This window comes from Pleurodeles waltl, chromosome 3_1 (assembly GCF_031143425.1).
Source record: "Pleurodeles waltl isolate 20211129_DDA chromosome 3_1, aPleWal1.hap1.20221129, whole genome shotgun sequence".
Taxonomy (NCBI): Eukaryota; Metazoa; Chordata; class Amphibia; order Caudata; family Salamandridae; genus Pleurodeles; species Pleurodeles waltl.
The window spans coordinates 579,167,929-579,724,653 of NC_090440.1; the positions used below are offsets into that span (position 1 = coordinate 579,167,929).

The 556,725-nt window shown below is 44.7% G+C and overlaps 1 protein-coding gene across 1 annotated transcript; it reads left to right on the forward strand.

Annotated features, from left to right (window-relative positions):
* The first annotated feature begins 1,673 nt into the window (after nt 1-1,673).
* TRPM5 (transient receptor potential cation channel subfamily M member 5) lies at nt 1,674-464,212 on the forward strand. Its single transcript, XM_069221458.1, has 24 exons — nt 1,674-1,821; nt 25,931-26,111; nt 64,011-64,177; nt 66,064-66,244; nt 74,347-74,411; nt 100,163-100,354; nt 105,937-106,039; nt 124,130-124,248; nt 127,223-127,570; nt 152,454-152,576; nt 153,897-154,020; nt 156,730-156,875; nt 161,713-161,825; nt 171,861-171,950; nt 172,615-172,873; nt 174,847-174,965; nt 185,862-185,994; nt 214,849-215,023; nt 241,251-241,419; nt 288,863-289,041; nt 352,345-352,477; nt 379,726-379,798; nt 432,226-432,316; nt 463,243-464,212. Exons 1-24 carry the CDS (start codon nt 1,693-1,695, stop codon nt 463,326-463,328), a joined length of 3,498 nt encoding a protein of 1,165 aa, XP_069077559.1. The 5' UTR covers nt 1,674-1,692; the 3' UTR covers nt 463,329-464,212.
* The last annotated feature ends 92,513 nt before the right edge of the window (nt 464,213-556,725 follow it).

Sequence of the window (556,725 nt, forward strand, 5' to 3'; positions counted from 1 at the left end):
CAGATCTTAATTAAAGCCCAGAATGAAGCATATTTTGCCACAGATAGTACATATGTGCAGTACAACAAACGGGTTTAAAAAGTAGCAAATCACCCCCAGAAGACAAACACAATGTTTTGACTCTTTAGAAATAGCCAGCTACATAGAAACTACATACCTGAAATCTAAAATTATGCTGAATATATGCAGACTAATTACAACATATCGTATTTGTGTGTAACACTTTAGGTAAGAGATGCTGTGATTTTTTTAAATTGATTTATATGACAGTTCTCGCTTGGATTTGTTATTTCATGTTACTTCGAAACTTTTAAGAAACATGTGGATTTTGTCATATTTAAAACTGACATTCTTTTGAATAAAATGTAAAGATTCAATTTTAGGACGACTGAGATCATTTTATAAACCATGATATGTAGCAGTAGTGGTAATTTGTTTATTTCGAGATTAATCCCATAAAACACATCAAAGATGAGACATTAAAAAGCACTCATAATACATAATCACAAAAACATGACGAATATAAATTTGACTTGCATTGCTTGTTGTTAACCAATTCAAAATTGACAGAATAAAATCTACATTTAAAATAAGTCCAAAAATAGTAGGCACCAGACCAGACAAAGCGACACCCATCAGATATTTCAGCCTGGGTTTCTGGAGAAACTTGGGCCCAGATTTATACTCTGTTTGCGCTAAATTATCATCATTTTTTTAACGCGAATTCAGCGCAAACCTAACTCCAGATTTCTATTTTGACAATAGACTAGTCTAAGGTCAAAATATTGGAGTTAAAATCATTTTTTGCTAGCGGGAAAGTACCTTGCGTAAATGAGATGCAAGGTAGGCGTTCCCAGGCAAAAAATGACTGTAAGGCCCTAGCACCTTATTTATCCTCCAGTGCAAAATTGGTGCCCGGGAGGGAGGTGGGCCTAAATAATGGCGCTAAGCTGGCTTAGCGCCATTATTTAACGCCTGGTTCAGGGCAAGTATTAGGGGATCCGTGGGCCTATTTCCATGGTGGAACACCATCGAATAAGCCCACAGGTGCCCTCCACAGGCTCCAGGGACACACTACCTACACCAGAGGGACAGCAGAGGATGGGGACCCCGTCCCAGATAAGTATAGGTAAGTATTTGGTTTAATTTTTAAACATGCCATTGGGGTCCTTGAAATGGGCACCCCCCTGAATGTCACCGGGTGCAATGGTCATGCCAAGGGGACCCTTGTCCCCTGTGCTGGCCATTGGGGTGTTGGGCATGACTCCTGTCTTTTCCCATGTGGTATGGTAGGTTTTGCGTTGAGAAATGATGCTAGGCTGGTTAGAGTCATTTTTTTAATCTAACCAGCCTAACGTCATTTTTCAGTGCAAAACCCCCTTCCCCCACCGGCTAACGTCATTTTCCTTGACGTTAGCCCACCCTTAGCACTGGCTTGTGCTATTCCTTAAATATGGCGCCCGGCTGGTGCTCTGGAATGGCGCTAGCTGTCAGTAAACTTTTTCACGCAAAACTGCGTTAGCGCAGTTTTGCGTGAAAAAGTATAAATATGGGCCTTGGTGCCACATCCTAAAGGAAATTAATTGAGCGTGGTAGCACGGTGTAATTGTGGAAAGGTATTGGTACGTTAAGTATTTTCTTGACAAAATTATGTATTTTTATAGAGGTGAAGATGCCTGTTCCAGTATTCAAATGATTTCAGAAAAAGAGGATGCAGAGATGGCGTATCATACCTTAAGCAAAATCCAAACAGATATCAGAGGCTCCCAGTACATCACTGGAGAAATAGACTTTATGACGTTTGGAAATAAATGTGCCAAGGTACGTAAGCTTTCTATTGTAATATGGGTTTATTATGATATCTTCCAGTGCGCTATATCCTCTCTGCTTTAAAATATTTTTGTTACCCAACTGTTGTGCAATGTAAGATATGAGGATTGGTGCTATTATTAATGATCAAAGTGATACCACCCAATGTAAACATGATTAAACAGTAGGAGCAGTCAGAGGTGACGTGAATACACAAAAACATTTAAGACAAACAAAATATGGCGACAGTAGGAGCAGAGCATGTAAATAAAGGAGGTTCCTGTCAGGATGGCTCCCATCTCAGCTGGTTCTGCTTGTTACAGTGTGAGGCAGCCCTAGTCCAGGCAAAATAATTTATCCTTCCTTCAAACTCTCGAAAGTCAGCTGTGTAGAAAAGGTTGAGGTATGAATTGTGATACCTTATTCAAGCAGATCTGGTGCTATCCAGAAATTAAATTTACAGTGGGTGATAGGTGGCCCTTTCAATGTATGGCTTTCTTCAGCATTTTCATGTCTATGCAAATATGGAATGTCTCTGGCTGTTTTATCTTCCTTGCCACTATGATGGGCGACACTCACGAAGCGGGTGCTTCCAATTTCTATATGATTCCGGCTGTCTCCAATTTATTTAATTCTTCTGTTGTGACGGGACACTGACTGAATTGTGCGATGTATGTGGAGATTCACTAATGTCCCCTTTAAACAGCCAATACCACCGAATACGTCTTTACACTTTCCTAATATAACTGCAATGCTCTATTGTTGCACCCCAAAAGCAAACGTTGTAAGTTCCACCAATTCAGACACACTGCAGCTAAACGGTCCCTTTATATTTAGTTACAAAGGGGTGAGCAGAGTAGTGCACTGCTTTTGTGGTGAATACTTTAGCTAAGTCAATAGGGTGGAGCTGTCTTATGCATAGATTCTCGTAAATGTATTTTGTAAGTTCAGTGGCGGGAACAGTCTACGATAGCTCATCTTTGACCTGGCACAGAAAGAGGCTCCAGTATCTGAAACTAGCTATGGTATGCCCACGATCACCTCTAAGCTGGGATCTCTTTCTCAGCAATGCAAGGTTGTAAGTGGCCAAGGTTTCTGTAATTCTGTCTCATCCAAATACTGGCATGTTGCATGCTACACTCCTTGGTGTCAGGTTGTCTCACTGTAGACACAGGGGAACATTTATAGGGATTTAGAGCAGGGCAGCACAGCAAGTCACCTTGCTGAGCTGCACTGTGTCAAAGTGAAACTGCAGGAATGTGCCGTATCTATTGCATATGATACCATGGTGCAAGGGTGTGTGTGTTGCATGCAGGTTTGTTTTTGTGCAGTAAGGGGCACCTTCCTGCACAAAAACAATCCTGGGAGTCTTTTTCATCTTTCTACGTGTGCTGCAGAATGCAGTACAAATGGAAAGAGGAAAAAACAAAGAGAAATAAAGATATTTCTCCTTGTTGCGCCTCACCTGGGGAGGCTTAAGGTTGCGGCACATCCCCAGGTCGACAAACTCTTTTAAACTTGGGGATGCGTTAACATCCATGGGTGTTGTGTGGGGACACCCACTGCAACGCCCATTGAACACCTCTCTTGTGCAGAGTAAGGCAAGGCAGTGCTTTGCACTGCCTTGCCTTACTCCATAGCTATGAGGCCATTCAAAGCCATGCAAAGTGGCAATGTGTGGCCTCATAGATATGGTTGCAAGGTCTGTGCTGCTGTTGCATCACAAAAAGAGATGCCACAGCAGAACAAGGGGTTCATAAATGTGTCCTTTAGTCTTCCCTGGCAGTATTTCTGTAATTGGTCATGTTGGATTCACTGACCTATAGGCCTTTGCAAAGTGATTTGCTTTGCTGTATGTGGAACACGTTTTGCCATTGGCTGGGCAAAGGAACCCCCAGTGTTTCAGATTGCCCCAGTACTCACCCAGCATGTTTAGATTCCTGACTTGTGGCTTTTTAGAGATGGCATGGGCCTCTCCATTGAGTTTGCTCTATTCTCTTATAATGAAATTAGCAATGAGGTATGACTCCATGTGCGCATCTCAGGCATTTGCAAGTTCACAGGCTTTGGCTAATGCTATGATGGTGATCAGAGGCATCCTCACCATTCTTTGGATTTACTTTTGTACATCAGACGAGCGGCAAGCCTAAATGATTTGGGCTCATTGTTCTTCAGTGAAATTTGTAAACATGCACATGAGCATCAAAGGCATTGATAGATTATTTGGCGCTTGTCTCAGGATGCTCTGTTTTTGTCTGTGTGTTAAATTGAAGGTTCATGGTGGTCACTGCCACAGTGTTATCTCTGTCTTGGCCAAGGGTGAGAAAAATTGTGTGTGCTTCTTCTCCCACCAAGTGGAGTAGGATGGACCTCTTTGTTTTGGGGGACAATCTGTGCTTCTGCAGCCCCTGGAGGTTGGAGGCGCCTGTTCTGCCCCAGAAACTTCATGAACACACCAAGTATATTTTTAAGTCATGCATGGCACCCAGGAACTTAGCTGTAGAGGTTGTGAGGCTAGTGAAACTCATAGCCACCCAGATCAAACCACCAGTCTTTAATCATACACATTCATTTTATGCACTCGCCTTGGGGGAAGAGACAGCAGCAACACCCATGACAAAACCTTGTGGGACTGTAGTGACACTTGTAGCCTCTAGGGTCACCAGGCTTATGTCCCACTGCAGTGGTGGGCTCTGTGGGCAGTGAGAGGCATTGGAAACATAGATGTAGGTGACTCATTTAGGGCAGAAGATAGTCACCATCAAGTATTAAGCAATAAATTGGGCAGAGATCCAGGTCCTCATCGCAATTTGTTATGCTGTAGGTGAAATGGACAACAAAATCCTTCAGCGGAACAAGGCATTAGGTTGTGTCCAGTAAAATCTCCTCAGAATTGGGTAGGCATTAAGTGAGGTCCTGCTTAAGCTGATGGCTTTGTCAGGAAAATCTCAGAGTGGGAAAAGTCAAATTTCACGCTCCTCCCATCAGTCAGATATTTTTGGCTCCTTCATCCGGTCATGATTTCTAAGTTCTGACTTAAAGTTTAGGAAACTCGGATTCTTCCAGGAGGGCAAGGCAACAGGCTGTGTTTGGGAAGGTTGCAATGAAGATGGAAAGACTTCCACAGAACTCGATTTTCAGGCAGAAAAAACTCAAAGCAAGACCCACCTGATTTTCTTACCCAAAAAGGCTGCACCTTGGGTTGATTGACTTGGCTGCTTGTCCTGGTCTTACAGAGGTGTGGAAGTCCTAACATTTTCCAAGTCCAAATGTTTTCAGAAATTTTTAAGGGATTTTATAGACACAGTTCAGTAGTCAGTGTATGGCGGTGATTCCTGGACACTTCCTAATGAATGGGAAAAATATTCCCAGGGGTCAACCTACCCACTTTTACATCACATCCTGTTTGGCTTAATGAAAAGTATATCAGAGTGCACTATTCTAAGGGAAATTAAACATGGCACATGCCTTCTGGCGCTGATTGGATCCTGTGGTACAGCCACTTATGTTTTTTAGGTAAAAGAACATTTCTCTCCTCCTAATCTACAAAAAACTGGTACAAACTCCCCCACCCACTGTCCTGGTGCCCAACTGGCTACAGAGGGCCCAAAGAACAAATGCCTTACCTTCCTCGGGTTTTCCCTTACATTTAACTGTGCATATGCAGGCCTCATCCTTGACCCTATGTAGTAAATTAAAATCCTGAACTCTTCTAGCTGCTTTTCCTGGGCTGACAGGTGTCACATACCTCACCCTAGTCCATCCTGTCATGAGGACATAGCCATTGTCTCTGCTCTAGGAGCAATTTTCACACCTCAATAAGGTTGTGCACTGCCAGGCACAGCTTCTAGCAGGTTAATGCAGTTAGCTTCCAGGAGCTTCAGAAAGGAAAGAGGTAATTTTCTGCGAGTTACTTTAACTAAATATTCACTAACAATCTAACTTAGCAAATATTAAAAATAGTGGTGGAACAGTTTCTTAAGCTTATCCTAAACTCAAGTGTGAGAATTGGTTGAAGGGGAGTGAACCCCTAATCAAGCAACACCCACAATCCCATTCAGATTGAGCCAAAAAAAGTCCTAAATTAACTTGTGCACCTGGACCCAGCCCGAGATCCGGACCTGGGACTGGATTTCGGGCACTCTGAGACTCAGCCGACCCCCATTCCTTCTCCTCTGAGATTGGACATGGGATCCCTCACCCATCCCACTACATTGGGACCTACCTGGGACACTGCAATCCTTTTCCACCTCACCAGGTTGAGAAACACTTAGACCACTCCCTTCAGGAGCACTCCCAAATGCCTTTTCACTCTCTCTGGTACTCACCCAGAGGTCTGCCTCCAGTGCAAGTTCCTTGGGGTCAGAGAACTCACACTCCACCTGGTGTTGGCATAGCTGTGGAAAACAAGGACTGGACACATGCTCGCCAGCAATTACATCACACAGCCCCTCACATGAATTAACCAAACTACCCCTCACCCAACCATCCAGTGACTCAGCCTTGAAAAAGTACCCCACATCACCCTCCTGAGACTAGTGAGAGTGTCCCTGTCACTCAGCTCACACTTTTCTGGGATGTCTCCACATTCCTTAACCAGGACTGCTACCTAGGGGAACCACTCTCCCTGTCACTCTCGTCTAGAGCCAGTAGAGTGTCCCTCCCATCACTAGGAATGACTCCCCATGCCAGTTACCCAATCCACCTCAGAGAACCTGCGCATCACTGGAGTTACCTCATACCCCTGAACCTCCTGGTGTGTGTCAATGCCCTCCTTCAAGTCGGGCACCAAGTCTCTGGGCATGTGCACTTCTTCATCAGTACTGAGCATAAAGTTGTTGCTGCCACCATCTAAGCTGGACTCAGCCCTCATGACTTCCAGCTTCCTCAATCTTAGCTCATAAGCCAAGATTATCCTTTTCTCTTCTAAGGCCACCCTCAGCTTCTCTGACTCCAACTGGTGAGCCCTCTCCTCCTGTCTGTCCTGCAACTCTTCAGGAGTCAGACCTCTTGATGACACACTGCTACCTATTCTAGAGACCCTCCCCCCAGGTGTAACAGGTACATCCTCTACACCATTATGAACTCTCTGCACCTCCTCACCCTCATCCTCCTCCTCTGTGTGCCCCCCAACCTCCTCGGCTGCCACCCAGGCCCGCAATGCCTTTTGCAGCTCCTCCTTCCTGGTGAAGCTCCTGACGGGGCAGGCAAGATCCTTACAAAACTGTTTCAGTTGAGCAACTGTGTAACTCTCCAGCTTCTCCAACTCAAAAATAGCCTTTGTAGACACAGCTGGTGCATCCTCAGATTGAGGCATGTTGGTAAGGTTCACTCACAGATGCAAAGTTCCAAAAAGAACAGAGAGTTCACAATGAGAAGTTCAAAAATCAACAAAGAAGATCACCTAAAATATGGAAGCAGGAAGAAGTCCAGAAAGAGAAAAAGCAAAATCAGAGACAAGTAGTATGTGGTCACGTAATGGTATGCACTGAAAACAGTAGTGTACACTTGATCACTGTATGTCAAGTACAAATACAAGTCCAATCCTCACAGCTGATCCCCAGTGTTAGAAATGGGGTCTTTGATTGGCAGGCAGATTACCCCCTGTCTAAGCAAGGACACACACTAGTCAGGGTAAAGGAGAATCACCCTCAGTTAACCCCCGCTCACCCCCTTTGCTTTGCACAAGCAGGTAGGCTTAACTTCAGAGACCAAGTGTGAAGTATTTGTACCAACACACACAGTAATAAAGTAAAAACACCACAAAATGACTCAACACAGATTTAGAAAAATAGCCAATATTTATCTAAACAAAACAAGACTAAAACGACAAAAATCCAACATACACAAGACAAGTTATTAATTTTTAAAGATTAAACTCAAAAATAGCACTTAGAAACACAGAATGCTTCAATGAGGTGATAACACGGCATCCTGACAGAGTGGTACCCAACAATCCGACGCCGATGGTGCCGGGTACGGAGTCATGCAGACCCCCAGGTACAGTACCTCATTATAATGTGAAAACAAGCTGGTGTGCGAAGAAGGGGATCGTGGCGTCACTGGATCCAAGGTGGCATCAGTTCCGGTACTGCAGGGCGAAGGAGTGGAGGCGTCACAAAGAGGCATCAGCTCCTTGCTGCAGGGTGGTGGAGTTGAGGCGCCATTGGTGCAAAGCGTTGAATCCGCTCACTTCGGGTGGAGTCGATATCCGGTGGTCACGACATGGTGTGGCGACTTCCACAGAATCGCAAACTTCGGAGGAGCTGCAGCAATGTCAGGCCTGCGAGGGTTGTCGCACTCCAGCGAGGACCACAGAGTCGGTTGTAGGCAGCGTCATGGCATTCGGCTGTGGCGTAGGTCCGGAGTTGTCCGAAGTCGGTTTTCTTGGATTTTCACCAGCTTCTCCTTTCAAGGGCCTACAGACTGGATAGGGCACCACTTTTCAGGGCAAGAGGCTCAGCAGAGAGTCCAGGTGCTGGTAGTGGAAGTCTTTGATGGCAAGCTCAGTCCAAGCCCTTGGAGATTCTTCTCAAGAAGGAATATACCACAAAGTCCAGTCTTTGTCCCCTTTCACAGGCAGCAGCAGCAACTGCAGGATAGCCCAACAAAGCACTGTCACATGCAGTGGCAGCACTTCTGCTCAGCTCTGTAGCTCTTCTCTTTGGCAGAGGTTCCTCTTGATTCCAGAAGTGATCTAATTTTCAGGGGTTTTGGGGTCTCTTCTTATACCCCTTTCTGCCTTTGAAGTAGACCTACTTAAAAAAAAAGTCTCTCTTGTTCGTAAGATTCTGCCTTGCCCAGGCCAGGCCCCAGACACACAGCAGGGGGTCGGAGACTGCATTGTGTGAGGGCAGTCAGGTGTAGTGACCATTTCCCCTCTCCCGCCCAGCACAGATGGCTCATCAGGATATGCAGGCTACACCCCAGCGCCCTTTGTGTCACTGGGAGGTGCAAACAGCCCAACTGTCAAACTGACCCAGACAGGGAATCCCAAAACAGGGAGAGTCACAGAATGGTTTAAACAAGAAAATGCCTACTTTCTAAAAGTGGCAGTTTCAAACACACAATCTAAAAACAAACTTTCTAAAAGATGTATTTTTAAATTGTGAGCTCAGAGATCCTAAACTCCACATTCCTATCTGCTACCAAGGAGAATCTATACTTTAATAATATTTAAAGGCAGCCCCATGTTAACCTATGAGAGAGATAGGCCTTGCACAGTGAAAACCGAATTTGGCACTATTTCACGGTCAGGACATATAAAACAAATTAGTATATGTCCTACCTTAAACAAACACTGCACCCTGCCCATGGGGCTACCTAGGGCCTACCTTAGGGGTGTCTTATATGTAAGAAAAGGGAAGGTTTAGGCCTGGCAAGTGGGTACACTTTATAACTGCACTCACAGATACTGCAGTGGCAGGTCTGAGCCATGATTACAGGACTACTAATGTGGGTGGCACAGCAAGTGCTGCAGGCCCACTAGTAGCATTTGATTTACAGGCCCTGGGCGCCTCTAGTGCACTGTACTAGGGACCTACTAGTAAATCAAATATGCCAATCATGGATAAACCAATCAACAATACAATTTACACGGACAGCATATGCACTTTAGCACTGGTTAGCAGTGGTAAAGTGCCCAGAGTCCTAACGCCAACAACAACAGGTCAGAAAAAATAGGAGGAAGAAGGCAAAAAGATTGGAGATGACCCTGCAAAAGGGAAAAAGTCCAACAAAGCCACACATTATCCATATTATATTCTGTTTGATGCTCCTGCATGCTCCCACAGATCAATATGAGAATACTAATTTAATTTTTAGACACCAATTTCAATTCCTTGACGTTTACAGTATGTTTTGAATTTTCAATTGTACATTTACCCATTTTATTTATATACACTTTATTAATCTGTTAATATTATTGAATTTTCTAAGCAGTCGCGGTCCCCCTGAGGAGGCTTTGTGGACCCCCAGGGGTCCCCGACCCATAGGTTAGGAACCACTGTACTACGGCATTGCAGGAAAGTTAAATATACCACTCAGGGATTAGTCAGTGGTTTAGGGGATCAAAGCACATACACTGGTCACTGAATGGCAACGCCCCAGTATGCAGAGTCTAAAAACCAGCAATAAAATTCAGCAAAGCTGGGAAATTTTCTCATAACTGTGTTTTTTATTTTGTTTTGTAAGAGCATGTTATGGTGGTTGTGCTTGTTAAGACATATAGACAAACATTTATGTTTACATCCCTATTGTCTCCTATGGATGTTTTTGTTTTCATCACAAAGTCATATCTGCTGATTACCTTATCCATTTTTTTATCATGTTTTACTCATAGAATTCTTCCTCTTTTAATTAAATTGATTAGCTAATGCTACTAGTTAGTTTCTGGATGTGTTTTGGTGCATCCTTGCATTTCTCAGAAGAAAAGCCTGTTGTCTAATGCAACAGTTACCAGTAGCAAACCCATATTTTTCTCATTGGGGCTGTATTAAAATAAAGCACTGGATTTCTATATTTCTGGGAGTTCATAACCTGCTCTTAATCCAGGATCTCAGATTTTAAAACTTGCTTTTGCATTTTGTCTTGCAATTATACTAAAATGAATACACAAATTGATTGTGATTGGCTAATAGTATAATGAGTTTTTGTCTAAAATTAAAGCATCTTTCGTTTTGCTGAGCGAGAATACACAGTTGATTTTGTAGACTACATGCAATTAAATAAGGTATTTAGGAGCATATTTATCAAAGTTTTGCGTCACACCTGCGCCATGCAGTGTAACACAAGGGTGACGCAAAACCTAAATGATATTTACCAAGCCATGTAATGCCACCTTGCCTGGCCCTTCTTGGCAAATCTGGAGTAATGCAAGGCAGGGAAAGTTGCTGCTTTGCATTACTCCAAGTGGTGGGGTCATTACATGGGTGGAGCGTGGATATTCACACATATCTACCCATGTATTCTGAGGCATTCCCAGATATACCAACACTGATAGACCTGGGAATACATTAGAATTGTATGCCTTCCCAGAGGCGCAACCAGGAGAAATATCTTTATTTTCCCTCGGTGTTTCCTCTCTCTAAGTTTGCTGAATTCTGCAGCACACTTAGGAAGATGAATATGCCTCTAAGGTAACCTCCTTCGCACAAGGGTGACTGTGTAAGGGCTAGGCTGCTAATTGTGCAAGAGTGCAGGCAGAGGACAGGAATGTGCCATATTTTGATAGATATGGAACATTCCTGCCCTCTCCCTTTCACACAGCGCAGCAAGTTGTCTTGATGTGTTGTGCATCGTGAAAGAATACATATATATATATATATAGTGTGTGTATATATATATATACATATATATATATATATGTATATATATATATATAAAATAACATATAAGAAAGTGAACCAATGAAACATGTAAGTGGGTAAGCACTTCTAGTAGAAAAGAAAATCTTTGAGTTAGGGTCTAATTAACGGACGGTGTTCTACCTGTGGTAAGCAAGGCGCCGTTTGTTCCAGTGTTGAGAGAGCATTAGTGGCAGCTATCTACTCACTACTATATCGGTTTTATATTTGGCTCTGTAGATCCAAAGCATAAATATTCGATTACTTGTCAAATAACTGGAAAGATTATTTCTATGCATAATGGCTAGATGGAGACATCCAGGCTGATCAAATCATTCATGCATGAAGCACAATATCTCAGACTTACTAGAGAGAAAAGCATTTAGCCATTATAGGTTATTGTGCCTGTCTAGAATACAAGCTAATTTCCAAAAACAACCCTATTTCCCAAAATTCAAAATAGCTGTCAATTTATGTCATGGATCCACTGAAGCTGATTGGAAAAATGTATCACACAAAGTCCCATGTAAACTGACTTTATGTAGTTAAGAAGCACTTTAACAAGAGTTCATACCCTATACCTTCTTTGATATAAAGTGAAATATGTAAGACTGCTGAACCTTTTAATAGCACATTGTGCTGGAAAGCAAATTAATTTGGGTTGCTAGTATTTGGGGATCAAACATACCACATATTTTTATGACCAAGAGCCGGGGGGAGGGCCAATGCTAAAACGTTATGGACCATTGTCTTCTTTCAATAAAGCATTACAAATGCATGACAGCCCACAAAGACCAAAAACATTCTATAGGAAAGTGATGGGTGGAAGGATGGAAATTACAAATTGGGTATATTGGGATGTGGAAGAGAGAAAACTATTAAACCACTGACATTTACAAATGCTGAAATGTGCTATAGTATACAGATGTGATATAAGTATTCTATGCTCAAAGATATGGTCATATCCCATCAGCAGAGTTAGAAAATGGACTATTGTCAAGCTTTACCTTATGGTGAAAATTTGGTAGAGGTACATATTCTAAATGTTGAAAACGTTTTATCTTTCAAGTGAAGGAAAATAGAAAATGTTCAGTATTAGTTTATGGCATGAATATACGACGAAACAATGACTGCAAAAAAAACGACTGCCTTAACAACGAGATCGGAACACCGACCTCGTTGCTACTACTAATGATTTTACCACGAATGCCTTAACAACGATATTTCGTTGTAAAGGCATTTCTGATAAAATCATTAGCAATAGGCACCATTCACCCTACATCCCTCACCCCACCCCCCCCAACCCCACCCCAAAACCTAAAACCCCTTGACCCCCCACCCACTCCCCAAAATCAAAAACGCCCCACCCCCCCAACCCCACCCCAAAACCTAAACCCCCCTGACCCCCCACCCACTCCCCAAAACCAAAAACGCCCCACCCCCCAACCCCACCCCAAAACCTAAAACCCGCTGACCCCCCACCCACTCCCCAAAACCAAAAACGCCCACCCCCCAACCCCACCCTAAAACCTAAAACCCCCTGACCCCCCACCCACTCCCCAAAACCAAAAACGCCCCACCCCCCCAACCCCACCCCAAACCCTAAAACCCCCTGACCCCCCACCCACTCCCAAAAACGCCCCACCCCCCCAACCCCACCCCAAAACCTAAAACCCCCTGACCCCCCACCCACTCCCCAAAACCAAAAACGCCCCACCCCCCCCAACCCCACCCCAAAACCTAAAACCCCCTGACCCCCCACCCCCTCCCCAAAACCTAAACCCACCACTTACCTTCGCCAAGTCCCTTCTTTGTACCTTAACCACATGTTCGTTGTTCAGAACATACGTAGTTAAGGCACAAAAAAAACGAAGTCGTGGTTAAAAAAAGCGTTGTTGCGCTTTCGTTAACCACGACCTTCGTAAAAAAAAAGTCGTAAAAAAGGATGTTTCCCTTATGGCATATATTACAGTAAACCTAGTCATAAAAATAAGTTCTGTAAAAGGATTGTATTGTTTATTTATTTGCATTTTTTAAAGACGGTAACATGAGCAAAATATGTTACTAAGCAGCAGCTTTCAGACATGTGACCTCCTTTCAGACAGATTTACTGATAAATCTTCAACTCCATTGTCAGAAATTGGATCGTAGTTGGCAGAGGTATGCACCCTGTCCAAGTAGGATCCACAGTCTTTGTCAGTGTAAGTCAGATACTCAACCTAAATGAACATGTGCTTACTCTTTGGTATCTTGGTGCAGAGCAGGCAGGCTTAACCTAGAAGGCAATGTGTAAAGTATGTGTGCAGCACTTAACTTACAGTAATGCAGTGAAAGGCACCACAAAAAGACTTGACACCAGGGTACAAAAATACCGAATATTTATGTGATTAAAACAAGTCCAACATGACAAAAATCCAAACAATAGAAGTCGAGATATGATTTTTGTAAAGAATAAATGTGACAACATTCCTTATAAGTCAATAGCAGTCAAAGGGTTACTTGAGGTCATGAGGGACCTGTGCAAAGTCAAAATATAGGCCGGTTGGGATGTATGGAAGGCCAGCTACAGAACACATGCAGAGTCCTCTGAAATAGTACCTTTGGAGGAGCAATGTGTCGGCGGTGGGGGTACGATACATCAATATTTCTCCCGCACTCAGGGTGATGTGCCGTCATCAGCTACTGTAGAAGTCGATGTGATGCGTCATCAGCAGACCACGCAGATCATCGCCATCAGGTCACGCAGTGGAGAAGCCGCTGTCTTCGGGTAGCTGCTGCGTTGTCAACAGGGATGCGAAGCGTCGGTTTTTCTGCTGCAGTTTGGGCGATGCGTCACTTTTTAAGGTTTGTAGCGATAGATGAGATGTCATTTTCTTGAGACAGTGCATTGATTTTTCTGCATCACTCAGGGCGATGCATTGCTTTTTGCAGTTTGCAGTTGGAGACCCACTTCTGAGGCCCATAAGTGGAGAGAGGCACCTCAGGCAGGGATAGGATTCACAGGACTACAGTCCAGCAGCACCACGAGAGCTGTAAACAGTCTTCAATGTCCCGGAGACTGCAGAAAACAGGGGGCAAGCCAGTAAGCCCTTGGTGATTCTTGGTTGCAAGATGTAGAGAGCAAGTCCAGTCCTTCTCACTCTAGGCCAAAGCAGCAGGCAGCAGGCCAACACAGCACAGAACGCAGGAAAGTGGCTGTCCCCACTACAGCATCAGCAGTAGGTCAGCACAGCAAAGCAGTTGCAGAGTGGCAGCACAGTGGCCCTTCTTCCTGGCAGAGTGTCCTTGGTTCCATTAGAGCTCTTATTTGCAGGTGTTTGGGATCCATTACTTATATCTAAAAAGGCATTTGATGTGGAGGAAACTTCAAAGGAGCTCTCTGAAGTGCACAAGGGTCCCTGTCATCCTAGCCCTCTCTGCCAGTTAGCTGTGGGGGTTAGTCAGCCCTCTGTGTGGAGACAGGACACCATCTATTGAAATATAGGGGTCAGCCCTCCCCTTTCTTTTGACTAGAAACATCCATTAGTATACAGATGAATGCAGATGTAGATGAGTGTCCTGTGTTTGTGGCTGTCTAGAGGGAATTCACAAAGTGTAGCTGACTCCCAGCCCAACCCAGACATGTATTCAAAGACAGGCTAAGGCACAGAGTGATTTAGGGTAAAAAAAATGCCAACTTTCTAAAGTGTAATTTTCAGACTTACAATTAAAAACTAACTTCACCATAAATTGTGATTTTGAATTGTGAGTCAGAGACACTAAACTCCACATCACTATCTCTTCCCAATTGGTAAGTACACTTAAAAGATTTTTTAAGGTAATCCCAATGCTATCCTATGGGAGAGATAGACCTTGAAATAGTGAAAAATGAATTTAAGGGTTTTTCATTATCTGGACACGCTAAACTAAAAAGCTCATGTCCAACTTTTTAAATACACTGCACCCTGCCCTAGGGGCTAAATAGGGCTAACTTAGAGGTGACTTACATGTGATAAAAAGGAAGGTTTGGGTCTGGGAAGTGTGTACACTTGCCAGGTCAAAATGGCAGTTTAAACTGCACACACAGGCTCTGCAGTGGCAGGCCTGAGACATGTTTCAAAGGCTACTGTTATGGGTAGCACAATCAGTACTGCAGGACCATTAGTAGCATTTAATTTACAGGCCCTGGGCACATGTAGTTCACTTTATTAGGGATTTACAGGTAAATTAAATATGCCAATTGTGGAGTCTGCAATGTTACCTGTTATAGAGTACAAAGCACCTGCACTTTTGAGTGACTGATAAATGGCAGAGATTTCTGAGTCAAGGAAACACTAATTTCTATTTTGGATTCAGATGTTTTTCAGCTTTGTTCCATTAAGCCTCAAGATGATACTCTGCTTCTGAATAAACGTAAACTTGTCAACTTCTATCCTTCCTAGATTCCTGTACAGGCTGGATTTAAATTATATAGCAAGACTGAATCATCTCTGTTGGTTTTGCTGAGATGTCACTTCAGACTTCATTAATGAAGAAGTGGTATCTCTTTTGGTGTTGCCTGACCTTGCACAGCACTCTTCTGGCACCTGGCCACCATGATTAGGGATACAGTAAAAATCTAATCGGATCTCTTCTTACAGGCCCTCCAACCAGCTAAAAAGATGTTTTTGTTCAACTCCTATGCTACTGAATATGGTATGCGCTAGAGTTCTCCCCGTCAACGTCACTGTACTGTACCGCAAGTTCGACCTGGCTTTGGAACATCAGATTTCTCTTCAATGTTTTGTAGATCTCTGTCTGGTTTTCTGTCAATGACAAACCTGCCATGGATTTTCAATGGCTGCCTGGGGCTATTCAGAAATAGAGAAAAAAATAACTTTCTTCAGCTATTTTGAATGAACAGCAAATGAAACAAGTTAAAAACAAAATTTAAAAGCATTTAAAAGCATCCTTACTGCTTATTCATCTTCCGAGCTCCAACATGGTTATTCTGGTGGTGCCGCAGCACCCCTACACCCTTACTTCCAGCGCCTGTGCTACCATATTGCCTATCATACCCCTACCTAATAAATGTCTTCATCTTCTGTAACATCAGTACCTGTGCTGTAAAAACGCCTCACAGGTTTTCAGAAACAACTTTGCGGTAAAAAGTGAGTCCTGCTGAATATTACCAGGTATAACCTATCTACACAAGGAAGCCGATAATTTTCCAGAAAAGAACCTAGGTTTTGGAATGTGCTATTCTGAGACATTAAGAGCTCTACCTCGTTTTTAACCTGCGGACAAAAATGTAAACACTTCGTGTTTGGTTAGGCAATTATTGCATCAGCACCATCAGGCCTCCAGTAGTGCAGTGGGCGCTATATAAATAATGTCAATCAATCAGCGCCAGTACAGTGCATCTCATATATACGTGGTCACATTTTAACAACCTTGTGCAACATTATGGATTATGGGATTTTAGAAATCATACTAACACCAAACCTGGGGCCAAATGAACTAAGCAATTTTGCACTCACAAATGACTGCAACCGTCATATGGCTAATTCTAATGCACAAAAATAATTGTATAAATTCCTTTCAGATTGTAATTTGGTATTGTATGTGTCAATGGTCTGAAATGCAATTCCTGTGCCAAACAACCGACCAGTTACCAAATCCTCAAATGTGGTGATAACTGGTTTGCAAAAGGGCAGATATCAGGGCATGGAATTGTGTTGGTAGCCTCGGGTGAGTAGGCAGTCATCCATGGGACCAATACCTGCTTTCCTTGATGTTTTCTCAAATATTAAACTCTTAATTTACTTTTTTTAGGCACTCTCAGTTCCCTAACTCAGGCTTCTTAAAAAAAAAATGTCCTGTTTGGCAATGCAAACACAGGGTTGGGTGTCTCCTGTCCTTTGCATAGCCCGGTCCCTGTGATTGCAGGCAATCATAGAGGGTCGCAAAATGTGACCTACTTATTTAATATTCTTGAGCCGGTTTGTTCTGCGATCTCCTGTGAGTGGTGATTTTACAAATCAATCCAATAATAAATAGGTTGGTTTGCAAAATCAGAGTCCATTCTCAAAACGTCTGTGCAGAATTTGCAGCCACTTTTTACATCAGAACCATTGTGGTGTCATACAGACCTCCCTATTTTGTTGCAGTGATAAGCAGGAGTGTCCCGTGGGGCACGGAAGGGGCGTGGCGGTGCGCGAGGTGGGGAGAGGTAAAAACAGTTTTAAAAAAAAGTAAACTTACCTCCCTCACCGCACCACGCCGCTCCATCCACTTCTTCTCTGCTGATTGCAGGCACAGGCTCCTAGCTTGCCCTGCAGCCGACTGGCTGGCAGTGCCTAGCCACGGCGCTTCCAGGCAATCTGGGAGCCTGTGCAGGCTCTCTCCAGCCCGGCAACTGTGTTGCCTGGCTGGAGAGAGCCTACTGCGCATGTGTGTTTGGCCAGCCCAAGACAGCCGGCCAAACACAAATGCGCTCTGAGGGGAGTGCTCTGTGCACTCCCCTCAAGTGCTCGTCATCCCCGTGGCTTTTCAAGAAAATGATAATAAACACAGTTTATTATCGTTTTCTTGAAAAGGGTTAGCAGCTGCCGCTGCTGGCGGGGAGGCGACGCTCCTCCATCATAATGGAGGAGCCGCCCTTGGTGATAAGTTTGTTATTGCTGTTCCAAGCATGTCTGGTATACTGGCCGTAGGTTACTGATTAATCTTGTTGTAAGCTGAAAGACCCAAAGCATTTTCCTGTGGTATATATTGGAAAACCAAGCACGTTTCAGAATTCAATGATTTTTCAATTAACTCAAGTTGTTCATACTGTATTGGAGCACAGTATTAGCTAGAATTCCCTAAACATTTACTAAAGGCTTTCAAATGTGAACCCATTAAATTCTTATTTGTTTTTCAGTCCTTTTAAATATTGAAGCTTGTGTTTTATTGTTGTATGATCACTCATGTGAACATAGTGTACTGTAATGAACCATATGAAGAACAGTAGTGCGCTTTTATGCACAGGACATCAGTGTTAAGCTACACTGAAAACCCAAAACGAATCTTCAATTGACGTTAAGATATAAAGTGGAGCTACATTTTTCTGGTTGTTAAATTATGATGTGTACCCTTCAGACTAAATCTAATGTGCAGAAGTTCCTCACCACAAGTGCTAGGCAAATGTATTCTTTGGATATATACCTGTCTTTTTTCCCTAAATCAGCCCTTTCTAGAAATGTTGTCACTTGTTGATTGCAACCTATACTTAATTAGTGCCAGTGTTTGCAAGTGGACCCACTAGCACTCTTTTTGGGGGACTGTGACTTATTTCAATCACCAGGATTTGGCTCAGAATTAGAAAAAGAAAGGTAGCAAAAGTGGGGAGAAGGAGGAATAGAAAGATGAAAAAACTGTTAGAAAAGGAAAAGGTAGGGATGAAAAGGAATCTACAAGAAATAGGAGCAGGAAGAGTATAATGATGAACGAGAGAGGTATGAAGTGAAATAAAGGCTGCACAGACCTGTTATCCTACAACCCTGACATTCATCAGCAGTGTCAGAGAACGCCTGAGAAAACTTTGGTCCCTGGCACTAACTATTTTATTTGTTTTATTAGTATTGTTAGACTTTTCATCCTCGGTGTGGTCTCCCTTGACTTTTTGCCTTTGTTTCCCAGGTTGTTGATATGTGCTGCACTCTGTTTTTGCTGTTTTTGTTACTGTGGGAACTTTACCACTGCTAACCAGTGCTAAAATGCAATTGCTCCTATACAAAATGTGTATGTAATTGGTTCATCCATGATTGGCATATTTTATTTACTAGTAAGTCCCTACTACAGTGCCACCCACATGAGTAGCCCTGTAATCATGTCTCAGACCTGCCACTGCAGTGTCTGTGTGTGTAGTTTTAAACTGTGAATTCGACTTGGCAAGTGCACCCACTTGCCAGGCCTAAACCTTCCCTTTTCTTACATGTAAGACACCCCTAAGGTAGGCCCTAGGTAGCCCCACGGGCAGGGTGCAGTGTATGGTTAAGGTAGGACATATAGTAATATGTTTTATATGTCCTGACAGTGAAATGCTGCTAAATTCGTTTTTCACTATTGCAAGAAGTGTCCCTCTCATAGGTTAACATGGGGGCTACCTTTAAATAAGATTAAAGTGTAGATTCCCTTTGGGAGCGGATAGACATGTGGGGTTTGGGGTCTCTGAGCTCACAATTTCAAAATACATCTTTTAGTAAAGTTGATTTTAAGACTGTGTGTTTGAAAATGCCACTTTTGGAAAGTGGGCATTTTCTTGCTTAAACCATTTCTGTGACTCTGCCTGTTTGTGGTTTCCCTGTCTGAGGCAGTGTGACAGTTGGGCTGTTTGCACCCCTTTCTAGACAGTGACACAAAGGGAGCTGGGGTGTAGTCTACATTTCCTGATGAGCCCTCTGTGCTAGGACGGAGGGGAGTGGTTACTTACACCTGAAAGGGCTGTCCCTGCCCTCACACAATGCAGTCTCCAACCCCCTGGTGTGTGTCTGGGGCCTGGCCAGGGCAAGGCAGGATTTCACAAAAAAGAGAGACTTTCCTTTGAAGTAAGCCTACTTCAAAGAGCAAAATGGTTATAAAAAGGGCACCCAAAACCACAGACTTTAGAACACTTCTGGAAACCAAGAGGAACCTCTGCCTGGAGAAGAGCTGAAGAGCTGAGGAAGAAGAGCTACCCTGCCTGTGACTGTGCTTTGTGGAGCTATCTCACAGTTGCTGCTTCTGCCTGTGCTAAAGGACAAAGACTTGAATTTGTGTGCCTTTCTTCTTGTGAAGAACTCTCCAGGGGCTTGAATTAGAGCTTGCCTCCTGTGGTTTAAAGTCTGAGGGACAGCAAAGACTTCTCTCTGCCAGTACCTGGAGCCTTTGCTGAGACTCCCACCCTGCCAAGTGGTGCCCATCCAGTTCCTGGGACCCTGAAAGGAGAAGATGGCAGAATAAGAGTGAGAAATCTACGCACAGACTGTTGTGCGGGGAAAAGATCAACGCAACTCCGAGAAGCAACTGAAAAATCAACGTGCCGCCTGCTTTGCGGCTGAAAATCTGCGCTCTCCTGCAGCATGACTGAAAGATCGATGCACGCGGCTGGAGAAACAACGCGCAGCATCGGTGACAGAGGCTGGTGAGATCGCAACCCGTGCCGAGTGATTTTCAGATCATCGTGCAGCAGGATTTCCGAAGCAAACATCGATGGGCATGTAAAAACGACACAAGGCCTGCCCGGAACCGAGAGTGCGGTTCGAATCGATGCAACGGTCTCCTGCGGAGAGAAGAAACAATGCATGCCAACTCGACTGAAGGAGAAAAGACGCACAGTCTCGCCTGTGAGTGATATCGACGCATCACAAGCCCCTTTTGATGCACACTCGCCTGTGCAGGCTAACAGCGTTAGCTTTGTTTTTAAAATTACATGAAACTCTTTTTGGTTTTGAATTGATAACTTGACTTGTGTATTGTGGATTTTTGTCGTTTTGGTCTTGTTTTGTTTAGATAAATATTTCCTATTTTTCTTAACCTGTGTTGTCATTTTGTAGTGTTTTCATTAAGTTACTGTGTGTTGGTACAAATACTTTACACCTAGCACTCTGAAGTTAAGCCTGCCTGCTTGTGCTAAGCTACCAAGGGGGTGAGTGGTTGTTAGCTGAGGGTGATTCTCCTTTACCCTGACTAAAGTGAGGGTCCTTGCTTGGACAGGGGGTAACCTGACTGCCAACCAAAGACCCAATTTCTAACAAGTATTTTATGCAGTATGCATTTAAAATGCAAACAACATAAAGTCAAACAATGCTGCATATGTCAGATGGAGCAGACAATCTATTTTTTCACGTACATCAACAAGACATCTAATGCACCAGTATGATCCATTGGAATTAACAAAATTCAATCCCCAACCCATAGGAAAGGTCCAGGATGGTCAGCAAGTAGACAGTAAGGCTACCCATATTTCCTTAGTTCGTGAGGGCACCGAGAGTTCCTCAGCATACAGTTCCAATTGCTCTCTGCAGTATACCATACCTGACAGCCACTGCCATTTAGTGGGTGACGCACATTTGCCCCAATGGATTGCAACTCTCCTCCTAACCAGCAATAATACCAAAGCTATCAGCCTACATTACCCTGCTGCAGATCTCTAACCAAGGGCAACACACCACCTGCATTTAAAGAGCCATATGGGTGGCAGGACCACACCAGATGCAAAAAGGTGACATCAGACGCCCTGCACCTCAAACAGTTAGCATCTTCTCTCAAACCAAATTTACATAAATTAGCCAGTGTATAATACATTTAGTGTAAGTATTTGAAATGAATAATATGTAAATTACAGATAGGGGTAAGTATACTAATTTGTGCACAACAGAGCACCCAATCAGTCAGCTCCAACAGTGGATCAAGCATTGCATTCCATTTTTCCAGTGCCAGGTCAGTGGCTGTGGGCCTATGATTTTTTACTGTGATATACAACTTAGTAATGAGTCCCTTGTGTGTGGTGCTAATTAGTAGGGCGTACAGTACATGAAGAGTGGGGGGGTTCCCTGGAAATGAGGGTATAAAGGGTATAAAAGTCAGCAATGGGGTGTGACGCTGAATCCGTGAGATGTCTTCTAGGGCGATAAAGATCTCTCCGGAGGAGATGACTGCCATGGTTTTCAAACCTATCATGCCAAGGATCTCCAGAACTCATGGTTCCTATGTAAATGATATGGCTGGATGGAATAGCAGGGGAGGACTGGGGAAGATAGGTGTTCCTTGCGGGTGCGTGCTCCAAGTAGGTGCCACACTCTTATGGTGCAGTGAACAGTGTTGGATTCGGTCCTAGCAACATGAATGCATTAGTGTAGCAGGACAGCATTCAGCAAGAGTGGGCTGGCATTATCATGTTCATTCGCAAGGTGTGTAATGTAATCATGGGGGGGTTTGTACAAGTAATGTGCGAAATGGGCTTGTATACACAAGCAATAGAGTTCTAAGTCTGGTGCACCAAAGCCTCCGTACATGTATGGTAAAGTGAGCGTGTCCCACTGGATCTTGTGTTTTTATACCACCACCGAAAGCATAGTCAAGTATGTTCTGAGTGTTTTGAAGAAGTGTTGTGATAGGACAAAAGGGATGTTAGTAAACAAATCAAGGAACATGGGTAGTTTGACCATTTTAATGACAGCCACTCTGTCCGCCATGGACAGTGGTAACCTAGACCATCTGTGCACCTGATCCTCAAACTGTGACATAGCCCTGCCATATTTATTTTGAATAATAAGATAATGGTCTTTATGGATCCAGATCCCTAAACATTTCACAGGGTCAGTGCGCCACAGTAAAGGGAATTCCAATAGAGGGGCTTTGGTGTTTGGAGTCAAGGGGAAAATAGTGGATTTGGACCAGTTAATATTCAGGCCCGAATAATGACTAAAGTAAATGTATTCATGTATTATGGGTGCTAAGTGAGTGGCAGAGTCTTTCACGTACAAAATCTTGTTGTCCACATAAAGTGAAATACATAAAGACCACCGCATTGATCGTAATTACGTAGACTGCATGTCTTTGGAACAATGCAGGCCATTGGCTCCAGAACAATTGCAAATAGTAACGGAGATGAAGGGCTTTCCCGCCTGGTGCCCCTATGGATGTGTACCACCTAAAATGTAGTCCTGTTGATTTTGCATCCGAGAAATCGGATTAGTGTATAACAAGGTGAATCCATTGCAGGAAGGTCAGTGGGATCCTCACGCGGTTCTGAATTGTAAACATGTATTCCCGTTCAATGGAATCAGAGGCTTTAACGGCATCCAGAAGAACTGCTGCTGCCCTCAGGGAGGGGTTCAATTGATGCAGTAATGCAAAAATCATGGTAAATTATATGTAGTGGAGATGTTCAGGACAAATCCAAACTGGTCCGGCAACACTAAGCTAGGTGGGAGTAGCTGCAGCCAGGTTGCTGATATGATAGCAAGGATCTTTACATCTGTGTTGATTAGAGAGAGTACTCGATAGGACTTACAGTACTGTGGTACCTTATTGTATTTTAGTAGTGCAATAATGAGTGCCTCTCCGAGGGAGGGTGGTAATAGCCACTCACTGTATGCTTCTTTATACAGTGCATTGAGATGTGGTGCAAGGATAGAGGCAAACTCATCGAGGCCCAGTGCTTTACCATTGGGCAGTGTGCGTATGGCATCTTTTATATCATCTACTGTAATAGGTTGAGCAAAATATTCTCTTTGGCCAGACAATAGCTTCATCAAAGAAACATTATCTAGATAGTCTGCTATGTCACCTGCTGATGCAGTTTTGTGCACTATATAGGCACTTATTGAAATGAGTGAAGTTTGCTAGGATAGCGGGTGTGTCATAGTGCTCTGTACCCTCAGGGAGGTATTCCTAATAATGTGGGCATGGGCCCAGGGTGCCTTCAGTTTAGAGGCCAATCCCTGCACTCTCTCTATATTTCCATGCCACATAGCACCTGGACAAGTAACATAGTCCCTGCACAGCTGTGTCATTGAAGTTTGTATCTTGCTCATGAATTTCAGCAAAAGTGCTGGTCTGGGGATGAGATTCATAGTCCCGCTCGAGGGCATGTAGGGTCTACTTTATGGTCCGCAGATGTGTGCATATGAATTTCAGCACACTGACCTATATACCAATACTGGCCCCGCTGATAGTGACCTTAAAGGCCTCCAGAGTGTGCCCACCCCGTCCACAGAACTGACATATTCAGTGAAATATGCATTGATGGCAATGCGCAACTGCTCCTGGAACATGGGGTCCAAGAGGGCTGTCATCTAAAATCGCCACATGAACTGTGTAAGGGTGTGGGTACGGACCACCAACATGAGGTGCACTGGTGCAGAATCTGAGAAGGTCCTAGGTAAATGCGATACATTGGATGCCGAAACTCAGATATCCCAGGTCATCAACCAGTAGTCCAGGTGGGACCATGACCCGTGGACAGAAGAAATAAATATTTCCTCTCGCCGAGTGGAATGGCGGTGCCTCCAGATGCCAACAATACTGTGGTCGGCCATCCCGATCCAGGGAATTTTGGTGGATTGCTTGCCATGCCAATCTGTTGTAACCTACCTGTCAAGCACTAGGTCCAGGTATATGTTCAGGTCCTCTCTCCATATAAAGGTGGTTGTTGGAGTTTAAGAAGCTGGTTCCAGAGCGCCATATAAAAATTGGGGTCATCCACCTTTGGTCCATACATATTCACCAGAGTGACAGGCGTGCGACAGAGAACTCCCTGTACAATCATGTATCAGACCTGATCATCTGTTATGGTGGGGATAATAAAGAAGAAGACCCTTTTTTTTGCTAGGATCCTGACACCCCTCGAATAGAAGGAGTAGGAGGCAGCTATTTTGGGTGCCACCAAGCATGTGTCTATAGTGCCCTCAGCCTGTTGTGTCAACTGCGTTTTTGTGCAGAAACAGAAGATTATGTTGTGGCAATCTAAATAAGTTAGCACCTGTTGTGTGTTGTGAGGGTTTATTAAGGCCATGCACATTCCATGTTAAGAGCGAAATATCACCCTGGGGTGGAACTATCACGTTATCGTAGTAGAATGGCACAGATTGAAGCACAGCATTCGTGATGTACGGATTATAGGTGTGTTACAACAATCTGCAGCATTATAATGGCAACAGAAACAACAAAAACCCAAAACACCCTCCACCCACATTACCATCCCAATCATGTCAACGACATTCCCACAACCATAAAATAAGAACGGAAAAGATATATGGAATCGTGTGTCCGAGTAATCTCAAATTTTCAAAACATCAAAAACTCTTTGGGTGCTCCTGCGGTGGGACTATTAGAAGCCCGCCTCAGCCTCCAGAGTCCAGAGGAGGCCAGAACAAGACAGTATTGTTCCTGCCATAACGGCTGAGTGAGGAGTCAAAACAGGGATGAGCCTGTTAAACCTGGATTCCAAGTGCCCATCAACAGAACCACACGTCAGAGGACCCAGGCAGTTGGGCGGTCTGTGTTGCAGAGGGAAACACAGGGGTTCAATGTTCGTCGTCCTCCATTGCATATTCAGGTTGGTTTCTTCATCACGATGTAAGCGACATAAGAAGTTCCATTGGTATTGTGACTTCGGAGTCGCATATATCTTCTGATGCCTGGGGGGGGTCAATGCGGGTGTGCACTGAGAAGGTTATTCCTCCTTTTTGCAGTTGCCTTTTGACGGGTTATAAATTATTTCGGTGCCATCTGCACAGCCGCTGTGAAGTCCAGAAAGAGTGAGACGTTGTTGCTCTGATAGGTGAGACACCCCCTCCCACGGGCCAGCCAGAAGACAACGTCATGGTCCCTATAGTTCAAAACGTTTGCTACCATGGGAAGCAGAGGGGCCCCTGGAGGCAAGTACACCATGTGAGACGGTTGGGCCCTCTCCACCGCCAGGAAGTTTGAAAGGTTGTCAGAGCCAAAAAAAGAGGTCAACATAGTCTCTACATATTGCTCCACCCTGTTGGAGTTAGTCCATTAGGGGATGTCAGCAGTTCACAGGTTGTTGAAGACAGATCACGCCTCTGTTTTATGTTATATACCTTCTTATGAAAGCATATATCTAAGTTCTTGCAAAATAGTGTTTCAAGAACACTGTTATAGGCTAGACGAAGTGTGCATTTTGAGAGAATCCAAAAATCAATATGACAGTTGGTTAATATAGTTGTTTCTGCGTATCATCTTGTTATTCTGTATACATTTTGAAATGTTTTCTTTGGTAATGTGCATAAATGCATAACTGACATTCTATTGTCTGCATACAGTTTGTTAAGGTACCATCGACCATCAACCCTGAAGTTTTGTTCGATTTAATGATTAATGAATGGAACCTGCCTGCCCCAAACCTAGTTGTTTCTCTTGTTGGCGGTGATGAAAACTTTCAAATGAAACCATGGCTGCGAGACATCATGAGGAAGGGACTTGTGAAAGCAGCACAAAGCACAGGTTTGTTTGGAAATTGCTCTCTCCATTCTTCTTCGCCTCACATGTGGTTTGTGAATGTGATGTTATGAAGCCACAACAACCACGGGCAATGTTGAACAACTGGTATCTTCCAACTTGCTAACAGGGGTCACCTTATTGGTGGTCCTGGGAACACTCGTAAAAGTCCATATCCGCAAAAGAATTATTTAATTCCAGTAATATCATTGTGGAAATCTCCAATCAATCTAGACATTCAAATGCTACAACGAACCTAACACTTTACAGATGATGTTACATGTGTACAGTAGGGTGCACATGCACAACAGTGAGTGAAATATGTACCTATAGAATGGTATTTCTTTACAATGATTCTCAACGTGTGCTTTGTTACAATTGCACAGTATGCAGGGAGTAGATTGAACACTTTCAAGATTTCCACAATACACTCTTCTTGCTCTAAAATCCTATCTCCAAAGTCAGGTCTGTTTATTTGTAATGCATTCCTGAAAGAAGGAAATTAGCAGATTCCATCTTTTTTACCACATTCACAAGGACCCTATAATACATTGGCATCTAGGGTTCGATTCCCATAACACCATCATTGTTTTGCAAAACTTTGTTCAGTAATTAGCTTTTTTATTCTTGCCTCCTTTTTAATAACTATCAGTGTTTCTTTTTTTACATTGCCACAGCCGACTGGCCCGGGTCTTGCAACTCTTCGTAGTGCTTAATTAACCAGTTTTTTGGTTTTTTTTTCACTCAAGCGCTACACAGGTGCTGCAGCCATTCGCTTGTGAAATGAGCAAATGTGCTCTATTAGGGCCGCGTACCTCCCACGACCACAGCTGCCACCAATATTCAGTCAACCACGCCCCTCAGCCTTGCGCAGTCATTCAGGTGCTGCTCCTTATTCCTCGTCCTGATGTCTTTCCGATCGGGAGGACGCTTCCACCATGCTGCATTGCTCAGCCTTGCCTTATCTAAGGCCTTCAGCCGCCCTGTATTCACAGGCTCTCAGCCGTCCTGCAGTAGTCACGGGTAAATCACAACGCGTGTACGCTGTGTTTCATTTATTTATCATGTATAGCGTGAATGTCATTTACTTCGTTTCTCATTAATTACTATTACTCTTTTTATTTATTTTTTTCTTTTGGGCCACTGCATTGCCACGGTTAATTCCGTGAGTACCTACCTTCATCTTTATTCCTCACACATTGGTGTTTTTGCTTTGCTCAATTCTGGATCAGCGGTTCTTATCCAACTTTGTACTTACATCAGTATTTACGAAAGTTTTTCATTTTTTTGGCACTGAATACCGCCACCTATACTTACAGGTAGTTTTGGCCCATTACTAATGAAGCTGTCCTCTCAGGACTAATCCATTTGTCTTCCTCGACCAACTGGACAGGCAACCAGTACGTATTGCCACTTTTTCTATACTCTTTAGTTCATTTCTATTGAGATGTTTTTACTAATTCATCTCTACATCAGCCCCCCAGGTTATTCCATGTCCTGATGAGACCCAGGCATGGGTCGAAATGCCATAGACGGTTCAAAAGACAGACCCCTGAATTGTTTGTCTCACAAAGGGATTTGCCCTGTGTACACATTTGTATTGTTACCAACTGTAGCTGTCTATGATTTTGTATCAAAACACTAACTATTGTCACAATGATAGAAACTTCCTTTTCTGGTTTTGGTGTGTTTCACTTGGGGTGCACTTCTTCACTATTTTGTCTGGTTCTCAATGAAAGATAATCTTTTTTGCTGTTTGATACGCATGAATACAAATAAAAAGAAAACTTCTGAATATATATAACAAGTTTAGTACTGGTTGCATTGTGGATTATGGACTCATGCCTGACAGACTGCAGACTTTCTCAATAAAGATATTGTTTTAGTTGATTTAATTCTATGCTGGACTTCTAGCTCACTAAATGTACATGATAAAAGAGTTTTGCGTGAATAGTTGTTTCATGTTAAATTATACATGCCCATATTCATGTGAACATTTGAGTTGCTTTTATTCTTAAATACATTTATAAAAGTGGCATTTTCAAAATTGTAACTTAAGATACGACTTCACCATGAGTTGGGATTGTTCAGTACAATTTCAGAGATAGCAAACATGAAGGGGTTACCTGTTCCCATTTGGAATTTACAATTGGAAACAGTAATAAGCTAACTCCAATTTTATTCTATGGAAAAGTATTTCACTACCAGGACTGGTAAAACCTCAACGTACATGTTCTACCAGTTAAGTACACAGCATCCTGCCCTGTGGGCTACCTAAGGGGTGACTTTTATTTAACCAAAAGGGAGTTTAATACTTGGCAAAGGGGTTTACTTGTCAAGTCAACATGGCAGTTTAAGACTGCATTCAGGCTGCAGTGGCAGACCTGGGACATATTTTTAGGTACTACCTAAGTGGGTGGCACAATAAGTGCTTCCGACCCACTGGTAGTATTTAATTTACAGGCCCTGGGTATATGGTATACCACTCTACAAGGGACTTATGAGTAAATTAAATATGCCAATTATGTTTAAACCAATCTACACTATGTATTAGGAGCACAAGCACTTTAGCGTTGTGGCAGACCTGGGACATATTTTTAGGTGCTACCTAAGTGGGTGGCACAATAAGTGCTTCCGACCCACTGGTAGTATTTAATTTACAGGCCCTGGGTATATGGTATACCACTCTACAAGGGACTTATGAGTAAATTAAATATGCCAATTATGTTTAAACCAATCTACACTATGTATTAGGAGCACAAGCACTTTAGCGTTGGTTAACAGTGGTAAAGTGTGCAGAGTCCTAAGGCCAACAATATTGAACTTAGCAAAAAATAGGAGGAGTGAAGTCAAAAAGTTTAGGGATGACCCTGCAGAAAGGGCTAAGTCATAAGAGGAAGCATGAGGCATGCAGGAGGTGCTGATCAATAAGAAGCAAGGAAACAAGAGTGACAACAAATCCAACTAATGGTAAGTAATGCTAAGTAATGGGTAGCCTCTAAGCCCATTTTAAGCTTTATTCAATTTACAAATGATTTCCAGACAGAGTATGCACTGTCTCATTTGAAATCTAAAAAAGGGTCATGATTGAGGGACATCATAACATCAGGCAAGGATCCACCTTACCTATCATATTCTAATTAACCACATATTTGACTGATTCTTGTGATAAGACTGTCAGTATTCTGAAGTGACTAACAGAATGGCATGTACACATTTATAAAACTCCTTAATAAATGAATAAATACATTGTGTGGGTTTTCATCCACTCTTTTTGTCTGTGGAGAGTAATGTTTTACATAATTTCTTCTGGCTAAATCACTTGTCAACAAAAGAAGAGGATAAAGAGATAAAATAAGGCCTCTATGCCTTCAGTTATACCCACATTGCTGAGAGTGTTAAAAACTTGAAAGGCAACATTATATGGTGTTGTGATGATGGATGGTTGTGTCACGTTCATATGTATGACAGATTGGGGTAGTTATATACATATGATCATGATCATTCACCATATTCTCTAAGTGATGAACAGAGTAGATTACACATATATAACGCATGTATATATAATATATATATATTGTTCAATTACCAATGTGGAAAGTTAAAATGATCGATTTGATACAGTATATACAGCATACATGTTCTAACAATCAATATATCAGAATGCAGATTCTGCTAGCCATATCAGTATGCATGTACATGTAGAGGTGGTGTTGCAAGAGGAGCATAAAGATAATTTCAACTTTGTGTGTCTAGGTCTATCTCAGGTTTTACATTTCCCATGTTCTGGTGTCTAAATAGCATCGTTCAAGGTATTTTAAATGGTTAAATAATTTAATCCTGAAAATAATAGTCTCCTCAACACACCGAAATATACACATCATACTGATTATTCAACAAATAATGTCAAAAAAATATGCCTTAAAGCACTCTTTATTAATTAGAAAGAGGGTCCTCCTCTACGTGGGCCCCTGGTAGACATAGGATCTCTGGATACCAGCTTGGGCTTTTCCGCCTCACAGTTGGAGGGATTTGCTTATTCTTAGCAACATGTGTTGAGAGTATTGAAGTGCTTCTGAGATGGTACAGTCCTGAAGAGGCCCATCACATGCCCTTGCTGGTGGTAAAGGGTTAGTTTTGGGTTAATGCTCTCTGTGATGTAAATTCTGAACAGGCAAAAGGGCACTTTCCCTTTTCACACCAGAGTATGGCTGAATAACATATTTGAGATTACTATTGTTGAATGTTTAACATTTATTTAGGCACCAAGGGTCAGTGATTTTAACCCTCTTATTGTAAGTGCACATCCTTCACCACCGCCAAAGAAGGGCGCAGGATGTCAAATTTATATTTACCTACAATCTGCATTATACGGACAATCATGAGATCTACAGTCATTCTGACCAATCCTACACTGAAGCACTTAAAGCACTTTTAATATTAACTTTAGTCATTTAGGAAGTAGGAGTTGGCACAACCAGGAGATGGCACAACACACCTGGCTCAATCTTACCTGAGCCATACTGAAAGCCTGCACGAAAAGCTTAATTCACCCTGTGGTGCTCCAATGCCTCATGCACAACCCATAGACTTCAGTTACTATGGGGGTTATTCTAACTTTGGAGGAGGTGTTAATCCGTCCCAAAAGTGACGGAAAAGTGACGGATTTACCACCAGCCATATTACGAGTCCATTATATCCTATGGAACTCGTAATACGGCTGGTGGTATATCCGTCACTTTACCGTCACTTTTGGGACGGATTAACACTCCTCCAAAGTTAGAATAACCCCCTATATCTTTTAACATTCACTGTCAATCCCTGCTTAGGAAGGGAATGTAAAAAAACAAATTTATGCTTGGAATTGGCATCTGACTCATTTTTCACAAGTGACAAAAGTGAAAAATACATTCACAAATGTATTCGCCCAACACAAATTACACTTCTGTGTTTGAATGAATGGCTATACTCTCCATTTTGTTAAAAAGAATGAGTGTAAGGTGTAACCTTCATTTGACTCTCCACTCTCCCACTGTAAAACATAAACAGGTTCATAATCAATCATACTTCGTAAGGCGTAGTTCACATGTCCAGAAATATACCTCCCAAATTTGGCATGCACGTCTTTCATGTTTAGCCAGTTTTGAAGACAAGGGCATTCATTCTTCATTTGTACATTGAAATATTTCCCATTTGACCTGCTATTCACAACATTTTTAAGAATCATGTTAGTTAAGTAAACTAATATCACTTGACTCCAAACTTAACTCATATTTCATTTTTCTGAAAGTAATTTTTCAATTTTATTGTATTATTTGCTCTTGACACTAAAAGGAATCCACAAATACATAGTCTAACGAATCTATGACAATAAAAGCAACAGAATAAAGGAATTAAAAATAAAGAATTATTAAAGGCTTAAAATATTTTCAAAAATGTAAAAATTCATTAACAGATACATTTGATAGATGTAATCAATCAGTCAGTATTTGTAAAGCGCGGCTACTCACCCGTGAGGGTCTCAAGGTGCTGGGGTGGAAGGTGTGGGGAGGGGGCCTCATCTGAAGAGCCACGTCTTGAGGTTCTTCCTGAAGATGGTGAGCGACGGCCTTTGTCGGAGGTGCAGGGGAAGGTTGTTCCAGCTCTTCGCTGCAGTGTAGGTAAAAGATCATCCTCCGGCAGTGGTTTTGCAGATGCGAGGGATGGTGGCCAGGGCCATCTGGGCGGAGTGGAGGGATCTGGTAGGGGTGTGGAAGGAGATGCGTTGGTTCAGGTAGATTGGTCCTGCGTTGTGTATGGCCTTGTACATGTGGGTGAGAAGCTTGAAGGTGATTCGCTTCTCGACTGGTAGCCAGTGGAGGATCCTCAGGTGTTGGGAGATGTGTTCTCAGTGAGGGAGGTCCAGAATGTGACTGGATGAGTTGAACTTTTTTTATGTTCCTGGTTGAGGTGCCGGCGTAGAGGGTGTTGCCGTAGTCGACCTTGCTTGTGACTATAGAGTGGGTGACTTTGCTGCAACAGTCTGCTGGGATCCATCTGAAGATCTTCTGGAGTTTGCGGAGTGTGTGCCAGCAGGAGGAGGTGACAGAGTTTACCTGGCGGGTCATGGATAGAGAGGAGTCGAGGATGATTCCGAAGTTGCGGGCATGCTCGGTCGGTGCAGGGGGGTGCTGAGGGATGTGGGCCACTAGGAATCGGCCCAAACTGAGGAGGCATTTCTGAAGATGATGAGCTCCATCTTGTCAGAATTGAGCTTGAGGTAGCTTTCTCTCTTACTGGTGCGACGGCTTCCATTCCTGCATGAAAGTTCCTTTTGGCCGTGTCCGGGTATTTAGTGAGGGAAATGATGAGTTGTGTGTCATCGGCATATGACACGATGTTCATACCGTGGCTTCGGACTATGGCAGCAAGAGGGGCCATGTATACTTTGAACAGTGTGGGACTCACTGAGGATCCTTGGGGGACTCCGCAGTTGACTACTGTGGGTCTGGAGGTGTAGGGTGGGAGTTTGAACCTCTGCCTCCTCCTGGAGAGGAAGGAGTGGATCCATTCCAGGGCTCTTCAATGTATTCCTGTGTCATGGAATCTGGTGCGCAGAGTGCTGTGGGAGACCCTGTCAAAAGCTGCTGAGAGGTCGAGGAGTATGATTGCTGCGGTTTGGCTGCGGTCCGGGAGTAATTGGATGTCGTCGGTGGCTGCCAGGAGTGCTGTCTCAATGCTGTGATTGCTTCAGAAGCCGGACTTGGAGCTGTCCAGGGAGTTGTTAGACTCGATGAAATTCCTTAGTTGTGTGTTGATTGCTTTCTCTAGTGCTTTAGCAGGGTAGGGTAGCGGTGAGATGGGCAGGAAATTCTTTAGTTCTGATGGGTCGTCCGAAGGCATCTTGAAGAGAGGGTGTATTTCAGCATGTTTCCAATCCTCAGGGAAGGTGCCCGTGATGATGGAGCAGTTGATTACGAAGCTCAGGGGCAATGGATGTGCTGGCTAATCAACAACATAATTAGCCAGTTCTATGCTATTCTTAGCACACACCTGCTTAAGACAGCACAAACTACTTTGCCTCTAGCCATCACAGAGGAAAAGCACGTCTTATATCTTATATTCTTCTATTAAATAAGGGACAATAACAAGCGTTTACATTTTTTTCTTTCTATTTACCCACGTTAATTTTCTTAAGTAAATTCCCACTGATTAAAAAGAAAAGGAATGTGTGCAATACGGGGTCACTGAGAAACAAGAATGTATATTTGTTTCTATTTGAATACTGCAGAATCAGTTATAACTGAATAATGCTTGAACAATTGACAGTATGCAAATGTAGGTGACAGATATTGAAATTACAACTTGAATAGTAACTGCCTTTTTTAAGTGTTTTCATTTCAGACACCCAAATAAAACCTCCAAGACAGTTAACACTATACTTATAATTTCTCAAGCCCTACCCCCCAATTGCTATTGCTCCCAGACCATGACAAAACTTTGGTTAATATGAAAAAACATTCTTAAAACCTAACAACCCTTTCAATAGTTTGAATTTGTCTAAAAAAATACGTCTTTTTCCTTCATTCATAATTTTGTGACATAGAGTATAATCACTGCAATTTTATGTTTCCTAGACCCAAATTAAAATTTGAAATTTTCTTCTACCCATGGCTTTGTAGAATTTCCTAATACCCACCCCTGTGAGCAATCGTTCAGATACTATTTTGTTGCCTGTGAATGGTAAATTAAGTGTTCAGCATAAATGCCACCCCTAAATGTGTGTACTGCTTCACACAATCCAATAGCACTGTAGTCACTTTCCATTCATACCAGTTTCTGAACTTCCACATTGGTAACTAAGGAATAAGCCTGTGCTAAACCACCTTCTGCATTATTCCCTGTTTGGAGCCCACTTGGGGTAATATGAAGCATAATAATATCATTGTGTACATCAGTGTGTGAAATGGATGGGTTCTGCAACCAAACAAGTAGACGCTCAGTTGCGAGATCAGCAAGCTTTCTTCTGCAAAGATAGATCCTTCACAGACCAGATTGCAACACTGTGTATCATCGCTGAGCAGTCGATGGAATGGAACTCCCACTGCCCATGTCAACTTCATTGACTATGAGGAGGCATTCAACAGTGTGGACGGAGAGACTCTTTGGAAACTCCTCTGTGTCTATAATGTGCCAGTTAAACTTGTAAGAATCATCAGGAACTCTTACTAGAGAATGACCTGCAAGATAATCCATGGAAGACAATTTATAGAAGACAATAATAGCTAATGAAGACCTGAGTCTTCCAGGGTTGTTTTCTCTTGCATTTTCTCTTCCGGCTGGCCATAGACTAGATCATGAAGACATCTATAACAACAAGAAGAAATGGGATACCAACAGCAACAAAGACCTATTGCAGCAGACTTTCAAACTCTCTGCTCAGGAAGAAATTATAAAAAAAAAATGGTGGGACTGGATAGGTCAAGTCCTCTGCAAGCCCACATCACACACCACCAGGCAAGCCCTGACCTGGAATACTCAAGGGGAAGGGAAAGAGGAAGGCCAAGAAACTGATGCCTAAAGGCTGACTGCAAGAAGATGGACCACACCTGCAGTCAGACTGAAAGAAAATCCCAGGACAGAAATGGCTATATTAATCTGGTTGATGACCTATTCTATAGGAGGGGTAATAGGTCTAAGTAAGTAAGCAAAGCCCAATCTGGGTAATATGAAGCATAATAATATTATCGCGTACATCAGTGTGAAAACAGACCAAAATAAATGTTTAGGTATTTCAACCAAACAAAGAGAACACTATCCTTTTCCCCAAACACATACTCTTCAAGCTCATCACACTCACCCACAAGACATTGCACAAACACAGCCCAACATACCTCAAGAGCCTCATCCAGTTCCACACACCAATCAGACACCTAGTATGAAAATTTGATAAGCAGGTGAACATATGTATATAACCATACGGGGGAAGTAAAGGAAATAGGGAAGTATATAGACAAAGAGTAGTAGCACAAGAAAACATGGTAGAGCAATACATCCGTCCTCAGAAAGATTCTGCCAGAGTGGTGCGAGTAGGAGCGATGTTGAGGTTAGGGGAAAAATAACAATGTAAGAGTATCCTGGGATCACACTAGGTAGTTTCAGGTAGCTGATGTCTATTACAGTCCTAGTGGGAGACAGCGCCAAGAAGTTACCAACACGTCTAAAGGGACCTCCATCAGTGTGGGGCTCAGTTTGTGAAAGTTGACTCACCCAGAGGTAATAGGGCTGATGGTAGATTTTGATGCAAAAATGGAAATGGCACAGTAACCAATGCTGACATTTCTGTAGAAGAAAAACTGTGTGTGGGGGAGATCATCTATGACGAACACCGTTATAGAGATGATGAAAAGTGAATAAATGCTTTGTTAATAATTTATGGCCTGATTTCATAGAATAGAAGATTCCTGAGAGGAGATATCGCAGTTTGAAACACATTTCATGATTTTGTATAGATAGTTGTATAGATTACATTTGAATATAGTTAGATACCAAACAGGATAAAAAGGGATCAAGCCCCACTCGTGTGTGAAATAAAGAAGTGTCTTTTAACCAATTGTAGCTAGCGTATGGGACATGCCACATCATTGTTAAAATAAGAAATTAAAACATTTTAATAAATCTAATTCAGGATAAGGTAATCCCATAATTGTTTGAAATGTGCCAATGAGCTCTCGAGGCCACATTAGGTGAGAATTAAATTCAATTAAAAAATCTAACAATTATGAAACAATTGGTGCATTAATATTCAGACTTTCAAGCCCTGGAGAAGGAATCAACAGAAAATGCTGTGATAGGAAAAAACCAAGCTCATCAGTGTTGTAAAAGTGGGTGGAGTGGGTAGTAAATGGAAAAAATAACAAAATAAAGTACTTAGGAAGCAAAATGAACAGTTAGTGCAAGATAATATTTAGAATTTACAAGTTTAGAAACTTGTACAGATAGCCACAGAGAGTAAAAATCCAACAGATGACTGAAGAAAAATAACCAATGAGATTGTGGAAAATGAACACTGGCCAGAAAGCATAATAAGCACTCTAGAGTGGTGTGATCATTTTGCCACACTATGTGCCTCAGGGCCATAATCATTTATTTATAAGAAGGGGTGTGCGATCCCATCCCCACACGCCTCTGTAGGCCTAAGAATCCCATCCCCAGAGACTGTTTTATTTTTTATGGGATGAGAGCACGTGGTACCCTCTCTTTGAGCCTTACTGCCCCATGGACCCCATCCCCCGGGGACTAATGTGCATGCCTGTGGCACTCACAAGACAAACATTGGAGGGCACAAGGGAAGCACCTCAGGGGCCCCTGTATGCCTGCCACCTCTCAGCATGCTCCCATCCTGTGCGCAGAGGGAGCTGGCATTGCTCCTTCTGATGGTATTTTTCTCTGCTCCCACTGATCGGGAGCAGACTAAGTTTTCCTGCCTGCAAGAGCTTGGGCAGGGAAAGAAATGTCTGCGCCCTTCTAGCTGGAGCATTTTTGCAGTTCTTGCAGTCGGTAAACCTATGTCCTGGGGGTGGGCTCCCGGGGACACCACAGTCCCTTTCAGCAGAATGCCAGGCCCCTGGGATGTGGTCCCCGGGGCCTGTACCCGGCTCAGGGAGGCCAGACCCTCCTCCACTTTTATAATGGTGATGTTGGGCCCTGGGAGATGGATCGGGGGCCGTAATCAGCTTGGGGAGGAGGGTCACCTGCATCTCCCCTCTCTAATATATATTTTAATTAATGCCTGGGCCCTGAACCACCTTGGGAGCCATTTACTTCAAAAAAGAAAAACCGCCATTCATTTTTTGCCATGATTCAACAGGAGTACTACAGGATCATGGCAAAATATATATATATATATATGTATATTTTGGCCTCCGGAACCTACAAGGGCTAAGGGGACAGCATATCAGTACCTGCCCCCTTATGTTTATGTTTTTTTTAGAAAATTGAAATAATTTTCAGTACATGGGACTAAGCCCTATAAGTCCTGTAATGGCCACTACAACATTTTTGTTCATTTTGTGACCAACCGATCAGAGTGCTCACTCCCAGGTGACCCTCACTTCTGCAGGAGTGAGATGTCCAAAACAAATAAAGCCCCCTTGGCAAATCAGAATGCTCTATTGTTTAAGCTGTGCTCACAAGACTCTTACAAGAGTCCCTGAAGCCCAACTGTCCTGATTTATACATATCTTTGAAACTTAATTCCATGAAAGCCAAGTAATGGATGTATACCAATTTAGAAAAGCATGCTTTCTGGACCAACATCTAGCTTTGTGCCAAATTTGGTGCAATTCCATTCAGCTGCTTTTGCTGCAGTGCTGTTCAAAAAGCTCTATGGAAACTGCATGGGGGTTTTGCATTTTGACACTCACACTATTCTCGGCCCCCACTCGATGATCACCCCAAAACTTTACATGAAGAAACTAAGCAGAAAAGAGCACTTTTTTTGTAAAGTGTTTTGAAGATTCCTCAAACCTTCCCAAAGTTATTAAACAACCAAAAATGATACGGAGACCTACCTATAACTACCCAGTGGCAACCACCACTGATGCATTATCTATCTATCTATCTATCTATCTATCTATCTATCTATCTATCTATCTATCTATCTGTTCCCACCCTCTCTCTCTGTATATACATACATAGAGAGAGAAAGATAGAGACACTAGAGAAAAATCTAAAGCCAGTTGGCACTAGGCAGTTATAGTTAGGACCTAGTTTCCATAGGGAAATCGTTTTTTGATTTGGCTAGATCTTAGATGACATTTGATGAATCTTCATGACATTTTCCAAAAAAAAGGTGTCCCTTTGGGTCTTGTTGTGCATGGACAGTTTAAGTGTGATCCGTCAAGCAGGGGCAGAGGAAACCGGCGGGGGGGTAAGAAAGTGTGTTTCCCATGTTACATCCCATAAACAGTTTAGCGAAGGCAGCCCAAAATGTGGAAAGGAAATACACCAAATTTGCCAGGAAAATAGCTCTCGGTCCAGCAAGTATGCTTTTTGTTATTTCTCGTAAATCCGTTCAGTGCCAGAAATCATGTTCTCCATGCATCAAACCACCAAGATTGAAAACATACGTGGAGTATCCATTATGGGGAGATGCTGAGAATCAAAAGAAATTGTTCGACTGAAGGAGAGCTTGAGAGTAACATTCAAAGAATGAAAAGGAGGTTCATGTCTCAAGGCTATGCACTCAAGACTCTGGAGAAAGCACAAGAAGGAGCTAAGAGGGTATCATGAACGGAACTTCTGAATAAGATTAAGACAAGAGAATCAGATGTGAATGAGAGTATAAGATTGGTTATTTCCTTCAGCAACAGAAGGTTTTCGATGAGAAGGACCCTTAAAAACACTGGCACTTAAAAGGTCATGATGAAGATTTGAGAGAAAGAATTGAGTCATCTCCAAAACCGACTTCCCAATGAGCACTATTGTTGTTAGAAATATTGATCACTGGCCACTGTACTCAGAAAAAAAGAGCAAGACTTTGGGTTTCATTATAACAATGGCGGCAAGGACCGTCTAACCGTCTAGCGCTTCCGTGACGGCCACCAAAAGACCATTGCCGTGGCTACCAGCCGTCCGCTGGAATATGACCACAGCTGGATTTCCACCAGAAGGATGGCTGAAATCTGGCTGTGGCCATTTCGGCGGTTGGCGGTAAGGTGGCGCTGCTACCAGCAACAGAGCCATGGAAGTAGACCGCCGCTGGCCGTATTATGAGAATAGTATGGCCTGGCAGTGTTCTGCTGGCAGCAGCGCCCTGTCCAGTCTCCTGCCGGAGGACCCCCTGACTACAGGTAAGTCAAGTGCTCCGACAGGGGAGGAGGACTGGGGGTGTTGTGTGTGTGTGGGGGTGTATGTGTCTGTATGTGCGTGTATGCGGGTGTGTGTTGCTTGTATTGTGTGTGCATGTCTGGGGGTGTGAGTGCATGTATGTTGAGCTGTGTGAATGCGTGTCTGCATGTATGTATGTAAGTGTGTGCATGTGTGAAGAGAGGGGCGTGTATGAAGGGAGGGTCTGGAGAAGAAGGGCAGAAACCTGGGGAGGGGGCAGGGAAGGCCCCTATCAGTGACCTGAAAGGGATTCCCTGTCACTGATAGTGCCTACCGCCATGATTTTCATGGCGGTAAGGATGCCACGAAAACCATGGCGGTAGGTGGAGCCATAACCCAGCAGGTGGGCAAGTGAAGGCCACCGAGCTGGAGATTGAAGTCTCCAGCCCGGCGGTCATTACCGCCATGGCGGTCGGTGCGGTACGTTGGTGGTTTGGCTTTAGCCAAACTGCCAATGTCATAATATGGAGGAAAGTACTGCCAGCCTGTTGGCAGTACTTTCCTCCATATTAACGCCGACCGCCGGGGTCATAATGACCCCCTTTGTGTTTAAAGTCAGAAGCAAGTAAACATTTTTGGAAGTGCACCAAATGCAAGGCATGTAAACATGGGACATCATTTAAAAAAATGCACATTTAAAGGCAAATCATACAAAATTTGAAAGAGGATAACTTGTAAAAGTACATTTGTTGTATATATTCCAAAGTGTTCTTGTGAAGAATTCTATATAGAGAATATGACCTGCCAACTACAGAAACAAATGTTGAAACATTTACATGCAATTAAGAACAATGATCCCAATTATCCTTAAGCAAGACACTATAAAGTGCCACACAATGGGGATGGAATATCTTTGAAATATTGGGGGATAGATTTTCAAGAATAGCCTGTAAGGAGGAGCGATATAATTCATCTACTGCGACAACCTGAATCAAAATACTTCATTAACGGACATATTTTGAATGAGGAACTTCATAACTTCATGCTCATTTGTGAAGGATAATACATGAGTATTCATGGTGTGAGCTTCACATATGATGTAATTGAGTGCTTTATCAAAAAGGTTTTCATGAACATTACTGATAGTTTATAACACTTTTCGGTAGTTCTATGTTTTTATCAGTATAATTAATGAAGATTGTGTGAGTGTCTTATGTGATTGTAATATGATTGGACCATATATATATATGAGTTGGAGTTATTTCTGGAGTGGGCAGGACACATCACATAGTGATGCCATGGAGTTGAAAGGTGTATCGTTCCACTAAATGAGGGTCCCAACATTAATGTAGTTTTGCTGATAAAGGATTGGTTTTGTTTAAAGATTTGGTGAGGGTTACCAGGTTTTCTTTAATTTAAGTCAGATGTGTCATCTAGGGTGCTTTTCGCATAGTATGAAAGTAGGATGATATCTGTGCGAAAATGGGTGGATTTGAGATTTGAGAATGACAACCTTGGGTATTAAAGAGGACATTTGTGACAGATTGCAAAGATGACCAGGAATAATAGAGAATGCAGACCTAGATATGACGGGGAGAGTTCACTGGAGGACAGAGTAATGGAGGGATAAATTAAATCTTGCAAAAAATGTATGTGATTTAGGTTTGCACAGATATCAAGTGTATTTGGTAAAATGATCAGGAATACCACAAAAGTATGAACAATTGATATGGAATATTATCCACAAGCTCACATTTTTGTAATGTTATCTATGAATATGGACTACTTGTACCAGAATGCCATGTGGTAAAAAAATAGTGAAAGGGCACTATAAATAGGTTTGCGTAATGGCAGCCACTTTGTTTTGAACAAGACCAGTGGTCGAAACACGTCATTGCTGTTATATTTGCTGGATTTGTTTGAAATAAAGAGAAGCCATGTTCTCTTCAGAGTGCCTCCTTATGCTTGACTCATTAATCACAGGAAGTTGGAGGAGAAGGTACCAGCAGGAGTTGCTGTGCTCAATATTTCTGCATGTCCAAGAAAAAGTAGGAATGTTTCTAGGATTCAAAAAGAGAGGATGCCTATCTTATTAATCACAGATGATTACAGAGATAGGTAATGCTCTGCAGAAATTCTTAAATGCATTTAAATAGTGTGTCACAAAGAAAAGTCTGAAAGTTGTTAGTCAATATAAGGTGAGGGAGATGAGTAAAGTAGGGCCAAACAAATAGAAATATGCTTTGCCTAAGGAAATGTACATTACTGTGATTATCTGAGAATTAGATTTGTGACAAATTTATCCTGGAAGAAACAGAATGATGAGACTTATTACACTGACACAATCCAGTGGGATGGAGCCAAATTATGTTTTGCACCAGATAAGGAATTGCTCTGTTGAATCTGCATTAATAAGACATATTTGTAAAATCAGTTGCAGAATCAAATTTCATGGTTGTGGTTTGAAAGTATTACTTGTAAGGGTCTATCACAACTACACTGAATACATTTACCAAACAAATTTTAGAAATCCAACAAGAGGGTGGTAAATGAAATGTTCTCTTTAGAAACAACCAAACTGAGAGGAGAAGGCCTTGGCCATCCTGCATCCTGAGGGCTTGACCGGAATACTTTGGAGAGTGGAGTCTGGTATGTCACAACATTAAAAATGTCACCAAAATGCTATGTCATGCATACCCACAGCTCAGCTTTTGCCTCTTTCACTGTTACTTCACTGACCAGCCTAGTGTCCACCTGTCCAAAGACCTCTATTTGGCAACTCACAATTCAAGTGTGCTCACTTGGGTAGATGACATTTGTATAGGGAGTGTAGTACAAGGACTAAAATCACTCCAACTCCCAGCAGACACTGTTCTACAACTCCAAACACCAGGCCAGTGGTCACTTGTTCACATATGAACTTCACTTACATGGGAGGATACCATTTGTCAAGTGTGGGAATTAGAGACAGTGACCTGATTGCAGCTCCCAGGGTACACTATCCCTGTAACTTGAAACACTAGCACAGTGGTCATATGCTGAAATACATCTATTAGTGAATTCTTAATTAATGTGTACTCACACTCGGGTAGAACATTGGTCAAGAGTGTGTAGTAAAGCGAGTGACTTCATTGCAACTCACAGGAGGCAAGGTTTCAGCAGCTCCAAACACCAAAAAAGTGTTAACTTTTCCAAAGACCACTGTCTGCCAACTCACAATTTAAGTTTACTCAGCTGGTATGATACCGTTTGTCAAATGTGGGAGTTAGAGGGAGTGACGTGACTACTAAGGCCAGGGAGACCCTGTGTCTGTAAGACCAACCATCAGCCCAGTGCTCTCTTGTCCAAATACCATTGTTTGTTGACTCTCAATTGAAGTGGACTCATCTGGGAGGATAACATTTCTATAGTGTGTTTTGGTTAGTACAGGACATTACATGACTGCAACTTCCAGCAGGCCTTGTGTCTGTAAATTCAAACACCAGCACAGAGTTCACTTGCCCAAATACACCTCTTTGTAATCCCTCCAATGTTCTTCACTCACCTGGAAGTATACCATTTGTCAAGTGTTGGTAACTAGAGGGAGTGTCATGACTGCAACTCCAAGCAGGCCCTGCATCTGTAACTCCAAACACCACCCCAGTGTACTCTTGTCCAGGGACCCCTGTGTCTTAACTCCCAATTGAAGTGTACTCACCTGGGGTATACCATTTGTATAGCATGTATAGTACCGGGAGTTGCATGACTGTAATTCCCAGGAGTCTCTGTTACTGTCACTCCAACCACTAGTCCAGTGTCCTCTCCTCCAAAGACTTCTCTTTGGTAACTCACACATGAAGTGTACTCACCTGGGGATGATATTTGTTAAGCATGTGTAATACAGGGACTGACCTGACTCCAGCTCCTAGCAGGCCCTGTCTTTGTAACTCCAAACAGCAGCAAAATGGTCACTTGCCCACATACCTGTGTGTGTCAGCTCCCAAATGAAGTATACTCACCTTTGGAGACAACATTGGAAATGTGTGTGAACTAGATGGAATAACCTGACTGCAACTCACAGGAGGCACTGTTTCAGCAACTCAAAACACCAGAACAGTGTTCATTTATCGAAAGACCCCTATTTGGCAACTCTCAATGTCAGTTTAGTCAGTAGGAATGATACCATTTGTATAGTGTGTGTTGTAGAGGAAGTAACATGACTGCTTAGGTCAGGAGGGTCCATCACTGTTACTTCACTCACCAACCCAGTGTCCTCAACTCCAAAGACTCCTTTTTGCTAACTCACAAATGAAGTGTATTCCCCTGGGGGGACAGCATTTGTATAGAATATGTACTAGGGAGAGTGACCTCACTCCAACTCCCATCAGGCCCTGTTTCAGTAACTCCAAACACCAGCCCAGTGTTTCCTTGTTAATTCTCAATTTAAGTGACTCACCTAGGAGGATAATATTTGTATAGTGTGTGTAGTACAGGGAGTTACATAACTTTAATTCCCAGGAGGAACTGTTTCGCTAACTCAAAATACCAGTCCAGTATTCACTTACCCAAATACCCTTCTTTGGAAACTCACAAATGAAGTGCACTCACCGGTGGGGGTGACAGTTATCAAGTGTATGAAGTAGAGGGTGAACAATGACTGCTAATGCAGAGAGGCTCTGTCTCTGTAACTCTGAACACAAGCCCAGTGTTCTCATGACCATATACACCTGTGTCTCAACTCTCAAATGAAGTTTACTCATCTGGTAGGATAACGCTTTTATGGTGGTGGGAAGTAGAGGGAGTGACCGGAAGGTGAAGCTCAATAGCCAGTGTGTCTCTAGCGCTAACCACAAAACCAACGTTCACTTGCCCAAATCCATCTATTTCTGAACTCTCAATTGAAATGTACTCAGAGGATAATATTTGTCAAGTGTGTGTTTTGTATGGAGAGTGACATGACTGCAGCTCACAGGTGGTCCAAACACCAGACCAGTGGTCACTTGTCCAAATACCCTTGCCTGCTAAATCTCAATTGAAGTTTACTCATCTGGGATTGACCAAAATACCGACCATGCTCACCTCTGAGATGTGCCCGGCCACCTAGCTCCATCTTGGCTTGTTAATCCAAAATGAAACTATTGAGGGCAGGAAGGTCACCTTATCCAGTGTGCAAAACAATGATTCCAAAGACCCCAAGATGCATAACCAGAATGGTATTGGCAGCAGACACATTCATAATGCACTTACCACATGATGACTCCAGTCACGTGTACAACAAACACCTGGGTCTGCCTGCATCACAACCAACTAGGCCTCAAAATAGCCAAAGACATATCTTGCCTCACCACTGTTTTCCCTGCACTAGTAGCAGGATGGCATTCTGAGGCCGTCCTCCCAAGTGCTAATGATCTACACATTTCAACAGTGAGTCTGACTGTGGCAACATCAACAACTCCCAGCCTGCTTGCCTCAACATCACAGGCAACCCTTCAACCCCCCCCCCCCAATCTGTGTACCAAACACAGTGTCTACCATCTAGTGCCCCCAGTCCTGGATCCCTAGTTGCAGCGCAACACTTCAGACAATGAGGGTCCAGGAAGTAGTGGAAGGGGGCACCCTTTGGCAAGGGCACAGGCCCATGGGGGTAAGGTACGTGAGAGGGATGCTGTGGGCCAGCAGGGTGAGGCCACTGGAGCTGCTCCTGGCCAGGACACCATCAGCAACATATTGGGGGTCTATCAGGAGCCCTAAGGCATGATGGGCCAGGTAGTAACTGAACTCCGGGAAATCAAGCAGCTACAGAGGAACATGGAAGAACAGATGGAGGCCCACAATCCCAACATGGCCTTCCTAACAATAGTGATGAGGTACATTCACATAGTCCTGAGCAGAGTTTATCTAAATCAACACCAGGCACATCTACATAGGTGCCAGCCACTGCAAGGGAGTCCCTGCCAGTAGAAGAACACACCCTAGACACCCCTGCCTCTGTAGCAGACGATCCCCCACCACACAAGTGGGGACATCCAGAGAAGAATCCAGGAGGTGCGGATAGCAAGACACCCACCACTGCCAGCAAGTGACCTCTTCCTAAAGGAACTCCTTTGTGTGCCACACATTCACTCTGTTGACTGATACTGAACCACCTACCAGTTCCAATGGGAGGAATACTCTGGACTTTGGACTCCCAAAGGTGTGGCATCTACTACAATTATTTCATTCACCAAGACTGGCACCTTCCCTTTATTTTTTTTCTTCTTTTCTGTCAAATTTTATTTACTACATCAGCATTGTAATAAATTCACCCATCACAAACCTACTGTCTGCTTGCTTAATTTCAACATTTTGTTATGTAGAGATGTAAGACCATGTAAACCATATGATGAAGACATAACTTATGCAAGGAGGGCTATGTTACAGGTACACAGTGTCCTGCTCAGGGTTACAACCATTACGCAGAAACACATACGCAAAAGAGTCTGGTCACACCGAACATTTCATTCCAGTGTACAGAACATGGGCTGTCCATATGTCTGGACCTTTTTGACACAAGAATGTGCGACTCATACCGAGTCAAAGTACATATTCCAGGGCACAGCCCCCCAGACCACCTGGAAGGGAGGGATTTGTCAGACATTGTCCTGTAGAGTAGGTAAACCTTAAAGTGAATGATGTCACCAGCTTGACCCTTATCACATACCACACTATAGTAATCCAACATCACATAATCCAAGATACAAACATGTGGCAGTACAACGGTCCTTGATCACAGGCACATTAGAATCCAATGACCATGCATCTGGTGGTATGACACAAACATATGTCAGTGTTGTGTCACAGTCACTGTGGCCTGCAATGATGAAACGCACCTACAGCTACATACAGGTTACACAAGAATAGTGTTTAGCCAATGTGAAGGGTGAATGACTTGTTTGCAATCTATGACTATATATTTCATGGCCACATTATAACACACATGATGGAATCAGCCCCACACATCATCCACAACAAGTCCAATGCGCACTTCTGAACTTCCACCAAAACACTGTGCAAGCTGTCTTGGCACATGTGTCATCCATCCCAAATCTGTAATCTATATTACATGGAACAATCCATGTCCACTTTGTATGTCAGAATGGCATTAGATACCTGATAATGTCACAACTCTGAAATGATCACACAAGGATGTCACGGTAAAGGTACCTGTACAAAGGCAAACCAAGGCGTGTAGGCTTGAAAACATACCTATTACCCAAATCACATAGCAAGCAACTGGAAATGTAATTACATTGAAAGGAAACTGACACATACAAAGCAACATCATCAAGGTGGAGATATGTCAAAGAGTAACTCTTCAAGCAGCGTTTGGCTGAATATTGCAGAGTATCAGCTCCCTAGTTGTTGCTAAAACACTCAACTTCTCACAACTGTGGCTTATTGTATAGTCACAGTCTTTACATCACATGATATACTTACACTCATGAAAAGTAGCTGTTGATGAGATCTTCCCGCAAGTTAGCTCTGTACTCTTCACCACTGTCATTCTCACTTGTCATTTCAGAATTCTCATCCGGTGTCACTGCAAGCTCCCCCTCCTCTGGGATGTATGGGATATTGCTCCGCAGGGCGATGTTGTGACGTATGAATCATGTCATAGTGATCTGACACTCTTTTCCAGGTGAGTAGAAGAGGGCTCCACCAGTTCTGTCCAGACACTTAAATGTGGCCTTCAGGAGCCCAAAAGCCTGCTCCACTACCAGCTGTGTTCTTCCATGGGCCTCATTGAAGTGGACTTCCCCTAGCGTAGTTGGATTACTTACTGCTGTCAACAACCAAGGGCGGTTTGGATATGCGGAGTCTGCTGTTAAGGAATGGGACTTATTTGCAACGAGTCACTCACTTCATGATTGCAGAAACTGACATTGCACACACACAAACAGGACAGATGCAACTTACCAACCAGCCAGGCCCTCTCTCTGTACAGTTTTGATATCAGATGGGGTATGGTGCTGTTCTGCATTGTGAAGGAATCATGGGCTGAACCCGGATAACATGCACACACGTGAAATGTAGAGAATGGCCAAACAGATAACTTGCACATTGATGGGATGGAAGTTCTTTCTTTTGCAATAGACTTGTTCAGTGGCCTGCAGTGAGCCCAAACCAACATGTGTGCCATCAATGGCCCCCACCACTTGTGGGATGCGTGCAAAACCATAAAAGTTAGCCTTCGCATGGGCTAAATCCTCCCGTTGGGGAAACCGGATATAGCTGTCAATGTGTTTCAATATTGCTGAGAGGAAATCATTCAACACCAAACTGAACATAGGTTGGGACACACCAGCAGATAGGGTCATGTTGGAAGGACCCTGTGGCTAGGAAGTGCAATATTGACATGACTTGTACAATGGGTGGTATGCTGGTTGGATAACCAATAGCTGGCATCAGATCTGGCTCCAACTGATGACATAAGTCCACTATTGTGTGCCTATCCAGGAGGTAATACATCATTACATGCCTTTGGTCCATGGCCTGAAGGACTGGCAGTGGATGGTAGACAGGCAGTTGTCGCACCCTCCCTCTCCCTGGGTAGCTATGTAGGACAAGACATGATTTCTAACATTAGTCAGTGTGTCAACAGCAACATACTTGATGCATGTCAATCAAATCATGTAAAAAGGCATTTCTGACAGGATAGCCATGGCAACTGTTAGAAATGGGGTCTTTGGTTGGCAGTCAGGCTACCCACGTCCAAGCAAGGACTCTCACTCTAGTCAGGGTAAAGGAGAATCACACTCAGTTAACCCCACTTACCCCCTTGGTAGCTTGGCACGAGCAGGCAGGCTTAACTCAGAAGCAATGTGTAAAGTATCTGTACCAATACATACAGTAATACAGAGAAAACACTACAAAATGGACACCACACCAGTTTAGAAAAAAAAGGTAATATTTATCTAAATCAGACTAGACCAAAATGACACAAGTTCAAATGTGAATTTTAAAAAGAATAGGAGTTTTACTCAATAGAAGCATAAAAAATAAAGCCGCACGGGCGAGCGTGCATCAGAAAAGGCAGCGATGCATCGATTCCTTCCTCACAAGAGAAGCTGTGCGTCATCTTTTCTCTGGTCGGGTCGGCTATGTGTTGTTTTTCTCCCTCAAAAGAGAGCAATGCATCGATTCCTGGACAGAGCACCTCGGATCCATGCAGAGTCAGGTTGACTTTGACGCCCAGGGACGATGCATTGAAAAATCCTGGTGTACGGTGTTATAAAACCGCGCTGCAATGGGTTTGCGTAGTTATCAGCAGCCACAAGCAGGTGTTGTGCATCGTTTCTCCAGCCGTGATGTATCGATCTCCCAGACGAGAAGCATGTGGAGCGTTGATTTTTAGCCTCGAAGCCGGCGGCGTGTCATTAATCAGCCATGTTGCAGATGGTGCATTGAAAATTTCCTCGTGCGGCATTATGTGCATGGATTTTCAACTCTTTCCTGCCAACTTCACTTTTCAAGGGGCCAGGACCCCTTGGCAGGGCAGGAGTTTCTGCAGAGAGTCCAGATGTCAGCACAGGAAGTCTTTGATGGCCTTGAGATTTCAAAGCAGGAGGCAAGCTCATGCCCATCCCATGGAGCCCATGGAGATTCTTCGCAAGCAGGAATATACCACAAAGTCCAGACTTTGTCCCCTTTTACAGGCAGAAGCAGTGACTGCAGGATAGCCAAACAAAGCACAGTCAGGCAGGGGCAGCACTTCTTCTCAGCTCCTTGGCAGAGGTTCCTCTTGAAGCCAAAAGTGATATAATTTTCAGGGGTTTGTGGTCCAATACTTATACCCCTTTCTGCCGTTGAAGTAGGCATACTTGAAAGGAAAGTCTCTATTGTTCACAAGATCCTGCCTTGCCCAGGCCAGGCCCCAGACACACACCAGGGGGTTGGAGACTGCATTGTGAGATGGCAGTCACAGCCCATTCAGGTGTAAGTGACCACTCCTCCCTCCACTCTAGCACAAATGGCTCATCAGGATATGGAAGCTTTACCCCAGCTCCCTTTGTCTCATTGTCTAGAGGGGATTCGCAAACAGCCCAACTGTCAAACTAACCCAGTCAGGGAATCCACAAACAGGCAGAGTCACAGAATGGTTTAAGCAAGAAAATGCCTACTTTCTAAAAGTGGCATTTTCAAACTAACAATCTAAAAATAAACTTCACTAAGAGGTGTATTTTTATATTGTGAGTTAAGAGAGAGTCCAGACTCCATATTTCTATCTGCTCTCAGAGGGAATCTGCACTTTAATAAAATTTAAGGCAGCCCCCATGTTAACCTATGGGAGAGATATGCCTTGCAACAGTGAAGACTGAATTGAGCAGCATTTTACTGTTAGGACATGGAATAACACATAAGTACATGCCCCACCTTTAACATATACTGCACCCTGCTTATGGGGCTACCTAGGCCTACTTTAGGGGTGCCTTACATGTATGAAAAGGGAAGGGTTGGGCCTGGCAAGTAGGTACACTTGCCAAGTCGAATTGGCAGTGTAAGACTGCACACACTTACACTGCAAAGGCAGGTCTGAGACGTGTTTACAAGGCTTCTCATGTGGGTGGAACAACCACTGCTGCAGTCCTACTAGTAGCTTTTGATTTACAGGCCCTGGGCACCTCTAGTGCACTTTGCTAGAGACTTACTAGTAAATCAGATGTGCCAATCATGGATATACCAATCAACAATACAATTTATACAGAGAACATATGCACTTTAGCACTGATTAGCATTGGTAAAGTGCCCAGAGTCCTAAAGCCAACAAAAGCAGTGCAGAAAAACTAGAAGGAAGGAGGCAAAACGTTTAGGGATGACCCTGCAAAAAGGGCCATTTCCAATAGCACCCAGTATACATCCCAGCTGCAAATAACACAAGGGTCACATGTGCCCCCACGGTTTTCCACACATGTGTCCACAACATGGATATGGACCAAACTTAGAAATGAGCAAAACAATTGCCCCTCGAAATGTGACTGTATATCCTGACTGCCAAGATGACGGGTGGTGATGGTGGACTGTGCCCCACTGTTAATTTCCATATGTGCCCTGCAACATACTACAAAGGTGTTTGAGTAGTAGGACCTACATGACAAGACAGGATAAGGATGTGTGTGAGGTCAAAAATCCTTTTTTGCTAGTGTGATGCACTTTCAAAAGCACAATACAGCATGTCAGGCTGCCAAAATGTTGGCTGCCTAACCTGGTCCACTGGACATTAGGAACTGCCTGTGACTGCTGGAGGAAGTCGTCATGGCGGTTGCAAATGTGGCGGATACAGCCACAGGCTAACGTTGTTGCCAGTGGTGGTTGCGAGTCAATGGCCCTGTCCACTGGCAGTGACGACCGCATATGCTCAGTGATTACCATGTATGTGGGGGACCTGACTGCGATGTTCTGCAGATTCACTCACTTGACTAATGACCCTGCTGCCAGCAATACCTCCACGGCCTGAGCTGCTGTGTGCCACCTCTGGGCTCTGGGAACAATCATGCCATATCCAGCAGGTGATAGGGCCCCTGCCTTCTCTCCAGGGGAGCTGGAGAGGCTGGTGACTGAGGTCCTACCCCTGTATGACCAGCTCTATGGCTCACCAGAGGAGCAAGTAAGTACCTCATGTGTACAGTTTTCTCTGTACTTCACCATCCTTTCCCTCCACACAGGATAGAATGTGCCCATGTGTGACAGTTAGACTTCTTCTGTGCCTGTAGTTGCAGTCTATGTAGCATCAATGGTATGGACAATGTGCAGGTACTGGTGGCCACTGTCATATGTTAAGTTCAGTCCCATAGTGTTGTGTGAGGTACTTTGGGTCCTCGATCATCCTTGTGTTAGGAGACATTACTGCAGTCCTCTGACATCTCTTTCCTCCTGATTGTTGTAAATATCAGACAACGTGTATGTGCATGACAGCATGAGCTGTGTATGAATGTTGTATGAGTCTTTTGAGAGTCATGCTAGCAATGTGTGAAGTGCCACAGATCTTTCAAACCACATCTGGTCTTGCTAAACTGTTGTGTGAAGGGATACCATGAGTCACTCTTCCCTTTAGGTTGCCACACACACCACATACCAAATTGTTGGCTACATGATGTAGTATCATGCATGGAAGTGATGGGAATAGAGTGTCATGTAGGTTCTGTCTGCTCAGCCTGCCGAGACCAGGGCCTTTCAAATGTATCTCCCAGTTTGGGACCTAGTCTAAGCTGTGGGAGAGTCACAGTGGCTTTGCAACTATGGCACTGTGTCGACTCCCTGTACCCTGGCAGATCCTGTCATGTGGCCAATATGATGCGCTGGTAGCAAAACCTGCCCTGAATGTCTCATTCCTTTGACTAGATTAGGAATGGGTACAGAGGTAAATCATTAATCTAGTCCATATGTGCATTTAGCATCATTGTCAGTGTGTGTCGTAGATTCATGATACATCTCTTACTCCCTCAGCTCTGCCATCACCTTCACACAAGTCACATTTGTCCAGTACACACGTATTGCATAACTGACAGTCTCACAGTGCGGACAGCTTGTTGATTCCTGGGAGACTATGATATGTGACTCAGTAGATTGGTCACATAGCAGAAACTGTACAATGCATGCCTTTGTTTGTTGGATGCCATCTCTGTAGGATAGACACATATGTCCGAATGAGTGTTCCGTGGTACAGGAACATACCACAGAACCTCACCACCTGAAGTGGAATGAGTCTGCATTTGTTATTCCACATGGTCACAAATGGACAAGGAAGACCCTTTCTGTTCTCACAGTGGCAGCCCCTTAATTTTCACTCATGGGTAATGTTGATGTTTGTACTCTGGCAGTTGCCTGTAAGGACTGTATGCAGTGAGTCATTCTTACAGAGTGTGAATGTGTTGGTCCATTCATGCCTGAGGAGCTTACCCTTCAGAAGCCACATAGATGTACATTGTTTCATTGTGGCTCACTTCACAGCAGAGGTTGCTAGAACATCGGCTACCGGATGTCAGTAAGCTTGCTTAGTTCTTGCAGGCCACGCGCAGTGTAGTGGGTTAGACTGCAGATGCAAATACATATGTTTGTAGTCAGGTCCCGGTACTTACTGGCTTGTATGTTTCACACTTGGGGAGTATTAACAATAGAAAAATCTAGCTTGGTGTTACTGATATGTATGTGACTCAACCATTTGTGATAAAACTTCTGACTGTAATCTCTTGATTTGTCTTTGGCCATCAGAAAAAGGAACTATGGTGAGCCATCGCCAAGAAGGTGCGGACCCTGGGGGTCCACAGATGGTGGAGTGCTCACTGTCAGAAGAGGCGGGAGGACCTAAGACGCTGGGTCCAGAAGATTGCAGAAGTCCAGCTGGGCATGTCCTCCCAACGTGGGCGGGGTGCCTAGTGGACCATGATCCCCCTAATGTCCATCATTCTGGCAGTGGCCTACACAGAACTTGATGGGCATTTGAGGACAGCACAGCAGCCACAAGGGGGTGAGTACAGTGCATATTCCTGCCTGTCACATTGCCAAATGATTGTGTTAGTTTCTGACAGCTCCCCTGATGATTAGGGATGAGCCACGTGTAACACAGTAGATGAGTGATTGTGTAGACATCTCATGTGTTGTATACTGATGTGCCTTGCCTATTTGCCCAGGGACCCAGGTCACAAATGTGTGCAATCCACAAACAACTTGCTCTTCAGGGACAATATATGGCTGTGTACAGTACAATCAAGTACTGTGTTTGCAGTGGCAGTGTACAGTACAATCAAGTACTGTGTTGCAGTGGGTGTAAATGCTATGAAACAGACAACCACTCCTCAGGGTTAGAGGCCAAAGATAAGGAAGTGATGGATCACTTTTCTCAGACATGTGTCTGGTTAAATGAGTATTTTGGCATCTGCCACCCAGAGGCTAGCTGTCTTCAGTGTATAATAGGTGCTGGTGCCTCACTACAGTTTGTAATGTGAAGATGGCCATCCGACATGTGACACAGCTTACATTCTTCTTTGGGTGTAGCTACAGATCAATACTTTACCTTGGTAAGTGGGGAATGTCCATTTACATGATTTATGTTCCATCATTGTTGCCAACAGTCCTTGTGCCTGCATGTCAGCATATGTCCCTTTCATTTTAGCAACACATTTGTAAGCTGCTGTTTCATGCATGGTCTACCTGTGTTGATGGGATGATGTCTGGATTCCCTCACAAATATGTGCATGGCAACCTGTTTGTGGAATACATCTACAATGGGGGTACATTTCATGTTGTGTCACATACAGGAGTGTGTCACAATTGTTTATTGACTGACACATACTCTCATGCACCATAGCATTTCATTTGGCATGTATAACTGCAGTAGTAATGAGTGACATGACAAGTAGGCCTAGAGTTTTCAGCCACATAGTGCCATTGATGTAGAATCATGTAGCAAAGTGCTGAGCACATGTGAAATGGGTAAGGTTTATAACCTGACTGTTGGCATGCATAATGGAGTGTCTTCCAGTTATATTGAAATCAGATGTGTTTGGGTACAGGCATTCATCCACAGACATCTGGGTTTGCATTACCATAATGGAGACAATAATGTAGCTTCCAACTGGGCAAGACGTTGAGGGCCTCCAACAAGTACTTGCAAATTTCTGGGCCTCTCCAACATACAAGGGACTAATGTTTTCTACTGACGCACTCAGAGTAGGTCATTGTAAGGGGTGACAGACATTAGTGGTGATTTCCCTGAGGCTTGCTGAATTATTGTGTTGTGGACTTTAGAGACATCTCTCCCTGACATAATGCACTTGTCTACAGTGTCCATTTCCATGCCAAATGTGTGGCCTATCAGAGCAACATTAGTACTACCTCCATGACTCCATTGGGACAAATATCACTTGATGAAGTGTGCATTGTGGAACTGCTTCCAGGGTGACATACTTATTTCCATGTCACCGTCTCCAGGCTATTATACTTTTGTGCACAACATGGTAGGATGGTGGATCATCAATTCTTAACATTGGATCATTATGTACGTGACAAATAGATGTGTGCATGACCTTGTGTGGGATCTGTGGGAATGGAGTTGGCACTAGCCTACTATTGTATGGCAAAAGGTAACTGAGGTTCGCTCAATGGGTCAAAGCATTGAGGGTGATCAGGTCTCCTACTAGTTCAATGGTTATTGTGATTGCAAAATTTCACCCATGCAATTGTAGTTGTCTGAGATCCTGATTTTCCAGTGGGCAACTGTTGACTGTTCAGATGGCATGCATGCTTTTGGTCTGGCACATGTATGGGCCACTTAGGTGGAGTTTGTTGCTGGGGTCTACTTGACATGTTTGCTAATCAGAACTGTTGTTCAAGCGTGATCATGGACATGTGATGAACCTATTTCTGTTTGCAGTTGCAGCATCAGCTCAGTGGAGTGAAGGAGACAGGGCACAGCTAAGTGGGGACGCATCAGGCCATAGGACCTCAGGTCAAGACACCACCGACACAGAGGGACCCAGTGGCATGGAGGTTGAGGGGAGTGCCATGGAGGAGACCAGAACAACATCATCTTCATCATCAGATTTTTCCTCCAGTTCTACTCCCTAGTGCTGGTGGACCCATCGGGGTGTACCCCTGTACCATCTTTGGCAACCCAACTGCAGCAGTCCAGTGCATTCCTGGAATGCATTAATGGTGCAATGTCTGGCCTACAGAAATATTTTCAGGCTCTGGCCTCCAGACTGATGGCAGCCAGACCAATCCGAATCCCCCATTCCCCTACCTATTCCAAGCACACAGACTGACTCGCATGCACCCACCTCAACACACAAGAGCCGCACACATAGACACAAGCACCAGAAAACACACCTGTATGCAAGCAAACAATAGACACCCACACACAGAACGTCAGTCACCACGTCCCCAGACACCCTCCCCACCCTCACCATAACACACATGACATCAAGCATACCTACAGTCACCACCAAAACAGTCAGTGACACACCCACCATACCCAGCATACTCAGACACCACCCCAACAGACACACAGACATCCACCACAACCACCATACCAGCAGACGTCAACCAAAGTCACACAGACATCCACCACATCCAGCATACCCACAGACACAACCCCAACAGACACACAGATACACACCACTACCAGCATACCTGCAGATACCACCCCTACAGTCACACACACATCAACCACTCCCACATCACCCAGCACCTCCACCTCTAAGCCCTCCAAGAAATGCAAATGCCCACACTCACTCACGCAGCAGATAGCACCCAAACACAAGCATACCTCCCACAAGCACACATCCAAGACATCCACACTGACACAGCAGACAACCACTCCCTTGACCTCCGAATCCCCACCGACTTCTGATGATTGTCCCTGTGTGCCTAAACATTTTTTTTTGTTTGCCATTTACCTTCCCCCTGTTCCCTCCACCCCTGTCCCAAACCCAAGAGGCCAGACATACCTCCCAACCCATCCCTTCCACCTCCAAGTCCTCCCCTGTCACACCTGCCCCATCTGCATGCACCCATACCCCTCCCCAATAAGAAGACCACCCCACCTAAGAAGCAGTCCACCCCTCTGAAACCCACCCACCCCAAATCCACCCCACCCAAAGATGATCCCTCAGGTGCCTGCCTGTCCACATGATGCCCCTTCCTGTGGAGGTTCCCCGGCAGTTAGGAGTCAAGTGACAGCACAGTTATGTGCCTGTACATTTCAAAATGGACTGGCCAATGGCCTTGGACTTTTCAAGTTTGGATATTAATAAAACCAAACAGTTGTTTTGTTGGGTACACATTTGTCCTGCAATTTCTTTTCTACCTTTATGTTGTTCCTGAGTAACTTGTGTGGTCTGCCTACAGTTGTGAGCGTTTCAGCCTGCTTGTCAATCAATTTGCTGTTGTTTGCATTATCTGCCTTTGTGGACAGTGCTGGTGTCTCCTAAGACACGGGTATATGTTGACTGCATGGATATGTGGGTGTAAATGCAATGGCGGTGTCATTGCACTGTGTACTGTTTGGTATGGTAAGTATTTCAACTTGTGTGTGAGCATGTATGGTGTTAGACTTGTCCCCCTGATATGGATTATGGATTCATGTAATGTGCAGCAGCTTGATTTATCATTGTGCAGATATGTAGTGTGTTCAATTGTGCTACCTTTGTTTGCATTTGACTGTGCATGTGCCCATTTAGCTGTGTGTACCTTGCAGCTAGTTCATGTAGATGTATGTCCATGCAGTTGGAGTTGTATGTGCTTTGTTAACTTGCACTTCCACATTGTGCAGATAGGCATGCCATTTGGGTCTAGTATTGTCTGTCCTGCCAGCTCCTGTGGAAATGTTGTTTAATGGGCATGTGCAAAGTTATATGTGTCCCAGTGCAGCCTCCTTCCCGGAGTGCTCCTGATGCCCTTGTCCCTATTGTGCAGGTACTGTTTGCATAGTGATCTTTGCATATTTGTCTCTCCATCTATTGTGCATCCCATTGTCCTTCAATTGTGTTGCAATATGGGTGATGTGTGCCATTGCAGGGCTGTTTAAAGGGAGTGGTGTTTGTGTTCTATGCCACATTCATACATATGTGTGTTGAATGTGATGAAAGTCTATGGCATGTGTGCAATGTGAACAATTGAGTTGTATTTGTAGATATTATGTTGCTGTGTTGTTGGTGTTGTGTGAGACAATGTTGTGTTCAGTTCACTGTCCCTATGCCGGGATGAGTAGACCTATGTTTTTGTCCAGTGTTGCAGTGCAGTGTGAGTGACCTGCCCAAAGGGGGCGTATTGTGACTGTGAACGTGTCCTTATTTGTGTCTGATTCTGACCTGAGACACAATGACAAGGGTACTTGGTGCCCATAGCATGACCTCCATATGATGTGGCTGACAACGCAACGATCTGTTGCTGACTGTAATGACACAGGTAGGTGTGTGTACTTACAGTCGATGGCGTGCACGGCGGCGTGGATTTTGGGCACCTTCCATGATCATCAGCGGCAGGACGCGTTTGATGAGGTCCATGGCAGCCATGGACATGCAAGGTGTCTACAGGTCAGTGTCTCCCTCAATAGTCTCCATTTCCGCCTGCTGAGACGTGGTGGTTAAACGACCCTGGTCACATTGGCGGTGATTAACCTCATAATGGGTCCAGCTCTGCCGACCTGTTTGTGCAGCCTCTTGACTGAGGCGGACTGCGGCGGTCTCTCCTTGGCCTGCATGACTCGTAAAACAGCGGTCCATCTGCCAACCCGACGGCGGTCAGACCGCCAACTCCACCATGGTGGTCCACAGACCGTCAAACTCGTAATGAAGCCCTTAGCCTTTCTAAGTATAAGGAAAGTATCGCCATAAAGTGCCATGTCTCAGGCTATTGCCATAAATTTGGAAATTTTCAACTATGATGTGCGTGGCTGCCTTACTGATTCAGAGCTCTTGCCATATGCATTTATCATTTATCACTCGCTTATCTAACCACAAAAGTTTTCTCAGCACTTCCCTCGATAAATTCTATTGTTAGGTATATTGTGCCATTCAAATATGTGAATCACTCAAGCTCCTTTGAATAGAGTCAGAATCATGCTAAATAAAAACAAATAGTTACCAAGTTAAAATTTGCTCATTCGCCATCATTAGATAATTAGAACGATTCAGTGGGTAAAAAGAGAAAGGTTTTAACATCTATGAGCTCCTGTGGATTGAAAAGAATAGAAGACAATGATAATATGCAAATAATTTGCCCCTGCTATAAGAAATGATGGGACACATTGTCAATATTGCTGTTTAAGAGAGAGGGTTTCTGGATATTCAGTTCAATTCTATCATTTATCATAGGATTTAAAACCTCTAAATTGGGTCAACAAACATACAAGTCAGGGTGGGAAGACTTCCGAGTCTCGGTTAATATCTTGGAATGTGGCAGGGTATGATACCAAGCTTCAAGATGGTCAATGGGTAAAGTTCATGGCAGATTTCTACTCCAGGAAACTTGGTCTGATAGGCATGCAGTGTGGGATGGATACTAAAAGTTTGCAGTACCGGCTGAGCAGCCGCATGGAGGCCGCCCAAAAGGGGGTCTAGTTACTCTGATCTGGTCTTCCAAAATAGCTGGAGCATACCAAATCGACTGTAATCACCAGGGTCTCCTTATCTCATGGGTAGTCTTCCCAAATGAGTTTAATGTCCTTCTGGTTAATTTTTACAACGCTGTATGGGATTCTGGATGCCAAATTGGGGCCCTCTTTTCAGTGTTGCAGACATTGAAGTGTAGATTGCAGGTGTGTGGCATGGAATTCTGTGCTGTTGTATAAGGGGACTTTAATGCAAAGATAGGGGGACATAGTACTGTGGTGAACTCCTTTGAGCAGGGCCATAGGGTATATACATCTAAGGGAACACAGGATGCAAGGGCTAGGCCCCTGATTAAGGGACTACAGAGCCTGGATCTCTTGAATATATGTAATTGGAAGCGGCAGGTGAAGTTCGGGTCCCAACTTGGGAAAAGGGGCTGGTTCTACAATTGATTACAACTTTGTGTCCCCATCTTTGAAAAATCTGACCACATATGGTGAGGTGATTAGCAGCAATTCAGTGACTATAACCCTCTTACGATTTTCAGGGAAGGAGCGTTGGATGACAGGCAGACATCCTGCAAGTAGTGAGAGGGTGGTGGGCCAAAATGTAAATCTGATAATGGGGACCTGCTTGGCCAAATCACTCCTACTGGGGGATGTTATGGATGCCGTGCTCAGTGTTATTGGAGCCATTAAAGATTGTATAACCACAGTTGTAAAGCCCATTTCTAAGCACCGGGGAATGGTTTAGTAAGCGGTGCTATGATGCGAGGAAATCCCTGAAGAAGGCGCTAAAGGCACAGCCGAGAGATAAGGCCCATGTGAGTAGAGCGCAAGATCATTATAAATCTGTTTTGAAGGATAGGAAACAGCAGCTTAAGGAGCAGACCTGGGAGGACTTGGAACGTGCGTCAGGCACCAAGAATCCAGGCCTGTTCTGGAAGGTTGTAAATATGGCCACCTTCGATACAGAAACATTGGAATGGTTGGGCTGTAATATCGCCCCTGAGGAGTGGTTGAGCCATTCCTGTAGGATCTTTTTGGGGCGCACTCTAGGGGAGGTAATGGGTGAACTGCATGGGCACTCCCCAAATCTGGCTATTAGGTTCACACTCGATGAGGTGATGGAGGCTATGCAGGGTAGTGCCAGCCATAAGGCTCCGGGCCATGACGCCATTCCCATGGATTTATATAAATACTGCCCTCAGCTGTGGGCACCTATATTGCTCAATGTTTTAAATGCAGCAGTGAGTGCAGGGATTCCCACCTCTTGGAAATCGGCATGCATTGTCCCTGTTTATAAAAAGGGAAATTGTAGTGACCCAAAATCCTACCATCCAGTCTCACTCCTTGATTCCTCAGAGTAAATTTTGGGATGAATTGTGTTAAGGCGCATTGAGGGTGAGATGAGTGAAAAGGAGGTCCTAAGCAGGGTCCAGTTAGGTTTTAGGGAAGGGCTTGGAACTCAAGAGCAATGTCTAAATCTGCTCATGCTGACTGGTAAATATACGCAAGCAAAGAAGGGTACCCTGTATCTTGTCTTCATGGATCTCAGCTGTGCTTTTGACAAAGTGAATCGAAGTAAGTTATGGGAAAAGCTAACCCTTATGGGTTTGGAACCCCAAAACTGTGGATTTGCTCCGTTATCTCCACTGAGGAACAAATGCAGCTGTGAGGTGTGGGTCGAATGGAGAATGCACGGAATCATTTAGGTGCAGTAGGGGTTTTAGACAGGGGTGTGTCTTGGCCCCCACCCTCTTTCTTTCATATACAAATGGACTGTATGACTTTTTAGTGGGAAGATGTAAGGAAGTTCCCATTATAAATGGTAAGAGTGTCCCGGTTTTGCTCTATGCGGATGACGTGGTTCTTATTTCCCGCACTATGAATGGCCTCTGTGAGGTAGTTAAAGCGTATGTAAAGTTTATGTCTGATTTCGACCTAGAGTTAAATGGTAGTAAATCACACTTAATGGTTTGTGGCAAACCTCTGAGTAGGGTGGGTGGGCTGAAGATCCACGACCAAGTAATAAGCCAGGTAAAGGAATTCCCCTATTTAGTGGTAACCTTTGATGACAAGGGAACCCGGAAATCCTGTATCTCTAGGAGAGGTGTACATTTTAATGCCATGGTAGGAGTCGCTTTTGAGTTTGCCGCAAGAGTGGGAAACAAACCTATTAAGCCCCTGCTTGAAGTATACAGGCATAAATGTCTTCCAGTCTTAATGTATGGGGCACCGCTCTGGGGTTACTCAGCTAGCAGGGCCCCTATGATAGAGGAAAATAGTTTTTGTAAAAGGCTGTTAGGAGTGGGACAAAACACTTCTGGCTTTTGCATGCATGTTGAATGGGGTTTGAATTTTATTGAGGATGCTATTAAGATTGCTACATTTCTGTTATGGATCTCGATTTGGTCAAATTAGTCTGCCTCCCTAAATAGGGAAATCCTGCATGACTGTATGTTATGTGATCATGCAAGGGATATTCCCTGGCTGTTATACATAAGAGAAGTAGCCATATCCGTTGGTCGCCCAGATATGTTTAATGTACCAGAGAGCTTAACACATTCTGGCAAACGCTGGGCAAAGGAGAATCTTCTCAACATTGTAGGTGCCAAGAGGGAGGCAGAGGAAGTAAGGAAGAAATCAGTGAGGGATTTCATAATGTTAAAAAATGGTGGTGGGACCAGAGATGTACCTCTTGGAGATAAAGAATGAATGGGAAAGGACATTCAGTGAGGTTAGGAGTAATCAGAAGCAATTTGTGACTCACGTTGGGATAGTCTGATCCAAACTCTATACAAATGTGTCCATGTGATGGTGTGTCCCTACAGTCCTTGATCCATTTTACTCTGTTTTGTGAATTTTATGCACCATTTAGGTGTCAATTTTTACTCCCCTTGCTGAGGGAAAGGGGCTTTGTGCAGTATCGCCCAGCCTATCTGTGGCTGCGCATTGTCTCTGATGTGTTGGTGTGTCAGGGGGTAGCGTCCTTTTTAAAGAGAGCCATAACTTGGCGGAACAGTGCAAATCCCTTATAGGATTTTATTTATTTATTGAAACTTCACCTGGGAAATTATATTTTGGATGTATTTTAAAGTTCTTACAATTATGTGATTTTTAATCTGTCGTGATTGTCATGTGACATATATTTATTTGTTTTATGTTTGGAATTATCAAACCGAATAAAGTATTTGAAGACATACAGTTATATGTACATCTATTTTACATTATTACATTTTAAAACAGATTTATTAAAATTAGAGAACTAGCCCTTAAATATCAGTTTTAAAAAAACTAAAAGAATTAAAAAGACAACAACAATCCTTGCATTATACAAGCATAGTTGTATAACAATACATCTTCAGTGGTGCAGGCTTTCTTGGAAAGAAATGAGCATAAAGTAAAGACATTTATTTTGCACCATTGTGAGACGTGGAAAACAGATACGTATGTCTGTTTAATTCAGGATCTCTTCTTTGCACAGTGAACATACACATTTTTCTCTATTTAGATCAGACCATCTACATACCGCAATTTTCATAATTAGCACTGGTCCTTAAAAGAAAAAAAACCTTCAAAATATATGCTTGTTTTCTCTTCACACATATTTATGGGGCTTTTTGAAAAGAGTCCACTACAAATTTGCATGGGAGAAGATATTTGCAATGAGCAGAATTCGCTACAAGACTACTATTTGAAATCCTTGACTTCAGTTCACGTTTTATGTGCTCATTGGGTACCATTTCAAAACTTCATTCTATTTAAAAAATAATATATTTTAGGACTCTTAATAAATTATGTTTGAACCTAAAATGATTTGTAGATGACAAATACAATGCAACATTTTTAAGTAATCCTCATGGTATACTGTCCTAAGAAGAATGTATCCAATATCTCCACTGGATTATTGCTCCTAAAGCTTTATAATAAGGACCAGTTAATCCAAAGTCCAGGTCAAGTGCCTTTACTAGAATTATTTATTCATATTACATAAACTCTTTCATGTTTTGCCTCCAATTCTATTGAAGGCCGTTAAGCATTAGATATTCACATGAGCAATACCAGATAACCGGATTGAGGGAATCTTTGCATTATACACTTTTATACTCGTCCTATTTTCCATCTAAAGCATATTGTTTCTTTCACACACAACCCCTACACACAGCCCTCTTAACATAAAATGATATCTTTATTGTAATCCCATTACTTGTGCCATAGCCTTTGTACTTAGGTGCTCAATATTGGGCAAGTGAGAGAGATTTGGGGAGATTAATATAATTCTAATGTGGAACCTTTTGCAACTCTTCATTTCCTGTAATCCAGCTAAAAGCATCTTGTTTCAATCTCTAAATATAGCATCTGCAGGAAATCTGCCTGTCTGTTTTTAGTGGTAAACGCATATTATTTTGCCTTTTTCTAGACCTCCTATTTCTGCTCGCTTTAGAACTCTGTCCACATCACCCCTCCTAACTAGTAGTAAGGTACCTGTGTTCCTGCTTTGAACATGTTAACATTGACAAATTACTAATTAGTATATTTAACTTAACTCCATTGTCCTAGTATATAGTAGAAGAAGAACCTAGGGCCTGGATGTAATTACCACTACTGGACTGCAGCACCCTTTGTGCCATCCACTAAAGTACCAGTGCAAACATAATTGCAGGTTTAGGAGTGTAACCTGACTATAACAATGTAAACATTTTGATTTGACCCATCAAAATAAGCCTTTTTGGCAGATCAACACCTCCGTTTTGATTATTAATAAGTCATCACCATGTAGGCATTGGACCTACAAGCCAGGGAGCATGGTTTATAAAAATAGGGCATGTAGAAGATTACAAATCCTCATACCATATCTTGGGATTGGTACTAGGTAGACCCATAATTAAAATTATATCTTTAATAGGTACTAAAAATCCAATTCAATGGTGAAGTCAAATTATGAATAAATATTTAAAAAATAACTTTTAGAAAGTTACATTCTCACTGCCTAAATTTCTTGGAAGGTAAATTTGCATTTGCTGTCCCACTTCTGCTAGCCAGTAATTAGCATTTGAATAGATGGTTTGTGTTTCCAACCCCCGATCCATCATGGTCAGTGTCAGATTGCACCTAGATACTGCTCAACTGTGACCAATGACTATCATTGGCACTTTATGTGTCTGACTATTTTGCTCTATTGCGACCATTGGCTATCATTGGGACTTTATGTTTTATGCTTCTTGGCTTAAAACTTTAAAACATCATATCTCTGGTTCCTCTTATTGGATTTCTATCATGTTGGTGTTGTTTTGTTTATTACATTTTACTCTATGCTTTCTAATTGGTTTGGGATTTTTATTGTTTTGCTTTATTACTGTTTTGGTACGATGTAAATACTTTACACACTGCCCTAAGTTAAGCCTGTCTACTCTGTTCCATACCTACCAGGGTGTTGAGCTTGGTTTAAGTTAGTGAACTTGAGGGTTCATAGTAACAAAGGTTGTGTTTATTCCATGACGTAGGCTGTCAGCCACCCTAAATAATAGTCCAATTTGTTACACCATCTAACTCACATTGTAATCCTATTGGGGGTTACATAAAAAAATGATCAATGATCAATCCATTAGATATATTTATCTATGAGCAACAAATAATACAGATGTACTCTGTAAATTAGATAATTTGTTTGGAAGTACATTATGGTTAGGAGCATTAAGATTAATTTAATTTAGAGCTTAAATAATAGTTGTAGATATGAGTGACAAAATGGAGAGAGTAGACAACACAAGTAGGACGTTATGTTTTCTGCGACAAAACAGAATCCATTACAAAAAGCATGATGCACAACTTAATACATTTCAGAGGATAATCACGAAAGATGCCTTATCCTGAGACATTGCATTAGAACTCTATCAGTAAATTTTAATTAGGAATAAGTTTTATTGTAAAAATATGTTTGAAGGCTTTTAGAGTTTTCCATCTGGAAACATTTATAAATATATATAGTTGAGTGTTATGGATAATGTACAATCTGTTTTTTATAGGTGCTTGGATCTTTACCAGTGGTCTTCGTGATGGAATTACAAGACATGTTGGAGAAGCGGTGCGAGATCACTCTTTGGCTAGCACATCCTCCAAAATTAGAGTGGTAGCCATAGGCATTGCATCTCTAGGCATGATTCAACAAGGAGACATTTTTGAAAATGTAAAGGTATCTAATTTTCATATGAATGTATACATAGATGTTTCTGGTGAGCTGAATTTTCCTGACTGGGATTAGATGTAGGCAATATTTGTAGCAAATTTGTCTTTCATCTGCATAAAGAATGACAGTGTAAGAAATACATCTGTTAACCTATTCAAGATAGCAGACCCCCAAATTACTGCAGACTTCACACTTATCACATTTTCTCCATGTGATGATTTCAAGCAGAGCCTTTCATCTTTTCTTCTTGCGTAACACTGCTCTTATTCAAACCACAATGGGGCTTAGTCAAAAAGGTAAATTTATGTCAATCTACATGCACCTGTAAATTTACTGTTAGTCTTTTGTAGTACATTTGCTACTTTTGTCTGTTCACCATTTCCCAGGGTAAATCTCCAAAGTGTAGACTTGCATGTCCCCACACCTGAAACCAGGGGGTGGAGTCAGATTTATGAGTGTAAAGTTGTTCATAGTAACTTTTAACATGTAGGTGGAAGACTTTGCCACCTAGGTGGAGATGTCCCTATGGTAAAGTATGGGGACATTTTAAATAGTAGATTAAACTTTAAAAAATATTAGTAAAGATATTTTTATGTTAAATACTATATAAATTCATTTTATATTTAGTTCAAATGTAGCACAAAAGAAATAATACTACACCTCTATGGATATAATTTAAATAACAAAATAAATAATTTAAATATGTTAAATTAACTTGATTTTTAAAGATGTATTTTAGAAACGCTCCTAAATAAAATGTTTATATTTATTATGTAATAAAATACCTCAAAGTTATCTATCAAGTTAATTTAGACTAATTGTATTTTTTAGAAGTTACATTTATGTTTAAATTAAACTCACATATTAAAATAGTTTATAATAAGACAATAGTTATTTGTATTTATATAAATTACCTTAGTATTAAATTGCATTTATTTATCTTTTTAAAAGTCAAAATAAATGAATTGTTTTTAACATTAGCTCTTGTGGATTCCCTCCATTATTTTCTAGGCAAGGATGTTGCAGTTCCACTGGTTGGCCATATTTGAGCTCAAGCATATTTATCACTGTTTTGGGTCTTTTTGGCTATAATAGTTTTAGAAGTGCAGTTTGCGAGTAGCAACTGGCTTCGTCATTTGTGGGTGGGTGTATGTCCCTGTCTAAACTCTTCCTTAGTACTCCATGAACCCCTCATTAATCCTCCCTAAAATCCACCTCTTAAGTAGTAAGTCTTTCCCATTTTCCTGCCATGCCCCTGCTCCCTGACAGCTTAACTACAAAAACATAGCCATACATATACCTCCAGTCAGGGCAGAGATATCTGCACACAAACAATAGGAGGCAGAGACCTCCGCATGATGGCTTGTGAACAACATTGTGTGGTACGATTTCAGTAGTGTTCTAGTCTAGTGCTACTAGTTGTACTACAAAATGCAGTTGGTGAATAGGCCCCAATTTATGTACATATTACTTCTTGAGTCAGTTTTGAGGTTTAAGAATATCTTCCCTGGAAAGATAACATGTTTATATTCTGACCTCATTTTACTGACCTGTGGATGAACTGGGCTACATCCAATTTGAAACAAGACTCTCTCATAAGTGGCTAATGAGGTAATCATTTTAATACAGAAGCCACAAAATAGTTTAGCTCATAATGAAGAATTACAAAATAGAAGATATCATTAGGCAAGCCTTCTTCATCTATACACCCTTTCCCTAATATCCAGCAATATGTAATAACATCTTCTAAATCTACATGAATCCATGACAAAGTTCTTTTCATATTGGGATTTTTTTTAACATGAGCTGTTAAGTAACTTCCAGTTAAGACTGAATGATTGGTAATGTTTAATGTGGCAATATACTTTTAATTGTAATGTCTTTTCTCCTAGAGTGACGATCTTGTCTACTATAGAACTGAAGAGCCTTCACTGTGTTTTCTATCTGCCTTGGACAATAATCATACTCACTTTATTTTGGTGGACCATTCTAATGACGATAAATCAAATGAAACCACCAGACTAAGGTTGACTTTAGAAAAGCACATTTCAGAACAACGTACTGGTTATGGAGGTAGGCACTTAAGAAAGTTGACATGCTTTGCATGCATGAGTAATTATCTGCTGTTCATAACAGTATGTGTTGGTAAATTATTTATTTATATTTGGTGCCTCTTGAGAAAACTTAGGCCCAGAATTATTGGCTTTGTGGTGCAGGGCAGCGCAGCCGGTCACCTTGCTGTGTATCCCCTGCATCACAGGCAGAGGGCAGAAATGTGCTGTATTTATCCAACACAGTGCATCCCTTTTAGCTACCATGGTGTAAGGGTGCCTGCGTTGCATGAAGGATTGTTTTTGTGCAGAAATGAGCAACTTACTAGATACATTCTGAAGAAAAAATAAGGAGAAATACTGTAAAGATAGTTCTCCTCATTACACCTTTCTTGAGGAGGTATATCTTTTTGGAAATTCCCAGGTTTACACGTTTTTGTAAATCTGGGAATGTCTGTAGTATCTTGCAAGTTATAGGAAGGAACCCTTTTGACTCTGAACAGACAGCATGTGATGCAAGTGCTAGAACAGAACGTAATGAAAGTTTGGCTTAGAATGTGGGAGTACACAGGTACATGCATAAGAAGAATAAGGACATGCGATTAACAGCTCAATGTGTGTCTTGGAACACCCCCACTCCATCCTCACCTGTAAAAGATCTAGGAATGTTGTTGGATAGTTCTTTGGCGATGGATGTCCAAGTTAATAAACTCTCCAGGTCCTGTTTATTTCTGCTGAGCTCTTGAAGGAAAATATTGACTCTGCTACCTTTTTCTTGCAGAAGAGAGGTAGTCCAGGCATTTTTCTCCTCTTGTCTGTATTACGGCAAATCTTTATATTTGGGCTCTCCTAAAGCAGTCCATAAAAGGCTACAGGTGTTGCACAATGTATCAAGTCATAGCACGGGGAAGCCTGGTGGTAGCCATGCGCTCTATAAGAGAAGAGAAGAAAAGGTAAGATAAGATCTTAAAAATCTTGCTGGTGATGGTGCGACAGAAGTTATAAAGAAAATGCCAAGAACTGACAAAGAACTCAAATATCATCAGATTAAAGATGCTTTGAATCTCAAATTCAATCCAGTACCAAACATTGATTATGAACAATACATTTTCAGTCAAGAACGCCAAAGAGCTGAAGAAACTATTGATTTTTGTGGAAAGATTAGATGCACTTATTGAACACTGTAGGTTCAATAAATTTAATGATGAAGAAGCTATGCATCTTAGAGTTATTGATGGATGCTTGTCAGATTCATTCAGACAATGAATGCTGAAAGTCTTAGCCTGACATGAGTGTTGATGGCTGCCAGAGGAGCATGCTGAAAGACAAGCTGTTGACATGGACGCCCGAGGTGCCCAGAGTTGAATCAGTCATGATTGTGAAAAGTAAGACAAAGCAAAAGACTTACGGGGACAAAGTGATGTCCATCCGTAAAGAGAAGTTATGTATTAGATGTTTTAGATGTGGATTTTCATTTCCACACGAAGGAACTTGTCCTGCCGTTGGACAGATATGCAAAGTCTGTGGGAAAAGAACCATTTTGTGACAATGTGTAGAGTGAAGGAAATAATAAGTGTCTCATGGCGCAAAGGCAAAATTGCCAATGAAAAGTTCCAGAAGCAAAGTTTGACGTGAGCCCACAAGGCCAAGCGGCAACGTCACTTGAGGCTAATAGATTCTAAATTAAGTCAATTATCATCTAAATCATTGTTAAACAGTTCTTCAGTTTCAATATTAATTGAAAGTAAGAAATTGACTGTGCCATGTCGCTGTTTACATCAAAGAAATGTGCGCATTTTGGACTGGTCGCATGTGAAGAAAAATGTCAAAGACAAGTTGACATGCCACAGCAGCAAAATCTTACAAACACTGTCCAAAGATTACATTGAAAATAAATGGTTGTCTTTCATTATCGACAGTGGTGTGTCAATAAACATCATGCCTGAAGAGAAATACAATAAACTCTCCATTACCATGGCTCACGCCATCAAAGACCAAAATGTATACATGGGCTGCATTGACGCCCATAAAAATTCAAGGTGCATTTGTAGCGACAGTGAAACATAAGAAAACGAATGTACAGGCACTGACGCATGTGCTCCAGGTTACAGCGTCAAGTGCCTGTTTACTCAGTTTCATTACGGCTGCTGATATGGGACTGATTTCTGTGAATTACAAGATGAATGCTCATCACAAAATAGTAAGTCAACTATGAAAGTAAAGCTGCATATTAATGAAGCTGCCCATCCTGTTGATCAGATAAATACTCGAATTCCTTTTCATTTACAAGAAGCGGTTGAAAAAGAACTTCAATCGCTAATTTAAATAAGACATTATTGAGCGTTCCAGTGGTCTAACACCATGAGTAGTAGTGCCCAAAAAGAACATTGAAGGATCTGTACGAATCTGCATTGAAAAGCTCAGGGAAACAAGTCAATTGAACAAGAATGGCATCCAGGTCCACACATTTCTGACGTGATAATGAAATTGAATTGCGCAAAGATCTTTTCTCAATTTGATTTGAATAAAGGTTATCATCAGTTGGAACTTGAACAGAATTGTAGGTACATTACAACCTTTTCTACACATGTTGGGCTGTTTCGATACAAAATACTTAGAGTCTGATTTAGATCTCAGCAGAGGGGTTACTCCGTTGCAACAGTGATGGATATCCCATCCGCTGAAATTTAAAAATCATTGTTTTCTATGGTATTAAGATTTCAGCAGACAGGATGTCCGTCACTGTTGGAATGGAGTAACCCCTCTGCCGCGATTTAAATCAGGCCCTTAGTTTTGGTGTGTTCTTGTCTACAGAACGTTTTCAAGTCGTCATTCGATGTATCATAAAGCCTGTTGTGAATGCAATCAATTATAGCAATGACATATTAGTTTTTGGAGCTACACAGAAGGAGCATGATGGAGCTCTCACATACGTATGTTGTTGGCTCAGTGCTGCAAGATTGACTTTGAATGCAGACAAGTGTGAAAATATTTTGGCCATACTTTTTCTGATGGAGTATGACACCTGATTCTGCAAAACGTCAAGCTCTGTTAAATGCTGATCCTCCACAGATGTTTCAATGGTACGTTCCTCTCTTGGCATGACCAACTACTGTTCAAGATACATGCAAGACTTTGCCACTGTTAGTGCTCCACCACAAGTGTTAACAAAGAAAAAAAAGTCAATGGTCACAAGAATTTGAGAGTAGTTTCAAGAGGATCAAACACACCATTGAAAATGCTGCTGAAATGGTATACTTTAATCCAAAGCTTCCTACAGAGGTTGTTGTTGATGCTAGTCCAGTTGGGTTAGGCGCATTTCCTTGCACAGCATAGTGGACGCCCAAATGCTTGATGGCATATTGTGACTTATGCTAGTAGACGTTTGTCCCAAACAGAATGTGCTTACTCAGAATCTGGGAAAGAAAGTTTGCTTGTGGTATGGGCTAGTGAACATTTCTATCTGTTCCTGTATGGAGAGCCTCTCACACTGGTAACTGATCATCAAACTCTACTGATCACCTTTGGCAATCCAAAAGCCAAGAAGCCTATTCGCATTGAAAGATGGGGACTCCAGTTGCAAGAATAGGATTATACATTTGTCCAACATCCAGGAACGGATCAGAATCCTGCTGACTACTTTTCGAGAGTGCATATACAAGGTCACAGTGCTCCATCCAAATGGCCGAAGGCTATATTAATTTCGTAACCAAGTCAAGTACACCAGCTGCTATTTCGTTAGCCCAGATTATCACTGTCACGAGCCATGACAGTGACATGCTGAAGTTGCAGGACGTAATTGCACATTAGTCGTGGAACCAACACACTCGACCTCTCACCCATGACGGTGAATATAAAAAATAAAAAAATGTCAAGGAAGAATCAACCATAATTAAAGAAGGAGTCATACTATGAGGCTCGAGAATCCTAATTCCGTAGAGTTTGTGAAAGAAAATAATTGAAGTGGCTCGCAAAGGATATTGTGGTATTGTTGCCAGAAAAACAGCTCTCCAAGACCGAGTTTGGTTTCTGAACTTAGAAGAAAAAGTTGGAAAGGAACTCAAGGCCTTTCATATATGCAACTGCCTTTTTACTCAACATACTCTTATCATGTTAGAACTCCTTAAGCATGCATGGGAGAGAATAGCCATCAATTTTTTTCGGCCCACTGAACAATGGACATCACCTGATGGTGACTGTTGATGAAAACTCATGTTTCCCTTTTAGTTGAAGATCTCTCATCTACAACGCATGAACGAGTCATTAAAAAACTTGACAGCATCTTTACGATTCAGAGCATTCCAGCCATTGTGAAGTCTGATAATGGCCATCACTTTAACAGTGAAGAATTCAAAGAATTTCTGAAGCATCTGAGCATAAAGCTTCAAAAGAGTACACCTTTGTGGCCGCAGGCCAATGGACTTGTTGAGCGTTTTATGAGTACGCTAAAGAAAGCAGTACAACGTGCAACTCTTGAGAAGCTCAGTTTCAAAACAGTAACAAATTATGCTCTACAAGCTTATTGTTTAACACCCCACTCAACCACAGGTTAAAGTCCTGCATCTTTGATGTTTGGGAGAGCAACAAATTACCTCAACAGACCAGCAAAAAAGACCAGAGTGAGAACATGATTCATACAAGGAACTTGGTTAAAAAGAAGAAAACGAAAACTTAGGCTGACGAGAGGCGACATGCAAAAGTCATCACATTTAAAAAAAATGATTGGGTGATTGCCCGACGGATGCACAAAAGAAAATATATCTATCTATATGTGTCTAAATTCATTTAACTGAGAGGGAGATGTAGCGTCTTGCAATTTTAGGATAGAACCCTTTTGGATTCAAAGAGACTCCGTAGCAGTGTGAAGAATAGAATAGAATGTAATGAAACTTTGGTTTAGAATGTGGGAGTTCACAGGTACACGCAAAAGAATAAAGACGTATGATTTACAGCTCTGTGTGTGAATATATTCATTGGTGGGTACTGAGTCTGTGGAAGACGCTACAGCATCAAAATCCATGGATGTTGCACCCATGCAGCACCCACGGAAATGCATCACTGATGCAGAGTAATATAAAGCAGCTATTTGCACTGGTTATATTACTAGAGATTTATGAAGCCACGCAGGCCGTGCAAGGTGGCCATAAATCTCACTAAAGGGTTGCGCTCCTTTTGCACCATGTAGCGTGGTGCAAGAGAGATGCAAACCGGGTCATAAATATGGCCCCAAATTCTGTCCCACATGCTTACTCACCTTCGTGTCCCCAGACCATAGCAACACAGAGAAATGACAACCACATTTAACGATATTGCCATAAATTATCATTGTCTTATCTGATTATTAGATAACATTTTAAATTACAGGTCTCACTGGTAAAGGTATGGATAGGGTGTATGTTTCCAGGAAATACTGAATAGAAACATAAACAAATTATCTGTAGAAACAGGGTTGAGATGTTCTTTCTTCTCATCTTTAACTTTACCAGTGAAAGTAGTAACTTAACTCTACTAATAATTCAAATTTCAGAGTCAGCTGCTGTAAGCCCAACAGCAGCATGGGAGTGGGAGAAAACACACATTAATTGGCTTCCATAGCTATAACTTTTGCAAATGTGGTCTAAATTGAGGTATGAAGACCTATTCTCCCCCTCCTTATAGAATAGCAAATAAACTGTTTCAAGTACGATTCAATCTATGGCTTAGCTAATGTTTGTTTACTAGGGAGCAAGCGCAGGCATAAGTATGCAGAAAACGGATGCTACAGAAAAGTTTTTTTTTTTCCCGTAGTATTCGTTTTTCAGATGAATTTCTCAAAACTTGCTGCCTGGTGCTGCCGTGCGACATCTCGTTATAAATATGGCAGTCATCTTTGAACGGTAAAACAATAGACTATGTAGAATACCCTTCAATGTAGGTGGAACCCATAAGTAAGAATGAGGGCGTGTATACTCACCCCTGCCTTACTCAAGGATGAGAGGGGATAACAAGACAAACATGCACTAGACAGCTCACAGATTGCCAGGTTCGGGCAATATTTCATTACTACGTCAATACTGCGCAAGAACGGGGGGAATGTATGCCTTCCGAACAATCTACATCTTTTCTCTAAGGCCCATATTTATACTTTTGCATCAAAAAATGACGCAAATGTGGTGCAAACTTACAAAATACAGTTGTATTTTGTAAGTTTGCGCCATTTTTGCGTCAAAACATTACGCAAATGAGGCGCAAAAAAAGTATAAATATGGGCCTAAGTGTGGGAGGGTTTTGTTTATCCCCGTCTTGCCTATACATTGGGTTGAATATTTGGCTCCCCACTATCCGTGAGGTTGAGGAATTTGACAAAACCTTGCCCAAGCGCTAAGGGGTAAATAATATCAGCCTTTCCTCTTGCCTTGCCCAAGGGCGAGAAGAGATTTCCAAAAAACAACCTGAAAGCATGGTTTCGTCATTTCATTTAACAATGTGGCAACGCAGTAACTGGTAGCTATCCTTGTGAAGGTAATGGAGCACGAGAGGAGCTGGCATCCACGCCACTCCTGGCTAAGAGCCCGTCGCATTTTGCTGGTGGATGTCATTAGTCGCTCCACCGTGGGGGGGGGGCCCTGAAATGGGTTGTGACCGGAAGTGGTCACGGGGTATGTGACGGAGGGGAGGGGGTGAAGTATTATCCCCCCTTAAATGTGGGCGAGCGTCGGATGGCTCCCTCTTTGTCCCCTGATGTGCTGCAACACGGAGGTGGCTCACTTATAAATGTGGGCGAGCGCCGGATGGCCCCCTCTTTGTCCCCTGATGTGCTGCAACACGGAGCTGGCTTACTTAGCCTTACCACCCACCTACCCACCCGAACAGGTCTACATCAGAGCCCATTGTAGCCGAATAACGGCACTGATTCTTGAGGGCACTAAGTTAACCAGTTGGCTGCCTCCTTCGGGAGAAGCCTTGCAGGGGTGAGGCTGGTTGGAAGGGGGGCAGACCTGCTGGTGGCCCTACACTTCTGGCCCTACCTCGGGTACCCAGGAGATTATATTATGTTATGTGGGGTGTGACCAAGAGTCACGTGATGCCCTGGCAGGGACCAATGCGCTATGCGGTCTCTGGAGCTGTCAGAAATGTTTGATGTGTCACTTTATCTCAAAAGGTCTTTCTGCACTATGCTGCCCCCAAATGGGGATGTAAATAGGATATGTGCAATTCCGTGTTCATGTTTGCTGTGTATTGTGCTATATTTTCTATTGTGTAATGTTACTGATGGAGGTGGTTGCTATACCACCTTGTTTCATGTGAAGTAAATTTGCTATGTCCTATGCCAAGAAGTTGAGTCTGTTGCCTTTGTGGGGAGAGAGAGTATTGCACAGTTGGTAAAGGTGGTTGACCCCCACCTCCCATTGCATGAGTGAGCGCACTATTTGTGGCACTCAACACCATGCAGTCCACAGAGGAGCACACTGTTTACAATTTTTAGCAGAGCACAGGAGTAACTGGCCGCTGCCCCACTCCTCTGTGACCAGACTATTTTCAGTCAAACTGCAGTTTCATAGAAAACAGATTTTCACAGCTAAGTTGAAAAGGACTGTTTGCATCTTTTTATCACTTGCCTGATTTCATGAACATTGGAGCACCATTAAAAACATGGAAAATGCACTACTCTCAACAGCAGAGGAAAACAGTTCTTTGGACAATGAAAGAGAAATGTATCCTATGCCTTTAGACAAAGAACCTTCTGCTGTTGGAAAAGATAAGGTTTAGTAAACTATCCTATACTCTTGAATCCTTAAGCAAAACAAAGGGAGAAAAATATGTCACTTTAACTCTTTGGCAAAGTGGACGGCTGCACAACACACCATCCTTGTGCAGAGGGATGTGTGTGCCAGAAAACTACTCACCACCTTAGGACAAGGGTTGGTGGGTGCAAAATACAGCAAATGATCTTCATACCCACCCATGGCCAACATCGGCATTGAAAATGTACCCCCCCATGCCTGGCCAAGGCATAGGGCAAAATATACCCTGACTCTTGGCCAATTTAACTATAATAAATAATAAATGACGCATCATTTCATAATTCGTGATGTAATGAAATAGATAAATGTAATTCATGATTTGTACATCGTTTTTGTACAGGTACAGGCAGTATTGAAATTCCTGTTCTTTGCTTACTGATGAATGGAGGACCAAAAACACTCGAGGTATGAAAAAGTCTAAAGTACATAATGCCAAACATAGGTTTAAGAAAATTATATGCCTATGTGTGTTTGTGTGCTTATTCATATGTATGCCTGTGGGTGTTTGGGTGGGGTCACCACAAAAGAGGGGGTAGGGTGTACACTTCTGTAATGTTCACCAGTCACAAGGCCAGACTCAGGAACACTAAAGCCCTCAGTGGCATGGGAAATGTGCTGGGTTTATCCCACCTCTGGAGTCACTGATACTGGGGTTAGCGGTAAATCTGGGGATAGGGAAAATCTGACCCACTACAAGTTGGACTGTGAGGGTCCCTTAAGAAATGATGAATTACCAGGGGAATCAGGACCTGGCCCTTTAAACAAGGTCACCTGAAACATTTAGCCATCTTTGCCTTCCTTTGCTGAACCCATTTTTGTTGTCTGTTAGGACTCTGCAGTTTTTCCTTGCTAACCAGTGGTAAAGTACTTGTGCTCTCCCTTTTAGACATGGTATAATTGGTATATATGGTACTATATGTAACCATGATCTGTACCTTAAATGCTACTAGTGGGGCTGCAACACTCATTGTGCCATCCACTAAAGATGCCTTGTAAAACATGTCTACAGTCCTGCCACTGCAGCCTTTGTGTGTAGTTTGAAAATACAATGTTGACATGACAAAATAAACATGTTGCCAGCTCTAAACCTTTGTTTTTAATCCTTTAAGTAGCCCCTAAGTTGGGCCCTTTAGGCTCATGGGGCAGGGTGCACATTTTTAAAACGTTGGACATGTGGATTTAGGTTTTACATGTCCTGGCAGTGAAAAACTCCTAAAGTCGTCTTTCAGTGGTGTAAGGTGATCTCTCCCATAGGTTAACATTGGATTAACTTAGTACATTTTAATAAATACTGACTTCAAATTTGGTGCAGGTAGAGATATGCTGTTCACACTCAAATGAATTGCAATTTAAAAACCTCTTTAATAATAAAGTCAGACTTTAAATTACCATTCTGAAAAAGCCACTTTTTGAATGTTGTCATTTTACTGCCTAACCTAATGTGTCTTTCTGCCAGTGCCTTGGGGCACATGGCTGTGATTGGCTCCCTGTGGTGTTTTGTGTGTTCCTCACCTATAGGCTGACAAAGGGGGTTAAGTGTGGGCAGGATAACTGGGGGTAGGACTGTACCCAGACCCATTCACATCTCAAAGGGCTTTGACAGCACTCACAAAGGAACTTGACACCAGGTCTGTCCTGTCTTTTTTCACCCCAGTTTAAAGCCTAGACCAGGGAAAGGGGAAGAACTGATCAGAACCAGTTTGGAGGAGGGACGTCGGTGAGGAAACATCACTTACAACCCGGTCATTACCAAGCAATGCCTTTACCACACATTGCCTTTACCTTTACCACACAGATCTTTACTAAGCATATGCCTTTACCATGCATGTCTTGAAAACAAAATGATATATATATACATATCAGAAAAACACTCTGTACCTTTGGAGAAAACCACACGCACTCCCGGCTGCTGGTGAAAGTAGAGACGTTTTACTGAGGCAACTCACTCAACATGTTTCAACACCAAGGGGGTTATTACAACTTTGGAGGAGGTGTTAATCTGTCCCAAATGTGACGGATATACCACCAGCCGTATTACGAGTTCCATAGGATATAATGGACTCGTAATACGGCTGGTGGTATATCAGTCACTTTACCGTCACTTTTGGAACGGATTAACACCTCCTCCAAAGTTGTAATAACCCCCCAAGTGTTTTGATCCCGAGTGTCAATCAACATAAAAGGCAGACAATAAATATACTACCCCAGTGATGCATACATAAAGAAAGGACTGCAAAGTGTCTTCATCACAAGTGACAATGAGCATAAAAGGCAGACAATAAATACACTACCCCCGTGATACAAATATAAAAAAAGGACTGCAAAGATGTCAGAAAAAAGTAGCACCATCTTCAAATGAATACAATGCCATCACCTTGGAAGGCAAAATAATGATTTTGGTGAGAGATTGAATTATCACACATAAGTAAACTTTTCAATAACATTAGTGTAACTATTTCTAAAACCATAATTATAAATAATTAAACAAAGCAAATAATGTTATGAACATGATAATTAGCACCCTGGGCACCTACAATTTGTGTAGCACAGACTCTGGGTCACTTTCTTGGGTTACATAAAGGGGGAATATATGACCCTTGGTGGTCCCTGATGTCAAATTATGAATTACTGGGAAAATGTCAAATTCCTAACCTCTTGATACCCAAGAGGGCTTTTCATTGAAGCTACAATAATTCAGTCCCACAGTTTCATATGACATGTAATGCCAGTGTATGGTTCACTGGTTTTACAGGGTAAACTGGTACTATATTATTCATTTCTGCAATTAACAAAACCTCTCTCAAAGCAGTTGGCAAGGCAATATATAAAGTAAAACCATTCTTAGCTCAAGCAGTCAGGCAACACCTCCACAGTGATCCATAATACAACCTGTGTAAAAAAATAAAGGATATGTGAAAACCAGGGATAATACAGATTAAACGTTGGCAGAGAAATCAGAAAACAAATATGTACAAATACAATTCAATTCATCCCAAATGTACAGACAGTTTCTTCATCCATATTTGATGATGTATTTTGAGACGCCCAGTGACAACACTCTGTCACCACAATAGATACTGGAAGGGACCTGATCCAAAACAAAGAATTGTAGAAGGCTATAATCGCTGGAGTGGTGTTTCTTAAAGTGCATGGCCACTGGGTACTAGTGTGTTTTTAGGGTTTATGACGGGTAAGGATAATTGGGTGGTAAGGATGTTTTTAGGGTTTAGCGTGGATAAAGGTAACTTTGACCTTCATATGGAGGGATTGTTGGTGGTCTAAACTTAACAATGAAGAGTGGAAATCTACTCTCAACTACTCTAGACCTGAACTGGGAAACCATCCCTCCTCTGTGAATGATAAATTTGTTGAGTGGGTCAAATTGCTAAAATGCTGACGGAGTCTAAGTCTGACATCTCATTATCGAGAGCTTACAATCATCTGCTGTAATGACCTAGCAAAGTTCTGTCTTAAAAAAAAAAACTTACAGACATCTATTCCTTCTTACATTAAAAGTGATGAGCTAGATCCTACTCCAAATAGGATTGTGGTGGAGAATTTTATGATTTATCTAGCAACATTTCCTGGTATTAATACAGTGCTTTTCACAGGGCATTTAAGCAAGGTGACGTCAGGCTCCCCTTCTCAAGTCTGCCCCACACCATATCCTCCTGCAAGAAGCGGAATTCATCTTTCCAGTCCTGCTGGAACTTCCTAAACTTTCACTAGCTAGTAGTCTAGTTCCTCCTGAAACACGCTGTAGTAAAATGTCTGCTAAAAAGCCTAACCTAGGACCACTTTGTCTAGGGAATTGTCTAGGGAATTATAGGCATATCTTGTTGCTTCCTGGAGCTGGCAAGCTACTGTTGAACCATGTAAACCAACATCTGTCTCTGTATTTGGAAGATAATGCCATTTGGCATCCCACCTAGACAGTGTTTGACCTCAGCACAGCACTGAAACAGTACTTGTGGTACCTGAGGAGCTCAAGATGCTGTTGAAGCGGGGAGGTTCCGCCGCAGTCATACTCCTTGATCTCAGTGCTGAGTTCAAAACAGTAGATCATGGAATTCTCATTCAGAGAATGAAAAATGCTGGAATAAAAGACAATGCTTGAAAATGGATTATGTCAATTCTAGAGGACAGGACTTTTCAGGTGTTTGGCAAAACACCTTGCCCCTGAAATGTAGCACACACCAGGGTTCAAGAGATTGTTCAAGAATTTGGAAATGTCGATCATTTCACACATGGATGATACTCAATTAGTGCTTTCTATCTCACCTGAGAATGGGCCACAATCGCAACAACTTGATCCTTGTTTGGAGAAGTTAGCTAGCTGGGTGGCCAACTGCTGCCTTAAGCTTAATGGGGATAAAACTGAAAACTGAAATTATGATGCTAGGCAATAAGCCAAATATCCAGTCTTTACTGGGATGGCCTGAGTCTTTAGGCACTGTACACTTCCACAGAACCACACATGCCTTTACACACATATATATATATATATATATATATATATATATATATATATATATATATATATATATACGCACACACATATGTAAGGGATTTGTTTTGATATATATATATATATATATATATATGTATGATGGAACCATGCATGCCATTACAACACATGCCTTTATCATGCGTCCACTCAGTGCATTTGCCACACATATGCCTTTACACAGACTTATATATAGATAGATAGATAGATAGATAGATAGATAGATAGATAGATAGATAGATAGATATATGTTACCAGCGGCCGCCAGTAGGTAGCTATAGTTAGGATCATGTTTCCGTAGGGAAAGTATTTTTTGACCTGTCAATATCTTTGGCTTTGTTTGATGAGTCTTCATGAAATTTTCCCCAAAAAATTGTACTTGTGATACTTGTTGCTAATGGAAGGTTTCAGGGTGATCTGTCAAGTAGGGACTGAGAAAATCAGGGGTCAAACAAATTGTGTTTCCCATGTTACTTCCCATAGGAGTTTTGAACACAACTACAGCGAAAATCACTGGATGGAATTATACCGAATTTGGCAGACTTCTGGATTATTGCAGAGAATTAGCCAATATGTGCACCAATATGAATGCCCTGATTGGCTAGCCGTAACCTGAGCAGAGGGTTGCAGCTGCTATTTTACTTGATCAGAACAGCCCCCGGGGCCCAAATGAGATGGCACAAAGTCTCATAAGGGGTCATGTTAGATGTAACCTGACTCCATGTCTGTAATATAGGAGTCTTTGAGGGACAAGAGGTTTTCCCCCAAGCGCAATACTCGCAAAGTCGTCCCGACCATCGGTACAGTCCCCTCGTGTAACGCCACAACAAATTTGTGAATAACACTGAAAACATTTTAAAAAGCATTCACAGGCTCATTCAGATACTAATTCTTTCACTCAGAGACTCATGCACCCACTCAGACACCCACTTAAAGACTCATGCACGCACTCACACACCCACTCAGAGACTCATGTCCACTCACACACCCACTGAGACACTATTGCACCCACTCACAGACCAACTCAAAGACTCACACATCCCCTTTCAGACCCACTCAGCCACTCACGCGCCTACTCACAGACCAGACACTCACGAACCCACCCACAGACCCACTCAGACACTCATGCACCCACTAACAGACCCCCGCAGATCCTCACACACTCGCTCACAGACCCACTTAGACACTCATGCACCCACTCATAGACCCACTCAGACTCACACATACCCATTAACACACCCACTCAGGTACTCATGCAACCACTCACAGACCCACTCACTCACGCATCTACTCACAGACCCACTCAGACAGTCATGGATCCACTCACAGACCCACTCAGAGACTCATGCACCCACTCACAGACCCACTCTTAGACTGCTACACCCACTGAGAGACCTACTGAGGTACTCATGCACACACTCACAGACCCACTCAGAGACTTATGCATGCAGCCAACCGCTGCTGCGCACGGCTGAAGTGTGTGGTGTGGTGTTGGGTGGTTATAAGGGGTTGGCCACAGGTGCTGGCCACAGGCCTGGCCATACACCCAGCCCCGGCAGTGCATGGCCAATAGCCGTGCGCGGTGTTCGTTGCATTACCACATAGTAATTAAAATTACTTTGTTAAAAAAAACATAGACATTCACTGAAAAAAACCAACAGTTACAGGGACGTTATAGTTAGGAAATAGAATTTTAAAAAACATAGAAATTCACTTAAAAAACAAAAGGTTACCGAGACGTTATAGTTAGGATCTGAATTTACTTGCACAAAACCATAGAAATTCAGTAGTTCTAGTTATTGTTAACTCAAGTAACTATAACTTGTGCCCTAAGGTAATTATAACTCACGCCCTCACCATCCACTGATAATTACCCCACATATTACATCACTCATGACATCTTTGATAACAGCATTGATAATATCAATGTATCATTTGCAGTAAAATTATTTAGCAGAAAACTGTGCACTCAGGGGCCGGAATTATAGTTACCTTAGGGCATGAGTTATAGTTACTTGAGCTAACTATAACTATAACTTCTGAATTTCTATGGTTTTGTGTGAGTAAATTCAGATCCTAACTATAACATCCCTGTAACCTTTGTGTTTTTTTGTGAATATATACATATTATGTAAAAGCATGCAAGGTAAAGGCATACGTGTTGTAAAGTCTTACATGGTAAAGACATGCATTGTAATGGCATGCGTTGTTCCATCTTACATTCACTCAGGGATCTCCCTCGCCAGGTATAAATATTGGATCTCCAGAACCACTTATCAAAACTCTCCTGGACCTGTGCAAGTTATAGAAGAAGGACTGCCATGCTTCAAGAGGACTTCACTGCTGCTGAAGGACTGCCTTGCTGTTTGAGAAGGAAAATTGGACCCTTCACCGCAGGCTACCCAGATTGACTCCAAGTGTCAGTTGACTGTCCTCCCATGTGAGCTACAGGGACATAACAAGCTTCAGAGGACTCCATGCAACTGCCCAACTGTTCTGCTGCAACTGAACCTGCCTGGTCCTGCAACTGGGCCTGTCCGAGCCCTGCTGCTGGCCTCGGATGGAGGGAGTCCTGATTGTCAAGCGGTGCCCCAGGTCATGGACTGTTGGTTAGCATAAGTTAGAGCGGGTCCACAGAAGAAAAGGTGAAAACACTGAAGTTTGGGCTCCTCATGACCACAGACTGACCCATTTGCACCAAAACTCTGCCACCTGCGACCACCACCAGTGAAGTTCCGGTGAGAAGCTCATGCTATAGCAGCGACAGCTTGCTACGACTGCCTACGAGAAGCTACAGCAACAGCTGTCCACGGCGCAGGACTAACCTGGCCCCTGTATTCGACCCACAGTCCAGCATGATTGGCCTGCACTTGTGACTTTCTTCCATTGTAGCACCACCAGATTTCTGTGAATGGTGCTTTGTGCTTTAAAGTACTATTTTTTACTAAAAAATTAAAAATGTGACATCTCCAGTCCCACTGATTTGACTTTTATCATTCTGGTATCCTTTTATTTATTAGAGTGTACTCTATTTTCTCCCCATTGGTTTGAGATTTTTATTGTGTTGTATTTTCACTTTTTTTTTTACTGTTTGAGTGCTGCATAAATAGTTTACACTTTGCCTCTGGGTTATCCCTGACTGATTTTGTGCCAAGCTACCAGGGGGCTACACATAGTTTAATTTAGTGACTTTTGTGGTTCACACTGACAAGAATTGCGGTTGTTGCCAGAGTCGGGCTTTCACCCTCTCAACCACTAACCCAATTCCTTACAACCAATAATTCGGGTCTGATTCCCTCTTTTTTCCCAGTTTTTTCACTCAGAGATTTTGTCTGTCTTTAGCACCCAAAATTTCTATGTGAAATTTAAGTGATCTACAGTATCCCTGCGGATCTTATAGTTCCTATGGGGTCAGTAACTGTTGTCATTTACCTCATCAGAATTAAGGCCACTTGTAATAAGGGCTTCAGTAGTCTAGGGGATTGGAAGTAGCATGTCTTTCTATTGTTGCATTATTTCATGGTGGCTTCATTTATTATAGTTTCCAGCGTCCTCAAACTGTGGGTGCGTGGTCATTTTTTAAAAACTTTAGGGATTACTTTTTGTGAAACTCTCATGTCACACATTTGCCCCATTTTGAAATTTTGTTGTATTTTCTAAATATTTGTTCCTTCGTAACTCATTAGTTTCTGAAATTTCTGAAGGTTGCAAGCCAATATTTTTAGCTGCGTGGCAAAGTCAGTCGCGTTGCTGTGCTAATAGACAGATACTACCACAATGAGACTGGGCTGATGACATAGGTTGCAATGAAAGGGATCGATAAGATGTGATGCAACCTTGGATGTCTCACAGACAGATGATGTTTTAAATGTGTGATGTTCCTTTATGATTTTAAGAACAAAGAATGTTTAAATTGGTGGGTAGGTTAGGAATACGAATATGCACTTTATACAGACATTGGTAGATTATTAATGATACGATGAACTGTTTAAATGAAAAAATAATTAAATTTTTTTTTTCAGATGATCAGTAGCACAGCATGAAACTGATTAGACGACAGGTCTCCAACCAACAAGCAATAGAGTCCTAACATATAAGCAACTGTTCCCAAGGTCCCCTTTCTCATGCGCCTACAGGGGCAACTGCTAGATTAGTAACTGATTCAGTATTTACCCCACGGGCCACAGGAAATCAGAGACTTGATTTGTGCCTAACTGTGCCCATCCCCGAGCTTTCTTATGAAAGTATTGTGCTGAATTATGTTTATTCTTCTCCTGCCCTTTCAACTATCCAGTGATGTAACCATGACCTATAATCAGCTGCTCTTCAGTTTGGCTAATCTTACAGAGGCAGACTGGACATGCAACAAGTACCAGTCCAGGCCTTCCGACCTTCTAGAGGCATTATTCCAGCAAGGGAATGGCTGCTCACAGGCCCCACAGACGTTAGCCTGGCACGTGAATTACTGCCCTAGTCCCCTCACCAGCTTTCATGAAGCACCGTCTATATACAAAACTGCCGTCTCTCAGGACCCCTAAGTGACACATGTATTATACGACATTACATTGCCTTCCTATTTATTTTCGCCATTTCGAGGTACACTGACTGATACATATATAATCAATTTAGAGGGAGGTGTTGCTCTGACCTCAAACTGACCAAATCCCTGTCCTGTCTGTCTTTGAGAAACATCAGTGCCTCGTATGATTAGCTCTCACAGCATCTGCAGCCCTCCAGAGACAAGACACCCGTAAGTCTAATGCCATCCTTACTGGCCCTTCAGAGGTAAAACTGACATGATTGGCGGCACACCTATAATTCATGATTTATAAATACAGATATGCTGGGTATGTGGTAAACACACAGGTAAGCTTACAACATAGCTAAAGCTGTCCTGGACCAATCCGCCTTTCAGAAAGTAATCCAAAAGGCCACAGCTAATATTCATCTCTCTTTCCTACTCTCTCTCTGGCTTTCTGCCCCACTCTCTCTAGCTCTCTCTTTAAAATTCCTCACCTGCTCCAATGATACTTATGTATAATAGTTTCATATAAAACCTGCATATCAAGAAACTTATATATTGTACATAAAAACCCTGATAATTCTGCAGACATTAATGGTTCCATTTTTGGATCCAATTTATTTGGATTTGACAATCTAATAATTTTCATTGTGCCCTTGAATGTGGGTGGGAGGTGAGCTGGTTTCACGGTGTAGTGTGCTGGCTGGAGAATGACCCTATAAAACACGCCAAAAATGTGGTTACTAATTTAGGAGGGAGGTACCCATACCAACTCAGCGAAGTCACTCTAGTTAGGTCAAAGCAAAGTTCTAAGAGAATCTCTGCTTACCACCTGGTATCTAAGGCACACACAGCAGGCAATTCACAGATTAGTCGGTGCTAAGTTCAAGCAGAGCTAATAATTGTAAAATAAAGAAGAAAACAAAACAAAATTCCCAAACCAATTTAATGAGCAAAGGTATACCATCATCAAAATAGGTTAGGGAGAACAAGAGTTATGAATTTTAAAGTTTTAGGTCGAAGAGTGTACAGAAAATGCAAAGCACTAATCAAACGTCACTGTTCACAAATGAGAGGGACACAGATGCAAGGCAAGGCACGGCTGACCGCTCTGCAGCAGAGGTCAGATACACCAAGTGGGGAGTCCTGGTCAATAATTGGACTTACCTCCAAATATATTTACCTTGATGATTTTTATATAATGGATGTCCATGGATGTGGAGTCAACGATTAGTTTTACTTTGATGGAAAGGTACTCTGTCATAGGAGTGAGGGATATCCAGTTTGCCTTTTTAGGAGTGCATTAGGATTAATGCACTCATATTAAGGTGGATGGTATATCTGTCATGTATGTTTCAGAGCACCCATCGGCCATACTCTAAATCAGGACCACAGGCTTTTTTTTATTGAAGTCAAAATCTTCCAGAAGGGCATGGTTCAAGGCTGTGGCCAGCAAGGTTTTCTCTAAGGGGCATATTTATACTCTGTCTGCGCCGAATGTGCGTCAAATATTTTGACGCACATTCGTTGCAAACCCTGCACCATATTTAAACTTTGACGCCCGAGCCCGCGGACGTCAAAATTCCTCCATGTGCGTCACTTTTTGGATGCTGGAAACTGCCTTGCGTTAATGACATGCGAGGTAGGCGTTCCCACCCAAAAATGACTTTAAGGCCTGTGCGTCTTATTTATACTCCTGCATCATTTTGATGCACAGGAGGGGGCAGGCCTTAAAAAATGGCGCACAGCCTGATGTGCGCTATTTTTTAACGCCTGGGTGAGGACAGGCGTTAAGGGACCTGTAGGCTCAATTCCATGGTCTCTGACCATGGAAGGAGTCCAGAGGTGCCCTTCCCTGCCCCCAGGGACACCCCCTGCCACCCTTGCCCACCCCTGGAGGACACCCATGGACACCCATGGATGGAGGGACCCAGGTAAGCATTTCTTTTCTTTTTTAAAGTGGCATGGGGGGCCTTATTTGGGCCCCCCTACATGCCCCCTTGCCCAATAGCCATGCCCAGGGGACAGAAGTCCCTGGGCATGACTCCTGTCTTTGCTAAGACAGGAGTCATTTCAATGGGGGTTGTGCGTCAAAAAATGGTGCAAGTCCGGTTTGAGGCATGATTTTTTACTCAAACCTGACTTGCACCATTTTTTAAGCCCAGCCCCCATTTCCCCTACGCCGGCGCTGCCTGGTTTGAGTCTTTTTTTTTATATTTTTTTTTACTCTGACCAGTCCGCAGCACCGGCTAACGTCATTCCTTAAATAAGGCGCCCGCATGGCGCATAGAAATGGCGTTAGGTCGAATTTTTTGCGCAAACCAGCGCCAGCGCTGGTTTGCGTCAAAAAGTATAAATATGTGCCTAATTCTGATATGTAATGATTGAACGCCTGCTGAAAGTTCTAATTTTGGTGGGAAAATCTCCAGGTAGGACAAACTTTGTGGTTGCTTCATGGGTCAGAAAGAATTGCTATAACACGTGCCTTCTCCGTGCACTGCTTATACCCTTCTATCTTATATCACTTATACCATCTAAAATAATAGCATTTACAACAGCACATATGGCATCAGAAGTCACATCATTAGTGAGAACACAGTGCATAGTAGAGTGGCAAATACGTAGTGTGGGTACAGAGTTCAATACACTGTGGGCCTGATCCACAAAGGTGAACTTACAAGTAGTACCTTTACAAGTCTCCACATATTTTTTATGTGTGGAGACTCCACACTCATAAAGATAATACTCATATATCCTTTTGTGAATAGCAAACAATTGTAAACTTACACAAAAGTGTAAGTTTACCTTTGTGAATTAGGCCCTCACTATGGAAGTGTGTGAGTTATAATATTTTTAAGGTATTGCATACATTTTAAACTAGAGGTGTAAATATAACTTTAAAGTTTTTAATTTTTGGTGGGAAAATTGTAAATTTAAGGTATAACCATCACTTTAGAATTTGTAATGCCTATGTAGTTTAAGTTTGATTTCTAGAGAAAGAATAAAGTTTTCCTAACTATTAAAAATGTTAACTATGTTTTTTTCACTTAATTTTAATGATTGTTTTTTACTTGATAACAACATGTTAGTGTCATTGAGTGGAGTGTTGTTGAGTGGAGTGTCATACAGTAGAGTGGGGAAGATGGTTGTACAGTGTAGTGTCATAGAGTGTAGTGCTGTAGAGTGGAGTAGGGTGGAGTAGAGTGGAACTTGGTACAGTGGAGTGGCATACAGTGGAGCGGTGTAGAGTGGAGGGGCCTACAGTGAATTGTGGTACAGTGGAGTGGCATACAGAGAAATAGCATTCAGTGGAGTGGTGTAGAGGCGAGGGGCATAGAGTGAAGTCTGGTACAGTGGAGTGGCATATAGTGGATGAGGGTACAGTGGAGTGGCATAGAATGCAATAGCATAGAGTAGAGTGGCCTAAAGTGGAGTGGCTTAGAGTGGAGTGACATAAAGTGAAGTACAGAGTAATGCTACTCACTGGAGTAGCATTGAGTGGAGTAGCGTAGAGTGGAGTGGCACACAAGGGAGTGGTGTAGACTGGAGTGGGGAAGACTGCAGAGGCATATATATAGTGGAATGCATAGAGTGGTGCAAAGTGGAATAGCATACAAAGGAGTGGTGTAGAGTAGAATAGGGTTGAGTGGAGTGGCATGCACTGGAGTTGTGTAAAGTGGAATAGCATATGGGGGAGTAGAATATAGTGTAATGGTGTACAGTGGAATGGCATAGACTGGAGTGGTGTACAATGGAGTGGCACAGAGTAGAATAGCATAGAGTGGAGTGGCATAGAGTGGAGGGGTTTATAGTAAAGTGGCGTGCAGTGGAACATTTTACAGTGAAGTGGCTATAGTGGAGTGTGTATAGTGGGGTGGCATAGACTGCACTGGCATCGAGTGGAATAGTGTGGAGTAGCGTGGCGTGGCGTACAGTAGAGTTGTCTGCATTGGAAAGTGTAGAGTGGAGTGGTGTAGATTGGAGCGGCAAAGACTGGAGTTTTGTAGAGTGGAGTGGCATAGAGCGGAACAGCTTAGAGTGGAGTGGCATAGAGTGGAGTGTCATATAGTCGAATTGTGTACAGTCGAGTAGCGTAGAATGGAGTGGTATACAGTGGGATAGCATAGAGTGGAGTAGCGTAGAGTGCAGTGGAGTCCAGCAGAGTGGAGTGGGGTAGAGTGTAGTGGCGTACAGTGTAGTAGCGTACAGTGCTATATTGTAGATTGGCATAGGGCGGAGTGGTATAGAGAGGAACAGCATAGAGTTTAGGTGGTGTAGAGTGGTATTCTGTGGAGTAGTGTAGACTGGAATAGCGTTGAGTGTAGTGGCACACAGTGGAGTGACATGCAGTGGAATAGAGTGGAGTAGCATAGTGGGGTACAGTGGAATAGCACAGAGAAGAGTAGCGGAGAGTGGAGTGGCATACATTGGAGTGACGTAGGGTGGTGTACAGTGGAATAGCATACAGTGGAGTGGCGTATAGCAGAGTGGCATAGAGTGTAATAGCGTATAATATAGTGTTGTGCAGTGGAGTTGCATACAGTCAAATAACATTAAGTGGAGTTGCATTCAGTGGAGTGGCATACAGTGGAATTGTGCACAATAGAGTAGTGTATAGTGGAATGGCATAGCGTGCAGTATGGTACAGAGGAGTGATGTACAGTGGAACAATGCACGGTGGTGTGGCATAGAGTGAAGTGGTATATAGTGAAGTGGCATAGAGTGGAAAAGAGCACAGCAGAGCCTATTGGTGGACAGTGGGAGGTGTAGGGTAAGGTGAGGTATATTACAGTGGCATACATTGAGAAAGCATAGAGTGAAGTGGCATACAGTTGAGTAGCGAAGAATGGAATAACATACAGTGGAGTGACATAGACAGAGTGGCGTAGAGTGGATTACCATAGAGTGGAGTGGTGTAGAGCAGAGTTACATACAGTGGAATAGTTTAGAGTGGAGTAGCTTAGTTTCTAGTGGCATACAGTGGAGTGGTGTTGACTGGAGTGGCTTAGAATGGAGTGGCATAGAGTGGAGTTGCATACAGTTGAGTGGTGTACAAGAGTGGAGGGGCATAGAGTGGAGTGTTGTAGAGTACAGTGGGGTACAGTGTATTGGAGCACATGTAATAGTGTAGAGTGGCGTGGAGTGGCATAGAGTGGGATAGGGTTGAGTGGCACACAGTGGCGTAGTGTTGAGTGCAGCGGTGTACTATGGAATAGCTTTGAGTGTAGTGGCCTAGAGTGGAGAGGTGTACAGTGGAATGGCATGGAGGGGCAACATTGGAATGGAATAGACTGGAGTTGCCTAGAGTGGAGTAGTGTGCAGTGTAATATGGTACAGTGGAGTGTCATACAGTGGACTGGAGTATAGTGGACTAACCTAAAGTAGATTGGCATAGAGTGGAGTCATGTACATTTGGATAACATACAGTGGAGTTGTGTAGAGTGGAGTGGCATACAGTGGGTTAGTGTACAGTATAGTAGCATAGGGTGGAATAGCATAGATTGGAGGGAAGTACAGAAAAGTGGCGTAGACTGGAGTGTTGTGCAATTGAGTGGAGTAGACTGTAATAGCATTCAATGGTGCAGAGTGGAGTGAAGTACAGTGGATTAGCGAAGAGTGCAGTGGCATGGAGTGGCGTAGACTGGAATAGCAAACAGTGAAGTGGGGTATAGTGGAGTGATATAGAACGGGGCAGTGTAGAGTATAGTGGTATAGGGTGAATAGCATAAAGTGGAGTGGCATACAGTAGAGGGAAGTACAGTAGAGTGGCATAGACTGGAGTGCCGTGGAAGTGAGTGGCAGAGTCTGTAATAGTATGGAGTGGTGCAGAGTGGAGTGGCATACAGGTGATTAATGTAGAGTGCAGTGCTGTCAAGTGGAGTGGCTTAGACTGGAATAGCGTACAGTGAAATAGGGTAGAGTGGAGTGGCACAGAGAGGAGTGGCACAGAGGGGAGTGTTGTACAGTGAAGTGTAGTATTCGAAAGAGCCATTCAATATCACCAACCAAAAATAGTAATGCTGCACTCCCGGGGGCTTTAAGTATCACTTTGGCATGGAGCATTTATGAGTGCTGAATTAGAGTGACTGGGGATTGAAGAAAATACCTTTTTATTTGAATGCACGCAATGCTGATTAGGCGATATGCACAGGCTTTCAAAGTGAGCTCAGGAAGGCAAAATGCGTCGGGTAGTGCTGCAGGAGAATGGAAAGTTAAGCACTATACACTTTGTCATAAGATTTAGTGGCAACACTCCTTTGTATGTAGAAAGTATTTATGCAGCACTCAAACAGCAATAAAATAAAAACCTAATACAAGAAAAATCCCCAAAATAGAGCACATTTTAATAAATAAAATGACCCCAACATGAAAAAAATCCAATTAATAGAAACAGTTGTGAATTTCTGAAAATTGTAGGTAAAAATAGTGCCAAAAAGCACAAAGCTTCAATGGCAGTTAGCTGGTCACGCTGGACTGAGCGAAGTCAAAGGTTGAGGCCAAACACAATGGGCGCACTGGTTTGTTACAAGGACCGGATTGGTTGAGGTGGAAAGTTTACCTTCTAAATCAGTTCAGTTTCTTACTGGGAGCCTCCATTTGATCTTCGTGTTGGAGGGGACTGTAAGGAGATGGTTGTTGGCGAGAAGAGCTGGTCTTTAGTTACAGCGTCATGTTGGTGGAAAATGAAGGGCAGTAGTTGTTTAAGGAAAGAGCACCCTGAGGGTGATGTTGAGAGTCTGGTATTCGGAAGTTTGCATCAGCAGAAGGATGCAGGTCCTGGATTGGACTCTTTGAAGACCGCTTGTGCACGCTCGTTCAGAGACTGGGGATGGTTCTTTTTCAATGCAAGGAGCCTAGAACCTTTGAATTTTCACCTGAAGTCCTGTTCTTGCAGTTTGTAGGTTGGAGGAGCACATTTTGACTCCAGCCAGTCCAAGACCTGGGCACGCACCTCTTTGGGGTCAGGACTCACAGCGTCCATGAAGGTCCAGTTGGTGCTGGGCAGTTGCAGAGAAGGCCTCTAGAAGCTTGTTGCATCCCAATAGCTCAAATAGGAGGTCAGTCGACTGACCCTTGGAGTCACTCTGAGATCCTGGGTTGAAGTCAAGCAGTTATTCAGACTGCAGGCCAGTCCTCCTTCTGAATCTTCTCAGGGCTAGAAGTGTTCTGATGAGAGATTCTGAGGGTGCCATTTTATATTCAGTGGTAGCCTGTGTGGTTCTGGTCTGTTCCTCTTCTTCCCCTGGGTCTGGCTCCAATCTGTCAAGGGCAACAGAGGGCAGGTAGGCCCAGGTGTGGGCTGAATTTGCCATTGACAGGGCAGACCGCTTCAGAGGTCAGGAAGGAGGTGGTCTTGGCCCTCAGGCTACCATTTGAATCACTGGACTGGCTGAGTACCACTCAGGACATTGTGTCAGAAGAGGAACACCCTTCCCCACACCCAAGGCCCTTTTATCCCCTGTCTGGAAGGATTACACATCACACCATAGGAGAGCCACATCAGTGTTGTACATCTGGATCTAGAGTTGTTTACCACTGCGAACAGTCGCAAGACAAATTGTTACCACCTGATACTTTATTTGAATAATGATTTGTATTGGTCCTGTCTTTTTGTGTATACTGCGGCTGACATTTAACAGTACTATTTAGTAGAATCAAGGAATTCACCATTGGAAAATATACATAAAACTACTTTTAAAATCACTCTTATTGAAGTTGATCACCAAACACACTCTATTTTTAACGTCTTGTTTGCCAAATGAGCAATGTTGCTCTATTTCATTGATATTGTGTTTGTTAAACTCTGTGTGAGACTGAATCAGTTGTACCATCCTGAAGAAGATAGTTGCTATTAGTATTTTCACTGGATTCCTGTTGATATTTAAAGTGGCTCAGCAGTGGTATAATAGACGAACTGTGGTGTCTCACTTATTCCTCACTTTTCTGTTCTTTTGTTTTATGATTTTGGTGGTCATTACAACCCTGGCGGTCGGTGTTAAAGCGGCGGTAAGACCGCCAACAGGCCGGGGGGTAAATATTTTGCAATTACGACCGTGGCAGAAAGCACCAACAAAGACAGCCACTTTAACACTCCGACCACCACGGCGGTACAAACAAACAGCGCGGCGGTCACCGCCAACAGACAGGCGAAGGACAATGTACCACCCACAGTATCACAACAGGCCAATCCGCCACCTTTTCCGGGGTGGTTTCACCGCGGATAAGTATACGGCGGAAACAGGTTTTCGAAGGGAAAACGCTCACCTCTACACACCCCACGAGGAACGAGGACACCATGGACCCGGAACTCCAAATTCTCCCTGCGATTGTCTTCCTGCTCCTCTACCAGGAGCACGAATGCCGGCGGCGAAGACCACGGTGAGTACTGCACCTACGACACAGGGGAGGGGGGAGGGAAAAAACAGGGACACACACACATGCAACACCCCCACCCACGACACCACATATACACTAATACAGCATGATACATCACAGTTACAGACCCCAACCCCCCCCCCCCCCTGGAAGAATGCAAAGACAATAGAAAATTAGTGTAACCATTGTAATATATTAAAATCAAGTAGGCAAATATATATATATATATATATATATACACCATGTACAAAATATATACCAAGCATAGTAGTCCAGGTAGTGCTCCAATTAAGTCCGTGGAACACTGGGCCCACACGGTATGGGCGAGGCCCAAACAAGATCCCCGACCATGATGGAGAGAACACTGCAGGGGCATCAGAGAGCAACAAAACAGGCACCCCAGGGGGAGGGAAAGGGGTGGCACCTCAGCCGGTTGAGTGCACAATGCCAAATCCATGAGAGGTCCACATGCCCACTGTTCAATCCTAGGGAGTGCAAAGCCACAGTCTCTCAAGTCTCTACAGTGGGTGGGTTGCCCACTGTTCCATCCTGGGGAGTGCAAAACCAGTCTCTCAAGTTCTCTACAGTGGGTGGGTTGCCCACTGTTACATCCTGGGGAGTGCAAAGCCACAGTCTCTCAAGTGGATAACAGTCTCCACTGATTCTGGAGGGGGCATAGTGCCCAGAGTGGTTTATCCTGCTAAGGACAGAGGTAGTGGATGTATCCCTCCACTGGTTCTGGAGGGGGCTTGGTGCAAAGAGTGCTTCATCCTGCTAAGGACAGAGGTAGTGGATGACAGTCTCCACTGGTTCTGGAGGGGGCTTGGTGCCCAGAATGCTTCATCCTGCTAAGGACAGAGGTAGTGGATGACAGTCTCCACTGGTTCTGGAGGGGGCTTGGTGCCCAGAGTGCTTCATCCTGCTAAGGACAGAGGTAGTGGATGGATCTCTCCACTGGTTCTGGAGGGTGCATGATACCCAGAGTGCTTCATTCTGCCCGTGACAGACTCAGTAGCGTCAGTGCCCTTGGCACTCATGGGCCAGCGGTGCTTGAGACGGCGGTGCCCTGTTCAGCGGTGCTTGAGACGGCGGTGCCCTGTTCAGCAGTGCTTGAGACGGCAGGGCCCTGTTAAGTGGTGCTTGGAGCGGCGGTCTCCTTTGCAGTGACTCAGCTGCTGGCGGTCCTTCATGGCCCAGCGGGGCTTTTGCTAGCAGTCCCTTCTGTCCCGGCAGGGCTTGTGCTGGCGGTCCTCTCTCTCCCAGCGGGTCTTGTGCTGGCGGTCCTCTCTGTCCCAGCGGGACTTGTGCTGGCAGTCCTCTCTGTCCCAGCGGGGCTGGTGCTGGCGGTCCACTCTGTCCCAGCGGGGCTGGTACTGGCGGTGGCCTCCTGGGCAGCTGGGCTGGTGCTGGCCTCCTGGGCAGCTGGGCTGGTGCTAGCAGTGGCCTCCTAGGCAGCTGGGCTGGTGCTGGCGGTGGCCTCCTAGGCAGCGGGGATGATGATGGTCTTCTCCGCCGTGCTGCTCTTCCCAGACTTGCTGACTTTCTTGTGCCCCTTCCCCACCTTGGAAGGTGTCGCAGCTGACTCCACACTCCCACCGGGACCCCTGGGAGCGGCTTTGGTGGCTGAAGTCTTCCCCCTCTCCTGCCGGGCACTGGCCAACTTCTGATGCTTCACACGTGGGGGATTGTCTGTGCTGTGGCTCCGTGCCACACTGGCTGCCCTGGTGGCCAGTGCACTCCAGATTCCGGTGACTACAGGCACCACTGGTCCCGGAGATGTTGTGGCTGAGGTGCTAGTTCTAGCCCTAGAAGACGGACGGGGTGGGGGAGGTGTGGGAAAGAGGTCAAGGTTGGACAGGAAATGTTTTTTGGGAACACTAGGACGGGTAGCTGGAGGGGGTTTGGGAGTGGAGGAAGAGGTTGTGGTTGTAGGAGGTGTTCGTTTGCTGACTTTGGGTGAAGGTGCATGCGCTGGAGGCTGTCGTGAGGTGGATGGATGTTGGGTGGGTGTGTGCCTGCGTTTGTGTATCTTGGGAGGGGGCGTCACAGACACACTGGGAGAGGACACAGGGGACGTGTGAATGGTAGTGGGGGTGGTGACTGCACGTGAGCGGGGTGTGGTGGTGGGTGTGCTGGTGATGGTAGTAGTGGCTGTAGAGGTAGTGCATGCAGGCGTGAGTGTAGAAGAAACTGGGAGGGAGGAGGGAGACGAGGAGGAGGGGGACACAGTGGAGGCAGTGGATGTTGGTGTGTCTGCATGTGTGTGATGCTTGCGTGAGTGCTTGTGGAATGTGTGGTGCTTATGTTTGCCTGAGCTTCCCTTGTGTGTTGACGTGTGTGCATGCTGGTCTGTAGGTGTGCTTGTGATAGGCTGGGGTACAAGGGATTGGGTCTGGGTGGAGGAAGGTGGAGGGTGAGGCTAGACACAGGGACAATGGTTGCCATCAGTGCTGAGGCCAGAGTCTGAAAAGCTCGCTGAAGGGCCGCCTGACCAGAATGAATGCCCTCCAGGAATGGATTTGTTTGTTGCAACTGCCTTTCTACACCCTGGATGGCATTCAAAATGGTAGACTGCCCAACAGTGAGGGACCTGAGGAGCTCAATGGCCTCCTCACTGAGGGCAGCAGGGGTGACTGGGGCAGGGCCTGAGGTGCCTGGGGCGAAGGTGATGCCCACCCTCCCGGGTGAGCGGTCACGGGGCGAAGGCTGAGGGGCTGCTGGGAGGGCAGTGCTGGAAGGGGGGGTGGCGGCTGTACCTATAGATGGGGGGTGCACAGATGTTGCCGCCACCACAAGGAGCTCCCATCAGAGGACGAGTCCGTGTCACTGGTGTCAGCTCCTGTCCCCGCCGTGGAGCTCCCCTCGCCCTCCGTCCCACTGGTGAAGTCCGATTCCGTAGTGTGGCCCTCCATGACCATGTGGGATGCAGCCCCCTCGTGCTCCGGTGCCACTGCTCCTCCGCCTGATGATGCTAATGCACACAAGAACAGGGAGACCACAAAAAGGGGGACGACAGAAGAAAGACATGTTGAGTGCATGCATTACCGCTACCGTTGGTGGACACGACAGAAACAGAAGCCCCCTGCACTATGCCGTGCTCTTGGGCTCCACTGTTCAATTCCTGGGAAATAGCCTACTAGGCTATGGACGACATCTGCACACATGGATGACGCAGGGGCATGACGAGGTGTACTTGGCACTTTACAGAGGTGCGGTGGGGTGCCACATCTCCTGCCTTACAGAGGGACCTTGCCTACGGAACTCTCTCTGGCCTAGGGAAACCAACAGCCCACCTCCCCCACCCAGACACCTCCACTGCGTGCAAAATCAGCAGAATGCGAGTGTACTCACCCCCTTGTGTCTGCTGTGATGCCCTCAAGCGCCCATCCAACTCCGGGTACGCCACCGCCAGGATCCTGAACATCAGGGGGGTCATGGTGCGACGGGCACCCCCTCCCCCCACGTTGGGAGGCCATCCCCAGCTGAACCTCCGCCGTCTTCTTGCTCCAGCTGCGAATGTCCTCCCATCTTTTCCGGCAGTGGTGCTCTGTCTATGGTAGACCCCCAAAGTCTCGACGTCCTTGGCGATGGCACGCCATATATCTTTTTTCTGGTGGGCGCTGACCTACATGGGTTGTACAGTGGGAAGAGAAAGTTATTACCAACTGCACCGTCAAAGTGATTGGCCCCCATCCCTACCCTTGCCATGTGGCACATGCACTCACCATTGTTTCATGCACGCCACACTCTCCCCCCTTCCTTCTCACATCAACCCCTCTCCACACAGGCATAGCCCATACAGCATGCTCCCAGTGTACTTACCTGTTTGTCTGGAGGACTGTAAAGTAGCGTGTACTGGGGAGGACCCCATCCACAAGTTTCTCCAACTCCTCCGATGTGAAGGCAGGGGCCCTTTCCCCAGACACTCGAGCCATTGTCTCTTCCAGACCGAGGTCACAGCAGCACTTGCAGTGTAGGTCCTCTCCTGTCGAAGATCAGGTATCGAGTGATTGAACAGATAGAAAATGGCGGTCACGTCCACGGTGGTGCGTACGGTCACCGCCGGCATACATGGGATTGGTTCCTGGAACCCATAGGGTCCAATGTTAACCAATGCAGCATAGCGCTGCGGTCTTTGACCGCCTACCGCGACGGTGTACAACGCCAGCGCAGTTACCTCACATCCCATTGTCCCACTTTACAGGTCAGGCAGCCGCCATTTCAGGGGCCCACATGGCTTCGTTTTCAACTGCGTCACACATGCCTAGACTCAACACACATACAGGCCACTTTTTAGATTATGAATGGTGTTCTGTGTAAGCTGTGTGTACGTACCTCTGAGTTGTTTGACTCTGTGCTCGCTGTTGTCCTTCATAGGCACCGTCCGCTGGGACATGTGAGGAGATGGCGGCATCCTCCGGTGTACCGACCGTTGGTGGACATGTCGACAATGGAGGAAAGACATGTGATAATCACATACAGGCTTGACCGTGCCACAATCCAGGAACTGTGTACCCAGCAGGAGCCAGACCTGATGTCAGCTATCCGCCATCCCGCAGGAATCCCCCCTCAAGTGCGGGTGCTATCAGTGCTCCATTTCCTTGCAAGTGGGTCATTTCAAACAGTGGCCATAGCATCAGGGATGTCCCAGTCTATGTTTTCCAACCTGTTGTCCATAGTGTTGCCTGCCCTGCTGAAACACATGCGGAGCTACATCGTTTTCACTCAGGTGGAGGATTTTCCTACAGTGAAAGGTGACTTCTATGCCCTGGGACATATCCCCTACATCATAGGTGCCATTGATGGGACACATGTGGCTTTGGTACCCCCCCACAGGAGCGAACAGGTGTACAGAAAGTAGAAGAGTTATCATTCCATGAATGTACAGATGGTATGTTTCGCAGACCAGTACATCTCTCATGTGAATGCCATGTTTCCTGGCTCAGTGCATGACGCCTACATCCTGCAGAATAGCAGCATCCCTTATGTGATAGGTCAACTCCAGAGGCACTGTGTGTGGCTATTAGGTGAGCACCTGTAAGCTAGTCAGTGGGAATGGTTGTCTGGGTCTGGGGATGTCCCTCCAGGTTAGTGTGTGTCTAACAGTTGTCCCTCGCCATTTGCAGGTGACTCTGGTTACCCTAACCTGTCATGGCTACTGACCCCAGTGAGAAATTCCAGGACAAGGGCAGAGGAATGCTACAATGAGGCCCATGGGTGAACTAGGAGGGTGATCGAGCGGACCTTCGGCCTCCTGAAGGCCAGGTTCAGGTGCCTCCATATGACAGGTGGATCCCTATTCTACTCACCAAAGAAGGTGTGCCAGATCATCGTGGCCTGCTGTATGCTTCACAACTTGGCTTTGCGATGACAGGTGCCTTTTCTGCAGGAGGATGGTCCAGATGGCGGTGTTGTTGCAGCTGTGGAGCGTGTGGACAATGAAGATGAGGAAGCAGAGGAAGAAGACATGGACAACAGGGACTCAGTGATCCAGCAATATTTCCAGTGTATGGTCACTGAGTTGTCACTTTCCCTTACGATTTCACCGATCTGGGTCCCACAGTGTGACATCTGCTTTGATTCCTCATGGACTAGAGCTGTGTGACATAGGTATGTTGACATTACAAATGAAATAGCTTTTTGCCACAGTTATTGCTAATACAGTATTCCGAAATCACAGACTGACTCCAGATTGTTTTGTGCTTTAAGGGTGTTTATTTAAGTGCTCAGAATTTGAGGGAGTACCAAAATGGTGAGGGGTGATGGCGGAGGAATGTCCATGGCAGAGTCCAGTATATTAGAATCACAGGTGCATTGCCCAAATGGGCATAGGAAGTGGAGCTGGGGCAGTTTAAGGATGGACAGGGTGACAAAGTGGGACAGTAGGATGACAATCAGGGTGGTCTCATTTCTTGGCGGGGTTCTTGGCATCGTTCTCAGTCTTGTTCCTGGATCTCAGGGACCGTTTGCGAGGTGGTTCTCCTTCTGCAGGGGTTGGGGTGCTGGTGTGGTGGTCCTGTGGCGGTGCCTCCTGTCCACTAGCGCCGGCGGAGGTGGTGGGCAGTTCTTTGTCCAGGCTGGTGTCAGGGGCCCCTTGTAGTGCCACAGTGTCCCTCCTGGTGTTGAGTACTTCCTTCAGCACCCCTACGATGGTGCCCAGGGTGGAATTGATGGTTCTGAGTTCCTCCCTTAAGCCCATATACTGTTCCTCCTGCAGGCACTGGGTCTCCTGAAACTTGGCCAGTACCGTTGCCATCGCCTCCTGGGAGTGGTGGTAGGCTCCCATGATGGAGGAGAGGGCCTCGTGGAGAGTGGGTTCCCTGGGCCTGTCCGCCCCCTGTCGCACAGCAGCCCTCCCAGTTCCCCTGTGTTCCTGGGCCTCCGTCCCCTGGACCGTGTGCCCACAACCACTGCCCCCAGGTCCCTTTTGTTGTTGGGGTGGTGGGTTAGCCTGGGTTCCCTGTAGTGGTGGACACACTGCTGATTGACGTGTCCTGGGGACGGAGGTATGGGCCCGCTGGGTGGGTGCTGTGCTGATGTTTCCAGAGGGGGGATGCTCTGTGGTGGCCTGTGACTGGGTGTGGGGACCGACTGTCCCGAGGTCCCCGATGGGCCGGGCTGGTCATCTAGATCCAGTTGGACAGAGGTCATGTCATCACTGTGAGCCTCTTCTGTTGGTGGTGTGGACATGTGTGGACCCTCCTTTCCGGTGACGTTGGGTAGGGGTCCTGCAGTGGTATAAAAGGATGTTTATTTCATCTGTGTGTGGCATGGTGTGCAATGGGTGGGTGACCGTGTACCCCAGTGCTTGCATTCCTGTGTGGGACCTTGTGTGATGATGGTTTAGGGGGGGTGTATGGGTATGTGCACTGGCCATGCTTTAGTGATGGGTGTCCATGCTTTGTTGTTGCATGCAGGGCTTGGGGTTAGGATGTGTGGTTTGTGATGTTGGGACAGTTGTGAGGAGTTTGAGTGATGGCGGTGAGGGTGAGGGGGGTATGTGCTGGCAGGTAGGGTGGGGGATGTAATAGTAAAGATTTGACTTACCAGAGTCCATTCCTCCACCTACTCCTGCGAGGCCCTCAGGATGCAGAATCGCCAAGACCTGCTCCTCCCATGTTTTTAGTTGTGGGGGAGGAGGTGGGGTCCGCCGCCAGTCCGCTGAACCGCCAGGTGGTGTCTTGAGACCACGGAACGCACCTTCCCCCGTAGGTAATTCCACCTCTTCCTGATGTTCTCCTGATTTCTTGGATGCTGTCCCACTGCGTTGACCCTGTCCACTATTCTTCGCCATAGCTCCATCTTCCTTGCAATTGAGGTGTGCTGCACCTGTGATCCGAATAGCTGTGGCTCTACCCGGACGATTTCCTCCACCATGACCCTGAGCTCCTCATCCGAGAACTTGAGGTGTCGTTGCCATGCCATGGGGTGGTGTAAGTGATGTGTGGGGTGGTGTGTGGGGTGATAAGTGTGCTGATATGTAGTGGTGTGTAGTGTGAGGTGTGTGGATGTTCTGTGGGTGATGGTGTTGTGTGCCTGTGGATGCTTGTATTGTTGATCGTGGTGTCTCTCTCTGGCCTTCGTTCGTGCTTTGTTGTTGTAAGGGTTTTTGGGTGACGGTGTGTGTTTTATATAGTGTGTATGTGTATCAGGTGTGTATATTTCGAATTGTCCAATGTGGCAGTGGTTTGTAAATTTGTGTGTATTTTGAGCGCGGCGGTGTGTACCGCCAATGGAATACCGCGTGGATACGTGCGTTGTGATAGTGTGGACGTATTTCTGTTGGCGTGACGGTGGAGGTTTTGTTTTCGCCAGTTTATCACTGACCTTTAAAGTGGCGGACTTGTGTGGGTGTCTGAATTTTGGCGGATTTCGTGCTGTGGGTCATAATAGCTGTGGCGGTCTTCCGCGGCGGTGTGTTGGCGGTCTTCTGCACGGCGGAAAGTGGCTTTTACCGCCAATGTTGTAATGACCGCCTTTGTCTTTACAGTGCCTTGAACGTTGCTTTATTTATGATGCACGAGCCTTTTTAATAACTTTTAGAGATTTTTGCTAAAAAAGGATACATGTACTTTTTCTGTGTTATTAAATGTTTGTGTATTTTCTACAATTTCATGTGGTATTCGTTTTGGCAAATAAGACGTTAAAAATAGTGTGTATTGAACGAGAGTGGTTTTAAAAGTGGTGTGATATATATTTTTCCTAAGGGGAATTCCCTACTGTTTAATCGGTACCTTGTCCCTTTGATGCGTGGGTTCCCTTTGTTTTTTTTAAAAAACAGTACTATTTAGTACATTTAGAATCTAGGGGTCACGTTTTTTTTTTTCGCTTTTATTCTTTTTAATTGTGTGTTTGCTCATGATTTAATCTTTTTCATCAAAGCATTGATTATACCTGGGTTAATCAACGAATCTGTATGCGTGAACACTAACACATGAACCACTTTCAAACTGGCACAGCTTAGCGTCCAGCCCCATGTGGTTCTTTTCGTTGTGACTCCGATATGCCAATAATTCCTGTTTGGTGTTTTTCAAATACCCCGATCATATGTCCCATTCTTTATTGATTTTTAGCATATTACCCATGACCAAGGACCTGATGGTGCAAAACCATGTTAACTAACAACTTGAACACTTTTAAAAATAGTATTGTTCAACACGTACAAATTACTAGACAATGGGAAATACTTGGTTTACCTTTCGACTATGATTAACATACAGCAGCTTTGCTCCTTTTCTGTATTCTTCACAGCGCATCTATAAGGGCTTGGAAAACTCAGCTCCGTGGCTTATCGTGGAAGGATCGGGTGGCACAGCAGACATTCTAGCTGCCCTCATGAAAGAGCCTCACCTCGCTCTACCAGACGCCGTTGAGACCCAGTTGAAGGAAAAGTTTCCAAAGGAAAGCTTTTTCTGGGACGACATTCTCAGGTGGACTGCAATAGTAAGATATTACTGGGATTGTAATGATTACAAGCTGCCAAATGTTGTTACCAGCCAAATGTTCTGCTGATTTTAAAGTGTTTTTTTCTTTGCTACACGGCTCTGCAAACCCCACATACATAATTAAATATTGTGTTTTATTTAATTTTGGATTCGCCTACAGACAAACATAGCACAACTCAACACTGTGAATTGACACGCACATCTCTCTCCCTTAGTTAAAATCAGAAGTTCAAATCAAAGTTTTATGACATTCAAATATAAATCCATTTTGGGGTGACTTCAAAGATTAATGAACTGTACTAGCAGAGAAATTATGAAACTGAAATTTGGGCCATCCATGATTACCAGTGGTCTGTATAATTCTGATACCACACATTTTTAAATGATGAACTATGAGCATTCTATCGCACCAGTAAATATTAGGTGCAATAAAATCTGCAACCTGAGATACATTTCTGCTTGTCAAAGACGAGAATATCCGATAGGGGAAATCTCCTAGAAAATACATGAACATATGTGATAAGCACCAAAATTCGCCTGTTATAGGCCATTTTGTGGATGAAAACGTAATAAGTGAAAAGTATCGCACCTGAAAAATTCTAAACATCAAAGCAATGACACTAGACGCCGTATTTCCTAATGATATGTGATAATGCGGTCTACAAAGAATTACCTAGGTCTGATCTCAGCAATTCACAAAAGGAAGCAGTGAGAGAGAAAAAAGCTAGGGAAACTGGAGAAGGAAAGACCAATATAAAAAGGTTTACAAGAGAGAAGACCAGTTAGCGCCCCGGTGTGAGAATGGTACTAGAATCATATTCTACACCTCTTAAAGACCTAAGCAAATCTTGTTTTTTTAGAAAAATGACCAAAAGACTTGCAATGTAGGGGTGGTGCAGTTCTGTGAGAGTTAAGAACACCACAACTTAATTTGGTGTGGTGTTCTAAACACCAGGGCCTTCCAGGAGATATTTGCAAGCTGAATAAACTGCTTGGATATGGGAAATGTATGTGTGAGGAACAGACTGTTCCCTCCTCTCTAAAGAGACAGTTATAGTGATTTAGACATGATTTGTGTTAACTGTGCTTATATTTAAATTCACAGAACACCACCATTGTATCTGGTGTTAATTATTAAATGAAGGGAACTTAGACTAGAATGTAACTTAGACTCGGACACTTGCTATTATAATGTTTCCTCGTGACATTGTCATTTTGTCAGACTTCACCAAATATGAATGGATCTGAATCCTCTATCTGTGTGGAGATCAACCAATTGTAGTTTGTCCTTTCCACAAATTAGCTCCCATAGCTATTGACTTCTCTGTAGTCAACACAGCCTTGGAAGTTAATTATATTACAGAACTGACGTAGACCAAATATGAAACATTCTACAGGAGTGCTATCCTTCAGATCCCATTCTTCTGATTTAGAGTGGGTCTTTTTCAGAATAATCTCGAACCAAAGGTTCAGTGGACGGACGTGCTTTGCACTGCTCGCCTATGATATCTACCCAGTTTACATCTGGTGCCTATGAAATAGCAGAGTCCTGGGCAAAATTAGAACAGATCATATGCCCGCTCAAAACAACACATCATTTAACTACTTGATAATCAATTTTGTTTAAAAAGCTGATGCCACACAAAAAACATGAATTTGAATTCAAATTGAATGATCAAATAAGAATGTTTCTTGGTGCTTCTATCTGACCTTAAAATTCCTCAGAATCAAGAAAGAAATAAGCCTTTGTGTCTTTTCAAAATCTAAATGACTTCTCTTAATATTGAGAACAGTGAAGGGGAATTCCATTTTAAGATGGCTACTGCACAAAACCTTCAGCGTCCAAGCTTGACAAATCTGGGTGAATTGCCCCTGGAGGTTAGAAATGCGAAAAGTCTTTAGGTAAATGAATGCTTAGGGCCATATGTACGAACACATTTTCCCATTGGTACAGAATGGGAAAAACCCTTTGCTACATCTGGCTCTTAGTGTACTAATTGGATTTGTTAAACTGTTCATTGGAAAGAACATACATATATTTTAGTTTAAAAAAATCCATGTAGAAAGAATGAGAGGCTCAGATGATAAACACTGTTAATCAGGTCCATTGCAAGCAGGTTTTTTCAGTGAAAGACAAAATGAAAGAGTACAATGACAACAAAAACATGCTAGCATCAAATTTGCATGTACCAGTGGAGGATCTATCAAAAAGCATATCAATTTGAAGAGAAATAAAGGACCAGCTACTTTTGGATGAATCATATGTAACAGATGTGGGTGCAGGGCTAAGAGGGAAAAGAAACAAATCACAGTATTGCCTTATTCTTTAACTGGGTAATAAAAACAGACATCTACCTTGAACTGGTGAAAAGAGATCTGTGAAAAATCAAAAGAATACATGCATGTGGCAATCTATCAGGGGAAGAAAATATTGCTTTGAAATCGCTACAAGATGTCAATACATTAAAAATAAAAACACCTGCCAAAGGAGGTAACAATGTTCTAATGGACAAAGTGAACTAAGTGTCAGAGGCAGAAAGGCAATTACTAGACATGAGACATTATCAAAAATAAATTAACAGTAAATGGAAATTATTAACAGTGATGAAAATGATGGTAAACCATGAACCAAAACGGAAGAAATAGGAACACTTGAAGCTAACAGACAATGAAGAGCACAGATCCCTGAAACTAAATCATCCTATGATGCCCACTGAAAGCTTCCTGCCAAAGAACATAAATAGCTTCATAAACCACCTGGAAGACAAATTGCTTTAGCCAAGAGATCAATATTTGAATGAATGTCTTCTAGTGTTTACCATTTTCTCCATTAGACCTAAGCTCCTGTTTGCAAGACTCTGGGAATCTCCACAAACACCTGCGAATACTACGTGGAATACGAATTACAAATTGATAATGCTAGACGTGGTTCCATGGTATGCCAGCATAGAACATGATATCATAATGAAAGCATGAAAATATTTTTCGGATAAGAAAATCATTCACTTCTATAAACATAACAATAAGCTACTGGAAATGATAGAAATGTATTGGTGTAATAATATCTGCCTATTCACCAGGCACATATTTAGACGAAAACATGGAAGAGCACTCGGGTTTTTATTTTCACCCAACTATGCTAGCCTAATGATGGGTGAGTGGAAAAAAGAAAACGTATAGGCTGAAGAATATGAAACCTATGTCAACAAAGTTGTTATGCTTCATTGATTAACTTGTTATTAAGTTGAAACCTACTATAACAAACTACACTCTAACATGCAAACCTAAGGTGCACATATAAGAAAACAGTGAGTTGAGGATAACCTTCCTCTGCACTGAAATTAATGTTGGACAAGGAATGGTCCAAACCACTCTACAAAGGGAACTGACAGCCACCAGTTCAATAAAACATGGAGACAGTTTCCACCAGGAACAATTATAGTGGATTATACCTTATGGAGAATTACTGAGGATAAACGGAACTACACAAGCTAAGAGGAATCGAAAAGATAGTCAGGATATAATGAAGAGATCCAGAGCAACAAAGTATCTATCTAAGATAATTCAAAATAATCAGTCTGATTGGAAATATTTTCCAAGTCCAACAAATCAGGTGCTGGTAGCCAGGATGGAACGACATTCGGGATTAGGTCAAAAAGAATAAAAAACAGACATTGACCTTTGACAATAAAATTAGTGGATACAGAAGAAGGGTCAATATGGCTTGGAAATTAAGAACTGGAAAAAACAGTTATTCACAAACTTCAATTGAAAATAACATAAAGACACACTAAGTTTGTCTCAACATGCTGCAAAAATAGAATTTGAGAAAACAGGAACACACAACCCATATGCATTTCAATCATATGCACACATTGGAAAATCATGAAGGAACAGAGAAACGAATTAAACATTCTAAAAAAGAAATTAATTCTCAAATGAAACCATTTTTATGCATAAAATGCAACAGTGAATGACAGTCTCATCAAATTTTGCATGATCAGCAGTCCAAGAGAATGGTGAAAAGGAAAGTACACTTCCCATGAAAATCAATGAAAAGAAAACAATGACATTGAACCCAGTGAAAGAGGACAATGGACCTTTTCTAAAAATCAAGGCCGCATGAGGCTGAAATGGATCCGGTTTCACTGTGTGAATAATACACGCACTTTTATCCACAGAAAGCAGGTCAAGTCGTTTGTACAGAGACAGCTTACTGGTGAATGGAAATTAAGGATTCGTTTTCCTGTACCCCACACCACAAGTTCAAATCCCAGAAAAACATGACCAACGGATGGATATGTATCTATAAAAAGATCTGAAGCCAAAAAAGAAAAGGAGGATAATAACATTTGTGCTTCCCCCCACATTATTAAGCTGCTCCAATTCTACCATTCACTTTCTAAAAAGTAGCAGCCTGCCAAAATTCAAGTTCTCACACCCCATTTAAAGCTGGGGAAATCACTGTGGTTTTCAAATGTGGAGCCTCAGCTAGCTCTAATTTCAGGATCCCCAGACCTGGCAGCTCACCTGCCCCTGGGCTACCAGGTAATATTGATAGCCGCTCAACCCCATTTACGGTTGTATGATCGTCACACGATTTCCTAGTTTGAGGCACCTCAGCTGGAAACTCAATTATTAGCCCAACTTCCTGAATGTCAGGGACAATGTTTTTGTATTTATCAATACTAAGCTCCCACTTAGGGAGTTTATTGTTGTAAAACAAATAGATTTCCTAAGTGAGCGTAAGAAATAGGTGTCCGCTTGGTTAAGTTTCCTGTCTTAAGTGCAACTATCTAAAAAGCAGCTGCATTGAAGGCTTCAGAGATCGTAGCTCACGAGGCAGGGGTCTCCAAATTGGGAGGTCAGTCCTCCGCCAGACAAACCTAAGTCATAGTTCCGCTGATCTGGCAGGCTTGTGGGCTGTCCATCATTCTTTAAATGACCCCCTCAATTTGAAAGAATATTCTGACCCTTCTTCTTTACAAAAAAGTTAAGGCTGACATTAGGTCGTACTTTAAGAAACTGAATCCATGCCTTTACTGTTTTTCGACCGATCTGTTCACTAATTTTCAACCTTTTTGGACAGCGTAAATGGTTTGAGAGAGACCTCAGAATTAGCATTCCTTTCCTGCTATGTCATTATATCCATAAGGCCGACAAGGGGAAGTGCCATCATCAAATGTGAAGTACATAACAAAGTACATAACAAAGCTTCATTGTTTTAAAAGTTGATTATAAAGCAGAAGTTCGGGAAAACCAATCTAAAAATAGTGCAGCAGTACAGCATTTAATTAGAATAATACTTAAACGATATTGCAGTTCCAGATTAATGCAACGTAGTTCTATCCACCAAATAGTTTTAGCACTTTTAACATCAAACCCCTGGAAACCTCCTGTAACAAACTCATGCAAAGCAGAGCACAGCAGCACACCTACATATTATATGTTTTGAAATATGTTTTGAAGCACATGGTTATTCCATTTTATAAAGGTGTTATTACTAATTTAGAACTTATTATATTTTGGTACATATTAATAATTGTACATTATAATCAATTATATGTTTGTGTTTTCTAGATTCATAGCATCATTTCCCAACAGCATTTGCTAACATTACATGATTTCGAACAAGAAAGTTCAGAGGAATTAAGCACAGTAATTCTGAAAGCTCTTGTCAAAGGTAGGATTTATTAGCTTACTTTATACAACTGAATATGTTCACTATTTTTTATCAAAATCCTGATTGAGGCTTAAAAAGTGTTACATGTTCTTAAAAAATATTATTATCCCTTACGAAATGTGGTGGGGAGAATTGCATGTTCGTTTATGTTTAAATCCACCTCCAAAGCCCTTGTTACAGGAACATGTTAGGCGAGTAAATGTTGATAATATGAATATTACTTTACGTTCTATTGAATTATGTTGTATTCCGACCTGGGAAGTGGAGAAGAAAGCAAGCAACACAATTCTATACCTGAATGGTAATGTTTAAGAGCAGATGGACGACGATGATGTGTTAGGGTAGAAAGTAGATCAAAACCGAGACTTTACATATTGCATGGGGTGCATGAGGTAAAGAAAACAACTGGTTGAATAGGGATTAGGTCTGTGTGCACTACCTGGCCCCTCCCCACGTCTCCGATCTCCTTTTCCTCTTGTCTTCTACTGAAGGAGCTGAGGCTGCAGCGGGGGAGAACAAGTATCTGACCTGACTTTATTCCACATTACCAGGCCATAAGGTGACTGCCGAGCATGAAGCTCCCCAACGGAGAAATAGGAGACAAAGGTGGATTCATGGGGAGTCAATATTGTTTACCAAGTAAGCCCTTGTCGTGGAAGTATGGAATAAGGGGATCTAGATGTCAATTAGGAAGGTTATTTATTAAAGCAGATATGGGCAGTGCTAGAATTCAGGAATAAAAGGCATTAAAGAGAGTGAGAGTAGAGTGGTGTTGAGAGGAAGTGGCTGAATCTTAGTTACTGCGTTTCATATGGTACTTTCCTGCTGTCTCCCTGATGCTGGCATGCAATTAGGATGCCTAGCGACAAGCACACACCTTTGCCTCATAGTGCAAGGGTGTGTTTGTGCTTCCCTGTCCCTGTTGCTCTCTTTGTCCATGCCTTGCTCCCTCCCGCTAGGCGGGCTGTCTAGTGGAGGGTCAGTGTTGCTACCGTTCCCTTTGTCAGTTTTTCCCAATTCCCCTGGCGTGTGAGGTGACTTTATGATATGCAAGCTTAAGTTAACCTCAGTGATTAAACAAAAGAAAAGCTTAATTATACCCACTCAGCATCAACGGTATCAAGGGTATGCCAACTTCAGCAGTGGCACAAATGTATGTGACTGCCTGTTTATGTGTATCACCAGCTAGAGCTTTATATTTAAAAGTTGATTGATCTCAAGATGATGTACTCTCGTAGTTTCATACAATTCATAGACAGTTTAGGGGCAGAATCTAAAACAGTCAGCTGTCAGGGAGATTTACCACAAATAGGGAAACCAAACATGCATGTTCCTTCTCTTGTTGCTCAGTTTTAGAGACTTTTTTAAAGTTCAACTGGAGCATGACACATACGTTGTTGACATTCTTAGACCCAAACCACACAATTCTGCCTGCATAATGTACTAATGAGCTTATTTATAAATTATCAAGAGCCTCGGTAGCATTTGAGCTCGGTTAATCTTAAAATCAATGTGTATGCAACATAGTCTAAACCCTAATGGCTAATTTAAGGGGCATGTCAGTTAATGCCTGACAAGAAGGTGCCAGCCAACCCCTGTAAGAACTCAACCCTGCATGCCCCCCTCCTCATACCAATATCTGCCCCAGGAACCCCATTCCCTGGGGCCCAGTGTAAATATTTAATCTTTTTGGATGGCTGCATGGCCCCCATTCAGGCTGATCTCCGCCCCAGTGATCCCACCCCTGGGGTCTGGTAATTTTTTGGAAGGGGAGGGGTGCTGTGCGGCGCTCCTCCCTAGGCTGATCTCGGCCCAGTGAACCCATCCCGGAAGGCCTGGCCTAATTTATTTTATTTTTATTTTGGGGAGGGGGCCTTGTGGGCCCCCCTCCCAAGGCTGATCTTAGCTTCAGGGATGTGACCTGGGTACCCCCTGGGGCACCCAGTCTCAATGTTGGGGACCTCGAGTAGAGGCTGAAGTCCACTACGGTCCCAGCAGCCTCCTGCCTCCTGCGAGAGCCAGCACTGCTGTCACAGAGAGGGACAAAAAGCAGTTCCCTCTCTGTGATAACAATCTTTTCTGTGTCTCCCTGCCTGCATCTCTGTGGGTGGGCAGACAGAGGAAACCTCCCCTTATATGAAGGGAGAACTGTTTGACAGCTCTCCCTTCTTCAGAGTGGAGTGTATGCTGTGGTTTGGCGGCAGCTGTAAAAGCTGCCACCAAGCCACAGCAAACAGCTTGTCCCTGGAGTGGGAACCTGGGACACAGCAGGAGTGGGGGCTTGGGTAAAGGAGGTCCCCAGGGCCATCAGTGGCTCTTTGGGGGGGACACATGGCCCCCCTCCCAAGAAAATAGTTCTGGGGAGTTGGTGGTCCAGGAACCCCTTCTATTTTTTTACAGTTGCCTGGTGAGTTGGTGGTCCCCTGGGCTGTGTGGGGGCCCACCACACTGAAATACATTATAGCCCTGGGGAGGTGGTGGCCCCTGGAGAAGCGGGTGGCGTGCGGCCCCTCCACATTAAATTTAACAATAGCCCCAGTGACGTGGTGTTCCCTGTGGCTACGGGAGGCCCGGGTGGCTCTCCTATACAATTCATGAAAGCCCCAGGGAGGTGGTGGTCCACCCCACATTAAAATTAACAATGCCCCTGGGACTTGGCCCACCCGGGGGCTTCAGAATTACAAAGCGCTAGAGACCACACTTTATTTTTTTAAACATTTTTGTGGTGGATTCACAACCCCGTCACAAATTTTCAGTAAAAAAAAAAAAAAGAATGCAGTCACCACTAAGTGGCTATAGTTAGGACTATGTTTCCATAGAAAAATCATTTTTTGACTTGCCTCCATCTTTGGCGTTTTTTGACAGATCTTTATGAAATTTTCCCCAAAAAACGTGTTCTGGTGATTTCTGTTGTGCATGGGAGGTTCAGGGGTGATCTGTCAAGCGGGGCCCGAGAAAAAAGGGGGTAAAACAAAGTGTGTTTCCCATGTTAATTCCCATAGGAGTTTTGAACACAACTCCAGCCCGAACCAACGGAGAGAATTACACCAAATTTGGCAAAAAGTTAGCTGCCAGTACACAGATTGAGCTTTGTGTTATTTGGTGTAAATCCATTCAGTAGATTGTGAGAAACTACAGGAAATCCCAAATTATATATCTGTGATCACGATGACCCCGCAAATAATAACAAGCTTGTGCAGAGCTCTGATTGGCTGCCAACACTTCAACCAGGAATTGTTGGCAGCCATCTTGGGACTCGTCTTCACACGAAAAGTAAAAAAATAAGACAAGGGGGCAAGGTAGACTCACCCAGAGGGACCCCCCAGTGCTAAAAATCACTTAAAAAAATTAATAAATTAGCAGTGATTTCTTTGCAACATCGCAAATTCAGGGAAAGATTTTGAAAAAAAAACAAGCCCGGCTTTGTTTTTAAGAAGGCACCAGGTTGGCCAGGTCCTGGGGGCATTGACATTTTGAATGGGGGGGGCACTCTGCCCACCCGCAGCTCCAGGGACCACCAGCTCCCCGAGCCTTAGATCATTAGGTGTGCAGTGGGCTGCCCGGTCCCCCCTTAGCCCCAAGGACCACCATCTCCCCAGGGTTAAAGATATTCTGTGTGCGATGGGGCCACGCAGCCCCAGGGACCCCCACCTCCATGGGGCTTCAATAAAATATAATACAAGGGGCTGAGTAATATCAAAATAAATGCAGGTGGACTACCCGGCCCCTCCACAGCCCCGGGGACCACCACCTCACTGGGGCACTTATGTAAATGAGTGCAGAGGACCACGCAGGCCCCCTGCAGCCATGGGGACTGCCACCTCCCAAGGGCTTTAAAGAAAATGGATGTAGGGCTGTGGGGCTCCCTGTTTCTGGAAACCACCACCACCTCCCCAGGGATTCAATTAAATACAATGTGTGGGTGGCTGTGCTGCCCCATGGAACCTCGGAGGCCACCACCTCCCTGAGGCTTTAAACAAATGCAATGCGTGGGGCCAATTGCTCTCTCAAAGCCCCAGGGACCACTGCCTCCCGGGGCTTTAAACAAATACAATGCAGGGATCATGTAACCCCCCCAGAGCCCCATAGACTGCCACTTCCCCAGTGCTACAATAAACAAGCATTTGCAATGCAACCTGTCTCTCATTTGCTCGAGTTAGAGCTATTAGCATTGTAAACTCCTAACCAGACTTTTCTTGCCACATAAATTGAAAGGAAAAAAACTAGCGAGATCACGCTATGTAAAACCTAGCGCAATTGTGCTGTGTGGAAAATAAAATGATAAAGTAGTGCAAAAATCAGGCTGAAAACATGGAGCCTCGTATGTTTTCAGTAGTTGGCCGGTGTGCTCAAGGAGGGCTAAACACCAGAAAAGGCATGACGTATGCATGCCTTTCAATAATGAAATCAAGTGGATTTTAAAAGGCAAGCCCATGAACCAATGAAAGTGACCGGTGTGACATGGGCGTGGTTAAAAGCCCAAAGAGATTACAACAGGTTGTACGCTCAAACCTAAAAATTAAGGTGGGCTGTTGCAGACCCCGAGCCCCGGGGACCATCATCTCCCCTGGGCTAGATTATATTGGAGGGGGGGGCAATAATGGCCCTGGGGACTGCCACCCCCCAGGGCCAGCTCCTTCTAAGCCACTGTAATGCCACCCCTGGGACATAGCTGTTTGCTCTGACATGGCAGGAGCTTTGACAGTTCCCGCCAAGTCAAATCAAACACTTCATTTACTGCAAGTGAGAACTGTTAAACAGTTCTCACTTGCAGAAAGTGAAATTTTTATCCATTTCCCTGCACACAAATATGAGTGCCGGGAAACAGATGAAAACATAGCTCCAGCAAGCAGGGAACTGCTATTTAAAGCACCTCCCTGCCTGTGAGAGCAATGCCAGCTCCTGCATTATGCGGGGAGCATGTTAGGACTGTGGGGGCCTTGGGGCTCCCCCCTGCAGTCCTATCACTCTCTCTCCTCATAATGGGATGGAAGAGAGAGAGAGAGAGAGATTGTCATTGCAATGGGCTCTCCATACAATGACTTCAAAGAGTCAGACTAGCAGGATGTTTGATATAAATGTTATAGTTAAGTTTGGATGCAGAGCACAACAGAGACTAACTTCTGGCTGAATGTTCACGGTCTTGTGCTGTCACTCAGTAGGCTGAAAGTTCAAATCCTCATATCGCTTGGCAGTGTGTCTGTTTATTTTCTAGTGTTTTCACTGTTAAACATTCATAGTGATGGAACGTTGAAGTCTTTTAACCCTCAAAATCTGTGGGTTGAATGTCCAGTCTGGACAGTGCACAGTAACGAGTTGCGCTCTCCCTCTCAATCGCTCACTTTCTCTCTAGTTCTCAGGGTTTGGTGGTTGTGGGAGGTTGGCTGCCTGGCCTGCCCAACCGCTGCCAGGCACAGCCTAATGAAAATTATTATACAATCCAAAAACCATAGATATTCACTGAAAAAAACAAAGGTTACTGGGACAGTGTAGTTAGGAAATAGAATTTAAAAAAACATAAAAGTTCACTTAAGAAAGCAAAGGTTAAAGGGACGTCATAGTTTGGCTGACATTTTAAACATACAAAACCATAGAAATTCATATGTTATAGTTAGTTATGTCAAGTAACTATGGGCCAGACATACAAAGTTCTTTTGCATTTCTTAATGGTCAGAAACGGTATTTCGGACCGTTAAGAAATGCATAAAGGGCTTTTCTCATGCACAATCTGTTAAAGGAATCGCAAATTGCGATTTCTACCCTGTAGAAATCGCAATTTGCGATTCCCAGAATAGGAAATCGCATCTAGAGATTTCCTATTTGTGATCCCTGTTCTGATGTCCTAAGCATTTCCTAAATGCAACTTTGGCATTTAGGAGATGCAATTACCATTGACTTGAAGTCAATGGTAACCTGGTGCAATTGAAAAAAAGCACCACATATGTGTGCTTCACAGATGCACCCTTATTTTTGGGGAGCACCAAGGGGGGCATTTTGCCCATTGCCATCCTTGGTTTTGCATTTCCTAAAAAGCGATTTCCTAATAAGAAATCTCTATTTAAAAACGCAAAACTGGCCCATTGACTTAAATGCAATGGTATTTCTTAATAACGATTTCCTCTGTAAGAATCGCTATTATGAAATCGGTATCTTAGTACATTGCATTTTTCATTTCTTAAATAGTGATTTCTATGAAGTCGCTATTTAAAAAATACAAAATTACATTTTCGTACATCTGGCCCTATAACTCGTGGCCTAAGGTAACTATAACTCGCGTCCTCACCATGCACTGCTAATTACCCCACTAATTATGACACTCATGACAATAATATCATTGATAATATCAATGAAACATTTGCAGTAAAAATTTGGACGAAAAAACTGTGTATGTTTACCTTAGGGACGAGTTATAGTTACTTGAGTTAACTCTAACTATTACAGGTGAATTTCTATGGTTTTCTATGTTTAAAATGTGAGCCTAACTATAACATCCCTATATATATATGTAGTAAGCTATACTAAGGAGGCACATCGCCAATTATCCAACAGGGAGCATTATGAGAAATTACGGGCCAATCCTAATACTGAATATCAGGCTATTTATTGGGAGAGGTTGGATACATGGGGTACTAGTTGCCTCATTGACCAAGAAGAGTATTCTTATCTAAAAGTTGAATTTCCAAAAATCCCTTGCATTTATTTCCTACCTAAAATTCATAAAAACAAGAAAAATCCTCCTGGTCGACCCATTGTGAGTATGAACTCTTCCCTCCTAGAAAATACTTCAAGTTATTTGGATCTCTTTTTTTTGCCCCTATGTAACCGAACTACCCTCTTATCTGCGGGACACCAATGATTTTCTATCAAAAATACACAACATTCCTTGGCATTCTAGTTTTTTATTGGCCACCATGGACGTGACCTCATTATATACCTCCATCATGCATGAGTTTGGCATTCAGGCCTGTAGATACTTCTTAGGCACCCATAAGATTGAATTTCCTTAACATACTAACATGCTTTTGACCATGCTAAGATTCTGCCTCACCTATAATGTTTTCCTGTTTGATAATGAATATTATCTTCAGAAACAGGGGACAGCTATGGGAGCATCTTTTGCTCCCACATATGCCAATCTATATATGGGGTGGTGGGAAAAGGAAATAGCTTGGTCAGATTCATATAAGGACTACATGCAACGAGTTGTATTGTGGGTCAGATACATTGATGACCTTTTTCTTATGTGGGATGGTGCTGAACAGTCCCTTATAGAATATGTCAATGCACTTAACAACAGTGAGTTCAATATTCATTTAAATTTAAAATATAGTACACACACTATTGAATTCTTGGATGTTTTGCTAACTGTCCAAAATGAGACTCTGCAGTTGACTATTTTCCACAAACCAACTGCATGTAACTCTATTTTGCATGGGAATAGTGGTCATCCAAAAGCTCTGAAATGGAGCATTCCTTATAGCGAATTCCTGTGGGCCCGCTGAATTTGTTCGGATAATGAAAGCTTCAAAATCGAAATTGCCACTATGATCCAAAGATTCTTGAATAGAGGATATCCTTTAAAGATTTTAAATGATGCTCATCATAGAGTAATGAATATGTCTAGAGAAAAATTGCTCTTTAAATCGGAAGTTACAGAGGAGATTCGTCAAGGACATAGATCCCCACCAAGATTGTTTTTTTAATTCAACCAACAGCACACAGAACTTAACAATATTATTCGTAAAAACTGGCATGTTTTGCAACATGACCCATGTATTAAAGAGATCATTGGTTCACACCCTCAGATTACATATAGCAAAACTCAGTCACTAGGAGACCATCTCACTAGGAGTTTGTTTTGTTCTAAAGTCAATCGATCATGGCTATCCAAGAAAAGTTTAGGCTTCTGGAAATATGGTTGTTGCAAATCTTGCAAATTTGCTCACAACACACATTCTTATGTTACATTTGATGGCAGGCTGCATAACCTGTGAGACTGAGTATTTTGTGTACGTTATAGAATGTGGCTGCCAAAAAAAAATATGTCTGCAGCACCATTCATAAATTGAAAGTGAGATTTTTACAACATCTCAGAGCAATAAAAAAATCAGGATAGATTGTATCCATTAGCCAAACATTTCTGGGAAATCCACAATGGAGATTGCAGCTCTCTGATTTTTTATGGGATCACTGTTGATCCAAGGGGAGGGAACAGAACAGCAGAGTTGAGACAAATGGAATCAACGATGATTTTGTTACTTGGTTCTGAAACCCCGTGGGGACACAACTTAGATGCTGAACTTTATGTCCATCTGTGAGATTCTCATTCAATATATGGATTCGATTCACTTTTAGTAGATTTCCTTTACATTATGGCATAGATATGTTAAATAAGACTCCAGATCTAGGCCTGGAGTAGTATAACCAGGTTTTTTGAAAAACTCTTGTTTTTAATAGTTCATCTTTGTACATTAGGATTAGCACTTTTTAGATTAACACTGATTGCACTTTAATTAGCACTTTATAGTTATTGGCGGTCTGATGGTCTTCTTACATATATACAAAAAATCAGTTTCTTCCCCTATATATGAATGTCTATATGGGTCAATATGATGTTTTTCACATTTATGAAATGATTATTTTAGTAATGGTCACTAGATTCATTTATGAGCTAGACATGTTACAGCTGAGGTGTTTTATGTGTCATCTTCACCTATACCAATTGTGGTTGTTATTGTGACTATAGATGGACCATACTCACTCTGCAGGGATACAACTGCATCTGGAAATAATTGATTTTTAATGATTGTTAATTTGACAAATTGATTTGAGATTAATGGGGAGGTCAATCTTTTGAATATTTTAAATATTCAAAAGATCATATTTCTGTACTATTTATTTAAATATTGATATTTATTTATTTATACATAAATATTTCATATGAAATGTGTTGAAAGTATAAAATATTTAGTTTAACAATATTTATCTTGCAGATAAAAAAATATTTACGTCAAAATTGATATTCTTATATTAGGGAGGTAAACCCAGTCATTGGTAGATATATCTGATTATAATGACATGATTTTGACATTCATATATGTTTGTTTTCTAGCCGCTGTGATTTAAAGTAATAACATATCAAAATGGCAGCCACGTTTTCACAAAATATATATGGTGTTGGTGTAATCAAAGAAGGACTATATGAGTTAAATAGATGTGTGCAAAAATGTCAGCCAATGTCCAGTTGAAGGCGTTTGCCGAAACGCATTGACATTTGGCAGGGACAACGTGATTGAGACTTATGTTTGCTTTGAATTTCAGATATATAATTTTTTTCTACAATAAATAGTCGACGAACTTTATGAAAATTATTTTGGATATCCTTGCTCTGTTTGTTACAGACGATCCTTGGGACATTGTGCAGCCATTCGGTGACTGAAACACATTTCACCGTTTTTTAAAAATGTATGTATGTGTATATATATATGTATATATATATATATATATATATATATATTTTTTTTTTTTTTTAATATATATATTTTACTTGTGAGTCAACCGGCGAAAAGTCCCAACATTTTCACAAATTAGGCACTCACTCAGGTGGTCATGACGCTGCGTTTTTGCCAATGCAGTGGTCTTGCTTACATGTACAATCTGGAAAACATTTCTGCCTGTGACAATTTTTTGAGACCGATACAGATAAAGGGCCGTATTTATACTCCGTTTGCGCCGAATTTGCGTCGTTTTTTTCGACGCAAATTCGACGCTAAACTAACGCCAACTAACGCCATATTTATACTATGGCGTTCGAGGCGAATAGCGCCAAAGTTCCCGGAATGTGCGTCATTTTTTAGCGTGAACCCCTTCCTTGCGTTAATGATATGCAAGGGAGGCGTTCCCGTCTAAAAAATGACTCCCAGGCCTTTACGTGGTATTTATACTCCCGGGCAAAAGAGACGCCCAGGAGTGGGCGTGGCTAAAAACGGCGCATTTGCGCCGCTTTTTAACGCCTGGGTCAGGCATGGCGTTAAGGGACAAGTGGGCTCAAAATGAGCCCAGAGTGCCCTCCCCTACCCCCAGGGACCCCCCCTGCCACCCTTGCCCACCCCAGGAGGACACCCAAGGATGGAGGGACCCACCCCAGGGACATTCAGGTAAGTATTTGTTTATTTTTTTTTAATAATTTTTTTTGGCATAGGGGGGCCTGATTTGTGCCCCCCTACATGCCACTATGCCCAATGACCATGCCCAGGGGACATAAGTCCCCTGGGCATGGCCATTGGGCAAGGGGGCATGACTCCTATCTTTACAATGATAGGAGTCATGTTGATGGGGGATGGGCGTCGAAAATAAATGGCGCAAGTCGGGTTACGACGATTTTTTCGACGTAACCTGACTTGCCCCATTTTAAGACGCCCATGCGCCATTTTCCCCCTACGCCGGCGCTGCCTGGTGTACGTGGTTTTTCTCGCGCACACCAGGCAGCGCCGGTCTGCTTGCGCCGGCTAACGCCATTCAATAAATACGGCGCCCGCATGGCGCTTCAGAATGGCGTTAGCCGGCGCAAAACTTTTTGACGCTAAACTGCGTTAGCGCAGTTTAGCGTCAAAAAGTATAAATATGGGCCAAAGTATTTAGCACACACTGGCATGATCCTTGAGATGATGTGACATTGTCTCAAAAACAATATCTTCATGTGCAGCAGTACTCTGTACCACCAGATCCTCAGTCCTGCGATAGGTATTTGTTTTGCCCCCATACTAGTGAATCTTTACCTGGCCTGGTGGGAGGAACAGTTATTTCATGACAATAGACTGGCTCTAGATCTTGAGAATATCATTGTGCGGCTGAGGTATATTGATGACTTGGCTATATATTTGGTGCTGTTTGACGAATCTTCATGAAATTCCAAAGAAATTGTTGTGCATGAAAAGTTCTGGGGTGATTCATCAAGCGGGGGCTGAGAAAAAGGGGGGGGGGGGCAATAAAATTGTGTTTCTAATGTTAATTCCCAAAAAGATTTTTAACATGACTGCAGCCCAAACCGCTCAACAGAACTACACCAAATTTGGCAGGAATTTAGCTCTTGGTCCAAAAAGCACACATTTTGTTATTTTGTGTAAATAGGTTCAGTATTCTTTGAGGTATTAAAGTAAATCCAAATTTGTATATCAGGGTGGAACCTAAGCACAGATCTCATTGTGAGATCTGATTGGCTGTCAGTACCTCAACCAGAAAGTGATGGTAGCTATCTTGGACCAATATACATGATAGCGCCCCATTGAAGTGCATTGTAGTTAACCAATTTTAGTTATAATATAATATAAATCACTTGTTGCTAAAGTGATTTTACCCTGCCTTCTGCTGGTATTTCATGAATCATGTTTGAGAGAAAACAGTTTTCTCATGATATTCCCAGAGAGGTTATGGAAGATGCTCCAAAAGCTAAATTAAGACTATCTTTCTCAGCCACATGAGAAGGAAGTCTGAGTTTCTCAGTAAAACATGTAAAAACAAGTAAAACATGTACTTCCTACAGGAGAAGCATGTCAGTTGATTCCCCTGTGTTCAACTGCAGACTCCCAGCATGTTCTAAAGAATAGCTAGCTAACACTCTTGTTTATGACAAAAGTGTGGCACACCTAAAGCCATCTTTATTGAATCAAACTGGTAAAATGTAAATCATTTAATTTAGAAAGGAACAAAATTAAGGAGTTCATTTTGTTATAGAAATTATGGTTAATGCTGTATAAAGAAAAATGAAGAAACATTTTAAGTGAGTTCTCAAATATCTCCCACTTGTATTTCAACAGGAGCAGCCTGTCAGTTGATTCCCTTCTGCTCTACTGCAGTCTCCCAGAGTGTTCTAAAGAACAACTAGAATTATGACATTCTTACTTATGGCAAAGGTGTGGCACACCTGAAGCCATCTTAATTGAATCAAACTGGTAAAACGGAAAGCATTTAATTTAGAAAGGAAGATAATCAGCGGTTTTATTTTGTCATAGAAAATATGATTAGTGCTGTATAAAGGAGAATTGGACCAGATTTTAAATGAGTTCTCAAATATTTTTCTCTTCTATTTCATTAAAACATTCATGAAATGTGGACTGAAACATGCACTTTCAACACCAGCGACATACTGCCAGTTAACCTCTTGGTGATCAGCAGTTTACTACAGAGTTCTAATGAGCAACTCGACTGGTAACATTCTCAATTTATGCGAAATGTGTAGCACATCTCACCACCATCTTTGTGGAATGGAAATGGAAAACTGAAAGTATTTTCTACTCAGTACACTGCAGTAACTCAGGAGATTAGTGAACTTCATAACAGTTTAATTTCGAAAAGATGGTAACCTGGGAAGAAAGAGCCCAAATGTATCACAAATATCACCCAAATGTAACCCAATGACAGAAGTTTGCAAAACAGTTAGGGCCTAATTACGAGTGTGGCGGTCATCGGACTTCCACACTCCCGGTGGCTGTTGGATCGTCGCGGTCTAAGATCGCCAGCCTACCGCTATCCCCACCAGGATCTCAGATCGCGATAGGCTGACAGCGGTGCAGGTTGGAATCAGCCAGGGCGGCGCTGAAATCAGCACCGCCCTTCTGATTACAACCTGGTTCTCCGCCAGTTTCACCGCTATGAAAAGGTTGATTGAGAATAGGTGCAGGGGGTCACAAGGGTGCCCGGCACTGCTCAGGCCCATGGCATGGGCAGTGCGGAGTTTCCCCTGCCCAGTACCCTCATAATGGCATTACGAGGGTGCTGGTGCCCCTTTACGAGCCAGCAACAATGCTGCCACCACTTTCCCACTGGGTTCCACTGGTTTGCCCAGCAGGAAAGTTTTAATGGGGTTGGCGAGGAGGTAGCCAGCACGGTGGCAACCACCCTGTCTGGAGTTCGGCGGATGGGTGTTCCCATCTGCCAAACTCACAATCAAGCCTTTAATGTTTTTGTTTTTTTGCAGTTTTATGTAGCGCAGACTTGACCCAAAGTTATTGAAGTGCTTTACATGAGCATCAGTTACATTACACAAGGATAGATTCCTTTTGGGCTTGAGGCATGGGGAGCGTAAGTGATTTGCCCAGAATCAGAGGATGCCGAGCTGGCACCGAAACTCAAACCTGGTTCCCCAGTTGCAAAGCCTGCTGCTCTGGCTGTAATGCCACATTCTGTACCCTAAGTGTAACAGATAATCAAGTGATCAACTTGATACAAAATATCAAGATAGCAAATAATTTAAAAGTGCTTTGTCGCTATTTGAGAACCCAGAAAATATGTCCTAATTTTAGTTTTTTTAGAGCACTAACAATACTTTTTGTGGGAATAAGGCCCTCTCATTTTTATAATGTCTAAAGGAAATGCTTTAGATATTAGTTTTGATTACATCAAGATGACGTCAAGTGTGTCACACGTTTGTAATGCATATAGAATGTTAGTAATCTTGTTGTTCATTAGAATGCTGTGGAGAGCCAGATGTCAGGGGTACGGACTCGGACAATTGAGGGCGGGGAGAAGGGTGCAGAGGCAACAAGTTGACCATGGTGGGCAGGCGGGAGTGGCAGTGGTAGCACAACGGACTATGGAGGGCAGGAGAAAGGGGGAGCAGGGGAATAAACCAACCTTGCAGGACAGGCAAGAGAGGCTGTGGCAATATAACAGACCATCGAGGGCAGAAGAAAGTGGCATTGGCAATACAAACATACATGCCAACCGACCCGATTCAGGCAGAAGACTCCCAATGTTTTTAAGCCCAAAAGAGCTTTATTTTATCTGCCTTCTGCCTGACATCTCCTCTTCTTCAATGTAAGTCACTGGGGAAAATCAAAAATCTCCCTCTTACCAAGTTCAAAATGTTGATAAGTAATGTACATTGAATCACTGAGGGCATGAGGACATTCAGGGCAAGTAGGGGCATGGATTTGGATAAAAGAGGGCAGGAGGGAGATGGGCAGGGGGAACCACACTGACCTTTTAGAGCAGGCGTCAGGGGTTGCAGTAGCACAATACACCACACAGGGCAAGCGGGGCGGCAGTGTAGCACAACGGACCATGGAAAGCAATAGGGAGGTGACAGTGACATGCACATGGACAACAGAGAGCAGATGGGAAAGAGGCAAAGGCAGCAAGCTGACCATACCGGACATACAGGAGGGACTGTTACAGCATAACGGATCATGAAGGACAGGAGGGAGGTGATAGGGGACTGCACATGGAAAACGGAGGGCAGGGGCAAGGGGCAGGGCTGGAGCAGCAAGGTGACTATGGAGGGCAGGCGGGGTGGACAATGGAAGCACAACACACCATGGAGGGCAACAGTGTGACTATAATGGCATATACACAGACAACAGAGGGAAGGTGGGAAGGGGTCAGGGGCTGAAAGATAACCACACAGGGCAGGTGGGAGGGGCTGTGGCAGCACAGAAGGCCATGCATGCCATGCAGGAGGGTTAGTGTAAGCACAAAAGCCATGGTGGGCAAGAGGGAGGGGGCAGGGGCATTCACAAACAACCTAGGATGACAGAGGGATGGGTAGGGACACAGACAAGAGAGGGCAGGGGAAGACGCTTCAAAACAGACCACGGGGGTAGGCAGGGGAAGGATTTGCAGAAAAACAGAGAATGACCATGTTAGGCAGATGGGGGGGGCAGTGACAGCTCAACAGAACACTCAAAGTAAATAGGAGGGGCAGTGGCAGGTCCATGGAACATGGTGAGCAAACAGGAGGGAGCAGGGGCAAGCACACAGACATTGGAGGGCAGGGGGAAGGAGGGTAGAGTCGGCAAGCTGAGCACAGAGGATAAGCAGGGGGGCAATGATTGGGCATAGAATTAGGCAATGGAGGGCAGGGGGAGTGGGCAGGAACATCAAGCTAAATGGAGGGAAGTGGCAGCACATCAGACCATGCAGGGCATGGGGGATGAGTCTGGTGCATGGACTAGGCAACAGAGGCTGGGGAGGAGGTGGATGGGACAGCAAGCTAACTGTTCAGGGCAGGCAGGAAGGGCAGTGGCAGAACAACGGCCACACAGGGCTGTAATGAGGTAGCAGGGGCATGAACTTGGATGGTGGAAGTCAAGCAGGAGGGGCGGGCAGGAGCAACCAGCTTGGTTGGGGGTAGCACAATTCGAGGCCAGGCTCTGCTTCCAGCTCCTCCCAGCCTCTGTGAAAATTCTAGAAATTCACTGAAAAAATGAAAGTTTACAGGGACGTTATAGTTAGGAAATCGAACTTTAAAACACCTTAGAACTTCACTAAAAAGCAAAGGTTACAGGGGTGTTGTAGTTAAGTTCAGATATTACACACACAAAACCATAGAAATCAAGATCTAGGTGTTCTAGTTAGAACCATTTTGAAGTAACTATAACTCATGCCCTAAGGTAACTACAGTATAAGATGTGCACTTGCCATGCACTGCTAATTACCCCAGATATTACATCACTCATGGCATCTTCTATGACAGCATTGATAAGATCACTGTAACATTTGCAGTAAAATTATTGATGAGAAAACAATGCATGGCGAGGGCACAAGTTCTAGTTACATTAAGGCATGAATTATACTTACTTAAATGTAACTATAACAACTGAATTTCTATGGTTTTGTGCGTGTAAAATCTGAACCTAATATAACATCCCTGTAACCTTTGTTTTTAAGTGAATTTCTAAGGTTTGTTTTAATTCCATTTCCTAACTGTAACATCCCTATAACCTTTTGTTTTTTCAGTGAAATATATATATATATATATATATATATATATATATATATATATATATATATATATATATACATATATATATATATATATATATATATACACACACACACATATATATGTATGTATATAAATATTTATTTATAAAAAGATCATTTAGTTCCCGTTAATTAAAATGTTTTCTACATTCATTGTATTCTTAAAATTACATTTCATAGATGATTTCTTATATATTTATTTGTTAATTTTATCTTTTATGTTAATGTTTTAATGTAATTTTTTGAATTTGTTAAACAATATGTTTATTTGTGTTTTTTAAAGGATAGTAATAATTTGTATATTTATTTTAGATATATTATTTTGTATTTGAATATTTTTCATAAATTACATAATATGATATATATATATATATATATATATATATATATATATATATGCATATATATATATATATATTAATTTAAAAAACATAGGTTAAAGTAATGTTATAGTTAGGTGCAATGTTCAGTAACAACTTAACATTTAAAAAAAAAACAAAAAAAAAATCACCAATTAGAGTTTCCTCAAATAATTATAACCCGTGCCCCCACTGCCCAGTTTTCCCATCAATAATTTAATTGCAAATTTTGCAGTGCTATTATCATTGAAGTCATAGACGATGTCATGAGTAATGTAATATGTGGGGTAATTAGCAGTGCATGGCGAGGGCTTCAGTTTCAGTAACCATAGGACACGAGCTATAGTTACTTGAGATACCTCGTTTGAGGAGTGGGTACCTGTCAATGGTTTGTGACTAAAATTGTGGTTGCAAACCATTAATACATAGCATTGTGAATCTGAATTGGCAAAAGACGCTCTAAAAGCACCCTTCCAAATTGCAAATTGAAATGTATTTCTAAACCCATTTTGCGATTTGGTAACCACTTACAGAATCTCAAAATAAGTTAAGTACATTTGTATAAACCACTTAACAGTAGCAAAACCTGTCATTTAGCGTATTGCAGGCTTTACAACCACTATATGGCTCCATGAATCCAGTCCTCAGCCCCCCTTTGTTTTAACATGTAATCTGTGCCACATGAAGGGATAAAATAATAAGAAGAATAAAACAGAAGAATGAAGTGACAGTATAGCCTGTGCAGGGGAAGAAATTCGTTTTTACTCAAAGGCTGCAGGGACGTAATCTAATACTGTAATACACAAAGCAGCCTGTTTCACCTCTATGGTAGGAGACAATTAGTGCCAATTATGATATATCTATAGTAAACAGGAGAACATATCCAAATAACATATATAACACGACATACAAAAACAATTGAAAAAAACATAACTGTGAGTAACACATCAAAGCAGTCATAACCAACTGAAGCACAATAATATAATATTGCAATTATGCCACACAAAATCTCAAGAGCACAATGTAAAAATGTAGCACAAAAACACAGCAGCAGAAAAGAAGAACATAACTCATCACAAGCACAAGACAATGTTCCACAACAAGTATGAACACACATATTATTTTTACTGCCTCTAGAAATCTGTTTCCATAAACTGGGGGCAAAACGTGTTTCAAACCTGCCAACTTCAACAAAAATCCCATTGTGAGGAGGGGGAGGGCCTGGAGTGCTGAAAAGCACCTAAGAGGCACTTTTGCTCCAGCTCCAACCCCCCTCCTCTGAAAGGAACAGCTTGCCAAGGCTGTTGCTGATGTCCTGGGGTGTTTTCAGACCTATAAATGGACATCAGCAGTTAAAAGCCTCCAAAATGACATGGAAACCACCATTTACAGTGGTTCTCGGCTAGTTTTCCCTGCCACTGTGTGATATTGGCTCCTCCCCGGGTGACAGTGTGAAGTTAGCCAATATTGTGTGTCACACTGTGGCACTGTGTGAGTTTGTAGGTCTGCAGTGTTTCCACTGCCATAGCTTACTATCACTGGCATGAAAAGGCGCCAGTCTAAAATGGTTTGTGGTCTGGCCCAGTGTCTGACTAATTGTTGATGGGAGCAGTCTTTGACGCATGTACATTTATAATTGATCGGAGATTTTGTGCACGTAGTGCTTCGATAACAGAGTCATGCCTCATGGCAGGTTTCCTTCTGTATGTAAGAAGGACAGATATTTTTGCTGACAGGGCTCTTAGCTGATCACATGAACTACAGAGTTAGAAACTTCATTACACATACAATCCGCTTATAAATATATATTTGCTCAAACTGAGCGTACCCCTGATTACATTTTGAAAACGTACCTCTCTCTTACCTTTATTTCCTTACCTGTGATTTTTGTTTAATTGTGTACTTTCATTTAATCAGTTCTATATAAGCTTGGGCTGATTAAGTATATTGATTATTTATTTATCAATAGCTTGCAAGAGTCAAAGCCAGGAAGCTCAGGAATACCTAGATGAACTTAAACTTGCTGTGGCTTGGAACAGAGTGGACATTGCAAAAAGTGAAATTTTCAATGGAGACGTAGAATGGAAAGTAAGTCAAGTACTTCTCTTTACGATGACATCAATTTCTTAGAATCCTTGATAAGTGACAAAAAGCAACATTCTTTATAGTAGTATGTTCAATTATTATTAATGTTACTTTTTTGACCTCCTTACATACATCTCGTCACCTGCCCGGTTAAAGGGAAATAAGGGATGCAGTTTTGACCTACCTCTCGTCGCTATTAAAAAAGATATATGTTCACATGCACTATCTAGAGGCAGCTTTAAACGCTGCAGTCGTATCTCTTTGAAGAGGATTTGCAGGCATGTGTGTCCCTGGAAGTATGTGGTGGGAAGGGTTACACTCTACTAATAGACACATCATGAATAAATGCCTGAAAAACATTTGTTTGGATGCAAGTAAATTAACTTACTCTGAAAAGCCCCAGCAATTAATTATCAGGACATATTGTAGTGTTTGGTGGAGCAGGAGAACCAATATAAGTCAGTGGGCCTCCCAATTGCCACACCGGATCTTTCCCCACCACATTCAGAGGTGGGCTCACGGCCAGGTTTCTTACGGCAGACCCATCAGTCTCCTCCGAACATTAAGCCGGTGGTGCACAAGCTAATGAATGTTGGAAAGCCTGCTCTATTTAATCCAGAGCTTCTGAAGTTTATTTTTTGTGCCTGGGTGTAGAAATCACAGCAGAAGTGGCCCTCACACAGGAGTAAACTCTACCCTGCCTCCTGCTTTTGGGGGTGTTTCTGTGAAACAAAAAGAAAAGTTGAGCCGGCCATCTTGACAAACCTGGAATTGCAATTTTTATGAAACTGCTCCTGCTGTGTCAGGAAAGTAACTCATCACAAAAGGCCTATCAAAGTGGTAGGCTGTGCATAATAGGGCAGGTGTGATGCTGTAGGGTGGGCAGAGACACTTCCTTTGTTGCACAGCAGTTTGTCAGCTTGCCCACTACTTTAGAGTATATTCCTTGGACCACAATACACAATACATTGCAATTGGGTCACCCATACGAGATCAGGCCCCACCATTTCATTAGGTTCCTTGGAATCATGTTTGGCAATGAATTAACTGGTGAATATTATACATATGCATTTGTCAAAATAAGACAACTATTTATGCTCACATGTAATCTGACATGATATTTTGACCTCAAGAACTGACAATCTTTGACCAGACCTCTGATGTTCTAAAAAATCAGCGATTACAAATCAAATATGAGACTCCCTACGAAATCGGTTAGCAAGTAAGCATTGGTACAAAACAAGAGAACTAGGTTAAAATTTACCAAATGTTCCACACGCGATGTTTAGGTCTTAAGCGCAGCTGTCTGTAGGACTTAATGGTTCCAGTACTTTAATATATACGTGGAAAACTGGGGATTTACTGTACCACATTATTTCCTTCTAGAGGTAGGGGAAAGAAAGAGGACCCCTCTTTAGATAGCAAGGCTGGCTAGTTCAGGGAAAACTCTTTAACATTGGTGGCAATGAAGAGGCTCAGTAATTAATATGATGAATTTACAGAGAACAAATTATCTTCCTGGTTGATTGGACTGAGCTGAACATTAGGGTGATACCCTTTCAGAGTCCTTGTTATACAGCATGGGAATAGGGAAGGCAGATAGTCGTTTCTGGTAAATTGAATGATTAAAGATCATGGAGAATGGAGAACATCACTGTAAGATTTTGCAGCTGCTGTGTTTTTCTACAATAGTTGACCCTTAAGGCAAAGAGGATAGCACACATAACAGTAGTCCTGTTTACCTATACTTCAGTAATGCTCAATCCTTTTTGTCTATTTTTACGAACTAGATGTTTTATTACTTCAAGATCTCTAGAAAATCATTCTTTCGTACTAAAATAGGTATAGAGGTAATAGAGTGGGAAGTCGTTTTTCCCAGTGTTTACAGGAAGGTCAACAAAGTACTTGCATAAACACATCACAATAACATATAAAAAAACATATTGTAAAAAGAGTGCTGGAAAGTTCAAAAAAGTTATGAACAACTTCTTTAAGGGTAGTTAATCAACCGGATGTGGCGGGGCCCATCTGTTATTATTAGTCCAAACCGCTTCCATTGTGGGTCCCAAGTTAAAGGTCAGTTTTCAGGCATTTCCTGGAGCTCCAGCTCATAGTATGATTCAGGGCATCCCTGAGTCCTAAATTCCCAGGGGCTTCCTCCTAAGTTTGAAACTTCATTGAATGTCTATTGTCTGACTGTAGATTCCTCGTTGGCATACACTGGTACCCTTGTTTCGGCATGTTCTCTGGGCCTTTACTCCAGCAGGTCTATATATGGTACTGAGTAGTTTCAATATAATTCCTAATGGGACAGAGGCCAAAGGAGAGCTTTCAAGGCTGGATTTCCATGGTCATTTTACAATGATTGGGGCATATTCTTAGCACCTTGTTCTGCAGTCTTTGCAGTATGTAAAGTGAACTTGTCAGGAAGCTCAGTGTAAATAAGATCATGAAAAAAGGTGCTTATAATCAGAGCTCCGTTTACATCCAGAAAGTGATCAGTTTGCAGAAGCAGGAGAACTTTCTTGAGAATGAGCAGCAATAGATTGATGCCATTGCTAAATTGTTTTATTTTGGAGTGCAGAATAATGATCCGTATCTTATTAAAACCTCAGGCCTTTTGCTACTAATTTTAGGGCATACCCCAGAATGTGGACCAGCCACATGAGAGCAACTTGAGATCTAGCTCTTCTTATGCAAGGGTTTTGGGCAGATGGAGGAGGATAAACGAATTCCTAAAAATTGTTTAATGTTATTAATTTAACACAAATCTTTCAATCATGAAAAAAATTGATATGCAGCTCATTAAAACTTGTGGTATTGTAGTTTTTCATATGTGCTGTAAGGGATTAGACTTTATATTTGGAATTCTATGTAGGCAGGTAAACATACTAAAGTGGCATGGGGAACCCATAATTTTGTATGTTTGTAATTTGTAAAGGAAATGAATACTAATTTTAATTTTCATTGACTACAGCCATGTGATCTGGAGGAGGTACTGATGGATGCTCTGGTGAATGATAAACCTGAATTTGTCAAGCTATTCATTGATAATGGTGCAAACATGTATGACTTTCTAACATATGGCCGACTGCAAGATCTATACAGCTCCGTGTCTCAGAAGTCACTCCTCTATGAGCTCTTATTAAAGAAACACGAAGAGCATAAACCAACCATAGGTGGTCTCTGTAACCAGCACAAGGACTCTACAGGTGTTCAGCCAGTCTTCACTCTTTATGAAGTATCACGAGTTCTTAAGGATTTTCTCCACGATGCCTGCAAAGGTTTTTATCATGAAATTAAGCCAGGAGGCAAGCAGAGACATGTAAGTCATATAGGTTATTTTGTCTCTTTTCCTGTCACATTTATGACTGTAAATTGCTATGTTAGATGATAATAGTGTTTATATCCCCCTCAATAACGGGTTGAGCAACTGCCATTGTGAAGTTAGAGCGAGTGCCTTTAATGGATATCATATTCTGGATCAATTGTATATTATATTTCCATTAGGAACTGTTTATTCTAATCCAGTTGTTCATTTCTTTATAAACGTGTATGCTGTGACCACAATACGAAGATGATATTCTCCAGTTTACAGTCAAATTGTAAATTAAAATAAAGATCCATGCTTGTACATATAGAAAATTAAAAAGATTGGACACAATAAAAGGAAAGGTTTGAACATATTGACACTGTAATAGGACAGTGTTGTAAAACTTAAAATATGTGTTAAAACATAGAAGTCCTATGTGTCATAAATGAAAACATTAGCTCTATGTTACACCTGCAGATAACAATAAGGGTCCAATTTAGAGTTGGATGTAATGGAAAAATCTCTGTTGTCCTCTGAACTTATTACTATAGCGTGCTAAATTTCTTGTGGGTTGATCAAAGGGTTCAGACGTAATAAGATTGCGGAGAAGGGAGGGGGGCCCACTACAGGCAGCTTTTCCTAAATACCAAGAGAATTGTCACAGGGTACTTTCTGGAGGAAGTACACAAAATGCTCTGAGCCAAAGTACAGCATATATTGAATCCAAAGAGTGCTTGTAGAATATCAGGAATTATGCACAGAATAATAACACATGAATGGAATTCATGTTCTCTGGGGCAAAAAACACATAACAGGACAATGCAACACTCAAAGTAGTATCACACACTGACGTAGGTGTAAGGAGCATGTTATAATACACGAGGACACCTTATGTGCATAGCAATAAACCGATTACTCTTTACTCAGTGCCAAAGGCTTCACCCAAAAACATTTAAGAGAATTCAATGTTGCACTTAATAATCGAATCAGACAAACTCCTACACAGACATCATGATATAATAACATGCGCATGGTGCAAGAGTGCCTGCGTTGTGGGGATGATTTGTCTCCTTTTTCTATATGTGCTGCAGAATGAAGGCCTTTGCCCCTGAATGACCAGACCCGGAGAGATGCATACCAGGGCCAAGTAAGTTGCCCCCCTTGCATCACCTGAGGATCACATATGGGAAAGACTGGGATATGTCACAAGGAAAGCATGCTGCACAGAAGAAAAGAAGGCACCCAAATGAAAGGATGGTGCAGGGAGTCAGTGGGACTGGCTCCATAACCAGGTTGGGGGTCTTTGAGGCCAGAAGACCAGAGGAAAGTGCTGCTGGTGGCAAGGGCTCGCCACCAGGAGTGAAATGACATCAAGATGTTCCAAAACGAACCACGGGGGCTCAAGTTATGGCTGACAGAAGGTCTGCAACCTTTGACCTTTCTGGAGCGATCAGCATGTGGCTCCACTACTGCTCTGTGCCCCTGGGTTGGGTCAGGGCCTGGGGGCTGACCCCAAGAAAAAGAGGAGTGCACCTTGTTGCAGAAGGAGGGACCTCAGTCCTCATCCTGGGGCCAGACACAACCAGCCCACTGGTCAAAATGTGGGGGCACCGTCAGACACCTCCACCTCAATTCTGAAGGTGCTCTTGTGCCCATCCCAGGGTTCTGAGCATCCAAAGCAAACCAGGGAGTGAAGATGTGGGCAGGGCTACATCCCCAAAGCAAAGCCAGGGAGCACTGTTGCGCTCCCTGTGAAGATGGAAGAGGGGCCCCAGACCCATGCTGGGGCCCTGCAAAGAAGATAAGCTGGGGGACCCCGCAAAGGTGGCTGCTGGCAGTGGGGGGGAGTGGTGGTTGAAGTAAAGCTGGGGAGCACCGTCACTCTCCCCGAGAAGGTCCTGAAAAAGGATGGGGCCCAGGACCCATCCCTGGGCCCCTGGAGCAGCGAGAAGGATGGGGGGGGTTGCCACTGCACACCCCTGTGTGGCCCGCCTCCCCCCGCTCCCAGTGCCTGTGTCCCATGGGAGCGGTGCCACTGCACATGTTTGGCCACAGAAGCAGGCAGACTGAACTGAGGCTGGAGGCTGGAGGAGCCAGCGCATGCAGCCAGATGGGGGCTCCCCGAGCTGCTCCCAATGAGGCAGCACCCCGTGGGGTGTTCAGGTGGGACCGGACACCTCAGGAGAAAGCAGAATGTAGCACGAGTCCGCATGAAAAGGACAATAAAAATAAAAGCAAAGTAGCTGTCCCCAGCTCACCAGGAGTGCCGCTAATTAAGTATGCCTACTCCAGAGGGAGCGCCCCATAATGCCTTGCGAGGCACAACATTTTTACCCCTTTCCCAGGTTGTGGTGGACCCAGGATAATGGGGTCGTTGCCAACAGAAAGCCAATGGATTGGGGGAGCTGCAGGAGCAGTGTAGCCTCCCTCCAACAGAAAATTTGGTGTCCCCACCCTAGGTTGGATGGGACTTGAAAATGGTAATCCTCCAAGGGTTCCAACATGCTTTTAACCAATTCCCAGCTGGAACTTTTGTTTCAGGGTGACAGAACCATGCCCTTTAGGGGTGAAGATCATGCCTGCAATCATTGTGGCCTGGATGGTGATAACAATAGGATTGATATAATGGTGAGAACCCTCTAGGGGTGAATGGCTGTAATTATAGATGACTATGGTTCAAATGATAGCACGTTATGCTAAATGTGTTTTATACTGTAAAGATACTCTCTAGTGGAGAAATATAGTATTACACTCGGGTTAACAACCAAGTGATGTTCTTTAGGGACTGTGTCAACTGTGCATCATTTTTATGTTGAATAATCAATGTGGATTATGATGAACCTTGACCCACACCCTTCAGAGGTGTGGGTAGACTGCTAGATCATGCTAAAAGTAATCCTAGCAAGGCCAACCACTCCAGCCTGCTTAGGCACGTTCCTTGTTGTACTTTTTTGCCAGAATCCGGTGCTCCCAAGTTACAGTCAAATATTGCATTGGACTACAAGTGAATGTTCTGCCATGTAGGTTGTTGGTTTAGGAGAGGTAATAATGATTATGCAATGTCATCCATCATGTGTATATATGTAAATTGTTGCATAGTATTGAGGAGTAGTGTGTGTGTAATAAATGTACTTTACTTTATCAGTCATTTATTGAATGTTATTCCTGTATGCTCGTGTATAGTGATTACTAGCCCACACCACCTCCTTTGTGTAAGCCTTGGACTGCTCTGCAACGCTACACTATGAGAGTCAAGCGCTACCATGAGGTGTTTGGTTCCCATTGAAGGTTGAGTGCAGATCCATTACTTGTGCAGGCCACACAACTAATGACCCACCCTCCAACACTTCGGGTTCCATGGGTGTTACGGGGGAACACACCAAGCAACACCCATGGAATGCCCTGTTCAAGCAGTGTTATGCGTGAAAGGGATCCATATATACAAGGCCATGAAAAGCCACTCAAGTTGCCTTTGTGTAGCCTTGTAAATGTGGGCTGGCCCACTATGCTACCGGAGCATACTTTTTTCTAAGACTCCAGTGGCGCAGTGTGCCGCTAGGGCCTCGTCAATGAGGCCCATACTCTTTCGTTCACATTTCGTCTCTACCTTCCCCAAGTGACAGAAGGGGTGTGTGTTGAGTTGAGAGATAGGTTTAAGGTAATATTTGCAATTTTGTTTATGCATTTGATTTGTATAGTGCTAGGTTGATAATTAGAGCTTTCTAAAGGCAGCAGCTTATATTTTCATGACTCTTTTCCCTTCACTGTAATAGCTCTTGCCAAATGTCAACAATGTGAATGTTTCGTCAGTGTGAGTTCATTACCGAGGCGCAGGAGAGAGCACTGTCCTTTGTGGTACTCTGTCCTCTATAATGAGGGGTGGGGGTATTTGTTTCCTGAGTTATCCGCAAGTCAGAAAATGTTTCCCGGAAAAGACCTGCATTGCTTTTTTAAAGTAAATAATGCCCCTTGAACCATTTGTAAGTGAGTCACCCATACATTATAAAGTCTTCAACTCAGTGATGTTTGCACAGTCCCATAGTATGCTTCCCACAGGAGGACCACTGCATACCTCATTCAAAGGCCACGCTCAATCTGAGGTATTTATGCTGCTCTCGCTGGACAGAAGCAATATATTTTTCTATTTTCCTGCCCACATCAGTGCTGACAGGGAAACAGAATACAAGTCTGCTCCCAGTTCGCAGGATCATTTTTGGAGCTCCCACCTGCTAGGAGCAGACTTTGGGGGTTATTCTAACTTTGGAGGAGGTGGTAATCCGTCCCAAAAGTGACGGAAAAGTGACGGATTTACCACCAGCCGTATTACGAGTCCATTATATCCTATGGAACTCGTAATACGGCTGGTGGTATATCCGTCACTTTACCGTCACTTTTGGGACGGATTAACACTCCTCCAAAGTTAGAATAACCCCCTTTGTGTTTGCTCCCGTTTGGCAGGAGATTTAAAAATACTCCCTCCAGGTGGGAGTAAACGCAAGATTCCCTGCCCGCGTGTGTGTAGGAAGGGAAACTGCTGTGTCCAAGGGGTGGGCTCCCCAGGACACAGTAAGTGAGCCAGCCGGGGGGAATGAGGTCCCTGGGACCATATAAGGATTAGGGAGGGGGTCGTGCCATTTAAATGTAAACAGCAGCCCTGGGGTTAGGGTCTCCAGAGCCTTTTAAAAGGCTCTGGGAGGGGCAGCCCTTGTCTTAAAATAAACTTCAGGCCCTGGGGCATGGTGTCCCAGGGGAAAAAAAAACTGTCCTGAAGAGGGGACCTGCGTGCCCCCCTCTACTTAAAATATACTTCGTGTCCCCAAGGGATGGAGTCCTCGGCCAGAAATGGTCTAGGGTAGTGAACCCCCTCCCCTTAAAACATACTCTGGGTCCCTCGGGATGGGTTCTCTGAGGCTGAAAATGCACCCCCCTTAAAAAAGACGTGTTTTCCCCGTTTCACCTGTCCCTAGTCCACCCCAGGTGATTTTTAATAAGAAACGCAGAAGCCAGCACTTCTTTCGGGTTTCTTTTTTTTACTTTTGCCACAGATTCTTGGATCCTCCAGGAATATTCAGCAAAATTAACAACAAACAAAAAAAATGTAACTCTAGGAATATTCAGCAACATTAAAAAAAAGAACATTTTTAGCCTGAGGCAAGGTCCCTTTGGGGCCCACCGCCAGGCCTAGGGGATCAGGGTGCATACCTACCGGCCCCTTGATGTCTTTCTTTTACATTATTTAGGACTAAAGATGGGATCCTGAGTCTTAAGATGGCTGTCACCACTTGGTGGTTGAGGTGGTGGCAGCCAAGTAGATCTCAGTTTGAGATCTGTCTGCTCCACGGATCCTCCTTGGCATGAAATGTACAATTATGTGTAACCTTCAGTTCTCCAAAATTACTGAATAGATTTCCACCAAAGCACAAAAAAGCACTCTTCCTGAACCAAGATGATATTTCTACTTTTGGAGTTCTACTCTTTTCTGGAAGTAGGATTTCCTCAGAGGGGCAAGGCTGCAGGCTGTAGCCAAAGAGGGTTTGATGTTGTCAGATCTTGAATGCTACTGGACCCACTGAAACAGATTTACTGCAGTGGAGAAGGATATAGCGGGAGCTGTGATGAAATCAGGCCCACCGGCGCTGCACTCTCAGTGGATTGACTGGAGGGTTGGCCATGAACCTTGACAGTTCTTGAGGCAAGAACGTTAACAAAACGTTTCTAGCCAACTGATCCTTGGAGTTTACTTCTTTGTCCTGAGAAGATCGGGTGTAGGTCCAGCCCTTAGGGTTCAGTGCTCCTCATGCTCTCAATAGCAGGGGCTGTCCTTTGGTCTTCCACAGGTCCAGTATTGTTCTGAAGAGGGTGTCCAGGGGTGTCACATTTATGCCTGGCACAAGCCTGTGTGGGGGTTGAATTGTGGCCCCTTCCTATCTAATAAGGATAAGGTTACCAGAGGTAACACGTCCTAATTTCGCAGAGGTTTCTGTGTACCCCATTATAAACAATTCCACTGTTCCCCATTCTATCTACAACTTAGATGGCAGAACCTTTCCTCCAATGTGCAGAGCTCCTGTGCCCGTTCAAGAGGTCTGGCCAGAGGAATGAGCAACCGCTTTTCTGTGGTCACTTAAAACTGATTTTCACCGTATTTCTCATCAGGCATCTGCACAGGAAGCCAAATCACTGGATTGCTGACAAAACCGTCTTTAAGAAAAGAAGGCAAGCAAGAAATTGTAATTTCCCCAATTTCCCATCATCCATCTGCACACCACCTAACACCAATGCACTTCTTCCCCCTCCCCGCACCTACTTATTGACAGCAGCAGCGTGCCAACCGTGTGCAAAAAGCAGCCTGTCTATCCCCATTTGTGCCTGTACTGCATCCGGTGGCAGGAACCCTGGTCCCCCCTTAACTACTGGGGCCCTGTCATGCACTTCCATGCTCTCAACCTTGGCCGCAGCTAACTGCTCTGGTGCCACACATCACCATGCAACATGAGGGAGCCAGCTCCCACACCAACACCACCCAGCACCCCATTCACTTACACAAACCAGCCACCTGCTCACACTCACATAGACCAACAACCATCCATGCCACAGTCAAATGCCCGCTTCTCAACACCCACTTGCTCATGAACATGCTAAGAGATGTGGGAACTGCTGCATGACCATGCTCTGTATCTGCTCTATTTCACAGAAATATGGATAAACACAACCTCTGCACCACACATTACTACAAACATCTTGGTGGCCAAAAGATCTCAAGGCAAGTATGCCAGCAAAAGCCCAGAGACATAGTTGCCATCATATTCAAAGACACTTTCAGCTGTGCCACCTACACCCACACCCTCACATGGAATACATCATGTTCAAGATATACATCACAGCCAACTTATCAGTTGGTGGAACCCTCAAATACAGCCTATTAGGACCCTGCTCCAGTTTTGTCAGCAACTTCATGCTACCCCCTTATCAACAAATACAGCACCTTCATCCTCCGTGGAGACCTTAACTTTCATCTAGAAGACCCCACTGACCCAAACGCTATAACTTGGCCTCACCCAGTTTGTTACTGAACCCTTCTAGACCAATTGACACCTATTGGACCTGACTTTCTCCTCAATAAGCAACAGCACAGTTGACAAGCCAGCAACTATAAAAGTGACCTTGCACACTCATGTCAGATTCAGTATTGCTATCCCACACCACCACAGACGTATCCCCACCAGACCCCCCTGCTGCAGCTGGAAAAGCATCACAGAAAAGGGTTGAGCTTCTGTCCTATCTTCTCACCACCCTAAGCACACCAGCAACGTGCTGAGAGTCATCAACAACCTCAACACCTGCATAACTGTATGCACCAACACCCTGGCTCCTCTCAAACACAACCCAACAGGCTGGCCTCAGGCCAGTTGATATTCAGAGGAATTCAGCCTGATGAAATGCCACTGCAAGCAGCTGGGGCACAAATAAACGTCAAGACACCAGAGATCTAGACATCTTTAAATCCACCCTAGCATGCTAACACCAACAGATACTGGATATTGAGCACACAGCTCTTGTAGACTACACCAATGCCGGCACAATAGCAGCAAGGAAACCTTCAACATCATCAAAATCTTCACTGTGCCTCCTGCCATGTTCAGCAAAATCATCCCCTTGCACGACCTTTGAAACAAGCTAACTGAAATCTCCGCCATACACTGCAACGTCGACCCTCAACTGGACCCCTTCACTGTCTTAACTCAACTTCCCATTACAGCCGAAGGATCAGCCCTGATGTCGAAGCCTGCCTTGACCACCATTGACACTGTCGCTATCATGAAGACAGTTCACTCTGAGACCACAGCTGACCCTTGCCTCCACCACGCCTTCACCAAAGGACTCATACCGATAAATAAAGCACTAACACCCATCATCAGTGCCTCCATCAAATCAGCCACATTCCCAGAGAAATGGAAACATGCCATGGTCATGCTCCTGCTCAAGAAACCTTCCACTAACCAACTCTCACTCTTTTAATACAAACCAATCTCCCTCCTACCATACCCAGCCAAGGTCTCATAGAAACTAATCAACCAACTCCTGAATGACAACCTGAGCAACCATCAGTTCCTCAAAGCCATACAGTCTGGATTCAGGCTCAACCACAGTACAGAACCAGCAGTCATCACTGCCACAGACGAAATATGCATGAACCTTGACAGAGGAGGCATAGCAGCCCTCATTGGCCTGAAGCTCTCTGCAGCTTTTGACAAAGTCTCAAACCCCATCCTCATCAGGCACATGCACAAGACTGTCATCCAAGGACCAGTTCTCCGCTGGAACTGCTTGTTAACTGATGGACCACAAGCTGTCAGCCTTGCACCTTATTCCTCAGAAACCTGCAAACTCAGCTGCGGAGGTTCATTGCTCAATCCAACCCTCTTCAAAGCAAACAAGATCTGCCTAGCCAATAACAACTACACACACGTCATCAGCATCCTTAGCAGCATGCAAAATATGCTTTCCCTCTCAAACAAGACTTCCAAAACAGGAAACAAGTTCACTGCCTGCATGACCAAAGTTGCTAACTGAATGAAAGCCATCTGTCTCAAGCTCAGCCCTGATAAGACAGAAGTAGTGATCATCAGCAAGAACACCTTGCCATGGGCTTCCAATTAGTGGCTGGTCAAACTCAGACCAACACACAGAACCCACTCCAGGAACCTAAAAATCATAATTGACAGCAAACTGGACATGACATCACAAGTCAACTCTGACACTGCATCCTGCTTCCGCACCCTGAAGCTGCTAAAGAACATCTTCAAATGGCTCCCAAGCAACACCTGAAAAACCTTCACTCATGACTTAGTCACTTGCAAGTTGCACTACAGGAACAACATCTTTGCCGGGATCACTAGCAACTCAACAGAAGACTACAAATCATCCAGCTCTCAGCAGCCAGATGTATTCCAACCCTCCACACAGAACTCATATCACACCACACTTGAGGGAGCTCCACTGGATCCCAAAACAGAAAGGTGCTTATTTCAAACTCCTCACACACAAATTCCAGGAACTATATAACTTATGCCCCACCTACCAGAATAGTCTCATCTCCTTCCCCTAACTACCAAGACACTTCTCAGTACTCCTTCTTGCACACCTTCCACACATATACAAAACCAAATCAGGAGGACAGGCATTCTCTTACATCACTCCTAAAGTGTGGAATGCCCCCCCCAACAATCAGAGTCTAATCAATTCTTGTATTCCACAAGAAGCTAAACATCTGGCTTTGCAACTAACCAACCAACCCTAGGCAGGGTGAGGCACAAACATTTGCTTAGTGCCAGAATACCATGTAATAGTGCACTTTACAGATAGACATAATGTAACATAGCATAAAATGCCAAAGGGCTTCCAAAGGCTTTTAGGTAGGCAAAACATACATTTTTAAAAGTACTGTTTTGAAAATATTTAGTACAAATCCAAGTTTACCAATAGATTGGATTTCCAAGAACGGTTTTAAAAAGTCCAAGAATTACCTTTTTAATGGTTCTTAGGTGGAGATAATATTATTTGATTTCACTATTAACTCCAATGCATTCCTATGGAGAAGTTAACCTGCTACATTGAAAGTACTTTTCAGGCACCGAATCTGTAAGGGCACATTTTACATTAAACTTTTGTTAGAAATTGGGTTACTGGTTGAGGGGGTGCAACCCTACTCAAGCAGCAACCACAATGCTGCTCAGGGTGAAATCACAAGCAAACCTCAAATTAACCTGTTCTGAATCATCTGGTAGGTTGGCATAGAGCAGTCAGGCTTAACTTAATGGCAAAGTGTGAAGTATTTATGCAGCACTTCAAACAGTAATAAAATGAAACCACAATACAAGGAGAATCCCACACCATACAGTAATTTTAAACCGAACTCAACATTTTTTCCTATATTAACACCAGGCATTAAAGTGGACTTATTTTATGAGATGGTCATAAGTGACTTGGAGCAATTACAATATATGAAACCATCTCAGAAATGTGAAAATTTAACTGTGATAGAACAGAAAGCCCTACAACATCTTGTTGAAAATGACAACATCATTATCAAACCTGCTGACAAGGAAGGCAATATTGTGATATTAAATCATAGAGATTATGTAACAGAAGCAATGAGACAACTAAAGGATGAGGGTAGCTATGAGTAATTACGTAACAATCCTACTAATCAAATACAACAGTTCGTTCCGAATAAATTAGAGAAATGGCATAATGAATCATTGATTAATGAAGAAGAATTCAAATATTTGCGACCTAATCATCCGATATTGCCTACAATATAATTTCTTCCAAAGATTCACAAAACCTTAAAAAGCCTCCTGCAAGGCAAATTATTTCAGGGTGTGGATCATTGTTTGAAAATATAATGAAATATGTTGATTATTATATTGCTCTGTTGGTCTCTTACCTTAGTTCTTATATTAAAGACACAGGAGATTTCCTGAGGACCATAGAGGGTATTGAATGGCACACAAACTATAGCTTAGTGACTGTGGATTCAGTATTGTTATACACATCAATCAAACACGAGGTGAGGGTAAATGCATTAAATTTCTTTTTGAGAGAAAGAAATATTAAAGAGAAAAAACATTCTGAAATGCTTTTGGGAATGTTAGAATTGTGTCTAAATAATAACATCTTTACATTCTACAAGACTGTGTACAAACAAATGCGGGGAACTGCCATGGGAATTTCTCTCTCTCCCAGCTACGCGAATCTTACGTTGGGCTGTTGGGAGAGGGAGATAGCATGGCAAGAGAAACATTCACAGTATTTGGGTAAGATAGTCTTATGGCTACGCTATATAGATGATTTGTTTCTGATTTGGGATGGTACTAAAGAGGATTTCAGTGCTTATTTTCAAATTTGGAATCAACATGTCTGTGGTCTAAGTTTTACTTATAATATTGACAAAAAAACTAATTGATTTTTTAGACATTCGAGTTCATATAGAAGACAATCAGATAAATACGACTATGTTTAGAACAGCATTTTGCATGGGAGTAGTTTTCATCCCAAACTATTGTTGAGGAGCATTCCATTTGTTCCAATGACAAGGAAACGGAAAAACAATTTACCAAGGTGAAAAAACAGTTTATTCACCGTGGTTATTTACAAGCAAACATTGATCTTGGTGAAAAAAGAGCAAAAAAGATATCTCGACAAGAAACCTTGAAATCATTGACAAAAGGGACAACTAATGAAGATGTTTCCCCTTTTTAATCTTTACATATAGCAAGGAAAGTAAAAATATAAAGCAAATATTTAGAAAGCATTGGAAAATATTGAGAAGCGATCAAGACCTTGCGCAAAAGATAGGCCCTGGACCTCTAGTAACATATAGAAAGTCATGCTCATTGAGGAACATATTGGTGAACAGTCATTACGTAGCACCAATAGCGAAAAATTGGTTGAATAATGAAGCTATGGGTTTCTATAAATGCAATAAATGTAAAGTATGTCAAATTCCGAGAAACACAAAAACATTTACAGATTACAAAGGAAAGGTAATACATATCTCTCAAACAATGACTTGTAACAGCCAATTTGTGGTGTATATGCTTGAATGTGAATGTGGCCTGAGATACGTTGGTAGTACAATATGTCCACCGAAGAAAAGGATTTTAGAACATACTAGAGCCATAACAAATCAGGATTTGAGTTATGCTGTGGCTAAACACTTTTCCAAACGACACACAAAGGATTGGAGAGGATTACGATTTGTTGGTATAGCACATATCAATCAGAACGAGAGAGGGGGGTGATAGAATTTTAAAGCTCCGACAACTGTAAAGTAGGTATCTTATTCAGCTTCGCACTAAAATACCATATGGATTAAATATGGATGAAGAATTATATGTTCACTTATGATTTAGAGTGGTTAAAGGGGGGTTAAGGCATATTTCATTCAGAGATAAAGAGATAAATGGAGGTTGCACAATCAATGGGTAGATATGATAGGCACTTAGCCGGCATTTAAATATTGGTATTACTGAGGTCCAACAGTGGAAGAGATCAATCAATTCAGAAGAAAGAATTATCATTATTACTGTCTGAACTGATATTATGTGGCATAATAATTACTACCACTAAAAAATAAGTAAAAAATAAGTAATACATTCTGTAATAAAATGTGAAGCCAATATGAAAAGAGTATAAGATGAGAAATTATTGTGTAACCAAACAATGCCCTTGATTAGCTACAAAGTTCACATAGAGTGGAGCGTATTGTCTAGAAGAAGAATTTTGAATGACAATGAGTGGTTAAGAAATATTGCTAAAAATGATTTGCATACATAGCTAGAAAGAAATGAAGTGTATATGAAGTCTAAAAGATAACGTCTATTTGTTTTTAATTAAAATGCAAAGATTTTTAGATTTGTATAAACTACGATACCCAGAATGCATTGCAAGTGTGGGGAAGATATTGGGAATGAAAAGAGAAAGAAAGGAGGGGCTCATTTACCGTGATCAAGACTCCTTGGAGAGTCGAAACAGTGGCTGTTGCTTGCAATAAGTACATGTGAATTTGTACCTCCTGGAGTGCGGTGAAATCTTTTGTTTGTAAAATATTTCCGAGATTGGTCTTCTCCGTCACTTGTCACTGGCAGTGGAGTGCGCCTCCCAGCAACCTTTTGACCACATTGTTTATATATATATATATATATATATATATAACATTTATATACTTCATACAATTTACTGTTTTGTTGTTTTAGGCTGTTCAGCTTGAGTTCCTACCTTACCTTGCCCAGACCCTATTTACATTATCATTCTGAGTGCTCGCTTTCGGGAAACAGACCATTAAATTTTGTTCTTATCTCATCACATTTGCTGTGCATTCATAAACTGAGGTCAAATGTCAGGTGCTGTTTTCCGAGGGCGCTTGTCTACTTTTCTTTCTCTGACTTCAAAGTGAGAGGATGACATGGGGCCATCTCAGACAGAATGCTCCCAAAATGGAAATACTCACATGTGGCGATTGGAAATGTTCCTACACACTCTGCGCCTGGCCTGATGATCTGGGACCATCTCCTAAAATGTCTAAGGAAGTAAGAAACCTTGGAATTACCACGAACTCCAAGTAACAATGAATGCCAAGTGGACAAATTAGCAAGATCAAGCTTCATCACCATGAAAACTCTGCCCCCCTCCTGGGATTTCCACACAAGGTCAACGCTACTATCTTTCTTGCACTGTTTAAACTGGATTACTCCAATGGCTTCTATCGTGGTTAATCTCTATACTATGAAAAGACTACAATGGATTCAGAAATCTGCTGCCAGACTACTACTACATGTAAAGTCACAAGTCTAAATCTCCCCTGTCTTGAGGGCCCTACATTGGTTACCGGTTGCCAGAAGTTCCAGATTCAAGCTGCTTTGTATCACCCATAAAGCAATACATGGAACAAGGTTGCTTTTCATCAGGAATAAAATTACCAAATCATTCAACAAAGGAACTTCTGTTCAAGATTGGCACCTTGCCACAAAACCTCACCATCAAGAAAAAGACAATGTGATGTACAGCTTACTCTGTTCAAGCAGCCAAGCTTTGGAATACATTACCCCCAAATATAAGCCCCACGGATAACTATCTTATCTTCAGAAGACTACTCAAGAGATGGCTCTTTCCTACATAACCACCATACTCAAACAAAGTCAATGTACTGCATGTCCTTGTGTGTATGTAAACATTTACAATTGATTATATGTATATATGTGTATTTCTTTGTACAAATATGTAAAATAACTGTTTTCCATATATATATATATATATATATATATATATATATATATATACACATATATATATATTTACCTATTGTGATAGATAAATGAAAGTCATAAGCATCTAATCAAGTATATATATAAACTATGCAATGACATATATATATATATATATATATATATATATATATATGTGCAATATCATAGTGGGCACTAGCTCAACATATTATATATAGCACACGAATGGAGTCAAGGATACTGTAACTTCTTTTAGGATTATGTGTACCAACAACCATGTAGTTGAGATAGTAATAGAGGTCACAGACTGATACAGTGTCTCTAAGGTGTACTAGCTTCAAAATATTACATATGACACAAGAGTATAAACAGGATTATTGATATATTGTCTGTGAGGTGCACTAGCTTCAAAGTATTACGTATGCCTGAGGAGTAGAAAAAAGAATGTTGTCCATTTTAGGATTAGATATCGTATAGGCACATTATTTAGACATTAGTATCATCGGTTGGGAGTGATCAAAAGAAAGTTTCCTGACAAAAAATCATCGAACATACCAATTTCCTTTAGGTAACTTTCCCATGACAAGAGCAGATAATAATATCCATCAACAAGTTACAGCTAGAAAAAGCAAATAAACCCAAAAAACTCAAACAGATGTGGTTGATCAAAAAAAAAAAAAAATGTTTAAAAATGCCTATTAAAATCACAGATTCTTGTTCTACATTACAAGAGCTAGTCCCTACCATTGTTTTAGACCTTAAAAGCCATGTCCCATGCAGAAACTTAAAAAACCCAAATGCTATGTGCATTCTTGTGTCTGTTTTACAAATTCCTAATTCATTTATCCGGTGTCCATGGGCCAATATACTGGTCTGGAAAAAGCACAAAAGGTGATCAAGAGGTGATCCTTCGATTCCTCTGCCATACAAGATGAAGGACACAGTTTGGAATTATTGCAAGCAGACGACCAGGAGAATGTGAATTTAGCTAATGGTAAAACACCATATCTAAACTTCAAATATAGAGATCTTAAAAGTGGTGGATTAATGTTTCAAAAAAATCCTCACACTTGAACACAATGTAATAGTGCATAAACGCTTGTAATGCGGTGCCTACATATGTAAATGATTCCTTTTTCTGCATGAATAATTCCCTGGCCTTTGCTATATCTACTATAGTTGGATGAATAGAGTTATACCAGCTGTCTCTCAGCCAATAACAACATCTTAATATAGCTTAGCCAAGGAATCTTCAAGGCTCATGGATGGGTAGTAATATCATACAGTGCGTCTCTATATGGTTTTAACTCATCAATAATCCAAGTACGAAGCCAATACAATATAGGTCTCAGTTTGATGAGCTCTACAACAAGCTTCATTGCAAGATCTAACCTTAAAGCTAATAGAGGAGTATTCTGGACCAGGTTTGTTAGGGACCTTGTAAATGTGTTCTCTTTTATCCCTATATTCGTAGCTTAAAAATATACCCAGAGCCATATAGCATAAAGAGCAGCATTAATTGTTTGAGCTTTGTAAATTTCTATTGTGGGGGAGATTGGGTGCAAAGAAGTGTGCCTAGCAAACCTTATGAAGGCAGAGGTCCTCTGTTTAACACGCAGGGAGTTTTTTGTGAGTTATAACACTAATGAATTAGAATATCTTTGCATAATTCCCATGTTATTATAATCGCTTACACTCATGAGATGATTTACCCCAACCTCATTCTCCCCTAACATTTCTACGTCATTTAAAACACATACATTTGGTCTTCTGGGTATTAACTTGCAATCCATGGGTATCTCAAAAAGGAGAAAACCTTTGAAGGAGGGTTATGTAGTCTCTTTGGGGATTTAGCAAAGAGTAGTGCCAAAACATGCTTCCCGCTAGAATTGGTGCATTGTTTTCGCAATTAATCAAAAAGCTAATAAAGCCATCAATAAAAAGAAGGAATAGCATAGGGGCCAGAGCACAGCCCTAGAGAACACATCTATCACCACTTACGTTTGCCTGTCAGTTCATCCTATGGGCCTCACCTAACCAGAGGGAAAATGTCTATGTGCAGATGTATTATAACATTTAAAAGGTCAGCTGGAACTCCCATTTCGGCATGAATTTCCTACAGCCTTGTTCTAGGGACCAGGCCAAATGAGTTCTACTATCTTCCACTTAGTTACCAAAAATCTAATGCCCGATCCACAGTTCCTGTTTTTTCCCTAAAGCCTGCTTGATAATGACTTAAAGTTTCATTTTCCTTGATCCAGTCACCTAACTTGTCAAGGACTTATTTGGAGAATAATGAGGTGAAAGTTTAATGGCAAGTTTCCACAACTCTTCTTAAAATTGGGTGCAATTTCACCACCCTTCCCTGAAGTGGTGATTGAAGCAACCACAGCTACTGCATTAGAGATGAGACTTATATAGGACACCCAGATTTTGGGTTCTGAACAGAACAAGTCTGCAGGTAAGTAAGTGCCTTCCCAGGAACTTGTAAGGAGAAGATGATGGTTTGTCTAATAACACTTGTTTGGTTGGGGTACAGCACCTCATAAAAAGAATCTGGGAAAGAGGGCAAGCTTGCATCTTCAAAACATGATTCAATGTAGTTTACCCAGTGATTGGACTAGATGTGGGTTTATGGTCTCATGGTGATAATGCAACCACCATCACTCACTATGTGCCAGTGGCTCCACACATCATTAGTTTTGGTTGCTTCTAATAATTCTTCCTACATTCCCAGTTCGCACTCTATTTTATCAAGCAGCTGACCACCTGACCAGGGTATTTGCTTCATTGCAGGTTTTTTGTTTATATTTACTCATCTTCTCAGGGACTTATTTGAGGCTCGGTTGTCTCAAGCTAAACATCTCTGTTTCTAAGTCAAACGCCCTGTTTTTCCTGTTCAGTGCCAGTTATCCCCATCAGCAACCTGGGCCTTGGTCTCATCTCCAGTGTGATTTCACTACTTTCCTACTCAGGGACTCTTGTACATGTTTTAGTAGTATTTCCATTCTGGAAATCATTGGCTTGGTTCCCTATTTTGCACAAGCTATAAAGTCTTTAGAATGGGTTATTTTGGTCTCGCTTTTCCTGTTCGCATTTTATCATAGTCTCCAAGCTCTCTGTTTTTCTCTTTGCAATACAACATCACCACCAAATTTGATTACCTCCGAGCATGGCGACAGCAGCAATGCAGTCCATCATGCCATTGCTTTTTTAAGTTTACTTTACCCTTGGTCATCTGTTCATATTCAGAGAGTTCTGAAATATTTGCATCTCAAAGATGGAGAGATTAGGTGAGAGCTTTGTATTGTCAAGTCTTTGGAAGCAATGGATGAAAAAGCTTTTTTGGCAATCCTGAGGAAGGGGGGTCCACCCAGGTGAATATGTAACATTCACAGTACTTGGAAATATAATAAATAATCCCAGATTAGCTAAATTGACTAGTTCTAAATTAACCATATCTGCTTGATCTTTAATTACCAGAATTTCCAGATGCTTGAAAAGTCCCCCAAAAAAGAACTTATTTGAGGTTCGAAAGTCAATGCCAGGTCCATGTGAGAAACTGGTTTACTAGATGGGGTGGACTGAGGTCAACCACAAGTAATAATGGGACTATACTGTTGGGTAGGTTAGAAAATCCTGGTCTTCGTCCTTGCTAGTTATTCCACCAAGCAGAGAGGCCTAACCTAGAGAATATGTGTAAATAGTAATACCAAAACAGTCAAAAAGTAAAAAACACAAATTAAAAATCCCACTTGAATTTATAAAATAGAAAATAATTTAATGACAAAATGACACAAATCAACAAAAATCCTATAAGAGGAACAGGAGATATGAATTTATAAAAATTGACGGGAAAACAGAGCTAAAACGTGCAAAGCACTAAAGGATATTCCAGTCAGGTTCGACCTAGTCAAGGGTTTTACCTTAGAATGCAGATTTGTTCTGGAAGTCAAAATCCTTCAGCGGAGTAAGGCAGCAGGTTGCATCTGAGTAGGGCTCCATGAAGACAGACAGGCAAAAGCTTAGGTGCTGGTGAGCCAGTTGATTTTTGCAGGTAAAGTTCCAAGCAGTAAAATGTCCTAACATCTCTAAAAAAGTTTTTCAGACATCCAGTTAGACACAGCCAAGGGTCCCAGGACCTCAAGTACATCACTTGTGGGTTCACTCCAACAGAGGCTACCAGTAGAGTCCAGGTCAGTTCTAGCTAGTACTGGTCAACTGGGCACTTCAGGAAAAGGAACTCTTGCCACTTGTGACCATGTAGCCACACAGGAGACTAGCCAACCAACTGTTTGAGTCCACTTCTTTGTCATTGGTACAAGTAGAAGCAGGTGCAACCCTTCGGATCTCCTCAAAGGTCTCAAAAAGCAGTTGCTGTCCTTCTTTTATTCTTCCACATATCCAGAAACTGTTCTGAAGAAAGTGTCCTGAGGTGCCACGTTTATGCCTGGCACTGACTTGTGAGCAAGGATGACTCCTGACCACTCTCTAACCAATAGGGTAAAAGTTCCCAGAGGTAACCCTACCCACTTTTGCAGCAGTGGCGGCTGATGACCTTTAAAAGTGGCGGGCATAGAAAAATTAAATATGCTGACAAGGGACGGTAATTGCTTTATAAGTAGAATGTGCCCAGATCACCTCTGCATTATGAATTCCATTTTGAAGCATAGCATAGTTGCAGAATGCAATTTGTAATGCAGAGGTGATGGGTACATTCTTTTTATTAAGCATTTAGTCCATTGTAAACATGTAGTATTAAAGAGAATCTTACCTTGACACCTTCATTCAGCTTGTAGTACTCCAGAGGTTAAATTCTCCTGTGTCGCACTTCCTGGGTGTAAAATATGCTGGTCTGACAGAATATAAACCCCAAGCTTTTCAGCCAATCTAAGCACTGCTCTCATGCTGCCTGTAATACTAAACAGCATAAGTCCAATGCCAGGATTGGCTGGGTCAGGCAGACACAAACCTCCATCAGAGAATGAGGGGGGGGGGTGTCTCTGCTATTCCAGCTTGTTGGTAGCATTGGGTCAGGAAGCTTGAACTGTGCAAGTTAGGCTGGCCGCAGTGAAACCCCTATCCAGTCTGACATACGCAGTTCAGTAAAATTTGTTTCAGCTGTCCCTGCTAATCCCAGTGGATGAGAGAGTAGTGCAGCCTTGCCACCACTTGAAAGAAATAAATGACGGTAAGTATTTAGGAGGGAATTGTGTTGAGAATGATTCTTTCTGACTGTGGAGGTTCGAAAGTGGTGAGTCAAAGCCCCTAGGCTCCTATACAGGAAGCACTCGTTTTGCAGCAAAAACTGTGCCCTATTGCAAAAAATTCCATTGCGCTCCTCACTGTTCAGAGTTATGAGCAGCCCCTCCTCTTTAGTCACTCCAAAACCAGTTTTGGGGTCTGTTTTCCCCTCACCTGAGTTTTGTACCTGTGTGACCAAGAAGACAAAAGAAGGGGCCTGGTCAGGTGTCATCTGACATCTGCTTGTGACATGGGACCCCCTTTTGAGGTATATTCAGTTTCTAGGCACAGTCCAACTGGCCTTCCTGCCAGAGGTTAAAAACAATTCCCCTCACCCAAGCCGTTGTCTCTGCACAGACAGCGGTTTTCACTCCTCATCAGGGCCATTTACTCGATGGGTGACAGTTAAAGGGTTAGAGTTTAAGGCAGGAAAAATGTAACTGTCTAAGAGTTTAATCATGAGATAGCAGAACTATTACCTAATATTGCTTCCCAGTGTTTCTCTTTGGGCTGATAGCCTTCCCACTTTAAAAATACCTTTTGGGTGCTAGTCAAGTAAGGACATGTTAACTTTACATTTTGACATGTCTTTCTTTTAAATAACATATACCATGCTTCGGGGGTACAAAGACCTACATAGGGATAGCTTAATAACTTTTTAAAGGGCGGCTTTCTCCTGTCACAATGAGACATTTTAAAAGGTTGGTCTGGAGTTTTAAAACTGCATCTGCCAGCCTACAGTGGTAGGCCTGGTGTCATGTTTTTATTGTCACACTAGTGGAAGGCACAGTGACAGGCTGTAGTCCACAGGTGACATTTGACTTACCATGCATTGGTGCACTAAGTGTCAGACTTACAAAAGCGTCACCCAATTTAGCGCATCAGCCAACAATTCTGTGCTGCATTATGTGACAAGGAGGGAGCAAGAGAGCACCTTATCTACAGAGATATGGCACTCTCCTCCACTCTCCCTAGCGCCAGCGCAGAAGTTTGCTGCTGAGTACCACATACACACACCTTTGCAAGGGTTTGTGTGTGTCTAGCATAGGTTTTGTACTGGAAAAGTTTTCTCTCATTACAAAATATTTTGCCTAGATAACCTTTAAGACTTTTCCTACTTTGTATGTGTGCTGCACAGTGCAGCATACATGCCAAGTTGGAAAAGAAAGGAGAAATAAAAACATTTCTCTTTTTAACACTTGCTATCAAGTGGCATTCATTTTTTACACAAAACCTATTATTGTTAGTAGACAGGGTTTTGTGTCAAAAAGCATGGATGGCTGCATGGGAACGCCCATGTACCACCCATGTACCGCTCTCTTTATGCTAAGGACTGCTTTGCATTACTTTTAGGCAACTGTCCAGCACAAACGGTTTTGCACTGGAAAGTAAATAACATAAAAAGCATTTTGTGCTGGTTTGAGTTACTTTTGCGATGCATACACAGCACAAAATGTTTGTAAATCTTGCTCCATATACTATGGCCTTACTGGAAGGTTACATCTGCCAATTAACAGTCTGCCAATTTCGACATGTGTATGGGTCAGAGTCACTAAGGACGTTTCTGAGCTGTCACTGTGCACACAGGCAAAAAACTATTAGCATCCATCCTCAAAAAATGGGGGTGACCAGGCAAAAAGCAGCACTTCCCACAGTTTCCATGCCTCATTACTATTAGAGTTGGGTCTAAGTTTCATTCTTTTTGCTTGGTTGTAGCTTTGGGGTTAACTCTGCATGTTGAGGATTGAGTGTCACTGACATGAATTATCAGAGACACTGCTGTTGAGTGATCATTTTGGTGAGCTTACTTGGGTGTTTCTGTTTTGGAGAGATGTGAGAATTATTTTATGTATACCTGGGCATTTCCCGTGAATGAAATGGCTGTGTGGGTGAGCCACAGCCATCTCAATATTGGCAGTTTGTGTTTTTTTTATGGAATTGGGGTGTCTTATGTCCCAGGATTGGGTGAAAGCACTTGATTTGGGCTGTTTTTATGATGCAAAATGTACTTGATTGCAGTGATGGAGTTCATAGGAGTTGGTAGAAATTGGGTCTCTGGTTGGCAAATGTATGCACCCTGTCCAACCAGGAACCACATTCCTAGTCAGGATAAGTCAGATACACACCATACATTAACCTGTGCTCAGCCTCTGGTAGCTTGGTACAGAGCAGTAAGGCTTAACATAAGAGGCAATGTAAAAAGTATTTGTGCAAACACTTCAAACAGTAAGACACTAAAAACACCATCCAAAAAGAGACCACTCCTGGTTAGAAATATAGAGCTTAATTGTATGAACAAAACAAGGCCAAAAAGACAATAATACAATAAGTGAAAGTTGAGATATGAATTTTAAACGAATATACTGAAATATAGTGCTTAAAAGCAGAAAGTGCCAACCAGGGCCAGATGGTCATGCTAGATTGGGTTAAATCCAAATGTTCAGGCCACCTGTGATGGAGCATAGGTCGGATACAGTTGCAGACAAGTCCCAGTGAGGTTTTCCCTTCTCAAGAGCTGAGTCAAGAGTCCTGTTCATGAGGGAGAAGTTTGCCAGGAGCAAAGAGAGCATCTGCTGGGTGTCGCAGGAGCCTCGCGGTCACAAGCGGCAATGTTTGTTGTGCGAAGAGACAAACTTACGGTGGCTCATGCTGATACTTCAGGCTAGCGGTGCGGTTCCAGTGCGAGCAGGCCTCTTCAAGTTTGTAAAGAGCCCAAAACCTTGATTTCAGGAACCAAAACACACTTCCAAGGGCCCAGGATTGGCCAGGCGCCTCTTGAGGTCAGGAGCTGGTTGACGACGGGTCCAGGAGCTGCAATAGGTGAGTGGGAAGTGTTTTGGGTCCCTCAAACTTCAGAAAACAGGAGGCAAGCCTGCAAGCCCTTTGGTTCTGGGTTGGAGAGATTCAGTCCAGTCCTTCTTACTACCAGTCAAGGAGGGCAGCGGGTCAGAGCAGAGAAAGAGTCCAGCAGAGTCCAACAGATTGACAGTCCTTCCAGCAGCACATCTTCTTCCAGGGGGAGTATTGACAGGTCCAGAAGTGTACTGAGTTGGTGGAGTCTGGGGTCCAGTTCTTTTACCAAGTGGCGCCTTTGAAGTCCCTGCCCTTCCTGCCTTGGCTCCAGACTCACTACATGGGGTTATGCAACCCTTTGTGTGGGATCAGGACACAGCTCGTTCAGGTGTAAGTGTCAGCTCCTCCCTCCCATCCTGCCCAGGATGGCCATCAGTCACACCTAAGCTCCCTATACAAGAGCTATCACCCACCCAGACAGAAGGCACCAGATGCTTAAAGTAAAAAAATACACATTTTCTAAAAGTGCCATTTTCAGAATTACAGTTTAAAATCTAACTTCACCATAAATTATTATAATTTGTGATTCCAGAGACCTCAAACTTGGGGGTCCCATCTCTTCCCAATTAGAAATTACACATATAAAATGTAATAAGGAATCCCAATGTTATCCTTTAAAATAGACATGCTTTAAGAGAGTGGAAAATGAATGTAAGAGGTTTTCACTACTAGGAGATGTAAAACTTAAAAGTACATCTCCTACTTTTTACATACAATGCTTTTCACTAGGAAAGCGTACCATGGTATTCTGTTATGAAACCGCCCCCAAAGTGTCTTGTTTAAAACAATTCCTGTGATAAGAGTGATGGACACAGTGGCAATGGGTGAACAGTAAAGCACTGAGAGCACCAACACAAAGTGCAAGCTCCACACACTGCAACAGTGTTGGCAAAAAGATGCCTCATCTCTTTCAGGATTGCAGGGTGTGGAATGTTTCATGACATATGACACGTAGGGCTGATCACGTTTACTATGACGTGGGCATTTTTTGGTAAATGTTCTTATGATATGTGCAGTCATGAGGTGCATTTAGGACATGTGCATTTTTGGTAACATGTTTACTAGGACATGTGCATTTTTGGTAACGTGTTTACTATGTCATGTGCATTGTTGGTGATAATGATGACAACCTTGACTACTGCTTGTTTTGCAAGATAATCAGTAACCTATGTGTGTTATGTGACTACTGCTGGCATTTGCAGGGTACTAGTAACTCTGTGATGTTCTGACAACTCCTTGTGTAGCAGGGTATTACTGACATGTGTTTGGTCTAATGATGTTTTGTGCAATACAGTTTATTTTATATAACTTGTTGTTGTGTTTACTTTGCAGTGTATTTATTGCATCACATGTGTTGTGTGGGTTGTGCGATCCCTTTACACATTGCCTCTAGGATAGGCTTGACTGCTTGTGCAAAGCTACCAAGGGGATGAGAAGGGGTTATCCTGGGTGTGTAACTCCCACGCCCTGACTAGAGTGGGTGGGTTAAGCCTGGCTTAGGTGCATACCCTAGTCAACCAGAAACCACATTTCTAACATGACACTATGTAGCTAGGTGCTTTTCATAAAATGTACACAATTGCCACTAGGTTCACATTTCACCCATACGCCAATCTATGCCACCATGTACCCAAGTGTATCAAGTATGCTATTCACTGCCTTATCGCCCCCTGGCATTCTCAAGATATTGGTCAATGTCATGTAGTGCCCGAGGTAATCCCCAGATTCTGGTGAATGGCATACTATGCTCCTAATATATCAACAATCCCCTGTATGCCACCAAGTGCAAGGAATCCTAATCGCATACGTCCACATGTACACACACACATAAGCATACATGTTCAATAACATGCGCATCTATGCACACACATCTATAATGCACACCGGCTCACATACCCATGTGCACAATCACTCACTTGCATCCCTTTACTTTAATATTAGTGGGTGTCTGCCCCTCTTCTACTGCGTTTTAGTAATGTGTAAAGACATAATGGCCTGTCACTGGTATTGCCTTTGGGTCAGGAAATGCTGCTCTCCAACTCCTGGACTTGCAGCCAGACCCACCTTCAGCACCAGGACTGTGAGGAGGTAAGGGATAGGCATCAGTTACATGCTTGCTTCTACCTCCATGTCAATGCCTCATCTCTTCAGTTGCTTAGTCTACCAAACTTCAACATTCAAGAGAGAAGGTGCGAATGTGGGAAGGACTGTGCCAGTGCTGAGGGCGTGTTCACTCAGCAATCGCAGCTAATCACGGCTCGAGCTAACTGAAAGGGGCGGTGCAATGCACGCGCAAGCAGGAGGGTGAATTAAATGATATACAGAAAAATTTTAAAAAACACTTACCCTTCACTCCCGCGCACGCCGCTCCTCTGCTTCCTCCTGTCTCGCTGGTGCTGCAGGCACAGGCTCCTAGCCTGCCCTGCCCCAATCCTGATGCTACTTAGAGAAGCGTCAGGATTGGTTGGGGGTGCCCTGGCTGGGTACTCCCAGGCAGACTGGGAGCCTGTGCAGGCTCTCTCCAGTGTTGCTGGGCTGGAGAGAGCCCTGTGCGCATGTGTGTTTTGCCGGCCAAACACACATGCACTCTGAGGGGGAGTGCTGAGCACTCCCCCCAGTGCATGCCACCCCGTGGCCCGCCCCTTTTTCCCAAAAAACGATCATAAACACAGTTTATGATCGTTCTTTGGGAAAAGGTTTGCAGCTGCCGCTGCAGGCGGGGGCGATGCCCCTTTTGCCTCTATGGAGGAGCCCCCCTGCTCTCACTGGTGCAGCACACACACATGCTTACACTCTCTATTTCTCTATCTCGCCCTCCCTCTCCCGTTCTCTATCTCTCCTCCCCCCCCCTCACACACACTGTTATAGATCTTGAGGTACCTGATTTAACATATGCGTTGGTCAGTGTTGATTTCTGATTCCGCACATTCAATATAATTCAAATATATACCGATTCGACTTTTACAGCTATTGTTTCTCATTTCTGGCAGGATAAAATGAATAAAAAGCGATTAAGTGGACAGAAATGGATCTTGGATATGAACCAGAGAAGCGATAATCCTTGGAGAGACCTGTTTTTATGGGCTGTGCTTCAAAATCGACAGAAAATGGCCACTTACTTTTGGACAATGGTGAGCATTATAACTACCATTTTTTTGGTGAGCGGTTTTAGTAAGTGTTACACTGTTCTAGCTGCCTGTCTTTCTGTCAGTCAATGTGCCTGTCTTTCCGCCAGTATGCCTGCCAGTCAGTGTGTTTCTCTGTTTGCATCCTTGCCTGTCCCTTTCACTATATGCATATCAATGTGTTTCATTGCCCTTCTACATTTCTTACTGCTTGTCTAGATTCTCCTTCAAGCTTGTAACAAAATCCCAAAATAGAAGCTTCTGCACCACTTATGACAGCCCCCTTTGTTATATCACTTGAGGAGGACTGATATGGACCTGCCTTAAAAAGGAACTCTTATTTCCACACTGTTTAAGAAGCGGTCTTAGAAATGCTAGATTGCTTAACTCTGCCAAGTTCCACTAAAATGCACTGATAAACGTTTTGCCTGCCAGGATCCAGCTTGTGGGCTCCAAAGCCACAGTTTTGTCCTCCTTCAATCAGATTTAGGGCAGTAGGTGGGGTTGAGTCAGCCCTGTTGGTTATAATTGTATTTTATGGACCTTCCAGTGCTCCAGTAGTGACTTTGGTAGCCAATCTAAAAAAATCGAAACAAGCACATTTCTATCTAACCCAGACTTACTACAGTACACAAAGTGTCCCCCATATCACCACTAACTTGAAATGCCTACATGGTACCTCTGGTTACACACTTGAACAAGTCCCCTATTGGGCTGCATTTTTATGTGAATAAAACAACTACACAAAACAATTTTCAAATATGTGAGATGCTTCGATTAACTCAAGCACTGTCTGAAAAGGACGAGGAGTGTGTGTCAGACAGTGGCCCTTTATTTAATGCTGGTGAAATGGAAGTGATTTTTCAGACCCAAGGAAGAAAATGTTTATTACTAGCTGAAAAGTTTATTCCATCTGAAAAGTGAATAATCTCAAATTTCACATTCAAGAACAAAGGTTGTAGTCCCAGGGCATTTCTTTTCGAAGGTCATGCAGTAATAAGCTGCAATTCCATATTTATACTTTTGACTGCTGTCTGTGCTACAGTATCTTCAGGTATTACAATGCTTCGAATGGCTGTTTATAGATGTATGACATTCCTTGTACAATGCACTTACTGGTACACCTATCTACACACATGAATCGCTTTTTAAATCTATTTGAAACATGGACAGTAAAATGTTACATATTGGTCGAACGTATTGGAGAACAATGCTTGTCCACGGCCTTGTAATTTTCAGAGCACCTTCTTTTGTTGAATACACTTTGTGGAGATAGTGCTACTCCGAATACTGTTGGATGAGCTTTAATTTTCCCTCCGTTTTCAGGGCCAGGAAGGCGTCGCTGCAGCGCTGGCAGCCAGCAAAATTGTGAAGGAGATGGTGCGGCTTGAAACAGAGACGGAAACTGCGCGAAGCATGAAAGAAGCTCAGTATGAACACCTTGCTTTAGGTGAGCAATTGGATCTACCACAACAGGACACTCCAGAATAGGGGTAGACATTATAAAGAGGTCTAGGGGCTGTACTGTGGTTCTTCATATCTGTTATAAAATATTAGTACTTAATTTTACAGTGTTTCTCAAACCTGGCAGAAGCTTTTGGGGTCTCGGATACCTAGCATCATGTTAGGTCCTTGCGGGACCCCTCCCTGGTGCAAAAGGCCTCCCTCAAAAGGAAAACAATGTCCTTGGATGCATTTCAGGGCGGCACCAGCATGCAGTGCCATCTAGTGGAGGCTGGCATTACCTGCAGCACCCTAAATACATAATGAAAGCAGGCCGCTTTTGTATTTAAAAAGTAAGTTTAGCAGTGGCGGTGTGGGGCACCGCGAAGAGTAGACACTGGCTGTCCCTTCTTCATGACGGTCTTGTGTTTGAAGAATACATATTTGTAGAAATAAATAAGTAAAGAGACATTCAGCCACTTAAGAATAAGCCAGAACAAGTACCACAGCACTGGGCACAATGATGCCATTTCATGACACATCCTGCTGAGTCAGGGAACCTGCATAAGTTATATGTATGTAAAGAAATGCACCAGAAAAAAGAGGGACTGAATTGGGCGATATTGGGGTGGGAAGTAAATGCTAGTTGCCAACTGAAGGCTTAAATGTCCTGGAGGTAGAGTATGGATTTGGTCAGGATCCCGTGAAACCACGGCCTGCGCCCCCAATCGGCCATCGCTCACGCTCATTAAAACCCGCCAAATCCCATGTACCCTCAGAAAACAGGATATAAGACCAGGACTGAAGTATCTGATATTGCAGGCTTCACTCCTCAGATAATGGCAGATCGTAAGCAGGTGCAGGGATATGCTGACACTTGATTCCTCTAATCCCCTCCCCTTGTTATTTCTGGTGCTAGACCTAATTTTAAAACACATATTCTGACAAACAGTAAAGTTGAAAACAGATCAGTGTGATATCACCTGTTAAAGGCATACGTTAAGGTTCCTTTTCTCACTTAACTAAAGTGAGAATAGTTTCCTTCCCTGTCGGAAGGCTTACAAAGTTTAGCTGATTGTTTAATGCGATCCAATAGTTATTTTCTGGTGCAGGTCTAATGATTTATTTGATATGTGTTATTTATCATCTATCAGTTTGAATGATGTTGTTTTAAACTACCTATAGATACCTGTGCATTACATGTGAACTTTTACATGGTCCTAAATGGCTTGCTGTGTCATTCAGTGGTAGAATTTCTGTTTATGAGCTGTGTTTAGGATAACAAGAAATTAAATGAAGTTTTTGTGACATACATTGATATCATGGACGACATATTCAGCACACACGCCAAGTACTTGCCTTAAAAAAAATCCTAGGTAACCCTTATGATTAATAAAGGAACAGCGTTTATCCTACAAATACACAAAGAAGGTAAAGCGCCTGTTTAACCTGCTGAAGAACCAGGTAACCCCTTCATAGTTCTTCTCTGCAGAGTGTGTGTCCAGCACTGCCCTGCAGCCTTGTTTTGCTATGTTATTTCCGAGCTCATAGACTCGCAGGTCTCTTATACTAGTGAAGCCTCGATAGGACTGAAGCACCTGCTGTAGAGTTGTCCCTGTGGTCCACTCGCTGGAGGATAAGGGCCTTTGTGGGAGCATGACAGGCTGCTAGTCTTTCCTTGTGCTCCCCACGAGTTATGAGAGGCTTGGCATGTAGTACCCTCAAACATCTGGAGTGATCCATTTTGCAAAGTCTTAGCCCTACCATGGGCGTCATTCAGCTCCAGCCAACTTATCTACCTACATAGCCAACCAGGGAAGCTTAAGGACAATGGAAGATAACTAAAATGGCAATAGTACAGATGCTATACAACTGCTGGTTTCTACCATTGGTAGCCTGGATACTGCCTATACTTGTATAGTGCATGGAAACCAGCTATGGTGCAGGCACTATGTGTTTCGGACTTTGGACCTAGAAACAGGAATCTTTAAAGATAAAACAACCCTTTTGACATCTGCTTGCAGTCTTCACAGTCGGCAAAACATCAAAAAAGAGTAACAACATAAAGGGTTTTTGCTCTGGGGACATTGGTTTAGTTTCAAAAATTGCTTCATTAATCTCGGATTCCGGTAGCAAGAGGGCGACCATTTCCATCCTCTACTACTCAGCAGCAACAGCATTGCTGGCGCCGTGCCAAGGCCGCTCCAGGCAGGTTCAGAGGAAGATGCTAGGGATTCTGGAAGTCCTGCCAAACAAGTAAGTGTGTGACTGCTCCATTCTGAGTAATAATGATATATTTAGGTAAGGATATGTTTTAAGCAGTAATCATTCGAACAATTTATATAATGATCTTCACAAGTTGGACGGTAGGGGGAAGAGAGGCAGCGTGAAAAAGAAAGAGGGGGTCTGAGTGAAAAGGAGACAGTCAGGAAAAAAATAAAAACAAAAGAATGCACCTTCAAAGTTACTTTAGTAACAGGATATAACTATCCCCATTCACCTTCTCACTAAACTGAGTGACTTACTAGAGAAATGAGATGGAGCCAAAGTCACACCATTTTCACTTTCCTGAGCAGAAGGGTAGGGGAGGTGCTGGGTTTGGACATTGCATGATTCAGAAGTTGGTCTAATGATGGATCTCTGGTTGTAAAGGCATTATGGACAGGAAAGCGCGTCTCTGCGTGATGCCTAATTGTGGTACCTGTTTTGTTATCAGATTTGTTCAGTGAGTGTTACAGCAACAGCGAAGACAGAGCTTTTGCTTTGCTCGTTAGAAGGACCAAGTATTGGGGCAAATCCACATGTCTGCAGCTGGCTACCGAAGCAGACGCGAAATCATTCTTTGCACACGATGGTGTTCAGGTAGGTATTATGGCATTTTTTACCGAAATCCACAACTTGATATTCTCTGTGCGAATTTACTTAAAAACATAGCATGTGCAATTTTTCTAACTTTGTTAAAATGTGTTTTACTGCATAAATTATCCAGGATTTAGAACACTTTTTAATGTGCTTTGAAGACTATTGGGAACATTTAAACCACCCGGTTTGATGAAGACCCTGCCCCCACCGTCTCAGCAGAGTACTGCTTGACCAATGTAGAGATCCCCGCCTGCTTTGTAGGGAACATTTAACTGAAGCTGTGTCCACCTTTCCGGCGGAACACGTTCATCAACTTCCTGCCATATCATGGGGACTGGTCAGTGTATTTATTTGTATCAGTAACAAATAAGCAAAGTGGGAGTTGCTTTTGCTTCTGAAATAGACAAAAGAATTAGCCCTGATGCGCAAGGAGTATTTTTCCTTCACTTGGGGCATTTTTTCTGCTGCATCCCGAGCAAGAAAAAAACGTACATTAGAAAGTGCACCCCAAATAAGATGGGCCTTCCAGCGATCTGACCTGGCGGTCCTCTGGCAGATGAGCATAGGTAACTAAAGGTGGACTCAGCTGTGGTGCCACAGTCTGCAATTTAGTAGTTCCTCCACCTCGAAATGAGGTATTCAAACAGCTTCCACTCCGCCCAACCCTTGATAAACACCTACGCCTGTAATTTCCTTTACTTCGTTGTTAGTAAAATAAACGTGAATAATCGAACAATGACAATTTAAATTGCGCAATATAGCAACGCTTTGCAGTGTTATCTTGAGAACCTAGAGAATAGCATTTTGCATTGATCTATTAGTAAAGTATTCTTGCAAATCGTAGATACGCTCACACCTCGTGTGAGTTACTATGGTGGTCATTACGAACGTGGCGGTGTGGCCCGCCATGCCGGCGATGGCGGGTAAAACCACCAGCCGGCATGGTAGGCCACGCCGTCACATAAAGAACCCCATGAGGGCCGCCATCGGCAGCCCTCACTCACTGCCAGACTGCCTCCATCAGGCAGCCTGGTGGTGGTCGGAAACCTTACCCGACAGGGCAGCGGTGCTGCCCCTCGGATAATGTTTCCTCGGCAACCAGCCTTTCCCTGGCCTGGCGGAAGGGGTGCACTGGGGCACCCCGGGGGCCTCTGCACTGCCCATGCACTTGGCTCATCGCGCAGGTCACTGCCCGATTTTTGGGCAGTGATCTGCGTGACGGGTGCAGGTGCACCCACCGCACACAGGCATTGGCAGCAGCTCCATGCGGCCTTCCTGTGGGCCGGCGGCAAGGATCCGGGGATGCTGGCGGTCAGTGTTTTGACCACCAGCATGAACACAGCAGTTTTTACCGCTGTGTTCATAATCAGGGCCTATGTATCTTTTCCTTTAACACAAGATAAAATAAGACACACCAAAAGACTTTTGTGGTATTAGTGGCCTTTTCCTAATCAACAGTACTGCTGGGTGCAAACATCTCACCAATAATTAGACTGCCACCCATCCATTTTTTTACTACAATCATATAGAATGCTCAAGAGTCGACATCCATTTGGGATATGATGCCCAACCTTTGATTCATTGCTTATCCTAAGTGTCCTGCTGAACACGGAAATACAGATAAATACCTGTGCCTAAATAGTTGAGTCCTACACTATCTATCCACAGCTATACAACACTGACATTCTCAAGCACTTAGATGACACATCAGTTGAAGCCATGGTTGATGCTGCCCTACCAAAATCCTTTCACAGAGAACAGAGGAAAAGAGAAAATGAATCAGGGTTCCATGTAGGCTTGATGCTCTATCCAGAGATTCACCAGGATACTAAAATACTGCTTCATATCTTTGCATTGAGGGATCAGCAAAAGTACATCACAAGGACTGTGCTCCTTTTTTGTTTGCTCAATAGCCGTAGGCATATTTTTAGAAGATTACTAAGCTTTGACAGGAGCCATTATTTGTTTTTAGAGATTGCACATATTGCTCAGTCAGACCACATGCGGCAAAATGCAGCATAACTATAAAAATGTGATTTTGTGGTGGGGTGTGGCCATGGAAAATGCCTGGTAAGAGCATATTCTAGAGGCCCTCCAGATCCCCAACTTCCTCAAACTAAATAACATTTATAGAATTTTGAACGCAGGAGAGACCACAAGAAAACTTCAAAATGTCATATGGCCCTTATTGGCAAGAAAGTGCTGAAAATGGTGGATCTGAGACTCTGAAAACCTAGAAGACCCATGCATTACCACAGTGTTGCAGAGTAAGATTGGTTTCAGAGTGTACTCCATAGTTAATTTTGTTTAAACCTGAAACTCAAGCAGATATAGACTGCTTATCTGAAGGAATCTCATAGGTAGGAAGAAGAAGAGAAATACTAAGGTACAGTTAGGTGAGCAGAGTGTATGGTCACAACGAAGCATCTTTACAAGGCGTACAGAGAGGAAGGCAGGACACTGAGCATGAATACCCGTTGTAGGTACAACCAGTAGTTGAAAGTGAGACTTCAGATTTTCTTAAACACTTTCAGCTGAGCAGAGCCTTTCATGCACTGGAAGGTGTAAGTGATTGTTTGGTCCATAAGCATGAACCCTGAGACACTCAAACCCTCAGGGGAATTTAGTCAGTACTTCCCAACTCTCAAAACTGAAGGAGATTATGAAGATGTTTGTGAGCAACATACATTAGAAAATACTGTCAGATCAAGCCCATAATTTGGCAGCCATCTTCATTTTGAATTTGCACACTGAAGGAGCATCTATGCTAAAGGTGTACCACAAACGGAACAGGGAGGCTATCCTTGAAGGCACGAAGGCCGAGAGTGTTGGAACGACAAATAGCAATGTAGATGGGCTAACTGGCAGTTACGAAATAGAAGCCACTACATGGGATTGAAAACGGCAAACAAGGGGGTGACAACGAAAATAATGAATTATTTTATAGCAACAGTTATAGTAATAGATTAACTTGCCAGTCTGTGTGGATAACTTTTCCATACAAAGAAATTACTAATATTCATGTAGCACACTATGAGAGTTGTTAAGCTGTGAAACGAATACACTGATAGCCTCAAAGCAGCCAACACGCAAAAGCAGTGAAACTATTATAATTATCCTAATTGTGTCTTCCCTGTTCATATAAATGAGTTAGACCCCACATCTTAAAATGAGACACAACAATACTGCTTTCACCAAAGGATCAGAAGTCACCCACTATCAATTAACCATGCATTTCTTGGGGATTGCAAAAAACAGACTTTGCTCACCATGATCGAGGCATGAGATCTAACATTAAAGGCAGCAGGGAATTAAATAAATAAGCATGTTTCAGCAACACAAGGAGGTATGCTGCTTCTGTTGTGAGAAATCAAAACAGATTTAAAAAAATGTTAACATTTAAAACGGGCTTTCTCAAAGCATTCACGTTTATTATTAATACAGACTTGGTGGTGAAGGGAAGAAAGGACAAACTTGAAGTATCAGTAGCAGGAACATATATAACTATGGGCAGAAATTATATCCAATACAGAGGTGCTGAAAGCATAACAGAGGTACTCGTCTGAAAATCTGGAGACCAGAGAAAACATGTCTAAGAAGAACAATTTCAGATTTAGAGTAAATACTGTTAAGTACTGGAGCACAATATCTAAAACACAATGTTAAGAAATTTTTGGTAAATTGCTACAGGAATTCAACAACTCAGAAATACTGTTGGATGAGACTTAAAAGATATTGTCTAAATTGCAGTGAAAGGCTTGTTCAGTCAAAGTGAAAGAAGGGAGCATCAACAGAGGAATAAGATGGTCAGATCTAATCTTCCTAGAGGAGAAGATGACTATCCTTCTGCATTTAACACAAAATACGCTCCTGAAAAGAATTGACATATGACCTACAATATAATGCTCATGATAAGAAGAAGATGCATACAAAGGAAGCTTCCTATCAAAGCTCGATTTATATTTTAAATTTTAGCCATGCCATCAATATCGATAAGAAGGCAACTCAAATCTGGGTATGCAGCAAGAAATCAAACTTCGAACCATAGAGATCCACAATGGTCTAAACTAAAACTAAAGTCCTAATTTTAAGTTTGGTGGATAGGGTATTCCATTGCAAATACAACAGAAGACCTGGTTTGCCAAAACCCCAATCCTCCCGCATCATTTGGAGACAAGACGGACCTTAAGGTTTCCACCAAAGGAGCCCCAATGGGACCTGTTGATGAAAAGCTTATACTTAAAGCCCGAGAGAGTATGGGTAATTGGAGGAAGGACAGTACTCTACCCACTTTATATAGGGTGGGCAGAGTAATGTCTTTTTTTTGTCCCTCACTGCAGGGAAAAACCTGACAGTGAGGGACAGAATGAAAAAAAACACAAACCCTGGCATTCGTTTTCCCGCTTTGGTAGTTTGTTTTTGAAACAAATCTTTGAAAAGTTTAGTTGGGCAGCTGTCAAAACCGCCTGCGGCAGTTCATCAAAATGTTTTGCACATTGAAAGGAACTGTCATCTTTACTGATAGATCACTTATTTCTTGGCAGATAAGAAAGAGGAATAAAGTAGAAAATTGATTTGTTCTAACATTTTAAAGTTCATTAATGGGTTTGTTTTTTGTTATTGACTAAACACACTGATACTTGTGGGGGTTGCTCATCTAGAGGGGACCTGGCTTGGCTTTTTGGTATTGACTCTCTCTATTGGAGCAGGACGTTAGTTGATTTGCATTAGCTAAGCTCTGTCTAGAGTGGCATAGTGGGCATGGAACTAAATCTCTTAAGAATGCCACAATATGTGTTTCTTCTGTTGAGGACAATAATTTCAAAATTATTTACAGGCTTTTCTGACAAAGATTTGGTGGGGAGACATGTCAAAAGACACCCGCATACTGAAGCTAATTTGTGGATTCTGGTGTCCACTGTTAATCTACACTAATTTAATAGTATTCAGGTATGAACAACTTTACATTTTTATTTTAAAATTAAACTTTTGATGTGCTAAAGATGGGATTGAAGATGGAAATGTGCATCTGTGTATTTTATCTACCAAACCAAACATGATATAGTATGGAGGGGTTGCATGAGTGGGTGAAAAAAATGAATTTGTTAAAATACATGGGACTGCAAGGCAAAGTTACCTGTCAAAGCTGTTTACTAAGGGGGTGCCTACATCACCCATGAAAATATGTCTTTAGATTTTGATGTATTCATAATTACATTCCATGTTTTGTGTTTTTCTCTCTCTCTTGTTCTGGGTGTCTAATAAGAAAACATAAGTGCAGGTCCCCAAATATGAGTCCAGTTCGCCCCAACAGGTTATCACTGGTTCAATTAAGCATTGTCTAATAGCCCTGTTACTCACAGTAAGGAGGCAATTGGAGAAAAATGGCATTGAGGGGCAGTGCTTGTAAAGAACTTTCTATTCACCCTTCTTCTCTTCTGTCAATATGTGTCTTGGAGGCGTCAGCACTGCCAGCTGTGCAGTTGACAGAAATATGCCCTGGCAACCAGAGTGCAGTGATCTCTAGATTTCGGTAAAAGTATAGTAGTTTTAGTATAACTCTGGGAATAACTGGGCAGTTTCAGTTGTAACCTACTGGCAGTGATGGCCACTTTGTTACACAGAAAGAAGATTCTTCAATGAGCTCTTAAAGTTAGGCTATGTCATTTAAAATGTGTACAAGATAGATAGTTTTGGAGCTGGAATCATATTTGATTTATTTGCTATTTGATATGTGTATATTTTTTACTTGATCCACTATTACAGTGTCACCCATGGTTTAACGAATATCCCCTTATCTTATGGTGCTTTCAGTTTGTACTGACTACGTTTGTGTTAGGTACAGATGAATTACTGTGTATATAGCTGCCACAATTTGTTATAGGCTGGCAGGGTAGAGTCTATATCAATCCATACACAGAATAACTGTAGGGAGAAACCAGATCACTGAGATAATTCCAAGTTGTAGTGCACACTGTTGGTTTCAATAGATTTAATGCTTGTACCAGCTACACACACTTACCATACAGGACTCATGCTGTACAATTTAGGATAGACACGTTTTAGAGTATGTTTGCTATTCATAATCCTGACCATTACAATTTGCTTCCACTGACATCCAACAAATATGTTTCCAAAGTAGTGAGACGAAGGAAACTATAATTGACACATGACACCATTTGCATATACTACTCTATGCAAGGTGGCACCTTGGATACTCGAGAAGTCGTCCTTTACTTAGGCAATTGAGAAGGGAACTAAATAGACCTTCATAACATCCAGTCCTTGACAGGTTCCAAGATTGGGATGGTATAAGAAGACCTCCAATATAAATAGGGGTTTAGGGAAAGGTACCTTCCTAGGATAGAAATACTTCAGGTGTCTGTGAGAAAGTGCCCCTTTTTGTATGGTCACCCCCCACGTTTTTCCCAGGACTGCAGTAAAAATGGCTAGTGAAATAGCAATTTAGGGCGGTGAGCTTCAAAAGCTTCACGGCCCCTGATAGGCATCTGTGCTGTCCCCCAGAGCAGGACACAACCCTCCCCCTGCACCAGGCACATCTGGTCACCAACAGACGGGAAACTAGCTGGGGTAGGGCAAACCACCAGAAGGCTGACCACACCCCTAGGGTGAGCAGCCTGGCCTGTGCACTAAATTTTGATTTCTGCCATGTTAGGAGTAGCAGAATAGAGGGTTCTGGGTAGTAAAGGGGCGACCCACTCTACCGGATGTGGTCACCTCAGGGCGGATTAACTGCAGAAGCTGGCTGCCCATTGGCCACTAGTTTCCAGTCTTCTAACTTCCTCAAGTCCAGGATTTAATGGATTCCCCTGACACCAGAACCACAGATCTTAACAACTGACTCCATAGAAGGACCAATAGGAGCCTTGTGCTGCTGATAAGAGGACTTTGCCCACTGCAACAAAGCAAAAGAGGTCTGTGGTCTGTGACCACAGACTTGGAACTGTGTGATCGACGCTCGTCCTTTGCTCAAACTCAGCACTCCTGACCAGTTGGACACCTGTGGATGCCGGAAGCAACCTCAGTCTCCCCTAGACTAGTGGCACTAGTCCCCTGCAAACTACAGACAAAATCGCTTTCCAGGATTCGAAGATTCACCAGCTAATGGGCTCTCCGTGGAATCACAAAAAAACAGGTGGTCCAGTGTCTTTTGGTAGTTGTAATGTCACTTGCCCTGAAGTTTCAAGCCACTACATCAGTCCCCCAGACCTTGTAAAGTTTCTAAAGCTTTTCTTTGTGTTTATTGCTGCCAAGGCTTGCTGATTGCCAGTCTGGTAACTGACCCCCAAACTCAACACTGTATCTGCAGGCAGACTGTGCAGCCTGCATCCAACCAAGATCAACAACCTAGCCCTTGCTATATTTCTGCAGCAGCGCTGAGCGGTAAATTCAGCACCAGCATGGGTCCCATTCAGCAACCTGGACAGCCAGGATAACTCCACACCCGGACTCCACGAGGCAGGTAAAATTGAACTGACTGTCATAGTCTAGTCCTAGGGCCCGCACTACCTTACCCCTACAAGGATTCCAAGCAACTCAACCTTAGGGTGACTGTTAGACCTGACAGCCTTAGGGTAGTCACCCCTAACTTTTTGCCTGCCTCCCTCCACTTTTTGGACACTGTTTTTGCTGGTTTATAGATTCTGCGCACTTTACCCCTGCTAACCAGGGCTAAAGTGCATATGCTCTCTCCCCTAAAACATGGTAACCTGGAATCATACCTGATTGGACTATTAATTTACTTATAAGTCCCTAGTAAGGTGCACTTTATGTGCATAGGGCTGGTGAATTAAATGCTACTAGTGGGCCCGCAGCACTGGTTGTGCCACCCACTTAAGTAGCCCCTTTTAGAATGACCCCCTTTATATCACTTTTCAGTGATATCTCTACAATTTCCCATTGCAACTTTATTCTTTTTGACCTACAATTATCCTGATAAATATTATATATTTTTCTAAACACTGTGTGGTGTATTTTTGTGGTGCTATATGGTGGAATTGTATGATTTATTGCACAAATACTTTACACATTGCCTTCTAAGTTAAGCCTGACTGCTCGTGCCAAGCTACCAAGGGTGGGCACAGGATAATCTTGGATTGTGTGTGACTTACCCTGACTAGAGTGAGGGCTTTTGCTTGGACAGGGGGTAACCTAACTGCCAACCAAAAACCCAATTTCTAACAGTGACCAATTGTCAATAGTGATTTTTCCCATTGACCCCAGCGTTATGTTTTCAATGTGAATTTTTTTCTGTGATTTAATATTGCTTCTAAAATCTATGACTATGTTTGTACTGATGCAATTCTGTTTGTTTTGGTGTCTAAAAATGAAATAAAAATAATCTCTATTTTTATAAATTGGTGTCAGATTTCCTTTGAGTTGTGTCAATTACTTATTGTCCATATTGGTTTTCTGAAATGCTTAACACATGTTCCTCTAGTAAAGCCTGACACTCTTTTCCCAGACTCCCAGGACTGAGCTAAGAATTTGTGAATGTGAATCCAAGGACAATCTTTGGGGGTTTGTGAGAGTAGTTGAGGACTAACCCCCACACCACATAATACTCCACCTTCCTACAGTGCCTTTTTTAAACTGATGAAAAACAACAAGGTGATGGATGGAATGCTTGAACTAATCTCATTCACTGGCAATCGCTTGGGGCCTCATCCCAATCCATTGTTTTTCACCCATCAGGCCACCTTAGATAGGTCCCAGCCATATGCAAATCAGTCTTGTTAAACTGATGACAAAAAGATCTACAAATGGTTCACCAGCCTTAGTAACTAAGTTGACAGTATTTTGGAAGACCTGCAAGGCATTGAGAGGTGGACGGTCAAAAAAGCTTTAGGCACATTATCTCTGATATTCTCGTCATAGACTTAAAGTTCTTTGTTGGACATCTAAATACCTTATGGGCACCACACTCAAATATCACCAAAATGAAAATAACTATCTAGCCCAATCCAAAGAATTGACACTCTAATGTGGTTCAAGGTAACACTCAATACCTTCTTAATCCACATCCTCTCTACCACAACTTCCTGATGTTGGGAGATAATTTCCCAGAGGTCCATTAGGCCAAGTTCTAGGCAGAACAATCTTTGAAAGCAGCTTCTGGTGGTGATCATGGTATTCAGAGAGTTTAGCCTGGTGCTCCAAGTCATATAGTAGTGTCATAATGGACACTAAATTCAAAATTGGAGCAGGTCCTCCCGCCAGCTCTTCCTGGTTTAGGTCTCCAGGCCGTTCAGCACCTGCATCTCCTCCAGCACTCCTGCTGCCTTTGCTGATGCTGCTCTCCTCTTCCTTATTCCCCCTCGTGTCCCTTAGTCTCTCTCAAGTCTTTTTTCACTCGTTACTCCCCTCTGACTGTCTTCTTGTGCCTGCTTTCCTCTTTTTGCCGCCTTTTGCCTTGTGCCTTCCCATGCTCTCCACTGTCTCTTTACTGCCCATTCACTGTCCTTTTTGTCTGCCATTTTTGCCTTTCTCTGTCTTTTTGCCTTCTTTGGTGTATATTGCCTCACAAGCTCTTTAATTCCTTCTGTCTCCTTTGCCCCTACTAACCCCGCTATCCCATCTGCCTCCAGAGTGCTTCCTGCCTTTTTCCCTCTTCCTACTTAATGGAGTCCGTAGTGCGGCCATGCAGCAGATGCACGCAGTGGGCATGCTTCTGGCTCCATCTGCGCACACCTGCAACTGGACCACGCCCAGCATCAGGAACCCTGGTTCTCCCACCACCCACCTCTGCTCCACCAAGGAGCTCAGAGACATGAAGCCTGGATGCGACAACAGCAACTGCTACACCGCCTCCCCTTGAGCAAACAGAGGACCCTTCACCTTGGGACAATGCTGCTTCTCCTGCAACTTGGAGCCTCCTGACCAGCACCACACCCACCCAGAAAACTACGAACAATCTGGAACCACTCTGATTCATCCTGCCCAACGTCTGGTCCTACTTTAAACATGCCATGGAAATCTGGGACACCATCACCTCGCTCTCCCCGACATGGCCCTCATCACCGAAACCTGGCTAAGCCCCTCCTCGAACCCCGACATTGCCACTGCAACACCAGATGACTACAAGATTTTACACCGAGACTGCAACAACAAGCACGGTGGGGGCATCGCCATCATCTTCAAGAACACCATTCGATGCATGGCCTCTAAAGAAGAAACCACACCCCTCATGGAACACCTCAGTTTTCAGCTACAAACCAACACCAAGACAACCATAAGAGACACCCTCATATTCAGGAGGCCAGGACCCCGACCGGCCTTCTGCGACACCGTCCTCTACATCATCACACCACTAGCCATTGACTCAAACCACTACATCCTACTCAGAATCCTCAACTTCCACAATGACGATCCCAACAATATCAACTCTACTACTCTCCATGAGAATATGAGCAACATAGACCTCACCCAACTGGTCACTGTACACACACAAAAAGTCGGACACACACACACTCTAATTTATCTCCACCTCCAGTGACAGAGTCAGACTGAGCCACGTCACAGAACTCTCCTGGTCTGACCACAGCATCGTCCACTTCACCATCTCCGGCACTCAACACACCACCACCAAAAGTCACAGAGCTGACTACCGTAGCTGCAGCAAAGTAACAGTAAAATACTGGACGCATGCCCTCGCCTCGTCTAAACCTAAAGCCTCATCCAACCTTGACCAGGCCATCCTGTACTTTTCCACCTGGTTCACCGAATGCGCCGACAGAGTTGCTCCACTGAAACCAGCCAGAACCAATAAAAAATCAACACATGCCAGTTGATACACCCCAAAGCTCAGAGCCACTAATCGCAGCTGCTGCAGACTTGAGAAATAATATGGATCCACCAGGAATGCCTCCAATCTAACCACCCACAAAGCAGCCCAACAGCAACTACCACCAAACAAATCGAGGAAGCCAAGAGAACGGCCATCACAAACCACACTGCCTCAGCAACCACACAAAAGGACTTTTCAGAATAGTCAAAGAATACTCCAATTCGACAGGCACAGAAAACACCATCCACCCTTCCCAATAACTCTGCGAAGGAAGACTGTGGTTTTCTTCATACAATGGGTTGACAAGACATGTGCTAGGGCCTTGGTGCAATTTTTGTTCAAATCAATCATTTATAATAAAAGGTCACTAATACTTAAAATATGGGTGATCTGTTTTTGATGAGTTTCCTGTAAGGGGTAGGGTTTCCTACTAAAAAGCTCAGATTGTGCTGCATTTGTATTCTGATGAATGCTATTGAAGGATAAATGCAAGGCACTTCTAGCATTACCTTTTTTGAAGAGAGAAAATAAATCTTATGGTCCCAGAGATGACAAATGTTCACTTGAGATAAACGATCTTAAATGGTCATAGGTAGCTTTAGTTGATCTTATCGGAGTTGTAAGAAAGCAATATTGAACATGGCTTGGAGGCCGTCTTCAGAATTATTATTAAGTTTGTATTATTTAATATGCTTTTTTGTCTACGAATAGCTTTTCTCTTTGTGCAGCGTATACAGCTTTTCTTGTGATTCTTTTCCAACAAATTGCGTTTTGTGTTTAAGTTATTTAATTCTCGAGCACACTACTGTGTTGCTTTTTACTGGAGGACAGCAATTTGGTCTCTAAATGTTCAGTTACATTTAATACCTACTATTAGACTTTTCATCCTTGGCGTGGTCTCCCTTAACTTTCTGCCTCTGTTCCCCAGGTTGTTGATGTGTGCTGGACTCTGATTTTGCTGTTTCTGTTACTCTGGGCACTTTACCACTGCTAACCCATGCTAAAGTGCAAGTGCTCCTTTCCAAAATATGTATGTGATTGGTTTACCCATGATTGGCATATTTGATTTACTAGTAAGCCCCTAGTAAAGTGCCCTAGAGGTGCCAGGGCCTGTAAATCAAATGCTACTAGTGGGCCTGCAGCACTGGTTGTGCCACCCATAAGTAGCTCTGTAATCATGTCTCAGACCTTCCATTGAAGTGTCTGTGTGTGTAGTTTTAACTGTAAATTCGACTTGGGAAGTGTACCCACTTGCCAGGCCTAAACCTTCCCTTTACTTACATGTCAGACACCCCTAAGGTAGGCCCTAGGTATCCCCAAGGGCAGGGTGCAGTGTATGGTTAAGGTAGGACATACAGTAATGTGTTTTATATGTCCTGACAGTGAAATAGTGCTAAATTCGTTTTTCACTGTTGCAAGGCCTGTCCGTCTCATAGGTTAACATGGGGGCTTCCTTTAGATCTGATTAAAGTGTAGATTCCCTTTGGGAGCAGATGGACATGTGGAGTTTGGGGTCCCTGAGCTCACAATTTAAAAATACATATTTTAGTAAAGTTGATTTTGAGATTGTGTGTTTGAAAATGCCACTTTTAGAAAGTGAGCATTTCCTTGCTTATATCATTTCTGTGACTCTGCCTGTTTGTGGATTTTCTGTCTGGGTCAGTTTGACAGTTGGGCTGGTTGCACCTCACACTAGACAGCGACACAAAGGGAGCTGGGGTGTAGTCTGCATTTCCTGATGAGCCATCTGTGCTAGGAGGGTGAGGAGGAGTGGTCACTCACACCTGAAAGGGCTGTGCCTGTCCTCACACGATGCAGTCTCCAACCCCCTGGTGCGTGTCTGGGGCCTGGCCTGGGCAAGGCAGGATTTCACATTCAAAAGAGACTTTACTTTGAAGTAGGCCTACTTCAAAGGAGAAATTGGGTATATGAAGGGCACCCAAAACTGCAGACTTTAGGAACACTTCTGGAAACAAGAGGAAACTCTTCCTGGAGAAGAGCTGAGGAAGAAGAGCTGCCCTGCCTGTGACTGTGCTTTGTGGAGCTATTCTGCAGTTGCTGCTTCTGCCAGAGTAAGAGGGCAAAGACTGGACTTGGTGTGCCTTCCATCTTGAGAAAAAATCTCCAAGGGCCTGATTTAGAGCTTGCCTCCTGTTGTTTCAAGTCTCAGGGACAGCAAAGACTTCTCTCTGCCAGCACCTGGAGTCTCCGGAAAGACTCCTACTCTGCACTGTGATGCCCATCCAGTTCCTGGGGCCCTGAAAGGAGAAGCTGGCAACCTAAGAAGAAGAAATCCACGCACAGAGCGCCGTGCGGGGAAAAGATCGACGCAACTCAGATTTGCGGCTGAAGAAACGACGCACCGCCGGCTCCTTGGCTGAAATCGGCGCTCGCCTGAAACGCGACCGAAGAATCGATGCACGGAGCTGGAGAAATGACACGTAGCATCACTGACGGAGGCTGGGAGATCGCCACCCACACTGCGGGGTTTTCGGATCATCGTGCAGCTGGATTTCTGACGTGAACCACCGTGTGCAAGCAAAAACAACGCAAGGCCTGCCTGGATCCATGTGCGGACTGAATCGACGCATCGCTATCCTGCAGAGAGAACAACCGATGCACGCCGACTCGGCAGAAGAAGGAAACAATGCAAGGTCCTGTTCGGGAGTGGAATCGACCCATCGCAACCCCTTTTTGACGTGTACTCGCCTCTGCAGGGTTATTATTGATGCGCACGAGGTACATTTTCACGCCAGCAGCGCTAGTGTGTGTTTAAAACTACTTAAAGACTCTTTTTGATTTTTAATTGATAACTTGACTTGTGTATTGTGGATTTTTGTCGTTTTCGTCTTGTTTTGTTTAGATGAATATTTCCTATTTTTCTAAACATGTGTTGTGTCATTTTGTATTGTTTTCATTAAGTTACTGTGTGTGTTGATACAAATACTTTACACCTAGCACTCTGAAGTTAAGCCTACTGCTCTGCCAAGCTACCAAGGGGGTAAGCAGGGCTTAGCGGAGGGTGAATCTCTTTTACCCTGACTAGAGTGAGGGTCCTTGCTTGAACAGGGGGCAACACAAGACCCCATTTCTAACATCTACTTTCTGTTACCGTTATTGCAATAGGAAATAGATTGTGACTGAAAGTAATGGCTGTTAGTTAAGCCCTAAACAGCTCTGAAAACGTCTACAGACCCAAAGAAGAAAATTGCTACTGATGCTTTTGTGCGAGGTGGTGATGTGAGTTATGCAATCATACCTAATTATCTGACAATGTTTGATCAGACTATGAATGGAGCATAATTCTAACCTTTTAACCCGTGTTGGATCCAACGTTTGTGTGGCAGTGTGTATCGGATCCACAGACAATTGTATTCCATAGCATGGAGATGAACGTTTGGACATACAGGGATTAATGTCTTTGTCAAAGGGTTAACTCCGTTGATAGAAGTTTGTTTGAGAGGCCTTCAGTTCCCCACTCCAAAGATTGAGTGGATCCTTCCTTTAAAGCTTTTTTTTAAACAAATCGTTTTATTAGCAACAAAGAGACATGCAAAACATAACTAAACATAGTTCCTTCAAAGCTTCTTAAAGAATTTTAAAGATTTAAAGCATCATATTCTACATGCTGATTTCTCATCCCTAAATCCATATTACACTGAGATCTAGTTGTCCTATTCATGAAATCTCGCTCGTGACAGAAGAGTCTCAGAGTGTCAGAGTCTCTCGGTAGTAAGCCATATTCATGTTACTGGTGAATCTCTTTGTTGCTTCTTTCATACTAATAGAGAAATAATAAACTAGTATATTTTCAGCTGGAAAAACAAATGATTCCACGCCCATTTGAGAAACTATTGAATGATGAGTTGACTTACCTATGGAACTAATAAAGACATATAGGAGATTAGCAAAAAAAGGGATTGTAATATGAGAAGTAGCGGTATATGCAATTACAAAGAGTGTAATAGGGTATGCACTTCATACAATGGCTAGCAACAGTGTGTAGCCAAGGTACTTGCATTTTCCTGAAAACAACTTAAAGGCTCTCAATTTTATGTGAGAGAATTATCACCGAAAAGAAAAACAATGTACGGTTTTAGAGGTTATGTGTGTAATGTTAGTGAAAGTAAATTGTTATGCCTGAGCATTATTATTTTTTTCTTTAATCCTTCTTCTAGTGGAGAACATTCTAAAGCAGCTCCCAATACCTGTAAAGAACTTGACAGCCTGGACACAGAAAAAGATTTGCTTTTTAGTAGTACAAGCAGGTGAGTAATCATATATATATATATATATATATATATATATATATATATATATATAGTTAATTTTGTATTTTTTTTATTATTTGTTTTTTATTTATTTTTTATTTTACCATACTACACAAATGTAACTCCTTGCAGCCTGGTTTTGATTAAATATATTGCAGTGTAAGTGGGGCTTGGTATCTTTGCCCGCTCAAAAGTCAGGCCAATATTATGCCCCACCCCTTCCAAATACCCCCCACCACCACTGGGGGGGTGTGGGGGGTACGAGGGGGAGAAGTGGAGAGAGATGGGGGAGGTGTGTGTGGAGCGGCTATGAGGGGGGAGTCCAGAGGTGAGGTATGAGAGCCACCTTACAAGGTCGCGAGCAGGGGACAGCAGAGTAGTATATTGCAGCTGGTACCTGCAAACATGGCCCTTTTGCTGCAGAAGGGAGGGCTATAGCCCCAAAGCATTTTTGCATGTGGTATCCAAGTTTTGCACCGTTACCTGAAGAGAAATGTGATGACTTAATCAGAGTAGTCTGGAAGGATAGTCGCACAATTTGATTAACTACTGCATCATCCACAACCGAATGAAAATTATGCTGTGATTTCCTAAAAGCTGTTAGGAGATGTTGCCCAAATAAAGCATATAATAACCTAAAAAATCTCATTATGTTTTAAAGGGATGATAATAAAACAGGAAAGCAGAAACCATCTGAAAATAACCTATGTGGACAATTTATACTTCCGAGATGGCAGAAATTTTGGACCGCTCCAGTGACCGTGTTTTTAGGAAACGTTATAATGTATTTTGCATTTTTATTCCTGTTTGCCTTTGTCCTTTTGCTGGACTTCAAGCCGCCTCCACCAGAGGGGCCTTCTGTTAAGGAAGTTATCCTTTACTTTTGGGTGTTTACGTTAGTCCTGGAAGAAATACGCCAAGTAAGTACTTTACGTTTTTACATATTAAATGTTAATTGTTTCTTTGAATATCACAAGAGGGATGGATGGCATTAATAGAGCGCACAACAAAAAGTGAATTGTCAACAAGTTTAATACCAAAAATAATTAAGATACAGATAAGTTTCTGTCTAAACTCTGGGTCCGTAGAAATCGGTATCATCAGTGTACTGAGGCACCACTTTAGAAAGTTCTGCTGCTGCCATATACAGCAGCTATGGTTTATAAATTATTTCACTTTAATATTTACCCCTTTACGTTATTTAATGTGCATTTGTAACAAAATCCTAAAAAATGATGAGTTGAAGAGTAGTACACAGGTACAAGGTATTTCAGGTTTAAAAAAAGCTACCACCCAATTCGCCTTTTCTCTGCTTTGTAGCACTGCATAATTTGTGCCATTGGTTGTCGATGATGAGCACGAGCACGAATTTTTGGAACCAGAATTTATTTTGCATCATGAAACATTAACCAATAAAATAAGAAATAAAACCAGAAATGAAAGAAAGGATGAAGCGAAAGGTATAGGACCAGTTACAAGTGATTGTGGATGGGGTGAGTGAGTGTTTTTGGATGGGGTGAGTGAGTGTTTTTGGATGGGGGTGAATGAGTGTTTTTGGATGGGGGTGAGTGAGTGTTTGTGGATGGGGGAGAGGGGAGAGTCCGTGGGTGCATGTGTGTGGGTGTGAGCAATTGAGTGCCTGTGGGCGGGTATGAGCGATTGAGTGTGTGAGTGCGATTGAGTGAATGGAAGGGGTGAGTGCGTGTATGCGTGTGTATGTAAGTGTTCAAGTAGGGGGTTGAGTGTTTGTGTAAGTGAACAGGAAGGGGGTGAGTGTTTGTGTAAGTGGACAGGGAGGGGGGTTAGTGGTTGTGTGAGTGGATGGGGAGGGGGTACGTGTTTGTGTGAGTGAATGGGGAGGGGGTACGTGTTTGTGTGAGTGAATGGGGAGAGCGTGTATGCGGTGCAGAGGGGAGCGGGCTGTGAATGTATGTATGCAGTGTGGGGGTGAATGTATGTATGTATGCGATGCAGGGGGAGGGGGTGAATGTATGTATGTGGTGAGGGGGTGTGAATTTATGTATGCGGTGCAGGGGGGAGTGAATGTATGTATGCAATGCAGGGGTGTGTGAATGTATGTATGTGCTGTGGAGAGATGCGTAAATGTATGTATGTACTCAGGGGAGGGGGGAATGAATGCATGCACGAGTGCAGTGTTTGTGTATGTATGTTACTGTGAATGGGGGTGTATGACGCGCGTTCGGGGGTGTGTGTTTGTTTGTGTGTTTGAGTATGTGAGTGCATGTGTGCGGGTATTTGGACATGTCTGCGAGTGACCTGGCGACAGGAATGCTTATTCCTGTCGCTAAGGTGCAAGACTGCCAGCTTTTTATGGCGGTGCAACCGGCAGAAAATGCTGGCGGTCTGTCACCGCGTGATACCACCAGCGGTATCACGCCATCCGCTGTGCTGGAGGTGCTCATCTCCAGCCCAGCGTAACGTGGTAATGTGGCGGGAGGGGTGGAGGCTTGGCGGTTTGGCTCCAGCCAAACCGCCAAACTCCGAATTTGGAGGTATTCACCACCAGCCCATCAGCGGTGACATTGCCACAGCAGTGCAGGCGGTCTTCGGACCACCAGGGTCGTAATGAGGGCCATAGTCTTGCGTTTTTCACCTATTGGCTTAGCCAATGCTTTTTGGCAATTGTATATGTGTGTGTGCTTCATTTGAGCCTGCTGTTTCCAGCATTCTGCAGCACACATAGAGGAACAGGCCTCAGGATTGTTTTTGTGCAGGAAGGTTCCCCTTCTTGCACAAAAACAATCCTGCATGCAACACCGGCACCCTTGCACCATGGTATAAGATCTATTGTAAATGTTGTTGCTTTCTATATGCATAGTTATTGGAATTATTTTATCTTGTAACCTACACTAATTTGCATTTGCTTGTTTAGAGTTTTTTCACTGATGGAGGAACCAACTTAATAAAAAAATTGAAACTCTACATGGAGGATTCCTGGAATCAGTGTGATTTGGTGGCCATCCTCCTATTTACATTTGGGCTGTCTTGCAGGTCAGTAGTTCTGCTTTCAGTAGAAGTAATTTGTTGTCCAGTTCCTCACACTTCATATTAGTTTGGGGTTTCCAAAAGCCACAACACAGTTCGTGGTCATGTGATGAAAAAATAGAAATCCAAAAAATTCAAAACACAAATGTCTAATTCATAATTTTAATTCTTTGAATGCACTTGAATGCAATGCTTTTCGGAAAAATAGAAACGTGTTTTAATTGTAAAATGCGTAGCAGGGCTGATGGGACTGTGACAATAAGAATTGGAGCAAAGAGCAGTGACGACTTTAAGGAAACCCTGATGAAGCAAAAAGAGAGGCAACAAGGAGAAGTGAAGAGATGAAGGGCAACCCAATCTATTTTTACTGGCAAAATTATAGCCTATCATGCATGGTATAGCGTGGGTTAAAATCTCCAGCTTTAATATGCATCAAAGTTTACTTAATCAGCCAGAACCATTAAAAATGAAAACAAAGCATTGCTGGTTTAAAATATTTCCTGGAAGTTTGCAGTGCTATTTGCCAAGACAACAATACAGCTGATTCCTTGATGAAACACTGCAGTACCGTCGTAAATCTACATATACCCAGGCACCAACTCATTAATTCTAGTGGTTTGTGATGACTAAACGACAAAGCCGTGTGGTGTTCCACCTGCTTTTTACTTCCATTGCTTGACTCATGTGTTTTCCTATGATAGCTAGAGAACCCCCTTTATAGCTATGAAATTATGTTGATTCAAATTAATCTTCTACTTCATGCCGTGACCAACTGCCCAATTGAGTAGGAGTGATGGTGCGGCATGACCTTACTTTTAGTTAAATTAATAAACTGCTGGTGGTGAATGGGGCCCCTTGTTAGATCCCACTCACCGTCTTGATAAGAGGAGGAATTTATGGGAAGGAGTATCCTTCCAACCTCCTGTTCTCAACCAATTACCATCTGGCTTTCAACAAGCCCTAAGAAAAGCCTCTAATCTTTGTGGTTAATAATTTGCCCTTATCTTTATCTCAGTTCTTTATAATGTTTTTCAAATAGATTCTATGTGAAACATGCAGTGGCAAATGGGCTCTACAAAACAGTTACCTAAAGATAAAATGCATTAAGGCATATTCATAGACCTCTAGTGCAAACTTGCGCCACATTAATGTCATTTATTTTGACGTTAATGTGGCCCAACGAGGCCAAAATCCCCACACCGGAATTACAGAGTGGCGCAATGCATGTATTGCGCCACTCTGTAACCCTTTGCGCTACATTATGCCTGCTCCAGGCATAATGTATGCAAAGGGGGCGTACCCGCATTAGGGGAGCCAATAAAATAGTACAAGAAAATCTATGAGATTTCCTTGCTCCATTTATTATGGCACTTTTAACGCCTGCTCGAAAGCAGGCGTTAAAAGGGGGCTTCCATTCTTTAGAATAGACCCCTATGTACTTTGCAGGAGTAGTCTTAATATTTTGGTGCTACTCCTTTAGAGTACATCAATAGCGTCATAAAAAAATAGACACTATTGCACCCTACACTGCGCCATGGTGCACCGTATTGTAAATACTGTAAATCTGCCCCCATTATGTTCTACATATTTCTAAATTGTTTATCAACTCAAAAATGGTGATCTCTATTAATTCTGTGTGCAAAAGTCACTGTTCACTGTCAGAAGTTATAGTAGCCAGCTAGATGAGGAGGTTGATAGTTCTGACTTTGTTTGATATAGGTTGGGAGGAGTGTTTGTGGAGGTTCCACAGGAATGCAAATTCTCTAGCATGATTTAAGATTTGGAATTAATATTACCCCAATTAAAACTGAAATCCCACTGAAAGATGCTATTGATAGCATTTGAAAAGACATTACATTACATATTCTGTAAACTGCATGCCATCACAGGACAGTACTGCAAATTAACAAATAGTTGTAAATTCCCAATTGTGTTGCCCAAACAAGTGATACTAGAACATGGTTCTTATTAAATAAATGTTCACATTGATAAACACAGAAATGTTAGGGATGTTCCCTCTTTATTCCCAACCATGACAGGGATTTAATCCGGATGAGATTTGCAGTGTCTGGGCAGGCATATAGACTGAACAAGGGAGAAAGGGTTTCCTTATCTTTAGGTGTAAAATGCACTGTAAGATTGTTACAGTAGGGCAAACAGGCACTGATGAAAACGATAGAGTTATCCCTGGGAACGTTTTCCCTATTGGTTAGGGAAGAGCCCGCTAGCTAATGCCAACCATAAAAGTAATACCCAAATGTACCCTCCCCAGAACACTTTCTGGACCTGTGGAAGAACATACGAAGGACTGCACGTGTTTGAGTTATGTGAGGAGATCTGAAAGACTTGATATGCTCCCACTTGTACGCAGGACAAAGAAGTAGACTCCAAGGATCAGTTCGCTGACTTCCTGAGTGGCTATAGGAACACAACAAGCTGCAAGATGCATTTTCCCTAAAGTGCTAGCCTCATTAGTTACATCTGTACCTGGACTGGATCCTGCTGGTGGCTTCTGCAGGAGTGAGCAGTGTCCCCCTAAGCACTGTCTTTGTGGTCCTGGGTTCATTGCTGTGCCTAGCTGTGTCTAACTGGACTTCTACAGTCTCTGAAAATGTGGGATTTAGAAAACATTTTGGAATTCCAGCCACCAGGGGACGGGGACCCAAGCTGATCCAGCTAAGGTGCTGGAAAGACGAAACTGATTTCTTCTGCTTGGCACTTCTCTACTGTCGGTTTTACTGGGCCCTCTGCAAGAAGGGATCCAGCATTGTGGATCCCATCAGTGGATACAGCCTTCAGCCTTGCCCCGCTGGAAGATTCTGAGCTGAAAAAAAGAGACTAAGTCCAAAGGCAAAAGTCTTGACAGGATGGAAGCTGGAAAGGTATCTGGCCAAAAAGCAGACCTCTTCGAGTGCAAAACTTTAATGCTTCTGCTCTGAATTTTCAGCCAAAACTCAACAACTATATCTGGACCCTTACCAACAGCTATCTTCTTCGTTGGATGAAGTCTCCAGTTTTGCCTCGCTGAAATATTTTTTACTTCAATTTCACAGGTAAAATATTTTGATGGGACGAACATACTTAGTATATCTGACCCGCTTATCATTGCAATAGGCCTGAAATCACACCTAGGTCCTGGTCATCCGCAAACAGTGATTATTGATTAGCTCTTTGTTTTTCTTGGTGTTTTTTTCTCATAAATCTCACGTCATATCTCCGGTTCCCATTATTGAATTTTTGTCATTTTGGTGTATTTTTACTTCTTCTCTTTTTATATAAATTGGAGTGGGATTTGTATTGTGTTGTGCTTTTGAAGTTGTAACTTTTTTGGTACTTCTAAATGCTTTACACATTATCTCTAAGTTAAGCCTGTCTGCTCTGTGCCATTGCTAGCAGGGGGTAATATCAGCTTTAAATTACTGAAACATTTGCCTGGTCCTAAGAAGTTAGTGACTTCATCATTTTCAGTGGACTCCCACCCACCCCAGTTTGGTATTCACTTGCTTGCAGCATGTAGTTATGAGATGAAAACAAATCATATCTCTTGCTTCAGAGCCCAAGATTTATTAGATGCATGAGCTATTTTATGCCTGCTCCCATTTTGCATAAGCTTGGCATATGTGCCTATATTGTCTTCTCTATTAGATGGTTAAGTGTTATATACACCCACCCTACCTTTAATTACTAGTTCAGTATAAATAATGGACTCTGGGGTCATTGGGTAAATTGCTATTAGAACTGTACACAAAACAAGACAGCAATATACTCCACCGCCAGTCCCTGAAGATCTTACATTAGAAACGAGCCTCTTTTAATTTGTATCCTCCAAGGAGCTTTTACATTCATTGTTCATAGTTTTTATTATACCAGTTGCTACTCCCATACCCCTTATTGATATTTGTTCATAAAACATAGCTGAAGCTTAGTAAGATGTTTGATTCTACTTAGCTTCTAGATAGCAAAGGTGGGTGCCTGTTATATGTCGTTAATGCCCATATCCATTCTGGGATTCACACTTTCTTTTATCTATTTCTCATTTCATTGATACTACAACTCAAGGTTAATTAGATATATATTTTCTTTTAGTTATACTTTTCACTCTTTTCCTCGAACATTAAGCTTTATCTTAACTCATTGCGTATTTTCACTGTTTGGCATGACAGTGTTAGGGCAGGTTGCTTCATAAATCAATACTTGTATTATACCAGCTTTGCAGAACTGGGGATGATCCTGTAAATGGGTGATGTGGAGGGACAGTAAGTTCCACATTTTGGTGTAATGGTCAGGTCCGCACTTTTGGAACACCTTGCATGCTGTTGCAGAGGATTAGTAATTGGGAGTGTCAATTTTTTTAATGCTGTGTTCAATAAAACATAACAGCCTTTCAATTTTTTGTGGTCTCCCCACTGTTTTCCCCCCCCTCCTAATTTCCTCTTCAGGCCCTTTTCCCGTGCCTACTGGGTCACGTTTGAGAACGGCTGTTGACATAATACTCTGGCTTACTGACGTCACAAGACATTTTCTTTAGGACTTTTATAGAGTTACATGGATGTTGTGCTGTACCATACATGAACATTTTATTGTCTACAAAAGTGTCTTGTATGGAGCTTTGCTCAGATGCTGCGCCTATAGTTTTGCATCTTAATCTGTCAATAAGATGCCCCAGTTACCACTGCTAACTCTGATAATTGAATGACTGCACCCCATATGTGACGCTGCTTGTTTGAACATATTTCTAGTAGTGGGTGAGAGCAAAGGTTATTCCTGTCCTAGAAGCCTTGATCATTAGTCATTGTTTTCCGGGGATATTTTCCATGGACAGGCATTAATTAAGGATTGCACATATTGTAATTTGCCATTGAACCTATTCAGAGAGTATTAAGCATTAGGAAAGCTATTATTTCTAATGAAAAGCACCTTGTTTTGTTTCTCAGATTCAGTTTTGTCTGAATCCAAAACCTTAAGTGCAACAATGGCTAATCCAAAATTAAATTAAGGCTATCCAAAACCAAAACCCGCCTCGTTTAGTACAGAAATGGCTCCGAGGTCGTATCCCTCAATATCATATTTTCAAAACTGTAGATAGTAACATTTCGGACTTTTGGCCAGGACAATATTGTTAATGGTTATGTTAGGTCTTCAGCCCAAATCATTGTCCCTTTTTTGTAGAGATCATCTAAACTCGTCCCTTCTCCTGCTTCACCTACACCATCCCCTCCTCACCCTTTTCTTAATTTTTAATTTGGTATTACTAATTATTTACTTGGCAGTCATCGGAATCCATTGCCAGCTAAATATATATGGATAAATGAAAAAAAAACAATAAACAATTAACTAAATGGCAGAAAGCTGGACTCTTTGTTAAAAATATTCACAGACAAGAAGGTTGAAATTCAATTAGCTGATGGTCAGGAAGGACATCTCTTGGAGCATCCGTAGTTAAAAAATACAAACTAGTGATTGTGTAATAACCTGAATATAAAGTGCATACTAATATTTTACACATAGTACTCATGTAAGTAGTACTACAAGGAGAAAGGGCTATAAGTCAGCCCTCGTCAGCCATTGCCTTTCATTTCTTTTTCATGGTTTGCCATTGCTTGGATGGGCTATCCATAAAGTCCATGGCATGTTGTGGAAGTTTACTCTAAGAAATTAGCTTCTTAGTTGAGGGGGTGACTATCCACCTCAAGTTGTAATCACAATCCTTGTCAGGGTAGATCCTCAAAGTAACCTCAGCTCTACCCCCTGGTGGCGATGGCATAGGCCAGTCAGGCTTATATTACGGTGATGAGTAAAGCATTTATGCAGTACGAAAGCAGTAATAAACTCAAAAGACAACTCACAAAATTCTTTAAAATATATATTTTTTATTAGATATCATGATACCAAAATGACAAAAATTTAATAATGGGATCCAGAGATATGAACAAAAAGTGCTAAGTGCCTACTGTGGTCAAGTGGTTGAGGTGCACCGGGACTTAAATGTAATTTGGAACCAAACGCAATGGAGCGCAGATTGGATACAAAACCTAGGTTTGACCTGGATGGCAGTTTTACCTTCAGACTTGATCTAAAAAATGGAAATATAAAATCTTTAGTAGTGCGAGGCAGCAGGCTGTGGCCGAAGAAGGCTCCACAGTGTCGCATCACCAAGGGAAATTGTCTCAGTGAAGCCATTGGTGTTGGTGGGAAAAATCCCAAGCTCAGGAAATTCAAATTTTATGCAAAGAGAAGTCCTCTCACCAGCCAGATTCCTTTGCCACTTCACCTGGTCAAGATTTCCATGTTCACACTGTGTCACTTTTTCAGAGCTCGGAATACTTCAGAGAGGCAAGGTTGCAGGTTCTAGTCAATGAGGGCTTCACAAGGCTGAATCAGTGGCATAGCAAAACCATGCAGAACCTGTGTTGGGGGGAGGGCAAGCTCCAGCACAGTACCATGGCTAAGAACTCGTAGGTGATTTCGGAAGGGGGGTCCACTCAAGTTTCATTACGCCACTGGGCTAGATGCCTTTGTGGCCAGGTCGCGCTGAATCAAATTTGATGCTGCAGAGAATGTCAAAGCAGGAGAAGTCTGATACCTTCTGCACTAGGTCCCACTAAGTTAAATTTGCTGCTGCAGAGAAGGTCAGAGCAGGAGAAGCTTGAATCTTTAGTCCAGCTACAACACACCTTGGATGGATTCCCTTGGTAGGTTGGTTCCGGTCCTCTAGTGGTCTTGAAGTTGAAAATGTTTTTCAGTCCCAGGTATTTAGGGGTTGTAGGAAAAGTCAAACCAGACACAGTCAAGGGATCCAGGACCTCAGGAACAGCAGTTGGGGGTCAGGCCTTACTCCAGCAGAAGCCACCAACAGGGTCTAGGGCAAGACCAGTTGGAACGGGCCAGCTGGGCAGTTGCAGGTAAAGGTCTCTTGTAACTTGTTGTGTCCCTGTAGCTTGAACACAAGGTCAGCCTTATGACCCACTTTTATGTCCTGGGTACAAGAGAGCGGGTCTAATCCTTCAGCACTCCTCTCAAGTCTCAGACAGGTTAGGTCCTTGTCTCATCTTTCTCAGTTTCAGTAGTATGCTGAAGAGGCTGCCAGGAGGTGCTACTTGTACGCATGCCACTAGCTTCTGTGTGCAAAACTCCTGACCTCTGCTTAACCAGTGGGGTAAAAGTTCACAGTGGAAACCCTACCCATTTTTGTGGCAGTTCCTGTGTGTCCTACTGCAAACAATCCCAAAGTGCCCTTCACTCCTAAAATTCAAAATGATTAACTCTTCTTCCCTTGTGCAGAGCCTGTATGCTCTCTCAGAGGTGTGCAAGGGTAATGAGCAGACCCTCCTCTGTGGTCACTCTCTTTTGGGGAAGACCCGCTCCCACTGGAAATTATGCCTGTCTGACTGGGGAACAAAGGAAGGAGGATGATTGAAGAACACAGGAAGTAGCTTGTCCAGGTGTCATCTGACGTCACTGTGACAGGAGAGGCCCGCTGAAAGTACATTAAGTTCGAAATGGCCATCCTGCCAGAGGAACAAAAACACCTTTCAACACCTAGGACTTTATCTCTGCTTTAGGAGCAGTTTTCACACCTCATTTAGGGTAATTTACTAGCTGGGTGACAGTTGGAAGGCTCCCGTAAATTAGCCATTAGGCGTTTTAGGCAGTGAGAAGGTCTTAGTCCTTATAAGAGTGTCTAGATCTATTATTTTGAGTATGATTGTATATTTGCTGTGATTTTAACTACAGTATGTGTTTTTGTTTTTAATGAACATTATTGTTGGTGGACATGCATATTTATTAGCCTGTATGGTTTATTTTTTATAAGCCTCATAAAAGGATTTTGATGATGAATCAAAAGTAATATTTGTAAACGTTACTTTTTCCTAATATTTATCAAAAATCCAACTTTACAATTAAATTGGGCTTTTGATATTAAAAGAAGTTATTGAATCATATTTCCAGCTGGTCCCTAGCCTGAGATAGTATAATTCATATTTAATAGTGCTTCCTAGATTTTCTCTATGGACCAGCCAGCCTTCCTACATGAAAATAGCTTTCAAGTGCTAGTCACTGTAAGGGCATGTTCACATTAATGTTTTACATATCATACTTTTGAATACCATACACCCTGCTTTTCGGACAATTAGGCCTAATTAGAGGTGATATTAATTTTTAAAAGGAAGGTTCAGACCTGTCACAAGAGTTTATTTTGACATGCCAAATTGCAGTATTTGCACTGCTCCAGTCTGACTACAATTGGCGGCCCAAAACCATGGTTGCGCTGCCATTGCAATGGTTGGTATAATAGGTGCTACAGTCCACTTGTGGCATTTAACTTCCAACCCCTGGATACACTAAGACATAGGGCGAAAATCTGGGGGTCTGTCTTGCAAAAGATGGCAATTTAATGCAGTTACATTGTCCTAAGACCTCAAAAAGTAATGTTCCACTCCCTTACTCTCTGTCATCCTCATCTCTGGTGCTCATGGTGCTCACTTGCAATACTGTCATTCAGTTTGTTGAGCTGCCACACTCCATTTTGTTTTCATTTCCTGCTATTCCCCAACATTGCTTGTTTTATATGCTCTTGGTGGCCTCTCTGCCGTGCCACCAGGGAAGTGCATTGCCTTTGTTTCCTCACACCCTGTCATCCCCGTCATGGCTTTACAAGGAAGCCACTTTCACAATGTATCCCGAGAGTACCCAAATTTATTTTAATAAAACATTATACTGAGCCAAGACAAGCCCGTAATAGTTAGACTGTGTCCATTAACATTTAGTCAAAACCTCCACTTTCCAAATGGGTGCTTCATGCTCCTGATATATAGTGCAAGACAGGATGCAACACGGCACCATAAAAACATCATGAGCAAGCAAAGGGAAAAGGATAAGAAGGAGAAAAGAGAAAGCTTCCTTGGGTTTCCAGTTGATACAATCTCCTCATGAAGGTGCTCTTTCATAAGAATATACAGACAGGTGCTGCACATGAGCATACATACATTCACAATCTACTCTCCATATCATATATAATCAGCCTACCATAATTTGAAGACCGCACTTTACTATTTTACTCAATCCCCTTAACATGTACTTCAGAAGAATGCCTTAACCTTGTAAGTCTTTGGAAAACATATACAGATTGCCCTAAGGTTACAAAACATACAATTCCAAAGGGAAATATGTCAATATGTGGCTACAAAATGCATGTTGGAAATTATTTCAAAAGAATCCAAAAATGTACACTTATCAAGATATGTTAGTAAGAGATATGACGTCCCAAAATAGTTGGAAATAGACTGTCGCCTGATTCTGGGTACAAAGGTCCCAATAACCTAAGAGAGAAACATTCACGATCTATAAGATGTCCGAAAATATGAAGCGTGTCTTAATACATTACTAGAAGGCTCTATCCCTGTCCTGAAAAATCCTAAAGGGATCCCCATGTAGTTCCTAAAACTTGATTTATTTTTACAGTATTCACAAAAACTCCTATCCATAACCATTGCAAAAGTACTGCATCTCCTAAGGACCTAAATAGGTAGTGAACATAACTCTACTATAGTTTCATGCCCTGCTACAACCTTGTGTCCTAGGTGTCAGAGGACAAATATTATAGCCATCACCTCATGAACTGCTAAAAGATGTTGTAATTGAGTACCCGTCTCCTGTAACTATTCCCTGCATTTTGCCACTTTTATATTAATTGAAAGGTCAACCAACAAAAGTATGTAGGGTGCCCTCTCAGTAATTCCTACTTGCAGTGCGCTTACCTGTAAAGATAGCACAGTCCAATCAAAAGTGGCTGTGGTTCCAAGACATAGTACCTGTAAAAAGACTGCTGTCACCATATATATGGGATAGTATTAAAAACATGGCAGAAGACTTTGCACATACCAATAGAATTCATAGCTTCAAGTGTCCCATTGTTATGTGTGATACCTTCAGCTAATCCTCATTGTTTACCAAACTGCAACTAGGGTTTTAGAGAGCATAGTTACAATGTGCCTTGCATTGAATGTTCACAGCTGGGGATGTTTGGCAAGTGACCTGCTATCAATACTGACTTGCTAGAAAAGAGACTGATACACCAAAGGATTTTACCCATTTTGTATCTGTGGGTAATGTGATAGTGCATAGTGGTCAGTATTCTTATGAGACAGCCTTTTCACCAATAAGGGAAATTAATAAAGACTGCCAAATAACACATTTGATTTTATTATTCTCTGATTCTCTGTAGTGTCTAAAATAACTAAGTTAAAACATGCTTCTAATCTGCACCTTTAATCAAAGTGCACAAAGCTGGAGCAAACAAAAGCAAGAAGAACAAACATTGTAGTATAATCCTTGAACAGTAAAACTCAAGCAGAATAAATTTCAACAAGTCTTTTTTGCAGCAATTTGTCTAACAAAGTTGCAATGTGTTGTCCACTTCAGAATGTACTAAACATTACACATTCTCTCTTACTTTCATTTCTTTGAATGGCATTCTAGTTGGTGGTTGTACAAGGGTTTATCAGTGTTTAAATCAGTGTTTAAATTATAGGTTCAGATTTAAATTGGGATAGCCTACTAATAAGTCAGTTAACTGTGCATTTTCATGTCACATACAAAAACTGCACTTCTAAGTAATATCAAATAAGCATGTTATGCAGGGTGTATCAAGACATAAGCCACACGTAGGCCAGCTATGTAGTAACTAGTGGGTGAATGCAAAAATGAGTTAATTTGTGGACAGACAGATGCATGGACAGGAGGATGAACAACTATGGATGAAAGCATCCAGGAACTTTTATTGTTAAGCCAGATATATTGTTTAAAAAATTGAGATCTATTGGTTGTTTTTGGAAATACTCGTTCCTCCAACTTTTGAACCAAAGACATGATTGTTTTTCTAATCATTTATTTGCTTTTCAGAATGTTTGACTACACATTTGAAGCAGGCCGTACAATACTCGCTGTTGATTTCATGGTGTTTACCCTTAGACTTATACACATCTTTGCCATTCACAAACAACTTGGACCAAAAATTATCATTGTTGAAAGAATGGTAAGAGTAAGATTTAATCTATTCCACAATCAATGGCCATTTGAACATGTTTTTGCTGTTAAGTCCAATATCACTGTACGTTGACCTAAGTTTAGCTCATACCTTGCAACAAGATTGACCCAATTCACAAATCATTTTACAGCCATAAATCTTACAGCTAGAATGTCTCCATTTATGCTAGACAGTGTTACATAAAAGAATACCTATCTGGTGCAAATGGCTTTAATACTGTGTAATCAAATTCCATGAATGTGTTTTCAAATGTATTTATTTTGTTTGTACGATTAGTGAAAACCTCTCCAAAACATTAGTTAAAAGAAGAAAGATATAAAACAATGCAATAAGAAATTCACACCCCTTTAAAAACATAGTTAAAATACCCAGAAGATGAAAAAGGTACACAGCCAGAGATAAAAAGTATACAGCCAGCCAAGGTCGACAATAAATAAAATTAATAAAGTGTAATTATAGTGGTTAAAATCAGATTGCACTTGCGGCTACTGGGCAAACAAGCAGAATTTAGCTGGCTATTATCAAAACATTGCCGATGGCCAGCAGTAGCTAAAACAGTTAAAGAAGGGAGCCCAAGGAAATAGCGGTCAGTGTTTGTGCGAGCATAGCAATGTAACATGCTGGAAGAATAACAATTGTACCTGTATAAGGTCTGTGTAAGGCCCGTCCAAGTTTGACAACTTCAATGGGGAAAATTAGACATTAGTTTTCAAGGCCCATCACTGCCAGGAAAACCCTTAAATCTTTTTTTAAAAAACAGGAAATAAAAAAGACAATGTTCCCCTTCGTGGGGGGGGGGTCACCTCCCATGGCGAGTGGGAACATTTTGTAGATTTCACTGCCCCTTACTATCAGGGCTTCAGCAAAACAGGAAGTGTGAAGGTAATTAAATTTGGGGGAATATCACACCAAGGATGTCAGGTCTAACAATTATGTTGTGTTCTTTACTGTAAAACTATTGTTACTTCTGGAATTTAGCACTCACCTTTCTGAGTATTACCTGCTACTTGTTGAGCTGAGTTTCTTTCGGAGCTGTAATTAACTACGCATAGTGGCTTTATTACATTGGTAATGGTAACCCCTTGCCAAATTATTAACCCCATTTCTGAAAGTACAGTTTTATTTTCTGAACTGTTATACCGGACTTCCTTGGGGTGATGTTCCCACAAACATTTGCCTTCAACTAACTCTCTTGTTTTGCTGAATTTGGCATTGTTGGCTTTAGGACTCTGTTTACTTTACCACTGCTGATTAGTGATAAAGTACTTGTGCTCTCTCCTTCAAACATGGTAAAATTTGCCTGCACCTAATCAGCTCAGGGTCTCAAAATTAAATGTTACTAGTGGGCCTGCAGCACTCACTGAGCCACCAACTAGATTAATCTTTTAAAAATGTCTAAGGCCGGCCACTGCATACTGTAGTGCAGTTTTTGTTTAGTTACTTAGATGTTTTCAGTAGTATGTAATGTTGCCTCTGCAGTTAGAGATGCCCCCCACCAGAGTGTACTCCTTTATCATGAGTTCTCAGGTGAAAGAGAGTTTCAGCAGGCATTGCCCAAGGCTTTTTTGTCATTTTACAAGCGCACACATGGACCAAGGTCATTAGAGAGCTTTACAAAAGCACAAGATAACATTGCACAAGGTCAGATTCATTTTCTTTTATAGAGATAAGGAGACTGTGATTACCCCAGAATCACAGCATGTTGAGGTGACACCGTGACTGCCATTTTGACCTGGCACAATAAAACTTTTACTAGAAATAAGCTGTTTAGATAAGAAAAACCCTCTTTGTGCAGTTGAGGCAAAAGGATTGAAGAGGAGCTCTGAACACAGAACATCCTTGGAGATGTGCTGAAGATGCACAATAACCCAAATGATCTGAAACTGGGATCTTCCCCCTTTTTGGGATGATACAGACTTAGGGGCATATTTAAGAACCCTTTGGCCACCAGAGCATCACTTTAAGTGACGCTCCAGTGGGTCACTTTAAGTGACTCTTCAGTGGTGCTATGTACTGCACCGTATTTACACTTTTTGTGGCTTAGCGCCACCTTGTAAATTCAGCCCCTTCACACACAGTACTTTGCGTGGAAGGGGCGTGCAATGGGTGTTGCTGTGGGCGTGCCGCAGCAACACCCATTGCATTTTGACTCTGCCCCAGATTTAGAAGTTTTCGTAAACCTGAGGCAGAGCTAAAATCTAATGCCACACCAGGGGTGGCGTTACCATGGCACGAAGAGAAATACTTTTATTTCTCCTTGTTTTTTGCTCTTTCTATGTGTGCTGCATTCTGCGGCACACATAGAAAGAACAAGTCGCCATTTAAGATTATTTTTGTGTAGGAAAGTGTCCCTTCCTGCACAAAATAAATCTCCTCCAAAGTCTAAATCAGGCGCCAAGTCCCAAGGTAAAACCTTCAACTGAGTCGAACCTGATTTCTGTAGCCGAACTGCACTCCATCACTGCCTGCTACTAGTGGTCTGCAGCACTGATTGTGCTTCCCACTCAAGTAGCCCTGTAAACATGTCTCGGCCTGCCTTTGCAGAGTGTATGTATGCAGTTTCACTGCCACTTCGACTTGGCATGTAAAACTGTAGGAAAGTCCTCCTTTTTTCCCTGGTCAAACGTTTTGGACAGATACTGGTGGCTACTGACTCCTGGCTGTGCCCTGGGTACTGCTTACTAGTCCTAGGGCCAATGTTCTGTGTAAAGTGGATAGGCAAATTAGGCTAATTATAATTGGTAGTATTAACCTACCTATGAGTGCCTAGTATATGGTAGGGTATGTAGGTTTAGGGACCCCCAACATAGGTAGTGCACCCATGCACTGCTGAGGTGCCCAGTGTCATTTTAAAAGGCAGGCCGGCCATACTGGCTGCTTTTAAACTAAAGTATATGCAAATTCGACTTTAGAACTAAAAGTACTTCCAAAGTCTTCAACTACTTATTTGTACATATAAGTCCCCCCTAAGGTGTGCCTTAAGTGTCCCTAGGGTTGGGTGCCATGTAAATATAAGCAGGGACATTATAAATATTGTTTTATAAACCCTGGTGAGGTAAAATAGCCAAATTCATTTTTTCCAATCACTGTAGTGATTGTGCTCCATAGGCTAAAATGGGGGTCTTTATTTTAAATATTAGAGCCCCCAGAGGAGCCAGATATTTCGAGTTTGGTATCAAATTAATTGTTATAATAAATGCTACAACTTGCCATGGTTGGATTTAATATAACTAGTTCAGGGAAAAAGTTTTAAAACTCTACCTGAAAGTTGGCAACTTCAGCTCTGTAGTGCGCTTCTCTGATTGGCCAGCATCTGGCAGCCTGGGCTGGCATGAGGTGTGAAGTGACCTGGGCTGAACACACACGAAGTGCCTGGGGGAGGAGATCTGCCTTAGCAGATGGTGAAACTGGAGGGATGGACATTTGGAGCAGCTCATGACCCCCCACCCCTCCGATTTCCTGCAGCCCCAGACAATCAAGTGCTCTCTTGATGAGATTAGGAGAGGGCCGGAGAGGGCTGTGTTGAATAATTTTTGCCACAGTAGTGGATTGGCTCAGTCAGACCTAACCTCCAAAATTCAGTTTCAGCCATGTTGGACTTTTAAAGAATGTTGCTCACTGGGACTGATTTTTGCACACTTCCCAGGAAGTGGTAATCTAAGGGGGAAGTGGCCTGCCTATGATTGGACAGTCGCCCTCCATTGCTTTTCACCCCAGGAGCAAGGATAAATGTGGCAGAGCTGCACCCACTCCTCAGATCCCTACAAGGAACAACATCAGAAGAAGAAGGACTGCCCTGCTGGACCCCTGACAAGCACCAGAACACTGCACTCTGAAGGACTGCACCAGCTGCATCCACTTTGGGCTTCACTACTGAAAGGGCTTTGGCTGGCTTCAACTGGTTCAAGAAGGGACTCCCTGCTTGCTATAGGTGAAAAATAGCTAACTAGAGCCCCCTGCATCTAACCCTGAAGAAATTGACCAGCTGACCACTGTCCAGTGATTATTTTTGAGTTTGAGCTAGGTGCATTCTGGAAGTTGGAGCCCCAGTCCTTAAGGAGCAACTCAGAGCTTATGGAACCTTTTGGTGAGCTGTGAACTCCAAAAGGACCTTCAAAGACCTTCTGAAAGAAGATCCAGATGTTTGGAGAAGACTGGAGAACTTTTGGCAAAAAGCTACATAAAGGGCCCGACCAGCTTGACTTGCAGGTTTGTCCCACTGATAAGCTCCTGAGGCCCAGGAGGGCTCCAGGGATGTCGGATCAACATTCAGCCGTGGCCCGAACAAAGATTTACGTCCTGAAAAATTGTCTAAGCCTGAAGGTAGAATTCTTCACTGAGGTCTCCGGCGACGCAAATCCGAAGAGGGCTCCAGGGAGGTCCGATTGGATTAGTGATTTCGTCCCGTTGAAGATAATCTTCAAGAAAAAGACAAAAGCCCTCATTACAAGGCTGGTGGTCATGAGGCCGCCAGCCTCGCCATGGCAGTCCTACCGCCGCAGAGCTGGCAAAAAGGACCGCCACATTACACGTTGTGAGGCTTGGCAGACGCCAAGCCTTCACAACTCCGCCTGGCCCGCCGGTGCCGTTGCACCACCGCAGCAGGCGGTGAGCACCTCCAATCCAGCGGCAGGCCCCAGCCTGCCATCCAGATTACAAGGCTGCAAACCACCAGGCTTTCCGTGGCGGTCATGCACCCAGCGTAAGGAATTTTCATTCCTGTCGCTGGGACACACATACACACATGTCCCCACAAATGCACACATCCCCCCCACCTGTTCACACACACACACACACCCACGCCCCTTCACGCACGCACGCACACATGCATACACATACACACCCATCCAGCATATGCATACATGAACTCAGACACACTCACTCACATTCACGCCCACATACATGCACGCATTCAGTACCCCCCTCTGCAAACATGCACACATGCACCCAAACACACGGACTCCCACTTATCTTCTCAGTCGAGGGGTATGGCTGGGAGGGGATGGGTCCTGGCGGTCTTCCCTCGCCGTCACCACCACGTCAGCAGGACGTCGCCAAGCCGTACTACGGCTTGTAATACAGCACGTGGAGTCCTGCAGGCATGGCTGGGCCGGCAAGGAACCCACCCCTGCAGCGCCGACCGCCAGCACGACTGCTGGCTGCTTTTCATCTCAATGATGGCTGAAAGCAGCCAGCACTCATAATATGGTGGTCTGCTGACCGCCAGCACTGGCGGTCGTCTGGCAGGTTGGGCTTTGGCGGTCAGGGAAATTGACCACCAAAGTCCAAATGAGGGCCTGAGTCCAAAGGTAAACTTTTGACCATGGCCTCCTGCTTCCTATAGCCAAGCAGGGCTCCATCACGGTTAGCCTGAAACTTTGACTTTGCCGAGGTCGAGGTGTGACCAGATATCCCAAGTGGCACTTTTAGTTTTCAAGCGCTAACAACATTAATTCTTTAAAAATTCAGATCTCCGATTCCCCTTATCCACTTTTATTTGTTTTGATGTCAAATTAAAGAAATAAATATTTCCTATTTTTATAAGTTTTTTTTTTTTTTTTTAAACTGCTTCCTGTGTTTTATTTTATTACTGTTTTGTGATACTTGAATGCTTTACACACTTTGTCTCCGAAATTAAGCCTTGTTGCTCTTTGCCGAGCTACCAAGGGTTGAGCTGGGGTTAATTTATTGAGACCTAACTGAATCTAGTGGCGATTAGTGGCCTTTTGCTAAGTATAGGTACTTACCTGCCCGTGCCAGTAATCCACTTTCCAACAAAAACCTCTTGCCAAGCCTTAAGCTTTCCATTTGTTACATATAAGTCACCCTTAAGGTAGGCCCTAAGTATCCCATAGGGCAGGTTGCCAAGTAGGCAAAAGGCAGGACATGTACTTCTAAGTTTCACATGTCCTGGTAATCAAAAACTCCAAAATCATTTTTCATTACTGTACGGCCTTCTCCTCTCATAGGCCAGCATTGGGAATTCCTTTATATACTTGTAAGCTGTAATTCCTGATCAGAAAGGAGTAGTTGCCTCACATTCCATATCATTGGAATGGTAACAATAAAACCTTTTTACTGGTAAAGTTTCAATTATTATTACTACTATTGAAATGCCACTTTAAGAAAGTGGGTATTTCTCTGCTCTCACTGTTCTGTGTGCCTGACAGCCTGTCTCCAATACACGCCTTTACTGGGCTGGCTGACAGCTACATTTGTTCATTCCCTCCAGACACCCACAACAGGGGGCACTCAACTGCTTCTGCATTCATCTGCATACCGATGGGTCTGTATGGGCAGGGAGAATGGGAGGGGCTCACACTTCCACTTCAAACGGTAGTCGTCTGAGCCCCACTCAAAGGGCTGATTACCACCAACTGATAGTCTGGAGCCTGGGCTGGGATGAAAGTGGGACCTGTGTATGTCAGAGAGATCCTTTGAAGTCACCCCCCACATCAAAGGCACTTTGTGGTATAAGTACTGGGTTTATGCCCCCCAAAAATCAGATCACTATTGGACTGGGGAAGGACTCCAAAGTAAAGTCTGCTGTGCTGTAAGGATTGCCACTCTGTCCAGACTAACTGTTCCTAGGAATTGCTTCTCTGAATTTCTGGGCTGCCCTACTACCTACCGATCTCTGCCCTGTTGAGGACTAGGACTAGACCCATCATGCTGGGCAAGATCTGATCCTTTGCAGTCTCAGGAACATCAAAGACTGGTTTCAACTCTCCTGGTCCTGCTGCACTGTGAGTCCTACCCTTACCTGAGGTGCCCCCTCCAGTCCTGGGCTTCAGAAGTGGGTTATGCAAAAACCACAGCATTGCCCTGTGTGTAGAAGGAATTCTGACGCATCGCTCCCTCAACGCGATACATTTACAGCCTGCGTGGACGATGGCGATGCTCTTCATGGCTTGATAATGCTTCGCTTTCACTTCAATGGAGCCCGACGACAAAACAGTGAACCAACTGCATGGAAAATACTTACTGATCGTGCCCTTGATGTCGACACTTTGCTCCATCAAAGGTACTGTTTCAGCAGACCCTACGTGGGTTCTCTAGCGAACCTACCCTCCATTGTGGTTTGCCTCAATTTTGGGTTTGCACTGGTCCCACGCGAACTTAAGTAACCTTTTGACCGCTAGTGACTTTTAAGCTCTATTTTACATTTAATCTTTAAAAATGCATATCTTGAGTTCTACTGATTGGGTGTGTGTTGTTTTTGTCTTGTTTTACTCAGATAAATATTCTCTATTTTTCTAAACTTGTGTGGAATCCTTTTTCACGTAGCTTCATTGTGTTACTGTGTGTGTGCTGCAAAAATACCTTACCCATTGCCTCTTGGGTTAAGCCTGACTGCTCTGTGTCAAGCCACCAGAGGGTGAGCACAGGTTAATTTAAAGCGTCTACCTGACTTATCCTGACTAGGACTGTGGTCCCTACATGGACAGGATGCATACCTCTGCCAACTAGAAACCCAATTTCTAACATTGTTAATTATTGAAATCCTTTAAATAAGAGGTTTTCACACATTAGGCGAGTCCCACAGGAGTGTTTTGCATATCTCACTGTAGTGGATGGCTGCAGTCCACTAGTAAAATTTAACTTACAGTCCCTGGGTACAATTTGTACCATATATTACACATGTTAAAAGGAGGGGCACCGTCACTTTACTTCTGGATAGCAGGGTAAGGTCTACAGAGTTCTATAGCCAGCAATAAAATAGGATTCAGCAAAAAGGCAAAAGATCCAGGGTGAACATGTAGAAAATAAAAATATCCTACAGTCTGGCTTGGCAAGCTGGCAGAATTAAAGAAAAAACATTGTGAGCATAAGCAACAAAAATAAAAAGAACAAAAAAATGTCCTGCCTAAATGTGTCCATATGCATGCAATTAGTTAATTAAAAAATAAGCACCATGTATATAATTTTCATAGAACAATCCGATTCTTCATAGCAGGCAGTAGAGAAATTATGTTCCTTCCTAACAGGCAGTTGTACTAAGAAATGCATGTCAGAGGGAAATATGGGGCAGACTTAACATTTTGTGCTGGGTTTGAATCACAAAAGTGATGCAATTTCAAGGACTCCAGGTGGAGCTCCCTCTAGCTCAAAGAATATCTGCCTACAGAAAGACATTACCGATGCAGAAGAGCAGTAAAAAGCACACATCAGCAAAGAACACACACAAACAGGATAAAGCACAGGAACAGGGTAGAGAAGGCAGAACAACCTTAATTTGAACAAACAGGGAACAGAACCAATAATTGACAAATACACTAGGCTACGACTGGGGTTGACACAGGTAAGGCACAGAACCTCCCACAGCAAGAGGGAAAGTGAATGACTTTGTGCAGCTTACTCTTACAGATAATCAACCTGTAAACCCAATAGAAAGTAAGTAGCAGAAGTGATTCTGTATCTGGCCTTTATGGCACAAATAAGGATTGTATTTACATAGACAGGATAAGCCTTCATAGGCCCAGCAGGAGACACAGTGGTGATTCATAAGTAAATAGAAATGTCACACTGTTACAGTTAAGGCACAAAAGACTACATGTGACAAGCCAAGGAATGGGGCAGGGATTGTCTTCTAGAAACCAGGAGGCAGCCCCTGCACAAATGAATGCACTTATACACAGGTGTTAATGCTGATTTTAATAATGAATATTCATGTATTTGAGTGTTGGGTTGCATTAAAAATGTTATAACTTAGAGAAAAATAATCCATGCATTTGAAGGTGTGCCCACCTGAGTGGTCGTCAGTGTTCACAAAGTGTACTTATTAATGGCTTATTATAATTAAAGGTTAAGGTTTTGTTTGATTAATGTAGTAATATGTCATATTAAGGGTTATGCATTATGTATTAGCTTTATTAATTGTAGGCCTTAACTTAGTGAGGTCTTTGCCTAGTTGCATAGCCTCATGTCAAGTTGCATTTGGTAGGCGTTTTAATAAAATGTCTGCTTAGAGAATTAAATTGTGATTTTCCACTGTACTGTATATGTGCTCATAGCTAAAAGTCTCTCTTATGAGAACTGCTTGCTAGGAGTTGATGCACTTGCTAGTGCAATAATGTTTAATGTAATGTGTGTAAGCCTGACTTTCCCAGGAGAGGACAATTAACTTACTGACTGGAGCATAAGCTGCAACAATATTGTTACCTGACAAGCCAAATGAGGGGAGCGGGACAAGAGGAACCAATCGTCGACATGTGAACCCTGTACATGTAAAATTGCAGATTTGAGGGTTTAGTTTTATTGGACAAAGTGCGAATATGCGATCCCCTGACCAATTAGGATGTGGGAAATAGTTTTAGGAAATCTAACTTAGCCAGATTGCACTGAGAAGAAGACACCTTTTTGCCCATTTTCTATCTTGCCATAAGGCCATTTTTGCCCATTTTTCTGTCTTGAGAAGAGACATGCTTAACTTTACTGCTTAAAGAGATTTTGCCTTTTCTGATCTTGGATGCTGAATCCTGATGCCTTGCTAACCAGACTGATGTCCTGATGACGAAGACTGTCACAGATTGCTGAACCTTATTGAGGAGAGGTATAATGATTATGATATTGTTTGCTATGTCTATTTGCTTTAGTTTCTAGGTACCAACCGCTATTTTGATAGAGCCATGGATAGATATTTTTCCAACTTTGTGTGACTAAATTGTTTTGCAAGAAGCCCAAACATGCTATTCTAATCTGGTGTTAGTTTGGATCCTCACTGATGAAGTTTGCTACATGTAATAACAGCTGATGTCTTTTCTTTGAATTTGCACTGTAACTTTAGAAGGTGTAGTAGATCAAGCCTTGATTATATTGCCATTCTTTCGCAGCTTTGGACAGCCAGTATTGTTTCTGTATGTTTATCAATTAATTTTGAGATTAAGCTATGTGACATTAGCATTGTTAATATAGAGAAATAAACATTCTAACTTTTACATAAAGGTGTGTTACATAAAGGTGAGGTTATTCATGATTGTAAGGTCATGGTGAGTGACAATTACTGACTCCTATTGATTTGCTAATGTTATTGATTGTTACTGGTTATTGATGTGTGCATGTCGCGAAATATGTTGGGAAAACCTCAAAGTGAGTCCAAAGGTCCATCGGCCTTTTTGCGTCTCCCTTGTAAGTTTACTTAATAAGGTCTGACGTGCTAACAGAGAAGGTAGCAGAAGATGGTTTGTCCCATTAAGAGCCCATAATAGATGCCCGGTACGGGTTTGTCTCCTTAAGAGCCCATCATACAGTCCACAGAAAGAGGTAGCAGAGTATTATAATTCACAGAATTGGTGAAATTGGTGAAATTTTGGATTTTCTAGATTCAGTGCTACAAAGTGGAAAGAAAATGTACCCCTAAGTATCTAAAATGACTTCCCTAGAATATTGGAGCTTGCCAATGATTGTTTAAGGATGTTCTAGGCATTCTAGTGACAGTGCGAATGAAGTAGGTTTTGCGCTTGCACAGCTTATGCAAATCACAGGTGAAGTGGTATGTTTATGAGGGTTTAGGGAGTTTGTGTACTCCAAATGAAGTTGTAGAAGGAGTGTGCGCACTCCAAAGCGTGAGAGTAGGGAAGTCATCGAATTTCACTTGTTTGGCACTTTGTGCTCAAAAATTGTCTACGTGGTTGTTGGTATACGGACCCTGCGTGGTCTAAGACTCCGGAGTATATTGAAAAGTGTATTTTGTTGTAATTTGTCTGGTTTAATAGGTCCATCAGGCGTGGTCGACAAGTCAGAGTGTGAGTCAAAGGGAGTGAAACAATTTTTTGACTGAGATCTGGCGAGTCCTATGTGCACCAGGACAGACCCAGTGATCCAATGAGAGTGAAATTTGTGGGTCGAATTTTGCTTGTGAATCAGGGAAACAGGTAAAGAAGGAGTAGCTGTTAGAGCGAAACACCCTCAGTGAAAATTCCGTAAAGTTTCTGAAGTGATTGTGTTACCCTACCTGTAATAAACTGACAAATTGGGTTTTTGATTTTGTTTAGCACTCGCAATAATTTTGCATTAGTTTCGTGTGAATCTGAGTTTGGGAGTACAAGCCTCAAGACTTTGTCAGCCGCAGTACATGTGAGTGTGACGTCACTGGAGCCGCGCTGGGATAGGTTGGCTAGTGAAAAGGGTCGCCCAAGGATTGGCAGCCGTCTGTGAAGCGCAACTGGTCAAGAAGGTGGGTGAAGAGAATTCTGGGATTAAAAGTCACTTCCTGATTTGATTTGAATAACATAGAGATCGCAAAAATGAAATTTTTCAAAGCTTTAAAGAGTGCTTTAAGTAGTGATACGTACATTTCATCAAGTATAGGGGATATTGCACCGCCAGAAGGTACACCAGCTTACATTGTAATCGAAGAAAAAGGTGGTGTGCCATGTCTTTGGTTGAAGCAATGGTGCAAAGTGACAGAAAAAGATGGGAGTTTAGCATTGCCTGCAAACGGAACATTTAATTTGAGGAGCTTAGAGCATTTGAGGAGGGTGCTGTATGATCTCAAACCCCCTCTGAGACCAGCGCAGTTTGAGGCATTGGCAATCTGGGAGTTAGTAGCCAGACAGCCACAGAAATTTGAGTGGAGGATGAGAAAAGCAGAAAAGACACTAGCAGAGGCTAGGTGGGATCATGACCAAAGGTTTTGGAGTACCGAGACTTTGCAGGGGATTAAGTTGTTTCCTGCGATTACACAAGACAGCGAGAGTGAATAGAGGAAAGCTACCAGAAAAACAAACAGAAGCCCTTTCGAGAGTAGGGAGCAGAGACCAAAGCAGTCTAAAGGACCAGTGACATACGAGGAAGAGTCAGACGATGATGAGTTTATTTTACAGTCATTGAGAAATTTTCCTCCGCCACATGCAGCACTAGAGAGTGATCCGCACACCAGTATAAAGCCCACAGCTCCGACACAGGTTAGCGCAACAATGAGTCCAGTTCAGGTTAACACAGAACCCAATGCAGAGCAGTTTAAATGTACCTATTACTCCCGTAGCACAGAATCAGGTGCCATAGCCGAGTGTCCCGAGAATTTACCCTGATGTACCTGTAGTGGAAACTGCCACAAACTTAATAGTGTCCACAGGATGGGTCTTTCCGAAACCGACACTGGTTCAGAAAGAGCCAACTACACTTTTACTGCGTCAAATGCAGCCTCAAGTAATGCCAAGATACACTCCGATAATAGGGATGCAGACAGATATGTCTGTACTGATGAGCCAGAACATGGGAACTACGCAACCACAGAACTTGAGTGTTAGACCAAGTCCAAATGTGTATCTGTACCTGTCACAATTGGTCCGATGGTACCTTGGTTCGCACAAGAGAAAAACTGTGCAGATGGACAGGGAGTCTTGAGTCAGAATTCAATGAGGGGAGGACTTAACAAGAATATCTGAGTAATCTCTTCTGTGGGACAGACATTTGACGGATCAAGATCATTGCTAGACCTTAGCCAACTTGGAGCTTCTCCAGATACAATGATAGGGTCGAACTTTAGTCAGGGCCTGAAATTACTGACACCGCAGTCCCCGAATACAGGTGCTCAACAAGTGCCACATGCACAGGCTAGTAATATTTTGCTGCAAGGTTTGACTGCCCAACAGTTAACTGAATGGTTGAACAAGCTGAATAACCTGCAGAGTGTTCCTAAGGGAGAGAGTACTTTAACTATACAAGACTAGGAATGGAAGCGGGTGAGCTCATTGAAGGGACTATGAGCGTGAACAGATTAGAGTCCTGCACAGATGCAGAGTTGAGATATCTGTGCCTGAAGATTACGAGGGAAGTGAGTAATATGCATCAAAGGTTAGCAGACCTGGCAGAAAAGTGCAGTATAGAAATAGAGAAAACAAAGCATTTGAAAAGGAGTTACAGGTTACATTTTGACACAAAATACTTTGAGCACATGAGATCTGCAGGGAAGAAGGCATACCTTAAGAAGTTACTCCAAAGCGTCCAGACATGGAGAGCTTTACACAAATGGGTAGGCAGATGGCCAAAGAAAAGAGATGAAAGAAAAATAGATTCTGCAAAACTGACTGCAAATGTGCAGCAGGGCAAGGATCCAGTGAAAATGTTACCAATGAGAGAGATTCCAGGAGGAAATTTTGTTCATGTCCCTTGGAGCAGGAGTGACATTCTGTCATTTACAAATGATTGTCCTAGGTTGAGAGAGAAGCCAGTAGAATGGTACCAGCAGACAGACAGGTTTGTGAAACTTGCAAAGTGCCTGTGAATGACTTGAACACTCTATTAGAGATAGTAGTCCCAGCTGATTTGTGGATGGAGTGCAAGAGGAGCATAGATTGGCCAACAAAGGAACCAAAGAAAATCAGATTACAGTTGCGCCATCTCCTGAGGTAATGACATATTATTACAATGTGATTGAATTCCTGAAGATGAGAATTTTGCCCAAAAACATTGACTGGCAGAGAACAGACCGGACAGCTCAGGAAGCAAAAGAGTCAATACATGCATATTATGAGAGATTGTTGCAGGCATTTAAGCATTACAGAGGTACGGAGACAATTGAGCCGAAAGGCATGATTCATTTTGTGTTCAGATTTGTGGAAGGATTGAGACCTGAAATTAGTCAGATGATTAAGAGTCATTTGATTTGCTGGCAAGCAAAGCCGATTGATGAGGTGTTGCAGTATGCAAAGTACTGTAGTGATGAGATCGAATTGAAGCAGAGAAAGTTGAAGAAAAAGGCGATGGTGATGCAGATCAAAGCGGCACAAACAGGGATGCAAAGAAATTTTACACAGCAGCAGCAGGGAAATGTGATATTTCAAAATCAGATGAGAGGTAGAGGTCGCAGAGGTAATGGAAACCGCAGTCCTGATTTGAATACTGTAGTGGTCCAGAATGATGTGCAGGGAATGAAGAGAGTGTTGCCTTGTCACACTTGTGGAGCGATCGGATATTGGAAGCGGGAATGTCCAATGAGGGTGCAGGAATGTGTCGTTCAGTAAACAAGTGACATCAATTCGTTCCAAAGCACGAGAGGACCGAGAATGAGAGGTCATAATCCGAATTTTCATAATAAAATTGAATCAAATGCTGAATTTTCAACCCATGCAGCAGGTGCAAATGCCAAGTGTACAAATGACACAGTTGCAGCCAATGCAACAGCAGGTTCCCATGGTACCTAGACAGCAAATTCAAATCCATCAAGCCCCAATGGAACAGCAGCAAGTAATGCTTCCTCAACAGGCCACAGGTCAGAGGTCCAACCAAAGTAATAACACAGTTCACCAATTCTCATTACACAGTGAGAGTGGAATAAACGATGATTGGGTGAGCGAGAGTTCGGATGAAGAGGAATGTGTGCTTGCAGCTTCTTTAGAAGTAGATCAGATATGCCCATATGTGAAGGGAAAGGCAATGGCTCACAAGGTTTCATTCTTGGTTGACACAGGAGCTAGACGCTCCACAGTAAGAGGTGCAGAAGTCCTGAATTTGCCACTTTGTCAGCGAGACCAAATCCTCAGGGTACACGCATTGTTGCCAATAGGCCCACTTCCTGGCAGCTCCAACTCTACAAGCGTAAACAGCGCAGAGTCTTGGAGCCCTCATTTCAACTTTGGCGGGCGGTGCAAGTTGAAACTGCTGCGCGGCCGCACTCCCGCGGTGTCTATTTGGAGATCCCCGCCAGCCCAGCGGGGATCTCGGCCGCAACACGGGAGCCGGCTCCAAATGGAGCCGGCAGTGTTGCGGCAGTGCGACGGATGCAGTTGCATCCGTCGCGCTTTTCACTCTCTGCTATGCAGAGAGTGAAAAGCTCCATGGGGCCGTGGCAGGGAGCCCCGCAACTCCCCTTTCCGCCAGCCTTTTCATGGCGGTTCATACCGCCATGAAAAGGCTGGCGGGAGGGAGACTTGTAATCCCCTGAGCAGCGCTGCCCTGGGGGATTAAAACCGCTGGGACCAATGTGGCGGGAAGGTGCTACCGCGGCGCTTCCGCCGCGGTCGTAATCCCATGTGAAGCACCGCCAGCCTGTTGGCGGTGCTTCCGTCAAAACAGCCCTGGCGGTCTTTGACCGTCAGGGTTGTAAATGAGGGCCTTAGAGTGGCCAATTGGGGGGTAGGGAATTAAAGAAGGGTACAGCGGGGAAGGAGACCTGCGGAAACAAGAATCACAGATACTACAGAGAAATATCAATCTCAGAACTCTTCGGAATCTGTCAACTATAAATCTAGCAATCGCTTGAAACAATAGTAAATCATAGCACCTTTCATAAGTTTCAAGAAATGAAAAGTTAACATGGTATTCACTCAAAGAAATGTTTCTTTACATTTCAAAAACTTTCCAAGATACACAATTTCAGTTTGTGTCCGTATTTTACATTAATCATAATCAAATATTCCCTTGAGTTCAAATTATTGCCCTAGCATTTATTCATAACCATTTAAACCTTTTCTGAATAACTGTGCTTATACAATGTATCTCTGTCGGTACTGAGCGACTCCACAAGTAAGCAGCTGAAGTTGAAAAGTGAACACGAGAAAGCTGTAACAGCAAAACATTCGCTTAGTTTGTTATCAATTAAAAAATTTACAACTGATTGCCAAAGATTACTACTTTCTCCAAAAAAAGAATATCAACCTGTTAGAAATGGGGTCTATGGTTGACAGTCAGGTTACCCCCTGTTCAAGCAAGGACCCTCACTCTAGTCAGGGTAAAAGAGAATCACCCTCAGCTAACCCCTGCTTACCCCCTTGGTAGCTTGGCAGAGCAGTAGGCTTAACTTCAGAGTGCTAGGTGTAAAGTATTTGTACCAACACACACAGTAACTTAATGAAAAACACTACAAAATGAGACAACACCAGTTTAGAAAATAGGAAATATTTATCTAAACAAAACAAGACCAAAACAACAAAAATCCGACATACAAAAGTCAAGGTGTGAATTTTTAGAGATTAAACTCAAAAATAGCGCTTAGAAACAAAAATGCTTCGATGAGATGTTAACACGGCGTCGTGACGGAGTCGTTCCCAACAAGCCGACACCAGCGGCGCCGGACACGGAGTCGTGTAGACTCCCAAGTACAGTACCTTTGGTGAAGAGTGAAAACAAGCCGATGCGCAAAGTTGGGGATCGCGGCGTCTGTGCGAAACGTTGAATCCACGCACTTCGAGCGGCGTCGGTCACGACGTGGTGCGGCGACTTCCACAGAGTCGCAGACTTCAGTGGGGCTTCAGCGGCGTCGGGCCTGCGAAGAGTGTCGCGTTCCAGCGAAGGTCACGGCGTCGGGTGCAGGCGGCGTCACCGGATTCAGCAGCGGTGTCGGTCCGGTGTCGTCCGAAGTCGATTTCCTTGGATTTCCACCAGTTTTCCTTTCAAGGGCCCAGTGACTGGATAGGGCACCACTTGTCAGAGCAGGAGTCTCTCCAGAGACTCCAGGTGCTGGCAGAGAGAAGTCTTTGCTGTCCCTGAGACTTCAAACAGGAGGCAAGCTCTAACTCAAGCCCTTGGAGATTTCTTCACAAGATGGAAGGCACACAGAAGTCTTTGCCCTCTTACTCTGGCAGAAGCAGCACTGCAGGAAAGCTCCACAAAGCACAGGCAGGGCAGCACTTCTTCCTCAGCTATCAGCTCTTCTCCAGGCAGAGGTTCCTCTTGGTTCCAGAAGTGTTTCTAAAGTCTGTAGATTTGGGTGCCCTTCTTATACCCATTTTAGTCTTTGAAGTCACCTTTCTTCAAAGGGGACTCACACCTACTTGTGAAATCCTGCCTTGCCCAGGCAAGGCCTCAGACACACACCAGGGGGTTGGAGTCTGCATTGTCAGAGGCAGGCACAGTCCTTTCAGATGAGAGTAACCACTCCACCCCTCCCTCCTAGCAGAGATGGCTAATCAGGAAATGCAGGTTACACCCCAGCTCCCTTTGTGTCTTGTCTAGTGCGAGGTGAAAAACAACCCAACTGTCAAACTGACCCAGACAGGGAATCCACAAACAAGGCAGAGTCATAGAATGGTTTAAGCAAGAAAATGCTCACTTTCTAAAAGTGGCATTTTCAAACGCACAATCTCAAAATCAACTTTACTAAAATATGTATTTTTAAATTGTGAGTTCCGGGACCCCAAACTCCACATGTCCATCTACTCTCTAGGGGAATCTACACTTTAATCATATTTTAAAGGTAGCCCCCATATTATCCTATGAGAGAGACAGGCCTTGCAACAGTGAAAAACTAAATTGGCAGTATTTCAGTGTCAGGACATACAAACCACATTACTATATGTCCTACCTTATCCATACACTGCAGCCTGCCTTTGGGGCTACTTAGGGCCTACCTTAGGGGTGCCTTATATGTAATAAAAGGGAAGGTTTAGGACTGGCAAGTGGGTAAATTGCCAAGTCGAATTTACAGTGTAACAATACACACACAGACACTGCAGTGTCAGGTCGGAGACATGATTACAGGGTTACTTGTGTGGGTGGCACAACCAGTGCTGCAGGCCCACTAGTAACATTTGTTTTACAGGCCCTGGGCACCTCTGGTGCACTTTACTAGGGGCTTAACAGTAAAACAAATATGCCAATCATGGAGAACCAATTACATACACATTTTAAACAGGAGCACTTGCACTTTAGCACTGGTTAGCAGTGGTAAAGTGCCCAGAGTAACAAAAACAGTAAAATCAGAGTCCAGCACACATCAACAACCTGGGGAACAGAGGCAAAAAGTTAAGGGAGACCACGCCAAGGATGAAAAGTCTAACACAACCTTTAAACAGTACTATCAAATAAGAAAATGGATGATGGAAGCTAGAAACCACCATTCATCTTACCGCCCTGAGTGTCTGCTACTCGCTGCTTCAAATGCCTCAACACGGGGAAAATCCCAGGTGAACAAGCAGGAACATGGAAACACCCGACTTCAAACAGAAAAGCTCCGGTCCTCACGAGATCCTCAGAATAGTGAGCAGTGAGAACTGGGCGGGGACACTTAAATAGACTTGTGCCCCGCTCCATGTGCCACACCCAAAGTGCCCCGCCCCAAGTGCCACACCCAAAGTGCCCCGCCCAAGATGGCTGCTACAAAGATACCTGGGACCAATGCCATGAATAAAAGACAATGCGCGCATGGCGCGCTGCAGCAGCCACTAGACTCTGCAAATGGCAGTCTCTGGACCAAGACTATGTGGTGGGAACAGTAATGCACGGACTCTGGCATCAGGCGGTCCCTAGAGCGTGCGCCCAGCCATGGTGTTGACACACTTTCGGGAAAGACAGTCCAGATTGTAGGAGTAACGAATCAGTATTTGAGCAACCCAATTACAGAACCAGTTCAGGTTAAAAATTGGCAACTTTAAAGGATTGTACAAATTTGTAGTCTGTGATTCAAGTCCAGTATCCCTATTGGGAAGAGACCTGCTGTGTGAAACCAGGTGCTCGATTACTTGTTCAAATGATGGAATCGAGATACAGACGAATAGTGATGATGAGAGTTGCTCAGCTCCAGAGATCGAGTGTGAAACAATAAATGAATAGTACCCCCTGATTAATTTATTTTCAGTGTTCACAGTGAAGGAGCTTCCTCCTGATTTATAGGGAACAGTTAAAGAGAAAGTGTGGGATCTGACAGAGAAAGAGACAAGTCTGATAAAGGGAGTTGAGCCAGTTAAAGTTCCTGGAAAGCCGAACTCAATTTTTCTTCAGATTCCCAGTACCACATGCCACAGGATATCCTTATAAAAGTTGCTCAAATAATCACAGAATTTGTGAAAGAAGGGGTCTTGAAAGAAGTGTTGAGAAGCCCGTGGAATTCACCGATAATGGGTTTGAAAAAGCCCTGTGGGAAAGTTCGAATTGTCCAGGATTTGAGAAAAATAAATTACATTGTGATCAAATGTTGCCCTGTGGTACTAAATCCAGCTGTGATAATGTTTCAGATTCCATGTGATGCTGAGTGGTTCACTATCATAGACTTGTCAAAAGCCTTCTTTTCTGTGCCTCTTCATGAGGACAGCCAGTTTCTCATTTGTTCAAATTTTTAGATCGAGTTTACTGTTGGTGCAGAATTCCTCAAGTGTTTTCAGAGTCACCTTCCATATTCAACCAGATCTTTAAAAAAAATGTGGAGTCGTTGGAGTTGCCTTTCCAATCGACATTGGTACAGTACATGGATTACTTGCTGATTGCATCCAAAACGAGGGACGAGTGCAAATATGACACGATTGCCTTCCTGAACCATTTGGGAAAGAATGGTCATAAAGTGGCTCTGCTTAAATTGCAGTACTGTCAATAGGAAGTGAAATACTTGGGTAACCAGATTTAGAAGGGGTGAAGAAAAGTATCCAGAGAAAGGGTCACAGCTATATTGCAGATGAATCCCTCAGCCACACAGAGAGATGTCAGGATGTTCCTAGGTATAGTAGGCTATTGTTGCCAATGGATTCCCAACTTTTCAGTCATTTCCAAGCCCTTACAGAAGCTGACTCAAAAAGAGATTACGGATCCCATAGTGTTAGATCAGGCTTGCATGAAAGGGTTTTCTGGCTTGAGAGAGAGTCTGTGCAAAGCTCTGGCTTTGGGTATGCCTGATTACACAAAATCCTTCACGTTGTTTTTTCATGAGCGTGGTGCATGTTCTTTGTCTGTCTTGACACAGGTCCCTGGAGGTGTACACCCCCCCAGTAGCATATTTTTCAGCTACCTTGGACTGTGCAGCAGCCTTACCAGGGCGTTTGCATGCAGTTGCAGCGGTTGGACAGAGCCTTACACAGGGTGAAGGCATTGTGATGGGACATCTTTTGACCATAATGGTCCCTCACTCAGTTGAAGTTTTGCTTACACACAACACGACCCAGTACCTGACAGGTGCAAGATTGACCAGATATGAGACAAGTATTTTGGGATCACCAAATTTGTCATTGAAAAGATGTACAGTATGGAACCCGGCAACCTTGCTTCCGAATGAAAATGTTGAAATTGAGAAATTTGAAGTCAATGAGCATGATTGTCTTGAAGTAACTGCACAAAACCAAGACCTGATATTAGAGACACCCGATTAAAAGAAAATAATCAAATTATCTTTGTTGATGGTTCCTGTTTTAGAGACAATACAGGAGTACTGAGAGCCGGATATGCCGTGTGCACAACTACTGGTATATTGGAGGCGTCTTGGCCTCGAGGAGTATATTCTGCATAAGTAGCCCTTACTAGAGCATGCCATGTTTCTTCTCAGCTTAAAGCTACCATCTATACAGATAGCTAGTATGGATTTGACATAGTCCATGACTTTGGCCAATTGTGGTCACAGAGCGGTTTCATGACCTCTTCTGGCTCACCAGTGAGAAATGATGAGATAATTAAAGAATTGTTGCAAGCTATCCAAATGCCTCAAAAAATTGCCGTGGTGAAATGCAGTGCACATCTGAAATTGCAAGATTTTGTGTCAATGGGAAATGGGTATGCGGATCAAGTCGCACGGTTTTGAGCATTGAACTCTATATCATTCAAAGATAAGTGGGAATTGTTACCCGAAGAAGATGAAGCATGACCATGTTTTGCATTGCAAGTGATTTACACATTGGAAGAATGGAAAACATTGCAGGATAATGTTGACAGGGAGGAAAAACATTCATGGAGCAAAATGAAATGTGCACAACGACAGGATGAATTGTGGGTTTCAGAAGAGGGTCAATTAGTTTTGCCAAACAGTCTGTTGTCTCAAATGGCTAGGTATTTCCATGGTCAAGCACATATTGCGAGGATGCCATGAGTCGCCTGTTCAAGCAAATTTGGTTCAATCCAAGGTTTAGACAAGTTGCTGAAGCAGTTTGCCATTTTTGCGTCATTTGTCAACAAAAGAATGCGGGAAAAGGCACAGTGGTTAATTTGAGCCACATTGGGAGAGCATGAGGTCCATTCAGCAGAATGCAAATGGATTTTATTAAGATGCCTGTGTGTGAAGGTTTGAGATATGTGTTGGTGGTTGTCTGCATCTTTAGTCAATGGATTGAAGCATACTCTACACAAAGAAATGGCAGTCTCACAGTAGCAAAATTACTGCTTAGGGAACTAATACCATAATTTGGGATTCCGATCTCTTTAGAATCAGATAGGGGAAGTCACTTCAACAATGACGTGATTAAATTACTGTGTGCAGCATTGAGCAGAAGTTGCATTGTAGTTACCGTCCTGAAGCATCAGGCCTAGTGGAACAGATGAATGGTACCTTGAAGTCAAGAATGGCAAAGATGTGTGCGTCCACGAATTTGAAATGGCCCGACGCACTGCTGTTAGTACTGATGACAATGAGAAACACACCCAACAGGATTGTCACAACACACAATCCTCCTGGGCAGAGCAATGAGGTTGCCAGCGTTGCCTGCAAATGCAGTTCTGAGCATTACAGATGATATGATGTTGGACTACTTCAAAAGTCTGGCTGATGTGGTTCGCTCTTTCTCTCAGCAGGTGGAAGCCACCACACTGCCACCAATCCAAGCTCAAGGACATACCTTGAGAGTGGGTGACTGGGTGGTGGTCCGGAAACACGTGTGGAAGACATGTTTAGAGCCTCAGTGGAAAGGCCCTTTCCAGGTGGTTCTGACTACTACCACAGTTGTGAAGTGTGCTGGAGGTCCGAACTGGATGTATGCAAGCCACACGAGAAAAGTGGCATGTCCTTTGGATGATGAGGAGGAGTTGATGAGAGTACCAACAATGAACAGACAAGCCTCAGAGCAGGAAAGAAAAAGAAAGAGCATGTATGTCGGAACAACGCATGCTGGAACCACGCATGGCTGAACAACGCGGTCGGAACAACAACCGAGTTGTTACCACTAAACCAAAAATGACCCACCCCTAAAATTACTGCATCCCCTCACCCCACCCCTAAAACCTAAACTACTGCAACCTCCCACCCCACCCCTAAAACCACCCCAACCCCCCATCCCTGCACTCTAAAATTACTGTGACCCCCACCCCGCCCCTAAAACCAACCCAACCCCACCCCTAAAACCTAAACTACCCCAACCCCCATCTCCTCTCCTAAAACTACTGTGACCCCCACCCCGCCCCCAATACCTAAAATTACCGCAACCCCATCCCTAAAATTACCACAACCCTCCAACCCACCCCTAAAACCACCGAAACCCCCACCACGCTCCTAAAACCTAAAACCACTGAAACCCCCCACCCCACCCCTAAAACCTCTGAAACCCCCACCCCACCCCTAAAACCTAAACTACCCCAACCCCCCACCCCTACCCTAACATTTCCACGACCCCCCACCCCACCCCTAAAACTTACAATTAACCCAATCCCCCAGCTGCCCCTAAAATTACCCCAAACCCCCACCCCATCCCGCCCCTAAAACCTAAAAGCACCACAAACCCCCACCCCGCCCCTAAAATTACTGCAACCCCCCACCCGCTCCTAAAACCTAAAACCACCACAACCCCCCACCCTGCCCCTAAAATTACAGCAACCCCGCCCCTAAAACCACCCCAACCCCACCCCAATAAACAAACAGAGCAAACTCCAGACCCGAAGGGGGAAGGAGTTGAGGCAGGTCAAAGCCAATTTGATCTGACTCCTCCTGAACCAGTTGCAGGTCCGTCAAGAAAAAACCCTGCAGAGCAAGAAGAAGTTTCTAGTTCAATACTGAAAAAAGCAATAACCAACGGTCCACTGAAAGGAGGTACGTGGCCGGAGTCACAAGCAAAGAGAAAGGAAGCAGTTGTTGTGACAACAATCGAGGAAGAAGTAGATACGACAAGAAGAGAAGAACTAAGTGAAGGAGAACTGAATGGAGATCAAAAGTTGAAAACAAAGAGAATTGCAAGTCAAAGGTACGCATGTCCTGAATGGGCATATGCAACTACAAGTGAATGGCAAAGAGAGTTTATGTGTTTTTGTTTTGATCGAGACATTCCAGGTCAATATTTTGGCACTTGAAGGGAAGTAATGAACTGAACTGTTGAGACAAATTTAAAAAGTGCAAAGAGAAAGTCACTATTGAAAGTAACCAGAAAAAACTTTAATAACCTGATTTTGACAAAATAACCATTTTGACAAGCTGCTAACTCAATTTTTGAAAAGCTTACCAATTTTAAGAAAAAAGGAGCCTGGAAGTGAGACTGGAAGATGTAAATAACTGCTGAAAGAAGATTTTTGTTTTTGATTTATTTACAGCATACTGAATTTTTCTCTTCTATTTTCTGATTCTTTACACATCATGAGTAACATTAGCCAGCAGAGTAGGAAGACTAGGTGTTGTAAATACATGAGTATTAGTTGGCAATTGAGTGTATGATATTGTGTGTGATATTGATTGTGGGTGTGACTGGTTTTGACGAGACTAAAGCCAACCATACTTCAGCTTTAAAGACAACTACTGCATTAACAGCAATAAAGAAGTTTAGGTTAGATGAGAAATATCTGCATGTAGATAATGCCCAAGGGGAACTTTCTTCCAATGTCTTCTATCACTTATTGAGTGAGTATGTTGAGACGATGGATGCAAAGAATTGTTATGTGTGTACGCAGATTCCTTCATCAGAGAAAGAAAGAGTTACTTATCATAGTTTGCCTCTAACTTATGGGATAAGTTGTAGCCTGTTACTAACCAGATTCTATAACCAGGAGTACCTTCAGTATTTCTACTCCAATCATGATGTTGGGTTTTTGTTTGTCCCCATAATTAGGTACCTGAGTAGAGTAGCTAAGGACAATGACATAGTATTGGTGAGAGTTTTTTTCAAGCCAACATTAACTTTTGGGACTGCTTACACTCACAGAAATAACCTGACATGCTTGCTTGCACCTTTAGAAAAGAGCTTCCTAGCTCACACAGATGACAGGAGAAGGGGATTAAAGGAAAAGTTAGAAAAGGGTTTAGAGAAAAGGACTTTTAGAAATGATTATGCTTATAGTGCAAAAAACAAAAGGGAAATTAGCTTTAAATGCACAACATGTAGGGAAGCTTTGTGTATATAGGCCTAAATCTAGTACTGACAGTTTGTTTGTGGGAATGAGTGAATGTAGGCATGTGTTTTTGTTTCAGAGTAAATGGACATTTATGTTGACTGGACAGGATCCAGCGATTCCTGGCATATATTACATCTGTGGACTTAATGCTTATTGCCGTCTTCCAAGAGGATGGTATGGTACATGTTATTTGGGAATAGTTTTCCCAAATATTTTCCAACTGACTGACTTAAAAAGGTTACTGAAATTAACTGATTTACATCACATTAGAGAAAGGAGAGAGTCTTCTTCTGGTATAGTGGGAGATATATGTGGAGCAATGATTCCTTCAGTCGGAGTTGTTCTGAATTTGATAAAGATTCGAAAGTTGTCTACCATTGTGGATAACATACTGACAAATTTTTCAGGAGCCATGATCCTGATAGCTAAAGAATTAGCTGCGGAAATAGCTATGACTCTTCAGAACTGCCTTGCACTAGACATTCTTTTAGGGAAAGATGGCAACGTTTGCAAAAAGTTTAATTCAAAGCATTGCTGATCGTTTACTCCTGATAATAGTAAAGAAATTAGAAGCTTTCTTACTAATCTGACTAATGAAAGTGCTGATTTGAAAGAGTTGAAAGAACCAGATGTTTGGGATAAAGTTGGCAAAGGATTTGCTTCAGTGGGAAATTGGCTCAGCAACATTGGGAAAGGGATCTTATTGAAAATAATCCAAGGGATATTGATTATTTGTAATTTGGATAATTGGAGCATGGGGAATGTGTAAATTGTTTAGAATGATTACATTGAAGAAGATGAAAAATGATCAGAGAAGGGAAGAAATTAAAAGAGAAACATTGTTTTGGGGAAATTCAAAAAGGAATTGAGGATTTAAAGGGATTGAAATGACAGAATTTTAGCTGATGCAAAACATTGTGTGAGAAGATTTGGTGTGATGACATATTTGGTCATCAGAGGAGGGATTGTTAACGCTGATTTTAATAATGAATATTCATGTATTGTGAGTATTGGATTTGCGTAGAAAATGTAATAACTTACAGAAAAATAATGCCCACATTTGAAGGTGCCCACCTGAGTGGCCGCCAACATTGAAGAAGTGTATTTATTAATGGCTTATTAATATAGAAGGTTAAACTTTTGTTTAATATAGTAATATGTCATATTAAGGGCTATGCATTATGTATTAGCTTTATTAATTGTAGGCCTTAACTTAGCAAGGTCTTGGCCTAGTCGCACGGACTCATGTCAAGCTACATTTCTTAGGCATTTTAATAAAATGTCTGCTTAGAGAATTCAATTGTGATTTTCCACTGTACTGTCCATGTGCTCGTAGCTAAAAGTCTTTCTCATGAGAACTGCATGCTAGGAGATGATGTACTTGCTAGTGCAACACTTTTTAATGTAAAATGTGTAAAACTGACTTTCCCAGGAGAGGACAATGAACTTACTGACTAGAGTATAAGCTGCAACACTATTGTTACCTGACGAGCTGAATGACAGGAGCAGGACAAGAGGAGCCAATCGTCATCATGTGAACCCCGTACTAGTAAAATTGCAGATTTGAGGGTTTAGTTTTATTGGACAAAGTGTGAACATGCGATCCCCTGACCAAATAAGGTTGTGGGAAGTAGTTTTAGGAAATCTAACTTAGCCAGACTGTACTAAGAAGAAACCATTTTGCCCATTTTCTATCTTTCTATTAGGTCATTTTTGCCCATTTGTCCGTCTTGAGAAGAGACTTGTTTAACTTTACTGCTTAAAGAGATTTAGCCTTTTCTGAACTTTGATGCTAAATCCTGATGCTGTGCTAACCAGACTGATGTCCTGATGACGAAGACTGTCACAGATTGCTGAACCGTATTGAGGAGAGATGTACTGACTATGATATTGTTTGCCATGTCTATTTGCTTTTGCTTCTGGTTACCAACCGCTATTTTGATAGAGCCATAATTAGATGTTTTTCCAAACTTGTGTGACTAAATTGTTTTGCATGGAGTCCAAACATGTTAATCTAATCTGGTGTTAGTTTGGATCCTCACTGATGAAGTTCGCTACATGTAAAAATAGCTGATGCTGAATCCAACTTATGTAACATCATTTGCACATTTTTTCTTGCTATTAATTTGTACTGTAACTTTAGAAGATGTAGTAGCTCAAGCCTTGATTAGATTGTGATTTTTTCGCCGCTTTGAACAGCCATTGTTGTTTCTGTATGCTTATCAATTGATTTTGAGATTAAGCTATGATACATTAACATTGTTAATATAGGGAAATAAACAATTAACTTTTACAAGAAGATGTGGTTATTCATGACTGTAAGGTCATGGTGAGTGACAATTACTGACCCCTATTGATTTGCTAATGTTATTGATTGTTATTGGTTAATGATTTGTGCATGTACTGGATATACAGTATGGTGGGAAAACCTTGAAGCGAGTCACAAGGTCCATCGCCCTACTCGCGTCTCCCTTGTAAGTTTACTTAATAAGGTCTGACGCACTAACAGAGGTGAGGGCAAAGTAGCACACTTACATGACACAAGCGCCCAAGTGGGGTATGCATAGCAAGCACTAGAAAGGAGCCTAATACCTGTGGCAGAATAGTTAGAAGCAGGTTATACAAGAAAAACTGGAAAACAAATGGTCTAGTGAAGCACAAGGATTCTAGAAACTGTAACAATTAAAACTGGAACTTCAAGGAAACTGGAGACTGCAAGAGAAACACTGAGAAAGGGAACATTAACAGGGAGCAAAATTTAGGAGACAGGCTAAAAAATGCAAGATCTGTGACAAACGAATAAGCAAAGGGAATTAATAGCAGAACAGAAGGAACAAACTAGGAACAATTAGAAAGGGAGCAGTCAAAGGGCTTCACTTGACTGTAGAAAAAAGGCTGACAATGGAGAAAAACAAATAAATGCAGGGCTGGGAGAAATTTGCAGCAAGGTGCACAAGAAAAGGACCCAGGCCCTCGCTATAGTAAGGCAGGAACTGGACCGGAAATCAGGAAACAAGAGATCTGGTACATAGAGGTTCAAACTTCAACGCATGAAGAAGAATCTTCAGGCAATGTCAGCTTATAAGCAATTACAGGCTGCAGCAAGCCCAAGGTGGGGGTCACATGATTGGGAGCAGAAGGCTAGTCAAAGGTGTGTGCAATTCCCCACTCTCACAAGTGCCAGAGAAAAGAATCCAATGCTGAGGAACTGCAGGACTACTCCCATTGAAAGCAGTGCCCAGGAGATGTAGACCCTATTGAAAACTTGGCTGTGCATTATGGATCCTGTATCCCATGGAATCAAATGTAGGTTTTTCCACATTGTACAAGATTGAAATGGGAAGCAGGCAGGAGTCATGCAGGGGACATTGGAGGAGTTGTAGTGATGATTTCCAAACTGCATTTGGTCCATGTACAGTCCTCCGTAGAGGTGGAACAATAGAATTGTAGCACGCAAACCCTAACAAACTGTTGATTTGGGATTTATTTTCCAGCACAAAACTTTATTTGGGCTGGAAAATATCCTTAAAATGATGTGAAAATAGTACTAACACTGCTTTGCATTACTTTGCATCAAGAGACAATACCATGGATGGTGCACGGGTGTTGCTTTGCAATCACATATGGCTTTTCATGTAAAGGCCTATCTACTAACACTTGTAGACAGAGAGGTGTACCTAAAATAATGCCTCTTTAAGTCTGGCAGTAACTTGGGGTACTGTTTTCAGTTTTTAAGCTTTCTCCTACTATGCTTGTGTGCTGCACTGTCAGCGCACAAACAAAGTGGGAAAAAAGTCACACCATGTATAATCTTAGTATTTTGTAATGGAATGGCATCCTTCCAGTACAAAACACAACCTTGACATCACAGACACACACCCCTGAACTTTGGTGCAAGGTTGTATGCTTTGAGACATAGCAGCCTAAAGCGCACCAGTGAATGGAAAGAGATGAAAACGGCACCATATTTTAGCAGATATGGCTATACTCTCCCTTTCTCACAACACAGCACAGCAACACTGGTTGCTGTGCTGCACTGACTGAAAAATTAGTCTAACTGTACGACTTTTATTGGTGTAAAGAAAAGGTGAAAACAACCGTGAATAAATGAGAACATGGCTTATTCACAAAAGGATGTCTGAAAAAGGAATACATAGATAAAAAGAAGACAATTGGTAAACTTTTACCACACAAGCTCTGTCACTGAAGTGCAATTCTTTCTAGGTACATGTTCATATGTGACCAGGCAACATTGTGTCACTTATAGTGCAAGAGAGCCATAGGCTGACCAATTGCCACAATGCATATGATGTGGTTGTCAGAAGCAAAATTTTAATGATAGTTGAGCAGACCAGTGGATGAAGAGGGCTGACCCAAAGCTCAGTATATAGGTGTGTATTTATTATTCATGATTGTTTTATTGTCCGGGGCTAGTGAAAGTTGTCTTTATGACTGAAAAAGCAATAGTAATGTGTTGGGTGGGGCAGTCAGTGTCTGTGAAACTAAAGGTATCCTCAGACTACTTTGGTATCTGATGAGTCTTTTGGTCTTTTGATTTTTGTAATGTTGTTTTTACTTCACTTGACCATCTGGTGAGGGTTTTCAAACATTCCCTTATTAACTTGATGTGAAACAAATACTATGAATAAATAGATCTCATCTGAGTATACTGTTAGCCTTCATCATTCGTTCATTATGATCTGCAGCACAGATAATTTAAATGCTTCTTATCTAATCTGTTCAGTAGATTATGTCAGCTTAAAGTCTTTTGGTTCATCTAAAATAAAGAAGGAAAAATGCAAGTAGCAATATAGAAAAATAGTTAAGGCATGCTGCATTTTTAAGTAGTGATGTTTTGCTTCTGGACAGGTGTTTCTAATGACTAGGAACTTTTCTTTCTAGATGAAGGATGTGTTCTTCTTCCTGTTCTTCCTGAGTGTGTGGCTCATTGCATACGGTGTGACGACTCAAGCCTTGCTTCACCCTCATGACTATCGAGTGGAGTGGATATTCAGAAGAGTCCTCTACCGTCCATATCTGCAGATATTTGGGCAGATCCCACTGGATGAAATAGATGGTAAATATACCTCTCCTTCATTAACTGGGATTGTGGACATGTTTGATGAGTGGCAGATGATGTATTTTCGCTCTTCACTCTTATGTAGTGCAGTTGTGAAAACAAGTCTTAAAAAAACATGCAATAGTGTTGGACAAACACTACAAGCGTAATGTAGTGTAGAACTGCAAGCTAGAATGGAGTTTGGAATGGTTGTGCAGAAGGAAGCAATGCAAAACATTAAATTTCTTTGAAATATTGTAGATGGTAAAAGCTTTGACGATATCCACATTTCTACTTTTCAAAAACTGGAATTTTAGAATTAAAATATCTATGGACAATTGGTTGATAAAAACAAATTCACCTGGGCGAGAAATGTTCGTAGTCTTCAAGAATTGTTCTTAAAAGTGTAGAATAAGTTTTAGTGGTCAACTTTTAAATTTTCAGTATTAGTAAGCCATCCGTATATCTACGTGTAGACCTGCATGCCTTCACCCTCTCAAATCAGTGGAGCCTCCTACAACAGAATTTACATGTGTAAACTTACTAATAGTAAGGTAACAATGGGGCAGAGCTCTCCCTTTGGTAAAGGTGTAGGGAAATTAGTATTTATATTCATTACAAAATGATTAACTATATTTCAATTCATTATAAATATTTGTTTTTAACCTGTAACTAATAAACTAAAATACAGCACAGTAACTGATTCAATTAAATGTGAATTCAATAATTAATAATAATAAAGTAATTTATTGTAATTTGTAAACAATATTTTAAGAACTCCCACCTCCACTAAAAAATTTTTAATATGTACTGGATTTTGTTAAAATTGAAATTATTTAATTATTTACATTTTTTTATTAAAGTTGTGCATGTGTGTTTGTATTGGAAAGTACCTCACCAAACCTCTACTTAAACGTCCCTAAACTCCTCCTATTTTATAGTATTACACATTTTCAGTCTTTTCCACTTATCCCTCCCATGTTTACCACTAAAATGTACACCTACATGTGCGGTGATCTTCACCACAGTTGCCAAGATTGGAGATCCCTGCTCTAACGTCTAAGATCTCTGCACAGAAAAGATAGGATAGGTGGAGGTCTCTGACAAAGGTTTGTGAATACAGGTGCAGTACTACTTAATATATTACAAAATGCAGTTTGGTAGTCTCTTGGAATGTAAGATCATGAAACCTAATAACATTTTAAATTATTGTTTAATTATCTGCATTAGAAAATTTGAAGTCATTATACAGATTAGGGACACAATTCACAAGGTAGTTTTGGCCATAAACATACGTTTATAGTCAAAAATACCTTTTTTACATCTGCCAGAATTCCTCAGAGGAATTTGTTGTGAGCATAAATGCATTTCTTACTTTGGATTTCTCTTAATCTTTTGTGGAGAAATCTATAGTAATAAACACCACTCAAGGCATGGTAAGTGAACATTTCAAGGCGTGGTACTGTGAGAAATTGGGGTTTTGATTGAGGGGATTTGTGGATTGTCATTGCTGGAGCTTCATGGTGGCAGTCACGTTGCTGTAGCACAAAGTGCAGATCTCCCTTTGCCGGTCATCGTTGGGAGTCGCTGTAGTTTCACTGAAGCTTTGTGTGGTGGTCATTGCGGGCGGCAGAGTCTTGGCACAAATGGGCCCATTCATGGACGTGAAGAGCTCAAAACTTCAGGATTTCACCTTTCTTTGCAGAAGAGTGTACTCTGATGCCAGCCAAGGGTCCAAGACATGGGGAGGCACCACTTGGGGATCAGAGACTTACTCTAGCAGAGGCCAGCAGGGCTCAGGCAGATCCTGTTGCATCAGGACCGCTGGGCCGTTGCAAAGAGGTCTCTAGTGTTTGTTGTGTCCCTATAGCTCAAAACTGGAGGTCAGTCAACTGACCCTTGGTGTCACTCAGGTTACTCTGGGATGAAGGGAGCACGTCTAATCTTCCTTCTCAGAGAGCAGGAGAGGACTCAAGTAGCAGGGCAGTCCTCTGGGGAGCAAGGCAGGCCTCAAGCATCAGGGCAGTCTTCCACAGAACAAGGTTGTCTTTCTTCTGTAGTTCAGGGGCACAGTAGTGTACATAAAAGGTGGTTCAAGAAGCCCAATATTTATACCTGGTACGAGCCTTTAAAGTGGGGGACATCCTGGCTACACCCACATCTGGTTCTGAAAAGTTCTCCCCTGCCAAGGCTTCAAGTAGTTTGTAGTCACAATAGACTGGTGTCAGCTCTCTGTGTGTGTGTGATGGGGGTAGCCCTATGAAATGTAATTGGGGCAGGGAACAGCTCTGTACCAGCCATCCTAGCAGGATGGCCCATCATGCCAACACCTAGTCCCCATTTTTCCCACTGCCTGGGAGGAATACACAAAGACCAACACTTGAGCTAATCACTGTCATGTGATCCAGAATATTCATGGCAGGCACAAGTTACTAGGCCAACTTTCTAAAAGTGGAAGAATTGTGACTTAAAATCTGACTTTACCATTAAGGAGGGTTTAAAATTATAATTCATTTGAGTGTAAAGATAATTTTTTCATCTGAAACCCCAAACTTAAGTTCTCAACTACTAGTTGTAATAAGTGTAATAAGGTAACCCAATGTTATCCTACGGGAGAGATAGGCCTTGCAGTAGTGGAAAATGACTTTATGAGTTTTACACCACCAGGACATTGTAAAACTTAAATCATCTCATACTACTTTTTAAATACAATGCACCCTGTTCTATGGTCCTTTAGGGCCTACCTTAGGGGTGGCATATGTATTAAAAAAGAAAGTTTAGGCCTAGCAAAAAAATTATTTTGCCAGCTCAACAGGGCACTTTAAAACTGCACTACAGACTGCAATGGCAGCCCAGGTCTGAAACATGTTTTAAATGCTGCTTTAGTAGGGGGCACATTTAATTTAGAGGCCCTGGATACATGTAGTACCATTTACTACAGAATAACAAGTACACTAAATGTGCCAGTTTGGTGTAGGCCAGTTGTACCGTGTTTTAGGGAGAGCACACACACACTTTAGCACTGTTTAGCAATAGTAAAGTGCACAGATCCTAAAGCCAACAAAAACTAAATCAGGAAAAGAGGAGGGATGAAGGCAAAAGTTTAAGGTGACATTGCAGAGAAGGCCATGTCCAACATGTATGTTTTGGAAGTTTATGAGCACCCACAAAATTATAAATGTATGAGTTGTCTCAAACTCCTGCCAACCTCATTACATCCTGAAAACATTCTGAGATAACTCCCTCACAGGATTGGAAGGAATATAAATCACCTTAAATGTATTTGGGTGTAGGGAAACAGTTTTTTTCAAGAAGAAAGTGGAGAGAAAAATGTGTGTTTGCACAGGAGGCTCAATTCCCCCAGTGAGGAGCTTTTCAAGTAAAAGTTAGTTCAGATGCAGATCTATGACTCTGCCCATATGTTTACCTTTCTTGTGCTGAATAGGGCTAAATTACTAAATATGCAGATACAGTTCTACAATATACAATTTTTGATAAGCAATAACTTACATATTAAAGCAATAAAAAACATATTTTAGTAGAAATGACTGAATACATCATGAAATGTAGCTACAAAAATGTTCTTCTCTTTTTAGGGTGTCTGAAACACTATTTAAAAAGTACTCTCAGGCATGTTTGCTTGCCCAGGACCCCGGGCCTCAGCCTGCAATGCGGCAAGAGCCATTTGCCAACAGCAGTGGGTGCGCCACCAGGTGCATAAATCAGATGCCTCTCTCCCGCTGTGCGGGACACGTTTGCCGGCCCAGGACCACGGGCCCCAGCCTGCAAATCGTCAGGAGCCAATCACAAAAAGCAGTGGGTGCGCCACTGGGCACATAAATCAGACACCTCTCTCCAACCCCATGGGACATGTTTGCCAGCCCAGGAATATGGGCCCCAGCCTGCAAAGTGGCAGGAGCTGTTCGCCAACAGCAGTGGGTTCGCCACCACGCGCATAAATCAAATGCCTCTCTTCCGCTGTGTGGTGCATGCATGGGCCATGCCCAAGCCATTTACGTGTCAAGGGCGGGCCTGTCCATGCCTGACAGGGCCTGGAGGAGGCTGGTCTGGGTCACCCCTCTTGGCTCTTGCTCCTAAGGTACTGTTTCTGTGTTTGGGTACTTTTCTTGCTTTGTTTCTAGTTTGAAGTCAGTCCCCCGCCTATAGCCCGTGTACTGGTTTAGGTTGCGTGCCTTCACTTGATAAACCCAGCCTTGGGCATTAGTATTTCACTAGGAGACCCACGATGGTCAAGTGTAATCAAGGCTGTAATGGATTGCAGCAAAGAAAAGAGGCACTCTGGATTGCTTAATTAAAAAGGCAGTGGGAGTCCTCAACAAAGAACTCTTACTAGCAGAGAAACACCTTTTAGCAGTTATGAGTCAGCTGGAGGCAGGTCTTACCTTCTCATTCATTGGTGCATACTTGTGGGGCCTCAGAGCAAGTCCTACTCCCCCTGGAGCAACGAGATGCCCACTTATGACCCCAAAGGCGAAGCAGGAAAAAGGTGTGACTCAAAAGAAATTTGATATTTCACAAAAGAACTCAAATGCCACTGCCCCGCTTGACTTGGCTACTTTTAGGGCCCCTCTTTCCAAAGAGCATTTTGAGAGCACGCTAAGACAATTGGGCAAATAAATTGTGTATATCTTAGAATCCTGATTAACAGGTTTGTTTGATCGCTTGGGGCGCATAGAGAGCAAATTTGCTGACACTGCCTTTGCCAGTTGTTGCAATGGGGGGGGGGGGTAGACTAGGGAGGTTGAGGAACCTAAATGCTCATGTGCCAGAATCTTCTTGTCCAGCAGCCTTGATTCGACATGAGTATTGCCGTGCGGTTGGATCATATCGGCCGAGAAGGGCCTGTCACAGGGCCAACTGATTAATAAGTCTACATATTCTGCAGCATCTGTACCTCAGCCCTGGAATTTTGTGGGATGAAGGCCAGAGTAGCTTGCCTTTGAGGGGCTCTGCTGAGTTATCAGTCCCGGCAGTAGGCAACTTAGTTACCCCCAGTGAAGGTACCAGACAGCCTTTGCCTACGCTTCCAGATGTGATCTTCCGTTGGCATCTAGCCCGTATGTGGCCATATTAGCTGACACCCCTAAATTGCAACCTGGTGTTAGTAAATCTACTGTTGGGCTAAACAACAAAGTATCCCATTGGGTTAAGAATACCACGCCACCTGGTTGTCTTTCACCTGTGATACTCATGGCTTGGAGGGTGGGGAACATGCAGAAGGAATTTGCGGGGGATTATATTATCATCTTGTTCATGAACCCGAGGTGGGCTAGGCTCCTTTGTAAGCATTCAGGGTCAGCCTTCTCACCCCAAAGCAAGATTCAGGGCTTTCTATTAGGCTATTTTTATAGGGATGTTGCCAGCAGTCTTTCGTACTCAGCTGGTGTCCAATTGTGCCATTCCGGTTTCTAATCGCTACTACCTGCTGGGTAATGCGGATGCAATCGATTGATTTAGTTATTGCCCTGTTCAAAACCCCTGTTCCTCTGGGGAGTCTGGAGGCTCTTCTGTTCCCTCCCTCGTTGTAAAATCAGTCCACTCCAGCCCAACTGGTGTAGAGGTATAGAGTGAGTATGACTTACGCTTAGAAAAGCATGATTATGTTGGGGTTTGGATTATTTCTTGGAACGTGACTCTGGGAGTGTAGGAGGCTGGACTGGCTTGTAGTGAGTACCAAGGGGTACTTGCACCTTGCACCAGGCCCAGTTATCCCTTATTAGTGTATAGGGTGTCTAGCAGCTTAGGCTGATAGATAATGGTAGCTTAGCAGGGCAGCTTAGGCTGAACTAGGAGACGTGTGAAGCTACTACAGTACCACTCAGTGTCATATGCACAATATCATAAGAAAACACAATACACAGTTATACTAAAAATAAAGGTACTTTATTTTTATGACAATATGCCAAAGTATCTTAGAGTGTACCCTCAGTGAGAGGATAGGAAATATACACAAGATATATATACACAATAGCAAAAATATGCAGTATAGTCTTAGAAAACAGTGCAAACAATGTATAGTTACAATAGGATGCAATGGGGAAACATAGGGATAGGGCCAACACAAACCATATACTCCAAAAGTGGAATGCGAACCACGAATGGACCCCAAACCTATGTGACCTTGTAGAGGGTCGCTGGGACTATTAGAAAATAGTGAGAGTTAGAAAAATAACCCTCCCCAAGACCCTGAAAAGTGAGTGCAAAGTGCACTAAAGTTCCCCTAAGGACAAAAGAGTTGTGTTAGAGGAATAATGCAGGAAAGACACAAACCAGCAATGCAACAACTGTGGATTTCCAATCTAGGGTACCTGTGGAACAAGGGGACCAAGTCCAAAAGTCACAAGCAAGTCGGAGATGGGCAGATGCCCAGGAAATGCCAGCTGCGGGTGCAAAGAAGCTTCGACTGGACAGAAGAAGCTGAGGTTTCTGCAGGAACGAAAAGGGCTAGAGACTTCCCCTTTGGTGGACGGATCCCTCTCGCCTTGGAGAGTCGTGCAGAAGTGTTTTCCCGCCGGAAGGACGCCAACAAGCCTTGCTAGTCGCAAATCGTGCGTTTGGCGTTTTTGGACGCTGCTGGGGCCCAGGAGGGACCAGGAGGTCGCAAATTGGACCTGAAGAGAGAGGGGACGTCGAGCAAGACAAAGAACCCTCACTGAAGCAGGTAGCACCCGGAGAAGTGCCAGAAACAGGCACTACGAGGATGCGTGAAATGGTGCTTGCCGAAGTTGCACAAAGGAGTCCCACGTCGCCGGAGACCAACTTAGAAAGTCGTGCAATGCAGGTTAGAGTGCCGTGGACCCAGGCTTGGCTGTGTACGAAGGATTTCCGCCGGAAGTGCACAGGGGCCGGAGTAGCTGCAAAGTCGCGGTTCCCAGCAATGCAGCCCAGCGAGGTGAGGCAAGGACTTACCTCCACCAAACTTGGGCTGAAGAGTCACTGGACTGTGTGGGTCACTTGGACAGAGTTGCTGGATTCGAGGGACCTCGCTCGTTGTGCTGAGAGGAGACCCAAGGGACCGGTAATGCAGCTTTTTGGTGCCTGCGGTTGCAGGGGGAAGATTCCGTCGACCCACGGGAGATTTCTTCGGAGCTTCTGGTGCAGAGAGGAGGCAGACTACCCCCACAGCATGCACAAGCAGGAAAACAGTCGAGAAGGCGGCAGGATCAGCGTTACAGAGTTGCAGTAGTCGTCTTTGCTACTATGTTGCAGGTTTGCAGGCTTCCAGCGCGGTCAGCGGTCGATTCCTTATCAGAAGGTGAAGAGAGAGATGCAGAGGAACTCGGCTGAGCTCATGCATTCGTTATCTAAAGTTTCCCCAGAGACAGAGACCCTAAATAGCCAGAAAAGAGGGTTTGGCTACCTAGGAGAGAGGATAGGCTACTAACACCTGAAGGAGCCTATCAGCAGGAGTCTCTGACGTCACCTGGTGGCACTGGCCACTCAGAGCAGTCCAGTGTGCCAGCAGCACCTCTGTTTCCAAGATGGCAGAGGTCTGGAGCACACTGGAGGAGCTCTGGACACCTCCCAGGGGAGGTGCAGGTCAGGGGAGTGGTCACTCCCCTTTCCTTTGTCCAGTTTCGCGCCAGAGCAGGGGCTAAGGGGTCCCTGAACCGGTGTAGACTGGCTTATGCAGAATTGGGCACCTCTGTGCCCAACAAAGCATTTCCAGAGGCTGGGGGAGGCTACTCCTCCCCTGCCTTCACACCATTTTCCAAAGGGAGAGGGTGTCACACCCTCGCTCAGAGGAAGTTCTTTGTTCTGCCATCCTGGGCTAGGCCTGGCTGGACCCCAGGAGGGCAGCTGCCTGTCTGAGGGGTTGGCAGCAGCAGCAGCTGCAGTGAAACCCCAGGAAGGGCAGTTTGGCAGTACCAGGGTCTGTGCTACAGACCACTGGGATCATGGGATTGTGCCAACTATGCCAGGATGGTATAGAGGGGGCAATTCCATGATCATAGACATGTTACATGGCCATATTCGGAGTTACCATGGTGAAGCTACATATAGGTAGTGACCTATATGTAGTGCACGCGTGTAAGGGTGTCCCCGCACTCACAAAGTTCAGGGAATTGGCTCTGAACAATGTGGGGGCACCTTGGCTAGTGCCAGGGTGCCCTCACACTAAGTAACTTTGCACCTAACCTTTACCAGGTAAAGGTTAGACATATAGGTGACTTATAAGTTACTTAAGTGCAGTGTAAAATGGCTGTGAAGTAACGTGGACGTTATTTCACTCAGGCTGCAGTGGCAGGCCTGTGTAAGAATTGTCAGAGCTCCCTATGGGTGGCAAAAGAAATGCTGCAGCCCATAGGGATCTCCTGGAACCCCAATACCCTGGGTACCTCAGTACCATATACTAGGGAATTATAAGGGTGTTCCAGTAAGCCAATGTAAATTGGTAAAATTGGTCACTAGCCTGTTAGTGACAATTTTGAAAGTAATGAGAGAGCATAACCACTGAGGTTCTGGTTAGCAGAGCCTCAGTGAGACAGTTAGGCACCACACAGGGAACATATACATGCACACCTATGAGCACTGGGGCCCTGTGTGACAGGGTCCCAGTGACACATACATATAGGCCACAAACCTATGAGCACTGGGGTCCTGACCAGCAGGATCCCAGTGACACATAACAACCATACTGAAAATATAGTGTTTTCACTATGAGCACTGAGGCCTGGCTATCAGGATCCCAGTGAGACAGTGAAAACAGTGACAAACACCCTGACATACACTCACAAACAGGCCAAAAGTGGGGGTAACAAGGCTAGAAAGAGGCTACCTTCTCACAGGGAGGGTGAGTGCTGGCCTTACCACGTGGTTTAAAATTATCCTAGACTGTAAAGTTTCACAATTCCTGTGTGATAGTCCTCTTACCCAAGCCTTTTTAACAATCTGGCCTATTGGTTTGTGCATAGTGATTCTGGCCATATTGCCAATCTTAAAATGTTGTCCGTTTTTATTTTAGGCTTGGAAGAATCTTACATCAGGATTATAATATTATTTTAGGAGGGGACTTTATTATTGGATTGGGGCCCATGCAGATGATTAGTGAACGTGCATGCTTGATTGTTTATCCATGGGTTCTGATGTCCCTACACGGGAGTTGGGGGAGGGGCAGGTTCTTTTCCAGTTTGTAAGGCTGGATCACCTTGTGAACCCGCCTTAGGTTTTCTAAAGCTACGTTCGAATGGCAGAAAGTGCTTCAGTAATTGATTATGTTTTTACTAATTTGGAACTCGGTGCCTGGGTTAATGATGCTATAATTGAGAGGAGTGCCCATAGTGATCATAACCCCTTATGTGTGGAGCTTTGTATTGCTATGACGGTGGGTGGCTGATCCATTCTGCCTGAGAAGTCCCTTACAACTAAGACTCAAGGGCTTCACCTGATCTGGGCAAACATGGATACATTACCATTATAAAGCAGCTTTGCTTGAGTTACCTTCACCTGGTACTTACCTGTCTGCAGGCTCCATATTATCCTTTTGATGTGTCCTTCCATTTTAGGGAGCTAGGTCTGGCTGTTACCGGCTTACTGACTAAACCTGGAAAACCGAAGCCTGATGGTCGTAAATGGTTCAATCAGGCATTCAGGGAGATATCCCCAAATGTGCATGCTGCCATTAGGTCAGTTCCTTGCAGGAAGGCATATAAAAATGCAACCAGGGCCAGGCAGAGAGAGTTACAGGATGAGTCCTGGAGTGATTCTGTGAGGGATTTAAGGTTGAACGATACTAGAGCCTTTTGGCAGGCCATAGGAGACATCAAGATGGTTGAGGTTGAATGTAATTCTGTTATTACTACTATTGGGTCAGGAAGCATGGGTTAAGCATTTTCTATCATCTGTGTGGTTCCCAAGGAGGAGGTGGCCTTCCCCTTTTCAGTGGAAGAAATCATGGAGGCAATCTCTAAGAGTCCATCGGGTAAGGACCCAGGCCCAGGCGGGGTACCAATGTATTTATATAAGTCTGCCCATGATTTTTGAGCCCTATACCTCTGTAATTGCTTTAATGCATTTTGTAAGGCTGGCCTTCTGCATTCATGGCATTCTGCCATTGTCGTTCCGTGTTTTTTTAAATGGGCAGTCCTCACTCTCCTGCATGCTATCGCCCTATTTCACTTCTGGACTCTGCTGCTAAACAGGTGGGCTGATTCATTTTGACCCGTCTTCACGAATGGGTGTGTGCCAGTGGTATTCTGTTGGAGGGGCAGTACAGATTCCGGGAGGGGCTAGGCATGGAGGAACAATGCTTAAATCTTCATCCATTGATCTGTAAATACACTATTGCTAGGCACTTCTCCATGTGCCTGGTCTTTATGGATCTGCTTTCAACAGCTTTGGGAAATCCTGACCACTCTTGGGATTGATCAAGACCTGATTCAGTTTCTGTGAGCTCTTCACTATGACCTCTCAGCCTTGGTGCATTATGGTTCCCAGGGTGAAAGGACCAAGCACTTCAGCATTGTCCACGAATTTTTTCAGGGGTGCATCTTGACTCCGTTAATATATTTACTTACATTAATTGCCTTAGCCCCATTTTTTCTGCGATAGCCTCTGACGCGCCGATGATAGTAGGGAAAAGGTTTACGTTTTGCTTTATGTGGACGACGCGTTTTGATATCCAGTATGCTCTTTCTTAAAAGGGGCCATAAAGGGAAGAAACTTGATGGTTTTTAGCGGTGCTTACTTGTTTAAGCTGTTTTATTCTATATGGAAATGTGATGAATGCCTTTTATCAATGTACTTTTATGGTCGCTGTTGTGTTCAAAATAAAGTTCTAAACTAACTACTATCAGATGAAATGGGGTTTCACAGCCAATTACCACACTAACACAGTTGCAGAACACGCAAACACCATACTGGCTGGGAAAATATATGTGGTACCTGACTAAAAGTCCCTTTTAGGTCCTCCTGTACTGATGGTCATTTGAAGGGAAAAAGGCATGCACTGAAATAACACTGAGGTTTTTAATGGGTGCAGATAATATTAAATGAATGAGTCTTTTTCCTTAAATGAGCATTTTTTAGAGCAGCTGTCCTGTGCATGGTGTGAGGCATCCATGTGTTATTTGTGGATCGGAGTGTAATTTGTTATAATAAAACTCTGAATGCCTGCCTCTTATGTGTCTGAAAGTTGAATATGCAGTGCTAATTTTCTGCAAGTGCTTGCCAGTGGGCCCCACCAAGACTTATTTCTGTGGACTAGCTGTCCTTTTGCTCATGCTTGCTGCAGCCCCTGGGGGGGGGGACTTATACAGGCAACGCTGCTGGCCCTGTTCATGCCCAACAAGACAGCCCAGTAGTCTCCATTAGCCTCGGTGCTGCCCACCCTGTACTCGTCTGCTTTAGAGTCCTGCCCAGCCTCCCGTCCCTCCAGTGTTCCGAGCTCAGCTGGTGACATGGCCATATACTCTGCTCCCCCGACACAGCCTTGAGTTAAGTCTTGCCACAGAACCATGGTGAACTCACTTGTAAAGTCCAACTTAGCAAACTCTTTACTGGAGAGTCAGACCATGCATATGACGGTAACCCAGAATACAAACGTCATTCAAGTTGAGAAAGCATGAAAGTGATTATTGACACTGCTTTTGGAAACCACTCTAATACCTTCAGGTATTGTTTGCACTATATAAAACTGTATAAATTACCTTAAGGCCCTTACTAGCCGCATCCATAGGTTCCATCAAATACGGCCTAACACTACATGTCATTGCACCCTCAATATCAGATGCCAATTGGAATGCCTGGATTATTTACCGATAATATTAATTGTTCCGATTCCATATTCTTTTACCTTTACTTAGATATTGCAGTTATGGTGAGGGAAATGTACCAAGGTCACCCCTACCAAGTACCTCTTTTTCATTAACATAAATAAATAAATAAATAATTCCTTCCCCTCTTAAATATTAAAAAGGGCAGATCCAACACTAACCCTGAACTACCAAGGCTCCACAAACACCCCCAAAATAAAAGGGAGGGAGGAAAGTTAAGTAATGGGACAAGGAATATGGAATCAGAGTAATGAAGTTTACTGGTAATTATTCCAGGCATTTACTCCTCATCCATTCCTCATCCCATTCCTTACCTATTACAGGAATATCAAAACATAACAAATGACAGTTGACATTTCATGCAACAACAAATGTAATACATCAAAATATAATATATATGATAAACAAAGGTAGAATGAGATGCTGAGGTTGCTGCAGCACAAATATCAGAGATGGAAACACCACCCCATTCTGGACAAGAAGCAGCCATCAGCCTGGCTAAATGAGCCTGAGCAGAACTTGGTGGTTTAATATTAGACTTTTTGTAAGAAATAAAAATTACTTCCTTAGGCCAACAGGATAGCATGGGAAGGGAAGACTATTTACCTCTATTAGCCTGGCAAAAGTTTAAAAAAAGGGAGTCACTCTTTCTAAATTCAGGACAAATACCTTGTGCTTTCATGACATCAAAAAGAGATTCAGAATTAGAAGAAAATAGAAGAACAGGAAGAACAATGTCTTGTGAGCTGTAAAACATGGAATGCAACTTAAGAATAATTTGGGATTGGGGGCCAAGCTTTACAAAAATGCAGTTATTAAACATTTTCAGATAGGGCAGATTACAGATCAAGGCAGAAAACGTACCCAACCTTCAGGCAGTGAATCACCACCCAAAAACCTTAAAGGTTCAAAACCTTATGAAAGATTCAGCCAAGAACAAAAATTAGTATCCTGCAATGTTTGTAAAACTAAAAGAAGATCCCAAGCTGGGAAGGTATTTTTCACTTTGGGTCTCAATAGATCAAAACCTTTAAAAAACATTGATACTGTTTTTTTAACCTTAGGCAATGAAACCCAGATGATCGAAATGCTTTAATTTATTTGAACTGAGGACCAACCTTTGTCAAACCTATCCTGCAAAAACTTCAATATTGATTCTGGAGAGCAAAGATCAGGAGAATAATCATTATCTCTGCACCAGCTAGACAAAGAAGTTTATTGATGTGTGTATGCTTTTCTAGTGGTGCCCTCCTAGAAGCTTGATGTATTCTACCACGGAAATAAAGAAATCTAGCTTTCTAAGCCCTTCCCTTTCAATTAGCAAACCATTAATCTAAACCTTTGAAGAGAAAGCATGGGTAACAGAAGAGGAGGGTGAAGAAAGCTTGGTGAGTGGTAGGAACTAAACCTGGGATACCAACATTTGCTTCAACAGAGGAAACTAATGTCTCTGAGACTAAAATGGACAAACCAGACCCACCTCTCCCTTCTGCCTCTGAGTTCTTGATAGAAGGCAAGGGATCAGGGGGATTGGAGGGAAGGTATACAGGTGTTCCGTTGGCCAATGGCATCTGCTGCTTGCTGATCCTTGAATCTGGAAAAGAAAACAAGAGGAAGAGCATTTTAATGATCTGCAAACAAATGTATGCTGGTACTGCCAATACATTAGACAAATTATCTGAAACACCTCCCTTGCAATCCTCATTATGGGAGGTAGGAAATACTCTGCTTCAAGTGTCTGCTGTTGTGTTGTCTTTCCTTTCAATATAAATCACCCTCAGAGACACCAGGTTCTTCTTTTCCCCCCAATCTTTTGTCTTTAGAACCAAATGATTCAGAGAGGGAGACCATTTTCCAAATTGTTTGACCAAGTACGACATTACTACTGATTGTCCATTCTCACCACCACTTTCTGTTGGCAAATTCTAGTTTGAAAACTCTGAAGTCCCCCTGCTATTCTCCTATTTGAAGAATAGTTGTGAACCTCCCAACAACATTGGGCCAAGATGGAGTCATTACAGCTCCTCAACTTCTAATACTGGCATCTGTTGTCACTATAAATAGGGGCAGCAGAGAAAGGGAGAGCTCTCTCTCTAAATTGTGCTACTTCAACCACCAAAGGAGGTGATACCTCAGAGATTGTGACACTGGAATAGAGAGATCAAAAATGTTGGGAGTTGGAACTCAATGTTGAGGAATATGGAGCACCAAAGGAACAAAAGTTTCCAAGGGACCACAAACAGAAAGGCTGTCTGTAAAAACAAAAAATAAGAAAACAGCAACCTCAGTGTCTCAAATAGTGGAAACTATATACAAAACGTGGTTGAACAAGATACTCACAATGCCTCCCAGGCCTCAAAGGAAATACCTTGCTGATGCCTGATCCAGTTTCTGTACCATCTTGATCCATCTCTTTATAGGGAAACACACAAAACCAACTTCTGTTCAAAACCAGGCTCTGAGATTTGAGTTCTGTAGGTTGATCTGAAACCTAACATCCCTCAAATTCTGCCTCACCTCTGTAATGTCCAGGTGCAACCTCTGCAGAGAATCAGAGACCATGAGCAGATCAACTAGATAGGGGTGAATCTTTATGCCTCTCTTGTGTAGAATGGCATCCAGTGGAGCTAACACTTTGGTTAACACCCTGGGAGATACCGTTAACTCGAATGGTGGGCATTGGAATTTCCAGTGAAAATCAACCACTGCAAACCTGAGAAACCTTTGATGCTCTTTGGTGTTAGGAATATGTAAGTAGGTGTCTTGAGGATTTAAGATTGCCAGAAAAGCCACCTGATGTAATAAAGTAGTCACTTGCTATAGGGAATTCATTTTTAAAAGAATTGACTTCAGGAAGGTGTTCAGATAATTTAGGACGATAATTAGACAGTAATCTCCTGAGGATGTCTTCTCCAGGAAAACTGTAGAATACCAACACTGACTCCTTCATGAGAAGGAAATGGAATTACAGCTTTCTTCTGGCTCAAGATCAATATGTTTTCTTGCAGTGCCTGTTTCTTTTCAGCATTTCTGGAATGGAAATCAGGAAGAAGCAATTCTTTGAAGGAAGTGCTAGAAGCTCAAAGGAATTGCACACAGAGATAACCTAAAGAACCCAATTGTCCTTGATCAACATCTGCCAAGTGTAAAGGAAGTGGAACAACTGCCCATCAACACTCCCTCTTTTTGACCATTTTTGTCATAGTCAGGAGTGTTGATTGTTCTTTGAGCCCTGGACATTCTTAGAATAACCTACTGAAGGCTTGGGCTGAAAGCAGCCTTTCTTTAAGAAAAGACCAAATCTCCTCCCCTCTTTGAAGTGATCATAAAGCTTCTTATTTTTAAAATACGTTTTTGACACAAACTTGAACGGAATAATATGCTTCCTACCTTTGTAAGATTTATGAGTAACAGATTCCAGCTCATCCTCAAACAGTTTATCACCTGAAAATGGCATGTTTAGTAGGCATGTTTTTTTAGAAGAGTTAGGTTTCCAATCTCTCACATACCGCTTCTTCTTGCTGCTACTATGCCATTTGCTGCCATAGTTGACACCTTTAAGTTGTCAAAGGTTATGTCAGACAAACGTTTTGCTTGACATTCCATGGCTGCCAATTGGTGGGAAATATCCTCCTCTTCTTGCATTGCTGTGGAAAAGGACTGGAAATCATTAACCAAGGACTGAGAGGTGTATACCGAATGTACCCTGACTATTAATCTCAGATTCAGACCACAATATGCTCTCTTTAAGGAAGATTCCACCCTTTATCCACCTATTCTGGGTTACCCACCTCATCTGATAATAACTTGGCTGTTTGGTTTGTCAGATTAGAGAGTAATACATATATTGTCAGGGAGACCAGATCCTCGGGGCTTGCGCATGTTCCCAACATGTCCACCTCTTGACAGCTCCAAACTCCACTAGATATTATATCACAGAGTTAAAGAATGGCCAAGTGGGGGAATGGGTTTTGGGTTGGGAACAGCAGGGAAGGAGACCTGTGGAAGCAAGAGTTAAACAACACAATTGCAAGATTAAACACAATGACTTTCAATAAGCTTTGTTTTCAAATAACATTATACTGAGAACTTGAATGGCCTAGAGTTTCACTATAACTAGGCCTGAGAAATGTGGGTACCTGGAAATCAAGAAGGATTATGCAAACTGTCATATGAGCATTCCAGAGTTAACATCTCACACTTTGAATATTAAACACTCTCCATTTGGTTCTTAGAATAGTCACTACATTATAACAAAGATAAAAAAACACATGGTTTTTCCTTCATGAATGAACTGTACTAGAATCATGAATCATACTCTGTCTAAGAGTCTTAAGTTTCAATTGTTCAGGAATTATTATGCACATTAATAATCAAACTGTACATCAAAGATTTCAAGATCTAGAAATGATCGCGCACTACGCCGATCTGTACTTCAAGAGTTAAATGCCAGGAATGAATCGCGCACACTGTTGCTGATTCAAGCGTCAATATTCAAAAGCCATGAAATGATCGCGCAACCTGCCGATCTGAATGCCAGGGTTTTCAATGTCAGGAATGAATTGCGCACACTGTTGCCGATTCAAACATCAAGATACAAATATCACGAAATGATCGTGCACACTGCCGATCTGAATGGCAAGAGTTTTAATGTCTGGTATGAATCGCACACACTGTTGCAGATTCGAACATCACAATACAAATGCCATGAAATGATCGCTCAGACTGCCGACCTGAATGCCAAGAGTTTAATGCCAGGAATGAATCGAGCACACTGTTGCGGATTCGAACATCACGATGCAAATGCCATGAAATGATCGCGCACACTGCCGACCTGAAAGCTAAGAGTTTAATGCCAGGAATTAATTGCGCACACTGTTGCCGATTCGAACATCAAGATGCAAAATGCCATGAATTGATCGCGCACACTGCCGACCTGAAGGCCAAGGTTAAATGCCAGGAAAAACAATTGCACACGTGATTTCAGAATTAGGCCCAAAACTCGAATGTCACTGAAAACGGAGTCGGGGGCCTAACCCGACCTCCGCCTTACTGCCCTGCTTGAGTATCACCAAGGAAATGAGGGCAGGCCTGGAAATGCCTAGGTAGGCCTCCGGAACAGGAGCTCAGGAAAATGCTGCTGCTCTGCACCAGGACCTCTGAATAGGGAGCACGTGGAGCTGGGCTGGCTCCCTTAAATAGAGCCAAGCCCCGCCCACGAGCCACACCCAGCCATGCTGCAGGAAAGGCTTCTAGAAAGTCTTAGAATAGGGACCACTCCCTAACCACATCCTGTAAGCCTGCAGCAAAGCCTTGCAAATTAACAATACATTACAAACAGCATTAATGGCTTTTCAAGGTAAAAGTTCTGCAATGCAAAAGGTTAACATACTGCATAGAAACACAATGCATGAATTATGACCCTGCATAAGAACTGGGTTTTTGCATTTACGTCGTCCGTAGAACGCGCACTGTCCTGATGTTGACATATATAGATAATTTCTGAGGAAGATCCACTTCCCCTTTCACCAGAGGGTACATTCTTTCCATATGCCTGGGAAGAGATGTCTTTTTAGGATCCCTCAATTCCTTTTTAGGAGCCCATGGACAGCAGAATTCTCTGGAAGTCTTGGAAACAATGGCTTTATTAACTGTCTGAAACAGTCGCCGCTACTAGAAGATTGTTCTTCATCTATAGGCAACTGCAGATTAACTGAAATATTTGAAACCAGACCTATCAGCTCATCTTCCTGATTATACTTCCCCCTCGGTGTGCCATAACTTTGAGATGCTCAGGAGGAGGAAACCAAAGATGGGGATGAACAGAGACCTTGTGATGAATCATTTCTGAGAAGAGATTGACAACCCCTCAGATTCTCATGTTGCTTATTGAAGGCTTCTGAGATAGAACTAATCAGCATCTAGAGCTGGAGGTATATTGATATTTCCAGCAGCGGAACCCTTTGTGAAATATGCTTTAACAAGATCTGGAGGATTCTTTCCCTTGTAAGGATAAGGAGATAGGTGCCTTCTCTTTTCGCTATGCCTCCCTATAGTGATCATGAATAATATATATATAATATAATAATAATAATATATATATTAAATAATCATATTTATATAATATATATATATATATGAATATTACCTACTCGTGGTCCCCAGTAGGTAGTTATAAATTAGGACCTAATTTCCTTCGAAAAAGCTTTTTTTGACATGCCCATAACTTTGGCACCGTTTGGCGAATCTTCACGACATTTTCCAAAACAAGTGCCCTGCTGATTCCTGTTGTGCATGGAAAGCTTGGGGGTGGTCCATCAAACGGGGGCAGAGAAAGCGGGAGGGTCAAAAAAGCTGTGTTTCCCATGTTAATTCCCAAAGGACCTTTGGACACAACTACAGCCCAAACCACTGGACGGAATTACACCAAATTTGCCAGAAAGCTAGCTTTCGGTACACAGATCACGCTTTCACTTATTTGATGGAAATCTGTTCAGTAGTTTTATAGATATTTAAGGAAATCCGAATCTGGATATCTGGGCTCACTAATAATTGCTGAATATTTTCAAATTTTGCAAATGTGTGTGTGAGGAGTAGCGCTGTAATTGGCTGACTGCAACCTGACTAGAAAGTTGTGGCCACCATTTTATTCCACAGACCACAGTCCCCAGGGGTGAATATCCTAATTGAAAGTGGCTTAAGGGGTGTTATATAGGTGTGTTTAAGGGGCAAATTATGGATTTAAAATAATTTTTCATAACCATGGGCAATATTCCTGAATATTTGCAAATTATTTGCAAAATATTTGTGAATATGAAAAAAATCTGGAAGGGAAACCACAGACTAATTCATACAATAATTCATTTATACATGCACTCATAGACTCATGTAGCCACTCATACAGCCACTCAGACATTTATGCACCCACTCAGAGACTCAGTGAGACACTCATACACCCACTCATAGACCCACTGAGACACTGGTGCACTCACTCACAGATCCACTCAGGCACTGATGCACCCGCTCACAGAACTAGTGAGACACTGATGCACCCACACACAGACCCACTGAGACACTCATACACCTACTCACAAACCACCCAGAGCCTCATGCAACCACTCACAGACCCACTCAGACACTGATACACCCAGCCACAGACCCACTCAGAGACTCACACTCCCAATCACAGACCAAGTAAGACACTGAAGCAGCCACTCACTGACCCACTCAGACAGTGACACATCCACTTACAGACCCACTCACACTGATGCACCCACTCACAGACCCACACTATGCCTCATACACCCACTCACAGACCCATTGAGACGCTCATGCACCCACTCACAAATCTACTCAGACTCACACACCCACTCACAAATCCACTCATACCCTCATGCACCCACTCACAGACCCTCTCAGACACTGTCGCACCCACTCACATATGCACTCAGACACTGACACACCCACTCACAGACCCACTCAGACATTGACACACCCATTCCCAAACCACCCATACCCTCAGGCACTCACTTTCACACCCAGACAGACACTCTCACACCCAGAGGCATCCTGTAACACCTATTCTCACAGGAACAGAGACAGACTGTTCGGCCGTGCGCAGCACAGGGTTGGTTGGTTATAGTGGTTGGCCTTCTCTGGCCTGGCCTAGGGCCCGGCCATGCAGCCAAGTCTTGCTGCGCACAGCCAAAGGTCATGCACAGTGTGGGGTTGGGTTGTTATAGGGGTTGGCTGCAGGGCCTGGCCACAGGCCAGGCCCTGCAACTAACAACAGCCGCTCACGGCTGAGGGCCATGCATGGCGGTGGTGGGATTAACGTGTAGCAATGAAAATTACTTTACGTTAAAAAAAGATGGAAATTAACTGAACAAAAACAAAGGTTACAGGGCCATTATAGTTAGGAAATAAACATTTTTAAAAACTCAGAAATTCACTTAAAAAAACCAAAGGTTACAGGGAGGTTGTAGTTAAGTTCTGAATTTACTCATACAAAACCACAGAAATTCAGCAGTTATAGTTAGTACTTTCAAGTAACTATAATTCGTGTACGAAGATAACTATAACTCGCGCCCTCGTCATGCACTGCTAATTACCCCACAAATTTCAGCACTCGTCACATCTTAGATAACATCATTGATTGACTAACATTTGCAGTAAAATTATTGATCAGATAACTGTGCATGGCAGTGGCGCGCGTTATAGTTACCTTAGGGCACGAGTTATCATTACTATATAGTTGTAGTTATAGTACAACTATTATAGTTATATTATATAATTTTTGGTATTAATGACTCCCACGGTGCGCACAAGCATGTGGTCAATAGTGGTAGGTTTGGCAGAGTGTGCGGAGTGGAAGAACTCCATTCTATTTTCTTCTTCCCCGTTGTATAAACGCTAGGGTAAAAGCAACTTCAAGGAGAAAAAGGGCAGACAAACAGGTGAGCTGATTGAGTCTAAAATGTGTCTGGGACAGCAACACGTCACCTTCCGCCCAAAAACACAGGTCCTTGCACTATGTAAATGTGTGCCTTCAAAGGGAGTGCACAAAAAAGAACAGGAAGTGTGGCGAGTCCCTCCCCTTTAGTTAAAGGCGGAGGGAGCTTTTTTAAGAAAAATAAAAAAAACAGATGCTTGGTAAGAGTGACCTTGGAGTGTTTCCCTCAACATAACTGCTAAAAGTAAGGAATAGGACGAGGAGGCAATGCCACATTTAACATGTTTATGTAGATAAAAGGGCACAGACCGCAGGCCTAGAGCTCAAGTAAGGGTGCCCAATCTAGGCGCTAAAGGAACCCACAACAATGAAAATATTTTGTGACCGCATTTCAGTCACAAAACATTCACACATACCACTGCGATTCGGTATTAGGAAGGGATACCCTAAGCACGCACCTTCTTGATACTGACACACAAACCCAATTTACGATTCAGTAACAGGTTACCGAATTGCAAATAGGGCTTTGTAAATTAGAAAATGCTTTTTTGCAGTTGTAATCAGCCCAATTCTGTGAATCGGCCTGTTTGCAACCTAAAAACAGCTATGTACATCTGGCCCTAAGATATTTGATACCTTATTAACAAAGCTCAGTGAGCACAAGCCTAGAATTCTAGACAGAGTTCTATTGTACGAAGGTTTAGTGAGCATACAATCTACAGTATTAAGCCCAGCCCTGTTAGATAAAGACAGAGAGAGCATAGAACATGGATCACTATGCCCTGTATATTTTATGAAGACTGAGCTAGAATGAAGCCTGTGTCATTAAGTCCATTCTTCTTGTATGAAGGTGGAGAGAGTCCATACTATTTTTCATTAGACTTAGGGCCTGATATAAGAAAAGTGGTGCTGCAACCAATGCAGCGACACTTTTCTTGCGCCCCTTAACACACCATGTGTGCATGTGTGCACCGTATTTAAAATACAGCACACCATGGCTCAGGGTAGGGGGCAATAGCATCAGAATTTCTGATGCTATTGATGTACTGTTCAGGATTAGCGCCAAAATGTTGGCGCTACCCCTAAACAGTACATAGGGGCCCATTGAAAACAATGGCATGCCCCCTTTTAATGCCTGCTTTGAGCAGGTGCTAAAAATGCCGAAAAAAATGAAGCAAAGAAATCATGCTATTATTTTGGTGCCCCTAACAGGTGAACACCCCCCTTGCATACATTATGCCTGGCGCAGGCAGAATGTGGCTCAAGGGGTTACAACGTGGTGCAAAGCATGCATTGTGTCACTTTGTAAATCTGGTGCGGCGATTGTGGCCTTGTTGGGTCACATTAGCATAAAACAATGACATTAATGTTGCGCAAGGAGGCGCTAGGGGCTTTTAAATATGCCCCAAGTCTTCTAGTCTGATTTCTCAACCCATAAATCCTATCCAAATTCTGCATAAGGATAGACTTGAAATTCTTTACCTAATACTCCTGTAAATGGCTAAGTTATGACAAAGCATGAGTCATTAACTGTGCCATGACTTACGTATGCTTTGCTACTAAGGGGGCCCAAGAACACTGAAATGGGATATAATAAAATCTGCTATGTTATGGAAACACAAAGTCAGAGACATAGGGCCTGATTTAGATCTCAACGGAGGGGTTACTCCATCACAAGGGTGACAGATATCCTGCCCACTGAAATCTAAATATCAGGCAGAGATCTAAATCATAGACTTTAATTTCTCATCTGAATGGCCTCACTGTATTTTTCAACTATTGCTGGATGCCATATTTTTGCTGGTTAGAACTCCATGCACTTTAGCCCTTTAAGCCAGTTGTAAATTGCTGTGCCAACCCGTTTAACATGGTCAAATTGATATATTCCTAGTGGGTATATGTAAACTACTTTTAAATGCCTAGCATATGTCACACAATTTGCACAGGGTCTATAAGTTAAATGTAACTATGGACTGCCGCAACAATTGTGCCATCCACTTTAGTGACAGTGTGAAACATGGCTTCAGGCTTACCCTATGCAACCTGACTGTAGCACTGTAAAAACTGCAAATCAAAATAAACCCTTTTGACAGGTCCAAACCTCCCTTTCAAATATTAATAAGTTATATTAGTAAATCATTCCGATGTATGCCTTGTCACCCATAAGGCAGGGTGCATGGCATTTAAAAGTATGACATGTAGAAATGTAATGTTAACATGTCCATAAAGTGACTAGCACCCAAAAGCTATTTTTCACTGTGGCAGGCATAGCTGACCTATTTAGAAAATGTAAGTACAGATTCAAAATCCTAATTATGTATCCCGGGAATGGAGCCAGCTAGAAAAATATTTAAACAACTATTTGACTAGGTATTAAAATCCAGTTCAAAGGTGAAATCAGTTTGTATTAAAGATGTATTAAAGATTGAGGAAAATAAACTTTGAGAAATTTATCTTTTCACTTCCTGTGGTTCCTGGAAGCTCATTTGCATTGGCTATCAAATTTCTACCAGCCATTGATTAGCATTTGAGTAGATGTGAAAAAGGTGTGAACAACTCCCAGGAGAAAGCAAAAGTCTGATCTGAATGGGTAGAAATAACTTCACAGAAACTCAGAGAATATGCATGGTGGGGGCTGAGAGCATCCTTTTTGGCATTACTGGGTTAAATCCTGATTGAATGTCAAATCCTGCTTGTCTTCTCTGCTAGGTTCACATAGACCTTTTGGGAAGCACTTGAAAGATTCAGAAACAGGAGGCCAAAATAAGACTTGTGTATCCACTGTCTAGTTGCTGGAAACCCCACTTTTGTTCTGCCAGACTTCTGTCTCTGGGTTTCACATATAACAATTTGAGGCACACTTGAAAGGAAGGGAACCATGGTGCCAAAACAATTCCTTTGTATCCACTGTCTGTTTGCTTGAAAGCTCTATTTTTGTTCTACCAGATGTCTGTCACTGAGTTTATTCTAGATTCTGTGGCTGCCCAAACTGGATTTTAGTGTTAGATGTTGGAGGACACTAGCATTGCCGTGTTATATTCTCCACACGCACACTACCAGCCCTCAAAACCCAACTTTCTTGTGGCTGAAGACTCACCATCTTGAAAATGCCCACATTGGATAGGGTAGGCCTCGGGAACTTTTATCCCAGTGGTAAGGGCATGCCCTGGAGTCATTCCCACCCATTTAATCACAACGTGCATAAATGTGGCACCTCCAAACATCCACTTCAGATCACTCCCTGATCTGAGAAAGAACAGATAAGGATTGGACCTACTGTCTGTGACCTGAGAGGAACCCTGAAGGACTGGACCTGCTCCCTTTTAAACCCAGGAAAAAGAGGTGGACTCCAAGACCCATATTCATATTTTTTTAGCGCCACATTTGCTTCATTTTTTGACGCAAAAGCGGCGCAAACTTAGAAAATACAAATGTATTTTGTAAGTTTGCGCCGCTTTTGCGTAAAAAATCGGCGCAAATGTCACGCTAAAAAAATATAAATATGGGCCCAAGTGTCATAAAGCTACCTGGACACAACAAGCTACAAAAGGCCTTTTTCAAGAACTTCCCAGAAGGTCAGTGGCAACTGGACTTCGACTAGACCCTGCTGTTGGCCTGTACCTGAAACCTGTGAGTCTCTAAGTACCTTCTCTGAGGTCTTGGGGGCTAGAGAAGTGCACTCCTGTGGTGGATTGGGACTTAAAGAACTAAGGGCAAAAGGTCAAATCTTTGACCAGGAGGAACTTGGTTGGTGTTTCCAATCTGTGCTCTGGTCCATTGCAGTCAACATCAAATTGTGCCTGTATTCCAGTCTACGGTAGCCATTAACCATTACTGGCACCTTCTGCTTCGTGGCGCTATTCCTACTTAACTTGAAAAAACTCATCTCGCTAGTTCCCATTACTGGATTTTTTTTATTGTGATGCAATTTTGTTTGTTAGGTTTCACTCCATTTTTCCAATTTGGTTTGTGACTTTCATTGTTTTGCATTTTAACTTTATTACAATTTTGGTACTGCACAAATATTTTACACATTGCTCTAAGTTAAGCCTGTCTGCTCTGTGCCATAGCTACCAGAAAGTTGAGCTCAGGTTAATTTAGTGGCTTTAAGGATTCACTCTAAAACGGGTTTTGGTTATTCCTTCATGTGGATAGGCACCTACCCCAATTAACAATCAAATTTCCTACATCACTCTATGTCTCATATTTAGTCTGAAGGTATCGAGGCCATATAAGCAGAGAGCACAAAGTCCCCAATGACAACATGGCAGGCCAGAGATGTGGCTGGTAGTTTTTACAGGATAGAAATCCAGATGAGGTGCAGATATGCTTGTATATACTGTTTCTTCTTGTCCCTACTTAAAATAACTTTACACTGATGTAAACAGAACACAATGCTCACTGCTGTTTGTTGTAAAGGACACTAAACCATATTTACCAATGAGCTGGAAGGTTGAATGTGGGTTGATTACTGCTGGGGAGGTGGGTGGTGAGAGCTGAAATGTGATAGATAAGTCTACAACATATTTATGTTTTCACACTAGTGTTGTATAATAAAACGTTCTTAAACCTACCCCAAGGTGATAATTGTATTTCCACTTTTCATCAGAGCCAAACAGTTGCATTTCCAGGCGGGTGTGTGTTAATTCCCATGGGGTATAGCCACAAACATTGGTTACATTTTGTGAGGGCTCCTTACCCAAAAATATATTATATTATGCAAAACAAAACACTTAAAAGAGGCTTAGAGCCTGCCCCGTACTTATCTTGAGTTACCATTGGTTGACTTGCACAGTGCTCTTGTTCCCTTGCTTCTTATTGGTCAGCGGCTTCCTGGACTTGCTGCTTCCTCCTGGGCTTCAAGATTCAGTTCCTACCATGGAGCATAGACCAACTACAGTTTCCAATCTGTAGCCAGTGTTCTTTCAATAGCTGCAGGCTCCTGCAGATAGTTTTAAAAAACATTTTGGACATGCATTCTCAAAAGGTGCACGTCTCTGCAGTGCGGGTCCGGCACTCCTCCCTCTCCCCTGTGTAGCTTTCCCCACCCTCCCTTCTCCCACCTAAATTCCCCAACCCCACATCCACCTCACTGTCAGTTGTTGCTCCCTCCACTAACATTAGCAAAGTCAAATAGCTCTAACAGAGCTATTTGGCTTTGTTATTTTTTTTTAAGATGTTGTACAGCGGTGCATGCTGCTGTGGAACATGACATAAAATAAACTAAAAAAAAATGCTATGCCACACTCAATGCTGGCCACACCACAGTGCTTTGTTTGTATTTACTTTAAGCCAGTGTAGCACAGCATGTCTAAACTACAATGACAACGCCAAAAGATACTGCATAGGCTAAATCTATTGGCTTTGCCAAAGCTTGTTTTCTCAGAAGCCTGGAGCAGATGCTGATGAATGTCAGGACTGCAGTATACACAGAATGCTTAGTCTGGATTCCACTGCATGACAGTTTTGCCCCCAACCATACACTTACTGCGCCTTTATTCAATTCTTGCGGGTTCTTTTTCATCCCTGCTTTCTCCCTTTGTCACTATTTCTCTGTCTTTCTCTTGCTCTTCCATTCGTTTTTTGTGTTTTTTCCTCTTTTGTTCTGGATCAAAGTCTGTTGAGGAAAAGTAATTGCCAGTCCCCAAAAATGAATGCCGATGGGCTGTACCTATAACCACCGGCTAACATTAAGCACTGCTAGTGCTGGAAATAAAGGAGCTGAACTGTATGAGGGCAAATACAATTGAGTCAGGAAAAGCAGGTTCTGACCGCAGTCTGAGCCGAAAGAGTGCAGCCGGTTTAGTATGAAGGCAGGGTGGTCCTGAGCCAATAAGTTGGATATCGTTATCAAATTTTATATGTGTAGCTATCTATTTTACACAGGTTGTATTTGAAAACATCAGTGCTGTGAATGAAAATGTATACATCTCGGTTACCATGGCAAATGAAAGTCTACATAGAATTCTGCCTCTTTTAATTGCATTGTGTCTTTTAGCGTCTCGCATGGAGTTTGGTAACTGTACGACCAACCCATTCAAGATTCTGCTGGAGGATGTCCCATCATGTCCCAACATCTACGCCAACTGGCTTGTAATTCTTTTATTAGTGATATTCTTATTGGTCACCAATGTCCTTCTCATGAACCTTCTGATCGCCATGTTCAGGTGCGTAAAATAAAAAGCAGCCCTGCTGTGTGTAATTGTGTAAGTTCTTAGACAAGCCTATGACCTCTTTGTTTTATTCCTTTATTTATTAAATGTATTTATTTTAGTTACTAAAGGAGCCTACTGGCACTATGGATGACAGCCTCTGGCAAAGCCAATAGGTCTGGCCCCTCTATACAGTAAGCACACAAACATAACATTCAGGCAACCATGCGCAGACACACACACCTCCTGAAAAGCAGTGGAACGCACATAAGTACCATTTACACAACTATTTTCATAGAAAGGCAAAAATAGTCTACATATGCAAGCAAATATGCAGCTGCGGACCATATGTGAGAAGGATGACTTGCACACACAGGCAGTGGGTAATGCATTAGTGTGTGAATGAGCTGGAAATGAGGTACCTGATGCCAGTGATAGAACTTCCTTCCAGAGTTAGCAGCGGCTGAAAATGCACATCCTGAAGCTGCGAATAGGGAGTGTTACCTTATATGCGAGCAGCCCCGTGGACTAGTTACATTTAACTTGTGCACAGAGACTGTGTATATGCCATAGTAGATGGGGACAACAGCCGAGCGAAAGGAGCATCCCTGCACAAACCCACACGTGAAAAATAAAGGACCCTCTGAGATCTGTGGCTAAACCTGGCTGTAATGAGTATCAACAGGCCTGGCCCCGCCAACAGTGAGGATCAAGGGCCATATGTACGAACACTTTTTCCCATAGACACAGAATGGATAAATACCTTTGCTACATCTGGCCCCAAGCTTCTATAGTGGTGAGCTTCCCCAATACAGCAGCACACTCACACAGGGAGCCTAGCAACGGCCACCTGCCAGCATCCTCCACGCAATTTTTTCAGACCATCCCCTCCCGCCTACTCCTGCACAGAGGCTGGAAGCGGAAGTGAGTGGATTATGCTGGATTGCTACTTTTGTTACTGGGGGTCTATATCGCAGCACCATTGCAAAACCAGCCCCGTGTAACAAGCCCGGCCCCCATCCCTCCAGCTGCCCGGGAAAAGGCCAGTGCCCGCTATGGCCAGTCCAGCCCTGGGCAAAGCAACTCTTCCTGTAACTAAGCACTGCATGATATGCATGTACTGCGGGTGGGATTCAATGCTCGCATTCTGTACCTAGCTATATTAGTGTTCATGTCGGTATTCATATTTATTTTATACACCAATTCTTACGTCATTTCTGATGTTGCTATGCTCTGTAAGTAGCATGCAGTTCTTTTACCCAGTTTGCAGCACACAGTTTAACACTCCCAGAAGGATGAGAAGCTTAGTCAGCCTTGCTAAGATTCGAAGTCATGACGTGGTGTAGCTCGCCGTTTTTGTAAGCAGTGAGCGATCAACTCACTTCAACATCCTCTAGGTTATTATTATGAGTAAAACTGCTACAATAGTTGTAGTGGCACTGGTAGTAGCATACAATATTTAGTAATATAATTATTTATATACAGCACCATCGTGAAGGGAGAGGGTCGAAGTGTGTTAATCACTCATAATGGTGTGAATTAATATTAGATTTATGGATAGCGGGTTACTTGCCTTGTCTTACGCGCACACACCCGCACTCGGAAACCGAGCCCTCGATGAAGGAGCTACATGGTCCTGCTCCATTCACTCAATTGAGCCTTTGCAACTAAGGTGACCACCTTACATTGAGGCAAATTCTGGACAGGACTGTAAAAAATTCAGGACAATGGGTCAAAATTCAGGACAAATATTCAAGAACAAACGTCAGTTTTACAGACACACCCAAGGGAGGCCATACCCCATTACGTTATCAGTGCATTTACTTACTCTTTTTAACATAGCTCTATTTATTCACTGCTGTCTTTTTGTGATTGCCTCCTGGTATGCTACATTCAGGTGGCACATTACATCCTTGTTCAGTAGTAAACTAATGCCCTTCAGCATGTGTCAAGGCCATCACCCCTACTCAAATCTACCCAATCTTTCTGAAAGAGAAAGCAACAATAACATTTTGATTATGTTTCTGAACATTTTAAAGCCTCTGGCAAACAGTTTGGGAAACATTAAGGTAATTAACCTTATGCTAGTTTAAACAAATTTAACAAAAACATTGTCTCAGCCCAACTACCCATGGACTTTCAACCTATTTTTTTTTAATGAGGCAGGATAAAAGTGTAGGCGACAGTCTCACACCTAATGTCAGGATGTGAGGTACCCACAACTCGTCTGTAGTCTCACAACACTAGAGTGTATGTCTGGGACTCTACATTTATCTCAGAACTGGGAGCCCGGACTACCAATTAAAGATAATAAAAGAGGAGAATGAAATTGAGATCACATGGGAGGTTGTTGCTAAGAACTGGATACATAAGGAAGAGAAGAACAAGCTGTGTCAATTCCTAAACTCTGACAACATGGGCCCACCAAGACTATCAGAAGGTATTGGGTACCTGGGCAGTTGTCTCTGCAGACAGGAGAGAAACAGAAGAGGTACTGTCAAGTGGTTGAACAAGCAGCACCCACCCACCTTGGCAAACTCTTCTGGTGCAATGGTCTGCTGTTCATGCTTGTGATGGGTGAACAGGGGCCAGACCCCTTGCAAGGTTGTGCAAGGCAATTGCCCACTTTGTCCATGCTTTAATATGGTTTTGAAATTGAGCAAAAGCCAAACTAGTGATCTGGGTTATCCCTAAAGTGTCAAGCACACACAGAATCTTCAAAATATATGTGATGTAAATTGCACAAACAAAATATAATTAAACAAAATATATAAGTAGTGTTTCTTAAACATATGGCACTGTTTTCTCCTTTATATTCAATTAGACCTCAGATTGAACTGGGAACCAGTTACATTTCGATACCTAGTGATTAATATCTACCATTCTCCCACTGATTTGCAGGATGGAAATCTCAGCAGAGTGTCACGGTCCCTCTATGCCCAGTTTGCTTTTTGGTCTTCTCTTTTGCTTTCTGCAGTGGGCCAGGTGACACTAATGAAGATGGTGTGCTACCCCGATGATAGTATTATTTTGTAAAACTTCCCCTCCTTGTCCTTCTTTCCTTCTCGGACATGCCACACATCTGATTTGGTTGCTGGGGTCACCGTCGGGTAGCTCTTACCACTCTAAAGCTTACAGTGACTGCGGTGGATTAAGCCTTCTGGACTTAGAACGCTATTATTCAGCTGCACAGGTGCAATGGGTGGCTTGCTGGCTTTCTACCTGCCCCCTGCATGAGATGGGGTTTATCCGCAAAGAATTTTAAGGAGGGCTTACTACACTGCTCATTATTTCCTACTGACCATTCTACGGATCACCATCCAGGGTTATCATGCACAGCTTTCCCTTGCCTCGCTAGAACCTGTAAACTCACTGACACAAAGAAACCCTGTGCTCCTGCCCTAACTTTGCTAAGCCTTCCAAATCACACAGGATGGCTGTGCTCAGAGTAACTCCATCAGTGGCATGCTGCAGGTGTATTAAAATCGGGGTATTTGTTTATTGGACGGCGAGCTACTAAATTTTCAAATCCTTCAGGCAGGCTACCATCTTCACCACGGTCAACTCCTTACTTACAACCACCTTAAATAATCATTAAATGCCCTATTTCATGTCTGCCACCTAGCACTAACTCAACATGAGGTGTACCAGAAGCTCCACACCATAGGGACTGGTGGCAAACTGATTGAATGGGTGTACACACCTTTCCTGCAACATTGAGACCACTCCAGAGCTTCTCGTCATACTACCTGGGTGACTGATGTGGGCAAACCTCTGCAAGATACAGACTGGACTAAAAGACTGGACTTTCCCCACAAAGTATACCACGGCTGTCATTTTAAGTACATTCATAGAGCTTCCTTGGGAATGTGTTCTGCCCATTGCTTGCCATTGGCTTGGTGGTTTGTAACTCACATTTCATGCTTTCACTTTGCTGGCTTTATTTTGTTTTAGGCTATGCAGCTTGAGTTCGTCCCTTCCTTTGCCCAAACCATATTTACAGTGTCTTTCCGAGTGTTCTTTTTCTGTAAACATGCCTACAAATCTTGTTCTTATGTTATCACATTTTCTGTGCATTCAAAGAACAAGGTCAAATGTCAGGCTCTGTCTTTGGTGGGAACTTAGGCCCTCATTATGAACATGGCGGTAAACACCTCTCCGCCAGCGGTGGTGGTAACTACCGCCAACAGTCAGGCGGTCTGGACCGCCGAATAAAGAACCACCTGAAAAACAGGCAGCCTGAAAACCACTCACCACCAGCAAAGGAGTGCCGACAATGACGGCAGAGGCCGCCCACAGGCCGACGGAAAGGCCCTACCTGCCCATCAAATAATTAGGCATTAGACCGCTGTCAGTTCCGGGTTGGAAACCACCGCCACGCAAAGCCAGGTGGAAATGAACCAAAAAAAGAAGGAAACACTCACCGGAGGCACACACAACACGCCGAAGCAGACATGGATAGAGAGTTGCAAATCATGCCAGTCCTGCTCCTTGCCATATACCTCCACAACCAAGACCGTCGACGAAGACGACAACGATAAGTACAGCAACCTACTAAACAAGGGAAGAAAGGGCACAGTTACACACCCACCCACTCCACTCCGCCCACCCCGCAACGCACCCACAACCCGTCACAACAGCACAAGCCATACACCCCACAGCAAGATGTACTTACCCGACACAAGGCAAATTAAACCTGCCCAAAGTACACACATGTGCACAACAACCCCATACAAAGAAACGATGAACCACAGATCCTGAGTGTGCCAAAACCAAGAATGGCCACATGAACTTTAATGAAGCTCCATGAGCAACAGAAGTCCAACAGAAGGCCAATGGCCAGTCCGTACTCTGAAGTCCGATGGGCCCAAATGGCCCCAACTTGACTCCCACAAGTTCAAAGGTACTCCACCGCATAGGGGAAACAATGGGGCATCCAGGCACCTCAGGGAACAGGGGCTGGGGTGTGGGGTTGGGGTTGGGGACTAACGACTGTGAGGGGGGGCTTGGGTCTGGTTTTAGAAGCTGGTGGAGCGGCCTGGGACTGGGTGCAGCAGATGTTCCTGGGCCAGCACGGGGTCTCTTGCTCACAGTTGAGGTAGCACTGGAATGGGAAGGGTGCACAGGGGAGGGCTGTGATGTGGGAGGAGTGGACAGGGCAAGGAGGTGGGCACGTTTAGGGACGAGACAGGGTGGGCCAGTGGGTTCAAATAGGTGAACACAGGATAGGAAAGTTTTTTTAAGGGCAATTGGGGTGGACCTGGAGGAAGGTGTGGGAGTGGTCGTGACAGATGTAGGTGTGCGTGACATGGGTGCATGTGACTGTACAGTATGCTGAGGTATGGTGGATGTGTGTTGGGTTGGTGTCTTGGAGCGTTAGAGTGTCTTGGGATGAGGGGGGGTGGACACAGGGGGACAAGACGGGCTGCCAGTGTAAATGTATGTTGTTTGTGTCTGCAAGTTTAGTGAGTGTGCTTCACATGTCAACTAAAGTCGTGGTGGTGAGTGCAGGTGTGGTGTCTGTGGTGCATGAATGGATGTCTGATTTTGTGGTGACTGCAAGAAAAGGGTTAGCAACAGTGAATGAGGGTGCAGTGCCTTTGAGTGTGCATGTAGAGGTAACAGACAGGGAGGCGGAAGAGGTGGACACACTGGGGAGGTGGATGTTGTTGTGTGTGCCTTGGTATGTTGGCTGTGTGTATGCCTGTGGTGGGAAGTGTGGTGCTTGTGTTGTGCAGTGTGCTTCTTGTGTGTTGAGGTGTGTGCATTGCTGTCAGAATGTGTGCTTGGGACAGGTGAATGGAGTGGGGTGCTGGAAGGGGTAGAGGTGGTTGGAGGGGGGACGGAATGACCAGAGACACTGGCTGCCGTCAAAGAGGAGGCCAGAGCCTGAAAAGATCTCTGTAGGCCAGAGACGGCACCGTAAATGCCATCCAGGTAGGCATTGGTCTGCTGCACCTCTGATGCTAGCCCCTGGATGGCATTGACGGTGGTTGTCTGCCCTACAGAGATGTTGATCAGGAGGTCAATAGCCTCCTCCATGAGGGCAGCAGGGCTGACTGGGGCAGGGGATGAGGTGCCTGGGACGAAGGAGATGCCCACCCTTCTGGGTGAGCGGGTACGGGCAACTCAGTGGGGAGCAAATGGGAGAGCGGTGATGGTATGGGGGTGGCGAAAGATGTGTTACTCCCCTCGCCCTCCAATCCACTGGTCCCCTTGGCATCGCTCGACTCTGCGGAACTGTGGGCTGCTGCATCCCCACTCGCCGGTGCCACAGCTCCCTTGCCAGATGATGCTGATGTGCACAGACAACAAAAGAAAACAGGGATGGGTAGACAAAACAGGAGAGACACTTGTTAATAGCTGAATGGAGGTACATAACTGGTTCACACATGCACCCACCCTGCAAATATTCCACCATGCAGCACCAAATGCTATACACATGGCTATGCCCCTGACTGTTGGCCACAACCCTTCTCTACAGCCATTCCATACATCACTGAAGGACCTGAAGTACTGCAGATCTGACCCTTACAACCCAACTCCCTATGGGGGCCATTATGTAAAAGGACATCAGTCAGAGTCTCTGCCACTAGACAGCATACAGACCACAGCCAACTCACACATCCTTCAAGGAGGCATACAATGGTTTCTGTACTCACCCCAATGTGTCTGCTGTGCAGCCTTCAAGCGCCCATCCAGGTCCGGATATGCCACCGACAGAATGTGCTGCATTAGGGGAGTCAGTGCCTGATGGGGGCCTCTTCCTCATTGGGTGGACTTGCCCAGCCGGGCCTCGCAGGTCTTCCTCGCCCAGCGCCGCAGGTCCTCCCACCGCTTCCTGCAGTGGGTGATCCACCGGTTGTATACTCCCCAGGGTCCCCACGTCCCTGGCAATGGCATACCAGAGTCCCTGCTTCTGATGGGCGCTGACCTATATGGGACGCACAGAAAAAGTTAAATAGAGGTCAGACGATGACCGTTAGATACAGCTGGCTATACGTCCCCTATGGGACAGACACCTACAACAGCATAACACGACCTCGCACACGCAATATGTCATGAATTCCACGACTGTACAGTGTCAAACATGCACACATGTCTACAGCCATCTACCAACATTCCACACATCCATGCCCCCCAATCCACCTACTCATCTGTACCTCTGGTCGACCGTAGACCTTGGCGTACAGGGGCAGGACCCCGTCCATGAGTTTGTCCAGTTCCTCGCTGGTGAAGGCCGGGGCCCTTTCCCCTGCTTCTTGTGCCATTTCCAGGACCAGAGGCAGGACACAGCAGCACACTCAGAGGAGTACCTGCATGTACGTAATCCGGGAGTCAAGTGAAGTTTGGGTGACAAGATGGCGTACACTCCGTGGCGGTGTGCACCATCACCGCCAACGTCAATCATGATACGCTAAAACTCCACATTGGCAACCATGTTAACCAATGAATGATCGCTCGGCGGTGAACACCGCCTCGTGCTATTACAACAACTGCTAGCGGTATGAGGTCACTTCCACTACAACATTTCTGGACTACACGGGGCAGACATTTTGGCCATTTCTCCGCAGGTATTATTTCCTCATTTGCCCCATGCAGGCCCTAGTGTCCTCAACCCCCATAGGCATATACAAATATGAATTTACTCACAACAGTCCTCATGTAACATTGAGGACATGTCACTCCAGTTTAACATCCTACTATGTATATGTGTCATTGACTAGTATGCCAGCAGTGCTGAATATTTAACATTGTGGTCAGATGTATGTGTGTGTGCCTCACATGTGTTCTCCACTCCTCCTAGGTACAGACCCATGTGGCGTGGGAGGTCCCCATCGGTGTATAGACCACTTGCTGATTTGGGGACCATGGTGGAGCGTCACATCATTATTAATTACAGACTCAACCGTGCTACTATTTATGAACTTTGTGCATTACTGAATACAGCACTGAGACTGGCTAATTGGAATCTGCATGCCATCCCTACTGAAGTGCAAATTCTCTCTGCACTCCATTTCCTGGCCACGGGCTCATTTCAAGTGACAGTGGGCATGGGTGCAGGTTTTTCACAGCCAATGTTTAGCATTATACTGTCCAGATTCCTGAATGCATTTGTACAACACCTGCAGACATATTTGAGGTTTCCCCAAAGTGCTGACCTCCCTGCCATCAAGTAAGACTTCTATGCCTGTGCCAACATTCCCCATGTGATAGGTGCCATCGATGGAACCTACACAGCTCCCATCCCCCCACGAGTAAGTGAACAGGTGTATAGAAACAGGAAGAACTTTCACTCCATGAACATTCAATTGGTGTGTATTGCAGACCAGTACATCTCACATGTGAATGCCATGTTCCCTGGATCAGTCCATGATTCCTTTGTGCTGAGGAACAGCAGTGTGCCACAAATGATGGAACAACTACAAGGGGACAGAGGATGGATCATAGGTAAGTGTTTCTGACACTTTTTGGCACATAGCAGACAGTCAGGCTGTCTGCAAATGAGGTTTGTCAGTGACAGTCCTGTTTTTCCCCCTTTTTCAGGTGATTCTGGCTACCCCAACATGTGTTAGCTCCTGACACCAGAGAGGAATCCTAGGAAAGATGCAGAGAGGAATTACAATGAGGCCCATGGATGTACTAGGAGGGTGATAGGGTGCACAATCGGTCTCCTGAAGGCTAGATTCTGTTGCCTCCATATCTCTGGGGGATCCCTTGGCCTATGAGCCTGAAAAGGTGTGTAGAATAGTGGTGGCCTGCTGCACGACGTGGCTGTGAGGAAATCTATTCCCCTCTTGGAGGAGGAGGGTGCTGTATATCCAGACCAGCTTCCTCAGAGAGGGGATGAGAGTGATCGTGATGATGAGGAGGGGGAAGATGTACACTCCAGGAACCAACTGATCCAACTGTACTTCCAGTGACTAAGTGGTACTATTTGATGCTGTTGCTGACTGTTCAGCATACTGTCAGTATGCCTTATCCTCTATGGGGGTGTTGGGTCTATAGACATTGTTACTGTGACCAGGTTTGCATGGGATATGTGACATTATGGATAACTTATTTGACAATTCTGTTGGCACAACCACATGTTATGTGTGGGGTGCCATTCCTGCTATTAAGATATGAATAAATGATTTCAGAGACAATTGCATGCACACTTCATTTTCATCCATCATAATGACAGGGGACATTTACATTGGTGAACAGGTGTTATTTTTGGTGTCAGGGATGCCATGGTGCTTTTTACAGTAATGGCAGTGGGCTACTGGTGGATGTCCATATTGGCTACATGGTCTCAGCGATTGTTGGCAGTGGTAATAAGTCCATCTGTTATTCAAAGTTTTGGGGATTGTTTTTGCACGTTGCGGACGGTGGTTCAGTGGCACACTTGGAGGACAGTTCTTGTCAGAGTCACTTCTTAGAGGGGGCCTTGGTCTTGGCAGGTGTTCCAGTGCCATATCTGGGCCTGAGGACCGTTTGGATGCCTGGTGTTGGCCTGTACGGGCTGAGTCGCAGGTCTCCTGTGTGTCCTGGGATGGTGGCACAAGTCCAGTTGCTGCTGCTGTTGTTGTTGTTGGCCGGTCTGTATCTTGGTCTGTAGTAGGCGTTTCCTGGTCTGTGGGGGTCTCAGGCTGGGTTGGGACTAGGTGCAGCAGAGCACCTGCTATGGTGGCCATGTTGGCATTGTGCAGTTTCCACTGCTCCATGGTCTCTTGGTGTTGGGCTTTCTGCAGCCTCTCACTCTGCTCCAGGGTTGCAACAATCTGGGTCAATCTGTCCTGGGTATGGTGGTATGCTCCCAGGACCTCAGAGATCACGTCCTGGGCTGCAGCATCCATCCTGTGGCCTCCCCCCAGGGCCACTGATGCCCTACCACTATGCCTAGCCCCCTGTGCCTCTGTTCCCTGCACAAGTCTGGCGGAACCACTTGTACTGGGTCCATCGTCTTCCTGCCTGTTGGTAGGGGGTGACTGTGGCCTTTGTCCTTGTGTCTGTGGCCTGGATACACAGGTGTGGGGCTGGTTGCCCTGGCCTGATGTTGGTGGCTGGGTGGTAGGGGTGTCAGTGGTGTTCTGGGTGGGGCTGCTGGATGGTGACAGTCCAGGACTGTGTGAGGGGCCAGGGAATTCCTCACTGTCTAGGGTTCCCTTTCCAGTGTCCTGGGTGGTGCCTCTGTCTCCATGTGGGGCACTGCCACTCCTTGTCCTGTCCGTCAGGGTGGCATAGGTGGTGGTGCCTGTTGGGGGGAATGGACATGTCTGTTACAGTTGCATATTCGGATGGGGGCACAGGGCTGGGCTGTTTTGTGCGGGTTTTCCACTTTTTGACCATGCAGGATGCCTTTGTGAGGTTGCCATTGCATTTTGCTTAGGATCTGGTGGTGCAATGTGGGTGGTGTAGTGCCTTTGTGATTCCTTGCAGGGGTGGGTGGCTGTGCACAGGGGGGAGGTATGTGGGCCTGTTGATGGACTTGTGGGCATGCAGGGTGACTGGCTGTAGTGATTGTGGCCTGGGTGGGGTAGTAGTCCTGGTGGATGTTGGAGGGGTGGGGTGGTGCATGCATTACTGGTGTGGTGAATAAGGGGTAATTGTAGATGACGTACCTGAGTCCATTCCTCCAGTGAGTCCAGTGAGGTCCTCAGGGTACAGGTTGGCCAGTACCTTTTCCTCCCAGTCAGGGTAGTCGGGTGGTGTTGTTGGAGGTCCTCCCCCAGTCTTCTGGACTGCAATGTTGTGCCTCAGTGCCATGGATCTCACCTTCTCGCGCAGGTCGTTGCATCTCTTACGGATGCCATCCCTCGTGCGTGGATGGTGTCCCACTGCGTTGACCTTGATCACTATTGTCTGCCATAACTCCATCTTCCTGGCGATGGGTGTGTGCTGCACCTGTGCCCTCAATAATTGTGGCTCGACCTTCAGTATCTTGTCCACCAGGGTCCTTAGCTCCCTTTCTGTGAAGCGTGGGTGTTTGAGGGGTGCCATGGTGTGTGTTGTGAGTGGTGTGTTGTGTGGATCTAGGTGAGGGTGCTGTTGTGTGGTTGGGTGTGTGATTTGTGTATTGTGGTGTTTAGTGTCTGCTTGTGGTGTTCTCTATCTCAGTTGTCCTATGGGCAATGTAAAGGATTGTGGGGTATGTCTGTGAGTGTTTTATAGTGTTGTGGATGTGTGTCAGGTGTGTGGGTTTCAAACTTGCCAATGTGTACAATTCTTACTGTTGGGTTCCATTGCTGGCCGTGGCGGTCTGTACCACCAATGGTCGTTCGACTTCCACTGACCACCGCAGTGATTTTTGCATCATTATTTGGAGGGCGGGGAGTTTGTGTGCTCCGCGGTGGCGTGGTGGGATGTCCTGCATTTCCGCCGACAATGTCCTGGTGGTGACTGGTGGCTGTGAAAAGTTTGGCAGATTCAGATTTTTTCATCTTTATATGGCGGGTTTCTGTTCACCGCCAATGGTGGCATTCTGTTCAGCGTCGCCACGGCAGGAAACAGGGTTTACCGCCAAGTTCATAATTAGGGCCTTAGTGGTTACTTTTCTTTCTCTGACTTCAAAGTGAGAGGATTCATGCAACAATCTTGCTGGATACTGCGGTTAGGAAAGTGTTTTTTCTATACCATGACAACATGTAAATAAACTTCAGAATATATCGGAATTAGGAGTACAAATGAAGCAAATTTATTTTAATTCTGAACTGTGCTGGAAACAAATACCTTTATATGATTAAAACAAATCAATAGGTGATGCAATTTCCACACATCATCTCTGTGCACTGTATAGTTTTATTTGAAAAACTGTATGTCTTAGCAATGTAATGGTCATTTCAATCAAAAACATGTTGTCTGTAATGGCAGTGTGTTACCGCACCATGCGTACTCCACTCCACTCTGCTCTGCACCACTCCACACCATTGCACCCTATTCTGCATTACTCCGCTTTACACCACTCCATGCCATTGCACTCTTCTCCACTCCACTCAATGTGACTGCAGTCTATGCTACTTCACACTACACCTTTCTATTCTGTACCACTCTACTCTATGCCAACTCACTGTATGCCTCTCTACACCACTGTGCTCTGTGCCTCTGCACGCTAAACCACTCCAGTCTAGGCAACACCAATCTAGTCCGCACAACTTCACTCTACGCCACTCTGCAACAGTGCACTGTACTTCAATACACTGTACGTCACTCTAATCTACTCTATGCCATGGCACTCTACACCACTTCACTCTATGCCACCCTATGCAACTCCACTCTACCCTGCACCTCTCCACTCTACGCCACTTCACGCTACTGTGAAACAATCTACTTTATGCCACTGAACTCTGCACCACTGCATTCTATGCCACTACACTCTACCATACACCTCTCTACTCTATGCCACTGTACCCTACTCTGAAACAATCAATTTTACACCACTGCACTCAAAACCACTGCTCTCCACTTCAATGCACTCCACACACTGCACCACGCCACACTACTCCACTCTGCACTACTCTATGCAACTGCACTCTTTGCCACTCAAGTCTACTATGCACTCTGTCACTGCACCACTCTACACTACTTCACTATCTGCCACTCTGTTGTGTGCCACTCTACTCTGCCCCATGCTACTGCACACTACGCCAATGCACTTTAAACAACAGCACTATACGCCACTGTACTCTACACCACTGCTGTCTGTACCTTTCTACACCACTGCACTGACACTCTACTCTGCAACATTGTACTCTTTGCCACCCTACTCTACAACACTATACTCGGTACTACTGCATTCTATGCCACTGCACTCTACAGCACTATAATCTACACCACTCTACACTACTCCACTTTGCACCACTCTACGCCAATGCACTCTATGCCACGCAAGTCTACTCTGCACTCTGTACCACTGCACCACTCTACACTACTGAACTCTGCCTCTCTAGTGTATGCCACTCCACTCCAATGCACTCTATGCCACACTACTCTGTCCCATGCCACTCCATGGCACTGCACTCTAAACCACTGCACTCTATGCCAGTGCACTCTAAACAACTGCACTGTACCCCACTGCACTCTGCTCTGCGCCACTGCTCCTATGCCACTCTACTCCACTCTACACCACTATGCCACTAACCTTTAGCCATGCTGAACAGCAGCTACTCTAGTGTATAACATGGCTATAACACATTGATAAAGCCAAGAACTCTTACGTAGATTAGACTTATTGGCTTTGCCAATGTTTGTTAGTACTATGAGGTACCGAGGTCCCTGAAAGAACTGTGAACGTTTAAGTCCTCATTTTAAACATGCATTACACACATAATAATATAGGCTTCTACAAAATGTGCGAATACATTTCTGTTAAATAAAAAAAAGTCCTTCTAAAATACAGATTTGAATAATATACAGTTTATACCTAGTACTATTTTTTTTTATAACAGTACAATAAAACCACACACTCCACAGCTCACCTTAGAACACCCTTACAGTGCCTCTCTAAAATAAAATATCTTTGTCATCAGAAAGCTTCAAGTGACTCCTTAGATAAAAGTCAATGCAGGTTTCCAAGCCCCTTTACATTTGCAGATTTACCAGTTGGGCACATTCGCATTTCTTTAGGGAAGGAGACACCCTGGAAAGAAGGCCTTTTCTTATCTTTCTGCCCCTCCTTGTCTGCCTATCTCAGAGCACAGGAGACTCCCTGCCTTTCAGTCCAGCTAGGGAAACTGATCTGCCCCAATTACATTTTGTCCTTTAGGTGAAAGGCTAAAATTACGGAGAAATGCTGTCCATTAAGCCTTTTATCACGGACAACGGATGGCAGGGCAACATTACGGGCAGTCCATGAAATGTACAAACGGGTGGACACCCTATTTGCAACTCAAGGCACTACATACAAAATAAAGACAAATAGATAGGAAGCTTAATCACTAGTGGCTGCAGAACAGCTTAAGATGTGGTGAGTGTAGTGTTTGCCCATGTTAGGGCAAGTCCATTGCCGTGTTTTGCTGAGGTGTCAGAGCGGTTACTCCCTCCTCTGCAAGGAGTTGTGGTAGGGCTGTGATGACGTTGTACAGCAAGGGTTAAATATGAGCAGGGAGCAGCGGGAAAGTTACTGTTGAAGTAGTGAGCCATTGACTTCAGTAATAAAGTAAATACTGCAGCCACCATCAGGCCCAGTGTTATTTGTGTGCAGGGCCCTACACCACATTGGCGACAAGGGCGGGTCACCCTGTGCCTCCTACCTGTGCCTATGCCTGATATCATCCTCTGTGTCACCTCTGCGCGACGTGGTGTTTCGCTCCACTGCTGGAGACGTGGAACAGGTGGGCCCCATCCTTCATCAGTGGCTGCTGGTGTGCATGCGGTTGCCGTCGTTATGGCAAGGCCTACCCCTGGACTCTCTGCTGCTGCATCAGACTCTTGCGGGTGTTGCCTGCCAACACGGCTGCTCCTCTGGGCCTCACAATACCCCTCCTGCCAGCTTGTCAAGCCCATTTGCTGTTGTGATCTGAAAGCGTTCCCCTGACAACGTGAGGCCGCGGCTGCCAAGCCCATTGAAGGAGCTGCCTGACACATGCTACAGCACACAGAGACCGGTCAAGGTACTGTGCCTGCTTCAAATCCCTCACGCAGCCTGTGGGGGCCCTCGTAAACAGTGCATGAAGGAGACAAGCACCCAATTTAAGCCCTAACCAATCATCCAGTACCCATCAGCCCCAGGCAGCATGCAATGCCTAGGCCCACACCAAACAGACCCAAGACATCACCTGTAGGGAAGAAAGAGACAGACAACTACGCTGGCAACCCTACCCAGCCAAAGGGATCCCCTCAGGATAGCCCACAACTGCCTGCAGCTCACTGCGATATGGCCAGCATACAAACTCTTGACCTTTCACGATTACGCGGACCCCTCCCACACGTCGAGATCGAAAGCGCGGATCGAACGCCTTAAAATCTACTTTGAGGCTCTAGAAGTCAAAGATGAAGGAAAGAGGCCCTTGCTTTTGCACCTGGGTGGGACTGACATACATAAAGTATCCAAATCAGTGGTCAAAGCAACCCCCCACACGTACGCCACACTGAAAGACAACATTTCTGAGTATTTTGAACCATATGTGAACCTAGACTACGAACGTTTCCTGTTGCACCAAGCGCGCCAGAAGTTGGAGGAGTCCGTGGACGTCTTTTATGCATGCCTCAGAGAGTTAGCCAGTACGTGCACCCTACCAGATGAGGATGAGATCAGAGCCCAGTTTATCCAGGGGTGTGGGTCCTTGAAGCTCCGGGAGCACAATCTGCAGGAACATAATATGCCGATGAGAGATATCCTCACACTAGGGTATTCCCAGGAGCTGTTGAAAGCAAGGGCTACCCACATGGAACAAACAATCACTTTCCAAGTGAAGTCTGAGCCTGTCAATGCGGTGGTCACCTGCAACCCCAAGAGCAAGGCAGTGCACACCGTGGCAAGACCAAAAGATAGACTTTGCAGATGGTGCGGTGCCCCACCTGCCCCACCCTAGCGGCTGCCCTGCCCCAAGAAAAAACCTGTAGTGCATGTGGCAAGCTCAATCACTTTGCGAAAGTGTGCCGGTCGGCGCCCAAAACACAGTCTACTCCCAAGAAATCTGCCAAGGCCTCCCCACCACCTCGTCAGACAGCGACCTGGACGATGACCAGCAGATTGTCCATGTAGTGGGGGCGCAGACAAAGACGCTGGCCACAGTCAACGGTTATCCACTTGTCAGATCACCCTGCAGAGCCAGTTCATCCCAGCTCTGATTGACACGGGACCCTCATTTCACCTCATGACCGCCAAGGTGTACCACTGCCTAAAGTCACAACCCTCACTCAAACCGACCAAAATACTAGTGTATTCTTTCGGGAACACCCGGCCCCTTAAGATAGCAGGCACCTTCACTGCAGACGTTGAGCACAAGGCTCGCTACTAAGATCTACGTGTCGCAGGAAGGGTCTAGTTTTCTGCGCAGTTGCCAGACCTCCCAGAACCTAGGCCTAGTTCACTTCGCATTCAGCAGCCATGCTAGCTGTCTGAAATGCCTCACCAAGGAGTTTGACACCCTCTTCTGTGGCACTGGCTGCCTCAAAAGGACCACATCTCCAACTACACATTGACAACTCTGTGGCCCAAGTTGCCCTCCGACACCGGCGAGTGGCCTTCCACTTGCGCTCGAAAGTAGAGCGGGAGCTACTACGTCTAGAAAAGGCTGGAATCATCAAAAAGGTGTCAGGCCCCCCCCCCGGGTCCCTCTCTAATTGTCGTAGCAAAATAAACGAAACAGCCAGATGTGGTTTGCATCTGCTTGGACATGCGCCTGCCCAATCAAGCCATCAAATGGGAGAAGCACCTTACCCCGACGATCAATGCCATTATAGGGTAACTCCAGGATCTAAATGGTTCTCCAGATGGTGTTGCACCCGGACTCCCAACCAATAACGACATTCTCCACTCACATGGGCCTCTGGAGGTACACGCACCTGAATATTGGCATATCTAGTGCAGCAGAGATATTCCAACACACTATCAAAGGAGTGTTAGAAGGGCTTGTAGGAGTTCTGAATGTGAGTGCCGATATCGCCCCCACGCTCGAGAGTCATCTGTCTCACCTGCGCGCAGTGTTTATCCGGCTGCGAGAGCATGGACTAGCGCTACGTCGCGAGAAGTGTGAGTTCTTAAAAGACAACATCAGCTTTTTTGGATATCAATTTTCAAAACAAGGGATTGTCCCGACCCACCCAAGGTGAGAGACATCCAAGAATCCCGGCCCCCACCTTTGTATCTGAGGTCAGGAGCTTTTTGTGAATGGTCATGTACTGTGGCTGCTTTATGAGGAATCTATCAGATCTCACTGGACCATAGCATGCATCACCAAGGCAATCATCCCTGGGTGTGGGGCGAGGAGCAAAGCATATGCATTCGAGAACACCAAGAGAGCTCTTTCTGCTGCCATCATGTTAGCTTTCCTCGACCCCTGGCGTGAGTCCCAGTTGTCTGTCGATGCCAGTCCCACTGGATTGGGAGCTGTCCTGGCCCAGAGACAAGACTGTGGAGGGTGGGCTCCCATAGCTTTCGCCAGCTAAACTTTCTTTGACACCAACGGAGCAGCACTATTCCCAAATAGAGTGGGAGGCCATCGCCATCCACTGGGGGTGCTGGCACTTTCATATCTATCCCTGTGGCTAAGCCTTCATGGAAGTTACTGACCACAAGCCGGTGCTTCCCCTCTTCAAGGGCTCATCGTCGAAACCGCCACCACAGATTGAAAAATGGATACTGCAGCTGCAGGAGTTCGATTTCCGAGTGGAGTACCAACCAGGTGCTAAGAACCGGCAGATTTCCTGTCATGTCATGGGCACCCAGCCAACCCTTGAGTGGCCAAGGAGGCACTCGAAACTGAGGAATATGTCAAGTTGCTGATCGACTGTGCCAGGCCACTGCCATACCCCTTGCTGAGGTAGTTGAAGCCACAAGCCGAGATGACTGCCTGCTGCTGTCCATGGAAGCCGTGCACTCCAGTGACTGGCGCCCTTTACAACACCCTGCCGGTTTCCCCACGGAGGAGGCCAAGACAGCTCTCCAAGCACTTTTCCACGTCTGGCACGAACTCTCTGCGACCAACGATGGCTGCCTTCTACTAGGATCCCCTCTGGTGCTGCCTGCCTGTCTAGGACCAAGAGCTGTGTTGTTAGCCCACGGTGCCCACCAAGGCATCAAGTCAAAAAACAGGCTTCGAAGCAAAGTCTGGTTTCCAGTAGTTGACCAACAGGTGGAGGTCATTTTCAGAGTCTGCCGAGTCTGCCATGCAAGTTAAGCGCCTGATCCCTCTGCGCTCATTGTCACCAAAGAGGGCTCCACAGCCCCCTGGCTGAGGGTTAGCACCGACTTTGGGAGTCTTCCTGATGGGATCCACATGTTGGTGGTAATAGATGACTATTCTCGGTACCCCAAAGTAGAACTGGTGCCATCTACAGCAGCTCATGTGGTCATCCCGAAAATGGAGGATCTCATGTACTCCTTGGGGAATTCCACACAGACAATTGACCCCCATGCAACAGCCGTGAATGGGCTGATTTTTTAGACCTAGGAACACCGTTCACCGCCGGATCACACCCAGGTGGCCCCAGGCCAACGGTGAAGTGGAAAAGATTTGTAAAGATACTGTCCAAAATGACCTGCATCGCCATGGCAGAGTCACAGAACATCGAGAGCGCTATCTATATTTTCCTACGTGAATATAGGGTTACACCCCACACCACGACAGGTGTCACCCCATGCCAACTCTGTTCCGGAAGGGCCATGACAGATGCCATACCCACCACCCCCTCTGGGCCACTCAGCCCAGTCCTCAGAGCCAGCCAATGAGAAGGAGATCTCACTACAACGACTACGCGTTAAGGAGGCGAAGAGCTCATCAAATCCCTATCCACGTCGGGGACATGGTGCTAGTGAAGGACTGCCAACCTGGTGGAAAATTCCATCTACTGTTTGAGGCAGATCTGTGAACTGTGACCGCCGTCAAAGGGACCATGGTCACCACGACAAGGGATGGCGACAGCATCACAAGGAATGTATCCTATTTCAAACGGATTCCCACCTCGCCATCTGCAGACCACAGGTGAGATGGTTCCATGAATAACCTCACTGTGAGCGATCAGAAGGGTGCTACTTTCTCTCCCACAATTCCCTGACAGTCTGAGACCACGATCGGGATGGGGATGCCTCTGGGCAACCTGCCAATCTGCACCGGTCTTCCAAGGCAGCAGAAACAGCATCATCCCTCGCCAGAAGTTTGATAACTCCTAGTGACACCCAGAGGGCACTGTCTGGGAGATCAGGAGGTGGTAGATATAATCTCCAGTCCATTTCAGGCCCATCCCGACGCTATGCTGACTTTGTGTTCAACTGATTACTACTCGTTGTTTGCAAATGTTATGGTTGCTCAATATATTGGCTGCACCCGTGCTCTTCTTTTCCTCTAGGGTTTTCTTTGGTTGGGGAGGAATGAAGGGTTTGCACAATGTTAGGGCAAGTCCACTGCCGTGTTTTGCTGAGGGGTCAGAGAGGCTACTCCCCTCCTCTGCGAGGAGCCATGGTAGGGCTGCGATGACATTGTACAGAAGGGGTTAAATATGAGCAGGGAGCGGAGGTAAATGTTACTGTCTAAGTAGTGAGCCAGTGAGTTCAGTAATAAAGTAAATACTGCAGCCACCATCGGGCCCAGTGTTTTGTGTGGAGGGCCCTACAGCACAGTGAGAATAAATTGCTGAGTGATGCGACAAATGTGACTGCAGTGAGTGTGATGTGTGAGTTCACGGCAGTGAATGTGGTGGGTAGTGTTATGCTGCGAGTCTGCTCTAGTAGTAAGTCTTATGTGGCGAGTGAGATGTACTTAGTGTGTATGCTTTGCTTACTTTAGCTCTGCCTGGGTATGATGCCTGATTATGCCTTGTTTTATAATGTTTATGGGTTTAGCGGACAAAGTTCGGCGGCGTGAGAGACAGGACAAGGTACGAGAAGAGCAGACAAAGAGGCAAGGCAAAGTGGGAGATTAAGTGAAAAGAGGCGGGAGTCAACAGGGTACTGATGAGGTGCAAGAACAGTGTAAAGAAAGATTGCACAGTGACCTAAGGTGGCAGAGAGAGATGAGAAAAAAGGTGGACATGTAGGAGTTGAGTAGACAATGCATGCAAAGTAAGCGAGGAAAAAGTGCTCAAAGAAAGATGATTCAAGAGTAAGAGGGGAGTAGAACAGAGAGAGGGTGCAAGAGATCAGTGACGAGCAGAGGGAAAAGAGTAAGGAGAATGAACAAACAGGGTGGAAAAGGGAGTAGAATAGAGAAAGTAGCAACCACCAGGAAACAATTATAAAGAGCAGAGAAAGTGCAAGGAGAGTAAAGAGAGACTTTCAGTGGGAAGTGGATGGGGCACACAGGTAAGGTGGACAAGAGGCGAGAGCAGATAGGGAAGAGTGGAAAATGTATATAAACAAATAAATAATACAGTTCTTGAGGAGGCGGGAATAGGAGCAGGAGACAAATGGGAGACAAAAACGTTTATCTTTCTAACTAAAAAGCACAACTTTTAAAAGTCATAATTATTTGTACATTTTAAAAATCTCAGTTAAAATGTCATGTGACAATATCAAACCATTTGGGGTCACACAGCAAGCCACCTTGCTGTGCTGCATGAAAGGGAAAGGGCAGGAAGGCGCTGTATTTAACATCCTACAGCTCATTCCTGACCTTTCCTTGTGCACTTTTGGCTGCCTAGTGCCAATGCAGGCACCCTTGCATTATCCTCTTAGAAAAAGGAAAACATGAGTAGAAATAAAGGTATTACTCCTAGTTATGTCTCCCCTGGGTAGGTGTAGCATTTTGATACATTCCCAAGTCTACGACTAATGGTAAATCTGGGAATGTGGCAAACTCCATGGGTACACCCACATACCACCCATGGAACACCTCTTTGGGCAGAGTGATTTGTGCTGCTTTGAATTTCTCCAGATTTAGCAAGCCATGCAGGGCTAAGCAAGGTGGCCTTCCTTGGCTTGATAAATCTGACTTTTGTATTGCGTCGCCCTTGCGTTGCCCTTGAGTCCCCTTGTCTGGTGCCACACTATGATAAATATGGGCCTTAGATGCCTGAAAATGACCACCTTGACCACTGTCAGTTGACTTCCATCATGTTTCTAATAAAGCCCTACATGGGTAGTACCACATGATTGTGCTTTTTCTGTTGGATAGAATAATCATTTCATGTGCACCCCCTTTTGCTCTACAAGTACAGATGCCTAGATTAGCCTCAGCTTGTATGCCCCCTACCATGACTCAACACGGTATATCAGTGTGATGGAGTGAATATGAATGCAGTGAGTGTGATGTGCCAATGTGAAGACAGTGAGCCTGATGGTGTGGCTTTAAGAGTATGATGTGAGTATGATGTGGTATGATGGCAACAAGTGATGATGTCGGTTTGATGGCAGTGAGTGATGATGTGAGTGTGAGAGTATATTACTGAGTGTGATGTGGTATGATAACAACAATTGTGACAGCAGTGAAACTGAAAGTATGTTGTGATAAATTAACGAAGATGTTGGGATAATTTATTACACAGGGTGGAATGATGAGCATGTTTTGTCTGGATACACTGCTCCAACAGTCGAGAAAGGAGCACTCATAACTACAGTTGCTTACTTTAGCTTAACACAAGCGACTTGGAAATTTGCCCATATTATTTACACAGCATTCAAGTTTCCCAGGTCCATGCGTGACCAGCTGCATGAGTCATATTTTATTTGCAAGCTTGGACGTGGGGTTTTGAATTTCTAATGAAATAAATAAGACTACAAGTCCCAGAATGTAAATAACACACATTGACAAAGCCAATACGTCTCACCTGTGAGAGCATTTGGCTTTGGAAATGTTTTATAGACCCACTGAACAGCAGTGTGGCTGAAACAGCCAGGGCTAATGTTTATTAATGCTGGTTGAATCATAGTCTATTAGTCCTTTTTTATTATAATTTTTATCTACTCTACTTATCAGCCACGCTGCAATGCAGCGTGGCTACACATCATTGAAAACGTCGGCAATGCCCATATTGTACAGCTCGAACAAAAGGCAATGGCTGAGCCAATAGTCTTAAAAACAAGATCTATTGCCTTTCTCAGTACTTGTTAGGTCTCAGCACAACATCCCTGTGATTCTGAGCAAATCAGTTAATCTCCCCAGGCTTGAAAACAAATGACACTTTACAAAATATCCTATCACATGAAGAAAGCATTTGTGCCCATGTCCATGTCAGTGAAAAAACATTTAAAAGCAGGTAACAGCTGTTATCACAACAAAAGCAGATAACGGCCCTCATTACAACCCTGGCGGTCAGTGATAAAGTGGTGGTAATACCGCCAACAGGCTGGCGGTAATAACTGCAAAATTATGACCACAGCAGAAACCGCTCAGACAGACAGCCACTTTAACACACCGACCGCCAGGACGGAATCAACAGGCACAACGGCGGTAAAAGCCTACAGACAGGCAGAAGAGAATGTCCCGCCCACTGTATTATGAGACACCAACCTTCCACCTTTTCCGGAGCGGTACCAATGACATCAAAAGCCTGGCAGAAACACTGCACAGAAGGGAAACGACTCACCTGTGGAGACTCCGGGAACAACCACAACCCCATGGAGCCCGAGTTGCATATTTTCCCCATGCTCTTCTACATGCTGCTCCACTACAAATACCAATGCCGGCGAAGACAACCACGGTGAGTACTACCGCCTAGCACATGGGGGGAGGTGGAAAAAGAGAGTGACACACACACGCACCATACACACCCCCAACACCATACACACAATCAGATGCAGTAACATAACAAATTCACACCGTAACCCTCAAGAATAATGCAAGGACAACTACAATAAAGTAAAAAGAGTGTAATAAGATAAATATATTAGGAATACGGGCATCCAAATACAAAAGTATATACATATTCACAAATCAAGGGACACTGCCCAGTCCTCAATGTCCATGGGCCACAGGGCCACATCACAACGTCCAAGGACCCTCCTCACTCCTGCAGCAACACGGAGAGAACACTGCAGGGACATCAGGTCCAAAATAGCAAGGCACCTCAGGGGGAAGGGGAATGGGGGGCACCTCAGCCAGAAGATGGTACAGCACCACTGGGCCCGGAGGGGCAACATGCCCTGTGCTCTGTCCTGGGGAGTGCAAGGCCACAATCTCTGAGGTGGGTGATTTGCCCACATGCTCTGAAGGAGGCATTGTGCCCAGTGAGCTTCATCCTGGGGAGGATGGGGTGAGTCGATGTCTTCTCCACTGGTTCTGGAGGGGGCATCGTGCCCAGTTAGCTTCATCCTGGGGAGGAAGGGGTGAGTGGATGGCTTCTCCACTGATTCTGAAGGGGGCATCATGCCCAGTGAGCTTCATCCTGGGGAGGATGGGGTGAATGGATGGCTTCTCCACTGGTTCTGGAGGGGGCATCATGCCCTGTGACGCAGATCTTTGGGAGTGCAAGGTCACAGTCTCTCAGCTGGGTGTCAGACCCACAGGATTTGCAGGGACCAGGCCGCACAACAGTCCATGGAGGCAGGTCTACACACCGTCCGCCAGCGGTGACGACTGCACAGTGGTGGCAGTGTTGGTGCTGCTGGTGAAGCTGGCAGTGGTGGGGGAGGCCCCAGCCCATCCCCTATAGCCTCAGACGGCTGCCCACTGGGGCAGGTGGCGGTGGCGGTGCTGGTGGCGTGCTGCTTGTGGAGTTGGCAGTGGGCAGCGGAGGCTCCAGCCCATCCCCTGCAGCCTCGGACACCTGCCCATTGGGGCAGGTGGAGGTGCTGGTGGTGGTGCTGCTTGTGGAGCTGGCAGTGGTGGGGGTAGGCTCCAGCCCATCTCCTGCAGCCTCGGACGGCTGCCCACTGGGGCAGGTGGCAGTGCTGCTTGTGGAGCTGGCAGGCGTGGGGGGAGGCTCCAGCCTATCCCCTGCAGCCTCGAATGGCTGCCCACTGGGGCAGGTAGCAGTGCTGCCTGTGGAGCTGGCAGTGGTGAGGGGAGGCTCCAGCCCATCCCCTGCAGCCTCGTATGGCTGAAACACGATGGTTGGTGGTGGGGGCTCCAACTGAGTCCCAGCACCAGGCCCCTTGCCTCTACTGCCTGCTGTTGCAGCCCCCTTGCCCTTCCTTCCATCAGCTGGGGCTGGCTCCTTGCCCTTCCTTCCAGTAGCTGGAGCTGTCTCCTTGCCCTTCCTTCCAGCAGCTGAGGCTGGCTCCCTGCCTTTGCTTCCTGCAGCTGGGGCTGGCTCCTTGTCCTTCCTTCCTGCAGCTGGGGATTGCTCTTTGCCCTTCCTTGAAGCACTGGGGGCAGGCATCCTTTCCCACCTGGAGCTGATCGGGATACTACTGTGCCCGTGAACTAGGTGGCTGAGGTGCTTGCCTGGGTTTTGATCATCCTGGCCTGACGTGAGGGACGGGGAGGGGTGGGGAAGAGGTCAATGGTGGAGAGGAAAAGCTTCTTAGGGACATTGGGGCTGGAAGAGGGAGATGGTTTCAGAGTGGAGGAAGAGGGAGTGGTGTTAGGAGGTGTCAGTCTGCTGTGTTTGGGTGCAGGTGCATGGGCTGGGTGCTGCTGTGAGGTGGATGGCCCGTTGGGTGTCTGAGTGATTGCGTTTGTGTACCTTGGGAGGAGGGGTCACAGACACAGTTGGAGAGGACACAGGGGACTTGTGCATGGATGTGGGGCTAGTGACTGCCAGTGAGGGGTGTGTACTGATAGGTGTGATGGTGGTAGTGGATGAGGGTGTAGTCCATGCAGGTGTGAGTGGAGACGCAACTGGGAGGGAGGTGGAGAAGGAGGAGGAGGGGGCCACAGTGGAGGCAGTGGATGTTTGTTTGTATGCTTCTGGAGGATGTTTGTGTGAGTGCCTGTGGGATGAAGTGTGTTGCTTGTGTTTGCCATGTCCAGTCTTGTGTGTTGTCCTAGGTGCCTGCTTGTTCAACTGTGTGCTTGGGATAGGTTGGGGTTGAGGGGAATGGGATTGGGAAGAGGAAGCTGGGGAGGGGAGGGTGGAAACAGGGACAATGGCTGCCATCAGAGAGGAGGCCAGAGCCTGTATTGATCTCTGTTGGGCTGCCAAGCCAGTGTGAATGCCCTCCAGAAATGCATTGGACTGTGGCATTTGGGCTGCCAGCCCCTGGATGGCATTCACAATGGTTGACTGCCCAACAGAGATGGATCGCAGGAGGTCAAATGCCTTCTCACTCAGGGCAGCAGGGCTAACTGGGGCAGGGCCTGAGGTTCCTGGGGCAAAGGAGATGACCACCCACCCTCCTGAGTGAGCGGGCACAGGAAACTTGCTGAGGGGCTGCTGGGAGGGTGGTGCTGGTACGGGGGCAGCGGCTGTATATGTAGCTGGGGTGGGCACAGAGGTGTCCGCCACCACCAGGGAGCTTCCATCAGAGGAAGTATCCGTGTCCAAACTGACCCCTCCAGTCTCTGCTAAGGTGCTCCCCTCACCCTCCATCCCACTCGTGCCCTCACCATCAGTGGATTCGGCCTCCTGGGTCCTGTGCGATGCAGCTCCCTCCGTTGCCGGTGCCTCTGCTCCTCCCCTCAGATGATGCTAATGCACATAAGGACAGGGTGACAGAACAAAAAGGGGGGGAGAGACAAAGGATACACTTCGTCAATGGCGGCAACACCACCACCGTTGGCGTACACCACACACTCACACAGGGAACAGCCCTACGCATTAGGCAATGCACTACCAGTCACAATGCTAGTCACCAGCCCATGGATAGGGACACCTAATGCAAATTGCAGCATACCTGAGATCCACAGACACCTGCCCAGTAGTGGATGCCTACTAGCTTGGTTGGAGGACTTTCACATCAGAACCCTGCCCAACATGGGACTTACTCTGCAATGCCAGGCCTAGCCCAGGGGCACCCACAGGGCCCACACCCCCCACCCAGATACCACCCCACCAGGCGTAAGTTGTAAATTAGGGCACTGTTCTCACCCCCTTGAGCTGCTGTGATGCCCCCAAGCGCCCATCTAGCTCCGGATAGACCACCACCAGTATGCTGGCCATCGGGGGGGATCAGGGTTCGTCGGGCACCCCTTCCTCATTGGGAGGCCATCCCCAGCTGGGCCTCTGCCATCTTCCGTGCCCAGCGTCTCAGGTCCTCCCACTGTTTCCAACAGTGGGCGCTCCGTCTGCTGCAGACCCCCAGGGTCTGCACTTCCTTGGCAATGGCACACCATAAACCCTTCTTTTGAAGGGCGCTTACCTGCAGGGAAATAGACACTGGGAAAAGTATTAGTCCAACGGTCCGGCCTATTACACTTATGGCCCACCATGCCCCTTCCCATCCCCATTCGCACAGACATGGCCCAGCATACACGCTGCATGCTGCCCAGGGCCCTTCCACCAACCCCCCCTACATGAGGCCTTCACACACAGCACTCCATGCCTTCATGCCACATGCATCTTGCTCACAGTGTACTCACCTGTTGGGCTGGAGGCCCATACAGCAGTCGGTACTGGGGTAGGACCCTATCCACCAGTTGCTCCAACTCCGCTGAGGTGAAAGCAGGGGCCCTTTGCCCAGTATCAGGAGCCATGGTCGGTTCCAGACACAGGTCACAGCAGCACTTGCAGGGTAGGTCCTCTCCTGTTGAAGGTCAAGTAGTAAGTGAGTGAAAAGATAGAAAATGGCAGTCACGTCCACAGTTGTGTGTACCGTCACCACCGGCGTACATCACCATTGGCCACTGTACCCCATAGGGCCCAATGATAACCAATGAGGAGTTGCACAGTGGTTCTCGACCGCTTCCCGCAATGGCACACCACATCAGCGGAATAACCTAATTTTCACCTGTCCCTCTATACAGGACAGGCGGACGCCATTTCAGTGGGGGTGCAGGCCATGGATCCTAACTGTCACAGTACACAAATTCACTATTTGGACATATCCCACCAAAATAATGTTACAATCCCATTATGCATTGAACTGTAGTGGTTGGAATGTACAGATAATGACCATCTGCTCACTCTTTTCCCCCATAGATTGCAACTGCTGCGGATGAATAGGAGATGGAGACATCCCCCGTGTACAGACCCCTGGTGGACTTGGCAACAATGGAGGACAGGCTCATTATCCTCACCTATAGACTTGACAGGGCCACAATCACAGAGCTGTGTACCCTATTGGAGCCTGACCTAATATCTGCTATCCGTCAACCCACCGGGATCCCCCCTCTTGTGCAAGTGCTATCAGTGCTCCATTTCCTGGCAACTGGTTCTTTCTAAGTGACAGTGGGCTTGGCATCAGGAATGTCACACCCAATGTTCTCAATAGTGCTGACCAGAGTGTTGGCTGCCCTGATTAAACACATGTGCAGCTACATCATTTTCCCCCAGGTGGAGTATTTGGCCTCAGTGAAAGCGGACTTCTATGCAATGGGACATATCCCCAACATCACTGGGGCAATAGATGGAACACCCATTGTCCCCACGCGAAATGAACACGTGTTCAGAAATGGAAAGAGTTTTCACTCATGAATGTCCAGATGGTGTGCCTGGCGGACCAGTACATCTCCCATCTCAATGCAAAGTATCCTGGGTCTGTGCATGATGCCTTTATCCAGAGGAACAGCAGCATCCCAAATGTGATTGCCCAACTCCAGAGGCACAGGGTGTGGCTTATAGGTGAGCCCTGGTTCCCACCCAGTGGATGTTGGTGTATGGGTATGTTGTGGGCCCTAAGGGTGAGTGTGTGGCTAACAGATGTCTCTCAATATTTGCAGGTGATTCTGGTTACCCCAACCTCTCATGGCTACTGACCCCTGTGAGGAATGCCAGGACAAGGGCAGAGGAACACTACAATGAGGCACATGGTTGAACAAGAAGGATTATAGAAAGGACCTTCGGCCTCCTGAAGGCCAGTTTCGGTGCCTCCATATAACAGGTGGCTCCCTGTGCTACTCACCCAAGAAGGTCTGCCAGATCATCCTGGCATGCTATATGTTGCACAACCTTGCCTTGCGACGCCATGTGCCTTTTCTGCAGGAGGAGGAGGCTGGTGATGGCCGTGTGACAGCATTGGATATTGTGGACAGTGAAGATGAGGAGGCAGAGGATGAGGATGAGGACAACAGAAGTGCAATTATATGTCAATACCTCCAATGAGACACAGGTAAGACAGTGTTAATACACATTGACAGTTTGATGTGTGACTGGCAGGCTGTGTATTCCTACTTCTATGCCCACTCACTGTACCCTTTGGATTCTCTTTTTGCAAATGTTGGTGCCCCACTATTGCTCCTGGTGTGTTCAGTGCAGCCAATTACAGGTTTTTCCTATGTAAACATTACTGTATAGTTGAATTGCAATGTTTGAACCTGGTTAAACGAATACATTTTGAAAACATTTGACATACATATACTTGTATTTTCTTAAAGTGTGTTTATTGCAGTACTCTGAAGAAGAGGGGGTAGTGCAATGTGCTGGAGTGATGATGGAGGAAAGTGCAGGTTAGAATCCAGTCTATTTGTTTCACAGGTGCATTGTTCAAGGGGACATAGGAACAATGGCAGTTCAAGGTGGACAGGGTGACAGAGTGGGACACAAGGGTGACAATCAGGAGAGCCTTATTTCGTGGCAGGGGTCTTGGCAATAGTCTCTGGCTTCTGCCTGCATCGCAGGGAATGTTTTCAGGGTGGTTATCCTTCTGCAGGGGGAGGGGTGCTAGTGGCCTGTTGGTCCTGTGGCAGAGCCTCCTGTCCACTAGCGGCAGCAGAGGTGGAGGGCTGGTCAGTGGTTTGGCTAGTGTCAGGGGCCCGGTGGTGTGCTACTGCCTCCCTCATACTGTTGCCCATGTCTGCCAGCACACCTGCAATGGAAACTAGGGTGGTGTTGATGGTCCTCAAGTCCACCCTGATCCCCAGGTACTGTCCCTCCTGCAGCTGCATGTTCTCCTGCAACCTGTCCAGGATCTGGCCCAGTGTATCCTGGGAATGTTGGTATGCTCCCAGGATCGCGATGAGTGCCTCCTGAGGGTCGGTTCCCTGGACCTGTCCTCCCCCTGTCGCACAGCAGTCCTCCCGGCTTCCCTGTTGTCCTTTGCCTCTGTCCCCTGAACCATGTGCCCACTGCCACTGACCCCAGGTCCCTGATTGTCCTAGGTTTGTGGGGTGGCCTGGGGTCCCTATCATGGTGGACACACTGCTGATTGACGTGTCCCTGGGACAGAGATATGGGCTCGCTGTGTGGGTGCAGTGGTGGTGTTTCCCGAGGAGGGAGGCTCTGTGGTGGTGTGAGTGTGTGCCTGGGTACCCGTCTGTCCGGAGGTCCATGATGGGCCAGGTTGGTCATCCAGATTCAGGCGAGCAGAGCTGCTGTCATCACTGTGGGCCTCTTCTGTGGGGGGACTGGATGTTGCTGGCACCTCTTCGCGGGTGACATGGGGTGAGGTACCTGTGGGGATGTAAATGCAGTGTTATTGTTTCTGCATGTGACATATTGTGCATGGGTGTGTTGCCGTCTATGGTTGTTATTGCCCTGGCAGATTTGCCTTGTGTGAGATGTTGTTTGGTGGGCTAGCTGATTGTCTCTAGTGTGCATGCTGTGGTGATAGGTGGCCATGCAGGTCTGTGAGGGCTTGGCATTGGGATGAGTGGGTTGTGATGGTGGAGTGTGTGGGTAGTGGTGGAGTTATAGGAGTGAGGGTGGGGGTATGTGATGACATGCATGTAGGGGGGTGGTGGTAGTATAGAGTTGACTTACCAGAGTCCAGTCCTCCAGCTACTCCTACCAGGCCCTCAAGATGCATGATTGCCAAGACTTGCTCCTCTCATGTTGTTAGTTGTGGTGGAGGAGGTGGGGGTCCACCGCCACTCCTCTGTACAGCTAGTTGGTGTCTTGCTGCAATGGAATGCACCTTCCTTTGTAGGTCGTTCCACCTCTTCCTGATGTCATCCCTTGTTCTGGGGTGCTGTCCCACGGCGTTGACCCTGTCCACGATTCTCCACCATAGCTCCATCTTCTTAGGAAGGATATCTGCTGCACCTGTGATCCAAATAGCTGTGGCTCTACCCGATGATTTCCTCCATCATGACCCTTAGCTCCTCCTCAGAGAACCTGGGGTGTTGTTGTGGTTCCATGAGTGTGGTGTGAGTGGTGTGGGTGAGGGAGTGTAGGGTGATGTGTTGGGGTGTGTGTTGTGAGGTGCGTGGGTGGTGTATAGGTGATGGTGGTATGTGGCTCTGGTTGTGTGAGTGCTCTTGATGTCTCCTTCTGTTGGCAACCGTTTGTAGTCGTAAACGGTTGTGGGTAATGTGGGTGTGTGTTTTATAGTGGTGTGGGTGTGGGTGTGTGGTGTGTGGTGTGTGTATGTGTATCAGGTGTGTGTAGTTTGAATTGACCAATGTAGTGTTGGTTTGTTTGTGTGTGTGTGTATTTTGAGCGCAGCGGTATGCAGCGCCATTGGTTTACCGCAATTGAGTGTCCGCCGTGGTGATTCGTGGGTCATAATGTTGTGGACGTTGTTCTGTTGGCGTAACAGTGTGGGTTGGATACCGCCAGTTTATCACTGACATTTGGGCTGACGAACTTGTGTGTGTGGCTGTACAGTGACGGATTGGTACGTATGTGTCATAATATGGTTGGCGGATATCCGCAGCGGCGGTATGTTGGTGGCAATCATCATGGCGGTAAGTGGGATTTACCGCCAATGTCATAATGAGGGCCAACATCTGTTGTCACGATAACCATCCAATTCATAGGAGAATAGGGTTCCTTTTCAGTGCGTGTGGAATAATAAAACATAGCTACAAATGACAAGAGGATCAAAAAGAATGGCAAGGAAGAGGGAAATATAAACATAGCTCCTCAATTACAGCATGGTCAGGAGAAGGACAGCAAGTAAACTGAGGCAATCAGTATTTGGTCCATACTCCAGATGAGAGAAGTGAATTCAGCGAGCACTGCCCAATTAGAAGGCAGCAAATAAGAGTGACAATAAAGCCAACAAATGTTAAACAATGGGTAGGATGCAAGCCCTTGTGTATATAGTATCTCACGTAAGCGAGCAATAGTAAACGTTTTTAAGGACTCCATTCGGGTGCACTTGGTGATACAAACCAGACTGCCAGTGCCACAGAAATTGGACAGCCACACCCTAGGTTTTTACTAAAGTTTGTCATTGTTTACCAAGCTTCAAACATGAACAGATTTATGACGGTGAACAAGTTCAAAGGAGTAGCACAGAAAGAGAGATCAATGCTGAGGGCAGTTAAGTAATGTGTGTGATGTGACTGAGAAGAGATATAGGCCCTCATTACAACCCTGGCAGTAAATCCCGTTTACCGCCGCGCTGACGGCCATCAAGTTACCGTGGCGGAAATCTACAACAGGTATTATGACCCACATCCCGTAATCTGCCACAATACAGACACCCACACAAGTCGGCCACACCAAAGGTCAGTGATAAACTGGCGATACCAAAACCTACACCATCACGCCAACAGGAATACGCCCACACTATCACGACCCACAAATCAACGCGGCAGTCTTTCAACGGCGGTAATCCATTAGCGGTACACACTGCTGCGCTCAAAATACACACACATTTACAAAACACAACCACATTGGATAATTCCAAATACACACACCTGATACACATACACACACAACACCCACACACACTCACACCACTATAAAACACACACTCACATTACCCACAACCCCTTACAACTATATTTTTGGAAGAATTAGAGAGAGAGAAGAGCAAACACAACACCAACATCCACAGGCACACAACACCATCACTCATACAGCATCCACGCACCTGAAGGAACACACACCAACACAACACATAACACAGCACAACAAACATCACCTCACACATCACCCACACCACATTATGGCACCTCAAAACACCCCAGGTTTTCTGAGGAGGAGCTCAGGGTCATGGTGGAGGAAATCATCCGGGTAGAGCCACAGCTTTTCGGATCCCAAGTGCAGCAGACCTCCATTGCAAGGAAGATGGAGCAAGGGGGCGAGAATTTTCGACAGGGTCAACACAGTGGGACAGCACCCCAAAACACCGGATGACATCAGGAAGAGGTGGAACGACCTACGGGGGAAGGTGTGTTCCGTGGTATCCAGACACCAGGTAGCAGTACAGAGGACTGGCGGTGGACTCCCACCGCCTCCCCCACAACTAACAACATGGGAGGAGCAAATCTTGGTAATCATGCATCCTGAGGGCCTGGCGGGAGTAGCAGGAGGACTGGACTCTGGTAAGTCATATCTTTACTACTATAACCCCCCACTCTACCTGCCTGCTATCACAAACTCCTAGCCCAACCCTCACACTTATCACTCCAACACCCCACAAATACCCCACTATCACAATCTACACAGCCCAAAACCAAGGCCTGCATGTCACAACAATGAATGGACACCCATCACCAAAGCATGTCCAGTGCAGATACTCACCCAGGCCCCAAAATCACTAATCACACAAGGACAAAGACAATAATGCAAGCACAGGAGTAGAGGGTAACTCACCCATTGCACAAGATGCCACACACAGATACAATAACTATGCATTTACACCCCAACAGGACCCATACCCAACGTCACTGGACAGGAGGTGCCAGACATATCCAGTCCCCCGCACAGAAGAGGCCCACAGTGACAACAGCAGCTCTGCACGCCTGGATCAAGATGACCAGCCCAGCCCATCAGGGACCTCTGGAGAGTCGGTTCCCCTACCACAGTCACAAACCACCACTGAACCTCCCCCCTCAGGAAACACCAGCACAGCACCCACCCAGCGGGCCCATCCCTCTGACCCCAGGACACATCAATCAGCAGTGTGTCCACCACTACAGGGACCCCAGGCAAACCCACCAACTCAAGACAATCAGGGACCTGGGGTCAGTGACAGTGGGTACATGGTTCAGGGACAGAGGCACAGGATAACAGGGAAACTGGGAGGACGGCTGTGCGACAGGAGGAGGACAGGCCCAGGGAACCCACTCTCCAGGAGACCATACGCAAAGTACTGGCCAAGTTTCAGGAGACCCAGCTGCTGCAGGAAGAACAGTTCCTGGGGATCAGGAAGGACTTGAAGTCCATTGACACCACCCTGGTCACCATAGCAGGGATGCTGGCAGATATGGCCAACACCATGAGGGACACAGTGGCACACCAACGAGCCCCTGACACTAGCCTGAACAATGAACAGCCCTCCACCTCCGCCGGCGCTAGTAGACAGGAGGTCCCACCACAGGACCAACAGGCCACCAGCAACCCACCCCCTGCAGAAGGAGAACCACCCCGCAAATGGTCCCTGAGATCCAGGAACAAGACAGAGAATATTACAAAGATCCCCGCCAGGAAATAAGACTCTCCTGATTGTCACCCTTTTGTCCCACTATGTCACCCTGGCAACTTTGAATTGCCATTACTCCACTTCCTATGCCCCCTTGGACAATGCACCTGTGATACCAAGAGACTGGACTCTACCATGGACATTCCTATACCATCACCCTAGCCCATTGCACAGCCCCCTCCACTTATTAGCACAGAAATAAACACCCTTGAATCACAAATCAATCTGGAGTCAGTCTGTACTTTCACAAATGTGTGATTGCAATCTCTCAGAAAAATAGCAATTTCAATGTTCATGTTCACATACTAATGTTCGACAGTTGTTGGGCATCAGTAAACATAGCAGAAGGCAGAAAGTGGGACCCAGATATGTGAAATGGAAAGCCAAAGTGACATGTCAGGGTCCATACACAGAGGTAAAAAGGCAGATTCATGCAATGTCCAACAGTCGTATCATATGAGAGGAGCAGTGCCAGTCTCTTACCTTTGTCTCACTGGGAGTATTTGTAGGAGGCTGGACTGGCTTGTAGTGAGTACCAAGGGGTACTTGCACCTTGCACCAGGCCCAGTTATCCATTATTAGTGTATAGGGTGTCTAGCAGCATAGGCTGATAGATAATGGTAGCTTAGCAGAGCAGCTTAGGCTGAACTAGGAGACGAGTGAAGCTCCTACTGAAGCCCCTACAGTACCACTTAGTGTCATATGCACAATATCATAAGAAAACACAATACACAGTTATACTAAAAATAAAGGTACTTTATTTTTATGACAATATGCCAAAGTATCTCAGAGTGTACCCTCAGTATGAGGATAGCAAATATACACAAGATATATGTACACAATACCAAAAATATGCAGTATAGTCTTAGAAAACAGTGCAAACAAGGTATAGTTACAATAGGATGCAATGGGGACACATAGGGATAGGGGCAACACAAACCATATACTCCAAAAGTGGAATGCGAACCACGAATGGACCCCAAACCTATGTGACCTTGTAGAGGGTCGCTGGGACTATTAGAAAATAGTAAGGGTTAGAAAAATAGCCCACCCCAAGACCCTGAAAAGTGAGTGCAAAGTGCACTAAAGTTCCCCAAAGGACATAGAAGCCGTGATAGGGGAATTCTGCAGGAAAGACACAAACCAGCAATGCAACAACGATGGATTTCCAGTCGAGGGTACCTGTGGAACAAGGGGACCAAGTCCAAAAGTCACAAGCAAGTCGGAGATGGGCAAATGCCCAGGAAATGCCAGCTGTGGGTGCAAAGAAGCTGCTACTGGACAGTAGAAGCTTAGGTTTCTGCAGGAACGACAAGGGCTAGAGACTTCCCCTTTGGAGGACGGATCCCTCACGCCGTGCAGAGTTGTGCAGAAGTGTTTTCCTGCCGAAAGACCACCAACAAGCCTTGCTAGCTGCAAATCGTGTGGTAAGGGTTTTTGGACGCTGCTGTGGCCCAGGAGAGACCAGGATGTCTCAAATTGCGTCAGGAGACAGAGGGGACGTCGAGAAAGACAAAGAGCCCTCTCAGCAGCATGTAGCACCCGGAGAAGTGCCAGGAATAGGCACTACAAGAATGCGTGAAACAGTGCTCACCCGAAGTTGCACAAAGGAGTCCCACGTCGCCGGAGAACAACTTAGGAGGTCGTGCAATGCAGGTTAGAGTGCCGTGGACCCAGGCTGGACTGTGCACAAAGAATTTCCGCCGGAAGTGCACGGAGGCCAGAGTAGCTGCAAAAGTCGCGGTTCCCAGCAATGCAGTCTGGCGTGGGGAGGCAAGGACTTACCTCCACCAAACTTGGACTGAAGAGTCACTGGACTGTGGGAGTCACTTGGACAGAGTTGCTGGATTCAAGGGACCTCGCTCGTTGTGCTGAGAGGAGACCCAAGGTACAGGTGATGCAGTTCTTTGGTGCCTGCGGTTGCAGGGGGAAGATTCCGTCGACCCACGGGAGATTTCTTCGGAGCTTCTAGTGCAGAGAGGAGGCAGACTACCCCCATAGCATGCACCACCAGGAAAACAGTTGAGAAGGCGGCAGGATCAGCGTTACAGAGTTGCAGTAGTGGTCTTTGCTACTTTGTTGCAGTTTTGCAGGCTTCCAGTGCGGTCAGCAGTCGATTCATTGGCAGAAGGTGAAGAGAGAGATGCAGAGGAACTCGGATGAGCTCTTGCATTCGTTATCTAAAGTTTCCCCAGAGACAGAGACCCTAAAGAGCCAGAAAAGAGGGTTTGGCTACCTAGGAGAGAGGATAGGCTAGCAACACCTGAAGGAGCCTATCAGAAGGAGTCTCTGATGTCACCTGGTGGCACTGGCCACTCAGAGCAGTCCAGTGTGCCAGCAGCACCTCTGTTTCCAAGATGGCAGAGGTCTGGAGCACACTGGAGGAGCTCTGGACACCTCCCAGGGGAGGTGCAGGTCAGGGGTGTGGTCACTCCACTTTCCTTTGTCCAGTATCGCGCAAGAGCAGGGCTAAGGGGTCCCTGAACCGGTGTAGACTGGCTTATACAGAAATGGGCACCAAATGTGCCCATGAAAGCATTTCCAGAGGCTGGGGGAGGCTACTCCTCCCCTGCCTTCACACCATTTTCCAAAGGGAGAGGGTGTAACACCCTCTCTCAGAGGAAGTCCTTTGTTCTGCCATCCTGGGCCAGGCCTGGCTGGACCCCAGGAGGGCAGAAGCCTGTCTGAGGGGTTGGCAGCAGCTGCAGTGAAACCCCTGACAAGGTAGTTTGACAGTACCATGGTCTGTGCTACAGACCACTGGGATCATGGGATTGTGCCAACTATGCCAGGATGGTATAGAGGGGGCAATTCCATGATCATAGACATGTTACATGGCCATATTCGGAGTTACCATTGTGAAGCTACATATAGGTAGTGACCTATATGTAGTGCACACGTGTAATGGTGTCCCCGCACTCACAAAGTCCGGGGAATTGGCCCTGAACAATGTGGGGGCACCTTGGCTAGTGCCAGGGTGCCCTCACACTAAGTAACTTAGCACCCAACCTTTACCAGGTAAAGGTTAGACATATAGGTGACTTATAAGTTACTTAAGTGCAGTGTAAAATTGCTGTGAAATAACGTGGACGTTATTTCACTCAGGCTGCAGTGGCAGGCCTGTGTAAGAATTGTCAGAGCTCCCTATGGGTGGCAAAAGAAATGCTGCAGCCCATAGGGATCTCCTGGAACCCCAATACCTTGGGTACCTCAGTACCATATACTAGGGAATTATAAGGGTGTTCCAGTAAGCCAATGTAAATTGGTAAAATTGGTCACTAGCCTTTTAGTGACAATTTGAAAGAAATGAGAGAGCATAACCACTGAGGTTCTGATTAGCAGAGCCTCAGTGAGACAGTTAGTCACTACACAGGTAACACATTCAGGCACACTTATGAGCACTGGGGCCCTGGGTGACAGGGTCCCAGTGACACATACAACTAAAACAACATATATACAGTGAAAAATGGGGGTAACATGCTAGGCAAGATGGTACTTTCCTACAGTATTGCATGATGATGTTGTTTCGGCTGTCTATATCTCCTTCTTCTGCCTCCTCTTCTTCACTGCCCACAGGCTCCACAGCTGCCACAAGACCAACATCAGGCCCATCCTCCTGCAGAAAAGGCACCTGGCGTCGCAAAGCCAGGTTGTGCAACATACAGCATGCCACGATTATCTTGCACACCTTCTTCGGTGAGTAGTATAGGGAGCCACCTGTCAGATGGAGGCACCGGACCTGGCCTTCAGGAGGCCGAAAGTCCGCTCGATCATCCTCCTAGTTCCCCCATGTGCCTCATTGTAGTGTTCCTCTGCCCTTGTCCTGGGATTCCTCACTGGGGTCAATAACCATGACAGGTTGGGGTAACCAGAGTCACCTGCAGATATCGAGGGACAACTATTAGACATACACCAACCCTTAGGGACTCTACCATACCCAGACACCTATGTCAACTGTGTTGGGACCTTGGGCTCACTTATTAGCCACACACGGTGCCTCTGGAGTTGCCCCATCACATAAGGGATGCTGCTATTCCCCAAAATGTAAGCATCATGCAATGAGCCAGGATATTTGGCATTCACATGGGAGATGTACTGGTCTGCCAAACACACCATCTGCACATTCATGGAATGGTAGCTTTTACGGTTTCTGTACACCTGTTCATTCCTGCGGGGAGGGGGGACAAATGTCACATGTGTACCATCAATGGCACCAATGATGTTGGGGATATGTCCCAGGGCATAGAAGTCACCTTTCACTGTGGGCAAATCCTCCACCTGAGGGAAAACGATGTAGCTGCACATGTGTTTTAGCAGGGCAGACAACACTCTGGACAACACGTTAGAGAACATTGGCTGTGACATTCCTGATGCCATGGCCACTGTTGTTTGAAAGGACCCACTGGCCAGGAAACGGATTATTGACAGGACCTGCACTAGAGGGGGGATTTCTGTGGGATGGCGGATAGCTGACATCAAGTCTGGCTCTAACTGGACACACAGTTCATGGATTGTGGCACGATCAAGTCTGTAGGTGATAATGATGTGTCTGTCTTCCATTGTCGACAGGTCCACCAGGGGTCTGTATACCGGATGATGACGCCATCTCATCATCTGCCCCAGCGGACGTGCCATATGGAGGAGATGGGTGAGCAGAGGGTCATACACCACAAGGGTGTTTAGAACAATTGTGATGTAATCAGTGTATTGCCCTTTCTGTCCGTATTCCTGGCCAAAAGTGCTGTGACGCAGTTAGTTGCCCTGCCATGTGCCCCTCTGAAATGGCAGCTACCTGACCTGTAAGGATGGACAAGGCGAAATGAGGTAACTGTGCTGGTGTTGTGTTGTGTCGCGGTAGTGGATCGAAGACCGCGGCGCAAATCAGCACTGGTTATCTTTGGGCCCTATGGGTTCCAGGATCCAATGACTGTACGCCGGCGGTTTGGGTACGCACTGCCGCGGACGTGACCGCCATTTTCTATCTGTTCACTCACTTGATAGCTGACCTTCAACAGGAGAGGACCTACGTTGCAAGTGCTGCTGTGACCAGAGTCTGGAAGTGACAATGGTGCAGGGTCTGGGGAAAGGGCCCCTGTCTTCACAGCAGAGGAGTTGGACAACTTGGTGGCTGGGGTCCTCCCACAGTACACGCTACTCTATGGTCCTCCAGACAAACAGGTGAGTACACTGTGAGCATGATGGATGGGACATGAATGTATGGAGTAGCATGGATGGAAGATACGGGGGGCAGAGGCCAGCATGTGAGGATGGTCATTGTATGTGTTTCTGGGCCAGGGTGGGAGGTTTGTGGCCAATGAGTTAGAAGAACCGGACGGGGGAGTAAAATCCATTCTTATTTCACTTTTCCTCTAGGTCAGCGCCCACCAGAAGAAGCGTATTTGGTGTGCCATCGCCAAGGAAGTGCGGACCCTAGGGGTCTATCATAGAAGGAGCACCCACTGCAGCAAAAGATGGGAGGACCTGTGCTGCGGGAGAAAGAAGATGGTGAAGGCCCAGCTGGGGATGCCCTCCCAATGTGGAAGGGGTGCCCCTCGCACCATTACCCGCCTGATGTTCCGGATCCTGGCAGTGGCATATCCTGAGTTGGATGGGCGCTTGTGGGCATCACACAGCCACAAGTGGGTGAGTACAGTCTCAGTCAGCTGACTCTGCATGCTTTATGAGGTTTCTGGGTGGGGGAAGTGGGCTGTGGATTCCCCTAGGCCAGGGCAAACGTGCCAGGGTCGATCTATTGTTAGGCAGGCTCAGAGGCACTCCAAACCCAAAAGGCGTAGTGGCCCTCTGCACCTAGTCAGGCTCCTGTGGGTTCTAGGTGTGCATCAAATGGGTCTAGGCAGAGTCCCCCATGGGCATGTGATTTTCCCCTGAACTGTTAGTGCATGGGCTAGTGCATTGGGCTGCTCCCTCTGTGTTGTGTCCGCCAACGGTGGTGTTGTTGCAGGCATTGACCACGTGTCTCTTCTGTCTTTCCTCCCCCTTTTGTTTTGTCACCTGTCCTCGTGTGCATTAGCATCATCTGGCGGAGGAGCATTGGCACCGGAGCAGGAGGGAGCTGCATCCCACATGGCCCAGGAGGGTGAATGTACGGAGTCTGAAGGCACCAGTGGGATGGAGGGCGAGGGAAGCTCCATGACGGGGACAGGAGGAGACACCAGCTACTCCTCCTCTGATGAGAGCTCCCTTGCGGAGGCGGGCACCTCTGTGCCCACCGCATCAACAGGTACAGCCGCCACCCCCCGTACCAGCACCGCCCTCCCATCAGCCCCTCAGCATGGTTCCCATGCCCGCTCACCCAGGAGGGTGGGCATCTCCTTTGATCCAGACACCTCAGGCCCTGCCCCAGTCGGCCCTGCCCCAGTCAGCCCTGCTGCCCTCAGTGAGGAGGTTATTGATCTCCTGAGATCCCTCACTGTTGGGCAATCAACCATTTTGAATGCCATCCAGGGTGTCGAGAGGCATTTGCGGCAAACAAATGCATACCTGGAGGGCATTCATTCTGGCATGGCAGCCCAACAGAGAGCATTTCAGGCTCTGGCCTCAGCACTGATGGCAGCCATTGTCCCTGTGTCCAGCCTCCCCCTCCCACTACCCAAACCCAATCCACTCTACCTCAGCCTATCCCAAGCACACCATCAGACCAGCATGCACACTCATCAACACACAAGAGTGGACATGGCAAACATAAGCACCACACATCCCACAGGCACTGACACAAGCACCATCCCCATGCAGACACTCCAACATCCACTGCCTCCACTGTGTCCCACTCCTCCACGTCCCCCTCCTCCCACCCAGTCTCATCTCCACTCACACCTGCATGCACTACATCCTCAGCCACTACCTCCATCTCCAGCATGCCCATCACCAAACACCGCTCACGTGCAATCACCACCCACACTACCATTCACACGTCCCCTGTGTCGTCTCCCTGTGTGTCTGTGAGCCCTCCTCCCAAACTACACAAACGCAGGCACACACCTACTCAACAGCCATCCACCTCACAACAGCCTCCAGCCAATGCACCCTCAACCAAACTCAGCAGACGTACACCTCCTACAACCACTACCTCTTCCTCCAGCCCCAAAACCCCTGCATCTTCCCATCCCAGTGTGTCTAAAAAATCTTTACTGGCTAACAACCTCTTCCCTACACCTCCCCCCGTCCTTCCCCTAGGGCTAGGATGTCCAGATCCCAGCCCAGCACCTCAGCCACGAAATCCTCGAGCACTGTGGTCCCTGCAAGTCCAGTAACATAGCGGGCGGCACCCATCAGGGCTGCCAGTGTGACACCTAGTGAGGCCAAGGATCATCCTATTCCGCTACCTGCCAAGGTGAAGAAGGGGCCCACATGCCGTAGGGAAAAGCCACACCAACTACCCAGCAAGGCCTCATCCAAGACAAAAGAGGACAGTTCCAAGGTCCCAACAGTGACTTCCAAGGTGGGGAAGGGACACAAGGCTAAAGGGAAGTCAGCTCAGAGCACGGAGCCTCCGGGTGAGGGACTGGTGTCACCCCTTCTGCCAAACAGAACAGCAACCTGTACGGTGGTGGCTACCGCCGCAACCACCGCCACCTGCACCGGCCCCTGCACCGCCACCTGCATGGCCACCTGCACCACCACCTGCATGTCTTTTGCCTTTGCCCCACTCCCCAGCATCATCCCCAGTGGGAAACCGTCCGAGGCTGCAGGAGACGTCCTGCTGTCTCCCTCCACAGGTGCTGACACATGCACCACCGGCAGCATCTCCGCCACAGACACCTCCGCAACTGATGCCACCTGCCTCGCGATGTGCACAGACAATACCACCACAGCTGACATGAACATCATTCCCAGTGGCCAGCCGTCCGAGGCTGCAGGAGACGTCCTGGACCCTGCACAGACTACATGAGGCACCACAACCAGCACTGTTAGTACCAGCAGTTGGCAGGCAAAGTCACCGCAGGGTGGAGTGTGTCTCTGCCTCCATGGAGTATCATGCTTCCTGTTCCCAGAAAATCTTGTGGCACACATGCCCAGGTGAGGGAATGGGAACTGCCACACACCATGTACAGCAATCTGGGCACCATACCCCATCCAGAACCATTGGAGAACAGCATCCACTACCCCAGTCCTTGGCAGGATAAAGCACTATGGGCACCATGCTTCTCCAAAACCAGTGGAGAACAGCATCCACTATGCTAGTCCTTGGCAGGATGAAGCTCTGCGGGCACCATGCCCCCTCTAGAACCAGTGGAGCACAGCATCCACTACCCCAGTCCTTGGCAGAATGAAGCACTCTGGGCACCATGCTCCCTCCAGAACCAGTGAAGAACAGCATCCACTACCCCAGTCCTTGGGTGGATGAAGCACTCTGGGCACAAAGCCCCCTCCAGAGCATGTGGGCAAACCACCCACTTGAGAGACTTGTGAGACTGTGGCTTTGCACTCCCCAGGACCAATCAGTGGGCAAACTACCCACTTGAGAGACTTGTGAGACTGTGGCTTTGCACTCCCCAGGGCCAATCAATCTGTGGTCATGGAGCCCCCACGTGGAGCAGTGGCGTTGTCCCTTCATCCGGCTGAGGTGCCCCCTCTCCCCCTCCCCCTGAGGTGCCTGTTTATTTTCAACCTGATGCCCCTGCAGTGTTCTCTTCGTTTTGAGGCAGGTATCATGTGTGGGCTTCGCCCATGCATTTTGTGACCACAGGTCCACGGACAATGAATGGAACACTATCCGGACTTGTGTAGTTGCTGTACATATTTGTATATTTTGATCTTTTACAGACCTGTTTCCCTATCAGGATTTTCGATGATTATACTCGTTACAATAATTTCATTTGGTCCTTGCATTATTCCTGAGGGTTATGGGGTGTAAATGTAATGTTGATGCATGTATTTGTATGTATGGTGTTGTGGGTGGGGATGTTGCGTGTTACGTGTGTTTGTCACTCTCTTTTTCCTCCCCCCCCCTCCCCTGTGTGCTAGGTGCAGTACCCACCGTGGTCGTCCCCGTCATCTTTGAGGTTCCTAGTAGAAGAGGAGGTAAACCAACATTGGTAACACCTGTAACTAGGGCTCAATGGCATTCTGGTTCCTCGTTGGGTGTCAAGAGGCGCGTGGTTTCCGTTCCACAGACTGTTTCCGCCATACTTTTGATGGCATTGGTACCGCCCCGGAAAATCTGGCGGATTGATGCCTTGTAATACAGTGGGCGGTACATTGTCTTCCACCTGTCTGTTGGCGGGTACCGCTGCTGTGTTTATTTCTACCGCTGTGGCGGTCGGAGTGTTAAAGTGGCTGTCTGTGTTGGCGGTTTCCACCATGGTCGTGATCCCATTTTTTTTACCGCCAGCCTGTTGGCGGTATTACCACCGCTTTAACACCGACCGCCAGGGATGTGATGAGGGCTATAATATTGAACAAAAATGCTGTGGTGGTTAATTTTGGTTTGTGTAAAGTGAATCCTTGCAGCAATTAAATGTTAATATGGAAAGATATTTCATTTCATATATTAATTTATTGAACATGGTATGTGCATTTTGTATTTCCACTGCAGGCAATGAGTTTGTTTGTTCAACATGTACAAATGGTGGCAGCAAGCAGCGCTTCACATCATCATGCTCCATTGTACTTGTATAAAACTATAAACAGTGCCTTCTATTGATGGCAGTTGTTTATGCTCACACCCAAAGGTCTATTTGCCAATTCAGGGTGCAAAGCTACAACTGAAGGGGCAGGCATGAGGTGTGGTTTGCACTTATGGGTTTGTTTGCAGGCTGTACTTGCTTTGAATTCCTATTAAAAGCTTGTTAAATGGGAACAGCAAGAAGGACACTCCAGCATCCATAAATTTTGCAAGTGGCAAAACTTGCTCAATAATTACACTCTGATAAACAACTCCGCAATGCCCCTGGTGTGGAATTCCCAAATCAAATGCAGAGCTGAGAGTGATCACTTCCCACAAACATTGGAACTGGTATCAAAATGTGAGCTGCTGCATACCTCGAGCGGCTTAATTGCACCCCCGTTTCCCCTTGAGCTCAACCTCAAAAGAATAAAATGGCATCAGCAAGGGATAGCTGCTGTGATGGATGAGGTGTATCGTTGGGCAGGATCCCTAGAGGTGAGAACAAACCTAGCCACCTTGCAAGAAAAAGAGCCTGCTTTTAAAGGCAATTGGAACGAGGATTGGGCTGAGTTAATTCGCTGTCTGCTCGCAAAATTTCCAGCTACCTCTAATTCAACAATTCAGCGACAGACTTTCGGTGCAAAGAGGGGTCGAGACTGACAGCCCTGGTTTAACAAGGCCTTGCGTACTCAGAAATCACAAATTGTGCAACAGTCCAGGAAACTGGCAAAAGCAGCTCTCCGGGGAGAGGGCAGAGACAAACTCACCCTGTGGGCCATGAAAAAAAAGTACTGTATCGACCGTTGGAGCGCAAAGAAAAGTTTTCATGAAACCTCATGGTGAAAATTACTCTGGGTAATCAAAATGACAAACAGTAAGTGCTTTTAGGAACTGGTGAATTTCCCGGCGCTCGGCACAAACAGACACCACAGCTTTGGTATTGACTCAACTTCCAGGGAGAGTCATATCTGCAGCTTGTATTGTTCAAAAGATGGTGGAAAACTGCCAGTTAAGACTTCATCCCAGTTCCTGGGGACTCAGCCGCACCTAGGAAACAACCAGCCCCAAAGTTGGCAAGAAGAAGGGAAGCTTTTGGCCACCCTGGAGAGGGCAGATTACAATCAAGTCTGGGAGCCAGACCAATTATCCGGTCTGATTAAGAAAATGAAGTTCGAAGGGACTGCAGGACCCAACGGCCTCCTAAACGCAATTTTTAAAGGAGCTCCACGAAATTGAGCGCAGTACTTTTCAGCACTTTTTAACACCATTACTCACGCTAAATGGATCCCAGAGTTGTGGAGAGGCAGCGTTATGCACACAATTTATAAAAGTGGAAATTTGTTTCTGCCTTCGAACTACAGGCTAGTTGCTCTTATCGATGTGGAAGCCAAGCTGTATGCATCCTGTCTGTTACAACACCTCCAAAACTGGGCAGATGAAAATAAGCTACTCCTGAGATTCCAAACAGGGCAGGCATGGGAACAACAACAAATGTAATAGTTCTTTCCCTTATTGTAGAAAAGGCCAGCCACAGGAAGTTGAGTCACTATGCCTGCTTTATAGATTCTAAGTCCGCTTTCGACTGGGTTCCCAGGGAAAAGCTTTGGTCCAAACTGGCCAAATGGGGAATCCCAAATCTGCTAAGGGCCATTATAGATCTCTATACCAACAGCTGGGTTCAGGTTAAAATTGGAGATGGCACCAGACTAACACAAAGAATATCTACAAAGACTGGCTTAAAGCAAGGCTGTGTCTTGGCTCCAATCCTGTTTAATTTAAATCTGGCAGATCACACCGGTGTGCTAGCATAAGTAAACAGCCTTTCTCCAGCTTCAGGCCCAGAGAAAGTCGGGTGCCTACAATATGCTGACGACATCGTATTACTGAGTCATATTCCACGGGGTTTGCAACAGAGTATAACAGCACTTAAAACTTTTACGGACCAGTAAGGCCTAGAAATAAACCTGACCAAAACAAAACTGATGCGGCTCCTCAACACAAATCACAAATCTTTCACTTGGTATCGGGGGTGGGAGGGAGGAAAGGGGAGGTGGTGCAGTTCTACAAATATCTAGGAGTCCATATTGAACCCCGAATGAAATGGAATCGTCACCTGCTCTCGATTCAGGCAAAGGTCCACTCATTAATATATAGCTTCAAGCTGCTCAAGAAAAAGTTGGATTGTCCTAATTTGTCTCACCTCCTAAAAGTCATGTCAGCTCAGTTGCTCCCAGTCATTTCCTCTGGGACTGAAGTTTTGCAGAGCTGGGAAATCCTTTTACTAAACACCAGCCAAGTTAAGGTGTATAAGGCTGTTCTTAATACTCCAAAGAGTGCCTCCCTGGCCCAGGTTAGGCTGGAGTTGGACCTAAAAAATCAGATTTTTCAGCGTGAGGGAGCCTTCCTTAAAACATTTTGGAGGCTATGGACTGCTGAGAATACCTCCATAAATTATTCCTGCTGGCAAGAAGTGTAGGTGTAACAAATCAGTAATAGAAACGGAACTTGGGGAAGATACCTAAACCAAGTTATCCAGGGCTTTGGCATGGAGGAAGCATGAAAGTGTAGCATGGGGAAGTCTGAATTTAACAGATTAGTTAACATCTCCATCTGCTTCCTATCGCTTATCACAGACGAAGCCTCTTTGGCCAAAAGATGGCATGCCTGGGCAGTTCTGGGGTCTCCACAAGGATACCTCGCAGAACATTTTTCTATCCACGTAAAACATCAGTTCTTGTTATATCGTATGGGGTTCTTTGACACAAAAGATGCCTGCCTCTTTTGGAAAAAACAGTATCCTGACCAATGCTGTCATTTATGTGGCTATAATCGAGAATCTGTGTTGCATGCCCTCTGTACCTGCCCATCTCTGGACTTGGAAAGAAGAAATCTGTTAAAACAGCATTTTTTCTTTCACAATGTCCACTCTTGCAGATTGGCTGTAATAAGTTGGCTTAAGGGCGAGTCAATTCCATTCTGTTGCAGGGGGGGTGATGTTTTTACAGCTGTTTCATAAGAAGCTGTCTACGGCTGACTCGGGGTAATTGTTGGGCAGCAGTAACCAGTACGTTACGAGCCCCCGTTGGTGATTCATAAATGATAGGCCATGTTTAGGGCAGCATCACCTCTTCATGAAAAAACTTTTTATTTTTTATTTTTAAACCTGATCATGTTTTTGCATATGATTGTTTTTTTTTTTTCATAAGGTGGAATATGAAGGTGCTTCAATTTCTACTCCCACTGTTTTACGTATTTTAAGGTCTTAACTTTTTGACATTTGTAGTTGGTTTAATTCGTCCAAGATTGGTGTTTTAGTGTGTATTTTATTGCAATGGTTTTTGTTAATTGAGCAATAAAGATTATCTATCTATTAAGGCTTGTGACTGTAGCACTGTTTATCCTTGCCCTTGTTTTGCTCTTTAAAATCTAAGTGAAGTTGAGTTTGATGTTGTTTTAAGATTACTGCACAGTCAGAAATCACTGGTACATTTTTATGCTACAATCCATGTTCACTCTTGTCCCTTGTGCCAGATGTTCCACAATGCTTCTCTGAAGCTACCATCATTGGGCTTATACAAAGTGCAAACACAGCATGTTCTGCTGTTTGAATTCTTAACTGATTCAGAATGGGACTGAAGAAGTAGATAAGCTGCTGAATGTAATAGTAATACTTACTGTAATTGAACTAGCCACATAGAGTACATTAAAGTCCTATAATAACGCTTAACGTTTACACCTGTTGCTTATGGTGTGGAGATGTCCATATAAACAGATTTAGGGGGGTAGTGGTGAGTAAAATACAATCAACTATCGGGAATATGGACTATAAAACAATGTATTTTAGGATTATATCCTAATGCCTAGAAATCAAAGTTAAATATAGCTTTACTGTGCTATGTCTGATCTTTCCCAAGAGAAGGATCACAATACTCTGGCTACAGTGAGATGGACCTATCTTTACAATTTTTTTTGGAGATTTAGGAGACTGGGCAGTAGCTGAGGAACTCAGAATGGAGTTGGTTTGCTTTCATGATCATTTGAGGGAAGATTCCAGGGGATGGAACCAAATCTTTCAGAGATTTGTGGGTTATGAGATTCACCAAATGCTACCTAAAATATTGCAGAGCCCAGATGTTGATCCAGGTTGTTCTGTTATCCTTTTCTTACATATCAGACTATTGCTTATCTGCTAGTTTTTATGGTCTCACTTGGCAGCACAGCTGTCACCAATTATGTAAGCATCAATAGGAGAGGGGCTGGGGCTCCACCTACAGGTTAGAAGCAAGGAGTACATGTTTTGATTAGGAAGTTGTGTGCTTCCACAAAGAAAACAATACTTGCCTTCATCAGCTGTGATCATTTTGTTTATTTATCCAGCTGACTGAACTTCAGCTTTCAGGGGTACACACATGCCATTGTGATGCTATTAAAGTGGCTTAGGTAACTAGATCATTTATGTTGTTTTTTCTCTGGCAGCAGCAAAGATAGGAGGAGGGCACTCGTTCACCTGCACAGATTTTTAGGTCTGGCTTGACAGTGCAACTCTCACCTGACCATTTAACATAAACTAACATAATTCTGCAGTTCTTTGCTTCCACACAAATACATACCCATTCATGTGCTATTTACTTGCAATGCTTCACATTACCATACACATTTCTTTAAAGCTGGACCAATTGGCATTGCTACTGTTTGTTTCTGTGTTGGTGTTAACAAGAAGCATCTGATATTCATTTGTTCTACTGCATTTTTATTAGAAGTTAATACTTATGGCTTTATAAACTCTTTCCATTGTTTATCATTTTAATAATGTATTTTCATGCAGGGAACATTATCATACATTGATAGATTTATTGTAATTTGCCCTGTTGCAAAGTTACCTTGTGTTTCTTTAGTTATACATTCCAGGTTGTTCAGGGAAATGCAGATATCTTCTGGAAGTTTCAACGTTACAATCTCATTGTTGAATATCATAGCCGCCCAGCCTTAGCCCCACCATTTATCATCATCAGTCATTTGAACCTGATTCTGAGGAAAATCTTTAAAAAGATGGAACACAAGAAAGAACATTTGGGTAAGTTCCTGACATTTCCATACACAATATATGAAACTGACACTAGCCATTACAACTAAATTGGGTGTGGCCATATTCTATGGAACTGAATGAAGATATAGACACATAGAAATTAAACAGTAAAGTAAGGCTATATCCTAATTCCTATGTTTAATTTGGGAAGTGTTTGAAAGCTACATTGTGATTTCTTGTCCATCACCCCACCACTAGACTGTCATGCTGACCTGGCTCCCCTTTGTGACATTTCAGAGGTAGGCCTTTTGCCCAAAACAATAAATGGCTTGAGTTAAGTGGCTAACCACTCTATTTGGGTCTGTGTCTGCCATCCTTCATGGGGCTAGGAGACTACTCAGGTTCTGCCGTAGGACTTCTACCCACAAATGGAAGGCACACCCACCACAGAACATGCAGGCCATGAGCAGACTACCCTGAGACTATCCTATTCACAACCCAAGGCAATCAGAACAGGTGCCATCACATTGGGTTCATAATATTATCTTTTCATTGGATATCTGTTTGGTGGATAGTTTAGGATTTGGCACAGGACTGAACCTAGAGTATTAATTCCCAGCAAACAAAATCTGACCTGAGACTCGGGACACGTGTCCCCTCAAACCATTCTGTAAGAAATTGAATTGTTGGTTGACTAGGGTGTGAGCCATGGTCAAGCAGCAACCACAATCCTTGGCAGGGTGAGGCACAAGCAAACCCCCAAATTAATCTGTGCTTAACACCCTGGTACCTTGGCAAAGATCAGTCGGGTTTAACTTAGAGGTAATGTGTAAACTATTTGTGCAACACTTCAAACAGTAACAGAGTGAAAACACACCACAAAAAGATTCCACAGCAGAGTTAGAATAATAGATCTTAATGTTTTTTTTACTAAAACAAGACCAGAACGACAAAAATCTGGTTAGTAGAACCAGAGATATTGCATTTTAAACTTTTTAAGGAAAATAGTGTCAAAGGGCATAAAGCTCCAACTGTGGATATCTGGTCGTGCTGGACGAGTACATAGTCAAAAGTGCAGCCTGGCCATGATGGAGCACGGGCCGGCTACAAGGACCCAGTTAGGCCCACTTAACCAAAGTACCTCTAATCCTGGTTTACAGAGCATTGTGCGAATCAGTTTCAAAGATGCTTCGCGCAGCCAAAGTGATGTGTTGGTTTCAAGATGCGGAGAGGCTGCTGTGTGAGGTCCTGTTGCATCAACGTCAAGGATCCCGTCAACTGGGCTAGCGATGCAAAGTCGGGGCAATGCATTGGTTCCTAAGAGCGGTGAGGCAGGTTCAGTTTTCTCACCCAGGCAAGAGGGCAGAAGGCACCAGGTCAACACAGCGAAGCAGGAGTCCAGCAGAGTGGCAGTCCTTCGTCCTGGCAGAGTATCCACAGGTGCGGAAGTGTACTGAAGTGGTGGTGTCAGAGGTCTATCTTTTATACCCTAGCGCTCTAGTTCTGGAAGATGGGGGAAGCATCTAGAGAGTGGATTTGAAGTGCAAGGAATTCCCTGCCTCGGCTCCAATCTGGTTGGAGTGATAGTATATGGTCAATAGGTCCTTTGTGTGCAGACAGAACACAGCCTATTTGGGTGTAAGTTAGGCTGTGTCCAGCTCCTCTGTCTCATCCTGTTCAAGATGACCCATCTAGTCACATCTAATCTCCCAATGTGTGTGGCTGTCTGGGAGGAATACACAAAGCCCATCTGCCAGTACCACCCAGTCATGTATGGCTAAAGCAAGAAAATGCCTTTCTAAATGTGGTATTTTAAGAATTGCAGTCTGAAATCCAACTTCACTATAAGTTAGGGTTCAAAATTGTGATTCTAGGGCACCAAACTTGAAGACGTTATCTCTTCCCAATTGGAAATTACAATTTTAAGACGTAATAAGGCATCTCCAATATTATTGTATGAGAGAGATAGGCCTTGCAGTAGTGAAAAGTGACTTTAAGAGTTTTCCCCTACCAGGAAATGTAAAACTCAAAAGTACACGTCCTATTTTTTTAAATACACTGCACCCTGCCCTCTGTGCTGTCCAGGGTCTACCATAGGGGTGACTTGTATGTATTAAAAAGGAAGGTTTGGGCCTGACAAAAGGTGTTTTTTGGCAGGTCAAAATGGCAGTTTAAAACGGCACATACAGGTTCTTCAATGAAAGGCCTGAGACATAGTTAAAGGGCTACTTATGTGGATGGCACAATGAGTATTGCAGGTCACCAGTAGCATTTCATGTACAGGCCATGGCCACATCTACTGCACTTTACTAGGAACTTATAAGTGAATTAAATATGTCAATTGGGGAAAGCCAATACTACGATGTTTAGAGGCTAGAGTGCAAGCACTTCAGCACTAGTTAGCAGTTGTAAAGTGTGTCCTAATACCAGCAAAGACAAGGTCAGAAAAGTGGAGGAGAAAAGCAAAAAGTTGGGGGTAAGACCCTAAGGCTGAGAGGTCTAATACATTCCATATCTATGAGTGAATTGAATGTATAATGTATGACTGTTTTTACCAGCTACAAATAAGAGGCAAATTATGAAGGTACTGCGAACAATTCCTTTGTTTTCACTTTAATGTGAGAGCTTACCTTAAAAATAATTTCTGTTTCTGTCAACATGATTGCACTTCTTGGTATGCTCATATGTTTTCCATACATGGCTATGCTGAAATCAGTAATGTGCTTAGTAAATACTATCAAAACAAAGAAAACAATTCAAGCATTTACTTCTCTCAAAGTGGTGAATATGCCAATGAAAGAAGGTGAAAAGTTGCGGGAGCGCCAACAGACAAAAAGTGTAAACCACCAGATTCTCTTACTGCCCTCAGAATGTTCCTTCTTGTTGGTGATGGCATCCCAATGATTAGTCTTTGTCCAGTTTTCTATATGGAGACGGCTTGCTCAGCAAATACATTGAGTTTTTCCAACCTAAACTTCCATTCTCCAAAGATGACTTCACCACCCAAGCAATGTCCAGTTCAAAGCAGACAGGCAATGAGGGATTACTCAATTCTTCACTCACTAAAAAGAGAGGGAAATCTTTATCTGCTCATACAGCACAAGTCAGTAATATACACTTTATGACTGCTTTGGAACATGCTGCCATACAGCCTAAGTTTTCTACAAGATGTGTTGGGTCAACTGATGCAACTCACAGTAGACAGACTGAACGTCTATGAAACAAACAAGTACAAATTTTCTAATGTGGGAACTTTACATTGAAAATTAATAGGCTGCTTGATACACCAGAGGACACAATGAAAATCCTATGGGCCCAATTCATAAAGGTGAACTTACTCTTTTATGAAAGTTTACCCTTTTTTAGTATTCGCAAACACTTTAATTGTAGCTTATGACTGCAGAGACTCAACAGTTAGGGAAGACCACTCCACACATAAAAAGATAGGATTGTCTATTCCAGGCACTACTCTTCTTCCAAACTATCCGTGAATGTCTTACACTCCCTTCAAGGTTGTTCTTACTTGTCATTAAACTAACAACCTACCCTTCACTCTAGGCATGCTTTCTATTGAGGCGCTAACTCCCCGACTCTTCAACTTAATATTTCCAAACACTCCCTATTTCTATATCTTCTAATCACATTCAAATACAGCATGTCAGTGCCTAATTTGTGCCAGGGGTTCTCAGTCATGGGCACCAGCACTCATTTGTGGAGATTTTGATTTTTTTTCATCACCAGATTTGACAGAGATTACAATTCCAAAACAGAAATAAAGACATCAAATGGAGAAATAAGGAAGAGGAGGAAAAATAAGAAAACAGAAAGTATAGGGTTGTGGTTGAAAGAGGAATGAGGTGGAATCACGACAAGTCTCCTTAGTTTTAGTCAACATCTGCATTCAGTAGCACCTGCATACTCCTAAAAAGTTATGTCCCTGCACTAATTTTTTAACACGTGAAGCACTATTTGTAGCATGCTCAAGCCATCTCACCTCCTACTATCGGCAGCCAGAAGCTACAAGAGAGATCCTGAAGGAGGCTGAAGAATTGTTGAGCGACTTACAGATTCCCATAGGTAATCCTCCTGTATCTCTACCAACCAGAGTTAATAGTACCACTAGTATCAATTACTCTCGTGGGGAGAATTAACCGCACCGATGGACCTTTTAATAAATCCCTAAACAAACATACAATTTACTGCAAAAACTAAAACAGCTTTGTCAATGGCAAAGCCTAGTTTTATATTTCTAAACTATAACCGAGTAATTTGGCAAAGGAACAAGCTAGAAATGTAATTCTTGTGACGTTTTACAAGAGAAATCTATGTCTTATTCATTGGCAAAATTACAGATGTGTAATGAAAATATGACAAAGATAAACTTTTCTACATCAGACCGGCATCTCCTAAACAATGTCTGCCAGGAAATCACGTCCTACAGTGCCTATAACTGGATTTGCTCCACCACACAGCTCTGCCACAAAACATGTGATGTGCAATTGTTAAGTGCTCTGCATGGAGGATAGTACCTTAGGAAGCACTGTGCTATGGTTATCAGTTTTGGGATGAAGAAAGGAATTTGAAAAGAGTGGCCTACCCAAACATAGGCAGGGCCTTTTGGAATATTCATCTACATGCTTTTGAAGCAGGCCTTCCTATAGGCTCACCCAGTTGGTGTATTATAGGGAGAGGACCAGCTTGTGTAGGCTTTCCACTGGTGGGGAGTGGGTTGTATGTTATTTTATTAAGAAAGCAAACAAGCAGGGTTGCGGAGCTCAGAAAGCTTAGTTAGCCTTCTGACACCTTGAAAGCACTATGAACAGTGCTTTCTGTGATAGCTTTGGCAATAAGGAAATGCACATATAGGCAAATTAGTGAGGTGACAGTATGGCAATTTGCCAATAACAATTTCAGGGAATTGTATCAACAACATCCAGAACCACTGTGATACCCCATAATGGGGGGCTTCCACCTGTAAATCAGAATACTCTGTATATGGAGAAGGCAAGTTCAAGAAGACTACAGTCAGAGTAGTACTGTTTGCATGAGGAAGGACTACGAACTTGTACCCTGCTTCCTCTTGAACCTAAGGTTTGAAAGTGATTCTCAAGGGCCAGGGAAGCTAGCCTCTTGAAGAAAAAGGTAGCAAAGTAACCATAGCCGTTTAGGTGGCAACAAATTTCAACACTGTGACACTCAGAGGTTGTTTTTGGCTAGACCTAAGATCTCTATACACCATGAGTCCATGTGTCTGTCCATGTTTGGAATTCTTCTTACCACAGCATCCTGCCTTGGGGCTGTGTAGTATTTTAGCTCCCATGACATGAGCTAAATCTGAAGGTAAAGAGGTTTCGTTGTGGCTGACTTGAAAAGACACCTAGGACACAGTCACCTGTGCTCCATAGATTATAGACTACTGCAAACATTTAAGGGCCTGATTTAGATCTTGACAGTAACAGTCCCGCCGTTAACCTTTCAACTGAAAACCTATCCAGTGCTTTGACGGTCCACCTGCCATATTTATATATTTTTGATCCCATAGGCGAAAGCTCACATTCGAACCACCTTCTCCACCAAGAAACACTGCCCTTGTCAACAGCAGAAGAGGGAAGAGTGGATACCAGCAGGACCCCAGCCACCCTTCCCGCTGTGCAGATTTGGATGTGCCTTACCGCCCAAGAAAAAGTGGCAGTCTGACCTCCACTTCTGAGTTATTAGATTGGGGGGAATGGGGTGAAAACTCACCTATTTTCCACATTCCACCTCTGTCTTTGACTAGACAATACCTGCTGTCATCGACCCATGGAGAAAACTCAACCACCTCCCCCATCACCATACTCAAAGGTAGGGAACCCGCATTGCCTGGGGATATTAGATGGGCACTGCACGGGAGGTCTGGACCACTACAGGCATATACATGTCACAGTAATTTTTTAAAATCACTGTGACATGCATATGTCAGGGATACAATTGTGTCACACGTGGCTGGAGATCCACTGGCACAACATGCATATCGCACACATACACAACTGCCATTGTGGTGTCATCATTCATTGCCAAATGAGTGCTGGCAACACAATGACGGTACACTCACCCTGGACAACGGTGTCCATGAGTGCACATTGCAAGGGGAACTGTACTGGTAGGTTTGTGCTTTCTGTGGTGTATGTGAGTCATTGAGTGTATGTGTGTGTGTGTGTGTGTGTGTGTGTGGGTGGATTGGCTGGTTGAAGTGGACTAAGCTGGAGTGGGTGATGTGGTTGTGTCTGTATGTGTGTCACTTGCATGTGAGACCGGTGTTATCCTGTATGTTGTGTTGCTGTGACACATTCCGGTGAGTGTTGTTGTTGTGTGGCAGACGTTGTTGTGATGTGTTTAGTTGTGCTTGTGTGTATCTGTGTTTGTGTAGCTTGTGTTGGTTGTTGTGGTTGTGTCATGTGTGGGTGCAGTGTCAATGGAGTGTGTGTGTATTTTGTGATGGCTGTATGTCAATGTATATTTTTGGCATGTGCGGGTTGTGTTGAAGTTGTAATGGATGATAGTGTGTTGTGTAGTGTGTACTGCAGGGAGACACATATGGCTAAGGTACAGTGTGTGTGTGTGTGTGTGTGTGTGTGTGTGTGTGTGTGTGTGTGTCACTTACCGCTATTCCATAGTCACTGCCATTGCACGAGGTCCAGTGGGTCCTGCCGCCATCTCCCTCTGCCAGCAAACCGCCGCAAGTACACCTCTTGCAGAACTGTAAAATCTAAATACGGTGGGCGGAACACTGGTGGTTTGAAGGTCTGCTCGGGTCAGCCGCCAACGTGGCCTGGCGGTAACACTGGCAAGATCTAAATCAGGCCCAAAGATCTCAATTCATATCTATGGGTGCTTTTTGCTTTTTCTTTAAAGTTCCATAACTCTTGATCCCCCTTCCTGTTGTTTTGTCATGTAGTCATTTTGGTGTGATTTGAATAATCAAATTTGTTTGTATTTTAGTAAATTGGTTTGCGAATTGTATCTCTTATTTCTTAACTTTAATGTTGTTTTGGTACTGGCAAAATATTTAACATGCTTTTTGTGTGAGGTAAGTCTGATGATTTCAGTCACAGGTAAGTCTAGGATTCCTCATTGAATTCTACTTTTAATCTTTTGGAAATAGATTGGTTAATATTGTGGGAATTCAACTATTGCTCTCCATGTTTAGTTAATATCTTGTATTCTGCACTTGTCCGCTGTCCGGCACTCTGTTGTTTTGTATATAGATTAGCGCTATATAACTCCCAACACATAAATGCATAGGGAAATCAGTAGAAAGCTAGCTTGCCTCAAACTTACCACCAAAACGATAATTTCCTTGTCGAGCCACTGTCAAATAACTGTATGTAAGTAGCCAAAATTTCATAAGATTAAACCTGTAAAATTCCCCTTTCCTATGCCTGAAAAGTAAAGTTAAGAGGGCGTCCCAGTTAAAGACAATTGAAGTTGGCTAGACTGGAGGTTTGAAATCACAGCCTTCAAGATTGGAAATTTTCAAAATGAGTATATGGATGCATACGTATGCATATTGTTCCCTCATATTTTGTCACCTGTTTGAGAGTCACCATATCAACCGCAGGCTGATGTTCCATACTTGACTTTCATTTCTTTGTTATTCATGATCATAGCTTGCAAAATTGCATCAGGGTCAACATTTCAAGCACTTCTTGAATTTGTGCAGCCCGATGTACCACTGAGCCAACCTTACTTTTTTATCCCTTTATCTTCCTTATGAAGGCAGGTGTCATCCAACATTGCTTTACAGATGTGTTTGTACCAGTAGACTTATAGGGCACTTTTGTTTTAAGAATATTTCTGTCCACGCATTCAAGATCTGGAATGAATTTCCGGTATCCACTAGGACCGGTCATTTCATTTAGGCTTTTCATTTAGGAAGAATTGAAGACATCGCTTTAAAGAACACTGTATCGCTCTACAGTAAATACTCACTTCGCCTCTCAGAACAAAGCACCCTATGACCAGATTTTCTCTCAGTATATCTCTGCCTTCTCCCCTGCACATTGCTCAACCATCTTTTGGCTAGGTTCACAATATTAATACCACATACATACAAACATACATATACATGCATTCATTCACTCACACAAAGCTAAACAAAAGTAGCTACGCATGAAAAGTGTATAATAAATACTTGGTTTTTACAGAAGCTGTTCTCGATATGTATTTCACATTACTCCTATTGTAGTAAAGTTAAATGTTGTTAAACTGCTTTGTGGTAATGATTTAAATTTTTAACGGCAATAAAAATATGTATTAATAAACTACTTGCATTGACCTGAAATGACTGCTTGCTCAAAATATATTTAAAAAGTACATCCTAATTTCAATAAGGCAACCAGGTTTCCCTGTTTAAAAGTATCCATGATTAAGAAAACACCCTTATATTCTGTGCCACACCATATTATCCTGCCTCGTTGCTGCATCTTTTGTTCTGGAATAGCTGTGCCACTAGAAGACCCACCTGTTTCAAAATTGATATGGTGACAATACCTGTAGAATTCTCCGACAATAGCTGTTCTTCACTTCTTAGCAAGACCTAATTTAAAACTAAGTAATGTGCAATTTTTTAAGCTTGCAGCAGAATTTGAACATCTAGTTGTAATTTTACTTTTCTCTTACAGAAACAACTTTTGTTGGCGACTGTCAGGTCAAGTGACCGAGGGCCAGATGTAGCAAAGGTTTGCGAGTCGCAAACGGGCCGAATCGCTATTTGCGACAGTGCAAAATCGGAAATGGGATGCAAAAAGCCCATTTCCGACTCGCAAAAAGCGATGGGACCCGTTTGCGAGTCGCATCCGTTGCGACCCCATTTTGCGACCCGCAAATACCAAGTCGCAATTTGCGAGTCGCAAACCTAATGCAATTGCAACTCGCAAATTGCGACTAGTCGCAAAAAGCCCATTTTGCATGTCCCATTTACCACTAACTCAGAGCAGGTGGTAACCATTACCAAACTATAAAAGGAGACCCAGAAGGCATCTGGGTTACTCAAGATGGCGGAGATATACCTGATAGCAGTGAGAAGGAGAGTCCACGCAGCCCAGCAGAGGAGGAGGAGGGGCCACAGACAGGAGAAGATATATAGAACAAAGCAGACTCTTTTTCAGCAAACTGAGGATGAGATCTATGACAAATACCGCCTTAGCAGCGCAGCCATACTAGAATTAATTGATTTACTCAAACCACAGCTAGAACCCCAGACTCTGCGTGGCTGCGCCATCCCTACGCATGTGCAAGTGCTATGCTCACTGCACCTCTTGGCCTCAGGGAGCTATCAGGGGGTCATTGCTGTGGCAGGTGGGGTATCCCAAAGTGCAGTGTCAAGGTTCCTCAGGGCATTCCTAGATGCCTTAGTCACACACATGTCTCACTTCATATACTTACCAAGAAATGAGGCAGAAATGAACAGCACCAAGCTGGACTTTTACAGCATTGCCCACTTTCCCCATGTCATAGGGTGTGTAGATTGGACACACATTCAAATATGCCCCCCTGCTAATCTGGAACACCTTTTCCGCAACAGAAAGTGTACCCACTCACTCAATATTCAGGTTGTTTGTGACGCCCATTATGTCATCACTGACATTGTAGCTAAGTTTCCAGGCAGTACCCATGACCCAGACACTTGCAGACATACACACAGGTCACTGTGCACGACAATCTGGACTTACTAACAGTGTACTTTTGTGCCCAACAGGTGACAGTGCATATGCTCTCAGGCCTTGGATCATGACTCCGTTTTTAACACCCAGCAATGATTCAGAGAGGCAATACAACAGTGCACATAAGAGGACCAGGAACCTCATTGAGCGCACCTTCGGACTCCTGAAGGCAAGATTCAGATGCCTCCACCGCAGTGGAGGTGCCCTCTAATACACCCCCATTGCCGCATTCAAAATTGTGGTCACATGCGCCATCCTCCACAACATAGCCACCCGACGTGGGCTACCTCTCACCCCTGCAGACCCAGATCCTGATGATGAAGAGCAAGAACAACCACATCGCCATCATGGGGATAGGAGTATGGCAAATCAAGGCAGACTGAGACGGGAACACATTGCAACACAATATTTTGGACGGTACGTGTCAACTCCCACCATACTCACCTATTAACCAAAAACTCCATTTGTTAAGTGGAACAAAAATAACTGTTTTATTAGTGCATTAATTAAACTATTCACAAGTAAAGATTGTCCATGGGCAGGAAAATGCTAACCAGGCATGTGGCACATTAACGTCATGTACCACATTTTATGGTCCAGGGTGATCTGTAGGACCTTCTGCCCCTCCTGCCAGCCTGGCTGGTCCCTGGTGCTTCCGTGGTGCTCTGCCTGCCACTCCTGAGCACCCTGCTGTCAGTGACAGAGACACTGCTCACTGTTGAGCCCTCCTCACTGTCCTGAGGTGTTTCCCCTGTGGCCCTCGACATTTCCCGTGTCTCCATCATTTCTATAATGTGGGTCAGACGTCCCAGGCCCCTAGCCACATCCCCAGCGAAATGGCCCATCTCCACTTGCAGCCCAACTGTCCTCCTCGACAGGCCTGTGGTGTTCATGGCGAGCCTGCCGATGGATGTGGCCATCATGTCCAGTCTGTGCAGGAGCTGCCGATCCCTGCGCCGCCCAGCCTCGCCTGGGCCAGTAGTCCTCCCGCCAGTTCCCTCATGGCAAGGGCAAGGTCCCCAGTGTTACTGCAGATCATGTCCATCCGTGTGTTGAGGTGCTGCATGCTGGCATGGTTGTTGCGCACAAAGCGGTGCAGCACACCACTAATTCTCCCCAATATTCTATTCTGTAGGCGCTGACCACGCAGCAGATGTGCCTCACTGGTGGTGGGAGGAAGTAGCCCGGATGCAGACTGCAGCCCTGATGGAATGGACCTGCGACGCCTGCGCAGCGGTGGCTGCCCTGTGCTTCCACCTGTCTCATCCCTGCCTGTTGCTGGGGCAGCCTCCTGTGGAATTGTTGCAGCAGGTGTGGCTACTGCAGGGATGCTGCTGACCGTGCAGGTGGGGGTGCTGGCGGGTCCTGGGGTGTCCTCATGGGCCTGGCTGCTTGGAGGGTTGGTGGTGTCTTGCTGGAGACCTGTGGGACATGGGGAACAGACTGTCAGTGTCTACTATCTATTGCACACTTCCTAATAAACATTTGCCTATGAACTGCCTACTTGACTACATTTCCCATAATGCATCATTCTGGCATTTGCTACCCTGAACTGGAGCTATCTTGGTTGTGCATGCCCCTGTGTACATGGTGGGTGGGGGTTTGGCATTGATAGGGGTACAGGCATATCACATGGTACTCACCGGTTGATGTGCTGGGCTCTGAGGTGTCCAGGTCCCCAAATCCAGACACTGCCTCCTGCTCCAAGGTTTCTTCCACCCTTTCTTCCAGGGGTGTGGGTGGTGGCACAGACGATGGTCCCCCTCCTGTGCCTCTCATCTCCCGGAGCCTTTCAGCCACCCTCTCCTTGGTCCGGGAGCGGAGGTCATACCACCTTTTCTTGATGTCGTCAATGGTCCTATGGCTCACCCCCAGGGAATTAATCTTGTCCTGTATGTCCTGCCACAGCTGTTTCTTTGTGGCTTCAGGAACATTGAGGGCTGATCTCCCAAACAAGTCATCATAGTGCTGATAGCATTCCTCTGTCAGCACCTCCAGCTCCCTCTCAGAAAATTTCAGCTTCCTCTTTCTTGGTGTTCCCTTCATGGCAGCTGCTGTTTGTCCTGTGTGAAATTCGGCAGTTATAAAAGGGTGTGGTCCTGCCTCCTCCCAGGTGTATTTGTAAACTTCCTGGCTGTGATGTCATCATCATGTGCCAGGAAGTGTTTCCAGAGTGTTCTGGAGTGGTTTCTGGAGTGTTCTGCTGCACCTGTAATCAATTTTCAAGGTAATCACAATTTGCGACATCTACTCGCTAACTGCGAGTTCGTTTTTGCACACTCGCAAAAAGCGACCTCGCAATCTGCAGACTCGCACACTGCGTTGCGAGTTCGGGTGCGAGTCGCTATTTCGGAACGTTTTTTTTCCTTGCATTCCAAATTGCGACTCGCATTTTGCGAGTCGCATCAACTCGCAAAATGCGAGTCGCAATTTTTTGTTTTGCTACATCTGGCCCTATATGCTGACAGAATACCTAGCAAATGGTCATCGACCTGCAATTTAAAGCAAAAAGAGATCTTTCTTTGTTACAAAAGTAGTCACATAGTGTAATTCAGCTGCAGCTATGATCATTTAGTTTCCATTATTAACACAAGCCAAAAGCCTTTACCTACAAGTCACTATGTTTCATATCTGAATTTTGCTGGGTGTCCAGCATTATTAGGGCTACCAGCAAAAAAATACTAAACTGATATGTTCACAGAAGAAAGACTCTGAGCTATTCATAGGATATTCAGTGTTATCTGGACAAACAATGGAAAATGTTGTTCATGTCTTAATAGACAGATGGAGTAACGCAAGGCAGCGCAAATTGCCCATTGGACTAGGGGAGACTGGGGAGACTGAGGACTCCTCTAGCCTTAGCAGCGTAGCAGTGCCCACCACTGATCCTAGGCGTCTCAGTGCCAGGCACAGCACTGCCACTGAGGCCGATAACAGAGGTGCCAGTGAGGCCACTGCACACTCGAGTGGCTTGCGTGGCCGTAGAAAGTGATGGCCACAGGGGACTGTTTGCTTCTTTTGTGATACAGTAAACTATGAATCAATAGTAAGACACCGTTATCTGCTTATTCTAAGACACATAGGGGGTGATTCTGACCCCGGCGGTACTAGACCGCCGGGGCCAGGGTCGGCGGGAGCACCGCCAACAGGCTGGCGGTGCCCCGCAGGGCATTCTGACCGCGGCGGTTTGGCCGCTGTCAGAAGAGGAAAACCGGCGGTCTCCCGCCGGTTTTCTGCTGCCCTTCTGAATCCTCCATGGCGGCGCAGCTCGCTGCGCCGCCATGGGGATTCAGACACCCCATACCGCCATCCTGTCCCTGGCGGTTCGCCCGCCAGGAACAGGATGGCGGTATGGGGTGTCATGGGGCCCCTGGGGGCCCATGCCAATGGCATGGGCACTGCAGGGGCCCCCGTAAGCAGGCCCCACTTTGAATTTCACTGTCTGCATTGCAGACAGTGAAATTCGCGACGGGTGCAACTGCACCCGCCGCACCTTCCCACTCCGCCGGCTCCATTCGGAGCCGGCTTCCTCGTGGGAAGGGTGTTTCCCACTGGGCTGGCGGGCGGCCTTTTGGCGGTCGCCCGCAAGCCCAGTGGGAAACCCAGAATCACCGCAGCGGTCTTATGACCGCGGAGCGGTGTTCTGGAGGGGGGAACTCTGGCGGGCGGCCTCCGCCGCCCGTCAGAGTTAGAATCACCCCCATATTATTTTATTTTTTCTGCTAATGAAACTTATGTTACCTGACATTAAGGTAATAAATGTTCTAACTACCAGTACACATGTCAGTGAAGTTGTGTTGTTATTACTTAAATCTGAAATGGTTGTGCGTGATGTCTGCACGCCTTTGCCTGCCCTCTGCTGCACTGGTCCTGTCTGCTGGCTGTAGGGGGGATAGGGGATCATCATCCTCATCAGAGTCTGAATCTGATATTTCCACAGGTATGCCCCTGGTGGTAGCTATTTTGTGCAGGATTGCACATGTGGCCACTGTTCTACAGGTCGTCTCTGGGCTGTACTGTAGTGCCCCTCCACTTTTGTGGATGCACCGGAAGCGACTCTTCAGCAGCCCAAAGGTGCGCTCCACCACACTGCGGGTTGCCCTGTGTGCTGAATTGTATCTCCGTTATGCTGCTGTTGTAGGATTGAGGTAGGGCGTCATCATGCAGGTGCGCACTGCATAGGCACTGTCTCCTCGAAGGAACAGAGGGTATAATGAGTAAGTGAGCCATCTGACGTCACAATGCCAGCAATGCGCCAGTGTACAGAGGGACAATACCTAGTAGATATCCTTCACCAAACTCCCCAGCTAGCAGTCTTGTGTGAATGGCACTGTGACGAAAGATGTATGAATCATGTGTGCTCCCTGTGTACCTGCCACGAGATCAGTTATGATGTAGGAGGAATTGCATATCACCTGTATATTCATTGAATGTTGGTATTACGGTTGCGGTACACATTCTCTGTGGCCGATGGTGGACAGATTGCAACATGTGTTCCATCTATGGCACCTAGGACATGGGGGAACTGTACTATCTGGTAGAAATCTATTTTTGTCTGCTGTATTTCCAGCGGGGTGTGGGGGAACCTGATGTACTGGTGTATCCTACTCAGTATGGCGTTGATAAATGCATTGAAAAATCTGGAGAGGGCACTCTGTGATACTCCTCCAACTGCTGCTATGACCCCTTGATAGCTCCCTGAGGCAAGTAGGTGGAGGGAGCATAATACCTGCACATGGGTGGGTATGCTATGAGTCTTATGTGTTGTGCGCTGCAGTATGGGTTGTAGCTCAGCTATCAGGTCAAGTATCATGGCTGAGTTCAACCTGTACTTATCATAAATCTCCTCCTTAGTCTGGTCAAAAAGGGTAATGCGCACTCTGAAAATGCGCTCCTGTCTCCTCCTCCCTCTCCTCAAACCTGCCAAGATCCTCATTCTTCTCGCCATGACAGAGTGCAGCCATTGTGGAAAAGAGGCTGAGGCATTCTGGGCCTCTTTATATAGGTTGGACCGGGATACCACCTGGTTTCACCTAGTGGTAATTTGCATGTGCAAAAGGCCATTCTGCGAAAAATCGCAATTTGCGATTTTTTGATGCATCGAATTGAGACTTGGTTTCTTGAGTCGCATTTTGCGTCTCGCAATTTCCGACTTGAAATACCGAATCGCTAATTGCGATTTGGTATTTCATGTCGCAAATTGCGAGACGCAAAACCAAGTCGCAACGCAAAAAATCGCTATTTTTGCTATTCCTTATTTTTGGTCTGCGAATTCCTTTCATGCATCGTAGACCACGTTTTTGCATTCGTAAACGTCCAAATTTAGCGATTCGCACCGTTTGCGAATGCAAAATCATTTGATACATCTGGCCCTTGGTGTTTTAAAAAGGCTCATTTAAATTGTAACTTTCCCATCAGTTATTGTTTTTAGGTCTCGGCTAGACAGCTCATGCACTGTCTCGAAGAGAAGTGTAGTGTTCAGTCTGTGGGCTTCGGCCCACCTATAGGCTTTCCATTTGCTTGCTACACCATCACTGTCAAATCTTTTGCCCCCATTTGTCCATGGAATTAGTTTGTCATGCCTCTCCTCTGGTTTCCCCAGAGCATGGACCAAGTACATTGTAAACATCCGTTGATCCCATTTTGGGAACTACTGTTTTTCTTTGTCTTTGAGCACTTCATACAGTGCTCATGTTTTCATTTCACTAGTTCTCCATCTCTCTTTTTTTAATGCAGTTTTATATAGCATGAACATCACTTGAAAGTATTATTAGAGCACTTTATGTGAGCACCACACAGACATGTTTGTTTTTGTAAGCAGTGAGCAAGTGGTTTTCAGAGCTCCAATCATCCCAGTTCTGGCACGGAGGGAAACAAGCTTCTGCGCTGAACATCAGCCAATTAAAGTCAATCAGAAAAATCAGCCTGCTTAACGAATGTAGGTAAGTAAAGACAATTAGAACACACATACGCACACACTACCTCATGAGATGACATAAACCTTTGTCGCTTAGCGCTTCAGGGCATCCATTTCTTAGCAACAGAGGCATGCGACCCTGGCTGCGGCTGAGAAGTCCAGTGTTAAGTGGAGGGGAAAAGGGTCTGCCAGTGATCTACAGCACAGAGAACCACTGGTGTAGCCTCGGCTGTCATCTATAGGGCACTGTGTAAGACAGGATGTCATTGGTAGACTGGAATGAAGTGGCTCATCAAGCAGCTTGGTAAATAGAGTAAGAGGCATAAAAATACTCTTCCTCAATCACTTCCCACCCAGATCAAGAAATAGAAGAGACGGGCCAACAAACTACCAGCTGAGACTCTTTGCAGCTTGGCCTCCATGCTGCCTTTTCTGGACCTCACTTTAGATGTCCGTGAAGGTGACCTTTCAAGAATCACTATTGCGTCTTCGTGCGAGGGAGAAAAAAGTGTGAGTGATTGTGCTTCTGCCCGATTGTAATCTCTCTATCAGAAACCTCAAGTCTAGGATGCAGTGTAAAGTGAAAAATTACTCTATACCTCTAGTGTGACTTTTCTAGGGAGGCCAGAATTATTGCTTCACAATGCTTGCTCTGTCGGGACATTGAAAGCTAACCTGTCTTGATTATGACATCAACCTGTTCATTTTCGCAGAGCGCTAGATCGTGCACAATGACCTTCATATGCTGTTACAAGCCGCAATGGAATACCGAAATGTGGGGTAGAGGAAGGCACTTGGCCAAAAGAGGTTATCTTTAGTCACACAGCTGAGATGGGTTGAAGGGAGAAGGCGGGTGGAAAAGATGAAGTGGATGGCTTCGGAATTTGATGCACTCCAGTTTAAGAGTGGATGTGTAGTGGATGATGTTTCAAGATCAAAGGTTCGCCTTCCGTGGTGTATGTACTTAATCTTCAGTATAGACTCCAGCTTCAGTGATTTGGTGGTAGCCCAGCTGCTGGAAGGCTTTGAGACATGCAAAAGCATGTTTATGTAAGGCCAGAAGACAAGTTGTGGTAGGACCATACTCTGACCTGAAGCCAGTGAAAGGAGCTCCTGGTTGCAAAGATGTCATTTGAATTCTCCAGGCCAATACAATGTATTACAATTTTCAGGATCTGCAGCGGGCCTAGCAGCATCAGCATCCCCGAGAGCAGGCACTGTGGTGAATTGCATGTTTCTTGCCAGTGTTGACTGGGCTCCTCAGTTGTGGTCTGTGAGCACACTCATGTGAAGAGGTCAAGAAAGGTACAATGAGATGGATTTCAACAATGCCTTTGTTGTTAGATCTCGGTAGTAGCTCATGCACTGTCTCGAAGAGACTTATAGGCCCTCATAACCGTTGCGGTAAATGCCGCCTACCACCGTGCTGACGGGCGCCAACATGCCGCGCCCGCGGCAGTATTCCACCACAGGTATTATGACCCACACTGAGAATTCCACCACAATACAGACACCCACACCAGTCCGCCAGCCCAAAGATCAGTGATAAACTGGCGATAGCAAAACCCACACCGTTACGCCAACAGGAATTCGCCCACAGTATCATGACCCACGAATCATTGCAGCGGTCTTTCAAACGCTGTAAATCATTGGCGGTGCACAACGCCGCACTCAAAATACACACACACTTACAAAACTACACCACATTGGACAATTCAAAATGCACACACCTGACACACATACACACACCACACCCACACCACTATACAACACACACCCACATTACCCACAACCCCTTACAGAGAGAGGCAAGCCAGGAGCACCCACTCAATCAGAGGCACAGAACACCATCACCCATACACCATCCACGCACATCACAGCATACACCCCAACACATCACCCCACACATCACCCCAGACATATCACTCACACCACATCCATGGCACCCCAAAGACATCCCAGGTTTTCTGAGGAGGAGCTAAGGGTAATGGTGGAGGAAATCATCCTGGTAGACCACAGCTATTCGGATCACAGGTGCAGCAGACGTCTATTGCAAGGAAGATGGAGCTATGGCGGAGAAACGTGGACAGGGTCAACGACGTGGGACAGCACCGAAGAACCAGGGATGACATCAGGAAGAGGTGGAATGACCTACAGGGGAAGGTGCGTTCCGTGGTAGCAAGACACCAAATAGCTGTACGGAGGACTGGCGGTGGACCCCCACCTCCTCCCCCACAACTAACAACATGGGAGGAGCAGAGCAAGTCTTGGCGATCATGCATCCTGAGGGCCTCGCAGGAATAGCAGGAGAACTGGACTCTGGTAAGTCAAATCTTAACTACTGCATCCCCACCCTACCTGCATGCCATCACATACCCTTACCCTACCCCATCACTTCATCACCTCACATATACCCCACCATCACAACCCACCCATCCCAATACCAAGCCCTGCATGCAACACCAATGCATTGACCCCCTTCACAGACCTGCATGGACACCCATCACCACAGCATGCCCAGTAGAGAGACTCACCCAGCCCACAAAATCCCGACTCACACAAGGCCAAGCTGACAGGGAAATCACAATCATACAGGGAAACACACCCATGAACAAGATGGCACACGTGATACACTAACACTGCATTTGCATCCCCACAGGACCCATACCGAACGTCACCGGAGAGGAGGTGCCAGCTACATCCAGTCCCCCCACAGAAGAGGCCCACAGTGACGACAGCAGCTCTGCACGCCTGGATCTCGATGACCAACCTGGCCCATCAGGGATCTATGGACAGTCGGTTCCCCTGCCACAGTCCCAACCCACCACAAAGCCTCCCCCCTCAGGAAACACCAGCACAGCACCCACCCAGTGGGCCCATGCCACTGTCCCCAGGACACGTCAATCAGAAGTGTGTCCACCACTACAGGGACCCCAGGCAACCCCACATACACAGGACGATCAGGGACCTGGGGTCAGTGGCATTGGGCACAAGGTTCAGGGGACAGAGGCACAGGACAACAGGGAAGCTGGTAGAACTGTTGTGCGACAGGGGGAGGACAGGCCCAGGGAACCCACTCTCCGCAAGGCCCTCTCCAACATCCTGGGAGCATACCACCATTCCCAGGAGACAATGGGCCAGATACTGGCCAAGTTGCAGGAGACCCAGCGGCTGCAGGAGGGACAGTACTTGGGGATCAGGGATGATGTAACAAAAATCTACACCATCCTGGTCACCATTGCAGGAGTGCTGTCTTACATGGGCAAGACCGTGAGGGAGGCAGTGGCACAACAATGGGTGCCTGACAATAGCCAAACCGAGGAACAGCCTTCCACCTCCGCCGACGCTAGTGGACAGGAGGCCCTGCCACAGGACCCACAGGCCACCAGCACCCAACCCCCTGCAGAATGAGAACCACCCTGCAAACAGTCCCTGCAATCCAGGCAGAAGCCAGAGAACATTGCCACGACCCCCACCAGGAAATAAGACTCTTCTGATTGTCACCCTTGTGTCCCACAATATCACCCTGTCCAACTTGAACTGCCATTACTCCCCTTCCTATGCCCCATTGGACAATGCACCTGTGATACCAAGAGACTGGACTCTACCCTGAACTTTCCTCCACCATCAGCCCAGCCCCATGCACATCTCCCTCTACTTAAGCACCTAAATAAACACTCTTCGAACAAATACATATCTGGAGTCTGTCAAATGATTCACAAATGTATTAGTACTACATTATTAAAGCATAGCAACTCAAAAGTACAGTGAAAATACTTTAGGATGACCTTTGGTGGGCAGCAGTACACATAGCAGGAGCCAGAGTGGGGCACAGAGATCTGAAAAAAGAGATGCCAAAGGGTACAGTCAGTGGCCATAGACCTAGGGAAACCGTCTGCCTTGTATAATTTCCAACAGATAACTGACATGTTAAGTGAAGTTACAGTGTCTTACCTGTGTGTCACTGGAAGTACTGCCAAATAATATTGGTTCTGTTGTCAACATCTTCTTCCTCTGCCTCCTCTTCCTCACTGTCCACAGGCTCAACCGCTGCCACAAGACCATCTCCAGGCACACCCTCCAGCAGAAAAGGCACCTGGCGTCTCAAGGCCAGGTTGTGCAACATGCAACATGCAATGATGATCTGGCACACCTTCTTGGGTGATTAGTACAGGGATCCACCTGTCAAATGGAGGCACCGGAACCTGGCCTTCAGGAGGCCGAAGGTCCTTTCAATAATCCTCCTTGTATGCCCATGTGCCTCATTGTAACGTTCCTCTGCCCTGTCCTGGCATTCCTCACTGGGGTCAGGAGCCATGAGAGGTTGGGGTAACCAGAGTCACCTGCAAATATTAGAGGGATACCTGTTAGACACACACTAACCCTTAGGGACAACCCCACACCCAGACACCTACTCATAGTGTGTGGGGACCTTTGACTCACCTATTAGCCACACCTGGTGGAGTTGGCCCATCACATATGGGATGCTGCTATTCTTCAAGATAAAGGGGTCATGCACAGAGCCAGGATATCTGGCATTCACATGGGAGATGTACTGGTCCACCAAACACACCATCTGCACATTCATAGAGCGATAGCTTTTTCTATTCCTGAACACTTGTTCAGGTCTCTGGGGGGGGGGGGGGGGTGACAAATGCCACATGTGTACCATCAATGGCACCAATGATGTTGGGGATATGTCCTAGGGCATAAAAGTCAGCCTTCACTGTGGCCAAATCCTCCACCTGGGGTAACACGATGTAGCTGGGCATTTGTTTCAGCAGTTCAGATAACACTCTGGTCAACACATTAGAGAACATTGGCGGAGACATCCCTGATGCCATGGCCACTGTTGTTTGGAAGGAACCACTTGCCAGGAAATGGAGCACTGACAGGACTTCCACTAGAGGGGGGATACCTGTGGACTGGCGGATAGCTGACATCAGGTCTGGCTCGAATTGGGCACACAATTCTTGGATTGTGGCACGATCAAGTCTGTAGGTAATGATAATGTGTCTGTCCTCCATTGTCGCAAGGTCCACCAGGGCTCTGTAGACCGGAGGATGCCGCCATCTCATATTCTGCCTCAGCGGTTGAAGCCTATGGAAGAGAACGGTGAGCAGAGGGTCATATTCACACATATATTGCACTAATGATGCTTTGTTTACTTTACAGAAATAGTATGTGAACTCGAGAGTCAGTTTATGTGCCAATGTCTGCTGTGACGCAGTTAGGTGCCATGCCCTGTGCCCCCCTGAAATGGCAGCTGCCTGACCTGTGAGGAGGGACAAATGGAAATGAGGTAATTGGTCTGGCATTGTACCCCATCGCGGTAGGCAGTCGATGACCGCCACGCAAAATCGCATTGGTTATCATTGGGCCCTATGGGTTCCAGGAGCCGATGGTGATGTACACCGGCGGTGACGGTACGCACCACCGCGGACATCACTGCCATTTTCTATCTAATCACTCACTTGCTACCTGACCCTCAACAGGAGAGGACCTACACTGCAGGTGCTGCTGTGACCTGTGTCTGGAACCGACCATGGCTCATGTGTCTGGGGAACGGGCCCCTGCCTTCACAGCGGAGGAGTTGGAGAAACTGGTGGATGGGGTCCTACCCCAGTGCACATTACTCTACAGTCCTCCAGACAAACAGATGAGTACACTGTGAGAATGATGCGTGGGACATGAATGTATGGAGTGGTGTGTGTAAGCCACATGTGGGGGGGGGCAGAGGGGTCCTTGCCAGAGTGCAGCATGTAAGGTGGTCAATGTATGTGCATCAGGGGATGGGTGGGATCTGGTGGGCAATGAGTCTGATGGTCCGGACGGGTGACTAATTCTCTTTTCTGCTGTCTTTTCCCTGCAGGTCAGCGCCCACCAGAAAAAGGGTATTTGGCGTGCCATCGCCAAGGAGGCGTGGACCCTGGGGGTCATTGACAGGCGGAGCACCCACTGCCGCAAGAGTTGGGAGGACCTGTGCCGCTGGGCAAAGAAGACGGCAGAGGCCCAGCTGGGGCTGGCCTCCCAACGAGGAAGGGGTGCCTGTCGCACCATGATCCCCCTAATGTTCCGCATCCTGGCGGTGGCCTATCTGGAGTTGGATGGGCGCTTGAAGGCATCACAGCAGCCACGAGGGGGTGAGTACAGAATCTGAAACCTGACTTTGCGCACGTTAGGAAGTACCTGGGTGGGGGATGTGGGCTGTGGATGCCCCTAGGCCAGGGCGAACATGGCAGGGTAGGTCCCTTGTTGGGCATGTTCTGGAGCACTCCTACCCCAATAGTGTTGGTGGACATCTACTACTGGGCAGGGTCCTGTGGGTTTCAGGTGTGAAGCTAATGGTGTCAGGCATTGAACCCCATGGGCTGGTAAATGTCTTAGTAAATAGTTGGGCATGGCCTAGTGCATTGGTCTGCTCCCTGTGTGTTGTGTACACCAACGGTACTGGTGATGCTGGCACTGACCAAGTGTATCTTCTGTCTCTTCCCCCCCTTTTTGTTTTGTCACCTTGTCCTGATGTGCATTAGCATCATCTGACGAAGGAGCAGAGGCACGGGCGACGGAGGGAGTTGCATCCCACATGTGCCTGGAGGCCGAATCCACCGAGGGTGAGGGCACCAGTGAGATGGAGGGGGAGGGGAGCACAACGCCAGGGACAGGAGGAGAGACCACAGACAGCAACTCCTCCTCCGATGGAACAACAGGTACAGCTGCCAACCCCCCTACCAGCACGGCCCTCCCAGGAGCCCCTCAGCGTGTTTCCCGTGCCCGCTCACCCATGAATGTGGGCATCTCCTTCACCCCAGGCACCTCAGGTCCTGCCCCAGTCAGCCCTGCTGCCCTCAGTGAGGAGGCTATTGACTTCCTGAGATCCCTGACTGTTGGGCAGTCAACCATACTGAATGCCATCCAGGGTGTTGAGAGGCATTTGCAACACACAAATGCATACCTGGAGGGATTCACTCTGGCGTGGCGGCCCAACAGAGAGAATTTCAGGCTCTGGCCTCCGCACTGATGGCAGCCCTTGTCCCTGTGTCTAGCCTCCCCCCTCCAACTTCCTCTACCCAGACCCAATCCCCTCAACCCCAGTCTATCCCAAGCACACCTTCAGACCAGCCTTCACCCAAATCACCACACAAAAGTTGCTCAGGCAAACATAAGCACCACACTTCATCTCACAGGCACTCACAAGCACCATACCCATTCAAACACACCAACATCCACTGCCTCCACTGTGTCCCCCTCCTCCTCTTCGTCCACCTCCCTCCCAGTAGCGTCTCCACTCACACCTGCATGCACTACATCCTCATCCACTACCTCCATCACCAGCACGCCCATCACAACACACCCCTCATGAGCAGCCCGCACCCCCACAACCATGCATACATCCCCTGTGTCCTCTCCCAGTGTGTCTGTGACCCCACCTCCAAAGGACACAAACACAAGCACCCACTCAGCCAACAGCCATCCACCTCACAACAGCATCGAGCCCATGCACCTTCATCCAAACTCAGCAGACAGACACCTCCTAAAACCACTCCCTCTTCCTCCACTCCCAAACCCTCTCCATCTTCCCACCCCAGTGTGTCTAAAAAACTTTTCCTGGCAAACATTGACCTGTTCCATACCCCTGCCCCCCATCCTTCCCCTCGGGCCAGGGTGTCCAGAACCCAGGCCAGCACCTCAGCCACCATGTCGATGTCTGCTGTGTTACCTGCAACTCCCAGAGGCTCAAAGGGGGTACCTGTCTGGCCAGCCAGTGTGCCACCGACCCCTGCAAGGACCAAACCATTCCGCCACCTGCCAAGGTGAAGAAGGGGGCAGCATGCAGCAAGGGCAAGGAGCACGACCCACCCATCAAGGCCTCCTCCAAAGCTCCAGCTGCCAGAGCCAAGGTCCCAACAGCATCTGCCAAGGTGAGGAAGGGGCAGAAAAGCCAAGGCAAGGCACTTCAGGCATCGAAGGCTGCTGGTGGCCACCATCAGAACCGACAGCCCCGCCACCTGCACCTCTGGCAGCACCGCCAGCATTCCCACCGCAGGCACCGTCACCTGCACCGCCGCTGCCATCACTACTGTCAGCAGCAGCATCCCTAGTGGCTAGTCGTCCGAGGCTGCAGGAGAAGGTCTGGTGCCTCCCTCCACCACTGGCAGCCCCGGCACCTGCACCATGGCCAGCACTGCCAGCATCCCCACCACCAGCATCCCGCCGCAAGCACCGCCACCTGCACCGCTGACAGTAGGACCCCTACCAGCAGCAGCAGCCCCAGTGTGCGTCCGTCGGAGGCTGCAGGAGATGGGCTGGAGCCTCCCACCACCACTGGCAGCAACCCCACCAGCACCGGCACTACTACCAGTTTGCAGCCTTAGTCGCCGCAGGATGGAGTCTGGCCCTGCCTCCATGGACTTTCATGCTACCTGGTCCCTGCAAATCTTGTGCCTCAGACACCCAGGTGAGGCAATGTGAACTGCCACACCCCAAGTGCTGCATCACTGGGCAGAAGACCCCGTCCAGAACCAGTGAAGATATGCATCCACTCACCCTTTCCTTGGCAAGATGAAGCAGACTGGGCACAAGGTCCCCTCCAGAACCAGTGGAGATATGCATCCACGCACCCTTTCCTTGGCAGGATGAAGCAGACTGGGCACAGGGCCACCTCCAGAACCAGTGGAAGAAGGCATCCACTTGAGAGACTGTGGCATTGCACTCCCCAGGACCAAGCAGTAGGCAAATCACCCACTTGAGAGACTGTGGCCTTGCACTCCCCAGGACCAAGCAGTGGGCAAACCACCCACTTGTGAGACTGTGGCCTTGCACTCCCCAGGACCAAGCAGTGAGTAAACCACCCACTTGAGAGACTGTGGCTTTGCACTCCACAGGACATTGCTGTGGGCATGGAACCCCCTTCAGGAGCAGTGGCGTAGTACCATCTTCCGGCTGAGGTGAACCAACCCTGAGGTGCCTGTGTGTTTACGACCTGATGCCCCTGCAGTGTTCTCTCCGTATTGAGGCAAGAGTCAACTGTGGGCTTGGCCCATGATTTTTGGCCCAGTGGCCCATGGACATTTGCAAGGACAATGTACGGCCTTATGTAGATATTTTATATTTGTTACATATATCTGCCTATTTCTAATATATCACTGATTGGACTCTATTCCTTTTGTCCTGGCGTTCTTCCAGGGGTTTACGGGGTATAAATGTAATGTTGATACATGTGTTTGTGTGTATAGTGTTGTGGGTGAGGGTGGGGTTGGGGGTGTTGCATGTTGCGTGTGTTTCCTCCTCCCCTCCCCTGTGTGCTAGGTGCAGTACTCACTGTGGTCATCGTCGTCGCTGCCGCCTTTGATATTCCTGGTGGATGAGGAGGTAGACCAGCATGGGCAGGACCTGTAACTCGGGCTCCATGGCATCCTGGTTCTTCGTTGAGTGTCGAGAGGTGAGTGGTTTCCCTTCCAAACACTGTTTCCGCCGTGCTTTTGATGGCGTTGGTACCGCCCCGGAAAAGCTGGCGGATTGGATGGTTGTAATGGGGTGGGCAGTACATTGTCTTCTGCCTGTCTGGTGGCGGTGACCGCCACGGTGTTGGTTGCTACCGCCATGGCGGTCGGAGAGTTAAAGTGGCTGTCTATGTTGGTGGTTTCTGCCATGGTCGTAGTCATGATCCCATTTTTTTTACTGCCGGCCTGTTGGTGGTATTACCGTCGCTTTAACACCGACCACCAGGGTTGTAATGAGTGCCATAGTGTTCCATCTGTAGGCTTCAGCCCGCCCTTAGGCTTTCCATTTGCTTACTACATTGTTGCTCTCAAATCCTTTGTACCCATTTGTCCATGGCATTAATTCATCATGCCTCTCATATGTTTGGCCCTCCACCCAGGGAATGGACCAAGTAGTTGTAAACATCCACTGATTCTGTTTTGGGAATTACTTTTTTTTCTTGTCTTGGAGCACTCCTCAAAGTGCCCGTGTTTTTATTTGACTTGTTCTCCATCTCTCTTTCTTTTTTATGCAGTTTTTCTATAGTGCAAATACCACCTGAATTTATTATTAGAGCACTTTATGTGAGTACCAGTTACTTTACACAAGGACACGTTCATTTTTCTAGGTACAGTGATTTTCCCAAGATCACAGGATGTTGTGCCTAAGCCAAAACTCAAATCCGGTATCTTAGCTCCATAGTCAGCAGCTCTGGCCTTAATGACACGTCCTCTCCGCATTTCCTGAACCTCCAACAGCAAGGGCTCGGGTGAAGGTACTGCAGTACACTGAGGCCCTTATTATGACTTTGGTGGTCTTTTAGGAAGACCGCCATGGTGGCAGCCACCAAAAGACCACCAGTGTTGGTGGTATCTCGACCACTGTATTACAAGTCACAGACTAAAGATCACCAGAAAACAGCCACAAATCCGACACCGCCAGGCCGAGGGCGGGAGAGAGGCGGTCCCCCCACCAGCACCGCCATGCCAACAACATTCTGCCCTCCGTATTCTGACCCACAGATAAGCACATCGGTCCTTCAACTGCGGTAAACCCTACACTGCACTGCACCCTACACACACAGCACCCCCCACACCCACAACATGTCATGCTCAAAGCACCCACATTTCACTGACAATGAGTTGAGGGTCATGGTTGACAAAATCATCAGGGTAGAGCCACAACTGTTTTGAGCCCAGGTACAGCAGACATCGATGGCCAGGAAAATTGAGTTACGGCAGAGGATCATTGACAGGGTCAACTCAGTGCGCACCCATCCACGCAGCAGGGAGGACATCAGGAAGATATGGGACTACCTACGGGGGAAGGTGCATTCCATGACATTGAGACACGAAATTGCCATGCTGAAGACTAGCGGTGGGCCCACACCTCCTCCCTCAGAGTTCACATCGTGGGAGAAGAAGGCTTTGGACATCATGCATCCTGAGGGCCTGACTAGAATCATCTGAGGGCTCGACTCTGGTAAGTGAACAACACTCTCCAGACACCAACTACTCCTGCCCAGCATGCGTCCACACCACCCATCACACCCCAAACCACCCCATCTCACAAGTCTGTACCCCCAATCATCCCACGGCCCTCCCCTGCATACCACACCACCCCACTGCCACTATGCCCACACAGTCCCTCCCTAATGCACAAAGCCCATTCACAATGTCAAGCACCAAACCCCCACAATGCATCACTCCCTACACATCAAAAGATCACAGTCCCACTTCACAGTGGAACACCTGAAAGGAAAACAACAGCACATGCCACACCAACTGAATGCTTCGACTGTGTCCCAATACATGGCAATGACAGCAATGCTACCCCCAATCCACAAGCCACAATGGCACATGCAAACAATGGCACCTTCCGTCACCCCTAAACAATGTCTGCAGTACTGCACCTGTCATAGCCATAACTGGGAAGCAAGTCAAGCTACTCCATGCATCATACGATGATACCAACAAGTACATCTCAACAATATGACTTTCTCCCTTTCCATCCACAGGTCCCGCTGCCACTACCACTCTGCAGCAGATGCCAGAGACAGACAGCCCTCCACAGGATGAAGGCCCCAGTGGATGTTTGGATAGTGATGACTTGCCAGGCCCATTTGGGATGACTGGGCAGCAGCCCCACCCTGTATACAGCGGAGTCCCCCACTTATGTGGCTACTACACCTCAGCCAACCCTCCGTCCCCAAACCTGTGTCCCAAGGACAGGTCAATCAGACGTGTACCCCACAGTACAGGGACCAGAGTCAGGGCCACACACCCAAGATGAGGAAAGCCCCAGTGCAACTGGGAGTGTGCACACTGTGCAACGGTCACAGGCACAGGGGGCTAGGGGCAGTGGGAGGCATCTGTCAGCCAACGGATGGGGCACCCAAGGGTAACGACTGACTGGCCAGGAGCCATCTCCCAAGTCCTGGGAGCATACCACCAATCCCAGGACAAGATGGGCCAAATCCTTGCAACTGTGCAGGAGAACCAGAGGCTGCAGCAGGAACATCACCAGGAGGATATGCAGCAGTGGAAGACCTTCAGTGCCATCATGGCCTCCATTGAAGGGGTGCTGAAGGAACTTACAACCATCCTGCATGAGTCCTCCACCCACCAGCAGGCCCCTTCCACTAGCCACATCCCAACAGAGCTCTCTACTTCATCTGCAGCTAGTGGAATGGAGGCCCTGCCAGAGGACCTGCAGACTACCAGCACCCCTCCCCCTGTAGACGAGGAACCCCATGCAAGGGAGGACTGTAGGAGGCTGGACTGGCTTGTAGTGAGTACCAAGGGGTACTTGCACCTTGCATCAGGCCCAGTTATCCCTTATTAGTGTATAGGGTGTCTAGCAGCATAGGCTGATAGATAATGGTAGCTTAGCAGAGCAGCTTAGGCTGAACTAGGAGACGTGTGAAGCTACTACAGTACCACTCAGTGTCATATGCACAATATCATAAGAAAACACAATACACAGTTATACTAAAAATAAAGGTACTTTATTTTTATGACAATATGCCAAAGTATCTTAGAGTGTACCCTCAGTGAGAGGATAGGAAATATACACAAGATATATGTACACAATACCAAAAATATGCAGTATAGTCTTAGAAAACAGTGCAAACAATGTATAGTTACAATAGGATGCAATGGGGACACGTAGGGATAGGGGCAACACAAACCATATACTCCAAAAGTGGAATGCGAACCACGAATGGACCCCAAACCTATGTGACCTTGTAGAGGGTCGCTGGGACTATTAGAAAATAGTGAGGGTTAGAAAAAATAGCCCACCCCAAGACCCTGAAAAGTGAGTGCAAAGTGCACTAAAGTTCCCCCAAGGGCATAGCAGTCGTGATAGAGGAATAATGCAGGAAAGACACAAACCAACAATGCAACAACGATGGATTTCCAATCTTGGGTACCTGTGGAACAAGGGGACCAAGTCCAAAAGTCACAAGCAAGTCGGAGATGGGCAGATGCCCAGGAAATGCCAGTTGTGGGTGCAAAGAAGCTTCTACTGGACAGAAGAAGCTGAGGTTTCTGCAGGAACGAAAAGGGCTAGAGACTTCCCCTTTGGTGGACGAATCCCTCTTGCCGTGGAGAGTCGTGCAAAAGTGCTTTCCCGCCGACAAAACGCCAACAAGCCTTGCTAGCTGCAAATCGTGCTGTTAGCATTTTTGGATGCTGCTGTGGCCCAGGAGGGACCAGGAGGTCGCAAATTGGACCAGGAGGTAGAGGGGACTTCGAGCAAGACAAGGAGTCCTCTTAGCAGCAGGTAGCACCCGGAGAAGTGCCAGAAACAGGCACTACGAGGATGCGTGAAATGGTGCTCACCCGAAGTTACACAAAGGAGTCCCACGTCGCCGGAGACCAACTTAGAAAGTCGTGCAATGCAGGTTAGAGTGCCGTGGACCCAGGCTTGGCTGTGCACAAAGGATTTCCGCCGGAAGTGCACAGGGGCCGGAGTAGCTGCAGAAGTCGCGGTTCCCAGCAATGCAGTCTAGCGAGGTGAGGCAAGGACTTACCTCCACCAAACTTGGACTGAAGAGTCACTGGACTGTGGGAGTCACTTGGACAGAGTTGCTGGATTCGAGGGACCTCGCTCGTCGTGCTGAGAGGAGACCCAAGGGACCGGTAATGCAGCTTTTTGGTGCCTGCGGTTGCAGGGGGAAGATTCCGTCGACCCACGGGAGATTTCTTCAGAGCTTCTAGTGCAGAGAGGAGGCAGACTACCCCCACAGCATACACCACCAGGAAAACAGTTGAGAAGGCGGCAGGATCAGCGTTACAGATTTGCAGTAGTCGTCTTTGCTACTATGTTGCAGTTTTGCAGGCTTCCAGCGCGGTCAGCAGTCGATTCCTTGGCAGAAGGTGAAAAGAGAGATGCAGAGGAACTCGGCTGAACTCTTGCATTCGTTATCTAAAGTTTCCCCAGAGACAGAGACCCTAAATAGCCAGAAAAGGAGGATAGGCTAGCAACACAGGTAAGAGTCTATCAGAAGGAGTCTCTGACGTCACCTGCTGGCACTGGCCACTCAGAGCAGTCCAGTGTGCCAGCAGCACCTCTGTTTCCAAGATGGCAGAGGTCTGGAGCACACTGGAGGAGCTCTGGACACCTCCCAGGGGAGGTGCAGGTCAGGGGAGTGGTCACTCCCCTTTCCTTTGTCCAGTTTCGCGCCAGAGCAGGGCTAAGGGGTCCCTGAACCGGTGTAGACTGGCTTATGTAGAAATGGGCACCAAATGTGCCCATGAAAGCATTTCCAGAGGCTGGGGGAGGCTACTCCTCCCCTGCCTTCACACAATTTTCCAAAGGGAGAGGGTGTAACACACTCTCTCAGAGGAAGTCCTTTGTTCTGCCATCCTGGGCCAGGCCTGGCTGGACCCCAGGAGGGCAGAAGCCTGTCTGAGGGGTTGGCAGCAGCAGCAGCTGCAGTGAAAGCCCAGGAAAGGCAGTTTGGCAGCACCAGGGTCTGTGCTACAGACCACTGGGATCATGGGATTGTGCCAACTATGCCAGGATGGCATAGAGGGGGCAATTCCATGATCATAGACATGTTACATGGCCATATTCGGAGTTACCATTGTGAAGCTACATATAGGTAGTGACCTATATGTAGTGCACACGTGTAATGGTGTCCCCGCAGTCACAAAGTCCGGGGAATTGGCCCTGAACAATGTGGGGGCACCTTGGCTAGTGCCAGGGTGCCCTCACACTAAGTAACTTTGCACCTAACCTTTACCAGGTAAAGGTTAGACATATAGGTGACTTATAAGTTACTTAAGTGCAGTGTAAAATGGCTGTGAAATAACGTGGACGTTATTTCACTCAGGCTGCAGTGGCAGGCCTGTGTAAGAATTGTCAGAGCTCCCTATGGGTGGCAAAAGAAATGCTGCAGCCCATAGGGATCTCCTGGAACCCCAATACCCTGGTTACCTCAGTACCATATACTAGGGAATTATAAGGGTGTTCCAGTAAGCCAATGTAAATTGGTAAAATTGGTCACTAGCCTGTTAGTGACAATTTGAAAGAAATGAGAGAGCATAACCACTGAGGTTCTGGTTAGCAGAGCCTCAGTGAGACAGTTAGGCACCACACAGGGAACACATACATATAGGCCGCAAACTTATGAGCACTGGGGTCCTGACTAGCAGGGTCCCAGTGACACATAACAAACATACTGAAAACATAGGGTTTTCACTATGAGCACTGGGCCCTGGCTAGCAGGATCCCAGTGAGACAGTGAAAACACCCTGACATACACTCACAAACAGGCCAAAAGTGGTGGTAACAAGGCTAGAAAGAGGCTACTTTCTCACAAGGACGACCAGACATCCTGCAGGCCCTGAAGCCAAGACCAAAACCACTGCCAGGAAGTGACCTTCTCCTGAACATTCTCCCTTGTGTGCCACTCAAACACCCTGTTGACTGTACACTGTCATCTCTCCATTTTCCCATGGACCCTTCGATACTGGACCTGGAGTACCAACAGCTGGTCCAACTTCTTGGATGATTTCACCCATCATGACCCTATTCATAACCCATTGCACTTGTACTTCTCAATAAAAAACATTGAGCACATCTACTGCCTATGTGTTTTCATCATGATAAGTAAGATTTACTGTTGTATAACATGTCATGACAGTCAACCAATTGTCCTTCAAAAGTCTGTGAGATTGACCGAAGGGGGAGGAATATGGAGTACAATGTAAACCTCCATAGTGTGCTTTGGCAATTGGAATCTCATATCATATGCCCATGTCAGATCCACATTCCCTAGACAGACATACCCAATGGTCCTACAATCATAGCTGACTAAACTAAAGGCATGTTCCACAGTCAGTTACAGTTAGGTTGCACATCCTCCCATTGTGGACTGTAAGGATAAGTAGCAATACAGAAAACACCACTATGTTAGGCACAACCATCGCAGTTGACACAGGAGTACAGGAAGCATAGATCATGGCAACAAAATTGTATGACTAAAGCAAAACAACAGCAGAGTGAAAATGTCACTGACATTTGAACTGTTACACCTCCTCTGATGGGCAATATGTCCCCCCCCCCACCCTCCCAGAGCAAGACCTGCACCCAACACTTACAATGAGAACAGACACCAGGAGCATCTATGTCACAAGGCAGATAGGAGCACAGGGCACATACCAAACAGATCACACATGCCTGTATCTCATTGGAAGTATTGTTGAATCAACTATGCACTAAAGTCAGCTGCATCCTCATCATCTTCCTCCTCATGCCTAACTATGTCCCATTCATCAGCCACTGATCCAGCTGCCACCTCCTCTTCATCCAGGAATGGGATGTGGCATCTCAAGGCCAGATTGTGTGGCATGAAGCAGGCAACAATGATTTGGCACACTTTCAGTTGTTTGTAGAGTAGGGCACCTCCAGAGACGTGTAGACACCGGAATCTGGCCTTCAGTAGCCCACAGGTACTCTCAATGACACTCCTCGTCCTGCTGTGGGCGTCATTGCAATGGTTTTCACCATTTGTAGTCGGATGGCTCACAGGTGTCAGTAGCCAGGGAAGGTTAGAGTAGCCAGAGTCACCTGTGTGCCCAAAGGTATGCCAATACCGGTAGAGAGACAGGGCATGCTGAGAAGAGAGGTGAAATTACAGGGGCACATGTACTATTGGTTACATACCGATGAGCCAGGTCAGGTCATCCTGTAGTTGTGCCATCGTGTGGGACGTTGCTGTTGTGCAGAATGAAGGATTCATGCACAGAACCAGGGAACTTGGCCATAACCTGGGAGATATATTGGTCAGCGAGACACACTACATGGACTTTAATGGACTGAAAGTTTTTCTGGTTCCTGAACACTTGTTCATTTCTCGTAGGTGGAAACAAGGCAATGAGTGTGCCATCTATGGCCCCTATCACATCAAGGGCATGTGCAAAATCACAGAAAGCAGCTTTGACAGTGGCCAAATCCGCATGTTGGGGGAACATGACATAGCAGGGCAGATGTTTGAGCAGAGCACACAGTACATCCTTCAACACATTACTGAACTTTGGCTGTGACATCCCTGCTGCCAAGCCCACTGTTATCTGGAAGGACCATGAGGCAAGGTAGTGCAGTACTGATAACACCTGTAGTGTGACAGGGATGGCATAGGGATTACATATGGCAGGCAGCAGATCCGGTTCCAACTGGGTCACCAGCTCCATGATGGTCTGATGGTTCAGTCGATACTTCTGTATGACGTCTCTCTCTTCCAGGGTACCAAGGTCAACTAGAGGCCGGTACACAGGAGCATGTCTCATCCTCACCATTGCACCGTGTCTAGCAATAGGAGAGAGGAAAAGTCTGAAGTAGATGTATCAAATGTGTGGGCATAGTCAAACTATGCAATAGTCACGATATTTTACCCATGATGCACTTAAAATTCATCCACTAATCACTATTCACATGTAAAATGGCAGACGCCTGTCCAGTATGCACAGGACTTTCGGAAGTGACATCATTCCCCCAGCATTAGTCGTTATGACAGTAGGCAGTCTCAACCGCTGTGCAACTCCTCATTGGATAACAGTGTTGCCTATGGGAGACTGGGGCCAATGATGATCACTGCTGGCAGTGATGGTCATGTACACGGCAGGCGTGGCCACCATTTACTCTGGCATAGCTCTCTTGATTCTTGACACTCGTGCAAGCAAGACCTCCACTGCATGTGCTGCTGTTTTCTGACTCTGGAAGCCAAGATGCCACGTCCTGCAGGAGATAGGGCCCCAGCCTTCACCCAGGAAGAGCTGAAGAATCTTGTGGACAGGGTCCTACCCCTGTATGGACAGTTCTATGCGGCACCTGAGCAGCAGGTGAGTCTTATGTCACTGTCCTGTCTGATAGTGATGTGTGTGAGTATGAAAGGCATTGGGACGAGGCAGATGGAGTGCATGCATGGAGATGGGTGAGGAGTCTGAGCGTTAGTGGTGTGAAGACACGTGAGTGTAGTCATGTGATGTGTCTGACATGTGATGTCCACTGCTGTCCTTGTGATGCCACTCTACATGAATTTCTCCTTCTCTTTGTGTAACCTATGCATGTCAGCACCCATCAGAAAATGAGGATTTGGTGTGCCATCACCAAGGAAGCGCGGACCCTGTGGGTCCATGCCTGGCGGAACACCCACTGCATGAACCGGTGGCAGGGCCTGAGACACTGGGCACGCATGACAGCAGAGGCCCAGTTGGGGACGTCCTCCCAATGAGGGAGGGGTGCCCGTTGGACCCTGACCCCACTATTGGCCCGCATTTTGGCAGTGGCCTAACCTGAGGTGGATGGGCGCTTGAGGGCAGCACAGTAGCCACAAGGGGATAAGTACACACTCATACCTCTATATTGCAATGCTTGTATAGGTGTGGGTTGACTACTAGTGGGTAGATGTAGCATAGGTCATTGGTAGATGCACGTCGACTATGGGTATCAGCCACCCTGGCACATTTGGTATCAGAGATGTGTGCCCATATCATGCAGACAGTGACTTATGAGGGCAATTCCTTCCAATGTGGGATTTGTGTAGTCACCCTCAACAAAAGTTTGGAAGGCCAGCTCCTGCCATCAGCATCAGTACACCTGAGGTATCAGGGCATTGCCATCAGTATCAGCCTACCACAGTGATAGAGGTAGTTAGTGTGTTCTCAATCAGCTGTCATGATCTGTATGTGTAGATAGGCACAGTGGGCCCAGATGTAACAGTGCCATTTGTCAATGGATTTGTGGACATTCTACCTACTGATGCAGGATTCTGTTGAGTAAGGAGTACAGGATATGTCTCCATAGATGACCATGAGAATGTGCCGAGCATTATGCAAGTGTGAGTAGTATGACCCTCATCATGTCAGTGACTGCTATTGTACCACCATCTGCAGTGAACATCTGCATTGCTGTAGTGTCCCCCATGGTGTCCTACTGTTGTAGCTTGTGTATGTGTGGGCATGGCCTGCCATGGCATAGCTGCAGATAATGATGCTGTTACTCTGTGTGTATGGTGTGTAGGTATTGACCTATTGCACCCTTTCTATCTCTTACACCCTCCCTCCCTCTTCCCCTCTGTCTTTGTGTGCATCAGCATCATCAGGTGAAGGAGAAGGGGCACCAGCGAGTGGGGAAGCTGCAGCCTGCAAGACCCAGGAGGCTGATAGCAGCAGAGCCGAGGAGATCAGTGGTGCCATGGGGAGACAGGATCAACTACATCTTCAGATTCCTCCTCAGATAGAAGTTCCCTGGGAGTAGTAGACCCATCTGGGACCATCCTTGTTCGCCACCCCTTTACCAGCACCGCCCTCCCTGTAGCTCCCCATCCACTTGCGCATGCCCGCTCACCCAGGAGGGTGGGCATCTTCTTCACCGCAGGTACCTCTGCCCCTGCCCCAGTCAGCCCTGCTGACCTCAATGAGGAGGCTATTGACCTCCTGAGGTCCATCTCCATGGGGCAGTCAACCATTGTGAATGCCATCCAGAGACTGGCATCACAGATGCAGAAGTCCAATGCCTACCTGGAAGTCATTCACGGTGCCCTGGCTGCCCTGCAGAGATCCTTTGAGGCTCTGGCCTCCTCATTGACGGCAGCCACTGTACCCCCTCCAACTACATGTTCCCAGTCCCACAACCCTCTCCCCTCACCCATCCAAGGCACACTGTCCTACCAACATGCATCCACATCAACAGACACGGTTCAGATGGACAAACACAAGCACCACAAACGCCACCACTGCCATGCACAAACGCAACAGACACTTGCAGACACAACATTCATTCCCTACACTGACTCCCCCGCCACCTCCCCCTCACAGACACTACACCACTCATACTTGCAGTCACCACATCATTACTCCCAGATCCTGCCACAAGTGCCCTGTTTTCCACCGTCACCACAGTAGCAGACCCCTATTCATGCACACCATACACCACATGTGTACTCAGCACAACTGTCAACACCCCCACTTGCAGCACATCCACCCTACCTGCAGACACCACCACAACATACATTCACATATCCACCCGCCATCTCCCTGCATCTCTTTCCCCCTCCTCCCCCTACACCGAAATGCCCACACTCACCCACCCAAAAAATCACACAGCACACACGACATCCATGCTCGCACCTGCACCCAAGGCACCTCACTGTACATGCCTCTCAACCACTGCCTCTCCCTCCACTCCCAAACATGTATCCCATGTCCAACCTGTGCCCCTAAAAAAGTTTCCTATTCCCCCTACTGATCCAGTCGCTGTCCTTCCCAAGCGCCCTGTTTTCCTCCCCAAACCCCTGCCTTCCACCTTCCCGTCCTCCCATGGTCCCCCTAGTAGAAGCCATGCCCCTTTCCCACTATGACTTCTACCCCCACAAAGTCCAGACCCTCTAACTAAAGGACCCCCCTCCAAACCCAAACCTAAGGACCCCCCCTACAAACCTAAACCCCCACCTCACCCTCCCACTCACCCCTGAGGTGCCTGCATGTCCCATTGATGCCCCTGCCATGTGGAGGCCACTGTGCAGTCAGGAGTCAAGTTGGGGCCTTGGACATTGCCCAGTGTGCCAAGGGCACTGATATGTATTCTACTGGCCAGTAGGCCCATCTTGTATATAGTCCTGGCTGCACTATTTATTTGTTTGATTATACCGCACCACTTTACCCTTGGTGTTGATGGTTACAAACTTGTACTGGCTTTCCTTTCACATGTATGTGATGTTTATGTGCAATTGGTTGTGTGTGTGTGTGTGTAGGTGTGTGTTGGTACGGGAGTTTGTTTGCATGTGTGGGCATGGCTAGCCAAGCCGGGTGTGTGTGTGTTGTGTGTGGGTGTGTGCTAATGTCCTTCCCTCCAGTGTGTGCTAGGTGGCTGTACTTACGGGTGTTGCCTTCGTTGCTGGTTGTGTAGTTGTATGGCCAGTAGGAGCATTGGAAAAACTTCCAGTACGGGTTCCATGGCGGCTGCTGATGTGCCTGTGTTCCTGAAGGTGAATGTCCCCTTTTATATTGCTCGTTTCCGCCAGGCTTTTTGTGGCGGTGAGACCACCCCGGAAATCATGGCGGTGTGCTGGGTCATAATATGGTCGGTGGAAACAAGCTCCCCGCCAGCCTGGAGATACCACTGCGGTCTGGCTATACTGGCAGTATTGGTGGTGACTTGGCTGTGTCTGGTTGGAGCACCTGCAGGGGTATAATATGGCAGTCTTCTCTGCCGTGCCCACAGCAGTGCAACCAACACCTCCACCGTGGCGGTCCTCGGACCCCAAAACTCATAATGAGGGTCTAAGTATCACTCGGCCATTTTAGTTTTAATAGTTTTTTTGTCTTTCAGTGAATTTAAGTACTTAAAACATTTAAGAGGAAACTTTATATTGTCATTTCCTTCTTAACATAAACCCAACTTACCCTCCTCAACCCAACCCTCCTCTCTCATACCCTGACTCTCTCCCTCAATCGTGCAGTCATTTTGAAGCAGACCGATGATACACCAGTCTTTATGGGTTACCATTTCACACCTTAATCTATATTGCTGTCTTTATCTGGCATCTCTGACTCGTCTTTGAAAACCACGTTCAAAGAATGAGCATCAGTTCTGTGGACCAGTGGAGAGATGGTGACATAGATGGAGTGACATAGATAGAGTTGAACAAAGTGTTTATGTATAAAATAAGTAACAGCCACCCAGGTATTGCGAATTCAAGCTACCAGTTTCCACATACTAATAAATTCTGATAAACGCTGATGCGCAATGCTCGCGTGATGTTTACTTATGAGGACTTTTACTAGATACAGCCTGACTGCATTTCTTTTCTCCTCCAGCTGCTTTTTACTATCCAGTTTGGTGTGCAGTACCAGGGATATCCACGATGGTTATAACGGGAAAGCTAACATGATATTCTTTGTCCTTCTTAACACAATCCCTATGTTGCTTTTTTTGTTCCCGTACATCTGGTATGCATGGTTGATTGTTGGATTTGTTGCATATTCTGTTACACCACAAAGATTTTCCTTTTCATATAATGCATGTATAACTCGTGACTCATCTAGTTACATGTACACCCCATTACTCGGGCAATAGAAGCAGCTCTGATTGCAGTGTTTTTTAATACCAGGTTATCTTTCTATGTACATATAAGGCTGTCTTGAAAAACTTGCATATGCATGAAAATGTGATGAGAATTACATCAGATGGCAGAGCATTGTTTTTTATCTGCTAGCACTTGTGGTTGTTAACATTTTCATCTATGTGATGCTGTTGACATGAACAGTTGCACCATTAGTGAGATAACTCCTTGTGCAGCATACCATTCTACAACTGGTCTCGCTGTTCTGCAAAACAGTATGAAAATGGGTATTGGAATTTTAAAAATGCTCTAGTGAAAAAAAAAACGAATAAACGCACCAGAAGGAATTCCAGTATCAAGCATATAAGATTTGAACACCGATGGTCAATTTTATAGAATTTATAGCCTTTTAAAATGTTTTTTAACTCTATATAATTACATTCTACTCAATACCAGATAAATACACCCAACATAAATTCACTCTATGCCACATGGCAACAAACCACATAAATTCACTCTATGCCACATGACAACAAACCACATAAATGCACTCTATTCCATGTCACATAGTTCCCCTCAACATGATTTTACTTAACCCCACACAGTTCCACACTATTTAATTCCACACCTTTCCATTCCATAAGACATAATTTCACAACAAACCACATAATTACACTCCACAACACAATTCCACTACACACCACATATATTCAATCCACACCACACAATTTCACATAATTCCACCTCATAATTCCACTCCCCTACATGCCATTCCACAACACTCAATACCGTTCCACGTAATTCCAGCACACTCAATACCACATAATTACTATCCACATATTTCCACTGCACACCATGCCACACAATTCCACTACACCTAGCTGCACTCAACAGCACACAATAAATGTATAATCCTGCTCAATGTTTAATCCAGATAGTTAATATAATTATTATATTTAGACAATAAAGAAACAATTCAATAAATGGATTTTGATAAACCTTTCAAAATCACACATTTTTGCACTTGGAAAGATCATTTTCACTCAGGTAAATAAAAAGACATTTAACAAACAACTCTGAAACATACATTGATAATAGGGTTATCTCCAGAAGTTAATGCGACAGAGCCACTGTAATAAAGTGATTCTGAGGCAGAGAGACCGAGGGAATGTGTTTATTTCGGCAGAGTGTCAACAGCTCTTTTTAACTGTCAGCAATGAATGTTGTCTTGTCATACAAAGGACAATGGGCGCAGCAGACCATCGCTTGGGCACACAACACGACGACTATAATATCAAGACTTATATTTCATTGCTACTGCATGTAACACATCTCCTGTTTTTTGTAGCAAAACCACAAAACAATAGTAAAAAAAAACTAAACTATAAAATAATACCTTAGAAAATCCCCAGAAAAAAACATAGAACAGCTGAGGGCGTATAGAATATGGATGACAGGATACTCTGTCAAAACGTGAAAGATATTATGTCTACCATATTACAAGTGCCAATGGCTGTACTGCACTTGTAATACAATGGACGGGATATCTGGTAGATTTGTGGCAGCGTACCCTGTCTGTCAAAAACTAAAAAGGGCCCAAAACTGTAAGAGGAGAAGATCGTGATCCGAGATGAAATTCTGGGGAAGAGGAAATAAATCTTGATTCTCAAAATCTACATAGAAGGAAATGTATGGTAGAGAACACTAAAAGAAGTCTTGGAGTCTCACTAATGGCCTCCTTACCCTTGCCACCAGCTTGACTCTGTAGGCAATGTAATCAGATCAGGACAGATCTGCCTGCACTTCGTGGTCATCAATTGATTCACATTAGATCAAACTTGGCTACAAACTGAGGATAACACAGAAAGTCCGAAATGTTTGCCCAAGACTCTAGAATTGTTTGTACACAGTTGTCCACTTTGATCAAAATGTCCTCACTCTTGTTCTCCATATAGATTTCATTTTGCCACAGTTCATCATCGTTCTGACTTTCCAAACTATTCCATCATGAATAACAATACTAAATAGATCTGCACTCTTCACTTTTATAGGTTCACCAAACTTGGCTTGTCTCGTGGCCATAAACCCAGACTGTAAAATCCTAACACTATCTTCGCCTTTTAGATTCGAGTACCTGCACCCTATTCCATTTGTTATGACAGTTTAGACTTCTGCTGTTTGCCAGCAACTCTCCCGTACTTCCTCACACAAACTATTTTTCCCATTTGTGCTAAAAACTTCCTTCTTCAACCACCCTGAAAACTAAAGCAAGGCTATTTTACAACCCTTAAGCAACCTAAAAGGACTAACTTTAGTGAGCATGTGAGAAGAAATCCAATGTAGCCAAACCTTCTCACATACACAGGCCCTCATTATGAGTGTGGCAGTCTGAAGACCGCCACACTTGCGGTGGCGGTCTTACTGCAGCCAGGCTGGTGGTGAAGACCGCCATATTATGACAGAGGCAGTTTGTCCAAAGCCAAACAGCCACAACACTGCCAATATCGCCAGGGCGGTCGGACCTCCGGGCTGTAGGTGAGCCCCTCCAGCCCAGCGGCAGCTGTAAGACCGCCGGCGGTATTACAAGTAGGCACACCTCCAGGCTTTTCATAGTGGTCGCACCGCGTGAAAACCCTGGCGGCAACGCACCCGGTGACAGGAATCTCCATTACTGTCACCAGCACCCCCCCCCACTCATCCGCACACCTTCATACCCGCACCCCCACTCATCCGCACACCTTCATACACACACCCCCACTCATCTGCACACCTTCATACATGCACCCCCACTCAACACACTCCCCGACATACACCCTCACTCATCAACACACTTCCAGACATACATCCCCACTCATCAACACACTCTGACATTACACCCCCACTCGCTGGCATGCACCCATCCAAACACCTTTACTCCCATGCATCTCAATACACACACCTACTCACTGGCACCCCCCTCCGCTTCCATTCAGACACACACACCTTCCACGCACACATACATACACACACACTCACACACTCCCATACTGCTATACATACACATACACACCACACACATGCACACAACACCCCCCACTTTCAGAGAGTCCACCTACCTGTCTAGGCAAGGTGGTCTTCTGGGAGGGGATGGGTGTCAGCGTTTCCACCGCCAGCGCTGCACCACCGTGCAGGACCCGCTGTGCCATATTACATATTACATCTCGTAATATGGCGGGCAGAGTCCTTTTGGCGTGGCGGTGCTGGCGGTGGAAGTGCCTCTCACCCACCGTTGGTCAGGCCGACGGTGGGACTTCTGCCCTTAGATGGGTGGAAATCCTTGAGTGAGTCCTAATATGGCATTCTTCGGCCGCCCGCACCAACGGCCGTCTTTCTAAAAGTGGTAATGAGGGCCATAGTCTTTCATATTCACCTCCAAAGTGCATACTTCTGTAATGATTAATTTGTTGAAACTCTCATTGCAGGGGATATAAGGCTCTGGTGACATGCCAATGTTTTCCTAGAAATTCCTGCACTTTGGTAATCAATCAAAGCCAATGCATACTTGTACTCACTAATGCAATAATTGAAAGGACTCAAAATGTCAAGGCCAATATTATCCCATAGATATCATGGCCACTCCATTGGCATAGCTGTTGCTAATTTTGCTTTGACCATTTATTTGCACTGCGCCCATGCTCAACACACTCCCTTATTCATCTTTCAGCCATCTAGTCTAAACTATGACACAAAAAATGCTCCATCAGGAGTCTCTTTATTTTTTGACATACCTGGATGTCCCCCATGTGCCACTCACAATACCTTCTCTTGTACCCTTAGAGAAGAAACACACTTGTCAACTTTAAAGTATAAACTGCCTCTCCCTCCAATTATTAGAATACATTCCATAACGAGTGGTTTGGAGGCCTCTTTCACCAGCCAGTTACAAACTTGTGAACTCAGATCATCTTCCACTCTTTCTGAGTCACTCATCTAAAGGAGGAAAAAGTAATCTGAATAAAAGCAGCAACCACTTCTATATCTCGATTGTCATTAACACCATACCCTCCTTCCAATGGAAATATTGATAAACAGCCAGCTGTTGCACTCATCTTTCTTGGTACATACTCAACATGAAAGATATACTCTTGCAAATTGGATGTCAACTTGGAAATTCATGCAGTAGAGTTAAAATACCTCTACTCTCCCAGAGATAAAATCCCCAAAAGAGGGTTGTGATCCATAGACCACAAAAATTGACATCCCGACATAGTTTACGATGATGGCCCAAACATACGCTAAAAGCTTTTTTTACAATTGGAGCATATCTTGTCACATAGCCTCTTATTATTCTAATGAGACTACTGGATTTGAGCAGCAGAATTGCCTGTGGGGTGGGAGACTGAGTCTAACCCACTACATGTGACAAGTGTTGCCCCAATCTGGGTTTTGCTCTGGCCAACTAGCAGTGCCTCATCTCTACCCAAGAGCAGGAATGATTGGGCAGCAGAGGGAATGACACAATTGACTCTTCAGGGAAATCGTGGTCACCCAGGTCTCATCTGTTTCTCTCAGTTTCATTAGTCTCACATGTACAAGGAAAAACAGAGGCAGTATTTGTTTCAATAAGGTTTTTAATGAAGCAACTGCATCTTAGATAATAAAGCATGACTGGATTAAAATGGTGACAAGGAGAGTGAAGCATAGAAATAATGCTACCATATTGTCATTAGAGTCAATAAACTAATTCCTACCTAGGCTATATTAGAGCACAGCATGTTAGGCTCTAGTTCTGCCCTTCAGGTTCCCCTGGGAAGACATCATCTCCCATACCTGAGCCAAGGCCTGAAGTCTGCATTAGCAGCTATAGCAAGGCATTCAACAATCAGCATACAGCTGTGGTCCTCCGGCTGGAATCTCCCTCTAACGTGTATGGGACAAGGAAGTGTTTTTATAAAAAAACAACTGATGTTCTGAGAAAATGTCCCCACGTAAGGATATGTGTGTTTCTATGAATACCAGAGACAAAATGTTTACCACGTTCACCGGCAACCTATCTTACTGCAGCCTTGAGAGAAGCACAGAGTGCTTGTTTAAGAACACAGTGCTGGCCTAAGCAAAGAATATCTAGATACAGAGAAATAACACAAGACCACAAATGTGGCTGATGCTAAAATAATAAACAAAGCTGAATAAAATATATCTAGGTTAAAGTGCACAGCGGCAGGCCTAGTGTGCTAAAATAATGTGCATGGAGCTATACCTAAAATGACTACACAACACCCTTCCCTTGCCGGCTGAAGGTGGTTCAAAGCCTAATAACGTATAAAAGCTACTAAAACTCAACGTTATATATATATATATATAAATGTCAATAATGACAAGTTAAAAGGACAATTGAGCATATATAAAAGGACAATTTAAAAATGTTAACTTGTGGCGTAAAAAAGGCTGAATTTCAAGAGTCAGAGTCATTTTGGAAGTTGCCAATAGAATCTGGGACAATTGAGGACAGGAAATCTTCCACTTCAACAGGTGTTAAAGTTGGAAATCCATTGTCAAGAAGCACCTAGGAGCATTCGTGCTCAGAGCCGCATCCTCCAAGAAGGGAAACTCATAAGCAGCTTCCCGTAGCAAACGCACACTCAAAGCGCATGTCCGGTATTGAACCCTCAGCAAGAACATGAACAGATCAGTTTCCAATGAAATCAAGCGCTGCATAGAAAGACAAACTCTCAGTGCATGTTCGAATGAGCACCTGTGGCACCAAAACACGGGCTGCACACAATGCAAAACCGGTCTGAATGACAGAGACCAGTCACACTCCAATTCCTCCAGGAGTGTTGCTTCAAAGTACTGCATCTTGAGTTCACGACACAGCTGCGCTGGTGGGAGCGCTTTCATTCCCTCTTGTTGTGGGGGGACAGCCATAGCACAGAAAAAGTAGCAACAGCAAAATGCCACCTATTATAGCCAAAGTTATTGGAAATCCCCCCAAAATACTGGAGAATATTGAGTGAATGGCTGATGGTATTTAACCAAATATAGAGGAGAAGGTGTGCAAGAAACCAGAACCAACAGCCTTAAAAAAAATTGCAATTCCAGTAGTACTGGGCACATTGAATATTCATCCAGCAAGTTCACCAAAGTGTCTCAGAAAGTTTGTACTTAAAAGGGACTGTATCTCAGCTGATGACCTTGCCACCTGAGGTGCGTAGGTCTCACATGCAGATGTGAGCGTGACATGTTTTTGGAACAATAAAGCCTTGAGCCTGCTCAACTTGTTAAACTTCACATTTAAGGTAGCAATATGGGGCCAAATGTCAACTACTTCTTTTTGTCTAGTGGGAGGAAAAAGTACGTTCCCGCAGCATGTAACAATCTTAGAGACCGAAACAACATAAAGTAATCCGGCTCGCATCCCACAACAGTCTTCACTATTGAGGAGAATATAGTTGTCATTTGAAAGCACCTGGAACGTAGGTCTGATCAAGGGGACTGGAACTCCCTTCTCATAACAAGCCAAGTTCGCTGCCGAAGCGTTACACGCCCCGTTCAAGGACAGCTGTTTACAAACCATCAAATGGCTGACAGAAGTCTTTCATTCACTACCGCTAAGAAAGACCTCTTTCATGCCACTGAGACAGTTATACGAGAAGGGCAGCTCTCACACCTCATGGATGTAACTATCTCCCAGCCTTTCATATCTGCCTCCTGGGATGTGTTTTAAACAGGACGTGAATTGAAGTGTTGAAATAGGCAGATTAATGACCCCGTGTATTAACCATTCAGCAGATGGTATTTCAGCCACAATAAAGGGCAACTTTTCAAACTTTTCTATGTTTATCATGACATAAGTCGTTTCTTTCTTAGCCATTAGTTGTTGTTGTTGCGTTAAATTAAATGTAGAAAATATGTCCCTTGCGCTAACGTGTTGCCAGGGAACACGACCCGCCTTCAATGTTTGAAGTGTACAACCCAACTGCATAATGGACTGTAGTTGACTCTGTCCATGGTGTAAAGAAGACATATCAGTTTGTATTATGTCTAAAGGAGAAGAGACAATGCTATTTAGGGTGTATATCCGGTCGGACAGGGTATTAATCCCTTTATCTACAAAAGCTAATGCCTTCTGTATATTTTCCTAGTCTATTTGGTTTAACTGGGCAACAGCTTCTTGTTGGGAAAGCTTCCAAATTTCATTATATACTTCATATAAGAAGCTCTTTCTGCATTGTTTTCTGAGGACTAACAGAAAGTCCATTAAGTCAATGTTATTAGACAGGAGACTGAGGTGTTCTCTAGCCACATCTAATGAGAAACTCTTCAACCATTGCTGGCATAGTTTTCCTACACTGTATGTTGTTACTATACCCGCATGTTCGGATGATACATAGCGACGGTCTAACCTGTTAGTCCTAAAACTCCCCGTGGAGTTTACAAAACGTTCATGACATCCATCGGTATCTATTGCCCACAATAACCACCTGCCAGGACGTGACAGTAAAGCATTAAATGTGCCATTCTGGACCTATTCATCGAGCGGATCTTCAGCTGCATTTAGATATTTTTGCCATTTATGAAATTTTGCAGGGGCTGGAATACTGGGCACACTCAATTCCTTAGTCTTTGCTAAGCGTAAACAACTTGTTTGTTGTACAGTTAAATTTAAAAATATAATTTGAACAGGTATCAAGCGTGCTCTAAACAAAGCTTCCTTCCCCCTTATTTGCCAATTTCGTGTTCCCCACACACTTTTTAAGTCAATTGACTTCGGACAATATTCATAGCCTTCTATAGCCAACCGGGAAACAAAGAAATCCAAATAAATACATTTCTGTTAATAATATGTGTACATTTTCCATTGATAGCAATTTAAAATAATATGACTCAGCATTTTTAACATTGTGACCAGAAAAATATGCAAACTTTGCAGAGTATGCTTTAGAACTCCCTTGTGGTGGAGTTGGACAATGTTCCCATTGTGTGTAATTAAAAACAGTCTAAGGGGGAACTTGCTCTGTGAATTAAATGGTGTCCATAATAATTAACATATTACCATAATTCTCTTTAGATTGCTAATCATCTTCACTTTATACACAGTATAATACTGCAATTCAGTCATCATAGAATCAACTGTTTTTACATCCCAATCTTCAGAAACAACTCTGGGTATTATTACATCGGTTGTTGACATTTTAAACACATATGGCATTTGAATGACCTCTGTGAGGCCATATATATCAAATGTTAATTTATCCTGAACAATTCCATCAGGAATTGGTATAGCAGAAATGTTCACAAAAGACAAGCCTTATGAGAAGAAAATTGTGGTTTTAGGACCTCATCCACCAGTTCAACTGTTGATCTTTCAGGAAGAAAATTACCATGTATTAATAAAAAGAATGTCATGACAAACCCAGTCCAAAGTAGGAAAGCCAGTATAGTCAAGGAAAGCCACAGATAGTTCCATGGAAGAATAAAGTAAGATGCTGTAAGCCATTTTATTAGCTTACGTGTTTTTGACAGTTCAGATGTAGAAGAGGCTAATGAGTCCGAAACAGTGTCATTGATGTCGGCAAAGTATCCAGAAGCAGTTCGTGCAGAAGCTGGAGCCATGATTGTAGGTGGAGAACTGGTGGGGGTTTTCCATGGTGGTTCAGAATAAATGACACCATCCGTCTGTGTTGAGGTTGTGTCAAACCGATCAGTTATTTCTGTATTATTAATTGAAACACGTTAGTAGAACTAATTGAAGATCATTTTCCACCCTCCCCAAACTCGGAGAGGTGTCAGTGTTGCTGCTCATAACTTCTAGAGGGACTTCTTGACCAGTAGTGAGAGGGATTCAGGAACTACTGGCTGTTCCTCTTAGTATGCTGTGCAGGATCGGCCACATGGTGTAACTTGACATTGTCGATAGATACAAAGCAGTTTTCTTTAGCACTAGCCAACGGTGGTAGATTGATAGTTATTGTACTGTGTATTCCCAAGACTTGGGCTGGCGCACAATAAGAAGGACAAACTCCTTTTTTACAGTGACCTTTTTATGTACTAGATCCCCAACTTTAGGAATCCAGCCGGTAGGTGTTACTGGTACATGCTTAATTCCTATGGAGGCAGCACTGGCAGAAGTGTTGTTGTCACTGAACTGCTGCAATTCCTGTAAGATAGTGACACGTTCATTTATGTCAAAGGGTGTTTCTGCCACCTCCACTCCAGGACCATCAATATCTGGAACATATATTCGAGTTCCAAAGAGGCACTCATATGAAGTATGACCCCCCAGGGACCTTCTAGGTAGATTGTTCAGTGCTCTCTGGACTCCATACATGTGGTTAAGCCAACTACGACCCGTACCTAAGACACTGGCTGTTAAGGACTGCCTTAAATCACAGTTTAGCCGCTCCACAACACTATTTCCCTCGGGATGAAATGGAGTCGAGTAATGGAGTTGGACCCCTAATGAAGCCATGGTGTCCCTGAAAGCCCATGAGGTGACAGCAGAGCCCTGGTCCGAGTGGACAGTCGCAACTGCATATGTACCAATAAAGACTCGCAATTCTTTAATAACAGTCCGAACATCAGCCGAGAGTTGTGGCCACACCCTTAGAAATCTGGAGCAGGAGTCAACAGCGACTAAAATGTTTTTGTATGCACTATCCAGTGTTAGGGGACCACAATGGTCCAAGTACACACATTGTAATGGTTTGTTGGAAATTAGGAGGGCTGTGTGCGGTGGGCGTTTAGCAGTGAAAACCTTAATTTGTTGGCAGATGTCCCAGCAAAGGACATACTGCTTGGCCTGTTTATATAGACCTAGCCACCAATAATGTGCTTGCAATAATTGTATTGTAGCCACCACACCAGCATGGGCAGATGCAGCCCCCTCGTGCGCTGCTTTAATCAACTCTGATCTTATCTCTTTGTTGGGAATTGCTCGAACCCCTACGTCTGGTATTTTTACCTCAGCGTTTAGGCAGCCTCCCCATTTGGTAGGACTTTCTAGCAGGAAATGCTTTTGGATAGGGCGTACCCTCAGCCATAACTTTCACTACAGCCCATATGTCACTGGCCGGTTTTGCACCTAAGCGGGTTACTGCAGCAACAGTGGCCGTAGCTACTGCTGATTTTGTGGCTTCATCAGCCAGTGTATTTCCAGCAAAGTGTATTCCAATGTGCTGGTGTCCAAGTGTATGTACAACATGGACATTTGGTAGCGTCTCCTTTAGATCCGCTACTTTCCCCCACAGAAGTCTTCGTTTAATAGTGTTGCCATTGGAATCTCTGAACCCATTCTGACTCAATAATGCAGGTATTTATTGAAGGACTGGACACAGTAGTATGAATCACAAACAACCAGTGTTAACTGTGCAGGATCCGTATGTTCCAGTGCCATCACCAGAGCCTTTAGCTCTGCTAGTTGTACTGTGCAATCCCCCAGGGTTTGCATGAACATATGCTGGGGACAAAATGTATTACTCTCCATATAGCCACTTACGACTGTGCTAGCAGTGGAGTATTGATGTTTTGTGCCAATTGCAGGTTGCGCTGAGCCATCAGTGTACATGACTCTTTGATACTGAATAATAGGCAGTGTGTTTGCTGGAACTCGGTGTTCTAGTTCATACTGCAAACATTTTTGAGTTTGAGTTTGAGTTTGTAATTTTGGGTCAAAAATGTAGTCTACATCAGTGGCTGTCAAAGACGTTGCCCATTGAATCCAACGTGGATGAAATGCTTTAGTGTTAGGAACGCTGGCTTTGGTAACAGCCTCAAGGGCTGGAATTGAAGAAATGACAATAATGCGTTTGCCTTGGGCTAGTGGTCTTTCTTTAATGACAGCCATCTGAACAGCAGTAAGAATTTTCTCAGTGGGAGCAAAGCATTGTTCTGCTGCTGACTACATATGTGATTTGTATGCTATTGGGACTGTTTCACCATCATTGAAATTTACATAGGTGAAACCAATGGCACCAGCAATTACTCTGATGACCAAATGTGTTTTGTTGTCCCTCATGTGTGAATGTTGCGCTGCAAGCATGTCTGTTTGCAAAGCTCTGAGCATGGGTGTATGTTCGACTGTCCAAAATTTACTTGAAAAGTCCGGACGTATTAAGTCATATAAAGGTTTTATGCATGATGCATAACACGTAATGTAAGTTCTGCCAAAATTTAGGAAACCCAATAGAGATTGGAGTTTTTAATGGTATTTGGAGGTTGTAACTGAAAGCATTTTTTCTAAGAATTGTGATGCTAGGCTCTTTCCTTCACTTGATAGCTCATATCTTAGAAACAGGATGCTAAGGAAGGCTATTTTTTTTTTTTTTATTGAATTTGTAGCCAAACTCTGCAAATCCTACAACAATGTGAGCTACCTGTCTTAAATGCTGCAGTAGTTCATCATCTGTGAAATAGATATCATCTACATAGGACAATGCTTCAGGGTCTATGTCGTGCAATATCGAAGTCACACGAGCCGCAAACAGTCCTGGACTGCTCTTGTACCCTTGGGTCAAACAACAGATTTTTTTTCTGAGAACCTAGTGCGCTGCAACTTGTTAAGGCTCTACTCTTAGACACTATGGTGGTCATTCTGACCCTGGCGGTCTTTGACCGCCAGGGCGGAGGACCGCGGTAGCACCGCCGACAGGCCGGAGGTGCTCCAATGGGGATTCCGACCGCGGCGGTAAAGCCGCGGTCGGACCGGCACCACTGGCGGGCTCCCGCCAGTGTACCGCCGCCCCATTGAATCCTCCACGGCGGCGCAGCTTGCTGCACCGCCGCGGGGATTCCGACCCCACCTACCGCCATCCAGATCCCGGCGGTCCGACCGCCGTGATCCGGATGGCGGTAGGGGGGGTCGCGGGGCCCCTGGGGGCCCCTGCAGTGCCCAGTGCCCATGCTGCGCAGACAGTGAAATACGCGACGGGTGCAACTGCACCCGTCGCACAGCTTCCACTCCGCCGGCTCGATTCCGAGCCGGCTTCATCGTGGAAGCCTCTTTCCCGCTGGGCTGGCGGGCGGTCTGAAGGCGACCGCCCGCCAGCCCAGCGGGAAAGTCAGAATTACCGCCGCGGTCTTTCGACCGCGGAACGGTAATCTGACGGCGGGACTTTGGCGGGCGGCCTCCGCCGCCCGCCAAGGTCAGAATGAGGGCCTATATTTTGGCAGAAGAAACAGCTGGAAATGTCCAGTGTTGTTTTGTATTTTTTACGCACTATGTTGTTCATGAGTGCTGTGCTATGTGAGTTTTGTATAGTGTATGTGCTTGTTTGACTGTTTAAGTGTCTGTAGTCTAAGACTATTCTGTACGAATGGTCCGGTTTAGCTACTGGGAAAAAGGGATTATTCATAGGTGGGACACAGGGTTCAATTACATCCTGGTATTCCAATTGTGTGAGGATTTCCCTCACGGGTGCTCATCTTACGTGGTTGGGATATAACGCGGGTGCCTGCGCCAATGCCCAATCGATGGTGTAGGATTCTGTGAGCTCCTCGGGAACAAGGGGCGAGAACGAAAGTTTGATAACATCTTCCCCATATGCGCAAGTATGGACAAATTCAGACGGCCAGTCCTTTTCGGCCAGCAAAGTATCATATATGTTTATGACGCGGTCCTAAAAGATTGGGTCTATTGTGCGTTCAATGTCTCCTTCTAACTGTAACGTTACTTTGTACACCCTATCAGATGCTCTAGAAGATTCCGGCGAACTATTGTGATCTCTGCCGCGCTGTCTAGTAGCACTAGTGGCCACTCTTTGTTCTTCAAGAGAGCCCTCTTCTTGAGTGGCATGTCGAACTGCAGCTGCTGCCACCTTTTTCTTTTTTAATTGTTTTTGTTGGGGAAGTTTCTCTTCCTTTTTATCAGAAACTTCTGTGGAGCGTTGTGATTCCTGTCTCGGTTTCACGTACTCAGTTCTTCGCTCTGACTGCCCACCTCTCTCATTGAGTTTTTCCGATGTCCTGAAAGGAACGAGATTGGCGTGTATCAGTATATTGATATCTGTCAGGCATTTTTATATTATCTCTATTTCTGAGATTATATCTATTTTGTGGCTTGTCTGTGTGAGGAGATTATCCCCCTTCTTTTTTAGGAGTTTGTTGTTTTTTATCTCAGTGTTTCTTAGTACCCTCAGGAGCTTGCTTGGTAGAATCTTTATTAGATTTACCCTGAAATTGTGGTTTTGTTGGTCTGGCCCCCAGACTATCTCAACCAATGCTAGAGTAGGTCTCCATGATAATTTTTGGCAGCTTGCGTTCTTGATCCTGTAGAGGAACGTCCCAGTGCTTCATCTTCTCGTTTGGCGGGTACCTTACCCATGATCAAATGTAAAGTTGCAGGGTTAAGGCCTGGCGTCACTGCCTGTGGTTGCACTGGTGCAGCACGTGTGCGGTTGTGTTTAATATTTGCATTACAAACTGTACTAATCGTCTGTATATTGCCGTCAGATCAGCATATAAGCGACGGACTTCAGCTACTGTTAGGTTCGCTGCAGCAGGGTGAGGTGTGTAAGTGGCCAATAAAGGCCAGGAAGGACCATCATTACTTAGAGGACATAACCTAACTTGCAAAATTGTGTGTGGTAGGGAACCAGCAAGCCAATTATTATTTTTCTTGATAAGACAGAGGTATTTCTAAATATGCATATGCTCTGTATTGTGCAGGTACGGTTGCAGGTGTATAGTGATGAAATGTATGTGAGTTCCCATCAACTGCTGGAAATGTGACCCAAGAAAAAAAAAGTTCTGTTCTATAAGCTGCATGTGCGTCAACAACAAATATGACTGGACCCCCTGGGCCTTTAGGCCATGCGCCGTTAAATGTGCAGTTACGGGTGGTCTCATATTGACTGCAATTGCTACCTGTTGTGGTTTCGCCATAATAAATGGTAAGTTTGTTCAGAGATAAGCACACCAAATGGGGATTATCCTTTTTAGAGTTCAAGCTTGAACAACCTCCAGCATCAGATAGGTGTTCCGTATTTAGCTGAGGAGGAAATGCTCGATACCAAGGACTTCTCCGTACATAGCACTGAAGTGTCTTTGTATATAGTGAAACAGAGATACCCAGGAGGACCCAAAAATTAGAGCCTGACCAAACGTTGGCAGCGCCACTCACATAGGCTCTCATTATTCTAATGAGACTACTGGATTTGATCGGCAGAATCGCCTGTGGGGTGGGAGACTGACTCTAACCCTCGACACATGACAACTGTCGCCCCAATCCGGGATTTGCTCCGGCCAACTAGCAGTGTCTCATCTCTACCCAAGAGCAGGGATGATTGGGCAGCTGAGCGCATGACACAATAGACTATTCAGGGAAATCGTTGTCACTCAGGTCTCATCCGTTTCTCTCAGTTACATTAGTCTCACATGTACAAGGAAAAGCAGAGGCAGTATATCTTTCAATAAGGTTTTTAATGATGCAACTGCATCTTAGATAATAAAGCATGTACTGCAATAACCAGGACGATAAAGCAGGACAGGATTAAAATAGTGACAAGGAGAGTAAAGCATAGAAATAACGCTACCATATTGTCACTAGAGTCAATAAACAAATTCCTACCTAGGCTATATTAGAGCACAGCATGTTAAGCTCTAGTTCTGCCCTTCAAGTTCCTCTGGAAAGACATCATCCCCCATACCTGAGCAAAGGCCTGAAGTCTGCATAAGCAGCTATAGCGGGGCATTCAACAATCAGCATACAGTTGTGGTCCTCTGGCTGGAATCTCCCTCTAACTTATAATAAAACAACTGATGTTCTGAGACAATGTCCCTATGTAAGGATGTGTGTGTTTCTATGAATACCAGAGACTAAACGTTTACCACGTTCACCCATAACCTATCTTACTGTAGCCTTTAGAGAAGCACAGCGTGCTTGTTTAAGAACACTGCGCTGGCCTAAGCAAATAATAGCTAGCTAGAGAGAAATAAAACAAGATCGCAAATATGGCTATCCCTAAAATAATAAACAAAGCTGAATAAATTAGATCTATGTTAAATTGCACAGTGGCAAGCCTAGTGTGCTAAAATAACGTGCATGAAGCTATAACTAAAATGGCTACACAACAATCTCCTCTCAGTTTCACTCAATGTTCTGGATGCAAACACCACCAAATGGTTTGAGTCATGGGGCCTAAATAATTTCTGATTTTATCTAGTTATTTTTTTTATACATCATCCAGTTACAACATTCTTGCTCAATAATACTCTCAACAATTCAATTTTCTCAACAAAGTTTCAAACATACAGAGAATAGTCTTACATACTGACAAACAATAATAGATTTTCTTTTTTGTCTGGTGGTGTGGCCTTCCAAATCATATTCAACACAGATACTTTGGCACCACACCATTCCTTTGAACTCATATTCCTCTGGTAGCCCACTTTGTCTTTGAACACTTTACTATCACTCCCCCTCAATGCAAACCTTGTTTAATGTTCCCTGTGGTCCAACTCATCCTTTGAAAATATCACCATATCATCTTGAAAGCACTTGACATGTGATTCCACATCATACAATATGTGGATCGTGCCTTTTGCTACACAGATGTAGCTTAGGACAGACCAAAAGCATCTCTTTGAATTGGTCCAGAGCCAGTGGTGTATGAAATACAGTGAGACACCTAGGCTCTGCTGCAGGAAAGATCTGATGGTAAGCAAACCTCAGGTCTTAGGTGGAAAACCTTTTGCCCTCTCCAGTGCAGACACCATTTTACTAATGTTGAGAAGAAGATGACAATCAGTAATGATGTGAGCATTAAAAGCCCTATAGTCTACACACAATGTCAACGTATTACCTGCCTTGCGGGCCAAAAATCAAAACTGAAGGTGGCCACCATTGTGAAGAGTCAATTTCTTTTATGTCCTCTTATTTAATCAGACTCACCTGCAATTCTTTTAAATCATTTCTGACACTTAACGCCAACCCCTTTAATTTTTGATTTACAGGCATGCCATTTTCGTTCAGCTTTATCTTATGATCAAATCCTTTCAAGAGTCCTAATCACTTTGAAAACACCTCTGGGGGTTGTCCAATTATCTATTCACCATTATCAACCTCTTCCAATATCAGTATTTGCTGTTTGCTCCTGGGATTCGCAATTATTCCTTACTTCCCATGGGGCCAGATGTACGAAACAAAAAAATTGCGAGTCGCATTTTGCGAGTCAATGCGACTCGCAAATTGGTATGCCAGGAAAGAAACCGGTCCGATTTAGCGACTCGCATCCGGACTTGCAACGCTGTGTGCGAGTCCGCAGATTGCGAGGTCGCTGTTTGCGAGTGTGCAAAAAACAAACTCGCAATTAGCGAGTTGGTGTCGCAAATTGCGAGTTCCCTCAAAATTGCTTGCAGGTGCAGCAGAACACTCCAGAAAGCACACCAAAACACTCTGGAAACACTTCCTGGCACATGATGATGACATCACAGGCAGGAAGTTAACAAATACACCTGGGAGGAGGCTGGACCACACCCTTTTACAACTGCCAGTCTGCACACTGAGCTAGCTGCAGCAGCCATGGAGGGAACCCCCCGAAAAAGGAAAATTAAATTCTCAGAGAGGGAGCTTGAGGTGCTGACCGAAGAATGTTGTCAGCACCATGATGAGCTCTTTGGGAGAGCTGCCCTCACTGTTCCAGAGGCCACCAAAAGAAAAATCTGGCAGGAAATGCAGGAGAAAATCAATGCCCTGGGGGTGAGCCACAGGACAATTGAGGACATAAGGAAGAGGTGGTATGACCTCCGCTCCCGGACCAAGGAGAGGGTGGCAGAAAGGCTCCGGGAGATGAGAGGCACTGGAGGGGGACCATCATCTGTGCCACCACCCACACCCCTTGAAGACAGGATTGAGCAAACCTTTGAGCCGGAGGCAGTGTGTGGATTTGGGGACCTGGACACTTCAGAGCCCAGCACATCAACCAGTGAGTACCATGTGATAAGCCTGTACCCCTATCAATGTCATACCCCACCCACCATGTACACATGTGCATGCACAACCAAATTAGCTCCATTTCAGGGTAGAAAAAGCCAGAATGATGCATTATGGGAAATGTAGTCCAATAGGCAGTGCATAGGCAAATGTTTATTAGGAATTGTGCAACAGATACTAGACACTGACAGTGTGTTCCCCATGTCCCACAGGTCTCCAGCAAGACACCCCCTACACCCCAAGCACCCAGGCCCAGGAGGACACCCCAGGACCCTCCAGCACCCCCACATGCATAGTCAGCAGCATTCCTGCAGTTGTAACGCCTGCTGCAACAGCAACGCCAGGAGCTGCCCCAGCAACAGCCAGGGAGGATACAGGTGCGAGGACAGGGCAGCCACCACTGCGCAGGCGTCGCAGGGCAAGAGCGTCTGATATCCGGAATCATCCTCCAACCAGCAGTGAGGCACATCTGCTGCGGGGTCAGCGCCTGCAAAACACAACATTGGGCAGGATCAGTGGGGTGCTGCACCGCATTGAAAGACAAAACCAGGCAAGCATGCAGCACCTCAACAGGCGGATGGACCTGATGTGCCAGAACACTGGGGACATTGCCTCTGCCATCAGGGAACTGGCGGCCGGACTGCTGGGTCAGGCAGAGGCTGGGCGGCGCAGGGATAGGCAGATTATGTTAAGACTGGACAGGATGGCCACATCAATCGGCAGGCTAGCCATCAACACAACAGGCCTGTCGAGGAGGACAGTTGGCCTGCAAATTGAGATGGGCCATTTTGCTGGGGATGTTGCCAGGGGCCTGGGACGTCTCACACATATCATTGAACTAATGGAGACACGTGAGATGTCGAGGGCCACCTGGGAAACACCCCAAGATAGTGAAGAGGGCTCCACAGTGAGCAGTGTTTCTGCCACTGACAGTAGGGTGCTAAGGAATGGGAGGCAGAGCACCATAGATGCGGCTGGGACCAGCCAGGCTGGCAGGAGGGGCAGGAGAAGTTAGCCAACAGCCCGGACAAACAAATGTGGCACATGGCTTTAATGTGCCACATGAGTGGTTGGCATTTCCCTGCCCATGGACAATTGAATCATGTATATAGTTCATCCATTACATTATTAAAACTGTTATTTCTCTTCCACTTAACAAAAGGAGTGTCTGGTTAATGGGTGAGTATGGTGGGAGTTTACACATACCGTCCAAAATATTGCGTTGCGATGTGTTCCCGTCTTAGTCTGCCTTGATTAGCTAGACTCCTATCCCCATGATGGCGGTGTGGTTGTTCTTGCTCTTCCTCATCAGGATCTGGGTCTGCAGGGGTGAGAGGTAGCCCACGTCTGGTGGCTATGTTGTGGAGGATGGCGCATGCGACCACAATTTTGAAGGCGGTAATGGGGGTGTATTGGAGGGCGCCTCCGCTGCGGTGGAGGCATCGGAATCTTGCCTTCAGGAGTCCGAAGGTGCGCTCGATCAGGTTCCTGGTCCTCTTATGCGCACTGTTGTATTGCCTCTCTGATTCATTGCTGGGTGTTAAAAATGGAGTCATGATCCATGGCCTTAGAGCATATGCACTGTCACCTGTTGGGCACAAAAGTACACTGTTAGTAAGTCCAGATAGTCGTGCACAGTGACCTGTGTGTGTGTCTGCAAGGTGTATGCAGCTCTACCTAGGAGGTATCCGTCTCCAAACTCCCCACGTTCCAGGCGTTGATGGATCCCACTATGTCTAAAAATGTAGGAGTCATGGGTACTGCCTGGAAACTTAGCTACGATGTCCGTGATGACGTAATGGGCATCACAAACAACCTGTATGTTGAGTGAGTGGGTACACTTTCTGTTGCGAAAAATATGTTCCAGATTAGCGGGGGGCATATTTGAATGTGTGTCCCATCTACACATCCAATGACCTGGGGGAAGTGGGCAATGCGGTAAAAGTCCAGCTTCGTGCTGTTAATTTCTGCCTCATTCCTTGGTAAGTATATGAACTGAGACCTGTGCGCTACTAAGGCATCTAGGAATGCCCTGAGGAACCTTGACACTGCACTTTGGGATACCCCACCTCCCACGGCAATGACCCCCTGATAGCTCCCTGATGCCAAGAGGTGCAGTGCGCATAGTACTTGCACATGCGTAGGGATGGCGCAGCCACGCAGGGTCTTGTGTTCTAGCTGTGGTTTTAGTAAATCTATTAATTCTAGAATGGCAGCGCTGCTAAGGCGGTATTTAGCATAGATCTCCTCTTCAGTTTGCTGGAAAAGGGTCTGCCTTGTTCTATATATCTTCTCCTGTCTGTGGCCCCTCCTCCTCCTCTGCTGGGCTGCGTAGACTCTCCTCCTCACTGCTATCAGGTATATGTCCGCCATCTTGAGTGACCCAGATGCCTTCTGGGTCTCCTTTTATACTTTGGTAATGGTTACCACCTGCTCTGAGTTAGTGGTAAATGCGACTTGCAAACTGGGTTTTTTGCGACTAGTCGCAATTTGCGAGTTGCAATTGCATAAGCTTTGCGAGTCGCAAATTGCGACACGCACATTGCGGGTCGCAAAAGGGGATCGCAACGGGTGCGACTCGCAAACGGGGCACATCGCTTTTTGCGAGTCGGAAATGGGCTTTTTGCATCCCATTTCCGATTTTGCACTGTCGCAAATTGCGATTCTGCCCGTTTGCAAGTCGCAAACCTTTGCTACATCTGGCCCATAGTTCTTCCACCCAAGAATATTCACACCTTTCAGAGAAGCATACAACTTAGTGTGAGCACACTGAGCTTTAAAACGCTGGATCATTCTGTTAAAACTCAATACATTAATCTTACCACCATCAAATGGCCTTTATCTCAATCAAACCCCCAAAGATTTCATGAAATGTTTCCTTTCAGTGATCATCCATTGCAAACCAGAATCTACCATAAGCAGTAAATGATAGAATTAACACCTGACACATGGGAGGTCATTCTCTGACTTCCCCCACACACTCAACCATTGCTTTAATGTATTTGAACCACACTCAAAGCTCATCGATATCACACTTAAATTCGTTCTTGGAACCACCACGTTCCTCTTTTTCCATTGTGCATTCTATTTTATTTTTTCTATCCCCTTTACTACTATTCTTCCAATTCTTACTGACTCAAACTGCACACCCCTACACCCTTCAACTCACTTCTAGCTTCATTACCAATTCTCATCTGGTTTCAAACTATACCATGGCCTAGGCAGTTGAAATAGCATCCTGCAACTTGGGAACCTCCCAATACCCACAATTGTGCTTGGATCTTCTTGCTAGGTATGTTCATAATGATCTGGTCTATGATAATTTTATCTGCCCTTCCCACGAAAGAGCATGCCATAGAAAGCGCTCTGAGAGCAGTCAAAGATTTAACAACAGACTCCCCTTCTCTCTGTGTATGCATATATAATTTGTTCTTTCCAGAGCAGTACTAACATTTGGTTTAAATATCCCTTCAATTCTCAATAATGCCTCGTCAAATGCATTATTATCACCTTACCCCATGCTGGGGTATTATCTGTGGCAATGACCAATAAACAACGCAACCGTCTAAATGCGAACAACATTTTGGCTGTTTCCATGGCCTTCATGTATGTAAAAACTTCTCCGTCCATCTACTCCAAGCAACTGGAGGCTTACTCTTCGGTTAAATAGATTTTGGGAGAGGATCAAATTGCATCTTGGCAAAAAAAGATAATATGGAAACAGAGCATCACGAATTACAATATTGTCCGTTAAAAATGATCCTGTGTGCATAGGACAGATGAAGATTGTAGAAATATTCCAAATATCTGGACACTTTGATAAATGCATGTACTTCACAGATGGAGAGTTAAGACAATTCTATGTTATCTATCATGCAGTTAAGAAATTACTTACACAGTATTCCTTGTATATGGAAAATGTATGTAAGCGTATCGCAGAGTATCGTCCCTTACAATCATTTGATGAGTACATGACCCACAAGAAAATGCACGGCTATCAACAGGGACCTCAAACAGATATACACACTAACGTAATCTTCTTTAAATGACAGAACGATATTATGCCACCTGTTGGAGATGAAAGCATGTGCCATAAGGCAGTGCTGCTAGAAAGAAGACACAGCATATGTTTCCCTGAAAATGGAAATTCCAAACGAAATACAGACTCTGACTGCACACGCAAGTTAAACAAACTGAGAACTGAGGTAGTATCCTAAGAAATGAGAAAGACGTAACATCCACAATTTCCAATGCTGACAAAACACAGATCAGCAGGAACAGTCACTTTTAAGGATTCAGTTGACACACCCGAATTACGTAAATGTCGTGTACACTCGGAAGAAGATCTTGTGAATTTTCAGCGTTGGCTTTGCGGTGGAGTACTTTTTAAACGAGTGAAATTTTGCACCAGGCTAAGGACACTTGAAAGCACCCAGGCAGAGGGAAAATAGTAATGGGCTTTTCTTTATAAACAAAGATTACTGGAAAACAAAAGTTCAGAATAAGCCTCACTCTGCATACTCTCACAATTTGAAGTGCATGAAATCACCTTTGTCAAATGTTCATGTCGTCATATAGTTGTATGTCATGTGTATATCAACGTTGTAAAATGTGAAATTTGTATGGAAACATCTGACTTGGCCTGCATAATGATAATTAAACAGTGGCGGTTGGCAAAAATGGTGGGGCGTAATATGTAAAAATGCATACATGAAGTACATCAAAATACATATTTAACAAATAAAAAAATAAAAGATTTACTTACCTTAGCATGTAGCATGTCCTTGTTGTTTTCCAGTCCTTCTCCGAGCGTGAGGTCCCACAGCCAACTACCTTATCCAATCCAGACGCTGCTCCCATGCTGTTAACCAGCATGAGTGAAGCGGCTGAATTGGCTGGAGCAGGCTGCCTCAGCGCCCCAAAAGACACTGGAGGCCTGTGCCTGCTCCCCAACCCTGCTGGAGAGGTTTGAATTGGGCATGTCGGACTGCCCATGGCAGGATAAATGACCAAACCTACATGCACACTTCAAACTGAAGTGGCCACTCCTCATTGCTGCCAATCAATAGCAAAGATCCACTGACCCAGCCCTCACACTCCGTTTGGAAGAGAGTAAAAAAATAGTAGTAAAATCATTTTATAACTATTTTACCTTTTAACTTTCTGTAGCAGTGTGTGGGGGTTGATGCTCCTCTGGAGGAACCACTGCTGTAAGTAAATGATACTAGATGAAAGAAATGAGAGGTAGCATGATGAATAAAGTATGCATGATGCTGAACCACATGAAGTAAATGATAATCGATGGTGAATCAGGGATCCTTCTTCCAGTTTACTCAAAGAATTATGCACACTAACTTAGCCTTCTTCAAATGACAGAATTATATTTTGCCACCCAAAGCTGGCCCTTGCTCGGACAGCGCCCTGGGCAGAAAGACATGTGACACCCTCACTGCTGAATAAAATGAGGCAGCAAAGAAGCCCTTCTGTGTTCACAGTTCAGTCCCTGGCTCAGTGTTTGGCCTTTGAACACAAACATCTTCACTTCCCTGCCCGCCCCCAACTCACCTTAATCACCCACAGATTAGGTTTGTCATGCTAATGCCAAGTTGTTTGTTGGGGATGGTTTTTTTTTCTGAGTGCCAGCAGTGGGTGACAGGGAGATGGGAGGACAACAAGGGGGGTGACAAAGTATTAAAGCACTGCATGCAGCATATTTAAATGATAAAAAGTATTTTGCACTATATCACTGATGCCAACTGTGAGAGGTACTGCTGTTTGCCTGACCATAATGCAGACAGCTCTGTGTGCCCCTCTGTAGATTGATGCCCTAGGCTTGAGCCAAGCTCACCCATGCCAAAAGGTGGCCCTGGTGCCACCTGTTAGGATTGTCTTGCTTCCAAAAGATGAAAGAGTTTGAGAAACCTTGATCTTCACTAGCACTCATACCACACCTCTATGCGTAGTACACCAATTGGTGCTTGAGCTCTGCAGACAAACAAACTCCATCAGGGCCTGGAAGGCACCACACATCAAGCAACTTCCTGCTGAAGTGGGAAAGATCTTCAGTGAATCGGTCCAAATCTGAAATTGACCAAACTAACTTTAACTGGAGTTATAAACTCTCATGTGGGTTATTGGGGACAACTACACCAATGTCTGTGCTGACTGTGGCAATACGGTTTAGTCTATTGTTAGACCTGGCATCCTTAGTGGTGTTTCCCCCTAATTGTTTGCCTTCAGACCTCCAGTTTTGCTGGCCTTAGGACACTGCACACTTTACCACTGTTAACCAGTGCTAAAGTGCTCGTGCTTGCTCCTTAAAATATGATAGGATGTCTTATATCCAATTGGCATATTCAACTTAATTGTAAGTCCCTAGTAAAGTGGCACTACCAGTGCCTCAGGCCTGTAAATTAAATGATATTAGTGGGCCTGCAGCACTGATTGTGCCACCCAATTAAGTAGTACTTTAAACATGTATCAGGCCTGCCATTGTAGCGCGTATGTAGTTTTAAACTGCCATTTTGACCTGGTAAAATAAACCTTTTGTCATGTCCGAACCTTAATTTTTGATACAGAAAAATCACCTCTAGGGTAGGCCCTAAACAGCCTGCAATGTATTTAGAAAGCATGACATTTACTTTTCAGTTTTACATGTCCTGGTGTTGAAAAACCTTCTTAATTCATTTTTCATTACTGCAACTTTATAACTTTGGAGTTACCTTATTACATTTTTTAATTGAAATTTTCAAATGGGAAAAGATAACCAGTTTATGTTTGTGTTTCTGGAAATGTAATGACAAATCCTAACTTATGGTGAAGTCAGATTTTGAATCACAATTCTGAAAATGTCACTCTTAGAAGTTGGCACTTTCCTGCCTTATCCATTTGGTGCCTGCAGGCTGTCTCTGTGTCACATGACTGGATGTAGTTGACATTTGGGATTTGTTTATTCCTTTGAGAAAGCCCCACACAATGGGGTGCTTAGGTGTGACTGGATAGGCCATCACTGGCAGGATAGGAGGGAGGAGCTGGGCTCAGCCCCGCATAGACTTGAATAAGCTGTGTCCTGTTTCCACAGGGTGCACACTCCCTGTAGTTAGTCTGGAGCGAGTGCCAGGAAAGCAAAGCACCTGTGCACTTCAAAGGCATACCTGTGGAAGCTTCCCCCCATTTTGGAGGCACAACTGGATATGAATACTGGACCTCAGACACCAACTCTTCAGTGCACATTTGGACCTGTGAATACCTTACCAGGAAGAAGAACTGCTGTGCTGCTGAAAGGACTGCCAATCTGCTGGACTGCTGCTCTGAAGGCCTTCTGCCCTGCTGTGCTGACATGCTACCTGCTGCCCTCTTGTCTGGGTGAGAAAGACTCAAACCGCTTCTCTTGAATCCAGAACACAGAGTGACTCTGAGGGCTAGTTGGGTAGCCTCCTTAACTGAAGCTTCAGGAACACAACAGGCTTCCAACAACCTTGCACCTGCACGTGGACTCTACCAACTGTGAGTCTACCCTCCCAAGTGGTGTCACCCCTGTCCTGGCTCTCTAGAAGTGGCCTTATGGTGCTCTGTTCGCCTCTGTGGATCCAGTGGAACTGATGCATCTCCTCTGCTGTGTGCAGCAAACTTAAGCAGAACCGATTCATGGCCACCGCTACGTGAGTTGGACCTTTTGCAACAACCAACATCGAACAGTAGCTTATTGGAACCGCCTCTGTGCAATGCATTCTCAGCAAAGGAACTTGCATCCTTCATCGATGGCAGCCTCGAAGCCGCTGCCGGACTCCAAAACGCAGCTTCGCAGCTCTTTGGAACTGACCCATCCCCTGGACTGTGGGCCACATACTCAATGATGGACTTGCAAGCCCCGCTGACGGGATCCTCAATGATGATGCAGGCCCTCACATTGCAGTTTCACTGCATCTTGGAACTGACAAATCGATTCGGCTCCACGATGCATCCACGATGTGGAATCTCGCAATGCTCAACAAACCAGGATTTAAGGTACTTTGTTCAGCCAGCCTAACTGTGTCCCTGTAACCAGCCTATGCTACAACGCAGTGGGTGTGATCTTGTGCCACTATCCTGGTCCTATGAGGCCAGATAGCCACAGTTGGCTTTTTATGGTTTGTGGCACTATTTTCAATTAAATCTGTAAAGTTGCATATCTCTGCCTCTTCTGGCTGAATTTTTGTTGGTTTTTTAATCTGGTTTTATTTAGTAGAGAAAGTTCTATTTTTCTAACTTCTTGTGGGGTCCTCCTTGTGTGGTGTTTTCCACTGTATTGCTGTCTGAAGTGTTGCACAAATAATTTACACATTGCCTCTGAGTTAAGCCTGTATTCTCTCTGCCATGCTACCAGAGAGTTGACAACAGGTTAATTTACGTTTGGGTTGTGCCTCGCCCAATCAATGTCTGTCGTTGCTGCTTGACCAAGGCTTCCTCGCCACTCAACCAACATCCCAATTTCTTACATCTATCGAATCATCCCCAGCATTTTAAAGTGATTGGGTGGCACAGAGATGCTCTTCTTAACAAAGAGTGCCTTACCAAAGAGTTTCTGCCTGCCACTGCATCATGCGGACACACAAGACAAAAATCATAACATCAAGACTGTATTGCTACCACACATATAAAAGTCACTATTTTAAAAAGTAAAGTAACAACAGTGGCATACTGGCACCTAATAAATTTATAACCTCCTTGTCGTCAAAAAGTGGTCACACTTCAAAATCTAATTAGCACTTTTTGAATTACACAGAAAGAGATTTGCCCGAGGACCTTGATAAAAAAATCATTGCATGGGAAGCGTTGCAGAAAGAAATATATCTTGCAAATCTGGAAAAAAAGAAAAACGAAAGCAATGAAGAAAGACTTAAGAAAACATCTTACAAGTAAGTCAGATTTTTTGAGTAATGCTAAGTTTATAATGGGGTTGCAAATTCTGTGGATTGAATTTCTCAGCATCAAAGCCATTTTAAAGAAGTAATACATCCATTTTACACACCATGCTTAATGGGGTAGATTTCATAAGGGAACGAGATAAGTAAATAATCAACATTATGTTACAATGCAATTTCCATAATATATTTAAAAAGGACTATGTATGATTTTCCAGAGTAGTGAATGGATAATTCTATGTTTACTTTGTTTAATTTGTAATAGAGCCATTCACATAATTAAAATGATTGAATTGATTACACAATAATATAGCGTATGGGTGGGGAAAGTAGACTAATTTTGAAGGAATGCTTTGCGAGAAATGGACTACAGGGAATGATCCATCACTGCAGATTATTTTGTAGCCATGTTTTCTATAAGTGTACCTCTCTAAGTCAGGAGGTGACAACTATGTTTAATAGAAAATTTTACTTTTGATGTGTATCCTGATAACGGCATCAAACTTGGACCTCCAAGTCCAAATAGAAGCGCTTTAGTTAGAGAACAATTTTTTGAGGCACATCGTATCTGTTGGCTGTGACCTTGAGGGTTTTAAATACATTTGCAGACGCACCGACCTACATCATTCAGCAGTTGAAGGATTGGGTGAAGGAAAAAGAACCATGTTTTCTATCAGCATCTCTTTCAGCAGATGAATTGAAGACTCTTACCCAATGATCTACTTCTTTCCAGAAGATGGAACATAATCACACAATCCTCCAGGATTTCATTTCTGTCCCTGCATAATCTTAAGGGACTCTTCCAAAATCAATGCCCTATAATATCCGAAAATATGAGGAAATGTGATACGGTCCCAGACAGCATATGAGCAGCTACCGTTGTTTGAAAGTCTGGCTCTACGGCAATGTGTGCGCAAAGTGGGTACCAAACATTTACCATGGAATGCTGTTTGTTTATACCACATTTGCTTTGGCTTTGCAGTAGGATAGCAACAGAGATGAGGAGTTCCTTCAGAACATTGGGTGTTCTGACTAAGACCACAGAATTATCTGAGTAAAGAGAAGGAGTTTCATCACCTCAAGTAGGAATGAGGTGAAAACTCTACTTTACACCAAGCTGAAAAGGGTAAGAGCGAGAAGGCAACTTTTTTTTCATCCCTATGTTTGTGGTGAATTTCCTCATCAGTTAACCGTTAATGTCAAGCGATATTTGAGATGATGAGCAATACTATAGTTTACAAAGAGAATTTATCACTTGGGTGTGTAGGTTTTCCTTCTTTAGTTTCCATCACAATAGGTCTGTGTCCTTGTGACTGAATGTTTCAGTGATGTCAGGAAGACTGTATACAGGCCTATTTTTGTTTGTATTCAGAATCTGCACACAAATATTTGCAAGAAGACTTGTTTGCTTGTTGAGCAGTCTGCTTTAAGTCCACTATGGACTGGTGATAGGATGGTGATGTCTTTCATACAGGTTTGCAAATTTAGCAAGACTATTTATGGGACAATCTTCTACCTGGTGACAACAATTAATTGGAGACAACACTTACTGAGTGTCCATCACACTTCAGGGAAAGTTGCAGCAAAGAATCGGCTATGAAAATAATTGAAGATTCTCTTCACATACTAGACTCTGATGTGTCATGCCTTATAATACATCTGGACCTTCCAGTAGTTTTTGACACAGTAAACAACTCCAAACTCATGAATATTTTCAGAGAAATAATAATTTTAGAAGCCACTGTTTTAAACTGGTTCATTCATTGGGTAATATATGAACAAGTTTAAAATAGTGGGCAAAGAGTTAAAAGTTGAATATTTCTTGGCTAAGTCAAGGAGTACCCCGGGGTCCCATACTATCACCAACACTTTCCAACCTATATATAGAACTTTAGCCAAAACACTAACCTACTCAAAATCTTAATACCATTTTCAAGCTGATGATAACTAACTCTGCATAAAAATCTCATCAACAAACTACATCCTGTCTCTATTGCAAACACAGAAGGTAAGTCAACCATGGACAACACAAAATCACCTTCATCTGAACCCCCTCTAAGCAGAATTTCTACTGATTTCTCCCAGGAATAGTACCATCCTGGTTCAACAATGGCTCAACACCTTGAGAACACTAGACCAAATATGGAAATTATGAATTGTGCAAAATCACTTCCATCTGGAAAACCCTACCTATAGTCTCACATAAATATACTAGTTAACCCCTTATGTGCCGGGGACGTAATGGTTACGTCCACCGGCACAGTGCTCATGTGCCGAGGACGTAACCATTACGTAATCAGCACTGAGCTCCCTCTGTGGGCTTCCCTCCTGCCCCCCCCCAAGGCAGGGATGGAAGGGGAGGCCCTTCCCCTTCCACCCCCGACCCTCACTGACCCCCCCTAGTGATGTCTGATGACGTCATCGCGCTGGAAGCTCAGCATTTCTCTTCCGATCATCATGTGATGGAGGCCCTGAGAGGCTGAAAGGAATTTCCTTCCCTTTGAAGTCTCTCAGAGCATTTCAAAAGCCGGATCGTAAAACTCTCAAAATCATCCCACTTGGAATTGTGAGGGCTGCACTTTATGGACTTTGGGACGCTGCATGCAGAAAAATCCTAGACACATCTGAAAACTAAACATCTGGGTGATTCCAGAGTGGTGTGTTTCACATGCACCAGCACCATTTTTGTACCCACAATGCCCTGCAAACCTCCAACTTTGCTGGAAATCATACATTTTCCCCACGTTTTTGTGATGGAACCTTGCAGAATCTGCAGGAATCCACAAAATTCCTACCACCCAGCACTGTCTCATCTATACTGATAAAACTTCGAATGCACTTGTCAGCCTAAAAATGTTTTTTTTTTGCAAACTGCCCTTTTGGACCCCCTTTGATTCCCCCTCAATAGCAACATGTTTTTGGCTCTTCCCTTTCACAAGCACTTGGCCCACCTACACAAAAAAGGTATCATTTTTACCAGGAGACTGAGGGAAACATTGGGTGGTATCAAATTAGTACCAGTGTGGTGATCCCACACAGAAATGTGGGAAAAATGTGATTTTTTTAGCTAAATTTGAGGATTCTGGGTAAGAAAACATTGGGGGATCCACGCAAGTCACACCTCACTGGACTCCCTCGGGTGTCTAGTTTTCATAAATGTCTGGGTTTGGTAGATTTCCCTAGAAGGCTACTGAGCCCAGGACCAAAAACGCAGGTGCCCCCCACGCAAAAACAGGTAGTTTTGTATTTGATAATTTTGATGTTTCCAGTTAGTGTTTTGGGGCATTTCCTTTCGCAGGCAGTAGGCACACCCACAAAAGTGAGGTATCAATGTTATCGGAAGACTTGGGGGAACGCTGGGTGGAAGGAAATTTGTGGCTCCTCTCTGATTCCAGAACTTTCTGTCACCGAAATGAGAGGAAAAAGTATTTTTTGGGCCAAATTTTGAGGTTTGCAAAGGATTCTGGGTAACAGAACCTGGTCAGAGCCCCACAAGTCACCCCATCTTGGATTCCCCTAGGTGTCTAGTTTTCAAAACTGTGCAGGTTTGCTAGGTTTCCCTAGGTGCCGACTGAGCTAGAGGCCAAAATCCACAGCTAGGCGCTTTACAAAAAACAGCTTTGTTATCTTTGTGAAAATGTGATGTGTCCACGTTGTGTTTTGGGGCTTTTCCTGTCGCGGGCGCTAGGCCTACCCCCACAAGTGAGGTACCATTTTTATCGGGTGACTTGGAGGAACACTGGGTAGAAGGACATTTGTGGCTCCTCTCTCATTCCAGAACTTTCTGTCACCGAAATGAGAGAAAAAGTGTTTTTTGGCCAAATTTTGAGCTTTGCAAAGGATTCTGGGTAACAGAACCTGGTCAGAGCCCCACAAGTCACCTCATTTTGGATTCCCCGAGGTGTCTAGTTTTCAAAACTGTGCAGGTTTGCTAGGTTTCCCTAGGTTCCGGCTGAGCTAGAGGCCAAAATCACAGCTAGGCGCTTTGCAAAAAACAGCTCTATTTTCTTTGTGAAAATGTGATGTGTCCAAGTTGTGTTAGGGCAGTTCCTGTCGCGGGCGCTAGACCTACCCACTCTAGTGAGGTACCATTTTTATTGGGAGACATGGGGGAACACAGAATAGCAAAACAAGTGTTATTACCCCTTGTCTTTCTCTACATTTTTTCCTTCCAAATATAAGACAGTGTGTAAAAAAGACGTCTATTTGAGAAATGCCCTGTAATTCACATGCTAGTATGGGCACCCCGGAATTCAGAGATGTGCAAATAACCTCTGCTTCTCAACACCTTATCTTGTGGTCATTTTGGAAATACAAAGGTTTTCTTGATACCTATTTTTAACTTTTTATATTTCAGCAAATGAATTGCTGTATACCTAGAATAGAATGAAAACCCATTGCAAGGTGCAGCTTATTTATTGGCTCTGGGTACCTAGGGTTCTTGATGAACCTACCGCCCTATATATCCCTGCAACCAGAAGAGTCCAGCGGACGTAACGGTATATTGCTTTAAAAAATCTGACATCTCAGGAAAAAGTTACAGAGTAAAACGTGGAGAAAAATTGCTGTTTTTTTACCTCAATTTCAATATTCTTTTATTTCAACTGTTTTGTTCTGTAGGAAACACTTGTAGGATCTACACGAATGACCCCTAGCTGAATTCAGAATGTTATCTACTTTTCAGAAACGTTTAGCTTTCTGGGATCTAGCATTGATTTCTCACCCATTTCAGTCACTAACTGGAAGGAGGCTGAAAGCACAATAAATAGTAAAAATGGGGTATGTCCCAGTAAAATGTCACAATTGTGTTGAAAAATTGGGTTTTCTAATTCAAGTCTGCCTGTTCCTGAAAGCTGGGAAGATGGTGATTTTACCACCACAAACTCTTTGTTGATGCAATTTTCAGGGAAAAAAACACGAGCCTTCTTCTGCAGCCCTTTTTCCCCATTTTTAAAAAAAAAAAAAAATTTTTAGTGTATTTTGGCTAATTTCTTGGTCTCTTTAGGGGAACCCACAGAGTCTGGGTACCTCTAGAATCCCTAGGATGTTGGAAAAAAAGGACGCAAATTTGGGTGGGTAGTTTATGTGAACAAAAATTTATGAGGGCCTAACCACGAACTGCCCCAAATAGCCAAAAAAAGGCTCGGCACAGGAGGGGAAAAGGCCTGGCAACGAAGGGGTTAAACGAGCCCATATGCAATCAAAAATACTAAAAGGTAATACATGGCTCAGAGCAGCAGAAAACTACAAACGAGTGACTTATTCTTTCTTAACATTGTGCCATGGCAACTCGCTGCTAGGTGTGATCTCTCTGTACAGCAGCTAGACTAATCTCTGGGGTGAGAAAAGTTGATCACATTACTCCTCTCTTCATAAACTACAAGACATAAAGTTCAAACTAACCTGTGCGATCTATTATACTCTACACAAAAGAATACTAGGCTATCTGGGTTGCAAACTGCTCATCTGAAGTGGGCAATACGAACCTTGCATACTCTTTTACTTGAAACACCGGCCACCAAGAAACTTAAAACTATGAAACAATCATTTTCTAGAAGTAAGCCTATGATTTCCTCTCATGATGTTGAAATGGAATGGGGATGAGAAAAAAAGCTAAAACGCTCTATCCAGGGTCATGGAAAAAAAGGCAGATTGTAAGTGTCTCGTAAAATGTTCGAATTACGGATGCTTTTGCTGTAGGCTTGTAATAGAATATTTCACAGGTCCCCAGAGCAGCGGGCGTCACAGGAAACGCAACAGAGCATCTTCAACTTGGAAATGTCACCACTGAATCAAAACAAACTGAAGCATTTCTGCTGTCCCTCTGACATGGTGAGAAAAGGTGAGAGACAAAATAAAGAAGTAGTTCGCCCATTGTAAAACATATCGGCAATAGTGCAATTATCCATGTAACATGGTCTGTCTGCAAGGCGTGACAAAACAGCCTCAAGGCGGGACAAACAAAGCATTTACCAATGACATCAACATATTTTTGCAAGACAAGTCGAGGGACTAATCAAATCGGTGGACGTGAGGTGGGCATGGTTAAAGCTCAGTCTAGATTACAACACATCAGAAACGCAGCGCTTGTTCACTGCTATGCTCGACCTAATAAAAGTTTAAAAAAAAGTTTAAAAAAACAAAAAGTGAGCAGGCAGCTTGGTAGCATTTTGCAGCTGCCTTAGCCTGTAAACATTGGGGAACGGGAGAAATGTACAAACAGATCACGCAGGGTAAGGAGGTACAAGCGTGGATAGAAAGGAAGCATGTACTCTGAAGGCAGGTCTCTTAAGCCTTACATTTTGTTAAATATGTTTGTCTGTCCCTAAAGAAGCTTTGTTGAAATTCTAAAAGCTCTTGAACCTTTTACTTCTGGTCATCTCTATCAACAACATTCTTGAAGGTCTCCAAAAATGCAAAGTACTAAAAGGCTTCCTGGGAAACTATGGGCATGACCCGAGCCAAGGCACTTCTGGAAATATTTCAAATTATGGAGCCTACCTTGGCTCAGTCACAAGCATATATATGAAGCTTGAAGGTAAAGTGAATTAGGCAAGAGACTTAGGGCCAGATGTAGCAAAACTTGATTTTGCGACTCGGAAATTGCGACTCCGAGCGACTCGCAATTTCGAGTCGCAAAACCATATGCAGAAAGGTGTCTCAGACACCTTCTGCAAGTCGCTATGGGGTCGCAAAGACCCACCTCATTAATATTAATGAGGTGGGTCGCAAATTGCAGCCCCATAGCGACAATTTGCACTCACTGATATGGAGGCCTGCTGTAGTCAGCAGACCTCCATGTCCGTGACTGCTTGTAAATAAAGCAGTTTTTTTTTTTCAAGTGTAGCCCGTTTTCCTTAAAGGAAAACGAGCTGCACTTAAAAAAAAAAACGAAACCTTTTGTTTCTGAATTTTGTTCAGGGCCGGTAGTGGTCCCTTGGACCACTACCTGCCCTGAAAAAATAATATGGGGTCCAGTCACAAAGGGGAAAGTAGATGGTTACTGCGACTTCATTTGCGACCGCGTACGCAGTCGCAAATGGAGTTGCATACCACTGTGACTCGCAAATAGGAAGGGAACACCCCTTCCTATTTGCGACTCTGAAATGCATTTTGCGAGTCGGTCCCGACTCGCAAAATGCATTTCTGAATAGCAAACTCCGGTTTGCGACTCGCAAACAGCGATTTTTGCCGTTTGCGAGTCGCAAACTGGTTGCTACATCTGGCCCCAAGAACATTCTCCATCAAATTGGCTAAAGGGGGATCCACAAAATCCTACAGCAACATCGCTAGTGACTGATGCAAGGAACAGTTACATTATTTACTGCAGTAAGATGGTTTTGCATTTGATCCAATTTGTGGGTAAAATTCAGCAGAGGTGGGACCTGCAAAGAGCAGGTGTCTGGTGAAGTGGGATGGTTGTTCTTGAAATATATAAGGCCTGCTGCTTTCAGACGCCAGAATCCACTGTGGTTCTAGGCAGAAAAGTTAGTAAAAAGCATACTGTTACAAATTTCAGAACAAAGAGCAAAAAATGAACCCTGCATTGGGAAACAGACCAAGAAATGCTGGACAGGTACTATGGCGAACATTCTGAAACTGGAATAGTAGCAGAACAACATAAGCTGACTGAATCACAAGAGCAAGGAAAAAGCTGGAAAAATTAACATTGTGACCGACCATACTGAGTCTGCCGCCTTGTATAAGCTAAATGTAGAATTGAAGTGGAATTAGAAGTAACATGCAATAGGCAATACTTTTTCCCTATTACACCTTGGTAAAAATAACTGCCCTAAATAGAAAATACAATCCAGTTTTCCAACTTCAGACAGGTATTGGAGTTTACCAGGCTTTAGTATTCGGAGTTACAGAGAGTTCATTCTCTGGTAACCTCTGACACATGTCCCAAAATGGCATCCTGGTCACATTGTGAGGAAACACCTACTCCAGACTGAGCAGTTCCCATTTCTGTGACATGCCTCCAGAGCCAAGAAAGCAGAAGATATCAGCAGTGTGAAAGACTCACACAGTCATCAGTAAGCTGACTAGCAAAAAAGTAAACAGTTCGTAGATGGACCTCAATGCAAGTGTTAAGTAGCTGTTATTTACCTGCTGCCTTTCTTAATTCATAGATGTTGGATAACTCTTGTCTTTCTAACTCGCAATCCGGCATCAATTTAAAGCCTCACACTAGATTAGACTGATACGTTAAGTGTGGCATGAAATCCCATGGAGTGTTGAATTATAAAGTTTAAAAAAATGAGTCCTATGAAGTAAGCAGTAGAAGGATACAACTCATCTAATCATATTGTTGTGTAGCTCCTGTGCAGGATACATACAAGAAAAGGAAGGAAATCTATCAAGTCAAAAGTAGACACCTGAGCTAGACAATAAAGTCATCCAATCAGTTCAAAGGGGCTAACCCAAAGCCCATTCTAAGTAAATATAATGTGCTGTAACAGTTGGACCTTATATCAATATACCTTTTAGAATCCCCATACTTTTAAATGCTTTGCTAAAGCTTGGATTCATTACATGAAATCTTAATTGTGAACTATTTTAATAATATTTCCAATTCACATCAGGCTAAACCTTTAAATTGGCTGGAGAGACAATTTGAAAATAATACTCCCAGTAGTAAAAAGACACGTTGTTATATGGATGGGAAATTTTAAAGCACACTTATGTTTGAAACCAACCAAGGAAGTTTGTGGGAGGGAGGATACTTGTGCGAATGGCCATTTTAATTTTGTGCATTGTCACTACGGAGAAGCCTGAAGTAACTTACTTGTGAGACTCAACTTATATTTGGTACTCAATGCAGTGAGCTATAACTTACGCAATAAGACAACAACCTTTTCTGCTAGAGGGTACTCATCAATGACAGATTGTATCTTAATTTCTGAAAACTCACTTCCTTATGTCTGTGAGAGTATGGTTAAATATTCAGTTTGGATTGATAATAAGATGGTATTGATAGGGATATCCCTACCCCAGCTTAAACCTGCTCATTTTGAACAAAGAGGTGATATGAAAAACTATAGAAGGAATGGACCTCATCTATAATGGTCTGGGATGTAGCCTGAAAAGATTTTAGCTGAATTGATGGGTCTCACACGAACCAATTTTGAGGTGTGTCTGCAAGATCACCCCTTACCTTCTCAGGTTATTGCCTTCTTTGAGAGTATGTTTACTCACAAAAACAAAAGAGGTCAATCACTCCCATCCAAGAGGTTAGTATGATAAAAAGTGCAGACAGAACCAGGATAATCATCTGCTCACCTCAAAGTCGAGTCCAAAACATAAAGGTTTAATATGTAAACCGAGGTCAACAGTATGAGGACAGAAAAGCGTCTCTAAAGCATAACCTTGTAAAAGCTAGTGCAATCAAAAATAACATTCTATTTTGGCATGTTATCAGCTCTCCCTTCTCGAAGGACACCTTAGATCCTACACTTAGGGGGTCATTACGAGTTTGGTGGCTGGTCTTTACCGTCCATCAAACTTCCGATGGGGAGGTTACCACCACACAGGCTACCTCCCCACCGGCCCCATTAAGAGTTTCCTGCTAGGCTGACGGGCTGAAATCTCGGTTTCCGCCCGCCAGCCTAGCGGGAAATATGTTACAGCATTGTCTCTGGCTCGTAATCGAGCCGGCAGCAACGTTGCAGCCTGCAGGGTGCACCAGCACCTTCGCAATGATCACTGTCTACTTAGCAGACAGTGAACATTACGATGGTGCTGGCCATGGGGGCCCGTGCATTGCCCATGTCAAGTGAATGGGTGGTGCAGCGGCCCCCTTTCGGGCCCCGTGTGCACCCGTTCTCTGCCAGCATTTTTATGGCAATGGTCAAGCCATGAAACTGCTGGCAGAGAAGAGGGCAGTAATTCCCAGGGCAGCACTGCTTGCAGCACTGCCCTGGTCGATTCAGATCACCACCTATCTCCTTGCCACGGGGATCTCTGATCCTGGTGGAGCTGGCGGTTCCCTGGCAGCCCGACCACCAGGGTTGTAATGTGGAACACGGACCTCTGCACTGGCGGCAGTCTGATGGCCATCTTCAAATCTGGCGGTCTAGTGACCGCCAGACATGTAATGAGGCCCTTAGTGTGGGTTTATGAAAGCTCAATAAATAACTACTTTTTCTTCAACTTTTAACAAGGAAAATCTCCAATAAGAAACTTCAATGGAAGGGGTGTAGCAGATGAGCCAGCCGGTATGTAATATGAAGGATATTGAGTAGCACTGTGGAAGAGATCTCAAGCAAAGGCGGCAGGTCCAGATGGGGTCTCCTTAGATATATACAAAGGCAATGTTAATCTGTGGCCACCTCTGTTAACCACATTTTTTTAATTCAGCAAGATCCGGCTTGTTTCCACAAACATGGTCAGAGTCCATCTTAGTGCCAATTTTTAAAATGGGAATAGAGCCGATCCTCATTGTTACCACCCAATCGCCATACTTGACTCATCGGTTAAGATACTGGGGAGGGTCTTACTGTAGAAACTGGAAGGTTGGGCACATCAAAAAGTGGGTCTTTTAGGAAAGGTCTAAGCACAGAAGAGCAGAGCATAAAACTAAAGTTGTTAAATGGTAAATACATTAAGTTTAAGAAGGGCTTTCTCTATCTGGGTTTTATGGACCTAAACAGTGCTTTTCACTGTTTCCCCCACCCTAAGCTCTGGAACATCATGAGATCTATGGGTGTGAGTAATTCTATAATCACTCTGTTAAGTCAGTAATACCAATCAACATGCTTCTACCCGAGTGCGTTTTGGCCCTAAACAAGAATGTTCAAAGCCCTTCAAGAGCATAAGTGGGGTAGGACAGGGGTGTGTCTCTTTTCTTATTTAATGTATATACCAATGGTTTAGAGAGTGCCCCTCTTCAAACTAACACCGACATGCCCAAGATAGGTTTGCATAAAATATTAGCCTTACTGTATGCAGACATAGCTGTTCTCTTTGCAAGAACTCCATGGGGCTTCAGAATTTACTAGACACTTTTACATATTTTATGGTAGCCCTTCACTTGAAAGTCAATATATCTATAGCTTTTTTTTATGTGCGGGGGGAGGGAACTGTCAAATCATTTAAATTTGCAATCAGTGGTGTTACAGTACCAAAGATTGACAGGTTTTCCTATTTGGGTGTGTTGTTTGATCATTTGCGTAACTGGAAAATGGAAAGTACAACTTATGAAAAATAACAATGGAGGAATTTTTGGTTTCAATACTAAATTAGGCAATAAACCAATTAAGGAATTGTGTACTAATTATAGAAACAAATGTGTTTCATCAGCAATTTTTGGGGCTGGTACTTGGGCTTATACAGATCCTCAAACCCTTCAGATAACCAAAAACAGTTTTGCCAAGATGTTGATAGTGGTTCCCATGAGCACCTCCACTGCTGTTGTTCATAAAGAATTAGCTTTGCCATACCTGGAGGATATGATTCAAATATGCCCTCTTTTCCTATGACATGACTTCTGGTATACACCTGAACCGAAGTTAAATGGGGCACTAATTGGATATTGTTCTGCTCTTGATAATGTCATGAATATTCCTTGGTTGGCTTATATTAGGGAAATGCCCAAGATCATGGGTGTATAATTAAATGCAACGATCTCCTAATATTCCCAAAATTATTATGAAAAGTAAAATGAGATCTGTATTGAAATGGGAGAGACACTGTATTGAGTATGGCAGTCACTGGTATTTACTATGAACCATTGATTGTAACTTCAGATATACAGCCGTACCTCATAGCAGTAACTAATTCCTATGATTGTTATCTATTGACTAGGTTTTGTCTGAGTGTGATACACCATTTAGTAACTTCTCCGATAATGGGTCACTGATCAAAAGACCATGGAGTCTGTCCTTGTGACATTATTTCTTTGCAAAGCACTATGCACTTTGTTTGCTTTTGTAAAATTTATAAACATCCTCATCCATTTGTGTGAAGCCTCTGGTACAGCATTTTAGGCTTTGTAGGCCTGCTTTGGTTTTCTTACAAAAAATGGAAGTAAGGTCAGATTAATGCAGATGTACAAAGATGTTTTAGTCCCATTAACATGAGCTCTGATTTGGACACATTGATCTTCATATAATTGGAGTTCAGCTATTCAGTAATGTTTTAGAGGCTTATGCTTGTGGATTAAAATGATCCAAGGGAATAGCAACCCAAAATGTAAAGCTGGATATCCTCTGTCTAAGAATGCTCTTTTAGGCCCTCACAACAAATTATATTGAGAAATGGTCATAGGGAAATATTGGATAGAATAGGTGAGAAAGCCTAACCCGAAGCACTCAGGAAAAAAAGAACTATGACCATAAATTGACAGATTTATCCCTGAACTATAGGAATTATGCAAACAAACAATAGATTTTCAGAGGTTCTGGTAAGGCCTTTCAACCACTTTCAGAGTAGCAAGTGGATTGTCTGAAAATCTGCAGAGAAATCCAACATTATCAGACTCATCTCACCTGATGCATCCATCAGCATATCAGAAACATCCACAAGAACTGTTTAGGGGCCAACTCTTGGTTTTAAACTGGACAGAAACTGATTTAAGAATGCGTGCTCCTTTAGAAAGTAATTAAATGTAGGCTGTTTTTGCAACCATTTTTCACAGCCATTGCAGGCCAGCATTCGAATGATAATTGCTAAAGTGCCCTGAGGTCAGGTTGAACTTATTTAAAATTAGTGTTGCAGTGGTGTTCTTCAGAGTATGATACCTAAATATCAACCTACAAAAGTTTGGTTGACAATAATATTGTGGTCAAAATATAACTGCTATAAAAATATCAATGGACATATTATCAAAGGTAAGTATACTTTTTACATTAAAATTAATGTTTCAAATATTGTTTACTAAAATAATGTTGCATATGATATAGTTATGATATTGTTCTTTTAATGTATACACATATTTCTTTAATAATGTTTTATGATGTTTCTTTCTTATGTTTTTTTAGGTCTTATCTTTTAAATGTTTTATTCTACAAGTTGTTGGAGGGGTAGTTTTTTTATTGAAAATCTTAATTCAAATCATTAATTTATCAGAATTGTTAAGAATATTTTTATTTACATTTTAAATTTGTTGAAATATCCCAAAAATTGGGGTTCATTTATTTAGTGAACGACATTATTATTACAGGCTGTTGGATTTATCAGGAAGTATAATTGGTAGTGTTTTCGTAAGGGATTTCAATCAATTGTGGTATTTTAATTTAACAAATTGGGGACTTTTTCTTGGGGGTGGTGATACAGGACAGGATTGCTCTTTATGTGGATGATATTCTCCTGTTCCTTTCCCTCCCATCCATTACAGGGCATCGTCTGACTCACATCTACCTTACAACCTTGAAGGCTATGGGAAGGCATCCAGTCTTCCCTTGAGAGGTGATAGCAGTGACGAGACTCTGTAATCGCACATACCAATATGCTGCCTCAGTTTTCAAAACTTGGAAATCCATATTGCTCTTAGCTGGGGCTGACCTATAGCCTTAGGGACTAATTATGAGTCTGGAGGCACTAGAACGCCAGGGTTCCGCCGTCTCCACCGTGATCAGCAATGCTGTTGCCAGTTTCCCGTTGGGCTAATAGGTGGAAAACTTGGTTTCTGCTTTTCAGCCCAGTGGGAAAGTCATAATGGGTCAGGTAGGGAGGTCGCCACTTCAATGGCAGCCACCCTGTTAGAAGTTTAGCTACCAGTTGTTCCCATCCGCCAAAATCATAATCAGGCCCTCAATCTGAGAACGCTGATGTCCAAAACAGTTACTGATCTGGACAGATTATCTCAATTTCTGCTTAACAATCTAGGCAAGGTAGCTCTGCATAAGATGATGGTCCTCCGACGACTACTATACATGCTTCAGAACTTCCCAATATTTATTCCTCAATGTTGTTTCATGAGTTGATGGCCAGAGTACATGCGCTCCTTTGGGCAAACCAGCCCTGCCAAATGCAGTCTATGTTCGATTGTGGAATGGCCTTGGCAGATGTGTGCCTTTACTATTGAGCAGCTCAAGCCCTGTCTCAAACCCTGACCCTTAATGACTAATGGGAGTGAGACGAACTTGCATTCTCTTAAGTTAGGGGTATGGCGTGTTGACTTTGGTAATCTTTGCCACAACCTTGTTCACTAAACCTGGGTCATGACGGTTGGTTTGGAGTTTGATTAATAAATGTTATTGACTTCTGTACTTTCTCCAATCATAGGTGGCATTAACTTAGAATAGTAAATCATACCCTTTTTGTTTATGCATTTTTCTTCAATCTTAGTTGGAATACAGTTAGAATAGTAAATCTCAATGTGCATTCCCCAATACTTGGAAAACTGGAATTAAAATAGTAAATCTCAACTCCTTTTCATGTATGAACAAATTAATGTTGGACTGGAGTTACAACAGTACATCTATTTTATTTGTACACTTTCCCCTATTTTACTTTGAAGTTGGAAGAGTAAATATCATTCCCTGCCATACTCTCTGCTTTATGAACTTTGCTAAATGTTTGTAGGACTGGCTTTAGAATAGTAAATCTTATCCCATTTATTTGTGCACTTTCCCAAATTCTATTTATCTTGGAGTTAGAATAGTTATTCTCATCTTTTAATTTGTGCACATTCTCGTGTTATTGTTTCACTGGAGTTAGAATAGCAAAGCTTGCCACTTTGATTTTTGTACTTTCCCAGACATTAGTAGGACTGAGTTGGAATAGTAAATCTAACCACTTTTATTTATGCATTTTTCATCCATTTTAGTTGGATTGGAGTCAGAATAGTAAATATCACTCGACTGATAAGGGCAATTCCCAATGTTTTTGAGGCAAAACTTAAAATAGTATAACTCACCCCCTTAAATGTTGGCATTTTGTCCAATTCTTATAAGGCACATTTTAGAAGAGTAAATTGCAACAATTGTATTTATGCAAGTTCCCCAGATTTAATTTGTCTGAAGTTAGAATAATAGCTCTCACCACCCCCATCAGTTTTTTGCACAATTGTAAATAATACATAATATTTTAGAATTGTTTTCCTTAGTTTGTTAAATTGTTGTTCTTTGACTTTTTCTATTTATTTTATAGATGTAAATATTGTTGATCGAAGACTTTTACAAAGAATTTGATATTTGATCAATTATTTACCTAATTTAATGAATGACTGATGAGTGTGAATTGAAACACATATTTAAACAGAAAGATGTGTCAATTTTGTTTTTGTTTTTAGAAAATGTATATTTGTTATTTTATTTTTACTTAATGTTGTTTATATTGTACAATAAAAGAAATGTGTTAAATAAATATACACATTTTATTAAATGTAGATAGATAGATAGATACTGTAGATAGATTTTAAAGTGATTACATTTTAATTTTTACTTATTAAGAACTCAAATTAATTAGTTTTTTTAGGTTTTCCTATGCTATATTTTTATAGTAGACATTTTTGTTACATCGATTATTATTATTTTATAAATACTATATTTTTGATGTAGATATATTTGTAATAATTGCTTTATGCTTTTAAATGCTATACTTTTGTATTGGATATGTATATAATTATTATATGTTTACTGATATTTTAATAGTAGATATATTTGTCATGTGCATCATTGGTATGCAAACTCAATATTTTGACCACACAATTTTTTTATATACATCTTTATGTGGTCCATATTGTGACATACAAATCTATCAGGAAATAACATTCAATTTCTTATCAAGGGAACTATGCGTTCAGGAAACCACAATAACACAAGGCATTTTTTTCAAGTGGAAAGGAGGAAATTATAATATTTTTCCTGCAAGGTTTGTTCACCCACAATGAACACAGAGAAACTCTTAATAGTTACAAAATAGCAGTTCCCTTCCTGAAACCAACATAGAAGCAACACCGTAAGCCTTGATGCCACGTAGATAATGGCAATACTCTGCTCAGTGGCCTCACCGGTTTCACACTGGCACCCCTGAACAGGACTTCACTTGCTGCAGCAAGTCTCATCAAATGGACTGCATTGACTCCCCAGTTTACAACTGCATTATCTTTAAGATCAGCTGCATAACCTATGAAGCAAACAGAAGTGACACCCCTGCATACTAAACTGAGAAGTTAACCAGTTCAGGCAGTGGCAATCACACCATGTTCCAGGAGGTTGCAAAACTGAGGAGAAGAAATGCAAGAAGAAGAAGATCAGAAGGCAGGTTTCCACCACCTATGCATTCAGGATCTGGAACAACACCCTCATTGCCATCATGGTGACTCCTACACTCTTGCAATTTAGCGTTTCACTAAATAATACTTCCAAATATATATTTTCCAATATCAAATGTATTTACTTTGTTTGGTGTTAGCTCCATAAATTTAGAAACACATAATGTTAATACAATTGTTTTGATTAAGCTTAACCATACTAACCATATTGGGCCTGATTCACAAAGAAAGTTTAAAAATTATGAGCTGAGAGATCCGCCTCTTCAATGTCATATACTGACGTTGTCACTCACAAACATTCCCAACGTGCACCTAGAAAGCTGCATTAGGTGTAGGTTTCCAGGAATATGTCTGGGAAGCTCATGTGGCATTGCCATCAGAATCCTATGCCTTTTGTACAGAGTTCTCCATAGCTGAGGCTCTGCACAAGAAGAAAAGGGTCTCCTGTGCAAAAGCATATTTTGTTGTCCATTGGGAAATATTGAAAAATGTGGCCAATAATAAACCCTTGCCCTTCACCCCCACCAAAATCAATATTGATCCAGTCCCCGTCTTCCATGTGGAAAGGAGTTGGCACTTGGCTGGATTAAAGATCCTGCCACTTCCATGATGGAAAAAGCAACAAGACGTTTGTGAATCCTCACAAACAGACATGATCGTCTGTGTTTCCAAACCTGCAATGCTAACCACACCGCAGAAAGCCCTGGAGTGGGATTCACAGGTGCAGAGAATTCAGTGACAGAGATCTCCAAATACATAAGTGGGTTCACGGCTGCCAGAAATTCCATAAAAATGCAAATTCTATCTTAAAATTAGGACCAAATTTACTTTTGTGAAACTAGCCCCCTGTGAATTTTGAAAAAGATTTGTTTTGTATTCCAAAACCCCATATAGATATGAATATATATCCTGAGGGGATGTCAAATTGGGAAAGAGAGATGGCACAGACAGTGGAGAGAGACTCTACTGAACAGCTCAGCAGCAGCGTTATCACTGTGCTAGTTGATGGAGCAATGGAATATACATGGTAGAAGAACCATTAGGGTCAGCAGGAGGAGTAGTAGCTTGGAGAATATAGAGAATACCTAGAACTACAAGGATAAACAGAAATTAGGGTTGGACAGTCCTATAGGGCAATCAGGCAGTGCCCAATGGGCTGTGTAATGTCTTCGCCAGTGATGTACCTGGCAAGACAGGTAACAAGGGCACAACCATTAGAGTGAGGGGAGTCCTAGATATGTTACCCGCTCTGAGGGTCTAGTGGTGGGGTCCTGCACATCACGTAACACATTCAACAAATGATGTCATGGACAGGTGCGGGGAGAGAGAAATTGCCAATCATGCAGTCAATTAACCCTAGATATTGTATACTGTGCATTCTTGTTGCCAGGCCAGTTATTGCACAACACCATATCACTATTGTGGAACATCAGTGAGTTCATCCGCAGAGTCCCTGACATAACATTGGCAACGAGGAAGCACTTTCTCATGCTGCCCTCAGTGACTCTTGCCTCAGTGCCAGTACAGGTGGCGGTCGTACTCTCTACCCGAGGAGCACGGTGCTCATGCCACATGCTCTGTGCATGAGACTGTGCACGTCCAATGCATCTTCACATGTGCTGAGGTCTCCTGGTCTCTGATCTCTGGTGTGATGCCTCTGGGCATCTGGCCTCGCCCGCATTGCACACATTTTGAACCACCGGCAAGGGAAACAAGACAACTAAATAAAGCACTGGTGGGTGCAAGGGATCAATACAAAAGAAAGCAGTGGCAACAGAAAGTTAAAACAGATCAAGCATTGGTGAATGCAAGGGGTCAGGCACAACGACAAACAAGCATTGGCAACAACAATTTAAGCCATTTGAGAGAGCCAGGCAGCTACTGAACATTTCATAGACACCACGACAAAAGCCACACCACCATACGCTTCCCAAAGCCTGCACCATCTCCCTTCTTAACATTACTACCACCCACATGAAGCTATCCTGATCACCCAGATCCCGGCAAATGAGCCACTCATAGTAAAAGGGGCTCCAAAAGCACAAGCACCCACACAGCACTATAGGGTGGGGAGGGCGGAACTGTTCTTTGAAGCCACACAGGTTGCGAGTGAAAGTACGCGAACTACGTTCTTACACCTAGGAAGTAAAGATATCCACAAAATATCTAAAACTCTAATGGAAGAAACCCTGAGGACACACAGAACACGCATAACCAATCTAAATGCATATTTTGAACTGATAGTGAACCGGGACTGTGAGCAGTTTATATTTCACCAGGCTCGACAGAACCCAGAAGAATCCATTGATGCTTTTTACAAAAAACTTAAAGAACTGGCGAGCATGTGTGGTTTTGCAGATGAGAGCAAAGAGATAAGAGGACAGATTATTCAGGGTTGCGCCTCAACAAAGCTGAGAGAGCATATCCTACAACAGTCTGGGAAGTCCTTAGCAGACATTTTGACCATGGGCCACTCGAAAGAACTGTCAAAGGCACACACCTCACACATGGAGGTGGCCCTACAAGGGACAATAAAAACAGAACCAGTCAATATAATCGCAACCCGAAAAGGACCAGAACGACGAAGAAGATGGTGGCACCATGTGGACATTGCGGCGGATCCACCCATCGCCCAGCAGAATGCCCAGCGAAAGGAAAACAGTGTGCTGGATGTGGAAGTTAAATCCCTTCGCCAAAGTGTGTCCATCAAAGAGGAGGCCGCCATATCATGCAACAGTTAACTCAATACCCAACACTCGCTAAAGCAACAGTGACATGGATGATAATTAAAGTGTAGTGCACACTGGGCATTTGGTTTTCACAATAGGAACTCTTGCGAAGTCACAACGTCAGCTACCTCAGTGACCAATACACATAGAGGAACACCCGATTAGGATACCAGCACATCTATAAACATCATGTTTGCAAAGATTTTTCGATCCAGGGTGCTGACACTGCCCCTCCAGAAAGCATTAGTCCGAGTATATGCATATATAGGCAAAACACTCCACTTCTCATGCTAGGAAAACTCAGCACCCATAATCATGGGTCCCAGACGGTGATCTCCTGCATGTCTGTTACCGGAGGGGGTCACAGCACTTTGCTAGGGTGTCATACAGTGGAAGCACTAAGAGTGGTTACTTTTGCATTCAGAGTTCACCTGGAAGGGGGGCCTCAGATACTTGACCAGTTCCCAAAAGTGTTTGACAGCACTGGGTGCCTAAAAGGACAAACTGTGAAACTGCACATAGACCAATCCATTCAACCAGTGACCTTGCATCACAGAAGCGTTGCATTACGCCTGAGACCTCAGGTTGGGAGAGAACTAGTGAAGGTGGAAGCCGCCAAGATCATAGAGAATGTCGAGACAGGCCACTCACCTGAAAAGCAGGATGTCTGCAGGGGCGATGGTATGCCCCGACCTCCTGGAACACCTCTCAGCACTTCCTGGTGGACACAGAAACCCCGGCAGGTGTCCCAAAAGGAAAGGGGGAGTGGAAAAGAAAGAGACAAAACACTGCCATGTGTTGCCAGCCCAGCCAGGCACCCTGTATCTTCAGGGGGGGCAGGTCGTTGTTGACAGAGTGATAGTAGAGTTAGTGCATTCAACTTCCTTGAAACTGAATCTCTCTTTCTGATATGGGCAGGGGAGCGGTAGAAGAACACCGGGATGCTCCAGCACTTCTCTTGGATAATAATAACTGTTGGCACAATTACTAACACTGCACTACCAAAAACCCAAACTGAGTACCATAACAATAAGTACTGCAACACTAGGGCTGGCTTCACAGAGATTCGCTGTTGCACACTACAATTAGAACTGTGGTTGCACTTATCATGCACAAGAAAGACAAACAAGGGCATTAATTATATCACTTATAACTTTCCTGCATGCATAGGGTTAAACTAAAAGAAACAAAAACAATCCAAGAAATACAAATGTCCACTCTGGGTTTAAACAGTTAGGGTGGCACAGTTTGGTTTGGTTTCACTGTGTGTGTGTGAAAAACCCTTCAAAAGCAAATTCCTCAAACCTGAAACACAGGCATGAATGACACAATTTAAATCCAAGAGTTATGCTATTAGAGAAAGAAAAGTCACGTAAATGGTCTTTTAAAATTGCACTGTCACTTTTTGTATACCTGAGCTCAAGCAGATTTACTGAAGCACATTTAGGCAAGTAACTACAATAATAATGTAGAATGTTCAGAAAATATATTTGTCTCTTCAAGATACACACTCTGCCAAAACACGAGGTCTGAAATTCACCAGCTGTTCTAGGAAAGCGCGGCACTCAAAGAACAAACTCCCCGGAGAATACTAGTCACTTAGCTGCAGTATTTTCCAGAGTGCTGGAGGAATGCCTGGTGTCAGCTGGTACAGGAAATGAAGAAAAGAATTGCCTCAAAAGTCCTGAATACGAGGATGACAGCAGGGGCTGGACTGCCAAATCAGATGCTGAGATCAGGAAGCAAAACGAAGCCAAGGAGGGAGGCATGCTTCACTCTGCTATTTATAGCCAATCAGGAAAGCAGTTGAGTTTCCACATGTGGATGAGTCACCACACCCAATTAGAAGCACATGTCTATACCACACCCAATTAGAAGCACATGTGTAAACCTGCTCACATTAGCAAACAAGCATTGGTAAAACAGACATTGATAAAATCAATTGTGTAACACAGCACATTGTGTTTACTTAGAAACATGAAGGTTTAACCAAGAACAGAGATATGATTTAACACTAATCCCTGGGGATGCTGACAGATAACACAGGAGGCACCTTGGGGATTCCTGACAGAGAAGGTGTCAGGTCCAACCCATGGATATCACCCATTGTGGGGGCGTGAAAACCAAAGCAACCCGGTGAAGTGCACATTTGTGTAGACATGTGGCTTCCCAAAGTGGCAATAAAGCGGGAACATCATTTGACCCCTACCAAAGATGATTTGACTGGAGAACTAAGTGGGGCCAGTTGGTTTTCAAAGGAAGACCTCTGCTCAGGACACCATCACCTCACCCTGGATGAAGAATCAAGATACATTACAACATTGTCTACTCATGTGGTGCCGCAGCATTACCAAAGACTCAATTGTGGGATCTCAAGTGCCGCTGTATTGTTTCAGAACACCATACGAAAGATATTTGCACATCTCCCAGGTGTAATCAATGTAAGTGACAACATTTTGGTGTACGCCCAGTCAGTACAGGAAACAGCCAACTAAGAAGTCTCCTTCATGAATTCAAGGCTCACTTTGCACCAAAGTAAGTGAGTTCCTCAAAAAGAAAATCAATTTATTGGATTACACGTTCTCGGCAGCGACTGACCCAGAAAAAGTAAGAGACATCAAAAATGCTCCCCCGCCTTCCACAGTGTCAGAGGTTTGTGGTTTACTGGGGCTGGTGAACTACTGCCTCAACCCCTCAGGGACTTAACCATGTCAGCTGTCCCCTGCGTCTGGGGTGAAGAACAAGAACAATCATTTCAAACCACTAAGAATGCACTGTCAGCAGATACCACCCCACATACTTTGACCTCCACAGAGCCTCTAGCCTTGCCGTCGATGCAGGCTCCAAGAGAATTGGAGCACTGCTGATGTAACTACTAGAGAGCAGAGAATTGGCACCTGTCGCATTTGCAAGCAGATCCCTCACCCCTGAAGGAGCGGTGGTACTCACAAATAGAAAAAGAGGCAATAGCAATACATTGTGGGTGTTGTCATTTTCACCTATATGAACATCCATTCATAGATATTGCTGATCACAAGCCCCTCATTCCACTCTCTAGGGGACAGCCTCAAAACCACCCCCAGGAATTGAAAAATGGATGGCCTAATTCCAGGAGTATGACTGTAAAGTACTGACCTGGAGTCCCCAACCTGGCTGATTATCTATCATTTCACCCCAAAAGGCCACTCCACAAGAAGACGAGGAGGCTGAAGAAATGGAAAAGTAATTCAGGTACATCACTGACCACTCAAGGCCTCTGTCCATGTCAATGGACACATTATGCAAAGCCACCTCACTTGATGAGTGTCTACAAAAAGCCCTGGAGGCACTCCATACAGGTCAGTGGCACCAACTCAAAGCCCACTGGGCCCAGCCACCCCTGAAGCACAGCCAATCCTAGAAAGCCTATATTATGTCCACCACAAACTTGTAGCAAACCACCATGGCTGTCTGTTGTGAGGCCACAGACTAGTTATGCCCCACAGCCTCACAAAACAAGTAGTGTGGCTAGCCCACACACGCCACCAAGGCATGGTCAAAACCAAGAGTCAACTACGCACAAAGGTGTGGTTCCAGCTCAAGGATGAGCCGGTTGAGACAGTAGTATGCTCCTGTCCATGGTGTCAGGCCTCTGGAGGGCCTTCTCCACCAGCCCCGGTGATCAACAAACGAGGACCCCAACAACCATAGGTATGCACCAGCTTAGACTTTGGGGGCCTCCCCATGGGAGACACACCTTAGTTCTCATTGGTGATTACCCCAAATAACCTGAGGTGGAGATTCTCAGCTTCCAAGAGGTGGCAGAAATGTTGACTAAGGATGGACAACGGCCCACCATTTCAGGGTCAGGAAGTGGCTGCATACTTGAGATCCTTAAACATCAAGCACCGGAAAGATCATGCTTAGATGGCCAGAGGTCACTGAGTGCTTCATGAGGACTTTAAATAAAGTTCTCCAAATTGCCCATATCAATCAACAACACCCTGAATTGGCTATCTAGTCCTTCTTATGGGAGTACCGCTTGACCCCGCGCTCGACTACATGGCAAGCCCCGGGGCATTTCATTATGGGGCATGTGATCCAGGACTCCATTCCTCAACATCCAGGGTGGACTGCTGCTCCAACGATCAGGTCAGTCAAGTCCAGAGAGCCAAAGAATCTACCTTGCAGGATGGTGATGAAGTACTCAAAAGTGACCGGTTCCCAGCGAGCTAGTTTCGACTCCCCTATCAACCTCGTGTCTGGGTTGTGGCAAAGATACATGGAACTTGAGTGACTGCCGGGAGAGGTGGCGAGGGAGAAGGCCAAAATACCCGCACTAAGCACAGCCCGCGGGATAAACCTACTCTCTCCAGACACCTTAGACACCACGTCATGTGAGGGTGACTGTTTCACGAGAAGCTCAGTGATTTTGAGTCAACCGTGTGGTACAACAAGATGGAGTCAATATGTGAAATACAGACTAATGCTGTGGCCTGTTGTGAATGGGGTGTGGCGTGAGGAGGCTGAGTGGTATGCTATAGGTTATTTTTGTATGTGGTTAGTTTTGTTTTGAAAGCTCATGTTTGTTTTGTTTGAAATTTAGGGAGGATTGTAATGTCTTTGCCAGTGATGTAACTGGCAAGACAGGTGAGGGCACACCGATTAGAGTGAGGGGTGTCCTTGAAAGGTTACCCTCACCGAGGGTCTAGTGGTGCGGTCTTGCGCATCACATGACTGATTCAATAAATGAAGGCGTCGACAGGCAGAGCAAGAGAGAAACTGCTGGTCATACAACCAAGCAACCCTTGATATTGTATCATGTGCATTTTTTGTTGCTGAGTCAGTTATTGTGCAATGCACAACAATGAGTTTCCCCCCATGCAATCACTAATATAACAGGCTGGTGTGACAGATTAGCGTGTGGGACTTTTTTTAGCATCATGTGCGCCTGTTTTATGGCCATATGTACCATTTTTAGGGTTGAGCGCACACAAGCGCTCTAGCCCCTGTTGTAATCTCTTTCTGTGCTTTTAACCACGCCCATCAGATTGATTGGTTCGTGGGCTTGCCTTTTAATATTCGCTTGATACCATTAGTGAAAGACATGCATATGTCATGTCTTTTCTGGTGTTTAACCCTCCTCTACAGCATCAGTAAACTACTGAAAACATACAAGGCTCCATGTTTTCTGACTGTCTTCTGCACTATTTGTTTTGATTTCCTACGCAGCGTGATCTTGTTGGGCAGTAGTTGAGTGCTTTGCATGACATGGACCCTGTTACATGGATAATACTACTTTTGCTGGTTACATGGATAATTGCACATTTGCCGATACATTTCACTGCGAGCGAACTTCTGTTTTGTTTTCTGTGTCTCCTTCACGCTCACAGCGACCGTCGGTTCGCATATGTGAAACTGTTTTACTTTTTGTTAGACTTTTCATCCTTGGCGTGGTCTCCCTTAACTTTTTGCCTCTGCTCCCCAGGTTGTTGATGTGTGCTGGACTCTGATTTTGCTGTTTTTGTTACTCTGGGCACTTTACCGCTGCTAACCAGTGCTAAAGTGCAAGTGCTCCTTTACAAAATGTGTATGTAATTGGCTTATCCATGATTGGCATATTTGGTTTACTAGTAAGTTCCTAGTAAAGTGCACTAGAGGTGCCAGGGCCTGTAAACCAAATGCTACTAGTGGGCCTGCAGCACTGGTTGTGTCACCCACATGAGTAGCTCTGTAATCATGTCTCAGACCTGCCACTGCAGTGTCTGTGTGGGCAGTTTTAACTGTAAATTCGACTTGGCAAGGCCCAAACGTTCCCTTTTCTCACATGTCAGACATCCATAAGGTAGGCCCTAGTAGCCCCAAGGGCAGGGTGCAGTGTCTGGTTAAGGTAGGACATATAGTAATGTGTTTTATATGTCCTGACAGTGAAATATTGCTAAATTTGTTTTTCACTGTTGCAAGGCCTGTCCCTCCCATAGGTCAACATGGGGGCTACCTTTAAATCTGATTAAAGTGTAGATTCCATTTGGGAGTCTCTGAGCTCACAATTTAAAAATACATCTTTTAGTAAAGTTTATTTTAAGATTGTTTGTTTGAAAATGGCACTTTTAGAAAGTGAGCATTTTCTTGCTTATATCATTTCTGTGACTCTGCCTGTTTGTGGATTCCCTGTCTGGGTCAGTTTGACAGTTGGGCTACTTGCACCTCACACTAGACAGTGACCCAAAGGGAGCTGGGGTGTAGTCTGCATTTCCTGATGAGCCATCTGTGCTAGGAGGGAGGGGAGGAGTGGTCACTTACACCTGAAAGGGCTGTGCCTGTCCTCACACAATGCTGTCTCCGATCCCCTGGTGAGTGTCTGGGGCCTGGCCTGGGAAAGGCAGGATTTCATATTCAAAAGAGACTTTACTTTAAAGTAGGCCTACTTCAAAGGAGAAATTGGGTATAAGAAGGGCACCTAAAACCACAGACTTTAGAACACTTCTGAAAACAAGAGAAACCTCTACCTGTAAAAGAGCTGAAGAGCTCAGGAGAAGTGCTGCCCTGCCTGTGACTGTGCTTTGTGGAGCTATCCTGCAGTTGCTGCTTCTGCCAGAGTAAGAGGGCAAAGACTGGACTTTGTGTGCCTTCCATCTTGTGAAGAAATCTCCAAGGGCTTGATTTAGAGTTTGCCTCCTGTTGTTTGAAGTCTCAGGGACAGCAAAGACTTCTCTCTGTCAGCACCTGGAGTCTCTGGAGAGACTCCTGCTCGGACAAGTGGTGCCCTATCCAGTCCCTGGGCCCTTGAAAGGAAAGCTGCTTGAAATCCAAAGAAATCGACTTCAGACGACTTCGGACAGATGCCGCTGCTGAATCCGGTGACGCCGCCTGCAACCGACTCTGTGACCTTTGCTGGAACGCGACGACCTTCGCAGGCCCGACGCCGCTGCAACCCCGCTGAAGTCCGCGACTCCGTGGAAGTCGCCGCACCACATCGTGACCGGCGCCGCTCAAAGTGCACGGATTCAACATTTTGCACAGACGCTGCGATCCCCGACTTCGGGCATCGGCTTGTTCATACTCTTCACCAAAGGTACTGTACTTGGGGGTCTACACGACTCCGCGTCCGGCGCCGCTGGTGTCGGCTTGCTGGGAACGACTCTGTTGCGATGCCGTGTTAACACCTCATTGAAGCATTTTGTGTTTCTAAGCGCTATTTTTGAGTTTAATCTTTAAAAATTCACAACTTGACTTGTGTATGTTGGATTTTTGTTGTTTTGGTCTTGTTTTGTTTAGATAAATATTCCCTATTTTTCTAAACTGGTGTTGTGTCATTTTGTAGTGTTTCCATAAAGTTACTGTGTGTGTTGGTACAAATACTTTACACCTAGCACTCTGAAGTTAAGCCTACTGCTCTTCCAAGCTACCAAGGGAGTAAGCAGAGGTTAGCTGAGGGTGATTCTCTTTTACCCTGACTAGAGTGAGGGTTCTTGCTTGAACAGGGGGTAACCTGACTGTCACCCAAAGACCTAACACTTTTCATTATCAGTTTATGTGGCATGAAAATTCTAGTTAGGAGTTTACAACGCTAATACTCTAACTTGAGCAAACGCGAGACTCATTGCATTGCAAATGCTTGTTACTGTTGACTTTACTGATGTTGTTTACTGTTGATTTCCCCGATATTTCCATAAACATTGCCTGCAGTAAATACATAAGGATGCAGTCTCCCAAACCTTAAAAAACACCCAGCATGTCTTTACAAGTACAAAACTGGAATAATTTCCAAAAAGTGGACCACTTTTGTAGGTAACGCAGGACCTTTTTATTTTGGTGCCCTGGAAATTTTTGGTCCCAGTGACAATAATGAGTAATAACGGAATTGGTACAAACACAAAGAAATGGTGAAATATGACAGACGATTTACTCACCCACTTTTTCATTTTCATTTGCAAGAGACCTAAAAGAGGCGTGAGGCAATAGGGAGTGAGCATGTTCCCCGCAAAAAACTGACAGCCACCTCCATAAAATGTGGGCTACAAACTCTAAACACTTCGCAAATAAGGTTCCGATCCCTAATCGTACCTAATCCTAAAAAGCATATTTGCGGTGTCCAGGGAGGAACACAACCAGACAAGATGAGGCAAAAAGAGCAAACGCAAACAAATTCGGCCTTCAAAACGTCTCCCAACTCTGCCTGAAAACCCTCTCCATCCTGTTGCTGTCGCTGTAACCTTTCTGCTGGTTTCAGGGCAATGCAGTACTGTCAGTTACTTAGTGATATGAGTTATTTCCCAAGCACCAAAACTGAACTCTATTTCATATTTTAATAGGGTTGATTGCCTGCTAAAATACTTCAAAGGACTAAAAGAGGAGGAAAGACAGCTTGTATCTTTGCAATCACAGGTAAGAGAAATTTTGTGATCAGTATTCCATTGTTCTATTAAAACTGTTGAATAGTACTATTTGTCACGTTTTGCTGTTTCCAAGCACCCTAAATAAGAGCTGTTCCTGTGACCCAAGTTAATGGTACTCAGTTTATCAAGCTGTTAAAGGATGAACTACTAAATTGGCCCTTAGTGGAACTTGAACTCAGGGTTAGAAAGTCACAACACATAGCGACAGCAAGTGCCTAATCCTCTGAGCAATCTTCAAGAAGATGAGATAGGCGAGTCTGCTGTTGGGGTTGATATAATATATTGCAGAAGCAATCATTTTAGAATAATGCCAGTGTTTATTATATTTTAGGGTCAATGTGTATCTCCTTCTGTCCACAAACTGACCAGGTGGTGCCTCATACAAAGTGATGTAAGTCATACGGTACTGTACTTGAAGACATCCATTTTGCTATGGCAGAACGTTCAACTCCTTAGAGCCATGCTGTTATATATCGTTGATTGTTTCCTCCCACCTACACAGCATTGTCATTCTTTTGCTTACCTGCAGAATGTTAGATGTGAAAGCTCCTTTTCTGATAGTTGAAGCAGTTTAATTTTGCTCTTACTGTGTTGCAACATTATGCTGACCTTCGCTCTCCCGTTGTTCTAACATCAATTACTTGGTGACTAAGGACCGGATTGTCTACTAAATCATACTGTCGAAAGTTGCACCTTGGAGAGCCTCCACATTTCGGAAGGACCAGAGCAAACATCTGAGGTGTCTTCACCCTTCCCATGCACTAAAGGGGTGCACCACTGTTCTCTGTATTCACTTTCCTAGCCATCGTGAGGTGAACGTGGAGAGTATCCTTCCTGATGGTTGGTTGCGGATGGTCATTTCATGAGTAGCTGAGCACACCTCTGGACATCAGCGAACTCCACGCAGGATAGCCCTCTATTTTTGTTATGTGCCTTAACTATATGAAGGGAAGTGGTAGATGCACCACACCTGGGTCACATTCTCGATGCGGTGCCTATTTCCCTCGAAGGAGGGGTTCCAAGCCTCATTTGCGAGAAGCATTTTGCTTCTCCTCTTTTCACTATTGTTGATACAAATCTATTGCACTGCCCTGGAACTGTCAAGACGAAGGTGTCAGACAAGATACTTAGGAAGTGTGTCCTCATATTTTCGCATCGCATCTGATGGAAGTGGAGTAACATAAATGCAATGTTACTTTAGTGAGATCATTTCTTGTTCTTTGGATCTACTCTATTTTGAGTCACTTAACATCCATTTGAGGCCGTACAGCTGTTGAGATTATCTAGTTGTTTTTGCCATTCCCACTATGCTAGTTTTCTTGAGCTCTTTACTGTTGTAAACATTCATTGTTCTTACCACCATTGTTGTGTCAGTTGTCTCTTTCTACTGGTAATCATTGTCACCAGCCTGGCACATAGCCCACTGACCATAAATATGTAATTTAACCCACCAAAGAAGATCTTGTGACACAAAGTGACTCATCCATTCCATGACGGAGGTGGAAGGAAAAAATCCTTACAAATTTGGTTGCCATTGATGCAAAAGAAATGCAGGTTGAACAAAGGAAGAGCAGCATTCTCCATTGTTTGGGGGCAGACGGTCAAGAATTTTGCAGAAACCTTCCTAAAGGAGAAGTTCCAGAAGATTAAGAATATGTGAGTATGGGAAAGCTATAATTAGATTAGAGGGGTATGTCAAACCCACCATTAGTATCACTCTGTAGCAGTAACACTTCTACACTAGAATGCAAATGGAAGGTGAGACTCTTGAGTTAAGTTTCTGGCAGTCTGAAAAGGTTTGTCTATCATTTCCAATTTTTGAACAGAAAAGGACAAAATGCTGGGAGACCAATTAATGGTGCAAACCAATTATAGAAGGATAGAACTATTGGGTTATTGGGTACCCTAATCTTGAGGATGTTTTGAAAACAGGAAGGTCGATAGAACAATCGGGGGTGAAGGAAGTAAATGAATATAGGCAAGATAAGAAATGGAATGAAGTAATATTAGCAACAAGCCAATGTGGCCTGAGTACAGAAACGAAAAAAAGTTGAAGCCTAAAATTAGTTCCTACTAGTGTACCACTTCTTCTTATATTGTATTACATAAAGGGTCCCCGGCAAATAACAATAAGTGTGACATTTGTGCATGGACATGGTATTTTGCTGAAGTCTGCAGAGGAATTAAACTCATTTTTTTCTCCAGAGTTGCCCGCGTAGTGATGAACCATTGGATGGCAATGTTTTTATATATATATATATATATAGGTGTTTGCAAGCAGTTTGCCAGTAATGGCACCTTCAGAATCCCCATTTACTATCATTAATCAGGAAAAGTATAAGTCTGCCTTTTCTAGAGTGGTTAACAAACAGTTGTAACCAGACATTAAGGGGCTTATTACGACCCTGGCAGTCCAATGACTGCCAGGGCCATGGTGGCGGTCGGGCCGCCGCCAATGCGGCAGTCCAACCACAACATTACGACCACAGCAGTAGCGCGACAATCAGACCGCCGGCACCGCCACATTTCGCCGACACGACGGTGTGGCAGTGCTGATGGTCCTACTCTGCCAGTGCAGCAGTGCAAGCAGCGCTGCCCTAGGGATTACGACTCCCTTCTCCATCAGCGTTTTCACAGCAGTAGCACCACCATTAAACAGCTGGCTGAGACAGCGTGCAGGGGACACCCTGGCCAGCCCCGTTGCAATGATCACTCTCTGCTTTGCAGGCAGTGATCATTACGACAGGCATTGCAACAGGTGCTGGTGCACCCTACACACTACAGCATTGCCGCCGGCTCTATAACGAGCGTGTGACAATGCTGTAGGCCGTTTCCCACTGAGCCATGGAGAAACTCGTAACGGGGCCAGCAGAGATGTGGATGCACTGGTGGCAACTTACCAGTCGGGACTTCCGGGGACTGGATTTTCCATCCGCCGAAGTCGTAATGACACCCTGAATCTGCGTAATTTGAAGAAAGACAAATTAACTTATTGCATATTTTCCTATGGACATCCAATTCAATGGTAGATCAGCATGGATGTGTTCTTGCTTGGAGGAACCAGGGACTCCTCAGGATTATCCTTAATCCCTGTACACAAGAACCAGTTTCGGCAATAATGGAACCTGACTATACATTTTAAACATCAATTTTCCAATTGGCAATGGACCATCTGTATATAGACTTGAATGACAAGGCAAAGAGTTTCCAGGATGATATCCTGGTGTTCACTAAAAACATGAAGGAAGATTCTGATGTGTTACATTTTTTATGTTCCAAGTTGATGACCAAGTTTCTAGTTCTTTCTCCTGACAAATGCAACTCTCGTGAAAAGTGTAACTTGTTAAAAACACGTTTAGTATTTAGGGCACACCATCTCCAAACAAGGGCTTGCTCCCAAGGCTTTCTTAGTCCAGGCCATAAGGGACACACTGTCCCCAGAAAGTAATTAAAAAAACTAGTGTCCTTTATAAGCCTGTGTGAAGATTATTTCAAGTTTGTGAGAGACTTTGCTAGTGTAAAAGAACCCCTGAGAAAACGTTCATGCAAGATGGTGAATATATTTGGGACATGGAACAACAAGAAGCTTTTCTCCACATTAAGATACAGATTGGCAATGCTCCCACTTTAAAACAGTTTTCTGTTGGAAAAGCTTGTGTCATTACAATAGATGTGAGTTCTTATGGGATGAGGGTGGTCCTTTCCCAAATATCTGGAAGCAATGAACAGCCAGTAGGATATTTTTCTTGGGCACTGACTAATACAGAAACACAATATCCAATAATTAAATGAGAAGGTCATGTTTCTGTGGACTATCACTCACTTTTGACAGTTTATTTAGGGCAAAATGTTTGCTTTACACGCGGATCACAAATCTCTTGTCCATACTTTATCATGTAAAAGGTTTGTCTTGCATGCATAGCAAAATTTTGTTCAAAGTTGCATGAGTAACTTCTTTTGATGTCTTGTGTGTTCCTAGAAATCGAAACAGTACTTCAGAGTTTTTGTCTCGATTTCCCTTTTCAAATGATGACATTGATGACTTTTTCGGCCAGTCAGGAACATGCCTCCTGTGAGGTTCTGCTGACAGAAGAGTCAATCGTCCATCTCCTCTAATACACACTGTTTTCTTGACTATAATGCCAGGACCTTTGCAGCCAATACACAGAGCTCTTCCAAACTGTTGTACTTTTGCCCTTCTGCAGGGTCATCCCCATATTTCTGCCTCATGCCTCCTATTTTGTTCTGACCTGTTGCTGTTGGCTTTTGAACTCTGAGCACTTTACCACTGCTAACCAGTGCTAAAGTGCATATGCTCTCTATGTAAATGTGTATGTAATTGGTTTATCCATGATTGTCAACACCAGAGCAGTACGTGCTCTATTGGCGACAAAAATGCAAAAACCCACCACGTAATTTATGCATTGTGCCGATATGTTGTGGTTTAACCTTTTGCATTGCAGAGTTCAATCCTGAAAACTTATTTTTAATATGCTTACAAATACTGTTCCTTTGCAATGTAGTGCTGCAGGTTTTCAGAGTTTGTTGTGTGTGGCCCCTTTCCAGGGCCTTCCAGAGACTTTCCCTGCAACATGCCTGGGCGTGGTTCTGGGCAGGGCCAAGACTCTATAAAAGAGAGCCAGCCCAACTCCCAGTGCTCACTATTCAGAGGTCCTGGTGCAGAGCTGCAGCTTCTTCCTGAGCTCCTGTCCTGGCGGCCTATTTGGATTTTCCAGTCTTCTGCCCTTCATCCTTCATTGGTGATCATTGTTCCAGGCGGTAAGACGGTGGTTGGACTGTTCCGACACCATTATTGAGAATTTTCATATTATTGGTTTAATTCTTAAAAGAGTAACAGATTACTTGAACGCTACAATTTCTTCACATTTATATGGTAGTTTACAAATAGGCAAGACGTGCGATTTGTTTCATAAAGGTTTGACTTTGTTATTCATTGCGTGCTACCATTTCTTGACATTGGCATAGTGGCTTAAGAATCAGCAAGACGCGCAATTCATTTTATGGTGTTTAAACATTGTTGTCCATTGTGCGCTACTATTTCTTGACATTTACATGATGTTTTACGAATTGGCAAGACGCGCAACTCGTTTCATGAGGATTTAACTTTGATATTCATTGCGTGCTACCATTTCTTGGTATTTTACATGGTGACACTCGAATCGGCAAGACGCACGATTTTCCTCGAGTTTATTTCATGTTGTTTATTGTATGCCACTATTCTAAGATATTTATTATGTAATATTCGAGTTGACAAGTTATGTGATTTGTTTCCTGAATCCATATTGTGTTATTCATGGTGCACAATCCTTTTATGGTGTTTACTATATATATATATATATCTGCAATATGCGCAATTTGTGTTGAAAACATTTTAAGAGTACACAGAAGGCCAGAGTTTCTAGATGCAATATTGTATGGTCCTAGTATACATTCTCAAAACAGGATTTATATGACTGGTTTAAAATGTTGTCAGAATGTTTTTTCTGATTCTCATGTAAAGGAAAGCAGTGAATAAGAAAGTTTTCATTTAATTCATCTTGATTCCCTTACAGGTATCCGGCCATCTTGAAACGTACTCATTTTAAACTTAACTCTTAGATTATTCATGTTTTCAGAGTGACTAGGCTTAGAATTATAGTCTAGTATTGATTTCAGGAGATATAATTTTCATATTGTGTGTTCTAACCTTTTTCTTACTACAGGTCTCCTTCCCAGCTGTTCCCTTCCTAATCCCCTCTTCCCCTCTTGAACTCTCTCAGTCTCTGTGATTTATCTATCAGAGTCTTGGAGCTGTTCAGTGGTGGACGTGTTGGGAATGTGCACAGACCCCGAGGATCTGGTGACTCTGACAGAATAGTGAGCCCACTAATTATAATCCTCCTGGTTTGTGTATGTTCTCAGCATGGCCACGCTAGACGAGTTAGTCAAGGCTATCACCCAGCTCCAAGCAGAGGTGGTATCATCCAAAGAATTGACAACCAGCTTAGCAGAGAGAGTGAGTCAGTTGCAGGATAACGTAGAGAAGAAGGAACAAAGTTCCTCAGGTGTGTCTTGGCCAGGTACTTCTTCTCAGGCTTCAGGAAGTTGTCCGATTTCCCTAAATGTTCCTTCTGCAATTCCTTTAGCTCCCCCAGAACGTTTCTCAGGTGACCCTTTGAAAGCGCAATCTTTTCTGGTTCAAGTGGAACTACACTTCACCTGCAGACCAAATACTTTCTCCGATGCCCAGTCCAAAGTAGCTTTCTTGTTATCATATCTGTCTGGGGATGCAGCTACTTGGGCAATTCCTCTTGTGCGTAAAAATAGTCCCTTGTTGTACAACTAGAGAAATTCTGTTTGTGAATTTGAGAGAGTTTTTGATCGTAGAACTGTAACACAGTCAGCAGATCGTGAATTATTAGATTTACGCCAAGGGAATCAAGACCTAGGGGGTCATTCCTACCCTGGCGATCTATGACCGCCAGGGTAGGTGATGGAGGAAGCACCGCCAACAGGCTGGCGGTGCTTCCGGGGGCATTCTGACCGCGGCGGTAAAGCCGCGGTCAGAAAAGGGAAGCCGGCGGTTTCCCGCCGGCTTCCAGCTGCCCTGCGGAATCCTCCACGGCGGCACTGCAAGCAGCGCCGCCATGAGGATTACGACCCCCTTCCCGCCAGCCTGGTTCTGGCGGTTTTCACCGCCAGAACCTGGCTGGCGGGAACGGGTGTCGGGGGGCCCCCATGGGCACTGCAGGGGCCCCCTAACAGGGCCCCACATAGATTTTCAGTGTCTGCGTGGCAGACACTGAAAATCGCGACGGGTGCAACTGCACCCGTCGCACACCAGCAACTCCACCGGCTCCATTCGGAGCCGGCTTCCTCGTTGCTGGTGCTTTCCCGCTGGGCGGGCGGGCGGCCTTTTGGCGGTCGCCCGCCCGCCCAGCGAGAAAGTCAGAATCACTGCGGCGGTCTTTTGACCGCGCAGCGGTGTTCTGGCGGGGGAACTTCGGCGGGCGGCGAAGTAAGAATGACCCCCCTAGTGTCGTATTTAGGCAACTTTAACCGGATGGTTGCCGAGACATCCTGGCCTGAAGAAAAACAAGCGGTCTTGTTTTACAAGGGACTCAAAGAGGAGCTAAAAGATATCTTAGCGCAAATCGACCCACAACCTACAGACTGTCAAGAATTAATAAATCTTGTCTTGAGACTTGATCATCGTTTAGCAGAATGTAAGGGAACTCGCAAAAAGATTGAAAAATATTCATGGCGCGTTCATGATAACAGAGACTCAAGAACTCCAAAAAAAAGAACGCCGGAACCGATGGAAATTGGAACCATCAGAAGACCTTTGACCAAAGATGAAAAGGACCTACGCAGAAAAGTGGACAATGTCTTTATTGTGGGCGAAAAGGTCATTTTGCCAAAGATTGTCCAATCAAACCAAAGAACAAGCAAGGTCCAGTTCAGAAGGTCGCAGCCAATTCACCAGTCGAGTTGGAAAACTAAAACACCCAAGATGCAGAGAAGGGTTGCTCTTGGGTGTCACCGTGGACCCTTCACAATCTAGACATCTTAAACTGGAAATAAGAGTTCAGGTCAAGAAAAATATCTATTTCAAAAAAGTTCTAGTTGATTCTGGGGCTACTGAGAACTTTGTTGATGTCCAATTGGTTCGTGCATGGGGGATCCCATGTATTAAAAAGAAGATCCCAGAAATCATCCAGGCAGTCGATGGAAAACTCTTGACTGGAGGTCCGGTAACTCTTCAGACTATCCCCTTGTCAATGATTTGTGAAGATAAGAATCAAAGAAAGAAACATAAAGAGAAAATCATCCTTGACGTGATCCATGCTCCCCAATATGGGATTATCCTCGGCTTGCCATGGTTAATTCATCACAATCCGGAGATCAGTTGGGCAGAACGAAAAATCATGTTCTCATCTGCGCTATGTAACGAACAATGTCTCCAAAAGATTCAAGTACCAAAAGTTTGCAACTCTTACATAGCTACTGCTGCGGAGAAAGAAAGTCAGCTGCCCAAACAGTATTCATCTTACAAAGATGTATTTGATGAGAAAGGAGCAGAGACTCTACCTCCTCATAGATCTTATGACTGTCAAATCGATCTAGCCCCAGGTGCGATACTTCCCAATTGTCGTGTATATGCCCTGTCAGAACATGAAAATCAACATTTACGAAAATACCTAGATCAATTTTTGGAGAATGGCTTCATTCGCCCCTCTAAGTCTCCTGCAGCTTCGCCATTGTTTTTTGTTCCAAAAGCTTATGGAGAACTTCAACCTTGCATCGACTATAGGGGTTTGAACAAAGTCACCATCAAGAATAAATATCCTTTACCCCTAATTCCGGTCTTATTGGAACAAGTAAAGAGAGCAAAAATCTACACGAAGCTTGACCTTCGAGGTGCTTATCATTTGGTCAGAATGAGAGAGGGTGACGAATGGAAAACAGCGTTCAAGACAAGATATGACCTTTTTGAATACACCGTCATGCCTTTTGGTCTGTGTAATGCTCCAGGAGCATTTCAATTTTTCTTGAATGACGTTCTTAGAGAGTACCTCGACATATTTGCCATAGTCTACATCGATGGCATTTTGATCTACTCAGACAATGAAAACTAACATGTCCAACATGTCAAGAAAATTCTAGCAGCCCTTCGAAAACACCATTTATATTGCAAACTAACCAAGTGTGAGTTTCATGTTACCACAGTTGAGTTTTTAGGGGTTATTCTTACCCCTCAAGCTATGGTGATAGCAGAAAAGAAAGTAAAAGCCGTATCTGATTGGCCCACCCCAAAGACTGTTCGTAATGTACAATGTTTCCTGGGGTTTGCAAATTTTTACCAGAGGTTAATAAATTATTTCTCCCAGACAGTGGCTCCAGTCACTAAGGGCCAGATGTAGGTACGTATCAAATTGCGACTTGCAATTTGCGAGTCATGGCGACTCGCAAATTGCAACTCACAATACGAGATGCAGAAAGGTGTCTCAGACACCTTCTGCGACTCGCTATGGGGTTGCAAAGACCCACCTCATGAATATTAATGAGGTGGGTCGCAGTTTGCGACCCCATAGCAAGTCTAGGCACTCACAGGGATGGTGGCCTGCTGGAGACAGCAGACCACCATGTCCGTGACTGCTTTTTTAATAAAGCAGGTTTTTTTTTCTTTTTGCAGCCCGTTTTCCTTAAAGGAAAACGAGCTGCAAAGAGAAAAAATACCGAAACCATTTAGTTTCGTTTTTTTCAGAGTAGGCAGTGGTCCATAGGACCACTGCCTGCTCTGATTTTTTTTTTTTGTGGCTTTTTCAAACGGGAAGGGGTCCCATGGGGACCCCTTCCCTTTTGCGAATGAGTTACCATCCACTTCAAGTGGATGGTAACTGCGAGTTGGTTTGCGACCGCATTCGCGGTCCCAAAGCAACTCTGGATGGCGATGCAGTCGCAAGTAGGAAGGGAACACCCCTTCCTATTTGCGAGTCGCAGCCTCAAATTGCGAGTCGGTACCGACTCGCAATTTGAGGTTGTGCATCGCGTTAAGCCTTTTGCGCATCGCAAACTGCGTTTTTCGACATTTGCGAGGCGCATAAATGCTTCCTACATCTGGCCCTAAGCTACTAAGAAAGAAAGAAAAGTTTGTATGGTCCCCAGAAGCTGATCAAGCCTTCTCGACTTTGAAGGAAGCTTTCTCCACTGCCCCAGTCTTGACTCATCATGATGCAAATCAACCTTTCATAGTGGAAGCTGATGCTTCAGATGTAGCAATAGGAGCCGTCTTATCACAACAAAATAAAGACACTGGTCAACTTCATCCTGTAGCTTATATGTTTCGGAAGTTGAACGAAGCCGAACAGAACTATGGGCCTCATTATGACGCTGGCGGGCGGCGGAGGCCGCCCGCCAGGATCCCGCCCTCCAAATTACCGCGCCGCGGTCAAAAGACCGCGGCGGGTATTACGAGTTTTCCCCTGGGCTGGCGGGCGGTTCCAGTTAAACCGCCCGCCAGCCCAGGGGAAAACGACCTTCCCACGAGGATGCCGGCTCGTAATCGAGCCGGCGGAGTGGGAAGGTGCGACGGGTGCTACTGCACCCGTCGCGTATTTCACTGTCTGCAAGGCAGACAGTGAAATACATTTTGGGGCCCTCTTACGGGGGCCCCTGCCGTGCCCATGCCATTGGCATGGGCACGGCAGGGGCCCCCAGGGGCCCCGCGACCCCCCCTACCGCCATCCTGTTCATGGCGGCTTTCCCGCCATGAACTGGATGGCGGTAGGGGGGGTCAGAATCCTCATGGCTGCGGAGCGCGCTCCGCAGCCATGGAGGATTCCAATGAGCAGCGGAAAGTCAGCGGGAGACCGCTGACTTTCCGCTTCTGACCGCGGCTGAACCGCCGCGGTCAGAATGCTCATTGGAGCACCGCCAGCCTGTCGGCGGTGCTCCCGTGGTCGGTGGCCCTGGCGGCCACCGGCCGCCAGGGTCAGAATGACCCTCTATGTCATTGTTAAAAAAGAGCTTCTGGCGATTTGTGACGCCTTTAAAGAATGGAGACATAATTTGTTGGGTGCCAAATACACTGTCACAGTATATACTGATCATCGTAATCTTCAATTCATGAGTTCCGCCAGACTTTTGACCCCTTGGCAATTAAGCTCGATGTTTTTTTTTGCCGAATTTGATTTTGTAGTAACCTTCTGGCCTGGAAAAGATAATCGCAAGGCTGACGCCTTGTCCCGTCAAGAGTCTACCACGTTGCCTGCATTTCAAGCCTCCAGAGCTATCACTGCTCCTGACAAGGTTCTATGTATCATAAAAACTGAAGATTTCTTTGAATGAAATTTGCAACTCTTTCACTGTTGAAAAATGGCAAACATGGGCCCAAGCAGATCCCAAAAGGTCAATCAAAGGGTCTCGCTCGTGAGTGATATTGATGCATCCAAGCCCTTTTCGACGCACACTTGACCGTGCAGGGTCATTTTTGACGCATCCAGGTACATTACCACACTAACAGCATTAGCGTTGTGTTTAGAACTACATGAAGACACTTTTTGGTATTTAATTGATAACTTGACTTGTGTATTGTGGAGTTTTGTCGTTTTGGTCTTGTTTTGTTTAGATAAATATCTTCTATTTTTGTAAACCGGTGTTGTGTCATTTTGTAGTGTTTTCATTAAGTTACTGTGTGTGTTGGCACAAATACTTTACATCTAGCACTCTGAAGTTAAGCCTGCTGCTCGTGCCAAGCTACCAAGGGGGTGAGCGGGGGTTAGCTGAGGGTGATTCTCTTTTACCCTGACTAGAGTGAGGGTCCTTGCTTGGACAGAGGGTAACCTGACTGCCAACCAAGGACCCCATTTCTAACACATACGTACTGTTTAGATGTTCATCCCAGCTGCTCTGTCTTTCACTAATGTACTGCCCCCACAACAGCAGCAAGTTTGTGCTTCCCTGATAACAGTGCATTATCTGTACTGGGGCACACTGCTTCTCTTTGCACTGTGGACCCTTTACATAATGCGGCCCCAAAAGTCTACATTTATCCCCAGGAGCTTTATCCTATCTTAAAACCTCCTCTACGCTGGTGTCAGGGGCTTAGCAAAGATTTTATAACAGATTGGGCTGGGACAAAATTTGGTTGGGCTGACAAAGGTAGAGCTTATTTACAAACATCTTTTCACAAAGCTACAATTCCAACAGACCCATTGTCATGTTTGACACCATCAGCCAGCCATGTCATTTATGTGAACGTTTGCATCATGGCATTGTTTGATGTCTTTATTTTTTATTAAACAAATGTGCTTAAAAATGACAGAATGTACAGCTTGGTTATCTAAAACTTTTGACTGAAGAGTCACACATGACATAGAGCTACAATGTTTACAGGGCGATAGGAGGGTTCAGTTACAAAAACTGTGTGAGCAAAACTCTAAGTGAAAGGGCATTTCAGGCACGTTGTTGGTGAAAACTTAATTATGACGTGGAGTACATACTGTATATTGCTCTAATACAAGATATTGTATGTGCTAAACCAGTAACATTGATGAAAATTAGATGGGATTTAAAAATAAATTTAACGTAGTACCCTTGAGAGAACTCATATTTTTCTTCAACCCCCAAACCGAAGCAGACAACCCTCTAGCCTCGGGAAATTCAGGTAAGCATGTCATCAAACTGAAACTGCCAGTTGCCACTTTATAGAAGATCATTACTTCACCCATCTTTAAAAAACAGTTATCACAACAAAAGGCTTTATTCTTGGCAAAACAACTGTCTACCTTTGCTTGCAGGGTTTCACTGCCATAAGTTATCAGTGAAAACAGCTCTTTCCTCATAAATTGATCAATGGATACAAAATGGGACCTCAAAGACAATGTTACAATGTTATGAATGCTGAGGTTGAGGCATGCATTCTGGCTTTGAAAGTTCATTTTGTGAGAAATAACAAGTCCTTGAGTCAACCCAGGTGCTCAGGTACTTATAGGCTTGTTGTTTATTTATGTCTTTACCATTATCAACCAAGTGACACATTTTTTGATTTTTTTACCTAAGATTACAATTTGTTTTTGTTAAGGTTAATCGCCCATTTTTTTTGCACAGTGTATTCATGAAGCTTGTTGATTAACCTCTGGAGACCGATTTTCATTCGACAGAACATAACCAGGTCATCAGCATATAACAGGTTCCATATCTGTCTGCCCCCTTAGTTTTAGTGTATGTGCATTAGCTATATCCAGTTCAGAGGACAAGCTTGAGATTTAAAGATTGAAATACAGGGGTGCTAACACGCACTCCTGCTTAGGCCAATCAATGTTGTAATTTTCCTTGAAGGATATGACCCATCTTCCAGTTTCATTCTTATGGTTGTGTCTGTGTGCAAAAGTTGAATATCTCTTACCACCTTTGGTGGGATTCCCCAGATTCACAATTTCTTCTGAAGGTTTCTCGACGGATCCAATCGAAAATGGCTTTGAAATCAACCAAACACATTTATATAACAAACCGATTATGTTGCTACAGTTTCAGCCATTCTTCTTGAAGATATTGGTGATCCAACAGCACATCTGAGAATTGAGGATGGGATGCATGTCTTTCTCGAAGAGGAGTCTCGCCTTTTTAGTATCTGTGGGTATGCATTCTTGCAATGGATAGATGATTTTATACCCCAATTTCTGAACAAAGCTCTCTTGGTGTGCACAAGCTGGTGAGAGTCCAGGAGGCTAATGAGTTTAACGTGGCCTTCTGCTGGGCTCTGTGTGGCTCTGTGAATTCAATTGATAATATATCTATTGATTTAATTTGTGAATGATCCGAAAATTATTTGATGAGTTTCAAGATGCCACCACGGTTTAGTAAGACTTTCTTACATCTTGTGGGATATTCGAGGGTCCATACCAGTATAAATGATGGATTGTATGTAGTAGTGTTTTGCTGGGCATTTATGCCACCATTGTCAAATGCGATATCCTTGAGGGACTGATCCAGTGTGTCAAAATCTGTTTTTACTCACACATCTTGTGATGCTTGTCCAGTCATTTGCATGTGGTGACTTTTGCCCCTGTCTCAATATTCTGGAGCACGGGGTCCATAGCTGTTTATATGATAGGTTATCTGAAATGTAGCTTGGTGGGCATGTATGGTGCCTTTGTCCAGAATTAAAAAATTTGGTGCATTACTTACACATCTTGTGATACTTGTCCACTCATTTGCATGGGATGACTCAATGCAGGGAAGATTGTCTCTGTGTTCTCGTGTCCAAAGATATTCAGTGTGATGTGTACTATCAGTTTATTGAGTCGTGCTCAAACATTGTGTCATTTGTAAGGTTTGCCGTTCTGTTTGTATGGGCTTTGTTAATAACATTTTCTCCCTGGTGGTTGAAGGAAGGGCTGGTTCTGAAATAGCTTTAATCCCTGCTAGTTTAGTGACATTTAAGTCACGGGCTTCCTGACCGATCATTTGTAAATTCTGCTGTTCCATTTAGGAGGATCTTAGTGTCGGTTTTGGGTCAGTGATTTTCTCTTTAATAGAGGCAAGGGAAAACTGTTCTAAATCAAATTCAATCCCTATTGCTATGGTGTTGTTTGTCTCAGACATTTACAGCCTGGGCAATGCCTATATCTGCAACCTACCTAGGGCATCTTGATCCAGTTTGCTCGGCTTGTCCTTAACTTCACCAATGGATGGAATTGACATTTTTCCTGCTCAGACTCAAGGGTTTTCAACTCATTTGGGTAGCTTTCTTTAAGTTCTCGGTCATTTTTGGATTGGCCTAACTCTCTTTGCCAATTGGACTTCGTAGCTGACTGTTCGAACAGTGTGGTCTAGTCCGTGACCATTTGAGTATCTACCACGTTGCTTGCTGTATCCCTCGGATTTTTGGAACTTCGGGTACAGTTTCTGATGTTGATAGTTTGGGACCCTGATTTCTACCTTTCCTCACTTTTTTCAGTTCATGTTTCGATAAGTGAATAGAGATATTTTTGCTGGGGGAAAGTTCTGTTTGGACGGGTACATCTATCAGTTGACTGCAGCTAAGTCATTCCGCGGGGTCAAGGCACCCTGACATTGTGTGCTAGGCTTTGCTAACGTAATTTTATTTTCAGACTCAAACGGGGGATTCAGCTAAGAGGATAAATTTGAGCACTCTAGGCTAGCCATTATTTTTATGTTGTTTATGTCATGTATGTCGTCTATTTGATGTATTTCTTGACAATTTCTTTCGTGGTGTTCCTTGGCTATTCGGGCCACCGTGTTCTACGATTTTGTGGAATGCCTGTTTAAGGCCCTTTTTTGGACGGGTTTCAGAATGAAGTTTTAATCATTAGACTTTTAAGACCGGCGGTAAGGAACTTAACTTATCCAAGACTGGTGAGCAAGAGTTATATCGAACAACAGCATTTGATTGAACCGGTACAATGAGGCTATTAAGATGGTTTAGCCTAGTATAAATTACTGAAAGGAAGGCTGCAAGGGTATTAAGCAGATCAGCTTCAGCCTCCTGTTTGTTGAAGTGATAGTTGAGAGCGTTCAAGATATCTTGCACAGTATACTTTATAGTGAGCCATGCTTTGTCTGCATGTACTGATGGTTTGTTTAATACTGTGTACGAGCCACGAGGGTGAGTGTTAAGCAAAAGTGAGAGGTCTATTGGATTGGTCGTTTTCACCCCATCTTCATTTGAACAGTTTGAAAATTGTGCTGTATTTGATTTACTCAAGGTCGCAATCTGCGGCATAATTGATAATTGATAACAGAGCGTCTTGAATGTCTGATTCGATAGGCATGTGAGGGGGATTGGTCTGACTGGGTCCAAGGACAGAATTATTTTCCAATTTTAAACAGAATGGATTAATAAGTGTTGTCACGCCATTGGAAGTGGCCACATATTTGGTGAATTGAAATGAGCTGGTTAGTTGGTGAGTTCATAACCAAGTTGGAACTTGGGGCCACATGTTGCGAGTCGCAAAACCTGATGCACAACAGTGTCAATTACACTGTTTGCAATTCCCAATGGGGTCGCAAATGACCTACCTCATGAATATTCATGAGGTAGGTCGCAATTTGCGACCCCATTGGGAATGGCCACCCTCACAGTGATGGTGGCCTGCTGGAGAGAGCAGACCACCATGTCTGTGACTGCTTTTAAATAAAGCATTTTTTTAATTTTTTTAATGCAGCCCTTTTTCCCTTTTCATTTTTTCAGAACAGGCAATGGTCCGTAGGACCACTGCCTGCTCTGACAAAATATTTTCGCTGCTATTCACAAAGGGAAAGGAGTCCCATGTGGACCGCTTCCTGTTTGCGAATGGGTTAGCACCAGTTTGAAACTGGTGCTACCTGCAAATGTTTTGCGACCGCATTCGCGGTCACAAAACAATCATACATGGGACTGCGACTCGCAATTAGGAAGGGGACACCGCTTCCTAATTGCGACTCGCAAACCCCTTTTTGTGATTTGGTAAATAGATTACCGAATAGCAAAAATGGGTCTGTACATCACAAATAGCATTTTCCACTTCGCAAACGGCCCGATTCACCGTTTGCGACGTGGAAAATGCTTCGTACATGTGGCCCTTGATGCGGTATGAGGAGTGCAGAGGATATGAAAGTGGGTGACGCTTTCTCTTACTTGTAGTTCTTTATTAGCTGTGTATCCTGTTGTTTGACTTTCCAAATGCATACTGGACTTTGGAAATCTTAGTTGTGCTGTGTCCTTACTTGAGGGGCTGGGTTTCGTATCTAGTGTGATGTCTATGACACCAGGGCCACTTGTACCATTATGCCATTTGTGGCAGGAGGGGTCTGGAACACCACGATTTTAAAGAAATCAAACATTTTTGCAGTGGTGAATGGATTTGCATCGCCTTGCATTTCTTGAGCGCCAGGTGGTTCTTCATATTGGTAGAGGCACATTGCAGCTTTCTTTATTTGGGAACTGACGGGGCAGAAACTGCCTGATTTCATCGTACAGCTGGTGTAGAAATTCCCATTGTACTCCTTCAGCTAGAAGGATGAAGCGTTTTCTCCTTTCACAGTCACTTACAGAGTTGGGTGTTCCCTCCAATGTTTCAGTCTTCGTGTGATGGCTTTATGATGACCTTGCGCTGTGACTCATTGTGTTGGGGCACCTCTCTACAGGTCACAAGCCGCACTAAGGCCACCTTCACCTCCCTTGGCACTCATCACCTTCACTACCACTCGCAACCCTCCCATGTGGAAATGTAGCTGTCATTCTCTACCCCTGCAACCTCTACAAGGTATCTTCACATCAGGGGCCTAGGCAGTGGCAGAGAGGACCCAGCCACGTGGGCGATCAGTAATGTGAGTGCATGGATGAGGTTTCAGACCTTTGGGGACCGGCATGAACACCTCAGCTGCCTCTGCAACATGCACTACCACAGCCTTCACAGCTGGCCAAAAACCTTCTGGGGCATCCAACACTGGAGGGCAGACCTCAGATCTCACGTCCACCGGTATTTCAGGTCCTAGATAGCCTCACCAATCTGGTTGACCTCGCTGTTTTGCTGATCTGCGTGGGAGCACTGCTTGCCTTCTCGCCCGCACAGGCCGCAAGTGGCCAGCCCTTAGGAGTACAAGCCACCCTGTTTTGGGCACCTTATGGAGGTTGGAGGGCAACAGGCGGTGGACAGTACTCATGCAGATGCAGGCAAGAGATGGCAAGCAGGCATGAGTAGGCATTGGAATTTTGGTGATACTTGATGAGTGTCTGGTGGTTGTTAGCCCCAGGGGTGAGCAGAGCCCTTCTTTTTTTCTGGACATCTTGCTCCTTTGTGCTAAGGGTATGGCCTAAGACCCTACGGTGATCTGAGGAAGCAGCAGCTAAGGCAGGAGACATGAGCTGCCACTATGCAACGATTGGATGGGGAGATGCTGCCTCGCAAAATCTGTGTCAATGAGTTTAAGTGCTAAAACACAGCTTGTTGCTTCTACTACTTCCTTAGTTTCAAAGTCAAAATCATTTTGATGCCCTTCACAGACCTTGTCCTCAAGTCCTCACATTAGTTATTCTCTGTCTCCTTCCTGCCTATAAGTGTGGACCTACCATTGACCTCGTCTTTGCTATGGCCTATCTCTTCGTTTCAAGGCCTTCTACTAAAGGGAAGTAACTTGCCTACATCCCAGGCAGAACACAGAGACATGGAGTCCCCAAAGAGTGTGTGGCCACCCATGCAGATGAATAATGAAGAACTCTCTCTAAGCAGGGTAAAAGAGATAGACCTACAGGCTTCAGGATAACCTTCTGCCTGGGACCTGGAGTCACTCTCAGGATCCCTAATAGGGAGTCTATGGACAGCAACATGCCCAACGAACTCAGACCATACTCAAGCAGGTGAGGGGCTTAGCCAAGAAGTGGCAGTGCTTGTCACTGGGTCTATAGTTCATTTAGTTATGCCTCACACAGAACTCGCAGCCTCCTGTGCAGAGAAACCCAACTCTGCCGCAAGAAGGTGATTGGGTATGGGTGCAATCTTGGACATTGAGTCTCCTTCCTTATGCCTCACAACATACATATGGCTCTCAGTTCAATGAAGTACCAGGATCTGCCGCAAATTGATCAGAGACATAGGCCAACTGGTAGCAGGGCAGCAGTTGTGCCTGGGACCTGGAATTATCTTCCTTAAGCCCAGCTGGGAGAAGGTAGCCTCTTATACAACCAAAGAACGTTTGAGTACACCACATGCAGGTCGCAAGGACTGGGTTGATGGTTGACAGAGCAGCCATATTGTTTGATGTTTTTAGGGCTTGTGTTGTACCTGAGAGTTTTAAGCTGTGGATCCCCTGACGTTCCGTGTAGAAGGCAGTTCCATTCTCACCTCTAGAGTAATTAGTGATTTACTCACCACTGGCACTGCTATTTATAATCTTGAACCAAGTCAAATTTATAATAATAAACTTTATCAACATTATTATACTCAGAAAATAAATATCCAGGATTGTTCACCAAATGTCTCAATAGTTAGTTGGGAAAGGCAAATTACCACTTTCCATAGTCTGGTATTCTCTCACTACTTCAGCATAAACTACATGCTTGCTTATGTTTGTATCTGGCTTTACTGCTGCTGTTATCTGCTAACAACTCTTACAATTTCTAATTTTTGCCTCATTAAAAAGTCTGCTTGGTTGTTTGTTACTCCAAAGTAAACAAAGATGAGGTGAAGAATTCCTTAAAACCTTTCCTTCTATCTAGCCAGGGCAATAGTTGGAAATGCCACTCTCTATGTCAATGCAGAAAATTCTGTCAAATGCTGTTTGTGTGTGTTAGACCTGACAGCCTTAGGGTGGTCACCCCTAACTTTTTGCCTGCCTCCCTCCCCTTTGCAGATACTGTTTTTGCTGGTTTTTAGACTCTGCGCACTTTACCACTGCTAACCAGTGCTGAAGTGCATATGCTCTCTCCCTTTAAACATGGTAACATTGGATCATACCCAATTGGATTATTTAATTTATTTATAAGTCCCTAGTAAAGTGCACTATGTGTGCCCAGGACCTGTAGATTAAATGGTACTAGTGGGCCTGCAGCAATGATTGTGACACCCACTTAGCTCCTTAACCTTGTCTCAGGCGTGCCATTGCATGGCCTATGTGTGCAGTTTCACTGCCAAGTCAACTTGGCATTTAAAAGTACTTGCCAAGCCTAAAACACCCCCTTTTCTACATGTAAGCCACCCCTAAGGTATGCCCTAGGTAACCCATAGGGCAGGGTGCTGTGTAGGCAAAAGGCAGGACATGCACCTATGTAGTTTACATGTCCTGGTAATGTAAAAATCCTAACTCCGTTTTTACACTGCTGTGAGGTCTGCTCCCTTCATAGGCTAACATTGGGGCTGCTCTCATATATTGTTTGAGTGGTAGCTGCTGATCTGAAAGGAGTAGGACGGTCCTATTTAGTATGGCCAGGATGGTAATACAAAATCCTGCTGACTGGTGAAGTTGGATTTAATATTACTATTTTTGAAATGTCGCTTTTAGAAAGTGAGCATTTCTCTGCACTTAAATCCTTCTGTGCCTTACAATCCATGTCTGCCTAGGTTTAGTTGACAGCTCCCTTGAGCATTCACTCAGACACACACCCCAAACACAGGATACTCAGTCTCACTTGCATACATCTGCATTTTGAATGGGTCTTCCTGGGCTGGGAGGGTGGAGGGCCTGACACTTGCATGTCAAAGGACAGTAGCCTGCCCTCACACAAAGGACTGCCACATCCCCTACTGGAACCCAGCAGACAGGATTGAACTTGTGCACTTCTAAGCCACTCTTTGAAGTCTCCCCCACTTCAAAGGCACATTTGGGTATTTAAACAGGACCTCTGCCCCTACCAACTCAGACACTTCCTGGAGAAGAAACCTGAACCAGAACCTGCATCCTGCCAAGAAGAACTGCCTGGCTGCCCAAAGGACTCACCTGTCTGCTTTATGTGAAGGACTGCTGCCTTGCTGTTGGCCTGCTGCCTTGCTGCTCTCTGGCTGTGGGGAAGAAGTGTTCTCCAAGGGCTTGGATAGAGCTTGCCTCCTGTTCCCTGGAGTCTTAGGACCAAAAAGACTTCATCTCTATAAGAAGGACTCCTTGTGCGGCGAGAATCGAGGCACTGCCTGCCAGAAACGATGCGCAGCCTGCACCGCGGTGAAAAATTCACCACACACCGAACCGGAATGACGCGGCCTAACTTCGCAACAAGATGATCGACACAGCGCCAGCATAGCGACCGGAAATTTGATGCACGGCCCACTGGATTGACGCACAGCCGAGCCGGAACAAAGCAGCCCGACTTCGAGAGAGGAATCGATTCAGCGCCTGCCGTGCGGTAGAAATTTCCACGCAACGCCCACCGGATTGACACAGCCCCTGTGACTCCATCCTGTCAGTGCCGGAAATCCACGCATCGTCCCCGGGGCGTCCGAAAACCCCACAACCCGAAGAGGATCCACGACTGAGTGCCGGAAATTGACGCACAGCCGTCCCTGAGTGAAAACTAAATGACACATCGCCATGTGCGGACTGAGAAATCGACGCACTCCCCCTTTGTTTACACGCATCACCTCCTCTGCTGAGATTTTTCACACGAACAAGGTACTTTGTGCTTGAAAGAGACATTTATTGCTTTTAAGAGACTAAAGACACTTGATATCATTTTTACAGTGATATCTCAACATGCACTTATTGCATTTTAATCGTTTTGACCTGCATCTTATCAGATAAATATAATATATTTTTCTAAACACTGTGTGGTGTACTTTTGTGGTGTTCTACTGTATTATTGCATGACTTATTGCACATATACTTTACACATTGCCATCTAAATTAAGCCTGACTGCTCAGTGCCAAGATTCCAGAGGGTGGGCACAGGATAATTTGGATTGTGTGTGACTTACCCTGACTAGAGTTAGGGTCTTTGCTTGGACAGGGGGTAACCTGACTTCCAACCAAAGACCCCATTTCTAACAACCATTTTTCACCCACCATGGCACATCAGTTTGGACCCAGTCATATACATATCAGCCTTGACCCTGTTCCTTTGGGTACAGTCCATCCAAACTGTCAGGCCAGGTCCTCTCTGAACAAGAATACCAGCAACCCAGGTCCAGTTTCCCCTTGTTATGGGCTCATTAGCCAGGTATGCCTAATTCCAGTGATACAGTGAGCTTCATCACCCATGTCTGGGCATACCCCTCACACTTAGGGCATCAAAAAACAAAGTGTTGGATGAGATGCTTGAATTAAACTCAGAAAATGGTGAGAGCTCAAAGCTGCATCCTAATCCATCCTTTTCCACCCGTCATGTCACCTCAGTTTAGACCCAGCCAAATGCAAATAAGCCTTGACCCTAATTCAGTGGGAACAAGCCAGCCAAACTGTCAGGCCAGGTCCTCCCTCAGCTAAACTACAAGCAACCCAGGTCCAGTTTCGCCCTTGTTCTGGGCTCATTAGCCTGGTATAGCTTGATATCAGTGGTGCAGTAGGCATGAGACCCACATCTCCTGCCACGCTTAGTGCATCAAATAAAAAGTAATGATTGGAATGCTTGAATTAATCTCAGCCACTGGTGATCGCTTGGGGCCACATTCCAATCTCTTGTTTTTCACCCCCATGTCACCGCAGTTGGGTAAAAAGCCATATACAATTAAGCCTTGACCATGCTACAATGGGACTAGTCTGAACTGGCGGGTCAGGACCTCCGTTAACCGGAAAACAAGCAACCTCGTCCATCAATGTACGGATTGGAATGACTTGCAAATCAGAACTCTAAAATGAATGTACATGCCCAGGTCATAGCATATTATTGACCCAGTATGATTCACAGTTGCAAAATAAGAAACTGCGGTTTGTAATTTGGATTGCATTTCAAATTGAAGCTGTGGCACAGGTGGCAACTGAAGTCACCAAATCGCAGGAAGCAGACAAAACACAAAGTTGCTGCAGTCTGTAGTGCACGAGAAGTGGGTAGGACCTGAAAAAAGCATAAACAATGGATGTCAAAGCACGAGTGACATGCCAAGAAAACAGGAGAAAAAAATAAGGAGAAAGTTCACTGACAACAAACTGGAAATACTGGTTAAGGAATGTGTACGTGAAAATGACAGGCTCTGTGGAAAGCCTCTCAAATTGTGCCAAAGGTCACAACAAAATAATCGGGCCTGCATCCTGCAGCCAACATTGCTGCTGGACTGCCAGACAAGGCTGCGGATGAGATACTAGGTTTGCATTGTACAGATGTGGAAGAGGTGGTACAACCTGCACTCACTGACCAAAGAGACATTAACCACCAGAAGACAGGGGGCTTCAGTAACAGGTTGTGGCTTAAGCATACAACCATTCTCCACTACCTTGGAGGGGGTCATTGAGAGCTTTGCTGGGGAATTCAGTCAGAAGCAATCATAATGAGAAGCAGAACATGTTACTTTAACGCATCTCATAGAAACTTGTCCAATAAAGGAATGTTATAGGCAGCACACGTAGACACAGCTCGGGTGCCATCAGGTCCATTATCATGTATGAGTGGATAGATCAGAGTGCACTCAGGTCATCCCTAGAACAGGGACTCTTCTCGCAAATATGGAAAATGACAGTAGTCAAACCTTTGCTGAAAAGCCACACTGAATCCTTCAGATTTAAATAATTTCCATCCTACCTCCCCGTTGCTTATTCTGGGCCAAATTGTTTGAGGAAACTGGTTCTATCACAGTTGCAAGCTGTTGCCCAGTACAGAGCACCGAATTGGTAGGGCTCTCTTGTTAGACCTGTCAGTGGTATTTAACAGCTTCAATCATGATAATTCACTCCAAACCCTAAGGCCCACAAGAGGATCAGATTGTTTCTTGTAGGAAGATGGCAGTCAGTGGCAATGCCACCTTTCACTTCTGAAGAGACAGCCCTGACTTGTGGAGTCACAGGTTTCCAACCTATTGCCATTTCTGCACCTCATCAGCAAATAGGCATTCGCTTTTACATGCAGACTGATGACACACAACTCAATTTTTGAACCCTCACACCACAGTGACACAGTGTCATCATAGCAGAACAAGAGCCTCTTTCAGAGCGCTGGTGAGGGTCAATTACATTTCTGAAATTAATCTCAGCCAAAGCCGAGATTCTCCTGATGCCACCTCCAGTCAACCAATATGCTGAGTACCCCCAGCAAAGGTGTTTCTCAACATTGGCATCTTTATAGACTCGGACTTTTCTGTGAATTCACAAGTCGGGAGAGTAGTGAATGTCTTCTACGTCCAGTTTTGAACTCTGAGAAAATTCTTCCATTTATTGACGCTACCCTTAGAATGCCAGTAATGGATGCTCTGTTGCAATCCAGATTGGATTCTACTAATGGGATATATCTAGTAACACCAGAAAGATTGCTGCAGTTGTTACATGTCGTGCAAAACACTACCGAGGAACATACCAACATGAATATGTTTTTTCAAAACTTGCTGCCCACTCTTGGTTACCAGTCTGCCCTAAGATGTTAATTAGAACCTTTGTCATTGTTCTCAAAACCATGCACAAAATGGCATCAGGTTTTCTTGCAATCGATTTCAAGACTTAGAGGCCTCCCCTTCAGCTGCCCTGGCCAAAATTGTGCTCCATCCCATACCCAAGGCAAGAGCAATGACATTGGAAGTCGATTCTTCTCCACTGCATGAACCAGACTGTGGGGTTTCATTCCACGTACCCTGCGAGTTGAAACCAACTCGGCTCTCTACATAACACGTCTGAAGTTCTGGCTTTTTAACCAATACTTCTCCCTTTGTAATTGCCTTTCCTATGCCAATGCATTTCAAACAATTCGTGTGATGCTTATGTTTTTAGCATGTTAAGTACGTGCGCTTTGAACATTTAATTAATGTAACATTAACATGTAGTTGCACAATCACGTCTCTTATTGGGAAGGACAATTGGTGCTTGATGGAAGTCGCACATATTCACAAGGACATAACAAGTCTCAACCCATAAACATGTTCATATAGTCAAAGCATAGTACAAAATGCATCACCACCCTTATAAACATGGATACGTCTGCTGTCAAAGCAGCACGCCTTTTCTACTCATGCAGCGTGATTTGTAATGCCATTCAGCATATCCACAATGCCCTCTCCCACTAGATCTTACTAGTCAAACAGCTAATGACGTAGATTTCATACACTCTAACAGTTGGTCATCGAAACTGTGAGCACAAGGGGAAGTGGAGGAGCATTATGAAGTGTGATACAAACATTACTGCCAATCCCACAACCAGCATGGCACAAGTCACCCTCTTCACCTTTCACAACAAAACCAAATATGCTTCGTCCACCACCCAGACAGGAGAACCAGGTTGTCAGCCAAGGAAGCCCGAGCCAACAGCGAGAAAACAGGGGGACTTCAATATCTGTCACAGAAGGGAGATGTTGGAACACCTACTGCAGGGCACTTCAGAGTGCTTAAGCAGTCAACGCTAAGAGTACAGTAAAAACGAGTGAAAAATACTGAGGTGCTACCTAGTAGGGTGAAGTTCCTCAACTCCTCTGTGACTAATATTTTGTAGAACCTCAGATACAATATGATTGACATACGTGAAGATGTCACTACTCTGTATGGAGCTGTACATTCCGAATGCAAAGCACAGGTGTGTCTACAACGGCACCTGAATAGTTCAACTTTAGATCATTGCCTGGTCTATGGACAGGATGGCCATAGCAATCACTAACCAGATCCGAAGTCAAAAGGACGCAATAAGGTGGCACTGCCTCCCGGGTACTACTGCAGATCACATCAACATTGTCGGATGTGCAGACATTCAATGTTGCAATCTGGGCTGCTCCATCACAAGTTGAAGATGAGTCTAACTGAAGGGTGAGCAGCACATCTGTGTAGGAGGGTCAAACTGTACAACATACTAAGCACCATAGTGAGAATGATGGCGGCACAACTGCTGGAGTTACTAATGGGAGACTAAGGACCTCATTACGACCCTGGCGGATGGGATACCCTGTCACAAACGTGACGGAAATGTGTCCGCCGTATTACAAGTTCTATTATATCCTATGAAACTTGTAAAACAGTGGGGGGTATGTCCGTCACAAACAGTGTATCCCATGTGCCAAGGTCCTAATCAAGCCATAAATCTGGACAGAGAAAAAAGAAGATAAAATACTCTTGTGGCCATATAATGACTGTGTTATGGTTTTCTCTACGGTGACATTTAATCTGTTTTGTGTTCTCAGCTATTGTCATAATTGAGGCCTAGCCAGGCGTGAAACCTTTTATTATGTTTTTGGAAACCTGTAAATAATAAGGGGCATTAATTTGCAAACACAAACCTGACACGTCCTTTTCTTATTAAATTACTTTTTTGCTAATCTTAAAAAGTAGTTATAGGTCACATCATTCATGCATGCCATACCCACTGGAGATCTCTCTAAATCTTGGCCCAGGAGTGGTGTGTGATGGGTTCTCACCTTCAGAATCATCATACCTTTTTACAATAGACGTTTCCTGGCTGCACGTGTTACACAATATTGCATACTTACTTATGATTTTGTACCATGTCTCTGGGTCGCACACGAGTACCTCCCTTTTGTGTAAAGCAGTAGAATCTGCCTTTTACTGTGCCCACTATTTGCCCCACCACTAATCTGGTCTCGTTGTGTGCTGCCTTATTCGTCAGTTCACACTGCGTGTGTATGGATTCAGGTATGGGGTCATGATCCATGGTTGTCAGACTTGGCATCCTTGGCGTGGTCTCCCCTAACTTTTTGCCTCTGCTTCCCAGGTTGTTGATGTGTGCTGGACTCTGTTTTTGATACTCTGGGCACTTTACCACTGCTAACCAGTGCTAAAGTGCAAGTGTTCCTATGTAAAATGCATGTGTAATAGGCTTATCCATTAGTGGCATATTTGATTTACTGGTAAGTCCCTAGTATAGTGCACTAGAGGTGCCCAGGGCCTGTAAATCAAATGCTACTAGTGGGCCTGCAGCACTGGTTGTGCCACCCACATTAGTAGTCCTGCAAATATGGCTCAGACCTGCCACTGCAGTGTCTGTGTGCAGTTTTAAACTGCCAATTCGACTTGGCAAGAGTACCCACTTGCCAGGCCTAAACCTTCCTTTTCATACATGTAAGGCTCCCCTAAGGTAGGCCCAAGGTAGCCCCATGAGCAGGGTGCAGTGTATGTTAAAGGTGAGACATGTTCTGATGTGTTTACATGTCCTAACAGTGAAATACTGCTATATTGATTCTTCACTGTTACAAGGACTATCTCTCTCACAGGTTAAAATGGGGGCTGCCTTTAACCCCTTGGGTGCCTGGGATGAGCTGGGCTCGGCCACGTTTGCCCTGTGCCGAGGACAAGCTCATCTCATTCTGCACCTGGCCCACTGGGGAGCGCTAGCACTCCACCCCTGGGACTCCAACCCACACCACCCTCAGGGATGGAAGGGGAATCGCTTCCCCTTCTACCCCCGATCCTCCCCAGTGACGTCACCTCCTAAACATTTCTCTTCCGCTCAGTAGGAGGGGGCAGGCACAGGTATTTAAGGAAAGGAAAGGCCTTTCCTTTCATGTCTCTGCAAGCATTTCTTCTGCGATCGGGCAGCAGAAATTCCCACTAGGCACCAGGATAAAAAAAAAAAAATGTATGCATAAAGGGAGCGGCGCCTTGGGCAAGGGCTGCTCCCCAGGGGGGGGCAAAATATTTTTAGGCCTTTTGGGGCACATCGGTCTATTATAATTAGGCCGATCTACCCCCGGGAGGGCAGCAACCCTTAGACACCAGGGATATATATATTTTTTGTTTACTTTATTTTTTTATATGTGGGGAGCGAACCCTTAGGCAGCGGTCACTCCCCTGGGGGGCAAATTGTATGTAGGCCATTTCTGCCTCCATCTGCCTATTTTTATTAGGCCAATCCGCCCCCAAGGGGGGCAGAAACCACTAGACACCAGGGATTTTTATTTTTTTGCGTCAATTTCACACAAGGGGAGTGACCCCTTAGGCAAGGATCGCTCCCCTGGGGGGGCAAATTTATTTAAGGCAATTTCTGCTCCCTTTGGGGGCAGATCTGCTGATTTCCATTAGGCCAATCTGTCCCCAAGGGGGCAGAAACCACCTAGGCACCAGGGATTGGGTGTGTGTGTGTGTGTTTTGTTTAGGGGGGCAGCCACTTGGGGAAGGGTCGATCTGCATGGGGGCACATTACTGTTGGCCATATCTGGCCTATTTTTGGAAAGCCCATCTGCCCCCAAGGGGGGCAGAAAGACCACCAGAGAACAGGGAAGATTTTTTTTCCAAAATAAGAGGGTGAGCGTATGGCCATACCCCCACCCCAAATAATGGGGCCAAGGTTGTCCTGCCCACCAGTGGGCAGATGGGGCAATTATCCCCAATCCACACCGGGGGTGGGGGGGGACCGGAAAGGCTTCTAGATGCCAGGGAATAAAAAAAAAAAAAAATAATAGTGGAGTGGTGGTTACCAACCAGTATGGGCCTGGTTTTGTCCCCACCCCAACAGAAGGGGGTAACAGTCTTTCAGCTCTCCCTCCGTACACTAAAACATCTTATCCCAGATCAAGCAAGAGGATATTTGATTATTTTGGGTTTTGGTTTAACATTTGGGCCATGAGAGCTTGGCTAACTCTCAAAATCGTCCCACTTGGAATGGTGAGGGCTGCACTTTTTGGACTTTGGGACGCTGCCATGGTAGAAAAATCCACAAGACCTAGACACTTCTGAAAACTAAACATCTGGGTGATTCCAGGGTGGCGTGCTTCAAATGCACCCCCACACCATTTTCTAACCCACAATGCCCTGCAAACCTCCAACTTTACTGGAAATCTCAAATTTTTCCCACATTTTTGTGATGGAACCTTCTGTAATCTGCAGGAATCCAAAAAATTCCTACTACCCATCATTATCTATACCAATAAAAATTCTGTCCCATTTGTCAGCCTAAAAATGTTTTCTTTCAAACTGCCCTTTTGGACCAGCTTTGGTTCCCCCTCAATTTCAACATGTTTTTTACTCTTTCCTGTCACAGGCACTTGGGCCCACCTACACACGTGAGGTATCATTTTTACCCGAAGACTGAGGGAAATGTTGGGTGGTAGGAAATTTGTCCTGGTGCGGTGATCCCACACAGAAATGTGGGAAAATTTGATTTTTAAGCTAAATTTGAGGTTTGCTGAGGATTCTGGGTAAAAAACATTGGGGGATCCACGCAAGTCACACCTCCCTGGATTCCCTCGGGTGTCAAGTTTTCAGAAATGTTTGGGTTTGGTAAGTTTTCCTATATGGCTGCCGAGCCCAGGACCAAAAAAATGCAGGCTCCGCCGCAAAAACAGGTAGTTTAGTATTTTGATGTGCCCACATAGTGTTTTGGGGCATTTCCTTTTGCCGGCACTAGGCCTAGCCACACAAATGAGATACCATTTTTATCAAGAGACTTGGGGGAACGCTGGGTGGAAGGAAATTTGTGGCTCCTCTCAGATTTCAGAACTTTCTGTCACTGGAATATGAGGAAAAAGTGTTTTTTGGCCACATTTTGAGGTTTGCAAAAGATTCTGGGTAACAGAACCTGGTGAGAGCCCCACAAGTCACCCCATCTTGGATTCCCCTAGGTGTCTAGTTTTCAAAACCCAAAATGGGGTCTTTGGTTGGCAGTCAGGTTACCCCCTGTCCAAGCAAGGACCCTCACTCTAGTCAGGGTAAAGGAGAATCACCCTCAGTTAACCTCTGCTCACCCCCTTGGTAGCTTAGCACAGGCAGGTTTAACTTCAGTAGTATTTGCACCAACACACACAGTAACTCAGTGAAAACACTGTTAAATAACACAACACAGGTTTAGAAAAATAGGAAACATTTATCTAAACAAAACAAGACCAAAACAACAAAAATCCAACATACACAAGTCAAGTTATTAATTTTAAAAGCAAAAGAGTCTTAAATCCTTTAGTAAACAGTAAAGACACTGTCAGCATTGAAAAGTACCCGGATAGCGTCAAAATAACATGCACGGCAAGTGTGTGTCGAAAAAGGTTAGCATTGCGTCGATTTCTCACCCACAAGCGAGACGTGCATCATTTCTCCTTCTCCGGTTGGGTCGGCGTGCGTCGGTTTTCCTCTCTGCAGGAGAGTGATGCGTCGATCTGGGCAAGCACTCGGGTCCGGTCAGACGTTGCAGTATTTTTCCACGCCCTGCAAGGTTTGCGCCGAAAATCCTGCCGCACGGTATTAGCAAAACCATGCTATGTGGGTTGCGTCGATATCAGCCTCCGTCAGCGGATGTTGCGTGTCATTTCTCCAGCTGCACGCGTTGATCTTCCAGCAACGATGCCGGTGGAGCATCGATTTCTGCTGTGAAGCCGGCGGCGCATCGTTTTTCATCAGCGTCTCGGAAGGTGTGTCAAAGGCGGTCTGTGCGTGGATGTTTAATCTTGGTCTGCCAGCTTCATCTTCCAAGGCCTCAGGAACTGGATAGGACACCACTTGGCAGGGCAGGAGTCTCAGCAAAGAGTCCAGGTGCTGGCAGGAGAAGTCTTTGATGGCCCTGAGACTTCAACAACAGGAGGCAAGCTCAGGACAAGCCTCTTTGGCCTCTTGCACAGGCAGAAGCAGCAACTGCAGGATAGCGCCACAAAGCACAGTCACAGGGAGGGCAGCACTTCTCCTCAGCTCTTCTCCAGGCAGAGGTTCCTCTTGATGTCCAGAAGTGATCTAAAGTCTGTGGTTTTGAGTGCCCTTCTTATACACATTTTGGTCTTTGAAGTAAGCTTACTTCAAAGGAAAGTCTCTCTTGTTTGTGAAAGCTAATTTCTTGGTCTCCTTCAGGGAAACCCACAAACTCTGGGTACCCCTAGAATCCCTAGAATTTTGGAAAAATCAAATGCAAATTTGGCGTGGGTAGCTTATGTGGACAAAAAGTTATGAAGGCCTAAGCACGAACTGCTCCAAATAACCAAAAAAAAGGCCTGGCACCTGAGGGGGAAAATGCCTGGAAGCGAAGTTGGCATTTTCTTACCTAAACCTTTCTGTGACTGCCTGTTTGGGGATCGTCTGTCTGTGTCTGTTTGACAGTTGGGCTGTTTGTGAATCCCCACTAGACAGTGAGACAAAGGGAGCTGGGTGCAGCCTGCATATCCTGATGAGCCATCTGTGCTTGGAGGGAGGGGAGGAGTGGTCACTTACACCTGAAAGGGCTGTGCCTGCCCTCACACAATGCAGTCTCCAACCTCCTTGTGTGTGTCTGGGGCCTGGCCTGGGCAAGGGAGGATCTTTTCAACAACAGAGACTTTCCTTTGAAGTATCCCCACTTCAAAGGCAGAAAGGGATATAAGTATTGGACCTAAAACCCCTGGAAATTAGATCACTTCTGGAACGAAGAGGAACCTCTTCCAAAGAGAACAGCTGAGGAGAAGTGCTGCCCCTGCCTGTGACTGTGCTTTGTTGGGCTATCCTGCAGTTGCTGCTTCTGCCTGTGAAAGGGGACAAAGACTGGACTTTGTTGGATATTCCTGCTTCTGAAGAATCTCCAAGGGCTTAAACTAAGTTTGACTCCTGTTTTGAAGTCTCAGGACCATCAAAGATGTCTTCTGCCAGCACCTGGACTCTCTGCTAAGACTCCTGCCCTGCCAAGTGGTGCCCTATCCAGTCCCTATGCCCTTGAAAGGTGAAGTTGGCAGAACAAGAGCTGAAAATCCACGCACAAAATACCGTGCGGGAAATTGTTGATGCACCATCTGCAACGCAGCTGAGAAACAACGCGCCACCGGCTTCGCGGCAAAAATCGATGCTCCACCTGCATCGCGGCTGGGAGATCGACGCATCGCGGGTGGAGAAACGATGCACAACACCAGCTTGCGGCTGCTGAAAACAATGCAAACCCCACGCAGCGTGGTCTTCTAAGACCGTGCAAGCGGATTTTCCACGCATTGTCCCTGGGCTTCAAAGTCAACCCGACTCTGAACGGATTCGAGGTGCACACATCCGGAAATCGATGCATCGCTCTCTTGCAGGGGAGAAAAACAACGCATTGCTGACCTGACCAGAGAAGGAACGACGCACAACCTCCCTTGCAAAGGAGGAATTGACACATCGCTGACATTTCTGACGCACGTTCACCTGTGCGACTTTATTTTCACGCTAAGCAGGTACTTTGAACAAAATCAACATTTTTATTGTTTTCTATGAGTAAGACTCTTAGCTTAGCTGAGATCAAGGGGGATGATGTAAATACACCTGAGAAGTTACAGATTATAAATTGGTAACTTGGATGTTTCAGTGGATCTTTTTTAATTCACATGTTTACTAAAATTAAGGAATCATTTTCACGTCTCCCCTAAAGTATCTCCCCCTCGCATGGAACAGTCTTCAACCCCAAAACACACCATATCAGATTTATATGTCTTACAGCTTTTACTCTCTATTACAGAGGATGACGTGACACCTTTAGAGATTGGCGGACAGTTTGGATCTGACTGAGAGTCTGTATATTGATAGTGGCCTGAGGGAGAAATCTAAATTTATCCCGAAGGGGACTCACTGTAATATAGATGTTTTTAATTATAAGTCTGGTTTCCGTTTGGCATATTGAAACTAATAAAAGCTGCACTGGAGCAACATATTTGGATGTTCTGACATTTGTTGTGAATTTTGTGGGGGCCCCTCCATTCATAATATGTGATCATTGGGCCCACTTGGTCGTGCATTTTTAGCAGCAGGCACTTTGGTTGGGAGCACAACATAAAGAGAGACAGTACATAAGGGGGAGGTGTGGTTCATTTTGGCTTGCTGTTCCACTTGGATTACACTTAGTAAGGCTCTTATTCTTTTGAAAATTCACATTTTAACTTGTGTATCTTGGATTTTTGTCATTTGGTCTTGTTTGATTTAGATAAATATTGCCTATTTGTCTAAACTGGTGTGGTGTCCATTTTATAGTGGTTTCACTGTATTACTGTGTGTGTTGATACAAATACTTTACACATTGCTTCTGAGTTAAGCCCATCTGCTCATGCCAAGCTACTAAGGGGGTGCGTTGGGGTTAACTAGGTGTGTTTCTCCTTTGCCCTGAATAGAGTGAGTGTCCTTGCTTGGACGGGGGTAACCTTATATGAGCCCCCAGGGAAAAAGAACTTTCCCTCAATTTGATCTCTACCAATTCGATTTTTCTGTTGAAAGCGCTTTCCCTCTCTGTCTACTGCTATCTCTGACTCGGACTTTCTACCCTCTGTCATCTTAAGGAGTTTTTGGCTCCAATATCTAGGCCAGGCCCACAAAATCTTTAAGGTGACACTGTTGAGGGATGTGTTCCTGTGGTGGTCACTCAAACTCTCCATTTTCTTGAACTCTTTATTTGAACAGCTAGTTCTGTTCATAAGTTCTATTTGTAGCTCGTAGAGACATGTTGATAGAATCCTTTTGTCTTGTCATGACCTTAGAGGGACGGTCTTTTAGAATTTGTGAAACCCCATAATTGTCTGCTGTTGCATCAGGCCAGTTCTAGCAGGGGTGCTGGGTGGGCCAGGCCCACCCAAACATGATCTTTGGCCCACCCAGTCAGGGCTGGAGAGGCCATGGAGAAGGCATCTGTTAAGTGCTTCCTCCAGCTCAACGTTGAACGTTCAAATGTGTTTTTTCACTGTCTTTAAAACTGCAACTGGGCGGTGTGTTTGGGGTGGGGGGCAACAAATAAACAGGGAGAACCGAGTAAAGGGTCTGGCTTGGCTCTTAGAGCCTATGCATGAGCTGAGACCTGAAAATGTTTGCTGTGTAAAACATACAACAGACGACATGTAAAATATGATAAAGTCTTTTCAAAATAGAAAAAAAGGAGTATTTTGTTAACACATTGAAGCTTTGACATTAATAAGTCACAACATAGCCTTGCACTGAGAAGTACTTTTGAAAAGTGATAGTTTTTAAGCATGAGCTTAGAGTCATTCCGGCACTGGTAACAGTGCAATTAGTGAACCAACAGGCAAGAGAGTTGTCACATGGACCCTATATGCGGCCCAGATCATTATAGAGGAACACAACAAATCAAACACAACAGGTTTTTGTAGAATTCGTTTTCTGATTCATAAAGTTGAATGTGCTTTCATGCGCAAATATGAAGAAAAACGAGTTTTGGTGAAATAAAATATTTGCCCAAGATCACATAATTTGAGAGAAGTAGCTGCAATTTATCCAGGTTTTATTTTTTCACTTTGTATAAATCATCCACTAAATGGTTATCAATTTGTCTCTCCTTTTTATGTTAATATTTGTTTTTACCTCTTTGTGCAGTTTTCTGCAGTGTTTATATGGTGCAAATCCAACCTGGATATATTGAAGCGCTTTACATGAACTCCAGTGACATTACACTGTAGGAAAGTACCATCTTGCCTGTTTTAGTGTATGTGTCACTGGGACCCTGCCAGGCAGGGCCCCAGTGCTCATAAGTGTGCCCTGTATGTGTTCCCTGTGTGATGACTAACTGTCTCACTGAGGCTCTGCTAACCAGAACCTCAGTGGTTATGCTCTCTCTGCTTTCCAAATTGTCACTAACAGTCTAGTGACCAATTTCACCAATTCACATTGGCATACTGGAACACCCTTATAATTCCCTAGTATATGGTACTGAGGTACCCAGGGTATTGGGGTTCCAGGAGATCCCTATGGGCTGCAGAATTTCTTTTGCCACCCATAGGGAGATCTGACTATTCTTACACAGGCCTGCCAGTGCAGCCTGAGTGAAATAACGTCCACGTTATTTCACAGCCATTTACCACTGCACTTAAGTAACTTATAAGTCACCTATATGTCTAACCTTCACCTGGTGAAGGTTAGGTGCAAAGTTACTTAGTGTGTGGGGACCCTGGCACTAGCCAAGGTGCCCCCACATTGTTCAGGGCAAATTCCCCGGACTTTGTGAGTGCGGGGACACCTTTTCACGCGTGCACTATACATAGGTCACTACCTATGTATAGCGTCACAATGGTAACTCCGAACATGGCCATGTAACATGTCTAAGATCATGGAATTGTCACCCAAATGCCATTCTGGCATTGGGGAGACAATTCCATGATCCCCCGGGTCTCTAGCACAGAACCCGGGTACTGCCAAACTGCCTTTCCGGGGTCTCCACTGCAGCTGCTGCTGCTGCCAACCCCTCAGACAGGTTTCTGCCCTCCTGGGGTCCAGGAAGGCAGAACAAAGGATTTCCTCTGAGAGAGGGTGTAACACCCTCTCCCTTTGGAAATAGGTGTGAAGGCTGGGGAGGAGTAGCCTCCCCCAGCCTCTGGACATGCTTTGATGGGCACAGATGCTGCCCATCTCTACATAAGCCAGTCTACACCGGTTTAGGGATCCCCCAGCCCTGCTCTGGCACGAATCTGGATAAAGGAAAGGGGAGTGACCACTCCCCTGACCTACACCTCCCAGGGGAGGTGCCCAGAGCTCCTCCAGTGTGCCCCATACCTCTGCAATCTTGGAAACAGAGGTGTTGCTGGCACACTGGACTGCTCTGAGTGGCCAGTGCCATCAGGTGACGTCAGAGACTCCTTCTGACAGGCTCTTACCTTTCTTACTAGCCTATCCTCCTTCCTAGGTAGCCAAACCTCCTTTTCTGGCTATTTAGGGTCTCTGCTTTGGGGAATTCTTCAGATACCGAATGCAAGAGCTCACCAGAGTTCCTCTGCATCTCCCTCTTCTCCTTCTGCCAAAGGATCGACCGCTGACTGCTCAGGACCACTGGAAAACCGCAACAAAGTAGCAAAGACGACTACTGAAACCTTGTATCGCTTCATCCTGCCGGCTTTCTCGACTGTTTCCTGGTGGTGCATGCTCTGGGGGTAGCCTGCCTCCTTTCTGCACCAGGAGCTCTGAAGAAATCTCCCGTGGGTCGACGGAATCTTCCCCCTGCAACCGCAGGCAACAAAAGACTGCATCACCGGTCCTCTGGGTCCCCTCTCAGCACGACGAGCCGTCCCTGGAACTCAGCAACTCTGTCCAAGTGACTCCCACAGTCCAGTGACTCTTCAGTCTAAGTTTGGTGGAGGTAAGTCCTTGCCTCCCCACGCTAGACTGCATTGCTGGGTACCGCATGATTTGCAGCTGCTCCGGCTCCTGTGCACTCTTCCAGGATTTCCTTCGTGCACAGCCAAGCATGGGTCCCCAACACTCCAACCTGCAGTGCACAACCTTCTGAGTGGTCCTCTGGCGTTGTGGGACTCCCTTTTCTGACTTCGGGTGGACTCCGGTTCACTCCTCTTCTAAGTGCCTGTTCCAGTATTTCTGCGGATGCTGCCTGCTTCTGTGAGGGCTCCCTGACTTGTTGGGTGCCCCCTCTGTCTCCTCATCCAAGTGGCGACATCCTGGTCCCTCCTGGGCCACAGCAGCATCCAAAAACCCCAACTGCAACCCTTGCAGCTAGCAAGGCTTGTTTGCAGTCTTTCTGCGTGGGAACACCTCTGCAAGCTTCTTCACGACGTGGGACATCCATCTTCCAAAGGGAAAGTTCCTAGTCCTCTTCGTTCTTGCAAAACACCAAGCTTCTTCCATCTGGTGGCAGCTCCTTTGCACCCTCAGTTGGCATTTCCTGGGCATCTGCCCACTCTCGACACTGTCGCGAATCTAGGACTTGGTCCCCTTGTACTCAGGTCTGGAAATCCCCTGTTGTTGCATTGCTGGTGTTGGTTTTCCTTGCAGAATCCCCCTATCACGACTTCTGTGCTCTCTGGGGGTTGTAGGTGCACTTTACACCTACCTTACAGGGTCTTGGGGTGGGTTATTTTTCAAACCCTCACTGTTTTCTTACAGTCCCAGCGACCCTCTACAAGCTCACATAGGTTTGGGGTCCTTTCGTGGTTCGCATTCCACTTTTGGAGTATATGGTTTGTGTTGCCCCTATACCTATGTGCTCCTATTGCAATCTACTGTAACTTTACATTGCTTGCATTACTTCCCTTTGCTATTACTGCATAATTTTGGTATTGTGTACATATTTCTTGTGTATATTTGGCATCCTCATACTGAGGGTACTCACTGAGATACTTTTGGCATATTGTCATAAAAAGAAAATACCTTTATTTTTAGAATATCTGTGTATTGTGTTTTCTTATGATATTGTGCATATGACACCAGTGGTATAGTAGGAGCTTTGCATGTCTCCTAGTTCAGCCTAAGCTGCTCTGCTATAGCTACCTCTATCAGCCTTAGCTGCTAGAAACACCTCTTCTACACTAAGAAGGGATAACTGGACCTGGCACAACGTGTAAGTACCTCTGGTACCCACTACAAGCCAGGCCAGCCTCCTACATTGGTTGTGCAGCGGTGGGATAAGTACTTCTAACTACTTACCACTTTGTCATATTGTACTTTTCATAAGAGAAAAATATACAAAACAAGTTCAGTGTATGTACACCTAACCAAAATGTTTTGCTTTTCTTCTCTTACACTTTCTGCTAAGTGCTGAAAAGTATTCCTAAACTTTCAAAACGTTAGAAAAAGTTAGAAAAAGTTTTTTTTTCCTGTTCTTTAAAAAATCCTGAAACTTTTTCTCTCTTCTCACTGTCTCTAAACCTTCTTCTATCATGTCTGATGTAGGAACTTCTCTTAAAATGGTCAATACAACATATGACAATCTTAACTTTAAGAGCCTAAGGAGTCTCTGCATTGATAGAGGTTTAGTGGTAGGAAAGAACCCTTCTAGAGAATGTCTGTCTAACATGCTCATTGAGGATGATAAGGCCCAGGGTGGCACTTCAATTGAGAAGTTAGGGGATAGCTCACACTCTGACTCAGGGGAGCCCCTTGAGGGAGGTGTACAGGGTTCTCTTCCAAATCTGCCCCCTAGCAGACCTCATAGCAATGCTGGTAGTAATAGAAGCTCCCATCATAGTACGGATGTTTTTGTTCCAGAAGGCCAAGTTGTTAGAGTGCAAGCTGTTAGGGGCAGGTCTCCCTCTGTTGAATCCAATATATCTTCTGTGTCCAAGCATTCCGAACCCACCCACCCTGAAGACAAATTGTTAGAAAGGGAACTCAACAAGTTGAGAGTGGAAGAGACCAGACTGAAGCTTAAACAGCAAAAGCTGGCTCTAGACAGGGAATCCCTAGATCTGGAGAAGGAGAGACAGAGGTTGGGGTTTGGACCCCATGGTGTCAGCAGCAGTATTCCTGATAGCAATCCTGTGAGAGAGCATGATTCCAGGAATCTGCACAAGATAGTTCCCCCTTACAAGGAGGGGGATGACATTAACAAGTGGTTTGCTGCACTTGAGAGGGCCTGTATGGTACAGGGGGTCGCTCAAAGGCAGTGGGCTGCTATTCTATGGCTATCTTTCAATGGAAAGGGTAGGGATAGGCTCCTTACTGTTAGAGAAAGTGATGCTAATAATTTTGCAGTTTTGAAGGATGCACTCTTGGATGGATTTGGCTTAATCACTGAACAACACAGGATTACGTTCAGAGACACCAGAAAAGAGTCCTCACAAGACTAGATAGACTTTGTTGACTGTTCAGTGAAGGCCTTGGAGGCGTGGTTACATGGCAGTAAAGTTTCTGACTATGAAAGCCTGTATAATCTTATTCTGAGAGAGCATATTCTGAATAACTGTGTGTCTGACTTGTTACACCAATATCTAGTGGACTCAGATCTGACCTCTCCCCAAGAATTGGGAAAGAAGGCAGACAAATGGGTCAGAACAAGAGTGAACAGAAAAGTTCATACAGGGGGTGACAAGGATGGCAAGAAGAAGGATGGTAAGTCTTCTGACAAGGGTGGGGACAAAAGTAAACATACTGAGTCTTCATCAGGCCCACAAAAACACTCTGGTGGGAGTGGTGGGTCCAAATCCTCTTCAAATCAAATCAAAAAGCCTTGGTGTTATTTATGTAAAGTAAAAGGCCATTGGACAACTGATGCCAGTTGTCCAAAGAAAAACACCAAACCTCCCACTACCACAACCCCTACTGCAACCTCTAGTGGCCCTAGTAATAGCAGTGGTAGTGGGAGCAAACCTACTAATAGCCAATCCAAGGGAGTAGCTGGGCTCACTTTTGGTTATTTAGTTGGGGTTGGTCTTGTTGGGGAGACCACAGAGGCTGTGCTAGTCTCTGAAGGTGCCATTGATTTGGCCACCTTGGTTGCTTGTCCCCTTAATATGGATAAGTACAAGCAACTTCCCCTAATCAATGGTGTTGAGGTTCAGGCCTACAGGGACACAGGTGCCAGTGTTACCATGGTAATAGAGAAACTGGTACACCCTGAACAACACCTACTTGGTCACCAGTACCAAGTGACAGACGCTCATAACAACACTCTTAGCCACCCCATGGCTGTTGTGAATCTCAACTGGGGGGGGGGTTACTGGTCCAAAGAAAGTTGTGGTTGCCACAGATTTACCTGTAGACTGTCTACTAGGGAATGATTTAGAGACATCAGCTTGGGCAGAAGTGGTGTAGGAGGCTCATGCAGCAATGCTGGGCATTCCTGGGCATATTTTTGCTTTGACAAGGGCTCAGGCCAAAGCAAAAAGGACAGGGTGACTTGGATCCTGGAACAATGGACCAAGTGCTCCCTAAAGCAAGGGGTAGCAAGAGTAAATCCCCACCCACTATCCCTCCCTCTACAGATGATTCTCCTTCTGAGGAAGAAGAATTTCCACCCTGTGCAGAACCTTCACCAGATGAGCTGGCAGCAGACACTGCTGAGCATTTGGGTGGAGGGGGGCCTGCCAGGGAAGAGCTGAGTATGGCACAGCAATCCTGTCCCACATTAGAGGGTCTCAGACAGCAAGCTGTCAAACAGCAAAATGGGGATGTCAGTGACTCACATAGAGTTTACTGGGAGGACAACCTCTTGTACACAGAGGCAAGGGACCCAAAACCTGGAGCAGCCAGGAGATTGGTCATTCCCCTGCAGTACAGAGAGTTCCTCCTAACTCTGGCACATGACATTCCTTTGGCTGGACATTTGGGTCAGATTAAAACATGGGAAAGGCTTGCCCCCCTGTTTCACTGGCCTAGGATGTCAGAGGACACAAAAGATTTGTGTAAGTCTTGCGTGACCTGCCAAGCCAGTGGCAAGACTGGTGGCACTCCAAAGGCTCCCCTTATTCCACTACCTGTGGTTCCCTTTGAAAGGGTAGGGGTTGACATAGTTGGCCCCCTTGACCCTCCTACTGCTTCAGGCAATAGGTTTATCTTGGTGGTAGTGGACCATACCACAAGATATCCTGAAGCAATTCCTCTAAGGACCACTACAGCACCTGCAGTGGCAAAAGCCCTCCTGGGAATCTTTTCCAGGGTGGGTTTTCCAAAAGAGGTTGTATCAGACAGGGGTAGCAACTTTATGTCTGCATACTTGAAGGCCATGTGGAAGGAATGTGGTGTAACATACAAATTCACCACACCTTATCATCCACAAACAAATGGACTGGTAGAGAGGTTTAATAAAATTCTCAAAGGAATGATAATGGGACTCCCTGAAAAACTCAGGAGGAGATGGGATGTCCTGTTACCTTGCCTCCTTTTTGCTTACAGGGAGGTACCCCAGAAAGGAGTGGGCTTCAGCCCCTTTGAACTCCTCTTTGGGCACCCTGTAAGAGGTCCTCTAACACTTGTGAAGGGGGGTTGGGAACAACCTTTAAAAGCTCCTAAGCAAGATATAGTGGACTATGTACTTGGCCTAAGATCCAGAATGGCGGAGTACATGAAAAAGGCCAGTAAAAACGTTCAGGCCAGCCAAGAGCTCCAAAAGCAATGGCATGACCAGAAGGCTGTTCTGATTCAGTACCAACCAGGACAGAAGGTGTGGGTATTGGAGCCTGTGGCCCCAAGAGCACTCCAGGATAAATGGAGTGGACCCCATCTAATTGTTGAAAAGAAGGGTGAGGTCACCTACTTGGTTGACCTGGGCACTGCCAGGAGTCCCCTTAGGGTGCTCCATGTCAATCGCCTAAAACCCTACTATGACAGGGCTGATCTCACCCTGCTCATGGCAACAGATGAAGGACAGGAAGAAGAGAGTGACCCTCTCCCTGATCTCTTCTCTTCCACTGAAGATGATGCTTTAGTGGAAGGTGTAGTTTTGGCAGACTCTCTTACTGCAGAGCAGAAAGACAACTGCATAAATCTCCTAGGTCAGTTTTCTGAACTCTTTTTAACTGTGCCAGGCACCACATCTTGGTGTGAACACACAATTGATACTGGAGACAGCTTGCCTGTCAAAAGTAAAATCTATAGGCAGCCTGACCATGTCAGGGACTGCATAAAGCAAGAAGTTCAGAAAATGCTTGATCTGGGAGTGGTTGAACATTCTGAAAGCCCATGTGCCTCTCCTGTGGTGCTTGTACCAAAGCCTCACTCAAAAGATGGAAAAGGGGAGATGAGGTTTTGTGTAGACTACAAAGGTCTCAACCAGGTAACAAAAACTGATGCTCACCCTATACCCAGGGCAGATGAGCTCATAGATACATTGGCATCTGCCAAGTATCTAAGCACCTTTGATTTGACTGCAGGGTATTGGCAGATCAAATTATCAGAGGATGCTAAAGCAAAAACTGCATTTTCGACTATTGGAGGGCACTACCAATTCACAGTAATGCCCTTTGGTTTGAAAAATGCACCTGCCACTTTTCAGAGGTTGGTGAATACAGTCTTGCCAGGGTTGGAGGCTTTTAGTGCAGCATATCTGGACGATATAGCTGTTTTTAGCTCCACCTGGGATGATCCCCTGGTCCACCTGTGGAAAGTATTGGAGGCCCTGCAAAAGGCAGGCCTCACTATCAAGGCTTCAAAGTGCCAGATAGGGCAGGGGAAAGTGGTTTATCTGGGACACCTGGTAGGTGGAGAACAGATTGCACCACTTCAGGGGAAAATCCAGACAATCATGGATTGGGTTCCCCTTACAACTCAGACCCAGGTGAGAGCCTTCCTAGGCCTCGCTGGGTATCACAGGAGATTCGTTAAAAACTATGGCTCCATTGCAGCCCCACTTAATGATCTCACTAGCAAGACGATGCCTAAAAAGGTATTGTGGACAGCTAGCTGTCAGAAAGCTTTTGAGGAGCTTGAACAGGCCATGTGCACTGCACCTGTCCTAAAAAGCCCATGTTACTCCAAGAAATTCATTGTTCAAACTGATGCATCTGAATTAGGGGTAGGGGCAGTCTTATCACAACTCATTTCTGAGGGCCAGGATCAACCTGTTGCTTTTATCAGCAGGAGGTTGACCCCTAAAGAAAAGCGTTGGTCTGCCATAGAGAGGGAGGCCTTTGCTGTGGTCTGGGCACTGAAGAAGTTGAGGCCATACCTGTTTGGCCCTCACTTCATTGTTCAGACAGACCACAAACCTCTACTTTGGCTAAAACAAATGAAAGGTGAAAACCCTAAATTGTTGAGGTGGTCCATATTTCTACAGGGAATGGACTATACAGTGGAACATAGACCTGGGAGTACCCACTCCAATGCAGATGGACTCTCCAGATATTTCCACTTAGACAATAAAGACTCATCAGGTCATGGCTAGTCTTATTGTCCTTTGTTTGGGGGGGGGGGGGGGGTTGTGTAGGAAAGTACCATCTTGCCTGGCATGTTACCCCCATATTTCACTGTATATATGTTGTTTTAGTGTCTGTGGCACTGGGACCCTGCCAGGCAGGGCCCCAGTGCTCATAAGTGTGCCCTGTATGTGTTCCCTGTGTGATGACTAACTGTCTCACTGAGGCTCTGCTAACCAGAACCTCAGTGGTTATGCTCTCTCTGCTTTACAAATTTTCACTAACAGGCTAGTGACCAATTTCACCAATTCACATTGGCATACTGGAACACCCTTATAATTCCCTAGTATATGGTACTGAGGTACCCAGGGTATTGGGGTTCCAGGAGATCCCTATGCGCTGCAGCATTTCTTTTACCACCCATAGGGAGATCTGACTATTCTTACACAGGCCTGCCAGTGCAGCCTGAGTGAAATAACGTCCACGTTATTTCACAGCCATTTACCACTGCACTTAAGTAACTTATAAGTCACCTATATGTCTAACCTTCACCTGGTGAAGGTTAGGTGCAAAGTTACTTAGTATGTGGGCACCCTGGCACTAGCCAAGGTGCACCCACATTGTTCTGGGCAAATTCCCCAGACTTTGTGAGTGTGGGGACACCATTTCACACGTGCACTATACATAGGTCACTACCTATGTATAGCGTCACATTGGTAACTCTGAACATGGCCATGTAATATGTCTAAGATCATGGAATTGTCACCCCAATGCCATTCTGGCATTAGGGAGACAATTCCATGATCCCCTTGGTCTCTAGCACAGAACCCGGGAACTGCCAAACTGCCTTTCCGGGGTCTCCACTGCAGCTGCTGCTGCTGCCAACCCCTCAGACGGGTTTCTGCCCTCCTGGGGTCCAGGCAGCCCTGGCCCAGGGAGGCAGAACAAAGGATTTCCTCTGAGAGAGGGTGTAACACCCTCTCCCTTTGGAAATAGGTGTGAAGGCTGGGGAGGAGTAGCCTCCCCCAGCCTCTGGAAATGCTTTGATGGGCACAGATGCTGCCCTTCTCTGCATAAGCCAGTCTACACTGGTTTAGGGATCCCCCAGCCCTGCTCTGGCGCGTAACTGGACAAAGGAAAGGGGAGTGACCACTCCCCTGACCCACACCTCCCAGGGGAGGTGCCCAGAGCTCCTCCAGTGTGCCCCAGACCTCTGCCATCTTGGAAACAGAGGTGTTGCTGGCACACTGGACTGCTCTGAGTGGCCAGTGCCATCAGGTGACTTCAGAGACTCCTTCTGATAGGCTCTTACCTTTCTTACTAGCCTATCCTCCTTCCTAGGTAGCCAAACCTCCTTTTCTGGCTATTTAGGGTCTCTGCTTTGGGGAATTCTTCAGATACCGAATGCAAGAGCTCACCAGAGTTCCTCTGCATCTCTCTCTTCACCTTCTGCCAAAGGATCGACCGCTGACTGCTCAGGACGCCTCTAAAACCTCAACAAAGTAGCAAAGACGACTACTGCAACCTTGTATCGCTTCATCCTGCCGGCTTTCTCGACTGTTTCCTGGTGGTGCATGCTCTGGGGGTAGCTTGCCTCCTTTCTGCACCAGGAGCTCTGAAGAAATCTCCCGTGGGTCGACGGAATCTTTCCCCTGCAACCACAGGCAACAAAAGACTGCATCACCGGTCCTCTGGGTCTCCTCTCAGCACGACGAGCGTGGTCCCTGGAACTCAGCAACTCTATCCAAGTGACTCCCACAGTCCAGTGACTCTTCAGTCCAAGTTTGGTGGAGGTAAGTCCTTGCCTCCCCACGCTAGACTGCATTGCTGGGTACCGCGTGATTTGCAGCTGCTCCGGCTCCTGTGTACTCTTCCAGGATTTCCTTCGTGCACAGCCACTTCCTGGGTCCCCGACACTCTAACCTGCAGTGTACAACCTTCTGAGTTGTCCTCCGGCATCGTGGGACTCCCTTTTCTGACTTCGGGTGGACTCCGGTTCACTCCTCTTCTAAGTGCCTGTTCCGGTATTTCTGCGGGTGCTGCCTGCTTCTGTGAGGGCTCCCCCTCTGTCTCCTCATCCAAGTGGCGACATCTTGGTCCCTCCTGGGCCACAGCAGCATCAAAAAACCCTAACCGCGACCCTTGCAGCTAGCAAGGCTTGTTTGCAGTCTTTCTGCGTGGGAACACCTCTGCAAGCTTCTTCACGACATGGGACATCCATCCTCCAAAGGGGAAGTTCCTAGTCCTCTTCGTTCTTGCAAAACACCAAGCTTCTTCCATCCGGTGGCATCTCCTTTGCACCCTCAGCTGGCATTTCCTGGGCATCTGCCCACTCTCGACACTGTCGCGACTCTTGGACTTGGTCCCCTTGTCTTACAGGTAATCAGGTCCGGAAATCCCCTGTTGTGGCATTGCTGGTGTTGGTTTTCCTTGCAGAATCCCCCTATCACGACTTCTGTGCTCTCTGGGGGTTGTAGGTGCACTTTACACATACCTTACAGGGTCTTGGGGTGGGCTATTTTTCTAACCCTCACTGTTTTCTTACAGTCCCAGTGACCCTCTACAAGCTCACATAGGTTTGGGGTCCATTTGTGGTTCGCATTCCACTTTTGGAGTATATGGTTCGTGTTGCCCCTATACCTATGTGCTCCTATTGCAATCTACTGTAACTTTACATTGCTTGCATTACTTCCTTTTGCTATTACTGCATAATTTTGGTATTGTGTACATATATCTTGTGTATATTTGGCATCCTCATACTGAGGGTACTCACTGAGATACTTTTGGCATATTGTCATAAAAATAAAGTACCTTTATTTTTAGTATATCTGTGTATTGTGTTTTCTTATGATATTGTGCATATGACACCAGTGGTATAGTAGGAGCTTTGCATGTCTCCGACTTCAGCCTAAGCTGCTCTGCTATAGCTACCTTCTATCAGCCTTAGCTGCTAGAAACACCTCTTCTACACTAAGAAGGGATAACTGGACCTGGCACAAGGTGTAAGTACCTCTGGTACCCACTACAAGCCAGGCCAGCCTCCTACATACACTATGTCACATTAATTTCTTATAAGCACTGGACCTTTGCCCCGAATCATACGATGTTCAGCCAATGCTGAGACACAGACCTAGCTTGTTCAGTTCCAAAGTTTGATGCTCTCTGTTAGAAATGGGGTTTTTGGTTGGCAGTCAGGTTACCCTCTGTCCAAGCAAGAACCCTCACTCTAGTCAGGGTAAGTCACACACAATCCAAGATGATCCTGTGCCCACCCTCTGGTAGCTTGGCACGAGCAGTCAGGCTTAACTTAGAAGGCAATGTGTAAAGTATTTGTGCAATAAATCATACAATAATACAATATAATACCACAAAAATACACCACACAGTGTTTAGAAAAATATATAATATTTATCAGGATAATTGTAGGTCAAAACGAATAAAGATGCAATGTGAAATTGTAGAGATATCACTGAAAAGTGATATAAAGTGTCTTAAGTCTTTAAAAAAGAAACAAAGTCTCTTTCAAGCACAAAGTACCTGGTTTGGAGTGGAAAATCTCCGCAGAGGGCCGCAGAAGAAGAGATACGTGGAAAAATGGCGTGTGCGTTGATTTCTCCCCAGCACACACGGAATTGCGTCGTTATTTTTCACGCGGAGAAGTTGTGCGTCGTTTTCCGGCGCGTGGACAGTCTCTTTCTGTGGGTCGCGGGGATTACCAGATGTCCCGGGTCTGTGCGTGGATTCTCCTGCTTGTTTTCCGGCTGCGCGTCGTTCCCCTGGGCTATGTGGTGAAGTTTCGCTCTCACGGCAGGCGTTGCGTCTATTTCCCCTCTGGAAGTCGGGCGGCGTTGTCCTTGCGAGGCCGTGCGTCGAAGTTCCGGTCGTCCCGAAGGCATCGTGTCGATCAGCATCGTTGTACGGCGTTTTTCTCGCCGCAGAGCAAGCTGTGCGTCGAAATTTTTGGCGCACGAAGAGTCCAAATGAAAAAGAGAAGTCTTTTTGGTCCTGAGACTTCAGGGAACAGGAGGCAAGCTCTATCCAAGCCCTTGAAGAGCACTTTGGCAGCCAGACAAGAGTTCAGCAAGGCAGCAGGCCAACAGCAAGGCAGCAGTCCTTTGTAGAAACCAGACAGGTGAGTCCTTTGAGCAGCCAGGCAGCTCTTCTTGGCAGGATGCAGGTTCTGGTTCAGGTTTCTTCTCCAGCAAGTGTCTGATGAGGTAGGGCAGAGGCCCTGTTTTATACCCAAATGTGCATTTGAAGTGGGGGAGACTTCAAAGTGTGGCTAAGAAGTGCACCAGGACCCCTTTCAGTCCAATCCTGTCTGCCAGGGTCCCAGTAGGGGGTGTGGCAGTCCTTTGTGTGAGAGCAGGCCTTCCACCCTCCCAGCCCAGGAAGACCCATTCAAAATGCAGATGTATGCAAGTGAGGCTGAGTACCCTGTGTTTGGGGTGTGTCTGAGTGAATGCACAAGGAGCTGTCAACTAAGCCCAGCCAGACGTGGATTGTAAGGCACAGAAAGATTTAAGTGCAAAGAAATGCTCACTTTATAAAAGTGGCATTTCTAGAATAGTAATATTAAATCCAACTTCACCAGTCAGCAGGATTTGGTATTGCCATTCTGGCCATACTAAATATGACCTTCCTACTCCTTTCAGATCAGCAGCTACCACTCCAATACTGTATGAGGGCAGCCCCAATGTTAGCCTATGAAGGGAGCAGGCCTCACAGTTGAGCAAAAACGAATTTAGGAGTTTTACACTACCAGGACATGTAAACTACACAGGTACATGTTCTGCCTTTCACCCACACCGCACCCCGCTCTAGGAGTTACCTAGGGCACACATTAGAGGTGACTTATATGTGGAGAAAGGGGAGGTTTAGGCTTGGCAAGTACTTTTAAATGCCAAGTCGAGGTGACAGTGAAACTGCACCCACAGGCCTTGCAATGGCAGGCCTGAGACAAGGTCAAGGGGCTACTTAAGTGGGTGGCACAACCAGTGCTGCAGGCCCACTAGTAGCATTTAATCTACAGGCCCTAGGCACATATAGTGCACATTACTAGGGATTTATAAGTAAATTAAATAGTCCAATCAGGTATGATCCAAGGTTACCATGTTTAAAGGGAGAGAGCATATGCACTTTAGCACTGGTTAGCAGTGATAAAGTGCACAGAGTCTAAAAGCCAGCAAAAACAGTGTCCAAAAAGTGGAGGTAGGCAGGCAAAAAGTTAGGGGTGACCACCCTAAGGCTGTCAGGTCTAACACTCTCGCTGTAACACCACATCCTGGGTAGACTGAGGGCGGCAGGCAGAAGGCACATGAAAGCTTGGCTCATATGGGCTCAAGGTTCCAACAGGACCTCAATCTGAGAGCCAGACTGAAGGCCGAAGGCCAGATCAAGCTTTCAGTGGCCCCTATCTCTAGTTGGGAAAGTAGGGACAGAGGTTTGCTTGCCAGTGATGCAGCAGATACAGTGTCACCAGGGCCCAGGTCTGTGAACGGCCTTATACACCTCAATTATGGTCTTTTTGGGTGTTCTGAGAGTGTTTATGTATTTAAGCTTGTGCAAGATGCCCTCAGTAATATTCTATAGGATGGGTTATGCATCATACTATTCATCCCTCATTGGATGAGCAGCCACCAGGGCAAGGGAATCATAAATGTCCCCCAAGAGTCAATGTGGAATTACACTGCTTAATAGAGTAAGGGTCTGATTCTCAAAGGTAAACTTACACTTTTGTGTAAGTTTACTATTTTTTTGTATTTACGAAGTACAAGTTTATTTTTCACTAACAGTAATTTTATGACTTTGGAGATGCCGCAGGTAGGATAGAGAGAGCTCAGCACATAAAAAGATACAACAGGGCTTACATTATGTGCAGAGTCTCTGCCATGAGTGTGGAGTCTCCACAGTCATAAAATTACTATTCCTAAAATTAAACTTGTAGTTTAGGAATAACAAAAAAATAATAAACTTACACAAAAGTATAAGTTTACAATTGTGAATCAGGCACTAAGGGTGTCTGTCTGTTCTCTACCAGATGTTGAGGTGAAGTAAATAGTTTATCTCAAGTAAGATATTTTGTTGGGATTAATTTGTTTTCACCAGTATGGCAGACTTTGAAATGTGAGCATTTCATATTCCGATATCTTTTTATAGTAAATTACACATTCCCAGGTAATAGTCAGTGCCACTGGATTTATGCAATTTTATGGCTGTGGTATTTGTCGCAAAATTATAGATTTGCTGCCTTTGCCAGGTAATCTATCATCTGCTGCATAATCTGTAGATTTAAAAAACAAATTCTAGCTCAAAGGGATCAAAAGTTACTAATAAATGCTGCAGTACATGTTGCAGCGTAGTTGAAGGCCCTTTGCAAAGGCTGACTGTTCTTATTGCTGTATTTGTGCGTTAAACTTGTACTAATCAGCTGCAACCTAGGCCCAGACAGTGTTAACAAGTGTAAAAAATGACAAAATTATGAAATAATACTATAACAAAATATTGCTGCATTACACTACTTAAGTTGCCTTTTCTAATAATTTAGTCAATTTTTGCTGTATAACCTGGTCCCCCCCACTGCATAAATTCACTGGCCCTGGTGATACTCTTTGTCTAACCCCACATCTACTCACAATAGGACTGATCATAATTCAGTTTAATAAAGGGCTACCATGGGTTCTGCAATGTGGGATGATATACACAAGTGGCAGTAATTCTAATTTTATAGACTTATACTCAGAACAGAATATCACAAGCCAAGAACCATCTGGCCATCATTGCCCTATGTTTCCACATACTGAAGATGCTGAAGAAGATTTAGCTCTCAGTCAACACGGAAAATCATCACCCACACTCTACCACCAACACCCTATACTACAAGAACACCTTATATGCCAGAATAAACAAGCATCTCATCAAAAGGCTGCAGAACATTCAGACCTCGGCAACCAGAATCACTCCCTAACTCCCACGACACTCACACATCTCACCTCACCTCAAGAGCTACACTGGCTACCAGTACCCAAATGAGCACATTTCAAACTCCTCAACCAAACCTTCAAGGCACACTAGTGCAGCATACCTCAACAATACCATCTGCTTTCACAAACCTTCCAGACACTTCAGCTGGGCAAGACTCCTATTTGCACACATCCTAAACATATGGAAAAACAGATCCTGTGGTTGAGCCTTTCTCTTTCTTCGCTCCTAAAGCATGAAATTACATGCTGTTACACATCTCAGCCTCCTCCTCACTTCTTGAATTCAACAAGAAGCTAAACACCTGGCTTTTTGAGTAACCACGTTAGGCCCTAGGATTGGCTAATCTCACAATTGCTCGGCACCAGGATACCCTCCTGATGAGAGTGTGCATTATAAAACAACATGACATGACCAGACACAAGCAAATGCATTTTATCGAGCATTCAGTTCAGACTGGTACAAACCTAACCATGCTGAAGTATTCTGTTAGTCTGAATGATTGCTTTTGTTTACCATGTTGTGTGCCTGTTTGCATCTTCACCCACATCCATGATATAGGCAGGCAAGAGGCAAAATTATTCCCTCATTTGCGTGGGGTCACACTCCACGCAAATGTGGGGGCGCCTCTGAAAATAGTGCTGGCTATACTGCGTGCCAGAGCTATGAGTGCATCTGCAGCCCCTTCTGTAACTGGGGCACTGTGTAATACAGCCCCAGAAGATTTACCTGTTTGACTGAAATTACCGGTTTTACACCTGTCAGGCATGAAAACTGCTCTTATTTGTCAACAATACTGCTTTTTTTTTCAAATGTGTTGCTGCTTGGAAATTGTTTTTATCAATGAATGTACATCACAAAAAGAATGCCATGAAAGTAAACAATTGCAAAGTTTACAGTATGCCAAGAAATGGATGTTGAGCAAGTGGCACGGAGTAAGAAGTCAGTGTTCCTAGTGCGAAATGTCAAGGCTTAGGTATGGTAAAAGGGACATCTTTATCGATGAACTTCTATTATAATCTGCTTGGAATCCAGGTGCTTGTGTTGAAGTCTGGCCTGCTGGAAATTCTAAGGGTTGAGGCTGCTGAGTACAGATATCAGCAATTACTCTCAAATAGCTCTCTAGATGCACTATATGCCTGTTTGGAAGAAGATATGATGTAAATCTTGGACTTGTAGGCTACCTCCAGAATTGACTAAAATTGTGCCCACATTGCCCCACCAGAACATACCTTTGGCCCATCCAGATGAAGATTCCTGGAATCGGGTCTGTGTTGCATTGCTACTTTATTTAGCCCATGCGATTTTACCTAGTAAATAGGTAAACACGGAGCACATGCTGGTCTGTCTAGAAACAGAGTAAATGAAGTGTAAGCATGTATTGCAATTAACACAGCTCTGCCACTCCACAAAGAAGGTACGTCTTTGGGTGTGATACAACAGAATGGCAAGGTGAGTAGCCAAGAAATGCAGCATTGGGTTAAAGGAGAAAAGTGAAAATCAAAGCACCGGGTCAAATCAGCCAATTCAAAAGGGGCTAATATTCTAAAGATAAGCAGACCATCTCCTTAAACAGCTCCTCTAATACCAACGGCCCTCAGTTCAGAGGCCCATTACTTTAAAGGACCCTGTGGGAAGAAACTGCATGATACATATTCTTCCTGTTACAGTGAATGAACTTGAATGAACATGACATTTATTATGAGCAACAACCACCTCGAGAGGAATCTCGGCGCTAACAACACTGAAACAAATGAAAGAAACCTGTCCCTTCATAAAGTAAGCATGTAAGGTTGACTGAACAGCTATGTTTTAAGATGCTTTCTGAAAGTAGCAAGGTTGGCAGCTTGCTTCAGAGCAAGCAGAAGATTGTGCCATGGGTTTTCCCCGACAACAAATATAGATCTGTCCCCCTAAGTTTGTAACATGAACTTCGGGATACCTTGAAGATAATTAAAGGCAGATTTCAACATTCTCGTTGGCCGGTAGAGAACAAAACTATCAGAGAGGAGTTTGGAACCAGTTTGATAATAAGTCCTGTGCGCAATAGTTAAAACATTATAAGGAATCCGTTTATCAACTGGTAGCCAATGGAGCTCCTGCAAACCCTCTGTGATGGAGATTTGACTAGGAAGTTAAAACAGTGTACCGACTATGACAGACAGTTGTAGCAAGGGCCCTACTACCAGCTATTTACCACTGACTGGAGAAATTGGCAGGCTGCCTTTGCATGAAATGGCTGTTGGAAATGAATACTGCCCCCACAGAGCATCAGTGTTGATTGCCAAATGTGCACTCAAAGGCCACATTGGAAAGATGCAAGCCAGCTAGAATTAGATCGATATTTTTCTGGGCAGACTGTATTGGCAGAACTCTGGATCTCCCTGAGTTTCATTGTAGGTTTGTGATCAAGGGGACTCCAATCCACGACATGGGGAGAGGCCAATGAGGTACAGCCCCGGTCCATACAGTAAAGCCATTTCCAAAGAGTGACTCATAGGAGTGTAGTTGGAATAACAGAGTGCATGGGCAAGAAGGCCGATTAGTTTATTACTTTCAGTTCTTAATTTGACCAGTGGTTTCCAGTGCTCTGGGCTGCCTCTTAATTGGAAACACCGGCACTTATGACAGTCTGCCACCAGGTGGTGCTGATATCTAATTTAGAGATCAGCATAACAGTTTTTTGTTAATTCAATATACTTTCAAAATGACTCAGACCTGCTGTCCAAGCTATTCTTACAGCGTTAATGGGCCAGGAGTAGTCTGAATTGTCGTACTTTTAGGTGTGTGATGCTTTGTAGTTGTGTTAGTACTGTCATTGGCAGTGCTAGTAGGGGCAGTGGGTGGTGCAAGCGGCAGTGGCCTCCTGACGTGGGCACTGGCACTTATCTATTTATGTATTTATTCTTTAAGAATTAAGGACCGATTGCTTTCTGTAGTGCTACATTGCTCTGGCTTTAATGTCTAGTGGCTTTTACACCATTCAGTCAGCTAACAATAAACACGAGTTTGGCTAGCGTACTCGCGGTCATTTCGGCGTTTGGATTGGAGACGCCGGCATAGGGATTTCTTCGTTAAGGTTCGTCTGGGCAAGGATTTTTGCACTTTTGAGAATGCTGCCTTACGCATCGATTTGGATCTTTTTCACATGAAGTCTCCATAAGACCCAGACCCTGTTGGTGGTGAATTACTGATAATTGTGGAGGATTTTTGCCTTAGGAGTAACGTATTCTCGAGCCCTGAAGCAGTCTTTGGGATCATTCTCCCGTGATGAAACACGTGTTGGCTTTGTTTTGCTTAAAAATATTTTGCGAATTTCCGATGATTGGATTTGTTGGGACTTCAGCTTCGTGAGGATTTCTTCAATAAATCACTGATTGGTTGCTTATCTGTGACTACGAATTACTTCATTGTAATATTGTGCACATCATTTTTATCATATTTGTCTGAGTGCCTCACGCAGGTGTTTATTGTTCTGGTTTGCTTGGTAAACCTTTTGAGGGATGGGTGTGGTCCCTTCTGAGGGCACCTTATAGTTACTGTGTGATCCTTTTTCCTTGAGCGCCCTTCTTTTCCCCATTAATGCACCCCTTTAGTGACTACCATTCAGTCAGCTAACTATTTTCTTATGTTAAAAGGCACTAAGTGCACATTTGAGTGCAATGTTAAGAGCATATCACACACAAATACCACCCACCTGTCACTGACTGCAAAAGTAATAACGAACCAACGCACCACTGCCACACTCGCATTACCGTATCTGGATTTAGTTTGTGCCCTTCTCATATAGCACCAACCCTTGTCTGCAAGTATTTAGATTAGCTTTCCGATTTTGTAAAAGTGACGTTGACAGGAAGATGCCAGATTTGAAACGTTCACAGTATATTCTAATTGCTCAACAAAGGATCTAAATAAATTCAGTAACAATTATGTTTTTTTGCAGATTGACTATTGCTCTGCAGTTATTTCCTGGCTGGCAGATATGTTAACAAAAAACAACCTCCTGCACAACAGACCAGCACCAACATTTTCAAGTAAGTAGTTGAAATATGTTGAATCTGCCTGTATACAGGTTTAGTTTGAAAAAATCTGTATTACACAACTGAGATATAAGACACTCATTGTTCTGTCATATCTTTATCTGAGTGGACTACTTTTAAATGGCACACATTTATATGAGCTTTAAAAAGTATATCAAAACCGCTGTCTAAAGATGTCTGAAATCATGGCTCTCAATGTTAAGGTAACAAGAGATCAGCTTAGGTGATGGTATGATTTAGTGGAGGCTTGCTAGTATTAAATTCGTATAGTGATCCCTGCACCAGATATAATTTTATGGTTCAAGGGGGATGTACATTTTAGGTTTAGGTTCCGTAGTGCCGTTGGTGAAAGCCCACAAAACATTGTAAAGGGTCCATTCAGTGACTAATCTCACAACACATCTCAAAATCCAAGCAGACATCATCTAACAATACATAATTTTAGCATGTCTATTGCTGTCGATTGTCAGCATGTCGGATGAAGTAAAGAGAACTGTTATTTCTCTATACTGTATCAAAGGAAGTGTTGTATGTCTGAATCGGTTCTGTGATAATACTAGTACTGATCTATGGGCCCCCTAGAAAGTTGTACAGATGCAATTAGGAAGAGAATCTTCATAATACAGTCTTTTAAAATTGGTTATTAGTTGAGGAGGCTGTGAGTCCTTCCCAAGTAATAAATACACATTCCTCTTGGATCAAACACACAAGTTCATCAAATAAAGCTATGCTCAACCCCTTGTTGCTATGGGACAGAGCAGGGAGGCTTAACTTAAGGAACAATGAGTAAAGTGTTTTGCACTGTGTCATAAGTTAGCATAATTGATTCTCGATCAGTACTTATGTTTAAAACCTTGCAGTTGTTTTTATTACTTTAGTATAGGTGGTATCTCCCTCAGCCCCTGCCACTCCTGTTACTTTCCCATCTTAGAATGCTCCAGGTATCTGTCAGTTGGAATGTTGGTCACTGGAGCTGTGTGAGGTGACTCTGGAGGTGTACAATGAGCTAATAAAATGTACTATCTACTGGAATTGGTGTCTGTTGCGATGAGGATGGGATAAAAGCTGTGCATGGGACAGCTAAAGACACGTTTACCCCTGTGTGTTCCTATGGTCACTCACAGTGCAGTGGATTTCCTGTCAAGTTAAGGACCGTCAGAATATTGAGGTCTATGACTCACAGACCAAAAGAAACTCAATACTAGAGAAGGCAGCGATCAGTGTAATTATTGGATGCAGGTGATATTGTGTCCTCCATTACACAGTGACTGTTTTCAGGCTAAACTATGCTGTGAAAGCCCTTTTCTGATAACCCATTTTTGCCAACACCATTTTCTTGGGGTTCTTATTCTGTGGGCTGCTCAGAAGCCTTTGGCAGCAGACGTCGGTGAATGTGGGAGTTCTTGGAACCTAAACTCACACTCACCATGGCCCTCCATGAGGTGTTTTCCACATCTGTCACTGGCAGGTTTAGCAATGGTTTGAGCATTCCTCTCCTGCGCAGCGGATCATAGTAAAAGAATCTGACCATAAGGTGAAACACCACAGAGTAGTAAGCCTCATAAATGTTATCTTTCAAGGAAGTTAAACTCACAGTACACTCATCGCAGGATCTCCTCTCTCTCAGCTTCGGGTGTTTCCCACACTTGATCCACCCCTTAAGGAACTGCCTCTCACACCTGAGTCTCCTCCTTCCTTATGACTGTGCGTCCTCTTCTGACAGCTTAACACTGAAATAGAAACAACTATGTAGCATGTTCAGTACAGTTCCATATCTGTGGCCATTTTTGGGGAGTTATGAAGTTTGCAGTATTGTGTTGATTAATTTGCATACTTGTGGTATAAGCTGTTAAGGAAGTTAATAACAAGGGTATGTATCATACTGAAAGCATTATAATTAAAATCTAGTTTGCAGGAATGCTTTTACAGAACAAAGGTATTTATTGACTAAATTATTAGAACAAACAGTTTTTTGGCAGGAATACTACTACAATTTGTATTCTGTCTTACTTGTACATTATGGCAGCAACAAGCATGAGGCAACACCCACCCTTTCTAAATTACACTGGGGATCCTATGTTACCATAGAAGGAGTGGGTGAAACTGTTTGAATCACATTCAGTAGCCATAGGAGGAGCGAGTTCTCACCTTTTAGAAAACAACACTAGTTATATAATTTATGGGTACAAAGAAGAAAGATTTATGAGAATTTGTATGACCCTAGTATAAGTAATGATAATGAAGATGAGGAACAATCAGATGTATATCAAGCAACATTCAGAAATATTGAAGAATATTTTGGACAAAAAAATTAATGTGATATTAGAGAGACATAAAATATTTAGTAGAGAACAGAAGAAAAATGAGAAAGTGACTCGTTACACTGCTGTACTTAGAGGGCTCTCAAACATGAGATTTTGGTTTATTGTGCGATTCTTTATTTAGTGACCAGTTGGTCACGTGTACCAATAATATTTAGATACGGGAAACATTGCTTGCTCACAATCCTGATCTCGGGGAAGCATTAGAAATTGATAAGAGCATAGAGCACACAGCAGAGTGCATAAAACTAATGAAACAACTGATCCGAAATAAAGATATACATTAAATACATAATACTATAGAAAGCGTAAAAAATATTTTGGAGATAAATAAAAATCACACAACACAAAAACGAAATATAAGCCTCAACAAGAAGGTGTAAGACCAAAATGTTAGAGGTGTGGTAATTGTCCAGCTCAACAGTGTGTGTGTAGGAAGTACAATAAAAGGGAGCATTACACAAGAGTATGCAAAAACAATGAAAAAAACAGGTACAGGTCATAGCCCACAGGAACGAAAGTAGAGAAAAGCTAGTTTTTCAAACTGAACCACAAGATACCAATACACACAACTCATACCCCACATATAAAATAGCTTTGGCCGGGGAAACGGTACCATCTTTCACAAACTTGGGTTCCCCTTACATTTTGATAGAAAGAAATGTATTTGATGACAAATTTGCAAAAAAAGGGTGAAATTACAAGATGCCAATATCAAACTTAGTGGGTATAACAGAGATTCTATTCCCCTAGTGCATAGCAAACATGCGCATAGGATTCAAGCATCATACAACTATAGGGGAACTTTATGTAATTGAACAAGGTTCTAACTTACATGCGTGGAGATGTCAAAATTAATTAGGGAGGAAATTAGACCCTAATAATCCAGAACAAGTCCTGCTCTGTAAAAGATCGTACATAGGAAAGAAGATATGCAGAGACTCTCCTGAAATGTTTGAAAACATATTGGGTCTATTAAGTGACTACCAACATAAGATTACATTGACTTACAATGCCCATCGTGTACTACATGAGGTTAGGGCTGTACTTCATCTCATGGAAGAGCCATTAAAGGAGGCACTCAGGACGTAGTGGAAGAAGGGGTAATTCAACCTATTGAGAGTTCTGAGTGGCTAGCACCAATTCTGGTAACTAACAAAACCAGTGGAAGAGGAATATGATAATGTGTAGACCTTAGAGACGTCAATGCAAGCTTATGGTGGGTCGATTTCCCCTCCCTAAAATAAAGGAAATGCTGAGCACGATTGGTATTGCATGTTACTTTAGTGTGAATGACCTTTCATTAGCATATTATCAGGTAGAGTTCCACCCAGATTCGAGGTCGTACACATAATTTATTATCGCATTCAGAGCTTTCAGGCACTGCAGACTGCCTTTTAGGCTGGCCTCCCCTGCTGCGGTATTTCAGAGAATAATTCAGCAAATCTTGAAAGGTTTAAGTGGAGTCTTGTGCTTCCAAAATTGTGTACTGGTCTATGGCAGCTCTTAGGCAGATCATAATGAAACCCTAATGGCAGTTTTTCCAGCACTGAGAAAAGCAGGACTAACCTTAAAGTTTGATAAATGCCAGATTGGGGTAGGGTCCGGAGAGTACCTAGGACACACCATTTGTAAAGATCGCACAAAATCCAAAGTTAACCTTGTTGAAGCAGTACGGGAGGCACCACCACCCTCTACCAAAGATCGTTCTTAGGACTGGTGGAATACATGTCCAAGTTCATAAAGAACCCTTAAGAGAAATGATGAAGAAGGGAGTTAATTTTGAGTGGAATGAAAGGTTACGATCCACTTTTGAGACTATCAAATGGGTCATTATTGCTGCATCTACCCTACTTTGATGTCAGACATAAAACCATCTTATTTACAGATGCAAGCACAAGACTTATAGGAGCTACACTAACCCAAATAGCAGATAATAAAGAGCATATAGTGGCTTTTGCTTCCCGTGCTCTAAAGGGTTCTGAAGCCAATTACTCTACTGTAGAAAGGGAAGCACTAGCTTTCTATTGGGCCATACTAGATTTTAAATACTTCCTGTGGGGCCTACCATTTTATCTTATGCATAGATCACAAACTACTTACATTCATGCTTTCATCTAAGGGCATAGGAAGACACACCATGTATTGCCAAATGGGTTTCGGGCCTAGAAGGGTAAATTTTTAAGGTGCAATATGTCCCTGGCAATCTAGCAGTGGACTGTCTATCTAGGTTGCCCTTACAAAACTATGGAACCACACAGTATAACCAAGAGGAACCTGCACTTGTAATTGGTATATCAGGCATCACAAAAGAAGAATGGGAGGCAGGTATTATGGCTGATGACACATTGTCCAGGGTAAAACACAGAATACTTTAGGGATTGCCCAACAGACAATCTGACCTTCCCAAAAATCTCCAAATATTCTGGGGTATCAGGCGGGAGCTCATTATTGAAGGTAATTTTGTGAAAAGAGTTGATAAATTAATTCTACCTAGAGATTTGAGGAATAGAATTGCTGATTTAGCCCATGAGGGACATCCGGGAAGAAATCTCACAAAAAAAAAAGCCAAGGGGCACTAGTGGTTGCCAGGAATGAACTCTTTACTCGGAAACAAAGTAGATTGTGTAAATTGTGCACTGATTAACAAAACTAAACTTTATTATAAAAACCCAAATATCCACAGTAGGAGTCCCCTTTAAACCTTGGGAAAAACTGGCATTGGACATTATTGGACTACTCAAACACCTGTCATGGGAAGGGTGGCATATGTTAGTCTTGATAGATTACCATTCTCACTGGATTCTGACCAAAGTTGTAAGTTCCATTACCACAAAAGTACTTTTAGTATTCCTCATGGATGTGTTTTATACCAAGGGTATTCCTTGCACATTGATAATGGACAACGGCCTACAATTCACATCAGAAGAGATGAAATAATTTCTTTCCAAGTTGTCAATCAAATACCACAGAATAGCTTTATACTGCCCTCGGGCCAATAGCCTAGTAGAACGTGGTAACAAGATGATCAAAGAATGTGCACAGTTGGCTGTCATATCTAGAGAACCTTTGAAAAAATCCCTACGTAACATGTTATGGTCGCACCATACCATACCAAGCGCGGTCGCAGGAGTCTCTCCTTTTATGTCACTCAAAGTGAGTATACCAGGAACCAAATTATCACCTAATTGGTTGGGTGTGAATCAACCAGTATGGATACAGAGAGAAGTAGGTGAACATTTTAAACAGCACCAAGAAAATTACGACAAAAGACATGGAGTATCAAGAAAGAAGTGGGACGTAGGAGATAGAGTGACAGTAAAACTTATTTTTCTCAGCAGGAGTAAAAACAGTTGCTATTCTAGTCCCCCATTAATAAAAAAGTGCATAAAAATGTAGTAGTGTTGGATGATGGGAAAACGTGGAGTATGACAGGCTGTTCAAATGCCTTGAAGCATTGATGCCACAATGCCGGTTGGAGCAAACAGGAGCTTAAATGGAAATAAAGTTTCCAATAGAGTAGGGAAAATACCTCAATGGTGCAAGGATTAATACAGTGGTTCCCAAACTTTTTTGACCCGTGGCTCCCTTTATCTATTTGGCCGTGGGCCATTGCTCCCCATTATGTTACTTTTATTTGGCGGATGGGGGATGTAATTCCAGCCTCAGGAGTACTTCCATTTTTCTCCCCGAAAATAATTGGCGGGAAGCTGTCTGTGTGTTCTTGCCCCCTGTCTGTGTACCCATACCTGCCATCTGTGTATTCCTGCCTACTGTCTGAGTGTCCTTGCCACCTTTGTCCTGATGCCTCCTGTCTGTGTGTTCTTGCGTCTTTCAGTGACCTGCCTCATCTGTGTATCGGTGTTGGAGAGAGTAACCAACAGAGACTCGAGGAGAAGGCTGTCTGGGTGTAGAATAGTTGCCTGAAATTTACGTGGAGGTTTGAAAATGCACATAAAGGAAGATGAATGTCCCTGAGTCACATAAATATATAATAAGTTTTACGGTGGCCAAAAAGAATGGTGCGAGATAAAAGGACACAGAAACATATTTATTGCCAGTTTATTATCCACGATTGGTATAAAGATGATAAAGCTGTAGGTTTTACAGTACAGGAGGGTAGAGAAGTGTATAGAGGTAGGATATTTTAGGGTTAGTAAATAACGGAATTGGTATGTGCAAGGAAATGGCTGAAATGGTCGGACCACTTGAACCACTTTCCTAATATTTTTTTATCTTACGGTAACAATTCCAATAGTTTTGTTGCTAAAAACAACTGTTCAGAACTGTTAATGGCGACCTTCATTGTTGCACCTCAGAACACAGTTCCTACGCATTTGAATCCAATTCAACCCCTGATTTAGGCAGAGGAGCATGTGGCCTTTAAATAGGAGAACCTGGCATCGGTTAATGTCGGTGGGAGGGGGGTCGTGAATGCTTGGTGTGTGTGAATGCTTACACGTGTGAGTGCTGCAAGTAGGGTATTCATGTGAGTGCACAATGCCACTTCAACAACTGGGGTATGGGGGCGATGTCAGTGACTCACTGCAGTGGTTCCCGAACTCTGTGAATGGTGCCCCTGTCTTGTTTTAACAGTGCACAGGGATGCCACGGAGCACAGTTTAGGAAACACTGGATTAATATATATGATATATATATTTATATATATTTAGTTTATCTCAATTCCTTTTCCCCTCATAAAGGGGACATGTGTTATAATTTATCATAATTGATTCTCAATTATTATGTTTTAAACCTTGCAGTTGTTTTATCACATTAGTATAGGTCGTATCTCCCTCCACCCCTGCCCCCCGTTAGCTTCCCATCTTGCCCCAGATATCTGTCAGTTGGAATGTTGGTCATTAGAGCTGTGTGAGGTAACTATGGAGGTACATGACGATCTAATAAAATTTACTATCTACTGTAACTAGTGTCCATCCTCTTTTCATCACAGTACCAAGGCAATTAAAATCAAAACCCACGTCATTGGCCCAGGCTTCCTTAAGGGAGTCGAGGCCCATGCCAGGGCACAACAGCATTGCAGACAGTGCACATTCCAGTCTGCTTTGAGGACAGCCCGCATTCCAAGGGTGCTGGCAGGGGGACCCTGCAATGCCCAAGCCTTGGGCACACCTTAGCTCCCATTGTGTGTGGCCGTCTGGAGGGAATACACAAGGCCTGGGTGCCACCTACCCCAGGCAAGTGATCAAAGACAGGCAGCAGGGACCAAATGTCTAAAATAAGAAAATTCCAACTTTCTAAAAGTTGTATTTTCATAATTGCAATTTAAAATCCAACTTCACCATAAGTTGTGTTTTTAAATTGTGATTCCAGAGACACCAAACTCAAAACTTTATCTATTCCAGATTGCGCATTACACTTATAAGATGTACTAAGGTAATCCCAATGTTATCCTATTGGAGAGAGAGGCCCTGCTTGTAGGAGGCTGGACTGGCTTGTAGTGAGTACCAAGGGGTACTTGCACCTTGCACCTTGCACCAGGCCCAGTTATCCCTTATTAGTGTATAGGGTGTCTAGCAGCATAGCTGATAGATAATGGTAGCTTAGCAGAGCAGCTTAGGCTGAACTAGGAGACGAGTGAAGATCCTACGGTACCACAAGAGTCATATGCACAATATCATAAGAAAACACAATACACAGATATACTAAAAATAAAGGTACTTTATTTTTATGACAATATGCCAAAGTATCTCAGAGTGTACCCTCAGTGAGAGGAAATATACACAAGATATATGTACACAATACCAAAATATGCAGTAATAGTATTAGAAAACAGTGCAAACAATGTATAGTTACAATAGGATGCAATGGGGACACATAGGGATAGGGGCAACACAAACCATATACTCCAAAAGTGGAATGCGAACCACGAATGGACCCCAAACCTATGTGACCTTGTAGAGGGTCGCTGGGACTATTAGAAAATAGTAAGGGTTAGAAAAATAGCCCACCCCAAGACCCTGAAAAGTGAGTGCAAAGCGCACTAAAGTTCCCAAAAGGACATAGTCGTGATAGGGGAATTCTGCAGGAAAGACACAAACCAGCAATGCAACAACGATGGATTTCCAGTCGAGGATACCTGTGGAACAAGGGGACCAAGTCCAAAAGTCTCAAGCAAGTCGGAGATGGGCAGATGCCCAGGAAATGCCAGCTGTGGGTGCAAAGAAGCTGCTACTGGACAGTAGAAGCTTAGGTTTCTGCAGGAACGACAAGGGCTAGAGACTTCCCCTTTGGAGGACGGATCCCTCACGCCGTAGAGAGTCGTGCACAAGTGTTTTCCCACCGAAAGGCCACCAACAAGCCTTGCTAGCTGCAAATCGTGCTGTAAGGGTTTTTGGGTGCTGCTGTGGCCCAGGAGGGACCAGGATGTCGCCAATTGCGTCTGGGGACAGAGGGGGCGTCGACCAAGACAAGGAGCCCTCTCAGCAGCAGGCAGCTCCTGCAGAAGTGCCAGAAACAGGCACTACAAGGATGCGTGAAACGGTGCTCACCCGAAGTCGCACAAAGGAGTCCCACGTCGCCGGAGGACAACTTAGGAGGTCGTGCAATGCAGGTTAGAGTGCCGTGGACCCAGGCTGGACTGTGCACAAAGGATTTCCACCGGAAGTGCACGGAGGCCGGAGTAGCTGCAAAAGTCGCGGTTCCCAGCAATGCAGTCTGGCGTGGGGAGGCAAGGACTTACCTCCACCAAACTTGGACTGAAGAGTCACTGGACTGTGGGAGTCACTTGGACAGAGTTGCTGGATTCAAGGGACCTCGCTCGTCATGCTGAGAGGAGACCCAGGGGACTGGTGATGCAGTTCTTTGGTGCCTGCGGTTGCAGGGGGACGATTCCGTCGACCCAGGGGAGATTTCTTCGGAGCTTCTAGTGCAGAGAGGAGGGAGACTACCCCCACAGCATGCACCACCAGGAAAGCAGTCGAGAAGGCGGCAGGATCAGCGTTACAGAGTTGCAGTAGTCGTCTTTGCTACTTTGTTGCAGTTTTGCAGGCTTCCAGCGCGGTCAGCAGTCGATTCCTTGGCAGAAGGTGAAGAGAGAGATGCAGAGGAACTCGGATGAGCTCTTGCATTCGTTATCTAAGGAATCCCAAGAGACAGAGACCCTAAATAGCCAGAAAAGAGGGTTTGGCTACCTAGGAGAGAGGATAGGCTAGGAACACCTGAAGGAGCCTATCAGAAGGAGTCTCTGACGTCACCTGATGGCACTGGCCACTCAGAGCAGTCCAGTGTGCCAGCAGCACCTCTGTTTCCAAGATGGCAGAGGTCTGGAGCACACTGGAGGAGCTCTGGGCACCTCCCAGGGGAGGTACAGGTCAGGGGAGTGGTCACTCCCCTTTCCTTTGTCCAGTTTCGCGCCAGAGCAGGGCTAAGGGGTCCCTGAACCGGTGTAGACTGGCTTATGCAGAAATGGGCACCATGTGTGCCCATGAAAGCATTTCCAGAGGCTGGGGGAGGCTACTCCTCCCCTGCCTTCACACCATTTTTCAAAGGGAGAGGGTGTAACACCCTCTCTCAGGGGAAGTCCTTTGTTCTGCCATCCTGGGCCAAGCCTGGCTGGACCCCAGGAGGGCAGAAACCTGTCTGAGGGGTTGGCAGCAGCAGCAGCTGCAGTGAAACCCCAGGAAAGGCAGTTTGGCAGTACCAGGGTCTGTGCTACAGACCACTGGGATCATGGGATTGTGCCAACTATGCCAGGATGGCATAGAGGGGGCAATTCCATGATCATAGACATGTTACATGGCCATATTCGGAGTTACCATTGTGAAGCTACATATAGGTAGTGACCTATATGTAGTGCACGCGTGTAATGGTGTCCCCGCAGTCACAAAGTCCGGGGAATTGGCCTTGAACAATGTGGGGGCACCTTGGCTAGTGCCAGGGTGCCCTCACACTAAGTAACTTTGCACCTAACCTTTACCAGGTAAAGGTTAGACTTATAGGTGACTTATAAGTTACTTAAGTGCAGTGTAAAATGGCTGTGAAATAACGTGGACGTTATTTCACTCAGGCTGCAGTGGCAGGCCTGTGTAAGAATTGTCAGAGCTCCCTATGGGTGGCAAAAGAAATGCTGCAGCCCATAGGGATCTCCTGGAACCCCAATACCCTGGGTACCTCAGTACCATATACTAGGGAATTATAAGGGTGTTCCAGTAAGCCAATGTAAATTGGTAAAATTGGTCACTAGCCTGTTTGAAAATTTGAAAGATAAGAGAGAGCATAACCACTGAGGTTCTGGTTAGCAGAGCCTCAGTGAGACAGTTAGGCACCACACAGGGAACACATACATATAGGCCACAAACTTATGAGCACTGGGGTCCTGACTAGCAGGGTCCCAGTGACACATAACAAACATACTGAAAACATAGGGTTTTCACTATGAGCACTGGGCCCTGGCTAGCAGGATCCCAGTGAGACAGTGAAACCACCCTGACATACACTCACAAACAGGCCAAAAGTGGGGGTAACAAGGCTAGAAAGAGGCTTCTTTCTCACACAACCCCCCCAAACGAAGGACAATAAGGCTAACCTTGGCCAGTTGAGACTTTATTGTCTAAGTGGTGATAAGTAGAGAGTAGCTCTGCAATAGACTGGTTACTCCCTTTATCATCCACTATATGGTTACTTCCCTGTGGGGATGTAAACCACCCTGTTTGAAGTTTTTTAGCTAAGCAACAATGTGAAGATGTATTTTCAGAGTTTCTATCAGTAAGTTTTAGTTTAGAGCAGTAGGAATTGTCCACTGAACCTATTTGTAGTGATGGAAATGCCAGACAGGGATGCTGTCTCAATAAAGCCATAGCTGGGCAAAACCTTTGTCCATACGGCTGGAAGAGAGAACAGGGATGCTGTTTCTCTTGAGTTGGAGCAGGGCAGGGATGCTGTCCTATGAGCTCCACACTAGGGCAGGGATGCTGTCCTAAGTGTTGTGAGGCAGTGCAGGGTTTCTGCACTAAAGTTTCTCTGGGAGGGTTGGAGGGATGCTCCATGTTAACTAAAATGGTGCTCTTTTTGTCACCAATGTTAGTTATCCCACAGAGAGGTACTTCTACCTCAGGGAGTACAGCTTTGCCAGCTGATGATTCCCTTGGAAGAGGTGCCACCCCAGGAGAGGTTTCTCCCACCACAGGAATGATATCCTGATTGGCAGGGTGGTTTGGGGATACCGTGATACCCTTTTTACCTGTTGTTGGAGAGGGATCCTGAGTTTTCAGGCCTTCTTTCCTTTGCTTTTTCATTTCAGTAGAAATGAGAGGGAACAATTCCTCTGGGATGCCCAGCATGGCTGCATGGGCATAAAACTCTACATCAGCCCAACCTGAGGCCTCTAGGTCATTACCTAAGAGACAATCTACAGGTAAGCTAGGTGATACTACCACCTGCTTAGGGCCAGTAACTCCACCCCAACTAAACTGAATTATAGCTAAGGGAACAAACTTTGTGGAGTTATGGACATCAATAATCTTATACTGTTGTCCAATGATGTATTGATCAGGATGCACTAGGTTTTCAGTCACCAAAGTGATACTGGCACCTGTGTCCCTGTAGGCCAACGCCTCAACACCATTTATTGAAACTGTCTGCCTGTACTTATCCATTGTAAGGGGACAAGCAGCCAGTGTGGCAAGGCCAATGCCACTAGGTGTGACAGAAACTGTCTTGGGACTGACTACCCCAGTTTCTACTATGGACCCATAAGTGAACCCAACTACACCCTTAACTTGACTGTTGCCAGCAGTCCCACCACTATTACCACTACTGCTAGGGGCACTAGAGCTTGATGTATTAGTGGTGGTAGGCTCAGGGGGTTTACCTGGACAGGACTTATCCCCTGGCCTATGGCCTCTATTTTTACACACAAAGCACCAAGGCTTTTTAAATTGTGTAGGTTGAGAAGAAGAGGAAGAATTTGTTTTATCCCCACTCCCTGAAGAGTGTTTAAGATTTGAAGTGGGATCTTTGGTTTTACCCTTCTCCCCATGCTTATCTTGAGATTTTTCACCATCTTTCTTCTTATTGTTCTCTTTGTCACCCCCTGTATGAACTTTTCTGTTCACCCTTGTTCTGACCCATTTGTCTGCCTTCTTTCCCAATTCTTGGGGAGAGGTCAGAACAGAGTCCACCAAGTACTGGTGCAACAAATCAGACACACAATTATTAAGAATATGCTCTCTCAGGATCAAGTTATACAGGCTGTCATAATCAGTAACTTTACTGCCATGTAACCACCCCTCCAAGGCCTTCACTGAATGGTCAATGAAATCAACTCAGTCTTGTGAAGACTCCTTTTTGGTCTCTCTGAACTTTATCCTGTATTGTTCAGTGGTTAAGCCATAACCATCCAGGAGTGCATTCTTAAGAACTTTGTAATCATTGGCTTCACTTTCTTTCACAGTAAGGAGCCTATCCCTACATTTTCCACTAAATGATAGCCATAGGATAGCAGCCCACTGCCTTTGAGGGACATCCTGTACAGCACAGGCCCTTTCAAGTGCAGCAAACCACTTGTTAATGTCATCCCCCTCCTTATAAGGGGGAACTATCTTGTGCAGATTCCTGGAATCATGCTCTTTTGCAGGATGACTATGGGGAATACTGCTGCTGCCACCATGGGTTTCTAAACCCAGTTTCTGTCTCCCCTTCTCTACTTCTAAAGTCTGTCTATCCAAATCCAGCTGTTGCTTCTTGAGCTTCAGTCTGGTTTGTTCCACTCTCAATCTATTGAGCTCCCTTTCTAACAATCTGTCATCAGGGTGGGTGGGAGGGACATGCCTTGAAACAGAAGTATGGTGAGAATGGACAGAAGGAGACCTATCCCTTACAGAAGGCACCCTAACAGCTTGGTTAACAGAAACATCACTTCTACTGTGGTGAGAATGAATGCTCTTGCTATGATGTGAGACAACACTATCTGTATGGTGTGACTCTACATCAGTACCAACTATGCTAGACTGTCTAGTAATGGGCAGGCTCTGAAGTTTCTTTCCTGAATCTTTTCCTAGGGGTGTCCCTGGATCAGATTGGGAACCATTAGCTACTTTTTCAACAGATGGGGCCCTTTTGGCCTTATCTTGTTCTCTAAGCATGTTAAGCAATAATTTCAAGGAAGGATTCTTCCCTACACTCAAACCTCTTTCTATACAGAGACTCCTTGCTCCTTTCCAGCTAAGGTGGTCATATGCAAGTTTGGACAGATCAACATTTTGGCCTGTGCCAGACATTTTTAGAAAGTGTTTAAGTGATAGAAAAAGTGAGAAAAAGTTTTTAGAACTTTTAGAAAGACAGAAAAAAAACTTTAAAAACTTTTTAAGAACTTTTTAAAAACGCTGCTCACCCGAAGTCGCACAAAGGAGTCCCACGTCGCCGGAGGACAACTTAGGAGGTCGTGCAATGCAGGTTAGAGTGCCGTGGACCCAGGCTGGACTGTGAACAAAGGATTTCCGCCGGAAGTGCATGGAGGCTGGAGTAGCTGCAAAAGTCGCGGTTCCCAGCAATGCAGTCTGGCGTGGGGAGGCAAGGACTTACCTCCACCAAACTTGGACTGAAGAGTCACTGGACTGTGGGAGTCACTTGGACAGAGTTGCTGGATTCAAGGGACCTCGCTCGTCGTGCTGAGAGGAGACCCAGGGGACCGGTGATGCAGTTCTTTGGTGCCTGCGGTTGCAGGGGGACGATTCCGTCGACCCACGGGAGATTTCTTCGGAGCTTCTAGTGCAGAGAGGAGGCAGACTACCCCCACAGCATGCACCACCAGGAAAGCAGTCGAGAAGGCGGCAGGATCAGCGTTACAGAGTTGCAGTAGTCGTTTTTGCTACTTTGTTGCAGTTTTGCAGGCTTCCAGCGCGGTCAGCAGTCGATTCCTTGGCAGAAGGTGAAGAGAGAGATGCAGAGGAACTCGGATGAGCTCTTGCATTCGTTATCTAAGGAATCCCAAGAGACAGAGACCCTAAATAGCCAGAAAGAGGGTTTGGCTACCTAGGAGAGAGGATAGGCTAGCAACACCTGAAGGAGCCTATCACAAGGAGTCTCTGACATCACCTGATGGCACTGGCCACTCAGAGCAGTCCAGTGTGCCAGCAGCACCTCTGTTTCCAAGATGGCAGAGGTCTGGAGCACACTGGAGGAGCTCTGGGCACCTCCCAGGGGAGGTACAGGTCAGGGGAGTGGTCACTCCCCTTTCCTTTGTTCAGTTTCACGCCAGAGCAGGGCTAAGGGGTCCCTGAACCGGTGTAGACTGGCTTATGCAGAAATGGGCACCATGTGTGCCCATGAAAGCATTTCCAGAGGCTGGGGGAGGCTACTCCTCCCCTGCCTTCACACCATTTTTCAAAGGGAGAGGGTGTAACACCCTCTCTCAGGGGAAGTCCTTTGTTCTGCCATCCTGGGCCAAGCCTGGCTGGACCCTAGGAGGGCAGAAACCTGTCTGAGGGGTTGGCAGCAGCAGCAGCTGCAGTGAAACCCCAGGAAAGGCAGTTTGGCAGTACCAGGGTCTGTGCTACAGACCACTGGGATCATGGGATTGTGCCAACTATGCCAGGATGGCATAGAGGGGGCAATTCCATGATCATAGACATGTTACATGGCCATATTCGGAGTTACCATTGTGAAGCTACATATAGGTAGTGACCTATATGTAGTGCACGCGTGTAATGGTGTCCCCGCAGTCACAAAGTCCGGGGAATTGGCCCTGAACAATGTGGGGGCACCTTGGCTAGTGCCAGGGTGCCCTCACACTAAGTAACTTTGCACCTAACCTTTACCAGGTAAAGGTTAGACATATAGGTGACTTATAAGTTACTTAAGTGCAGTGTAAAATGGCTGTGAAATAACGTGGACGTTATTTCACTCAGGCTGCAGTGGCAGGCCTGTGTAAGAATTGTCAGAGCTCCCTATGGGTGGCAAAAGAAATGCTGCAGCCCATAGGGATCTCCTGGAACCCCAATACCCTGGGTACCTCAGTACCATATACTAGGGAATTATAAGGGTGTTCCAGTAAGCCAATGTAAATTGGTAAAATTGGTCACTAGCCTGTTAGTGACAATTTGAAAGACATGAGAGAGCATAACCACTGAGGTTCTGGTTAGCAGAGCCTCAGTGAGACAGTTAGGCACCACACAGGGAACACATACATATAGGCCACAAACTTATGAGCACTGGGGTCCTGACTAGCAGGGTCCCAGTGACACATAACAAACATACTGAAAACATAGGGTTTTCACTATGAGCACTGGGCCCTGGCTAGCAGGATCCCAGTGAGACAGTGAAACCACCCTGACATACACTCACAAACAGGCCAAAAGTGGGGGTAACAAGGCTAGAAAGAGGCTACTTTCTCACACTGCTGTAGTGAAAAATGACGTTGGGAGTACGAGTCCTGCCTTTTAAATACATTGCATCCGGACCTCTGAGTTGTCCATGGCCAACCTTAGCAGTGACTATATGTATAAAAAGGGAAGGTTTGGGCCTGGCAAAAGGGTTATTTTTGCCAGGCCAACCTAGCAGTGTAAAACTGCACACACAAGCTCTGCAATGGCAGGCCTGAGATATTGTTAGAGTGCTACGTAAGTGGGTGGCACAATCAGAGCTGTAGGCCCACAAGTAGCCTTTAATTTACAGGCCCTAGCCACATGTAGCACAGTTTATGAGGGACTTATAAGTAAATTAAATATGTCATTTTGGGATAAAACTATATTACCATGTTTTGAGCAGAAAGCACAAGCACTTTAGCACTGGTTAGCAGTGTTACATTGTACAGAGTGCTAACACCAACAAAAGTGAAGTCAGAAAAAATAGGAGGCAGAAGGCAAGAAAGTTTGAGGAGGAGCTTGCAAGAAGGGCCATTTTACAACAAGCACGCAATGGAGAGACTTAAGAAAGCTAAGCTCTTATGAGGAAATTGCCAGAAAGGTCTATGTCTGTTATACACAAAGAACAAGTAGAACACTACCTGGGTAGTGTTCCCTTTATTCACATATAGACCTAATGCTTGTGAATGAACCTTCCTATGAGATCTCACTGTTTCATAGTGCTTGGAGATTCTTGGAAGCTTCAGACTGTCTGTGGCCCATAAGTACGCATAGGAAGAAAATGTTCAATTAACATTTCATATAAAAGTACTATAAAGGACCCAGTCAAAGGCAGAAACATCAGAGGGTTCAGAACCTAAAAATATCACCCCTGCAACATCTACTCTACCGTTGCTACACCTCCAGCCCAGTGATAGAACAACAGAGCCCTGTCCTAGCCTTTCAGCCACTTTTTCAATGCAAGATTATTCTTAATTCAGAAAGCTAACAAAGCCAATAGAGGTATTCCAATCACAACAGTCCTGCACCTGCTACAAGCAGCATTCTTCTCACTTCAAATTGAATGAAGATGACTCCTGCCAGCGGGCCTGTCGAAGAGGCTTGCTTACATGTTTTGAAACATTTGGGCTCATCAAACTGACCCCGCTCAATGAAGGGCTGTGCCTACCGTGCAACCAGGTATCACAGTCATTTCTAAACCTTCAACAAATGTCATTACCCATGGCAAGGTGGATTTAAATAACACCATCACAAATATTTTTGACAAATTCAGCCTGCTTTCATGACAACAAATTCCATTAAGTTGGCCTGGAAGAAATATCGTGTTGTTGACAACTTAATAGCCATATTTGAGTACCTACATTCCACTGGGTACAGAATAATTCACAGAAATATTGGACACAAGACAGAGGTGGAATGTCTCAACTGTATAATAAAGAGGTGACCTGCACTGAAACACCTGACAAATGACTTGCACAGAAACACCTGAAAAGCATTGCTGATTGTTCCAATGTATAGACAGTCATTGTTCAAGCAATCCAAACAGCTATTGTTTACTGTAGTAATCTACCTCCTACCCAGCTTCAAACCCAGTTTCAATACCAAGTTCCTGTATGAAACTGTCAAATTGGCTATAGCAACCCAGACAATTCTAGTCAAAGGTGATTTCTGTCTGTTAGAGGGTACACATAGCATACTGCACATAACAGTAAGACTTGAAAATGTACTTTTCAGTAACTTCACTAGATATACTGTGGCAAATGTTGGCTAACTATATAGTTTGAAGTCATGTTGTAGATATGATGGTGTAAATGTTGTATTCGCAACCCCAGTGCTATCATGATTAAGTGTTAGATGAAATTCCTTCATAAATACTGTTGAACATATTTCTACACACATATAGCTGACATTACCTTGCTTCCCAACTTAAATTGTAATTCACAATCATATATTTGAAACATGGCAACAATGTTTGAGCAGGATAGGTTTTTGAAGGTTTTATGATATTCATTTGCGAGATTGATTAGTCTCCCACTTGCTGTACTGTATATCTCATGTAAAGTGTTCGCTAGTATTCAGTTCATAGAAATATTATGCTTGTAAAACATATGGTTGTAGCTACACGCACTCTATAAACTCCTGCCATCTAGTGTTGGGCATGGCAAATACAATATATTTTTCTTTGAAGATATTTCAAGTTATGGTATGTGCTATGACTCTCCCCTTGGTCCATGATTTACACAGGCACCAACTTCACCCTAGATTATTTTCTCTGCCATCAGGTTTGGACTTGCCCAGCGGACTGATCACAGAGACCAATTCAATTCTCACAGCTTTATCGGGCTAAATAGCTCCACTCTCACAACTCCTGTAACACTCAGAGAGCAGTGGGGGCCTATTCGGAAGTTACCAATGTATCTCCACCAACTGCGGCCACTTCATGGTGACTTCCCTGTCCCTGGTGCCTCTGTTGCTTTCCTCTCTAATTTCTGCAGTGCTCATCTAAGACAATGTATATAGGAAGAGGGTGATGGAATGTACACCTTTTCAATTTTGTCCAAGGTGCAATGGAAAATATCCCTAGACTGACCAGCATGGTGATTTGAACCTTTACTTCTTTCATGAACACAGCAAAGATATTCCTGTGATTTCTGCCTCACCTTCCTGTAGAAGAAGACCTTACGGTACTGAAGGGAAAAGCATTGAGCACATTCCAAAATTCACCTCCAGTCATCTTCTGAGACCCCAACATTTTTAGCAAACAAATGGTCCCGCCTTTGAGGAGGAGGAAGAAACGGGTCACTATGGGATCCCAGAGGCACAACTGACTCTCAGTCCCACACAATGTCCTTGAGTGCTTCAGAGGGAGGAGACTAATATTGTGTGCCCTTAGAGATGAAACGAGGAGGACCAAGAAGACTTTTCATCCATGGTCTGGTGCCTCTAGATTCTTTGGTGGTATGCACAGCAAGGAAGTGGTTCTTGGGCACTGGGGATGCTCTCTCACTAGATAAGGAGAGTAAAGTTTGACGCTGCTGATGAAGGCATAGAACTTAGAGCAACCACTCAATGGAGTATTACTTAATCCATAGGCTTGCTGTTCAACCACAATAGGTTTCACTGGGAGGAGTTGGAGGCACTGGTACAGCACCTACCTGAGATCTACAGAAAGAGAGGGGAAGAAATAGTCGCTGAGGGGAAGATCATCTCCAATGTGAATAAACAATATGCAGTTGATGCTGTGGGTTCTATCTTCCACAGTGTAAACACTAGCATCCTGCTCCGCTGCCATGCATGACTTCACAGCAAGATGTTCAAGCTGGAGGCCTTACAACACCTCCTCTACATCCCATTCAATAGGAAACACTTCTTTGGGCCCCTGGTGGAAAAGATAAAGAAGAATACTCAGATCGCCAAGCCCATGGTCATTGTAGTCTGCCACTCAAAGGAAGGGGCATGTTTTGTATGCAACAACCCAGGGGTGGGACCAAGACCAAACACCCACAACAAGGTGCAAACCTACCAGCAGCAACAGCAGGCCTTTCATGAATCTCAGACAGGCAGAGGATACACAGGAGGGTAGTTTCTTGGGTAAAACGAGCAAGGCAAGGGTAAAGGCAGCTCGGGCAAAGGGGCCTTGCTCCTAAACAACTGCCTGTCAGGGATATTCACCCCCCATTGGGAGGAATCTCCTCAGACCAATAGGTTCTTGCAGTAGTTAAGCAGAGCTACTGCTTAGTATTCGACACCACCAACCCAACATAACTCCACATCCTCAGCCAAGACCACCTCACTGTTCCTAAGGAAGAACTTCAAAAGTTTCTTCAAAAGGGTGCAATACAGCTTCTGCCCCATATCAATGAAGCAAAGGGCTCTACTTGCTGTACTCTTCACCCCAAAGAAGGATGGCTCCCACCAGCCCATCTTAATCCTGAGGCTACCAAATTAGCATATCCTTTTGGAGCGCTTTCATATGACAACCTTGCAGGATAATATCCAGCTTCACCGCCAGTGGAACTTTATGATGACACTAGACTTAAAGGGAGTCCTCTTCCATATCCTCATCAATCACACTCATCATCAGTACCTTTTTTTGTGGTAAGTAAACAACACTACCAATTCAAAGTTCTAACCTTCTTAATCACTTTAGCTCCCATTATTTTTACCAAGTGCCTGGCAGTGGCGGCTGCCTGATGGGGTGGTTCCATCAGCTCCCAATAGTAATGGTGTTCTAAAAATTTCACCTACAATGTCATCGTTGTAGCTGAGGCCCTGGTTGTCATCCATTGTCACAATGATGTGGATGGGAGTTCAGGCAGCCATAAGGACTGGACCTCTTCTACTGCTCTGAAAAAAAAAGAAAAAAAAAACACCATGTAAAATAGCTCTTCACTGAGCAGTCATGACTGAATACCTCAGAGACAACATCTCTTCAAATGGCTTATTAGTGACAAATGCAGCACTTATCTTCTTAGAAGATGCCATCTTTAGAGGTGGGTGGTCCCAGATTGCCAGGAAATATACCAGAGACTGGTTGATCTTATTAATCAAAACGGCAAAACACCTCTCTGAGGCTCTGATAATTAAGATCAATTTTGCAGACAATACCCTAAAAAATATGATATTAATCGTAGCCTACAAATCCAAACTGGCAGGGATCAACACAGAAATCAATGAACATGAAGATCTTTTGATGCAGCAAAAATATTAAAGCTTGAAAAAAAATCACAATGTTTGAAAGGGAAAACATTTACCCCTACATTAAAGAGGGTTTCTCAGCAGGAGAGGGTGATACCTCCTCGGACAAGAGTAGAAACTACAATGTAAGAAAACACTTTATGCAATAGCAACTTTAGCACAGAATATTGGGTGAGCAATGATGGCCGATGGGCCTACCTCTATATAAGTACCCTATGGCCCCATATTAGGGACCCCAACAAATGTGGCTCCCCCACTATCCTTTGTTCCCCAATACTCCCTTCCCTCAGCCCTTTAACCAAACTTTGTTAGGCAGAGGTTGGGGCACAGGCAGAAGAAGAAAGGGGCAAAAGCAGGTCCAATGGCAACACCCAGAACACCAGATGCAGACGAGGAGTCAAACAAAAAGAAATTGATTTTGAACTTATCCACCAAGATATTCACAACAGAGGAGGTTAATGTCCTCCAAAAGGGCCCACACCCAAAGAGGATAAATATCCAACTGAATTGTGAGCTCCACAGTTTCTTTAAGAAAATCAGGCTTTGCACCTTCTTTCGCTGTAAATCCACACCTGAGGTGACAGATACTGGGTTATACAATCCTGTCCAGATTCACTCCCTCAGCAGGGATGAGTCCACACGAAATCATAACTTTTGAACAGGCAGTACTCAAAATCATAGGATTATTAAACTCTAGTTATCGATTCCACAACATATCGTATCAGGAACTGGCAGCAGTAAATTCATTGGCCAATGACGCTTCAATCACAATTAAACTGGCTCACAAAGGTGGCGCAATTGTCATTATGTACAACCCGGGCAACAATAAAAAATGTCTCTGACAACTGGCTGGCTGGACATATTACAGCCCAATCAGCCAGGATCCCACCTCAAGACTTACTTTTCAAATCAGTTCTTTCATGCGGACAGCTGAAACACAGGGATGGATAAGCAAAAATGAGGCAGAATTCTTAGTCAACACCCACCCCAAAATCGGATACTACTGCGCCGTGCCCAAAATACACAAGGGGGTTACCCCCTAGTGTTCCGGGTAGACCCATTGCATGAGTCATATGTTCGCTTCTGGAACCTCTGTCTAAGTTTTGCGATCATTTTTTACAGCCTTTGATTATGAAACACCATCTTTTCTCAAGGACAATAGGGATGTCATTAATCTTATTGATGAAGCAAACAACATCAGAAACATTGATCTCCTCATGACCCTTGACATGGGGGCTCTTTATAACAAATATAACCTAAGATGCAACACTTGAAGTGATAGCGAATACACTTGTGTCAGAAACCTGGTCCCCATCTACTCTGATAAGTTTAATTACTGAATGTGTGGCAATAGCACTTGAAGAAAACGTCTTCCAATTTGGAGACCAACTCTATCACCAAACACAAGATACTTCAATGGGAAGTACTTTTGCAGCAAGTATGGCATAGCTCTATATAGCTAACTTTAAAAAATAAAACATTTTTTGTGAAAACAATCCTTACATCAACAACATACTCCTATGGCGTTGCTACACTGATAGCATTTTGATTTTGTGGCACGAAGATATTGATGAATGCCACAATTTCCATACATGGATAATTCCCTCAATCCATTCCTAAGGTTTCAAAAACATCTCTGTCAAAGGTCTCCCGTTTCTTGATGTACTAATCATCATCACTAATGGGAAACTCACAACCACCACATACGAGAAGTCAGCTGACTGCAACAGCTTACTACTGTATGACAGCCACCATACTAAAGCCTTATGGGACACTTTTCCCTACAGCCAGTTCCTGCAACTATGTTGCAACTGCAGCAAGATTGCTGACTTTGACCTACAGGCACAACATCTGACTACAAGCTTGACAGCACACCACTTACCACCACATTCCATCAATATAGCAAAGAATAGGGCCAGGAGCAACAATTGGGTGGCACTATTAGAACCCTGCCGCAGAACACAAGACAACATCATCACTTGTGTTACCACTTTCATGCCTAATTCAAACCAAATCTAGAAAATCATATGTAAGCACTGGTTCATCCTACAGACAGGCTCCCTTCAGTTTCCCGCTTGACGATTTGCGTTCAAACAAACACATAACCTGAAAGATGTATGTGATTAACCATACCAGACCATGAAGGGCACCTAGGTCTTAATATTCCCTCTGGGATCTCCCCCTGTCACAGGAAACTATCCATTTGGCTCCTGTGGGGTCTGTGATATGACTGAGCCCACAAAAGAGATTGTCCTTAGCCAGACCCACAAATTACCACGAAAAAAATCACACAAATTGTAGCACCTGAACTGTGTATACATTATCACTTGCCACTGCACCAAGAGATATATTGTCATGACCACCAGACCTGTCAAGGTGAGGATTACTGAACAACAGAGTGGTATCCGATGTAAAAAAAAAAAAACTACAACCAAAATGGCCACCCACTTTCTCACACACAACCACACTCCGGATGATGTATGGTGGACCATCCTTGAATCACATCATAACATGAACAAACAAAGCCTCTTTTGGAGGGAACAAAATTGGATATTCTGTGTAGCCATGCATCCGACAGCCCTCAACAATGATATTCCCTGTGAACTGGGGAACTGAGGAACCCTCTATCATACACCCCCATGAGAGCAGCCACAACAAAGCAGCATCTGTGGTCTTATACATATACATCTGTACTTTACATACTTTATTGGCTTTCCATCATGATCCTTCCTTTAGTCATGCATGCCAGCTCACCATAGGCGCTTAAATTTTAGCACTGTTACTGTTTGCTCTTGGGTACCATTTTCCTCCTGTAGGACCCATAATACTCAGCCCTGACTGGAGCACAGATGTGCTATCCTCCTTTCAGGTAGTTGCTGGAATTCCAACCCAGATACTCCCAATATAGATATACTGAGGCACCACAGTAGTGTGCCCCCCTCATTTTTTGTCAATATCCACACACTCACACACCTGTGTTAATAAATTTTATACAGGACCAACCTGTAACAATTGTGTCCTACTGGAGTTTATTTTGAATATGAGGATTTGTTAAATTTGTTTGGAACTTATCTTCTTTTATCAAAGAGTTTGCCTCTATATTGTTCTTTCTATTTTGATTTCAGTTATGGCTGTGTTTCATTCTTCCCCACAGAGACCATTCCAACATGGCCTACTCTGCAGCAGGGATTCCTTTTAGTAAGGACTTAGGTCCAGTCACAAAGTGAGTGGGTGTAGTCGGTGTGTCCCACCTTGACAGGCTTTCTCTTCCAGAGGCCCACCAGGAATGGGAGACAGAGCACACACAGCACCCTCTGAACCCCCTAGAAGGGACCTCCATGCATTTTACTAATATGAGTGATTGTGAAATTTCACTTGTGTCCTCCCCAAGATAGCGACATACTTGGCATATCAAGCATCAGATTTACAATCCAGCTTGACATTGAAGGTGATCACCCACACCTGTGCCTCTTCATCACACCTGCGAGTGATAATTCTCACTCGCTCCAGCATATATACCTCCTCCTCTGCTCCCTCCCTACCTCCATGGTGGCAGAAGGGGTCGTTTGCAGCTTTTCTAGCTTGCTGGAAACCGCATGTACTTTGAATAGTTATTACTTTATGTACCCTTCTCCACTATTCCAATGCTTGCTGTTACTTCTCTCTACTATTTTCAGTCTGCAGCTGGCGCCATCTCTGCCCTTGGTCTACGGGGCCATTTGTGCGGTCTAAGGCACAATTAACCTACTTAAATTGGGTAACCTCTACCGCGTATGTGGGATTTTACTGCGTTTTTGCATTCTAGATTAGCTGCAATAGAGGTTATCCACATTCACTTAAGTGGATGATGGGGCTTAAATGTGTGTGTTCATTATATGCCACATATATCACCTGCTTGTTGACTTATCTGTGTTTGCACACTCATTGACAAGTGTGATTCCACCTATGATATGGATTTTCTACAACTGTCTAATGCATTGCTATGTGACAATGAGGTCTGACTACTGAATACCCTCCCTGTTTTTAACTTTCACTCTCTATTTGTCTCTATTTTATTGCAGGTCGGATTTAAGATATCAAAATGTATACCCTACACTTTGAGAGTGACTTTTTTAGGTTGGGGATTGTTGCGAATTATCATTACTATAACCCGATTTACCAACATTCTCACTTTCACGTGAGCAGTACTGGATCATTGTCTCCAACAAAGTCACCCTTTGTTTTCGTTTATAACAAGTGGTACCACGTATTAAAACTTTCAGGGTCTCTCTCAGTTATTTTTCTATCACACTTACACCAATCTACGGACTTTATTTTAAAAGACCTCCGGCAAAGAGCCCCCAGAAGGGGCCCAATGGGCATTGTAGTGCCAAACCTATGTGAAGCTGTACAATGATGAAGTATGACACCCATCTGGCTGTGTGTAGGCTTCTGCTTCTGAGCAATCAGATCTCCCCGATCTGCTTGCTCAGACCCATCCTGACCTACTGCCTGTTCTGTTTCTTTTTCTGATTGTTTTAGGAACTTCATACTCCAAGTGTATAGATTACACACCTTAGACATCAAATTAGCATTAATGTACTTTCTAAATCAGGCATTGCAAGGTGGATTGGCAAATGTAACCATGCTTCCTACGGCTACATAAACATGTACCTACACATTTTCACAAAGTATTAGTGTGTGTAAATATTAGCCCTTTAACGGCTATAGTTGGCAAGACCATGCTAGGAACATTGTTTTAAATATCTGCATCATCTGCCTGATAGTCACTGCTGAAAAGGAAACTGCTTTACAGTCAATTGAGTCAGTACAAAGCATGTAAACATCTGTTTGGAGCGTTTACTGTTGTACATTCACATGTGCCCATCCTTCTCCTTGGAAGGTGGAAATGATGACACATTGTACTTTTTCTCTCACACTTTACTTATTTAACAACTTGCCATGCACATGGCACAACACAGTTCACTTTACATTCCACTTTCACTTATCACCTGCTGAGCAGAAAACAATCTTTGGCAAAGTTGGTTTCCATGTTCTTGACTTGAAACTTTGAAAGAAAAACTAGTTGTAATGTCCTGATTCAACACTAGAAGATAGCATTATGCAGTGCATGTGAATGTACAGCACTACACATGATAACAGATAATTAAAGGGTAACATTTTCCTCAAGTATTGCGATGGTGCCCCAACATGAAACTTATTACCATCATAGTAACAAAAAGCTTTTGATTTTTAAATCCGAAAATCTTCTTCTTTCCACGTTTCAATACTATCCTGTCTGAGTGAAATTGTCATGAATTTGCCCTTCCACAGTGCAGTTCTGGTGGGTTTGCCTAATCATAATTTTTTATAGAAACTACACCAAGCACATGTAACTGTAAATAGTAACTAGTTGTGTATCCTTTTTTGTGTGTGGACGTAATATTGCTGGTCACACATATGAAAAAGTGCTTTTTCCTGCATATATTTTGGTTTTACTGTGCTTCAGTGGGTAAATCTGCAAGCAAACATAAAAAGCTTGAGGTCCATATTTATACTTTTTGATGCAAAACTGCGCAAATGCAGTTTTGTGTCAAAAAGTATAGCGCCATTCCAGAGTGCCAAATTTATAAAACCCCGCAGGCCGGCACTAAGGGTGGGCTAATGGAAAAAAAAAGAAAAAGTAAAAAAAAAAAAATTTATGTTAGCCATGTTGGGGTGGGGGTGGCGGTAGAGGAGATGGAGGTTGAGCGTCAACCAATGACGCTAGGCTGTTTGAGGCACAAAAACTGTCTCTAACCAGCCTAGCATCATTTCCTGACACTCAGCCATCCATATCACATGACTCCTGTCTTGTAAAAGACAGGAGTCATGCCCAACACCCCAGTGGCTGGCACAAGGAACCAGTGTCCCCTCGGCATGACCATTCCACCCAGTGACATGTAGGGGGGGGCATTTCAGGGCCCACAATGGCACTTACAAAATGTTTCATACTTACCTGGGATGGGGTCTTCCATCCTCTGGTGTCCCTCTGGTGTGGGTGTTCCTGGGGCTTGGTGTGGGCATCTGTGGGCCCTTTCCATGGTGTTCCTCTGCAGAAAGCTTTGCTGGTTTGGGAAATACAAGGAGCCCACAGCTTGGGCCATAAATCAGCTCTTGGAGAAAAGGTTATATAGGTCATCTACAGTTCAACCGAAAACCTTACTGGTTTCAGTTTCATATGTAGAAAGAAAATGTTTAAAATCAACTCTGGTGACAGTGCAATCCAATTCATCCAAACCTTTTCTGGTTTCATTTTTTATTTGTAACAAATAACATGTTTAAATCTCAAGCTGCTTTTATCTCTGAAAGCTGTTTGTTACCTTTTCTGAAACCAGAAAGATTTTCAATGAACTGTATAACCCCTTCTCCAACAGTTGATTTATGACCCAAGCTAGGGGCTCCTTGTATTTCCCAAACCAGCAGAGCTTTCTGCAGAGGCCTGTGTAAACAGAAAAACACTTAGTTAAATAAAATAAAATGTTGTACAGCCTTGAATTCACTGGAAACCAATGCACAGTTGCATTTCATCTCCTCTGTCTTCACCCAGCACATGCAATAAGAAGGATGATTTTCAGTGAAATAGAATGCAGGCCTCTCTCATAACTCTGATTGGCTGTTGCCTGCCAATCAGTGTTAATGTGTGTTTCACAAACTGAAAATATGTTGGTATGACTGAGATGAGGAATGAGGAGAAGGGATGATGGTTGAGGAGTAGGGATGATGGCTGAGGTATGAGAAGTAGGAATGATGGAAGATGGATGAGAAGTAGGGATGAGAAGCAGGGATGAGGGATGAGAAGTAGGAATGATGGAAGAGAAGCAGGTATGCTGGATGAGAAGTATGGATGATGTATGATGGATGAGAATCAGGGATGATGAATGAGAAGTAGGGATGATGGAAGAGAAGCAGGGATGGTGGAAGAGAAGCAGGGATGGTGGAAGAGAAGCAGGGATGATGTGTGTTAATGAGAAGCAGGGATGATGCAGGAGAAGTAGGGATGATGGATGAGAAGTAGGGATGATGTATGATGATGAGAAGTAGTTATGATGGATGAGAAGTATGGATGATGTATGATGGATGAGAAGCAGGGGTGATGGATGAGAAGCAGGGATGAGAAGTAGGGGTGAGGAATGAGGATGTCCTAAAATGGATGCTGTACATTTGGGATATGACACAATCTGGTTATTGAAGGAACCCAGGTTCATTGGGTATCCGATTCCTCCTGCATTGGCTACATCTAGAGGCATTAGTAAGGGAAAAGGGGAATGAAGGATGACATTATCCTCAAAAGAAATTTGACCAATATACTGTTGTGGACTACAGTTTGTGGAAGTGTTGAACCATTGATTAAATCCAGTGGATGTGTTCTTCTAAACAGAGGGCTTACCTTCAATGTGGTATTTAGAATGGTACTTAGGTGCTGGATGCAGTGAAGGATGGGTCTTCCTCATTCTGCGTGGGGCCCAACCTGTGGAACAGACAGATGTAGGCATCTTTAGAGGCCACTGCTTTGAGAAGCCAGTCATTGAGGTAAGGGAAGACTTGACCACCCTACTGTCTCAGCAAGGCTGTCATCAGCGTCATACTCTTTATGAAGATTCATAGTGCAGATTTCAGTCTGAAGGGTAAGACTTTGAATTGAAGCAAACATTTGCAATGTTTTGGGTGCATGAGGATATGCAAGTAAACATCTTTTAAGTTTTATGATGTCAAGAATTCGCCTAGAAGGAACTGGAGAACCAACTGGGGAGTTACCATGCGAAAAGAATTGTCTCTAATTCAACTGGCAAACTTTAAATTGACCACCAGTCTCCTTTTTCTGACAATAAAAAAAAAAACCTTAAGTAGAAAACCTTGTTTCAGCAGGTGACGATGTTGCAGTTTTTTTCTGTATCAGGAACTGAGGAGATCTTTGAAGAGATTTGCTGGTATGACACAGTTTGATGGAACACCACCGCAGGGCATAGGCAGAAATCCTTCACTCATACCTGTAGTATGTACATGTCACTGGTGTCTTAGTCTTCAAGCATTTTGGTTTTCTATCATGTAACATGGTATTGCTATAGGTTAACATTTCCCTATACTATGATGTAAATGGTACTCTACGATATGTTGGTTCTATTGTTCATCACTGCATCCTCTGAGATGGATGGTGAGTTCTGGAATTCTATGGTAGCGTTAGTTGCCTGGAGTTGTGGAGCTTGCTGAACGTCCCTTGGGTTGTGGATCTGTATTTTGGAATAGAGCTACTTGAACTCTTCTTCCTCTCCTCGTGTCATCACATACATTTGCCAGAATCTCTTTACCCCTCACTACAATATCCAGCACTGGGTCATGGTAATGAAGGTATGGCAGTCTGTGCCAGTGAAAGATCCATGTTCTCTCCCTGAGTCCTGAGGCTTAGCATGGCCAGTGCCTTTTCTTCCGGCAGGATGTACAGAGTATAATGATCTAGAATGTTACTTTGCTGACCAGAGGGTAGAACTGTCTCTGAATGCCAGGCTTCTTTGATTGCTGCTGTTTGTTTTAGTTCTAGGGCTGTTACCCCTGTGAAAAGATTTCTAACTACGGTTTTTAGTACCCTGAAATTATTCCTGGTTTTGAACTTCCAGTGCTCCTTGACATCTGCCAGGTATGAGATCTAGCTTGATGTGCTTTATTGTGTTGTCCATATGGTAACTGAAATAGCTTCACCATTTAATAACGTATCCAAAATTCTGTTTTGCAACTCCGGTCTAATACAGATGTTAGAAAGTCTGCCTTAACTCTATAGAACCACAGCACCCCTTATTTGTTTGAGGCCAATGTTGGCTACTTCCAACAAGGCATCAATGAGAGGTGCTGAATTTCGTTCCCTTGCAGCTGTGGTCCATAACCTTTGGTCCCAGGACCCCTGGGGATCCGCGAAGTCAACTCAAGGGGTCCTCGACTGCTTTGAAAATGAAATAACATTAACAAATTATTAAAGAGTATATAAATAAAGAAGCAACATGTAAAAACATTCTTTAAAAGTGAAATAATTTGAAACTGCAGGCTAAAAATTAAGTTAGTACCACCAGAGTGAATTGCGGAAGCAATGTATCAAATAGAATACAGTAAGGATGATGAGTGGCCTCAACTAAATTTAGAAAAGCTCCAACCTTCCTATTAAAATTAACATTTTTATTTTTTATATTTGTTTGTGAATATTACATCATTGGTGTATTTGTTTGAATCTGTTTTAATAATTATTCTGTCTGTATTTTTAGTGTCTTCTGGTTCAAATATTCAAAAATGCTTAGGCGGGTCTGCAACTTCCAGTAATGACTCGCAAGGGGTTCCTTGGATTCCAATAATGATTCAGTAGGGGTCCCTGGATTTTGGTAATGATTGTGTGGGGTCCACAGAAGTCAAAAGGTTAAGAAGCACTGCCTTGCAGGATACCACTATATAGACCAGGCTGCTAATGATAGAACAAACACAATGCTAAAGGCTATGTAATGCAGAGGATCACTTTATAATGTATAGTACATCATTATTAGTGTCTGGTCACAATTTGAATAATTCTTAGTTGATTGTCATTCTGGGAATAATCTTAATTTCAATGCAAGGGCAGTTGGGCTTGCGTTTGCTACTAGTAATCGAGTATCTCACTAGAATATCGACTATAGAATACTGTGGAGCCAAACTATTGAGCCACAAATATTGTGAAGGTAAGTATATAGGTAAATATTGCTTTAATATACAGAACTCCACATATTTGTGATAGATAGATATGTGGAGTTAAGAGTAGAAAATCTGTACTTACTTACACGTAGTTACCTTTAAATATTTGGTCCTCGATAGTAAGGCTTCGATATTTTGGTCCCACGATTTTTTTGTCCTTAATATTTGACAAACTATCAGCTAGACGCCCTTGGGACCTTGTAAGGCTTTGGGAAGTCTAAGAATAGAGCAAGTCCTTGGTCACTCATAAGTGGGTCACACAGCTCTAAGCCTTTGTGCAACGTCCCTTCGGTCCCCACCTGAGAGAAGTAGGGGAGGACAGGTGCCAATGCTGGGGGTCACTTGCTGTGGATTGCCACGTTATTTGTGTTTGATGGATTAAATGCGTCACATTGGGGCAATTATTATTCTGTCCATGAACAAATTTTCTTTCTGATGAAATACTACATATAAAAAATTCTTAGTGGTTTGCTCATATCGTATGGCCTATTGGTTTTCTGCTCTGTTCATATCATATGGCCTTGTTCATTTTGATTGTACATTTATATTAATTGTGTGCTGCGGTCAACAATTCAACAGTATTAAAACAATGGACAATGTATCTTTAACCACTACTTCCCCCTCCATCCGCACACCTCCCTTGCAAAGTCTGCAATAATCCTTTTTCACACAACTGCAGAGACATTCCTGTTGTTTCTTAACAGGTAACTAATTACCAATTAAGTGTGTTAGGAACTGCTAAAGATACTGTGTACCTTTGTGTTACTGTAGTCAGTAACACACTTTACAAGGCAAACCTGAAAACAAAAACAGTGAATTTTCTCTAATCTATGTTCTCTTCTACAATTAGGTTTTAAGGAAAAGGACAGGAATCAAACGAGCTCGCAAGAAAGAAGCAAAGACACTGATCAGAAGAAGCACTTGAAAAAACAATAATGTGCAAAACGATCGCGTGCGATTGTACTTCTATGTCATTTCTGCTCCCTACAAAATGTTGTGCTTGGATCCTCTGTTTTTCATCCATGTGTAACAATCTAGTAAACAGCAGTGCAACAAATTTCACCAGGAACAGCTGTAGCACGTCTCTATACACGAAGCGCAAAAACAATCAGTGAGTGATGTATGAAGGACGGTAAAAAGTGAATATGGCTGCATCAGATTCTCCTTCACACGGACGTCACCTCGGGGTGGTGAGGTGCTACCCCTGCCATTGCCTTGTTACACTAATTCTAGATAGCGAGTTGGAAAGAAATTGAAACTAAACGGGGTCCAAGACATCTAGGGCCATATGTACGAACACTTTTTCCCATAGACACATAATGGGTAAAAACCTTTGCTACATCTGGCCCCTAGTTACTTTCGGTTTCCTCTAGTAAAACTGCTTCAGCAGCAAATAGGAGTCTCTTTAGAGGTACATCTAGGATAAAGATGCGGCCCTGCGATGCCATTGAGAAGTTAAAGGGAGACTTCTTCTGCATTTGAGAATTGATGTTCAAGTTCTTTCACAGTGCAGACTAACAGGGCTTTTCACAAAGTAACTTACACTTGTGGGCAATTTCCACATGGAATTTACTGTTACACTTTTGAGTAACTTTACTACTTTTGGCTATTCACAAGTACTGAGTGTATAGTTACTATAATGTGTAGATTTACACATCTCCACGCCATAAAATGAGGGTGGAGGCAACATTTATGAGTGCAACTTACTATTCACAAAAATAAATAGTAGTAAATCCAGCACTACACATGGCCAGCCACTGATACTGCAACATGCTCCCAAAGAAAATAATGGAGACAGGGACTTTATTGTTATTAAAATACAATTAAACTACTTTAAATTAATTTTATACATTACATTTTATAATTATTCATGCATAATATTTTTTTTACCATATTTGGCAATTTATTTTTTAATTTAAGCTTCAGAAAAATAATGTTAATTTAATATATTTAAAGTATTTAAATGTTTCATTCAAAATTAAGTTAATAGTGCTACTGCATTTTTTCTTTGTACTACAATTAAAATAAATATTTAAGCCTAATTGACAATAAATACAAAAATGTTTACTAATTTCCTACAAAGTTTAATAAACCTTTTTATTTTTCTATATACTTTACCACAGGGAGATCGCCACCTCTACTGTGAAGTCTCCCTACAGTAACGTATAGGAAAAAGTAAAACAAGAAACTGTACTAAAAGGGTTAGTAAACATATTTTATAATGAAATAATACATGTTTTATTTTGGGGATTTTTGTAACAGTCACTTACATTTATTTATATTTTAATTATTTTATTATTAACAATTTAACATTACCTCCCATGAGGTTTTATTTTAAGTCCCAATCTCCATTTTCTATGCAAGGGTGTTGCATTACCAATTGTTGGCCATGTGTGATGTTTAACTTACTCCTGCTTTGAGCTGGGGTACTTTAATACTGTTTTGGGTCCCTTTGTGTCTGTAGTAACACTTAGAAGTGTAGTTTGTGAATAGCAATGGGTTCTGTCTTTTGTGTGTAGGTGCATGTTCCTTTCTAAACCCCTCCCTAACACTCCTTAACCTTTCCTATTCCCCCTTAAATCTCCCCCATTAAGTAGTAGGTATGCCCCTTTATCCAGCAACTCCCCCTGGACTCATCCACATTTACAACTAAGTTGTAAAATTACATGATTGAGGATCTTCCCAGGGTAAGGATAGGAGAGATGGGGGTTGAAATTTACACTCATAGGTTTGTGACAACTATTTTGTAGTACTTTAGTACTATTATTGTAGCACTTCTAAATGTTGTACAAAATGAAGTTTGCGAATAGCCCCTTAATATGTACACATTCATTTAATCATGTTATGTGAGAGATTAATGCAGTCAGATCATTTAATATTAGCATATGTGTAACTCCTTGATTGCTTAGCAGTGGAATTTATTTACAGAAGGGCACTATAATTTTCACTGTTTGTTCTGTATTTTCGTCAATTACATTTCAATACAGTCTTCCTAAATAACTACTCAAGGAATATGTGTTTACCTTTATGTTTGGTTTCAAAATGTGAATTTTTCATTGTGTTTCTTATAGTGTCCATTTAGCCAATAGAATTCCCCGTCCTAAGAATTCTGTGAGTACATGCTATCAAATGCACATCCAGCCATCTCAAATTTGCTCACTTCTCTAGTGTTTTGAGGGAGGTAGTAAACCTGCATGAGAACTGAATACTTATAAACAGTGTTGTACTAGAAAGTGACAACACTATGAGGAAAACAGTGAATGGCCATAGACATATGAGCAACTCATTGTTAACCCAAAAGTGCCTCACAGTGCTTTGCAGATGGCACTACCCAGTTCAGGGTCTACAAAGTATTTGGATGACGGGTTGATTTTGATTTCTGTTCTTACTGCCCTGCTGTACACAAACACGTTTAGGACCTTCAAAGTATTTGGATGACAGGTTGATTTTGATTTCTGTTCTTACTGCCCTACTGGAGCTGGTACCTTTGGATGAGAATCTCTATCTTTACTCTCTGGTAAATGGGAAAATATCGGCCACAGATGGGCTGCCAATTGGATTCCATAGGCTGCCCACCTGCTCAACACATGGACAAACTCCAGGAGGTGGATGAAGAACCCTGACTGCATGGATGTTTGCCAGATACAATGAGTGAGGAGTCAATTGTGGTGATCCTCAAAGCAAAGAGAGTACTTGTGGAGATAGGTTCATATCACCCTTTATCCATGATTAATACAGGCACTAAAATTATTAGCAAACTCCTAGACCATCGACTGACCCGAGTTATGTCACCATTAATGTACAAGGATCAAACAGGGTCCAAAAAGAAGCACTATCTTCAACCTCTGCAGGTGAGTGTATGTAGATCATTATGTACGCACACAAGAGTTAGACTATGCAGTGACTTCAATCAACCTTGTGAAAGCTTTCAATAGCAAAGGGTGGGAATATATTGTCCAGCTATTGGGAGAGATAAACTTTGGTCCATACTTTTTACACAGGATACTATTGTTGTACACCTGCCCTGAAGCCAGAGTTAAGACTGGGAATTTGGTGTTCTTCAAAGGGAGAGCTGGGTAGCGGTAAACAGCAGGGGTGCTTTTTGTCTCCCCTGCTATTTAGCAATTTAGCATAGCTGACAAACCATTGGCTAACATACTGTGACTATGAAAGTCAGACAGGGATATTACAATAGGTATGATGACCCATGTGCTGGCATTATATGCTCATGAAACTCTTGTTTATATGAGGGATCAGGAAGCATCAATTCCACACTTATGACTGCTAGATGAGTTCAGACAGCCCTCTGGAATGACCACAATTTGGGCTATTCATTATTACCCCCCTATTGGGGGCAGTTCACAGGTCAAACTAAGAGCTTCCAAACACAGGGATGGTAACAGCCTGGGTCATTCAGGTACAAGGTAATACATGTAACCAATATGCTTGCAAAATTATAGAAGACCTAAATATTGAAAAGGTGCTGCAGGGTATGGAGCACTCTTCCTTTTTGGCAGAAACTGCCCCCATGGAAAGAGTGGCTCCTAGTAATCTTGCTAAGTGATCTTGCTCCCTAGATGCTTAAATTTATTCCAGGGCATGGTATGTTTGCTACCCAAGCCTTTCTCTTGCAGAACTGGCTCCATGTTGACTATTGCTGGTATGTGGACACTCTCATCCCAGAGTTAAGCTTAGTAAACTGAAGCTCCCATACAAGAAGGGGGGCTTAGCCTTTCCAGAATTCCAATATTACTACTTAGCATCTAAGATGCAGCACTTCCCATTATGGACGAATGAATGTGCTAACAGGGAAAGGAAACTACTGGCAGGATGTCAGTTCTTAAATGCCCGGCATGGCACATTTAATGCTGAGACAAGAGGGTAAGGACATGCTATATTTAACAATACTGATGTCTCAGATCTGGGAGTGTTCTGCAGACATGCAGTGAGAGGGACCCATTTTATGTCTGACATGGAAGTATGGAACTATCCAGGCAGAGACAGTGGAGTAAATTGTGGGAGAGTGCCAGGAATTAAGGGCCTGATTACAACTTTGGAGGAGGGTGTTAATCCTCCCAAATGTGATGGATATACCACCCGCTGTATTACGAGTCCATTATATCCTATGGAACTCCTAATACGGTGGGCAGGATATCCGTCACATTTGGGACGGATTAACACCCTCCTCCAAAGTTGTAATCAGGCCTTTAGTGATTTATATGAAAGTGAGATGTTTATTGCATTTGAGGAGGCATAGCAAAAGATTTTAACATTTGTCCAGATGGCTCTGTGGCTAGGTGCTGTTGGGGGAGGGTTCCTATAGCACATCACCCAGACCGCCCGGAATCAATCACAGTGAAAGTAAATGCCGATATCATAATTGGAAGAAGGCGGATTTCTTTAATATATAAGATGATGTTGCAAGGTTGGGTGCCTGGTCCTCTGACAGTTCAGGCTAAGTGGGAGGGTGATTTGCAGTCTTGGTTACAGACTCAGACTGGGTTAACACAGAATGGTGTCTGACAATGCCTGTTCCGTCTTGCTTAGTTTAAGATATTGCATCAGGCCTATCTCACTCTATGAATCCTTATTAAGATATACCCAGCATGGTTGGATTTTTTGCATTTGATATGGACCTGTCCTGTGGTCTGTAAATACTGGAAAAGGCTGGTAAACGCTCTGTTGTCAATACCACTGGTGCAAATAGATTGGTATTTAGCACATTGTATAGACTCCAAATTCAAAAATAGCAAAATTCTCTAAACGTGTGTGTCACTAATACTACTGTTGGCTTAATGCAGGAGAATGATATATTGGAAACAACCTCAGGACATTGTGGCATAAAGATGGCTTTAAATGACTGCTACATGAAGAAATGCGAATGAAAATGAGGAAATATAGGCAGATATCCACGAATGACGATAACATTGAGATAACATTGCAAGGTCTTTGTTGTTGAACTAAAACAAATAAAATGTGTTTGAAAAAACTTCTGATAAACAACAGAAAGCCCCAAAATCAATGCTCTCTACTTATGTTAGAGAAACCATTACCTTTGTATTCGGCCTCTAAAGAGTCCCTCTGAAGCTTGATTTGTTATTTTCAATGATGTGTGATGGTGTCGTAGTTTGGGCTCTTGCTCTGGGCAAGACTGCTGGTTTAAGGATGACAGTCTTATGTTTGTAGGCGACTATGCCTATCCTACAACAAGTCGCAACTGTCGTCCCAACCCTTTCCGGCTCACTAGCAGCACCTCACCAAAAACACAAATAGTAAAGGGTGATTTGTGGCAGCCTTTATGCATGGACTCGAGAATAAGACATCTCAGGGAGTGTCGTGGTTAAACGGAGATTACCCCTTTCTCACAGATACATCATGTCTCAACCAAACACAGGCAATAACGAAGATGCAGTAAAGTTTCAATAGTTTTTATTTAACACAACTGCAATCTGTGATATGTTGCATGGGCTGCAATGATTAGGATAATGAACAGTGCAAGAAATAGAATTGTGAAGACAAGAGTAATTATTACAAAGACCCCCACCATCTTGCAATAGGATATAAAAGATATAAGATGTGTAATATGTCCTAATACCCTAATATGATAGGCCTAACCTCCTACCTAAAGGACAGCTGGGTTTGTTAAACCTAATCTGCCAATGCCATGAGAGGAGCCCCCAACCCTTGTTACCTTGGAATGAGGTCTCTATCTCAGACTCCGCAGGGACAAGAAGATTGGGTCAGCGTCAAGACAACGTGCAGCATCGATATCAGCGATGGTGGCGATGCCCTCTGGTCGGAATCCCTCTGTTTATCTGTCTAAAGTGTGATGTATTTATACATCTCTACCAGGAACCCTGATGTAGGTGTGTTCCCAAACAATAGATAACAGACATGCTTGGGGCGGCGATTATTATAAACAAATATAGAGAGGGAAAGTCCCTAAGTGTGAACACCTACTGTTTGTTCGTCTTTGTCACTTGATCTTGATGCCTTAACACAGTGACACAGATAATGTAAAGCATAACAAGTGGCCTAAATATAAACAAGGCAGCCATCTTAGATGAATTAAATAATTAAATAGGCTAAGACAGAGCAAGCTAAGTAGGTTAAAAGTCACTAGATGACGGGGGCACGAGTCTGCAAGCCAAAGGCTAAGCTAACTCCTGTTATCCCATTAAAACAAATTAGGATTCACTACACCCTCCCCATTGCCGTAACAGGTATGACGAAGGTACAGGAACCTAAACATTAAAATTTGCTCTGAACTAAAAAGTTAAAGCATAAAAACTAGCTAACTCTTTAAAATGTGTTAAAAAAAGGAGTAAAAACAGTTCAGCTAAAATACAAACAGAGATGTTAATGTCAACCATGACAAGCACAGCGTGCCAAAGAAAAGTCAATTTGAATGCATATTTTTAATCGGGAAATGGCAGGCTAATTCATCAAATCATTTGCTGTAATCATGATCTCGAAGATTTTCATCGAAGTCACCAACCAAGGACCTAAAAAATGAGTCCACATCATCTGATGTTAAAACGAGCGCCGGGTGGGCAAACAGATCCACAGAGCAGTAGTGAGCATTAGTCTCCAGTGTAAAGTCATCTGCTGCAGTGCCGTCGTCCATGGTAGACATTAGAACAGAAGGCTCATAGGTGGCCTCGCGGAGCAACCTTAGTCTCAAGGGGCATGACTGTATGTGAACCCTCATCAGGGACATCAGCAGTTCATAGTCCAAAGGAGATGGCGGTGCAACAGCAAGACAGACCATAGGCAGGTGTTCGAAGAGGCACCACATGCAGCGGAAAACTGGTTGTACGCACCAGAGAAGGAGCTGAAAAGACCAATCATGCTCCAATTCCACCAGCAAGGGTGCACCGAAGATCCGAACCATACGTTCACGGCGCAGCTGAGTTGGCGGGAGCGGCTCCATTGCTCTGCATAGCTGGAAAGAAACAACCACTGCGAATTAGAAGAAATAGCAGTAGTAGTCTGCTAATCATAGCCAAAATGATCGGAAAGCCACCAAACACACTTGAAAAGAGCGAATGGATGGCTGATGGGATGACTCCGAAGACAGTCTGGAAGATGGACACGAAACCAGACCTGACAGTCTTAAAGAAATGGACAATCCCAATAGTTCTTGAAGCATTGAATATTCTGGATACCAGTGCTTGGGGAAGTTAGTATTTAATAAGGATTGTGTCTCGGCTGATGATCTCGCTATCTGGAGAGCATATGTCTCTCTAGTGGATGTCAAGGCAACCTGTTTTTGAAACAATAGCGCCTTTAGCCTGCTCAGCTTGTCATAGTGCACATTAATAGTATCTATGTGGGGCCACATGTCAGATACTTTTATCTCTCATGTGGGGGGGGGGAAAACATGTCCGCAACACGTAACGACCTTCGAGACCGAGATTGCGTAGGCAATTCCTGGTCGCATGCCGCAACAAGTTTGATCGTTCAGTACCACATAACTTCCATTGGAAAATACATGAAATACCGGTCGAATCAAAGGAACAGGAGTACCCTTCAGAAAACAGGCCAAGTTCGCGACCCCCACATTGCAAAGGCCGTGAAGGGACACCTTCTTACATATCATTGAATGACTAACAGTAGTCTCACATTCGCTTTCGCTAAGAAAGACATCTGTTTTGTTGTTCAAACATTTATAATCAAAGAGCAGCTCCCACTCTTCCTTAATATAGCTATCTCCTAGTTGCTCGTACCTTCCCACTGCAAAATGTGTCAGGCAGCTTGGGAAACGAAAGGTCGAAATGGGTAAATTAATTATGCCATGTAAGAGCCAAATAGTTGAAGGACTCTCTGCTATCGTGAAGGGCAACTAATCTAACTTCTCTACATGAAGCATGGCGAAACTAGCTTCCCTTTTAGCCATTGTCTGTTGTTCCACGGAAAGGTTAAAAGCAGTGAATAATTCACTCCTGTTAATATATTTCCATGGAATGCGGTCATTTGTCAGCATCTGTAATGTCCAACCCAGCTGCATGATGGAACGTAGCTGTGTTTGTCCATGATAAAACCGGGACAAGTCTGTCTGAGTAATATCAATAGCAGACAACACTATATTTGATAGTGAATAAATCCTGTTGGACAAAGTGTTCATGCCGTTGTTTTCCTTATCTAATTGCCTCAAACGTGCAGCAGCTTCCATCTGTGAAAGTTTCCAGATATCATTATACATAGAATATAGGAACCTTTCAGAGCACTGTTTCCTAGGACCTAGCAGAAAATCCTGCAAGTCTACATCCTCAGAAAGAGTGTTCCAATGTTTCTTAACTGTGGCTAACATGTTAGTCTGTACCCTTTGTTGGCACAGTTTAACCACACTGTAAGTTGTAATTACACCTGTATGTTGACCTGATACAAAGCGAGGGTCTGGCCTGTTAATTGAAAAAAACCCTGAAGAGTTAAAAAAAAACACGCTTGACACTCATTAGTGTCAGTTGGTCATATTAACCACCCGCTGGGACTGGAAAGTGAAGAATTATAGGTACCAGTCTTAACCATTGCATCTAGTCTTTCCCCGGTGATATTAAGGAAATATTGCCAATCTTTAAACCTTGCCGGAGTGAGGATACTGGGTGTGTTCATGTCTTTCATTTTTGCTAACCCCAGACAGGATGTCTGCTGAATAGTGTCATTTAAGAAAACCATTTGCACAGGAATTAGGCATGCTCGAAATAAAGCCTCCCTACCCTGTATCTGCCAATCTTGTGTTCCCCATACACTTTTCAAATCAACAGTGCTCTTCCAGTATTCGTAACCTTCAACTGCGAGCCGGGAACCAAAGGGATCTGAATAGATCGGTTTTGTGTTTGTTAGCAAAATTTTCCTAATTTGTGCTGGAGGTAATTTAAAATAATACGACTCCGCATTTTTCGTGTCATGCCCAGAGAAATACATACATTTATCTGTATAGTGTTTTGGGCTCCCCACTGGTGGTATTAAACAGTGTTCCCACTGTGTATAGTTTAATACTGGCCTGTGTCTAGTGGCACGGTGTAGGTAGTAATGTCCCCAATTGTTGTAACAGAACATTTCCCCATAATTCATTGTATGTTCATATACATCATCACTTTCAAATACGGAATAGTCCTTCATTTCAGTTAGCATGAAATCAACTGTTTGGACATCCCAATCATCAGATACAACATCAGGTGTAATCACATCTTTTATGTATATTTTGAACACGTATGGTATTTGAATAACCCATGTAGGCCCGTATATATCAAAGGGAACATTGTCCCACACAATCCTATCAGAAATCGGTATTGCTGTAATATTTACAAGGGACAAGTCTCTTCGGACCTTATGCGAGGAATGATATGGAGTTAAGACTTCATCCACAAGCTCAACAGAGGAGCGTTCAGGAATATAGTGACTATTTATGAGCAAAAAGAAAACAGTCACAAACCCAACCCAAAAAACAATGCTGAAAATGTCAAGCAGAACCATAAATAGTTCCATGGGTCTATCAAATAGTTCTTTTTAAGCCATTGATACAGCTTACTTCCTGTTGAAACATTGTCAATCACAGTAGTAGATGAGTCTGAAGAAAAGTCATTAATGTCTATGAAATAGCCAGAGGCAGTCTCTGCAAAAACTGGAGTCGGTGCATTACTTGTACTTTGGTCCCCTTTGCGTGGAAGGTCTTGGAAGACAGTGTCATCAGTCTGTGAAGTGTTGGTGTAAAAAACAGCCAAATCTTGGACAGGAGTTGTCATTGAAGTAGTGACTGGAACTAGCAAAAGTTTGTTTTCCGCCCTCCCCATGGTCGAGGAGGTGTCTGTAACAGCATTGGACATTGTTGCATTTTCCGTAGTAGTGTTGTTCATCCTACTATGTAGATGTAGGTCCTGTTGGGTAGTGAGAGGTGATCGGGAACCACCCAAGGGACCTCTTGGTCTACTGTGAAGGATCGGCCACATGGTGTAATTTGATGTCATCAATGGAAATGAATCGGGGGGGGCGTGGCCAAGAAGCCGAAGATGGCACACGCATAATCCCCTCGCTCCAGAGGGGCCTAAAATTATCCGCCTACATCGATCCAACCTCAAGGGCTACAGATGCCGGCTTTGCGGTGCGGACCTGGGGGTCCCGCTGAGAGAGCACTCGGCCCTGTCTGAGCCCTGAAACGTGAGCCCGGACCGGATCGGCGTGTCCCTTATTTCGCGGCCTGCAGTGGTGAGGCGGCCCGGAGTGAGACGGGGCCAGCGGCGACCTGAACGGCGGCGGAACGAGGGCAGACCCAGGGGGCTGAACTTGGCCGCCAGAGTGCCGGGGCGACCGCCCGGACTCGCGGCCTGACCCCCTGACTGGAGCCAAGGGCCGGAGAGGTGAGGTAATCCGGAGTGGGTCCAGGACCTGCGGAGGCCCGGATGGCGGAGGAGCAGGGGCGGATCCAGGGACTGGAGTCCGGCTGCCGGGGACTGAAGTGGTGAGGCGGCCCAGAGCGAGGCCGGGCCTGCAGGGGCATGAACGGCGGTGGAACAGGGGCGGAATCCAACTGCCAGGGTGCTGGGGCGACCGCCCGGACTCGCGGCCTGACTCTCTGGTTGGAGTCGAGTGCCGGAGAGGTGAGGTAATCCAAAGCGGATCTGGGGCCTGCGGAGGCCCGGACGGCGGAGGAGCAGGGGCGGATCCAGAGACTGGCCCGGGACTTGGGCCTCCCGCCGGCACTGGAGCTCGGTTGGGGCTGGCGGACTTCCGAGGACCGGTGCGGCTGCAGGGATAAGCGTGCCGCGGAGAGTGTCGGGGTACCCGGGTGGGATCTGCTGCACATCAGGAGCGAGGCTGGGAACTACGAGAGGCAGCCATCGTGGGCCAACGCCCCCCCCCACGTGGGGAGAGGTGGAAGGAACCCCCATCAAATCGGGTGGGGGAGCAGATAGCTCTCCAAGAAGCGGACAACGAACCGAGGCCCTGCTAAGAACTGGGGGGCCCAAGTATTGGAACACCGGCCCACAGTAAAAACTGGAGGGCACAGCAGTGACTTTTAAGCAACGACAAGAGCACTAGAGGTGTGTGCCCCGGGCAATGAAGCAGATCTGGGGCTGAGAGGGGCCCCTTGAAGAGAGAAGAGAAGCAAGCAATCCTGGCGGCCCAGAGTGACGAGCAGGTAACGCGTGAGCAGGGACCCCGGGTCGCTGATCTGGCAAAGGGGTGCCCCTGCGCAGCACCCTCGGGGTGCGCTGGTGGGGGAGCCTGGGCCACCCAGGGAGAGAAGACAGAAGAACGAGGTTGGTACCCCACTTTGGAACCTGGAAGGGGATTATACTCGAGGAGCACAAAGAGGGCGAGCAACGAGACTGAGCAGTGGTCGTAGACAACAGACGCCTGTGCTCAGGTAGCCAAGAACCCCCAGCCTTATGGGGCGTGCTCTAGATTCCCCGAGGGCTGGCGACTAAGGGTAAGAATGTCTAGTAACTGCTGAGTGGCCCACTGGGTGCAATTAGGTGGTCAAAATGTGCCTCTCGGTAAAGACTAAGAGAGGCAGCGCGATCATAACAAGACTCTGAATCCCACATTGTCTCCTAAGGAGCAGCCCCTCATGCACTCAATGTCCCCCAAGAACCGGCACAGACCCAGAACCATGAACAACACAACACCCTCCGAGCGTGGTGGGGGGGACACACAGGACTCGCCGCAACTTAATGTACAGGACACCCTGGACAAAATATTAGGGGCCATCGAAGACAACATTGCAGCACAACATCAATCAGGTGGCGGTTGAAGTTGGGCTTCTGAGGGCGGACCACCACAAGCTGTCGGATAGAGTTAAGGAGACGAAGACCATACTTGTGGAGATAGCACCAAAACAGAAAGACCTACATGCCGAGGTGACATGCCTAACGGACAGAGTGGCACGCCTAGAACGGAGGGCAGAGGATGCAGAAGGGAGAAACCGGCAGAACAATGTACGAGTGGTGGGCCTCCCAGAGGGAGCCGAAGGAACAAATATGGTTGACTTACTCGAGAAATGGTTGAGCACAGCTGTGTCGCCGGATCGCTTAACCCCCTACTTTACACTGGAACAAGCTCACTGTGTGCCATCAAGACCCTTTGCCCCGGGCCGACCACCCCATGTGGTGATCGGTAGGTTGCTACATTACAAGAATAGAGACACTCTCCTACAGAGAGCAAGGGAGGCGGGCCCATTCAAGATTGCGAATGGCGAGGTGACACTATTCCCTGATTTCACGCTGGAGGTTCAAAACAAACGTGCCTCATACATGGCAGTCAAGAGGGCACTACGCGAGGAGGGGATCCAGTATTCCTTGCTTTACCCAACCATATTGAAAGTAATGAGTGACAGTAAAACTAAATTTTTTCAATCCCCGAAGAGGCGTGGGAATGGCTGAAGTCCCGTGGGACCCAACCGAGTCGACAGACGAGCTGGGGATCAACGGAGAACGGAACTCGCCGGGCCCCGTTGGAAGGCGTACTCGGGGTCGCCCTCAACTAGCGCCGACCCAGAAGCAAAAAGAAAAAAGCAGGAAAGCGGCGCTGGAGGCAGCGGTTCGTATGAACGGTGAGGGGTCCCCCTTGGAATGCTCTGGAGGTGAATCGGATGACACAGTAAGATCATCGGCTGGGGGCTCGGGCTGCTCGGGGCGGGCCCGGAGGTAACCCCGTGATCAGCAGATGACCTTCAATTACTGAACTCAAGAGTGAGCCCGGAGGCAGTGTGAGATAATCACACACGAGGCCCCTTGGAACATGGCCTACCCCCTACTCGGAATCTCGCTTGCTCAGACAGACTGGCGAGAACTGCAGTTAAAAGTTTATATAAGATGCACTGTTGCACAGGTTTATGGGCAACCTACTGTTCGAGAGGCGCCCTGGGGAGGGGGAGTTGGGAAATGGATTTTATAGTTAAGTTGGCACTGTGGGATTTGGAGTTAAAACATTTTAGAAGTCTGATAGACCGCAGAGGGAGACCATCATCTGGAGTAGAGTGGGGTAGACACCAATGGACGGACACACCAACATGGCAGAATACACCCTTCTAACATGGAACATCAGGGGGATGGGCACGCCGGCTAAACGACATAGAATTTTTTCATACTTAAAGAGGAGAGGCATACAAATTGCAATGTTGCAAGAAACCCACTTAGCAATTGGAGAAGCGGAAAAACTAAAACGTAGATGGAAGGGGCAGATGTTCGCCACAGAATATTCAGCATACGCAAGGGGAGCAATGATTTGGGTAAGAGCAGGGGTCCCCCTTGAGGTAGATTCATCCAAAATAGATCACAAGGGGAGGTTTGTGATCCTGGAAGGGAAACTACATGGCATACCGATAGTCCTGAGCTGTATATACGCTCCCAATCAGGATCAGGCCCCTTTCATGTCACAGTTATCGAGTCACCTTACACGTCCGCCGTGGGGGGAGCTTCTAGTAGGGGGAGACTTCAATAGCGTATTAGACGTGAACTTGGACAGATCCACACCCCAGCTACAAGGTGCAGTGACAAGTAAAATAGCCAGTAAGCTTAGTGGATGGATGGATTTGTGGGGTCTAGTAGATGTATGGCGAGAACAACATCCGAAGGACAAAGATTACTCGTGTTACTCTGGCCTACATCGGGTCCACACTAGAATCGACAGAATAGTATGTACCGCAACATTGGCAAAGGGTGTGATCCACTCGGAATATCTGGGCCGCACTCTGTCTGATCATAACCCCTTGCTAATAACATGGAGGGCGACTGAAGATAGACCCCCTGTCCCGTCATGGAGACTGGCCCCTGGGGCTCTTGAGGACCAGGCGTATAGAGAAGCTCTGAGACTACATTTGACTGATTATATTAAGCTCAACAAGGGATCTGCTTCCTCTAGGTCCACAGAATGGGAAACACTTAAAGTGGTGACGAGGGGTTACTGTCTGGGGCAGTCGATCGGGGTGAGACGCGCATTCGAAAGAGAATTAACTAACCCAGAAAAGAAAATACACGTGGGGGAGCGGAGACAGGGAGCGGATACACAAGAGAGCGAGGATTATTGCCAGGTAAAAAGAGACCACTCCCAGATCGAAGAACAACTTAGATGCCACAACATGCAAAAATATTTCGCCTCATTACAATCGGAGGAGGGCAGATCAGGGAAAATGTTAGCGTGGTTGGCGAGACCCGGCGGAGGCGGCAAGCCCATCACGAATGTTCTAGACAGGAAAGGGGAACGCAAGATTAGCCCAGGCCATATAAACGAAGCATTCAAGGAATATTATACACAACTATACAGGAAGCCCACAGAAACAGGGGCATTCAATGACTATCTACAACAGACCCCACTGAAGTCCCTGGCACCCGAAGAGAGGGCAAGCCTGGGGGGGCCGGTGACACTAGAGGAGGTCAGAGAGGCTATAGCACAGCTGGTCCCCGGTAAGACTCCGGGGACGGACAGTCTCCCTATGGACTTCTATAAAAAATATGAGAAACAGCTTGCCCCTCAATTAGTGGACATGTATGCGGAGGCACTACAACATGGGATGCTCCCGGGAACCCTGAGAGAGGCTCTGGTGATTCCACTCCCCAAAACAAAATCCAAAGAAGCATCAGTAACTGACTTCCGCCCCTGTCAATGCTAAATAGTGGTTTTAAAATACTTAGTAAGGTAATGGCCAATCGCTCGCTCGTCCATATATCCACACTTGTACATGAAGACCAAAACAGTTTTGTCCCGAATTGGAACACCTCCCTGAATCTAAGACGGCTCTGTGCTATTCTACACATGCCCAATGAAGTGAAGCCACCAGCGGGAGTGTTACTGGCGGTAGACTTTGAAAAGGCTTTTGACTCAATCAGATGGGATTATTTGAGGGCAGTGATGCTGCGAATGGGAATGGGTGAGAGTTGGGCAAAGTAGGTGGACTTATTGTACGCACTTCCACTGGCAAGGGTGAAGACGGGCAGGACAATATCTGATACCTACCCAATTTACAGGGGTACTAGTCAGGGATGCCCCCTGTCCCCACTATTATTCGCACTGGCCATTGAGCCCTTGGCAGCCAGGATGCGAAGAGATGGAGTGGGTCTAGGTGTGGAGTGGGGACACGCCGAACACATCATATTGCTATATGCGGATGATGTGCTCATTTATATCAGAGACGGAGAGACCAGCATCCCATGGGCTCTGAGGAATTTGGAGGACTTTGGGATGTTGTCAGGGCTCCGCCTCAACCGAGGCAAAACATTCCTGTTCCCCATAATGCCGAATTACGCACGCCCAACAACTTGCCCCGAGGATGTGAACTGGACCCCACGCACCTTTAAGTATCTAGGTATACAAGTATTCCATGACATGGCTGACCTCCGGGAAGGTAACTTAGGAAGAGCGCTCCGCTCCTTGTGAGCTTCCGTCGGATTCTGGCGATCCCTGAAACTAAAGATTATGGCCAGAATAGCACTGTCTAAAATGATCATGCTCCCCCATCTCCTCTATTTCTTTGCTAATCTACCCCTGCAGATCCCCCCGGCATGGTTCCGCGAGCTGAATACCCTACTTAGGGAACTGATATGGGATAACGGCCGCAAACGCACCTCGCTGTCAATTCTCTGCAGACCAACCCACCTAGGTGGTCTGGGCGCCCCAGATTTCAAATCCTACTATCTGGCGGCCCAATTGCAATGGACAGCCGGATGGTTCACAGGTAGGGGACTGGTAGACAGGTGTACCACACATGAGGTAATTGACATAAATCAGATTATCGCACGTATGATAAACAGGAAGATCATCCCTTGCACGGATAGCTTGATGACAAGAGTAGCGATGTCGTGCTGGAAGAGATGCGCAAAGAGGGTCGGGGTTGGCTCGCCGTACACCCCAGCATTACAATTGTCGGTTCTTGTGCTTGAACCAAGTGGGAACGACCCGGGGAGCTCAGAACTGGGACCGTGGAAGGGGGCAGGAGTTGAGACAATCAGGGAACTGTTCCATGAAGGGGTACTGAAGTCCTTCGATGAGCTCATAGGCAGCGGGGTCCCCAGGGGACAGTTCTCACTATTCCGTAAGCTGGAGCATACCTTGAAAAAGCACTGGGACACGATTAATGCAGAGCCCACTACTCATAGATTGTTACACCTCCTGCTGACAGAGGGTGGGGAAGCTCACTTAGGCCCGTATTTATACTTTTTGACGCTCATAGTGACAAGATGGGAAGACAGAGGGGCTCATTCTGAGCCCGGCGGGCGGCGGGAGCCGCCCGCCTGTAGGGAGCCGCCAAATGACCGCACCGCGGTCAAAAGACCGCGGCGGCCATTCAGATATTTCCTCTGGGCCGGCGGGCGCTCTCCAAAAGAGCGCCCGCCGGCCCAGAGGAAATGCCCCTGCAACGAGGACGCCGGCTCAGAATTGAGCCGGCGTAGTTGCAGGGGTGCGACGGGTGCAGTTTGCACCCGTCGCGTATTTCAGTGTCTGCATTGCAGACACTGAAATACACAGTGGGGCCCTCTTACGGGGGCCCCTGCAGTGCCCATGCCATTGGCATGGGCACTGCAGGGGCCCCCAGGGGCCCCGCGGCACCCCCTACCACCATCCTGTTCCTGGCGGGCGAACCGCCAGGAACAGGATGGCGGTAGGGGGTGTCAGAATCCCCCATGGCGGCGCAGCAAGCTGCGCCGCCATGGGGGATTCCAAGGGCAGCGGAAAACCGGCGGGAGACCGCCGGTTTTCCTTGTCTGACCGCGGCCGAACCGCCGCGGTCAGAATGCCCTGCGGGGCACCGCCGGTCTGTCGGCGGTGCTCCCGCCGACCCTGGCCCCGGTCAGAATGACCCCCATAATGAGGGGGACGGGAGCACCCACGGAGGAGCCAGCAGAACAGAGGGCTAAGTAAATAGGGAAAAGGGGATTAGTCATTACGCTGACAAGAGAGTCTCCTATTGGAGGAACAGCAAGACCGAGTGTGGAATCAGTATAGTAATGACAATCGGACTTAACCCGGAACCCTGGGAAGCAGACACACACGGGGTGCAGTCAGCAACCCGACCACCGTAGCACAAAGGAAGTAAGTCCAGAGCAACATCACGCTCACAAGAGACATCCAAATATGACATACCCCACCAAATGAAGTTACATACTCTACACAGTGCCAACAAGGTCAACGTTTAATTTTTGTTCAACACAAATTAAGCCTGCCCTGTAGTCATAAAACATAAAACATCTCACGACACTCACACCTGGGGAAAAAGGAAATGAGCGCGATTAGCGCACCAAATCTGAAGTAGCTCGAATGAGGATTACGGACTGAATGTACAACGTGATGTAATACTATAAAATTGGTAAAAATCATTTAAGCTAATAACAATGATAACAATGAATAAAATGAGAACTCGACTATGTCATAAACTGTTATGCATACATAAGGCAGTAACTGTTAACAATAAAAATATATTTTAAAAAAAAAGAAATCAATGGAAATTAATCTGTTCGTTCGAGAACCAGACAGTGGTGGTAAGATGACAGTCCTGGTACCTTGAATTCCCAAGACAAGTACAGGTGCTCTGTATGACGGACCAAAGTCCTTCTTCACAGCGATCTTCTCACGAACCAGATCCCCAACTTTAGGAATCCAGCCAGTCGAAGTTTTCGCTAAATCCCTTATTCCTAAGGTGGCAGCTCTGGTAGATCATGAAATTGCTGAAGCTCCTGTAAGACAGTAAAGACGTTCATTTATGTCAAATGGTGTTTCTGCTGCCACCAAACCAGAGGCATCAAGATCTGGGACATACATAGGTATCCCAAAGAGAACCTCATAAGGAGTGCGTCCCCCCAAGGACCATCTTGGCAGATTATTCAGAGCTCTCTGGACCCCATATAGGTGATGAAGCCAACTGCGGCCTGAACCTAATACCCGAGCCGTTAAGGACTGCTTTAGATCACTGATGCGCCTCTCCAGGACCAAATTTCCCTCGGGATGGTATGATGAGGAGTAATGGAGTTCAACACCCAGCATCCCTATAGTGTCCCTGAATGCCTTAGAGGCAAATTCAGGGCCCTGGTCTGAATGGAATGCTGCATCCGCATATATCCCGATAAAGATCAGCAAGTCTTTTACAACTGTTCGAGCGTCAGCCGACCGCTGCGGCCATTCCCACGGGAATCTAGAACAAGAATCTACAGCGACTAGAATATATTTGTATGCACCATCAGGCTGTAGTGGACCGCAATGGTCCAGGTACACACACTGTAGTGGCCTGCTGGACACTAAGAGGGATGTCTGTGGTGGGCGTTTGATATTAGAACCCTTTATCTGCTGGCAAATGTCACAGCAAAGGACAGATTTCTTTGTCCGTCTGCATAGACCAGACCACCAGAAGTGTTTCTGTAGAAGTTTTATTGTGGCCGATGTACCAGCATGTGCAGAAGCAACACCCTCATGCGCTGCTTTTACTAGATCTAATCACTGGTCTTTATTGGGGATCACTGGATGTCTAACCCCAGGAATTGTTGCGTAGGCAACATTCTGTGCACTGATATGTAAGAATAGTTTGTAGGGTATCCCTCTGGAAGGGGCTTGCCTGCAGCCAAAGCTTTCACGGCAGTCAGTATTTCATTATCCAATCTCATTTGTGAATGAGTCACTGCAGCCACAGAAGCCGTAGCTACTGCAGATTTGGCTGCTTCATCAGCCAAGGTGTTGCCAGTAACGTGTACTCCTACACGTTGATGGCCCAATGTATGTACTACATGGACACATGGTAGCTTATCCTTAAGATCAGCCACCCTCCCCCACAATGTCTTGTGTTTAATGGTGTTCCCTTTTGAATCTCTAAACCCGTTCAGCTTCCAATGATTAAGATAATCATTGCATGACTGGACGCAGTAGTATGAGTCGCAAACTATTAAAGTCAGGCATCCTGGATCTGTGTGTTCTAGCACTAGTATAAGAGCTTTAAGTTCAGCCAACTGAGCTGTGCAATCCCCTAGGGTCTGCGTGTAGGTATTATGAGGGTGGAAGACTCTATCTTCCATCACTCCGCTCACGGCTGCGCATGCGGCTGAGTATTGATGTTTAGTAAATACAGCCGGTTGTGCTGAACCTTCAGTGTATATGACAGTATGGTATCTGTCTAATGGCAATATATTTAGAGGAGCGGGGTACTCTTGTCCGTACTGGAGAAACTCTTGTGTCTGAAGTTTTGGATCAAAAATGTAATTGACATCAGTGGCGGTCAGAGACGTTGCCCACTGTATCCAACGTGGATATAATGCCTCAGCGTTAGGAACGCGACGGCCTCTAAGGTCGGCACCGGGGTAAGGACAATGCGTTTCCCCTGGGCAAGTGGCCTTTCTTTTATGACAGCTATCTGAACTGCTGTCAGAATCTTTTCTGTAGGTGCAAAATGCTGTTTTGCATTAGAGTATAAATGTGATTTATATGCGATGCGTACCGTGTCACCTTCGTTGAAGGTGACATAAGTAAATCCAATGGCACCAGGAATAATTCTGATGACCAAATTTGTTTTATTGTCACATGTGTGCAAGTGTTTAGCTTCTAGCATGTCCTGTTGCATTTCCCTAAGGATGCGTGTGTGTTCAACTGTCCAGAGTCTGCTAGAAAAATTAGGCTGAACCAAGTCATAAAGTGGCTTGATACGTTGTGCATAGTCTGGAATATATGTTCTGCCAAAGTTAAAGAAACCCAGTAGTGACTGTAGTTTCTTAAGCATGTTAGGAGGGTGCAGTTGAGCACATTTCTCTAGAAAAAGCGGGGCCAGGCTCTTCCGATCGTTTGATAGCTCATATCCCAGGAACAATACACTGAGAAAGGCAATCTTACTTTTCTTAAAGTTGAATTTGTATCCGAGGTCTGCAAATCCCATAATGATCCGATCGACCCTTACAAGATGAATGTCGAGGTCGTCTGTGAGATATAGGTCATCCACGTAGGATAACGCCTCAGAATCAATATCATGTAATATTGACGTCACACAGGCTGAAAATACCACTGGGCTGTTTTTATAGCCTCGAGGTAAACGACAAAAGCATTTCTGTGAGCAAATTGAGAATGCACTCAGGTCCCGACTTTCAAGTGCTAAATTCTGGCAGAAAAAAACATTAGAAATATCTAATGTTGTTTTATATTTTTTACGCACTATGTTGTTTATTAGTGCTGTGCTATGTGAGTTTTGTATTGCATACGTGCGTGTATGACTATTTAAATGTCTATCATCAATGAGTATTCTGTATGAATGGTCCGGCTTTGCAACTGGGAATAACGGGTTATTCATTGCAGATGTACAGGGCTCAATTACTCCCTGGTACTCAAGCTGGGTGAGGATCTCCCTCACCTGGGCTTTTGCTTCATGTTTAACAGGATATTGTGGCTGCGGTTGGGGTGTAGACCTAACGGGAATAACATGACAAGGAGACTCCTTGTCCCAACCTACATAATTGCGATATAACGCAGGTGCCTGCGCTAAAGCCCATTCAGCAGCATAGGCTTCTTTTTCTGCTTCCGGAACACGATCAGAGAACGAAGGCAAAAATACATCTTCCCCATGCGGGAGCTTACGGACGTGTTCAGGTGGCCAGTCTCTTTCAGCCAATAGGATGTCACTAGTAAGTTCATCCCAAAATATCACACCAATGGTGCGCTCCACGTCTCCCTCTATTTGTATTTTTAAATCATAAACCCTGTCAGGTAGGAGAACGCGGCCATCTGCAGGTTTCAACTGCAATAAAATCTCTAGTTGCTGTCGCTTCCAGATGATCTTTCAGACTCTGGCGACATATCGTGACCTCTGCTGCGCTGTCTAACAAAGCCACTGCCCACGTCTTGTTCTTCAGCAATGTTCTCTAGTGTACTGGCATTAGCTGTCAGTGCTGCCTCCTTTTTCTTTTTAAACTGTGGTGTTTGCTGAGGAGTCTTTTTTTCTTTTTTAATTGTAGACTGCAGCAAGTCTTTCTTTTGTTTTACATATTCAGGATGTCGATCAGGACAGCCCCCTCTCTCGCTACGTCTATCCGGTGCGTCCTGAAAGGAACAAGAGGGACGTGAATCAGTATATCTGTCTGGAGTTTTAATATTCTCCTATTTCTGAGATTGTATCTCCTTTCGGAGTTCTCCGGGTGTGGAGAATCAGCTCTCCTATTTCTTCTATCTTTAAACTCTTTTTGTTTTTCCCAGCTCTTCTTAGAGCCCTCTTGTCCCTGCTTTGTACCTTCCTTAAGGGTGGTACCTTGTAACTCCAATTTCTTTGGTTTGGCTCCCAAACTATCCCGCCCTATACTAGTATAGGTGTCAGAAATTATTTTTGGTAGCTGTCTCTCTTGTTCCAAGTGGGGAGTTTCCCGGAGATGCTGGCGTATTGCCAGTGCTACCACTTCCCTTTAATATTACTGAGTATTGTTGAGGAAACTGCGTTAAAGTTATGCATTAATTTCATCCCCAAATCCAAGGCTGGTGCAGCCCCGTGCTCATTCTGTATTTGTTTTAACACCTCCGGTAAATTGGCAAGTGTCGGGGTACCATGTGTGGTAGTGTAAATAGCAGCGAAGACTGTACCCCATGTGGCGCAGTCATCCACCGAGGGAACCATCCCAAAGGGCAAGCACATAATGAGCAGTCTATGTTTTTCCTGTGGTCCCGTATGGGGAAACAAAGCTTCTAGCTGATTAGTTTTCTGGGCAATCCAGAATGGTATTTTTTCCCGTTCTGTGGGTACCTTACCCATAATAGTATGTAGAGTTTGTGGATTAATCCCACTAGCCAATTGGTATCCACCAGGTGCTGGCGGTGCTGGACGCGCTGGTGCGGTGTTCAACGTTCGCATTACGAACTGAACCAGACGTCTATATAATGTCACTAATTCATTATATAAATCTTGCAGATCTGCTATCGGCATATTTAGAATGTCTGAGTGAGGTGTGTATGTGGTGAACATAGGCCATGTCGGTCCGTCATTACTTAAAGAACCTAGCCTCACTCTTTGTAATGTGTGGAAGGGCGCCTTCAAACCAGTTCTGATGCTCTTGGTATGTGAGCGAAATTTCATGATACTGGTATGCTCGGTACCGTTGGGGTACGTATGCAATTTTGTATGTGTGGAATGTATGTGTTCTTTGGTCCACCTCCGGAAAGGTGACCCAACAATAAAATGTTTCTGTTTGGTATGCTTCATTAGCTTCTATTATAAGAGTAACATCCCCGCCATCCTCTGTAAGGCCATGTGCTAGTAAGTGTTGTGTTAGTGCTTGTCTAGCATTCTCAGGAATGTTAATGGCCTTAGCCATATTTGTTTTTAAAAAAAACAGAACACCAAATGGGGAGTAAAGTCCTTTTATGAGATCGAGCTCAAACAACCTACAGCTTACTCAGGTGGTACCTTTTCAGCTGAGGAGGATTTTCCCAAAGACCACGGGCATCTCTGTATAATGGTACTTAGGGTACCTGTTGTTTGTGAGACAGTGATAGTTTGGGTATCCGTAAATTAGTGCCTAAACACCACGTTGGGCGCCATTTCGTAGTTTGGACTCTTGCTCTGGGCAAGACTGCTGGTTTAAGGATGACAGTACTTATGTTTGTAGGCGACTATGCTTATCCTACAACAAGTCGCAACTGTCGTCCCAACCCTTTCTGGCTCACTAGCAGCACCTCACCAAAAACACAAATAGTAAAGAGGGATTTGTGGCAGACTTTACGCATGGACTTGAGAATAAGACATCTCAGGGAGTGTCGTGGTTAAACGGAGATTACCCCTTTCTCACAGATACATCATGTCTCAACCAAACACAGGCAATAACGAAGATGCAGTTAAGTTTCAATAGTTTTTATTTAACACAACTGCAATCTGCGATATGTTGCATGGGCTGCAAAGATTAGGATAATGAACAGTGCAAGAAACAGAATTGTGAAGACAAGAGTCATTATTACAAAGACCCTCACCATCTTGCAATAGCATATAAAAGACATAAGATGTGTAATATGTCCTAATACCCTAATATGATAGGCCTAACCTCCTACCTAAAGGAGAGCTGGGTTTGTTAAACCTAATCTGCCAATGCCATGTCCATGAGAGGAGCCCCCAACCCTTGTTACCTTGGAATGAGGTCTCTATCCCAGACTCAACAGGGACAAGAAGACTGGGTTAGCGTCAAGACAACGTGCAGCATCGATATCGATATCAGCGATGCCCTCTGGTCGGAAACCCGCTGATTATCTGTCTAAAGGGTGATGTATTTATACAGATCTACCAGGACCCCTGACGTAGGTGTCTTCCCAAACAATAGATAACAGACATGCTTGGAGCGGCAATTATTATAAACAAATCCCTCGAAAGTATAGAAAGGGAAAGTCACTAAGTGTGAACACCAGCTGTTTGTTTGTCTTTGTCACTTGATATTGATGCCTTAACGCGGTGGCACTGATAATGCAAAGCAAAACAAGTGGCCTAACTATAAACAAAGCAGCCATCATAGATGAATTAAATCATTAAATAGGCTAAGAGAGAGCAAGCTAAGTAGGTTAAAATTCACTAGGTGACGGGGGCACGAGTCTGCAAGCCAAAGGCTAAGCTAACTCCTGTTATCCCATTAAAACAAACTAGGATTCACTACAATGGAGGTTTACTCAGTGATTATTTTTTTTTTACTCCCTTGTACCCTTTAACTGTTTGTAATGGGGAGGTGAGAGAGGAGAGCCAGCTGGATTTCAGAAAAGAGGCAAAGAGAATAAGAGGGTGAGCCAGTAGCACAAACAGGGCGACAGGGCTAAGAGAGACAGTGGCAGTTCCTCCTCTGGGGCGGTAGAGTGTTGCCCTGCTTGCTGCCAGTGCAGCAGTAAAGTCTCATTTACCATTTTATTATGATGTACACATCAGTGCATGCCACAAGCGAGTGTTAGGGCAGGGTGATTCCTGCTGATTGACAGCAGCAGGGATGACACTTAAAATGCAGAGTGTGCATATCGGATTGTGAAATAATTCAACCTCACTCTCCATAATAGTGTAAAAGGCCATTTATTAGGACAGGGTTGCAAATAGTATTAAAACGTTTGAACAATTTTAAAAAATTCCAACTTCTCAGTTTCTTTTCTGCACCACCCCTTTTGAAACACCCCACCTTTCAGTCTTCCATTTCCTTTCCCCAATTTGCTTCGTTCACTCATCCTCCACCTTCATTCACCTATTCTCCACACTTTTCTTTCATACCCTGCTTCATTCAGACATCTCCCACACTGTCATTCTTGACCTGCTTCTTTTTCCCACCCTGAAAGGGTGGCGAGGCCCGCATCTGGCACCCAGCACAATCCCAAGAGGCGTTTTGCTGCCCCACCAGCGAGACCACTGCAACACCCTCACACCAAAACTCTGCACCACACTTCTCCTGACAGGTCCCCCAGAAAGGATCGCAAATCCACACTGTAGTATTGTTAGACCTGACAGCCTTAGGGTAGTCACGCCCAACTTTTTTTATGCCTCCCTCCACTTTTTGACACTGTTTTTGCTGGTTTTATGACTCTGCGCACTTTACCACTGCTAACCAGTGTTAAAATGCATATGCTCTCCCCCTTAAAACATGGTACCATTGGTTCATACCCAATTGGCATATTTGATCTTCTGGTAAGCCCCTAGTAAAGTGCACTGCATGTGCCCAGGGCCTGTAGATTGAATGCTACTAGTGGGCCTGCAGCACTGGTTGTGCCACCCACATAAGTAGCCCCTTAACCATGTCTCAGGCCTGCCATTTCAAGGCCTGTGTGCAGTTTCACTGCCACTTCGACTTGTCATTTAAAAGTACTTGCCTAGCCTTAAACTCCCCTTTTCTACACATAAGTCACCCCTGGGGTAGGCCATAGGTAACCAAGAGGTCAGGGTGCCATGTCGGTAAAAGAAGGGACACATAGCTGTGTGTTTTACATGTCCGCGTAGTGGAAAACTCCTAAATTCATTTTCCACTGCTGTGAGGCCTGCTCCTTTCATAGGCTAACATTAGGGCTACTCTCATAAACTGTTTGAGTGGTAGATTCTGATTAGAAAGGGGTAGACAGGACATATTTAGTATGGCCAGAGGGGTAATACAAAATCCTGCTGACTGGTGAGGTTGGATTTTATATTACTGTTTTAGAAATGCTACTTTTAGAAAGTGAGCATTTTTCGGCACTTATATTTTGTCTGTGCCGTACAGCCTGTCTCCAATCCACATCTGGGCTGGTTGACAGCTCCCTTGTGCATTTCACCCAGATAACCACAAACACAAGATGCTCGGTCACACCTGCACACATCTGCATGCTAAATGGTCTTCCTGGGATGGAAGGGTGGCGGGCCTGACATTTACATTTCAAAGGACAGTGGCCTGCCCTCACACAAAGGACTGCCAAACCCCCTACGGGGACCCTGGCAGACAGGACTGTACTGAAAGGGGACCGTGTGCATTTCAAAACCACTCTTTGAAGTCTCCCCCACTTCAAAGGCACTTTTGAGTATATAAACTGGGTCCCTGACTCTACCAAACTAGACACTTCTTGGGAAAGTCTGTGCACCAGAACCTGAAACCTGCCAAGAGAAGCTGTCTGGCTGCCCAAAGGACTCACCTGGACTGCCCTGCTGTAAAGGACAGCTGCATTGCTGTTGCCCTGCTGCCTTCCTGGCCTCTGACTCTGCTAAGAAGTGCTCTCCAAGGGCTTGGATTGAGATTGCCTCCTGTTCCTGAAGGCTCAGAGCCAAAAAGACTTAGGCCCTCATTACAACCCTGGTGGTCGGTGTTAAAGCGTTGGTAATACCACCAACAGGCCGGCGGGAAAAAAATGGGATTACGACCGTGGCTGAAACCGCCAACATAGACAGCCACTTTAACACTCCGACCGTACAAACAAACAGCGCAGCGGTCACCGCCAACAGACAGGCGAAGACAATGTACCGCCCACCTATCAGAAGATGCCAATCCGCCACTTTTCTGGGGCGGAACCAATGTGAAAAAAAACACGGCGGAAACAGGACTTGGAAGGGAAAACACTCACCTCTCCACACCCCACGCGGAACCAGGACGCCATGGAGCCAGAACTGCAGATACTCCCTGCGATGGTATTCCTGCTCCTCTATCAGGAGCACCAAAGACGGCGGCGACGACCACGGTGAGTACTGCACCTACAACACAGGGGAGGGGAAAGAGAGTGACACACACACGCAACATGCAAAATCCACACCCCCACCATCACCCACAACAACATACACACAAATACATGCTGCAACATTACATTTACACCCCCTCACCCCCCCCCTGGAAGAACGCAAGTACAAAAGGAAATTAGTTGAACGATTGTATTAATGAAAAAAACAGTAGTCAAAACTCGAAATACAGTATATACAATTATGTATACCAACTACACACGTCCGGATAGTGCACCAATTATTGGCCATGGACCACTGGGCCCAAAATGCATGGGCGAGGCCCACACATGATACCAGACTTCAAACGGAGAGAACACTGCAGGGGCATCAGATCAAAATGAAACAGGCACCTCAGGGGGAAGGGAAGGGGGGGCACCTCAGCAGGATGAGTGCACAACGCCACTGCTCCCCGAGGGGGCTCCATGCCCACTGCCTTATCCTGGGGAGTGCAAAGCCACAGTCTCTCAAGTCTCTCCAGTGGGTGGTTTGCTCACTGCTTTATCCTTGGGAGTGCAAAGCCACAGTCTCTCAAGTCTCTCCAGTGGGGGGTTTGACCACTGCTTTATCCTGGGGAGTGCAAAGCCACAGTCACTCAAGTGGATGCCTTTCTCCACTGGTTCTGGAGGGGGCTTTGTGCCCAGAGTGCTTCATTCTGCCAAGGACAGAGGTAGTGGATGCATTTCTCCACTGGTTCTGAGGGGGCTTTGTGCCCAGAGTCCTTCATCCTGCCAAGGCAGGGGCAGTGGATGTGATACTCCACTGGTTCTGGAGGGGGCTTTGTGCCCAGAGTGCTTCATCCTGCCGAGGACAGAGGTAGTGGATGCATTTCTCCACTGGTTCTGGAGGGGGCTTGGTGCCCAGAGTGCTTCATCCTGCCAAGGACAGAGGTAGTGGATGCATTTCTCCACTGGTTCTGTGGGGGGCTTTGTGCCCAGAGTGCTTCAACTTCCAAGGACAGAGGTAGTGGATGTGATACTCCACTGGTTCTGGAGGGGGCTTGGTGCCCAGAGTGCTTCATCCTGCTAAGGACAGAGGTAGTGGATGTGATACTCCACTGGTTGTGGAGAGGGCTTTGTGCCCAGAGTGCTTCATCCTGCCAAGGACAGAGGTAGTGGATGTGATACTCCACTGGTTCTGGAGGGGGCTTTGTGCCCAGAGTGCTTCATTCTGCCAAGGACTGAGGTAGTGGATGCCTTTCTCCACTGAAAGTGGTGTATCATGGAAGCTGCCCAGGCTCCTGGAACTGACCACCAGGCTCGGAAGACTGACCACTGGGGATGGCAGCCATGTCTGTGGTTGTGTCACTGGCTCAGGATGTTGCGGGGTCGCTGGCGGTGCTTGCGGCGGTGTCAGTCGTGGCGGTGGTCTCTGTGGCAGCGGTGCTTGCTGCAGGCTCTGTGGCATCGGTGCTGGCGGCGGGCTCTGTGGCAGCGGTGCTTGTGGTGGGCTATGTGGCAGCGGTGCTGGCGGCGGGCTCTGTGGCATCGGTGCTGGCAGCGGGCTCTGTGGCAGCGGTGCTTGCAGCGGGCTCTGTGGCATCGGTGCTGGCGGCAGGCTCTGTGGCGGCAGTGCTGGTGGCGGACTCTGTGGTGGCGGTGCTGGTGGCGGGCTCAAGGCCTGCGGTGCTGGTGGTGGGCTCAGTGACTGCAGTGCTGGTGGCAGGCTCAGTGACTACGGTGCTGGTGGCGGGCTCAATGACAGCGGTGCTGATGGCGGTGCAGGTGGCTGTCTTCTCCGCCGTACAGGTTGGCGTCGACGTGGACAGAAGGTGTGACACTGGTCCCATTGTTGGTGCCACCATGCCCTCTCCTGACCTGCCCTTTATTTTCTGGCCCTTCCCCACCTTGGATGGTGGCCCAGCTGTCTTGCCACTATCCCCTTTCGTTTTCCCTGAGCCCTTGGTGGCAGGTGTTTTCGGCTTCTCCCTCCGGGATGTGGGCAACTTTTAAACTTTTGCAGGTGGCGGAATGTCCTTGCCCTCGCTCTGTGGCACACTGGCAGCCCTGATGCTTGGTGCACTCCAATAGCCCGTAGTTGCTGGCACCACTGTGCCTGGTGATGTGGTGGCTGAGGTGCTGGGTTGGGACCTGGAAAGCCTGGCCCTAGGGGACGGACGGGGGGGGGGAAGGTGCAGGGAAGAGGTCAATATTAGCCAGTAAAAGTTTTTTAGACACACTGGGATGGGTAGATGGAGTGTGTTTGGGAGTGGAGGAAGAGGTAGTGGTTGTAAGAGGTGTACGTTTGCTGAATTTGGGTGAAGGTGCATGGCTGGAGGCTGTTGTGAGGTAGATGGCTGTTGGGTGGGTGTGTGCCTGCGTTTGTGTACTTTGGAAGGAGGGCTCACTGACACACTGGGAGAGGACACAGGGGATGTGTGAATGGTAGTGGGGGTGGTGAGTGCACTTGAGCGGTGTGTGGTGATGGAGGTAGTGACTGAAGATGTAGTGCATGCAGGTGTGAGTGGAGACGAGACAGGGAGGGAGGAGGATGACGTGGAGGAGGGGGACACAGTGGAGGCAGTGGATGTTGGTATGTGTGCATGGGTATGATGCTTGTGTGAGTGCCTGTGGGATGTGTGGTGCTTATGTTTGCCAGAGCCACCCTTGTGTGTTGAGGTGTGTGCATGCTGGTCTGATGGTGTGCTTGGGATAGGCTGAAGTACAGGGGATTGGGTCTGGGTGGAGGAAGTTGGAGGGGGGAGGCTGGACATAGGGACAATGGCTGCCATCAGTGCTGAGGTCAGAGCCTGAAATGCTCTCTGTTGGGCTGCCTGCCCAGAATGAATGCCCTCCAGGTATGCATTTGTTTGTTGCAAATGCCTCTCGACACCCTGGATGGCATTCACAATGGTAGATTGCCCAACAGTGTGGGATCTCAGGAGGTCAATAGCCTCCTCACTGAGGGCAGCAGGGCTGACTGGGGCAGGGCCTGAGGTGCCTGGGGCGAAGGCGATGCCCACCCTCCTGGGTGAGCGGCCACAGGACACACGCTGAGGGGCTGCTGGGAGGGCGGTGCTGGTAATGGGGGTGGCGGCTGTACCTGTTGATGCGGGGGCACAGAGGGGCCCTCCACCGCCAGGGAGCTCCCATCAGAGGAGCAGTCGCTGTCGTCACCTCCTGTCCCCGCCGTGGAGCTCCCCTCGCCCTCCGTCCCACTGGTGGCTTCAGACTCTGTTGTCTCGCCCTCCAGGGCCAAGTGGGATGCAGATCCCTCCTGCTCTGGTGCCACTGCTCCTCCACCTGATGATGCTATTGCACACAAGCACAGGGAGAGCACAAAAGGGGGGTGAGACAGAAGAAAGACATGTTCAGTGCATGCAATACCACTACAGTTGGCGGACACTACAGACACAGCAGCCCTCTGCACTACGCCATGCACTTATAGTTCTTAGATTAATCACATGCCCATGGGGTACAAGGCCTATGCCCTATTGCTGCACACATGGAAGTCACAGGAGCCTAACTAGGTGTAGTTGGCTCTTACCACTGGTGGGGTTGGGGTGCCACATAGCCTGCCTCACAAAGGGTCCTTGCCTACAAAGCTCGCCCTGGCCTAGGGTAACCCACTGCCCACTTCCCCCACCCAGACACCTCGTAATGCGCGCAGAGTCAGATGGATGTGACGGTACTCACCTCCTTGTGGCTGCTGGGATGCCCTAAAGCGCCCATCCAACTTTGGATATGCCACCACCAGGATCTGGAACATCAGGGGGGTCATGGTACAACGGGCACCCCTCCCACATTGGGAGGCCATCCCCAGCTGGGCCTCCGCTGTCTTCTTGCTCCAGCGGCGAATGTCCTCCCATCTTTTCTGGCAGTGGGTGCTCCGTCTGTGGTGGACCCCCAGGGTCCGGACGTACTTGGCGATGGCACGCCAAATATCCTTCTTCTGGTGGGCACTGACCTAGAGGAATAGTACAGGGGAAGAGGAAAAAGTTTAACCGTCCCGACCGTCACAGTCATTGGCCCATGTTCCCACCCTTGCCCTGACGCACATACACTCACCGTCCGCTCATGCAGGGCTCAGTCCCCCCCCATGTATCTTCCATCCACACCACTCCAAACAGGCATTGCCCATGCAGCATGCTCACAGTGTATTCACCTATTTGTCTGGAGGGCCGTAGAGTAGCGTGTACTGGGGGAGAACCCCATCCGCTAACTTCTCCAACTCCTCCGCAGTGAAGGCAGGGGCCCTTTCCCCAGACACATGAGCCATCGTCGCTTCCAGACTGAGGTCACAGCAGCACTTGCAGTGTAGGTCCTCTCCTGTCGAAGGTCAGGTATCAAGTGAGTGAACAGACAGAAAATGGCGGTCACGTCCGTGGTGGTGTGTACCGTCACCGCCGGCGTACATCGTCATTGGCTCCTGGGACCCATAGGGCACAATGTTAACCAATGCAGGATTGCGCCGTGGTCTTTGACCGCCTACCGCGACGGTGTAGAACGCCAGCGCAGTTACCTCATATCCCCTTGTCCCACCTTACAGGTCAGGCAGCCGCCATTTCAGGGGGCCACATGGCATTAATAATAACTGTGTCACACCTATCTAGGCCTTGCATACACACAGTAACAGCCACATTGCGGATTAACAAATGTGTGCTAATGACATTTTGTAATACCTCAGTGTTGGCTGACTCTCTGATCGCTGTTCTCATCCATAGGGCACGTCCGCTGGGGCAGGTGATGAGATGGCGGCATCCTCCGGTGTACAGACCGCTGGTGGACCGGTCGACAATGGAAGAGGGACACGTAATAGTCACCTACAGACTTGATCGTGCAACAATCCATGAACTGTGTGTCCCTGTTGGAGCCGGACCTGATGTCAGGAATTCGCCATCCCACAGGGATCCCCCCTCTAGTGCAGGTCCTGTCAGTACTCCATTTCTGGCAAGTGGGTCTTTTCAAACTACAGTGGCCATTGCATCAGGGATGTCTCAGCCAATGTTCTCAAACGTGTTGTCCAGAGTGTTGTCTGCCCTGCTGAAACACATGCGCAGCTACATAGTGTTCCCTCATTAGGAGGATTTGCCTACAGTGAAAAGTGACTTGTGGAGGCCCTGGGACATATCCCCAGCATGTGTCCCATCACATGCTGGGGCACATGTGGCCTTGGTACCTCCCCGTAGGAGTGACCAGGTGTACAGAAACTGGAAGAGCTACCATTCTATGAATGTGCAGATGGTGTGTTTGGCTGACCAGTACATCTCCCATGTGAATGCCAAGTTTCCTGGCTCAGTGCATGACGCTTACATTCTGAGGAATAGCAGCATCCCTTATGTGATGGGGCAACTCCAGAGGGACCGTGTGTGGCTAATAGGTGAGGACAAGGACCCTATACCCTGTGAATAGTTGTCTGGGTCTGGGGATGTCCATAAGGGTTAGTGTGTGTCTAACAGTTGTCCCTCGACCTTTGCAGGTGACTCTGGGTACCCCAACCTGTCATGGCTACTGACCCCAGTGAGAAATCCCAGGACAAGGGCAGAGGAACGCTACAATGAGGCACATGGGCGAACTAGGAGGGTGATCGAACTGACCTTCGGCCTCCTGAAGGCCAGGTTCCGGTGCCTCCATATGACAGGTGGTTCTCTCTACTACTCACCAAAGAAAGTGTGCCAGATCATCGTGGCCTGCTGTATGCTGCACAACCTGGCTTTGCGACGACAGGTGCCTTTTCTGCAGGAGGATGGTCCAGAAGGAGGTCTTGTGGCAGCTGTGGAGCCTGTGGACAGTGAAGAAGAGGAGGCAGAAGAAGAGGATATCGACAACAGAAACAAAGTTATCCAGCAATACTTCCAGTGAGACACAGGTAAGAAGATGTCAATGCCTCACACATCTCATACAATTGTTAGACCTATCATAAGTCTGTCACTTTCACCCAGTGTATGGACCCTGACTTGTCACTTTGCCTTTCCATTTAACAGATGTGGGTCCCACTGTGTGACCTCTGCTATATTACCTCATGGACTAGAACTGTGTTACATTGGTATGTTGACAATACAATTGACATTGATATATTCCATAGTTATTGCAAATACACATTTGTGAAAGCACAGACTGACTCCAGATTGTTTTGTGATTAAAGGGTATTTATTTCAGCACAAATTAGTGGAGGGGTTGTAAAATGGGCAGGAGTGATGGTGGAGGAATGTCCATGGCAGAGTCCAGTCTATTTGTTTCACAGGTGCATTGTCCAAAGGGGCATAGGAAGTGGAGCTAGGGCAGTTGATGGATGGAAAGGGTGACAAAGTGGGACAGAAGGATGACATTCAGGGGGGCCTCATTTCCTGGCGGGGGTCTTGGCATTGTTCCTGGATCTCAGGGACCGTTTGCGGGGTGGTTCTCCATCTGAAGGGGGTGGGGTGCTGGTGTCGTGGTCCTGTGGCAGTGCCTCCTGTCCACTAGCCCCGGCGGAGGTGGTGGCATCCAGGCTAGTGTTAGGGGCCCCTTGTTGTGCCACAGTGTCCCTCCTGGTGTCGACAAGTTCCTTCAGCACCCCTACAATGGTGACCAGGGTGGTGTTGATGGACTTGAGTTCCTCCCTGATCCCCAGATAGTGTTCCTCCTGCAGCCGCTGGGTCTCCTGAAAGTTGGCCAGTACCGCTGCCATCGTCTCCTGGGGATGATGGTACGCTCCCATGATGTTGGAGAGGGCCTTGTGGAGAGTGGGTTCCCTGGGCCTGTACTCCCCCTGTCGCACAGCAGTCCTCCCAGTTCCCCTGTTTTCCTGTGCCTCTGTCCCCTGAACCGTGTGCCCACTGCCACTGCCACTGCCCCCAGGTCCCTGAGTTTCTTGGGGTGGTGGGTTTGCCTGGGTTCCCTGTAGTGGTGGACACACTGCTGCTTGATGTGTCCTGGGTACAGAGGTATGGGCCCGCTGGGTGGGTGCTGTGCTGGTGTTTCCTGAGGGGGAGGCTCTGTGGTGGCATGTGGCAATGTCAGGGGAACAACTGTTCCGAGGTCCCAGATGGGCCAGGCTGGTCATCTTGATCCAGTTGGACACAGCTGCTGTCATCACTGTGGGCCTCTTCTGTGGGGGGAGTGGACATGTCTGGAACCTCCTGTCTGGTTACGTTGGGTAGGGGTCCTGCAGGGGTGTAAAGGCATGATTATTGCATCTGTGTGTGCCACCGTGTGCAATGGGTGGGTGACCCTGTACACCAGTGCTTGCATTCTTGTCTAGGACCTTGTGTGATAATTGGTTTGGGGTCTGTGTGGGTATCTGTAGTGGACATGCTTTGGTGTTGCATGCAGGGCTTGGTGTTGCATGCAGGGCTTGGTGTTGGGATGGGTGGGTTGTGATAGTGGGACATTTGTGAGGTGTTGGAGTGATGGGGGTGAGGGTGGGGTATGTGATAGCATGCAGGTAGGGTGGGGGATGTACTAGCTAAGATTTGACTTACCAGAGTCCATTCCTGCTGCTATTCCTGCGAGGCCCTCAGGATGCAGTATAGCCAAGACTTGCTCCTCCCATGTTGTTAGTTGTGGGGGAGGAGGTGGGAGTCCTCCGCCAGTCCTCTGTACTGCAATCTGGTGTCTTGAGACCACGGAACGCACCTTCCCCTGTAGGTCGTTCCACCTCTTCCTGATGTCATCCCGTGTTCTTGGATGCTGTCCCACTGCGTAGACCCTGTGAACAATTCTGCGCCATAACTCCATCTTCCTTGCAATGGATGTCTGCTGCACCTGTGATCCGAATAGCTGTGGCTCTACCCGGACGATTTCCTTCACCATGACCCTGAGCTCCTCCTCAGAGAACCTGGGGTGTCGTTGAGGTGCCATGATGTAGTGTGGGTGATGTGTGAGATGGTGTGTGTTGTGATGTGTGAAGGGATGTGTTGTGTGTTGTTTGAGGTGCGTGGATGTTGTGTAAGTGATGGCGTTGTGTGTCTGTGGATGCTGGTGTTGTTTTAGGTAGTCTCTCTCTGGCCTGCTTTCAAATTTCTGGTTGTAAGTGTTTGTGGGTGATGTGGGTGTGTGCTTTATATTGGATTGGGTGTGTGGGTGTGGTGTGTGTATCAGGTGTGTGTATTTCGATTTGTCCAATGTGGTTGTATTTTGTACATGTGTGTGTATTTTGAGCGCTGCGGTATGTACAGCTAATGGATTACCGCGGTTGAAAGACCGCCGCGTTGATTCGTGGGTCATGATAGTGTGGGCATATTCTTGTTGGCGTGACGGTGTGGGTTTTGTTATCACCAGTTTATCACTGACCTTTGGTGTGGCGGACTTGTGTGGGTGTCTGTATTGTGGCGGATTCCGAGCTGTGGGTCGTAATACCTGTAGCGGAATTCCGCGGCCACAGCGGTATGTTGGCGGTCTTCTGCACGGCGGTAAGCGGGATTTACCACCAGGGTTGTAATGAGGGCCTATATGTCCTACCTTAACCATACACTGCACCCTGCCCTTGGGGCTACATAGGGTCTACCTTAGGGGTGCCTTACATGTAAGAAAATAGAGGGTTTAGGCCTGGCAAGTGGGTACACTTGCCAACTCTAATTTACATTTAAAAACTGTACACACAGACACTGCAATGGCATGTCTGAGACATGATTACAGAGCTACTTATGTGGGTGGCACAACCAGTGCTGCAGGCCCACTAGTAGCATTTGATTTACAGGCCCTGGGCACCTCTAGTGCACTTTACTAGGGACTTACTAGTAAATCAAATATGGCAATCATGGATAAGCCAATTACATACACATTTTGTATAGGAGCACTTGCACTTTAGCACTGGTTAGCAGTGGTAAAGTGCCCAGAGTAACAAAAACAGCAAAGACAGAGTCCAGCACACAACAACCTGGGAAACAGAGGCAAAAAGTTAAGGGAGACCACACCAAGGATGAACAGTCTAACAATAATTATTAAAAATATAATATAATATAATATATTATAATATAATAATTATTTTGTTGCTAGTCCTATTCCTGGGATACAGGTTTAGGAGTTTAATATGTCCTCTGGTTTTCTGCATAGGACAGGTAGGCCTGCCACAGTGAAAATGGTTTTGGGTGGTAGTCACTGTACAGGACATGTTAGCATAACATTGCTACATATCCTACTTTCAAATACCATGCACTTTGCCTTGGGAGCAACAATTCCTGCTTAGTGGAGACTTATTAATAGTTAAAAGGGTGATTTCTACTCATCAAAAGGTTTTGCTGGCTCTTGATGTTAAGTTTTGAGAATCCAGTCATGATTCTATCAAGTGGTAGTGCTCTATGCATGCTCAGACCAAGAGGTACCTAGGCTACCTGATGGCATTTTACTTGACAGGGTGGCAGGATAGATTCCCATTTGAACACTCAATATCGTGCCACTGAGGAATACGATCTCCCTTATTACATGGAAATGTAAAAAGGCTGGGGATCGGCAACTAAAAGGCATAAGATCATTGCATATCATATTCCACCAAGGACCCAACTTACTAAGACTGGGGTTTGTAGACTAGAATGGAGATGGAGGGGCCAGATATTCATGACAAGATACTCAACTTTTGCAAGGAGGGGCCTTATCTGGATCAGGGCCGGGGTCCTGTTCCCTGCCTCACATACTGTAGTAAAGGGGGAAGATATGTGCTGGTGGCAGATACGTTTGATGGGCAGGAGTTACTGTTGGTCAGTTTTTATGTGCATAATCAGAAGAAGGTACCATTCCTTGCATTGCTGACTTGGTTCTCTATGCTCATTGGAGGGGATTTTAACTGTGTCAGGGATGTACACATAGATTGCTCTATGCCACCTTTGGCAGGTGCTCTGCGTTAAAGCGGCCAAGGGCTATGCTAGTGGGAAATTGAATTGGAAATTGGTGGATGTTTGGAGGCTCCAACACAGACACAATAGGGAATACTCGTTTTACTACAGTATGTATGAGGTTCACATGTGATTGGATGCAGTGTTCTGCTCTAGTATGTTAAGACAGTGAGTTTTGGAATACTTGGGCAGAACATTTTAAGACCAAAATCCACTTTTGGTGGGAGTACAACCGAGAAGACCCCACAACTAATACTTTATTGGAGGAGGTGATTACGGAATACTTCCGCAGTAACCAAGGTACGGCATCCAACATGATGGTTGATTGGGAGGTGTTTAACGTGGTGGTGTGAGGTAACTACTTCTGTAGGATAATGGGAGTCTGGAAGGCACTAGAAGATGAATCACAAGAAAACCATCCATGAGTTGGCATTAAATGCAGTAGAGGCCTAGGCTACTAAGAATAGAGTAGCTGACAGCATGGGGAGTTATATTCAGATCATTGAGAAGTTGTGTAGTTATAATTACAAAGAGTACACCAATGGGTATATGAAGGGGACGGTAGGCCTGGCAGGATGCTGGCTTGGTTGGTGCTTCAGAGAGTACAGGGCCTCTGATAACACAAATACAGGATCCCAGAGGTCACATGCAATGTCCCAGATGCAGATTAATGACACCATCGTAGAATACTATAGTGCTCTGTAAGCCCAAACTGACGGGGCACTAATGAAAGGGATGAAGGCATTTTTTAACAAGGCACCTCTGATTGCAGTGGGCTCAGAAAGCAGAGAGACTCTAGGGCAGGGAAATCACAGAAAATGAAATCAGACAAGCCATTACACACATGGCTAGGGCTAAAACCTCTGGGAATGACGACCTGCCAAAAGAGTCAACTTCTTCCACTAACTTGGTACCGCATTTGGTCAAGGTAAATGGAGCAGTTTGGGAGAAGGGCGAGTTCCCAGCTTCAACTAGGGAGGCCTTAGTGGTACCACCTTTTGATCCAGGAAAGAATCAGGACTTTGCTTCATCATATAGACACTTTCAATGCTGAACTTGGACTTTAAAAGCATTAGTAAAGTTTTGGGAACTTGACTTTACCAGCATCCGTTGGGTTTGATCCATTGAGATCAGAATAGTTTCATACCTGCCTTTAACACATCAGGTAATCTCAGGAGACTATATAAGATTCTAGATGAGATAAATTTAGCCTTATTTGCTGATGCAACAATTGCCTCCGTCAACCTTGAAAATGTCTTCAACACTGTAAAATGGAATTATCTTGAGGTGGTTATAGATAGAATTAAGTTGGTGGCGTACTGGATTATGGTACACTACTCTAATCTAGTGGTCATGGGAAAAAACAGACGGTATGTATCTCAACAATATTTTATGTAACATGGGATGTGACAGGGTTTCCTCCTTTTCCTTCTGCTTTTTGCTACTCTATCAAACTTCTGGCAGTGATAAGGCAGAGGTGGTGGGGGGACCAGAGGCATCCCACTACAGGACAGGGTGCATATTATATCACTTTACGGGGACGATTTATTATCATATGTGCACAGCAGGACATCAGATTTAGGACCTACACTGCACCTTCTAGATGAGTTTGGAAGGGTTATTGGGCTTAAGACAAATACTAAGGGCCTCATTTTAACCCTGGCCAACAGGCTGGCAGTACGAAATGCCACATTTTGACTGCGGCGGTACCGCCGCGGTCACACCACCGGGACCGGCGGTATACCGCCAAGGTGGTCCGGCGGTCACAATCCACCAGGGCAGCGCTGCACTGGGGATTTTGACTCCCCTTACCGCCAGCCTGTCCATGGCGGTAGACACTGCCATGGAAATGCTGGCGGTAAGGGGACTCGCGGGGCCCCTGCACTTGGCATGGGCAGTGCAGGGGCCCCCAGGCACAGCCCCATCACGATTTCCACTGTCTGCTTGGCAGACAGTGGAAAGCGCGATGGTGCTGCTGCACCCGCCGCACCGCCACATTGCCGCCGGCTGCAATTTTACGGGCCATGTCCCCGCTGGGCCCGGGGGCGGAAGCTCGGTCTCCGCCCGCCGGCCCATCGGGGATGTTGAAATGCGGCCGCATAGGCGGACGACAGGCGGTTCAACTTTGGTGGGCAGCCTCCACCACCCGCCAAGGTTGAAATGAAGGCCTTAGTCTTATTTCTTCTTGGTTAGCTGGGATGGGCAGGAACTGGACCCAGCTGCAAAAGGAATGCAGTGGACCTCTGTAGGAAGGTAGCCTCTTTCTAGCCTTATTACCCCCACTTTTGGCCTGTTTGTGAGTATATGTCAGGGTGTTTTCACTGTCTCACTGGGATCCTGCTAGCCAGGGCCCGGTGCTCATAGTGTAAACCCTATGTTGTCAGTGTGTTTGTTATGTGTCACTGGGATCCTGCTAGCCAGGACCCCAGTGCTCATAAGTTTGTGGCCTATATGTCTGTGTTCCCTGTGTGATGCCTAACTGTATCACTGAGGCTCTGCTAACCAGAACCTCAGTGTTTATGCTCTCTCTGCTTTCTAAATTTGTCACTGCAGGCTAGTGACTAAATTTACCAATTCTCATTGGCACACTGGTACACCCATATAATTCCCTTGTATATGGTACTTAGGTACCCAGGGTATTGGGGTTCCAGGAGATCCCTATGGGCTGCAGCATTTCTTTTGCCACCCATAGGGAGCTCAGACAATTCTTACACAGGCCTGGTACGGCAGCCTGAGTGAAATAACATCCACGTTATTTCACAGCCATTTTTTCACTGCACATAAGTAACTTATAAGTCACCTATATGTCTAACCTTCACCTAGTGAAGGTTGGGTGCCAAGTTACTTAGTGTGTGGGCACCCTGGCACTAGCCAAGGTGCCCCCACATCGTTCAGGGCAAATTCCCCAGACTTTGTGAGTGCGGGGACACCATTACACGCATGCACTATACATAGGTCACTACCTATGTATAGCGTCACAATGGTAACTCCGAACATGGCCATATAACATGTCTAAGATCATGGAATTGTCACCCCCAATACCATTCTGGCCCAGAGCTCCTGCAGTGTGTCCCAGACCTCTGCCATCTTGGAAACAGAGGTGTTGGGGGCACACTGGACTGCTCTAAGTGGCCAGTGCCTGCAGGTGACGTCAGAGGCTCCTTCTGATAGGCTCTTACATATCTTGGTAGCCAATCCTCCTATCTTGGTAGCCAAACCTCCTTTTCTGGCTATTTAGGGTCTCTACTTTGGGGAGTTCCTCTGCATCTCCCTCTCTGACTTCTACCAAGGATCGACCGCTGACTGCTCCAAGACACCTGCAAAACCGCAACAAAGTAGCAAGACGACTGCCAGCAACATTGTAGCGCCTAATCCTGCCGGCTTTCTCAACTGTTTCCAGGTGGTGCATGCTCTGGGGGTAGCCTGCCTTCACCCTGCACCAGAAGCTCTGAAGAAATCTCCTGTGGGTCGACGGAATCTTCCCCCTGCTAACGCAGGCACCAAAAAGACTGCATCACCGGTCTTCTGGGCCCCCTCTCATCCTGACGAGCGTGGTCGCTGGATCACAGCAACTCTGTCCAAGTGACTCCCACAGTCCAGTGACTCTTCAGTCCAAGTTTGGTGGAGGTAAGTCCTTGCCTCCCCACGCTAGACTGCAAAGCTGTGTACTGCGTGATTTGCCGCTGCTTCGGCTTCTGTGCACTCTTTCAGGATTTACTTTGTGCACAGCCTAGCCTAGGTCCCCAGCACTCCGTCCTGCAGTGCTCAAACCTCTGAGTTGGCCTCCGACATCGTGGGACCCTCTTTTGTAACTTCGCGTGGACTCCAGTTCACTATTCTTCTAAGTGCCTGTTGGGGTACTTCTGAGGGTGCTGCCTGCTTCTGTGAGGGCTCTCTGAGTTGCTGAGCGCCCCCTCTGTCTCCTCCTCCAAGGGGTGACATCCTGGTTCTTCCTGGTCCTCAGCAGCACCCAAAAACCTCTACTGCGACCCTTGCAGCTAGCAAGGCTTGGTGGCGGTATTTCTGCGTGGAAACACCTCTGCAAGCTTCATCGCGACGTGGGACATCTGTCTTCCAAAGGAGAAGTTCCTAGTCCTCTTCGTTCTTGCAGAACTCCAAGCTTCTTCCATCCGGAGGCAGCTTCCTTGCACCTTCATCCACGGTTTCCTGGGCTCCTGCCCCCCCCCCCCCCCCGGACACTGTCGCGACTATTGGACTTGGTCTCCTTGCTTTGCAGCTCCTCAGGTCCAGAAATCCATTGTCAGTGCACTGCTGGTGTTTGTTGTTCTTGCAGAATCCCCCTATCACGACTATTGTGCTCTTTTGGGGTAGTAGGTGTACTTTACTCCTACTTTTCAGGGTCTTGGGGTGGGGTATCTTGGACACCCTGACTGTTTTCTTACAGTCCCAGAGACCCTCTACAAGCTCCCATAGGTCTGGGGTCCATTCGTGATTTGCATTCCATTTTTGGAGTATATGGTTTGTGTTGCCCCTAGACCCATGCTTGCCTATTGCAACCTTTGTAATTCTACACTATTTGCATTACTTTTCTGACTCTTACTTACCTGATTCTGGTTTGTATACATATAACTTGTGTATATTACTTACCTTCTTACTGAGGGTACTCACTGAGATACTTGTGGCATATTGTCATAAAAATAAAAGTACCTTTATTTTTAGTAACTCTGTGTATTGTGTTTTCTTATGATATTGTGCATATGATATAAGTGGTATAGTAGGAGCTTTGCATGTCTCCTAGTTCAGCCTAAGCTGCTTTGCCATAGCTACCTTCTATCAGCCTAAGCTGCTAGAAACACCTCTATTCTACTAATAAGGGATAACTGGACCTGGCACAAGGTGTAAGTACCTTTGATACCAACTACAAGCCAGGCCAGCCTCCTACAACCTCTCATACCTTTAAATATTTAGGGTAAATATACATTAATGACCAATGGACCTGAGAAATGGTAACTTGGGAGTCACATTAAGGGCACTGAAAGGCTCAATGGCATTTTGACACTCCCTTATCCTGACGATTATGGCAAGGATCGCTCTTGCCAAGATGGGGGCCCTGCCCAAGCTGCTATGCCTTTACTAACTCCCTGGTTTGCAGGTCTCTCAAGTGGTTTTCATAGACACTCTCCTTCAACCACCAGTATGGAACAGAGGAAGATAGAGGGTTGTGTTGGGAGTCGGTTAAACACATAATTTTGGAACGGGCCTTAGTGTTCCTGAGTTGGAGTTATATTACATGGCAGCCCATCTACAATGTATAGCAAGATGGATTGATGGTGTGAATGTTGAGAAACTGGTGAAATTTGGGTAATAACCAAACCAGGGTGCTCCGATTGTGGGTCTGATGTGGAAGTCCACCAAAACCCCAAGACCCAGTTCATTACTTTTGGGACCATTGAAAGTTTGGAAACCAGTCATTGCAAGGACCTCTGGATAGGCATTGTACGCTCAAGCTTCGTCATTGTTTGGCTGCCCAGATACGGAAACTCCCAGTTTGGGGATGGAACATGGTCAAATTCTGAACTGTGGTGCACTGAAACTATCATCTGAGGGACTACGGGGCACGGGAATTATTTCAAGGTTGACAATAGGGGATAGTAGGCACATGGTTGCATATCTCTAAACAGCACTTAACGGAATGTTTAGAAGAGGTCTAGCCTAATTCAGAGAAAGATGGGAGTCTAGCATAGGCCACAAGATAAAGAACAAGGAATGGGAGACAATACTAGCATATACTCCAAAAGTGCTTAGAAACACTATGCTGAAGTATATACAGTTTAACATTCTACACCAGTCATACCTCTTCTCCAAGAAAATCTGTCAGATGTATGAAGGAGACCCTAAGCCGAGGCCAAGCTCTAAATGCAAAGTCCTTCAACACAGTGTGGGACTGTATCTGAATTAGGGAATATAGGGCTCAAATAACACAGCATTTATGTGGGCCGCAACATAGAATGATTAAATGCAGGCCAGAATGTGTTTACTAGGTAGATTCCCTAGTCTAAAACCTAGAAAAGCGCGTAATAGACTATTAGACCTGCCACACGCATTGGTTAAACAACTGGTGGCAGTGATGTGGAAATCTAATCATGGACCAAAATTTGCAAGATGGAAAAGAGATGATGAAGTTTGGGCTAGGGCAGAGGAATAGACGTTAAGGAGAGAGAAGGCATGAGGAATGTGAAGGCGTCCATTGTCAGATTTGTAATTGAGAGATGTTGCAGAATTTTGTTAAATATAGGCCTATGAAAGGACCATTAAAGGAGGACAAAGTAGATTGGTTGCATAACACTACCTGATGTGCTCCATTGTGCTATAATATTTGTTTGCATTGACAAATCGGTGCCCCAAGTTGCAGGAACAGACTTAAAAGGATGGTTTGCAAGCAGCCACACAGAAAAGTGACTCTAAAATCATTAGAGCCAATGAAAAATATTCATTGCCTCACTCGTTTTGTTAAATGATTGTGTTTATACGTTATACCATAGCCTTCTGAAGGCTTATTTCATGCCTACAAAATACACGTAAACGTATGTATGGAACCGCATTTTTCACAAGTGGTATATAAAGTGAGAGGTAAACAGAAAACAATAATAAAAAAAGGCTTAAAAATTAAACAAGCATTTGCAATGGCATCTGGCATTTACTCAAGTTAAGCTATTAGCGTTGTAAACTCCTAACCGGACTTTTCTTGCCACATAAACTGAAAAGTAAAACAGCTTTGCATAAGCGAGCAGACGGCCACCATGACTGCAAAGAAAACACACAAAAGGAAACAGAAGTCTGCTTGCAGTGAAACTTATCGGCAAAAGTGCAACTATCCATGTACCCCCAAAAGTGCAATTATCCATGTAACCACCATAAGTGCAAATATCCATGTAAAAGGGTCGATCTCATGGAAACACATTTTTAGTGTTTGACCGAAAAAAAAGGCAAAGAGTGAAACAAGGCAGCATCAACTAAAATATCAAAGGGACTAGTCCACCTAAAACCACCTAAAACTGATAGCATGCCTGTGTACATGGACAAAGAACAGGGAAATACTCAATAAAAATCCTGAAATGCTGGACTTGTTACAGGGTGCAAAATATTATTTTATGAAAATGAAAGCGTGTCTTTGCCTGGGCACAGAATGGTTTAACATAAGAATGGATGCAGGAAAATGAAGCGCTTGGTGTTCCTGCCACTTGAGAAGGCTACAGACATGTCTATGCTTGGGCGGGGACTAAAGGTCAGGGCAGGCCCATGCATTGTAAAGACCAATAGGACCACCATGGGACAGAGTGGAAGAGTCCTGGTTCTCCAAAACATGTACTGGTGGGCCCACTGGCACCCCTGGTGAAATGTAACCACTGGGTTAAGGAGAGGGTACTGTATGGCCATAAAGATAGGGTGGTGGGTAGTTATAAAGTAAGGTTTCATTTTAAGGTGTAGGTTAGCATAGGGTCAGTACACTTACTCTTGAATATATTTTAATCAATGTAGTGGTAATCTCAGAAGCGGTAATCTGAGCAGTGGTAATCCCTGCAGTGGTAATCTCAGCAAAAGTAATCCCTTCAGTGAGAATTTCAACTGTGGTAATCTCAGTAGAGGTAATTCCTGCACTGGTAATCTCATAGGTAGTAATCACAGTTGTGGTAACCTCAGCAGTGGTAATCTCAGAGTTAGTAATCACAGTAGTGGTAACCTCATCAGTGGTACTCTCAGAGGTAGTAATCACAGTAGTGGTAATCTAAACAGTGATAATCCTTGCAGTGGTACTCTCAGAGGTTGTAATCACAGTAGTGGTAATCCCTGCAGTGGTAATCTCAGTAGTGGTAATCTCAGTGGTAACTTCAGCAGTGATAATTCCTGCAGTGGTAATCTTAGATGTAGTAATTCCAGTAGTGGTAATCCCAGTAGTGGTAATCTCAGCAGAGGTAATCTCAGCAGAGGGAGTCCCTGCACTGGTAATCTAAGAGGTAGTAATCACAGTAGTGGTATCCCTGCAAGGGTAATCTCAGAGGCAGTAATCACAGAAGTGGTAATATCAGCAGTGTAATCTCAGAGTTAGTCATCTCAGCAGTGGTAATCCTTGCAGTGGTACTCTCAGAGGTAGTAATCATAGTAGTGGTAATTCAGCAGTGGTAATCCCTGCAGTGGTAATCTCAGCAGTAGAAATCACAGAAGTGGTAATCACAATAGTGGTAATTTTAACAGTGGTAATCCCTGCAGTACTACTCTCAGAGGTAGTAATCATAGTAGAGGTAATCTCAGCAGTGGTAATCCCTGCAGTGATACTCTCAGAAATAGTAACAGAGGAGTGGTAATATCGGTAGTGGTAATCTTAGTGGTAATAATCCCTGCAGTGGTAATCTCAGAGGTGGTAATCCCCGCAGTGATACTCTCAGAAATAGTAATCACAGGAGTGGTAATATCGGTAGTGGTAATCTTAGTGGTAGTAATCCCTGCAGTGGTAATCTCACAGGTGATAATCTCAGCAGTGGTAATCCCTGCAATAATTTCAACTGTGGTAATCCTTGCAGTGGTAATCTCAGAGATAGTAATCACAGTAATGGTAATTCAGTAGTGGTAATCCCTGCAGTGTTGATCTCAGAGGTAGTAATTACAATAGAGGTATTCTCAGCAGTGGTAATTTCAAAAATGGAAATCTCAGCAGCGGTAATCCCTGCACTGGTAATCTCAGAGGTAGTAATCACAGTAGTGGTATCCCTGCAAGGGTAATCTCAGAGGTAGTAATCAGTAGTGGTGATATCAGTAGTGGTAATCCCTGCAGTGGTAATATCAGCAGTAGTAATTACAGTAGTGGTCATCCCAATAGTGGTAATCTTAGTGGTAATCCCCACAGTAGTACTCTCAGAGGTAGTAATCACAGTAGTGGCAATATCAGTGGTGGTAATCTCAGTGCTAGTAATCCCTGCAGTGGTAATCTCAGAGGTAATAATCCCAGCAGTGGCAATCCCTGCAATGCTAATTTCAACTGTGGTAATCGCTGCAGTGGTACTCTCAGAGGTAGTAATCACAGTAATGGTAATTCAGCAGTGGTAATCTTTCCAGTGGTAATCACAACAAAGGTAATCTCTGCAGTGGTAATCCCTGCAGGGGCAATCTCAGAGGTAGTAATCACAATAGAGGTAAACTCTGTAGTGGTAATCCCTGAAGGGGTAATCTCAGAGGTAGTAATCACAATAGTGGTAATTCAGCAGTGGTAATCTCAGTAGTGGTAATCTCAGTGGTTACTTCAGCAGTGATAATTCCTGCAGTGGTAATCCCAGTAGTGGTAATCCCAGTAGTGGTAATCTCAGCAGAGGTAATCTCAGCAGAGGTAGTCCCTGCACTGGTAATCTAAGAGGTAGTAATCACAGTAGTGGTATCCCTGCAAGGGTAATCTCAGAGGCAGTAATCACAGAAGTGGTAATATCAGCATTGTAATCTCAGAGTTAGTCATCTCAGCAGTGGTAATCCTTGCAGTGGTACTCTCAGAGGTAGTAATCATAGTAGTGGCAATTCAGCAGTGGTAATCCCTGCAGTGGTAATCTCAGCAGTAGAAATCACAGAAGTGGTAATCACAATAGTGGTAATTTTAACAGTGGTAATCCCCGCAGTGGTACTCTCAGAGGTAGTAATCATAGTAGAGGTAATCTCAGCAGTGGTAATCCCTGCAGTGATACTCTCAGAAATAGTAACAGAGGAGTGGTAATATCGGTAGTGGTAATCTTAGTGGTAATAATCCCTGCAGTGGTAATCTCAGAGGTGGTAATCCCCGCAGTGATACTCTCAGAAATCGTAATCACAGGAGTGGTAATATCGGTAGTGGTAATCTTAGTGATAGTAATCCCTGCAGTGGTAATCTCACAGGTGGTAATCTCAGCAGTGGTAATCCCTGCAATAATTTCAACTGTGGTAATCCTTGCAGTGGTGATCTCAGAGGTAGTAATTACAATAGAGGTATTCTCAGCAGTGATATTCCCTGCAGTGGTAATCTCAGATGTAGTAATCCCAGTAGTGGTAATCTCACCAGTGGTAATTTCAAAAATGGAAATCTCAGCAGCGGTAATCCCTGCAGTGGTAATCTCAGAGGTAGTAATCACAGTAGTGGTGATATCAGTAGTGGTAATCCCTGCAGTGGTAATATCAGCAGTAGTAATTACAGAAGTGGTCATCCCAATAGTGGTAATCTTAGTGGTAATCCCCACAGTAGTACTCTCAGAGGTAGTAATCACAGTAGTGGCAATATCAGTGGTGGTAATCTCAGTGCTAGTAATCCCTGCAGTGGTAATCTCAGAGGTAATAATCCCAGCAGTGGCAATCCCTGCAATGCTAATTTCAACTGTGGTAATCGCTGCAGTGGTACTCTCAGAGGTAGTAATCACAGTAATGGTAATTCAGCAGTGGTAATCTTTCCAGTGGTAATCACAACAAAGGTAATCTCTGCAGTGGTAATCCCTGCAGGGGCAATCTCAGAGGTAGTAATCACAATAGAGGTAACCTCTGTAGTGGTAATCCCTGAAGGGGTAATCTCAGAGGTAGTAATCACAATAGTGGTAATCTCAGTGGTAACTTCAGCAGTGATAATTCCTGCAGTGGTAATCTTAGATGTAGTAATCCCAGTAGTGGTAATCTCAGGAGAGGTAATCTCAGCAGAGGTAATCTCAGCAGAGGTAGTCCCTGCACTGGTAATCTAAGAGGTAGTAATCACAGTAGTGGTATCCCTGCAAGGGTAATCTCAAAGGCAGTAATCACAGAAGTGGTAATATCAGCAGTGTAATCTCAAAGTTAGTCATCTCAGCAGTGGTAATCCTTGCAGTGGTACTCTCAGAGGTAGTAATCATAGTAGTGATAATTCAGCAGTGGTAATCCCTGCAGTGGTAATCTCAGCAGTAGAAATCACAGAAGTGGTAATCACAATAGTGGTAATTTTAACAGTGGTAATCCCCGCAGTGGTACTCTCAGAGGTAGTAATCATAGTAGAGGTAATCTCAGCAGTGGTAATCCCTGCAGTGATACTCTCAGAAATAGTAACAGAGGAGTGGTAATATCGATAGTGGTAATCTTAGTGGTAATAATCCCTGCAGTGGTAATCTCAGAGGTGGTAATCCCCACAGTGATACTCTCAGAAATAGTAATCACAGGAGTGGTAATATCAGTAGTGGTAATCTTAGTGGTAGTAATCCCTGCAGTGGTAATCTCACAGGTGGTAATCTCAGCAGTGGTAATCCCTGCAATAATTTCAACTGTGGTAATCCTTGCAGTGGTAATCTCAGAGATAGCAATCACAGTAATGGTAATTCAGTAGTGGTAATCCCTGCAGTGGTGATCTCAGAGGTAGTAATTACAATAGAGGTATTCTCAGCAGTGATATTCCCTGCAGTGGTAATCTCAGATGTAGTAATCCCAGTAGTGGTAATCTCAGCAGTGGTAATTTCAAAAATGGAAATCTTAGCAGAGGTAATCCCTGCACTGGTAATCTCAGAGGTAGTAATTACAGTAGTGGTCATCCCAATAGTGGTAATTTTAGTGGTAATCCCCACAGTAGTACTCTCAGAGGTAGTAATCACAGTAGTGGCAATATCAGTGGTGGTAATCTCAGTGCTAGTAATCCCTGCAGTGGTAATCTCAGAGGTAATAATCCCAGCAGTGGCAATCCCTGCAATGCTAATTTCAACTGTGGTAATCGCTGCAGTGGTACTCTCAGAGGTAGTAATCACAGTAATGGTAATTCAGCAGTGGTAATCTTTCCAGTGGTAATCACAACAAAGGTAATCTCTGCAGTGGTAATCCCTGCAGGGGCAATCTCAGAGGTAGTAATCACAATAGAGGTAACCTCTGTAGTGGTAATCCCTGAAGGGGTAATCTCAGAGGTAGTAATCACAATAGTGGTAATTCAGCAGTGGTAATCCCTGCAGTAGTAATCTCAGTGGTAGTAATCACAGTAGTGGTAATCACAATAGTGGTAATCCCTGTAGTGGTAATCTCAGAGGTAACCACAGTAGTGGTAATTCAGCAGTGGTAATCCCTCCAGTGGTAATCTCAGAGGTAGTAATCACAATATAGGTAATATCTGAAGTGGTAATCCCTACAGGGGCAATCTCAGAGGTAGTAATCACAATAGAGGTAATCTCTGTAGTGATAATCCGTGCAGGTGTGACCTCAGAGGTAGTAATCACAATAGTGGTAATTCAGCTGTGGTAATCCCTGCAGTGGTAATCTCAGAGGTAGGGATCACAGTAGAGATAATCTCAGCAGTGGTAATCCCTGCAGGGGTAATCTTAGTTGTAGCAATCTCAGCAGTGGAAATTCTTGCAATGGTACTCTCAGATGTAGTAATTTGATTAGTGGTAATCTCAGTAGTGGTAATTGCCACAGTGATAATTTCAAAGATGGTAATCTCAGCAGAGGTAATTTCAGAGGTAGTACTCACAGTAGTGGGAATCTCGGAAGTGGTAATCCCTGCAGTGGTAAACTCAGAGGTGTTTCAATGTAGTAGATTCTATGTGGCGGTAAATGTAAATTAGCACTTGTATAGCGCACTACTCACCCGTTAGGGTCTCAAGGCGCTGTACTCATACCGCTATGGAACCCCTCCTGGCTTTTCCCTGTGAGGCACCAACTCCTGAGCACCCCCAGGGTGAAGCCAGGCATCCAAGCGCCGTTGTGGAGATTAAGCAAGCTATTGCCCAGAGTTGCAGAGTGGGACCCATGAATTAGATTAGGCACCGAGGCGAGAATTATCCGGTCAAGGGGAATTGAGCCCAAGACCTGCCGAAGCGGGACTTGAACCCTGGTCTTGAGCCAGATCTCTGCTTCAGGGTCTGCCGCTCTAACCATTGAGCCACACTTCTCCACTAAATGGACTCTATAGTATTTTAGGTGGTGACATACAGCCCTTTGCTCACGCAGGCTGAGCGCTGGGTCCTCGGTCTGATGTGTTCATTGCATTTGCCTGTGAATAATCTGCAAACATTTTCTGTTTGTAGAGAACAGAAGTTTGCTCACAGTGAAATTTATGGGCAAAGGTGCAATTATCCATGTAACAGTGTTGATGTTATGCAAAGCGCTCTACTTCTGCCCAGCGAGATCGTGCTGCCTATGGAATACAGAGAAAAAATGGAGCAGAACCCATACGGAAAACATGGAGCCTCGTAAATTTTCAGTAATTGGTCGGTGCGCTCGAGGCGGGCTATACACCGGAAAAGGCATGATATGTACATGCCCTTCACTAATGAAAGGAAGCCAATCTCAAAAGGCAAGCTGACAAACCAACCAGATGGGCTTGACATGGGCACGGTTACAAGCCCAAAGAGAGAGTACACCAGGGACGGAGCACGACCTTAAAAATATATTGGTTCCTTCAATTGAGACATGCTTCTTTCATTATGAATTTCATGTGCCTGTTCTTTGAAAATGTGTGCTTCCCTGGAATACAAATGTAAACATAGATCTACAGGAAAGTTAAATGTAATCTGTGACAAACTTGATAGCATTCAACCTTTCACCGTCTTTCAAATGCAGAAATAAAACAACAACCTCACTGTCCTTTCCATTAACCTGCTAAACCTTTGCAAGCTACCTGTGTGTGCAGCAGCACCTGACCCATCCCTAGTTAGAGCGCCACTGAAAAGCTGAAGACGTCCGGGAGGGCCCCACTTTTATCCTCCTCTTTATCAGCGTGAAGCTCAAGTTAGAGGTGGCAGTCGGGGTATGGCTGAGGAGGTCCTGGAGGATGATTTTCATTTGTCCCTTTCCCCCCCCCAGCCTCGTCTCCTTTGTCTCCCCAGTCCAAAATCATTGGGGGTGGGGGGTTGGGGGGTGGGTGTCCCCCACACTTTGTACGCTCAAGGGGCCACCTGCAGTTTTTCCCTCACTTGCCGCCAGCACTATCAAGCGCCATCAGTTCTCCCACAGCGCAGGATGCGCTGACTGCTATTTGTTCGGAACTCGCTGTTGCATAACTCTGCACCCCTCAAGAGGAGGAGGGGGGGGTTGCCTGCAGTTTTCTGCATTTGCAACCAGCGCTATAAAGTGGCATCAGTTCTCCCACTGTATGGGATGCACCCAGGCAAAGCCCGGGGCAAGGGCAAGCTTGTCCCGCGCCATTCATAGGCTGGGTTGGGCCAGCACCCCCTCCTCCCAACCACTCTTGGCTTTTTTTTTTTTTTTTTTTAAACCATCGGCCAGTGGTGAGTGCTTTTTACTAGGGACTTAAGACTACCTTTGTGGGTCGGGGATCTCTCCGCATGCAAAAAATGATCAAATGAGAGTTGCAAGGGGACAGTGAAGCTGCCTCAAAAAAAAACGTGCAGTACTACTGCTGACTCTTTCCTGGTACAAGCTGTGGGGGTTATCAATAATGACATTATTTTAGCGAGATGGTGCTTATCACTGGAGATGGGTGATCCTCCTTCGAGGCATTTGGGGGCTACCTAATGGCCTATGGGACAAAGAGGCTTCTTCAGCATCACACAGCCCTACGTTAGAGGGTACTGCAGTCTGCATCTCTCCCTGCTAATGCAACACCCACTATTGAGCCACTAACCACCAGTGAGGGTGCGCCCCCTAACAGGAAAACAAAGCAGGTCAATATAGGGCAACTAGGGCCGCTAAAGTGCAAATTGCTAAGGACAATATGTTTGTCCCATTGTTACCACCCAACCCAGCTAAATGAACAAATGACTTACTTTCGGCAACACATTATCTAGTAGAGACTCTAGCTGCAGATTCCTTATCTTTGAATTTCCTGGCATCAGCTTTGAATCTGGAATATTTTGCTGGGCAGTACCCTGTGCGTGCCATCGGGTGGCGTCGTTCGTATTCACGTGCGTCATTGGCGCCATCTGTGACATCACGGTCTCCTATAAAACCACCACGAGGACACGCATACATCAGTTCTTTAAACCACAAACTTCTATGCCAGAAGCGCAGTCATGGATTGTACCAACAGTTAGTCTGTGCAAAACTAGGGCCCTAAAAGGGATACACACTGTTAGAGATGGGGTCTTTGGTTGGCAGTCAGGTTACCCCCTGTCCAACCAAGGACCCTCACTCTAGTCAGGGTAAAGGAGAATCACCTTCAGCTAACCCCTGCTCACCCCCTTGGTAGCTTGGCACAAGCAGGCAGGCTTAACTTCAGAGTCTAGGTGTAAAGTATTTGTACCAACACACACAGTAACTCAGTTAAGACACTATAAAAATGACAACACAGGTTTAGAAAAATAGGAAATATTTATCTAAACAAAGCAAGACCAAAACGAAAAAAATCCAACATACACAAGTCAAATTATTCATTTTAAAAGCAAAAGAGTCTTAAATCCTTTTGTAAACCATAAGAACACTGTTAGCGTTGAAAAGTACCTTGGTGGCATCAAAATAACACACGGGTGAGTGTGTGTCAAAAAAGGTTAGTGATGAGTCGATTTTGCACCGGCAAGGGAGACAGTGCGTCGTTTCTCCTTCTCCGGTCAGGTTGGCGTGTGTCGTTTTACTTCTCTGCAGGAGAGCAATGCGTCAATCCGAGCAAGCACTCTGGTCTGGACAGGTGTTGCTTCGTTTTTCAGCGGCCAGCAAGGTTTGCGTTGAAAATCCTGCCGTCCGGTATCCGCAAAACAGCGCTGTGTGGGTTGCGATGTTACCAGCCTCCGTTAGCAGTGTGGCACATCGTTTCTCCAGCTGCGTGCATCAATCTTTCAGCCACGCTGCAGGCGGAGCATCGATTTCAGCCATGAAGCCGGCGGTGTGTCGTTTCTTCAGCCGTGTCTCGAAGGTTGCGTCGGAAATTTCCCTGCACGGCGGTCTGTGCATGTATTTTCAATCTTGGCCTACCAGCTTCACCTGTCAAGGCCCCAGGAACTGGATAGAGCACCACTTGGCAGGGCAGGAGTCTCAGCAGAGAGTCCAGGTGCTGGCAGGGGAAGTCTTTGATGGCCCTGAGACTTCAACAACAGGAGGCAAGTTCCAGGACAAGCCCTTGGAGATTTCTTCACAAGCAGGAATGCACAAAGTCCAGTCTTTGTCCTCTTTCCCCAGGCAGAAGCAGCAACTGCAGGATAGCTCCACAAAGCACAGTCACAGGAAGGGCAGCACTTCTCGGCTCTTCAGCTCTTCTCCAGGCAGAGGTTCCTCTTGATTTCCAGAAGTGATCTAAAGTCTGTGGTTTTGGGTGCTCTCCTTATACCCATTTTGGCCTTTGAAGTAGGCTTACTTCAAAGGAACGTTTCTCTTGTTTGTGAAATCCTGCTTTGCCAAGGCCAGGCCCCAGACACACACCAGGGGGTTGGAGACTGCATTGTGTGAGGGCAGGCACAGCCCTTTCAAGTTCTGAGTGACCACTCCTCCACTCTCACATAGCACAGATGGCTCATCAGGATATGCAGGCTACATCCCAGCTTCCTTTGTGTCACTGTCTAGAGAGAGGTGCAACCAGCCCAACTGTCAAACTAACCCAGACAGGGAATCCACAAAGAGGCAGAGTCACAAAAATGGTTCAAGCAAGAAAATACACTCTTTCTAAAAGTGGCATTTTCAAACACACAATCTCAAAACCAACTTTACGAAAATATGTATTTTTAAATTGTGAGCTCAGAGGCCCCAAACTCCACATGTCTATCCGCTCCCAAAGAGAATCTACGCCTTAATCATATTTAAAGGCAGCCACCATATTAACCTACGGGAGGGATAGGACCTTGCAACAGTGAAATCCGAATTTGGCAGTATTTCACTGTTAGGACATATAAAACACATAAGAATATGTCTTACCTTAAACATACACTGCACCCTGCCCAGGGGGCTCCCTAGGGCCTACCTTAGGGGTGTCTTACATGTAAGAAAAGGGAAGGTTTAGGCCTGGCAAGTGGGTACACTTGCCAAGTCGAATTGGCAGTTTAAAACTGCACACACACACACTGCAGTGGCAGGTCTGAGCCATGTTTACAGAGCTACTAACGTGGGCGGCACAACCAGTGCTGCAGGCCCACTAGTAGCATTTGATTTACAGGCCCTGGACACCTCTAGTGCTCTGTTCTAGGGACTTACCAGTAAATCAAATATGCCAATCATGAAAATCAAATTACATACACATTTTATATAGGAGCACTTGCACTTTAGGACTGGATAGCAGTGGTAAAGTGCCCAGAGTAACAAAAACCACAAAAACAGAGTCCAGCACACTTCTACAACCTGGGAAACAGAGGCAAAAAGTTAGGGGAGACCACGCCAAGGATGGCAAGTCTAACACACACTAACCCTACTAGACGTATCTGCAGAGCGGTGAGGCATGTGTGGGTGAAAAAATCTGCTGCTAGATAGAGTCTCTACCAGATAAAGATTTACCGAAGGTAACTGACTTGTTCATCCTATAGAGACTTCTAGCCGCAGATTCCTTACCTTTGAAAAGATACCCAAGCCATAACCTCCTGGCAGTGGGCTGCATATATCTCTACTTACACTAAAAAGTCCTGCAGGACCAAACGGGCAAAGAGTCAGTCTCTCCGTACCTAACTGTCCAGGCAGTAATGTTTTACAAACGTGTGCAAGGATGCCCATGTTGTTGCCTGACAGATATCCAGGACTGGTACGCCCGAGCTAGTACGGTGGTAGCGGCTTTGCCCCTGGTAGAATGAGCTCTCAAGCCCTCAGGAGGCTGCTTCCTGGCCAATGCGTAGCAGATCTTGATGCAGAGAATGACCCAGAGCAAAATGGTTCCTTTCTGTACTGCCCGTCCCTTCTTTGTTTCCACGTACCCCACAAGGAGTTGTCATCCACCCGGAACTCTTTTGTGCGGTCAAGGTAGAACAACAACGCTGTTTTTGGGTCCAGCCGGTGGAATTGCTCCTCTTCTTTAGAGGGATGCAGTGAAGCGAAGAAAGTGGGCAGGGTGATGTTCTGACCCAGATGAAATGGGGTCACCACCTTGGGGATGAAAGAGGCACGAGTTCTAAGAACCACCTTGTCTGAAAACATGGTGAGATAACGGTGGCTTGGATGAAAGAGCCTGCATCTCACTCACCCTCCTAGCAGATGTTATTGCCACTAAGAAGGCTGTTTTGATGGTGAGCAGCCGGAGGGGACAGTTGTGTAAGTGCTCAGAGGGAACACACAAGAAACGTGAGGACCAGATTTAAGTCCCATTGGGGCATACCAAAGGGCGTAGGGGGAAACATATGTACAAGCCCATTGAGAAATCAATGTACAGTGGGAGATTTGAAAAGTGAAGGCTGATCAGGCAGCTGAAGGAATACCGATAAGGCAGAATGTTAGTCCTTGAGAGTACCTAAGGCAGAACCCTGCGGGGCAAGGGATAGTATAAAGAGAAGGATATCAGAAAGAGGAGCAATAGACCCTTGGGTACAATAATATACAAAGCGTTTCCAATGGCAGGCGTATACTGTTTACTGGAGGGATGTCTGGCTGTCAAAATATCTTTACAGACTTCAGGAGGAAGATCAAAAGCCATCAACTGCCGCCACTAAATCTTCACACATGAAGGCGCAGAGTTAACAGGTTCGGGTGGAAAACTCTCCCCTGCTGCAACGTCAGAAGATCCTCCATAAGGGGCAGCCTGATCGGAGGATTGATGCTCATTTTCAGAAGCTCAGGATACCGGACTCCCCGTGCCCAATCCAAAGCCACCAGGATTCCTTGGGCCAGATCATTCTTGATCTTTTGGAGAACTCTGGGCAGAAGTGGTACAGGAGGAAAGGCATACAGCAGGCCTGAACTCCACTCATGACAAAAAACACTGCCAAGTGACTGCCGCCTGGAAACTCCAACGTGCAATACTGCTGACATTGGGCGTTCTCTGTGGAGGCGAACAGATCTAATCAAGGCTCGCCTCACTGCTGAAATAGTCTGGGTGGAGATACCATTTGTGATCAGCTAGGCACCGACGGCTGAGTTAGTCTGCCCTGGCATTCAGAGAACCTGCCACGTGTTGAACCACCAGGGTTATGCCCTGCATGTCCAGAGATGCAGAGCCTCTTGACAAAGGGTCTACGACCCCACACCACCCTGCTTGTTGCAATACCACATTGCAGTGGTGGTGTTTGTGAACACCTGCACTATCTTCCCTTTGACACCCAGGTAGAATAGCTTTCAATGCCAGTAGGACCGCCCGGAGCTCCAGTAACTTGATATGGAGTCTGGATTCTCCTAGAGACCAGAGACTTCTGATCTCCACCTCTCCCAGATGGCCGACCCATCCCAGAAGTGACGCATCGGTCACTACTTTGAGATCTGGCTGGGGAACGGAGAGGAGACTGCCTCTGACCCAATTGAAGTTCACTAACCACCACTACAGGTCTTTTGCAGTTCCATCCGAGATCTGAACCGTGTTGGTTATATTCCCCTGATGCTGCACCCACTGTAACTTCAAGTCCCACTGTAGAGCGCTAATATGCTATCTGGCATGCTTAACTAACAGGATGCATTAGGCCATGAGTCTCAACAGCCTCAGAGTCTGTCTCACCAAAATCCAGGATAGAGGCCGAAATATCGGTATCATGACCTGGATATCCTGGACTCGCTGCTCGGGAGGATTAGCCCAAAACAGCACTGTGTCCAGAACGGCGCCAATATAAGGCAGCTTCTGAGAGGGCATCAGGTGTGACTTTGGCACATTTATAGTGTATCCCAGTGAATGCAGGAGGTCTGCCATAGTCTGAAGGTGCGTGACGAGAGCCTGGGGCATAGGAACCTTCAACAGCTAGTCATTGAGGCAGGGGAAGACTGAAACCCCCAACCAGTGCTGCTACCACCTAACACCAAAGGCGAGCACGGTAAACTGAAAGTGCTCATGGCCCACCTTGAACCGCAAGTAATGACTGTGTGTGGGCAAGATGGGGATGTGAAAATACGCATCCTGCAAGTCTAACGCTACCATCCAGTCTCCTTGGTCTAGGGCTGACAAGACCTGAGCAAGAGGGAGCATCTTGAATTTCTCCTTTTTGAGGAAGAAATTGACGTTCCACAAATCCAGAATGGGGTGAAGACCTTTGTTCTTTATGGGAATCAGAAAGAAGCATGAATAACAACCACTGCCTACTTCTGACATTGGGTCCCTTTCTATAGCTCCGTTGGCCAAGAGCCATAACTTCCTCATGGAGCAAACTTAAGTGATCCTCCATCTGCCATTCTTTAACCCCTTTGCTACCTCCCTGGTGCGGGTCACGACCAGTGGCCGACACCAGGGAGGGGGTTAATAAATCCTCGGGTGCGATCACTTTCGATCGCGACCCCCCCGGGGCTAAATTGTATTTACAAAAATTTTAAAAAATGAAATGGACAAGGGGTCGCCCGTGGGCAGGGCAACCCCCTGTGGGGGCAATTTTTGTTTTTTTGTAGTTGTAGGCTTTCCCTGGGGGCCATTTTGGCCCCCAAGGAAACCATACAACTACTAAAAAAAAGGTAGATCTATATATATATATATAAATATATATATATAGATCTACATATATAGATAAATCTCTATGTAGATATATCTATCTACATGGAGATATCTATAGATATATATATATATAGATCTATCTATAGATATCTATGTAGATATATATATATATATATATATATAAATCGATCACTTTTGTCAATACACGTGTGGTTTCCCTGGGGGCTGCGATCGGCCCCCAGGAAAACCAGACCCACATATAAAAGTGATCTATATATATATATATATATATATATACATATATATTTGCCACCAGTTGTCTTTCAGTTGCAGCTTGCATCTTCAAAGCAATGCACATACTTCAACTGACGCATTTCAACTGTAGCTTTTAGGCAGCAATAAAAAAGTCAAGTAAGTATTGTGATTATGTTTCTGCTACAAAGGGATCAGACTTTTGTCTAGTGGCAGTTTTAGTGCCATAAAGAAGCGCAGAAGGTTTATATGCCTACTGCAAAGAGCAAATCTGTATTTTATGTCAATAGCTGAGTACATTAGTAAAGTCAGCCATTACCTGCGCTATAATACAAATGAAATGTATGTGCGGGGCGGCTATGGAGAGATGAAGGGCACTTTTGGTGGGTGGTAATGAGGGAATCCGAGGAGGAGGGAGTGGGAGCACCAATAATGATTGTTGGACTGAGTGCAGGAGGTGCTAAAGACTGTGACGAATGGTATGTGACAAGGTGTTTTTTGAGTGTCTTGAAAGAACGTGCTGATTGAGGGAAGAAGCGCAGGTAAGGTGGCCTCTACTGTTGCACGTATCTCACACACACCATCGATTTTGTGACTGTCTACGTAGGCTACTGTTTTAGAGCAACAGTTTAGCCAATAGCAGAGATGGCATCTTGATGGATGACTGCTGCCGTCACTCGGGTTATAGAGGACAGCTCTGACATAGGATCAGAGACTGAGACATCAGATACTGAGACAGCATCTGAGGGATAGGACAATGGCGCAGACTCTGGGAGTGATTTTTCAGTCGGAGGAGTCCCATTCGATAACTCCTTTTCCAGTAAATTATGAGGGAGGTGATGAGGACAGTCCTGCTGTCCCTTCACAAGCACAGTCTGTGCAACGGGGTAATAGTGGGTTAGCCCAACACAGAGAGCAGGTGAATGCGGCGGCAAGCAGAGAGAGAGAGTGCTCTCTTGGGAGCTCCCCAATTTAGTTCATTCCCAAATTCCACCGCCCAAATCGTATAGTGGAGACATCAAAATTATCTATCACAAAACAAACTGGTTTTGTAAGGCAGGCACCTGTGTTTTTGTTCCTGGGTTTGGCGGCCATATAGAGAAACATACTAAACCCAAACATTTCTGGAAACTAGACATCCGGGGAGTCCACAGAGGTGTGACTTGTGTAGATTCTCCAAAGTTTTCTTACCCAGAATACCCTGCAAAGCTGAAATGTTGAATAAAAACTCTATTTTTCTCACATTTCTGTCACACAAACTACAGGAATATGCTGGGATCCACAACATTCCTACCACCCAGTGATTCCTCACCTGTCCTGATAAAAACACTACCCCACTTGAGTGCCTATACCTAGTGCCTGCGTCAGGAATGGATCATCCCAGGGTCAACAGCTGCCTCATGTAAGGACCAACATTGACCGTTGGGTGATCTATTCCTGACACGGGCACCAGGCCTACCCACACAAGTGAGGTACCATTTTTATCGGGAGACTTGGGGGAATGCTGGGTGGAAGGAAATTTGTGGCTCCTCTCCGATTCCAGAACTTTCTGTCACCGAAATGAGAGGAAAGTGTTTTTTTGGCCAAATTTTGAGGTTTGCAAAGGATTCTGGGTAACAGAACCTGGTCAGAGCCCCACAAGTCACCCCATCTTGGATTCCCCTAGGTGTCTAGTTTTAAAAAATGCACTGGTTTGCTAGGTTTCCCCAGGTGCCGGCAGAGCTAGAGGCCAAAATCCACAGTTAGGCACTTTGTAAAAAACACCTCTGTTTTCTGTGAAAAAATGTGATGTGTCCACGTTGTGTTTTGGGCCATTTCCTTTCGTGGGCGCTAGGCCTACCCACACAAGTGAGGTACCATTTTTATCAGGAGACTTGGGGGAACGCTGCGTGGAAGGAAATTTGTGGCTCTTCTCAGATTCCAGAACTTTCTGTCACCGAAATGTGAGGAAAAAGTTTTTTTTGGCCAAATTTTAAGGTTTGCAAAGGATTCTGGGTAACAGAACCTAGTGAGAGTCCCACAAGTCACCCCATCCTGGATTCCCCTAGGTGTCTAGTTTTAAAAAATGCACAGGTTTGGTAGGCTTCCCTAGGTGCCGGCTGAGCTAGAGGCCAAAATCTACAGCTAGGCACTTTACAAAAAACACGTCAGATTTCAATGTATAAATGTGATGTGTCCATGTTGTGTTTCCTGTCGCGAGCATTAGGCCTACCCACGCAAGTGAGGTACCATTTTTATTGGGAGACTTGGGGAAACACAGAATAGCAAAACAAGTGTTATTGCCCCTTGTCTTTCTCTACATTTTTTCCTTCCAAATGTAAGACAGTGTGTAAAAAAAGACGTCTATTTGAGAAATGGCCTGTAATTCACATGCTAGTATGGGCACCCCGGAATTCAGAGATGTGCAAATAACCACTGCTTCTCAACACCTTATCTTATGCCCATTTTGGAAATACAAAGGTTTTCTTGATACCTATTTTTCACTCTTTATATTTCAGCAAATTAACTGCTGAATACCGGGTATAGAATCAAAACCCATTGCAAGGTGCACCTCATTTATTGGCTCTGGGTACCAAGGGATCTTGATGAACCTACAAGCCCTATATATCCTCACAACCAGAAGAGTCCAGCAGATGTAATGGTATATTGCTTTAAAAAATCTGACATTGCAGGAAAAAGTTACAGAGTAAAACGGCTGTTTTTTTCAGCTCACTTTCAATATTTTTTTATTTCAGCTGTTATTTTCTGTAGAAAAACCTTGTAGGATCTACACAAATGACCCCTTGCTGAATTCAGAATTTTGTCTACTTTTCAGAAATGTTTAGCCTTCCGGGATCCAGCATTGGTTTCACACCCATTCCTGTCACTAACTGGAAGGAGGCTAAAAGCACCAAAAATAGTAAAAATGGGGTATGTCCCAGTAAAATGCCACAATTGTGTTGAAAAATGTGATTTTCTGATTCAAGTCTGCCCGTTGCTGAAAGGTGGGAAGATGGTGATTTTAGCACCAGAAGCTCTTTGTTGATGCCATTTTCAGGGAAAAAAACACAAGCCTTCTTCGGCAGCCCTTTTTTTCCATTTTTTTGAAAAAAATGAAATTTTCACTGTATTTTGGCTATTTTCTTGGTCTCCTCCAGGGGAAACCACAAACTCTGGGTACCATTAGAATCCCTAGGATGTTGGAAAAAAAGGACGCAAATTTGGCGTGGATAGCTTATGTAGACAAAAAGTTATGAAGGCCTAAGCGCGAACTACCCCAAATAGCCTAAAAAGGGCTCAGCACTGGAGGGGGGGGGGGGAAAGGCCCAGCAGCTAAGAGGTTAATGAAGGCATGGAGGGATGGAAAGACTGGAATGGGAGGGAATAGCCCTTCGATATGATCTACAAGACCCATTTGTCTGATGTTATGAACAGTGAGTGAGGGAGATGAAATTGAATCCTCCCTCCAACTGAACGCGTGTGGTCTTGCAGAACCACACTAAGAGGACTTTGGCACTGTGGAGGAGGGGGGCTGGGTGGTGGCCGACCTCTGGATCTAAAGGTACCACAACCTTGTCCTCGCACTGGATGCTGAGACGATGGAGGACTGAGGCTGATTTGAGGGTGGCGTGGTACCCCAACCGTTCCGAAGCCTCAAAAAGCAGACTGCTGATGAGCTGGCACCGAGAGGCCCAAGGATCTGGCCGTAGCCCAAGAGTCCTTGAACCGTTCAAGCGGCAAGTCTGCCTTTTTCTGCAAAAAGGCATGAGCCATCGAAGGGCATGTCCATAAGGTTTGTCTGGACATCCCCCGAAAAGCCAGAAGTATGAAGTGCCACTGTCAATGAAATCACCCTGCCCAGCGAGTCGGTCTTGTCCAAAGCACACTGAATCATAAACCTGGCTGCATCTCTCTCATCTTTGATGGCTTTAGTGAGTGTCCTATACACCCTCCAGGACCTGGGGCAGCACCTGTGCCTCTGTATCCCATAAAATATGGGAAAAACAGCCCAATAGGCATGAGGTGTTTACAGACCTCAATGCCAGGCTGGAGTAAAAAAAAACATCTTCTTACCAAGCTGATACAGCCTCTTGGATTCCCTATCCAGGGGAGCGAAAGGGAAGACACCAGTGGAAGTGGAGCCCTGGACAACCAAGCTCTCCAGGGTGGGGTGTTGGGTGAGGAAACTAGGGTCAGTAGGAGCTGGTCGATGGTGGTGGCCGATTGTCCTATTTACAAGATCCCCTGTGCTGGGTTTGGACCACGTCTCCAACAGGACATCAGCGAGGGCTTTGTTGAAGGGTAACATTGGTTCAGATGTGGAAACCCCTGGCTGAACACCTCGGTCAGGATGTTAGTCCTGACCGGCACCGTAGGCAACTCTAGGTCTAATAACTCAGCTGCTCCACGCACCACCATGGCATATGAAGCTCCCTCCTCTGTAGACACAGAGGGAGGGGAGAGCATGCCAGTATCTGGAGAAGTATCCAGTCCACTGGCTTCCCCTAGATCCTCATACCAGTCCTGCTCCAATCCATATTCTAAAGGGTCCTCAAACCCCTCCCATTCCTCACCACTGCCTGGCTATTCGAAATAAGCCTCAGGCACGGATCTGGGCGTGTCAGCGCCATCGAAGTTGGAATCGGCATTGTACGATGTTGTTCTGGCTCATCGGGAATGAAGAGGGGGCTCGCACCACCAGTGGGCACCGGCAGTGGGGGGAGCATCAACATCGGTAAAAAAGCCAGAGGAAGTCAACTGTGTGGAACCGGCATCTATCCGGATCACATATCGGATCCTGGGGTCCCCAAAGGCGTCAGGGCGGAAGCCGGCAATGTAGAATTCGACGAGGCCCCTGCCGACCACCCAGGGCCCGAAGGCTCACCAGCGGGGGCAGCCTGCTCAAATACGAGATGCATGGCTTCCTAAAATTCCTTAAATTAAGTGAGGGTCACCCCGGCTCACGGATAAGCGGGGAGGGTTATGCGAAGTCAGCCCTGGCATCGGTTCCGCAGAACCGTGCATGGAACATCAACGTTCCAGAGTCGCGAGTCACCTCGTCGGCCGAAGGGGATTGGCGAAATCGAAGTCCTCTTGGACTTCTTTTTGTGCCTCTTCCCCGAGTGCCTTAAGGACCTTGAGTGCAAAGAAAAGCACTAGGGGCTCCTGGAGCGGTCCTGCGACCTCCTCCTCGGGTGAGACCGTGACTTCTTAGGAGTCATGCCAACCGACGTTACCAGGCCACCATGAGCTTCAGAGACCGCTCTCTCAAAGTGTTCGGGCCATAGCCCGGCTGTCGGAACACGACTGAGTCGTGGTCTCGGTCGAGGCACCAAAGAGATACCTGGTGGGAGTCGATCACTGACATGGCACGATGGCATGCACCACACGGCTTGAACCGCATCTTCCTTGATGACATCCCGCACAGACTTCGAAAAAACTTCAACAAAAAGGTTAAAAAAGGCCTGCCGAAAAAGGCAGAGGGTAGCTCGATTCCGGATCTGCACTTAACCAGCACCGAAGGAAAAGAACTGACGTACGCGTGCCGGGTTGGTGCTTTTATAGGTTACAGTGACTTCATAGTCGGCTCCGACAATGCCACACAGAGCCGAATGGCGCATGCGAATCCGAACGACACCACCCAACGATGTGCGTAGGGTACTGCCCAGCAACAAATTCCAGATTCAAAGCTGACGCCAGGGAATTCAAAGGTAAGGAATCCACAGCTAGAAGTCTCTATCAGATCTTTAAATTTTGGCAGCATAGATCATGCTCCTAATTCGGACAGGGACCATATCCTTGGTAAATTCCAGCAAATGCTGAACGTGTTTCTCTCTGATTCTGGACAGGCTTAGCAGACTGGAAGTTGAGGTATCTCAGGTCCTGAAACCATATGATAATAATACAGATCAAAGGGTTTATAACCAGGATCATGCGGAGGCCAATACTATGTCACTTGTCTTGAATTGTGCCTTTGCCAGAGCCCATGGTCTACTGCAGGCTGGCGCAACCTTACTTTGTCCCTACAACACTATCCCTCTTACTACCAACACAGGGAGGCTTGTTGCCAAGGAAAGGGGGATACAGTGCGTGGGCATCACCGCGGGGTAACAGAATTCAAATTGATAAATCAGCTAAGACTTCAGAGGTGCTGCAACATCATCCTAATCAGCCCAACCTTGATCTTTTCCCCAACTGTTTCCCTCATTTGGCAATACTGACTGATGTTCCACATCGAAGCTCGACCAAAAAAGAATCCACCCTTCAGCTAAAAAAATAAAGACTGCCACTGATTGTCCCATAACACCGATTTTAGGATTAACGAATTCAAGGGCATTTTTTTGTCAGAAGGGTTGGGTGGGTTGGCCCGTCAGCCAAGCACCAGAGTGGGGACTGTATCATAGTGAACTATAAAAATCCATGTTTCGCTGAGCAATTAATCCACTATGGTACTAGGCTACACCAGGAGGGTGCCGGTACTTGGATAAATATCATCCCTCTGGGGTATTTCTTTTTTTTGTTTTTTTTGTTTTTTACAAACATCTTATATCAGGAAACGGTTATGACCAAGCTCGGGGAGCAGAGTTGTGCAAAATTACTGTTCCTGTTTATAATAGGTTTCAGCCACTCTTACATCTTGAAAGTCTAGATTGATGCTTGGCGAGTGATAGTACTCACCTAAAACCAGTCCAAGTAGATATTCACCAGGAGACATATGCTTCTGAGAATATGGGGATGGGTGAAGGAGGCGTCCCATCAGAGGAAAATGTAATGTTAACTGAGCATGATCCAGTACGCCTCAATTTAATTCAAACTACTATAGATTTTTCTGCCATGCGCACCCCTGCCCCACCCCGACCACATGCATTCTTTTAATTCCTCTTTAGTGCAGTCACTTTCACTTATCCTCCCCAAGGAGCGCAGAACTTCCTTAAATGAACCTGTGTTCCCTTTCCTGTCATTGTCATGGAACATTGCAGGTTTAAAGAGGAAAATCATGGACCCTGAGTGGGGAACCTTTTTTAATTCATACAATATAATTATTTTACAAGAAACTTGGGCTGTGGATTTTTTTTTTTTGGTTGGGCTACTCTAACTTCAGTATTGCAACAACACCATCTAGGGTAAAGAATACTCTAGATCTTACAGTAAAAAAGTTGGATATGAAGAGTAAAGATACCTTGGGTCTTTTCCTTAGTGGTGGCTGTAGAGTTGATCTGTATAATGTCTATAATCGTTCTGTACCATGCAATAAAGAATCTCGCCCCACTACACTCACTCGCTTACCATCTTCCTAAGCGTAGATAGCTCCACGCTTGTAGTCACTGGTGATTTCAAAGCCACCTTAGAGCCATTTGATGGTTTAGCCTCTGTTTTTTTGTTTAGAAGATGAAGCTAGAGGTGTACCCCTTTTAGAGAGTAAACCTTTATTATCATGGCCAGCAGTAGCTATGCAGCTTTTGCCCCAAACTTTGAACTATGGCATACGTGCAAGTAACAGGAGGTTCCTTTCCAATATAAAGTGTGCTTATATATTTGCCCGTGGCCTTATACAAAGAGGAATCTATTTATTCCTTTTGGATCTTGAACTATGGTATATGGCAGATGATTTTGAAATACTCAGATGGACCGATAGTGAACACAATGCATTACGGTCCACTCTGGATGGCCACTTTTTGAGGAATTCCACAATTCTGGGTGATAAATCAGAACCAATTGTAACCCTGGACAATTATAGGAAAACAATCAAGTGGTCCAAGCAGTGCCATGATACAGGAAATTCAAGTGGTATTTATGGTGACTTTAATGATACCTTTAAATCACTTAATGAATATCCCTGTGATGTTTCCTTATTGCCGGATTATCACCTAGCCTTATTTGCTGCTCTGAAGCTATGCTGTAGTGAGGCCCAAAATGGTACAAAAGCCCTTTCCTGTCGTTAGGCGAATGGCCAACTTATTGAAACTGTTAAAAAAGGGAGTCCATGAGGAAATCTGTGCTGCCCGGACAAAATATAAACAGATTATTACAAGCACCAAACAGAGCTGGGTAGACTACTTGGTTAGCTGTAGTAGAGGCTTCAAATAACAATGACTCGGATATTCTGGCACATTTTTGTATATAGCGGTCTTAGATCTAACAGCCCCTTAGAACCAACAATCCAACCACAACAGTGAGCTGAACACTTTTCTGCAATTTATGCTCAACGTAGCATAGGGTCAGAGGTCTCAGTGACAAAAAATTTAGATCTGGAGAATGTTGTTGGAACTACTCCATTTTGCTTCACCCTCCAGTAAACCCTTTGAGCTATTCAGGCCATGCCTCCTTCGAAGGCGGTGGGTCCTCAGAGTTCCTGGAGATTTGTTTAATTCAGAACCCCTTGTTTGGGGACCTTACATAAACTTTCAAACAAGATACTGGCAGGTGGGGGAGTCCCGGAATTAAAAAAATATATATGAGCTTATCCCAGTCTATAAAAAGGAAGACAGAGGAATTCCAAACAACTATCGGCCTATCAGCCTTATAGATTACCTTCAGAATGTTTTCTGTCGTCAGATCCTAGCCAGATTACTTGACTGGATCGACAAAGCCTCCATTCTGTCACCATTACAGCTGAAGTTCGCTCAAAGTAAACGCAATAGATCAACTCTTTTGCTTTGATCTTATTGGATCATAATATCTTGGCCTCTCTAGGGATCACTTATACCTGGCCTTTGTGAACCTTAGGGCAACTTTTGATTTGGTCCCTAGGCAGCACCTCTTGTCCACTCTAGCCACCATCGGCATAGATCACACCTTGTTGGACACACTCGTTAGATGACACCACAACACTAATGCACAAGTTAGGTGGGGGGTCGGGTGGAAACCTAACTGATCATTTACCAGTGCAGCGAGGTGTGCGACAAGCGTGTGAACTTGTGCCAACACTTTCTCATGGTATATTAACAGTGTGGTTAAATTCCTATGTGGATGTGCTCATGATTTTCCCCAAGACTGGCCGGCTGTTCAAGCCCCACACTGCTCTTTGCAGATGATACTCTTCTGCACTCCCGAAGTCCATCTGGGTTTCAAAACCTCTATAAACAAATTAACTCAATTTTGTGACACCCGAGGATTGGAGCTTGTAAAGGCTATTTTTCAAAGAATGGGGAGTGGCTGCAAACAGTAGGAAAATGTGAATATCTGGGTATCAGAATTTACAAGAGCAGAATCTGGAAATCACACATTGAGAAAACATCAATTGGCATTGCTACACTTTGCCTCGGCAATTACTAAGATGTTTAGGAAAACCTCTCCCAAAACTGCATCCCACTGCATAGAGGGTTATAGGGTGAAACCCCAGGCCGCAGCTCTCTATAGGGAAGATGTCTGGGGGATCGCAAATGTTTGATTGCAAAAGAGAATACGTTACCACTGTTTTTCAACACAGGCTATAAAAGGGTGGGAGATTTGGCGATGCTGAACCTTGTGTTACACTGGGTCAGACTGGGGTCCACTCCAGACCTTCACCACTACAGGCTGGCAGTGGACGAAGCTTTGAGCCTGAGCAAAGCATAACTGCTCCCCTGATTTGAGTTTGTTAAATTCCATCTCAATGACTTGGGTCTGGAGGGGTATTGGAGTAATCCATCTACAACTGGTGAGTGAGCCATAGCTTTGCTCTCTTAAAATATTTCTAAGGCAGAATGTGCCTTCACTCCTAACATCATACAACTGGCGAAAGGCATGTACATAAGGGACTGTTGGAAGCACAATGATCAGCTCGTGGAGTAAATCCAGGCATGGTGCCACAGCACCACACTGGTCCCGACAGCCCTACATATGCAATCGGTCATCTCCAAGCCTGAACGAACAAGTTACGTACCTTCGGTAACAATCTTTCTAGGACAAACCATCTAGTTGCAGATTCCTCACCTTTTGGATATTCTCCACGTTTCCATAATACTTCTGCATGCCAGAAGGTGGTGCCTGCAGCTCCGCACAGTTGTGGTTCTGCTCATGAAATGACATGCGCAGCCTTTTTAGCGGACACCCCCATGGGCTGAGGTCCGTTGCTCTCAAGAGTGTTTATGCCCCAGACAGTGAGCCCCAAAAGCAAATTGGTATAGAGTGTGCAGATTCCTAAACTTGGGATCCTATTAATGGGAGAGCCCAAACACAGAACCGGGAGGATAAGAGGGACAGTGCAGAATCTGCAGATAGTCTCTATACCAGAAAGAGCATTAGAGAAGGTAAGTAACTTATTGTTCTAAAGGGACTTCTAGCTGCAGATTTCCCACCTTCGAATAGCATACCATACCAAACTATAGCATAGCAGTGCCTAAAGGGAGGACGACTCTGGAAGGACTCAAACCACAAAGTCCTGCAGAACCGAGTGGCCAAAGTGGCCTTCTTTGTGGACTTGGCTATACAGTAAAATAGTGCCTAGTGAACGTATGGAGGAACACCCATGTAGCTGTCTGGCAGATGTCTAGGACATGAACTTCACGTGCCAACGCAGTGGTAGCAGCTTTGGCGGTGGAAGAATGGGCACACATTCCTACTAGAGGCGGCTTCTTCACCAATGAGAAGCAGATCTTAATGCACAGCATGATCCAGTGTGAGATGGTAAGCTTCTGCACAGCATTGCCTTTTTTTACCCTTGCAAACCATACAATGAGGTCACCAAGTGGTATTAAATTCTTTAATGCAAGCAATTGTAGAAGCTGAGTTCTCTCCTAGGGTCCCAGCGATGGAGCCTCTCCTCCTCCTTAGATGGCTGAAGTAGAACTCCAAATGTTGACAGAGTGACAGTTTGGCTGAAGTAGATTGATATCACATCTTTTGGGAGAAAGGATGTCTAAGTGCGCAGCACCAGCTTGTCAGGGAAAAATGTGGTGTAAGGTGGATTAACACAGAAAGCCTGAAGCTCATGCACACACGGTGCTGAGGTGATGGGAACAGGGAAGGCAGTCTTGATGGAGAAAGCCCGCAGAAAGACCACTTTGGAACGACTTAAATGGTGTACACATCAGATAAGTGAGGAAAAGAATGAGATCACTTTGGGGCATTACAAATAGAGAAGGCAGAAACAGATGTTGCAACCCTTTAAAAAAGCCATCACAACAAGTGATTTAAATAAAGAGGGCTGATCAGGCAACCGTAAGAAGGCCAAGAGGCCTGAAAGATAACCTTTAGTTGTGCCCAGGGCAAAGCCTTGCTGGGAGAGCAACAGAACCAATGACAAAATGCCAGTAGGAGGTCAATACGGCGAGTGCCGCACCAAACCACCTATTTGTACCAACAACAGGCATATACAATTTTAATTGAGGGATACCTGGCTGCCAAGATGACAACAAACACCTCCATAAGAAGGTCAAAGGTGCTCAGCTGTCGCAACTCAATCTTCACGCATGAAGGTGGAGATTGCAAAGGCCGGGGGAGAAACTGACTGTTCTGCTGTGACAGCAGATCCTGCCAGCAGGACAGCCTGATCGGAAGGCAGATGCTCAAGCCCAGGAGTTCTGGATATGATACTCTCCATGGCCAGTCAGGAGCCACTAAGGTGTCTGTTCTGATTTTCATGAGAACTCAGGGTAGGAGTAGTATTGTGAGAAAGGCATACAACAGTTCTGAGCTTCACCCAAGGAGAAACCTTTTTCCGAATGAAAGACAGAACTGTAGACATTCCACATTCTCTGCAGTGACTAACAGATCAAGCCAAGATTCTCACCATTTGCAGAAGAGACATTGTTCCACCTCCAAAAGTAGCCACTATACGTGATCCACTAGGCACCAATGGCTGAGCTTGTCCACCCTGACATTCAACAACCCTGCCTGGTGGTTCACCACCAGAAAAACTCCTTGGAAGTTCAGTCATTTCTAGAGGCACAAGGCCTCTTGGCATGGGTCTGAGACCCCTTGAGGACTGTTTGTCGCAGTACCACATGGTGTGAGCACCTGGGTTGCCTTCATTTGAAGGATGGCACGAAAACTTTCAGCCCTATGCTGATAGCCCTCAGCTTCAGAAGCCTGAATTGGAACCAGGACTCTGCCAGAGTTTATAGGCCTTTGAGCTCCAATTATCCCAGATGTCCATTCAAACCTAGAAGCCATGCATCTGCCACCACAGTCAGCTCTGATTGGGGTAGGGGGTGGTCTACTGCTAACCCAATCATGATCCAGTAGCCACCACTGGAGAGCTTTTGCAGTCTCTTCCAAAATTTGGATGTGATTGCAGAGGTCCCCTTGATGTTAAGGCAGTCAGGGCTTCAGATCCCCCTGCAGAGCCCGCATATGACACCGGGGTGCTCAACTAACAGGATGCAGGAGGCCATCAGTCCCAGCAGGCTCACATTAGACCTCAATGAAATCCATGACCCAGGCTGAAAGATTGGGATCATAGCCTTAATGACCTGGACTCTCAATCCCAGAGGAAGGGACCACAATCAAAATGTGTCCAGAATAGCTCCAATGAAGGGAGTGTCTGGGAAGGAGTCAGGTGTGATTTTGGCATGTGAACCCCAAAGATGACAGGAGGTTTGCCCTGGTCTGGAGGTGGGCTGTGACTGGCTGGTGAGATTCCACCTTCAACAGCCATTTGTTGAGGTAGGGGAAGACTGGCACCCTGACCTGTGTGCTGCCGCCACCACCATCATTTTCATGAACACCCAAGGGGCACTGGTAAAGCCAAAAAAGGGAGTGCCAGGATTAGGATATGGAACTAGGAGTTCTGCAGATCCAACGCGCCATACAGTCTCCTGAGGGGTGCTGGTTAGTCCAAAGGGGACTAGAGCAAACTGGAAATTATTCTCTCCCATCATGAACAGCAAGTAGTACCGATGGGCTGGCAAGATGGAAAGATAGAAATAGGCATCCTGTAGGATGCCACCATCCAGTCTCCGGGGTCCATGGCAGACAAGGCCTGGGCCAGGGTGAGCATCTTCAATTTCTCTTTTTGGAGGAAGCGATTGAGATGGTGCAGATCTAATATGGGTCGAGGCCATCCATCTTTCGTGGGCACCAGAAAGTTGAGGGAATAGCAACCACGTCCTACTTTTTGTACTGGCATCCTCTACAACCCCTTTGGCCCAAAGAGGTAGCCCTTCCTGCCGCAAGATGGAGAGATGGTCCTCTGTCACTTGTTGGGTGGACAGCGTAACCCAGATATAATTGGTAGACACAGTAAGTGTACATTAAGAAGATTTGGAAAGGTCTGGCAGGATTAAGGGGTGTACACTGGGAAGCACACTGACCTTGAGATTCCACAGCCTCTCCTGCAGTGGTAGCCCTACTGTACTTGAATCACTCAAGTGCAGAGTCAGCTTTGTCCCCAAACAAGCGAGTTCCATCGAATGGCGTGTCTTTCAGTGAGGACTGGACACTGCCCAAAAACCCAGTAGAACGAAGCCACAAATAGCGGTGAATGTCGATACTTGTGCATATGGCCTGTCCAACGGAGTTGATGGTGTCCAAGTCACAATGAACCATGAACTTAGCCGCATCATGAACATCTTGAACTGCCTGTGAAAGGACAGGACCAAGGTCTTCTAAAATTCCAGGTAGAATATGTGCCATTGAGTCCCAAAAGGCATGGGTGTAGTTGACACAAGGCAAAAAGTGTGTAGAGAACGTTGCCTGCCTTGTGCTAAGTTTTATCACCAAGACCTCAGTCAGACACAGTAGCAACATCAGTTGAATTCAGATCAGCGCAGGAAAGGATAATGGGAGACACCAATTCGGGTGTTGAAGTCAGCTTTGACGCTGACAACGCAGGCCTGACATGGTGGTAGGCATTTATCAATAGACATGTCAAGGTTAGTTTTAAGCAGCTCTGCTCTGGGATTATAATATGCTCTTTAGAATGCAGTTTTCACTATCTTTCAAGGGTAACCTCTCTCTAATAGTCTACTCTATAGTATATGTTACAGTTATATCATAACCTAAGGATCTGTCCACGTGTAAATAATTGTCCATATCGGAGGCCATCCCACAGAGCACGAAGGTTGTAATTACAACCCTATTTAGAAAGCCCACGGATTGGAATACCCTTCTTACATATTGGAGCTTTCACCCTTGTGCTTGGTGGGATTAGTTTGTAAAAACACACAAATAAGTTTGTTTGTAAGTCACTTTTTTCACCTTTGGATTGTGGTTTTCGTTTTTATGGGGACACACTTCCTGAAATATAATATCTACTGTGACAAAGAAGAACTCACAGTCTGAAATAATAAGTTATGTATGACCATTATGGTATGGAGGTTGTTTTTTATTCTGGCATTGAGTGCATACAGTCAAATGGGCCGAATATTTGAAAACAAAATAAATTATACTTATGAGACCCACTGTGATTAAAAGCGTGTGTAGAATTTACATGCATCAATCACCCCAACATCAATACTGTCAATCTGCTTTGCATCACTAAGCCAGGTACCCTTTCTTACTTAAAAAGAAAAACATTGTATTCATTTAAAATATGCTGCTTAGCTCTAATGCACCTCGCCTCTAGCTATGAACCTCCCAGGCCGCCACACTACCTGGTAGCAGGTATTGCAAAAGTATTACCATACATGTGACAACTCCAACCACATGACGTGCAACGGCACCTGTGCACTGGGTTAGATGCTCAAAGTGGACAGTAATAAGAAAGAGACCTTTCAAAACATGTTTGCCAGAGATAATGATTCTCTATCAAAGGAGCAACATGCACAGTTTAATCTCCTTTGGCTGATCCCAAAACTGTGGGCATGCATTATGGTGATCAACGGTTAAATAGTCCCGATTATGTCATTACTGCCTTTAACATCATTTAAAAACAGTTGCATGATTGAAAAAAGAAAAACGTAAATGACAGCTGTTTGCAAAGGTAGCCGATACGTCAATTTCAATTATAGTACATTGTATTCAAATAAAACAAAAACAAAAAAGTAAGCACAGAAAGCTAGCAGCACAAATTAGGTCCGAAATGTTTGGACACCCTGCTAAGAAGAGCAAAAAGGGCCAAGAGATAAAACGTAATACACACTGTTTTAGGTGTGGCATGCAAAGAGCTCCTAAAGGAGGACAACTACACAACTGAGACACCTCCCTTATGATGTCTTTAAAATATTTCCAATTCAATACCTCATTCTGAGCCAAACATTGTGCATCGAACCTCATGATACTGCTCTTATGCCGACATCTCTCCTGCATTTCTTCTATTCTGCCAAATAACTCCTTCACACTGTATCTCCCCCAATTCTCCCACTAACACTACCCACACTCCAAGCTGCCAACCCATTTTGCACACTATTGGACCCTTTCAATCCACAAATCATCAAACACCTGGCTCTCTCCTTATGTCCTAACATCAATAACATCTCTCTTTATCCGGTCCCTCTGCAACTGCAAATATCCAAATTGTTTTAAACCAACAGTGTCATACTGCTACTGTCGACCATTTTACTCCTGCTCTAGCACCAGTGTAGCTACTCCCTTTTTTAAAATAAAGGGCTGATAAACCTCATTTCTTTCATCTCTACTAATTGCCTACTCAAACACCTCAAATCTGCTTTCTGTGCACCGCACACAACAGAAACTGCAATGTCCCATGTGCCCAACTTCATAATTTAAGCCTATCACAATCACCTCTACGCCAATCTTATACTTCTTGATTTGTCTGGCGCACTTGACACTGTTGACCATACCACCTTGCTATTCACCCAATACATTGTGCCAATGTGTTTAAGCATTAGACTTTTTAGTACCTTAACACTCTTTTTCGCATCTTGCTTACTCTGTGCTCTCCACCCTCTCACCTCTACCAGTCAATTTCCCACCAAAATCAGTTGATACCTAACTTTTTGTCTATACCTTATACCTCAGCTCAATATGTTCCTTTGGAGTTTATTGTGTGTAGACGGGTGACACTCAAAAGTTGCTCTATTTCCCCACATTCACCCTTTTTCTATCAATATCTTCAATTGTCTCATAGCCATCAACCACAGTATAGCCATCAGAGTTTTCATGCTCAACTCCTCTAAAAGAGAAATGATCTACTTTTCTGAAATGGCAACATGTACCTCCCTGGTTTATAACCACTTCTCAATATGCTAGCTCCGACACCATGATCCAAACAACTCACTATACACTTCAACACTTCACTGACAATGGACTCATTCGTTTCTAATACATCTACAACAGCCAGATTTCAATTACTGATCATTACAAAAACCTGTCATTGTATTTCCTTCAACACAGCCAAGAACTCCTTCTGTCCTTGGCAAGCTTGAAGATAGTAACTGCTTTTTGGTTGGCCTCCACTTGTCCTCTTTTTCCATTAGACAACGTATTAAACTTTCCCACAAGGAACCTTTATAATATTCTTTAACACACTCCTACCTCTTTCACTGCTTGGCTGGCTCAGTATCAGCTATAACTCTAAGTCACTGATCCTGGTCTGCAAAGTCATAAGGGACTCGTCTCTAAAATACCTTTTCTCAAACTGGTGCAGATACAACCCAAATCATACCCTATCCTGAGTCTCTGGGACCCACCACCACAAGGACCAGGGTGTCAGGGTAACCCTATTTTTTTTATTTTCAGGACCCTGGGACCAAGTCCTCAAGTCCTGTAATATCAGCTACAACATTTCTGTTTAAATTGTGGCCAGCCAATGAGAGCACGAGCTCCCGCAGGGGCTCACAGAAGTCTCTCGATCCTGTGGGAGGTGAGGCGTTTAATAGGGGGAAAAAAGCCCTATCTGCCAGATTGCTGTTTTCTGATGCTGCGTGCCCGCTGGACTCCTGTGACCTTCCAGTAAGCCTCACCACCCACATATCTATAAAGTTTGAAGCTAATTTCTCAAAAATTACTGAACAGATTTACACCAAAAAGTGTGCTTTCTGGGGAAAGATAAAGCTTTCTGCCAAATTTGGTGTAATTTTGTTCAGCCATTTGGCTGTATCGCTGTTTAAACAGCCCTATGAAAATTGCATAGGGAAATTTCACTTGGGACCCCCTCTTACTTGCCCCTGTTTCACATACCATCCCAAAACGTTTCAGGAAAGAGTGAGGATGATGAACTTTTTTGGGGGGAAAGTTTCCTGAGATTTTTCAAATGATGCTAGAGTGGCAAAACAAAAACAAAAACAAAAACAAAACAAGTTCCTATGTTAAATAGGTCCTAACACAGCCACTGAATAAAATACGTATACTTATCCATCCATCTATCCATTCATCCATCTATACAACGTACATACATATTATATATTGGACACACTTATGAGATGTTTGCATTGACGTGTATGTTAAACATCCCCAATCAGTCCACTAACCTTCACATGTTCTCATTATGCCATGTAACTTTCTATGTAAAGTAAATTCAGTGCCTGCAACATTCACAGGATGAGCTCACCATTTATGACGTATAACCTGCACCAATAGTTGAGAAGCAAGCAATAATTTCATACTAAAGAATTCATACTGTGAAAGTTGTTAGTTTTTTTGCAATGATCTTGTCTCACTTGCATACAGAATAAATATAAGTTAATCTTATAAAGAGAAAGTTTGCAACTGTGCTTTGTCACGTGTATAGTCCATGCACAATTACTAACTCGTGTTAATAAAACTTCATATTGTGGTTAATTTCTCTTGAGAGAATTCATAGGAGAGTTCTCACATTTCTAGAGGGACACAGTGTATAAAAAAAAACACACAAAAAAGCCTGCATTTAGTAGCTCTGGTGGACTTTTTGAAACTTAGGGTGTTATATATGGGGTTTAGTCTGTGCAAGAATCTCAATATCACGTAAGGTTTAAAGCTTAGTTAATAGCATGTACAAATGCAACGATGGGCTGTATTTTCTGAAAATGGCTTAAATGTGTAGCCTGTGCTAGCATATATGTTGCCATGGATTTTCAAAGCAAGCTAAAAATATTGTGCTTCATTCGCTGATCTATCAAGTTTGGCAACGTTTCCTGGAGGGACAGGACGTCCTGCCATGTTATGAGCTTACATACCATTGATAAGGATGGAAGCTTCTGGTGGGAAATTTGCAACACTGAATGGCTTCACAGTAACAAGTGGAGGAGACAAACTTCTGCTGTACATGGACAAACAACCACATTATCTGAAATAGAGCAGTCAGCAGGATTACATCAATACCCACCCACGGGATCCATGATAAGGACTGACAACGGTTTAGTCATAAAATGTTGTATCAACTGACATCAGCGAGCCTTCGACATAAGGTAGTACATACTGCTGTGCGGTCCAAACAGTCTCCTTCTTGCCATGGTGCAAGCTGAGAGAGCTAGCCAGGGGTATCCAGCATTGCTTACAATGGATGTAAGAGTTCTTATCTGTATAGTCTACTCTATCATGCTAATGTCTGTTTGATCTATGTGTCCTTGAAACTGCTATACAAGATCACCTGTGCCTTTTTAGGTCGAGCCTCCAAGATCTGTTGTATACAGTTTGTGGGCTCACATCCCAACCATTGCCTTTCAATTTGTTACTTGGATTGTTTTTCCAAAATTCTTGCTTCCTAGTGTTGAATCCTTCTTCTTTGTCCCCCCTTTTTGTCTTTCTTTTGCTCCCATGGAGCATGGACCAAGTACTGTATCTTTGCGCTTTGGTGGTGTATCTGTTCGTTTGGAGGTCTATTTTTTCTTCGTGCTTGTGTTACTGTTCGATTGTGTTCAGCTTCGCCGCCTGTAGCTGCTTGCATTTTAGTGCAGCATTCGACCCTCCTACCTCCTCCCAGCATGTGAGGCAAAACGCTGAAGAATGAGTTTCTGTCTCATGTTAAGCCACTCAGCCCTGCGAGTTTTAACTATTTCTTTCAGTGACTGGAGAAGCCACACCCACGGTCTAAGCCACAATACACATCACCCTTTCACTTTCTTATATGCAATTTTTATTTTTATTTTTTAAAGAAGCTACTATGCAAGGTTTGTGTACTCGTCGCAACATCCGGTCTCCTTCCCATGACCCAAATATATGATGGTGTAACTGTGCTGTTCATCATTACAGAACATTTTATCAACAATATCTTTTTTTATATATACACCGCTAAATCGACTGTAGGCAGGGTCTCGGTGCCTCACCCCTCCCGCCATGTTATTGTTCTAATTGTGGTAATCTTGGACTACCGATCGCAGGCTGCATCAAACTGATAAATGGAAAGCCCACATTGGAACTCTGTGTTGCTGGAGGCATGTGGGGTATTGGCATTTGGTAAGTACTTGCCAACCCCTTGTAAGGCTCATGAAGCTTTCAGGGCGGCTGACAGAGTTTCTACTCGGTGTGCAATACTTGTTCATTTCTTTGAGTTAACAGAAAAATGATTTAAAACTTCACAGCAAAAAATATTGTTTTTACAAAGAACACTAATGCAGAGAACTTTATAGGGGAATGCACGAGAGAGATGGATGGTCCCGACAGAGGCAGACGGACTACACTTACACTGAATGCCGTTTCGGTGGAGCTGTTTTTCTGCCTCATTGAGCACACACACACTTAACTTTGAAGCGCTTCGAGGCCTGCTTTCCACTACTTGGGATCCAAAGGCTAGAGTAACCGCACTGTAGTTTTTTATCTGCTCAGGGATTGGGTTGCAGCGTGTGAGTCGAAATGTCAAAGAAGAATGCGCTGCTGTCTTGTGTTAACCTCTTCGCCATGCAAGTTTTAACTGCTATTTCTTTCAGTGACTGGGGAAGTCTTGCCCACCGTATGTGTCACAATAAACATTGCCCCTTCACTTTCCTATATGTTATGTGTTTTAAAGAGACAAGACCATGCAGGGTTTGCGTACCTGTAACAACATCTGCTCTACCTCCCATGACCCAAATAAATGATGGTGCAACTGTGCTGCTCATTATTACAGAACGCTGTATCAGCAATACATTTTTTTAAATATATCTAGCTAAATCGATTGTAGGCAGTGCCACTGGAATTAGGCAGTCCTGCGCTGTAGCGTTTCTGGAAAATTATGGATTTGCCACATCATCCATCATATCTTGAATAATCTGCAAATTTTGACAAAAAAAAAAACAAACTCTTGCTTCTAGCTCAAATGAATAAAAAGCTACTAAAAACCCTGCAACATGTGTTGCTACACAGTTGAAGATACTTCACAAAGGTTGGCGGAGCACCTGTTAGTTGCTTATTGTTGTGTTTGGGTGTTAAACTGGTACTAACGAGGTAAAACCCTAGCCCAGACAGTGCTGACTCAAGTAAAAATTACAAAATGATGAAGTACTACTATCAGAAAATGTGGCGCATTATGCCACATAATTTGCCTATTCTTGCCGCATATTATAGTCAAGGTGCTGCAAAATGTGGTCCACCGCTGCCGCCGTTACTCAATTCCTGATGGCACAGCACCCAGGATAATGTGCTGCATGGCTAAACACTTATAAGGTCCAAAGGCGAAACCTATTGGCTATGACAATGCTTGGTGGCATTGGTGTTCTCATGAATTACTGCTATCAATTAAGCTACATCACAATTTCATTTGGATTGGTAGTTTCGTATTTTTCTACATTGGTTTTATTCACACTTGCTCACATCCAAAAGAACATACTGTTTCAGGACTTTCTACTTGTGCACACCTGTCCAAGACACAGGGGACACTAAGTCAGTCAGTCAGTGTAGCGCCCTTGCCTATGAAGTCTGAACACCAAATCCGAATAGGGTGCACTGATCATCACTGACCTAAGAAAAGGTATGAAGGTCTTTGATGGTTTACATTTACAGACTGGAAGAAAGCAATGTATAGGCCTTTGTTAGCCTTGTATAAAACTGTATGTACTTACCATGTCATATTTTGAATTCCTGCATGTGCATTTCTTTTTTTTGTTTTTACCTATGTTAAGTACAATAGCCTTACATCGTTTATGGACTATGTTAGTGTTAAATAATACTTAGAAAATACTTTTTTCTGAAGTCTCTGGCAAGTCTGATAAACCTTTTTTCGGTCCACTCTCATGAACTACGCCAACTGGTGGATTGGTAATGTTATAACTTTAGACTTCAGTCAAGCAGAGAAGAAATGTTGGGAATTTGGGAAGCTACAAACACAGTACTGTAGAAGGAAAAGGTGCTTACTTATAATCCTAGTTCCTCTATTCCAGGGGAATCCTCATCAGTAAAACACTGAATAATCCCACCCACGTCTAGGGACCCCAGAGCAAAAAATAAATAAATAATAATAATAAATATGGAAAATGTCACTTACCCAGTCTGTTTGTACCATGTAGTGCTGCAGATTCACATGCTATGCATTATTCTGCCATCTAGTGTTGGGCACGGAGTGTTACAAGTTGTTTTTCTTCGAAGAAGTATTTTCAGAGTCTCAGGATCGAGTGACTCCTCCTCTTGGTCATACTGCGCATGGGCATCGACTCCGTTGTTAGATTGTTTTCCCGCAAAAGGGTGTAGGAAGGAGTGATAGAGTGCAATAATATAAATGTTGTATAGAAATAGTAAGTAAGAATAGCTGTCCATGCAAATGTAAATGTATCTACATATGTACAGAATAGAAAAAACTGCAACGACTACAGGCTTCCGGGGAGGAGGGAGGGTGCATGTGAATCTGCAGCACTACATGCCATGAACAGATGTACACTGGGTAAGTGACATTTTCCGTTCAATGGCATGTGTAGCTGCAGATACACATGCTACTCATAGTCTACAAAGCAGTTACTCTTCCCAAAAATTGCAGTGGCTAGCCTGAGGAGTTGGAGTTGTTTGAAATAATGTTCTTAAGACAGCTTGACCAACATTGGCCTGTTGCTTTGAAAATACATCTGTAGGAAGTTGGCTCTGTATATACTATTTCAAAGTAAGAAATAGTGTGCACAGAGTCCAAGGGTTCCCCTTAGAAGTAAGATAGTGGTAAAAATAGATAATTCTAATGCTCTGTTTCGTGGTAGTGTGGTCGAGCAGTAGGCTTATCAGAGGGTAGTGTTAAGCATTTGCTGTACACACACAGGCAGTAAATGAGGAACACACACTCAAAGACTTACTCCAGGCCAATGGGTTTTTATATTGAAAAATATCTTTCCTTAGTTTATTTTAAGAACCATAGGTTCAAGATTTACAGTAAACACTTTAAATGTAAGGTACTTCACGTAGATACTTTAGGAACTTTGAATAAAAGCAATATCATATACAGTCTTTGTAAAAATGGCAATAAGCTATTTTCAAAGTGGACAGTGCACAAATCAACAGTTCCTGGGGGAGGTAAGTAAAGGTTAGATTGTGAGGTAAGTAAAACACTTACAAGTCTCAGTTCCTGGGCATAGGCAGCCCACCATTTGGGGGTTCAAGGCAACCCCAAAGTTACCACACCAGCAGCTCAGGGCCGGTCAGGTGCCGAGGTCAAAGAGGTGCCCAAAACACATAGGTGCCTATGAAGAACAAGGGTGCTCCGGTTCCAGTCTGCCAGCAGGTAAGTACCTTCATCCTCGGGGGCAGACCAGAGAGGTTTTGTAGAGCACTGGGGGTGGGGTGCAGTGTGCAAAGCAGGCGTCTGGTTTCAGGTAGAAAACAATGGAGGGGCCCAGGGGTCACTCTAGCGGTGCAGGCAGGCACAGGGGAGTGCTTCTCTGGACAGCCACCACCTGGGTTAGGAAGAGGATCGCCTGGGGGTCCCTCCTGCACAGAGGTTCGGTTCCTTCAGGTCCTGGGGGCTGTGGGTGCAGTGCTGGTTCCAGGCGTCAGGTCCCGTGTTACAGGCAGTCGCGGTCAGGGGGAGCCTCTGGATTCGCTCTGCAGGCGTCGCTATAGGGGATCAGGAGGGTCGTCTCTGGTTACTCACAGGCTCGCAGTCGCCGGGGAGTCCTCCCTGAGGTGTTGGTTCTCTGAATCTTGAGCCGGGGGCGTTGGGTGCAGAGTGAGAAGTCTCACGCCTCCGGCAGGAAATGTGCAGTCTTTGGAAGTTGCTTCTTTGTTGCAAAGAAGTAGCTGGTTTTGAGCAGGGCCGCTGCTCACTGGCTTTTCTTGGTCCTTTAGTCCAGGGCAGTCCTCTGAGGCTTCAGAGGACGCTGGTCCCTGACTGATGCGTCACTGGTTGTAGGTTCTCGAAGTTGGAGACAGGCTGGTAGGGCTGGGGCCAAAGCAGTTGTCATCTTCCTCCTTCTCTGCAGCCTTGTAGGTCAGCAGTCCTCCTTCTTTCTTCAGGTTTCAGGAATCTGATTTCCTGGCATCTGGGGAGCCCCTAAATACTGAATTTAGGGGTGTGTTTAGGTCTGGGAGGGCAGTAGCCAATGGCTACCGTCCTTGAGGGTGGTTACACCCTCTTTGTTCCTCCTCCCTGTGGGGAGGGGGGCACATCCCTAATCCTATTGGGGGAATCCTCCAAACTCAAGATGGGGGATTTCTAAAGGCAGGGGTCACCTCAGCTTAGGACACCTTAGGGGCTGTCCTGACTGGTGGGTGACGACTCCTTGTTTTTCTCAATATCTCCTCCAGCCTTGCTACCAAAAGTGGGGGCAGTGGCCGGAGGGGTGAGCATCTCCACTAGCTGGGATGCCCTGGGGAGCTGTAACAAAAGGGGTAAGCCTTTGAGGCTCACCGCCAGGTGTTACAGTTCCTGCAGAGGAAGGTGAGAAGCACCTCCACCCAGTACAGGCATTGTTCCTGGCCACAGAGTGACACAGGCACTCTCCCCATGTGGCCAGCAACATGTCTGGTGTGTGGTCAGCCTACACTAGAAGTTGGATTGGTATTCAGGGGGCATCTCTAAGATGCCCTCTGGGTGTATGTTACAATAAATTGCACACTGGCATCAGTGTGCATTTATTGTGCTGAGAAGTTTGATACCAAACTTCCCAGATTTCAGTGTAGCCATTATGAAACTCTGGAGTTCGTGTTTGACAAACTCCCAGACCATATATTCTTATGGCTACCCTGCACGTACAATGTCTAAGGTTTTGCTTAGACACTGTAGGGGCATTGTGCTCATGCACAGATGCCCTCACCTGTGGTATAGTGCACCCTGTCCTAGGGCTGTAAGGCCTGCTAGAGGGGTGCCTTAACTATGCCACAGGCAGTGTGAGGTTGGCATGGCACTCTGTGGGTCGTGCCATGTCGACTTAGTCTCTTTCTCCCCACCAGCACACACAAGCTGTGAAGCAGTGTGCATGTGCTGAGTGAGGGGTCTCCAAGGTGGCATAAGACATGCTGCAGCCCTTAGAGACCTTCCCTGGCATCAGAGCCCTTGGTACCAGTTACAAGGGACTTACCTGAGTGCCAGGATTGTGCCAATTGTGGAGACAAAGGTACAGTTTAGGGAAAGAACACTGGTGGTGGGGCCTGGTTAGCCGGGCCCCAGCACACTTTCAATCAAAACTTAGCATCAGCAAAGGCAAAATGTTAGGGGGTAACCATGCCAAGGAGGCATTTCTTTACAAAATCCACACAATAATGTTTTGTAAATGTATATGGAGTAGACCAGGTGGCAGCTTTACATAGTCTGCCATTGGTATGTTTCCTAAGAATGTCATAGATGCACCTTTATTCCTAGTGGGACGTGCTTTAGGTGTGATTAAAAGTTGTCTTTTTGCCTTAATGTAGCATGTTGTATGCATTTAACAATCTATCTTGCCAACCCTGTTTATAGATAGGATTCCCTTTATGTGGTTGTTGAAAGGCAACAAAAAGCTGTTTTGTTTTTCTGAATTCTTCGGTTCTATCTACATTGTACATTAGAGCTCTTCTAAGGTCAAAAGTATTAAGGGCTCTTTCTGCAATTGAATTTGGCTGTGGAAAGAAGACTGGCAATTTCACTGTTTGGTTTATGTGAAAAGGTGATACTACTTTTGGCAGAAATTTGGGATTTGTTCTAAGTACAACTTTATGTTTGTGTACTTGGAAAAAAGGTTCTTCAAGAGTGAATGCTTGTATTTCACTAACTCTTCGCAATGAAGTAATGGCCACTAAGAACACAACTTTCCATGTTAAGAATTGAATCGCAGAAGAACGCATGGGTTCAAAAGGTGGGCCCCATCAGTCTGGTGAGTACAATATTTAGATTCCAAGTAGGAACAGGTGGTGTTCCATGAAGGCTTTTATAACTGGGACTCTAAAGAGAGAGGTATGTTGAATAGTTGGCAAGTATGCTGATAATGCAGTAAAATGGATTTTAATGGATGAGAAATCTAGATTTGACTTCTGCAAATGAAGTTGATCGCACACAATATCTTGTATTGATGCTGTAAGTGGATCAGTATTTTTAGATTGACAGTAGTAAACAAATCCTTTCCATTTGTTAGCATAGCATTGCCTAGTTGTAGGCTTACATGCTTGTTTGAGAACTTCCATGCATTCTAATGGAAGTTATGAGTATCCAAATTTTATGACTTCAGGAGCCATATTGCTAAATTGACAGCACTGGGATTTGGATGACTGATTTCTCCTTTGTTTTGTGTTATTAAATCCGGTCTGTTTGGAAGTTTGGAGTGAGGTACTACTGACCGGTCTAGGAGTGTTGTGTACCAATGTTGTCGTGCCCACGTTGGGGATCATGGTGAGAGAGGTCCGACGTAGTTTACTGACCAGAAAGGAAAGTAGTGGGAGAGGAGTAAAAGCGTAAGCAAATATCCCTGACCAGTTGATCCATAGAGCATTGCCCTTGGATAGAGGATGTGGGTGTCTGGATGTGAAGTTTTGGCATTTTGCGTTTTCGCTTGTCACGAATAGGTCTATTTCTGGTGTTCCCCACTTTTGAAAGTACTGTTGAAGTACCTGAAAGAGAATCTCCCCTTTGTGTGTCTGTTGGTGTGTCCTGCTTAGGCGATCGGCTAGCTTATCGTGTATTCCTGGAATGTATTCTGCTACTATATGAATGTGATTGTGAATTGCCCATTTCCATATTGTTTGAGCTAGAAGGGACAGTTGCGGTGAATGTGTCCCGCCTTGTTTCTTCAGGTAATACATGGTTGTCATATTGTCTGTTTTTATCAGAACAATCTTGTATTTGAGAAGGGGTTGAAACGCGTTTAGGGCAAGGAACACAGCTAATAATTCTAAATGGTTTATGTGAACATTTCACTGTTTTGAATCCCATTCCCCTTGAATGGTAAGGTTGTTGAGATGAGCTGCTCAACCTATCATTGATGCATTTGTTGTTATTGTGGTCTGAGGCACAGGGTCATGAAATGGCCGCCCTTACATTAAATTACTGAGATTCCACCACTGAAGGGACTTGTGCATTTGGCAGTCCAACAACACTAGATCTTGCAATTGACTCTGTGCTTGAGACCGTTGCTGTGAGAGGCACTGATGTAGTGCCCTCATGTTTAGTCTTGCATGCGGTACTACTGGTATGCAGGATGCCATCATTCCTAATAGTTTCATGATAAATCTTAGTGTATTTTTGATTTGGCTGCATTTGTGGTATGAGATTTTGGAAAACTTGTATCCTTTGTGTATTTGGATAGGCTAAGGCTGTTTGCATATTTAAAGTAGCACCTGGGTAAGGTTGCACCTGTGCCGGCTGAAGATGGGATTTTTGGTAGTTGAGAGTGAACCCTAGTGTATGTGGGGTCTTTATTACGTACTGAGTGTGTTGTTGGCATTTTATAAAATTGTTTGATTTTATTAGCCAGTCGTCTAGATATAGAAAGACATGTATGTGTTGCCTTCTTAGGTAGGCTGCTACTACTGCTAGACATTTTGTGAATACCCTTGGAGCTGTTGTTATGCCGAATGGTGGAACTTTGAATTGATAATGTTTTCCTGCTATCACAAACCTTAGGTATTTTCTGTGAGCTGGATGGATGGGTGTATGGAAATACGCATCTTTGAGGTCTAATGCAGTCATGTAATCTTGCTTTTGTAGTAGTGGGATGATGTCCTGCAGAGTTACCATGTGAAAGTGTTCTGACAGGATATATAGGTTTAGGGATCTGAGGTCTAGGATGGGCCTGAGAGTGCCATCCTTTTTGGGAATGAGGAAGTATAGTGAGTATACTCCTGTTCCTTGTTGAGAATGTGGGACCAATTCTATTGCCTGTTTTAGTAGTAGCGATTGTACTTCTCGCTGACGACTGGCTATTAACCCCCTTTCTAGCAGCACTCCCTACCACTGAATCTGGAGGAACTTGACGGGTAATATATTCAGGGTCTGTAGGAGTAGGTTTGTATTTTTATATCAATGTGTGGTGTCATAACCCTAGCTTTGACTGGCTCACTGAATATTTGATCTGCATATTTAATCATGCCAGGTAGCATTGGAAGGCATTGATATATTGATTGGAGGATAATGTGTTAAAGAGAAAATCCTCGAGGGGTTCAGTGTGCATAAGCACCCCATGGTACACTGCTGCCCTGGAAATAACCTGCATGTATGCAGTAGTGTCTTCTGGTGGAGAAGGCTTAGAAGGGTATAAGTCTGGGTCATTGTCAGGAATAGGATCTGGATCGTAGAGATCCCAAGGATCAACCATATCACCATGAGAATATTGTGAATGAGTTGGTGAAGGCAAAGGTGGTAGGATAGTGGGTGGTGGCGAAAACGAAAGTTGTGGTGAATGAGGAGTATGGATAGGTAATGGCTTCTCCTTCTGTTTATAAATCTTTGCTGGTGGTGGAGCACTGTCTAAATGTTCTTGAAAGGCCAACTTTCACTTGGTCTGTAGAGGTGCAGTAATTATTCTGCCAGTCTCTTTATGGATGTGAATTCTTGATTGTCTTTCACCCATGATATCAAGGATAGGTTGGATCTCAGCGCCCTCAGAAACAATCAGAAGGTCTATAAGACTGTTCAGCCAGTGATTTTGATTTTGTTTAAGATGACTTGAAAGTCCTTGCTCTTCTGAATAAGACTTTTCGGTTGTTTTGGCTCTGAAGCAGGGCGTCGAGGCTTAAACTCCGAGGAGGTAGGATGCTTGAGTCGAAAGTTGAACCTTTGATGGACTTACTAGACTCCGATATCGACAGAGGAGTGGCCTTTTTCGACACCGAACCCGAAGGGGAGTCGACAAGAGTAATTTTTTGGGTCAAACTATGGCTCTCTGGCAGTGGTGTACCCAAGGCCTTCGAGGACTTTTTATAAGTGGGCATCGGGGCAGATGTACTCATGTGCTGACCAGCAGTGATAGGCACATCTTCTTCTAATTCTTCTTCGGAGTTGGTGTCTCTGATGGAAACCGCCGTCTGTGCCCGTTCTTCCTCCATGGTGTCGAGATGTTCCGTACTCTTCTACACCATTTCCAATCTTCTGGCTCTCTGATCACGCAGGGTCTTCTTGGATCAAAACGATCGACAGGCCACGCAATCCTCTTCTTTGTGATCGGAAGAAAGACACAGATTACATACAAGGTGTTGATCTGTGTATGGAAATATCACATGGCATCGGGGAGAAAATCGAAATGGAGTCGGATCCATCAGGCTTTGACACGGTAGGCCCAAACAGGCCTGAGTCGGGCGCATGAGTCCAGAAGGGCGCAATTTAGTTTTCAACTGTACTATCGGTTCGAGGCTAGGTGGAAACACGACCAAAACAATACAGACGATTGAGGGAGTTTTCTAAAGTTTCCGATTCGAAATCTCGGAGCGAGAAGAAACACGTTGGAACCCAAAAGAAAACAATCGAACAACGGAGTAGATGCCCATGCGCATTATGACCTAGAGGAGAAATCACTCGATCCCATGACTCCGAAAAGACTTCTTAGATGAAAAACAACTTGTAACGCTCCGAGCCCAACACTAGATGGTGGAATAATGCATAGCATGTGTATCTGCAGCTACGCATTCCATCGAACATATATATAAAATATAAATATATACATACACACCCTAAAACAAAGGTTACAAGGACATTATAGTTAGGCTCACATTTTAAAAGAACATAGAAATTCACCTGCTATACTTAGAGTTATCTCGAGTGACTACAACTCGTGCCCTAAGGTAACTAGAACCCACGCCCCCACTATGCACAGGTATCTGACCAATAATTTTACTGCAGATGTTACAGTGACATTATCAATGATGTATCAAAGATGTCATGAGTGCCGTAATTTGTGGGGTAATTAGCAGTGCAAGGTGAGTAAGTAACTTTAGGTCACAAGTTATAGTTTCTTAGCATAAGTATAAATATAACTATAACTGATGAATTTCTATGGTTTGGTGTGTGTAAAATGTTATCCTAACTATAACAGCCCTGTAAAATGTGTTTTCTTTCCAGTGAAAATACATGTATGTATATATTCACCCTATATAAAAGGCTAAAAATGGCCAGATTACACTTTTTTTTCTTTTTTTTTTTTTCTATTTTTACAGTATCATTTCTGACTGCACCCTCCATGGGTTTATCCTTTATTATTTATTTAATATAGGCATTCGCTCGTGACCAGTGTGGGCCTTGTTTTGCGTGCGTGAGTTTCCTGGCTGCCTAATGAGGGCGCCATCCGGATTAGTATGTGCAGATAGCAACCCTGGTTTTCTGCTCTTCATGTGTCGCTGGTGCTGTGGTGATGAAGATTTGATGGATTATTATTACTAGAGAGAGGGAAAGAGATGATGTGCATGCGCTGTGGTGCCTGGGTGCCCTATGGGCTTTGTTCCCGTAGCGGGGGATGCAGAAAGATTTATGTCGTGGTTATTGCGAGTATGTGTACCCCGGTTCAAGGAGGCATCTCATCGTTTTTGGCCTCCAATTTTGTTACCAAATTCTCCCAAGTGGAGCATCCTGTGTGTTGTCGCCCTTCGCACACCATTCTTTTTAGTACCTGGTATTCAGTATTATTAGAAAGTACCAGGATTTCAAATCGAGGGCCTTGGGGGCTTTCCAGTGTATTGCTATTAATCTTTTGTACATTAAGAAAGCCAAGTCTATAAATTTGTGCAGGTGTCTTTGTTTTTTTGGTCTCTTCCTCAATCCCAGCAGGCAGGACCCAGGGTCTGCTATCAGTGCAAGTCCTGTTAGCTCAGATACTTCCTTTACCACCTCCGCCCAAGCCGTTTGTATAATAGGGCAATCCCATACCATATGGTAGAAGGGTACTGACGGTGTTTTGCATCTTGGGCATACTGGTACTGAATCGGGGAACATGTGCTTTATTCTGGCTGGGGAAAGATATGTTTGATGCGTGTAGTTGAATTGGGTATATCTAAATCTGGGATTCCTTGACACGCCTCGGATGTGGGACAAGGCCTTTGGCCAGTCTGCCTGTGGAATCGGGGTGGGAAGTACTGCATTCCATCTACCCCATGCTTTCCCTGCCTGTGGATCGGGGGTCTTGTTGAGGATTCTGTATAGATTGGATGTTATTTTTGTTTGATCACTGTGTTGTAGAAGCTGGTGGAGCACTGGGAAGATCTCTGGTTCCGAAGTGCCCAGCCCCATATTTTTCTGATTTCGTGACATACGGCGTGGTATGTCAGGAACTGACCCGGATTTATCTCTGTAAGCGCCTGAAGAGCCTCGAACGTCATTAATTTGCCATCTTCAAAGCAATCTCCTATTGTCTGTATTCCTGCTTCACTCCACAGCTTTGCAGCTTGCATTCCAGCTGCCGTCCCCGCCAATAGATAATTTAGCGGTATGTGTGGGGAGTAAGGAAGCGTATCCGCTCCTTTTTGCACATATTTAGCCCAACACGCATGCGCGACTGCAAGCAAAGGGTTGACCAGTACCGCTTTGTGGGGCTTAGACGTCAGCCAATTTATGAGGGGGGTCCCGTTCCGCCGAGGCTCTAGGCTCCTGGGTTCTGCTTGCTCTGGTCTGTGGATCCAATATTGGACCCACTGAAGTTGTGCGGCTGCATAGTATCTTTCAAAATTCGGAGCTCCCAGGCCACCATTATCCAGCGGGCATTGCAATGTGGTTAGCGCCACTCGTGATCTGCCACCACCCCAAATGAGCTGCAGTAGTGCTGTATTTAAATTGCCGAAGAAACTTTTGGGAATAGTTATCGGCAGGGCCGCAAAATAATATAGGAGCCTGGGTAGAATCAACATATTGGCAATCGCCACCTTGCCGGGTGGCGAGAGCGGGAGCTTGTTCCAAAATTGTAGGGAGCCTTTTATGGAAATTAGCGCCCTCCCCAAATTCCCGTCTCTTAAGTCTTCTGTGACATGATATATATTTATCCCAAGATATTTAAATGTTGTCGGGCACCACTTTAGGTGCCCTACCTCTGGGGGGTCTTGATTGTTGGGGGCCCTTTTTGCCAGGGGGAACACACAGGACTTCTCCCAGTTTACCACAAGGCCAGACAGGCCACCAAATTCAGCCAATAAAGATATTACAGATGGGATAACTGCACAACTGTTCCTGATATATATCAAAGCATCATCTGCATATAATGAGACCGTGTGATATAACCCATTCCTAATAATTTCCCATTCGTGTTCCATGAGGCGTATTTTTGCTATGGCAAACAATAGCGGGGATAGGGGACATCTGGCCAGATTACACTTAATTTTCATTTTAAACAAAAATCCAAATATCCAATTACCAAAACTCATGTCATTGAAAGAAAATGAACAAAAACATATTTTACTAACCTTCATTTAAAAAGGAAAATGAAAGGGAATATGAGATGCTGTTAGTCAATAGGCTGCCAATCAAAGAATAACAGAGAAAACTGGCACTGCCTTTAAGAACCTCACAGAACCCCCTATATCTCATCATGCTTCACAGATGAAAGTTAGATCAGGTGATTTTTCTGCCTCCTACTTTTAGGAGCTTGGAGCAATGAGCTTTGCTTTTTTGTCAAAATTGTCAGAAAAACATTTTCAAGTTAACATCTTTTGAAGAATCTCAGTACCTTGAGTACAGAGACCAGCTTTTCTGACAGCGATGCCTTCACTTCTTGTAAAGTGCCCACCTTGTGGGAAATAGAAGGCTCAGACTTATCTTACTCAGTCTGTATTGTTTGTCCTGACTCCTGTCCTTTATGGCAGCCGCTGCCCAGGAGCGCACTAATGGACAGAGAAAAGATTAGGCGTTATGAAGAGAGGGAAAGTTGAGCCATCAGGGACTTGGAGAGCATCATCCTTCCTCCAAAGAGCCCTCCTCTCATCTAAACACTCCACACAAAGGAAGATCGGGTGAGAGAAACAAAAAAACAGACAACCTCGGTTGATGTTGAGAACTGAAAAAAATACTTGTTTGTTCGTTGTAGAAGACACCATTGACTCATCTGACGTCAGAGAGCATTCGTCACCCGATGTCGAGACTCCCATCAAAATCACCTTTGGCGGTCAAAATACACATGGACGCAAATACCTATGCTGCTGTTGAGGTCTTCGCCGGCGGTCAGAAAGCATTAGTTGGCGTCGAGACATGGTCTCTGTCAATACTGGCGGCCAAGAGACATAAATCAGCATGGAAGGGGTCGATGTCTAGGTGTTTGGAGAAAGAACCAATGACGGTGAAAGCTCATATCCCAACGACGTTGAGGGATAAGCCACAATTGACCTCAAAGAGGTTCAACTGCTGCCAACTGATTTGGCAGAATCAATTATTGGAAGGGGGCCACGCGGCCTCCCTCCCTGGGCCGATTTTGGCCCTGGGGACCTCATCTCCAGGGGCCTGGCCAACTATTGGAAGGAGCAGCCACATTGCCTCCCTCGCCCGACTGATTTTGCACCCGGGACCCCATCATCCTGGGCCCAGCCAATTAGTGGAAGAAAAGGGGGACAAGTTTGGTCTCCTAGGGCCTGGCCTCTTTTTGGTGGGTGCCATGGCCCCACCCAGAGCACCCAGAGGGCACTGTTGGAGACTGCAGAGGAAGCCTCAATGCTCCCTGCAGACTCCCAGCCTCCAGTGGGAGCCGGCATTACTCCTGCACCAATTTTATCATCTTTTTTCATGCCCACTTGACAGTGGACAGGAAAACAGATGAAAGTCCGCTCCCAGCGAGCGGGAGCGCATTTCCTGCTCCCACCCGCTAGGAGTGGACTTACTGTCAAAGCTCCTGCCAAGTGAAAGCAAACATCTATGTCCAGAGGGGAGGGGTGTTAGAAATGGGGTCTTTGGTTGGCAGTCAGGTTACCCCCTGTCCAAGCAAGGACCTTCACCCTAGTAAGAGTAAAGGAGAACCACCCTCCGCTAACCCCCGCTCACTCCCTTAGTAACTGGGCAAGAGCAGGCAGGCTTAACTTCAGAGTCTAGGTGTAAAGTATTTGTACCAACACACGCAGTAACTCAGTGAAAACACTACAAAATGACACAACACAGGTTTAGAAAAATAGGTAATATTTATCTAAACAAACCAAAACCAAAAATGAAAAAAATCCACTGTACACAAGTCAAGTTATGAATTAAAAAGCAAAACGAGTCTTAAATCGTTCAGAAAACAGGGCTAACACTGTTTGCGTGAAAAAGTACCTGGGTTGCGTCAAAATAACACCGCACGGGCGAGTGTGCATTGCAAAAGGCCAGCGATGCGTTGATTTCTCACTTGCAAGCGAGACTGTGCGTCGTTCCTCCTCCGGTCGGCGTGCGTGGTTTTTCCTCTGTGCATGAAATCGATGCGTCGATCAGAACAGGCACCTTGGGTCCGGGCAGGCTTTGCATGGGTTTTCCGCGCCCAGCGAGGTTTGCGCCGAAAATCCAGTCACACAGTATCAGAAAGCCGTGCTAAGTGGGGTTGCGACGTTAACAGCCTCTGTCAGCAGGTGTTGTGCGTCGTTCCTCCAGCCGCATTGGGACGATATTCCAGCCACAAAGAAGGTGGAGCGTAGATATCAGCCACAGAGCTGGCAGCGCGTACTTTCTCAGCCGCATCTGGGAAGGTGCGTCAAAAAAAATCACTGCACTGGGGTCTGTGCGTGGATTTTCAGTCTTTGTCTGCAAACTTCACCTTTCAAGGGCCCAGGAACTGGATAGGGCACCACTTGGCAGGTCAGGAGTCTAAGCAGAGAGTCCAGGTACTGGCGGGGGAAGTCTTTGATGGCCCTGAGACTTCCGCAACAGAAGGCAAGCTCAGGACAAGCCCTTGGAGATTTCTTCACAAGCAGGAATGCACAACAAAGTCCAGTCTTTGTCCCCTTGTACAGGGAGAAGCAGCAACTGCAGGATAGCTCCACAAAGCACAGTCACAGGCAGGGAAGCACTTTTCCTCAGTGCTTCCAGAAGTGATCCAATTTTTTAGGGGTTTTGGGTGTTCTTCATATACCCATTTTGGCCTTTGAAGTAGGCCTTGTTTGTGAGATCCTGCTTTGCCCAGGACAGGCCCCAGTCACACACCAGGGGCTTGGAGACTGCATTGTGTGATGGCAGACACAGCCCTTTCAGGTGTGAGTGACCACTCCTCCCCTCCCTCCTAGCATAGATGGCTCATCAGGTTATGCAGGTTATACCCCTGCCTCCTTTGTGTCACTGTCTAGAGAGGTGCAAACAGCCCAATTGTCAAACTAACTCAGACAGGGAATCCACAAACAGGCAGAGTCACAGATTGGTTTAAGCAAGAAAATGCCTACTTTCTAAAAGTGGCATTTTCAAACACACAATCTCAAAACCAACTTTGCAAAAAGATGTATTTTTAAATTGTGAGTTCAGAGACCCCAAACTCCACATGTCCATCTGCTCCCAGAGGGAATCTACACTTTAATCATATTTAATGGTAGCCCCAATGTTAACCTATGAGAGAGAAAGGCCTTGCAACAGTGAAAACCGAATTTGGCAGTATTTCACTGTCAGGACATATAAAACACAATATGTTCATGTCCCACCTTTAACATATACTGCACCCTGCCCATGGGGCTACCTACGGCCTACCTTAGGGGTATCTTACATGCAAGAAAAGGGAAGTGGGTACACTTGCCAAGTCTAATTGGCAGTTAAAAACCACACACACAGACACTGCAGTGGCAGGTCTGAGCCATGTTACAGGGCTACTAATGTGGGTGGCACAACTAGTGCTGCAGGCCCACTAGTAGCATTTGATTTACAGGCCCTGGGCACCTCTAGTGCATTGTACTAGAAACGTACCAGTAAATCAAATATGGCAATCATGGAAATCTAATTACATATATATTTCACATAGGTGCACTTGCACTTTAGCACTGGGTAGCAGTGGTAAAGTGCCCAGAGTAACAAAAACAGAGTCCAGCACACATCAACAACCTGCGAAACAGAGACAAAAAGTTAGGGGTGACCACACTAAAGATGCAAAGTCTAACAGTGGGCTTTTGCTAAATCACACTGGCCACAGATTGGCCTTGCCCCTGGGAGGTGGCGGTCCCCGGGGCAGTAAATGGCTTAAGTAAGGGGGCCATGAAGCCCCTTTCCACCTTAATAAACTGTGGCCTGCCCTGGGAAAGTGATGCATCCCGGGGCTGAAATTGGCCATGGGCAGGGGGGCCATCTACCTGCCCAACAAACTAATTACAAATTGCCCCCGGGACATGGCCCACCTGGGATCCGAGGTTTTTAATTTTGGCCAGGAACCACAGATCCTCTGCCAATTTCTCTGCAAGATATATTTTTTTTTTTAATACTGTTTGGCCCAGGCGGGGTCTCTTGGGGATCCCACCACCAAGCCTAGGAGGTTAGGGTATTCCTACCCTGCCCCCTTTTCTTTTTTTTGTACCTTTTTTGGGGGACTCGTCTGATTCAGAGTTCCAAAATGAATGCCACCACTTCCTGGTTTTGTCAGCCAATCAGATCTTAGCATCTGCGTCCCTAGATATAAAAATGTATTTTTTCTTTAATAACACAAAAGCTACTGAATGGTTTTAGGCCAAATCACAGAAGGGGCTTTTTTTGGACCAAGAGGCAGCTTTCTACAAAATTTGGTGTAATTCCGTCCAGCGGTTATGGTTGTAGTTATGCATAAAATCCCTATGGGAAACTGAAAGGGAAAAACGTGTTTTGGGATCCCCACCTCTTTTTCTCGGCCCCCGCTTGACGAATAACCCTGAAACTTTCAACACAGCAGCTGAACTCGGGTGCATACTACTTTTGAAAATTTTGTGAAGATTCATTAAATGACGCCAAAGTTATTGGCAAAACAAAAAATGCATTTCCAATGGAACCTAGGTCCTAACTATATCTACCTTCTGGTGACCCCCTGTGATGCTATTAATGATGTTTGACCAATGACTTTGTGTTTCACCACTGCGCATATTAGTTGATCAATGTTCACCAGTAGCACATTGTATGTTTTGTTCAGCCTAGCCGCCTATTGCCTTTGACATGGCATTAGCCATTATTTTCTGTATTCAGTTTAGCCGCCTATTGGCTTTGACATTGCATTAGCCATTACATTCTGTATTCTGCCTATTGCCTTTGAAATGCTGTATTCAGTTTAGCTGCCTATTGGCTTTGACATGATATTAGACATTACATTTTGTATTCAGTTCAGCTGCCTATTGGCTTTGACATGACATTAGACATTACATTTGATATTTAGGTTAGCTGCTTATTGCCTTTAACGTGCAGTTAGACATTGCAGTTGAGAATCCAAGCTGTATTTTTCCAAGCTGTGTTTTTTCCACAAGATGAACCAAGCTGTTTTCTTCGCACAGCAGACTAGACATGATAAGAGAGAGTACATTTGGTGTTTTCCTTTCTGCTCAGGCTTGGGAAGAGGAGAAGTCTAGGAGATCTGGCCAGTCTCCAAAGGCTTGCGTAGTTTTTCCCGAGTCTGAGAGGAGGGGGCACGCTTTTGTAACGGATGGCTCGGGGCTTCAGAGAATTAGATTCTAATCTGCTTGACTTCGGGCTGGAACTTGGTGCCAGTTGCCAGTCTCCCGTGTGGGTAGATAATCTCTTTCTCGCAGTTGACCGGAGTCATCAACTTGCAGACCCCAGAAAGATGAAGCCGTAAATAGTTTCTCACACGGTGAAGTATTTGTTTTGCTTTGCATTCAATATCTTATCAATATCTTATATATATAACCTGCT

Excerpts from the sequence above, each read along its gene's own strand:
- TRPM5 (XM_069221458.1), top strand. The coding sequence starts at position 1,693 with ATGATTTCAGAAAAAGAGGATGCAGAGATGGCGTATCATACCTTAAGC. Across the intron at positions 152,577-153,896 it reads CCACTTACTTTTGGACAATG|GGCCAGGAAGGCGTCGCTGC; the intron begins GTGAGCATTATA and ends CTCCGTTTTCAG. Across the intron at positions 352,478-379,725 it reads CTTAAGAAAACATCTTACAA|GGTTGATTGCCTGCTAAAAT; the intron begins GTAAGTCAGATT and ends ATATTTTAATAG.